General features: G+C 33.8%; 29 protein-coding genes across 43 annotated transcripts; 14 read left to right on the top strand and 15 right to left on the bottom strand.

Annotated features, from left to right (window-relative positions):
* Window positions 1-1538: 1538 nt before the first annotated feature.
* LOC148181147 (uncharacterized) lies at window positions 1539-3551 on the bottom strand. The gene has a single exon (XM_088046522.1). It carries the CDS (start codon window positions 3549-3551, stop codon window positions 1539-1541), a length of 2013 nt encoding a protein of 670 aa, XP_087902648.1.
* Window positions 3552-73707: 70156 nt separating this feature from the next.
* LOC148181146 (neural cell adhesion molecule 2-like) lies at window positions 73708-277636 on the top strand. Of its 2 annotated transcripts, XM_088041736.1 has the most exons (15): window positions 73708-74128; window positions 169981-170113; window positions 175196-175404; window positions 229060-229170; window positions 241187-241399; window positions 249348-249499; window positions 258031-258175; window positions 258998-259128; window positions 259253-259412; window positions 259505-259798; window positions 267632-267744; window positions 268521-268716; window positions 269507-269725; window positions 271958-272235; window positions 276730-277636. In XM_088041736.1, exons 1-15 carry the CDS (start codon window positions 74032-74034, stop codon window positions 276985-276987), a joined length of 2709 nt encoding a protein of 902 aa, XP_087897862.1. In that variant the 5' UTR covers window positions 73708-74031; the 3' UTR covers window positions 276988-277636. The 2 variants fall into 2 exon arrangements, with proteins under 2 accessions (XP_087897862.1, XP_087897871.1); XM_088041745.1 differs by lacking the exons at window positions 73708-74128; window positions 169981-170113; window positions 175196-175404 and adding exons at window positions 211366-211475; window positions 211524-211628 and having other exon boundaries at window positions 276730-277631.
* A 310-nt stretch (window positions 277637-277946) lies between these two features.
* On the top strand, window positions 277947-281426 carry dpa (disc proliferation abnormal). The gene is made up of 10 exons (XM_088045668.1): window positions 277947-278487; window positions 278542-278702; window positions 278750-278947; window positions 279002-279236; window positions 279287-279529; window positions 279579-279807; window positions 279859-280088; window positions 280143-280533; window positions 280586-280703; window positions 280757-281426. The coding sequence occupies exons 1-10, from the start codon at window positions 278109-278111 to the stop codon at window positions 281315-281317; spliced, it is 2745 nt and encodes a 914-aa protein (XP_087901794.1). The 5' UTR covers window positions 277947-278108; the 3' UTR covers window positions 281318-281426.
* Window positions 281427-281564: 138 nt separating this feature from the next.
* Window positions 281565-310456, top strand: Brf (Brf RNA polymerase III subunit). The gene is made up of 12 exons (XM_088032249.1): window positions 281565-281923; window positions 281974-282198; window positions 282315-282419; window positions 299091-299240; window positions 299382-299475; window positions 299673-299805; window positions 299864-299954; window positions 301900-302037; window positions 303031-303237; window positions 305862-306111; window positions 309879-310021; window positions 310211-310456. Exons 1-12 carry the CDS (start codon window positions 281707-281709, stop codon window positions 310360-310362), a joined length of 1905 nt encoding a protein of 634 aa, XP_087888375.1. The 5' UTR covers window positions 281565-281706; the 3' UTR covers window positions 310363-310456.
* On the bottom strand, window positions 282736-291925 carry lute (BTB/POZ domain containing protein 3 lute). 2 transcript variants are annotated; one of them, XM_088032260.1, is made up of 6 exons: window positions 291709-291925; window positions 290419-290742; window positions 285739-286138; window positions 285043-285259; window positions 283873-284238; window positions 282736-283826 (listed from the first exon to the last, which is right to left on the bottom strand). In XM_088032260.1, exons 2-6 carry the CDS (start codon window positions 290648-290650, stop codon window positions 283359-283361), a joined length of 1683 nt encoding a protein of 560 aa, XP_087888386.1. In that variant the 5' UTR covers window positions 290651-290742; window positions 291709-291925; the 3' UTR covers window positions 282736-283358. The 2 variants fall into 2 exon arrangements, with proteins under 2 accessions (XP_087888386.1, XP_087888395.1); XM_088032269.1 differs by lacking the exons at window positions 290419-290742; window positions 291709-291925 and adding an exon at window positions 286388-286621.
* A 3185-nt stretch (window positions 310457-313641) lies between the features above and the next one.
* On the top strand, window positions 313642-317030 carry LOC148181142 (dual specificity protein phosphatase 23-like). Its single transcript, XM_088032281.1, has 2 exons — window positions 313642-314093; window positions 316706-317030. Exons 1-2 carry the CDS (start codon window positions 313824-313826, stop codon window positions 316907-316909), a joined length of 474 nt encoding a protein of 157 aa, XP_087888407.1. The 5' UTR covers window positions 313642-313823; the 3' UTR covers window positions 316910-317030.
* Window positions 317031-319834: 2804 nt separating this feature from the next.
* On the top strand, window positions 319835-360009 carry LOC148181141 (lutropin-choriogonadotropic hormone receptor-like). The gene is made up of 15 exons (XM_088036838.1): window positions 319835-319976; window positions 338235-338444; window positions 338500-338574; window positions 340214-340288; window positions 343743-343820; window positions 344212-344283; window positions 344625-344693; window positions 345281-345349; window positions 345591-345665; window positions 349792-349909; window positions 350002-350280; window positions 351069-351354; window positions 358247-358408; window positions 358989-359315; window positions 359433-360009. Exons 1-15 carry the CDS (start codon window positions 319969-319971, stop codon window positions 359888-359890), a joined length of 2361 nt encoding a protein of 786 aa, XP_087892964.1. The 5' UTR covers window positions 319835-319968; the 3' UTR covers window positions 359891-360009.
* Window positions 360010-360133: 124 nt separating this feature from the next.
* On the top strand, window positions 360134-368047 carry Sptz (zinc finger FYVE-type containing 26 spastizin). The gene is made up of 11 exons (XM_088037801.1): window positions 360134-360239; window positions 360349-361547; window positions 362693-364276; window positions 364326-364424; window positions 364478-365490; window positions 365540-365638; window positions 365685-365947; window positions 365992-366954; window positions 367004-367210; window positions 367256-367641; window positions 367767-368047. The coding sequence occupies exons 2-11, from the start codon at window positions 360360-360362 to the stop codon at window positions 367956-367958; spliced, it is 5994 nt and encodes a 1997-aa protein (XP_087893927.1). The 5' UTR covers window positions 360134-360239; window positions 360349-360359; the 3' UTR covers window positions 367959-368047.
* Window positions 361554-362683, bottom strand: LOC148181140 (uncharacterized). The gene is made up of 4 exons (XM_088037814.1): window positions 362319-362683; window positions 361991-362273; window positions 361793-361942; window positions 361554-361744 (listed from the first exon to the last, which is right to left on the bottom strand). Exons 1-4 carry the CDS (start codon window positions 362676-362678, stop codon window positions 361554-361556), a joined length of 984 nt encoding a protein of 327 aa, XP_087893940.1. The 5' UTR covers window positions 362679-362683.
* A 3562-nt stretch (window positions 368048-371609) lies between the features above and the next one.
* LOC148181138 (uncharacterized) lies at window positions 371610-380850 on the top strand. 2 transcript variants are annotated; one of them, XM_088046660.1, is made up of 6 exons: window positions 371610-371816; window positions 372209-372304; window positions 375896-376576; window positions 379399-379539; window positions 379590-379874; window positions 379923-380850. In XM_088046660.1, exons 2-6 carry the CDS (start codon window positions 372278-372280, stop codon window positions 380190-380192), a joined length of 1404 nt encoding a protein of 467 aa, XP_087902786.1. In that variant the 5' UTR covers window positions 371610-371816; window positions 372209-372277; the 3' UTR covers window positions 380193-380850. The 2 variants fall into 2 exon arrangements, with proteins under 2 accessions (XP_087902786.1, XP_087902777.1); XM_088046651.1 differs by lacking the exons at window positions 371610-371816; window positions 372209-372304 and adding an exon at window positions 375672-375809.
* Window positions 380851-380961: 111 nt separating this feature from the next.
* Window positions 380962-383217, bottom strand: LOC148181137 (transcriptional adapter 2b-like). Of its 2 annotated transcripts, XR_015771720.1 has the most exons (10): window positions 382968-383217; window positions 382807-382904; window positions 382645-382704; window positions 382456-382597; window positions 382129-382346; window positions 381852-382078; window positions 381585-381801; window positions 381414-381518; window positions 381208-381338; window positions 380962-381159 (listed from the first exon to the last, which is right to left on the bottom strand). XR_015771720.1 is itself a non-coding variant. In XM_088050129.1 (9 exons), exons 1-9 carry the CDS (start codon window positions 382972-382974, stop codon window positions 381273-381275), a joined length of 1140 nt encoding a protein of 379 aa, XP_087906255.1. In that variant the 5' UTR covers window positions 382975-383217; the 3' UTR covers window positions 380962-381272. The 2 variants fall into 2 exon arrangements, 1 of the variants encoding a protein (XP_087906255.1); XM_088050129.1 differs by having other exon boundaries at window positions 380962-381338.
* A 94-nt stretch (window positions 383218-383311) lies between these two features.
* LOC148181136 (transcriptional adapter 2b-like) lies at window positions 383312-386860 on the bottom strand. Of its 3 annotated transcripts, XM_088050127.1 has the most exons (11): window positions 386547-386859; window positions 386382-386479; window positions 386235-386294; window positions 386042-386183; window positions 385636-385853; window positions 385360-385586; window positions 385094-385310; window positions 384233-384282; window positions 383998-384151; window positions 383889-383951; window positions 383312-383831 (listed from the first exon to the last, which is right to left on the bottom strand). In XM_088050127.1, the coding sequence occupies exons 1-11, from the start codon at window positions 386551-386553 to the stop codon at window positions 383700-383702; spliced, it is 1368 nt and encodes a 455-aa protein (XP_087906253.1). In that variant the 5' UTR covers window positions 386554-386859; the 3' UTR covers window positions 383312-383699. The 3 variants fall into 3 exon arrangements, 1 of the variants encoding a protein (XP_087906253.1); XR_015771718.1 differs by lacking the exon at window positions 383312-383831 and having other exon boundaries at window positions 384233-384343; window positions 386547-386860; XR_015771719.1 differs by lacking the exon at window positions 383312-383831 and having other exon boundaries at window positions 384233-384277.
* A 308-nt stretch (window positions 386861-387168) lies between these two features.
* Window positions 387169-390325, bottom strand: LOC148181135 (mitotic spindle assembly checkpoint protein MAD1-like). Its single transcript, XM_088050126.1, has 8 exons — window positions 390051-390325; window positions 389134-389837; window positions 388942-389078; window positions 388709-388891; window positions 388463-388654; window positions 388083-388413; window positions 387795-388027; window positions 387169-387745 (listed from the first exon to the last, which is right to left on the bottom strand). Exons 2-8 carry the CDS (start codon window positions 389798-389800, stop codon window positions 387287-387289), a joined length of 2202 nt encoding a protein of 733 aa, XP_087906252.1. The 5' UTR covers window positions 389801-389837; window positions 390051-390325; the 3' UTR covers window positions 387169-387286.
* Window positions 390326-390663: 338 nt separating this feature from the next.
* Sps1 (inactive selenide, water dikinase) lies at window positions 390664-394816 on the top strand. Its single transcript, XM_088050128.1, has 3 exons — window positions 390664-391136; window positions 393427-393831; window positions 393885-394816. The coding sequence occupies exons 1-3, from the start codon at window positions 390831-390833 to the stop codon at window positions 394395-394397; spliced, it is 1224 nt and encodes a 407-aa protein (XP_087906254.1). The 5' UTR covers window positions 390664-390830; the 3' UTR covers window positions 394398-394816.
* A 264-nt stretch (window positions 394817-395080) lies between these two features.
* LOC148181133 (putative RNA-binding protein CG14230) lies at window positions 395081-396658 on the bottom strand. The gene is made up of 6 exons (XM_088039307.1): window positions 396508-396658; window positions 396343-396458; window positions 396115-396291; window positions 395862-396064; window positions 395344-395810; window positions 395081-395293 (listed from the first exon to the last, which is right to left on the bottom strand). Exons 1-6 carry the CDS (start codon window positions 396518-396520, stop codon window positions 395103-395105), a joined length of 1167 nt encoding a protein of 388 aa, XP_087895433.1. The 5' UTR covers window positions 396521-396658; the 3' UTR covers window positions 395081-395102.
* A 95-nt stretch (window positions 396659-396753) lies between these two features.
* On the bottom strand, window positions 396754-398858 carry LOC148181132 (calcium-independent phospholipase A2-gamma-like). The gene is made up of 7 exons (XM_088044879.1): window positions 398358-398858; window positions 398169-398306; window positions 397847-398120; window positions 397595-397800; window positions 397355-397546; window positions 397082-397298; window positions 396754-397031 (listed from the first exon to the last, which is right to left on the bottom strand). The coding sequence occupies exons 1-7, from the start codon at window positions 398628-398630 to the stop codon at window positions 396778-396780; spliced, it is 1554 nt and encodes a 517-aa protein (XP_087901005.1). The 5' UTR covers window positions 398631-398858; the 3' UTR covers window positions 396754-396777.
* Window positions 398859-398983: 125 nt separating this feature from the next.
* Window positions 398984-401229, bottom strand: spag (RNA polymerase II-associated protein spaghetti). The gene is made up of 6 exons (XM_088044891.1): window positions 401001-401229; window positions 400715-400948; window positions 400540-400667; window positions 400276-400486; window positions 399561-400227; window positions 398984-399157 (listed from the first exon to the last, which is right to left on the bottom strand). The coding sequence occupies exons 1-6, from the start codon at window positions 401127-401129 to the stop codon at window positions 399069-399071; spliced, it is 1458 nt and encodes a 485-aa protein (XP_087901017.1). The 5' UTR covers window positions 401130-401229; the 3' UTR covers window positions 398984-399068.
* A 1496-nt stretch (window positions 401230-402725) lies between these two features.
* On the top strand, window positions 402726-422412 carry ITP (ion transport peptide). Of its 4 annotated transcripts, none has more exons than XM_088047912.1 (4): window positions 402726-402770; window positions 420102-420358; window positions 420655-420776; window positions 421202-422412. In XM_088047912.1, exons 2-4 carry the CDS (start codon window positions 420102-420104, stop codon window positions 421231-421233), a joined length of 411 nt encoding a protein of 136 aa, XP_087904038.1. In that variant the 5' UTR covers window positions 402726-402770; the 3' UTR covers window positions 421234-422412. The 4 variants fall into 4 exon arrangements, with proteins under 4 accessions (XP_087904038.1, XP_087904046.1, XP_087904031.1 ...); XM_088047920.1 differs by lacking the exon at window positions 402726-402770 and adding an exon at window positions 405535-405762; XM_088047905.1 differs by lacking the exon at window positions 402726-402770 and adding an exon at window positions 413962-414200.
* Window positions 422413-425812: 3400 nt separating this feature from the next.
* On the top strand, window positions 425813-440948 carry LOC148181129 (phospholipid-transporting ATPase ABCA3-like). The gene is made up of 21 exons (XM_088043470.1): window positions 425813-426179; window positions 430085-430401; window positions 430451-430642; window positions 430690-430946; window positions 430995-431235; window positions 431286-431459; window positions 431512-431708; window positions 431888-432122; window positions 432168-432322; window positions 432370-432519; window positions 432575-432785; window positions 432837-433086; window positions 433140-433317; window positions 433365-433602; window positions 433651-433950; window positions 434000-434227; window positions 434280-434633; window positions 436599-437092; window positions 437140-437531; window positions 437585-437762; window positions 437810-440948. The coding sequence occupies exons 2-21, from the start codon at window positions 430095-430097 to the stop codon at window positions 437969-437971; spliced, it is 4893 nt and encodes a 1630-aa protein (XP_087899596.1). The 5' UTR covers window positions 425813-426179; window positions 430085-430094; the 3' UTR covers window positions 437972-440948.
* A 338-nt stretch (window positions 440949-441286) lies between these two features.
* LOC148181128 (glycosaminoglycan xylosylkinase homolog) lies at window positions 441287-442642 on the bottom strand. The gene is made up of 3 exons (XM_088043494.1): window positions 441796-442642; window positions 441543-441743; window positions 441287-441478 (listed from the first exon to the last, which is right to left on the bottom strand). The coding sequence occupies exons 1-3, from the start codon at window positions 442626-442628 to the stop codon at window positions 441295-441297; spliced, it is 1218 nt and encodes a 405-aa protein (XP_087899620.1). The 5' UTR covers window positions 442629-442642; the 3' UTR covers window positions 441287-441294.
* Window positions 442643-442957: 315 nt separating this feature from the next.
* LOC148181127 (deoxyribonuclease TATDN1) lies at window positions 442958-444225 on the top strand. Its single transcript, XM_088043503.1, has 6 exons — window positions 442958-443050; window positions 443102-443281; window positions 443327-443510; window positions 443555-443752; window positions 443804-444016; window positions 444066-444225. The coding sequence occupies exons 1-6, from the start codon at window positions 443026-443028 to the stop codon at window positions 444175-444177; spliced, it is 912 nt and encodes a 303-aa protein (XP_087899629.1). The 5' UTR covers window positions 442958-443025; the 3' UTR covers window positions 444178-444225.
* On the bottom strand, window positions 444013-450556 carry Tmem214 (Transmembrane protein 214). Its single transcript, XM_088043478.1, has 10 exons — window positions 450321-450556; window positions 450104-450270; window positions 449887-450054; window positions 449408-449711; window positions 448935-449357; window positions 448417-448559; window positions 444915-445041; window positions 444610-444863; window positions 444439-444557; window positions 444013-444392 (listed from the first exon to the last, which is right to left on the bottom strand). The coding sequence occupies exons 1-10, from the start codon at window positions 450433-450435 to the stop codon at window positions 444272-444274; spliced, it is 1941 nt and encodes a 646-aa protein (XP_087899604.1). The 5' UTR covers window positions 450436-450556; the 3' UTR covers window positions 444013-444271.
* Window positions 450557-450690: 134 nt separating this feature from the next.
* Window positions 450691-452867, bottom strand: LOC148181125 (uncharacterized). Its single transcript, XM_088043485.1, has 4 exons — window positions 452767-452867; window positions 452497-452722; window positions 452272-452449; window positions 450691-452226 (listed from the first exon to the last, which is right to left on the bottom strand). Exons 1-4 carry the CDS (start codon window positions 452865-452867, stop codon window positions 450917-450919), a joined length of 1815 nt encoding a protein of 604 aa, XP_087899611.1. The 3' UTR covers window positions 450691-450916.
* A 263-nt stretch (window positions 452868-453130) lies between these two features.
* On the bottom strand, window positions 453131-467750 carry Crtc (CREB-regulated transcription coactivator). 5 transcript variants are annotated; one of them, XM_088034534.1, is made up of 13 exons: window positions 467251-467746; window positions 461436-461579; window positions 458597-458794; window positions 458422-458546; window positions 458214-458370; window positions 458009-458110; window positions 457884-457925; window positions 457646-457762; window positions 457429-457596; window positions 456588-456650; window positions 455368-455587; window positions 455069-455267; window positions 453131-455018 (listed from the first exon to the last, which is right to left on the bottom strand). In XM_088034534.1, the coding sequence occupies exons 1-12, from the start codon at window positions 467362-467364 to the stop codon at window positions 455074-455076; spliced, it is 1644 nt and encodes a 547-aa protein (XP_087890660.1). In that variant the 5' UTR covers window positions 467365-467746; the 3' UTR covers window positions 453131-455018; window positions 455069-455073. The 5 variants fall into 5 exon arrangements, with proteins under 5 accessions (XP_087890660.1, XP_087890667.1, XP_087890676.1 ...); XM_088034541.1 differs by lacking the exon at window positions 457884-457925; XM_088034550.1 differs by lacking the exon at window positions 456588-456650 and having other exon boundaries at window positions 467251-467743.
* Window positions 467751-470075: 2325 nt separating this feature from the next.
* Window positions 470076-476454, top strand: LOC148181123 (ubiquitin-conjugating enzyme E2 R2). The gene is made up of 4 exons (XM_088045097.1): window positions 470076-470752; window positions 474655-474741; window positions 475391-475623; window positions 475778-476454. Exons 1-4 carry the CDS (start codon window positions 470573-470575, stop codon window positions 476004-476006), a joined length of 729 nt encoding a protein of 242 aa, XP_087901223.1. The 5' UTR covers window positions 470076-470572; the 3' UTR covers window positions 476007-476454.
* Window positions 476455-476537: 83 nt separating this feature from the next.
* On the bottom strand, window positions 476538-478585 carry LOC148181122 (uncharacterized). Its single transcript, XM_088045111.1, has 3 exons — window positions 478341-478585; window positions 476987-477143; window positions 476538-476932 (listed from the first exon to the last, which is right to left on the bottom strand). The coding sequence occupies exons 1-3, from the start codon at window positions 478474-478476 to the stop codon at window positions 476593-476595; spliced, it is 633 nt and encodes a 210-aa protein (XP_087901237.1). The 5' UTR covers window positions 478477-478585; the 3' UTR covers window positions 476538-476592.
* A 2237-nt stretch (window positions 478586-480822) lies between these two features.
* On the bottom strand, window positions 480823-508281 carry Sdb (SAXO downstream of blistered). Its single transcript, XM_088049815.1, has 4 exons — window positions 505461-508281; window positions 505264-505409; window positions 488617-489746; window positions 480823-488559 (listed from the first exon to the last, which is right to left on the bottom strand). The coding sequence occupies exons 1-4, from the start codon at window positions 508116-508118 to the stop codon at window positions 481082-481084; spliced, it is 11412 nt and encodes a 3803-aa protein (XP_087905941.1). The 5' UTR covers window positions 508119-508281; the 3' UTR covers window positions 480823-481081.
* A 5330-nt stretch (window positions 508282-513611) lies between these two features.
* LOC148181120 (ATP-dependent RNA helicase DHX30-like) lies at window positions 513612-517960 on the top strand. The gene is made up of 8 exons (XM_088034374.1): window positions 513612-514017; window positions 514070-514876; window positions 514931-515147; window positions 515196-515925; window positions 516031-516675; window positions 516740-517119; window positions 517171-517241; window positions 517726-517960. Exons 1-8 carry the CDS (start codon window positions 513710-513712, stop codon window positions 517889-517891), a joined length of 3324 nt encoding a protein of 1107 aa, XP_087890500.1. The 5' UTR covers window positions 513612-513709; the 3' UTR covers window positions 517892-517960.
* Window positions 517961-518014: 54 nt separating this feature from the next.
* On the top strand, window positions 518015-520299 carry RpS11 (ribosomal protein S11). Of its 2 annotated transcripts, none has more exons than XM_088034389.1 (4): window positions 518015-518088; window positions 518473-518589; window positions 519031-519236; window positions 520139-520299. In XM_088034389.1, exons 1-4 carry the CDS (start codon window positions 518077-518079, stop codon window positions 520260-520262), a joined length of 459 nt encoding a protein of 152 aa, XP_087890515.1. In that variant the 5' UTR covers window positions 518015-518076; the 3' UTR covers window positions 520263-520299. The 2 variants fall into 2 exon arrangements, with proteins under 2 accessions (XP_087890515.1, XP_087890508.1); XM_088034382.1 differs by lacking the exon at window positions 518473-518589 and adding an exon at window positions 518306-518431 and having other exon boundaries at window positions 518028-518088.
* Window positions 520300-522212: the final 1913 nt, after the last annotated feature.

Below are 522212 nucleotides of genomic sequence, written 5' to 3'. Positions count from 1 at the left end.
TTTAACTCTATGATATGTGTTTTTAATGACTGTTTTCGTACACAATTTGAGCAAAAAGCGTTCATATATTTACATTCCATTTATTGTATTTTTGTGGGGCTTTAAAACCGCCTGATAACAATCTAATAAACTGCTCCATAAACTGAAAAAAGATGTGTTGCGGAGTTCAAGTCGTTTCGACCCCAGAACGTGTCCAACCGTTGAACCAAAATTATAACTATTTGTCATTTCTTACAATGTGACAGATACGCATTTGTTTAGTTCTATACAAAGCCGAGGTGTTTTCCAATCTGGAAACGTCGTGACAGTTACAAATGCATGCACAGTTACACAAGGATAAGCTTGTTTATAACTTGTTTGTTTACTTACTCATCTCTTTATTGCGAATGACAGTGGAAAAAACAAACCTAAACAGTGCTAGTTCGAGCAAGGAAAAATTAATTAAATTGAGGAAGTTAAATATTGATAGCAATCTCTACTTAATCAAAATTACTAAATGTTTCGCGCTGGATCTCTTGGTTCTTCGCAACAGCTCATCTTCCGGTAATATTAGCACGGATATTAAAAACTCATAACTCATGAGCCGACAGTTTATCAATGTTAAATATACGCCTAAGTTCTCCGCTCCATTGTAGTTAACTGCGCACATTTTTCACTTCCTACACTAAATTATTTTGTGCATCCCGCACACTTTAGCTCCGAACCGAGATATCAAGGTGAAAATAAATGATGTTCGAATTTCTATCCACTACAAATAAAAGAACGCGCTCGACTAAAGTATGATAAGCAATTTATTTTCACTTGCTTAAATAAAGGATGAGAATATTACTTAAGGTTGGTGTGAATGCAATGCGATAAAGGAAACCAAAGCGTTTTTAAAAGGAAAGAAATAAATGGGAAAATACTCGTAAAACCCACGTTTTCCCGAGTTGCTGGGTTTAAGACATTCAATATTTACAACATTAACTATACTTACTTACCACTATTGTTAAAATATTCACAGGGGGGTATTATCAGAGACAAAGACTGCTTCAAATAATTAAATTCTCAGACAGTAGGTTGCATAAAAAACTTGTAATAAGAACGGGGATCGAAAACAGCTGCACTTCGAGCTCCACTCTTAAAAGAAAACGAATATTGTTTCGGTTAGACAGGTACGACAATCTTGACATATACAGGGTTATTTTCAAATAGCAACGGAAAAACATCCATTACAACTTATTGTAAATGAAGGAAGTTGGCAGATTTTGTTTTTTAAACTGCTGTTTCAGTTTTAAGAAAAAATAAAAGAAATTGTTTCCAATTTTCATCCTACGCTAATGATTACTAAGGTTACTATGCATAGGTACATTATTAACGAACACAATGCTTTGCGTTGTTGTTAAAGTTATTTTGTGCATATCAGGGGCGCCGAGTAAGATCCGGTTTTTGGAATTATTACCTTTACCTTGGTATGGTATGGTATTAAGGGGGAGGGTGATGTATTCACTGCACTCAGGCCGCAATCGGCCCATTGTGCTGCCTCCCATTTTTCCCAGCTAGCTTCCCTCGAACCAGCCCAGCTTCAAAGCAAATTGAAGGAGGGCGGAGGGGGAAGTGCTGGGGACCATGCCCATATCTGGGTATTGATCCTTTCCCCACATGGATCTTCTTAAATCGACGAGCGCGGGACAGTGACAGAATACATGCTCCACGGTCTCGTCGTCTTCTTCACATCCTCTGCATTGAGGGTTGCTTTTTACACCTACCTGGTGTAGGTGCTTATTTAGACCGCAGTGTCCCGTAAGAATTCCCACTAATAAGCGGAGGTTTCCTCTCGACAACCGCAGTAGATAATTTGTGACCTTTTGAAGAGGTACTGGCATTGTTTGTCTCGAGATCCGACAACCGATTGTGTTTCGCCATCTATTGCTGTGGTGCTCGAGATTGCTTTTGTTTATCAGTCCGTACATTGCTTCGAGGTTTAGCGGTATGGTTGGTCCCGGTCCATATGGTTTCCTGGATCCGCCTTTCGCCAAGCCGTCGGCGATGTCGTTGCCGCTGTTATCTTTGTGTCCTTTAACCCAAGCCAGAGTGATCAAGTTTGTTCTGGACAACCTTGTGAGTTCTTCGTGGGTTTCGTATATTAACTTTGAAGTGATCTTGTTGCACTTTAAAGTTTGTAAAACTGCCTTGCTATCCGTCAGAAATAGAAGGTTTTTGTTTGTGATGTTTAGATGCAACATCTCTAGGACTCCGTGTAGAATAGGTACGATTTCCGCTTGGAATGTTGTGGGTCCTTCTCCAAGTGGTATTGTTTCTTTTAAGTTCAGTTGTTGACAGTACAGACCAGCTCCTGAACCTAAGTTATTTTTAGATCCATCAGTGTAAAGGACGATGTCGTACGGTGTCTCGTCCGCATTGGATGAATCTTCTAGTTGGATTTGGTAGGGTTTGTTGAAAACAAAGGTCGGTGTACGTCTGTCCACAGGTGCCCCTAGTAAAGGTATCTTTTTGACAGCCTTTCTAAGGATGCTTCCGTGTCGACTGGCCGAGCTCCCCACCTTCCACATTCCCACCGCTTTTAGTCGGAGCGCCGTTCTTGTCGCCACCTCCTGAACGTAAATGTCTAGGGGTAGTAACGAAAGGGCAGTCTCTAACGCAGCAGTGGGTGTAGTTCTCATGGCACCTGTAGCAGCAATGCAAGCTAGACGTTGCACCTGGTTCAGGCGCTTCTTTGCTGTTTCTTGTTCAGTTCTGGGCCACCAAACTATTGCACCGTAAGTAAGCATAGGTCTTATGATTGCAGTGTACAGCCAAAGAACCACCCTTGGAGTTAAGCCCCAGGTGGTGCCAATGGCTGATCGACATTGCCAAAAAGCCCTATATGCTTTTTCGGTTTTTACTTCAAGGTGTCTACTCCAGTTCAGCTTACTATCAAGAGTGATGCCCAGATATTTCACCTCTTTTGCAAGCTGTAAGGAAGTACCGAAAATTGAAGGTAGACGCATAGGGGCCAGCCTTCTTTTGTTTGTGAAAAGAACAAGCTCTGTTTTGTGAGGATTCACTGTCAGACTGTTCTTTTCACACCATTTCTGAATTATCGAGAGAGCTTCTTGCATTGAGTTGCACAGGACTCCCTCAAAGTTTCCAGTAATCATGATAACAATGTCATCTGCATAACCGACGGTATAAAATCCATGGTCGTTTAGAATTTCAAGTAGGCTGTTAATCACTATGTTCCATAGCAACGGTGACAAGACTCCGCCTTGCGGACAGCCTCGTCCCACTACAGCCTTTGTACTTACGGCTCCGTGGCCTACTGTGATTGTCCTCCACTGCAACATGTGTCCAATCCACTCGACAAGAGTCGGGGAGACGTTATATTTTAACAGGGCGGTTTTGATTGAAGAGAAGGTGGTTTTATCAAACGCTCCTTCGATATCTATAAATACTCCTAGAGTTGACTGCTTCACCTCCAAGGATCTCTCAATTCTGCCTACCACTTCGTGTAGAGCAGTTTCGGTAGACCTGCCAGGGGTGAAAGCATGTTGCCTAGGGTGTAAAGACATTTGCACTCTTTCTCTAAGTGCTCTCTCACACAATCGCTCTAGCGTTTTCAGTAAAAACGATGTTAGGCTGATTGGTCGGTAAGACTTGGGCGCAGTGTAATCATTACGTCCTGGTTTTGGTATAAAAACCACCTTTACTTCTCTCCATCCTACCGGGATGTATCTGAGAGTGATACATGCCCGGAAAATTACCTTTACCTTAAAACAATTAAAAATTACCGAAAACGTCTTTTACGTATTCCGTAAAACCATAATTTTTTTTCTGCTTCTATTTCAAAATCACCCTGTGTATTGTATTACATGTTAAAATCACACTAGTCGACAAATTTTGAAAAAGTGGAAGGGCATTTCTAAAGTGGAATGACCTCCTGATTATAAATCTGAAGATCGTTGTGTTCCATCAGATCCGGATTCAAAGATAATTTTTTTTAGAATCTACTGCACAAAAATGTATTTTCTGCAAAAAAGTGTCAAAATGCTGAAAAATCTGTTCGTTATCAGATTTTCTCAAATTTCTTGACAAGAACTAACTCTCCTGGTAATTTCTAGAAATCGTTGGGAAGACTACTTAATTACCATTTCAATGATTATAGATAAACTTTCATAATTATTTCGCATAAATTTGAAAATAAAAAGTGAACGTGGTGTATTCAAAAATTATTTTACAATTATCTCGGAGTCCTGACCTGATGAAGCGAACGGGCCTTGGATTCAGAATCAGGAGTTTTTCTGTTTTGGTCTGTTTCAATTTGTTTACTAGTTAATATTAGTTAGTTATTATGTTTTAAAAATGCAAATTTTAAATCGCAAATAAATTTATTGATTGTTTAAAAATTTTTGAAAATAGTTTTTTTTTTACAAACTATAAAACTGTATAAAGCATTAATAATTAAATTTAAAATAAGATTTATTCTATTAGTAATTTTTTTATTTTTTATTTATTTATTAAAATTTAACCCGGCGCATCCACCATTTTTAAATAAATTTTTTAAGTTTTATAACTGAACAAACTTTTGAGAACATACAATTTTTAGATATACCTGTAAAAACGCAGATTTGTTAAAAAGACACTTTACTTGTGTCTTCAATACCTTCATTTCAAACATTTTCATTATTCTGGGAACGGAACCATCCATCGAAATTGAGTGCTTCTGTCTGTTGCATGACTTTCCTCAATTATCTGCAATGAGAAAAAAAATCATTCGATTTATTTTAACGACGAGTTAATTGCTGTAACTTATCAAGATGACACAGCAAATTTATTTTCTATTATAAATGATAATGATATCTTTACTTTGGATGGCAATAGATTCAAAGTTAGATGTTGTCATGTCAATTTTCTGTTTTTTGCATCCACCTGAAGTTTACATATTCATGTGAGTCACGCAAGCATTTTGCGGTAAAAATAAAGCCACTAGTTAAATTAAACTACACTTCCTACAATTTAACACTTGTCGAAGTAAAAAAATCAAAAAAAAATATGAACAAGTAACAAACATTACTCAGACTGTTTTAAATCACGTGAACCCGCATGAGAAAAAAATTGCTTTCACTACAAAAGACTCTCTTTTCTATTTTCGCTTTTCTAGAGTTTGCTTTTTTCCTCTCAGCCTCAATAAATTATCAGCTCGAGTGATGAAAAGCAGTACATTAACAGGCGTTTAATTACGTAATTAACAGAAAAATTTCATTAGCCTTCGCGAATAATTTAGTTTCCTTGGCTCATTTTTTCGCGTCGAGCACACCACTAACTGATTACATTCCTCCCTGCTAAGCTTCAAAGAATTATCCTTAATCCTCGCTTTTTTAGCATTTGTTAGTGTTGTAAATTTAGATTTAGAAATCGCCTTTATTTCGTTGGGGGTTGCAACAGGTATAGTCTCCAAGTCGAGGTTGCACTACCGCAGGGGTTTTATCCCTATAGTAAACACTTTGCCGAGTTTTATTTGGATTTGTGCAACGCAAACACATTTATATCCATATCCAAAAGTTAAAGATAGCACCGGACCGGAGGATGACGTTTTTTCAAAATCTGGCCGTGTTTGTAGTAATTTCGGTTTTAAAAAATTGCGTATTATTGCACATATGTCACAATAAAACACCACTCACAGATCGTAAAGGGAAGGGTGCTCTGCAATGTTTACGTTCATTGTTTTATGGCGCCCATATAAAAAGACATAATGAAGATATATCTTTCTCTAACGCATTTATTGTAGCGCAAATCCCGCGTAAATAACTTGCAAACTAATCTTAGAAAAAATGGAATTTGCGATTTTGTTGTCGGCGCCGGACAAATTGTCCGTGACTAATATATGCAAATTGCGATATTAAAATTTGCCCAAGTTTCTGTGCAAGTTTTTGTAATTGCCGCGTGTTCTATTAGTGTAAGCAAATCGCATTATCTCCAAAAGAGTACGTGTTTCTTCTCAGACAAAGTGGTCTCGAGTTGCTTGTTAATTTCAGCAGCGCCGGGAGAACATTCGTCTAAGTCAGCCCTTCTGCCGCCTCTGAAAAACTAAGTAATCAAATTAAAACAAAAAGACGACATCTTTCTTAATTCACGGATTAAATGTTTAACTTTTAGTGGGCGGAGGAACGGAACGGCGCCATATTTTATTTTGATAAAAATATCAAATATGCCATCAAAATATGAAAAATATTCGCAACAAAACAAATAAGCCGCTGAGATCCGGTCCCAGTTTGAAACTTCGCTGCGCGCAATCTTGAAAATCGTTTATTAATTGAACAAAAAGAAAGTTTAAAAATGGCGCCACTTGACAAATTAGATGTCGCGACATTATCGCGCGACTTCCTTATGAATCTATAAATACTGCACGGAATTTCGTTAGTAAAGACGCCCTTCGCCGGCCTTAAACCGAAATTCTTCACTAACTGGAGCAAACCGAGTTATTAGACTTGCAGTGAGATATGGCCTCTTTAATTCACGGAGATCCTATAACATAAAGCATTAGATTCGCGAACTTATATTACTATGAAATATCTTTATATCTAGCGCACTCGTGAACTGCTAAATTAAAGACGAAATTATCGCCTACGGATTTTATCACGGGTGGAAGGAACGATTGAAAAGCACTATTTTAAACTGCTGTCATCGAAAATGACAATTAGCATTTGACAAAGGAGAAGCGTAATATTTTCCAAGAGCGACAGAGTGTAAACTGCATTTATAAAATATGTGAATATGCTAAGATTAAATTATTACCAATATAAAAATATTATTTTCCGAAAGGCATAGATCGATAGTTTGTGTTTATTATTTTAAAAACGCGTTTTTGTAAAAGATAAAATTAATTTGGGTTGGCACCTCTGAAAGTCAAGACTACTGTCAGAAGTAGTAATCATGTACAGTATTCTCCCGAAAAGCGCATAGCGAAAGCTCGTAAATAACTACTAAATTTGTATTTAAGAAGAATCAGACGAGTTTTAATCAGTTAATAGAGAATTATCTATATTTGGATAGGCAATCATAATATTGGTTTATTGAGACATAATTAAATTAATTCTGAGAGATGTATTCTGCAGACGAAGGCTTCGTTACACGTGTGCGTCAACAATAATCTAATTAAAATGTTTTCATCTTAGTATGGTTGTGCAAATTAATGCGTGCGACGCAATGTGTGCATATTGATTTGTCGTACGTGCATTTATTGAGAATATTTGATCAGGCATTTCCGAGTTTAACTTCATATAAATTTGGCCACATAAAAATAGGGTAATTTTTATATAATTTTAATTTTATTTTCCCAGCCAGAGTGCTTTAGATTTCTGCTCTTATCGTCGTGGGTCGTGCCCAAATTCATTTACAGTTAATTCCAACCACATTAAAATCTGATTATGAGCGTAAAAATCTCTCAATTGAATCTTGACGGTCGCAAATTTAGCCTCTTGAATAATAAAGCTCACGTGTAAACTGGGTTCAGTTAAAAAATTCAACGGTGGTCTAACAAGCATGCGAATGATGTGATTGATCACAATGTTTAATCACGAGCGGGCAAATTTCGTTCGTGTGTGTTGGCTAAACTCACCCTCACTACGTGCACGCCATTCAATCTAAATTAATGTTACTTGTGCGGTATCGTGGAACAAACCCTTTAGTAATTCATATTAATTGTTCGAGGCACACTTCATCCTGTAGTATATCTCGCGAACGCCCGGTTTCGACAACGTTATTATTTAAGGCATACAACGGCAGACTGCTTTTGTCCGAGTTCCTCAACCAGAAATCCATTTCGTTATTACTATTTCCAGGTCTTCCTGGAACTGATGATTTATTTCTGGAGATGATTGAAAAAATGTTTTAAAGCGGATAAAGGTTATGGTTTAACTGCATAAACCTCTCAATTTTGTACAAGTGAGAAATTCAATATCTTTGCTTTGATTGGTTCATGTGTGGTATACAAGATTTTTAGATTCTTTGAGCGTTTTTCTAATTTTTTTGGTGTTCTCAGTTTTACTTTGATCATTTTCTTTCTTCCGAGTTATCGAATAGTTTAGGTTTAGATGCTTTAAATCTCTTTGGGGTATTTAGAGTAGATTCTTCTAATTCTTTAAATTTTAAGAATCTTTGAAATCTCTGGCCTAGTTTTGTTAGATTTTGAGATTTTTCTTAAAATATTAGCTGCTTCGAATTTTTTACATTGCAAATTTAATTTAAATTGTTACTCAAAATTTTGATATTTGTCCGCTTCATTATCGCTTAGACTTTTTTCCACTTCGATATTTTCAGTTCTAAAGCCTTAATCAGGTTTCCAGATTTTGATATTATCAGAATTTCTTCTTCTTTCTCAAAATTTAAGAATCTATATCTACTTATTTTTGAATACTTGTACAAATTTTGACATAAGGAAAATAATGAGTGGGCTCAAAATTTCCCACAATTTCGAGCTCCCGAGTTATATTCGTCATGAGAATTCAATGAACTGACAAGCAACTGACAGCTCGCGTGGTATTTTCGCGTGGAATTGCCACGGAAATTTCACTAGTGAAAATTTCCAAGAAAAGTTTGCTGTGATTGGTTTATTTGAAAAAATAAATGTCTCTTATTGGTCGAATCTATGGTGAGTTGAATTCTCAAATTAAAATAGTATATTGTATAACAAGTGTTGAAAATGGAAGATTTCAAACGAGTTTTGCAGAATTGAGCCACGAGCCGTAAGCGAGTGGCTTAAGCAAACGAGTGTGAAATCGAATTTTCAACACGTGTTGTACACGATATTTTTCCGACGATCACAAAAATCGCAGAGTTAATATTTATTTTATTAATTAAAGTTGATAATTTACGCTCTTCCACTTGTTAATAACGGTGCAAAAACACGTCAAGTTATCTCTGGTCAAGTTAAAACTTAAAATGTCATTCGGCAGAGCACCTAGCCGCGGACGAAATAATTATGCCGTTGCGCCCAAAGTTAGATACCGATAATGCCCGATCTGCGTCAACCTGTGTGCAATATAAAAACACACAGTTGTCGACCAATCAGAGAGCTCAAATTTTTCATTGCACACGGATATGCGCTTCGTTCGTCTTCGCACTGAAATTGTTTGCAATTTTAAATTTTCACTACGAAAAAACTGTATGAAATGTGGCATATTTTATAGTAGTCGTCGGAAAACTAACTTAACATATCTAATTATAGTTTATCTATTTTTTATTTCAGACATTTTTCATTTTGGTAATTTTAGTGCTCCAGCTATGAAATTTAAGGAAGGTACTATTTTTAAGTTGTCTATTAATTCTAGCAAATTGCAGAATTGTAGAGTATAAGATACACATTTTTATTTTTAAGACGAAGGAACATTTTCCGACATCCTCCTTTAAAATCCGTAATTTTGGTAAATTTGGAGATACAGCTATTAAATTTGGGGAAGTTCCTATTATGCAGTCGTGTATTAACTCTAGCAAATTGCTAAGAAAAAAAAAAGATCCAAATTTGAGAAATTTTTATTTTTAAGGTGAAGCAAAAATTTTAGACATCCTTCACTAAAATTCGTAATTTTGGTAATTTCATTCATCAAATCAATTAAATCTTTCAAATTTAAGAAAGTTACTATTTTTGGGTCGTGGATTAACTCTAGCAAATTACAAAATCGTAGAGCGAAAAATTCAAACACGGTGTTTTATTTTTCAGTTACTTTCAACATGCGAATTTCTCTGTTTGAATATTCATCTAAAGTGTTAAAATGTTGATATTTCATAGTTCCCCGACAATTTATAAGTTCTAAAAATATTTATATCCATGTTCATGTCCAAATTTCTCCGTAAATTGTAAACTTGAACTGCGCAATCGTTTCATCTAAAAACTATAAAGTTATTCTTTCGAAATAAAATAGTGAAACGCGAGTTAAGCATGCGATTTATACTTTTTATAACGATTAGAAATGATAACAAACGCATTAAAACAACATGAATTCTTAATTTACTAGTACATACAAACAAATCAAGTAATTACCGTTTCGTGCTGGAATTTTTTTTCTAAATTTTGAGCGCTTTTATGCCAGAAACAATGTTCAACGGACACTGAAAAATATTTAATTAAATGTCATCCAAATCTGGTTGAATAATCCAAGGCTTTTGTTTATTGTGTATAATTAAGTACACAAACTTTCCTAAACAAATCAAATTTTTGGGAGGAAATATAACTTTCAATTCGGCACGTTAATTAGCGAAGCTACACGTTTTCTCCTATCCGAATTCACACACGTTTTCAATTATATTAGAATCACATTCACGTAACGCTGCCGCAGTTCCAGATTATCTCGCTTATAGGAGTTTTCTCGTCTATTCAAAATATATTTCTTACACGACACATTATTATAAGAAAGGAAAAATTTAACGTCGTTTTGTTACTTTGAGATTAGATGTAACGAAAATTCAGGTCGTTCGTTCGGATTTATAACAATGGAGTGCTGTAAAATAAAATTGAAAAGTTCGTGCACGTCTCAATCGAAAAGTGATAAACGGCTAAACTTTCTAAACACTTATAAGGGCAATAACATGTGATAAATTATAAGCTGTCAGCAAAAATACTACGTTTGTGAAGACGGAGATTTTTCGAGTTGAGTCATTAAAAGTTAATCGTCTCGATGTTTGTTGCCATTTGGTTTTCAACAATCTAGAGCTTGGGGGTTTAAAAAATTTAAACAGTGAGCGGAGTTTTAGAGTGAGAATTAATGTTCTAACTTTGAATAATGAGAATACGGTAAAAATACGAGCTTTGTGAACTTTTATTACTAATGAAACAATAGCGTATGGAACAGGTTTTTCGTAAAAAAAAATTGTACATTCAAAAGCTGCGTGCAAAAGTAAGTTGGAATTTTAATTATAATATTTAAAAAGTTAACATAATTTGGCTAAATTTTACCGATAGCCGATAACAGTCAACGTTGTCATAGTCAATTTAATTTGTCGTATTTCCGGAGATATGTAGCACCTAATATACCAGATCTCATAATTTTTGCCGTTTGGCGACTACCAGAAATGCTAATCGCTTCTAATTCTGTTATTTGTTGATGTACGAAAAAATTAGCACAGTTTTGAATTCTGCGTTAAATGTGCACCAATAACTTACATTTGCGTCACAAATAAACTAGATATTGACGGAAATTGATTTTTAAGAAGAGTTTTTAAAGCTACTTTTAAGAAACCTTTTTAGGGTAAGAACGAAGCTTCTAATTCAGTCATTGATTGACGTACGGTAAAAATTGGACCACTTTTGGATTTTCCGTGAAATTCTGCGTAAAAAGAGTACCAATAACTTAAATTTGCTTCACAAATAAACGAGATATCTACCGAAATCTATTTGAATTGATATTTTTTTTTATAAAATGCTGATATTGGTAGTGGTAATTATTATTTATGATCGTTTCTAATTTGGCGAATCTTAAAGATGAAAACTGAAAAGTCAGAAATAAAAAATTGAAAAATTTTGACGTTTTAGCACAGCCATTTCTACAATTTTCAAAATTAGGTAATGAGATTTTTAATACAATTTGCCTAAAGCGTTCTACATGAGACCAATCTTTTAGAAAATCAACAAACCCATTCTCGACATATTTTGTTATAAGTTCATATCGCATTTCCCATAAGCGAAATACGGCTGGAATCCTGTTAATAGGGAGAATGCACATTTTTGCATTTTAACGAAAATCGATAGTTTTCATGTCGTATAATATGATGTTGCTAGTGAAAAAATTGCAAAACAATTGTTTATAATATTTTAAGCGTTTTTAAAAGTCCGATTCGAGCGAGATTGGAAAATATACCTATCAGCGAGGCTAGCTTTGTGACGTCACATCTCAGCTTCGCTCTTAGCAGAGCCGTGCGTTTGTATTGCTCTAATTCGATTGCCGTCTTTATATTTGAAAATGGGGTCAAAACAGTGGTGTTTTGTGCCAGGATGTAAAAGTGCTAGTATTATTGAACCCGAAAAAGTATTTATAACAGTTCCTTAAGACAATAAGAAGAAAAAAAAATGCTTTTCGGCCGCGAGATGTTCGATGTCTGATGTTTCTATAAAGTGTAATATTTTAAATTTATTGTAATTAATTATATTATTACCCATGGTATATGCAGATATTACAATTTTTGATTGACTTTAACTCTAGTCCACATGCTACATACAATGACTTTATTTATTAAAGTGCTTTAAACAAACTTAAAAACAATGAATTTTTTGCTTAAACTGAAGACTTTTGTTATATCCGAAACAACTGCAAATTGTAAATTTTCTCAAAGACTTGAAGCGTTGGGGGGTTTAATAAAAAAAATATCCTTTGGCCTAACGAAAAAAACTATTCGAAGAAATTTACCAATTTAGTTGCGACCTTTATTCTATAGAGTAGTCTACAGTATGTCCTCGGATTGAATTTGCAAAAGGAAAAAAAAACTTTATTTTTAATTTTACGCATAAATCACGGAATAATAGTTTGTGCTTAAATTAAAACTTATCAGAATTTGTTTCTAAAATCGTAAAAAACAAAAACTAACAAAGAACTTTTTTATTTTTAATTTTGCAACAAATGCCAAAAGAATAAAATTTATTCCTTAATTTAAACCAATATTTGATTAACCCACACCTCTTTCAGCCATAGTTCAATAGTTCTAACTCGTAATTCGACTGTTTCGAATTTTATCGGATGCAACTGCATTTATTATCCGAGTTTTTAATACTTACCCATTATTGAGTAAATTTTCCTTTAATCTTTAATGCACTATTTGATGTTTTGAATTCACAGTCTACTATTATGTACTTACGATTAGAAAATTCAATAAATAAAAATATGAAAAAATTGATTTTAAGAGTGTACAATTTTGAAATTTCAATTGCAGATTTATCTGTTTTGAATTAAGCAAAAATGTTATTCCGTTGTCATTTTTTTGTAAAATGTAAAATAACTTTTTTTTTCTCTCTTGTGAACTCAATCCGGGGACATACTGTATAGTGAATTGTATAAATAAAAAATTAAAAAAACAACAAAAGGGGGCTTTGGTCAGTTATTGTTATTAATTTGGTCTGATTATAAAAAATCCAATACAGTAAACCACGTATTTAATTTCTACCAAATTATTGAATTATAAATTTTCTTGCGAATACGGAGAGCGTATTCTTCATACGAATCATTTCCGAATATAGAAAAAAATAGATGGTTATTATACATAAATAAAATTCAATCAAATTAGAATAGATCAAAATGTAAAAACCATATTTTGTCTACAAAGGTGTGATGAGAGAGAAAGAAATAATAAATCTGACTGTGCATTCGTAGAAATTATCATTAAATGCGGTAAATGCAATAAATGCGCCCGCCGACCGAAAATGATGCAAAGCAAAAATGTGAATAAACGTGTGAAAGTATACCGGTTGAATAAGAAACATCAACATAATAATTATAATTGTATTTCTCTTGGATAACAAAAATCCAACCATTCATTGTAAACTGACATATCAAGTTAAAGAAAGCTGTAGTTACCGCGACACTTTCACCGCAAAGTTAGGATTTCTTGATAAAAAATCCTATATCATTCGCACATCTACGTGTCTCAAATTTTGTGTGTCGGCTTTTTGAAATCCCGTTTCCGTTGTGTATAAATTATTTTGCAACAAGAACCATAAATTGCAACGCTGGTGGTACACAAATGTTTTGCATACGGAGTTCTATCAGAAGGCGGAGCGTGCAGCTGAGATGTGACGTCAAACCAATGAAAAAGTGTTTAAGCTCCCGCCTGAATATTTTAATTTCTTTAGCCAATTTTGGCAAAACCGTCATGTATTTTTCAAACATTTTTGCATCACTGCGTTATTTGAACAATATTCTACAAAATTTGGTACAAAAACATATAGGTTACATTTTTTGCATTCTCCCTATTACAGAGATAGAAAAAGTATTCTGCAGCAGCAACGCAAAAACACATAATCTGGAAAACTGTGTTTTACGAGTATTTTGGCTGAATGCCATTCATAGTCACAATATTAAGAAATTTGAAGTTCAGTAAACGTTAAATTTTGCCCGAAGTGTCGGCCCTGGCATTTATCCCAACTCGCTAAGTGTAAACGATTATTTTACATCAGCTATGTTGAGCCAAAAACGCAAAAAATCACAAAACATGATATCTGACACTATTCCCAGCAACTTGGACGTGTAACAGAACCAGTTTTATCATCTTAAATTAACTGAAGAAAATTAGCGACGTATTGTTCAGTTGAAACTTTTTCTTGCAATGACCCGGATCGTGGATGAAATCTTGGCGGTTTCTTCGAGGAACTCCTCCAATTCTCGTATGTATATTTTCACATTTAAAGTTTGTTCTCGATCTTCGTAAAAGCTGTTAAAGTGCATCCCATAACGGCAGGTCCCCGTTAAACTCTCCCATTTCGTTTGATGTCGAGTTCACACGAGTCGCAGCAGATGTCGCGCTAACAGCATCTAGAGACTTCCTCTCCAACTCCAGAAGTTTACTTTGAAAGCTAAACTTTGGATTTAGGGTAAACTCGTCGAATATTTTTACGTATTTCATTGTTTCATTCTACAGGAGCATTTCCTGAGAAGATGAATTATGATGGAACGGGTCCAGGGATAAATGGAATGACAGATGTCATCCAGAACACCTGGTTCTGCTGTGTTCAAACCGAAACCGAAAGCCTGCAATAGAATAATATCTTGCATTTTTCATTCCCGACATTTATTTTCATGTGTTTGCATGTTCAGCAGGTGCAGGAACGGTGTATAAAATCCGGAACGACGAGACAACTTGAATAATGCAGCAATCATTACAAAAAATCCCACAATCAGTTTTCTTATTTATATTTATATGCTAATTTTAATTTCATTGCGTTTGCACGTTTTACAGGTGCAAAACGCGTCTATAAAATTCTGAATCAGGTAGACACATGTTGAATAATTCAGGAATAATAATAAAAACTAATTTCAAAGTTATTGTCCGATTACCACGCCCGAGTAGTTTAATGTGGCTATAAGGATGCGCCAAGGATAACACTGTAAAATAAAAACCAAAATAGGTTAAGTTAACGTTGCACGAGGTTATTCTCGAGGCGTCTTTTCTCTAATCCTGCGTCTATTACGTTGCACCACGGATAATTTAAGTCAGATATTTCGAAAAGCGAACGGATTTGAAACACTCTAGAATTTGCGACCGAGATAAAGAAGCTCAGGCTAAATACTTAAATACGGATAATTGAAGCTTGGAGTAATAAAAAATATGAATAGTGAAGTCTCCGATTTCGTGCAAAAGTGTCATCAGAAGACTGTTGGAGAAAATTTCGCCTTAGCAAGGTTTAGTTTTTATTGGAATCTGTCAGAAGAAAGAACATGAACATCGCCCTCCATCCAAATTCTTCCTGTTAGATTAAGTTCTTTGAGCGGTTGATGATCGAAACATTTCCGTTTTGTCAGAAAATAATTGAATGTGTGAGGCGAAAGACGAGATAATCACCAAAGACGCTGTTATTCCAGATAATGAGAATTTTTAATATAACAGCAATAAACGTCGAAACGGCTTAGGTTCTACATACCAAGGAAAGCCACTCTCGCGTTTCAACAGTAATACGTAATGACTTTTATATACGCCAGCATGGTTTTATGTCTGTGCCTTACAAAGTTGTGCATCACGGCGGATGTCACCTGACATCTTTATAACTAACTCTTTACGAAGTCGAGAATTTCCTGCTTGCCTTAACAGAAGGAACTTTGCTAATTTTAATTTTGCATGTGCGAATCGATCGGATGCAGATGAAGGATCTGGCGATGAAAACTTTCAGAATGCACAGGAGCACTGTTGAGAATTACTAATTATTTCAAACAAAGTGTTGACAAAGCTAAATAGCTATTAATGACTTTTCGGGCTTTTGAATTGTAAAGCACACTTTTCCGATGCACACGTGGCAGTCAGATTAAACTAGTCGTTCAAGGGCATTTCAAAGAAAAGCAACAAACACTACACTAAAGTATTTACACAAGTTGTTTCGTTGTTTAAGAGAATTTTTTAGGCGACTTAAACTGAAAATGGAATTTTTAGGCCTCAAAAGCGGCCTAAAAGTAAGTTTTTTCTGGCCGCAAACATTTTTGGCCGATCTATGGTGACGCCATCTATCTATAGTTTCGCATATTACATCAAGATACCGACATTACCCCCAATTTTATAATTATTTGGGTAAAATAAAATCGACAAACTGCTATAAAGTGCAACAGACACGTGTTGAATTATTGAAAATGAACATGTCTAGCAGTGCTGGTGCAACAATATCAAAAAGCACATCAAATCTAATTCATACAAATTGTGAAGATACACATGCCAAAACTACAAATGTAAATAAAGAAAATATGAGCTTTTCTGAAGGATTAATAAATATTTACAATTATTCAGATGTTATAAATCATTAAATTAATAAATCATAAATAAAAATTAATTAACTTGTAAATTTAATGATGTCGCCTAAAAAAATCTACATCATTAAAAAGAGGTTCGGCCCAAAAAAACACTTTTTGGCCTTGGTACACAAGTAACTATTTCCATCTTAAAAATCAAAATAAAAATTAATTTTATTGATGCAGCCATTTATTAGAAAATTCGAAAATTGAAAGTGACGTGGTCAAAGAATTGCAAGATGTGTCCAATCAACATTTTTAATGTAGTTTTAGATGGTTTATCGACCAAAAAGCCTTATACATATAAATCTCGCACTGCCTGCGGCTGAAGCGACAAACATTGCTGTCGAGCCGTAAAATCCTACTTACAGTTATTCAAATGTAAGTAACTACTCTTGCTACATAGAATCATAAACAAAACAGTAAAATAAACTAATGAAGTTCTAAAGATTCGAAATATAAAAAATGTTGACTTTTCAATTCCCCACTGGAACTGTCGGAAACAATTTGCCTCCAAGGCACTTTGTCTAAAAATCGCATCTGAATGCAGAAAATACCTCAAGTAAAAAATTTGCCAGTCGTTATTTTTATGTCCGTGACTTTCGTACGGCAGGTTTGTGTCCTCGTGGGGTTCCCGGAGCCTGGACTTTTGCCATTAAAATTCCGGTCGTGTTTCTAAGGTGAATATGCACATGGCGAACGCCCTTTGAAGTTCGCCCAGTCCAAGGAATTTCAGTGGCGGCGGTTGCCTTGAGCAACGTCGCAAACGAATTAATCATTATGGCGAATAGGCGCGGGAAGGCTCTATCTATGGATGGAGAGGTTTACATTTTACATCAAAACGAAATAACGGTCTTGCCGCTATATAGGAAGTGTCTCAAGTTGCGGGTCAACACAGACGATCCTAAAGTTATTAAAACTTAAAATGCTATTTTAGTTTCTAGTTATTGCTAATGTCTTATTAGATATGATTGTCTTGTATATTGATTAACTTATTGATAGGAAATTTCAACTTAATAATCTAGTTTGTCGAAACTTTCTGTTAAAACTATGCAATATGAGACCTATCTGCAGAAGTTTGAATGTAAAAATTTCACAAGAACTGGAAAAAAGAACAACATGATTCGGTAACCAGACACTTATTTCAGTTCATGTCTAACCTGAGAACACTACCGATGGTTGAACACAACATCGTAACTTGGAAATGTTCCAAATTTGATTAGATAGTGTAATTTGTAACAGTAGTATATATCTTTGTAGAGAAATGAATACATCTTTGAAGATTCGACTTCTCTGCACTGCAATATTTGTTGATCGAGTAGTAGAAATTTATATTAAAACTCGCTACTATCTACCTGAGTTATGCTTCAATTGTTGAGTTCTCGTCATTACGGACGTAAATGTGCGCTGGTAATAAAATGAGTTCCGAAGGGTAGAATGTTCATCAAGCACATGACTCTAATTAAACGTCAACATTTTATTATTAAATATAAATTAAGTGAGGTATTTGTATGGATTTATTGAACACTGGCTCAGTGAATGTGAATACGTGAATGTCAATTACGATCATATCTGTTAAGCTCTATGCAGGTATATTTGCACAGATGACTAACATAGTTTCAAATTTGTTTTCTAAATGCGAAAATAATTGTGAAAGAATCAATTAGTTACAATTTTGCCGTATCTAAATTACAACGCTACTTGTTGTTGCTAGGGAGTCCAGAGAAAGGAAATAACTTAAACACTCTTAAAATAATTAAAACGGCGAAAAGCAGGCAAAAGAACTAATAGAGACAGAATAATTATTAGAAAAGCCCAAAGAAATCAGTGCAAAAATAAACAGTTTACTCAGATCCAATTTTTTTTTCAAAAAAAAGTCTGCCAATATTGTTCTCTATAGTGCTCAAGTCCGTCCCGTCGAGAATTTTGCTTGTTGGCTATTACCTGTTCTTCGCCTCCTGCAGCCATAAAACTCGAAGTCAGCAGAAAGTGCGTGTAAATTCGTCACCAATTCTCAGGATGCAGCACCGCGCACCCATTGTTATTTGAAGCGGTTTAACGGTCCGTTAAGTTGAACTCCGTAGCTTTAATGCTGGCAGAGGTGGCTAAAGCGTGCCACCCATTTGTTGTGTACAATAGGTGTGCGCTGTTTAGAGATAAATCAATTACTAACCGGGCCTGGATAGTCAATGCGACGCTCTAAGGGTCAATTAGAATTTGCAATTCATGGGAGTGAAACGAGTGCGCCATAAATTTCACGTTTCTCTGCCCGAAAACTTAGTTTGGATCAATTAATCCGGTCCTGTTCTGCGTCGCTACGACAAACCCGATAAATTTCAACACTTTATAGTTTATTTACTGTTCATTATTTTTCGACTAGTTCGTTCGGCGGGGAAATTATGTGGTTACGCCACTTTGCTGTTTTATTTTCTCTCGTCGACGGATATACGCGCTTTTGTTGTTTTTTTATTTATTTCCGCCAGAAGAGCGAAATGAAACTGAAAAAGTCAACCATCTATTCTTAACTGACAATAAAATTTCAAAATTTTACACGGGATATGTAAGACTAGATTCTTAATAACAGCAGAACTAGAAAAACAATGGCGAAAACCGCATCTTTCTATCTGCCGCAGTTCAAAAATTCCAGAGCTTCAGAATTTTTGCCGTTTGGCGAATACCCGAAATGTCAATCGCTTATATTTCAGTTATTTGTTGACATACGGGAAAAGTAGTACAGTTTTGTATTCTGCGTGAAACTCTGAGTTGAATAAGTACATAATATAATAATACATAATTTATGTTTGTTCCACAAATAAGCTAGATATTGACCGAAATCGATTTTCAGTGACTAATGTTGGGGTGAGTTTCAATAAACTTTTTTAGGAACAAAATGACATTTAATGTTTTTAAGTTATGTATCAATTGGAAGTGCAGCTCAAGATCTATCACTCGGTCAAATCTTAGATCTCTATAATAAGTACTTTACGAGACGCTGTCAAAAAACAGAAAAATTTTAATTTTTTCACGATTTAAGATAATAGTTTTGTTTGTACCAAGGAAAAAAAGGGCGTTTTTTTTTGACCGAGTTTTTTGTTAATGGTCGAGGCGAAAGCCAAGACCAGAAAAAAGGCGAGGACAAAATGGCACTTTTTGGCGGTGATACACACAAGATTTTTTACAAGTTAATTATTTTTTTTATGATTTATTGATCTAATCATTTATAACAACTGAATAATTGTAGTTCTTCTTTTTTATTTACATTTGGCAGTTTCACCAGGTGTAGCTTCACAATTTGTATGAATTATGTGCTTTTTGATGTTGTTGCACCAGCACTGATAGACATGTTCATTTGCAATAATTCAACACGTCTTTGTTGCACTTTACAGCAGTTTGTTGATTTGAATTTACCCAAATAATACGGTCCAATAGTAGTGACGTCACATCAAGCGCGAACGTTTTTCTCCTACTTGAAAAAGCTGGTTTAAAACTGAACCTTATGTATAATGTCTTTAAGAATCAAAATATCTAAGCATTTTTTTGCTTGCAAATTGTGCTTTTATTTGAAATATTTAAGAAACTTGGACTTATGGCTGCTAACCCTTTAAACAGGGTGTTATAGAAATGAGTGCGCAAAATTAAACTAGTAATAGAACTCATCAATCTCATCATATGCAACAACCTTTCTAAATAAAAAAATCCAAAATGCTTTCGTTTTCGAATTAAAAATCAATGAAAATTTGCTGTGAAAACCATTACCCGCCCATGCATTAAGGATACTAACCTTCATCTATGCGACAAAAACCATTGCTTCAAAAAAACGAGTGGTTACATCAGGTGATACTTCGCCGCTCATTTGATTGTACGAAAAAAAAACAATAATAAATTCTCTAAAACGCAATTGAACAGAAGTGCGGAATTTGTTTATAAAAATTGCTAAAAATTAATTAAAAAAAAATTATTTTACTTGCTTGTCGAGATATTTTGTTATAACTTTTCTTTGCAATTCCCATAAGCGAAATCCGGCTGGAATCCTCTTAAATAGATTTTTTGGAAACTTATTTTTCGATGAAATCAGGATGAGACTTCTCTATTGCAAGCTCATTGTCTCAAAAATAGATTTATCTTCTTTTAGTAAAAATAACAATGTCTGCTCAAAAGCGCATATGTCCAGCAAAAACTCTTCTGTAGATTCATTTTGAAATTTACTAGAAATGAGCTCCACCTCTATTGGAGAACTCAATTCTTGCACACAAGACTTAATCCGCTGCTTAGAAAGTTAGTTTCAATCAAAAAGCTGCATTGCATATAATCCTTTTTTAATTATCTTAAGTAGATAATTATAAAATCTACCGACTAATCTGCGTGTGGGCTTTTATTAATCGTAATTTCCAGAAAAAACATTCCTGCTGATGTAGATATCGAATTCAACCCTCACTAGCAAATTAGTCAATAATTAGCCCACAATACGGCTTTGTTGTGTTCATTAATTAACTGCTTTGTCTCAAACCTTCAACAATGCGTTCGTTACAACGCAAAACTGGAAGTTTTCAAAAAAAATCAAGTGTATCGGAAAACTGTTCTACCAAAACTGCATTTTAAAAAACAAAATGACAGCCATTTAGTTCAAAACTTTTAACAATAATTCGACTATCAGCCATTCAGAATTAAGTTCTTTGTTTGCGCGTGTTGCTTCGAAGCTTTCTCTCTATTTTCGACCCCTTGCATGTCGTTCTCTAATCTGGTCGTAATGAACAGAAAATAATAAGAGAAGAAAAAATCGCATTCCTCCCAAGATTCATTATGTAAGAATAAAGAGAACGAAGGAACGCGAAACGTTATTTCAGCAAACGGGAAACTTAAGTAAGAGCTGTATTGATTTATAGGACTCGATAAGGAAAGCAATGTTCAAATTATTCGCTTCATTAAGGGCGTGTTTTTATCTCATGCTGCAATTACGTGACGATGTTTATCTTCAGTGATTTTTTTGACAGCGTTTTCCCGAAATTCCGACCAATTAGTGCGAAATTGGGGCGGCAGTGGACGAAGAATTGCCGAAAGTTGAGTTTTATGACTTGGACGGCTGAGAAATGAGCGTGAAGGAAAGCAAAGACCGATTTTACAGACGATTGCACACTGCATGGAGCTACTTTGCAACTAAGAAAACTGAAGGGGTTGAGATAGTAATAAGGACAATAGTCGTTATTTCATTATGAGGATGTAATAAAAGAAGGGTGACATCTAACTAAAATTTATGTCATGGAAGGGTTAGACTAGTAGTGCCAATAAAAACAAAACGCCTTTGTTCGGCTTTCAAACATCTCATCGCTGTGAAGGTAGTCATTTTAACTTATCAGTAGTCATAGAACAAAGACTGAAATATTCAATCTAGGAACAAATTTTAGTGTGGATTTGTTTATTTTGTCGCCGGATTGATTCGGCACAGCTATCAACGATTTATTTAAAATTTAAAATTTCATCAGACTGTCAGCGTTGTCTGTTGCAGCCATTTGCATTAATGTTCAATATTTGCAACCCAATTTAAAATGTATTAACTATACCGGAATCGGGAGGACTGTTAATTCAACTGTGAGAACCAAATTTGTTTCTACTATTTCAATTGGCGCTCCGAACTGAAATTAATTGTAACTTGAACGCTCCCCCCCATCTTCCCATTTTTCCACAGCTGAATGATAAATTTACTCCATTTCCTTATTTCTTTTTTGTGCGGCTGCACATTAATAATTTGCAAGATTTACCAGTAGGTTCAAGAAAAGATTCAACGTTTGCCACATGACATCGAACAAAGAAATTTCAAACGTATGACGTTTTGAAAATTGTGCTCACTTTTAAACATACGTAACATATGTTGAATACAAAAGAGATTTTATGCTGGGTACATGATACAGCTTGTCAGAGATTCAAAGAAAGTTTCTTTTCCCTTTGACATCACAGAGGTAAGACGATTATGGATACCGCTGCGGCTCCTCTTTCGCTCTGATCTACGAAATAATGTGATTTTTGAAAAGAAATGTTTATACGGAAGTATCGATAGGGGAGCCACCGAAGCATTTTGTAATTTACAAGAACGAAGAAAATTTGAGTTCACGAGCGACAAAACCAAGAACCTGAACCTCTAGTACAAGATTCATCAATCAAGTTAAAATCGTTGGTGTATATCCATTGGAAGTGACCACGTGGCGATCGGCTTCGCTTCCGGTGCGCAATTTGTTTGGATTTGGCAGATCATACATAAAAAGCACTGCACCTTTCTCTGGTATGGGCAGCCAGATTTATGGGCGAGATGTCAAAGAGTCTCTCGCAATTTTGCTGGCAAAGTTTCGCCCTCGTACGTTCCATTCTTTCTGCTTCGAAGGATAAGGATGGTGAGTTTTTTCATGCTGAACAACATTCGTGACAAATTATTCCGCTAAACCGTATGATTAAACAATAAGGTAGGTGGAAAATGAAAAAATATAAGAAATATGGTGTGTGTAAAGGGTCAAGGGAAAGTTGTTACTAAGCATGTCGAGATAGAAATCGTTACGTGTCATGTGCGTTTAATATAAATAAAAAGTAGTGCAAGGGCGTTGGAGGTTTTAATTATAAATTGTCAGAGGTTTATTTTTGAAGTCAAGGAAGTTGAATGAAGTGCAGTTTTTAAGAAAATATGATTTTCCGCAAAAGGAATTTGTTTTTGAAGAAGATTAAAACTTAAACTAATTAAAATCGATAACTTTCATATAGGCGGCACAAAGTCAAAAGCGCTGGCTTCTGTAAAAAAAAAGAAAAAAATAATCGACAGTCTTTCTGGTATGAAAACCTGAAACATCTATAGTTTTTTACCCTCTCTCGAAATTAGAAAAAAGAGATACGTAACCCTGTCAATGGTTCACATAAATAATTGAATGCAAAAAAAATTTAAAAATTTGCTCATCTAGGACAAGATTGAAAAGTTTTACCTCGTTTCTAAAAAAAAAAATTCTCAGTGAAATATACCGGGAAACAAACAAAATTATTGTCAAGTTTCAGCAATTTTATAAAAATAGGGTAAACTCTATTAAAGCTATTTATGTAAAAAGTACACAATTTAGGTCTCAAGGTCGCACTGCCATAGATTTTAGGGCTCGTCTACAAAGCCTAATTATGTACGAATTACATACAAGGCTTTTTGTTCAATTGTAGTAAAGACAATTTTCTTTTAACAGAATAAGATTTGGTATTTGTATTTTAGTGTCATAGTTTTGAATTTATGTTTACAATTGAAGTACAAGTATAAAAAACCTAAACCATGCATAAAATGGAAGAAATTGCAGGAATATCGGCGCAAGTTATTCTTCCTACCAAGTTCAGAAGTGTGTATAAAGAAACTTGCAACGCATAAAGAAGGTGGAATTGTATTTTGACATTAATTTATTTATGATTATTTAACACTGAAAGTGGCCGTTTTACTTTACCATTACGGGCACCGTCCATGAAGAGCCACTTTATGGACGTAAAACATAGATTATTATGTAAACGGACATACAATTCTTATTTTAAGTAGACCATGGATTGTAAACTTATGTCGGATTTTTGCCCTAAAAGTGTCACTTCTCTTAAATCTTCAGTCTTAATACGTCAAGACTGATGCGATATGAAATTATTTCTCAAAGCCCGCTACGAATGGAAATTTAATAAATTACATAATACAAATGAGAATTTTCACATTACTACGGAAGTAGTATCAAAGCCTATAAAATACACAACATTTTTGAAAAACTTCTTACATGTCACACTCCGAAATGTAAGTAGCTGAATTTTAAATTAACATAATTCAATTTTACAAAGAACTTCACGAAGAATGTTTTTTTTATTTGACTGATAGTGCGGAGGTAAAATGCCATAAACGCTCGGTACATTTTGCTGAATTTGTTTTTGTCAGACAAGTGGTGAAGTTTTCAGTTCTTATGGTAGAAACCAACATGTTCTCAAAAAAGTTTTTTCTTATAATGTTCGGTCCATTCCTCGATTTCTTAGCTAAATTGTGTGTATTAAAAAGACGAGTTTTATTTCGATTTATACAATATTCTAAATGATGTGGCGGATCGGCCCTTATGGGGACGATTGGTTTGCGAGCGGTTAGGCTCAATGTCGCTGCCACCAGCACACTTTTATGGCGTGTGCAACCAAAAACGAAAGAATTAACAAAAAGACAAAGATCTTCGGAGAGGTGAATAAGTTGAAAATAGTCAATCGGATCAATACAAAAATGTTTATTAAAAATAATAAAATACAAATAAATCGGAATAAAAATAATGAAACTAGTTAACTTGGGCAAAACACGAAAAAGTAGACGAACATGGAGTTAAAAACAAGTAAAATTCTGAGGACTTACCAGATATCCAGACTCAGGGCAGTTGCAATCAATTGGGGACACTCAATTTAAAAGTTAGGAATAATTATTAAAATTAAAACACAAAAAAAAAACACTTTAAAAATTTGGAATAAAATTCACGTATAACTGACTCTACTTTACTCTAATGATTAATCAAGAATCTTTTTTCTTGGCGGTGGTACCAATATTTATCGAAGTTACCACCTCCAGTGTGGGCGTCGTAGGCCCTCAAAGATTCGTCATCTGTTGATGCAAACACAGCGGTTCCCACCGAGTATTTTGGCAACGGCAGCAGTTTTTAAGAGTTCCCAGTGATGCAATTCCTGAGTCAGGATGCTACAATCTTCCTCAATAATCACAATCAATAAACAGTACATAACTAACATCTTAGTGGTAAATTAAGGTGGCGTCGCCAATCCGGCATAATATTATTTTTAACATTTCGAAATGCGTACTGATGAGTCATATTGCGTAATTCGTCACAATGATTAAAAAAAATCCTAAATCCCTTATAGCTACTGAAATAGTTCGGAACAAAAAACCCGTTAGAGTTCATTAAATAAAATTTAAACGAATGGTTTTTGGGTATACGCGAGCTCGTTTTCGAGCAAAACTACTTTAAAATTGCTGTATGGCACTCTACATGATCTATTTATAGGAGAATTACATAACCGACTTGTTACTGACCATTAGTGGCTCTTAAACAAAGTAAACAAAGTACTAAATTTCTGTTATGTGGTGGTAAATAAAAACTGAAATTTATATGAAAATGGTACCACTTATTAAAAATTGAAGCCGTTAAATTTGAAAACGTTACCGGTTGCGGTTTAGCGTTTTGTTCCTGAAAAAGATCCTGACCAAAAGAATGTAAGCTGCGCTTTGAAATGAAAAAAGTAATGGAGAGAAGTTGATATGAAACTGTTTCGCGAACAGAATTTCCTTGCAGTTGCTGTCAGAAAAAGTCGTATAAAGTCGCACCATTCTTGTTGTTTCTGCTTTAAGCGTATATAATTTGCCCTAAGTATTTTCCATAAGCGGCGCGACTAAAATGTCGTATTTTATTCGACATAACCGCGCGGTTAAATGAAGTTTGCGAGGCAGAAAAAGCCTTTTAGATATCTCAGCATGAGGTTAATGTACACAAGTACTTATTTTAGAGGTTATAACATTTAACGTGTATTTAACGGGTAAAATATGTCGTGATAGCTTAATTCTCGTCTCGTGCGCACACACGCACCTAAAATATCGTCATTACAAGAATCGCTTATAGATGTAATAAGCTTTGTGAGGGCGAAATGTAAAAGAGGGCAAACGGAAATGTGAGCAGGATCCGCGTGACTGGAATCACATAATCCCAGACCGCACTCGATACTGATTGGGCCAAATTAGTTCAAATTGCTGCATTTCTGGGCTTTTGTTAACAAGGAATTTGCAGGATTAACGCCTTTATGGACCATCAACGGAAAACGAGTGCGTGAGCAAGGAAAATCGACGCTGGCCAGGTGTAGCTGTTTTAAGAGTAGATATCGTGTTTCTTGTGAAAAGTGGACGCAATGAAGGAAAATGTTTACACAATCTATTCGGCTTTATTTACGCTTTTATTTATAATCGTGTTTCATAATCATAAGCTTTTAACTCCAAATTGAAGATGTGGATTTAGATTCTTTTTTTTTTATTTTAGAAAAAGCGCAAATTTTTTATGATAGAAATTTTTTGAAAACGAAGTTTTTTTTTAAATTAAAAGTGAAGTTGTCACAATAAATCGTGATTACTCCAAAATAATAACAGTGGTTTAATTTGAGTTGTATTAGTTCCAAATTTTTGAAAAACATGTTGGAAAAAATTTGTACTGAAGAAATGAAAAGATATTTCTAAAGTAGAGGAAGCCTTTTTATTAAAGTATTAAAGTATGTTACAAATATCTCTGAGTCATGATTTGATAGAGCAAAACGACTTCGGATTTAAAATCAAAAGTTCTTTCAAAATTTGTTGACTACTGTAATGAAATATTGTCTATATTCTACAAGTTGCAAAATGGCTAGCACGAGTTTAAAAGTACCATAAATTTAATCACCTATGTTACAACACTTTTAAACAATTAAAGTTCTACGGTTAGGAAACAAACTGATAAATGTCACGTATTTTTTTTAATTTTATCCCGGCGCATCCACCATTTTCAAACGATTTGTTTTGACAAAGTAATACTAATTCCTCGCAGCACTTAACAGAATGTATTCTAGCATACATTTACTACAACTAATGTATGTATCTGTAGATTGCAAATATGGCGCCCAATGGCGCTGTATTGAACAGTGACATTGATGGCGACAGAATTGGAATATACTGCAACAGCTCAGAATTTATTGAAAACTGCTAAGTCGTGGCTAACGCAATTATGTAGATATATGTGCTATGCACTGAAATTTGAATTCTAAATTGGTCATAAACTGCTTGGTCTGATGTAGGTTGAACACGCGTTACTTAATCAAAGCAATGAGTCTATTTACAGGCTATTTTGATATTTGATATTACGGAACATAATAAAGTGCATAATTTTATTGCATAATATCATGAAAAACTTATATTTTCTAAAGATGCAAAAAGTGTGTTTTTGGGTTAGCATCTAGAGTTAATTCGCCTCCCGATCGGCATTATGTGAGATCAACAATCACGTCAGATTTTTGCGCTCATCGCGGTCTTTTATTCCAGCGAGCAAATTGCCGTAACTACTCTCCTTACAGATTCCTCTGCCATACTTGTCATCCCACAACACTTCATCACATTTTACGAGGTGGAATTTTTGCGAGTGGGTTTTACGACGTCTCGCCTCGCATACATCCACGTAAAAATAACAATATCGAATATCATATCAACTTATAGAAATAACCCCCGTAAATTGTCGAGTAGCGCCGTAATTCTTACCGACTTGATGTTATACCGCCGGAATTCGAAGTGCGGTTCCTAACCTCGATATAGGGGTCGAGGGAAGATCCCGAGGGAACAAAATATCCGATAAATAGGAAGTGATAGACGGCTCTCGTACAATACTGCGTAAAGACAGACGCAGTTAATCACCTCTAAAAAGGATCTACGCTGCCCCGGCTACTTTTAGGATTATATACATCGACTGCTCGCTGAAATATACGTTAAAGGGGGGAACTGGATCATCCAGAACAAAAATTTAACCAATTATTATCGGGTGCATCCACGGGAAAATAAACCAAATTCCCGGGTTTTCACACGGTGATTTTTTAGACGTTCAATATTTATTTTCTTGTTATCGTGGCGTACTTTCTCTTTCGCTTTTTAAACTGTTTACGAACTTCCCTAATTTAATAAATCAGCACAGTCATTCAACGAATTTCGTCAAAGTAAATCACACACAAATCTACTAATTAATTAATTTGGGAACGACAAGTTCGGAAGATATTCATTAATTTAGCCACTGACGGTTTACTTTAATTAACTTTTTTCCAAACCGACTTGCTCGACCCCAATGAATGCATTGTTTAAAACATCAATAAATGACACGTCCTTTGTAATAAATGGGCTCTATTAATTTTCTTGACGGGAATATAATTATTATAGGTAAGGTTATTTGTGCACAGTTGGCGGAAACTTTATATGGTCCGATAGCCACAGTTTTTACTCATCTAGTTAATTAACGTAAGTATTTCTCTCTATTTTCTTACCTAGGTAATCAATTATTTAACCACCAGTTTCTGTCATTTTAGATAAACGAAAAGAAGACATTAAATCCCCTTCTAATTTAGTAATCCCCCAATGCCCTTCGGTAAATATCTTATAATTTCCCTAGGATTCTATTCAATTATTCTTTAAAACATGTTTTCATTCGTGACAATTCATTCTCATTCACATAAAACCAGACAAAACTTTTCCAACATCCACTAGCCGTTTTCAGTTATTGTTCTGTACAATGTGCTTGATATTTGAAATTAATAGCTGCTTCTGTCCATGACAATACGAATAAGTTGCTGACAACAGTACAAAAACTACCAGTAAGCAGCTCGATACAGTTTATTCCGAGCACTAACACAAATCTAATTAAGTATTAATCTGAAGTAGTTCGCTCACCCCGATTCAGTTTCTATCGAACATTATTAAACTTTATTGGTTACATTTCAATTGAAACCCCTAACAATCACTAACCTAATTAGACCTTTGATTTGCTTATACAATTACCGGTTAAGCCCCATCAATTTCGTTCTTAAAATTGACAGGCGATTCTAGGTTTTCTTTTAACATTGGTTTGTTATTGCTCATATCAAATGACTACAAAATTGGATTGATGGATATCTATAGCGCGATTAATTGAATAAATAATTTAATTAATCACTCTGTACAAGTTGCACGAGCCCTAAGGCTTAAAGCGTTCGGTTGAAAATTATTTTCCATTTTTTCTTATTCTTGTTTCATGTTCCAATCTTTGATGTTAAGTTTTTTTCAGGCCTACTTAAGCCTCTAGCTATTTTTTGCATTGTTTTAAACATTATCTGTTTTTTCGGATATAGTTTGATATGTAGGTAACGTGTGATCCAGAAAACATTTTTCAGAGTTTTGCGCTGTCTGTGCGTAAAAGCTACAGCAGTACGACGAAAAATCAGATTGCACTAGCTGCTCAAGGGCATTTAAAAGAAAAGCAATCTTTACCACAACAAAGATTATACTTAACACCAAAGTATTATTTACACAAGTTGCCGTCTGTCGATCCATAAAATTATACATTCAGTTGCTTGAATGTAAATAACAATTTTTTTAATTAAACAACTTGATAATGTAACGATTTGGTTTAAAAATTTACAAAAATGCATGCAGAGAGTCTAAAAATTTGACATATACGACACGAAGTAGAAAGTTTATTTAAAGAAACCATACGTCGAGTTATGAAATTCATTGAATTCATTTAATTTCATTAAGCAAAATATTCAAGCTATTCGAAAAATGAAATTCAAATAAAGATGTAAATAATTTAAGTAAAACATGCAAAAGAAATTGAAAAAAATAAAATTGCAAAAGAAAAAAAAATTCTATCTAATATACGTACTCGTATCTGAGTCGCTTGGTTTCAAAAGCGGCCATCTCCATTTTTGGCAAAAATCATATTCTATATACTTATTACAAACGTTTGTATGTCGCCCAGATTTATGAAGTAATAGAGAATGAAGAAATTTGTCAAATTGTATCTGAAGAATTAAACGTTCGAATTTAAATTTAAATTTTATCAAACAAAGTTTATTATGTTTGACATTTTTGGTTGGTGTTGTCATTTGTACTTTGTAGCAGTTAATGTTTCCTTCAATAAAAGTTTATTTTCTTTTACACATAGGTACATTCAGAAATTTTAAGCATTTATTGCTTAATGTTGTCACTCACCTTCGAGAGTTCCGCGTATGACAGAGAGACAGACGTTCCACAAAAATACTCGAAGCCAAAGACGCTCGCGCTGGAAACTTCCAGAATGTTCTTGTAACAATATTTACTCCAAATTTTTTTGTATGAAATTAGTCCTTCTCAATTCTCTAATATAATTCAATTCTCTAATATACAGTAAAAATCCCGTTAGGTTTTTGAGGTATGACCAATTTTAAATTCTCTTAAAATCAGGTTGATATGGATATGGCTGCTATTGAAACTAAACGACTTTCTTTCGATTCCAAGCAATAAGTTTCAAAAATGTTTAGAAAATTTACTCAAGAATTAAAGAACTCCAACCAATTCGATAAAACTGCCAGGTTAAATTTAATAGATCTGAAACAAATAAAAAAAATTCAATAATCTGAAGAAGGATTTACAGGACCATCTAATTAGAATTAGAATTATTATGAATCCAATCACGCAATTATAATGAATTGGAAATCAAAAAAAACTTAAAAAAATTATAAAATTCAAAGAATATTGGAAGATTGCAGAATTGAAAACGATCTCAGAAAAGTACCTATTATCGAGATCAAGTTTTCAAAAAATGTCAAATATCACACAAGAATAGACTAATAGCAATTTTTAAATCTTTGTTGCAAATTTGGAAATATCATACTTTTGCTAAATATTTTATTTGTACATTTTTCTCCTCTTCGTTTTACTTTTGTATCTCTGAATATTTTTCAAAAGCAGATAATTTTTAATTACATTAGGTATTAAATTTTGGCTGATTATTACTATTTGGTTTGACATAAATCCTTTCTGAAATAATTGTAAATTGTAAGATTTTTCTTTTCCAAGACTGGAATTAGGACTGCTTTATAAAATCTGTCTCTAAATCTTCCAGTTTTAATCCTCTTCTTTTATTGTTTCTTCAATTTTTTAATTATATAGAATGTACAACAGAGCAAAGTTATGGTTATGTTAGACTTAAGTATGATTTCCATATAAAACCTAACATTTGAGTAATTTTTTTTTGAAGATTTCTGCTTTTTCCAATTAAGTTTACATTAACAATTAATTCTTTGTTTACCTCGTGGAAAAAGTTCTTTTTATCATACTTTATGCTTCACAGTGTATTTTTTTCGTTAAGAATTTATAATCCACAGGTAGCTTATTTCTAGTTCCAAATTGTGGTCATTTTGCATAAATGATGGATGCGCCGGGTTAAAATAGTCATATTGCGAGAGATCAAAAGCTTTAGTAGACTTTGAAACAGTTGCTATATTGACCACACAAAAAGACATGTTTATTCAATTTTATTTATTGATCAAATATTGAGTTAGTATTAATAGCTATTTATTTGAGAAGGATATTAAGTAATTCATAATGAACGAGGACGTTACTTGTTAAAGTCCGAGTTTTTTATGAATTAGTTAATATCCGTAGTAAATACAAAGCTTTATCGAAACATGTACGAATGAGGCAATGCTACAACCAACAAATTCTGCAAATTTCCAATTTTTAACTTAATTTTTGAACGCGACGAAAAGCGAGAAAAGCATTTCCCAAGATATTTTATGTTACAATTAATATAAATAAATAGAAATCTTTAAATTTTGGTCTTCGCAGTTGCTTTCATTTTTAAAAATACATTGAATATTATGGATTAAGAGCAACTATGCTATTATGAAACGGTAACTATGCTATTATGAAACGGTAACTATGCTATTATGAAACAGTAACTATGTTATTATGAATTATTTGTATCATCACTATTATGATGTACTGTACATGTAAGCACAGAAACGTATTAGATACATCTTAATGTTCATGTTTCAATAATAGCTATTTATTTGAGAAGGATATTAAGTAATTCATAATGAACGAGGACGTTACTTGTTAACGTACGAGTTTTTTATGAATTAGTTAATATCCGTAGTAAATACAAAGCTTTATCGAAACATGGACGAGGGTGGCAATGTTACCACTCAACAGTTCTGCAAATTTCCAATTTTTGACGGAATTTTTGAACGCGATGAAACAGCGAGAAAAGTATTTTCCAAGATATTTTATGTTAGAATTCATATAAATAAATGCAGATCTTCAGAATGTTTTTAATTTTGGTCTTTAGAGTTGCTTTCGTTTGCATAAAAACGTTGAATATTATGGATTAATGGCAACTGTGCTATTATGAGACGGTAACTATGCTATTATGAAACAGTAACTATGTTATTATGAATTATTTGTATCATCACTATTATGATGTACTTTACATGTAAGCATACAAAGGTATTAGATACATCTTAATGTTCATGTTTCGATAAAGATTATTTATTTTTACAGTGTGATGTGGTCAATGTGCATAGATTGGTGTATTGTGTTTAATACGTAAATAACTTGGTGAATAATTTCTTCAGAGCTCTCCTTTAGATATTTTCATTTTTATTAAAGCTATTACTTTTGTTTTACGCTGTTGTTGATAGCCTGTATTTTTTGCGTCTGTTTGTCGCCAGGCGTTCGAGCTTTTTATATCGCGATTATTAAATTAGAGCCGTTGTCGTGGGAGTATCGTGTCGAGAGGAAATTCGTCACCCCTTAAATTAGCGCAGGGACCTCGGTGAGAGATTTGGTGGCTTGCGATGCATAATGCATGCTTAGTCCTGCCTATTATTACAGAATCACGATAAGCTCGCTGTATCATCAACTTCGGATACCATCTGTAGTCGAGTTAACTGACACATTATTTCGTCGTTGATGTAAACTTGAAACCGCACAGTATTCGAATCAGACATGATCGTCGACATTTGAATAGAATATGAGGAGTTGAATGAAAGCAGAGTCGATGCTATTCAGCTTTATGGAATTGTTGAAGGGAACACGTGCTTCAAATGCACCGATTTTGACCCCTGGGGCTTGCACCAAAGTGCACATAGAGCCGCTCGAAACTCATTTAATTAATTCGACTTAATTAATAGTACGGACACTGAGGAAAAGTAAATTTACATACAGTGGCAGAGATTTTAAAATCCTGTTTCAAACAGAAGCGAGATTATTAATTTATTTGTGGAATTGTGTTTCGAAATAATGGAATGCCACGTTTGGCTATGTCACCTGTAGCTAATTCCTACTTTTGGAATCAAATGCTAATTCCACTCTGCTAACTGATTTTCTCCTACATGAAAAATTAAATGGAATCAATTTTCGAATACAAAGCACACGATGTTCAGGTAAAGAGCTTCCCTAAACATACAACACAAAAGAAATAATGGGATTAAACTACTTTTTACAATAGACTCTCTTTTATTGGACTTCAAAGACTAGCATTTACAAAAATGAATTTATCTTGTTCTAGGAGCTACCAATAAGAAAAACTAGAAGAATAGTTTGAGCTGGGAGTACATTTTTTTCACCCTACAATAACTCTGTCTTGTCCACTTCCTCTTGTCCACTCTACAACCTTCTCCTCGTGTAATCGATGTGTTTAGAACTAATATATTTTTTGTCGGTCCCTATCTAGAACACCGGTAATGGATTGGGTCGGTAAGGGTTAGTAAAGAGTTATCACAGGAGAAAGATACAGTCACTTGAGTTATGAGAGCGGAGAAGGAAAGGGTTGGAAGTCAAGAGAATGGTACTTGACAAGGCTATAGACGCGTCGAAGCTACTTCCAGCCACCATTTATTATTTTTTTGACATTACACTTAAAACAAAGTGAAATTCGACAAGGTTTTTTTTTCCTTAGGATCGATGGTTTGAAGCGAGATAACTCCTACGGTGGAGAAGGGGGTGACAAACATTTCATTAGTCACGTGTGCGTCGTTCCATTGTGATGATAAATTTCGCCTCGAATGGAAGGCTTCACGTAGAAAAGTTTTAAGCGGCGTCTTTATCAAACACTTTAAAGTTTTCTCATATCGTCATTTCGTATTGCATAATATAAGTTCGAAGAAATTTTGACTTTGAGTCATTTGTAGTGGAATGGGAAGAATTTCATATGGTGCAGAGAGAATTCAGAAAGTATTCCATGGCAATTAGTAATGTAGCTGAAACTTGAAGAGGTGTCACAAAAACTAATTTTATAGAGGGAATACAATAACTGAGATGGAATTTCCTCTATAGACTATGACTTTTATTAATGTACGTAGGTACCTGTAAAATCAATCAATAATTAAGGGTGGTGCGGCATTCAACGGCAATTGCCGAGTGCGGCATTCAACGGCAATTGCCGGGTCTTACATTTACCCTCTCTAGCATCCAAAATAACATTTTTACAATGAAGTGAAACATTAAAAGCGCTCGGTGATTATCTTAAATCAAGACTCGATTTTTACGTTATTTAATTGATTTGTGTGGTTTTAGCCATTTTTTTGTTGATATCTCTAAAAATATTAAAAAATGAGAGAAATAAAAAGTTTCTGTTATAGCTCTTGTATTTCTCTATTATACAGGGTCCGGCAACACTTGTGTCCACCCCCAAAATCGTCTTTAATTTTAACGAGAAAATTTTGAAAATTTGCATACGCTCACAGTTGACAAAGCTCTAGAAGCTAACGCAAAAATTTGTTTTTTATCACTCATAGTTTTGGCGTCGCGACGCCTTAAAAATCTAATTTTTAGGTAATTGTGAGGTTTTGTGATATCAACCCCTAATTTAATATTTTTTCAATATAAATGTGTTAAAAATATCTCAATTGTTATTTTAAATTTTATGCAAATCGTCTTCAAAATTTGAGAAAAAAATGCTGTTTTATCAATTTAGTTTCCAATTTCATTACGTCAAAATTGGGAACTACGTTTACACCGGTCTGTCAACATCTTGTGTCACAAATGACATCTATCCTTTGGCTCGCTTTAGATTGTAACAAAAGTCTTACTTGAAGAAATTGTTGCTTTATCAATGTTAATTAATGATTTCTGGTGTCCATAAAGTGCAACATGCCCGTGTTAATCAAAATTAACCTTTATAGAGTGAATGAAGTGACTTGTGAAATTTTGGTGTAAACGTAGTTTGCCGCTGCGCTGTCATAATTTTGAAAACTAACTTGATAAAACAGCGTTTTTTTCGCAAATTTTAAACACAATTTGCATTAGATTTAAAATAAAAACTCAGATGTTTCTATCACAGTTATGTTGAAAAAAAATTGAATTCGCGAATATTTCCGCAAAAACTCAAAAATTGCTAAAAATTATACTTCTTAGGCGTCGCGACGCCAACCAAACCGTAATAAAAAACAAATTTTTGCGTCAGCTTCTAGAGCTTTGTCAACTATGAGCGTACCCAAATTTTCAAAATTGTAACTTTAAAATTAAAGACGATTTTGGGGGTGGACACAAGTGTTGCCGGACCCTGTATGTATCTTACTTAAAAACGAAAAATGGGATTTTCATTTTTTAATTAATAAAAGTCAATTCGATTACGTTGCCAAGGTGTATGAGGTTTCGTAGAAATTTTATAAGACATTTTCAAAAGTAGTAAACATTTGAAATTGTAGTAGCCACTTTGGAACCCTAAAGAATACAAATGATTTGTTCTAAGAGCATAGTACAAATAACTACTAACACGTTAACCTAAAACTGCCTCGTTCACTCATCTTATAGATCCATTATTCTGCCCTAATTAATAATAATTCAGCCTGAGGTCGAAGGAAGGAACCGTCGCTCTGAATCCTCTCTTTAACTAGTCGTAAATCAGCGCAGACATCCAAGCTGACCACGAAACACTCCACATCACAGCTCTCAACACGAATTCGCTCTTTTTACACTCGAAATCGCCCCACTGACTTATGATTAATTATCCCTCCCAAAGTGCGAGCGACCTAACCACCGAAAGACCCCTAATTAATAGAGTCTTTGAAGTTTTTCTACTATAGGAAAGGCCTAAACATTGTCAAATAGTTTTAAGAAAAGTTTGAAAATTATTGGATGTTTTGAGGCACTTTCTGTCCTCTGAGAGGATGGCAAACGTATGGGTCCAGAGTAACGACCGAGACAAAATGGAGTCACCTAACTTTTCAATTTACTTTGCTAAATCACCTCAGTTCCTGTGTTACAAAACTTGCTGCTCTTCTATTGACTGCATGAATAATGTACTGTAATCAATACCGGTCAATTCAAGAAAATGTCATAAGTTTCCAAAGTTGAGTAATACATGCGAATCTTAAAGATTAAATGTGAAGCGATGAAAACGCTTGTGAAATTCCGGAAAATATGAGTATTTACTATTTACCTATCCGAAATATAGTTTCCTTCTTTCCTTTGTGCCTAGTGAAGAGTTATCCCAGTAGTCATTTCAATTCAAACATTCTGTATAAATAATTCTTAACCGAAATGCAATGGAGAATAATATAGAGAACCCACTGAAACGAGCACATTGTTTCAACATTATTCACGCCATGTCGTATATCAGAAGGGTTTTAATGTGTCAGTTTGCTGATAGACACACGATAAAGGAAACTACATCTTGGAAAATTTGAATGACATTCTTATTCCTTGTATTTTATAAGAAAGCCTTCATTTTTCTTTATCAAATATAGATATCCATGTATAATCTTAGAAACAATAAGTAGGTCTTTATTCAATTACCTATTCAGTTAACATTAGCTTTTCTTTCCATCCAAGAAGAAGTTTGCATCTATCGAGATCCCCAGTTTGCCTAAACATCAAGCATGAAACGCCAATGACCATTTTGTTAAATCGCGCATCTCCATCCGCTCAATCCAAATATTTGCATCGAAACTCGTTCGATTTAAATGTACCTCTCCCTCACAAGCCCTATAACTCTAATCCCTATATAAAAATCCCCATCCTCCCCGTTTAAATCACCTCGGCGTCCGATTGTGCCGCAACATCCCTATATACACGAGGTTGAAGAGCGACATATGCTGAGCCCAAGGATCGAAATTGGCGAGGTGTAAAACACGTTACTGACAACGGAAAAGGTAGCGGATGTTCCGCGGAATTCTTCAATCTTTGGCGCTTTCCATGCCAAATATATTGTTATGGATACTGAAAATGCTGTAACAAAAATGCATTCAAATGTTGAGTACAAGTTTGAGTTTTTCATTTCGGATTATGCGGTTTGCGTTTTTCTCTCTTTTTAATTTTTTAGTTGGGTGACCACTGCTCCGGATTTACAGGACCGAGTAGATTGCACTGTCATATTGTCACACTTCGGGCTTTTCTATTTTTAATGTTGGCACGTATTGGGGTTTTTTCGTCTTGATTTTAGAGAGGGGAATTTACGACAGTGGAAGAGAATTATTTTTATGACAAGCAAGATACAGTTTCCGGAAGACGAAATATTTAATTGTGGGAGATCATACATATTACATGAAGTACAAATAATATGATACTAGTTTAAACTACACAATAATGCTTGCCCAAAAGCTCAATTGTCATTATACGGGTGTTTTTGAAATACACTACCAAACAAAACACGGTAATTAGTAAAGACAAGTACAACCAATTGACAAAAAATGCGTTTTTGAGATAAAGTTAACCGAATATTTGGTCAAAATTTCCAGTTCGCCACTGGATTAAAAAATATAATCTTGATTGCTTAGCAACAATCCAAAGTTAGTTCTTTTAGGTGGATATTTTCATTAGTGGTGTTCTAAGTAAGTGATAATAAACTTCACAGTAAATTAAAGAAGGTAGTGCCAGTTCTTGCTAAGATAATTGAAAAAAAGTTCGTGAAGAAGCTAAGATTTCAATCTTTTAATGACGCATTACAATAATAAATCGATGTATTAATTTTTGAGTTATATGTAAAATTGCCTCTGAAAATCATTAAAATAAATATAAAGATTTTTGTGACATAAAATCTGTTTTCATAAAAATCATGAGAAGTACTAACCCTAGCGAATTAATTTTCTAGGTCGTTGAAAAGCTTATTAAGTTATTAAATTGGCTTTCCAGAACACTGTCGAGCAATTTAAAACTTTTGCAAGTTTTTAAGAAAAAGTGAAGAAAGTACATTTATAACAACTGAATAATGGTAAATATTTATAGATCCTTCAGAAAAATGGATAGTTTCTTTATTTACATTTGCAATTTTGGCTTTGTAGTTTCAAAATTTGTATAAACTAGATTTGATGTGCTTTTCAATGTTGTTGCAGCAGCGCTTTTGTCACTGCTAAACATATTCATCTGCAATAAATTCAACACGTCTATGTTGCATTTTACAGCAGTTTTTCGATTTAATTTTAATAGTAATTAAATAGTAAATTTAATAGTAATTAAAAAAATTATTGATGGATGGCGGCACCACAGACAAAAATGAAAGGGGCCCGAAAACAGTCATTTTTCGTCCGCATTTGAAAACTAAAAATTCAGTTTTTAGTTAAGGTCGCTTAAAAAATAATTTAAATCTTTTTCTTTCTTATTATAAAATGTTTGAAATAGTTAATACAGTTCGTGTTTTATACGAAAATGCTTAAAAATTTTATTATTTAAAACTAGCAGCGTTTCCATTTTTTCTAAACTACTAGTACGTTGATATTAGTTTGCCGTGTTTAGTGACTATAAGAAAGTTTTTATTTTGCAAAACGTGCCATCTCCTTTCCGTCTAAAAATAAACTTGTATCAGAAATAAAATTATATTTCACTTATAGCTCCCGTAACGTCTTAAATTGTGAATAGGAGGCGAAAACTGCAGCTGCTCGTTTCCGCAAAACGTGCCGCATTATTCGAGTCGACCGTTTGCAGCAAATGTCTCTCCATTTACTCTTAATAACGAGAAGTAATACAAAATACAATTATTTCGACGAATCTGAACGCTAACCAACAAAATCCTGCAATCGATTTCAAATCAAACTCAACGTTGTATATTTTCCGTGTAGATTCTCCCCTTTACGTCCGAAAGTTTTTATGCTCCTGAAGAATAAAACAAACTTGTTTACGTTTATGAAAATTAAATTAGAAGATCGTGCGTAAGTTCCGCAATTTCTCGAACAGAAGCTGTGCAGACGTTGTTTTTCTATTAAAAGATAAGACATTCCTGTGTCATCTTCCTGCGAGCTTCCGGAGGCTAATGTGACCGCTGAGAAATTCTCATTAATGTAAATGATATACTGTGCAATATAGCCGAGCAGAGCTCGTATTTCAAAAGCCATTGGAACGCGTGGATTTTAAGCTGCCCCTGACATTCGAATAATGCTATCTTTTTGCGGAAATTTACAGAGGTTCAGATTTGCACATACTATTTCTCAACACTGACCCCTACAAAGTAATTATTTATTTGATGGCCTTTTGGCAAATAGTGAATAGATTCCATCAAAGTTTGCCTGATAGTTTTCGTAAGCTTGGAAGCTCTTCGTTCTTTAGATTTATGGACCCTCGTAGTAAAAGTGTTTTATTTACTGCTACTTTCAGGAGATTTAATGTCATTGATAAGATTATTTTAGCCAAAATCATTTCATGTTGCTGGGTTTTGTACGATAATTCGGATTTAAGGTAACAAAATTTGTAACGGTACGAATTTGTGTAAGGGATTTTTAGCGTCATTTTAAGTTTAGGGTGGTTAAGCTCTGTTGGCGGGGCTGGAGAATGCGCCGACGCTAAACTCTGGCGGGAGTAGAAGTCTCCCAAAGTAACACTACTTTTAGAGGTCCAGCATCATCCAGGAATCCTCCAGCGTTGAAACAATGCGTTTAGTTTTGGCTTAGTTGGGGAAGTTGTTTGTTGGAGCCAAGCAACCACCACATTCCTCTTTTACCCGCTCCAGGGGTGGCTGCTTGGACACCAGTCACCTCAGTTTTAGTGTCCATGTTTTGGTTGTGTTCTTTTGGTTTCGTTTAGTGTTTATTTCCGGTTATCCCTTAGTTGTGTCGTGGTTTCGCGTTGTAAACAAACCCTATAACCTCACTTTTGACTACTGTCATCTGAGTCAACTAGTTCTTTTGGCTAGAAAAGGTTGGTAGTACCGTCCGTCGTGACGTACTTCCCCTTTTTTATAGAGGCTTTCGGAGGGCGCGAAATGAGTACCGGATCGGCAGTCATCTTGGTTTTGGTACTCTTAAGCTACGGTTTCCTAAGAGAACGGTGCCGTAATGTAGCGGCCGTAATATGACGGCCAAAAATTCATCCTGTATAAACGCATTGGCGTGGTTTCCTCGAGGACGGTAGCAACCACCGTCACGTAAAATAGCGGCCGTACAATATTTGTAGCGGTGGCCTGTACGGTGGCAACTGTTCTTGCAACGTTTTTTGACGTTACGGTGGTAGAATGTCGGCCGCATTTAGGATGCTATGCGTGTATTCTATCAGTTTGACGTCTTTAGTAATTAATTAAATTCATTTAACAATTTAAAGAGCACATACATTTACCTAAAATTAATAAAACTAATCTTTAAAAATAAAAATATCAACTTGATGTACAAACTGTAGTATCTTAGAAATGAAGCCTGAATAATTAAATAAGTGCAAAACTCCCCAATTATAAATTATATTTTTTTCCATAAAGATTCTTTTGGAGAAACAAATATTTATTTAATTAACAAAATAATCTTATTACTATTAAAGAAATAAGTTGAAATCATAATAACAAGCACTTTTACTTTTACTACTTTATTGCATCAAGTATATTTGAGTGTCAAATAAGGGTGCTATAAAACTAGAGGGTTTTGCCACAATGTCTTTTTTTATATAGTTTAAAATAATTAAACAACACTAAGGTGACCCGAAAATATTCTCTAAATTTAATTTTGCTGCACTGCAGGTGACGACGAATTAAAATTTTATAAGCACCTTTTTTTGGGCGCATTTTGAATAGGTCGGCCTCACTTGACCTTCGGGTTCTTAATCTAAAGATAACTCATTTTCTAAACACCCCAGTGAAGCAACGTCAAGTTCGTCCAGGGTCGTTCAACACACTGACTTTATCATGTACGTTTTCTAACTTTACACTCAAACCCACCGCTACGATCGGACGCTTTTTCTTGCCGCTATTATGACGTCATTGCCGCTATCTTACGGCCGCTACATTACGCCACCGTTTTCTTAGGAAACCATAGCTTAACAAGTGAGACGGTGGTGATTGTGGGTGCAGAAATCGGTGGTTATGAGAGCCATCCTCGTGGTTTTTGGAAATTGTTACGGAGGCTCACTTGCGGCACAAGCCGGTTGTGATTTCTGCGGCCCAATTTTGGGTTTTGTGATTTTGGGAACACCACGTTTCACCCACTTTGAAGCCGCCCTCCATCAAAGGTGAATATTTCTAACTGAAGGGACACAGCGCTTATCGCACTTTTGGTTAACCAGGCTTCTTCTTCTTCCTCTTCTTCTTCTTCGTCGTTTTCCCCGCTTCATCGGCGTCGCTCTGGCTTGGGACGAGCTGTGCTGTTTTCCGTCATCGTGGGCATCCTTAGTGGTTCGTCGCTATCCTAGGAACAACCCGGACTTCGCCGTCCTAGGAACGTCATTGCCAGGGACCGATAAGTAGATAGTCGTATGCCCGCACTTTTCGGTCGTTAATTTAATTTGATTATTTTCTTGTAAACGTAATCTCGGGAGCGGTACTCCATCTGCTCGGGAATATCTGTTGCGTCCGTTGACAGCTGTCCGCGTGTGTCGCATTCGCCGTAAGTTCGCCAACGAGATTAGGTCCTTGTTTCTGACTTGTTAGTAGCATTAATCAGTTGGATATTATTGTTATTTCCCATCACCACCCGCCTACATTTTAATACACGTTGTGCTGATAATAAGTTATTTTATTTTGTTTCCTCGTGTCGTACTACCTTCGGGTTTGGGTAGTTCCCTGGACTCGTGGTCACGCTTCAAACTCGTGGCGCTCACCCTTCCAGCTAATCGTACCCCCCCTTCTTCACTGGGGTAGTCGTGGCCGGGACCGCGAGGAAAGTTCGGGGAAGGTAAGGCTCGAGGAGCAAAGTGGGTTACAAATTACTAATTTGTAACTAGTACAGTACAAGTGTAATTCTTAGAAACTTTAAGACCCATTGAACTTCACTAAGATAATGAGAATAACTTGAATTGTTGGCCAGTAGAGAGGCTGCAACTTAAGTAAGTGGAACATAGAAATAACAATGTTTAATTGTTAACATACAACGTACCACCTAGAAAGTGAAGCAATAAAACGCTTTGTTTATCTCTACAAGCATTATTTGTTTATTGATTTATAAGTTCTCAAATTTGTTTGTCTAAACAAAAAAATAAAAACAACTTATTGTTCCGCTCATTCGAAACTAAGCAATTTCCTCCCATTGTAAAGTATTTTAGATAAAAAGAAAATATTCGGTCGCTAAAATAATAAACCGTCCCAGTGAAGTGAACTAGCCTAATTATTTTTTTATCCAATTTCAATAAAATCTTTAAGAACGTATTGTTTTATAAATTCACTGTAAATAATTCTTTAGTTTATAATAATATTCTGAGTTTTTAAATTTCGCATTTTTGCAAGCATAGACTAAAAAAATTTTCCGGCCTAGTCAAGAAAACAAAAGAATATCGCGTAAACAATAATTTTATTTTTTAATGTAATTTCCGTCAAGTTCAATGCACTTGGTCCACCTATGTTCATTTCTTTCGGGCATAAACCCTTAATATGAAAATATTTAATAACCGCTCGAATTTCAACTGGTTCCATTGTTGCAACTTGCAAAAGTTTAGCAACTTTGACAGCCTGTCAAACAGTTATTATTTGATAGAAATTTTTGTTAATCCACAGCCAGGCAGATAAATGTTGAAACAAAATAACGCCATAAAAACATCGGGCAAATTTGTACCCTATCTGAGGAAGGCCGGAGACTTTTCAATTTATCCTCGTATAGTAGCTACATACATAGAGGTGTTCTAGAACTCGCTCCTCAGAGAGCAAGGAAAGGTGCCGACAGCAATACAGATTTAAAAACAAAAATTGACTAAATTTAATAGTATTCGAAAAAGAATACAAATTAACAATCAATCCTGAAAGCTTATTCTAGAAGTGGAGTAAAAGACCATCCCAATTTCCCAGGCAACAAGAGTGTAATGTTCATCTGACCAATAGATGGTAGTATGTGTCCATAGTTACCGATTTTCAAATTCTGTTCTGTTTCGGAATTGGCTACGGTTTTTTCGTCTTATATCGATTATTTTTTTAATTAAAAAATTATAGTTTCAAAATTTTGGTTTAGAATTGTTGCCTCCATAAGCCCTTTTTCTCTGGGGCGTGAGTTCTGGAACACTCTATATAATAGGCAATATAGCAATCTACATCCGTATAATAGAAAAAGACTTGATACTACGTACAAAATAGCTGCCAAATAATACATTTCAAATTTTTTAAAAGTATAACTCTTTTAATTGTTTTAATTTAAGATTAATTAATTTTCTTAAAACAATATTTTTGTGTTTTTTATGCCTCATTTCATAGTCTACAATTGTCTTGTAAAAGTTTCTAGGATTGATTTTTTTTCAGTCAACACTCTATTAGAAACTATTCCTCTCAACATTATTTTTAAGAAATTCATATATTCAATCATAAATTCAAGTGAAATGTTTTCAAAAACACCAAAGTTTCATTGAAATTTTTGTTTGTGTGTTTGAGCACACCTATTTGGTGAGTACGGCTCTGTTCACGTACAGCAAGCTACTTTTATCGACATTTCTGAAATACCACAAAAAATAAATACAAAGAATTACGAAATAACACGCTCGCTGTTCAAGAAATATTTCGGCTTAAACGTATTTTAGTTACTCTGCAAGTAACTATTTTATCTCAATCCAACTTTCAACTTCTCGCCTGTAAATTATCGCACGCGAGTATTTTTAAGGGTTGAAAGCTCGCAGCTTAAATCGGATGCGTGATTAGTCTGCGTGTTCCTAGATCTCTCGATACAACCAATTAGAGTTCCCTAAACTCGAAATGATTCGGTGAGGAAACTCGATATAAATTATATACGACAACATTATACGACCGAACTGTGAAGCGAAAAGAAGTAGTTTTTCGATCAAGACGAGTTTATCGGACTCGAAGTCAGCAACAAATCTTCTACGACTTCCTCGTTAAAAGTGGGTTAAACTGACGTCGATAGTTGGAGAACGCCGACGTAGGTATGTTGTTTTTGGTTGTTTATAAAAGTTTCGAAAAATAAGAAATAATTGGAGACTCTTAATTCATTAAAGAACTATTTTGAAACTAATAATACTTTCGTTCTTCCATTCTTTTGTCGTAAACATTGGTTGGTTTGAAATGTAATGAAAACAAAGGAAGTCGGTTTGTTTCGGTTGAAAATATAAAGCGCAATGGGAATAAGTCAACCTTCGTTGCAGCCAGTAATGTTGAAAATAAGAGTTTGTTGCATTGTGCATTCTAAGCTCTGTTCTAGGTAATAGTGTTAACATTTTCCGGGGAGTAATTGTTTAAACTTTAATGAAGTTTATTGCTCGTTTGAAGAAGTGTTTAATGAAATGACATGTGGTTACATCTAACAATTTTAATAACTTAATTATTCACTTGCAAATTAGTCGCACCACTTCTCGACAACAAGTCGCAATGTGTATCTCTTTGTTTAAGAATGTAATTCACTCTTATTTTTAGAATTTACCTAAATAACTAATCTAAATAACTGAAAATATATTTTTTGTTTTAAAGAAGCAAGGCGATTATTATAAACTTTAACAAAATAGACAGTGAAGAAAATTTGAGTGATTTAATGTGTGATTAATTAATTAGTTAATTTGATGTAAAGATTTTTATTCTCGAAACTTAAACATAAACAAGCTATTTTAGCTACAAACAATTATTGTAAAAGCTAAAAGGAATTTGAAATCGCAAATGAAATGATGTTTTTTAGTCTGTTGGTTTAGTAGATAAAATTAACAATCTGAAATGACCTAAATGTTTCACACCAGGCGATAGTGTTTTGCTTTGCTTAAATATATATTTTTTTAATTAAAATGGAAATGTAAAACCAGAAAGCGGTTAGCAATGTGTAAATAAACATAGAGAAGATATTACTATTATAACACACTAATTAATTTTCAGTCCCAAATTGATCTGTAAAAAGGTTCCAATTTCTACCATTTTTAATGGCGCTTTCTAAAACCAAACTCCGTGAGATTTGGTTGCACTACTTGCAGCTATGCAGTTTGAGATCTTTCACTTTTTCAATAATTCAGCTTGTTAAGACTTGTTTTGTTACTCTTTTTTGTTGCAATTTTTAACAGTGCCCATCTTAGTTTTAGGGTGCAGACTTCGATACATCTTTCTTTTGCTTTTTGAGTAAATTTTTACTGCTCAGTTTTTTATTTTGCAGTTGGGTAGTCTAAATGTAAGAGATATTCCCACGAGAAACAAATATAAAGAATTCTAGATATTTAAGCAATCTAAATAACAAAAGAAAAAAAACAAAATATGACCTAACAAATCAATTAGCAATTAAAAAATGGTGAGTTTAAATACATATTTGAAAAGAAATTGGGTGATATCAGTATAAAATAAAACGTCAAGTTTCTAAAACTCAAATAAAGAATATAAAGAATCAGAAAAATTAAAAGAATGTCAGACATATAAGTTAAATATTTAAAACCTTTAACAAATAGGATATAAGATTTCAAGTCTCTAATAATGGTACATTATGAGTCAAAATGAAGCTTTGGGTGGTGAGCCTGTTCTTGTGTCTGCCAAATGTAGTAAAGAATATACATAAGTAAAACAGTTTTATTTTGAAAGATTTCAAGATTTATTGTGGTTGTAAATTTAAAAAACTTTAATTCCTTCTAATTCCGTTATTTGTTGGAGCAGGTAAAAAATTAGCACTTCAATTAAAAATGTTGATCTGACACATTTGAGATTTCTTTGACGTCACTTGCACTTTTCAAATCGTATAGATACCGCCACCAAGAAAAAATATTTATTTTGAAGGTAAGAAAACCATCTTAAATAATGAAACATCTTGTGTAAATAATACTTTAGTGTACTTATTAATAATGCTTGTTGTGATAAAGAGTGCTTTTGTTTTAAATGCTGAGTGACCAGTGTAATCTGATTTTTTGCAGCACTGGAGCAGCTTTTCCGCACCGATGCGTGTAACTAAAAACTGTGATTTACAATTCATTAGGCTAAAAATAATATGTAGTTTTGATTTGCTCAAAACATTTCTATTTAGTTATCTCTATCTTTGCCTTGTCATCATTTTTTATTACATTGTCATTTGTTCATTTTTTGCTCGGAATATTGGAGACAGCACGCATGAAATGGTAATATTAACATGTTTTTGTTCTTTATATGCACAATCTCATTTTGTAAGCATGTAAAATAGTCATTGAAATAAAAAAAATTTATAAATTTACTATTATGAAACGTATTTTCTTCGAGCTTGCAATTATGAATACACCTCATTTATTTTGAATACCACATTTCAAGGTCATTATTCGTCCAAATTTTGGGACTGTACACGAAATTTGACAGAATTTATGTATTGGGTTGTACTGTGAAAGGGTAGTTTTACGACTGTATGTTGGCACTGGTGTTTGTCATCATCTTGTCATCAGATGACAGACACTTGACAGAAATAATAACAACGATGAAGTTTATCAATTTTCGATGAATTGCATTACAAATAAAGTGGTATTGCGTTTTATTCCATTGTGATTAAAAGTTTAGGACTTTAACTTCACAACAAATTAGGTAGACGAGACATTTATTAAGGATACAAATGTAGTGATGCTATTGTTTACAATGAACAGTTTGAAATGTGATAATGCCTGTTAATACAAATTAGGAAGTTCTGAATTTTGACAAAAACTTGAATAGTTGCATAGTTTTTTGTTAAATCTAGAAAGTGTAAAGTAGCTCGATTAGTTCGTTGTTCGTAATGAAGATAGTACCAGCAGTACCTTGGTCGTAATTTCAAAAAACAGTCCTCGTTTTTGTAAAAGACATCGCCAGTGTCAATAGATGATGTGTTCAGTACAACAATAAATGAAAAATAATGCTTTTCTTTAGGCGCACTTGCCTTGACTGTATTTTTTCTACTTGTAGTTAAACTCGGGATGTGGAATGGCTCTACCGTGGATTGTTTTTGAACCAACTTATCAGAGTGAATACGCGAAGTCTACGTGAAATTACATAAAATTAAAAACTTTTCAGGTTATAGTAAACAAATTTATTTTGACAGTGCCCCACTCCACCCCCAGTTTAAACGTATTGCCAACGGCCGCTAATTACCCTAAAGTCTACATACACTGCGCGCTCACATACACCTTCCGCCACTAAAATTTGCACGGAGGTATAGGTTCTTAACAAGGAGTAACTTGATGGGTAATCTTTAGTTGGCGTGTTTTTACAGCTTATTTAAGTTGTCACGAAAATGGCAAAGTTTCTGTAAAATTTCCTTTATTAATTCCCTTAGTTTCAATTTTATATTTGTACAGAAATGTAAAAATCCATTAATTCTGTCAAATTGGATACCGTAGCAGCCGCAACCCCCTAATGGATAGTCTCGTGATTAATGCTTCTGTCAAAGAAAAAACATCTTTATTTGATTCTCGAGGGTCGAAAGTGCATTCTTTAGAAAGCCCTTATTATTTTTTGTCATCTACAATAGATTTGTACGATTTCTTTAAGTCGCGCGATTTTTCCCTTCGCCAGACATTACCAACTCAGAGAACGTATAAAACCAATTTACTCAAACTACTTATTACAATTCCCCTGACAGTGAACGGAAATAAACACAACAATGCATTCTCGCACCTTGTGTGGCAGAAAACCGATAAATCGCCGTTAATATTGATTGTTATCGGACAGATGGATTGTTAGCGTGAGCCGAGCGAGTTTCTACTTCGTTATATCTGATAAAAAGGCCGTTGGGGTTCAAGTTGGTAATTATTTGTCTATATCAAATGAGCTGCTTGTTGTGGACATCGCAATTTTCCCATCGATTTCCCGAGTTTGAAGATCTGCAGTTCTGATTTTTTTCATTGTTTTGTTGTGGTGAAAATCTACTTACGTATGTCTGAAAAGCAGATTAGAGGTCTGAAACCCCTCCTGGCTGTAACTCCTACAGTGCATATGACGTCATCTCTGATCACCCTCGAGTGTTCTTACATCTATGTTTCTCCAAGTCAAGAGTCTCGCGAAAATATTTAGCTTGGGCAGTAAATAAAACCATAGACTTCGCAGACGTGCCGATAAAACCTCCGAAAGAAAATTCTTGTATTTGCGAAGTCTTTCGAACTACAACACAAATATCAAGTCAGTGTCAACTGTTGTACAGCAAAGTTAGTTGGCAAGTCGCGTCTCATATTTCTAAATAAAAACTTTTCTCTCGCTACGAAGCATCGCTATCAAAGACAGAAGAAAACGAACGAAATAACTAAACGCTTTACTTTTAATGAGTGTAAAAATTTGTTTCGTCGCATTTTCGATGCGGACCATAAAGTGTTAATTAAGGAGACGCCAGGAATAAATCCGTGCACAAAACACGAAACGAGAATAATCGTCAAAAATAATTAATGTCAGAGCTAAAAGTCGGACTCATTTCCTGAGCGTTAATTTGTAACCGTAATTTGGATTCGTTTACGAAATGAAAAGACGACATATTTCGCGGATTTCGCCGATAGATTTCGAGCGCTTGTTCCAGGAAGAAGGCGGAAAAACGATAAGACTACCGCTGGGACTAATTAGAGATCAAATGGCGAAAAGGAACGGTCGCAGACACCCTTAAGGCTTTGCTCGTCATCTTAATGGGAATCTTGATAAACACTTCGACTCGTACCTTGAAATTTAATAGCCACGTTCACTTATCTCAAAATGTAAAAAACAGACATTGGTAGAGGACAAATCTTGTCGAGCTGAGAAATAACGGTTGTAATAAATTAGTTATTTCTATATAATAACAGCGCAAAATTATGGGTTTCCGCACGATTGGTCAACTTAAAATTAATAAATCTCTGACCAATGGATTCGGGGCAACAATTGATAAAAGACAAATAAGCCACTTTTAGTTCTAGAAGTATGGAAAATAAGCTCAGCATCTTTTGGTTTTTATCCACAGGAATTGCGCTGGACTAAATTGTTTAAACAAACTAAATTTGAATGGATTCGCTTAAGCGTCATAAGTTCATTAGATGGACTAAATTCAAGTAGATTAAATCGGGTTAGGCCTAAACTAGGACTAAACTGACTAAATCAATTCGGTTTGATTGTTTAACTGAGTTGTATCTTAAACAGATATGTAGTTCTCATTGACAGTTTTAAACCACAGCTTAGTTAATCTTGGGTTAAACTAACACTGAACAGCCGACTCTAATAAAGTGGACTAAATAGATACAATATCAAAAGAGGTAGACTATTATACGTTAGACAACGTTAAAAAATTACACTAGCACAAGGTTCATTGATCAACATTTTTTGATGATTGTGACTCCAAAAATTGTCACTTAAATTCGTTTACGAATGGCTCATTCCAGTACAATGTTTTGTGTCATAAAAAATCAAAAGATTTAATGTTATGTGCCATCTTAAATGGTTGACTTGACCTTCGAAGCAAAATTCGAAATAAATAGCTGTTATATAGAACATAGTGTATCTTAAATCGTTACAGAGACCAATTATGATTGTAGCACTCGTTTGTTCGGTTTATGCTACAACTTGTTTTAGAATATATTATTTTGTTTGGTTTGGTCAAATTCAAATAATCTTGACGAAGAAGTTTGTCGATTTCAACTCAAATTTTTAACATGACAAATATTTGAAGTCAATTTAATAGTTTAAATTTTGAAATCAAAACAAATTTTCATTGAATGTACAAACATTTAATATTAAATTAACTTAACATTTGCCATTTTCAGAATAAATAATTGTCTGGAAAATGATTTAGTAGTCTATACAGAGCGATTCGTTAAATTTTACGACCTCGTTGAACAAATATACAATTTCCAAGGGCAAAGTTGAAACTTTTAATTGCCTTTTATTTTGTTATGGAATTTGGGCGCTGCTGTCATTAATGCACATCATCCGACTTTTTTTGTCAAGTTTTTAAACACTTTACAAGATTGTTCCTTTTATTCCTTATAATAAGATTTTAACAGTTTTTGTAAGTGTCACTCTTTTATCAGTAAACAAACTTATTTTTATGACTTGTGACAAAATAAACGCTGTTTCAAATGATGTCATTTTGTAACTTAATTAAAAATAATAAATTAACATTAATTAAATAAAACTAAGTTTTGTCTCACTGAGCAATAATCTCGTCTATTGTTAAAATAAAGCACTTCTGTGTCTAGTTGCGAAAATAACTACTTTACATTAAAATGTAATTTATGGATGAAAGCGTTAATTTAATATTCATTTCTAACATTTTTGTTGAATTATGGATTTTGGTCTATCTGACTCCATTTTTTAGCTGAAATCGATAAAGTTGTTCATTAAGGTTATTTAAATTTGATAAGGAATCTGCAAACTACACAAAAATTTACATTTCATAATGAAGACACGGTTTTGTCTCACTGAGCAATAATCTCGTCTATTGTTAAAATAAAGCACTTCTGTGTCTAGTTGCGAAAATAACTACTTTACATTAAAATGTAATTTATGGATGAAAGCGTTAATTTAATATTCATTTCTAACATTTTTGTTGAATTATGGATTTTGGTCTATCTGACTCCATTTTTTAGCTGAAATCGATAAAGTTGTTCATTAAGGTTATTTAAATTTGATAAGGAATCTGCAAACTACACAAAAATTTACATTTCATAATGAAGACACGGTTGCATTTAGTTTTTCTGGCAGTGCGATTTTATTTTTTGATTTATACGTATTCTTCTGACTATTCCATGCTTATAAGTTAACATCCAATCAGATTTGAGATCTACCATGGTATTATCGCGGCAAGCCTTAGCACGATGCTGGTGTTGTCAACCATGGTTACATAAGCAAATTAATTTTTTGACGTTTAAAAATGAGTCGTTTTGCTAATAATTCCGCTGACGAAATTATTATTATTATTACTACTGTATGCATGGAATAGTCGTGCAAAATACAATTCGTAGGATGAATATTCTGTGATAATTTAGACTTTTATTAGCAAACTCAATTTATGTTGCTCTTAGAAAATACCACTCGTTGCTACGCAACTCGTGGTATTTTCATAGCAACATAAATTTCGTTTAGCTAATAAATCGTCTAAATTATCACGAATATTCACCTACTCATGGTATTACTATTGACAACGCTACTTTTTTAAAAAAAAGTATGTTGGCTCCTCTACGCTTCCGTATAAACAGTACAATAGTCATTTAAATTTATGCTTGTCGAATCAATGGTAGTATTTATATTACCCTCTTTAAGTATGACACTAACTTAAAATTAGTGTTTGTTCGACTGAAACTCTGCCAGAATTTCGAAAGAATCTTCATTCTCCAATCGGAAGGTGCAGCGAAGGGGCGCTCAATATTTCGCCCATAACGTGCCGTATCTTGAAAATCACAAAAGAATTCCATTTTCTATAAATTATAAGTTACAAACGATATGAGTGTGTTCCTCCTCTATCAATTTCTCTTACAAAAGATAGCTATCGACATATTTTCTCCAGTTATCAATTCCGGTTCTTGCAGTCCTCTTTATGTATTTGGTTTTGGCAACATTCAACACATAATGCTCAATAATGCCGCTCATATTGTTCTTTTATCTGTTTGAGAGCTTGTCGAGCATAAAAAATCAAGTCCGACAAGAATATCCGAGTAAATAGATTTTAAGTTTAAATGTTCCTTTTGTGTTCGTTGCCAACTTAAAAGCCGAGGATTTCGAGGATGTTACGTTTCCTGATGGCGAGCCGTGGCCACACACGACACAAAACCACGATTCATCCAATAAATTCGATTGTGAGACCTTATATTGAGTCAATGTTTGCTCATCTGATCATGTTCCCAATACTAAAAAATTGGTTTCTTTTCCGCAAAGAGCGGTAATTAACCATTTGCGAAGACGGTCAGAATTCGCCTCGCAACGTTCAATTTGACTTTTAATGAAAAAAACAATTTTTCCAACTCTGTCGACAAAAACAATAAATGGAAGTTATGTTGAATCCAACTACTCCCCTTTCTTGTTAGAACTCTCGTTTTTGCTTCATAAAAATGCTACTGTGGGAAACGTGACATCCTCCGACGCTTCTAATATGGTCCCAAATTGAGCGAGGAAATTAATTGGTACGTTAGATCGAGCTGAGCTGCGGAATTTCCAGCTTTAAAATGATTCTCATATTAAATTAAAGATTTTATGCCAAGGCCCACGCAGGCTTTAATTTCATTGTCAGATAATAAAAATGTGCGACAATAACAGAATAATCCCCAACTCTGGCATACTGTGATGTAGTTATTTAAAGGTGCCATCAATTGCAAACAAATGTGTAAATATTTCTCTCTTCAAAATCCACGTTTTGATTATGGAATGGCTGTCGTCAAAGCAAAAAGCAGACACACAAGGCGGCAAGTTGTAAACATGGATTACACATTTTCCAACACGCTAATTGTACAAACATCGACTTCTACATCAAATGAATATTTGTAACTAATTACAATAAAAAGGTGGAATTACCACATGAAATCGAGCACTCGGATGATGCCTGTTTATTTGGCAAATATTGTCTACCACTGGCTGAACAAACAAGAAATTATTAATTGGCAATTAGAGATTCTGCAGGATGCTGCAACGATTGGTTCGACAGCGGTTGACGTCGCTGAATTTATCACCCTTTATTATTCACAGGTTTTTGCCCCAAAACACAGAACCGTAATTGTTAATTAACGTCCCACTAAAAAACTAAATTTCAAGGAAAATTTAAGTGTCTTTGTAATATTTATCGAGTTTACACAAATCGAAAGACAATCCCGCGAAAAACTAACTGTCGCGCCGCTCTGAAATAAAGCGAGCGAAAAATCTAAATGGACTCGGGCATGCTTGCATGAAATATTTTCTGGCGGCGCTTGAAGTTTCATTCATATCGCGCGACATTCAACTTATCACTCATTTAAATAAAATTCCGACTAAGAATAGCTCAAACAACATGAAATTCCAACGATTCGTAGTTACTGTCAGCACAACAACGAAAAACTTCCATTTGCAGACAAATCGACATTCAACTCTCGACAATGTTCACAAACTGACGTAAGCCGGGAAAATTCTAGCATATTTTATTGTAGTACAGTGAAAATACAATCCGTCATGAATTTGAAATTGGTTTAGAGTTTTAACACGAAAAATGACTGACGTCCCGTGCTACTTTTAATTTCCACTGGGAAATTGGAAATGCATCCGAAGAACAGTTTAGATTATAATAATGCTAAAATTGTCTGGTTTCATTGCGTGGTGGGAGTCACCAAATAACTTATTTAAACGTCGATAAATCAAATGAGAGAAACCGCAATGAAATATGTGGGCGGAAGTTCTGTCAGTCTCAATACATAGATGCACATCACCACGCAACCTGTCGAATACGAATATTGTTAATTAAAAAAAGCAAAAAACAAAGTTTTTACATTAAGGTTGAAAAGCCTTCTTTACTTCAATTAAGAAAATTATATTTTTTTATTTGCTAAACCATAATCTCTTCGCTTTTTATATCGTGTTCATAATTCTCAAATTATAGTAACTAATAATTATATTCCAAGGGAGAAAAAACACTTTCCTGACCCGCCGTTTTTATTTCCCGAGATCCGAAGGTTTGGGGGAAATTAGAAACCAAGAGCTTGAAAAGTTTTCTTTTCTGTGGTTTAATATTAACTTTTTTTTGAAGCATAAAATGCATGATTTCGGTGTGAATATGCTGCTAGTAAGTTTGAAGAAAAAGTTGTGGTTAGCTAGAGAAGACCCAATAAATATTGTCATTTGCAATTGTTGAATAAAAATTTCTAACTTAAAACCAATAAAACATCTTTATTTTTTATGTATAGATGACTAAATATTAAAATTATGTAGGCAACACAAAATACGCTTTTCTTTATCTACTTGTTAAAGCGAAAGTTAATTCCACAGTTCTGTTTTAAGTTAGTAGCAAAAAAAGTTATTAAAATGTAGGAGAGACATGGTTAATTGAAAAGAACAAAAATTAAAGTGTTGCTGTGATGTTGGAGTGTCTTTTTAATTTCAATCAAGGAAAATATGAATTTTTAATGTACTGAGAACTAGACCCTTAGCTTATTATGTTGTTTCCATAACTCCCAAATAAAAGTTATTAAAATGCAGGAGAGACAAGGCGTTGATACGCATGAGTGTTTCCACAGTGTTCTTAGTTACCCCAATTTTCCTCACCGGCTAAACACGGATTGTTCCCTTCTATTAATTTGTTTTTATTTACTTTATGATATCCTGGTCATTGTCTAATAAATTGAACACTTTGTTATCATTTGTCCCCTTCTTAATTCTTTTTCATTTTGAGCAAGCCCTTAGTTCCCGTTCCTTGTCATCATTTTCATTTATAACCTCGCGCCCTCGAGATGAAGAGAAATAAGAAACAGAAACGCACAGAATGTGCGAGTGCGGCAATCACGCTTCTCCAACACTCATAAAACCTCCATCGCCACTACAATGGAAAGATAAGAGCGAATATACAACCGTTCCGAAATGCACACCCATCTAACGAACCCCTTCTTCGCTACCTATGCAAAGAGGGTAACGTCTCGGATGTAATCTAGTGTGCCTTGAGAATCCCAGATGTTCGTAAATGGTCCGCTAGGGGCAGGCAGTTTTGCAACATGCGTGACACAACGTTTAAATGACACCCTTTTATTTGTTTACAGGAGTTTAATCCCAAGGTGGACTTAATTGTTTCGGATGTATTCAAAATCGAGCCTAAGGTTGGATTTTTTACAATGTTAGTAGTAGGTACGTATTGTTTTTTGTCAGAGATGCCAATAGTTTTGGTTCTAAAGCCTGCAGGATGTCTTACTACATTTTTCCTGCAAACATTTTTTTGTAGGCGCTAAATTCAAAATGCGGCTCTGTCATTGGTGTTCCACAGAACAAGTTACACAACGCATTTTTTTTTAATTTCTTCATTCTTGTGGCATGTCCAACAAAAACTGTGTTACATTTGTCAATTTATCACCAAATTGCCGGAGCATCAGTAATAATAGTAGATTTTGTTATACATACGGCAGAAAAGTGGTGCATTTTGTCGAGCGATTAAATTGCAAGACAGCAGAAGCCATTTTTCGACCAAATAACAAATATGTTTGTAGTACTTTTTCTCTAAACCAAAAATTCAGTTCCATGACCGACAATGAGTAAACTTAAAATGAAATATAAACATGGATGGCTATGCATGTAGTTGTCATTGATGACATTTATTGTAAAAAATATTGGTTTCAAAGAGTTAAGATCGTGCAAGTGTCTTACAAAATCGAAGTCTCAAATTGTCACAAAAAGCACTTTTTTTGCCTAGGTGCTTTTCAGTAGGGGAAGAGCACCAAATATTGAATACTTTAAAAAAATATATTTATCGAAACATGAACATTAAGATGTATCTAATACGTTTCTATGCTTACATGTAAAGTACATCATAATAGTGATGATACAAATAATTCATAATGACATAGTTACTGTTTCATAATAGCATAGTTACCGTTTCATAATAGCATAGTTGCTCTTAATCCATAATATTCAATGTATTTTTGAAAATGAAAGCAACTGCGAAGACCAAAATCTGAAGATTTCCATTTATTTATATTAATTGTAACATAAAATATCTTGGGAAATGCTTTTCTCGCTGTTTAGTCGCGTTAAAAAATTAAGTTAAAAATTGGAAATTTGCAGAACTGTTGGGTTGTAGCATTGCCTCATTCGTACATGTTTCGATAAAACTTTGTATTTACTACGGATATTAACTAATTCATAAAAAACTCGGACGTTAACAAGTAACGTCCTCGTTCGTTATGAATTACTTAATATCCTTCTCAAATAAATAGCTATAAAAATACTTTTAAATTGAATTAATTAAATTATTATTTATATTGAGTTTGAAATGTTTACTTTACGATCTACAGGATGTCCCAGAATTCGTGACCCAGAGAAAACAGCACAGCCGTACGAAATAAACATTTCAAAACAAAAAATCTTTAGGGCAAAAGATAATCGAGTTAAGACCAAAATAAGGGAGCCAATCACGATCGCTGAACCGACAATGGCCAGAGGGATTGCGAGGGGTTTCTTATCATTACTAGGATACCCAAAATAGAGAGTACTGTTGTCCATTTGTCAGGCTGACATTAAGGTCCTGTTGCATAGGAAATTGAAATAGCCTTTTATTTTCCAGTCATTCTACCTATGCAAAAGCTTTCGGAATTGGCTGTCAGTTTTTCGTCCTTGTTCGAATAGATAAGCTTAGACTAATTTGGTTTTTGAATTCGCAACCTGTATTGATGTCGGCATCTTTCCTTGCTCTCTGGGTCATGAGTTTTGCGATACCCTGTATATGTTTAAATTACAAAAAAATACACAATTCTTATTTTATCGGCAAATTCTATTTTGTCATAAATTTGATGCTTTAAAAAAATAATGGGTATTCCCTACTTATTACAAAATTGTCTAATACTTTTTTTTCAAACTTTTAAAAACAGCCTGTTTCATTGTTTCACTGTTTACTGTTTCACTGTTCAAAATGTTTCATTTTTATGTTTAAGTAGATAAAGCACTTTATATTATTATAGTGCCACCGTAATTATATCTGCATGAATATAATTTTTTTTAGGTAAAATAGAGTATTTTTTTAATTTACGCAATCGTTTGAAAAAAAATTGTATGTGCTATTCAGAGCAAAAATCCCTTTGTGTGCTTCTTCTGTTAATGTCTGCCGTATTACGTTCGGCTAGACACACAAACAGGCTCAGTACACAAAGCTTCTTAACATAATGTACTATTTTGTTATTTTTCGTAGGGGAACGCCGGGTAATGGGAGCCATCGGGTAATGGGAGCGATTGTAATTGAATGAAAAGTAGGCACATTTGCGCGATCGTAAGCACTCGACCGCTTCCGTCAACCATTGTCAAACTTCGCCCGAAAAACACGAATCGTTAGCGCCATCCGTTAAGACGAAGAACGGTTGTGTGTTTTTCGCTTCATGCTTATAAAAAACTGCCGATTGCCAGCGCCAAGGTAAACTTCATTTATTACCTATAAAAGGTCCCAATTTTAGTGGCGGAAGGTGTATATGAGAGCTGAGTGTATCTGGCAAGTTAGGGGTTGTACCAAAGTTGGTACTAATTCAGCGTGGGGGGTGTCAAAATAAGTTTGTTTAGGGGAACGCGGGGTAATGGGAGCGATTGTAATTGAATGAAAAGCTGGCACATTTGCGCGATCGTAAGCACTCGACCGCTTCCGTCAACCATTGTCAAACTTCGCCCGAAAAACATGAGTCGTTACCGCCATCCGTTAAGTCACGAAGAACGAACTGCCGATTGCCAGCGCAAGGTAAGCATGAAGTTATATTCTATATTTATTTTTTATTTGTGTTACAAATAGTTCATTGTATTAATAACTAAGATCTCATTTAAAGTATGTTTAGTTGAATTTTCGAGCCAGAGTAAATATTATGGCCCAATTTCCCAAAAAACGTTAAATGGGCTCTCACTACCCGCATGGTCGGGTAATGGGAGCGATTGACATTTTTGTAAAATCGTTATTGGACCTCAACCTATGACTGTAATTTATTATATTTGTGATTGAAATAGACTTAAATAATGAATGTAAGAGTTTCTAATTAAAAATTATAAGAATGTTAACAAATGTGGTTTTTATCAACATTTTCCCTTAGTTGGCTCCCATTACCCTTGTTTCCCCTACTGTTTATTTTATTATAACTTAACGACCTGAGAACAATAAGGTTCTAACTACATTTGCATTAAATTGATCAGTGTTTCCGTTATCTGTGATATCCTGATATCTCTTTAATTTATTAAATATTTAAAAAAAATTACAGTATCTATTAATATCATTTTGACTTCTTAAAGTATTAACTTACTTCTTTTTTATGTTTGATAGAAAATGTTTAAAAAATTGCAAAACAAACAATTTAAATTCTCACAAAAAATCACTTACAACCATATAGTTCTCACCTCGCGACTTTATATTTGCTTGTGAAACCATCTATTAATCAAAATTGACATATTTCCATTACAGGTATCTAATTTATTCCTTTCAAATTCTGTCGATTTCTAAAATTGCTCCCTTGTAAATTACTAAATTTTTTGCTAGAGAAATCACGTATATTCGTGAACCCAGTCTTCAACAACATAGTTAAAAAGATGGATAATAGCTACTTATAGCATAAGTGAATGAAGATAAATTTTATCGACAAAACAATAGTTCTTCTGTTTCGGTGCTTTAAGAGCTACATAATAGCTTTGCTTTTTAATTGTCTGGAGGCTTTAAGCTACTCTTTAAAGCACTGATTTGCGAGTCAATTGCTTGTCAAAACTATGAATTTTTATTGAATAATAAACTTTTTAGGCCGCCGTCTTTTTTTAACGTTTTTAGAGTCATATAAATATTAGACCGAAAAACGGCGTTTGACGGCTTAGGCCTCCAAAATAAAGCTATATTTTTTTTTGTTTACTGGTTGGTATCGTACTGTCAATTGACACAGGAGTCTGCTGACGTATTTCAAAAGTGGTTAGAATGTTTTATTTCTAAAATAGGTACTAGGAGAGCAACCTTAAAGAGTAAAAGTCACTAATCAGATTTTTTTTATTCTTTAAATTTTGCTGACCTAATAAACAGTAGGTATAGATCAGATGTCCGAAAATGCTCCGTATTGCTCCGACTTTCACTCAGCCTTCCAAATGAGCATATTCCGGCCTGTGATCCAAATACTACTATTTTTTAACAACAGTTGATATTTAAGTTTTACCAACTTAACAGTATCAGGAAAATGTCTCTAAATGAAAACTTTGCATCGTTTTTTTTTAAATACGTTAAAATAATGTTCTAACAGAAAAAAGTATAAAATCATGTTTCATGAGACAGTCTCGTGAACTTGTTTTCGCCTAGCGCCTAATTTTCGAAATTCAGAACGCCTGTGATAAAATTAAAATTATGAAATTAGTATTTTAATATACCTGCTATTAGCGTGCTAAACAAAGCCGAGTGCGATAACGTTTTTGGGTGAATAAAATTTATATATTCATGTGTATCATACAATGTTTTTTCAATCTTGCAAAACTAAAAAAAAATTGTTATTTGGGTAGGTGTGTACCTTCATTGATATTGCGATTTTAGTTATTATAAGGTCCTTTTAATTACGCTATTCTTTTAATAATAAATAAATATACAGCTAAAATGAGAATTTGTAGAAATTGGAAGAAATTTATTTTGAAATCTGTGGTTTACTAGTTTGATTTGGCAAACTCTATTGCTATTTCATATTTATTAGCTCAGCAGCTTGATGTTTTGGTACGTCGGTTGCCACAATATTTGATCATTTATTTTTTTATTTACAAATTTTAGGATGCGACGTGTCTCATAAATGGCGCCATAAAATGAAAAGGGTCCAATCTTATTTAACTTTTCCCTTATTAATCCAATTTTTGCTATTTGTCGGAAAGCTTTTAGCCATTTTTATTATGTGATTCGGTTGTTCTTGTAATGTCCTGCTATATAAAGCATAGTCCTCTCATTACTTTCCAATCAACACTTAATAATACTCTACTCAGATTGCAATAATTCCGGCCCTCCATCCCTAATTGGATGTAATGAGCGCCCTTACGTCAGTGGCAAAATAACGACGTCCTTCATTAACAGCTTAGCAGCAACGAGCACTTTCTGCATTTAATGGATTGTTATAGTCCTATAATGTGTCGTCGAAACCGTCATATGATTCAATAACGAGTTTCTCTTCGACCTAGTTCAAATCTTGTTTTTCTCGCTCGACGTTAAACCACAAAAATATCATTTTATTTCTCTGGCTTACATTTCGTTTTATGCTGTCAATAGCGGCTTAGCTAAATCTTGTAAGAGTCAAATTGAAGGCTGTAATTCACAATTAACCGTCACTTAATCTGAAATCTTTGATAAAAAATTCCAGTTTCCGGATCAGTATTCTTTGTGAATCTGCTAGCGGCTTAAATGAAATATTATATGAGTCCAACCGCAGCACTTACAACTTTGTCGAGTTTGGCCCGAGCCCAGGTACATAAATATGAACTTTATAAAGTGATTCGCCCAACGTGAAAGAAACAACGGCCGCAAAGTAATTCTAATGTAATTTGTACGCAGAATTATTTTCGTAATTTATCCCGAATGAAACTGCGAGCTTTTTTCGGGCCGTCATTTGCATGAATTGTGGAATAAATCCACGCACCGGTCGGTTAACAACTTGTTAAATATAACCGGAAGTTAGGCGTTGATGTTATTTTGCTTGATACAACCAACTGGATAAAAAGATTTGTTTGACAGAATTAACAAGCATACTGCACTTTACTAAAAGATAAGAGAAACAGGTGTCTATATACATAGACTTATCCCTAAAGACAGCATTTAGATTGGGAATTTAGCTTATTCAGAAACTACTTGCATACATACGTAACTGTTAAGTAATTAATGCTGTTTTCGACTTTGTAAACATGTCTGCACTCACAAGCTTGTATTGTGTGAAATTACTACTGCACTGTTGCTTTTAGAGAAAATTTAAGCCAAGTTTAATGAGAAAAAACGTAAAAATATTTTTTAATTTGATTCGATTTTAACTGTGGCGAGCACAGCAGAGTCCACAATTCCGAACTTCTGCGTTAACTACTGTGCAAACTATACGTGTACTAAAAAACGGAACTGCGGAACTCTGCCAGTAAAACCGCTTTTGTAATTTTAGTCTCAAAGTAATTAGATCTACTTGAACACTGATTTTTTGGCTTCACTAAACTATAATTAAAATAAATGTTGGAGGTAAATAAGCTCCGTGCAGTTTTCTTGCCATCATTATGCAATATTTCATAACTGTTTGGGTTGGTGAGCATGAGTTTTTTAAATTTTACATTTCTGATTTCAATATTAATTGTTACAAATTTCCATAATTACAACCTGGCATGGTTTTTAGTGGGTTACGCTATTAGTTGGTTTTAGATCTCATTTGAAATTACGGAAGAAATTAATTCTATATAATATATTTGTGCAATAATTTTTCTCTTTTTTACTCAAACAATTTTGGTGCAAAGCGAAACTAATAAGGCAGTGAGGTGAGATGTGTCAAATATAAAAGCAGTCAAGTAGTGTATGAGAAAATTCACCCTCGAAAACCCACAGTGAACAGAATAAAAGAAACTGTCAGATTTGAGTTATTACATTAATTTCTGTTTCAGGGTCTTCTATGATTTTCGATTTTGTGCTTGTTTTCGTATCTCACTTATTTAAGGTCTTTTCTTTTGTTGCTTCTGACTTTTACTTTACGTATTAACAATATTTAATTTTCTTTTTCTTATTTTGGCTTGTTATGTATGTCCCTAATTTTACACTTTATGAGCCATAATTGTATCTTTTTCCTTAGAAATGTGTTTAATATTACTATATTTTTCTAAAAACCTTTGATTCTATTTTACATATTTTATATTTTGCCGAAAAGTTGTAGTCCCAGACCCCATAACATAAAAACCTGGGTCATAAGTTTTTTTGATCAAACTTTTTTGAAGATTTTATGATGAGTAAATTCAAGATGTTTTGGTGTGCCTAATCGTAGCTTGACCGAAGTACTTCTTGAGGATAGTAATTAACACTAGGATATGTAGTACCATGATGAAATTAGTATCAAATACTGTCAAACACTAAAAGATCTTGAATCTACTCATCATAAAACTTTCAAAAAAGTTTGTTTGATCGAATTAGCTTATGAATCAGGATTTTATGTTATGGGAAATCAGACTATTGGATTTAATTTCCATTTTTATAAACTACGGTTTGTTTTATGTTAAAACGAGCCCTTTTCAGCTCGTTTCCACGAAAAGTGTGCACCGTCTTTACAAAGAACGGCTTTTCTTTTTTTATAAAGATTACTCGTATTTTTGATGGTAGTAAGACTAGAAGCAGCGACCACAACCATTGCTCAAAACTCAAAAGTTGACAACACTGAATCTCGATCTCTTTTTTTACGCATGATGAAATCATGTGAGAAAGTATTAGAGGTTAGATTTGTTTGCTTTTACAGGTTTTTATTCTTTGTCATTATCTAAACGCTCTTCATCTAAAAATTTTTCTTTAGAAAAATGATTTCTGGTCATTAAAATTTCAGTCTTCATACTTGTTGTAGTCTTAGATTCTCTTTTTTTTTTGAGATTTCCTCTTCGATTTTCTTAGATTCTTCCGAAGATTTATTTTGACATGTAGAAATTGCTGTATGTATTATGTTAAATTGATTTATTACATTTATTAATTAATAATTCTTAGTTCTCTTAAATTCTACAAGATTGTTTGAAAGACTAAATTTTTATATGTTTTTAGATTATAGGCGGTTTGACACGATCACTTTTTTTTCTCAAATTTTTACGAATAATTTCACAATTCTGCGCAATAACAATGCGCCAAGTGAAGAGAATAAACCCCCAAACCGCTGATTTTGGAGGTAAGCGATCAGGAAAAATTTTTCTGCATTAATTTTGTAACAAATCTTGAAAGTCAATTTGAAAGAAAAAATATGATCATGTCAAACCGCCTTAATTTGTATTCTTTGATTCTATTAGATTTTGTCATTGATGTACCAATTTTTGCTCATGATTCTTATTTTTTTCATTCCTTTTTCCTCCATTGTGTCTCAAAACCGAATTTGTCAACATACTCGCTCATCTCTATTGTCTATTCTAATACCAATTTTATGAGGGGTATTGTATTTAACCTAATTTCTCTGAGAAAAGCTTCCCATATCTCATATTGTCTTGTTCTCTGTATCCATAATTAATCATCGGATTATATCGCATTCGTCCTTTTTCAATTCCCTGTAGATTCGCCCCAACTTTGTTTAACCTTCTGGTCCACTTCTCGAACTATTTTCTGTTTTTCAATTTTTTTTTTATTTAACTCTGAGTTAACTCTTTTTACGGTCTTCTTCATTTTTTAATTTACATTGACGTTAAAGGTCAAATTAATCTAAATTCACTCATTCCATTTTGTGTGATTTTAGGGGAACCTCAAGCGCCTGTGGTACCAAAAGCACGTTTCTCTATGATATTCTCCCGTTCTACATTCTCCGGTTTCCTTCTTCTTTATGTTTTTAGATTAAATTGAGTTCCTCATATTTCACCAAAACATTCATGTCAAGGTTAATAGCGCAGACTTGCAATTAGTGAAATGCATAATTATAAACTTGGAGTAGATCGAATACTACTCAAATGTTAATTTCCACCAGTTCTGTTCAAATATTATAGGTTTGAGGATGCACGCTTACTTGCACATTCAACTGGGTGAATTAAATGGTCTCCATTTGTTTTGGAGAAAGTGTCAATATTCTTTACTCTATAATTAATAGGTAAGTACGAATTAATCGACGTGACTATCTTTTAGAGTTCTTCGTTATCTCGTCGTAACGATATAGGCCATCCCGTCCACTTCCTTAAGACAATCGCATCATAATTTAATTAAAGAGCTTTTCTAAATGAAGGTCATTCGTATTTTATAGGTCTCCAGTCTCGTGCTCTTTGGCAGCACAAAAGCACTAAGGAATAGTTTTATTAGTCGGCTATAATAATATCCGAGAAGCGAGGTTAGCGTTTTTAACCCTGACTTTAGCACTTCATTGATCAACGATGCGTTTACTTTAATTGGTCATTACCGGATTGAGTTTCAATCATTCTATCTCGGACTATTATGTCGGATGGACGAATGTTGTTATTAGATCCATTGATTTATCGATTCGTCGTTAACCGGATTGTCCAGTTTCCTGTTATGATTGCGGCTTCCGCATAACAGGATAATTATCGTCCTGATCCTGGATGATGTTTTTACGAGATTTTCAAGCACGCTGGGACGCGTTGTGTAGTCTGTTGCATACACGTTCTCTATTCAAAACGCGACGTCGGCATAATGTATGGCGGTAATACGTCATAAACATGTTGCGAACGTCGTTTTTCACGGCTATATTTGTAGCAGATATGTGCTAGAACGTGAAAAACGAAGTGTAATGGTTATGAATTATCGGACAAAATTGATATATGTATGTTTGGTTAAATGAAAAACGAAATTATGAGAGCTGGAGCTTTTCACTCGGCAAGGTTCTAAAACCAACGAAAATTTGTGTTGCAAACGAAAGTCGGCATCTTTATGCGTAAATGTGGAAAATTCATGCTTGTTTGAATATGGTAATTTATTGCTAGTAAAAAATTACCTGGAAAAGCAGTTGAAATTGAACCTCAACGCACGGGATGTAATTCTCCAGTAGAATTTGAAAACTTCTCTTCAGATTTTCAGGTATGCCGAGATCCTAAAAGTTTCAAATTATATCGGATTCTTGAACTCTTAAGTTTTACAAGTTTTAGATTCTAACTGAGTTAAAGTTAATTGTGATTACAAAAACATCATATTAAGAGGGCATGTGACTCCAAATCAAATATTAGCAGTTATCAAATTACATACGAAATTAACTCATTTCTAAAAACATTATCTGATGATTATCTCAGATGATCAAATTCTAAAATTTTCTAATTGTTTGAGTAGTTTATTTTATTTAAGTTTTAAAAAGTTTTTAGGTTTTTAGTTTCTCGTGTTTCAAAGTTTTCAGATCACTGAATAATAAATTTATTTAAAAACACATCATAAAATATAGAAACTCTTTAGGTTCAACTTCAAAAAAAAATATAATAAAATGTATAATTTGTGCCTTCCAGTTTATAATTTTGTAATTTAGCATAGTTAATAATAAATGAGTGTAAGTTAGTAGCTTCTCCAAATTTGACTGATGTAGCGTTAAAATTGCTAGTACAAGTAGTAAAGTGCAAGTTACAAGTTTTATTTAATTTTTTATGATAATTTTATTTTATCTTAAAAATAAAAAAAATTCAAAATTTATCTAGGTTGACTCAAAATTTGACAATTTAATACAGTTAATAAGCAACTCCAACTTACTAATCTCTTTAAATTCGATTGTCATAGCGTTAAAATTGCCATTTTTACAAGCAGTAATATTTTTTTAACCGACCTTAACTAAAAACTAAATTTTTAGTTCTCAAATGCAAACAAAAATGACCGTTTTCTGGTCGCTTTCATTTTTGTCCGTACTAGGGTTACGCCATCTGTCGTTAATTTTTTAAAATTGTAAATGTACATTAAAAAAATAAAAAAATTTCTAAAGGATTCATAAATACTTATTGTTGTTATTAGATCAATAAGTCATAAGTAAAAATTAATTAACTTGTAAATTTAATGATGTCTAAAAAAATCTTGTATGTATCACGGCCAAAAAGTGCCATTTTGCTCTCGCTTTCTAAAGCACGGCTAAAAAAACCTCTTTTTGGCCTTGGTACACAAATAACTATTTTATATTTTTAGTAGATTTTAATAATAAAAATTCCAAAATTTGTTTTGTTTGACTGACAATTTTACAATTTGACATACTTAATTAAATTAATTGTTGTAGCGTTAAAATTGCCAATGTTACAAGCTGTAATATTTTTTTGAAAAATTTTGGTGAGACTTCAGAATAAAAATTTCTAAAATTTCTAAAATTTATTTTGTTTGACTGACCATTTCACAATTCAAGTTAATAAGCAACTCCAAATTACCACCCTCTTCAAATTTTATTGCAGTGGCATTAAAATTCTAAAGTTACAATTTTTTTTTTTTGGAAATTCCTGCACATCACCTGTTTTTCTATTCGAACGTCTGACTCTTAAGTTTTTAATAAAAATCTTGCGCCAATCTTGCGACAAAGCGTAATTCGAATGGAATCAAATTACATTTAGCTTATAATCGCACTTTATTTGCCAATCTGCCTTTTGGAGCAGCTCAGATTCACCGAAATCGTCGCTATTACCTAAACCAAAATTTATGTTTAAACAACTTTATTTTTATTTCTTTTCCTCCGATCCATTTTTTTAAATTACATGAATCCTTTTCGTTGTAAATCTTATGTGTAGTAAAAAGCCCGTTCTCCCCTTACACGAGTAGTTTTTTCCTTCATCTTAAATCAATAATAATGTGACTGATTTTTAAATAAACTTCTTTCATGATAAACGATCGTCTTCTGAAACCATTAGATGTAAAAGCATATCGCTTTACGGGATTATCAAATAGATTTCAAAGAAAAATGTGCGTCAATATTGGTTTTGGGGAAATGTTCACTTTTTAACGTTTTAGATATTGGTTCCCCTTGTTCTTGCATTCCCAAAAGACAGCCTAACATCTCGAGGCTGCACTCTATATCATTTTGCCATACATCAAGTTCGTCTTTAATTAGGATTCATTGCTGGAGGAAGCTGTGATGCTCTGCATGGCTCACAACGGATATCTAGAATGATGAATGACGGAAGGTTTAATTGATATTTACGATGGTAATGACGCTATATCTGATCTTAAACAGCAATCAGTGATGCAATTCGAACTAAAATATAAAAACAAAAAACAAACGCAACCTCTAAGGACGAAAAGCGAGTTAGGGAGTTTAAAAATGTCTTCTTAATATTAACTTGTTCAAAGTTTCTACTTGTTCTAAAGTTAGACATTTAACACTACACATCTCTAACTTTGTATTCCTTAGTGTAAATCATAAAACCACAATCAAGTTTTACCTCGTTCTGCGGTTTTAATTAAAGGTTCCTCATCTTGTGCGATATTTCATTTAATTACGAATATGCTTGTCAGAAGTTTGTATTATTTTCTTGAAAAATTTGCAGTTTTGACGTCTAATTACTCAATGTAAACATGCCAACTCACGCAACAGTTTAACATAAAAGATTTATGTTTACACCTACTTAATAGATTAAAATTTGCTATTTAGTCCAATTTTATTTGGATTGAGTAAATATTATTTTTTAGGAGTTAAAGTAGAGTAAAAATTTAGTAAGAAAAAGAAAAACGTGAAACAATCCGATCAGACAACTGAATGTAATTTATTAACACCAGTCAACAAGTTTTAGAAAAAAATTCAACTCAAAAAGTGGAATTGAATACAAAATTTGAATTTGAAGTCCGTTTTGCTCGATCAGGTTTGAATGTGTAGATATTCTTGAACAATTATGTTGTTAGGTTTTACTGTGGAAAATTTTTGCGTATAGCTCAAGAATGATTACATTAATTTTTTCTTGTAATGCATCATTGAAAAGTTAGAGATCTTGCCTTTTTGACGTACTTTCAAATGCGTTCATACCTCTTATTGTTTAGAAAAAATGAGTGTCCTCATTAAGAACGTATTTTACAAATATCACTGAGTCCTGACCTGATGCAGCAAAAAATTCTATTTACAAATGACTTTCCACTGTTCCACTACAAATTTCGTTTAAAATTATTGATTTTTAATCAAACCTGTAATTATTGATTGATATTTAAATTATACCTATAAAACCTCTATTGAAAGTAATGTCGATTGATTTTCAATTACAACTCACACTCAATTATTGGCCTACTGTTCTGATTTGAATTAAGTACAAGCATTAATTTCGTACAACATTAACGTAAAATATTTATAAACAAGTTGACATTTTTCTATTTATCAAACTTCAAAAAATTATTTCTCGTAATGTACCCAATATTCATAGTATACACAATGAAGCTAAATTGCATTACAGAATCGTAGTTCGATATTAATATAAAATGACATAAACTGGCTCTAAATGTTTACTGAACTGTAGTGACTTAAAGAGTAATGTTTTCCAGAAGATTGCAAAATATATTGACCCGGCGCATCCACCAATTTTCATGCGCGATGAATATCAACACCGGTCCAGTTTTAATATGTCAATGGAACAATAAATTTCCATGTCTACACTGAGTGGGTATTTTAGATGCAAAAAAGTTTAAAATGAACATGCATTTCTGTCAGTTTCTCGATGCAGTACGACAGTCAGTTATTTCAGTTAATACGTTTTTAATTATATTTTGTCAACGTTTTACGAGTGTAAATGAATTTTGGTCGCAAATAGTTTTATTCCGTGCAAAAGCGATAAATCTGCGAGGTGCAAAACACAATTGGTAAAATTGTTTGCTATATATTTACTACTGCACGTCACAGTTTTTGATTTAGTTGTGCACCGCAAAATGATACAAACCACCCTGGGGCATTTTAAAAATATAAGTCTTCATATTTATTTTATCTGAAACTATTTATCCCGCCTATTTGTAGCACGCAACACACACTATTACCCCAATTTGTGTTCGAGCTCGGATAATTGCGCTTTGGAATAAAACTATTAAATCTAAAAGTTGAAACTAATGTAATGTCGTCAATGTGGGCATTTTGATTAGTTTAGAAGTTGCAAGAGTTTATCATTGCAAACACATAACTCAAAGCACATCAAAACCCGTACTTTGTACAGCCTCGGGTGTTTGGTGTTAGCCAGATTTATGGCCATTCGTTTCCAATTCAGTGGTATTTGAAATTTTCATGTGCTAGCTGTTCCTTTGGATATTTCGCAGACTGTCATCTCCCGTTATGTAAAACTGAAAATCTGGAGATTCCGAAGGTGTTAATTAGATATTTCAAGGAAAATGTCGCCGTTATGTAAATTGCTCGTGAGCTTCTTTGGAGTTCAGATTATCCGGATTAGTGGTGGAATCGTTAGTTCATGTTTAATTACAGCCAAGATATAAATGTGTATTTAATACAGAAATTTTAATTTAAAAAGTCGACCTAAACTTCTTTAATTTATTCACAAGACAGAGGGTTTCCGCAGATTGCTCGGTCCGTCGCCGGTTCGTATTGTGTCAAGTTCTTGCGGAGTCATTATTGGAAATTTTAATTGTATTCGTTTAATTACGGTAGTTTGTAGGGCACGCCGAACTCTAGAGCAATTCATTTCTGATACTTTCGGTCCAGAAAGCGCTTTTCAATTAAGGACAAAATACAAAATAATTCAACATTTTAAGTAGACTGACGGTCGTAATATTATTAGAGATATAAGTTTTCAATTTCTAACGTCAAACGTGAACTTTGTATTGATTTTTACGTGATATTTCAGTCACACGCATTGAAGGAGTATCTGGTGTATGGATAAGAATCTAAATAACTTTACCAATAATCATGTTCATTTCACATTTCTGAATCGTGCTAATTCCAATCGTGTTTTTGAATACGTATCCTTATTATTAAAATGTCTTCAAATTTTTTCCCAATTAGATAAAACAAGACGAGGGCGCCGGAATCCAATTCCGCTAAAAACCTAAAAGCTTGCACTTATTGTATGCAATTTTCGAACGCGGCGGCACACTCCCGCTAATTGACGTTCGGGCGTCGGCGTTTCTTACACCCTCCATTAATCGAATTTTTACATGGAAATAAATCACCGCCCGCCACAACATAATGCCCATACTATCCCATGTATTGTCCATTGTACCTTCTATTTGTGTTCAATTTTATTACCGCGTCAACTTTTGTTTAGTCTCCAAAACTTCTTTTTGCACTCTTTGTATTGCAGTGTAAAATTATATTGCAATTATTCCGTTTTAAAATTAATAACGAACGTAGGATGGCTGCTGGATGCCAGATTAATCGAATTTTCGCATATAAATAAATCACCGGTCGCCACTTCACAATTTTCGCCGCGGTAATTCCGCGTGACATATGTGTGAGTGTAAAAAATATATATTGTACATTTATAACCTCCGGGAACATGCCTGAGGGATCGGTCTGGAATCCCTTGTTCACGCAGACCCAACAATCAATACGGATGGATTTCCAGTACAAAGCGTAACTGTCTCCTGAACACCATAACATGCCGTGATAAATGCGTTCGGAAGGGATACGGGTAATGAAGAGATGTCTAAATATGAAACTGTAGATTTACTACGACGAGCGTGTTATATGGGGAAGGCTTGTTGCTCCAGATCTGAGGAAATTCAATTTGTATTTGTAAATTTGATCTTACGACGTTTGGATAAATACTGAAAATACGAGGCCGTGTTTACAGCACTGAAAAAGGGATTTTCTTCCTTTGAAACAGTAAGGAGCACGTGTATATTTAAGGCTGTAAAATATTTGCAACAATTATCTTATATAGCTCCAATTCAGCGAAATAATGCCTTGAAAGACGATTTTAATATAATTCGGTTTTTTCCTACTATAATTTATTTAAAATAAGTCTGCTGAAGCGAAACTTCCCTTCTTGAAAAATGCCACATTCAAGCAAATTACCGAGAGAACCCGATAATTTATAAAATATTTCAGCTAAATCGGACGGCAATCGATCAGCCAGCAACCTGTGGAAGAAATGAAAATTTATTAGCTGATACCTTCTGTTCTTGATGTCTCGTACTTATCCTCTCTTTTTATAGAGAAAAATATTATTTTGATGGAGAATTCCGTAGGCCGTTTGTATTTCCCGTACTACAAGTAGTAGATAAATGGAAATTGGATTGGACGGTCTATTTATAGGTACAGCTCCTGTATTATTTTTATTATAACTTGCTTGTATTTGTGACTTGCTTGGGTCGGCATTTATAAACCACCTGTTTCAAGAGGGTAGGAAAATATGTAACGCTCTTTCCTCCAGTAAGAGAGTATTGATTCTGTTCCCTGTGTCTAATTTATGACAATGTCAACTTTGCAACTACAAATTTAAAATGTTTACTACCCAAGAAAATTAGCTGGCAAAAACAGCATCACCAGTTTTGTTGCACAAATTTTCTTCATTTTTTAATCTCCATCATCGCGTGCTAATAATGAAAAATCCAGACGCTTTCAGGGCAGATTTCAAACTACTTTGCAAGAAGCGATAAATATTTAATCTTGTGAATTGCACCAATTTTGTTTTATTGTAAATACAGGTGGAAGTAAATGCGCCGCTTCGGAATAACACCTCTGATCCTTTCATTTAATTAAAGTCCGTCTTAAATCGCATGTAAAACGTCCCACCTTTTACTCGCTACTCCGTGTTGTTCATTCTCAACCCCAAATCAATTATTTAAAAGCAATAACGATATGCTCGCTATGTGAAAACTCGGTCGATTTCAATTTAACTCTCCGCAATTATGCAAAATAAACGTCACACCGTCATCATCATGTGATCGTAATATACTCCGACTAATCTACCGATGGCTATTTCCAATTTCTATTTTGCTAGAATTGAAACCGCCATCCACGTTTCGATGCGTCCCCGTAGCAAGGGGTGATAACAATTTTTATTAAAAAAGTGTTGTTTATTATACCTGCCAATGTCAGGGAACTTCGTGTGTATAGCTGTCAATCAGTAAAAGGAGCAGGCATTGTATATTTTACCTAGATACACAAATAAAAAAATTACCAAATAATACAACAAATATTCGAAGCATTGCCTAAAATTTATGTGCAGTTCCACTTATAATTTAATTTATTGATCCCTTCGTTTAATTAAATCACTTTGTTTGATTTATTGTGTTTGGTATAATATAATATAATTAATTAATCAACTAAATCAAATTTATTTTACCGAGAAGGGGCAGAAAAAAACTGATTCAAAAAACAGTCACTAAACAGTGAAGTTTATTAAAATGTATTTCTTTATGCTTCTGTTTATCTCAAAGAGTAGCAAGACTAATTAATTACACTGCATAATAAAAATTAATTTCTAGAATGTTTCTAAAGTAAAAATGCTTGAATATCGTACAAATAAAAGAACGGGACAATAACAATAATTGTGGCTTACAAAGCTTAAGTAAAAGAAAAGATTTTTTAGTACGCTTCCAAAATTTGATATTTTTTAGCTATTTAAGTTCTTAAAATAAGTCTTTTTCCGACTAAATCCCAAGAAAGTTGCTATGACAATTAATAAAGCTTTGTGGTCCAATATAAGAAATTAACAGCTTGTTTGAAAAAATATTATAAGCATCACGAACGTGAAGGACTATACCGATCTCAGACAATAATTGGAGTCGTCGGTGCGCTCCTCCTCCAAACAATTGTCTTCGATCGGTAAAGTGTCCTTACCGTTCTTAATACTTAATATACTATTATCATCCTTTGGGTTTGGCGTCGCGGCTTCTATGAAATGTAATTTTTAGCGATTTTTTGAGTTTCTGCAGAAATACTTGCAACTCAAATTTTATTCAACATAACTGGGATAAAAATATCCAAGTTTTTATTTTAAATCTATTGCAAATTGTGTTTAAAATTTGAGAAAAAAAACGCTGTTTTATCAAGTTATTAGTTTTTAAAATTACGACGGGGCAGTAGCAAATTCGTTGACACTACATTTTTACAAATCACTTTATTCATTCCTATAAACGTAAAACAGTAAACAGTAAAAAGAAGTAAACAGTTTTTGTACACTAGAAATCGTTAATTAACATTAAAAAAGCGATAATTTTGCCAAGTCGGATGTAAACCTAGGTATTTCCCAATTTCCCCCCCCCCCCCCGATGTAATAAATTTGAAAACAAACTTGATAAAACAACACAATTTGCATAAAATCTAAAAAATGTACAAACATTTTTTACACGTTTTTGTTGACAAAAAAAAATTAGCGATAGGTTCCACAAATCCCACAAATAGTTAAAAATTACTGTTGACGTCGCGACGCCAAAACTATAATATAAAAATTAAAGACAATTTTGGGGGTAACCACAAGTGTTGCCAGACATGTGTTGTAGGTATAATCAAATATTTCGCTCTTCAAAAAACTTAAAAAAATACTGCAAAGCTTTTGCCCAAAATAGAAACATAGTATCGGTTTATTTTAAGCGTTATTTGAAAGTACTTGGGTATAATGATAATAATAGCTCTAAACATTAATTTCCACTCTGAAAAACTAAGTGCTATTGACTTTGGGTGTCAATTAATTTGATTTCGAGAACAGTGAATGATGAAAAAAGTGTCATTTCGTAAATAGACCGATAAATTGTCAAATTTCGTTATTAAAACAATGCGACAGGCAGCGTGTTCTCAAAAGCCAAGTTGGTAGTCCACCAAAAACCAATTTTATATTATCATAGTCAAATCTACAAGAATTGTTTTTGGCGACAAAAAATGACATGCAACAGGTAAAAGAATTCAATTTTTTTAATATTTTTCCAAATACTTGTATGTATCCGTTCTGTTTTCGTTTTTTAATTCGTAATTTTAGCATTTCGTAGCGTTCAATTATTTTTAGAAATCAATATTTGTTGGATTTTTATGGTGGTATAATAAAATTGTGTAGAAAGTATTTGTTTTATGTTTTAAAAATTTGACAAACGTATAAGTTGAAATATTGGAGGAGACTCTAACACGAAACCTGTTCAAGTTTCGTTATTTGTGGTTTAGTCATTAGTGACAGGTGGATGCTAAAACCGGTCATGTATGTAAAATTTGGATATAAATTATGTGGTTTGTAAGTAAATCCTATTGTATTACAGGTGCGGGCTAAGGGATGATAAAAGCATGCGCGCCGCTGCCCGCTAGTGGGGGCGAGACCCGAGAAGCGCCAGTATCAAGGGTGCTATGACGAAAGCGTCATCACAGTTGACTAAGAGATCGATAACAAATTAGTTTCGAAAATCGCAAATCTTGTTTTTCCGGTTACCCGGAGCCGCGCGCCCGGATCCGAGTGAAGTGCAAGCTCAACGAACTTAAAGTCAATGTTAGCTTAGTTAATAGCGTTTAGTTAAACGATGGGACAATTAGTGCCCTCGAACAGTTTTTTGCGGTCATGAACGCGCCTTGTTTTTCGGGAACTAATTCGCCGATTTTCGGTTATGACTTGAAGCGAGTGTGTAGTGTGTGGTATTTTCAGTGATCGAAAAGCTGACTTCCGCGATGTTGTCGATTTCCCAAGCAAACAGGATGCTCTTTTTTTGGGAGGTGTTTGTGTTGCTTGTTTTCGCTGCGGATTACGCGAGAGGAGGAAAAGATGGTAAGTCGATCGGTGGCGGAATTCTCGAGAAATAATAAGAGGAGATTTCGAGTTTGCGGGGTTTTATCGCGATACTTTCAACGTGAATTATTAATTTGGAGAATAAATGGGATAGCGCACTTCCTTAAATTCGCCTCAAACTTAGGAATTTTTCGCATGAAATATTCACGGACAAAGTACGAGCGCTAATGCACGAGATTTTAATTGGAGAAGGAAGTACCGACAAACAGGTGTAGGTGTGCAAACTTTTAAAAGAAAAGAAAAAAGAATACTTTTAACGAGTTTTACCTAATTTTGCGTAAACGTATATTCGAGAAAAATACCTCCACCTACCTATTTTTCTCTCCGAATTTTATGATCAACTTTTACACTTTTGGTAATTACGCAAAAGTGTATTTTATAAACAATTTTCCTCACTCAAAAACCTTATAAAGGAACCGCACACAAAATACAAAAATTCCAGCAATCAAAAATTGGTAATTTATATTTTCTGAATCGCCAGTTCGTGTCGGCCATTGAATTTATTCTTAGTGGGTAAGGCGAATAAATTAGCTGCGCTTACAGTTTTCTTCAGAATCGATAAATTGATATTTATTCCAATTAAATATTTTACTATCGACTAGTTGAATTTACAGTTATAGTTTCTTTCATTTTTGTGTTACGAATTAACTGCAAACTCTTTAAAACAGAATCCTTAAGATGTCTTAAAAGTATAAAACTATTGTCATGACTGTCAAAAGTAAGAGACAGCTTTCATGCAAAACTGCAGGACCAGAAGACGTATTTCTCTCTTCAAGCTAATAGTTAGAATGATAACTGTTCATTTATCCCAGTTCTAAAGCAAAGAACTAAACAATTTGTCATTGCTCATAGTTGTGAGAGAAGATCTATTCAAGCTAATTTATCTAAATCAAAGTTCCAATAAAGTGAACTACAGAGACACAATAGTTTGTTTCTTCGTCATCAATAGCTGAAATTCCTTGCACAAACTTTATCCAACAATCACCGATTTAAACAGAAAGCGTGAAATCGCCCACCGACCCAAGAAAATAGATAATCTCCTTGAATTCGTCGTTAATGACTGCAAAATTTTAAATTGCCAATATGCTTTTTATTACGACCTAATGAAGTCTAAAACGGACTTGAACTTTAAAAACCGTTTCCGCAATAATTGTAAATTTAAAGTATAGACAGGGTAGAGCAAATCAAGCGTGGAAAACGACTTCGTATTTCCTAACCTCCTAATTATAAGCGAGAATGAAAAAGTTTGCGTTCCCCAACTTTTTGTTTTGAGGTTTCTCCCGAATAATTAACGTTCCACGAACGAGAAAACTCTCCCAATTTTTCGTTTAAACTTTCATTGCTTGGAATGAAGATATCCCTAATCGTGAGTGCTGACTACGGCCGTCTATACGTCGATTCGTTGATTTGGGTCTGCGTCGTTAGTGTCAATTAATGATAACAGCTGTCATTGTTAAAAGATATCCGATTATATTCGGACGTGATCGCAGCTCTTTTCTGAGATTCTTAAGGGAAATTCATTTTTCAAGTGGTCGACTTTTTTCATTTAACCCTAAAAATTTTTCGGATACTTTTGAAAAGCTTTTACGCCTGGAAGAAAAAAATGTAACTTTGTTACAGGAATTTAATTATCTTTTTTGCTTCGGTATTGTGTTTCATTCCTTAAAGTCTATCTAGTTATGAAACCGAGAGCTGAAAAATAATCGGATTTTTCGGGGCTCTTCCAAATTTCGGAATTTAAATTATACTTAGGAAAAAATTCTCGACCTTTTGCTTAATCAGTTATTCTCTTTACTATTCCCGTTGCGTTTTTGTAACTGCTCGTTTTATTTTATCATCATGTTTCTTGACTCGACATCTCCAGTTTTATATTTAAAAATTTCTTTATCGGCATAAAAATTCTCCGCACCTTTGCCTCCCTAATGAAAACCGTGAGCCGAACCTCCATAAAATAATACTTGGTCGATTTACATTAATAAGGTTATAAATGCCCCCCGTTACGAGCGCTCCATTGAATAATGTCAACCTCCCAACTCGCAGCACTTAGAAAATGCTATTTTCAGTCGCTACGTGAATCTATAAATTTATAATTTTCAATAAACGAGAAACAATTCTCCAAGTTTCGCAACGACCACTAAATTCTCTGGAATGTTGTTCCTTTCGCCACCTCAAGTCAAAAAGCTCTCTCAACACTTAAAATTTTACGGTGTCTTGAGTTACCGATCTAATTAATTAAAAGTCTTAGTTTGTATTCCACGGGAGGGTTTTAATTAGTGTTTTTGTGCTTCTCAACATTGTCCGGGCTGTAATGCAGGTGGTTTTAATGTGCGCGTGATATGCAAGTAGGCAATGATGTCGTTATTGCTGTTATCTGCATACACACTGTCATAAAGGTCCATTGTCCTTGATGTTGTTGCAGGATACTATGTTGCATGAAACAGATAATAATTACTTGTACATCAAAACTCCAGCTATTATAGAAACATCGTGGTCAATTTAATGTTATTAGCTTTGTTTATAAGTTATGCTCGTATTACATACAAATGGATTGATATAGCTACGTTGTTCAATTTTAGTAAGTACGTCCGCTTATATTAAATGTTACAATTTTTAAATTTTTGTTAATAACTTGTGATACTTCAAACAAATCAAAAATCAAAAGTTGAAATTCACTTTTTTTGTGCTACGATGACACAACCGGAAACAGGCGGCGGCTTTGTTGTGTATTTCTTTTGATAAAAAATTGTAAAAACGTTGCGCAAAAAATACGAATGACCGATAATAATAAGCTTTAGCATTTGGGATGTTGTTTCTGTTCTGGTTTGGTAAAGCATTTCTTTGGAAGTTTGAACATTTAAACAATTGAAGAGAATATAATATGACAATGACGTCAAAGAACACTATGCACTACAATACTAGAATTAGTAGTGCATACATATAAATATAATGCATTCACGATCTTTTTAGACCAGAGTAGGCCATGTTTTTTTTTCTTTTTGTTGGCTACAATGACTGACAGAGGTAGTTTTTTTACTGTCACATCTGACATGAGTCTTTCATGCACGCAAGTTTGCCACTTTTCTGATACCGGAAAAATCGTGTGTTTCCTTTTAATCGTGGAAGTAACAGTTTAAAGGCATTATCTACAAAATATTGCAATAAAATGCCTAAAGTGATTTCGTTTTCGAACAAAATTTGCCTTTAAAAAGATCGGCCTGATTTAAGACTGGAACAAATGATCTGAGGTGTTACAAATATTCCTTGTAATGTAGAAAGTCCCGTAGACGTTTGTTTTCAAAATATTTTTAGGTGCGGCGTGCAACCGTTTCCAAAGTTCTGGACACCAAAGATGAAAACTTTTGGCTGATAAGCGGCAACAATTAGAATTTTATGCCGAGAGAACAACCCTTTACAAAATTATTAAGTCTATGAGTTACAAACACAGAGAAGTGAACGATCACAAGACTTTATGTAAACAAAAACAATTCAAATTCTAAATTGCTGCACTTTTTGGTTAACGAAATTCGCCAAAGTTTGCTTTTAGTGTGAGATTCCATAACATAAAACCCTGGGTCAAATGCTAATTCGATCAAATAAACTTTTTTAAGGTTTTATGACTAGAATCAAGACCTGGCAGAAGTGCTTCTTGAAAATTGTAAACTTTTTGCCAGGGGAATGTACCAGCAGTAATGTCTTCCATTATGATTAATATTGCCTTTGTTGAAAAATAATTTCAAAATTTTAGATAAAAATTCAATAAAATTATCAAGTTCTGAATGTTCGATACAAATTGGCAACAGAGGAAAGGTTTCAGACACAATTCATAACCAAAAAAAGGTGACAACTCCAATCGACAGAACTAATGTCAATCATTTTCAGGAAACTTTAGCTCACAAAGGTTGACTACCAACCATGTTACTAGATTTCCATGGCTTGCCGCGGTCTAAAAAGATCGTGAATGCATTATAAATTGTTTATTTTTTCGATGATTCTACATCATCCGGAACATAGTATTACTACTTTTTCAGATGTCTTAAAATTTTCAAACCCATGATAATTTTCAGACTTTTGCGCTCTTACACTGCTACCAATTTTAAATTTTCTAAATCTTTGCAATTTGTTTTTTTTAATTGTCTCAATTTTCCAGTACTTGTCACTTTTACTTGTTCGAACGTCGAACGTTGAATACAATTTTTTCATGTTTCGAGTTCTTCGAATTTTTTACTTTTTCTCAATTCCTTCTATTCTTTCGCTTTATTAAGATTATTATTTATTTTAACCAGACTCGACTTAAATCGTTCTTTGCATTGCTTGTATAAATCTAAAACAAGAAATAAAAACATTTAAAACAGATTTTAGATTTTTCATTTGCTAGCATTTTTGGTTGTTGATTTTACAAATTTGTAAACGGTTTAATTTTTTTGAGCACTTTTTTGGTTTAAGGATACTTTTTTAATTTTTCTAACAATTTTATGAATACTTGCACAGAACCCCGGCAACATTTTAAATTGTCTTTAATTTTAAAGATAAAAATTTAAACATTTGCTTACGTTTACAGTTGACCAAGCTCTAGGATTTGCCAAAAAAAGTTTTTATTACGTAGTTTTGCCTCGTGATGTCCAAAAAACGGTAATTTTCATTAATTTATATTATTTTTGATGTAAGTAACTGTTTTTCTGTTTTTTTTTTGTTTAAATTTAAAACAAACTGTGTATAAGTATCAAGTTAGTTTTGAACAAATTGTTAATTAACACCGAAAATGCAACAAAGACACCAGTTAAGATTTTTGTTGCAATTTGAAGCGAATTAAAGAATAAATGACATTTTGACACAACTCGTTGGGTGTAAACGTAGTTTTCAACTGTGACGGCATAAATTTGAAACACAATTTAGATAAAATAAAATTTAAAAATTGAGTTAGTTATGTTGACTTTGTCAAAACTATAAGCGTTTAAAAAAATTACTTTTAACTTGTTTATTTACAGACCATTTTGAGGGTGGTTACAAGTAATGTATAATTCTTGATAATTTTTTGAGTTTTTACATAAAAATGGTGGATGCGCCGGGAGAATATAATTTTTAACTTATGTTCTAATTCTTAAATCATAAGTTCAATCAAATAAAAGTTTTGTATTTTTGTCATTAGTTAAACTAAATTTCTGTTTTTAAATGTACGTAGATTGTAATAATCTTTCATCATGCCACTTGCCCTACGCCTAGCCATTTTCATGAATAAATTATACGAGCGTAAATATTGAAAGAATTTTGGACCATTCTGACCACCCTAAATCACTCTGATAAATATTCATGATAATTACCACAAAGTTCTCTTAACTGTAATAAGCATCAATAATAAATACAGCCGCAAGCAGAACCTCAATGAATTTACAATATTAAACAGAATTCGTTTCAAATTAATACAAATTGAACGAGTAGGCCCATTTTTACCCAAAGAAAATTAGATCACGGTTATAAAATTGCCTTTAAAACACTGGCAACTTCTGAAAGCGTTACAATGAAATATTTATGTCGGTTAAAATTTTATCGTCTTTATAAACCACTTTTACGTCGCGATTTTCAATTAGATATTCCTGAAGAGATCGTAAACATGTTATATGGAATTTGGGTATTGGTACCCAGTAAATTTGTCCACACCTGCACATCGTATTATGTTTTACGATTAACATGAATATAGCGTGATTGGTAGATGTTAAGCACCTCGTAAAGCGCACAGGTAGTTTAATTTAAATAAACAGATCATTTCTGACGAGGTATCAATAACCTGCCTTTTTATGTGACAAAATCACGACTTTTTGTTGAAAATCGTCAGAGCGCAGAACTTTTGGAAGCCTTTAAGACCGAAGAACTTAATTATTTAATATTCTTAACTCCCATGACGATAAAATGTGCATTTGCTAATTCCGCTGTTACGAAAACCGTAAAACTACACTACTCTTTGTTTAACTAGAACAGTTTAAAGTATCTACGAAAGTCGGGTCTGTTATTACTAAGTTAAGAAGTGTTGCAGCTCGTGGAGTTGTCAAATTGAAATATTTGTTCCAAGGTTCGAGCTAATTACGTCTTGAATAAAGTTCTTAAGGAAGTTTAAATTCTGCATAGAGAAACTCCGTTTCAAACCAGCTTTTATGTCGACGTTGTCACTTGAGTTCTAATTATCCGCGACTGTATTATTTTTAGTGGTAAAACAAGAATCAGCATTCCAGTCTTGATATGCGTTTGGAAAACTGTTATTCATCTTGCTTTTACATTTAACATTAATCTTAAATCGCTTTACAAAATTTTCCGTATTTGCACGCCAATTTCAGCAATACATAAAACTCGGTTTTTCCATTTGGCAATTTATCATATTTATGCAATGTAAACCGTATGTCTAACTCGCTGTAATCTTTTCAATAAATTACGCCAATTAATAAAGCACAGGTGTTCGTACTATTCAGTTTCCAATTCTCACTAATGGAACGAAAGCACTCATTCGCGCTACAAAAACATAATACCGTCTCGAAAGACAATAAAACTGTTGATTTAATACCCAGATAATTGTGCTTCACAAAGTTTCATGTCTCGTACGAAGTCCCTATCATAAAACCTCTCATCGTCAACTTTACCTAATTGAAATCAATTAATTCTCACTCGAAACGTTTCTTGGAAAAATGACGGGCCATTATCTCAGTGCTCTAGTTTTATATCGCCGAATTTGGTTGCTACTTTGTATTTAAAGTGGAATCTTTGTATCTACTAAAATTAAAAAGAAGAATAAAATCTTATTTTTAACTAGCAGTATGGCATTACTCATATATTTTAGTGAACACATCGATCCAATATACTGTCACGTTGGCCGAAAAAAAATCAAAAGTCTCGCTTGTAACAATAACAATTTTATTGTGCACTATGAACACTCTCGTACTTCACAATTACAACACTTTTCAGGATTTCCAAATACTAGACTATCTACAATCCTATCACTACTCCCCTATATACAGATATTCCCCTACCACTAGCCTAATGCTGGAGCGCTGCGAGAATATTCGGGAGTTCCGCGTATGAATAAGAATTATTCCACGAATCGCTCGCTCTAGAGCAGAGCGGAACGTTCCAGCGCTGGCGCTCGAAGCTTCCAGAATCTTCTCGTAACACTGCCCCCCTCTTAGTTCTGATCGTCCCGATCAGACCAAACACCTGATTCTCCGTGATATTTACAAAGTCTATTTAGATGAACCACTTTCATCTTTGAACGGGCGCTGCGTTGGATCCGATACACCACGTCGTTGATCCGCTTGATCACCTTATACGGTCCCTCCCATGTAGGTGTCAACTTCGGAGATAGGCCCTTCTTTCGTCGAGGGTTGAATAACCACACCAAGTCTCCTTCGTTGAATCCTTCATGATTAGCCGTCACATTATATCGGGACCGCATTCTGTCACTAGCCATTTTGATCCTCTGCCTCACAAGGTGGTGTGTATCCAGTAGGGTTTCCCTCAGGTTGTCGACGAATTCCGGTACTTCCCTTCGCTCCGCCCCAGGCGAACCAAGCAGAAGATCACAAGGGAGACGTAGCTCTCTTCCAAACACAATCTTCGCTGGTGTTTCTCCCGTGGTTTCATGAATGGCAGCTCTGTAGGCCATCATAAACAAGGGCAGTCGACGATCCCAATCCCTCTGGTGCTCTTCCACTACCTTGGACAGATGTTCCTCCATCGTCTGATTGAATCTCTCGACCATGCCGTCGGATTGCGGGTGCAAGGGTGTGGTTCGAGTCTTCCTAATTCCCAGCAGCTTACACATCTCTTGAAAAACGCCAGACTCAAAATTCCTTCCTTGATCGGAATGCATTTCGAGTGGAACTCCAAACCTGCTGAAGAAATTATCCACTAGGACTCGAGCTACTGTAGTGGCTTCTTGGTTGGGAAGGGCATACGCTTCCGGCCATTTACTGAAATAATCCTGCACAACCAAGATGTACTTGTTGCCGTCATCAGTTTTTGGAAATGGCCCGGCCACATCTAGAGCGATTCTCTCGAACGGGGCTCCCACGTTGTATTGTTTCATGCCTCCTTTAGTTCGCGTTCGAGGTCCCTTGCTCGCCCCACAAACTGAACATCTCCTACACCATCGTTCGACATCTTCCCGGCAGCCAACCCAGTAATACCGCTGCCTAATCTTACTTAAGGTTTTGTTCACTCCGAAGTGAGCGCCTGATGTTCCGTCATGGACCTCCTTGAGTACTTGGGGAACTCTATTCTTGGGCACTAGTAACTGGGAGGTTACTTTCTTCCCGTCTGCGCTTTCCCAAGCCCTTTTCAGTACCCCATTTTCTACTCGCAGTGAGTCCCACTGCGCCCACATCGCCTTCAACCCTGGACTCTTTTCCGAGACATCTTCCCAACGCGGCCTTCCATTATCCGCTTCCTTCCACTCCAGCAGTGGCCCAATTTCCTGGTCCGCCTGTTGATCCTTCCGAAGATTCTCCGTAGTCCAGTCATCATCACAACCGATAACCATCCTGTTTATCGGCAATGGCCCTTCAATCTTCGCGCACTGCTTGCAATCCTTGCAAGGTCTTCTAGAGAGAGCGTCAGCGTTATTGTGTTGCTTTCCTGGTCGATGTTTGATTTTGAAGTGGTATTGCTGCAGCCGCTCAATCCACCTAGCCACTTGTCCTTCGGCGTCTTTCATCTGTAGTAACCACGTGAGGGCAGCATGATCAGTCCTTATCAAGAACTCGTGGCCAAACAAGTATTTGTGGAAATGCTCTACAGATTTTACAACGGCCAGCAATTCCTTTCTTGTAGCGCAGTAATTTCTCTCTTGCTTGCTCAACACTTTGCTGTAATACTCGATCACTCTCTCTTCTCCATCCTGCACCTGCGATAACACCGCTCCAATGCCGATGTTACTGGCATCTGTGTCCAAGACGAACTTTCCATGAGTCCTGGGGTAGCTCAAAATCGGGCTAGTGCACAAAGCTAACTTCAGCCGCTTGAAACTGCTTTCGCAGTCTGATGTCCAGTTGAATGATGCCTTTGCTTCCGTTAGTTTGTGCAGAGGTGCAGCAATGTTGGCGAAACCTTCTACAAACCGCCGATAGTACGTGCAAAGTCCAATAAAACTTCTCACATCGTGCTTGTCCTTGGGCCTGGGCCATTCCTTAATCGCCTGAATCTTATCTTCGCAGGTCTTGATTCCTTCAGATGACACCGTATGCCCCAGAAACTCCACTTTCTTCCGAAATAGATGGCACTTTTTCGGATTAAGTTTCAAATTGGCACCCCTAAACCGGTCTACCACTTCTTGAAGGTTCTTCAGGTGTTCATCGAAGTTTTTACCCAATGACCATAACGTCGTCTAAATAAACCAGACAAGTTTTCCACGTCAATCCCCGCAACACACATTCCATTAGTCTTTCGAATGTAGCGGGTGCATTGCAAAGCCCAAAAGGCATAACCGTAAAGTGGTACAAGCCACTTCCCGTGGAAAACGCTGTCTTCTCCTTGTCTTCGGGATGAAGTCCCACTTGCCAATATCCACTCTTCAGGTCTAAGGTTGAGAACCACGTCGACCCCGACAGAGTTGTGAGAGTGTCGTCAATCCGGGGTAATGGAAAACTGTCTTTCTTGGTAACATCGTTGAGTTTTCGGTAATCCACACAGAATCTTGTACTACCGTCTTTCTTGGTTACAAGCACAACCGGCGAAGACCAAGGACTGTTGGATTCTTCAATAATCCCTTCTTCTTGCATGGATTTTACCAACTGTTCGGCCTGCTCTTGCTTCGCCCACGGTAACCTTCTCGGTGCCTGTCTGATGGGTTGATGGTCGCCCGTATTGATTCTGTGTTGAACGATGTTCGTTCTTCCTAATGGTTCATTCTCAACGGCGAACACGTCCTTATTCTTCTTGATGAAAGCCTGCGCTTTAAGAGCCTCTTCTTCAGAAAGGTCACTCGTGTCTACCTCCAGCTTTAACTTTTTCACGGTCTTCACGTTTTTCTTTGATGGCTGTGCGTCACTTATTCTGGAGATCGGAACACACACAGCAACTAGTTCGCCCTTCTTGATCGTGACTGGAGTAGGGTTGATATTCGCCACCCGCACAGGTATTTCTTTCGTCACTTTTACTAGTGTCTTTCCAACAAGAATTGGTTTTGTCATGTCTCTAGTTGGTTCAATCATTCCAACGCAGCTCCCAAAGTTACTTCCTAAACGCACACTTATCACTTTCTCGCTGTTCCCATCCACACAAGTATTTTCACAGGCGAACGCTTTCACTCCATCTTCTTTTACTTCTGGGGTCGATAACACAAAGCTTTCGGTTCCAATCTTGAGGATCTTCTCGTTGTGATTAAAGGAAATCCCATGTCGTCCAATAACATCCATTCCCAGGATCATCTCATCCTCAATTCCTGCCACCAGCACCCGATGCCGAAACTTCATACCTCCCAACTGGACCGTGACCTCTGCCTCGGCACTTACTGTGGCGACATCTCCCGTGACTGTTTTTAAAATAGCACTCGTTGTTTCCAGAGATGTCCTGTTGTCCAACATGTCCTTTCTCACAAGGGAAACCATGGCTCCGGTGTCGACCGTCATCTTCACTTTTCTCCCATTCACACTTCCTTCAATTATCAAACTCTCAAAATTCCTCTTCAAACGCATAACGGAAATAACTTTGGGGCTTGTGCTCTCCCCAGCCAGTGTGTGCCCCTTGACACTGCTGGGCTTTAGTTTTCCGACTGCTGAGGACGTGACTGGGGACCGTTCTGGTCGTTCCTAAGAACAACCCTACAGTCACGTTTAAAATGGCCTGGTTTTCCGCAACGATAGCAGGTCTGGCTAGTTCGCTGCTTCAGTGCCATCCGTAGCTCCCTGTTTTCCTTGAGGATGTCGTTTAGCTCGGCTTTCGTGACGAAAGCGGTAGGTGTTGCCTCTTCTTCGTCAATACCCACACCTCGAATTCGTCGGTAATCGGGGACGTTCACAGAGCTCTTGAAAACGGCTTCCACCTCTAGAGCGCGCACCAGAGCTTCTTTTGCGGAGTGATAGCTGCCCAGTCGGACCGTTCTTTGTATTTCTGGATCTCGAATCCCTTGCAGGAACGTATCCACAGCTAGTTGTTCCACAAAATTCGCCGGAGCCGAAGGGTAGGCGAGCAAAACAAGGCGCTTGACGCTTGCCTCAAATTCCTGCAGAGACTCTCCAGTTCTCTGCCGCCGCGTCTTGAGCTCTGAGACGTATACTTGCTGCAGGTGTTGGTTTCCAAATCTGGCCTCTAACGCTGCCATCAGCTGGTCGTACCGCTCTTTGTCTCGACCTGGAATTGTCTCTAGCAAGTCCAGAGCCGCCCCTCTCAAGGAAACTATCAGAAATGAGGATTTTTCTTCTTCCGACCATCCATTTTGTTTGGCCGCCACTTCGAATTGCAGCTTGTAATTATCCAGTGAAGTCGACCCATCGTAAGTCGGGGGTTTCATTTCTTTCGTTGTGGTCAGGCCGGTCCTATTTGGAACTTGACGCCTTAAGCGCAGTAACTCGTCTTCCACCTGCTGTTTGAATCGCTCCAAATCTTTCACTTCCTCTTTGACGCCTTGTAGTTCTCCCTCAACGCCTCCTAACCGCTCTGTTACCTCTTTTTGAATTTCGTCGACTTTAACCATAATAGTTACGTTCATGTTTTGTTCCATATCTTTAAGCTGGTTCAAGATTTCTGCATTCTCTCTTTGTCTTCTTTCTTCCTCTTCTAGTTTTTCTCTTTGTCTTCTTTCTTCCTCTTCTAGTTTCTCTCTTTGTCTTCTTTCTTCCTCTTCTAGTTTCTCTCTTTGTCTTCTTTCTTCCTCTTCTAGTTTCTCTCTTTGTCTTCTTTCTTCCTCTTCTAGTTTCTCTTTTTGTCTTCCTTCTTCTTCTTTTTGTCTTCTTTCTTCTGTTTCATGTTTTTCATTTTGTCTTCGTTCTTCTTCTTCCAGTTTTTCTCTTTGTCTTTTTTCTTCTAAATTCGTAATCAATTTTTGTTGTGTGTCCATTTTCGCCATCATCGAAGCCATCAATTCTTGCAGCGCCTCCATTTCTGCGGCTTGCTGTCTGGTTTGAACAGGCATAAAAATTGTCCACAATCAAGTAACAATGTCACAGTCCGGTAATGTCACGAATTTTCCGATCGAAAATTCCAGAATTTTCTCGATCACAATGCTGGACGGGATCCCACTTTCTGACACCAGTTGTCACGTTGGCCGAAAAAAAATCAAAAGTCTCGCTTGTAACAATAACAATTTTATTGTGCACTATGAACACTCTCGTACTTCACAATTACAACACTTTTCAGGATTTCCAAATACTAGACTATCTACAATCCTATCACTACTCCCCTATATACAGATATTCCCCTACCACTAGCCTAATGCTGGAGCGCTGCGAGAATATTCGGGAGTTCCGCGTATGAATAAGAATTATTCCACGAATCGCTCGCTCTAGAGCAGAGCGGAACGTTCCAGCGCTGGCGCTCGAAGCTTCCAGAATCTTCTCGTAACAATACTTAAAATATGCGCTTCCCAAGTCGCCTTTCCGTTTTTCGTGCGACTCTATCTGTGTAATAATATAAGTTAGTAAAAAAGCCTACTTCCTTGATCAACATATTGAAAGATCGAGTTTTAAAGTTCGCGAGGTTGAAAGGTTAAGAAGTCCTTCCGTCGTATTCAATATGCGAGCTACCAGGAAAGAATACAAAAGTTTTCAATTCTGGATCAGAAATAGCTTAGCTATCTGATATGCGTGCTCAAGCAATCATGCTTCCTGCATGCTCTCCTGCTTGGCATCTGACAGAAACGAACAAAAGACGAAGACTACGAAGACTACGCAGCTACTAGGAATCTCATTCGTATTCGTTTCCTTCGTTTTCTAATGCCAATAAATTAAAAGTTTCCAGAGTGTATCGGCGTCGTGAAACGATGAAGGAAATATTTAGCGGTGTTGTATTATGCAACTATTTAGAACATTTAGCTTAGACATCAGGTCAATGCGACGCATTTTTTCCGGGCTATGCGCAGGATGATTACCCTGACATAGTTTCCGTATTAATAATTTGTGAAGAGCTTGAGTCAACATGTCACTTGTGTTCAAGAAGTGATGCTTGACCCTTGTCTGTCAACATGCACTGTTAGACGGAAATCTGTTTCAGCGTACAGTTTGCATGTGTTTAATTTGTTTATTGAATAATCATAAATTTGTGAGGGCAAATATTTGATGGCAGAAACGTTTAGAAAGGATTGTGTAACGAATACATGCCTGCATGGCCTAGCTTTGTTCCATATATTGCGAGATTCGAAAATAGCAATTTTGCCGATAGACCATCAAACACTGAATAAAATGAATGAATGAATCTAACCCATCTGACAATAAAATTAATTTTTTTTATCACTTATATGGTGAAAAAATTGTCTTAAACAACAAAAAAAACTTCAGTAATTTAATACATAAATTCTTTGGTGTAGGTATAATCGTTGTTGTGGGATTTCTCTTCTTTTAAATACCCCTAAATGACCAGTGTAATCTGCCTTTTTTGCCGTACTGCTGCAGTTTTTCTGCACTAATAGCCCAAAAGTAGGGTTTACGTTTCTATAAGTGTAATGGAAAAGTGTGCTTTACAATTCAAGAGGCCAAAAGCGTATTTATGTCTTACAACTAAATTAAACAGATTTTTGTTTTCATTTGAAAGTTCTCCTACTCTTTCGAGCACTTGAAACATTTCACCTCTTAGATAACCACGTACGATTGATTTTTCAAATTTTTCGTTTGTCGTAATTTTCAAGTTATCAATGTAGTTCTCAAACGGTCTCTAAGTTCTTTAAATTTTTAAAACATCTCAATGTTAAAAAAAACTATTGTAATCAGTATTCTAATCTAAATTCGGCAGTCTAACAAAGTTGAGAGCTACTTCTTCTGGTATAATAGACACTCTCTGGAAGTTCACGTTAATATTATAAGTTTTCACTAAACTCTATTGGTAAAATTTCCTGTACCTATCCAACTTACGTTTGTGTTTTAACTTTTAAAGAAAAATCTGCAAACTGAACTTGTAAAGTACTTCAGATAATTAGATTTTTTGTTTTTTGCAAATACAAAAGTTTGTAATTTATTCTGTCTGTATCCAGAAAGTCCTAGAAAATGTCGCTTCCTGGATTAATCTGTTTGATATGCTCAAAACCAGTTTATAGCAAAACTAGATACGGGCATCTGCTTATTAAAATGCAAATATCTGCCTTAAAACAATAGTTATATAAATAAACTGTTTGAATATAAAATTAAATTTTATCAATCTTAATTTAAAATTTGCGAACAGCTTAAGGGCGCTCAGACCCGTGTTTAAAGTCAACATTATTTTCCACATTTTAGCTTTAAATGAGCTTTAATATAAAGTCTGATGCGCAAATTTTTTATTATAAAGGCACAAAGCTCAATAAAATTGGCAACAAAATATTTAATATCCAAACGCGGCCAAATCGTATTTGTTTGTGCAAGATTTAATTTTAGACGAGTTTAATTAAACGATTCAATCTTCTGAAAATCAGCGTTGGCCGTATTTCCACATAAATTAAATTTGTCCCAACCCTTCAGTAATTTAGTCCATAATGCTAGGTCGACTTTGGACTCCTCAACTGTTACACTTTAACCCAAAGAAAGACGAAGATAACCTAAAATTGCGTATTAATTATTGTAAAAAGCACTGAAGTGAAATCGTTACAATATTAGCCAATTTTTTATTTTTTTTATTGCCCTCTTCGGCTTTTTAAGTTGTCGGTATAATGCTCCAGGCCAGCAAAAACCGTTAAGTATGAGTCCATCAGGAGCCACTCACTTTCGAAAATGGAGCTATCAATCCGGTTTACACGTACAGTAGGAAGTGCCAAAGTAGCCATTCTACCGCTACTTGTTATCTTACAATCTCTTGATACATTTTATTGGCGTGTCAATCACTTGATGCGGTCAGTTTCCGGAGACTCGATGTCGCCGGACACGAAGACACTGTAAATCAGGGTGTCCCCAATGATTTATCTGCTGACGATAAAACGTACTCCAGAATGACAGCACAGGAGTGTAATTTTAATTACGTTGCAGTAATTCGGTCGATGTCATAAATGAATTCTGTTTTTAATCTTTACTTCTGTCCATCATCTGTGCTTTTAGGCGGAGCAGTCTTAGAAAACTATTCACTCAACAGAGATATACATTATACATATACAACATCCAGAGGTTCAAGTGGATCAGAGTGGAATTACATTCAGTCACAATTCAACATTCAATCCTACTTCTTTTTTTATGACAAACCGCCTAGAATATCAACTGTTTTAAATTTCTTGACTTTATGGCAGTGTCTTACATTCCGGAAAAAAATTGGACACTCCGAGGGTAGAAACATACGTCCCCATGAACATAAATTGGAGAGAAAGTATATCTATGGGTAGTAATAATAAGGGTAAAAGAAGCCTGTCATCTCCATGAAACAAAGGAGAAATATTCAAAGAAGGTCGGAAAACCATCTCAAGTCGATACTTCTTTCGCCTCCCGAGAGCGACTGAAAAAATCCTTTCCTAAAGAACAATGAACAGGTTGACCTAGTGACCTCTTGTCTAATGACCAGTTTTTCCAAGAGCTTAAAAAACGCTTACTGTTTAAACTGGTCACTGTGCATATGGAGGGTTTGCACATAAAAAAAATCAAACTTCCTTTTATAACGCCTTGTCGCCTTGAAGGATTTTCTTCCTGTACAGTTTCCACGCGTTTACGTAAACACAATGAGATCGAAACGAACGCGAGAAAATGATTGGAATTGAATTCGGATTAAGATTGGCCAGTGTTATTTGGATGAAAAGTTGCAATTCCGTTCCGACCTGACCCGAATTTCTTGCTAGTGTGTCTTGGAACCGACACGTTGAGACCACCCGAACTAATTAAGAGCTTGTTTGAACCTAGATCTCTCTTGGATGAAGTTTCTTTAAGATCTAAAGTAATTGCATTAATGAATGAACAACGGGTGTTGGTCACCCAAGAAGACCCGCGGGATAATTGGCTAAAAGATGCTGCTTTTGCATTATTTATAGAAGGGTAATGAGAGGGATATATTTAGAGCTTCAACGTCGAGATTGCGAAAAAACTCGGATCAAGTTCGATTATGCGACGCGGAAAACTGGCTCCAATGGAAGAACAAGGCGGCCCTTGGACTTCGTGGACCTCGCGTTTTTCGTGAGCTCCGCTCTTCCGAAGTCTTGATTCGTTTTGTCTAATTGCATGCTTGTTGCAACGAAAATAAACGAGATTGCTATTTGTTTGGCTTCACGATCGAAGGCATTAGAACAAAATTATAAATGCAAATGTCAAAAAGTTGTTAATTCCAGAAAGAATAGAGATAATGCAGCTAAATCGCAGCAATTTTGAGCAATCTGCCACATTTCGTGTTCTCGTTGGCTGCGGCTTAATTAAACTCGGTAGGTGTTCTCTCTCGCTGCACCTCTGAATTTTAATGGTTTTGCGAGAGTGTTCGCATATGACACACCGCATTCTGCGTTCATCATCTCTTTCATTAATCACTCCAGCGCCATGATAACAAGGAAGGAGCACAGGATGCGGCATTATTTACCGAAACTCCCAATCGAATTCGAGCTCCTTCCCAACATTTTTCATTCCAATGGGAAATTATATTCTAGTTTGGAATAAGTAGTGCGGTTAGCTCTAAATGGCGCAGTTTCCTTCAATAAATAATGAGGATCGCGGCAAACCCGAATTCGTTCTCCGCTTTGATTGAACTCTTCAATTATTTACAAGAATTAAAATTTTTCCGCTTCAGATTAAACGAGCTATCCGACGATTGAAAATATTCCGTTTTGTGATTACACGGCGCTCGCGACGATTTCTCTTATTTTCGTGAGCGATAATTCGCAGGCAGAGGGTGCGCCGCTTGAGGGTGCATTTATTATATGACATCGCATAGACAAATGCGCCTATTATACAAATTATCATTGACTGAGGGGATGTAATTACTCCAATCATATTCGCATCAAGACAAAGAGCGCCACTAAACGAGAATTTAAAATTTGCTTGATGAAAAAAAAAATCTTTTTATTTTGCCAAGAGTTCGGAAGGTTGAGTTTCGGATGAAAATTAATTATATTAGTGTATGTAATTGTAAAAAATTCATACGTATCAAAACTCTCGGACTGTTTTTCCGAGTTTGCATCCACTCAAAGATGCAAATGACTCCTATCCCGTCGACCATAAAATCATGAAAAAATCTTGATAAACGCTACAATGGGGAAATTTCATTTTTCTGCGGGAATTCGCGCGTATCGCGTCAAAGATACAGAGAAAATGTAATTAATATGATTTCGTTGGAAAATACAAATTCTAATTTTGCAGTTGGGAGCTTGTTTCTTTTAAATTATTTCATTACTTTTTATCTGATTGTTGTTGCCCGGGCAAATTGGACAGCAAGAAATGCCGTTTTAAAAATCTATGTTGGATATCAAAGTTATGGCAGTTCTCTAAATTATTTCTCCTTTGTGTCAGAGTCAGAATTTAATGGAAACAGAAAAGCATATTTCGGTTTTCACCTCCACATCTTTAATTAAAGTTCCCGCTTGAGTTTGATAGATTGTCTTTTAAATTTGTCATTCCGAAATTAGATGCGGCAAAAATCTTAAAATTAACTCAGGAACTGCGAAATTTAATTTTCGTTTAGGATGCACAACAAAATTCAATTAAGCTGAAATTGTCGGAAAATGTAAGTTGTATCCGTCATTTGTGGCTGATTCTTATTCCAGTTTCGTCACACAATCGCTCTTATTATAAGAAAATTAGTTTATTCGAGCTTCTCTCTCGTAATTGATACGAAATTTAGTGCGTGATCTCGAATAAATTTGCAGATATTTTGTGGATGCGGCGATGTTAAATTGGAGAATATTTCAGAATTCCGAGCGCATTATAATCAGTGTCGGTTCCGAAATGTCAAGGCCAGATTACGGGAAAGTTCCAAGCGATAAGTTTGCCATTTGATGAATATTCAAGTTTCAAATTTCGCCTCTATTTTTTTTCAAAAATAAATACAACATATCCCTTTCGGCAATTCTGCAGCGAATGAATCAGTCCTAATCTGAATTCCGCTTCCTTTTGTAATACGATTTAAGTTTCACACCCCGTAATTTATTCTGTATTACGTAAAAGTAACTAGATAATAGAGGGTGCTTTAATCAGTCACATGCCGTTCTCTGACTCATTTTCGAACGAGATTAAATGACAAGTAAGTGGAAATTATTCCCCTTCATTAACTATTAAAATTTAATATAATCTTCCATGTCATTATGCTTATTAAATTATGTCACGCCTAATTTCTTATTGCGGAGGAGACATGCAAATACCTGTTCGCAAGTCGACTTTTGTACCGCTTAATTAGAGAAGTCGCTTCAAGATGCCAACTTCCAAGACTTAATACTTGTAATTTTAATATCCTTACTTTATTTACCAGCGACTTTTGACGTTTTTGGGATGTTTAATTTGATCGTGACGCAAAAACCTAAATACATTTTTAATTATGTTTTTGGTAAGTTAGCAGTTTTCTTTCAGTTTGTTCACTTGCTTTGCTCGGAAGAAGTTGAACCATGTAGATAAATAGAATTGGAACAATTTCTGTTGTCTAAACTTTAAGCAAAAGTCACATTTTTCGCCCCGCCAATAATGGCATTCTTTATCATATCCTGCATCATAAAAAGCTGCCCTCATAAAACATTTCTGTCACTTTCGAACGTTCAAACCTTCCACAGTTTAGATAAGAAAAAACTGTAACCATTTCTAATACTGAAATATGTGTGAATAGTTGATATTCATACTCGGCTGCGCTTCATACGATGACAGTTTTGATTAATTCCCACCACAAGAAAAGCTAAACATATCGTCGAGAAACTGCGTCGCGACGCTATCATTCCGACATAATTCAAAACAACACATGATATTTAAGCGGGTGTGGGAAATCTTTATCGATTTTAAATCCAATCCAAATTTGCGGCAACTTGCGTCAAAGTTTCGTGCCGAGGTCCTGTAGGAGACGGAAGTTTATTCTGGATGGTGGCGACATCAACTCTGGAGAAATGTGTACATTAATTCAATAAGGCACGTGTGGAATATCAAGAGAGAGACATTAAGGGCGGAAAGTTTAATATACATCTGGATTTTATAAACAGACGGTATTAAAAGTGACGGAATAAACCGACTAATGTTGTAGTCGTTTATGCTTGAGGAGTTTGGAAAGTTGAAAAGGTGTGTGCCAGAATTTTGAGTAAAGTGTGTAAAAAAAGAATACATAAGTGGATACGCTATCAGGTGCTAACGACAATGTACTTCTGTTCTAATATTATACATATGTATTTCCTACACTAATAGAAAATAAGTTATTGACAGATTGGTTGAATCTGCTGGACATGTTTCCCAGAAGTTCTGTTAGATCAATTAATTTATTATTATCGATAATTGAGATTGGTTGAAAGTTTATAAATAGATTTTAATTGTTGGTTAAATGGCACCATTTAATGGATAGATGCAATATTCAAAGCAAAGTGTTATGTTGCCAAGCTGGCAAGTGATTGCAAGATGTTTATTCAACTAGACAAAAGAGTGGAAAATATGTAGGTAGTATATTTTAGGAAAATATTATGATCTTGGTCTTATCCTTATTGTACGACAAATTTAATAAAAAAATTCTAGTAAATATATAGCAACAGAGAGAAAACACTGTTATCGCATTTGATACGGAAACAGTCTGTTAACTCACTCAAAACGAATGCGTAAATGGCTCTGTTAGAAAAAAGTTCTTCTCTAATTTTATTCGAATATGAGAAAAATACAACATTTTTTTGCTGAGAGTAATGATTGAAATATTCTGGAATAAACTCAGTTTGACTGGGTATTCTTCGAATACTGTTGCAAGGAGCGATGGTTATTGTAGCTCGTTTGAAAAGAGACTTTAATTATGTTTCTAATCGAGAGTTGGAGTTGAACAATTCCGCAGATTTGTAAGTTTTTTAAACTGCTGCAAAGAAAAATAAAATTTGCGTGATATTTTAAAAAATATTTTAGAAATTTCATCTAATAAAGTAAAAAAAAAAATAAATCATGAATCTATTCCACTGCAGAATGTTGTATACCGGTATTATAAAATTATTTAATTTTGTATCTAAACCCTTTGAGTGTTTGGAATGGTTTGAATCCTTTGGATTCTAGAAAATCTTTATACTTCAAATATGCTTTACTCATTGTAGGCTGAGATTATTTGAATATAACAGAGTTTCTGCAAAAATAAATCATATTTATTATATTTGAGCTTTTCAAAAAGGAAACAAGTTAAAGAAGTAATTTATCAGATTATTGTGCTAGAATTTAAAATCACTTTTCGGCGTATACACACTTTTGCGCTGTGCGTGCTGAAAAGCTGTAGCAGTGCGACAAAATAAGTCAGATAACACTGACCACTTAAAGGCATTTAAAAAAAATCAGTCTTTACCACACATAGATTATACACCAAAGTATTATATACACAAGTTGTTTAAGAAGATTATTCCACCTTAAAAATAGAAATTAAAATTAATTTTATTGGTGCTGCCATATCTATTTATTAGAAGATCGAAAATTGTGTATTGAGAATTGTCAAATATGTCAAGAAAATACCGTCCTCGCAATGCTGTAGAGCCTAAAAATTTTACTTACAGTTGTTCGAATGCAAATATACATAAAAATGGTAGTTTTTTGTATTGGTTTATCATTCATTTGGTCGGTAACATGGTGGGTAGTTACCTACTTATACATATAATATTATAACAAAATGATGGGAGTTTTAATACGAACATAGAATTTGATATTGTTGTAGTTTTAAATGCCGTTAATTTAGTGTACCTACTGAAAACAGGGCTTTTCAAGTGTCCATTTATTATAATACAAATTTCCATTTTTTTGAGCAGTTAAAAATGAAGTTTGCTGGCCAATTAAATTTATGAACCGCAATAAACAGATCAATAAATGAATAATTATTTTATTTTCGTGATTTTAAACCGTCATTTTGTTGTTCCAATGAAAAGCAAGGAATTCGCCTCGAAGCTCTTCAAAGAGAATCTCAAGAGCGGTACTCTCACATTGTATCATTTTTTTATGGTGAAACGTGATTTCACACATATTCATGTTCACATTCTCTAAATTCTAAAGTCCAACAATAAATTGCGTCTATCGTCTCTAGATAAACCAACAACAAATTGCTTTCGAAACTTTGACTTAACAAGAAATGTTTCAACTATAAATCGCTGTAATTCGAAAAGTTTTACAGTTTTACATAAAAAAAGGTGAATAGGCATTTACATTGTGATTATCCCAGAAATTGACCTATTGCAACACAATACATAAATTTATAACAATCTGGTGTTGTTGCCGTTGTTACATACGATAATGTGTATCAATTATTACAAAACTATTCGAACAAAACACTAAAATGATGGATTATGAGTTAAATCCGATTTATAAAAGCAAACATAGTGTGTATTGATTAAAGCCGAAATTTAGTTGGAGCGTTTTGTCAACGTCACCGTTTAAAAACAAAAATTTACAATTTTAATTAGAAATTTTGTTGCAACTGAAATGTGTTCTCGTACTGGAACGAGCAATACATGAAATTTAGTGTTTTTCATGGTACCGCACCGTCAGCGGAGATGACTTGGAACTGCTAGCCTAGCTTAGCACAGTCTGTTTCCCTTGATGCAGCCTCAAAAATACATAGTTTAAAGTCACTTCCGTTGACGGTAGGCAAATAAATTTGGAAAAACGTGAAGGCGCTCTCGCGTAATAAAATAAAGTCAAGTGCAATATTATCTCAACAATTTTTCCTCCACTTCTCGCGCTAATTTCTCCGTCTGTTATTTCACGTATTTCCATATATTAAGGTCGAGAGTTCTGCCCTGAGCGCAAATAAGTCTAATAAGATTAACAAGCTTGTGGCTCTTGCATTCGACTGTTCGTATTAAGGAGAAGCGAAGGCGTCCTTAAGATGAACTTAATGGTCGTGCCAGTGCTTTATTGCCCTTATCCAAGTGTATAATTTTACGAAACATACTCGAGAAAAAGTCAGATTAATTATATCCACCGGGTCGTTTTTTGCCTCATTACTCCCCGAGCACAGATCCTTCTTTCTTACTCGACTTATATTATTTTCGGAGGAAATTGTTTCCGCCAAAATCAGAATGAACCCATTAATTTATTTCGAGAATTAAACTTGTCGTCTTGTACAAACTTTATGCCGTGTAGGGTTCATTTTCCGTTTTGTTTGCAGTTCGCCGGTTCTCTTGCGGATTACTGAGAATCTCGGTTTGAATGGAATTAAAAATTTCGGGAGACTGTCTTTGTGGAGAAAAGAATCATCTAAATCTCTACTTTCGATCAAGGGGAAAAACTTAATGAGTTATGCTGCGCTGATAATTAATTTCTGAGAAAATTGATAAAACATATTAGCTAATAAGCCTTAATTTATGTTGTTATAAAGAAACCATTTTTCCTTCGTATTTTGGGGAAGGTAATAAATCATTTCTTTTAAAAATACTCTTTTGTGGGAACCTCAAAGAACAGACTCATAATGCGAATTCATATAAAATATTTACGGAGTAAGGCGGCTTGGCGAAAAGATTTTGCCTTATTTTAAAATAAAAGCATGTACATAAATTATCCCCTACAAAGAATTTATACGCTGTAATTAACAAATTTAATAAAGACACACTGACGTGATACTTAATTAAAATCTTTTCGCTACTTTTTGGGATCTCGTTATATAAAATGAAAAATATTTGCCAAGCTGTAATTCCATTTCGTTTTTAATATGTTTTCACGGTTCAAAGAAAAATATTGAAAGGCTAAACTAACTTGTATTTCATAAGAGAAATTAATTTGTAACGCTTTGTTTCACAAACGTCCAACTCCAAGTGTAATCAAAATATTGACCACTTTTTGTGACTCGTGATACTTTTTGGTTCGGAATGTTTTTACACGTTGTATGCTTTGAAGTATTTGCGAAAATAAGACAGAAAACAGAGAAAGCAGGGAAGCTCAATTATGCGTCCAAAAAAACTCACATTTGGAATTCCATTTCGCAAACATCAAAGGTTTATATGAGAAAGGTAAATAGGAAAAAATTCAATCCGAGATTAATACCAAGAGAATGTATTATTTGACAAAACAAGCATTAAAATTTAAAAACCAAACAAAAGCAATTTTATGATTTCCTTTGGTATTATAAAAAAACAGAAACGTGGCAACTCTTGCAATTCTGAATCGAAAGCATAAAATGCTAATTTGCTTGAAACGACATCAAAATTTGTAGAGCGTAAATTTACGGTTTAAACTATAGTTTTTTGACAGTCCACATCGTCTTACTAGTTGCTCCACACCACTTTATTGCATTGTAAAAGAAGTTATAGCTTGTGAGTAGTTTTGACAAAGCTAACAAATGTTTGTGACGTAGAGAAATAATTAATTTTCATCGATTTTCGGTGCTGGTTTTGTCTATTGAAAATTTGAGCTAATTCTAAACATGGAACGGAGCCAACGAGGCGAGAGCGTTTTGCGCGACAATGGCGTATCTTCTTGTTTTCCGGGTGGGAATCAAGTAAATAATTATTACAGAGGAAGTTTCAACTTATTTACGACGATTTAAGAATGCTGTTAAACCGAGTTCTGGAATTTTAGAAAGATATGCGAACTGTGCAGTCGTTTATTACTTATATTAAATTCGTAATTAAAGTAGTAAAAAATGTTATCGAGAGTGACGTTTGACAAAACACAATGGTAGAGCAAAAGTGTTACATATTTTGTGCTTGCCATTTGCCAAAAAATTTAGAAGCTAATCAATCATAATTTAGATCCGGTTCTTTATATTCATTTAAATTGAATGGAGACGTTACCAATCCTTTTTTCACATTTATTTCATGTTCCATAATCTATTTTTTCTATTCTATTATTATTCTTTAGAATTTTCTAAAACATTTTTTTACAATTCCCTTTAAGATTCCCTTTAATAATATTAATTATATAATATTATACAGTATATCCCCGGATTGAGTTCTCAAGAGGAAAAAAAACGTTATTTTTCATTTTACAAAAAAATGACAAAGGAATAATATTTTTTGCTTAATTTAAAATGAACAAATTTTTAATTAAAACTTTAATATTATGAAGCTGTGTTCTTAAAATCGAAAAAAACAAAAAATAAGGAAAAACTTTTATTTTTAATTTTGCAAAAAATGTCAAAGGAATGAAATTTGTTCCTTAACTCAAACCAATTTCCACTATTTGATTGACTCATTACCTGTTTTAGCACATAGTTCAATTCTAACTCGTAATTCTTTAAGACTGTTTCGAATTTTCTCAATTATTGTTAAGGATGCAATTTTTTTTTTTCCAATTTTTTAATACTTACACATTATTGGGTAATTTTTTCTTTAATATTTACTGCACTATTTGATTTTGTAAATCCACAGCCTGTAAATACGATTACAAAATTTAATGAAAAAAAATTATGAAAAAATTAATTTTAAGAGTACAAACTAATAATTTTGAAATTTTAATTGCAGATTTATCTGTTTTGAAATAAGCAAAAAATGTTATTCCTTTGTCATTTTTTTGTAAAATGGAAAATAAACTTTTTTTCCCTCTTGTGAACTCAATCCGAGGAGATACTGTATAATATTTTTCCTAATTTGTATCTTAAATATTCCCAAGTTGCTATGGAAACAAAGCTATTCTAACATTCCGTATCGAAATGGATATTCTAGCACTGAAAACGAATTGGAAAATAGCGAAAATAGCTCTGTTACAAGAACAAATTAGGAAAAATAATATAAAAACCTCGTTCATAAGGCCATTTAGGCACTCATCCATTATAAAACTCGCGGCTTTGCCGCTCGTTTTATAAACTTGGATTCGTGCCTAAAAAATTGCCTTATGAAACTCGGTGTTTTAATATACTATTTTCTATTTCGCGTTAATAATGAAGATATTTCGATACGCGTTTGAGCGTATTTCGGTATCGTAATGAACCAATCCCGTGCCAATATTCCCAGGAACATATATTTTTCTTAGGTTTGCAGCCGACAAACCGTCAACCTGCCGTCAACGTTGACAATTTAGATTTTGGTTTTGTTAAACCTTGATAAATCGATCAATGCACTATTATTTCTTGTTGTACTTGGCTTAATAATTCATCTGAGAAAAACTCTTTGGTTGCAAGTGAACCATCATGATCATGATCAACATCTTCGCTCTCTTGGTTCCCTTGCGCTCCAGTAACCTCAAAACGTCACACCTGTCAAACTGACTGAAATTGGATTTGGCTACTTCGAATTTTTTCTCGAACATTTTGCAAAAACTACTCTAAAATTCCCTAGATTTCGAAATCAAGTTTTTTCGTTTAAAATAAGGCGAAATAGAAAAAATAGCGTATGATACTTGTTCATAATGCATTTTGCCGCACTTACTACTTTATGACACTCCTCGCTGCGCTCGTCGTGTCCTAAAAACGTGCGTGCGGCAAAATGTTCATTATGAAACGCGTTTCATAATATACTATTATAATTCATAACGTTTTTGCATTCAATTCATGTTTCTATAATTTTATGATTTTATGGATTTTTTAGAATCACTGTATTCTGTTGATTTTTCTGAGTACATATTTTTTTAAATTGGGTGATCCTTAGATTGGTATTTTCTAAATTTAATTTTTTTTAACTTTTTTACCTTAAACGTGTAATTTTTTTAGGCTGCAAGAGTCTTTGTCTTTATAAAATTTGTTTCGACACTATCTATAGAGCAATCAAATAAGAGTTTTAGAGCTTCCTTATTTTTTTTAAACGTCCTTTACTTTAAATATTTTAAAATTTTGTCTAGTCCTCTCTTTTACAGCTATTCAATACTCTTTTTCCATTGACTGTAAAAAACGTTTTACTTATATTGATCACATATTGCAAACAGATTTCCATCTCATTATGTTCTCTGATTCTGAAAATCTAATCCTAAGATCTGTTCGTCTTGAAGTCTGCTTGTGAGTTTGAAGAATTTAATCATTTCCGACCTAGATTTCGTTTCCGACGCTTTTCCTGTTTTTAACCTCTTCTCAGCTGCTTGTACTTGCTCCAGTACAATATTTTTCTTATTTTTTGTTTTTGTTATGTTATGTTCTTAGCTTTCGGAGTATTCTTTCAGTCTTCGTTTTTCTGCTTCGTGTTGTGGCATTAGATACTTATGTTTATTATTTTTTGTTGATTATTTTTTATTTTATTTATTTTCCTATAGTGCCTCTGCTATTCAGTTTTTTTGTTGCAAAATTTTGTCTTCAGTTTTTTGAAATTAAGCTCGTGGTTAAGTCATGTAATTACCGATTTAACAAAATTTTGGAAAAGGATTAAACAATTTTTTAAAAATACAAATTAAGTGAAGCTAAAGAAACCAAACAATCTCATAGTATCTCAAGTATCAAGAGTTTAGGTTTCATTTTAATAAATTTTGGTATTCAAAATTCTAAATTTTTTGTCTTGACAGTGTCAAAGTTTATATCAAAAATACAATTTATTCCCAAACACCAAATTTCGTCAAAAAATGCTGCCGCGTTTCGATAGCAATGCATCATAAGAGCGATGATTAAACTATCGAAACGCGCGGCAGAATTTTTTGACGAAATTTGGTGATTGGGAATAAATTGTATTTTTGATAATTTTTGTCAACACCAAGATTTGGTCCAATAAATTTCTTCAAAGTTAAATCAATAAAAATTGGTAGATCTATTCCTCCAAAGCTGTCTATTAAGTGTGTTAACTTACAAAAATTTTGAACGAAAAGAAAAAGTTTTAGAAATTTTATGTTTAGGGAATACTGAAAATTCAAAATTCTAAAACTACAACAGTAAAATTTAGTTAAATGATTGCTTCAGAAGCGTTGAGTAAAGTGGGTTAAATTAAAAAAAAATAAAAAATTTAAAACTTTTTATTTGAAGAGCGAATTTAAAATTTAAAATTTGGTACTAATTCTATAAATGTTACAGTTTTAACGATACAATAATAAAATTTAAAACAGGTATTCCTTTGGAGACTGTTAATTTATTATTGTGCTAAATTCCAAAATTTTAAAACAAGAATGACCAATTTTTTATTTAAAAATTTCTAGTAATATTTTTTATGTCAGAGCAGTTTTAGTCACATTTTGTGTATTAACTGAACAATTAAAAAATTACACTAAATTTAAAATGAGAGTAACAGTTGTATAATTTAGAGTAGTAGCAAACTTGGGCCGCTGGTTGTTTAGAGACTCCTCTGGCATCAGATTAGAAGAAAAAGGAGCAAGATAATACAAAATAACATTCAACCAAGGAATGGTACTCTTCTTCCTTTCCTACGCCTACGCCATGCGTGTTTCTCCGCCATTCTAGGCATAATTAGCTAATTACACTTCAAGTTTTGGATTAGCGCCATTTACTAACTGATTGTAAAATACGAGTTTTCCGCATCCAAGAAACAAGTTTAAAAGCTTGTTGTAGGGTTTAAGATGCCCAAATGTGCCATTTACTTAATTCATCCAATGTTTCAACCGCAACGTTCCGTCTATTTAACGAAGATGAAGCGAACAAGTTTCATGTGTTCGGCCTGATAGAACAGCTCGACCTTTTTCTGACCTTATTCTTACCCCAGTTTTTTTCGAAGGAGGTGGCAAATTAGCTTTTTGCGTTCTGAAAGGAGAGTTTCGAGAACCGATCTGTTTTGTTTACCACTTTGAAATGTCAACGACAGCATCCAAACCAAGAACACATCTTCTCGAGTGTAAATAAACATCCGAGGAAACGGAAGAAAATTAACTTTTTATTTTATGAAAAAATAAAGTTAAAGGGTGTCTCGTATTATTTCAAGTCTTTCTCGGCAGTCTGTTAGAATGTCAGGAACAGAACCAATATTCCCGTTCTTCCAGATATCCTTAAACAAATGAGAACGCACGCAAAATCGGCCGTCTTTCACGTTGCGTGATCCAATATAGAGCAAAACGGGTCAGACTTGCCCTAACTGCTACTTAAAAAGGTTTTTAAATTGGATTGTGCGACAGCTAATTTAGAACCCTTTTCTGAAAGCTTCTCGCAATAATTACGCCAAGAAATAAAAAAGACTTTGATTTTTAAAAGAACAACGGGGAACAATCATAACAAAGGAATTAATAGACACTCGAAAAAATCAAGCTTCACATTGATGGACTTTATTACAACGCAGTCGCTAAAACGAGATCGTTACAAAAATATGGCGGCTTTCATCATCAGCCATTTCTCTTCTCTAATGGTTTGTTACTTAATGAGGTAAGAATTTTTGCGTCAATAAAATAGAAGATTATGTCGACGGGACACTATATTCCGAAAATATTCGAAATATTTTCCGCATTTTAAGTCTATACCGAGATTTAAAATATGACAATGATGCCATCGCGGAAGGTACATCAATTAGATTTTTTCGCAGACAGCTCCTTTTATAAACTTCGGGCTTACTCGATCATCTCCACGATGTTATTGTGTGTGGCAACCATATCACTTTTTACACGTCACTCAATATTAAACTATGAATATTTGAAGTATAATAAAGCTGAACTTTTAAATTTGCAATAAAACGTGATGGAAAATTTTATATTTCTACTCTCAAATGCAACACGCTTCAGATACCGTAAACTCAATTTTATTGTCAACAGAAATGGTGACATTATACTGGGTTAACCTTTACAGGTCGATATTTGCTGAGTAGAGATTATCACTTGTAAGAGCAATCGCAATTTTATCAAGTCACCCAGTAACCGAATCAAAAGAGTTATGTTTGCAAATTTGCATAATTTACCTTACAAACTTTGCGCCGAGTGTGGGTATTATAGGTGAGTGTTGCAAATGCAAATTTTATAATATTATACTAAACCCTAAAATAACAAACATGCTGTTATTTAAATAATGAAGCAATTTTTTGTGCATAAATCTTCACAGATTTTCTGAAACCAATTTTTAAGTTTGCTTTTGTTAAAATAGTGCTGTGCAAGTGCTGAAAGAATCCCATAGCTAAACGAGCTACATAGCTTTCGCTATGAGCATTCCGCGAGAGTACTGTAAATAATTATTATACTACCTTTTATAGAAGTAATTATTATGTTTTTATTTTATATTTTATCTTATGTATGCTGATATTACATTAAAATTAATGTAGAAAAGGTACACAAAATTTGACAAAAATACACTGAAAATATTCTATATTTTCATATATCTAATACAGAAACCAGTTCAATAAAAATAAAGACAAATTAATTTTATATTAAAAAATTAATAAATTTAGACGCTCAAAGGAATTAAAGAATAAGAATCTTAAAAGAGTTCTAAAGAAAAAAATTAAACAGTAGATTATAGAGGATCAAAAAAAATTGAAAGTAAATTTATTGATAGAAAATATGAATGTAAATAAATAATAAAAATTTCTAAAATCCGTCCCTGTGGCTAAAAAATTTGTAATTTAGAACATACAGTCAAATGTTCAATAATAGTAAGGTCTAAACATTTCATCGCTCTTTTAAAGTCGAAACTACCAAAATTACTGACCCGAATAGACAATATTGCAAATTTTTTACTCGTCTTGAAAATGAAATTTTCTAAAGTCCGTCTCTGTTGCTCAAAAAATTTGGGATTTAGGACAGCTAGTTAAATAACCAATAAATTTTTCCAAATTTTATTGCCCTAACGTCAAAACTTCCAAAATGCCAGAATGGAAAATTTTGGAAATGTTTGGGTCGTTTTAAAAAAGAAAATTTTTCAAATCCGTGCCGGTTGCTCTAAAAATTGGGATTTGGGACATACAACGAATTTATAATTATACCTCCACCAAATTTAATTGCCCTGGCGTCAAAACTACCAAACTTTTAGGCCCGAATGGAAAATATTGAAAATTTTTGGCTTGTTTTGAAAAGTTCTTGAAGAATATTTGAAATTTTTGTTCTAAAATTTTGCAAGTTATTACAGATAATTAATTATTCATTAAGCGCTAGATGTCAAAACAATGTCAAAAACGAAAAAGGATCAGGCCCCAAATAAATTTTATTGTTGAAAGCAAAATTTACTACATTTGCATCGATTTTCGGTAAACTATCTTTTAAAAGACAAAATAAATGAATTGTCTCGCCTTTAGCTCGTGTAGCAATTTTTATCCTCGTGCTATAACGTTTCCTGATAAGCTTGTCAAATAATATACTATTATTTTAGATAATTAAAACTGTCCATTTTAGTGTCTTAATTTCGTAAGTCTTCGCGGAGGTTTGCTAACCCTAATACGGCTTCAAAACAACAGCTTACAAATCTGCTACGTTAGCGAGATTTTCCGTCTACAATAAAAAATGTCTTTTTCTGTTCGGATTCGATCGTTTCTTGTTTACTGGGCTATTACCTTGAAAAACCTCTACCGTTCCTGGCAATTATATTAAAACAAACCGAATAAAAGAACAGCAGCCTTAAGGTTATAGGTTCCGACCGGACATTAGACATAACCCTTAGCCTCTCCTATCTAACAAGTTCGCGTTGTTCCTCTCCGCTGTAAAACTTTATAGCGTCAGAATTCAATTACTTACACCGTTTAGTAAAATAAAAGGGTTCCTCTTTTTGCCATCGGTTTCTTCAGGGCCGCCTTTTACGTTTATAGCCAATGCTTATTGGCTCGTCCGAATTCTACTGAAAGCGCTTAATAATCTACGAACAGCAGGTCGGATTTTTCACTGTGATGAATTCTTTACGCAGACCACAGTGCAAACAGGACTGTGAATTAATTGGTTTGCCTTGGGCAAGTTTGCTAAACGTTGACCTGGACTCTAAATATTTATAACGGTGAAGTTCAACGTATATGCGAAATGCGTAATGTAAATGAACATCATCATTGCCATTATCCTGTAGGAGCAATAACAGCAGCAATAACAATTACCGTTGAGGTAAGTTATAAGCAAAGGGCTTAAATTGGCTGCTCAACGTTGGCCCGATGTAGATAAGCCTTGTCTTGCTGTTACAGATTACTGTGATGGATGGTGGGATGAAATTTTCCCAGAAACGCGCGCAGGATGATTAAGAAAAATTTTTTCATTACAATCAGCGTGGATTTTATTTTGATACCGCAATACGTTTTCTAAAGCAAAATTATGAACCTCTGCTACGTCTGCAGATTTCGTACTTCAGTTTATTTTCGGTCAAGTTTTGTATTATCTAATTAACCGTTAACTCCTCGACATCTCCCGGCAAGTCAATTAAGACCATATTCGTGTCATAATGACGTAAGTTAAGAGGATTTTCCTCGCCGATTTCGTGGAGGGCGACTCGGGTAATCGCGTAAGTTAGGCATGGCCAGTCAAATCTGGATAACACAGTTGCTTAATAAGTTTGTACTTCCATATTCCGAGATCCGTCTAATTATAAGGTCATCCTGTAAACTATAACAGAAGCATTTGTTTTGTTTAACGAAATTTAACCCCATCAAAGCTTTTTCCTCCACCAAGAAAACGCCTTATTAAACTGTAATTGCCTGCGCCGAAACTCTAATCAAAAGTCTCAGAGCTCGGTATTATCTTCCCGAAATTTTACGTCCCCGAGTTTTATACTTGCGTACTTTCGGACTTTATAGTTTTCTATTATTTTGCCGCGATTTTTTACGGTCGTGTGCGGTCAAATTTTTTTATTATTTACGAGGCAGCGAAGATCGTCATGTTACCAAGTCTGCAAAAAATGATACTTGGAGAAGGACAATATAGGAAAGGAGATGAGAAAAACACGTTTCGTGAGGTGTATTTTGGCGGAATTAGTAGCTTTTTGCAACACCCTGTACGTAACACCTCTCAAAAACCCGTTAAAGCTACGCAAAGCTCCTCCCTTTCCACTCGCACAAGAAAGCTCAGATCTCAGTCAAAATGGATGTTTTTCAGCTTCGAGGACCGGAAGCTCCTCCAAACACCATCAAGAAGCCGTTGTGAGGCAAAAAATAATACCGCATGACAAATTGCTCGAACTGAAAAAATCGCGCTATTATCACTGACGGCCATTGACGACCGATCTCTTATCAATCTTTCAGAAGTCGTAACTTATTCGTGCTTTTATAGCGGTGGGCAATGATACATTTTTTCCCTGTTGTTGGATCAAAAATTTACGTCGCTTGCTCCGATAAGGTCGAACCTTCGCTATATTTATAACACACGCGCAATTACGCAAATCCGACCCTTTGACCGCACAAAACAACGGACACAATACGATTTCTGCCCCTCAAGGGATGGACAACCAGTTTCAATCCAAAGACAACGAAATTAGGGGACTTTGCCCACGAAAATGGCTTTCGCAATACGAAAAACAATTTTTGATTAATTGTCTTTCGTGGCCAAAATTGAGTTTACCATGATAACGAGAAAAAGTCATGAAACTGAAATTTTCATAAGCTACGTACCGCTAAACGTAATTACTCCAAATTGATGTAAACGTGTTTCTGGAATATAATAGCGAACGAAACTGGAAGAGAACAAGGGAAAATAATTTCGACTTTTAAAAATTATGCGAGTTTGTGTTATTTTTGGGATAAAACTAATTTGTGGAGAGACGATGCTGGGTTATTACTCGAGTGTTTTCGTGTTTAATTTTACGTTCGACGTTGGAAATGGAAAATCAATAAGCGATGTACAATAAAGGGGTCTTGATATCTACACGTGGACTAAATATTTTTATTTCAAACTTTATAATTTTTTACATTGAAATATAAAATAGAAATCGCTCGTCGATTGACGTAAAAACCAAAAAGTATCAATACTGAAAATGGAGTTTTATCTATTGTATTATGAATTACAAAACCCATACGAGTAGTTGTAAATCATTCTATTTCTAGCCACTGCCACATTTTAAATTCTGCATTTTCTGAGGATTTTCCATTATTTTTATTATAATGTAGAACTCTAAGCCCGTGCACTTTGCATTTGGATGTTTGGAATTTAATATTAAAATATAAAATGCATTGCGAACTGCGATAAATCTAATATTAAACAGACTAACAAAGAAGTTTGTCGGGTGACATACTAAATGAGCACAAGTTGCAAATATTAAATATAAATTTTTAGTTTATATTGTGAAAAATTTGTTTGTAACGGCAATGCTAATTAAGCCAAGGTAAATTAATCAGAGCAACAAAATTACTTTACTATTTGACATAAAAACTTAATGGCAAAGCACATCCAAGTCAAAGTTCGAGTCATCTTAAAAGTATTCATCTCAAATTAAAAACCCAGCCGCTGTATACAAAGCGTCTCTTTAAGTAAACTTCAAATGAATAAATATCTCATTAGTTAGTTTACTCTTCGAGAAAATGCAAGTTTCTGTTTTAATACTTTCCTCAAAAAGTAATTCCAACTTAGTCATTATAACTTTAAACTCATCAGCCTCCACCTTCAATGAAATTTATTTAAGAAAATATTATTTTCACATTAATTAGAATTACAGCTAAAGCTGTTGCGAAAAACCGGTCCTTGGTGAATTAAAAGTTCCGCCCAATCGATTGACAATAACACAGCCTGAAAAAATGGGCGTTCCATCGACACGACCTACTGATAAAAGATTGCCGATGGGGAAGATATCTACCCACCAAACTGCACTGTTTACACACGCTGAAAGTGAGCGGAATATAATCCCGATTCTCGGAGGATTTGCCGAAATATAAGCTGATGTAGCGCGTCTTTTGCTGTCAATGTACTCTGGCATGTCCACAAAGTGGGGCAGTGATGAAGGTTTAGAGTTTCGCCGGTGTCAGAGATAAAAAAGTTTATTATTTTACAGGAAAAGCTTTTAATCTCAGTGTTTTAAAATTGGTGGAGGCGTCGAGACACTTTAACAGACTCTATCTTCAATTACTTTTATCTACAATTTAAAATAAGATATTCTTTCTTTACCGAAACAAAAAGAAAATCCATCACTTTTCCGAGCATCTCATAGAAAAATTTATGAAGTTTTCAAATTTTAAACGGAAAAATTGTTGCCAAACTCACTTTGCAGGTCCTGCAGGTTTAAATCGAGTTAACTCCTTCAGAATTATTAAAAATATTTATTTTCCATAGCTCAAGTTCTAAGTAGTTTTCAGCAAGTAGATAAGTTAGACTCGAGACAAAATCTACTTACTTGTTACATTTAATTTTGAGCCCCGTCACCGTTCTGATTACAGCGTGCCCTTTTACCGTTCAAAGTTCCAAAGAAATACGTTTACAAAGTGGCACAACTCTAAGAAGATAAGAAACTCCTTTGAAGGACCCTCTTTTGCAATATTTAAATAAAAGCAAGACATAAAACAGCCTGCAATGCCTACACCCGTTTAAATAAAATATGAAGCAATTGCCTCGGGTGGCTATCTCCTAATTCAACATTCCGTCTGTACAGAAAAAAAAAGTGCGAAGTTCTATACAGCAACATTTAATTGTTTCTGCGTTGTCTACCTCGCGCGACATTTCTGCTTTATTAAAGGATCCGAGTTGTTATCTAAATGGGTTCTTTCTCTGCGAAAAATTAAAAGTTGATGCGAGCTCCAATAATTTTTTCAGACCGCGTCCACACTTTTACATTAACGTGATAACGTGACAATAAAATAGCAGTTTAGGTTCGGTAGAGGCCATAAAATGAGTTAACTATGCACTTTTCTTCAGCTACATTCCATAAACATGTTTACGAGATGGTTCTCAAGATGGAGGCATAAAATTGTGGGAGAATTCAGTTTAAGTGGGAGTAAATTTAGATAATTAATGCATGGAGAAATAAGAGCAAAACTTTAGGTCAACTAGACGTTTGTTATCGTGTTGGAATCGAACGACTGAGAATTGCTTGAGTCAACATGAGCTGAATCTAAGATGAGCAATTTGAATCTGGAAAATTCCCATGGGGGTTGAATGTTGCGCGAATGAAGAGTCAATGGAAAATTAGAGAGCTCTAACCGATTTTATGGGGCTAGAATATTGCGGAGAATTTTTGGGGCTGAATACAGTCAAGGAAGCAACAGAATAAGAATTAATTTCAAATTAACTTTTGTAACTTTACGGAAAATTGTTGTTAGTTAAGAACTAACTGCAATTTCAAAACTTCCTGTAAATACTAATTTTCTTGCTCATCCACCATAAATATAAAATTGTAGAGCGATTTTAATTATAATATTGTGAGAGTCTGAAGTGGAAACTCGAGAAAATATTAATAATAGCGTTTGGGGCGTTCAAGTAATTAAGAAATTAAACACACTAGTATTTCTTCCCCAGTTCTATAACTAGATTAATTTTCCTCCCTCTAATACGTTTTAAGAGAGTTTCTCCGCCTTGTTATTTACAAGTTTATTAGGGAAACCAAGCAACTAACGTATCGATTCAATTTCAAGAAATTGGAGACCCAACAAGCAATGCAATTATGGTTCTGAGGGAAATTAACAACTTGAATTGCAAAGACAATCTTCATCATCTCGAAGAACCGTGATTATTCATCCAATTATCACTCACCCACATTCTACATTTCCATCTCCGTGCCTGTTATTTCGATAAAATAAATTGTTGGATTGTTATTCGGTTGGAAAAGTCCCGACTTAAGTATTTGTGTGCATAAAGGTTTACGCCGGAGACTTGATGTTTAAAACATGTAGCTTCTGGATGCTGGTTCTGGTGGAGAATATTCTGTGCACATTCCAAGACGTGAATCCTTTGATTCACGCTGAAATTAGCATTTCAAACGCAAGTGTCTACGTCATGTAATGGCATGATAGATCGTATATGAACACAATCATGTTCACATTCAAGAAATTTGTAATTTTGCCCCTGCAGTTGCTTGTTGGATACAGAGATGCGCTAGAGTCAAAGCAAACAGACATTTCCTTGTTTACTCGTGTTTCAGCGAACAGATTAAAAATGGAACTGTTAAGCGAAATTAACACGAAGCTCGAGCGGATTGATTTTTATTCGTGTATTGTAACAATGTGAGCATTTAGTAGAGCCAAACACGGGAAATTTTTATGTTACACTCGGTTATTTGAACATTCATTTTATGCTTGCTTGTACCATGACGCTAAATGTTTGTTGCATAATGTTTTCTTAATCGTCACTAAAACAATTGTAATAGTCGATCACTAACAAGAAAGGAGAAGTGCGTAGACAAAATTAACAAATGTAACTGAAGCGCTTAATGGATAGAGGGTCTATGTAAACACATTTGTGAACTTTTCCTAAAACACTGTTTGTATTTTAGTCGGTTTAATGTCTCTGCGCTGTAAATATTCAAACTAACTGTTTTGGTGAATAGTTCCAATATTCATTCGGTCAAGGGGTAGGTAATATAAAGTACATTATGGATTCAAACGCTGGCGCTGGTTTCAAATTGAAAATGTATGTCTTATTGTAATCAAATAATCCATTTAAAGTGGTTTAGTGAAATAGATTGCATGCATAATAGTTTTGAAATGAGTTAGTATTCCTGGCGTCTGTTGCAAATATTGCACAAATGTTTTTTGTTGGTATTATGATTCACCACATTCCATATGTAGTGAATCCATATGTAGTAAGCTATTGTTTCACAGTCAAACAATGTTCACATTATATTACTAATAAAATAATGCTAGCGCCTAAACCAATCAGATTGTGAGGGCCGTAGTGCAATCTCTCAATTCATTTGAGATTTCTAGTCAGTGAAATAAACACTGCAGTGTCGTCTTAGTTCACTGTAGTGTTAATTTAGAGATAAATATTGTTGAAAGTGATAAATGCTATTTCAAACGGTATTTAACATAGAATTTTATTAAATAGAGACAACAAGTCACCGAAAATATAAATCGAAAATTGAAATAAATGTATTATATTAGTTGAATCACTTTTTGTATTGAATCCAGATTGCAATGCCTCGATCGCAATTGTTTAGAGTTATAGGTTGCCAATAGTGTCAATTCGTGTTTGTGTCGTTGTGGAAGTTATGACCTTCAAAAATGATGTAAAATAAACATAAAATATAGACAAGAAATCAAAATAAATAACTATTAATTGTCGGTGAACAACATTTTGTGTTTAATACGCCTGGAAAATGTTTTGAAAATATATGTACATTATATGTAGGTATATGTATAAAAATGGCATAAAGGAAAATGGTATAAAAAATTTAAAATGGTTGTTGGTTCTTTATTATGACATAACAATAATTTAATTTGCAGATATTTATAACCACGTTGAGTTTTAAATTGAAATTGAAACTGATAATTGAATCAATGTGACAATCAAATAAAGTTTTTTAACATTTTTGCTATTGTAAAAAGACCTTGCAGGGGAAATTGTTTCACAGTCATTGACTAAATTGTAATAAAAAAAAAGTTCAAAGTTGAAAACAGGTCGATCGACCATTTCAGGGTTCCATTAATTCGATTTACGGATTTTACTGTTACCGGTGACATTTCATATTGATTACAGTTCAGTAATAAACATTAAGTAGCAAATCTACAACAAAAAAGTCTTATTTTTATAATACAAAAACTTTGTAAGAATTGCTTACAATTTGATATTGATTCGACGTTTTTTTTTGGATTTGTCGTTTTTGAATTATTTGCTCTTATTCATAAAATTGTCGATTTAGTTTAGTCTTTTTACATTTTTACAGATGTTTCTAGATCTTTTGCATTCTTTCGATTAGATTTTGTTATTTTCTGGTTCTTTGTGCTTTTAATTTAATAAATTACAAGTAAAATATTTTAATATTTTAGATAAATTGAATTGTAAATTGCACTATTTTGTTGCACACATGACAGCAGTACTTTTGCGCTATCAGTGCGGAAAAGCTGAACCAGTGCGGCAAAAAAGCCAGACTGACTCAGAGGCATTTAAAAAAAAACAACCTTTACTATAACAAATTATATACACCATTTTTATTCACAAAAGTAGTTTTGATATTCAATATTAATTTTTCTCTTTAAAAACAAAAATTAAAATGTATTCTATTGGTGGCGCCATCTATTAGAATAATCGAAAATTGAAACTCTTGTTCTGTAAGGATTTTACGTCTCTCCAGCAAATGCCGCTTTCGCCTGCGACTCAGGTGGCAAACATTGGCGTCGAGTCGTAAAATCCCACTTACGGTTGCTCGAATCTAAGTAAGTATTTAAGTAGTCTACGTCGAAAGGGCGAATTTTAGAATATTTGTAGTATGTAATTCAAAGATGACACGTCCAAAGATGTAATCGAGTTCCCACCTGCGAACAATTCAAAACTGCGTCAAAGTTAAAATTCTTCGAGATTCAATAAAAGTTATAAAACATGCAAACTTTGTAGTTCTACACAGAAATGACTTGAGTTTTTTCAACCAAAGTTAATAAGTCGCTTTTTTGCTTCATTTAATTGGTCAAACTTTCCAGAAGCCGAACTTTCCACTCCACGTCTTAGATTAGCTCTAGCAAACTATCCCCAAATTCCTGAACTTTGTCAACCCCGAAAATTGATTTGTACCCCTTCTGAATAAATTTCCGACGACTTTCTCCGGTCTCGTAATGGTAAGGCAAAACTACTACCGTAATATGAGTCAACAATAAATCCTTCTCGAGCTACACAACTTCGTCGTAGCTTAATGTCTCCCTCTCGTCGTCATATCAAAGCGATTAAGCTTTAGTCGATCCACCAGTTTGCAAATATCCATATAATACAGTAATTGACTAGTGCCACAGGTGAGACTTAATACCAGAAATACGCCGATTGCAGAACATCTTGAATTCAGAATAATCTGCATGTTGACTTGAACGATCAAAGCGGAATGTAAAATCGTCGCCGCGAATAATTACGTATATATTACATTCCATTAAACCCGTTTCATAATGAAATGCCGACAAGCTTGGTTGTTACGAATTAGAGAGATCGCGCAGTGGGCGGTTGTTTACTTCAATGTATTTTTCAAAACGAATCCCTAACTTTTTTCTCTGCAATCTTTCTGACAGTGATGGGAAACAAAGAACTTTTACAAAGAGATTCTTAGTTAAAACAGTTTTAACGAGAGAGAGGACATTTTAGGATTCTCGTCGGAAACATAAATCTGTTTTATGTCGTCGTGATAGTAAAATATGTATCCGAATACATTCAAACTGAATAATGACAATACTTAGAAGGGTAGTTTCGGGCAGTTGTATGCAGTTGGGGTGTGAGTAGGTGTAAATTTGATGACATTTAGAACTGGGACATTGAACGAAGAAGTGTTTAATTATCCCGGCGCATCCACCAAAATTAAAAAGTTTGCAATAAGTTTTTTTTAGGTTTAATTGTATTTCCTTGTGTTTATAAAAGACTGCAAACTAGTAATTAAATTTAAATATCTTTTTCCAGCAGCTCTGTGAATTTCTTCTAAGAATCCTGTGATTGAGCGTCCACGAATTTGAACAATCTAAAAACCAAATTTCCTCCAGGATAAAAATATTCTGCTGTGTGATTTCCCCCCGTTATTTGTAAACGAAATCGTCGCTTAGATAACAAACCCGACATCTCCTGCTTCCAACATCGAACTTACATTCCTCACATCCATAAACTTTAATACTGAAATAAAATCACGCTCATCACATCGAAAGAGAGGTTGCACCATCACCGACCCTTGATCGTGATATTGTACTACGTGATTCCATTAGCTCAGACGATATACCTCAATCGGTTCGTAGCCAAAAATCCTCCAAACACGGCCCTTGTTTTAAGATAATCTCGCAAATATCGATAACACGTCGGGTTCAAGGGTAGAATGCTGACTTGAAATGATCGATCCGGAATTAGCGTGTCAAAGAAAATGTAATTAAACGCTGTAGGGTTTTTAAATTCTACACGTTTAAGCATGAAAGTTTAAAGATAAATAAACATGTGGAATAAAATGTTGCATGCACGCGCCCGCTTGAAGTTTTTGTGTGCTATTTCGACCGTAAATCATTTTTACACCGCACGCATGGAGAAACACCTGTGTGAAAAATTTCTGGTTTTTGGAGAAAATCTACACTAAATTTTAATAGAATCACTAAGGACACTGCTTTCTACAACGAATTCATTCAGGCTTGAATCAATGCACTTTTGGCGTTCGTTAAAAAATCGCTTAATATCTAGAGCTAAATTCGTTTGCATTCATAGGCTGAAATTCCGGCAAATTTAAATATCAAATTGTGATCAAATCAGCAGCGATCATTTGTGGAAAAAAGCGTAAAAGTTAAGCTTGCCGATATTTGCGTGTTCGTTGGGAAATGCCGTTTTTCCGCATATGAAGACAAACTAAAGTAACTTTTTTTTTCGATTTTTTTGTCGGTACTATAAGTGTAAAATATATAAGATAGTAAAAAAGAAAACATAGCAAATAGAGAAGAATGTAAAAAATATGAGGGAAGACCTGTAAGATTTTAAAGAATTCTAATAGATAAAGAAATTGCACTTTTTATAAATATTTTAATTTGCCAAATGTGCGGATAGAAGCGTGTCAAATTATGAAACTATACTTCACAGTGTTTAATGCAAGTCAAAATTCTAAATTGAATTTTCCTCTATAGCTTTGAAACACGAAAAAATTGCATGTTTGACAGATAAAAAGTGTTCTTGTAAAAAATTAATTTGCGTTTGTGAAGCTTGTAATATGTATATTGCATAATCTTCGCTTTTACGGCAGACTAATAAATAAGTTAATAAGAAGTGAAAAATTGCAAAATCACGAGAAATATAGACTGTAGATGCTTCTGTTAATGTGGTTGTAACCAAATAGTCCACAAAAATGTATCCTGCATTAATAGAAACTTTTGACCCGTTAAACCGATTAAATATATTTATTTTTATCAGGTTAAAATGCCATGTGACAGTTTTTTGCCAATCAAATGTTAGCAATCGTTAAATTAGTTGTGTAAACCGGCCTCAAGGATGTTTAAACCTGATCTAGGAAATGCAGGTATGGAGTGGAAATTGTTTTCTGGTCGCGCGATTGAAACCTCTTACAGCCCTAAAAAGTAAAATTTTTGCACCTCGATGAACAAAATGCTAATGTCAGATTTATTATATTTTTTAATTTATAGTAAAGATTAAAGTTTTTTCTATGCATTTCTCTTTTTCGTTTGTCTTCACATTTTTTTTTTAATTTTTGAGATTTTATTAAATTTTTTCAAACTGTTTTGATTATGGTTTCACAAAGAACTATGCGTCATATTAATGAAACTGCATCTATCTACATATGATGATTGGATATTCTAAATATTTATATTGAAACTAAAATTACGAAAATTATTATTATTTATCTGATACATATTTATCCGATTTAGTCAAATTATATATTCTTTACCTGTATCGGATAGGTTTCCAAACGGTAATTAAACATTAAGTCAATTAAATTATTAACCATTTGGATGGCATTAAATTGATGTCAAATGAACAATCAACTGTAATAATATTAATTAAATAATTAGTAATTTGTATTTGCTTTAGCATTCATTTCCAAAAGAAATGAATAATTTAAATTCAGTAAGATCTACCATGCACTCAACATTGTAAATTATGTAATTTTTATATTCTGAAATAACCACTCAATACTTTGATATTCCTATTAAACAATTATACTTGTCTCAGTAAAAGAATTTCAGAAAAGTCGTCTGCTCAGAGTGAAGAATAAAGTATCGTAGTAGTTTGTATGTACACCGAAATGCGAAAATCTTTGTTTTTAGTGCTGAGAGAAGATTTAGCGGAGGAAACATTGTTCGCGGTGTGGTTAACACAATATTTTATCGTGTATTTACGTTTAAAAAGTGTCCAAAAACGCGTCACTCAAATTTGACAATTACGATGTAACAATTCTACGCCTAGGAAAAGCTTCAAAATGTGTTTGTTTTGAGTTAGTCTTTAGTTAAAGCGGACATCTCCATAACACCCTCCATGCTAAACATTAACTTTACTCTCTTTCTGTATAAAAAAATACATCAACCACTAAAATTTCACTCTCGGCTTGTTTCTGTCGCGGTTTGGCGTCCGTCCAATCTAGGATAGTATTTTTAAGGATTCTCTCGATCTCATCATATTAAATTCTAACAGTTTGCTTTTCTTGTTTTAGGTAAGAGCCGCTAAGTCCCAAGTTTCCAAGTTTCCTGGAAGGTAATCGCTATGTGTTGAAAATATGCAAGTTAATTTTGTTTTATTCGTCTTGTGGAGAAATAATAAAACTTCAATAATATTAGCGCCTATCTAATTTTAACGAGGCTAAAATTTCAGTTCCTTCGACGTTATTTTGTAGTTTTCGTGACTATAAATAGGACCTAATTATGCCAGAAGCAGCGTCCATGTCTTTGAAACTGAATTCCTTTACGTCATTTTCATATCTAGAAAAACTTCAGCACACGACTCTAACAAACTATTTTCCATCATAACTTTTCAATTCCTGTGTCGTTTATTTCGCTTTGCGAAAAACAGTTTTACAATTTCATAAGTTTGGAGAATTTGTGTGCTCGCTGACATTCTTACTTTATCACATCTCGGAGTTAAATTTCGACTTGAATAATGTATTTTAAATCGCCGACTTTGTTTGTGGATTAATGTAGGCGAACCACGAATCTTTAACCGACTGATATAACTTCACACACCCCCTAAGTTCTCTGAAAACTAGCGGCTCCACTTAGAAATAGTCATTAGAAATTCAAAATAGGCCGCAGATCTCCGACTGTTCTAAAAGGGTAAGGTGAGTTATTAGAGGGAGCCACGAGTTTTAGGGAAGGATTAATGAAGGGGCTGTGTGTCTTCTGCAGGGAATCGGTTGGACTTTGACCTATGAAGCTATTAAATTGGGAAGATATGACTGCGATGAATACTGAGGACTTATCAGCCGGGACTCTGTGAAAGACCAGTAATTGTTATAGGTTTATAAAAATTAGTGTTATCTCATCAGTAGCACGATTCGTTGAAGAAAATATAAAAAAACATAGAGAACATGCAACTTTTTTTTCTCTTTATTTTTTGTCTTTTGTGGATACAAACTATTACTTTCATTTCGTAAACAATCTCAATAGTTATTTGCATAACAAGCGCTGAAAACACCTCATATCAAAAAATGCATGTGAAAAACCCTTTGCTATAAGCTTTTCGATAGGGTAATGTACATTTTTTTTACTACTTCGTCTCTATTAATTATTATTACGTTTTTATCAAAAATGTATTTTAGTAATTACTAATTACTACATTAGCGTCTTTGGTCAAACACCAATTGTCATTTTCGATGACAGCAGTATACAAATTTTGTTTAAATAAATGAAACCAATGCAATTTTTTTCTACTCGTGTTAGGCCAATTTTAAAACCACAAGCAATTATAGAGAACATCATTCACAAATAGGAATAAAAAAATCTCCAATCAGCTTTCAGTAAACCGAATTTGCAGAGCTTTCAGATTTGGTCAATTTTGAGTTACATCAAACTCAGTGGACCCAGGATATGAATTTTAATTATGAAGTTTAATAAAAAATTAATTTAATTTTTGAACTTGGAGGATTATTCATCTAATTTTCAGTCTATATCCTCTCTTTAAACCTAACGTGCTTACAGCAGATGTTCTCTCAATAACAAACTTTATTACAAGCGGTTACGAGTGGGTCATCCGGTTTTACTATTTGTTTTAAATTGATCGTACGTGTAATTCCTGTAATTACCGAGTAAGTGTAGTTGTTCAACAAGCTCTAAAACCACCTTAATTAATCGAAAATGCCCGATTTGTACTCCCATAAAAAGTTTTTTCCGCCTGTCACCGCTTTGCATACTTTTGACCAAAATCGTGGCAGCGAACTTAATGGTCCGTTTAGAACACATTACCTATCCATCGAAAAAGTTAAATTTCTTATACGCTGTCGGTAAAAAGCTTTCGGTAATTAAACGGTCTGCTAAGTTTCAAGTAATCTCGAGTTTTTTATGTGTCTTCTCCAACGTCGTAAAAAGTACACGCTCCAACTTAAGAGATTGATCAATAACAGTTCAATTAGCACACTTCGCTCTAGATCTGATTTCGGAGGTATAGGTAACGTTGAGACATAAATTCCGGACGAGATTGAAGGAATTTAGTTCAAGATGTTGCTTGACGGTTGCTGTTAATTGCACCAATGAAATCGAGTTGAGCTAATTGACCGGAACTGTTAAAACTCTATCAGTTGCGCGAACAATTAGCAATTAACGATTAGAGATTGACCTGTCATTTTTTAACAGAAAATTATATGAGATTATATCTATCGAGGATAATTCGATTTAGCTCCCTTTACTGGGCTTTCAAACAACGAGAGGTTATTGAATTGTTTTCAAACTTGCTAGAGATGGTGACAGTGACAAATATCGAATGTTGAAACTAAGAAGCAAAATCATATACAACGTTTACGTTTCCACTAAATCTACACACGATAAATCAAGAAACTTTAGATCCAGTTTGTTTCATGACTAAGCAAAGATGGAATTTTTGTAAACACACTTCCATGAAGCGACGCTTTGAGCTTCTTTAGTTGATCACATGGTATAACATTTTGTTGTATAAAATAGTTTAAACTGGCGAACTGTCTCTTTTCGTATCTGTCTGATCTCGTTATTTTCCAAACTACTGCAAATACCTAAATTAAACCGCTATTTACCTCTGGATTTAGTTTTATTTGAAACAGCACTTTACTGGACTCCAATTAATTTTCTCTCCGGTGTTTAGACTCGCTGTCGCCAATGGTAGGTGAAATTGGAAGTTGTTAGTCCAATGGGATGTGATATTCGCAAAGTTATCAATTTGTAAATGCACACAAAAGCTGCCAATAATTTCGTATTCATTTGTGATCAAACATGTTAGAACTTTCTCAAAATCCATAAATCTTAGTTTGATTACTATTGTTTACCTGGCAAAATAGTTTCCTCTCATTGGACGAAATCTAGTGAACATCACCAACAGCTGGTGCTTTCTCTCTTAAGCCATCAACAACTCATGTGTGCAGCAGTCGCTCGGTAATTGTATATCAGTTTACCAAAGGTGGTTGTTCATCATGTGACACCGAGAACCGGATGGAAATTATTAGCTCCATGATGGAGAAGGGATGTGATGGTCGGACCTAACACCCTTTGATCCGCTAATATCGATTACAACTTATCCCTTTTGAAACAGGAATACGTTATTATCCACTAGTCTTTTTGTGCCTCAGGTTGATAAACAAAGATCGGAGGCCGATCAAATATGCATATTTTTTAATAGGAGACGAGGGTATAATTTGGAAATCATTAAAATGCAGAGGCCGCAAAAGAAAATCGATCTGAAAATGCGGAATATTCAACGAAAAAGGTCAGTGACGACTTTATTCTTGTGCTTTTTAAAGCATAGTTCTGAAATTGACAAAACCACTGGTGATATACTGCAGCATGTTATTAAGTTCATATTTTGATGTTGAAATTCTTTTTTTACAATAAAACTTAAAGTTGAAGTTGGAGTTTTATTTGCAAACTGTATGATATACTGAATTTAAAAATCGAGTAGTTAAAAAATTCGTTATTCATATTTTAAGAGAAAAGTCTGGGACATGGTTTTGTACAAAAACCTTTGATTGGTACGTTTCCGCAATTATTATTGAAGTAATTGTTTACAAAACTGTTTTAAGTTGTATGGTAATGCCTATTTCATGTTTTGTTATCTAATGGAAAAAAAAATTTTTACAAGACCTCAAATGTTATTTACAGCGCCAAAAATACGAGCTGCATGTAAGCGAGCTTTTGCCGTGAGCTTTTCGCGAGAGTACTGTACATATATTTTTTTAATTTTGAGGGAAATTATAAAGCAAAGGCGTAAAAAGTCTGCTGCTTGAAAAAGTTGCAATGAGTTTGAGAATCGTCATTTGCAATTGTGGAATGAAAATTTCTGACTTAAATCCAATAAAACCCTTGATGTTTGTTTCCATCTCAATTTAATATTTAGTTTAATATAGGCAAACCAAAATACAATTTTTTATGCAGTTATAAGAGAGAAATTTAATTTTACAATTCGGAAGCATACGACATAATTACATGTTCTCAAGTAGTAAAAAAACATATTACGCTTCTTTTTGATCAAACGCCCATTGTCATTTTCGATGACAGCAGTATAAAAAATAAATAACATTATTAGGTATAGGAAAATTGGCGCACAACTTGTGCGGCATTTCTGGCGCTGTTACAGCGAAAATGACGCCTTATCAGTTCCAGCACTAACATTGGGAAATCCCATCAAAGTTTCCTTGTTATTGTTATCGAGAATTAGTAAACAATCCTAACGAAACAAGACCGATCTTGCGTATCCTGGAGTAACAAAGGCTTCTTCGTGTGTGAGCCCACAACACCTTTGCGTATGTGTACGCAATGGAGTGATGTGATATGTCTCTGGGGCGTAGAATTGCTTTGTCTTCTTGAGAAAGACACGTGTCAGCAACACACGACTCTGTTCACTTTGATCCATCGTTGCCGCCCCCGTGCCCCCGTTTCACCGTCACTGCTCGTTGTAATGCAAAACTTTCTTTATGTTATCAGTATTCGGTCACTGCGAAAAATTTGGTATGTGTATCAGGTTCCGGCTGGAGAAAATTCAAAAGCCAAGAAGATGAGAATGTGAGCTAAGTTCAAGATCGTATTATCGAACTGAGCTCTATGTTGGCGTATATCCTGCTTAAGGTAGAAAGGGCGACGGGAAATTATTACTAAAAATCTGATTGGTGTCTTTAATACTTTTCGTTTTCGCAAGAATGGCGTCGAGCCCGTGGGAAATTTTCTTATTGCTACAGGCTCATCATCTTATACCTTGTAAACAGCCAGTTACGCCGTTGTTGCATTGAGAATTAAAGACGAGAGGAAACTGCTTATAGAGTGCGGAAACAGCCCTTTAACTTAAATTACTTCATTACATCGGCGTCAGCTTTTTGAAGCATCATAAATTGTTTGTAAAGCATTCAATTATTGTATTGTCTAAATATTGCATTTAAACGCACGCCCGAACTTAATTAGCCCAACTCCAAGAGAATAATACACAACGAACCATTAATCACATTATGCACTATTGTTTTTCGACCAAGAATATTTAATTACGCCAGGGTAGTTAGTTGCACGTACTTCATTCATATTTATTAGGGGATTGCGTGATTGACGTTAACGCAAAAATATCGTTAAACTTGCTTGCGGGTGAACTTTTAAAATGACAACCAAAAAAATTTTACCGTAATGAGGGTCAGGACAGAGTTTTTTTTACTCGACATGCGAAATCGATTCTGTTTCAAATAATTTTCAATCAAAAAAGGCTTTCTGATATCTTTTTAATACATTTTCCCCAAGCAAATGATTTCCCTAATGGGTAATTTTAAATATGTATGACACTAAATGTACGCTGCAGACTAGTTCATACTTGAATTGGCGACCTAGTCAGGTGTACCTGTTGGATGCATAATAATCATTTAACTACCTAGATACTCCATTTCACACCTTTGTTCGTGCAATTAGGTACTCATATTATTTAAATAATATAAATGATTTAAATTTTTTGTTTTTAGTTTGACACTCAACAATATTTGAGTTCATTTATGTATATTGTTAAGTTTCTTTAATTTTTTTTAACCTACGATCGTTTAGAAAGTAGGCACTTTGTTGCATGCATTTTCGTTTAAAAAGTACGGGTTTAGTACACTGTGAAACGAATCAGCAGTTAAATTGTATTTATTTTGACATTTGAGAACAAATAATTTCTAATTATCTGTTTTTATAGATTAGAAATAGAAAACAATCGTAAATAAAATGTTGTACTATGCAAGTTTAAATAGTTTCTTCATGACATTTGCGGGTTTTAAAACACTTGAAAACTCGTGTTTCTTGCAGAAAATTTACCAATTTACAAAAGAGCAATTATAGAAATCAGCAGGATTTGAAAGAGATAATTTGGATATCTATAATGGATACATGCCAATTTTGATTAATTGATGGCTCCACATGCATCTGCCAATTTGTTAGTAATCACAAAATATAATGATGAAATCATAAAGTTATAATGAAATACGTGCTAACCTACACTAAAACTAACAAAAACAATTTGTCAAATGTAATAATTCTTGTTTGATAATTTGCAGGATTTCCAAAAGTTCAAAAATATCAGCATTTTGTAACTCGCTCTGCTCAAAGACTAATCACAAAGCCGTATTTGAAATTTGGCGTCCACAAAAATTTTGCTACAGAAAAAATGAGGTTTACTTAAGTGAATTTTTGAGACTATGATTATCTTGTATACTTACATAAAAATTTAAATGACTCAAAAGCAATACATTTAAAAAGGTTTTGACGAAAACTAATGTAAGAATTTGGCATTTTAATGTTTAATGAAATTTTATAATTTTTGAGACGTTAATTAAAAATTTTGTATTTTTAAGTTTTCGAAACAATTTGCTGACGTATTCGATATAGATATTTACATAACAAGTACGGAAAGTGACCAATTTCGCACGAGTGTAAAAGTAGATGCACGAGGCGCCAGCCGAGTGCAGATATTACACGAGTGCAAGAAAGACACTTTTCGACGAGTTATGTACACTATTTTTCCTACGACCTTTCATCATCAGGAAGAAACCATAAGTTTCGACAGTAGTTCATTTCTTATCTATTCTAAATGCCATTTTTCTACAACCTCATAAAAAAGTGACGTATTCCACATATTTAGATGGTTCATGTTTTTGTACATCCATTTCCGAAAGTAAAAGTCACTAGTGTGATATGAATATATCCGCACAGACCTGTCAAAACTGATTTGTCAAAAACGACCTAACCAACTCATTTTTACCATTATGCATGTTGTTTTACAGTGCATCGTCTAGATATTTGAGACAAAAATTCAGGAGTTACATTTGTATTTGAAAATAACTGTCAATTTTGACAGGTCTGTGCGGATATATTCATACCACACTAATGACTTTTACTTTCGGAAATGGATGTACGAAAACATCAACTTTCGAAGTCATTTAACCGTGTAGAAAATGTGACTTTCATATGGGGTCGTAGGAAAAGTTTATTTTTGCACGATAGAACAATTTTGCTTAGTTACCGGGCCTGCTGTTGTGCTGTTGGAACAGTAAGTTAAGTTTACTGGTTACCAAGATAAACAAAACGGTAAGTACAAAATTTACTTACTGTTCTAGAACGGTAAGTAAAAATTTAAAAATAGTCATTAAAAAAGAACGATTTATATTCATTCTCAGACCGAAATTTTGACTTTTCAGGAATTATTGAAGAACAATTAATGTCAATTATTTGTAACATTTTTAGTTTTATAAAAATAATCGAAATTTGTCTATCGTGCAAAAAATTTTATAAGCATCACGAACGTTAAGGACTATACCGATCTCAGACAATAATTGGAGTCGTCGCTGTGCTCCTCCTCCAAACAATTGTCTTCGATCGGTAAAGTGTCCTTACCGTTCTTAATACTTAATATACTATATAGTTGTCTACAGATTGTAACAAACTAACAACTGTACAATCATAGTGTATAATGCATAATCTGCGAACAATAGACGCAAATTTAGAAAGATGAGCTAACTTAAAATTCTTGTTTATTTAGAATTCAAAACCTGTTGGCAGCTCTGCTTGTTATGTCAAAGCGTCTCTGTGACAGTTTGAAACTAATCTATTAATCGACTTGTAATAACTGCGATAGTTGACATGACAGTTCTGAAATGTTAAACCCGATAGACAACAGAGCTACCAACCCAATTCAAATTCCAGTTGACTCCAATAAAGTTCATCCGATTACATGAAATTGGGTTTTTTAAAATTTATAATCACATCATTATGTTTGTCATAATCTACGAGTTAAATGCGGTTTCTCAAAAGAAGAAAAGTTAAAGTAATGGTTAAATTGTAAAACTGTCTAAGAAAGTGAGTATTACTTACCCTTCATATAAAAGACACATTAAAGTTCCCTTCAAGGAAATTATTTGCAGTAAATTTTTAGATGACTGTAAACAGGAGTGGAAAGTTGGACGCTTGTGATAAAGTCGACTTATGCATTATTAAGTAGGGTAGTACCTTAAGTGCATTATAATATTTAGTAGATTAATTTGAAAAAAATTCAATGCAGCTTTAATATTGTACCTCAGACGATAAAATGATGCTTCACTGTAAAGAGAATTTTGGTGATAAAGCTCGCTTATCGCCCATAATATTCTCTAATATTTTATGCAAGGTACTAAATATAAATAATTAATATTTTACTATGCAACTAGTTTATGATACCAGAGAATAGCGACTTAAGCACGAAAATTTGGCGAATTTCTGCATTATAAATGTGCTTAATTTATGATTGAACAAAAAAATGTAATGACAAGTTCATGAATTACGATGTGACTTCACATAAATAAGTGTCCATTGTCAATACCTTACTGCCAACGACATATTGTTATTTATTACAAAAATCAAAAACCGCATCACCCTTTGCCTTTTTTCCGAACCTCCTCAAACTTTCCAATTCATCAACATGCCGCGACCTTCATAAATCCTGCAAATCGACCGCCGTCAAAAATTTAAATAGGAACTGGCACCGCAGCGGAAACGTATACGTGAGCTGGGATTTTTGCAAATGTCTCTTTTGATGTGTAGATATCGGAATAATTAAATCAACAGAACTCATGTCTCGGTGCACTAACAAAGCCCATTGAAAAGTTGATAGCAGACGTGACGTTTATCCTGCAAAATCCTCGCATGTCATCTTCGCTGCCTGGCTCCGTTGTTACATGACACGAATCAAGGATAATTAATATCCGTTCTTTAGAAGGATCTTCGTGTTCGCGAGGCTACCTATGAATTGCTGAATTTCGACTGAATAGATCTGTTTGGTGTGAAGTTGTAATCGGATTCCGTATACATGGGTTTAGGCAGAGGAATTAGTAAGTTTTATGTAGAATCGATGGCGTTTTATTAGAGGCAATAAAAATATCGCGAACTAATGGTTGTTAAACTGAGAATGGATGAAATTTTGTAATAAACAAATGTGTTGAATATCTGATAGTACTAAAAGTCGACGAAGACATAAATGAAAAATATGAGACATAAAAGAGGAAGTCTCGCTCATTTATTCCTTTGTTTCGGGTTTATAGGTGCCAATGTTGTACAAGGCAAAAATGAAATTTTATGTCTTTTGTAAAATTCCGGTTAATTGAGTTCTAACAGCAACAATCAAAATGCTTTGAGAAGACAAAGTTTTTCTAGCTCATTTTTATAGCCCCTAACACCTTCTTCCATACAATTCAGTTTTACTACACAATTGCTGAAATTATCAACCGTTTGATGTCGCTTATTAAATAACACAGCCATGTACTGGCTCTGTACAAAACGCTCTGGTTCGCACAAAAAAACAATACAATACAATACTCGATATCCTTAAAATCGCAATGAGTTTTGATAATAAAATCGATTTTCGCTATAAAATATGCGTCTAAGAGGATTTCGTCATTCTGAGTTTGAAAAACGTAAGCTTTATGAGGCAAGGCTGTCTTCCGTCTCTCAACCATTTCATTTTTTGTGTTTAATAAAAAGATTTCGCTTTTCATGATCGTAAAGAGTATACGTGTTGGATACGTCGATTTTTATCGTATCTGAATTATTGAAAACGGATAAGTAAATGTAGAAACGATAAATTTTATTTCCGATTTAAATAAAACTGGATTAAATATGGAAGAGGGCCGATCCTGTTTACCATTTTTATTAAAAATCGGTCTGTGTCTTTCGAAACTGCGCGCGTAATTCCTTTATTTAAATGACGTATCACGTTTCGGCGATTTAGCCGGTGAGATTGTGGGGAGTGGAAATTTATCAATCAAGAGAAACAGTATGTTGACAAATATATTAAATAAATGACATGAAGTGGGCCGCCTAAAAAAAAGTCTCATTCAATTTCAATTTGATTTCTTCGAAAACTTAATGCTTAAGTTCCCTGGAAATAATTCTAATCAGAACGCTTTAGTTTGTAATATTATTGATTATTACTTCGCATTTTTTGCAAGCAAACACTAAAAAAAAATATATTGAGAGGATATAGAGGCTAATTAAATACTCCTATATTTTTAAGAAAAAAATACTTCATCGATATTACTTGACACTACGTACATACTTTAAAATGGTGTCCAAATATTTTTTTTTTCTAAAATTCCTACGACACATTGTATATTTCTCGTTTTTTTGAAATAAGACAAATAAGATTGCTTGGATTTACTCACATATGAAACATTATATAGGTACTATTGTTACAAAACCATGAGTAGTTTAAATTTAACACTTTATGGATTATACAGTTAAATGCGTTTAAATGCAAATATGAATACAATTTGTTAAATCAACTGTATTTTTGTTATATAAAATAATACACAAAATTTTAATTTTATTCGGTGTTGTTAAATTAAAAACAATAGACTGATATACATACATATTTTTACTACGAACTAGATATGAAAGTGGCATTTTTCACGCCGAAAGTCGATGATTTCGTACATTCATTTACGAAAGTAAAAGTCACTAGTGTGATATGAATATATCCGCACAGACCTATCAAAATTGACAGTTATTTTGAAATACAAATGTTCCGCTTGAATTTTTGTCTCAAATATCTAGACGGTTTACTGTAAAACAACATGCATAGTGGTAAAAATAAATTGGTTAAGTCGTTTCTAACAAGATAATTTTGACAGGGCTGCGCGGATATATTCATATCTCATATCACACTAGTGACTTTTACTTACTTTTGTAAACGGATGTTCAAAAACATCAACCATTTAACTATGTGGAATATGTCACTTTTATATGAGATCCTAGAAAAATGACATTTAGAATAGATAAGAAATGAACTATTGTCGAGACTTTTTTTTTACCTATCAAAACAGAAATGTAATTGCTTTTGAAATGCATGAAAAAAGAGTTTGGTAATTTCTTGAGCTTATTAAGAGAAAACAATTTTATAAAAATCTTTTTGTTTTCGAGATAAAGATACTAAAATTTTAATAAATTTGCTTGTGAGCCACTGATTTAAAAGTGAAAAGAAATCGAGTTGCTGGTTGCTTAGGAAACAAGTCATTCCAGGTCCTTTTTTGCCAGAGGTGTAGAAAGTTTGTGGTTTTGGTTAATTTTACCATGAAAGTTTTTGATTTTTTATTTTTCCTACTTCATACTCCTCCTGGAATAGCGCAGAACTGTTTTGTATATGCATTTCCAAAACACCTGTATTTAACAATTCTTCAAATGCGATTTGCTTTACAAGAGCTGATCTTGCAATGGTGTAATTCATGAGTCCTTCGCATCTAATTGAATCTTTATTTATGACCTTGTTAGGTCAAATAAATCTATCACATAACCTAATAGTTTGGATCTCCTATCTACCATTATGCTAAAACACTTCTCTAATAGCCCTCTCAGCCTCTCACCTCTAATGGCCATGTAATGTCGCTCACCGACAGCTTTATTGTTGTACCAGAATATTGCCAAAAGCGTACCACCTCTCTTCAAACAAATTTTAATCGTGTCTACTACGCTTATAATCTTACCACTTATTACACAAAGTTATCGCAACTTGCAAACATGTGGTTCTCAAACGCCGATCCCCTGTCAGCAAAGGTCGATTAATGATCATTTATGACGCACTTTGGTTAAGATTCTCGATAAGTCAAAGTATAATCAAACTCTACAAGAGTATTAAATCTCGTTCTAAAAATCCAGTGCGGATATCATTAAAACTAACTCTGTCACTTTCCCCTTTTAGCGAATAAAATAAATGGTTGTCCAAAATAAAGTTGTTAAATAATGGATGTCTGTCATTGTCAGGCTTTCATCTGACGAAAAGTTGGGTTCAAATGAACTTTTGTGACAACAGCCATTGTGAAGTTTGATTTTAAAGAGTTTATTCCAAACTAGCCGTGAATTTGTTATAAGATAAGTCAACATTATGTTCAAGAAGGTACAGCTTTTCCTAAAAACTGTAGTTTAAATAATAAAAAATAAAAAGTATGCAGCCCCAATTTTCAGAAGTATTGTTAATTTATTATTAAATTTGGATTTTGTGAAAGAATTTAAAAATTTGATGGCAAATCTGTAAGAAAATCTTCACTTTTTCTGCTGTATTCTTTGAAATCTTTGAATTGGATCTTAAGATTCGAAAATTTTTCTTTCAAATTGACGTTCAAGATTTGTTACAAAATTAATGTTTCCTGTTTGCTAACATCCAAAATTAGTTGTTTGGGGGTTTTTAGATTTGTAGAGTTCTTTCATGTCCTTCTTTTCTAGAGTCTTTAGGTTTTCTAAGTTATGAATATCTTTACATCTATTTGATATTATAAATCCTTAAGATGCTAATAATCCTTTTGATCCTAGAGATCATCCGCATTCTTTAAGTTTTTTCATTTCTTTACTTTAATTCATAAAATTGTTTTTTAACTTATAGCTTGAAAATGTATCATTATCTACATAATACAAGGTGTTCATAAATGTTTCTTGCATCAAAGATGGTTATGAAATGGCAAAGAAATTTGCCGCTCATTACAAATGTGGGTTTAGATTTTTTAATTGACATTTGCAGTTAACCTCTATCATAGAGTAAAGTTAATTTTGACAAACAAACTGTTCTATGTATGGAAACCTGAAAACCAAAGATTCATAACTGAAACGTCATTGACGTGAGTGACATTTTAAGTTTAGTTAAGAATAGTTATATTTACTAAAAAAACAAAGCGGAAAAATAGTGCATGGCAGAAATTCCAGAGCCACCCTTGATGCTAAAAACATTTATAAACACCTTGTATGTAGCATTTGACTCGAAAAGTTGATTTTCTCTCCTACGGGTCACTAATGAATTTATTCGCTACTAGTAGTTACTAATAAAAAGGGTATTATGGGTTGCCACATGCAGCTGTTTGATGTACGAAGTAATGAGCAAAAATTTTCGAAGAACGGTAACGAAATAAAAGCCAAAACTAAGAAGAACGTTTAGTGTGAAGCCCAAAGGTGCAAATGAAAAAAATGTCATATGAACCACGGTAGAAAAGACTCGGACTATGATTGCCGTCGATGTTTTGCATCTCAGGTCAGAAAATAGCTCGGCTCGAAAAGTGTCTTTTCTACCTTGGTTAATAATAACTATTTTTTAGTACTAGTTTGAGAATGTGTCATTATGTTGTCCGCTTGAAAACTGTGAAATTACTTTTTTTTTACAAAGGAATAAATCTAAGCGTATTTTGGGTTGCCTACGTTAAACCAAATATTTAGTGGCGGTGCAAACAAACGTCATGTATATGTCAAAAATAATAGTGTTTTATTGATTTTAGCTAAAAAATGACAAGTGGAATAAAAATAATCTAAAAATGTACCAGGCCCACAAATGCTAAAAGAAATTTCTACCTATCATTTCAGAGCTCAGGATTTTTAATCTATTGCTTTTTATGGCGGGTCTTTTTTCTATCAATGTTTTTATGTGGTGATAATTTTTTCCTTGGGCGGAAAGCCTCCGACCTCGAGCCACTTCCCGTTGTAAATAATATAATACCCCGGATAGCTGTTACAAATTGAGTTTCCATTCAAATGGTTCTGAAAGAGTGTCCTAAAGTTGTTAGACATTTCATCCGTAGACATTTCATAACATTTCAGCCGCGAAATGTACACGTCCGCCTTAAACAGAGGTAAATAACTGAAAAGTCGGCTTTCCTACGCATGGAACGCGATAAAAGAAATAGCTCTGCGTGCGTTGAATGAATATCATTCAACTTTTCCGATACACACTGTCTGACAATATCTATATAAAAGCTATAAAGTTCTAGATGGTTGCCACTCGTTTCTGCGGATCAACCGACTATATAAAACATAATGCACGATACTCGGGCGTTTGTTAAACGAAAAAACAAAAATTATTTTGAATATGGTTTGTCAGAAAAAAGAACGGGATTGTTTTTCTTCTATTCGCGCAAAAAATGTAGCTTTTGCTCTCGTTTAAAATACCAACCGGTTGCATTTAATTAAGCACATGCATTTTCCATAATTTAATCCGTTAAAAGCGATTTTCCCGCATGAGAAATTTCCTCTTTTTTTCTCGGACCAGCGTTCAAGACCACACATATTTTGTTAACGGTCCGTGTTTTTCTAAATGTAGGCATATTTTATACAAAATTACGCTTTCCACTATTAATTTTGTTTTGTGCGTGTGTTTGTCGTATTTTGGAGGGTTGCTTTAATAAAAAATGATCCTGGGGATGAAAAGAATTGTACCTCCACGTGCTTGAATGATTTCTCTAATTATTTGGTCAACAAAAGAGCGGAATTTTTAACAATAGGTTTACTTATCTCTGCTTGGATGTTTGGAGAGAGATAGACCGAAATGTAATTGGGTTAGCTAAAAAAATTAAATCAGTCGGATTGTATTTTCTTGATTGAATTTACGGATTATTTGGTAATTACAATGGATTCTGAGGACGAGACAGTGGTTTTTGTTGACTGACATTTTGAAAGGTTGACAATTGGTAGATTTTCTAGGTGAGAAAAGAGATGAATTAATTTTTCTCTTGCAAACTAAAACGTTGATCCGTGCTTCGTTTAGGTGCACCTTTGTTATATTATGATTTTAATTGTAATGCGTCCAATTAGTTTACTTTCATATACATATTTTATATGTATAAATACCTAATCAATTAGAAAATTAAAAATCTAATTATGAGTATAAAAATATGATAATTTTGAAATGAATATCTTGTAACGGCTATTTTTTTTTAGAATAATGATGTTCTGTTTAGCCCAAAAATCTAGAAATTCCAAAAAAAATCAAGCCGATAACTTAAAAAATTAAATCCATTAGGTAACTTTATTTTTTACAGATTTTTTGTTATCTAAAATTATTAAGTTTCTAAAATGAAAGTCAAAATCTAAACAAATCCAAAAATCTAAAGAATTGTAAGAACCCAATGCAATACAAAGGAGTTTTAAATACAAATTCTTAAATGATTTAATAAAATTATCAGAGAAATAAAAATAAATCCAAAATAATCGACAAGAATAAAACAAACCTTAAAAAAATCGAAAATATCCAAAAGAAAGAGAAAATGATTGAAGCGACTACAAACAATCTACGAAATTTGAAGCACCGAGAGAGCAAATTCAATAAGGTTCACCGAATCTGAAAAATTAAAACAAGAATTTAAAAAAAATTCTTTGATGCTAACAAATAATACAATTAGTTTAAAAAGTTTAAATGTTATAAACTATCCAAAGAACTTAAATTACTTAAAGAAATCTCGGAAAAGTAAATAATCAAGGACTCTAAATTTCTGTACAGTCTAAGAAATTTAAACAGAAACAAAAACTTGACGAATCTGAAAAAGCACAAAGGACGAAACTAACGATTTTGAAAAATGAAAGAACTGAGAAAAAGGTAAAGAATTTCAAATGTTATCTTATAAATGTATAAAACTCCTATTATTCAAAAAAAAAAAAATTAAAAATTCTAATTCATATTTTCATTTAGATTTATTTAGTTGAAATTTAAATAATTAAACTAATTTTTAAAGACGAAATATTGTAGCTGACATAACTTTTGAAGCAAAGTTGTTAGTTATTAAAAAGTTATTATTTTCGGCTCGGCGCATCCATCATTTATAACTTTTTTGTTTATTATTTGTGAAATTTTGATATGAAAGCAAACTTGATAGCACCAGTTACCAAATGGATAAGTGCCATAGTCAATTTTTTAGTGTATCATTTTTAACTGTGAAAACTCGGATGGTAAGAGCCCCTAAAAATTTTTATAACGATAACTGAGAACGTGTATCTATTTTACCGCTTATTAAAAATTTGACGAGTTTAGACTGATGATAGTGATAATTTCTGTTTTTTATAAATATTTTTACTTTTATAGTGCGGAATGAACCAGAGAATACTCTAAAATTTGGAGAGAGTAGTCGTCATCTAATGCGCAAAGCCTTTATTAGCTGTAAACATTTTCCATTTGTCGCTAAAATATGTTCACCTTCTCGTTAAATTGTCTAAAGTCTGTAACACATTGCGATGGTATCTTTTATGGCTGCCGACAGTTTTACCACAAGCCGTTCCCATTGTGACTTGTATATGCCTAGCGTCTCTAAGCGTCACATTGCATAAAACTTGTCATTAATAATTTCGTGTAGAAATTTAATATTCAAACCGCACATGTGCATGTAAACGTAATTGAAATTCTTGGTGTTGTGTTACATCTCTAAACTCGTCTCCCTGGTCTCCAGAAATTAGTCAGTGGAGCAAACGTCAGCATAAATTAATACACAGCACAGTGTTTGCTTCTCATTGAATTTTTCAGAGCCAATGTCTGTAAATTAACCGCATCACTCGCCTCTTCATTGTTTATTTCGCATGTGTGCGAAAAAGGTCCCTTTGAAGGTGAGCTTTTGCGCGAAATCGGTCGCATTCGGGCTAACCGAAGCGCATAATAAATACGTTGCGTGAGACAAGTGAGTCCTATAAAACGATAAAAAGCTCCAGTGTTCAACCGAGTGCGAAACTGGCAATTAGGTTAATTAAGCCTTCAGCTGGGCGAACAAGGAACTGCACGTATTTCAGCCTGAAATTCTAGCTGAAATTTTCGCCGGCGCCTTGGGACCGATATGAAATATTACCTTTCAGGAGCACGGCACACACAAAGTGAGACAAAGTATGCGCGATGTTGGTATTCCATATTTTTAACGGCCTAATGGTAATGAGACTTTTCGCTCGGAAATATCCCACTTGAAAATTGCTCTGTCAGAAAATTTTCTTTGCTAATGTGTACAGCGTTTATCGCCGGAGGGATGAGATATGAGTCGTTTTCGGGACTCACTTCCGGAATTGCATATAAATAAAGACGGGGGAACTAATTCAATTTTCTTTGTGCCAAACGGGGGTTCACTGCTCTATTAATAACCAACATTTCTGACTCCCTTTGTCACAAATTTCACCTTCCTGCCTTTATATGGAGAGCACGGAATAAAACACCAACTGCATCGTCAAAACCTCTTTTAACTAATAAACACTTGTTAAGTACATTAACTGCCTACAAATTTGTGAAATGATGGTTTAATTATGTCAAATAAAAAAATTAAGTATTAAAATAACAAAAAATTGTTTTTAAAAAAATTTTTTTTAGCAGATTTTCATAAGTAATATAACGAGTGGGCTCGAAATTGTCGGAAATTTTTCCGACAGACGAGTAGTTTTTTCGACGATCAATTGCACGAGTGAGCGAAGCAAACGAGTGCCAATTGTCTGGAGAAACAAACTACGAGTACTAGAGGAAAAACTTCCCACAATTTCGAGCTCCCGAGTTATATTCGTCATGAGAATTTAACGAATTGACAAGCAACTGATAGATCGCGTGGTATTTTCGCGTGGAATTGTCACTGGAAATTTCACTAGTGAAAATTTCCAAGAAAAGTTTGCTGTGATTGGTTTATTTGAAAAAATAAATGTCTCTTATTGGTCGAATCTATGGTGAGTTGAATTCTCAGAAATAGAAAAATTTTGTGCATCAATGAAAGAATCACAATTTTTTACGAATTTCAAACTTCAAAAGAATTTTTGAATTAAAAATAATAATACCGTCATAACTAAATTGAATATTGTGAAAAATGTAACGTTTGAAATTCAAGACAATGAGAAGACGTAAAATTTAAAGATTATACATTTACATATTTTCAAAACATTTTTAAATAATATGGTGCATTGTTGCATATTGCCATTTTAGAAATGTCAAACTCAGATAACTAAAAATAAAAATTCCAAACTCCTACGAAATCCATCGATGAAATAAGGCAAAATATTCTGGTTATGTTAGATCTCACTGAATTGTCAGAAGATTGTAAACACGCAAGTAGATTCCTGTAAATGGAAGTACCATAAAGGTGGAATTTTTAATGCACTCACACTCCATCCATTTATTTTCATGTTTATCTATTTCACCTTTTCAAAGTTTTATGTAGTCTTCCAATGCATTTCCTCTTGTAACGATTGAACTAAACCTACCTCGAACTGCATTAAAAATAAACGAGCTAATTCTTAAATACCTAAAGCTCACAGTAAAGGCATTAAAATTGTTGACTTAAACAACAAACTTGCAATATATTGTTTACTGTTAAAACTTCCCGAACTAAAATCACACGCCATGCGAAACAAAGATAAGTGAGATTGCGATTCCGATAACAGTTTAAAACTCCTAGATAACAACACACCATTCCGTGCAGTTTTTAAAACTAGATTACATTTCATGACGTGCGCACTTTAAAGTTTTACCAGACTAACTAATAAAAGATTTACAAGCGTCTATGTCTCAAAACTTTGAAAGCTTTTTTCAGACAACTGAAATATGCACCCTGTTTTTTATTATACAAACGATAAAACGCATCATATGACAAGAAACAAGAGGGATTGAGTCATTTTTGTTAAGCTTAACGCCACTAATGGGTTGAAATAGCTTCGGCAGTTTGGAGCTTTCAAGTTCGGCGACGTCATAAACAAGTCTAGCAAATTCAAGAATCATTGTCTCGCACTGAAATGTTTATTAATTAGCGTGGGTTTATTCGTCCGAGTGATTTAAATTCGTGATAAGGTAAACGAATGAGGGGCTTTATTTTTTCACCTGTGCGTGCTTTCTAAATGCATTATCATTTATCTAGAGCTTTCCCCTGTGAAACTAGAAGGTTTTACCGACAGTTGGAATCGTTATGTTGTTTTCTCTTTATAAATAATAATTTGTCATTCTGTCATAAATATTTTTCTATCGTTTATATAGTTATCTCCTCTATCGAAACATTGCTTTGTACAATGACGCAGACTTCAATTGCTTTGATAACGTGTCTACAATATTTCCACATTAAACCATTCGCTTTGTCTTTCAATCTGCGGACTTGCACGTTCGTGATTCCCACCACTTTCGGAGTAATTAATGCTCTTTGTCGGGAAGAGAAGAGTTTCTTCGTTGGTTAGTTTTAATTTAGGTTGACTCTTTGAGTGTTAAGCAGTATCGCTTACTGGGAATTTTCATTATTTTCAATTAATTAATTATGCCTTATCATGGAAAGTCCCATGATTGCGGCTTATAAAGTTGATTCCCATGTGAGGTTGCCTTGTAAATAAGCCGCTTGTACAATGATACAATATTCAGGGATGAAAGCGCTCAGGGTAGACAGGATGGAATTATTAATTTGTGGGATATTTACCCAGTGTTCTAGTGTTTTTCTAAAAATCAACTTTTAATTACCGAAAACAATGATCGAGTCGTAATTGCTTTGTCAAAACATCACGGTTTATTGTGCGGCAATTCGAAAATGTTGATTTCTCATGAGAAAACATAACCTGTTTTTTGTTCCGTTGTTGCATTATTAGCGGCTAATTATTATTGGTGTTTATCCGGCGGGTTTTGAATTATGGAAATCGATTTGAATTGGGAAGGTAAATGTTTTCCAACTCATTCCAAATTAATGTAAGCAGAAATGTTTTGTGGCGTGCAGCGGTCAGTTAATGCTATGTTGTGATACCAATATCGACAGTATACTTAATTTTTCATTACCTTTCAAACAATCAAATGATAAGAGTGCCGGTCGCAAATCTAAAGTCAATAAGTCCTTTGTTTTATCTTAAAAAACACCATTAAAAGGATGCAACACTTTTAAACACTCTTTAGCTTTTTATCGTCAAACTCGAAACCTCTTCTTAAACTCATTTAGCCGACGTCACGCTCCGTAAAACTCTAAAACTATCTAATCTTAAGTTTCGAACTGCATGTGGTGCGTTAACTAATTCGGATATTACCCTCTCTGGAATTCAGAGAGCCTTTTCTAATTATTAAAAAACACGAAACGAGAACAACAAAATGCTGAAAAGTTTGCCTCTTTGGACGCTTTCTTTTATATTATCTTTCAAAACTCAATATGTGGTAATGTTATATAATTGGACTGCTGGGGCGGCACAAGTTAAAATCATAATGGTCATTTGAAACAGTTAAAGACTCTAGGGAGACTAAATGGGTTTAGTTGTCGGACAAAAGTGAAGTTAACGGCTTTCGTGTGAAAGCTGAAATGAATTTGTTTTTGGATGAAATTAACTTTTTATAGTTCGAAACGATTTTGATGATATATTGCTGAACAGTTATTAAATTTTAACTACTCGTAAATATTAAGTGTCTGGGAGCAATCAAAATATGTAGAAGAGCATGCAAATTAATATTTGAACAAATTGAATGATAATGCAGAAACACGGCAGATTTGTAGTTTTAAAAAGTGCATAACAACTAAATAAACAACTTATTACTGAAAGCAAAATTGAATTTAAAATATCAAACAAAACATTACCCGGCGCATCCACCATTTTTACTGCAACAAATTGTATACTCGGTTTATATTAAATTGCGCATCCAAAGCAATTATTTTTCCTCACAATTTTAAATTCCAGTTGCTTCAAATTCACAATTTAATTTCAACCACATTATCACATTCTTTTGTTCACACAAGCGTCACTTTTCCTTTTTCTTAATTATACACGAGTACTATCCGTGCATATGCTCCGACCGACGTAATTAGCGTAAATATGTAAAACTCGCATATGCTTTTGAAGTTTTCATATGAAGGTAATTAACCCATATGATATAATCTCATTTAATCGCTTCCATTGTGGGTGTATCGGAAAGAGTCTGGCAGTATGGTAGAATTAATTAAGAAAATGCGTCATTTTGTAGGATTCGTTCAACGTTCTTAAATATTTTACATTATCGACGCTTTGGTGCAGACGCTTGTCGCATTCGAGAGTTCAGTTTTTGCACGGGAAGATGTAATCCGAGCGAATTAGGAGCGCTGCATTGCGGCGGAAGACTTTCACCTCTCATTTGTGCATATTTTCCAGTTTGCGGAGGGTTTGTTGGTAAAGTGGAGAGACATTTTGTTAAAAACTGGAACGCGTCTCTTACAATATAGGCAAATTGTCTATTCGAATAATAGTGGCGCAGAAACTATCAAATTACTTTAAATAAAAGGAAATGCAGGTCGAGATTTCCACGCGGTCATATCTGTAATTTCAGGAAAGGTTTTGGGGCGTTTTGTTAGAATTGTATCGAAAAACTTACTTCAGTGTCAATTTTTTGTAAATTGATATTGAAATTTCTCTGCTTCCATTTGAGTCATTCGAATATAAGAAATTTAATCGAATTACTCTTATAATTGTCGTTTCCTCTTTGATGTTCTGGGAACACAGTTCCTGTTACAAAAAATGCAGTTAGAACTGGAAGCGATCTGCTTTTCGTAAAAATCGTTCTGTTCCTCTTTGATGCAGCGTTTTGAATTGTCATTTTTCCGCGAGTCTGAGTCGTTTCAGCTGTCAATTCACATTCCGCTTTAAAAAAGGCAAAGAATTAGAAAGCAAATTGCATCCTTTGTCTCGCTACCGTCCAAACTAAAAAGTAAACAAGCAGCATCTGTACAACATCCAAAGATGTTGAAACAATAAAAGCGAAATATATTTAAACGTCGCAATTCCGGTTTTATTTCCGTTCCGTGCCGTTATTTCTCAAAGTATGCATGAGAGGACGAGATTCAAAATGGAATTAACGTGAGCCGAGAATATAGGAAGAGTTCTGATGGAATGTTTTTCCATCTCTGGTAAGCGAACAGAGACTTATGTATTTAGAAGCGCGCATTACCATAAATTTGAATTTAATATCGGCGGTTAGATGGAGTGAAAGGTTATTTTGTGTTTCCTTTATTTTCGGAATGTATGGGCGTCGAGTGGATTTTCCCAACGACCGCCCTTTTTGACCGTTAACTTATGAATTCAGATATATTCATCGCTTTCCATTGACCCATAAGCGAGTGGGTAACATTTCTCAATCGGCAGTTCCAACTCTCCAGACGCTCGCTTCCATTATACGTTCGCTCCAGACAATATTTCCGATATCCGGGCATTTTTCATATATTTTCTTCCAATATTGCCGCTATCATAACTTTTCTCCCACCTTTAACACTAGCAAATTGCATTCATACCGACGCATATGGGCGACAGAGGACCAGAATCGAATTTTCCCGACGAACGACTTTTCTTCCGAACGAAAAACTACGTGTTTAGGACAAACGAAGCGCGAAAACGCACACGAGAAACCTTCCTCGACATGAATAGGACAAGTGCAAAAAATCTCTACTGACCCGATCAAAACCCAGATTCTTTACAAAAATACGAAGGAAAACCGTTTATGATACGAGATTTTTCTAAAGAAATTCCAAATTCTCCACTCTTTCCAACACCTGTCGGGTTTTTTAAAAATAACTGAATTTGACTGGACATATAAAAGATGTTTTTTTATTGTTCTTTTTTTGTTTCAAATTTATTTAATTTATTTTTTGCATTAAAATTTGGCTCATTAGAAGAAAACTGTTAACTTAGAGCCTACAAAGCTTGTTTTATCGCTCCAAGTTTTATTTGGGAACTTTTTGAAGGCAATTCCACGTAAACTGTGTATCTTTTATGCAGACTTTTTCAATGAAACCCCTGCACTGTGTCTTCCGCCCCTTTGATAAATCTCCACCCTTTGCCCCCATGAATGTTTTAGTACCTCTGGCAATAAATAAGTATGTGAAGTCGATCCCACCCCCGCCTACCCGATTTCGTTTTGCTGACCAACTCCGGACTCTGAACGTAACTCTTAGCCATCAATATCACCGGATTACCAACAGCTGTGCACCGCCCTATAAAATTAATTTTGTATGAGCTCGAGCGAGGAAATAAAAAATATACAGTGTTTTCTCGCGAAGCGTTCGCCAAACAAGATCAACATACTCCTTCATTTGCATCGCCGCCGCTAAACTAGACCAGACGATTATTTTTTAGTGTTATTGCAGTCAAGACGGGGCAGGATTAATATCGCCGCGCTTCGGATACGAGCTTATGAAAAGGTAGAAAAATGTGTGTTTATTTAGGGGATGCTTTAATTAAATGGAAAAACATTTAAAAACGGAAAAATATTTTTTTGCGTCCGCTGGGGAGCGCGACAGCGAGCATATTTTTTGAAATGACGAAAATAGAGATAAAACAGAGGTTTTGTTTAAGGAGCAAAACCGCATTTTGAGCTGAGCAAACGGATTTTCAAACATCTCTTTAAGTATTTAAACATTTTAACTCCCAACAAAAATTCCTATTCCTGTTGGAGATAAGTATCCGCACTCGCCCGGCGCATCCACCATTTTTCAAGTTTATATTCGTAAGAAAAAATTTTAAATTAAAGACATGTTTATACATTATTACGAGTTAAATTGTTGATGGAACGAAAAGTTATATCTTTGATCGGTTCGAAAATTGTTCCTCCAAACCGCTCATTTAGTTTCTGCAAAATATGAGCCAGTAAACCGTTAAGAATGCGATCATTCCGACGTTGTAATGGACTTGTTTGTACTTTTCCCGGGTGAAAAACTGAAGGAACCAAACGGGAAAATTAGACAAAGCGAAAGAAATAAGTGGAAAATTCACTCGTTAGGAAAAGCTGATCTATGTCAGAGTCACACAGCACGCGAATTATGCCACTAAGTGAAGCGTTAAAGCAATCATAAGCAAAAATAGGATAACAGTTTCGAAGCGGTGCGCAAATAGAAGAGTTTAAGTGATTACGTAGAAGTTGTAATGACGGTTTCAGATATTCGTTTAAAACTTTTCCATCTCTCCAGGCGACAAGAGAATGATTTATGGCTTTTTAAACAGTTAACTAGTGCCGAGAATGCGACAACTTCCGACCAAGGTTCAAATATGAATTATGTACATAACAAATTTTGTTAAAAACCGTCGCTCTTTAATAGTCGGAGTAGTGTAAGAACAGGTCTTAAATTTGTGGATCTCAGTGACCGCGCGAGTGAAACGACGAGAATAAAAGAAGTTTCCTTCCTGAGGGTCCGTCGGATCTTCCGCACCTCGACCACACAAATTGGTGTTAGCGTGGGCTCCGAATTGAATTTCCCACTGGTCGGTCTATGGGTTTAGAACGACAGATCCGCATTATGGAATCAGCCAGGGATTAACGAACTTCCGCTCTTTTCTGTTTGCTTAGCAAAGATGAAGAGCTGTTGAAATTTAAAAGACGATTTCGGGATTGGGACGATGGAGAGTTGTTTATCAATGTGGAAGCACGGAGTGGTGACCCAAAGAAAGAACAAAATCAATTCTTCCTTGTTATGTTTTAGTCTCTACGTTTTGATACACAAACAACACTTTTAGTTTAGCGAAACAAAAAAAAAAGTACTCGAGAGAGTAGAAAATTTCTGACATTCTAAATTTGTGGGAGATATACAACGTATGTTCTACCGACATTTTTTTCTTGGAGGTGGCTTTTTCCTCCGAAACCTCCCCGTCTAATCTCTTTTTAAACCGCGGCTCTTGAACGCGAAATAGCGCCATAAAAGCAACAAAAAGTCCAAGTTCCGTGAAATATTATATTGGCTGTTTCACATTTGCGCCGTGTTCTTCCACTAACATTCAAATATCATTCCAGGAACGAGCTAAAAAGCTTTTTTGTGCCTTTATACACACGTTGCATTTGCTAGGCCCGAGTTAATAATATCAAGGTATCAAATCGATGTATGCACGATCCCGAAAGAGTATTATTTCGTTCCTTCGTTTGTTTCATTTCTACTACTAAAATTCTATATCACATGTCGCTATAAATATTTGTTTCTGCGTTTGGCACAAATTGAACACGTGACTACGGTTAATATTGTTTTCTAGGCGCGAAAATGAAGTGAGAAAATGGCCACAGAATATGAAAAAAAAATGATAACGTGACTGTCAAAAAAACTCGTTGGCGTAAAAGTTTTATGTCATTGGCAGTTTAATGCTTGACAATTTTGTCTTCTACTTCGTGTGCAAGTAATTACAGAATTTAATGACTCTCCTGTTCTACATCCACTTAACAGAAAAGTAATTATTTCAAATTCCCGGTAATAAAAACTTCATTTCTTGAAAGCTCCTTATCATTTTCGTAAAGCTCAAAGACGACGACTTATTGCAAATGCAAAGCAGCCCCAGATTAATTGCCACATCTACAATTAAAGAGATCATGGATCCTCGAAAAGATACAAGTTTTGCATAATTTATGTTGTTTGTATTTTAATAACCTCATATCAAATCTCCTAATCCAAAGCTTACGGACCTTCCTCAAATTAATTCCATAATTTCGCCCTGGAAAAAGTAATTTCACACGAGGATAAATGCCAGCCCTTAATCCGAGCGAAGGGATTAATCCCTACAGATTTCAGTATTCAGTTCCGCAAAACGGGCAATCAATATGAAACTTTCACAATTGCGAACTATTAACTCACTTTGCCCGTTAGCATTATCCTTTATTGGATGTCGTTATATTTGGAGGAAGAATTTTTCATGTTTTATCACCCTTTTGTTGTTATTTTGGAACAAGGTCGCCGTTACGCGGACTCATTTCCCCAGAAACCTATAAGTTGGTCGCGAACCACCAGATAGTTAAGTCATATTACGTGCAAAACTGAGATAAAGGTTTTGCTATTTACAATGAGCTTTTGTCTGCAAAATGGGACTCATCGCTTCATCTGTGCGATTCCGATGTTTCTTATTGTGTTTGCGAATGCTCACTTCTATTCTTCACCTGTTTCGTTTTATTGATGTTCCATCATTGATCTTTTGTTAATATTGTGCTCCAACAGTTAAGACGATATTAAGTTGCGGCAACTCTGCCGGAAATTTAATAAGTAGCTGAAATGCTTCACTCAATTTCCAATACGAACAGCATTATTGAAAATATGCTTGGGATCACTTGTAGAAATATGGAAACGAGACAGCTTAGGCTACAATCAAAATCATTCTATTTTTGAAAAACGATCAGGTTATAATATTCGACGAAATATAATTTCACCAGTTTGCTAGTAAATCTGATTTGAGGCAAATTGCTGCAGTTAGTAAATTATTTGATGAAACCACAAGTAGTTTGCAAGTTGTAGCTTATGCAAGGACACGGTTCCTGGTTCAGGGAAACTTTCCAATTCAATATTATTTTCCACTAATTTGTGGGGATTTGTGTCGATTACATTCCCATTTCACTTATATAAAATATGTACACAGAGAAATGCTTTATTATAAATACTATTTTTTTTAGGTAAGTTCTCAAGACTGAACGTTGTTGCCTGAAAAACGTAAAAATTAGTAATTTACAGTTGTATATTTTCTTCATATCAAACGGAAACTGATATCTAAATGCACATCGTAATTGTTTTAGACTGAAATTTGTAAAAAATAATTGGAGAAGTTATTTACAGAAGAAAGGCCGGAAAGACCTCACAGTCAAACGATGAGTCGCATGTGAGCGAGCTTTCGCTGTGAAATTTTCGCTCGAGTACTGTACATAATTTTAATACCGCTTGTTCTAAAATAATGTATTAAAATTTTGGTAATGTTATTAAAATGCATGTTAGTAGGTAAATATTGACATTGTTTCTAAGCGAAAATATAGTACCATCGCTGTTATCTCATTACAGACATTCTCCTTAGACGACGTTGTCGGTTGTAAAATACCATAAAATTGCGGTGTTGTAATAATTGTAAAAATCTTAGGCATAGTGTGAAATGTGAAAAAAAATTTTTTTTAAATAAACCCACTGAAACTTAAGACTTGGTACGTTACAGAAAATATATTTGTAATCCTTCAGCGCATTTGTTCCAGTTAAATCAGGCCGATCTTTTTGAAACTGCAAGGACTTCGCAAAGGCAAATTTTGTTCGTAAACGAAATTACTTTAGGTATGCATTTAAACTGTTACTTCCAGGATTAAAAAGAAAACACATAATTTTTCTGGAATCAGAAAAGGAGAAAAATGGCAAACTAGCATGCATGAAATACACATGTCAGATGTGACAGTAAAAAAAACTACGTCTATCAGTCATGGTAGCCAACAAAAAGAAAAAAAAAACATGTTCTACTCTGATCTAAAAAGATCGTGAATTTATTATATGCTTAAGCAGAACACAACAATTTATATGCTTGGGCTCCACCGTAACCATAGAAATGTTTCCATTACACTATGATTCTGCATGAAAATAGATATTTTATTATTATTATGTGAAAACAAATGTTTGGAACAAAAATTTATAAATGAAAAACTATCCCTGCAGTAATATTTACAAATTAATGAAATAACACGATCTTAACTAATTAACTTTATTATAATATTTACATTTGTAAATCAAATATTAAAATCTAAAAATTTTATCATTGGAAATGGCATCAAAACAAATATGTAAACTTATTTCTCTTTAGTCCAATTTTGTTCGGGGCGAAAATCAGAGTCTGCATAGTTTATGACAAAGACATTGTTTTTACGGTTTACGTAAACAGAACAGTAGAATCTGAGCACATTGCATATAAAATCCCTTTTTACGACTTACCTAGAGGTTCCGACCAAAGCAAGATATTAAGTTGATACAGCGTAGCAGTTTCTAATAAATGTTCGCTTTTATGAGCAATTCATATTTTTATTATCATCCCATTAAGTGTCCACCATAATTTATAGATTTATTTATGAAGGAGTTATCAAAGAAGATAAATTTTACTCAATAGAATAAGTGTGATAGTCTGAATATAACTAAATTATGTGTCTACTATTAAGTTGAAGCTTTGAGAAAGAAATTTTGGAGTGGTTTCGTGTGGTAGCGACATCCAAATGATTATGAAAGTCTTGGACCTTTAAATTAGTTGATTAACCGTATTTAATGAACAATAAAGTATCTATTTACATAGGCTACAATTAGATATTTGAAACTGCCGAATATCTTCGCGCTAGCTTTATGGTAATGTCCTTAGAGCGCAATATCCAACGATGGGTTCTGTGAAGGTCTCTCGTTATCTCCCATTCCTCATTCCCGAACATTATCTTTGACTTGTTAAATGATGTAGATGTTTATTTAGCTGACAGACCGTTCCTTGTTAATTCAGGGTGTTACTAATCTACCACCTCTGCCCTTCAAAGGAACGACAAAGTGCTCAGTTCTTCCTCATTTTCTTTGCGTCGGATATTTTCTTAGGTCCGAACGAAAATACTTCTACCTACATTTTTATATGCTTTATTTCGTGGAATGACGCTCACAAAGTTGATGTGATAAATCGGTCGACAAGTCGTCGGAAGATTTCTTTGAGTTCTCTCCGTGTTAGAAAGTCAAGTTGAGGTCGTAGCTCCCATCAATGTGGATAAAATAGAACAATTTATATCTATTATGTCCAGGACATTAACTTACTTCAAAATTACATTCGATGTCAGTGGAAAGCACCAAAGTAGTTTAAGAATCGCTTCCTGTGGAACTATTTTTCCGGTCGACGCCGGATTTTATTGTTTCTGACAGAAATTCCTAAATTATTGCGGTACACATGAGATTAAACAGCAATGGAAGGTTGCCACTTAACATGATTATTGGGAATTTTATACGGGAAAGCTCATTTATTTTTACAGTTCTCAAAATACTCCGATTACACCCACGCGTGGTTATTCAATTGAGGTTTTAGAGCAAAGACAAATTAGAGGAAGACTTTAATTATCTGAGTGGCAAATAAAACTGTGGTAGATGTAAACAGAAAAGTGATGCATTGAAAAACATGAAAAAAAAACCTCCCACGCTTAGATCTGAAGAATTACTATTTTTTGTTCTTTTCATATAAAATGTTCTAACAGTCTTTCGATATTTTGGTTTAGTCTCAACAAGTCTTTTTTCGTTTGCATTTGAAACACAAGAATTGTTTGAATAAATCTGTAAATATTGTAGTAAGATCCAAGTAAGTAAATTACAGCAGAATTTCCACAATGATGTATTTGAGAATTACATAATAGAGCACATAAATTGCTTTTAATTTTCCTTGAGCCTGAAAGTCTTAGATGATGGCGAAAACCGAATGATAAATAAAACCATAAAATAATTAAAAACTACAATAAAAAAATTTCATTAAATTAGTTATTGCTATTGCTTTTTATTTTGTTTGTGATAGATGCTTGCATATTTTGGATATTTTATATGTATGTGTATTTATTTAGGGTCCTCAATTTTTATATAGTTTAAATGTTTTTTAACTGAAACTGAATACTTTTAATCTTTGTTATTATTTAGACTAGATTTTAAATTAAATTAATTGCAATCAGTTTGCAAATTAAAAAAATATCAGTAAAATAAGGACTTGCGTTAAAAAGTCGATATTGACCTGCAAGCTAAAACATGTAACTTAAATTGTTCCAGAAAACTATAATTTTATTTCATGAATAAAATTGTTTTAATACAATAAAATCTCAGAGCTTGAAATTTTATATTCTTGAATTTTCAATATACTTTTATGACCAAGAAGTAAAAGTTAACTTTTATAACATTTAAATTGGTATTTCATGACCCAAACTGTTACCTATTTTGGTGTATAATCTTTGTTGCTTTCGTTTTAAATTCTTCTGAGCGACTAATGTAATTTGACTTTTTTACCGCACTGCTCCAGCTTTTCAGCACGGAGAGCGCAAAAATAAGGTTACCGTTGCCATATGTGTAACGAAAAAGAGTACTTTATAATTCAATAGGTCAAAAAACTAGTTTCTATTGTTTTGATCGTACTTCGAAGTTAACTCGACAGCTGAAATCTCCAAATTTGGCCAGTCAGTTTTAGACGTATATTTCTATGATAGATTCGTCGAAGCTCGTATGATCTCTCCATACTTCATTCTAAACTTGTACTCCAACAGCAGTATGCTGAGAGCGTGTTTGGCACTTTGCACTTTAGTGCATCGTTCACTCTTTTGGATGCGGCTATTTGCTCAGTTTATGGTAATGGAAGTGAAAACACGAATCCATATTTATTGCGCCAAGTGAGTGGTAGTGTTGATACTATAACCTCCACATATACGTCTCTTTAAAAATAGTGAAAAAACAAACCCAATTTTTAGTTTAACGGCCATTCATTTCCACTCCCATTGCGCAAAGCTTTCAAAGTCTCAAAGCTCAACAACTAATCTTTAAGCGCGCCGCGAGACAGAGCTGATCTCTAAAGTAGATAACCGCGTCATTTCGAGATTATAGAATAAAACTTTGGCTTGTTTTTATTGTGTGAAACTTGAGAAGGAAAAAAGTTAATCATCTTGTCTGATTAGCTAAATATAAACTTCCGACGTCCTTTATAATCTTGTTCGACACTATCTTGTGGTTTTCGACAAGAAATCCGCAACGTCGTGTGTGAGAAAACCATTATTTGAGGATCAGACTTCTCGGCGAAAATTGACATCGTCACGAGATTGGTTTTGTCTCACCACAAGTGTTCGAGATGAACAAGTCGAGAATTTATTATCTAGCGGTGGACATCTGCAGCGTTCACTTATGAGCTTCCGATACTGGAAAGTGTTTCCTTCCTTAGAATTTACAGAAAGATTGGTCAGTCAACCATGAAAAATGGCCTCATGTCCTCTAAGAGACATGAAAGTGGTACCTAGTAACTAACGATAAAAGGGAAAAGCTGATCAGCTCAAAAAATAAGTACGGGAGTTTAACAAGCTCTCTGATGTTACAAAACTGCCGGTAATAGCTGCCCTTGTTAGCTGCAGCAGAGCATGGTTCGGAATTTGAAAATTTTTTGACCAAGCGAAGCGGAAAATGTTTTCATTTAAAATAACACCGGATTAAATGTAACAAAATTGCTAATGCATGAATCTTGTTTATATTAAAATTGGTAATACTGCAATATTGATTAAATTGATGGTCCTGTGAAAAAAATTACATTTTTATCGTCGGAAATGACAATAATTACCGTTTCACCAAGGAGAGGCGTAATATTTTTTCAAGGATCTTGAGCAGCAAGTGTGAACTATAGGTGAACATGTCATAAATAATAATTATTGATAACACAGCTCAACAAAAAAAAAATTTTTTTTGTTGCCCTGAATATCTCTGCGAATTTCTATGTTTTCAAGACCATAGTTTTCGAATATATTCTTGAAAGTACTGAATTGGCTCTGGTTTTTATGATTTTGGCGTATTTTATATTTTTAATAATTTTGACTTTGAGTCGGCTCTTCAGAACATGAATTATAATAAACTGTTCATTATCATGTTAAAATTCGCTTTTGTGCACGCCACGTGACCAACAAAAGTTGGAATGCTTCAAAATTTTCAGTAAATATGGGCATAAAAAATATAAAAGACACGCTTATAAAATGCGTTTCATTAAAGTTTAACATAAGTTTTATATTTTTTTTTCATTTTCAACTTCTATGTACATTAATTAATTAACCATTCAAAAAAACAATTTGTAATAATTTCCCAAAAAAAATATTTGAGAATATACTAGCTATTTCTTTCTCAATTTTACAGATTTTTAGTAAAATATTAAAAATATCAAGATTGAAAAAAAATCAGAGCCAATTTTCCAAAACCATTCATAGTTTCGTGAATTGTTGGCATAGAAGTATTCGAAACCACTCTTACATCAAGGGCAACAAAATCACTGTTGACCAGTGTAATAGAACGTCATACACCGGGTTTCAAAAAGATTTTTATTTAGCCACTTATAATTTTTCGTACATACAAATAAAGAAAAGTTGCTATACCACGATAATGATTGGAACGTTGATTACATAACTTTAAAATACTTTTCAACTGAGCTTTTTTCGGCTTTGACATAGTTTTGACATTGTTATTTGACAAAGTTATGGTCAACATTATTAAAATATTTATTTACTAAACAATAATTTATTACTAAAAGTATAAAAATTTATGTACAGTACTCTTGCAAAAATCTCATAGCGAAAGCTCGGTAAGGTCTTATGGGCGCTTGTAGTGTAAATAACCATTGAGGTGTCGTAAACATTCCAAATTTGCCAATCAGCCTCCATATTGTTACAAACGATGAAAGCTTAACTATGAACATAACATCGTCGTGGGGAAAGCTCCAGAAACGCCCATTTCCAGGGTCCGATGGGATTTAATTTGAGGCCATCCTTTTCTTAATATTCATTAAACAGCCTCTCTGGAGTAATAAGGGATTCGAGTTAGAAAACGTCCCAGCCTGCATGAAATTCTGCTCACCCATAAAAAATGCAAATGTTTGCGCAACAGTGCAATGAGGTCGTATAAATAACGAATTCTTATCCGTCCGAAGCTAATTCAGGATTATTTTTATTATGGTTGTAACGAATTTTTAAATTATTCGCATTCTCTTCATGGTTGCGTTTTTGGGAAATAACTTCGCAGAGATTTCGCCACGAGAGATTATTATTGCAAATTCAAGTCTGAATGCAGGCGCCTCCATTCCGCACATGAAACCATGTAAATACTCCTGAATGGTTTAATTAGTCTAAAGGAATAGTGAGTTCTCATATTTCCGTCACCACTCAGATTTGCGGGGTAATTCCTTACATGTTATTTGTGGAATTTGCGGTCGAAAGATAAATTAATCATCTCAGGACATTTTGATCCTAATATTAATTATGTCCGCATTCAGAATACTCACCTCGCAGCTGCAGGAGGAATTAGATTTGGCCGCAACTAGATCCAGAAAACCAAAAACGACGATGCGACATAGTTCTACATACATACATAATTCATAAATGTTCTCGACTCTAAAACACAAAAACAGTTGATTTACTGCGTGACAAGGTTCTGGTAACCAAAACTTTTTCAAAATTCAAAAAGTTAAAAATTGTAAACTTTGAAAATTGATTGTTTTATTGCGAAACTGTAAAATTTAAATCAAAAAAAGAAAAACAAATAAAAATTTTACGAAATAGGTCTCTAATTTCTCTAATTAAGCTCGTGCGCTAACACATCTCGATTACATTATTCTTTTTAGTGAAATAACAGAACAGAACAAGAACAACTTTACAAATTGGTGTCGTCTAAAAAACACTTTACATAGTGTTTTTACCGGAACATTTAACGCTTCGCCTCTTAGTTTCTCATTCTCCAGATTGCAGTTCTATTTTCTTCATCGTGTGGATATGTCGATATTTCGACACAAATTTGATATAAAATACAAACTGCAATCAACGTAGTTTGAGTATTAATTACATATTTGGGTGTATTCAAAATTGTCAAACATCAAACATCAAAGTTATCGTTTCTTGAAAGCAATATGTGCATATTAAATTATCAGATTATCAAAGAAGATTGCTCAGTGTTCCAGTGTTATGTCAACAAATTATTACATTATCAAAGACTACATGACATGCAATATGAACGGGCTTCACATTTAGCTTTCGTTGAATGGAATGTTGACTACTTAATAATGCTCAACTTCTTGTATGCAAGAAAAAATTGAGATGGATATTGATTGAAGAGATAAAATTAGATAAAACGTTACAAGGAAAGCAGAGAAAAACGAACTAATCCAATAAACCTAAAACAATTAAATTCTAACAATCAGAATCTAAAAAACGTTTCCATCGAAATTCTTAGATTAAAAAAATAGATATATCTAAAAATCTAAAATTCCAAAAAAAGGTCAAACTCGATATATTTTTCAAAGCAAATACCTTTCTTCCTTGCCTGTTTTAGTTCTCGTGAGCACGGCATTCATCAAAGCTCACTGAAATAGTTGAGCGTAACCGGCGATTAAGCGCCAACTTTGTGGTCCCGTCGTATTTTGAATGGCAGGTCGCGTAAAACAAACCTTCCTGAAGATGACGTTAATTCGGAGGTTGAATTCCGGAAAGTTGAGGATAAAGGAGTCGACATTTCAAATAAGGATAAACGTTCTGTCGGCAAAGTTGCGACCGTAAGGCTCCCGCTAAAACGGTCCCGAATCCACTCTGTACTTCTTGTTCTTGTTCTACCTAACAAACTTAGTGTTAGTTTCAAATTATTAGTCACCTAAGACACAAACTTGGGCCTGTCGTAGTATGCTCGCTACGGCAAAATTTAATTCGCATGACGGTAACGGCTGGAACAGATACGGGTTTGCCTTCGGAACGAAAATCTGCCACCGGCAATGAAACATAACAAAGAATTTTTGTTTTATTTAAGTTTTATTTAAAATATCAGTTACGTATTATTTTTACTTTATTATTACCTTAATGTGAACTAACTAGTCATGCACGTAGGCATGTCTATTTATTTATTGAGATGCAGTCCATATCTTGAACTTACTTGTTGTCCAATATTTTGGTATATAACTTAATTCCAATAATTCTCTAACTTGCATCCAAGTTTCCTACTGGTTTCAAATTCTAAAATTTCTATAATGCAATCAATCAATGCAGGTGAGTTCCGTTGAGAGTTGTCGAGCGAAAAAATTTTTATCTTTTACTACTAACTTCAGAACATGTTATTTGCGTTCGAACTGTGAAGTTAAATTTTTCTCCTACAATTACATAAAGAAAAGGGTATTTTATGTTGTCTATATTAGGCGAAAATGTTATCATCTAAATAAGTGGAGAGAAAACCAAACGTCATGTATACACGCCAAAAATAGGTAAACGTGTTTTTTTGGTTTCTTAGTAGTTCTCAATGACTTATCTTTTTATAATTTTGAAGGTTTTTAATTATTTTTTTGTTTAATTAAAAAATCTTTAATTTCTCCCAATTTCTGAACTCTTTGAATTCTTGACCGTTTTTGAACATTTGAATTCTTTGAAAATTGTTAGAAAATTCTTTGTTTTCACATTATAATTTTTAGAATTTTGGGTTTGTCAAATTACTGTGATTTCTAGAAGATGACTTAATAATTCGTAAGCTTTTAAAGATTCTGTTGATTGTTCTGTGAGATCTTTGACTGTTTTGTCTTCACATTCTTCGAAAATCATTAAAAATTCTTAGAATATTTTGCATTATTGCGACTATTTTTGATCTCGCCGCTTCATGATGTTATGGCATTTGACTCCTTTTGTAACTTTTGTGTCCTATCGCTAAATTCCAGGTCAAAAGATACATTTTATAGAAATTTTTATTTTTAAAACAAACTAAAAAATGTTTAAACTTTTTGTAAAAATTATAACTTAGTTAGTTTAAATACTATGTTTTTATAGTTTTTAGAGTTATTGCTTTTAACTAGATTACCAACAGGTGCCAAATTACTAAATTTTAAAGTAAAAGACACAATATTTAAAAATTTAATTTTTTTTTAATTCTGCCACTATTAAATTATTAGTTGCAATAAAATTTGGGGAAGTTATATTGTTCTTGATTAATCAACAAAAAATGGTTAAGCATAGAACACAATTTAAAAAAAATTATAAGTGAAACCTTCAAACCTTAAGTAAATTGAAGGTAAAAAAAACTCGAACTAAGTTTTTAAAGCTGAGAAAAACGCAAAGCTGTGGAAGTCTGATCTGCAGTGTATAAGCCCAAAATCTGCTTTTTTAAGCTTTTCTTCACTCCCCAGGCACGAATAATATTCCCAATATATTTTTTAAATATCTGGAAAACCGATCAGATTCTCGAAACCTCTCCTTGCTTGCATATCTAAAAGCTCCAATCTCGGAAAAGCAGAATAATAAACAAGTGGAGTTATTTTACATTTGTGGTATAAGCAGGTCGTAAGTCATCATTATAACAATTTGGTGAAGTATTAGATAAGGCTAAGCCAACACTTACGAGTCGCAGTCATCCACATTAAATTCCGCCTAATAAATAAGCTAGGGAGAAAGTAATACCGTAAATCTCGAAAACCGCAACCTAGCAAAGACTAGAGCTTTTCCGCGTTTAATTATGAACGCATTCCGAGTTTTATTAGCATGATTATGATGTAATTTGAACCCGAAGTTAATTTAAAACTTAGTACAGAGGTCAACAGCGACATAAGCAAAAATGCTCCTCATAATAATTAAAGTCCAAATTTGTGCAACTCTCACTTTTAAAAAGTTTTGTAGCGTGAAATTTAAAATTAAAATGAGTTTTCCTGAATAATATGTGTGTTAGTATTTAAAATACGCCCTATAGATTAATTAAGTCGTGTAATTAAGGAAGCGCTTGGGGCATCGACGAGTTCTTGCGCGCTACCAACTTTAAATACTTCCTCCAACTGCACAAGTAATACATCATAAACGAGTTTGGTTGGAAAGGTGCGACCTGGAGGAAATTGGCATGCGATATATGACGGTGAGGGGTTTGTAGTTAATTTAATTTGCTGCGCTAGGTGGCGTGATGGATTCGACATCGTTACTTAGTATTCCAAGCACGTGGACACCTACATCCAAGGACTTCAGGTGCTTTTATAAAGTGCCTACACGTTTATGGAAGGTAAACGGAACGAAAAGCTGCACTAATGTTAACCTTTTCTAAACGGAGAGATACATCAAACACAAACAACTACTTATCATCTTCCACAAAGTTTCGTGGTGCCAGGCGGGGAAGTTTTATTGCACACTTGTACTTGTAAAATATGATAAGGATAAACAATGTTCACGCAAATTTGATATTATAGAATAAAATACTTCTCGTCTACAATTCGCTTTTTTAAATGGTAACCGCACAAGAATGCCTTCAGCCCTCGGCTGTTTATGCAAAGGATAAAAGCTCTGGATAGAAACTATTAGTCTCTTCTTTATAACCGCGTCCGCTGCACACTTTTTACTTTGGTATTAAATGCGCACCATTAAAATTCTGGAGGTACACGAGATCGACCTTAGGCTATACAAAGTGAGAAGTGGAGGAATATTTATGAAAGTTCCGCGTATTCCATCTGTCCGCATTATGTGAACTCAGATGGATGGATTCTATTGCAGACTGGGCCATTCAAGTCCGGAAATATCGCCTTGGCGTATTCTATTTACATACGTTATAAAACATTTTATCATAAATAATATAAGAAGACTGTCATTAATAAATGCAAGAACGTAACTGTTGCACTGTTCGCTGACGAGGTTTTGGATGAGATGCCACAAGAAAACTCCCTAGAAATTTTTAAATTCTATTCAAGGCTTTTAATCTGATTTAAATGCTCTCAACCATTATGAAATAATACTTACCGTTTCATTTATCAAACTATCAAATTATCATTCTGTATCAGGTCAGGATGGAATTCAAAGCTGACAAGAATATCATAGATCATTTTTGATAACGAATATTTTACATGGCTTGTCTAGTGCCTAAAAAAAAATGATGAACTTGGCATTTAAATTAAGACTATTGAAAAATTGAATCTTGGAAATATTTTGAACTTGATCAAACAGATGGCACACTTATTAATCTTTAAAAAAAATTGTGTTGATTTCTAATATAGTAAAATGCGAGTACCTACGTCTAATTCGCACCTTGAATAATCGGACAATCTTTCTTAATCAGACACCTCCATTGTGTATGTATGGAAGATCCGTGTACAATATTATTTTTCAGTGAACACTAAATACAGTTAGGATCTTTCTAATCTCATCATCTTGTGTTGTATCTATGTGTTCTCTTTATTGTTGATCTTCTTACTAGATTTTGTTATAGTTATTTGCATTCGAGCAATCGTAACAACTTTCTAATTTAAGTCAAATTTACGTTTAGATTTACCCAAATCTACATCAAGAAAGCTATGCCAATATGTTTGTTATGGTTTTTTGTATACGATGTAATTAAATTAGCTTTTACTGGCACCTTTTTCGTAAAATAGAAAGAACTTATAGTTTTTAGGTTAAAAGTACTTTAAATTGACATTTTTATATATTTATTTTTTTATGCTTCAAGATAATTTTTTTTACATAGTCAAATAAAACTGATTAAAAAACATAAGCTCTAAAAATTTAAATCAATTATCTTAAGCCGTTTTTACGGTATGATTTTTGTTTACTCAGAACTATGTGAATTTGCCCACTGTGCAAAAACGGCATTTGCGGGAGAGATCATCCTAACTGCGAAATTAAGACAAAGTTTTTCAGTCGACCAACCATCTAAAACTGTTTAAAAAATGTTGATCTGACACATCTTACAATTCTTTAAAGTGACTTCCAATTTTCGAATCTTCTAATAGCCAGCAATACACCTAATTTTGATTTTTCAAGTGGAAAAATGATCTAAAATAACGAAACGACTTGTGTAACACTTTAAAGAATATTCTGTGTTGCGGTCAGTGTAATCTCAAGTTTTTGCCGCACTACTGAAGCTTTTTGGCACTGATATAGCAAAAATAGGGTTTCCGATGCCATGCGTGCATTGGAGAAAAGTGTGCTTTACAATTCAAGAGGCCAAAAAGTTTAAATAACAAGACTGTTTGGTTTTTTGGAACAGTCATTACTAGTTGGGTCTCAGTGGAAGAAATTTGAGCAATTTTTACACAAAAGTTATCGTAGCAACCTTTCCTTTATTATCGTGGTGGGAACTTGTATCAACACTATTGCAGTAGACTCGGGCTAATAACTACGACAATAACAAGGCCTGTAGGGCAGGTGTGTACACACAATTTTCACAAAGGTGCGCAATGCCATATGCCTAGTCTGGCCTGAGTACAATGATGGTATTATGAAAATCCTTCAGTTATTTACTTTGGTTAGATTGACAATTATTTCCTAGTCTGCTAGTATGTACTGTACAGACCATTATTACCACTTACAGGGTGATTGATATAATTCAATAACATCACTTCATTTAGTGAAGACTAGCCAATTTTGGTAATAAATGCACTAGGGTGATTATCAATGATTATTATCAAGGTGATACGCTTGACAATTACTGCCTCGGTAATGATCTACTATTATGTCCACAATGACTAAACTGAGTAACTCAGTTAAGGGCTAAAATTAGGTGTTGTAATCGCCTCCCGATCACTGCCAACTATCTACTTCTTACATTTTATGCAATTTACCAAAAATTGAGTTAAATAAAAAATCTTTGAAAAAACTTGGATATTGTAGGTAAAAATTAATAAAATGACAATTATCCACTTATTTAAAATACCTTTTTTGCCAAACTTTGCGTTAGTAAAAACATCTCAAGTCCGTATTATCGCAGCGGGTTCCGTAAAGTTGCGGTTTAAGCTCCGGATTTCGAAGGGCTGCGAAGCATTTAGTCGGAGGTAAAATTAAGTAGAAGGGAATTTTCATGGGAACGAGTCGCGTACTTGTATGGGTGGAATTGTACACGGAAGGAAGCGTGCGATAGTAATTTGTCTAAGAGAATAGAGGAGAAAGCACGAAACCAGCTCGGTAGAATGTGGGATGCAATACAGTTGCGTTCAAAGCGCTTCTTCCACCTGACCCCACCAAACGAATCCTTGCAAAGGATTTATCTTCTGTTAAGATTTATACTTTCCGTGATAATTGTTTTTGTTTGTTGGTTCTTTCGCCTTCAACAATGTCTGCCAAAGGTTTATGGCCAACGTAGAGACGATGCATCATTCTCATTTTTGAATGCTCTTTATTATTTCCAAGCGGGAATAAAAAAAATTTACATTCTTTAAACAACGGAAATTTAGCTCAGCTAAGCTGGTAAGTCAATATCCATCTCGCAAGGCTTTTAATCAACTTGTATTGTTACAGTGAGAATTATTCATGTTTCGCAAATTTAAACATTTGCAAAGAAAGTCTTTACGTTTCAAGAAATTCAACACTACTGTTATGAATATTTAATACGTGTTATTCTATTATCAAAATTATAATAATACTCAGCTTGCTTATATACATTTTCAAAATTTTTCACCAAGTCTTTTATTATAAATTTAGATACAACGAAACGCAAGAAGTGGTGTAATTAGAGACAATTAAACCCTTTCTACTTTTTTATTATTATTTTGAGTTTCATTGTCTCCAACAGATAATGAACAATTTGCTTTTCTTGTATAATTTTAGTGCCGACAACTAGACAGACAATTTCTCTCATTAGTCTGTTTTTGCTCACTGGAACAGTTTTAACTCGCATTCTGAAACCTAATTTGCTAGAAAATTCCACATTTACTTATGACTCATTTTATGCTGTTGAAAATTTTACATATGAAGCTTTACATTTCGATTATCGTTACACAATCTATCAAGACTATTGACAGTCCCATTTGGACTAATATTACGTTTACCAAAATTCTCGATAAGCATTTGTAAAATTTGGCGTAAATATGAGCGGCCTCTCCATCTTGTGGGGAACAACCATTGACAAGTTCGTTTATAAAAGATTTCCAAGATTTTGTTATTACTGCAAAAACTGAAACTTTTTTAAATTTGTTTTTCGTTTTAACCGCAACCAGACAGCTATTTCCTTTTATTTCCGTAATGAAATCTCATGATTCAGAAAAGTCTTGTAACTATAATAAAACCTGAATTTTTTTTAATTCCTGCTATAAAACTTCACTTACATTATTTACTTGACGCACGTTCCATGTTAACGCAGCCGTAAACCCCGTACCTAATGCGCACGTAACGCTAAAACATTTTTTATTCAAAGGGTTTTACAACAACAAAAATATGCACGACTTTACTGATACCATCAGGTCCTCAAATATAAAATTCCAGCCAAAGCTCCAGAAGCCTTTTCTTGTACTTAAGAATTTTTACGACAAAGAAGTGCATCATCCACGAAAATTAGAGCATAAATCGCCGTATATAATAGCGTATAAACGGAAAATAGTAAAGCGCGAATTACTGGCCGGAACCACCTGCTCCGAGATGAAATAAGACTTTTTCGGAATAATACGATTTTACTGCGAATTGAGATTTTTCGTAGTGCGGGTTTTATCGGGTTATAGTTGGTATTAAGCGAGTTTTACATATGATAAAGGAAGCAGTTGGTACAAAGTTGAGTCCGTACACGGCAAGTTTGGGATGAAACAGGCACCTAATTGCTAATTTCGGAACCCCTGGAGGCATATGAGCCGTGTAGTTGTATTTTCGAGCGAGGGAACGCGAAACTGCTGCGGCCCTTCCTGTTTTCAATACAAAAAGGTTGCGCGGCAGGAGGTCAAAATGCAGGAGGCAAAAGACGAATTAAACTGTGCTGTGAGAGGCGATGAACAGGTTGCCCAGCGCATCCACCATTTGTTAAATCTAAATAAAAAGCTTTTTCTGTAAAGAACTTTAATAAATGTAAAAAAGAACCTTTTAAACGAAATTATCTATTCAATCATCAGCAAATTGTGTTTTATGGGCCATTATAAGGAAAATCGTAGACAAGAGTCTTTAAATAAAATTTGGAATTTATGACCCTATAAAGACGTAAACCTCGGATTTGTTTCATTAAATGGCAATCCTTACCGAAAGTGTCGCCATCGCCGCAGCAAATTTTTATACGGTTAAAACACATTCTGTTCATCTCTAAGCTGCAATAAATCAGTCGGAATGGTCCTCGAAGGAAACGTGCATTAAAAATATTCCACAAACTGCAAACTTTAATTCCGCGTCTGTACAAATTCGACAATTACCACCTACATCTGAGACATTTCATCCTAATTATCATGGTAATCTAACACCTCTTTGTATCCAATGCTTTTTATTGTTCTGCAAAACACCGGTGGCCTGATTAAACGAAGAACGCGGGCTGACAGAAGGGCTTTAGGTCCATACATTAGGGCGGAGCAGGTATTATAAGGGTGCTTCGCATTTCTTTAGTGGGTCATTGTTTTCAATGCCCTCTTTAACGGAATTATCCTGGATGTATGCAGGAAGTTACCGTAAAATAGGCGGGAATTTCAAGGCGACTCGCACACTTTTATTACTCATAAATACGAGGTTACCTTCTTGTAACAAACGCACTTTACTTCTTGCTAATTTATTAACAGTTTTTTTTAGGGGAGAAAGCTGAATTTTTTACGGCGCTCCTGTGGAATTTGTACGCGCAACGTGGGAAGGCTATTATGTTGGGTTTTATTGCAGGATTACGGGAATAAAAGATCCGATCGAAAATCGCCGTTTGAAATTATCAGACCAGATCATATAAAAAAAAAACAAACAAATTTCGACAATTTTATCGCTCTTAGCACCAAATCCATTTCAATTTTTATTTTTTAGAAACCATTATTATGATTCGTACCAATTTTAAAACGAAATGTTGATGCTACATCGCAATAAAATTGTAAATATTTATTACTGTTATCATTATTAGGTTCCTCGACTGGAAGTTATTTCGTGTGTCACGCTTCCAAATCATAAACTTAATGCCTTCGTATCGTTATTATCATGGCATTAATTTACCAGGCATTGTCAAAATCATCTTTCATGATGATTATAGCTGCTTATTGCTGGTACTTACCATTTCCGATAATTAATTTAATGTTGACAAATCTCGATTGTTAAATTTAATATATTCAGCCGTGGAACAATGGGCGAAAATTTTCATAAGTAATATAACGAGTGGGCTCGAAATTGTCGGAAATTTTTCCGACAGACAAGTAGTTTTTTCGACGATCGTGCAATTGAAACAAACTACGAGTACTGGAGGAAAAATTTCCCACAATTTCGAGCTCCCGAGTTATATTCGTCATGAGAATTCAGCGAACTGACAAGCAACTGACAGCTCGCGTGGTTTTTTCGCGTGGAATTGTCACTGGAAATTTCACTAGTGAAAATTTCCAAGAAAAGTTTGCTGTGATTGGTTTATTTGAAAAAATAAATTTCTCTTATTGGTCGAATCTATGGTGAGTTGAATTCTCAGCGTTATTTTATGAACTAATATCTTGTTTTCGTTTGCGTGTTCGAAATGTAAAATATTATCCTAAAAGTCGTATTGAAAGTCTTTCTATGCTATGTTGTTTTGATTCTTCAAAGGACGTTTCGTTTCTCTCAAATTTGTTTGATTACACATTCTAATTAATATCGACCAATACCAAAATTTCATTGTTCGTATTCAATGCTTTTAAAGTCGTCTTTAAATTTCTAAATGACTGAAAATTAAGTAGCAGAGTGCATTTCGCAATATTGAAATTAATGAAGCATCACTCTCTATTAATTAGTCGCTAATCAATCAGAACGAAAGGAAAGCTTAAATTGAAACATTTATTAACAAGCGAAAAATTTCACATTTAGTTCCAAACAAAAATATTCGTTGAACAAGCATTGTACTGAAAGAACAACACTTCAATAGGAGAATGCAGGATGTACCGTTGTGTTGACTAATAAAATTGAAAAACGGACGCTAAAACTGGCTTTACGGCAAACGCAATTTTAGTAGCATTGGAACGAAATTTTCTAGTGTGAAAACTTTTTATATAGCCATTTGTTTATTACTTCTGTAAAAGCATGACAGTGCTTTTATTTTTATAAATAAAACCGTTATGTTTTTATTACCCAACTGTATGATGTTTTTTTAAGTAACTTTGTTGAAAAAAATATATCATAACAACACGGCACTGAATAACAATTTTAAATAAACATTACAAAAATATGAACGTGATGATATTCTCCTGTATTCACTTCACATTTTACGAACAATATTAAGAAACTTGCACACAATAAACTCAAAACGTAGTTTAGACTGATCTTGCGTGAAACACCATAGAAATTGAATTTATTTTCAAGCGGTTTTGTTATGTTATAAAATACACGATAATTGTCTTGAAGAAGTTGCGTCTTTTGGTGAGTTTTCAAGACTCATTGGTATTAAAATTTCACATAATGTTAATATTTAAAGTGTTTACTTTGAAGGGAGTTTTTTCCCTAAGAGCTCGGCCAAGTTTTTAGTGTTTGCTAAAGGGTTTATTTATTAATAAGTTTTCAAAATTAAAATGAATAATTTACAAGAGATTTGTGTTGCTTTGCTCCTAAAATTTCGTATCTGCGATTTTGTGAGATTTTGTCTTTACCCTTGAAATTTGAAAGTGAAAATTAAACGAAACTGGCAGATCGGAAACTACAAAAAAAAACTCGTAACTTGAAGAGTGTTTGTACCATGTCTGATGACAGAATACACATAACGACATAACTATAAAATTGTTTTATAGCTGTGGTTAGAACAGTTCATTGTGTGCACTATTAATAACATATAGTGCTGAGCACAGTAATTTAAATGAGGAGTATAATCTTCCTATTAATTTAGTTAGTGCCCATAATTGTATGTACCAAATTATTTACACTAATATTAGAAAAAAGGAAGGCGATACGGTCGAAAATGTGATAATTTGTCTATTAAATTTTGATTAACTTGACTTAATTACAATATTGCATGCACAGTTTCATTGGACTTGTTAATTTGAGCTTTTTGTGGTGACACATAACAAAAGCCTTTGATGAGAATTTAAGAATTCAGGCGATTAATCAGGAAAAATATTAGTGTTTGAAATTGAAAGTGCAAAAAACGTTGCGATAAAATCTGCTTTGTTGTAGATAACAACGAAAAATTAGCTTCGTTTTTTTTATTATATCGGTTTTCAGACCCTTGGTAGCGATAATATTTCGGAGGCGTCAGATATGTAGTATAAGTGGACTTATTTAAGACATTTTCATGATTTCTTCGTTCTTAGAATGGATGAGTATTTCATCATATCAAAAATTGAAATAAGTTTTTTTATAAAGCTGTCATCGAAAATGCCCATTAGCGTTTGATAGTAAATTGAACTTCCAACAATAAAATGTTTTATTTAAGATGGTTTAACTGTTTTTTAGCTTTGACATTGTTTTGACATTCAGCGCTTAGTGACAAAATGATTGGCAATTAGCGTTTGATAGTAAATTGAGTGGAGTTATGCAGAAACCATCCAACCCACAAAATTGCAAAAAATGAACTAATACGATTTTTGATATACTAATACACCTTTCTTTATTATAAAAGATCCGTTCAACCAGTATCCTAACTCTTAAGGCCACATTTTGAACCGTGTGGTACTAACCTCTAAAACCATTATTAATTTTAGCAGAAAATATCCAACCCACATGCTCCTTTTTTGCTGTTTACGGTCTAAACGATCATCATCAATCCGTGACTATTTATACTTTTGAAAAAATTTCAAAAAAACGAACCAACTGTCTTAACGGAAGTACTTCTGTTGGAGAAGATGTTGACGGTTACAACGTCTAAAATTCAGATTTTGAAATTGGGGTAACATGATTTCTCTGTTGTGAATATTATTGTTAATTATTATTACAATTAATAAATTCCAAACGCGTTAAAAACGTTTTTATTTATTTTGCAAAAAAATCTAACCCCCAAAATGTCAAGAAATTTATGTAACGTGTTGAAAATATCCTCGAAAATAACATAAGGGTTTGTTTAGAAAAGTGTCTCAAAGGCAGAGAAAACATTACAGTAAACTTCACTTGTTCATTAGGGGAACGCAGGGTAATGGGAGCCATCGGGTAATGGGAGCGATAGTAATACAAAGAAAAGTAGGCACATTTGCGCGATCGTAAGCACTCGGTCGCTTCCGTCAATCATCGTTAAACTTCGCCCGATGAACACGAGTCGTTAGCGCCATCCGTTAAGTCACGAAGAAGGGTTGTGTGTTTTTCGCTCCATGCTTATAAAAATCTGCCGATTGCCAGCGCCAAGGCATAAGCATGAAGTTATATTCTATATTTATTTTTTATTTGTGTTACAAATAGTTCATCGCATTAATAACTAAGATCTCATTTAAAGTATGTTTAGTTGAATTTTCAGGCCAGAGTAAATATTATGGCCCAATTTCCCAAAAAACGTTAAATGGGCTCTCATTACCCGACACATGCGGGTAATGAGAGCCCATTTAACGCTTTTTAAAAAATAAATATAGAACATAACTTCATGCTTATACCTTGGCGCTGGCAATCGGCAGATTTTTATAAGCATGGAGCGAAAAACACACAACCCTTCTTCGTGACTTAACGGATGGCGCTAACGACTCGTGTTCATCGGGCGAAGTTCATGGAAGCGATTGATTTTTTTTTTGTAAAATCGTTATTGGACCTCAACCTATGATTGTAATTTGTAATATTTGTGATTGAAATATACTTAAATAATGAATGTAAGAGTTCCTAATTAAAAATTATAAGAATGTTAACAAATCTTGTTTTTATCAACATTTTCCCTTAGTAGGCTCCCATTACCCTGGTTTCCCCTACTCTTTTAAACTTAAAAAATATTTTCAAATCTTCAAGGTCGATTATCTCAAAACTATGTCAATGTGGGTTGTATTTTTTTATGCATAACTGCGCTCAATTGGACCTCCAACAATAAAATGTTTTATTTAAGATGGTGTAACTGATTTTTTTTAGCTTTGACATTGTTTTGACATTCAGCGCTTAGTGACAAAATGAATACCAATATGCATTTGATAACATTACTAAAATATTTTTTTAAATAAAACATAATAATTATAGAAAAACGAGTATAAAAATCATGTACAGTAAGTAACTCTTGCGAAAAGCTCAGCAGAAGCGCGCTCACATGCAGCTCGTTTTGCTATTAGGTTTTTTCTGCGCTTGTACTTTAAATAACTATTCTGCACGTATGTATACAAGTCACCAACAAAATGGAAGTTATTAAACTTTATAAAGTGGAAAAATTTTAATGTTTAACCATATCGAAGTTTTATGCACAGTTATACATTTATGTTCAAGCGTTAAAAATGTCAGTTTTTATTGAGCATTAGCTTATCTTTTTAAGAAAGTTTACGACACGATACAATTTTCTTCAAAGTTCATAATTACAAATAGTATATGAGGTAAAAGAGCGATTTTTAGTTTAGACAAACAGTAATAATAGACGAGGGGGAATTGTTGTGATACATTGTAAAAAAGCTCTTCAGTTAAGACGAAGTTCATTTCCATTGCAAAAGGTTTACTTTCTTTTGATAGTGTAATTCTAATATTCTTAGCATTTCTTTTCAATTCCAACGTCTTTTTCAGATAGCAAGTAGAATCAGAACCATTTTTAAATTATTCTAAATCATCTACCACAATATTAAATACTTCGAGATTAGAATTAAGAAGTCCATTTGTGTGCCATAGCTTGACGCTCAAGAAAATTACTAAAATAAAATGCAAATTGTCAATAATAGTTCTAATTTTAAATTAGTCGATGTTATTAGAGTTGCATGGTAACAATATTTTTTTTATTGATTTTAAGACAGTTTAGCACTGTTTTAAAACAGATTAAAAATTTGTAATTTACGAGCTGCAGAGTGTGTTATTATGTTTTCAAATTGAATGCACATGACACATAATTTGATTTTAACTATTCATGCTAACAATCTGTTTAAATTTTAATTGGTTAAATCCAATTATTTTAATTAATTTCATTTGAATTACTTTTGAAACTTCCTGTGTTCTTTCACAATAATTTAATACACTATAAATATGTTCATTTTAAATTGAAGAGTATATCTGTAATTAAGTGAATAATAATTTTATTGTATGCAAACAGCAGTGATGTGATTCATTTAAAGCCTTTTTATTCGAAGTTTAGCGTTAGCGAATCGTCATAAATTTTCCTTTCAATTTATAGAAGAATGCTTAAATTAATTCTAAAATTCATCTATGAGCTATTTATGTTTAATACTGAGTTATTACAACCGCAATTAAATGTGGCATTATAAAAACAGTAAATTTTAATGTGGTGTTTGTACTATTCGCTGGTTTAATAATTCCGTGCGTGCTTGTTATATGGTGGCAGAACTGCATGAAATCGATTGCAAAAATCCTGATAAATTTTACAGTGAGTGCTCGCCACTTGGGATAATTCCAATAGCTACTGCTCCTAACATGAAATAGATAACATGCAACGCAATCTGCTCTATATAATCACTACTAATCGGATAATGCAATACAATACGTGTATCAAAATCAGTTTTAAGCAGTAAATCGATAAGTCCGGTTGTAAATCTTCCGCGTTGCGTAGTGTAGCCCGAAAAACACATTAAAATTTAACAAAATTAATCAGAACCGACCTTCAAGACCTCCGCTTTAGACACTAAACAAGAATTTTAAATCCAGTCACAAAACAAACATCCAAGTTATTTTAATTAAAGGGTAAACTGTTCAGAATCAGATCTCTGGCACAAAAGAGAAATACTGGAATACCTCAGGGTGGGATTGGGAAAATCAGATACGACTTTATTTATTCGAGCTGAAATTCGAAACGAGCAGCTCCTAACCGTTCTATTATAGTTCATAATTAATAAGTCTCTAGTCGGATTTATGGTAGATGGCTTTAGGATATCGTTATATTTACGTGCTAGGATCGGACCTAAGTAAAATTGATGGACACGGATGCGTTATTGATGACTGAATTAATTCAGACCTCGATCGACGCAAACGGAGCAAATTAATCGTGGCGATTTTTACCTTATCGAATAGAGGTGGATTTTTTCCAGTCTTTGTGTTTGACCTTTGTCGGGCCGAAAGAATCCCGAAAAAAATCGCTGCTGGTAATTTGAAATATGGGATGGAAATACGCGGCACGAAGAATATTTGTCCAGCGTTCCGAAATAATCTCATTTTTCTTGTCTTTCCGGGTAAGAGCAGCGATTTTACGTTTATGTTATTGGGTTTTCGTGACGACAAAATCGAATTATGCCCATTGAAAGTCTCGTATTTCGTTTATTCAATATAGGACTCATCCACTACTTATACATAATGTTATGAAGAGAGCTCAACCTTGAGGGAACTCTATTCCGAAGAAACGGGTCAGAAATATTGTAAAATGCGATGAAAACAAAACTCAATAATAGACTTTTCAGTGATACAAAACGCGCTTAAAATGCCAAAGCGAACTGCAATGAATATCTGAAATTAATGCGCATGCTTTCACCAATTCTTTTTTATCTAAATTCAAATCTATCGAACTGTTTCATCTGTGCTTTGTTCTAGCGGAAAAATAAAACTGTTGACGTACTATTTTGATATTAACACCATACCTATGAAATGCTCCTGAAATATTTCATTATTTTTTGGAAACCTAATATTAAACCTAAAAAAAATAATTACTATTTAGGTTCAATTTATTTCCAAATGAAATGCACTTTGAGTGGAAATGGTTTGGTGTCATCGATTCGGACAAATTGCAATTTGGAGCAGTCAATATAAAAATAGGCAAAGCATTTTTAATGTTTTTGCAACTTGACTGTTGCACCCGTGAAACCGCGCATTTTAATTCAACTCCCACTTTAACAAGTGTGTAGTATGTGGCATAATTTTCCACATTTGTAAGCAAATCCAGTTTGAAGCTCGGATGTGGCCAGGAAATTCCGACTGCAAGCAAATGGGATGTGTAATAATCACAAGTGCAGAACTCGAGCAACAAGTCAAGCGAAACATTAGCCTCTCTATAGGCCCCAGATTAAAATATTACATTCATGTCTTCGCCGTCTCGTTATAGTCTCGTCATCAAGTCAACAAGAGATTAAAACCGATGGAAATTGCCAGAAATAAAAGCCTTTTAAATATTTAAAACAATACGAACGAATCGTTAAACTCCACTTCGACTGTCTTGTTTAACAGGAATTTTAAACTGCTTACATCGATTTTCTAAGAGGATAAAGTAATACCTTCGGGCGGAAACCAGGCTGAACGTGCTATATATTTCATAAGGCATTATTACCAACGTTTATTTCTCCTCTGTACGATTGCCGAGGGGAGAAATTATTTTGTTTGCACAATGTGAATCAAAGTATGTACATGAGAGGAGTCTTGTTTTGTGTTGTTATCTTCTACTTAATGGAATTTATGTTACCGAGTACCGACTTGGCAGTGCTGCAACAACCGAAAGCCAATTTCAATCAGAATTCTACAAATATAAATAAAATTAACGTTGAGACCGCACCCATATTTTCGAGCTTTTCTCAGACAAAGCTTGCATCTTTATGATCTTGTGACATTTTTCATGGTAAAAGATGATGTGCACTGTTGCTGCAACTGAACGAAATTTTAAACACGACAGGTGAAACTTTTATGTCTTAAATAAATAAAGTGCGACGAACTGAATCTCGCATGAATGTAATTTACACAGAAACTTTATTGCTGTCGAGAAATCTAAGGTGCAAAGGCAAAAAGCAAATTTAATAGTAGAGCAAACATTTTAATTAAGTGTCTCTTCAAAGTTAGTTATTTCAGCATTGAAAACTATGACATAATTAAATATTAATACTTACAGAAGATCTAAATTATTCAACGCTTTAAACTGGCAGGGCAATATACGTCTATTAACAACGCTTGGAAAATTTAACTAGCTAGTTTATCATTATTAAAGACTTTCTTTCGATACAACAATGGTTGCAACAGATATTGATGGTTCTAGTTTTCTCCTGTTTCATTATGGATTTTTCTATATTTAAGTACAAAAAAATGTCACGTTTCTTTGGAAAATATTCAATTCAGTCGATTCAGCTTGCGAGGATACTTTTCGCGCTACTTATTTAATACTTATTATTGGTTAATACCACGTTCTATATGAATAGTCGTCTTATTATTGTATTCACCAATTTTCGTGGATCGTGCAAAAAGTAATATTGCTCTACAAATTTTGAAAAAAAAAATGTACTGCAGAAATATCTATTTTACGATTTTAGAGAAATTATAATCTTGCAAAACTCGTGATTCACCGTGAAATTTATTTTTATTTTTTAAATTTGATCCTTTGACAACAGAATCGATAGTATATAACCCAAAATTTTTAATATTAACTCATTAGGTGACAATTATTATTATTATGAATAGGATGCCACGCTTTATTTTTTCTTTCTTCTCCCCAAAGCCGCTCCACATAGGAATACATATTCAAACAAAACCAAAAATTTTGGTGTTTTTTTTTGGCGTCTTTATCTTAGAATTTTTTTGTTTTTTTCTTTTTCTTTTTTATCTAACTATGCAAAAAAAAATTTCGTGTTTTTTTTTTATCTTTATGTAGTGTTTGGGTTAAGTCTATTAACTTGTGTAAATGGAGGGGTTTAGTTCAAAGAAAAACACCATGTTAACTAAAAAATAAAATTGTATTAGAAAAGAGCATAATTGGTTATATTGTGTGATTCCTTAAATTCATGTCGTAACTAACAGCATTACAGTAGTTTCGACTTAATATTTGCGAGATTTGCTAGTTATCGAACAAGAAGTCAACGCACGTCCAAAATACACGGCCTACCCAGAATGGAAATTTAATGAATCACACGATACATATAATGTATACAGGGTGTCCCAGAACTCGCGCCCCAGAGAGCAAGGGAGGGTGCCGACAACAATACAGATGGTAAATTTGAAAACGAAAATTGACTAAGTTTAATAGTATTCGAGAACTGATAAAAAGTAAACAACCAATCCCGAAAGCATATTCGAGAAGTAGAGTAAATGGCCATCCCAATTTCTTAGACAACGAGAGTCTAATGTTTAACTGACCAATGGATGATAGTATGTGTCCATAGTTACCAATTTTCAAATTTTGTTCAGCTTCGGGATTGGCTACAGTTTTTTTGTCTTATCTCGGTTATTTTTTGAGTTAAAAAATTATGGTTTCAAAATTTTTGTTCAGAATTGTTGCCTCCATAAGCCCTTTCTCTCTGGGGCGCGAGTTCTGGGACACCTGTATAATAGGAGTAATATTTTAAAAACATAAACTCATTTTTAATCTGTCTAAAATTTTAATTTTTTTCTCAAGGACAAAAAATATTAAAGAAATGACAGAAAAAAGAAGCGCACTTTGGCCAATAATGCCTAGAATTGTCCGGAAAACACATAAAACTGTGGCCGTAATAATAAAATTTTAATGAAAATAATTGCAATGTTTCACTTAATTTTTATGGTGTCGAGGAAGTAAAGTTTGGTTTATTTGTTAGTTTTTAGAAGCATTTCATTTCCAGGATTCCATTTATTGTTTCAGGGAGGGGTCACGAATGTTGAATTCGCAAATGTCGAACCCGCAAATGTTTGAGGGTCTACCGTACATACAGCCGCGGACAAAAAATCTTAGACGTCAATGTCATTTACTATCGCGGAATCAAAATTTCGAACATCACTTTTTGACGTGGCAATGTAAAGCAGGCTTTATTGTCATTGTGACTGACATACAAAATAAATTTCTGACACTTGCTGTACCGTTTATAAATTTTAAGGTTATAAAATTAAAGGACAGTTTACAATTTTTAATCATCAGTCAATTTGATGTTCGAAATTTTGATTCCGCGATAGTAATTGTCGCATGGTGTAAAACCCCACTTAGAATTTGTAACCTTACTTACTATAATTTTTTAATTTCAAAATTTTCGGTGTTTTCAATATTCCAAGGAACTGACTGTAGATCATACCGCTCTGTACTAAAAATACTATTCTAATTTTATTCGTTTCAGTCTTGATAATTTTTAATTGTCAACTTGTCAATACTTTGATGTTTTAAACGCCAGTAATGGCAATGACAGTAAAGCACAGACTACACTCAAATTTTAGAAACGTCAGAAAAATGACGTCTAAGATTTTGTGTCCGCGGTTGTATATTAGATTTAATGAGACATTTTTCTTGTTCTTCTTCAATTGTAATCTCCACTTTCGGATCTATCTACAAGCTTTAGAATTGAGAAGTTTGCGAAACATTATTTTTATTCAAAATATTTCAAATTTTTATAATGTTTGAAACGTTTGGACATTTATAGGAATCTTAAAATGTATAAAATCTTTTTTTCTGAATCTTTAAAATTACTACATAATTTCAATGTTACAAGATAATTCAATCCTATAATAAATCTGCAAACTTTTTAAATTTTCACATTTCTTGACTTCTCGGAAATAAGCAGGAATTTCAAATAATCGAATTTTTAATTCTCATTCACGTTTAAAACGAGAATCTGCATACCTGCCAAACTTCCGAGTTTGTATAAAATACAGAAGTTTCGAAAACTTGCTAAACTTTCGAATCTTGGGATTCTGTAATGGAATGTTTAATCGTGGAGTTCCTAATAGTAATTTTTGCAAGAAGTTCCAAAATAATAATATTTTACGCAACTAGACTTGGTTTGTCCAACGAGGCTGTAGGCCGAGTTTGAACAACACATTGCGTATCGTGAGTGTAACGTCCATTTCGCACGAGAAAAAAACAAGATTTTTTCTACAAATACTTCAAATGATAGTTTTGACAATTATTCTTTTAAAAATTGACATTTTGCTTGAAAGAATTTTCGCAACTGCTTTAGAGTTTTTACGCAGATTCAACGGTTCGAATTTGAAAAATTACTGTCAAAGTGACATATTTTTAGGTACTAGTTTGATCACTTTAACGCACTTTTATGTGACTTTTAATATATTGTGGGCCTAGCATGTAAAGCTGCGTAGTCCATTTTGTTTTTTTTAGCAAAGATCGACAAAACTTTATTTTTTAGATTTTTATTATGAAATATGAGATTTGAAAATTTGAGGAATATAAATACAATGTTCTTTGATTCTGAAATCATAATTCATAACACATAAAAGAATTTTACGATATACCTTTTTGTTTTTCTTTTTATAAAATTGAAAACAAATTTTGTTCAAAAATTGACATAGCAGGTTATGACAATGTCAAAGTTAGTAGTCTGTGTGCAAATTCTGAAACTTTTTTATACTTCTTTGTATTTACTTTATTCTTTAAAGTTTTTAGAAGTTTTTTTTTTTTAATTTTTTAGATTATTTTTAGAATCCTGACCTGATGAGTTAAAACAGACTTCGAATTCAGAATCAGGATCATCCCACTTCTCCAGTACAAAACTTTGTTGACTAGAGAATTAACTCAACTGGCTCTAACTCTATTTTCAGTACTTAAGAGATCAATATTTCCACTTTCAATTTAAGACTAATTGATGACTTTGAAATTACAGAACTTTCTTTGTACAATTTTCAAAATCTGTAAACGAATTTTATATTATATTATATAATTATATTTTATCTGTTGCTGAAAAGTTTTTCCATTTTCAGTTCCCGTAACACACATCGAAGTGGTGGCCGGCGAGCCCGTGTACCTCCCTTGCGACATCTCAACCCCTGACATCAACGATCAAGTGATATTGGTGCTCTGGTACCGTGAGGATTTAGGAACACCCATATACAGGTACACATCCCTATCTATTAATATTACATGAGATGACATGTCTGCACTACATCGCTTAATACCTGTAATTCGATGCAAGTACCCATGAACATAAGCATCAGACTATAATTCAGTCTTGTGTGGGACAATTTGATAATAACAGAGCGAGCCATATTTCAGCTGAAATTTCGCTAATAAACGATAACAACTGGTGCATAAACATGTACACATGTTGAACAATTAGGGAAACTCCGAAACACATACTTTTAACTTAATTAGAGAGTTGAGAAAGTCTTAATTGTAAATAATGGAGTTTAATGTAAACTGATGTTACAACGTATAAGACTAGAATAACCAAATGAATTAAATTACAACTTTGGCTGGCTCTACGCGGAGACACACGGTTAACCCAATTTTTCACGGGTTTACAACGGCTCTGAACTAATCGCGTTTCGGAGATAAATTGCCGCAACGTATTTTTTTCGCCCGGGTTCTACACACGAGCAAATTTTAATTTTTAAAAGTACTCCTAACACGCAACGACAGAAGACCTTTGGACTGTTTGTTATGCTTGTTCATAAAGGGGACTGATTTTTTTGCCAATTTAATAATCATTTTGAATCTGTCATTGTTAAGCATTAATGTCAATCACTGCCAGCCAGGTGACAGAGTGGGGAAAATTGTTTTCCTCCCGAATATTCCAAATTGCCTAGAAAATCTACATTTGCTCTGGGATATAGAGTTTTACATGAGCAATATCATGTTCGGCAGATGACAGATGTGTCAGATAAGCGAAATAATAATAATTATTATGGATACTTTGATCAATTATCAAGACCACACTATTCATTCGAACAATAAGGAAAAACTATCAGAGGTTAAAAGCATAAAAGTCCAGATCTGAAGGCTGCAGTGATTCGCTTTATCATGCATGAAGGTAAAGGTCAAGAACGATGACCTGAATAAGAAGACTGAAGAAAACGAAGCTTCTCAAGCTTGTGTAGTGTTGTGGTCTGTGATTTAGACACAGTGCGATCAAATGAATTGTTTATGTGAATAGTTGGCTGTTATTGTGTGAACGTATGTCTTGATATCTATTATTACCTATCTTCTGTTAATTATTTGACGTTTAAATATCAAGTTCGGACATACATTTCTAAGGTTATAACCGACTAGAAAATTGGACAAAATCCAGACATCATTTTTCATTGCTTTGAATTTAAAATTCGAATTCAATGTGACAATTTGATAATGTTCTGTTTTTAATACACTTCAAATTCAACTAGCTTGTATTTTGCGGCATATTTTTGTTCTCGAAAAAAGTTTATAGCTCTCTAAATTTTACTTTTTAATTCCTTTGCTAACATTTTTTATCTTTAAATAAATTATATATTTCTCAGACTTAATTTTTTTTGTTTTGAAATGCTGAGAAGTTGTGAATGTTAAGGATATAATTTTTTTTTAATGTAACAATTTTAGAGTCTAATCAGAATGTAAATTCTATAAGCCTAGAAGAACTGACAAAAATCCATAAATATCTATTAAAAACGAAAAAAAAACAAAAAAGTTCTAATCTAATTCAAAGAATCTCATCGACAGACTTGGAAAATCTAAAAAATCTGAACATCTGAGAGCTTCAGAACTAAAAAATTTTTGAAGTAAGGAGCGACAACTAGAGCTTTAAGTCGTGATAACGTGGAAAATAAACACCTAAAACATTTAAAACCCAACATTGTAATAATCAGAGAATCTTGAACTATGAGAATCTGACAAGCTGAAATACCTGAAAACTTCGAAGTTCTTTACGTATAAGGTTGAGATACACTATTTTAAAACTTTAGAACATAAAGTAACAAACTTATAAGATATTATTATCAAAATTTGATTATTTTATTATTAAAATAATATAAGAACAATCTCAAAGTTTATGAAGTTTAAAAATAGAACGGAATTTGTAAAAATATAAGTTTTCTTAACCTAATAATCTAAGAGTACGAGAGAAGATAAAAATTTGAAAGCATCCAAATTTGAATAAATACTATGGTGGGCACTGAATCTTCGATAGTACTGTCCAGTCATTTCAAAAAGTTTCGATGTAATCCCAGCTTTATTGTCATTATGATTGACGTTAATTCAGAAATTAAACAAAGTTTGAAAACGTTTTTCTGCGATATTCCACCAATAACAATTGGTCACTGGATCCGAGTAGTTTTATTATTGCTAAAATGTCAAAATGACAATTGAGTTTAAACAAACATCTTCCGTAAAGCCTGGTTTAGAATTTATGACAATCAAATGACAATTCTGTCCGAGATTCAGTGTCCACTATGCACTTGAAGACTCAAAATGTCTAATGTTATAAAAATTTAAATCTAAGAAAGAAAAAACCTATTAATATCCAATTAAACCCTAATTAAAATTTAGAACCTGAAATTCTTAAATAGTAATTTGGATTACAAGGCCGGAAAATGCTCGTTTGGGAGTCAGAGTGAAATTGCGAAGACAAAGCGGAGCCGAGTGCTCCACACAATTTTTAGGTCAACATAATTTAAAGAATAAAAAAAAGTTTTAATCTAGTGACTTTTACTCTTTAAGGTGGCTCTCCTAGTAACTAGCCTAGCCTTATTTTAATGGCCCAGGTGACAGAGGAGAAAAAGAAGGCGAGGGCAAAATGGCACTTTTTGGCCGTGATATACACACAAATTTACAAGTTAATTAATTTTTATTTATTATTTATTGATGTAATCATTTATAACAACTGAATAATTGTAAATATTTATGGATCCTTCAAAAAGTTTATAGGTATATTCTTTATTTACATTTGCAATTTCGGCATTTGATGTGCTTTTTGATGCACTGCTAGACATGTTCATTTGCTATAATTCAACACGTCTTTGTTCCACTTTAAAGCAGTTTGTCGATTTGAGTTCACCCAAATAATTATAAAATTGGGCGTAACGTCAGTATCATTATGTAATTTAAAAAACTGACGACAGATGAACGCACAAAAATGAAAGCGGCCAAAAAACGGCAATTTTTCGTCCATATTTGAAAACTGAAATTTCAGTTTTTAGTTAAGGTCGGCTAAAAATGTAACTAATTAATTTAAGTTCAAAGATTTAAGAAACAAGGAATTTAAAGATTCAAGTTCACATACAACATGAAACAAGTAAAAATCAAGAAACATTAAATGTTTCTTTTAAAACAAATAGCTCACAATAACACACAAGGTGTTTTAAAAAGATAAAAGTTCACTGTGTTTTTGATTGCCGTTCTTTAACGACTTTTGGTATAAAACTTGGTTTCCACGCCTTTTCGATCTAATAGCTGTAGTGTCTAGAAATAGCTGTTTTATCGTCACGAACACGTTAAGATGGATTAGCAGTTGAAGATTATTTAATCAATCTTATGATTGATGACTTGTCCTCCAAAAATTAGATAACTGTTCCAAAACCCCTTGAAGGTGCCCCAAACATAAATAATTCTCTGCGAATTCAATTAAAAAGTCCAGAAGACACCAGTAGTCTTACTTAATTTTTCGATCACATTTTAGCACTCTCTTTGTACTTTTTACGAGGACATTTTCGTCGTAATTTGCACCTTCTGAATATTTCAGCACTGTGGGTATTTTTTCGTCGTTCTCTTTAAGTCGTTCGCTAAAGGTAATTACTTGTATGCCAATTAGGATATAAATCTGTAAGAATTAGCTCGTAAAGCTCTCACAATCCTGGAACGTCCGAATGACTTGAATACAAAGTAGTTCCTCTTGTACTTCTTGCAAAGTTGATGCATTACGCATCCTACAATGTTGCTATAAATATTAATTTTTCTGGTCTTAAATTCAGATATGCACTACTTTGTGCTTCTGGTAAACCACTGATTAAACTATAAATTGAGCTTTCAGCTCGCTTCTTTTCTTATTATGGACCGAAACCAAGAGCCAAGTCAGGTTATTTTATGTTTTGACAAGGTTATTAGGGATTGCTAAATATGAAGAAAAATTAATTTTAGTTTAATCTTAATTTATGTGCCACTATTACAGAATTACAGGACGGTTTAATAAAGTTAAGAAACTCGTTTTCCGTTTTTATCGGGGGTTTTTAGTACTGATTAAACCAGATATAGCGTGTGAGTTTTTATTAGATTCGTTCATAAAATTCCGGCCAAAAGGCGATAAATATATTAAAATATTTAAACAAAAATTTTGCTTTAGGGGAGACAACAAACATGATATCCAATTTTTAATGTAAATTTATACAAATTTAAACCCGCTTTTTGGCATTTGGATTTTTTATTTTATTTATTACTTATAAATCATGAAATAAAAATTACTTATAAATCATGAAATAAAATTAGGTAATTCTTATCAAAACTGGCAAACAAAATCTAAACATTGCATATCTCGAGGTCGCAGTTAACATTTAATATTGAGTTCAATTGGGTCAACTTTGGTTTGCAACTATGTTGACGGGAAAATGTAAACTCAACCTGATGCTAAACTTTTAAAATTCTAAAAGAAAACTTGCTCACTCTGGAAATTCTAAATTATTTTTTAAATGCAGCTTTCTTGCGACGTATTCTATTGGCTTACCGAGACAAAGTTTAATATAAACATTCGCACAACTGGCCCCGTTTAGGAAAGTTTAATTTAATGTGGCGTCATTTCCGTACAGTGTGCTCAACTTGATGTAGAAAACTTCTCCAAGTAAAACGAAAGTTTGACCACCTATTTGTTGCTACAACTTTTTTGGGCGCATCGGACCGTAAAAAAATACGGAATTATTTCTCCAAACTCCCAGACTTTAGATAATATTCATCTGGAAAACGTCTGGATTTTCTCCCGCTATCTGCTCGATTCCATCTCCGATAATTATTTAAATCGTTCGTCGGAAGAGGAGGCAATCTTATCAGTTTCATCGTATCGAAAAAATGCTAATAAAACTTTTTCGTAGCGCAAAAGATATAAGAAAATTAGATTAGTTTTAGAGTAAACAGCCTACGCTCGTCGGCAACCTTTTAAAGCCCCGAGTGTTTCGAGCAGAAAACTTTAGCACCGAACTCAAACAATCGACCGGAACTTAACATAGTTTCCTGTATTTGCAGTGTGGACGGACGGGATAGGGATTTTAGCTTGGCGGAGCGCTGGTCCGACGAAAATGTGTTTGCGAATAGGGCGTACTTCATGCCGGAGAAACAGCCCGCTGAACTCGGAGTTGACCACATCAGGGAATCGGACCAGGCTGTATACAGATGCAGGGTGGACTTTCGGATCGCACAGACAAGAAACAGCAAAGTCAATCTCACCGTTATTGGTAAGTTACTTTTTATTTTTTCTTTAGTTGGCAGCAGTGCTCTTGGTTAGCAAATTTGCGCTTCACTCATTTTATCGGAAATGAATCACTTCGTGTCGGCTATAAATTCGAGCTCGACTCCACCTTGTATAAAATCTACAAAATCACACATTTGCTCCCCACAAACCAACAGCGAAACATTTTTAATCATATCTATCTTCACTCCGCAAAAATACGATATTTTTATGCTATTTGCTCTGAATGCGCTGTTTCAGCGGCGCCGAAAATTATTCAGAATATGCACGAATGATAAAACAAAATACAATTTACATAAAGCCACATGAATAAAATTGAATTTATACTCTCAGTTTTTCCCGTCTGCACGGTAAAAAAATAATAAACCGACACATTCTGATATTCTAATTTAATGTATTTGTATACTGTTGTAACATCCCGTGTGATTTAAAAGCGAAAATAAGTGGGAAAGGCAGTGGAGGCCGATGTGATTTAAAACACTTCAGAATAAATATCTAACAAGATGGGACGGCGAGACGCAGGCGAGTGATGAATAACCTTTACCATATTCAGGGAAAAAATTGTTGAATATTAAAAGCATTGTGTGTGAGAGATCCCGCGGGAGCGCACTCGACAAAATTATATCTCACAATAAGGAAATAAATAAAAAAGGCTCGAGAAACGCAAATCAACAATCGCTATTTGATATTGATCACAAACCACCGTCACATTAGCCCGTTGATCGAGACTTGATGCGTCCAATTTTATTTTCATGAATTATTAAACTTCTTAGTTATGTTGGTATTTAGAAAATAATCATTTTCTTGTGCCAACGACGACAGCCACATATATTATTCACGAAGTAATTAAGTTTTTATGTGGGACAACTCATTACGTGTCTTTTCATCAAAATTTCGCCGCCTTTTATCCTGGCCTCTCTCACCATCCTTTGAACACTGCGCATTCATTATTGGAAAAGAGGTCTAATTAAAGATTTAACAAAAAGTGGAACAATAACAATAACGGTGAAATGTTATGGCGGAAAAGCTTCGCTGTAGTCGCAAGGGAATTGAAAAATTATATGGGCTGGTTGAATCAGTAAACTTGTGTGATTTACATTCTGATTTTATAATAGAAATGGAATTGTATGAAATTACAGGGTAATGTACTACTTTGTGATCCTGCAAATAAACGCTACTTGCATATTAAAGTGAAATGCAACGAAGAGAAATGTATGCATACGGATTTCGTGTTAATGAAAGATTAGATAAGAAATAGGCATTGCAAAAAGAAAGAATATTATATCGAATGTGTTTATAAAATAGTGTGCTAAATGTTTTGTTTATTTCTATACATGTCTACCTCACATTAAATTAAATAGCTGATACTAACTGGTCGGTATTATCCAAATAGCTTATGGACCAATACCTTTGAATTTTCATTAATTTATTGTTAAGAGTCCTATGTTAATGTAACATTACGTGATAAACGATGCAATTTACACATTAGCCAACTTTTAGAAGATCTGAATACCAATGAAGTCCAGAGATCTCTATTTCTAACAGGTGATCAACATAATTTGTCATCGAGACGTCTATGTCGTATTATTGATTGAAATGACCGTTCTAAAGCAAATAATGGTGGCAAAGTTGTCGGAAAATGTTAAGTGGTGTGAGATAAAGATTGTGGTCGTGCTTGGAACAAAGTAACTGCACATAATTTTTAAACAATTGTTGTAATTCTTTACTGCAACAAAGCTTTCGGTTTTGAACTCAGCTGATTAGTTACAAGACATGCTAAGCAAATCAGATTATTAAATTACTTAGTTACTTAAGATTTTTTTGTTAGTATTTTTGATATAGTTTTCTGCAAATTCTCTATTTTTGTTTGTTAAATTTTATACATTTTTCCACTTTTTCACAATCTACAGATTCTTTAAATTACTTTTTCGAATTTTCCGCTTTAATAGGTCCATTAGAATACTCAATTTGGAGTCGTTTATAAGTATCTATAAAAGAACTCAAAGCAGGAAATTTTGTTTTTTAATAATTGGCAGAACTAATTAGTCTGGCTGTCACCCGTTTTCTGTCAAGTTCTTGGTCAATTTCACCATTACGGATTTTACGATTCGTGTTTAATAAATTGCTGCGTGAATAAAAAATGTATCAATATAAATGAATTGTCCTTTGCGGCCAACAATATAATGTACCTAAATAAAATAGATGTGAATACAGGTTGTGAGGTTAGGTTAAAATTCAGAAACTCAATAAATGTCAAATTTTAAATTGAATTTGAAAATCAAGTGGCAAGTCGTGGTTACAAAACCATTACCAATCGTTTAACACGAAAACTCTTAGAATTGGAAAATTAAAAATTTTTATTTAAAAAAGGTCAAATGCGAAAAAATACTATAAAGGACTTGCTTTATAATGGCATGGGTGCACTCGTCCCATACAAAACTCGCCTACGGCTCGTTTTGTACACCGGGAACTCGTGCACCAAATTGGCCATTATAAAACACGTTCTTTAATATACTATTAAAATGCTTAAAACTCTAAAGGGAAGCTTGGGCACTCTTAGCGGTTTTATTAAAAAGTGACAAGCTCAAGAAACGTTTTCATATATTTTTTTAAACATTGTATTGTTAATGTTTTACATATTAACAATCTCAATCTGTAAAACCTTGAACACTGTTCACTCGCTACATCAAAAGACTATTTTTCTATAGTCACAATTACTTTAAGTGGCGTAACAGACACAAAAACCAAGACTTTCGAGAAAAATTCCAAGTTCAACAAGTCCCCTAGAACTGTTAGTCTCCTTCTAATCTAGCTGCAAAGCATCATAAACTCCTTTTTCTTTTTTCGTTTGGCGTCTTTTTGACGCCGCTGTTTGTTTCGGTTGCAAGTTACACAGAATGCATTACTTTTGTTTCTGGATCCTTAAAGAATGAGCTGGAAATGAACAAGGCAACAAAAGAAATGTTTTATGTATTTTCACTCCTCGCTGACTGTAAAATATGTGTTTTCTGTGGCCATGGTTTAAATATGGTTTTCGTGAACCGTTGGTAATATATTACAGACTTGGACAGAAATCGTCAACAAAAAAGTTTATCTCTTTTTTATAATTAAGACGAACGGCGTCCTGAATTTTTCAGTTTTTGTAAACTCGTTTTTAATTTGACATACAAGGATCTCCCTGGAAATAATCTTCTCTAACAAAAGCTCGCTTCGAATGTCAGCAAAAAGTTTTCTAAATCTGCACCGATTCACCAGAACATGGAGATTATTCACAAGAACTGCAGTTTGGATTGGCTGGAGTTTCAGCTGTTTCCACCGAAGAATATTAATCAAACTTGTCCGGATTCGGTGCACCTCAAAGATGCAATTCCAAGCGTAATAGAATCCGACTGGAAAGCTTCGCCGGAAAGTAATCTGAAAAATTATTGTACATCTACTCTATTATGGCCATTTACATAATCGACAATCGGTTCGATAATTTAGCGTAGACGTTTATTCCCGATTTGCCTTTTAGTGATGGCTAGACCCAGGTGGTCACAATGAATTTCAAATGCAGTGAAAGCACACAATGGAACATTCTATGAAAATTAATTCGGAACCGATGGTATGTTTAGGTCGACGTTGGAATGACGAGATCGATAAAAACAGTCAAAAGAAAGTCGGTTGTAAGCGGTGTTCTTCAATCAAAACTGAAAGAGTTTGACGGGAATATTCATAGCGTAATTTAATTAAACTTTTGTCTGAAACTTGTATTAGAATCTTGCTGGCTCATGCTTTATACATTTAAATGAATTTAAACAGGCACCAGGCATATAACCCCGGCAATATTAATCGCAAAGCAAACACAACTTTTAAGAAGTGTTCTTTAAGGATTTCCTCGGTGGAGAGACTTTCGTGACATTTGTAATTTAATTATCTTTTATGTAAACCTAAAGAATAGACAATAGATAGAGAGCGAAAAACAATACTCTTTTAACAGAATTTATTAAAATGTTACATCTGTATTAAAGTCGGTGTCTAAATGAGTGACATTCTATCTGCTTCCACCTCGCCATGTGACCCTTCTCTCTTTGAATTTCATTACAAAAAGAGAAAGTGACTTTCTTTCCCCCGGCGCCTTCACCCTTTTTAATTTTGCGTATCCGCGCGGCTTTAGAATTGAATCCTTTTTTATCGCAATGCAGAAGACGATTTCGATGGACTAACGTTTCATTTGAATAAAAAACGAAGTCAAAGGATTTAGTTTGAAGAACTCAAAGGCAACAAGTGAGATGACAGGTTTTACGTAAGATCATCCCCCAGGGAGATTAAAGAAATCAATTCGGATTACAATGAAAGCCGTAATCACTGCAGGGTTGATAAGCGTCATTTACGTTCGTGGTGTTTCGCTAGAGGTGGAAATTCGAAGCGTGTTTTTGTGGATGGTGTTTAGGAAGGATGAGGGAGGCAGGGGCGGACTTTCACTTTTAACAAGGAAAGACAATATTGATAGGTTTTTGGTTGAGTAAATACGAATCGAGAAAAATAGTTTTCACAAAAATGGAAACGATAGAGATATTTTTAGATCGTTTCCGTTTTCATAACATAAACAACAATCACAACAGTTTTCCTATTTTTAAGTACGTACATCTGCGAAAACAAGGAAATGCGTGGTCGAGGAAGACAGTCTTTGAAAGAGATATTGTTTCATATCGTTTTATAATACACCGTCTGTGTGCGATTTGATGTTGACAAATTAGATTTCGCCTCGGAATTCTTGTTACCTCTAGAATAGTAGAAACTGTTCTAGAAAACTGTATTCGAAAATAAAGAAGATACAAGATAAACTATTACTTTTAAAGACAGTAGCGAAAATCTGCACAACTGGATTTTTATTTATTAAACTGAAATAATTAAAAACATGTTTTATTTTATTAGTAAATAAAATTTAATTTGGGTAGCATTTTATCTAATATGAAGTTATTTAAAGTACAAGCGCCGAAAAGACCTCATAGCGAAATGAGCTGCATGTGAGGCTTTGGCTATGAGTTTTTCGCGAAAGAACTGTAAATGTATGATTTTTTAAACTGTTTTTTCTATATTTATTATGTTTTTATTAAAAAAATATGGAATTAAGTTAATCTCGCAACTAATTTGACGATTACTGACATTTGATTGGCAAAAAAACGATCACATGAACATGATGTCAAGTATTTAATCGAAATTAAAGAATTAACTTAGCTTTTGTAAACCGGCTCTATAAGTGTCAAAGCTATAAAAAGATTAGTTGAACCACCCCGGATGAAACATTTTATTGTTTTGTAGCTTCCACTGTTTTAATAACAACGTAAAAAATATTTTTATTCATTTTTTTAGCTCCAATTTGGTCCGCCCTTTGGGCAAATTTTGTTCTTTGAAAGTTCTCTAATCCCTGATATATTCAAGTTTTTAGCAATGCCGTCGGCGGAAACAATATCTCCTCTGATTTTTCAAAGGAAACCTCATATTGGCTTCCAAATGAAAAAGACGAATTTCTTTATGTTGAGTGTAAAAATGGCACTTTTATTAAGAATTGGTGCAAAAAACAATCTTTTTTTCAAAACTTGCTACTACAAAAATACTACAATTCTGGTTTTAACTACTTTGTGTTGAATGTAAAACGCCAACCGACGACATTTCCTGCTAAAATAAATTCTATTTATGTCACAATATTTAATTGATGTAACCTTAATTGAGTCTGAAACGTGGCACCAACCCTTCGTCTGAAAACGTTCGAGAAAATTCAATATGGTGACGTCATCTTCCTATCTCTGTTAAATCCCGCCAAAATAAATATTTAATTAGGAATAGTTCGGGTCTCGGGACGCATAATTTTCCCCACTTTCCCAAATTATGACACACGAAATTAGGCCGTTACTTAAAAGCCATTCTTGCTCAACCCTATTCAAACAGCGAACGTTTCATAACTTACCCCAGCGAAACTAATAGTTTTTCGTCTCACACAAAGCGCATTAATTAATAATAGTTTTTCCGTGGCCATTGTGGGCGCGTTTATTTACCAGTGTCCTCCGATCTTCAACAATAGTTGTTGCGAAAGAGATGATGAAAAAATTAGAACAATTCACTATTGAAACAGCGTGAGCGATATCATAAATAAGCCGACAGTCCTGTCCTGAGCCTTGGTCCTCAGAGTATTGATCCTGCAGCAGGATCTAGTCCCGCCCGCTAGCGCTCCTGCCACACTCCTGCTGCAAGGAGTGCTCCTGCAATCGGTTATTTCGGGCAATTACACCACGCAACCTTTTTCCAATTTAATTAACTCTACAGCGGTTTGGACTATGATGGCTATTCAAAAGTTAATTATTTTCGAAAGGACCACCTCGTTAACACCACCGAAAAAGTTTCTGCGGCGTTTTTACTTCCCTCTAATTTACATAGAAAGATTGAGATAGTAAAAGGGTAATGTCGCGATAAAGATTTATTTATTAAGCTTCCCCGTTTTTACAAGTTTTTCATTGTTATGATTTCACTCGTTATAATTCTTAAGCAGCTGCTTGTTTATTTTTCGGCTTGTTGTGCCTCTCTTAAATCTTCGCAAGCTTGTTTGAATCGAAGGTAATAAAGTGCAGCTGATTGTCCAGAATTTGCTGTAGCGCTTTTCACAAGGAAATTAACAACACATGTATGACATATGTGCAGGCGTTGCCCAATGTGCTGGTGTTGTTAGCACCATTATCGGATTTGCAATTAACACTCCGCCGACTCGGGAATAGCATAAATAAAAGCATGAAAAAGTGGCCGGGATTCGTGTAATGGTAATCCAAACGAACCGCTGGACCGAACTGGTTGAAACGCAAATTAGGCCATGCCCAAAATGCGGAATTAATGGATGGCTTCGAAAAAACTTGAGCGGTTTTGTCATTAAAAAACGGGGGGCGGACACAAAGACGACGCCATATTGCCGGCCACAACCAAATTCATGGACAGTTTTAAAGTTTACCGGCCGATGGGTCCGATACTGCAACTAAGTTTCATGCAGATACGGCAAAACCAGCTCACCGGCTTATGACTTATGTTGGCGTGACGCTGGTAAATAAATTTATTTCTTTATTGAAATATACATGTTGCAGAGTTAAAAGAATCGAGCCAAAGAAACGTTGTTTGAATGAAAATTGCGTGCTTTTGATAACTTTCTGATGATACACATAATGCATAATAAAACAAGACAATTTGCCGTTTTCTGAGCAGAATGACGTGAGGGCACTGCCAAAATATCTTTGAGTCATTTTTAATGATTTCCATCAAAACCATTTATCTAAGAACTTACAAATGAGCCGCAGAAATCGTAGCTAATAAGTGTCTCTTTATCTTTCACAATTTAACAAAAGTTTAAGACGTGATATAGATAAGTGAACAAATATGCAAAGTAACGACTCCATACGCCAGTTTTCCTGCAGTGAATTTACCGACTTACAAAGATGCAGTTTTAAAAATCAGTAAGATTTGAAAGAGATAAGTGAGATACCTGTACTGGATACATGTCAATTTTGTTTAATAGATGGCTCCACAAGCAACTGTCAAAAATTTTGGTAAGATTGTGTAACTGGTTCTGCTGAACGACCAATGACAGAGTCATATTTTAAACTTGGCGCCTACAAAACTTCTCTGCAGGAAAAGTAAGGTTTGGCCTAAATTCATTAGAAAATGTCATTAATTTGGCGCCAGATATTTGTGTAATGAACTGTGTTGTTTCGCAAAATTGTGTCGCGCTAAAATCACTTCTAAATTACTGAATGAGTCATTGAGCCAAAATTTTTAAACGTCAGTTCAATAGGGTCCGCTCTTTTTTCACCACATTTACAACGACGGAATATACACGAATAGTATGGAACACGTCCCAAACTGAGCTTTCCGCAGAATTTAATAAAGTTTTAATTATGTTATGCCGCAATATATGGAAATAGTCCTACGTGAACGTACGGAACACTTTGTCATTTCGGTGCACACAAAGTTGTACAACTACCGCGACGAACGAGACAAATTACACCGCTCATTAAAACTAAAATTAAAGTGGAAAAACAAGTACCTACTTGTGGGGTGCAGTTCTTGGAGTTTAATGTGGCCAATGGCACTTAATTTTGTTGAACTATATTTTTTTTTTGTTATTTTTGTTATTCAGCGGAAAAATGATTGACGGTTCTTGTTTATGTAAGGCAAAGCTGAAGAATGTTCAATAAAAAAAGAGTAAGGAAGCTATGAAAGCGAGACTATTTGTTAATGATTGTCTTACATCTTATACTAATATTAATAAACAACTAACTTTTAGTGATAGAGTCTTAAATCAATTTTTATTCTTTAAACTAACAGTATCTGCCTACTACAAAGTAAAAATATATTTTAGTCCAGAAGATTGTTGTAAGAAATGGTCAGCGAGAGCTTAAAGTTAACGTTTAGAGTTGCCAGTTTTCATGCACTTTTCCTTCTTATTTGATTCTTTTGTTGTGTTTTTGTTTTTTAGTTACATATGTTATTGTTCTTCAATCAACTTGATTTTCTAATTGCTTGAATTTATACAAGGAATTAAGGGTCTTTTTTTTAAATGTTTATTACTTTGTTATCTATTGTGTTTTGTTTTCACTCACACTACAATTTGTAACAGGTGATCAAAAAGTTTTTACATTAGGGTAGGCTGTGCAAAAATTTTTCTCGTCTGTAATTAAGTTATACTAACAATGTTGAACTCAACCTTCCCCCACTCAATGTCAAAACTTTCAAAAAATTTAATCTAATTTGACAAGTTTGCAGTTTTACAATTAAACCTGATACTAACACAGAAAAAATCAACCCATAGCCTTCTCTAATCTGAAAACATTTTGATAACTAGATATTACTATTGGGGACACAAAAATGTGAACGATTTTTTTGTTGTCGTTGGATTTTTCACTGAATTTACATAATGTAAATTAGAGTTTAAGCAATGGCGTTTTTTTCGATTTTTCTCTATACATTTTATATTAGCTATACAACTTTTACTAATCAACTAGGTGGCCCTCGGAATTCTGTAGACTCGCTTTTTTCGTGGACCTCGCTTTTCCGTGGCGTTGCATATTAATTTGAAATTGTTTATTTGTTAGATTAAGAAACAAAAAAGGCGAGTTTTACAGAATTCCGAGGGCCATTTTGTAAAATTTTAATTGTATTTTGTCATTTAACATTTAGCAAAGAAAGTTTTAAAATAACTTCATATTTTGTGTTTTTTGATTTTTGAAACTCTGATACAAATAACTACGCATGGCAAAATGAAGAATTTTCTGAAAATTTTAGAAAAAAAACAGACTGAAAGGTTTAAAAAAAATAACCAACGGAGTTCGCTATTAAAAATTTAACAGTACTACGCTGTTGATAATTTTTGTTTATGACGACAGTTCAATTCATAGAATTCCACAGTAATTAAGGCGATTTCTAAGTTAGTGACCGCTAAGTCATAAAATGGTTGGAACCCATGACAGGTCCCACAGCTTCTGAAACGCAAAACCGACAGCAAAAAATTGAACAAATTTTGTAACTTCAATTATCCCCGATAACATCATTGCTACTTCAATATTCTATTTATTTTGTATTATTTTATTTCTATGTTTAAATGAAAATGTAGGCAGAAGGCGAATTCTGTTATTCTTGACAACCTTTTTTGGATAAGTTTTGTTCTATTATCGATACCGTTTGGTAGTTTATTGTTTTCCTTTTCCAACGCCTGTTATCATAAGTTATGAACGAAGATTAGTCGAAAGTCGTACCCGTACCACATTCACAAAAGAAAAGGGCAAATAGGATGTGATTATTACTGATTTACAGCAGCTCCATTTTATGGTTTAGAGGACACCAACTCAGAAATCGCCTGTACCTTCCAAAATATTCTTTTTTTTTACCGAAATAAGGACCTAAAGAACTCATTTAGCACACCCAAAGCAAATAATTGTATCCGAAACATGCATGAAAAATCGTATTTTCTTGTAAATTGAGAGTACGGTTTCGTAATTAATTAATGTCAAATTATGTTTTTTTCAGAGCTCGGACTGATTGTAATAAGTGGAGTTTCTTTCGAAGAAAAGAAGCCGCTACTGTAAACTATATTTTATGTATTTAAACATTTTGTATAAACATCGTGTAATTGTAGATGTACGGTTTGGGGTTTGTTCAAGGGTTCTGTTTTTTTTTTGTTGAACTACAATAAAACGACCATCAGGATGGTCAGTTTTTTCTGGTGAGAAAGGGTGTGGAGTGATCTCGATACTTGTCGTAAATAACAAAACTAATTAAGAATCATGTAGTGTGATGGTTTACATTTTTAGTCTCCCTAATATCTACTGCTTTAGAACGATTAAAAATCGGCCGAGTCGTAAATAGTACTTAGTTTTGGGGTATTTATGTTCAACGATTCTGTTTTTTTTAAACTACAATAAAACGACTATCAGGACGTCCGATCATTTTTTATATAGGTTTAGCATTCTTTATCTCTTGTTATTTTATTGTTTTCTTGGAGTTCATATTTGTTTATCAGTTCATTCGTAATGAACATTATTTTATTCGATCGTACATCATTAATTCCATCAGTTCCTCTCAAATTACTACAGACCCCGCGAAAGAATCGAACAACATTCGAAGCTCGGCTATGAACTTCTAGTTGTCGGTACCAAATAATGATTTTATGGCTTAATTGGGGTAGTCACTACCCAATAGAACAAAACACCAAATAGCAGATTCTAAAATTTTCTCATTTTTAAAGACATCGGTAAAATTCGCTTAATTTGTTTAATCCCTCTAATATCTGCTGTCTTACAACGATTAAAAATTTGATCGAATCGTAAATGTTCACCAAAATTTGAACTCGTCGCATCAATTTAATTTATCTGTTGAAATTTTGTTAACTGTAAGTATATAGTATCCTTTTTACGTCTGCTTTGACTTTCGATAAGATTGTGCAAATCTGTTTGTTGATATTTAGTCGGAATTGACACTTTGAAAAAAATAGCTTGCTACTTGACATTGAAAACATATCAAATTGTGTACTACATATTAAAAATAAGCGCCGAACAGGCTCCTTGAAAATTTTTTGTTTTCTTCGAGTTGTTTATCCGTTCATTCATTATTATACAATGAAGAATATTTTTTTATATCATCGGAACAGAATAAGTTAGGATTCATTTGAAGATTTTTTTTTTGTAACTTCTCCTCGTACCAAAATCACACGCTTGCAATAAAATTTCCATCGGTAACTGTTTCGAGAAATATCCCAATATGCGAAAAATTAATGAAAAATCGTATTTGTCTCGATACGCTACGGTTTCCAGAGATAATAAAGTACGACTTTGTTGTAGTGGGTCGGGAATGGATTAAAATTTAGAAAAACGAAATTCACTACAGGTTCGGTTCTTTGATTATGCTTTAAGTAATAAAGTCTTCGTCACCGAGAAAGGGCGGTCAAGTTTGTTTATACCACTTCAAATCCCAAGAAAAGAGGTAAAAAATACTGGTCATAATACTCGGGCAACACTTGAAGCTCCGCTGTCAAGTTACAGTTACAGCAGGTACCAAATAGTGATTTTATGGCTTAATTAGAGTACTCACTTCACAAAAGCATTAAACCGGTAAATTAGCAAATTCGGTAAAATTCACCAGTCGCTTGTCTGATGGTCGTTTTTTTCAGGTGAGGATGGGTGTGGACCGTGGAGATCTGCCTTGACTTTCGATAAAATCACGGCAATCTATTTTTTGATAGTCGAAATTTCAAAAAAGACCTCGTTAGATACTTGCTATCTATGCAAATTTTTTATACAGAGTGTCGACAAATGTTTGTTCATCAAATGAACAATTAATTCGCGCTTGTAAAGAGGAGTTTCGAAACATGCTTTCAGATGTTCAAGTGTAAGATACACATACATGCCTTGACGGTCAAAAAGATTCTGTATTAGAAATAAGCCGAACTCGATTAATAAATCAATCTCCGCCGATGTTTTCTTCGTTGCTCGGACCGATTGAAATAAGTGCCGAGAAAAAAAGCAGCTACCGTACTTGTTATGTATACAAAAAATCAGACCCTTTTTTGGAACGGTGATAGATCTTTATGACTCTCTCCACATTATGGTTATGGTTTTGTCCCCGCGACGACCGACGTACCGCGATATTTAAAAATTGATTTTGCGAAAATCAAACGGCCGAAGAGGACGAAAACCCGCCACTTTGTTAGTTTGGAAACTCGTCGGCAAAAGGGCAAAAGAAGCGAGAATAGTATAGAATAGAATAGTTCGGTCGTGAAAACTGTCAAATTTTTGACGTTTGAAAAAATAGATTTTTTTAGACGGCAGAAAAGTGCTACTTTTTGTCGAGCAATTAAATTGTAGTAGCAAGGCGAAGCGTAGCGTATGCAAAATTGCGAACAGCAAAGTCACTCTTATTTATCCAATTCTCATATACCTCCTTCTTATCTCCGCTTGAACAGTTGTCGGCATTACTTTAAAACTCACTACACAATAGTACCAATTTACCGAATAGCAGATTTTGTTATTGATGAAAAACATCGGTAAAATGTGCCACCCGACTATCCATGTCTGAAGGTCGTTTTTTTTTCTGGTGACAAAGGGTGTGGAGTGGATGTCGGTACTTATAAATACTCATAAATAACAAAACTAACTCAGATGATGTACTCTTTTTGTGTAATAAGTACCTTATTAAGTCATACACACTTGCACTTTTAGTCTCGTCTAATATCTATTTACTGCTTTAGAACGATTATAAGTTGGCCGAGTCGTAAATGGTACTTGCGTTTTGGGGTACCTATTTATGATGAACGGTTCCCTTTTCTTTTTTTGTTAAACTACAATAAAACGACCATCAGGACTTCTTAATCCCTTGTTAATTTATTGTTTTCGTCCAGCTCATATTTGTTTATCGCGACTATCGCTGTGTGATGGTCGTTGTTTTAGTTGTGTGAACAGGAATGCAGTGATGTCGATTTAGAATTAAGAATTAAATTATAAAGAATATTTTATTTATATCGTCAGAACAGAATAAGTTAGGATTTATTTGTAGATATGTTTTTTTTGTAACTTCTCCCCGTACCAAAATCACACGCTTGGAATAAAATTTCCATCGGTAACTGTTTCGAGAAATATCCCAATATGTGAAAAATTAATGAAAAATGATACGCTACGGTTTCGAGAGTTAATAAAGTACGACTTTGTTGTAGTAGGTCGGGAATGGATTAAAATTTAAAAAAACGAAATTGATTACACGTTCGTTTCTTTGATTATGCTTGAAGTAATAAAGTCTTCGTCACCCGAAAGCGGCGGTCCAGTTTGTTTACCACTTCAGATCCCAAGAAAAGAGGTAAAAAATACAGTAGTATTTGAAGCTTCGCTGTCAAGTTACAGCAGGTACCAAATAGTGATTTCATGGCTTAATTGCAGTACTCACTATACAAAAGCATTAAACCAGTAAATTAGCAGATTCTGAAATTTTCTAATTTTTTACTCCTTTTGTGTAAAGATTTCCCGCATTTTTAGTCTCTCTAATATCAACGATTAAAAATCGGCGGAGTCGTAATAAAATTCGATAATCGTCACGTTCATTTCATTTATCTGTTGTACTTTCGCATAAGTATCCTTAAAAATAGCCTCTTAGATACTTGGTATTTATGCAAACTTTTTATACAGAGTATCAAGAAATGTTTGTCTATCAAATGATAATCTGTGATTAAACAATGAATTCGCGCTTGTAAATTGAAGTTTTGAAATATGCTTAAAGATTTTCATGTGTAAGTTACGCATATATACCCAAAACACACCTTGATGGTCAAAGAAATCCTGTATTAAAAATAAGTCGAATTCGATTAATAAATCAATCTCCGCTAATGTTTCCTTCGTTGCTCGAACCGATTTAAATAAGTGCCGAGAAAAAAAGCCGCTACCGTACATGTTGTGTGTACAAAAAATCAGACCCTTTTGAGATGTTTATAACTGAGTCTCTCGACTTAATGGTTATGGTTTTGTCCCCACGAACATTATAGCATTTTGAAACATCTACCACGTCAGCAAAGGCGGACGAACGAAAACGACTTTCAAAAGTCTCTCACGCGAAAAGCAAAAATCGGAAAAGAACCAAACCACAACCACCGGAATCTCGGGAAAGTGTACGTTTGGGAAAGCTCGGCGAAAGTGTCGAGAAAAAATCGGTGAATGAAGGTACTCGCGCAAAACTACGTAACTCGTTCGCCGGTATTAGAAGCGTTCCGCCTGTACACGTTTTATATACAGGGTGTCCCAGAACTCACGCCTAGCCGAAAAAGGGCGGATGCCGACAGCAATCAGGACGCCAAAAATGCAATTTGTTTTGTCCTGATGTGCATTAAAATTGAGAAATTGCTTAACGAAACTGACCAATCCCAGACGCTCAAGCACAAATAATATTAACGTTGCTAGGTTTCATAATTAAATCCTAAAAAGGAAAATTGATTTGGTCCACTACATTTTTATAACTGACAACTAATGTCAATTTGACAGATAAAAACCACACAATGACGGTTCATTCAAGAACCCTTTTATTACAACAAGAAACAGAACAAGACACATGATGTAATAGTTAAATCAAATGCTTGAACAAACCACCATTATTTTGGACACACAGATGAGCTCTTCTAACCAAACTTTGACATGGTACGGGTGCCGGTGATCTGTCGCGAGAATTTTTTGTACAGAAGATTTTCCGATTTCTAACTGGCGTGCCACAGTTCAGACACTTTGCGTGGAGTGTTCATCAACCGCTTCCAAAACGGCTTCTTCATTTTCAACAGTTCTGGCCTGTCTTGGTGCTCCACCAACTTCGCGCCGATCTGTTAATAACTGATCAGTGTGTCCAGCCCGAGAAACAACACTAAGAATCGTTTTGTTGTCCGGATAATAATCACGACCTGGAAAACGTCCTCGGTACGTTCTTGCTGCTAATACTAATTTCGATAGCACTCTTCAAAAATAAAACGCATTTCGAGGCATTCTGCCGCCGAGTACTCCTGAACCGTTTTAGGATATTTGTTACCAACTAGGAAACCAGCAAGCAAGGGAAACCAAAAGAAACGCCGTTTCACACTCCACTTCGATTTTCACTGTGTCAGTTGTCCTCCAGGTGTGTCTCTTGTCATTCAACGCTCATCAACCAGTAGTCTTCAACCCTCTAGTCAATTTCTAAAGTACGCTAACCCGTTTCTGCACACTAAGTTCAATATGAGTTAGATTTATTGAAGCCTGTCATTCTAACGTCAGTGAAATTTATAGTGGACCAGATTGTTCATACAAAATTCAAAGGAGAAAATTTAAACTGGTTTCTTAGCAACACGCCAGTGTATCCTCCAGACCATCTCCACGCGGCCATGTGATTGGTCAACTTTGTCATGTCTTTTCTCAGTTTCTGTTGGAGCTGGAACTTTTTTTTCAGCAATTTACACATTCACACCTTTTCCCGATATCCCCGGTTTTCGGCTAGGCATGAGTTCTGGGACAGCCTGTATATAGTAAAGCCACTGCTCTTAGCGACCGGTTTTCTTCAAATTGTTGGTTCAAAATTCTTGATTTTTTAACTACAGTTCAATGCCTAGCCGATTTTAACTAACTACTGTCAGTAATTGTTAGAAGTGCGCTTATACACATTTCGTTGTCGTCAATAGTAATTGGGCGATTCTTAATCGTCCAAGTACAATGTCGTCGCCTGAAGTTGTTAAGTTGCTAAATCCATTTTTGGATCAACTGAGTTTTCGATTTTGTAAAAACAAAAACCAAACGATTTAGCGTTAGATTCTTTTGTGTGTTATTATTTTAAAATGAAGAAACATTCTATTTTCAATCTACAAGTTTTCAGATTTTGGATTGGACGACAAATATGTGAAAATAGAGATTTATCGATCTCCGTCAAAAATATTAAAAATGGACTTTAATGACCTAAGCCGACGATATATTATATGGCCATTATACCTGAGTTAAATACAATGTTTTAACTACAACAACCATTTCAGTCCATATTTACTTCAATTCTAATAACTTTTAGTAATCACTAAAGTGAAGTATTATTATCAATTTGGACAAGTTTTTGCATAATATATTAACTATGGTAGCCATAACATACTCACACTCATAGTCAATAGTCAATGTGAGAGTAATCCTTTTACTTGTTGGAATATCAATGGCATTAACTTTTACTAATAGTGACATAAAGCATCTATTTTTTCAAAGTTGTAGCTAAGATTGCAGCCGCTCAAAATTATGTTGACAAATGAAAACACAAATATAGTCTGTCAATTGTCGGTTCATTTGCATGAATTATTCATGCTTTTTAATAACATAGATGTTGTCAGAGTGGCACTAGCGTTATCAAATGGAAACTTTTTTGTTAATTCAATGGGAATGAAAGTGGAAATATATGTCCAAAGCGCATAAAATAAACATCAACGGAATAATGTAACGGCTTTGCTAGTTCTACTCTCCGTTAATATATTGCAACTTGATTTTTATTCCAGCGTAGTGTTTGGAAGTTAAATAAGATCAATATGGTGGCTCATTCAAAACTATCAGAGTGGTGTCAATGCATATCAATTGTTGTTTAATCTGAAATTGTTAAGAGACACTTTGAGATAATAGGAAGCGCTACCAACACAATTTGAATTCCAAAGCTTAGAGGTGGCTTTTATTCGATTGTATGACGCTTGGCTTGTAGGGACACCTCTGGCTGCCGGTTTTAGTCAATGCATTCGGTATAAAAAAGGCAACACAGTGTAAAGTGTCTAAATGTGAACATTGTTCCATATTATGTGCTAAGTGAAAGATTACGATAGTTAGCTGTTAACATAAAACGCGTGACCGTGTGAGCTTGCATGTGGTCGCACCATTTCACTCAAGGAGAATACATAAATATAAAAGTTATTCTGGAAGCAAGGTTTTTGTGTTTTGAGGAATTTTAACTGCGCGGTTACAAAACGAGCAATTCACATTCTCTATCCAAAATGTAAATTTTGGCGTTAAAAGTTAACGTGCACTTTGTTCACATCTGTTCTCAATAATTGAAAAACAAAAGTATATTGCCGCTGCGCCTCTCTTAAGAGCTTTTCCGTCTTCCCACGTCAGATTCTTTGAGAACCTCACATCTCCCGTTCAAAATATTCCACCTGAAATAATGAATATTTATGGAATGAACAATGGATGTTCTCGCTGTGTATTTGTTGGCGTTTCTTGAAATTATGTTGAAGCAAAGCAAAGAGCTTTATTTCGCTTTGTGGCAATCACGCGGCTCTTTTGATATTTCTCGAATATGCTCCACTTCGTAATGTAAAATATTTCCAGACTGCAGCTTACTATTCCAACAGTTTGATTTGTGTTGTTGCTGTAATCGAGGTTTTGTCAACACAAATTTCCTCTATTTTTGCCATAAAATGTGTAGTTACACAAACCGTTTTGCATAATGCGGCAACTATTGTTTAGATGGATGGGAACGATTTAAACATGTTTTAACGATTTCATTCATGACGCCTAATTGGATGAAGGGATGCAACAGTTGCTGAAATTATTATTTGCATACGCTATTAGGTGAGATGTATGTATGCAAGCGAGTGACGATTATTATTCGAAAACCTCCTCTGAACGTGGATTTATTCAATTATTATTAACGACCACTACTCGACGAGCAACTCCATAAATTATTATCATTTAGAAGTTACATGGAGATTCAGACGACCAAAATAACCTTCTTGAGCTACACCAAGGAGTACTTCGACCTAAGCATGCTTAATGATTCTCTAAAATGGAACTCGACACAATTATTAGCAAAACTTGAGCCTGCAACTCTACAGTTAGTTTGATATATGCAAAATTTAATTTGTCTGTCGATTAGAGAATTCCAAGCGGAGCATCTCTGATTTATAGTTTATATACACAAATTGCAGTTTCTATTGAAAATAGAAATACTGTAAGTGTTCTTGACCAGTGCTCCCACACTTTTCGAATGCTCCCAAAACAATCTGTAGTGCAAAAAACAGACTAATCAACACGTTTTGGTCATTTTTAAAGTAGAAATGCTTACTAATTCTGAATTCAAAGTTCGTTTTGTTTCATAAAATCAGGACTTGGAGATATAAAAATAAATTTTTGTTTTAGTGCATTACGTTTATTATTGTTTATTTTTCTGTGAATAATTTCCAATTGTGTAAAGTTCGGCACACACATAAAAAAACGAAACAGGCTGTTGCTAACACACTGAATTTTGGGCTCAACGTTTTGATATAATATAAGATTTTTATATAAAAAATTATTACCGATTTTTTATTTTATATTTTAAGTTAAAAACCATAATTTGAAAAATTGTTTTGTGGTTTTGGTGGATGCGCCGGGTTACTAGATATTCAAAAGCTATCTTATATCGCAAAACCTATCGTTTGTCATTTTTCTAAAACAATTTATTTGATTTTTTTTTCCTCTTACAGATAATCGGTTTCTATGTTTTTATTGTTTTTCTTACAGTTTTGGGAGCAGTGTTAAGTCATTTCTAGAATAAAATTGCCTCCTGACTTTTAATCCAAAACCCGTTTTACTCCATTAGGTCAAAACTTAGAGATATTTGTTAAATACGTTTTTTTTTCAGTGCACGCTTTCACAAATTTTTCAACAGTTAAAAAGTTGTTGGTCAGGTTTTTTTAAATTTGCACACATTTGAAGACTTTTAATATTAATCTAGATAATTTCTTTGCCCCAGATAATTTATGTAAAATTGACGATATTTTGTTCGATTAGTGCCACCAGATTGTCCGGAAAAAAAGTTTAAGTAGGTAAAGATGCAAAAAATAAATTTTCAGAGACAACTTTAAATTTTGTACTAATATTCTAACAGATTGGCGAGAATTTGTGTTTCCCAGAAAATTCTTTTAAAGATCTTTCAAAGACCTTTTAATTCTTTTAGTTCACATGCAAAATAAGAACATTTTATCATTAGGAAGTTTTTTAAATGTATTATTCTGGGCTGTGTTAGAATAAGTTATTTGAAAATTTAGTACATATGTGTCTAAAAATTACAGTTTTGTATGAAATGACATTGATTTTTTGATAAAATTGCCAAATAATTACAAAAGGTTTTAATTTTTTGAAAATTTTTTCAAGGTTTTTTGACCTGTTAAGTTCTAAACTATAAGAGTTAGCAATCAAAAAGTCAAAATAGTAGACTTTTCAATTATGCGTTTCATTGAAAAATCGATGTACTTAATGATTTTTCAGTTATATTTAAAATTGCATATAAAAATCACAAATAAGCGGTTTTTTTTGAGACATAAGATTAATTTTCCAAAATATCATGGAACTACTACCTCCTACAATGAGTATTGTCTGTCGAGCATTTTTATATCTTTGCAAGTTTTCAACAAAAAGCAGAAGAAAATATATTTTTTTTTACAATAAAACCAAATAAAAATCACTTTTCAAGAATATCTCTAAATTCGGACCTAATACAAAACAAACTTTAATTCTACATTTTTTTGTAAGAAAGCTTTGATTATTTTAATAAAAAGTACCAGTAGCTAGTAAATTACTAAACAACGATGTTATAAATCAAAACAGTTTTGTGCAGCTTAAAATTGATGGAGTCTTTTGAAAAGCGTATTGTTGCTTTGAAAATAATCGATTTGCAATTAAAATGTCTCGGAACATATAAAGGCATTTGGAATGAACACTTGAAATCAATATGCATTCATATTTTAACTAAAATATCCATCGAAACGAAATTAATTCGAAGCCTTTGATTCAAAGCTCAGTTTCTGACATTTACGGGATGCTCTGGTCGACTTAATCCGAGCGTAGGTCAGCCATTGGAGAGATGAACAATAAATGTATCAGCTTGACCCACTTTGGCCGTTGTTCTACTTTCAATATATCAAAGTTGAACCTGAAAGATCATTGAATGTAAAACAGTCATCATATTAAATTCCAACCGACGCTTCACTTGTTATAAAACTAATATTAGTTACATTTTAAAGCACTCCGTAACAATAAAGTCAATAAATGGCTGCAGTGTTAAAGTTCACCATGATATATATGAGTGTGATTTGTCTTCTCTCTTATTTGACAATGGACGGCATGAAATGCACACTCATTTATTTTCGTGTTCAAATCTCACCCATAACAATCACCTCTGGGGTTAATGTCAGCTCGGTTTTATCAACATTTTAACTCTACGTCACGCCTTTTATTGATTCCATGCTTTACCCAGACTTCTATCTAGATCTATGGAAATATTGAGACTTTCGAACGACACAGAAGCTTTCAGTACATTCGTTTTTAAATTAAAATGAAAGAAAAAAAATTATGTTGCCTTTAGATTAAAATTGCAAACCGCAGATATTATCAATAAAGATAAAAAAAAATCAGATGTGAACTCTTAAAATGATGAATATTAACTGTCTCTGTAGGTCGCCGATAACAGAAATGGATCAATGCAGCTCTGCAATTATTAGCATGAAATACAATATGAAACTCTGTCCACATGGTTTAATTCCTTATTGTAATTGCAAATGGGGACTAATATTTACTGTTGCTTTTTGCTCACTATAAGCGATTCAACACTGATAGCAGCATTGATTGATTTTCGTACCCACGGAATAATTATTCTACTCTGCAATGACCACGTAACTAGTAACTTCAACTGTATCAAAATAAACTCTCCATGTTGCGGTAAAACTTTCTGCTCGTTTTATTGTCAAACTGATTTCGTGTTTAAAAGTTCAGTTCCTGTTCTGAACTCTTCACAGAACACGCAAACTATCGGTGTAAAGCTACAGTTTTAATGATGTGGTTCATATTAAGCATTTTCTGAAAATGTGTTACACTTTTACTGTTGAACTGGTAGAATTTTATTGTATTGAAGAAAAAAATGCACCAGGGGAGGTTTCATTTTCAAGAGGTATCACGCATTACTATTGAAAACAATAAAATGTTAATTTTGTGTCATTGGCACTGGAGCTAGGTACTGAGTTTAAAAAGCCATTAAAAGGGTGTTTGATGTAGACAATGTGTCCAGCTCGATGATATATGAACTGGCTCATTTATTTGAAAATGTTACTTTTATAGTGGTGATTAGAAAAACTTAAGAGAACGAAATAAATATATTTTTTATCAATAAATTATTCTTTCAATTTGTAAAAAGCTACTGTAAACATGCGTACATTATTTAGAGTTGGTTCAACAATTGATTACATGTCTACTGTTGACTTTTAAAATGAGCATGTTTACACATTTGTGACTATTTGGATTTCACCATTTTCCTTAGTCATCGCTTGTCCACTTCGTTTACTGTAAATACCATTAATGTTGTTTTGTTTTTCAGTAGCAGGAGAAACAACATTTCTAGTCTCCTTACAATTAATTTTATTTAATTCATATTTTAAATAAAATATTAGATAAAATAGTTGATAATAATAACGAGCCAAACTTATACGAAAACGCGTCCTAAACTTTTATGATTATATAGGAATTTCTATTTTATGTTATCAATTTTTTACAATTACTAAACCAATTTGCATCTGGATTTCATGTTCACATCAGAGAGGTTCGTGTTCCCTGTAGATACCTTAGAAGGTTGCCTATTGTTATTTACACTACAAACGCCCAAAAGACCCCATAGCGAAACGAGCTACATGTGAGCGAGCTTTCGCCATGATGTTTTCGTGAGTGTACTGTACATGATTTTAAAAAATATTTTGGGAATGTTATCAAATGCATGTTAGTATTAACTTTCTCTCTTAGTACTAAGTGTCAAAACCATGTCAAATACGAAAACGGATCATTTAAACCGCGCAGACAAAACATGTTTATTATTAGAAGTAAAATTGACTACATTTGCATCGATTTTCGGTAAACTGTATTATAAAAGTCTAAACAGAACGAAAAACAATAAAATACTAATTAACATTTTTGTTGAACATTTTTTACACTGCATAAAATGTAAAGAGTGGTCTTGTGGAAACTTTACTAAAATATAATATTAACTGCGCTCTATATGGTGTCTCCTAGTTTGATTGTCTCCTGAAGATCCATTGTATCTCTTGGCTTCTAGAACATTTATCTATCCGCTTTTCTTATGATTTAGCTACTTCAATATCATACTTAAACCTCCAAGTTAGTAGAGACGACGTAGTAAGACGTGTTAAATTCGATGGGATTATTATTATATGAACTTATAAAAGTAGAAACTTTACGGTTTCTAAGATATCGGCTTTCCGTCGACTATTCCTACCTACCTGTATTATAGAAAGTTGGCGGGAGAAAAACGATTGTTCAGCATTCTGAAAAAGGCAATTCACTCTGTTTGGCCTCCTCAGAAAATTATGTTTTGCACTATCTTTCAACGTTCGATTTTTAAACATACGCTTGGTTTCATTCCATTGTGAGGTAAAAATTCTAGTACATATTATTATGTATTCCAAAAATAGAAGTATAATATCCATGCCAATTATAGACAATATTTATTATACAAGACCATAAATAGATGGTTTATCGGTAAGCATAAACTGATAAACCTTCTTTATTGTCGTTAATAACATTCAATACGAATTTATAGCAAGTGATAAACATACCTACACACATAACTAAAGCCAATCGTTATAATTATTATTACGATATTCATTTAGTCGTTTGAGATGAGTAAAAAATTGCAGGTGATGATAGAAAAGCAATAAGCGATTCTATCTTTTGTAGTTCTAGAGATATGCAGGTCTAAAATTCCAAAGCTTCAAAATTAAATTATTTGTTGACGTTAAAAAAAATAGCACAGTTTTGGATTCTGCGTGAAATTCTACGTAAAATGTGTACCAATAACATAAATTCACTTCACAAATAAATTATCAAAATATCAAGCGAAATAGTCAAAAAAAAAATTGTGAAAAAATTAAATTTTAAATGGCAAAAAAAGCGATGGCAAAAATTTATTAAAGAATATTGAGATGATGGTCAGTTAGTAAGGTCAAATTTTATTTATAACCGTAAAAAACAGCAAACTGATTTTTTTTAGTTTTACAGAGGCCCAAGTAAAAAAATGTTTAAAAAAAAATCGATAAAAAATAAACGTAACAATTAAGCAAAATCTGGAAAATTGAGTCTCTGGACAGCTGTAATCCCCTTAATTTATCGTGTTTGATTTTTACATTGTTTCAGTGGCGTCAGTTTAAAACAAAAACAAAAATAATGTAATAATACTAAACATTTGCTGGCTGGCTCCGTATATTTCCGTCCCTAGTAATAGTTTGTTGGAGGTAATTTAATAATTTACTCTCAATTGTTGCAACAGCCTATAATCGCGTTTGTACATTTGGCATTTCGACACAAAAGCTTTATTTCCAGATAAGCACATTCAAGCATTTGCGCGCTAAATTTTGTGGTAGTGCTGTAAATTTACTACCGCTCAATTCATTATGCACCTTTGAGTTCTATGCAATTTAACACTTCGCGTGCATCGCTCCGACACCTTTAATTCCCGCTATAGCTATCGTCTCAATCTCTTTTATTTCTTCCGTTCCTGAGACAACTTACGTTAACTGGAAAGACAAGCCTTAATCGCCGCTACAGGCAATTAAGTCATTATCCGTCTTCGGCAATTGATTGCGCCACCGATAGTAATAATCGCACACAAGCTGGCTTCATTCCAGAAGCAATTTGAATACTTCAAGCAACTGTTCAGACACCTCACTTTCAAACAACATAAACCAAATATCCTTTCAGTCGGCGTAAAAATGTGTAAGTCCTCGACTTTATAGCGCGACGCCTTGCTGCAAAAGAGCACGACGCTTTCTTGTCTTCAGAATACTTTCGAGTTGTTTTACGGCTTTGTCTGAATTTAGCCTGCGTCGAATATTTATCCACTTTCAACTCTGAATGACATTCAAAGTTTGGAATGAGTCAATAGAACGGCTATTTAAAGTCAAAGTGTTCCAAATCGAATTGTTGCTTTATTTACATAAATGCCCGCAATAAGGCGCTCAACATTATCGTCGGAAAACCAACAGCCGCAAAATTAACTTTAGAAGTTGGATATTACTTTATTTTAAATTTGAGATGCGCGGAAGGCTACTGAAATTCAAAGAACTTCTTTCATCAACTTTAAGTAAAACTTTCTGTTCGCTTGATAATTTTTTACATTTAGTTCTCACGGAAAATACATATTTATGTTTCAAACGGTTCTGAATTCTTAATTCTATGTGTGACGATCCAATATTATCTTTCAATCAATGATCGAACTCTCTCTTTAAACATTCAAACAATTCCAAATTAATTTTTTCTTTCCACGCGAGGATAAACGTGCCGACGCTATCATCAGTGAATCACTTTTGACAGCTTATGATACATTGTATAAATACACAAAGCTTTGCAATTAATCTCTAATTATGAACAAGTTAATTAATTGATACATCAAAATGAAATTAATATTATTTCAGTCAAGCTGAAACTTTTGTTTGTGCCTCTTCCAAAACTATTGTTTTAAAGCATGAATAAAATAAAAAGAAAATCTAAATGATTTTAAAATCTTCATCCCCTTAAAAATTCCGTCAAAATACGCAACGTAATTCTAAAATTGCATTTTCCGAGAATTCTGCAAATATTAGCAATGTAACAATAACATCGAATCTTACAAATAAAATAAACGTTTGCCTTCGTTTCCGAATTTGCTTTGGGCAAGATTGTACGAAAACGTTCGCGTCGTCGGATTAAAAATACCAAGCAACATCGGAAATAAAATTCATTTCTGCTTAGGACTCATCGTTTTCGTCTCGCTCGGAAGTGCTTCTGAAGTAGAGAACACCTTTCCAGAGACGGTTTCAAACATTAATCATTTAAAGTTTGTAAAGTAAGAAAAATATCCCTTCGTAATGGCAGCTTTTAGTCGAAACTTAGCAACGAGATGAAGTTGGCGAAACAGCCCCAAGCCGGGGGCAGAAACCCCATACATGAGACCAACTTATTATCCAAACAAAGCTACTCCTTAATGAGCTAGAACAAAGACGATTCTAAGGGCAAGCGAGAGCTTTGAAGATGGTAAACTATTAAAAGAAAATTCGAAAAGCTCGCAAAAACGACTCAAATGTTTAGCTTTCAGGGAACGGTACTGTGAATGATTAAGTACGTCGAAAAAGTTAATTTATTATTTTTTCCGAGTTTCGTAACTACTAATCTGCAATCCGCTCGGAATTTGGCTTCGCCATTCAGGTGGACATGAACTTTTCCAAAGGGACTTGTAAATTCAATCCCTTCGTCGCCTGACCCGGAAATCTAATTTAAAGGAGGAAATGTGTTGTATAGCGCCGTGATTTCCTAAAATTTGTTTAGCATAGCCGAGCATGGTTCGCGCTATAAATTTCTATTAATTTATTTACGAAGAATCACGCTTTTAATGGACGATTTATTGGAGGAGCAAATTTTCGTCAAATTGTTGGCTTTTCTCCGGATAACAATTCTACATTTAGTTTTAATTAACACGAAAATTCCTGCTCACAGGCTTACTGGGGAAAATACAGTTGTCTAGACTTATGAAAAACACGTAATGGCAACATGAAATGTTTTCTCCATCTTAAAACGGACGTGTAATCATAACATAATGTTTTTGCCAACTTGTTATTTCTGACTATTATTAGTATGTTTGTGGAACAATCAGAGAACAGATTGGAATAATTTTTGCTTCATTCATTTTTAGATCGATGATGCAATATCCAGCTGTCAAAATGAAAGAAGGTGCAATTAGGTTGCCCCAGAATAGTAGATGTTATCCTTTATATTGTCGAATCCTAGTGCTTTCGTGTGAAGACTGTTTCAAATATAACTAAACGTAAAAGTCTCAAAACGGGCTGCTAATTGTACCCACAAAATTCCATCAACGTGTTCTTTATAACCTTCACTCATTCTACGATAAATCATAAAAGAGCCATAAAATAAAACACAAGAACTTCCTGTGTCATGTAACTAAGGAAACCTGCAAAATTTTTCACCTGTGAAAAACAGATCAACTTTGTACATTTTCAGCGATGCATAAATGTCACCTTGAATGGTGCGGAAAATATCAGCAGAAGTTTTCTTTTAATTTAAATTCATAAATGTATTCATTTGATGAGCGCTGTATCTTTTAATGTATTTTGTTTGTATCTCTGACCCTTCCGAATTTCAAAATCGTATCTGTTACCTGTTGAATAATATCCAAATCACTAATCAACACATTTTTGGACGAAATTAATTTGTAGTGGACCAGTGGAAAGTCATTTAGAAAGTAGAATTGCGTTCTGATTCTAACTCTAAAGCCTGTTTTTAGTTTTTAAGTTTACTTTCGTTATTTCTTTCGAGTTAACAATATGCAAAATTATAAAACCATATAAATACATCAGTGAAAAGGTAATTATTATAAATAAGACGTCTCAACAAACTATTGGAATTGCCGGAAAAGTTATTTCGGCTAAAATGTTTAAGAAAAATTGCAGAAGCGTTGACGGGCTAACATATTTTTTGTAAGTGGCATTGTCAGAAAAAAAGTCGCACGGCAAAAAAAAATGTCACACTGCCAGAAAAAGAGTTACCCTGCAAAAAAAATTTGAAATGTCATAAAAAAGTTGCTATGTCAAAAAATCGAACTTTAAATGCAACCAGTAATACATTATTCATGTGTAACATGATTATGAAATGTAAATTAGTTTATTAGATCATGAGAATGAGTTTATTATATGTTTAAAAATTATGAAACAAGCTTCATTCTTAAACGACTTTGAAAATTGTTTAAAAACGGCTCAATTCAACACGATTTTTGGTGTCACAACAAACTAATTAAGCTGCTAGCTTGACTTAATAAAAAATAAAATAGTAGATTTCGTTATACGGCAGAAATGCGGTACTTTTTGTCGAGCAATTAAATTGGAGTAGCAAAACGAAGCGTAGCGTAGCCAAGCGTATTCAAAATTGCAAATCCACTTTTCGGCCAAATAACAAATACTACTTTTTCTCTTATCTTTAGATTCAGTTCAACGACCGACAATGAGTGAAAGCAAATTGAACTATAAACATGGATGGCTATGCATGTAGTTGTCATTGCGACCTCTACTGTGAAAAATATTGATTTCAAAGAGTTTTAAAGTTAGGATCGTGCAAGTGCCATACAAAATGCAAGTCTCAAATGGTAACTGTCACAAAAAGTACTTTTTCTGCCTAGGCAGAAAAACGATTTCCATGTCAACGAGCGCTTTTTATTTATTATTGATAACAAAATTGCCTACTTTACTGTCTAAAAACGACTAAAACATAGTGACTTTTTGTGACGTTTGGAGAAAAAATCATTTTTTGAAGATATTTTTACGTCTAGACCTAAAAAAACAAAACGGACTTTAGATTAGGAATCAGGAGTGGATTTTTTCCAAAACTTGTTGAATAGTGTAATTACCCTCCTTCTATGGTTTATTGAATTGTATTTGCAACAGATGAAAACGCGTTTCTTTTTAAGCTTTTATTCACTTTTTCAATATTTTGCCTACAGAGAAGCGAAAAAGCCGGCTAATATCTTTATCCACAATATTTTGAATGACAGACTTTCCTACGTTAACATCATGTATTTCGTTTAAACAGAAAATGCCTAAATCGTGTATACATCCTAGGAATATCCACCCATTCATTCAATAAAAAATAAAAGAACAACAAACCAGAAGAACCTGGAGAATTAAATTTCCCCGTTTACATTTTTATTCATTTCTCTAACCAACAAGCAATACATAAATAATTTTACAAGTAGCGAATACATTTGAAATGTTAAATATGAACGTCTTTATACTCATTTTAAACTTGCAGTCGTTTACCTATTTCTTTCTTTGACTGGCTTGAAATTCATTTGAATCCAATTCGTCGACCTGCATTTTCCAGGAAATAATGTTGCATCTCGTCTCCAATAATTTTCTTCATGTATCTAGAAAGAATTTCCCAATTTAGATGCACACGATAAATCAAAGACGATGTATACAGAAATACATTCGACGCTTCCATCTTTGAACTATGTCTGCAATCTTGAGCTATTGGCATGCTGACCCCATATCACATCTGATTCAATATTGACAAAATAGTATCGGCTCGTGTTTTCAGGTTTCCTCTTGTGTCTGAACGAAACGCGTTTTTCTGAAAGTTCAAGGCTGGAACGAATTAGAATCGAAAAAGGAGAAAGACTATTTCCGTTTTAGGCATTAATTAACATAAATTGGGTATCGCATTAATTGAAAGGAAGACGTTTCGTGTTAATTTCCTCTAGGCCAGAAAATTGGGCTAAATTATTGAATAATTGATGTTGTCGATAAACAGCCAAAATGTACTAAAGATCCATCCAGAGAATTATCGCATTGTTAAAAATTCATAGTTTACACGTAAGCCGAATGTGTTCGTGTTAGGGAGACGCAGTGAGCGTGACAATTAGTCCAATCTTCAACAGAAATCTTCCGTTTCGTGCAAGAGAACTCCCTAATAAATCATATCTACTCTCTAATCAATGTCAGAACAATTGCCAACGATCACTCCGAAAAAAAAATTGAAATAGTACCCTATGATTAAATTATCCTAGGCAATAAAAAGAAGGAACTGCCCTACAAGGAAACTCATTATAGAGAGGAAGTTATATTTCTTATAGAGAAGGAATTGGGCATTTATTTACCAATAAATTAACCAAAAAAATGATTTTTGAATACAGGAATTTTTTAAATAATGTTGCATTTCTGTAACAATTTATGTATGCTTAACTAAAGGGGCAAAAAATCAGATTATGATTTTAAGGGTCAAAACTTTATAACCCATAAAAATTCCACAGATACATTATTTATCGCGAAAATTCAGGTTAGGCCCGCGCCCTTAATTAGTCAGTATTTTACACCAACAATTCCGGTAAATTTACGACCCTTATGCATATTAAATAAAACCTCCACCAAAAGTGTTGCTCTTTCCCATTTCGAGAGCCTGCGGAGCCATCCATTCAAACCTTTGCATTTAAATTTTCCATTGGGTATTGTAGATAGTATCACAAACGATCCATCTTGCGCCTATGGCAAAAGAACGGTTAATTTGGCCATTGTTCGCGCAGAAATTTCAAATTCGATTAAAGAGAAGTCTTCGACATCCTATCAATAAACCATCGCTCAATTATCCGAGCCAGTGAATAAATTCGATGTACCGGGTTAGGATATGCGGATCGGACGCCGCTTATTGTGTCTAATCTATATTAGTGCAGATCGGAAAGGGAGTTCGCACGATTTATGGCCACTTTAATTTATACACCAGCATCACTATCTTCGGACACATCTCATTAACTAATCCAATCGCGTGACTTTGGGGCGATAAAACTCCCCAAGGGAAGGATTTCGAAGGGAAAGGTCGCGAAAGAGGTCACAGAGCGCTTGACAATTTTTGCACAGTATTTGATAAGCTCCAATGTTTATTATAACAAAATTCTTAGATGAAGAAGCATTTAACTGATACTCCGCTTTTCTGTGTTTCTTGGAGGTGTTTCGTTCGAGCAGACAACGAATAATACTCCAAAAGTTTCTCATTGTTTTATTAATTAATTTTTTTTAAAGTCTGTAAGTTTTTAAATTAATTAATTCGGCAATAACGCTTGTAACAAAGATTAAAAGCATATACCATTAAAAAATATTCCCGGCGCATACACCATTTTTACTCCTGCGAAAAAGTTTACCTCGATATTATTATTAATTACAACAAAACTAACACACGGTGTCAAAACAAAATTTGATGTTCTAATTGGAATGTGTATCAATAAATTCATGAGTCAGGTAGTTTTTATGACAGCTGCAGCACGATACTCTTGGCTACCCAATTAACTACTTAATTCTTGCCTATTGCGTTGGTTCTCTTTATCCCCGCTCTATCAGCTTCCAGAGGAGCAAAAAGCTTGTTGGAACTTTATGCACCAGAAGCTCGCAACTTTTTTCCTCTTTTTAAATCAGGCCATGCATATTCCACAATCGCGTTTTTTCGTCCCCCAGCTCCCTTATTTGTCGTCCGATTTTTCATCTTCGACTTCGTCTCGTTATTATATTTTTTTGCTCTGCTGCTGGCTTCGTTTGAAAGTAAACCCTTCGGATATCGTTGGAAAAGCAGTGACAGCTCGACTCGGATGACATCAAATTAAAACTCATAAATCACGAGTCGAAATTCGTTATCTAATAACGTAGCAATTACATACAGCTTGTGACACTGGTATATTACTATTATTAAGTTTTATGGCTTTTTTTTTAAGAAGTCGTAAAAACTCGACCAAGTGCAAACTGAAACAAGCTGTCTCGATTTTGCATCTCGTTGACGTTGCAAGGGTGCAATAAAAGTGCAGATTTTACGGGCACTAACTTAAGTATCAATTGCGCTAATATTAATCGGGTTATAAAAGGGAAAATCTACATACAAAGAATGTTTCGACGTTTCAGACTTACGAGTATTTCAAGTTTTATGAAGATTGGCACTCTTCTTGCAGCTTGCACGAATGGGAGAACGTCCCTAAGTGCACTTAATGCACACATTTCTTCAGACACAAGCTAACTAAATTGCAAAAGGAAGCATTTACGACAAGGAACGAAAATGAAAAACAATTCGTTTTATATTTTACGGGCGTTACAATGCGGACAAATTGGAAGTTTTTAATCAGACGCGCCACCTTATCCTGGAAGGGGTTAATCAATTTGAAAATTATGTCAACCGAAAATCAAATATTTGTGCAAACAATAAAAGAATCTTGTAGGTACTGGAGTGCATATTAAAATTCATTCCGACCTCTTTATTTTGCAATAACTTTAAATTTCATAAGACTTGAAAACTACATTTAGACGAAAAAGTTTGGCACTTTTTGAAAGTCGTTCTGCCTGGCAAAATATCCATTAATTCACCTAATTCCTTGCCTTAACGTGCACTTTCGCAACAAAGCCGAACCCTTTTTGGGGCCATGTTAGTCGTAGTAAAACCTGAAGCTTTCGCAAAGTACACACCGCAGGCTGTAGCTTCAAGCATTCCTCACATTTCGTTTTGTTTTCGCTGCTCTACAATATATCACATAACCAGAGTTAAGTTTTTGCTAGTTTCGAGAATCTCGCTTAGAGCAACTGCCCCTATCATTTCTCATGGATATTCTGTTTCAAGGCACCATTTTTGTGTTTTTCTTAGTTATGTAACTTGTTTAATTTGACCTTATAGTCATTTGCATAATACATGTAAATCCTGAAACAAACTTGGGGTATCTTACCCTGTTGCTTGCGCTCAAGTTCAAGAGCTTTAAAGCCACCCAGAGGAAAAGATTGAAATTTTAAGCGTTCACTTAAAATCCAAAGGGCATAAAATTAACGAGGTACCTGCGGTGAATTTTAAATGCGAATCCCTTAATATAAGATTTTTTATTTTCTCCAATATTTGCAAAGCCAAGTCTGGAATGTACAGTTTTGTTATTTCACAGACGATTCAGAAACAGTTTATTTTCCAACAATAATTGCAAAGCAAAGCGGTTCAAAGTTGCTGCATTCTTTGTTTTCTTTTAGCAATTATTCGCCTTTTTCTAGTTTCATATTCCGCTATTTCCAATGAAACAAGCAACCCGGAATCAGTGCTGACGTAATATTATGTATATTGCGTAATGCCGTACGTATGAAATTATTTCCCTTGGCAATTCTCAGAGAAACTGGAGTTTCTCCAAGAAGAAATATTTACTGTCATATCTACGTAGATACATTTTTATTATTTGTAAGGAGACGCTTTTATGCAAGACGATAGTCGCGATACCGGGAAAAATATTTATTTTATCTTAGTGCAGCAATTTAAAAGCAATTCTTTAAGGTGAACTGCAGTTGTACATCTGAGGATATTGGAAATGAAACAACACTCATTTTTTTTGTTTCGTAATTCCTCAATTCCTCACTGGCAAGTTTAATTCTTGGTGTTTGCACATTTTTTTTAATACACTCCCAATACGGAGTGTTGACGAATTAAAATGATACATTTTGTAAAGCTTAAAATACTTAATAGTATTTTATTGCACAAGCATGTTCTGAGGTTTTCTATTCACAAGGTTGATATTTGAAATTAACTGAGTGAATAAGGGTTATAATATAACATGTGAGTATCATACTGTGTTTTATCTACGACCATTTACAATAATAATAATAATAATTTTAATTATGTAAAAAATTGAATTTCCTTTTCCAGCTTACCACGTCAAGGTAACATCAAAACAGGGATAATGTCTTTTCTTAATTCTCAATTTTTTGACGAAGGCGCAGTCTTTCCAGGCTTAGAGGGTACATAAATGGCTCAGTTATTTAAATCATATTTTGATGTGGTCATTTATGTCTATCCGATTACCGACAAAATCAGAGCGTAAAGTGAACAATGAGCTTGGAATATTATTATTTTACCCCCTCATCAGCAAAAATGTTCGTCCCGAAACCTAACAATTCAGTTTTGGCGGTCCTTTGATATTTCAGTTTTAAAAAAGCTCGTTTTCAGGATCATAAAATAAAGATTAGAATAATCCGTCAATCCGCTTAAAAATTCTTTCAGTTTGATTGGCATAAATTAAGTTTCTCGCAAATGATTAAATTGGTAATCACCAGATCTATCTAGAGACGCGCATCATTGATTATTTCAATTGTAAAGCGATCATTAGAAACGATTTGTTTTGTGACACTGTCGGTCTCAGTGGACTACGTGCCAAACAAGAGCCAAAAAAAAAGTTTCCTATTTGTTGCGGGAAACCAAACTACAAACGAGTTTACCCTATTGAAAAGCGTATTTAAACAGATTGTTTTGAATTTTACTAACGTGGGTTCTAACTCAAAATTTACTTTCTTTTTTCATTTAATACAGTTTACGGTGTACTGTAAATAAATGCGTTAATTTGAGTCGGAATTTTCGGTCTTTTCATTCAGCTTTTAGGAGTTTACTTATGAAGGCTCTCAAATCGTCTAATTAAATTTGTTTAATCCAATTTTGAATTTTGCAAAAATCAAAGTAGACTTCGAACTTAATAAATAATTTGGCACATTGGAGTTTGAAATTAATGGGAAGCAACAGTAATGCAATTTTGTTTGAAACAGAAGAGAAAACAAATTTTTAATAAATGTTTCAAATGACCATCATTTTGACCAATACAAACATGTAGCTACCGTAATAACGAAGGCTTTATTGTGCGGTAAAAAAGTCTATTTTTAGAAATACGATCCAACTACACCACTGGTATAAAATTGTCAGTTTGACACTAAACAAAAATTTTTGACTTTGATTCAAAGTTCAGTTCATTGCAAACTGGTCAGTTACAAATAACGCCTTAGAAAAAAAATTAAATAATTACTCTTCATCACCATTTTTGCTATGGCTGTCACGTCACCTAACTAATACCCTGTATATTCCTATTTATAAGTCCAGCTCATTGCTATCAGTTCACTCTCATGTGTAAATTTTTGAAATTTTTGGATGTAAATCCGACTTTTAATTCTTTAGGGGGGAAACTAGGGAAAAATTGAACAACGATTTTTGAGGTTAACACGTTGTCAAAGTTTGGTGTATCAACATCTCACATTAGTTAAGAATTAATCAAAGGTTAGTTCCAAAAGAGAGATTTAAATAAAGAATAAACAAGTTTTGACAAACTTGCGCGGGACGATTAGCTTTTACGCATCTCACAGTTGCTTCAAGGTCAAACGCTTTTTCTGCCAACTGGTTCCGATAAAAATTGCTAGAGGGCTGTCAACTTTACTTTTCAATAAGTGGACCGATAGTAATGAGCTCTAGTATACATTACATTACGTATTGCGAAATATGCAAAAATATACCAGAATATGTAATAGAATCTTCTGATCCTTTTGAAGCTTTTTTTAATCCTTTTATTTTTAGATCCTCGACGCCGTATAATTTAAATAGTATCAAAAATCTAAAGGATTTTTCTCCAGATTTTCAATTCTTTTTAAATTCTTCACTGCGATCGATTTAAGCCTGCATTTATTTTCTTTAATTTTGGATTTTTTAGTGCGTCAGGCAGCACAAAAGTCAAACGAATCATTTTTAAAAGTAAATTTGCTCTTTTAAATCTTTTAGGTATTGGAAAATATGTATTTTAAATCCTCTAAATCCAGTACTAAGTTTTTCATGTTTTTTAAATACATTTTGTAACGTTTTAAATTTTTTATACGATTTTTCAATAACTACAGTTGTGGCCACTAAACAGTTTACAGCTAAGCAAGTGAACGGTTTCCCTTATTTTCATACTTTAAAGGGGTTTTTGTTTGTCAAAATTAAAACACACAACTTTCTTCAACTTTAGCAACAACTCTTGTTTTTAAGCATTATTTAGAGAAACTTGTATATTTAAATTAATTTAAACCACTGTTAGGTACGATCGGCATCAAATTTTGACACCTTTTTGAATTAAAATTTTCGGTGCTTTATTTTAATTTTTTCCATATTACATACAATAGAAAAATTAAACTGTAAACAATTTCAGATTTTTTCCATTTTTAAGATAATTTAAATTAGATATTTTTACCCCCGTACTTTTGACTTGTAGAGAACTATAAACTTGCAAGCAATAAAAATAAGGACATATAAATTTGACTTAAAAAGCACGAAAATCTTTGTAACTTTTTGAAATCTGTGTCAATTCAAAACATTTTACATACTATAGACATTTTTCAATATCAAAAACATAAAATTGAATATAAAAGAAATTAAAAAAAAAATGAAAAAAACTGAGTTTTGCTGAAAATTAAAAGTCAATAATTTAACCATTTTTGAAACGGATAAACAGAGAACTACATAATCTCTCTCATCAAAATTGAAAGGCATCTTCTTTACGAACCTTAGATTTGCTTGTATTTTCTAGATCTAATAGATGTTGCGAGTCAAAATGTATAATAATAAACAATGTATAATGAAGATTATTGACGATGATTGCTCAAAGAACCAAAAAATTTGACTTTTACTTTATAGAGTTTCGGTTTTCTAAATTCTTTATCTTGATACCATAAAAGTAAAAATTAATCGGTATATTTTCTCATCGTTTTCTAATAACATATAAAAATTTTGTACAAAATTCGTATTACAATCCTTATCATAAAATCATGTTATGTGATCTAGAAATAGAAATCATGTAAACCTACTTCATCATCCCTTCCTAAAAATGCCTGTCTGGGCAGATCTGTGTCACAACATGACTTTCCGGTCTCACTGTGGTTTGCACGAATAATCTGTCTGCTCTATTAGTCCTGGGACCATTAGCCCCGGTTTTCCTAATAAATTATCAGTGCGGGGGATAAGCCCGTTGCCTGAAGGGAGTTGTGATTAGTTGTATTTTGTATACCTTTGATTAGTTAATGGACATAAATGTTTATTCGTAGAATGGAAACGGATTACATTGTTATCGTGATTAAACGTAGATCGTTTAAATAATTACAGTGTCTCGGAAGAAAATATCAAGAAAACGCATTTAAAACCGAACAAAATGTTCGACTTTGAATTATCCGGACATGTTTGTTTTGTCGTTGGCTACCTAAAAGAGAACAAATAAAATCTGACAGATCCGATTTACAGTTAGGTGCTTTGTTAAAAATATGCAAATATTGACGGAACAAGTCAATATAAAGAGGAATTTGCGAAGGCTTTGCGTGATTTAAAATGTGAAAAAAATTTGAACTGGTTGTTACGATTTTTTTGATTTTGGAACCAACAGGGACACTCATGTCATGTTTGAAATTCACTCAGTTTTTACGCCGAAAACTAATCTTCCAAAAGTGCTCAACGTATTATTAATTTCAAATGTAAACATTTTCTGCCGGAGTGTTGTGCGATAACCCAAGCTCTATTTAAAAATGTTATATAAATATAAACAAATTACTAATAGTGCAAAATCCGATGTTCAGTAATAGTTACATTTATATCATGTGGCTTATGGTTTTATTATGTCTGGCGGACGTGTACAGTGCGTGCTTAACAAGAACTAATCACATACCAAAAGATGGTAAACACATTCTTTTTTTTAACACATCTGCTCTTACTCTCGTTGTAGGAAACAAAAACTATTTAAAAAAAATTACAATTACTTGTCCAAATAATGTTTGTTTCGAAGACCACAACTGCGTGGATTTATGTGACTTAGAAATTCGACCACAAAGTAAGTGATTTCCGATCATTTTTAGTGTTTTACAGACTTGCTGCAGGTACTTGTGCATTGATAACCGTTCCATTCTATAAAAGTGTTAAAATGAACTGTCCCAATCTTGTCTGTTTTGATAACAGTTGTTTGGATTTGTGTGATATCAAAGTTTATCGTAAATGATTGCATCCTTTAAAATAAAACGTTTTTTCTATTATAGTGATTTGATATTATTGTAAGTGTATCTTTTAATATTAAATTCTATTAGAAAATGTTAATTAAGGTTTAACTTAATTTACTATAAAAGTTCGAATCTGACATTTTGTTTGATAAACAAATAAAATAACAAGTTTTTTTTTATTATAGGAAGCAAAGCAAAAATATAAAATTTTTAGAAGCAAAATTTCCGTCTAAAATTAAAATAAAAAGATGTTATGTACTTGCTATGTTAAACATTTTATTAAAAACAAAAAAATGTTCAAATTTTAATACTGTTTTATTAAGCATTCCTCAGGAATATATTACCCAAAGACAAAATAATATTGTTATGATGTGATTTCACAATTTAATTTTGTCAGAAAAGCCTCCATAAAATTGAAATAGGCATTTACATACGAACAACTGTAAGAATTTTCCATAGACAAGGGCGGCATTTGCTGGAGAACCTAATAGTTATTTACAGCACAAGCGCCGAAAAAACCTTATTGCAAACCTAGCGGTAATGCGGCTTGACTGTGGTAGTCGGAGAGCAAGCTTTCGCTGAGCTTCTCGAGAGATACAGTTGATCTTTTGAATTAGGAAAAATCTTGTGCGAAACACGAAGCAAAAGTGTATTTTATCACACGTGTTGTCTTATCTCGTCTTTAACTCAATAGACATTAATCACGTTTAGTGATAAAATAAATTATTTCTACGTCTTGTTGAAAAAATATCTAATTTATTTTAAAATTAGTTTCAGCTTCATAAAGTTTTCACGTCGCAAATTTTTAAATAAACAAATAGCTCGCTTCTAAAACTTTGGAATTAAAGGGTTTTTTGATGTTTTCCATTATTAAAATCTTTTTAAACCGCAGAGTCGCACAATTCCATTAGCAGCATTACCGATTTGATTATTCAGGAATCTAAAATTAGAATGTTTTATATTACTCCTAGTTGTTTCACATATATTGAACAGTAGTCAAAGAAAACCTCAAAAGTGAACCTAGAATTTCGGTTCAGTAACATTCTTCCAAAACTAGTCCGCAAAATTTCTTCTACTCCACAGAAAACCATAAAATTCCCCTTCGCTTCAAACACAAAACTTTCATTCGGTTCTTGGCCTTCCACCGAAACAATCAAGGACGGTTAATTGGGCGAAGGAATGTGTAAGGTAAGGGTTGTTTGATGAAGAGACGGGTCCACTGCTTGACCGTTATCAGAGCACCCTTACGCTTCATGTCTCAAAGGAAACATTTAATCGTCTTAGAACGAAGAGCTCGAAGCGGACAAATTCCTCTGTACCAAGTCAGGTACAATAATTAAGTCAGACAAGTGTCCGTTTGTCGTAATTTGAAACTAATCGAGGAAAATGCTTTTGATGGAACAAAATAAACTTACTGATTATTCCATTCCATTTGATCCATCAAAAAGCGATTGCGTTTTGAGGACATTATAACGCTGAGCGGAGGCAAACTGCTGCGAAATTGGAAGGTATTTTAGCTAACGTGAAGACATTAGTTGGGTTCCGTCTCTTGGAAAAGGAAAATCGCACCTTTTTCTTTACCTTCAGTTTACTTTAACTGTTGTTAAAATTTTCTACGGTTTTGCAAGAGCATTTCTGCTGACCGTCCTCAGGGATATTAAGAAATGTCAGCATACACAAACGCGGGATTACAGAAAGACGTGAGTTTCTATTCTTATTTTCATCTTACTAAAAAGAAATGTTTGATCTTTGAAAGGATATGTTATTATTTCAACCGTAAGTGCTCTGATTTCTGGTTTTTGACTGCGAACAAATATTTGAGTGGTGAAGGAATTTACTAACCGGTAAAGCAGCTTAGGGAATTCAGTTCATTGTTACAATATTCACCAGAGAGTGAATAGAATTAATTGACTATTCTGTACTTGTTGTTTTACATACCTATTCAAATTTAGTTAAAATTCGCAACTCTAAATTAATGTAAGATTGATTAGGAAACTTTTTAGAAAAAATGAAAAACGAGCTGCGGACGAACGAGCTTTTACCATGACCTTTTCGCGAGAATGCTGTACATAATTTCTTATACTGCCTGTTTATCATAATAGTGTTTTTATATCAATAATTAGCAAATTTCAGGCTTTGCCGCTCTAAAACCTTGAAAAAATATTACTCTTCCCCTTAGTCAAATTCTGATTGTTATTTCGGATGACAGCAGTATAAAAAGCTAATTTTATACTATACAGACAAAATTAGTTTAACATTGATCACTCAATTTGTTGCCCGAAGCTACTTTTGCTTCACTCTCAACAACACAATTAGGAAACATTCGACGTTAAAGATGATAAGATTTTAGTCGGAAGCCTCTGGAACAAAAGCTCCGATATCTAGTTACATAAAAGTTATTACCATAATACGCAGTTTGGTTATAGAGCAGAGTAAAGTGTAGAATTTTATAACATTATCGTGAAAGCTTTCTAATTAGAAAATAAAAGGTTCGAGCGTTTGAGTTTTTTTCCTTCACAAACTGTCGAATCGATGGGTCCTCAATTTGCATCACTGTAAAAAATGTATGTAATTTTATGCAAAAATCCCTCGTGTGCATGTATAAAAACATTTTCAATTTGCGAAAATATCTAAATCTTCCGAAAGTCTTTTCAAAACTTTAACAATTTATTTTCCGCGCAAATCCCCAGTCGAGATGTACCGCCATGTATAGGTATTTTTTTGTAAAATTTAAAGACGGATTATAAAAGGTACAGATGTGCCTTGAGGATCGAACTGCGATGTAAGAAGTGTATTAAAACTCTAATCCTTTTAGAATTAGAACTGCTGCGTAGTGATAAGGACGGTCACGCGGGAACTGCAGAGATTTAGAGCTTCATACTCTTAAGATGGAGCAATTAGTAGCGTAGAAAAAGGAGATATAAAATCAGGAAGAAATTAATATTCAGCTTCCAAGGCGACATTTTCCGTAAAAAAGAGATTACAGATACTTGTAACCTAGTTTCCTCTACTTTAATAAATATGTTAATCGAATCTGTCGAAGAATTTCAATGAGTAAACTAATTAAACGTAATTTTCAAGACGTAAAAGCACTACTCTTTTTTTTCAACTACAACTTAATTTAACAAAGCATCAGACGAACCGAGCAGAAAATATAAATTACTACTTCGCAGCTGATGATTATCCAGTGATAACTGTTATTAGCAAGTTAATTAGATCTCTGACAAAGAAGCTATCCCAGGCATTCATTCGAAATCTCCATAAATTTTTCAAACTGCGAAATTTTCAAAATCTGCTCTTAATTAAAAGCACCTCTTGTAACTTATTCATGTCATTTCATTATGAATTCGTGTCTTCGTTCTCTATTGTACATTCTGCAACTTAGATTAAATATTTCTTTTTAACAAGCTTCCAGAAACGTGCCTCGAATTTCATTTATATAAAATTGAAAACGCTGAGGTAAGAATACCTTTTACACTTGGTATTTTTTGTCTAATTATGCGCCGACAGACTGAAATGTGGAGCGGTTGCTGCTACCTAAATTAATTTCTAATTACCCAACATCCTGTTTATTTTACTTAAATTTAAATTAAAACACAATATGCCTCTAACTATTATTTCGAAATTAATGTACAAACTAAACAGAGATATAAAAGCAACGTGTTATTTAATTTACACGTGCCGAATTGAAGATCAAAGAGTTGAATTGAACTTTGTTGAATAGACCTGACACTCTTTCAACGTTCGCGTTTATAAAAACCATAAAGTATGAAACAAATTTGATAAAACTTTTAGTAAATAAATACTCGTGGATTTTAATTATCAAAATCCTTTTTTTGGGCGCAAATTAGGAAAACTATGAAACTTAAGCAATTTTTGTTTTAATTTTCCATGTGTATTGCTGTCGGCACCCTCCCTTGCTCTATGGGTCATGAGTTCTGGGACACCTGTATATCCGCAATGAATAAGAAAAAGCTATTTTATATTGCTGTCACCCAAAATGACAATTAAAGCGGCAAAGTGTGAACTCCAATAATTATGAAATACGTCAATAGAAGTATAGTCAGAATTTTATAACTTTGGTTTAACTCCGCCTACCTTTTGGGCCAATTGAATTTTAGCTGAAAGTCTGATTTACTCTGCAACATTTTGATAGTTCGTTGATAATTGCGAGAAGCCGGGGTAGAAATATCCAAACATTAGAAGACGAAACACCATTAAAATCGACGATGGTTTCACGATTGATTGAATTCCCGCAAAACTGCAAATCTTCTTGACACGTGTGACACTTTAGTTGTCAGATTTTTTATTATGTTGGGTAAAGGAGGCTAGCCATTCCTTGATTCGACAAATTCAAATCGTCATTTATTCATGTGGGCGGGGTTAAACCAAAGTTACAACATTCCGACTATAGTAATTTTAGTTTGAGATTATGGTTCTTGTGCTAATGTATTTCGTGTTTTTATCAAAATCGATGCAATTGTAGTAAATTGTATTTCTAACAATAAAATGGTTTATCTGCAGCGATTCAATTCTTTTTTTTTTCGTCTTTGACACAGTTTTAACATTTAGAACTTGTGGCAACATTAATACCAACATGCATTTGATTACATTATAAAAACATCTTTTTCATAAGAACAAGAATTATAGGAAAAGTAGTATAAAAAATCATGTAAGTACAGGACTTTGCAAAAAGCTTATGAATTAAAAAGAAAACTTACTCACATGCTGCTCCATTTGCTATGAGGACTTTTTGGAGCTTGTACTGTAAATAAGTGTATACAGGGTGTCCCAGAACTCACGCCTAGCCGAAAAAGGGCGGATGCCGACAGCAATCAGGACGCCAAAAATGCAATTTGTTTTGTCCTGATGTGCATTAAAATTGAGAAATTGCTTAACGAAACTGACCAATCCCAGACGCTCAAGCACAAATAATATTAACGTTGCTAGGTTTCATAATTAAATCCTAAAAAGAAAAATTGATTTGGTCCACTACATTTTTATAACTGACATCTAAAGTCAATTTGACAGATAAAAACCACACAATGACGGTTCATTCAAGAACCCTTTTATTACAACAAGAAACAGAACAAGACACATGATGTAATAGTTAAATCAAATGTTTGAACAAACCACCATTATTTTGGACACACAGATGAGCTCTTCTAACCAAACTTTGACATGGTACGGGTGCCGGTGATCTGTCGCGAGAATTTTTTGTACAGAAGATTTTCCGATTTCTAACTGGCGTGCCACAGTTCAGATATTTTGCGTGGAGTGTTCATTAACCGCTTCCAAAACGGCTTCTTCATTTTCAACAGTTCTGGCCTGACTTGGTGCTCCACCAACTTCGCGCCGATCTGTTAATAACTGATCAGTGTGTCCAGCTCGAGAAACAACACTAAGAATCGTTTTGTTGTCCGGATAATAATCACGACCTGGAAAACGTCCTCGGTACGTTCTTGCTGCTAATACTAATTTCGATAGCACTCTTCAAAAATAAGACGCATTTCGAGGCATTCTGCCGCCGAGTACTCCTGAATCGTTCTAGGATATTTGTTACCACCAAACACCAACTAGGAAACCAGCAAGCAATGGAAACCAAAAGAAACGCCGTTTCACACTCCACTTCGATTTTCACTGTGTCAGTTGTCCTTCAGGTGTGTCTCTTGTCATTCAACGCTCGTCAACCAGTAGTCTTCAACCCTGTAGTCAATTTCTAAAGTACGCTAAGCTGTTTCTGCACACTAAGTTCAATATGAGTTAGATTAATTGAAGCCTGTCATTCTAACGTCAGTGAAATTTATAGTGGACCAGATTGTTCATACAAAATTCAAAGGAGAAAATTTAAACTGGTTTCTTAGCAACACGCCAGTGTATCCTCCAGACCATCTCCACGCCGTCTTGTGATTGGTCAACTTTGTCATGTCTTTTCTCAGTTTCTGTTGGAGCTGGAACTTTTTTTTCAGCAATTTACACATTCACACCTTTTCCCGATATCCCCGGTTTTTGGCTAGGCATGAGTTCTGGGACACCCTGTATATTTAAATTTCGACGTATAGTAACAATTTCGACCGACAGAATTCGTATCAAAATTTACAACATTGAAATGCTCCCAGAACCGCAATACTATTCTAAAGGTCTGCTTGCAGTAACCATTATCGTTTTTAATTTATATTCGTTTGACTAGGATGATCATCTTCCTAACAAGAATTCCCTGTGCGGCGACTTTGCAGACACAGAAACTTTCCTCATATGAACGGACACTCACATCTAGTTACTTCGTAATTAAGTAGTTAGATTAAACATGGAATTGACTTCAGAACCTGAAATCTAAAAGTTAATCCTACAGGACCCAACTCTTCAATCTACATTCCAACTTTTAACAACCGGGTTATCATTCATCCATTAAGATAATATTATCCTCTTGCCCAGTGATAATTTTTACGACTACAATTAAAATGATAATGAGAGCTCTAAAACTGATAAATAATATCCATTTCAAATAGAAAAATGCATGTGGTGCCTTCATTCACTTGACGCATGAGTGAAGAGCGCGTTGGACTCAAACCGCACTTGGCGGTTCGTTAGCCAATTAAATTGCTTTCAATCATACCGAAGCTGTCAACTGACGTTTTATTCGCCATTACATCCCTTGCTAATTACGCAGCTAGATGCGGAAATACATGGCTAGGGGTCATTGAAATGACGTCATGTCGAAGAAGATTAAATGAGATCAAATCAAAGCGCCAAAAGCGAAAAAACTTTAACGTTTTTAGGTGATGACTCGTGCGAATATGATCGTTGATCACCATCACAGCTTTTTTTTCAGTGAAGATACAAGAAAAAAAAAGACATAAGTTACCTACATTTCCGGCATAATAGGAATACTATTGCCTCCATTGCATAGATAGCTTACACTATTAGCCGAAGAATTGCTGGAATATGTGCAGTAAATTGCCAGGCGGAAGAGGAATCGAATGGCGAACGATATCTCCAGCGATCGACTACAGATTTCATTGAGGATCTATTATTAAACTTTTTAGGAGTTGATTTAAACTAAACAATATCATGTACTATATTAAAAATAACTTTTCTAATTAAAATCCCAAATACACACTGCCCGTCGATAGTGAGAGCAAATTTACAATTTTCTTAAGAGAAACTTTATCAAGTTGATCTTATAACGAGTTTGTTGTCAAGTGCGCCTTATTAGAGACTTTTTTCTTGGATGAGATTTGAATTGGATAAAACAGCTTCCATCAAAAGTATTCGAAGGAGAGGATAAATTGATACTTGATAATGTAGAGCTGACTCGTCACCGGATCAAATTGATTTGCTTTTTGTAGGTTTACGAAGCTATGGTTTTGTTAACATTTTGTAATTTTAGACCATGAAAGCTGTTTAGATAGGACAGTGCGTATATTTAGTATAATTTTAACCGATCATAAGCTGGTTTCGAAGATTACGATTACAACAATGTTTACACAATTTTATTATACCTACTAAGGCGAAATACCTATCATAATAAAATTTGAAACTTGCAGAAATTTAATGTGCTTTATGGTTTTCTGACAAATGACTATTTGATTACTATGTAAAAATAACGGAAGTATTTAAGTTAAGGCTTCCTGTTTGTGAACTACATAAATATACATACATTCAATTAGAATTAGCATTTGAATATAAAATCGTAAATAAGTGATACAATAAGGTGATATACTCGTAAATGTTATTTCCCTCCCTTTGACTTTTAGTCATATTGTTACATCTATCAGCAGAACAGCAGTGGAGTTGCAGGTTATAAAATTGTAAGCACAATATCATTTATAGAAGCAACAATAAAAGGTATTGTAGACATCTTTAATAAATCCTCTCCATTTTCCTATCAAATTACATTTTTTATTTCTGGAAATTTTTATTGAATCTGTACGAGAAACAACAATCTTCCTTTTGATAGGAATATTACACTTTCCGCCTCGGTAGGTAGGTATATGTACATATGTACCTAGATATACATAATTTACTACATATTTCAAACCTTTTTTTTTTAGTCTGAATAACGAAAGAAGACGGCTATATGTCGGCGGCTATAATACCTATTGTTTTAAATTTCAAGGTGGAAGTAATAATACTATTAAAAATACTAAATAATATAACTTGTGTAAATAATCTTGGTTTTGGTAAAGGTTGCTTTTCTTCTAAATGTTCTTGAACGGTTAGTGGAAATTGAATTTTTGAATTTGGAAAAAATCTTGTATTAAACACAATTGTTTTTATGACATTATTTTCGACTCCATGGACAATAATCATGTCTACGAATAAAATGAATAATTTCTATCTCTTGTTGCATAAATAGTTAATGCTGTTTACATCAAAATTACTTTTAACTTCATATTTTTTTTACTTCTGAGAAATTTTTAAATAAACAAATTCTTCTAGAACCTCTAAAACTTTGGAATCGATTAATCTTGGCATCCCTTAAACTGTTTTTCTAATTTGTTAATGTTACTTTTACATAAATTATAGTTGTTTTGAAATCTCTTAAATTTGATTTTTTGTACAGGTAATCTTCGATTTTTTGTTCTGAGATCTTATTTTTTAGACTCATTGAATAAATTATGCCCTACAGTATCTTCTCGAAGTTGTTTTAAAATGTTTATCTACTTCAATTTTTTCGAAACATTCAATTTTTTTTTGTATTTTTATAGGCAACATTTAATTAATTCTTAAGCGTCTTTTAAAACTTTGGGGTCACATTTTCATTTGCAATACATTTTTCTGCCTGACGGTTTTTCATAGTATTGAAAAAATTATGCTTCTTATTATGTATTAAAAGAGCTTAAATTATAAAGAAATTAGAACCTGTAATGAAAATAGTATCAATGCCCTCTCCACCTCCCTTACGCCTTATTGGTCCAGCACAGCGCGCACGGTCACCCGCAACCCTTTATAAGATCAACTGCCACCTGCTCGAGAAGACTTTTTCCTCTTGATCTTTCAATAAGTCTTTTCTCTAAGAGCGGTGCACCGGCAGCGGTCCCAATTTCAGTCTAAGCAAGAAAGACTCCTATGGAGACAGAGCACCAGCAGCTATCAGTACTGACTCCAAAGACAATTTTATTGTAATCGTTACGAACATATCTTAAATAAAGACGTTAAACCCAACGTGTGAGTTTACAAACCCTAATTACTAATTTTCAAAAATTAGATTTAGGTCAACAATGTTTATTGAACACATACCGCACTCAAGTTTTTTTCATCAAAATGCGTTATTCTAAATTTATAGTTAAAATTTATGGCTACCATTTATCACCATAAAATGTTAAAAATAAAATGTTAGTTTTCCACAGTCCATTAATTTAAACCAATAATTACCGTAGGTCTAAATTAAAATTTTTAGTAACGTCAGCCACAATTATTGGAAACAAAACACTTTTGTGTATAGATATCTATCAATAACGATAAATATTGGTTTAAACCACCGATATCTATATCAAGTTTAGATTCAGTTTGTCGATAGTTCCCACCCTTTCCGATTCCTTAATTTAGCATGTCCATGGCCCTTCTGGGTAATTCTACCCCATAATTTCTTCTTTGCTCTTCGCGCTTAAATTGGATTGGTATTTCGCGGAATTTCCGGGATCGTTCCGTTGCGGTACATCCCCCACTTCGTTTACCATGGTCGTGGTCGGTCTGCGGTGGCGGCATCAGCGCCTGCAGTGTTTCCGAACAAATCATTGTGTTATTCGGCAACGGCTGACAAATACATCTGCAGTCATAGTAGACGCCAATTGTCCAATTGTTTTCGAGCTTAGTCCATGTATTGGAGCCGCTTCGTTAACCCGTTGGATTTGTCGGCCATCAATGTGTGCATTGTTGCCATTCTTGTCGTTTGATAAGAGCACCGCACACTCGCCTAACTTATTGCCGACAGGGGATACTATTAGAACCGACAACGATGCGTAATTCCACGAATAAATTATTCGCAAACGACAAGAAAATGTTTACACGTAATTGTGTACTCACTCACTGACATAACTAATGGGGTGGAGCGATAACGGGAGAGAGGAACGGAACGAGAGACGCACTTCTGACATATTTGGGTGAAGTGAGTGTGAAGTGTGAGGAGTATATGTTATAGTCTGGGCTGCGATTTCCGGGAAGCGGCTTTGATAACACAAAAACGACTAATTCTGCAACGTCCAATATCTAAGAGACCACCAAAAGTTTTAAGAGGCTCCAGGAGATAGTAACTCGTGTCTTACATGCTGGAGATGCATATCCTCGAAACTACTGAAGAGGAACCAGGCGTTAGCACTCGAAGACTTGAAACAAGAAGCGATGTATCGCAGTTTACAGTTTGAAGGATCATGTTGAGAAAATACAAGTTTTAAAATCGGAAAACTGCCCTCGCCCGCAAATTTATTGGAATAGAGCAAATAAATGCTTCGTTTTTTACACTACTAGCTTGAGAAGATGTCAATATGTCGTCTGTTTCCGAACTGTGAAATTAAATTTCTCTTTTACAAGCAGATTTTGGTTTGCCTATGTTAAGCCAAATATTTTGTGATTAGGACAAAAATAAATCAATATTTCTAAAATGTACGTGATTCATTTCACTCACTATTCTAAGAATTTTTAATCAAATAATGAAATTTATACCGTCAATACTTGGAACTTTAAAAATTTCATATCCGTGTCAATAATTAACTATTACGTGCATGTTACAATTTTTCATGTACAAGTTAAATTTATTTAGGTATAATTTATGCAGACCACAGACATCGGGATAAAGTTTGGCAAAGTTATTTCGGTATAAAACAAAAATCACCGTTCGTAAGTTCTTAAATGTTTACGTTGGCGCCGAAAAGTAAATGAGGCAACGGTAAATTCCGCTGCCCAAAATTCATAAATAACGTTAATTAAATCATATCAAAGGGTAGATCCTAACGTCGTATCCTCGCCCTTATTTTCCGTCGTAGTCTCGGGGTTAGTAAATATTTGTTTCCTTACCTTGGTTACAAACTCGGCGAACGCCGGTTCCACAAAACTTAATATTCATTCCTATAACATAAGAATATTAAACTTCAAGAGCCATCAACTTGCATTCTACTATGGAACTTTCCATCCGATAGCAAACTCGACGACCATTCACAAACTCTCAACAAGTTTTGTTTATGTTTATGAGGTTTAGACGGAATTTTTCAGTCGCAAGTAGTCGCGCTTGTATGAATTTTTAAAAGCTCTAAATCAATGACGAAGTAAGATTAATAACAACGCAGTGTTTTTGTCTACATATCCGGAAATAGAAAAATGAATGATTTAGCGAGCTTAATTATTAACAAAATCAATACGTGCAACTGATTCAAATAAATGAAAATATGAGAGTAAATAATGCAAGCAGAATTATTAATGGATGTGGAGTAAGAGCCTGCAAATCTAATAAAGCCGTACAGCGAAACGCTCTATAGACTTTTCGTGCCAGATTGCTAATTGTGAAACGAGAATATAGGAATGTGTAACTCACTTTAGGATGCAAAATTTTATCGTACGAGCTAACTATTAAACAACAAATGTGACAATTAAAACAGTTCTAAGTGATACTATAAAGTCTAGACACCGCCGCCGCCGGTTTACGCTTTTGTAAGACACAGAACTGGAAATTAATTAAATTTTCTAATTACACAATGGTTTGGTTTTTTCAAAACCATAATTGGATATTATTTTTCTTCTGGTCTTGTTATTTTGGCGCCGATAACAAGCTACCTCCACGTCCGCATATCGAAATTGGTTGATACAAAACACATCCAGTTGTAATGAGTTGAGGTACGAGTACAATGGCATTTCAACGTTGGGGCCTAAATGGATTCACAGCTGAGAGACTAATTATCATTGTGCCTAGTCTATATTGTATTAACTGACCAGGGGTACACTGTAAAACCGAGTAATTGAATTTTAGACTTGAAATTCATTTAGCTCTTGCATTCATAATCAAATCGCGAGCTTAGTATATTAGTCATAATTTGAATGCACTCTATTTCAATTCGTTGTTTTTGTTGGAAATGTAGTGATAACGCAGTTTGAAACGTGCAGAAGTAAAATTATATTTACATGCAGTTCTTTGACACAAGAGCAATTAAACCTAGAAAATTAAACAAAGTCTAAGCTGAAAGGATTCTAAAGTGGCATTTATGCGAGCTTTCCAGATCTTAAAAACCTATTCGTTCGTTTACGAGATATTATTTTTAATACTGAAAATCTCGAGTTTTCCATTTTTGCTTTTAAGACCTATAAAATTGTTTACGTTTTTTTGTGAAATGAAGTGCACTCTAATAAAATCAGAAAAAAGCGCTGATTTTCATTTTAACAAAAACTGCCAAAGCGCTATAAAGCAAACATTTAATATAATAAAGACATGTCTACAGCGAACTTCTCGTGACAGATAAGCTTATTTACGTCACGCAAAATTTGCTAGTTTTCTTTGTCTGATGATTTTTAAAACGCAAAAAGCACACGAGTAAATAAATATAAATGTCGTGTAGCACCGACGTGATAAAAGTGGTAAAAACATACATTTCGTGACAAACGTAGATAATATTGTGAACACATTATCTGTTTAAAAAGTGACAAATGTCTTGTGAAATTCACCACGAATCGCAAAGTGCCTCAAACATCAAATTTTCTTTCTATTGATTTACCCTCACATGTAGCTCTTCGAATTAAAATTTTAGAGAACTTTAACAACTTTCAAACTTGATACTTTTGGAGATTTCCAAGGGTGGCTAATTGCATGTTTGAAGATTTCAGCGCTTGTAATTGGAGCGGCCTAGGGCTAACGTTTCAGGAAAAAATCGGTTCAAGATAAGTAACGGACTTTGTTTCAAAGAGAAAGTTAGAGGGATGAATAAAAAATGCGTATTTGTATTTAACTACAGCTTTACATTGTCAAGCGCTGTTTCCAAATTACATCCATTTCCTTTTCGTAATGAGCGACAAGTTAGAGTTATAAATTATTCTCTTAGGCGTTGTGCCATATATCAATAATATCCTGATAACAGTGATTTACATGTCATGTTGAGTTAACATAAGACGTAGCGACACAGTATTTCCTGTGTTTGTTTAAACTTGCATCGAAATGGAAATAAAATATGTAGAGCTTTCCAACAGTTTATACTAAATATACATACCAAACGTCTATTAGCTGCTTCACCAGAATTAGTGCTCTTGATTCAGTTTAAATATTTATTGGATTTAAATAGTATACGCAATTTTAGATTATGTAGGGTCATTTAGTAAAACATTATTTTACATAAAATGTAAACTAATATGTATGCTGCTGATTGTGTCAAATCAAATGACATTGATATTCGATGCTCACTCGTGAATTAATAATTTATCAACCACAAACGCAACGTGAAATATTCGTGTTCTGATAACTCTTTAAAACCAAAAGTTTCAAATTACATAAAAATATCTTTATAATGTCACGTTGTTTATCCACTTAAACACAATAAATAATACATGAAGCGTTCGAAACATAAAACTATTTATAAGATAATGATGAAGTGAAATAAAAAAGTGGAACATAAAAATACTTTACGATACTTTGGAGATTTTTAAATCGACACTAGCAACACTAGTTGTAAAGTGCAGTAAACCGTAAACACTTGACTTGATATTATTTGGAAAAGCCACAACTTTATTGTTTGTAATTGTACATAGTAAAATGGGTAAAGTCTAAATTTATTTTTAACGGTTGAGCAATAATTGGTGTCTTTCCACGGTCAATTTACAAGAATATTTCGACGATCTCAATTCAGTTCGTGTTCAGCGTGAAATAAAATCAGAAAATGCACCGCTCGTGATCCGGTTCTTATACTTGCACCTGAAATAATGCATGTAGCGTCCCCTCAACATTGTTTAAGTTTCTCTGCTACCGTTCTCTCCCAACTTTACGTGCTCGTCCATTTATCGCATTTTTTACTTGCTCTAATTCCACATCAAAGCAGTAAATGCCCGCGTAAGCACTCCACTGCAACGTGTTGCGACCAACCCCACAACTATTTTGAATATTTCAACGCTTTCAGGAAACCTATTGTCTAAAGCTTTTCCTGTTGTTGAATTATAAAAGACCAGAGGTCATCGTAAAGTTTCCGCTATACTTAGACACAATGTCACATCTCTCTTCCTCCATTACAATCCCATTATCCTTCGCTATTAAACCTTATATTCTCTTGTTTATAGCAGCACATACGCATTACTCCCAATCCAAAACCATACGGTTATTCCACGAAAACTTTGTAAATGTTTGCTCCGGTAACGAAATTTTTGGGCAACCCTTTGCTCCGGAGAGATTTCCGGATGTAATTAGGCACATATTTTATCTCGAATTAATAATAAAACGACTACGTGGATTTTTTAACAATATAAAGTTAAATCCAGAAGTGTAATATAACGAAACGGCTTCATTATTTGGGGGATTCGGACGTAAATCACATATGTTATGCATGGGGTAAGTTGAAATGTTTAATTCGTGGCCACATGGAGGGTTAGTCGTATAAATAATTAATTGCTTTATCCCTCAAACAGCCACGTGCAACCACTGTCCAAATGAAAAATGGCTTCTAAAACATTGAAATAGACGCATCAATCACGAAATTTTCAAAAAATTTAACACAACCGCTACAAAATCAATTTTTAATCGTCAATTATTTTCTGCAACTAAAAGCTCAAAAATGTTCAAGTGTATTTAATACGATTTTCCATTTATTTAGTGATTAAAAAGCAACTACGTACGTTGAAACTCATTAAAATCGAATGAATAATTAACAAAAACAATCGCTCGATTTTATTTTTTTAAAATATACATGTTTTTAATTTTGGTAGTAATCAGACCAACGTTATGACGTTATTTGAACGTTGTTGGAATTTCAATATATTTGCATTACGGATGAAGAGGCTATTGGAAGGTTTAATTAACATGTAGGCTATATGGGCACTAGTCAACTTGGAAACAGGCTATATAAAATTGGTATTTTAAATGGTCTAATACTGGAGGAATTATTTCTAATTGTAATTAATTTATAAAGAACTCGACCAACAACTTTTTAACGGTTGCTGGCTAATTTTTATCTTTGATTTTCAATTCTGTCTAAACTAAAATTTTGTGGACATTCAAATAAAAATTGCTAAAAATTTTTTAAAAATTAATGAAACGTAAAAATCTCTTTATATTGTTTGTTACGTAACTTCCAAATGATAAGAGAAAATAACGTTTTTCACACCACTAAAAAAGCTAAAATCTTAACCTTTATTATGACGTATTACATTAAAAAATTAAAGTACTAATTCAGAAGTTTTATGCAAGAAAGTATTACAAGTTCTTTTAAAACCGTTCGTTTTTAGAAGTTTTTATTAGTTATTCTCAAATAAATATCTTGCCAAAAATTAACTCTCTCGGCGACATCTGTAGTTCGGGAAGCTAATTTAGTTACCATTTTAATGATCTATTATAAAGTGTCACGATTTTTAAGTTATGACTCAAAAGCAAAATGAACACGTGTAGAAAAAAAAACTTTTTTAAATATCTCCTGAGTCCTGACCTGATGAAGCAAAACGGACTTTGGATAACCTACTTGTAAATAAAAATAAAAAACCAAATAGAAATCATAAAGAATGGCAAACGAAGAGAAACCTTTTAACCTATTAACCCGGCGCATCCACCAAATCTTCAAATTTTTGCATTGTGGTTTTAACTTTGTAAAATATAAAATAAAGATCTATAAATAGTTTTTGAAATAAAAATCTTATATTTTATTAAAACGTTAAGCCCAAAATTCAGTATGTCAGCAACAGAGGCGTGTATTTCGTTTTGTTGTGGGTGTGGAAGTTTACACAATTGGAAACTTCATCCAACTTTATTATTCGCAAGAAATATATTTTTCACCACTCTAAATCGCTTATGCAGAAACTAATCCTGCTCCCGTCTTTCTCCATAACCCACACTATTAATTCGTGTTGTGCCCCAATTACTTCAAAATAAATGATTTTATAGTAGTATTGATTTTGACACCAGCAATTCTGATTTCAATATTTCTACCGCAGTTACAATTAATACTCAACAAATACAAACAGATCATAGTTAATATGCTTAACTGACAGAGTGCGGTTAAACAAGCATTGTTATCGCATTAAAACCGTCTCATTTATCGTGGCCGCAGTGTTTAATGTCTGGCCACTATTTGACTTTTATGAGGTATTAGCGATTATTGTTCTACCTAGAAACAAAACGGTCCAAAGAGAGCTCAAAATGACTTCTCTTAAACATCTACACTTGCGGAAAGATGGTCGAAAAGCTCATATTTTATTTTCGGTATCATTACTGCTTTACGAGGTTATAAATTTTTTCGATGAGGTCTGAAGTGTTTTGTTGCTGTCTCACGATATAGGAGGAAATAAAAAATGTATTGTGATATAGGTGATATAAGATGAAAATAAAAGATCAGGTTTCCATATCAGTTAAAAGGGGAAAACGAGGGCGAAAAATATTTATTTAAAATATAATACTTTGTAGTGGGTTATTATTGGTTGTGCCACAACAATAAAAAGTCAATTTTATTTAGTTGACAAGCTACAGTTGCAAGCAGGAAATAAACTAAAATCGAAATTGCATTATAGATTGCAGCCGAAGGGAAATTAATGAGTTCCGTTATAAAGTGCTGCGCACGCCAACTTTGCTATTTCCTTCGTAGTTATTGTCGACAAAATGCCTTTAATTCTGTTTATTCGTCAAGTTATTCGCTCGCATAACAAGATTAAAATTCAATTAAACGAAGGAAAGTAATTCAAACCTAAAATGTTAGGTATTCACCACTAGATACGCTGTTTTTCCGAACAATTATCCGGAGCCGAAAAGATATAGATGTCAAGCTCATTAATAGTTTTGACGAAAATTACCCTCCGACATCGCGTCTTGACATGCAAATGTAATAATCAAGGTAGTTTTCACTCGATATGGGTACCTAGGCGATCACGCATTCGGTAAAAATGGTTTACCCTCATTATGTCAGAGAACACGCCATTCGGTCATAACTCTCAATTATTCTCCTAAAATGGCTAGAGAAAATCGATTTCTCTATGTATAGTATAAGCCTGAATAAATTATGTTCAAGATGTGCATTGTCATTTTTTTGAGATGAAATGACATAAGATACTGTAATTTTCCTCACAATAGGAGTTAATTAATTTTATATTATTCTGTTTCAGTGCCTCCACAGAAGATTGTCATCACCAACGAGTCAGGAACACAGTTGGAGTCGGTTGTGGGTCCCTTTCCCGAGGGAGCTTCTTTTACTTTGCGTTGTGACGTTTTTGGAGGTAAGAATGTTTTAAATTAATTAATTTCTTAATAAGCGTTAATAAATTTTTACACATTTATTACTCAACTTTTTACATACTTCATAAATAAATGTACGCAATACCTAGAGACGCAAACTTTAGCCACAAGACCTTAGTTTTGCAACAGAAGTATCTTTTGGTAATTCAAATCAAATGTAAACATTTTTGCGCCAAAAAATTACAGTCGATGGATTATTCAAAAAACTTGATAATCTAAAATCTTAAGAAACAGAAAAATTAATTTAAAACTGAAAATCGAAAATTTCACAGTTAAGCAAAACCAGAGTAAACAAATTTAAAACTGTTTATTTATGTTGAAAATCTAAGAAACTGAAAAACTTGAACCAAACCAGAAAACCGGAAATCGGAAAAAGCAATAAGTTAATAACTCTGGAACCACAAACAAAACAATTTTAAAACCTGAAAATTTTGAAAAATTTGGAAAGTCAATACCCGAAAATGAATGAAATGTATAAAATTTGGAAAACTATATCAAGACCTATCAGAATTTGATTAAAATAAGATCTATCAAACGCCTCAAAAACCAATAAAATTGGTTGGATTTTACTGCTACAGGAGAGAGAAATTTGGATCGGCCCAAATTTGTCGCGCTTACACTCACAATGCTCAAACTGCTGGAAAATGTAAAACGATCCGTGCATTGTTTATTTCTAATTTGAAGAGCTTCCTAACTAAACCATACGCAGGTTGCACTTTAATTATATCAATTTATATAACGCTTGAAAATATGTCAGGCGAGAGAAAAAAATGACAAAATCAAATGTGAGGGAAAAAATTAAATCGACAAAATTTCTAATGACATCAAAGTGATCCGTATAAATTATCGTGATTTTTGTAGAGCCTTTAATTTAATCTACTTAAATGTTTTAAATATTTTTTTATTTATTTAAATAGTACTCAAATCAAAAAATGTAGTAACTTTTCAAAAGCTTTCCATCAGATTGAGTCAAACAAAACGTATACAAACCGATTTAAAATTGCCGCTATAGTAATACATAATGCAATTTCTAATACAATATTTATCGGAAACTAGACCACACTTTTAATTATCCACCCCCCATGATTCCGTGTTTAAAGCACCTGTCCGTTGAAACAACATTTTTGTCCAATTATTTGTTAAATTTATAGCAAAATTGCTCCATTAATTTTAACTAAAAACGTGTTAGTTAAATGGTATTGGCAAATCTAATCCGAGTGTAAACAACCTAAATTAATAATTTAAATTAACGTATCTTTCAATTTACTAATTGTTTACTTCATCTGTGAATTCCATGCAACCAAAGTCAATAAATTTTTCACAGTCACAGTCACATTTCTATTGTTCTAAATTCCCGTTGGTTAATGTTCAAATTACATTCTTCACAGAAACTTGCTCAAATATTCGTGAAAACCTTACATATAGCTGTTCATAAATCGTACTCCCGTCTCAGTACAGTATTTACCGCCGCTCTAAAATAACGCAGTGGAAATTCCATTCCATAGACCAACGTTACATAATTAATAATTAAGAAGTTATAAAGTTAAAATCGATGTGCAATAACGTCAGAGAGGTGTAAATCTACCGTGCGATAGTAGCTCGTGGATTGTCATAATCATAAATCTTTGAGCCTGAATTGCTCTTGGACGACTTTACACCTTCTGTATTAAAGCTCGATATTAAATCAGAGCCATCAATGCTCTTTTATATCTTCACATTCTTCTATTTATGACTGCCACATTGCTTTTTTCGTAATAATTGTATAATTTTATTGGGTCGTTATTTTTCAGGAATAGAACTTGATTTAAATGTTGACGGTTTGAGTAAAATGATGCAAGTTATGCTCTACTTCTTTATGGTGTTATAATTTGAATAATAATCGCGGTATGAAAATTAGGCTGTAGCTGATAAAATTTTGTTTATGAGTTTGCAAATATTTTATTGACATTTTGTAGTGCACATTCTAACGATATCGGTTTAGATTTATACCTGATTTATTAATATGTCATATGTTTATGCAAATTCCAGATATACTCGACGTAACTTGGTTGTAATTTTGAATATTTTCCCGGCGCCTCCACCACTTATACCTTCTAGAATGGCATTGGTTTATTTTATTTTTTAAAACTTCTTTTCGTAAGAATTTATCACTTGTGAAAAAAATCTTCAGATGTTGTCAGTGTAATAATTTAAATATTTTTAAACTCCCCCGCTGCCATACATCATTCCTGAACAAACGTTGATTTTTCTTTCCTTTTAGAAAATGAAAAGTGTACGCTCCATATGGATATCACATCAATGTGCTTACATAACTGAATAAAACATACTTCGAACGTTTACAGAAAAGTTCTACTCTTCGTGCTCCACTGTTCTCCATCATCTTTCCTTCAAGAATTTCTTTTCAATAATGTGCCATATTCCGGGTCGTAGATTAAAACCCTATTTTATTGCCTGTAAACGAAAAAGCACCCCTTTAAAGCAAATACACTTAAGGAATTCTAAATCAAAAGCATTTAAAGCAAAATTAAATTCTTTGAAGATTTTTCAGTTTATTATTAAACAATTTGTTTTGGACGTTTTCGCTGGATTTGAAAAGTATCGCGGTCTTGTTGCCGGCTCTTTTCACTGCCAAATAGAAAAGTTTAAAACTCGACTGTGGAGTTGGCAGCATTGACGGATGGCCCCAAGGAGACACTCGTCGGAGCTACTCTAGATTTTGGCACTGCAAACTATCAACAGAGCGATTGTTAGAAAATTGTGACTATTCGTTTTCTTTAAATGGCTTGCTTGGAGGGTTTAGAAGTGGAAGTATAGGAAGTGTCAAGTGCAATATCACTCTCAGGGTCAAAGGAGAGAATTTAAAGTCGATGATGATCTAAGGACCAGTTGACCGAGATTGATTCCGCAACAAAAACTCTTTCAATGTATTGTTTCAGAAAGCCTGTTTATGATTGCAACACTGCGTTATACACAGTTGGTTTACTACAGTTATTACGACATTTTAGAACATGAAAAGCTTTATCGTTGTGCATTTCTACCTTTGATATTTCGGATGTCGTATTCTTTCTTTGTACTGAAACAAAATATCGAATGTAAATCATATTTAATTTAAATGTTGTTTGAAACGGTTTTACTTCTTTTCTAAGTTAACGTTTATGTTAACCCACCATCAATGCGCCACAAACTTGATCCAAACAATTCGATTTACCAAGTCAATATTTATAAATAAACAAAAAAGTGATGGAGGTTTGTTTTCAGAGTCACGAGGTTTTCGTCAGCTCGGAACGAAACAAACAGGAATTTTAATTCTCCATGTTTTTCTAAACCCAAACCAACATGACTTTTTTGCTTTAATCTGAAAATAAAAAATGAGTGAAGGTGGGTTTAAACATACACAAGCTAACATGCAAATTGTATCGCTCGAAAGATACATTTTACATGGTTTGCATATCACAGAGGCGATTTTATTACAATAAAATTTGCATGATTTAGAAAACAGCAATATTAAATCATCCTGCTGTTGTTAAATAGTATTGAGCAAAAGCAAAGTAACCTAAATACGGATAAAGATGAATAAACATAACACGAAGGAGCAAATTTATTCATAACCACGCATCTGAACGTTTTCTTTTGAGAGACAATCTGCAACAAAAATGGAATTTGCTCATAAATACGAATTTGTAAGCGTGCCTTTGTATCAGAAACATATATCTTTGATTTGTTCTGCCTTCTGTGTGACAGAATCCTTGGTCTTGCTCTCGTTTCGCCGATTCCTCACGTACCAATTGCGAGATAAAAAGAACATACACAACTTACAAAAGAATTTAAATTGCACAATTTTCTCTGCCATTTATATCGCAGCTGCTAAAAGTCCTTAAGAAAGAACATTATCCTGAATATGTGAGGGTAATTTTTCATTTCGTAATTTTATAGGTGCCCGCGTTTCCCGTGGATAAACTTAAATTATTCCTCTCGCTTTTAGGTAAAATTAGTATTTCACTACATAAACGCCATTATAGTGCATAAAGGAATTAGCTTCTTGTAATAAATTCCTCTGATAAGTTTACAAAATTTACCGCTGCATTAGCTATTTAAATTTTCTACGACGTAATAAGATCAGAAACGAAGGGCGGATTAACGAAGTGTGCAACCTTCCAAACTGTATTCTAGTTCTCCGTTGCAGGCAATCGATATTTGAAGGAATTATAACGACTCTAGTCTATTTAACTAAGTGTGAAATTGATACGAACTTTCTTCAAGAAAACCGATTTATTTTCAGCGTAACTAGCAAAATCTGTCCATAAAATGTCGAAAACCGTATTTTAGTAAAACTAGAAAGGAGGTGGGTCGAATAAATGGCGCCCGGAGCAGACTAGCATCAGTCTAATCCGTGTAGACGAGCAAGAATAATCTGTCATCTGGCTAGAATCGAGAGCGAGAACTTATTTTCAACGACACTCTAAATTTAATATGGAGCTGAAAAGATTTCCAAACTAAAATTTCACTCGAGTCGTAAAGGGACTCAAGAAAAAAGTTTTAATCCAACGAAGAATTATTATGTAAAATACAATATAAAGAAAATTTGGAACTCCACAGATCCGTGCGTGCTTGAGCTCTCTTCAAACGCTGCGGATTTAATTTTTATTTAAATTTGCACTTTTTTCCAACCAATCGTTTATGCCGCTCCATTTGTCCCTCAAACTCAACCATCGTTGGAAATTAACAGTCTTCGAATGATTTAACTGTATGGTTATAAATTACTGTTGAAAACAGTTTCTCCGATAACGTTAGGGTCTTAATATATCAAACCCTAAAGATTACGCGTCCGCCTCGAACCACCCCGCTGCATTTAACACAAAAGACATTTACGTTTTATTATCGTTGAATGTGACAGCGCTTGATTTTTGTACAGGTAAAATCGACAAGATGTTTGAGCCAAACTTGCTCTTTTGAAGTCGAATAAATAAATTTAAAACAAATGTAGATGTATTACAGACATCAAACAAATGCTATGCACGCTCGCTTACTACTCGTAACTCACTTTTTCTACATACCTTTGCGAAAAAATTTGTGGAATGTACGGTTAGCTGAATAAAAAAAGAGTACATTAAAAATGTACGTCTCACGATGGGAAAGAAACAAAATGTTGTCCAGGTTCTGAATTTCGCTCGTAAAAGCGGAGTGGGCAGGCAACATAACACTTTGCGGTTATATTATTAAATTATCATCAAACTGCTGCACTTTGTTTAAGTTGGAAGTTAATGCATAATTAATATAAAAAAAGGTTAAATATAGAACAATCAAATAAAAATTCATATACAGTTACCTTGGAATTTCCAGCTTGTTACTTTGGCAGCTGTCAATTTTGAGGTTATTAGACAGAAACGGTCTTTAAATAGATGGTAATTTTACAAGGAGTATTAAACTTTACGGTTTTCTGATAAAATTATTATAGATATTATTAGATATTATTAGATAAGTTTGCACTGAAAATGACAAAAACAAGTTTATTGCGGATGCTTTTTAAATTCGATGCAATATGACAAATGTGACATTATTTGACATTCCGCAGGAATTCCAAGAGTTTAAAAAATCAGCATTGTGTAACTCTCGCCTATTACATAACCATATTTTAAAATTGACGCTTATTATAAATTCTCTGCAAAAATATGAGGGTAAAGATAAGTACCTATCACTAATTGTTTGTTTATTTTTTAAATTAGATTTCTAACTTTTTTAAAGCGCTACGATTTTTTATTTTTTTTATTGTTTATTTGCTTTGGAGCTGATTGAGCTTTTTTATCTTGTGAAAATCTGTTAAATGGTTTACACAATAATTTAAGTTAATTTCGTAACAAAGGTTCAGTTAAAATAAAGTTGAGTTAATCCCGCCTGTTACTTGGGTTCATTTAATTTGAGATTCTGTTCATTTTTGCAGTTTTTTAAAATTTGCATATCTTTGATTCCTAACATTATGCAATCGCAGATTCTTTATTTTCTAATTTTTCTTTGTATTTGTTTTATATTCTTTCTATTTGTTATAAGTTTTAAAGATTTATATTTTTGTCTTCTTTTAGATTTTTTTATTATGAACCCTTTAAATTCTTTGAGTTGTTCGATTTTTTTTATTGCTTTTAACTTCAGTTCTATATTTACAAAATTTTTCATAATTTCTCCATGTTTTCTCAGATTACGATCAATACGATTAGTACAATTTTAGACTAATGATTTTGATTAATATTAAGTTAATCCCACATCTAATTGGATTATATCTGACGTTTGATTGATAGGAAAACAGTCACGTGTTACTATGTAACAACGTTAAATATTTAATCTGGATTAAAGAAATTAATTCAGCTTTTGTAAACTTGGCCTAAATTGAGAACTATAAACAGATGAACATGAGTAGGAAGATCAAATTACCAATCTATTTACTTCATGTAAAGTATACAAAAATCTAAAACTTGAGGAAATAAAAAATTGGAAAAATTAAACTTTACGAAAATTTTAGGGCATAGCATATAGCAATAAAGTGAAATTAAGTACATACATATAAAACATTTCAAAACTAAACAATTCATTAATATACAGGTGTTCGCAAAATCGCTTACCACCGTAATATCGTATCATCGGAAAACGCCACAGATCTCTGGAAAAATGTTACAAAAAATCCATGTCTTCAATTTTTCAAAATATGACGGATTGAAGAGTTAATGTTTAATGCCAAAATTAACCATTTCTGTGCAATAATTTCACGTTCAAATAAATTTGTTACTTAAAACACATTTTGCGCAAAAGCATGGTGCAAAAAAAAATGGAAAAATCTTGTCAAAATGGCTGGAAACTGTTAACAAGATTTTTGAATCAACAATCTGAATCAGTGTGGCATCGTTCACATGAAACTATAGTTACATTACTCGTTCATGAACCGACCTTACTAATGCCAACAATACAACAGCAACGTTCCTATGGCTTTGAATACAGAAAATTAAATTATTGGAGCTACAGTTCAGCAAAATATACTAAACTTATCTTCTAAATTAAAGTCTTTTTCAGGGCTTTTTTGTCATCATTGGACATCGTTATTGTTGGCTTAGTTTTAGTCCGGCTGCAAGATTCTCATATTGGAGTGTGTTGTGCTGACAACCTTCAATTTAACTTTATGAACAAGACTTTTCGTCTTGAAATTGAACGCACTTGTCTCCTGAATTCTTCTTTGTTAACTTTGATACTCTAATAAAATGTCAGAGTATACTGTTGACGTTTATTCGAGAAAACCAAATATTTTCTTTGTCAAAATACTTGTTTTTCTTACATCTCTGTGAAAGTAAGAATCACTCAAAACTTTGTTTTGATGAAATCAATTTTTCACAGCACCACTTTGAAATAGCCGCCGCCTCTTTGCTTCAGCGAATCAATTTATTGCATATTTAGTTCAGAAAGTTCGCAGACGTGTACAATATGGGGGGTAATAAAATACATCACATGTGTTTGTTCTCCGGTCCCTAGCGTGAAATTTTATTATTTTCCTGTTACAGCAGTAAATCCGTGTATCATTTTATTTTGTTAGTTTTGAGCGAGATTTTGTTTAATTTAACACGGGCGGTTTACAATATTTTCGACATTAATATTCGCGTTTCGTGTGCTTTTTTGTATGTTTATTGCAACACTAGTTTTATTTTAATGTCAATTTCTGGCATGTAAATAACACAGAAATGGAACGAATGATCGGTCAACAATTAACTCGTGCTTTATGCTTTGATTTTATTCGAGTTTATTTTATCGCCCCTTTTCAATTAAATGAATTATTTCTGTGTCAGGCATTTTAGTTATTTTGGACAAACATGTAGGTATTTACACAAAATAAATTTTTGTCTCTGACTTGGAATTTGCCTTTCTGGGGAATAATTCGAAAAGTTGCTCCACCTATCAGTTGTTCCAAGTGTCAGATGAGCTCCGTCGATAAAAGTCATAAAAGTTAAATCAAGGAGTCAGCAGCGTAAAAAATTATCTTCGTAAGAAGCACAGTCGGAGACAAAACGGAAAACAGTCAGTGTAAAATCAATCTCTGGCAATAAAAGCAAATATAAAATCTCGATTGTTCAAAGTTCGGTCTGTTCGCCAAAGTTTTTGTGGAAACTTTTCACCGGAATAGCGCTCACAAAGAACACATCTTTCGCAATGGCTGACTGATTAACATCGTTGTTTTGTTCTCTCATTAGTCTCCGGAGTAATCTGGATGCTAAGTTTCGGAATTATGGGACCAGGAGGGCCAGGCTTTGGTCCCTGAGCTTCTCGCAGCTCAGCCAGTTTACCCGAGCGCCTCCAGGGAGATTTACCCTGGCGTTATCTTAAACTTTAATCAGTCATTTGTGCTTTTAATTTTGGACGGAGGCGCGAGTATACAGCTCTTTTATGGAGTGTGCATGCCGCTTGTTTTCACTTTCTTCTTTTAGATGCTTGAACCGCCGCGCCGGAACAAACGCCGTCCAGTTTACCTACAAAAATAATGCATAAAGAAAGGGTAAATCTTGACCTCATTTGTTTCTTTGTACATGCATTTAATCAAACTAACAGGTTTTGTTGTTCAAACTTTGCAAAAAAGCGATCACAACCAGGCCAACAACCGACCTAGTTTACAATTTTCCAGCATATCTAATAAACCATTAGTCCAAGCGGAAGCTACAAGTTTGTAATTATAATTATGCGAGATTCTAATTTACACTGTCGTTTTTTATCCCCCTTTACATGAGATTCTCAATTATCGGTTTAAAGCAGCACACGTCATCATTCTCTTGAGAGCCACGACAAAGTGGCAGAAAATGTACAACTCTGATGACTCTAATGGAAAGAACCCCACATTTACGAAAACTATCCAAGAGGGTTACAACTATTAGGACCAAGCAAACGGTCATCCCCTAATTCAGAAAATCCCCGTGATGTATGACGCAACAGTTTGTGTTCGGTGGAACACTCCTTTCAGGGTCCAACTGCAAACAAAGGTCATAGGTGATCATAAATCATTGACAAGTGTCAACTTTATTAATTTACTCAACTGTTAAGTGCAAATTTATGATTCATAATCGATAAAAAAGTTACGACACTACGTGAAAAAGAAGCTGATCTGAAGGATTCAAATCTGTGATATAAAAATATTGGTAGTTTTATGACAAGTACCTGCATAAACGATTTTTTCGCATTTGCCATCGTAAATTACGATCGACCTATAAACCTAAAAAATGCATAAATCATTTTGGCGTTTGATATGGATTTGCGCATTTATGATTGTTGAATATAAAAATAATCCGGCTTCATATGAAATCTATACATTTAACACGCTCGTTTACAAATTCTAATGCACACTAGTGTTTGGAAAATACTTTTACACAAAAAATTTACCAATAAAATTTTATTTTGTTCTCTCAGTCCAAAAAATAATTTGTAGGACAAATATTGTTTATATTAATTAGTTTAATCGAGCTCAATGTTTATTGCGGCAATTTTAAAACATTCTGTATCAACGTAAACGTGAACTGATAACCATCAGGTTTAAAACTACCCTCTCTAAAGAATTTTTATGTTCTACAGTTCTAACGCGAGTCAAATCTTTGATGCATTTACTGACTATTGCATTTAATGCTTGCGGGTATAATAAATGGAATTTCCAATGGTTCAATAATCTCATCTGCTTTAATTAAATTTGAGGGTACCCAGTCTGGCGATGGGGCCTACCAACATGTAGTGTTTGGTTTATATCTAGAGAGGAAGCAATTTATTTAAAAATTTAATTCATGAATGAGGCTCGATGAACTAAATACCTGTTCTCGGTAAAGCTTAATCAGTAATTTATTATTTATTGATCGCGCCTCTTCACTCTTTAAATATTGGATTTGTCTGTTTTGCTCTTTTCACAAAATTGTGCTCTATTCTAACTTTTCCCAACAAATTAAGCGCATTACCCTACATCTAAAATACATTTCGGTTTTTGCAGCAATGCAGAATTTGTCTAGTTGAAAATTTAAATCCTGTTTTCCACCTTCAATAAAATGTCCGATGAGAATTGCATTTAGCAACGGCTAGATGTACATTTAACACTTTTATGTCCTTTGTTGCAGTATTTCATCTGCAAGATCGTGAAACTTTTATATCGAGCTCATAATAGTCCTGTCTAGGTGTGCTAACGTTAAGGACATAAAGTTCACCGCAGAGGGTAAATTATAAATCATGTCGGTAAATTATAAAATCCCGGAAAAGAGACAGATTTTTTACGTTAGTAGTACACATATTTTATGGGAAAATGTGAGTTTTACTTTTGTAAAAATCTATAAATAAGAGATGGCGATTTGTTAATTGTAAATGACAAACATTTTACATTTTTGAATTGGGACGATGAATAACGAAATAGCCCATAAATTGGATTACACAGTGATTTGTTTGGCAATCATGTTTTAATTCAAAATTTATTTTTTAGTTCAGGAACGAAAATGATTCGTGCTTGAAAATTAGTTTCTACCACTTGATTTTAATTTCATTGTGTTTTTCATGTCAACTTGGAATTTTCTCAAGAAAACGATTTTATTTGTAATCACAATTCCCACATAAATCGAGCGACATTGCAATTTTACGTCGTTGCAAAATTATTGAAAATGTTGATTTACCGTTACCCGAATACAGCAAGCTCATTTTATTGCAATCAATATCTCATTTACTATCTACTAATAAAATCAGATTAGTAACTTAATAACCGCATAAATAATAGAAAAGTTAAAACTGTGCTTGTAACGACACGAAAACAAGCATGGATTGGATGTTCTAATTAATTTTTTGGCACGAAAGCGGCTTTCCAATAATGAATTACGTTGATTAAAATAATGATTACATTCGGAATAATGAATGCAAACAATCTATCTCCAATAAAATTAACTTCTTGTTGGATTTACAGATCAATCGATTACAGAAACGCTGAAACTGTCTCTTTTTTTACCCGTCATTCTCGTTTCTATTGTTTCATCAAAAATGCGCTAAATTAAAGCCATTCATCTAAATTTTAGCGCTGGAGAAAATATGAATCGATGGAGCTTTTAATCATCACCGGTTTGTTTTTCTTGCTGCGCCGTTTAAGGGTTACTGACAACAGGTTCTTTACAAAATGTTTTTAGAGATTTTAAGCAACTAAGTAGGTGATAATTACCAGTTTAAAAACGATTAAATATTTATTTACAGTAAAAGCGCCGAAAAGACGTCAACGAAACGAGCTGCATGTGATTGAGCTTTTGCTATAAGCTTTTCGCAAAATTGCTGTATATGATTTGCAAATCATCTCTCAAATGTGTATTTGTCACTAAGCGCTAAATGTCAAAATTTTGTCAAAACCTTAGCCGTTACACGCTCACGTATTTTTTAATTCTATTTCACACTTTGGTGCTTCTCTTTGGTCAAACGCTAATTGTCAATTTTTGTTTCGAAATTTTGGTTTAGAATTGTTGCCTTTATACGCCTTTTTTCTCTGGGTCACGAGTTCTGGGACACCCTGTATCTACAAAGATACAAAATTATTTTATAATTGTAGCATTTCAAAAATGTAGAGAGTAGGTATAGTTATTAAAATGTACAGTAGTGCGAGTCATTGGGTTTACCAGAATCAGAACAAAATGAAAGATGTCTCGTATTTTTGAAACTGAGCTGTATTGATCACAAACTAATATCATAGATGGAATATTTTACAGTCCATCCGATAGTGTAATCTGTTTTGTCGTAGTATTCGTTCTTGATGCATTTCCGAAAATGAATTTGACATGTCGCAAATGAAGCAAGTTTTATAATAAAAATATTTAGATTTCTTCAGCTTCCACTGTCATTCTTGTGGTTTATACATATAATGAATTTATAACGTGTTGTTTAATTCTGCCATGAATTCATGCAGGCAGGCGCCTCTGTCTTTTCAAATAAAGCGTCGTTGGACACCTCCGTTCTAATTTTTTATGAAATCTGTTGCAGCCAAGCCTTTGCCAACAGTGACATGGTTTCGCAACGACGTGGTGGTCAGTAATGTCAGTGTGGCATTACCAAGCGGTGGGACGACGCACGTCCGCAGTGAATTGAGGATAACAGGACTGGGACGCCGCGACGTCCACTCAGAACTCACCTGTCAGGCGTCCAATAATCCAAAAACAGCCCCTCTAGCCTCCACTCTGCATGTAGACATGAATTGTAAGTAGGCTGATATTGACAGGTGTGGTTGTGTCGATGCATACATTATATTTGCATTGTAATCTACAGCGGGGATTATGGGAGATCGAGATTGACGTTGCAGATAAATACATGTTCGTAGAAATTTAAAAACAACAAACGGAGCCAAAGACTTTGATAAAAATGCAGATTTTATTTCGGTTTTCGTTATGAAATGGTAAGCGAACAAAAGGAAATCGTCCAGTTGAATGTAGCAAAGAAACTTATGCTTTATTGGGGACTTTAAACTTGTGGTATTTTTCAATGTATTGCATGTACAAGACTTCCAGTTTGTGATATTTATTGAAGTGAACTGTTCAAGCCGCAAGAAGGTCTTAGTTCAGGGAAACTTGCTACAAGTATAGTTGAATCCAGAGGAAAGCTTACATATAAAGGATTTGTTCTCCGTTTCTTTAATCGTAAACATAAAAGTGCAGTTTGGGTTGCATTTATAAATTGTCGGACGTAGAAACTATTTTTTCCGGCGATCGTTTGTTTTTAGGTACTATTAATGCATGATTTGTCGAAATTAAAGTGGGCCATTAAGAATGATTTGATCCATCCAATTACACACGCAATTCAATAATGATCTGAAGACGCGGTTCTGAAGGCCCTAGATCTGTTTGTTTATTAATACCAACCACGATTTTTAGACTTCACATAGAGACTCCTAGTTCGATAGACATTGTTTGGAATTACCCTCAAATTCGACAACTGTGGACATATCGGGCACATTCATCACACACATAACCTCACTTTGGTTTTGTATTTTTGGTTGCGTAACCACCTTTGTACTAATTTTCTTTTTTTGGCGAATTTTTCAATATTCGATCACCGGAAAAGTTTTGTAACTAACTTTATGGGTAATGAGCGATTAATAATTTCGCTTATTAACGACATTTACTACTTTCGTGCTGGTTAAAATCGCTTAATTATTAATCGCTTTCATTAACCAACTTGTTTGTTAAATAGCTATTAATTCGTTTAACGGAAATTAAAATTGAATTGTACAGAACAGAATTGATTTGAACATTTAATGTTATTATTTTATTATCATTTTAATACAAATAAGAATTTATTATTAGGAGTATAAATTTTGCTTTTTTGACCTGATAAAATTTAAATATTTCTGAAAACTTTATATTGTTACACATTTATACATAAATCTTAAATAGAATATTACGGTTTACTGAGGTTATTTGCTTTGTGCGACACACTCTCTATAAATTAATTTTGGTGTGAGAAAAATAACTTTTAAAATTGGAAATATACAGAATGGTCTGTATTGCATTTTAAGAATAAATTTGCGAAAAAAGTTTCAAATTCATTTATGACTGGTGATATTTAATTTGTGAGATTTGTGATTACTTAACATTAAATTGATGTAATTTAAAATAAATATCTACCACATGTTTTTTCTTTGCAAATTTACTCTTAGAATGCAAGACAGAATATCGTCGACTTAGGTCGTTAAATTGCGAAGTCCATTTTGAAAGTTTTTGACGGAGGTCGATAAATCTCAATTTTTCACATATCTGTCGTCTAATCTAAGATCTGAAAACTTGTAGACTGAAAATAGAATGTTTCTTCATTTTGAAATTATAGCACATAAAAGAATCGAACGCAAAATCTTTTGGTTTTCGTTTTTACAAAATCGATAACGCAGTTGATCCAAAAACTTAACGACTTAATATGTGGTCTTTTGTGAGTTCTGAAACACTCTGTAAATATGTTAGTAAGTGAAAAAGTATGAAAAAGCCTATTTCAATTATAGTAGATCTTCTGAAAATAAGAAAGAAAGTACGAACTGGCACAGATTTGCATAACATACATTTTACGCGTTTATATTATCCAACTGTCATGTTACAATGCAACATATATCATTTTTATGTGTTACTTTGTTAGAAAATAAAATAACTGATGAATGGCACATTTAATTAATAACAACAGGTGCAAACGATCAAACTCGCCTACAGCCCATGAATTGTTTTACATTTCATATTTTTATAGAAATTGACATTTTCAGATGATATACTATAGTAACAGAATTATTTAAGCTCGATTTTATTTCAGTTTATTCGCATCTCAAATAAAGGATCTAACAATTCATTTTAAAACCTTTGTAACTTCTCGATTTGCAATTTACTTCTTCCTTACAAAAATTGAAACCACTAGGCACTGACTGTTAAATTTCACATAAAGTTTGTCGACGGTGGGATGCTAAACCTTTCTTCTTCCATTTTTAACATGCAAATGGATCTGTGAAGTGTTGCAAGTGCAAAATTAGTTTGTTTTTCTAGTTTTTTGTACAAGCGCGCAACACTTTTATGGATAAATATTACTTGAAGTTGGAGGGTTGGAATATTCAGCGAATTTTTTGTGTTCCTCCATTCACAGTGTGTAAATTGCTTTTCAGAGTTCCGCATTGTAACTCATTGTTATAATAAATAGCTATTATAGCTAATTATCCAAAGGTTGTTTCTAAAGTCCTGGGAGTTGTGTCGTGGTTTGCACATAAAGCGGACAGTGCTTGTTAACATGCATAGACACATTTTGTCTTGTTTCCTAATCTAGATCCCATGAGACTGGTTGACTTTGCTTTGCATATAATCCAGGAAACAGTGCTTAATTTTCCAATAAATGCGAAAAATGTTGCAGAATATGTAGATATAGATAGGAGAAATTTAAATTTATAACTTCAACTTCAACATGTCCATTGTATGCTAATTTTAGACAGGCATCGTCAAGAATTATAAATGCGAGTTTAATTAATCTTTGGCTTAATATGGGCAATCCAAAATACGCTTTAGTTTATGTACTTGTGAGAAAAATTAAATTTGACAGTTCGGAAGCAAACGACATAATGGCATGTTTTTTAGCAAGTGTAAAAAAAATATTAAAAAGCAAAATCAAAGTCACAGTTACAATTTTCCAACCACAATTCCAATCACTTTGAATACAATCTTGTTTTGTTCATTCTGTTTATTATTGGGTATCATGAGTATTTTATTATTTAGAACAGAACACGGTATAAAAAACAAAAAACGTTCGCATATTCCGACAATGCATAAAATTTGTTTCCAGTTTTCCAACAGACTTTGTAAAACTTACTTTGCACCAATGTTATTCAGATCAATATCTACTTTTATTTTTATTATTGTTATAGTTCACTGAATATAAAACGTCATATTTTCTCACTATAAAATGTTCAAGTTTTAAAAACATTTCAGATATCCAAGAACGAAAATTTTAGTTGGTACAAGGTTTAGCAAATAAATTACAGAAGAAACTAACATAAACTAGAAAATTTCATTAGCAAATATAATAATATGTAAGTGCAGCGGATTTGGGGATGTAAATTTTGTAATAATGTCATAATCCGTTTGATCATAACCTAGTTGCATAATTTACCACTGCAATTTAATTTATGTGTAGTTTATTATATCAACAATAACAGTTTTGGACACAAACAACACAGTAAACTGATTCGATGTACCTAGCAATAACACATTAAACGAATTGGTCCTACTAATGCCATTAAAATTATTTTGAAGAAATACTTATTTGTACGTAATTTTTCCTGCAGTTTTTCAATTTACAAAGGTGCAATTTTTTAATTAGCAGGTTTTGAAAGACATAGGCAAGATACTTGTAGCATGACCAACTGCATTTATTACAAGTAATATGGCCGTGCCATTTACTCTTGGCAAAAATGTTTCCGTTTGGCATACGGTTAGTAGGGCCCTCTACACAACCGTTAAGGTATCAATCGCCTGTCAAACTGACAGAGAGCTTCAGCTAGACATGTTAGATCAAAGTTAAATTGAGTTAAATAAGAAACCAGAGAAGAAACAGTTAACAAAAACACTTTACTTTCACTGAATTCAAAGAAAACTAACAGCAGGTAAACTGTTCAAACATTGGAACAGTAGGTTACAATAATTATTACAGCTTCAGTACTTTCCGGCTCTGCGGTTTATAATTCAGAGGAAGACGTTTGATGGAATCAGTCCTTTCTACACAAATATTACTGACGACTGGTTTGGTAGTAGCTTTAACAATTAATTTGCATACTGAAGCCTTATGAGTTTCACAGGAGAAAATGGGGTTTCGAATCAGGTATGGACATAGTTGTTCAAGACAATATTCACAAGGCTTCTCTGGTTGTAGAAATGGCAAAATCTCTTGAACAAGCTCCGCGATTCTTTGAATGATACCCACAAAAGTATCGTTGGGGTATATCAATCCACCACGATCTTGAAGAGCAATTAGTTGCATCAGAGGTCCTGGGATGGTTGTTGATAGCAATGGTGTCAGACATTCATCACAGTGAAATTCGTCGTTAAGCTTCTTAATAATATATCCTGACAAAAATGCTATTGATGCGGAAAATATGTTGTTTTCAGGTACAATGTTATTTTGAAGATTTTCAATTTTGTTTTTTACTTCAATCGGTAAAATTAGATCTTGGGTAACTCTTGAATTTGTTACGATTTTGTCAGATGTTAAAACGCTTGCAGAACTAACAAAATTGATCCGTTCAGCAGTATTCGAAGATTGCGATGCTTTGACAATTCCACAACGAAGTATTTGTCGAATGGCATAATCTGCTGTTCTTGCATCTGTTGCATCATTGGACCCCCCTCTTAATCGTACATGCGAAAACATCCCTTCTATTGCATCTGAACTAAATGATCTTGTGAGAACATAGTAAAATCCTACTTGACTCAGCAAGAATTGAATGCACAAGGCAGTGCTTTTTGCCGTAAATTGTAATGCGTGAGCAGTCTCTTTACTCAATCCTTTTAGACCTGCTTTTGCAGAGTTCGCCTGAATGTCGTCAACAAATTTTGGGAAAGTAATATTTAACCATGAAAGACGTTCGTCTGATACATCCACATAGGGAGCCACCGAGTCATCAAGAGAATGTATGTAGTGTCGTCTACTGGAAACATTATGCACCTGGAAAAAGTGATACATATTTTCCATGTATTGCACCGTGCCTTCAACGTTGGAAAACCTTTCATCTCCAGCCTCATTCAAAAATTTCAAAGATGCAGTCACAGCGGGCGAAAATACTTGAATGGCCCTCAGCACATTCATTTTTTCAAAATTCGATGGAAACAAATGTTTTTTTGTCAAGTACCTGACAGGTTTTACAGGTAGACCTTTCTGCAATTCATATAGTTCTTTTAAATAACTTGAAGTTATTCTTCCTTTAGAAGACTGCATGTCGTGGTCCAAAAACAAATTTCTAGCGTTCTTCAGAGCATGGCAAAAGTCAAAACTTAGGAAGAGTGGGATGTGCTCTAAAATTGGATGCTTAATAGTGTTCTGAAGGGTACCATTACCGAACTTCCGAAAAAGAGCTACGTTTGATGACATATTGTCGGTCACCATCCTGATTACAATATAGCCACAGTCTGTTAAAAGTTGCAGAACATTTTTAGTTAAAACATATAGCTCTTGAGTGGTAAGGGAACCATGGAAAAAATAGCCTGCAGGGATGGTGTATTTTGTACATAAACCGTGTACGACGAAACAAAGCATTTTGTTTGCTACTTTAGGTCCACTTCCAATATTGTGCGGTGTTGTTGTATCAAGTCCGTAAATTTCATCTTCTGGGCGACTGTAATGGACTTTCTCCTTTATGGCCATATCGTCAATTATTATTGAGCAGATTCTCTCGATCGGTTTCTTTAACTGAGATATTTCCATAGATAAACGTTGCTTTATTAATTCATTGCGACCTTGAAATTCACCCAGATATCTACGAATTGTCGTTTTCGATGGTAATTTTAGCAAATTCTGATGACAAAAGATGTAGCCTTTTGGAGAACAGAACCTCCATACAGTACACAACCGGATTGAAATTTCTGACCATCGGGGCTTTTTCTTATAATGATTTCTAATTAGATCTAGAAGAAATATTGATCTTTCGTCAGAATTGTTCGCATCTTTTACAATTTTATTAAATTTGAATGTTTCGAAGTGGTGTAATTTTTCTTCTAAATCTTTCATTTTTGATGAACACTGAGAATACTTGCTTTTGGTTCTTTTCAACTGTTGTTTCAGAACTTTACACTGATATTGAAGATCCTTAATTTCTTTATCTTTTGGCGATTCGGTGCTTATGATTGGGGTGGAATAGATCGGAATATCTTCTTCCAAATTTACACGAAGATTAGGAGTAGGAGAAGGATCCTAGAGTTAGGAAAGAAGTTAAGGTTTGTTTGAAAGAAGTGTGTTTTACCTACAGACAACATAAATGGAACAGCATTTTTACTAAGGCATGTTTTCTTCGACGTTGTTATCAAACATTCCGCACTGAAGTGTTTGGAGCATATAACGGAACGGTCGGAAATTTTAGACAAATCTAAAATAATTTAGACATTATTTGAAATAAGAAATGAATGGTACAAAACTACCACAAAAATCTGCGAGCACTTCAAACCATTTGCTTCGCGCAATTTCGTTAGCCGGTAACTCAAAAAGTGGCTTCTCGGGGTTTCCACAAATGAAACACTTCCTAACCATTTTAAAAGTGAAAGTCTTAGAGCTCAGTGTTTAAAAGTAACGTAGAACAAGAAACAAGGATAACAAAAACGAGAAAACAACACCTAATAACTAAACTCAACAATAAAAACAACAAGAACTCAAAAAAAGCAGCAAAATTCTATTGACAGGCAATAAATGATGACAATAATGACATTAATACGCCAAAGCCAACTTGAAGTTGGAATAAAAATTTGAAAGTCGCCTTCCCCGCCTCGATTAAACTCGAGTAGCATGATACGGACAAAATTATAACTAGCGGCGCCACTCATCGTATCGACGGCCTACTATGCAGGAACACCATTCTTGTTCAAATGGCACGGCCATATTACGCGTCAAGCGTAATAAATGCAGTTGGTCATGCTTGTAGTAGATACATGTCAATTTTGATTAATAGATGGCTCTACAAGCAATTGTCAAAATATAATGATGAAAAACATAACGTCGGCGTAAGTTGTTAAGTTGCTAAGTTCATTTTTAATCAATTTTATAAAAAGGATAACAGAATGGTACAGCATTGGATCTTTTTATGTGTTATTATTTCAGAATTAAGAAACACTATTCTTTCATTCCCCAAATTTTCAAATTCTAGATTTGACGACAAATATATAAAAAAATTAAGATTTTTTGACCGCCATTATGAAATTTGAAAATGGACTTAGCAACTTAACGACCTAAGCCAACGATAAGTTATAATAAAATATTTGCTAAATTGCAGTAAAAATAACAAAAACAAGTTTATTGCGGATGTACCTACCTACAATTTGGTGACAGTTCCGCAGCAATTGCACGAATTAAAAAAAATCAGCATTGTGTAAAAACATTTTAAATTTGGCGCCTACAAAAAAATCTGTGCAGGAAAAATGAAGTTTATGGGAATAATTTTTGTGAATAAAACAGAAAATTACTACCCTCGGCTGTTGGCGCAGAATGTGGCTCGCGTTATTTTATAAACCATAGCGAAAAGAAGTTTCAGTTGCACAAACACAGCCAAACGAGTCGGCAAAAGGTGACATCCGTTTTATTTGTGTACACATCGGCCTTTTTATGTCTCTTATGTTTGTTCATGACAAAGTGTCACCTTATACCGTAATTTTTCTCCACTTAAATAAACCCTAGCAAACATCACACTTGCCGCATTTTTGTGTTGATCTTAACGTAATTTCCGCACGGACTCGATGACTTTATTTTTTTAATGGCTCAGTTTTAATCCTCGTGGTTCTTCCATAATTCATTTCATGCTAGAGGATTCATCAAGATCCGACTTCTCGGAAATAAATAGGACAGCAACAAACAATTCCATCGCTGATGAAAATCCTTCATTCTTTTCATACAAAAGCTTTGAGGTTTTGGTGACGTGCTGCTTTTATTGCAGTTGGACCGCTTGATGTTAAGATCTTGGGGGCGAACCAGCCCCTTTCAGCGGGGAGGAGGTACGACCTACTGTGTCAGAGTTCGGGGTCAAGACCGCCAGCGAGTATCACCTGGTGGAGAAATGGACAAAGGTTGGAAGGGGCCAAGAAAACGGTAAGTTCAAACATTTGTTATTTTCTGCAGTTCACGAAAAAACAAAGTAAATAAAGAGACACTTTCTTGCGTTAACTGATTCCGGTTGCAACGGCTTCTGCATGCGTACTTACACAAATTCCTAATCTAAATTTTCTAAATTCATAAAAGATAAGTTTTATTTGCTTTTGCTTTTTATTCCTGCCTATATGAAACATTTGTTTGTTCGATTTTTATTTATACGGTAACGTTTTGGTGCCAGTTTATGCGAGCGTGAGGTAATAAAGCATTACAATTTTAATATCCTAATAGCTATGCACATCGGAAAATGATATTAAAAATTAAATATGTATATTACCCTGTTAATCCCAAACCACGCATAAAATAGCAGAGATTAATCGAATATATCCCACTAGGTAATAAAACAAACATATGTACACTTATATCCATATAAATGATACAGTAATTAGTTGCCATTGCTCCATACAAAATTTGTTTATAATTAAATTACCCTACATTTTATTTGGTCATGAAAGTAGAATCAAAATATTAATATTTTATAGCATTATTAGATTTTCAACACTATATGTGCTACGAGCTGAATGCTTTAAAATGTCTCTTGGTATTGATCTGACATCAAATCAAATATTGAATAAAGTACGCTTGGATATAAATATTTAATCACATCATCACTATCATTATCTGTTTTCCCTTTTACCGACAACTGAGACAATTGAGATAATTGAGTGTCGATGTGTTCTTAGTTTTTTTCTGTTTTTTTTTTTCTTTTGTTCTGTCCTAACTTAGGTCGTTAGTCTTTAATATCGGCAGGAGATTTTTGTCTGAATTTTCTCTCTGTAGGACTTCTTTCATTTTCATCCCTTATTATGTCTTTACATTCTAGTCCATTCTAATTGTGTTTCTCCAATCACTTAAACTTTTATTGTTTTTTCCTAGTATTTTTATCAGTTTTTCTGATAATATTTCTGTTTTTATCTTTTTGGTATTATCTAGTTTATGTTTTCTTTTCTGAAAATATGTTTCTTTTTTATTCTTATTTATGAATATACATATATCGATTTATTTAATAAACACAAGTTTTACTTTTACTTACTTTTTCTTCGTAAATTGCACTAGTCAACAAATTTTGGACAAAATTGGAGTCGCCAGTTTTTGCCAAGATATTTGAGAAAAACTAATCAAAAGTTTCGAAAAATCAATAATTTCAAAACACTTGTTTATGTCATGTAAGCCACAAAATTTTTGTTTAGGGTAGGCCATGAAAGAGAGAGACAAACATAGAAGTCGTGTCGGAGTGAAATTTTGTTTTTGATATAACCTCAATTTTTTTGATGAAACATTACTAGGTGCAAATAAGAGAAAATGTGTCCAGTATCAATTATTAGACGAGCAACCTGGCAGAGTAAAAGTCAGATCAATATTTTTTTTAAAGGTTGGCCTAAAAAATAAGGTGGATCACACGTCCGAATAACTATTTGCATAGACCCCCTAAATTGGTACCTACATTGATTTTTTAATGTACCTAATACGTTATAATAAAACGGTTGAAATTTCTGCTTTCTAACGTGGTGGTAAACACCTTATTATCTATTGTCATGTAGCAGTTACATGACAAAGAATAAAGAGATTTTTTGTGAAAAATAAAATACGTTTTTTCAATTTTTAAAAATTTTGTATAAACTTATTTAATAACTACCAAATTTAAGTCTCCCGTTTCTAAATGATTTTTTTCAGAATAGAAATTAATAATATATGTATAAGACATAATATAAAAATATAATAAAATAAAATAAAAATTATGGAGCAACTGTTAAAAAATTGTTTCGAAAACACTGCTAAACAAATTCCGTAATTTTGTAAGTTTTCGAGAAAAACTCAAAGTGAAATAAATTTACAGTAAAATAAAAAAAAATGTTAAAAACATTCTTTAAAATTGACCTGATGGAGCAAAACAAACTTTTAAATTCGGTTTCAGGAAGCCATTCCATTTCACGTTTCCAGAACAAAAAATATTGTCACTTTCAAACGATTAAACATTAAACAATTTAGCCTATTTGTTTTTGTTTTTTTATCTGTTGACTCTTTATTATTGTTATTTTCATCTTTTCTATTGTTGCTATTTAACATACATGCATATCCATAGATATTACTCACAGTGACCTCCTCTTAGCTTTATGAAAAATGGCAGAAACTCCAGTAAAACGAAACAGAACTCATAAAATATTTTTTATGGAAAACGAAATTCAATTTGCAGGTTATTGAAAATTTATGTTTCGCGGACAGATAAAAGTTAAATTTAATAATTAAATTATAATCGTTTTATTGATTTTGAGAAAATTGTGGATATTTTTTCTCTTTAATAAGGTTTAATTTTGTGATATTCTTTTAAATTTTTTGATAAAACTATAAATGTATTTTTACTTCGTACCTTTTGAGATAACTTAAGTCATGGCATTATACGATCGTATCCATTAAACTGAAGATTTTTATTTCGTCCATTAGTCACTTTAAAACGTCAGTCGTTCACTTTATCTAGAAATTCTAACTTTAATAACTAGCTACAAGTATTCCTTTTTAAAGCAAGTTTCATTACCTTCTAGACGTGTTATATTTGTAGCCTCTTTATAGTCTATGAATAGAAGTAGCACCTTTAAGAGCTAAATTAAATTGGTTGTTGTGATCTTTCCTTTGTAGCTGTCGGTGTATTCGATAGAATAGGAAACGTCAGTCCTTGAATTACCATCCCCAAACTTCAGACAATTGAAGCAAACATAAAAAGACGCAATAACTCAAGTTAAAAAAACACTAGGCATTGAACATAACGTGATCCAGGACAATTCTTCCGAAAGCATTCAAATTGGACAGTAGAAATGCACAGAATGTGTTTCCTATCAACTTGCATAAAATTCCTCCGCACATCTCTTGGTTATTTTCCATGTTTGTAGCATTTTATGTACGGTTTGACATTAATTCATAGTAAAATCTCCCGGGTGTTTAAAATCTCTCATTATACGGAATATGATGCAGAACGTCTCATTTATATGCATTAGATATTTTCTCCAACTGGATTCTCTCACTACTTTAATGGTGGAACCTTTTATGGTATTAATATTCCTGTGTGGCCTGAGTTTTTATTATGAGCTTTTATTGATTGATATTCGCTACAGATTTGAGTGAAAGCCGGCTTTTATTGTTATTGCATCATATACAAAATAGCTTTTCGAATTATTTTCTCGTTTGTATCGCCTAAAGCTGTACAGGGGGGTTAAAGCTAAAAGCGGAAGTTAAATACCAATGCGTTTTGTTACGTCTTACTTTTCTATACCCTGAATTGATTTTTCCTAATAGTATGTAGTTATTTAAGCATTTAAGTTGGTATGTATAATTTTGTTGTTGCCCGAAACATGTAAAACGATAATGCCGGTGGTTCTTTATTTGTTTTTTGCACAGTTAGCACAATAAATTATGTTAATAACTAATAATTAAATCGTATTACTTATAAAATTTGTTGCCTTTGATTTGTTAAACTTTTTCTTAACGCCCTAGGGCTCTAAGAAGATGTACCCGTTTTGACAACCAAGTCCGGACTGAAACTTTAACATATCTCCCGAAAAATACTCTCGGAAAATTGATGAAAATTACCGACCGTACAAAATAATATATTAGAATATAATTGCGTGAGTCTGGACTTAAATACTCATTTAGAGGCTTGTGTTTTTAAAACAGATAATCAGATTCTTTTTATCGATGCATTTGCTTGAAATAAATTTTTGGCACTGAAATCGAAAGCTCCCACTGGTTAAATTGAATTCTATTATTGTTACGAGCAATCAGATAATGGAAACAAAATTGTCAGGCACGAGATCAAGAACCAGACTTTTTTTTTCAACACCCATTAGTTTTCGAATGTGGACCCCTCCAAGCTTCCTCATTCTAATTCCTCCAATTGTCGCTCCCTCCAAGTTTGCATCATTTATGGAAAACGTAACTTTTTTGTTTTCCCGTTCCGTGCCGACTAAAACAATGAAACTCCGGTCGGTTGTGTTTTCCGAAATGGCTGTTCATTTCACGGCGTGTACAAATTTGCACGCAGCTTTTATTGTGCAGAGGTGAATCCAAATCGTTTGATTTAATCACGCCACGGTCTGCGTTTTGTTATTGAAGTTGAATACAGTTTTATTGTTTCAGCATTCCTTTATAAAAGCACGCCGAGATTGATTTCGGTAATTATTGTGTTCGTATTTTCCAGGGATTTTTAGATTAAATTTCAAATTACTGACCTATTTTAAAACTCAAAGTGTAAAATTATGTTTGCCTAATTAGATACTTGATGGTTTACGAGGACAAAAGTTGTAAATTCAGAGCTAACGGGGTGACAATATTGTATGGTGCTATAAACTGTTTACGAGGAAAGTTTTTTATTCCCGGGAAGGAGTTTTGTTAATTAATCGAAAATGCATTTTAGCCAAGCTAAAAGGCAGCGATATGTTTTCTAGGTTATTCGAACGTAAATTTTCTAGTAAAGAGAGTTGTACTGATTGAAATCGTAGAAATCCTTTTGTATTCTTCAGTAACGACACCAATTTCCAGCAATAAATCTTTGAATTTTCTCATATTATTTTTTACTCACATAACTCAATATTCAGTTTCATAACGCAATCGAAATAAAATTTTGGGAAGTTTGTGAATTTGGTTTGTTTATTATCTGTGCAAAATTACAAAAGTAGCAAGAAATTAACAAGGTTTGGAAATTTTTATTTTTAGGAAAAACAAATAATTTTCAAAATGTTTGTGAAATTAGTCACTCCTTTTGGAAAGTTGATGGTTTTTGGTTCACCTAATAACTGTGATAAGTAATAAAATTTGGAGGATAAGCATTAGATTTTGGAATTTTTCATTTCGTTCGAAATATTTGGAAAATATTTTTAAAATTTTAAAGAATTCGAAGGTTTTGGTCTGCATAATTACAAAATTATATAATTATAATTATTATAATTATTATTATTACTATTATACCTATACCTACAGGGTGTTAGGAAACGTTACGGCCATAGAAAAAGGGGTGATGGAGGCAGCGGTGAAAAGTAATGTTTCGAAGTTTTTTTCGGGTTTTCTTGAACCGTTTAAAAGCTGGAAGGCTTTGAATGTGACCAATCAGGGAACAATTTGCATAAGGTTACAAAAATTTGAATCAGAGTTACTGAAGGAAATTTTTTGTTTGATGTCAAATTGACAGTTCTTATTTTTTATTAGTGGCGTACTTGTTCCATTTTTGTGGACATTACAAATCAAGTTCGTCAAAACGAAAATGTGTTGGGTACAATAAAGGAAACATTGTTGCGTCGTTTACAATTATGTGTTCAACAAGATGGTGGCCATTTTGAACATCTAGTGTAGTGTTGCTTTATTGTCTGTTTCTTGAATAATATTGCGTTATTGTTTTTTCCTTTTATTGACGCCACTGATTTAAAACTTCAATGTGACGGGAAAGTGACAAATTATTCGTTTGGTCCGAAAGCTACTTGGATTTCTGTAAAATTGAAAAATTATTTGACGCTATTCTATTGGTCTACTTTAAAGCCTTGTAGCTTTTTAACTAAAACGAAAAAAATAAAATTAATTGCGGATTCCAAGACAGTTTGCCTTCCTTAATTACCCATTAGTCTATGGCCGTAACGTTACCTAACACCCTGTATAGGTACAAAAAAAAAGCACCAAATTTTTAAAATTTTATTATAGTATATCCGGTGAGAGATTTAGAGATTTCGACAGTTGACATATAGGTTGGTAGCAAATTATGCTGCAAAATACACTAAAAACACTAAATTCCTACGCGAAATGGGTTGACAGGGTTGTCAGTAACTGGAGTGTGTTCATAAAGTGAGACGTATGTTGGAGCGTGTGACGCCAGAGTGAAGTGATTAACACTGAGATTCGCCAGAGTGTTCTTGCGTTTATGAACGGTTTCCGTACTTATTTAAATGTTTGACAAATAGGTACATCACCTACATACAAAACGCAATTTTCGCAAAAATTCATGACTAAAACTATGCCAAATTTCCGATATCGATATCTCCCTTATTTTTAGAGTAAACTTAAGTTATTATACATCATTGTACGCAGAATTTTACGCAGATTCCAAATCTGGGATTTAAATTTATATCCGACAACAGATAACTGAGTTATGGCCGATCAAAGTTTCGCAAAGTTGATTTTCATTTTTCTTAATTTTCGTAATTTTTAAAGTTAAATATCTCGGAAACTATTTGAGATATTGAAATGCAGTTTGCGCCATTCTTTTTCTCGGCTCATTTTACGTTAGAAAATGTTTTCAAAAGCCCAAAATTCGATAGTCGATTTTTCGCGAAAAAAAAATCCGACTCAAACGATGAAAATTTTTCATTTTTTTTATTTTTGGCCATAATTCGTAAACTATTTGTCCGATAGATCTCAAATTGGGCCAGTAGATATATTTTGAGCTTTTATTTCGACTGATGTATAATTCAAAGCTAATAAACGTTGTTTTCTCTTTAAAAACGTTGATTGAATTCAGAAAACTGAACAAATTTGGGTCTCATTGTACGCAGAATGTCACGTTGAATCCAAAAACATAAGAATTTTTAATTTTCGTCAACAAATAACTGAGTTATGGCCGTTTGAAATTTTGGGTTATCGCCAGAGGGCCAAATTTTTGAAGGTTCAAAACAATTCGGGCTCAATATCTCGGAAACTACTTTCACAGAATGAAAAATACACATTGTTAGGAATATCCAAAATATTCCCAATTTCACATAAAACCCAATGTCAGTCAAAATTGGATTTATTGAGTTTTGAAAAATAACTCAATTATTATATTATAATTTTTTTGTCATCTTTTAACAGATGGCGCTAGTGTCAAAAATGTTTTTTAATTTGATTTTAAAGGTAGAAATATCATTTTGTTTAGTAAAATTACTGTGTAAATAGTACGTACGTATGGTGGCCAATCTTCATTATGATAAAGATTGCTTTTATCCAATTACTCTTAAACGGCCAATGTATTCTAAGTGTTTTACCGCATTGTGTGTGCCTAAAAAGTTACCGTTGCTCTGGATACAACTAAAAAGTCAACTTTGCAGTTCAAGAGGCCAAAAATTCAATTTTCCTGCTCGTAAATTAGCAGGGAGATATTTGTTTTATGACGATTTTCGGAAATAGTTATTTACAGTCGCGTGTGGTTACTTACATTTTACAACGCGAAATCTGTTTGAATGTTGAGCGTTGTAAAATGGTAACGCACAAGAGTTGTATTAAACTTTTTGGTCAGAAAACTTTTAATTAAAATAATTGGGTTTTCAAAATTTTTGGCCAAAAATTGTGAGCGCGATTTTACTGCGCATCTATTGCTCTTGCCATCTAAAACGCACAAGCTGTAACTAGTTCTTCATCTACAGTTTTCTCATGTGGATTACATTTTACATAAGTTAAGTAGATATACGAGTACTTTTTCATTTCCGAATTATAATCTCTTAGTTATCTTCAATTGAAATCTTTTTTCTCGAAATATGCATATAGGTATACAACTAATTGATTACTAATCAAGATAAGCTAGCTCAGTTTGTGGTTTAACGTTCTAATGCCCAAATTAATTGATTAACTTAGTATGTAAATTGCACGGAAAATTCCTGCATCTCGCCACAAATTCAAATCCCAAGACGACAAATTTGAAAATCGCAAGCAAAAGTGGCACTTTATCTCCTCTGGTTTTTAAGTCGCTTTAAGGCGAACAAACAGCAGTCCGAAGACTCCGAAAGGTAAAGCAAAATGATTCTCTTAGAATTTAGCGCAGAAACAGAGAAAGCTGAGTAGGTAGGGTATAATCCAACATGTTAGTAAAACCTTATTTTCTTTGTCTAATGCTAGATCTCATTAAGCGTTATTTATATCTACTTATTTTACATTTGCTTATTGTTTCATTCCGGTTCAATTCTCCACGTACCGTATTTTGTGGTTATTGTATTGTTATGATTATTTCATAACCCATCCAGGGAACATTATGTAAAATGATGCCATCAAGGAGAAACAGAATTAACGATAGCGAATGAACATAAACTTAAAATTAATTAAAGGGCAATCAACAAGCTAAATTTTGCTGGAAAATAATGGCTGGAGGCACATCTGCACTCGTCGTAATTCGTGAATTCATATCCGAAAACTGTGAATGTGTACCTACTTACTCCTATTAACTATAAGAGTAAGAATGAGTTAATTTAATTTAGCAGTATTTTTGTTCGTTTTCCACTCTGGAATTTCATTACACGACTTCTTTTTAATCAAAACTGGTGCACGGTTCTTACTGACTGCCACTTCCCGCCAGTAACAAATGATCTATCTCCAAACTTCGACACAACAACCTACTTAACCCGTAAACTTCCCGTTTAAGCGAAAAAACTCCCCAAACATGATGTAATATATCATGTTAACAAGTATAATTTATAAAATAGAGTGACACTTCAACATGTATTTACTAACAAGATGCATATTTGTTTCAGACGTCCAACGACGGTAACACAACCACAAGCACTCTATCATTTGTACCGAGAAAAGAAGATGATGGCAAATTTCTTTCGTGCCGGGCCGAAAATAAAGTGATGTTGGGGGAGAGGCTCGAGGACAAATGGAAATTGGAAATACATTGTAAGAAGCTTTTCACTAACGCGTTTTTCTTTTTGTACACATCGGCGATTCTAAAATCACTGATTACAATTGGACAAAAAACAGGAAACTTTATTTATCTGCTCACGAGTTTCTGTTCTTAAGAGTTTATTTATTGAATCCCTTTTGTTGATAAATTCGCCAAGAAACAACACTGTAAACTTGTAGAAACTGATACGCTAATAGTTGAGAGTTTGTGCTGTTTAATTATTTCATCCAATAAGACGAGTAATTGATTAATATGCGACTTTGTATGAAGCTGAAACTTATTGATTTCAGATGCAAATACGCGTCTGTTAGTTCTAGAGTAGCTAAAGGATAAATCTGCTGTTGGAATAACCAAGTTAGCAAACTTGTTGTTTACCTGGAGTATAAGTCCCTTTTTGTCACTTGTGAAGCGGTGCATGCAGCCTAAACTCACACCGCCGAATCAAAACTTGCCTCAACATTAATCTCCCTCTGCTCTTTTTCCCTCCGATTGTCTTTCGGTTTTTAACGAGCGGCATAATTGGTTCCGCTCCTCACTTTTGTAATTGAAGATTAATTTCGACTGGTAAATTAAACACCGAATGGCGAATTTATCCTGTCTCGAAATTAAACAAAACAAACAAAAACACGGTCTTATTTGTTCCGTAAACAGTTTCATTTGCTCTTCAGAAAATTGAAGGGAACTGGGGAGATCCATTCCACGAAATACATATTTGAGAATTAGCTAAATTTGAAGTGTGGCGTGAGAGAGGATAACTGCTGGCTAAACGACAATTTCCGGACATTATCCGAGGGTAATTAGAGCCGCTGTTACAGATACTCCGGAGGCGAAGATAATTCTGGGCACTTCGCTCAATCCGGATTCTATCCGAGAGAAGGAAGACGTGTACTTCGATTGCGTCGTAAACGCACACCCTCCGGTGTACAAAGTCGAATGGAAGCACAACGTAAGACTTGACACTGTTTATAACTTAGCTTTAGCTCGTATTCAAGCTTTTTGCATATTTTTGTAGTAACATGAAACTGTAATTGTCACCAACAAACTTTTTCAATAAATGCTCCCTTTTGAAGGGTAAAGTCCTCAACATCAACGTTCAAGCTGGGATCATAATAGCCAATCAAAGTTTGGTCCTGCAAGGGGTTTCACGTTCAACAGCTGGAAACTACACCTGCGTGGGCTACAACACTGAAGGGGATGGGGAGAGCAACGCCTTTTATCTCAACGTTATGTGTACGTATTAACTTGAACATTAACAGGAATATTTCTTTAACGGGTCTTATTTTAGATTTTATTATTATTTATTATTATTATTTATATTTTAGATGCTCCAACTTGCAAGCCCAATCAAACTCGCATCTACGGTGTGGCCAAACAAGAACAAGCTCAAATTTCGTGTCAAGTGGATGCAAATCCGCCTGACATTCAGTTTCGATGGACTTTCAACAATTCTGCAGACTCAGTAGATGTTGCTCAATCTCATATAAACCGCAGTGGCACTTCTAGTATCGTCTCATACACCCCCATGACTGAACTCGACTATGGGACGCTACTGTGCTACGCTTCCAACAGAATAGGAACCCAAAGAGTGCCCTGCGTTTTTCATATCATCGCCGCCGGTAAGTGAGCTACGACACGTGATAATAACTGTGATTTTGTGGGCGTTAGGGGATTATTTACAGTTGGTATTACACGCGACTAGGCTATTATCGATGATCTGGGAGATAATAAAATTATATGGTTGGCAATTTCTACTCCGCAGCGGAAAATTTACGATTTTTTGTAAATTGTGATGGGATTTGTAATTTTTTTGCCTTAAAATATGGGCGTCTATAAAAAGCGCTAATATTTCCATAACAGTTACTCCCTCAAGGGTTTTTCCTTACCACCGCTCATACGCACAAAATATACTTAAGTTTCCTTCATACATATTTCCGGGAATATAAGGAAGCTGACGATACTCATGACGTGAATTTTAAGTGAAAAACACAAGATTCCTTCCTTTCGGTGCGAATAAAAGCTACCAAAAGCTTGGAATGCGTGCTAAGGATTCAATATTGTTGGCCATTACGTTCTATAAACCATTTACTTTGCTGTGATATCGGGAATTCTATGTTAAATCCTTTCTAATGAACACGGAAAAATGTGAAGGGGAACTATTGATTGCGCGTTTTCCTCGAGAAACAACCTCTTTAACATTTTTTTTAAATTCACTGGAACAATTGTCTTCCAAAACTAGGGAATAATGATTAGATTTATGTTTCATTATATCGCCAATTTCCAAGTTTAACCAAATTATTTTGAGTTTCTTTTAAGGTATTTTATTTAAATACCTGATATTTTGTAATTGACCCAGGCAACAATTTTAGATCAACGTTGAGAACTGGGATTTTAATAGAGGTTTGGTTAAGATGAAAAAAAACAATTCACCCAATAACAAAAAATTTAGTATTTTTATCCAGGCATTACTGAATATTCATTTTTTAAAAAATCAGTTTTAAAAGGGCACGCGGGAGTTAAAACTTTCAATTTCTGTTTAACTATAATTAAAATATAAAATTCTGCATTTAATTGTTGATAATGACGAAATAATATATTATGTTCATTTTATTATTAAAAACGGGTTACATAGTAGTACGTACTAAAACCCAGAATATTCTTGAGATTTTTTCCAAGTTCAGTTAAATCCACAAAAGCTCCATTGTTACATTCTTCTCCGTATTTTCCCATTCTTGTTCGTCTACAAAAATATTTTTTTCGTGCCTGCATTGATTGATGATTTATCGAATACAAAGCATAATTCAAGTTCAATGCTCAGCCCCGAAATCGAATCTCGACACCTGCAATTGTTCACTTATTTATACATCCTCGTCCTGAAGAAAAAAAACATGTAAAGTAGAAATATTTTTCATGATCACATACCACAATAGAAAGCTTTAATTTCCAACAGATTAAACGTAAAATTGGAGAGAAAATGAGAAACGATAAATTCAAATAATATAAATAAATGTCACATACAATGTGCAGTATGGAATAGATTTGTATTTTAAATGTACCTGTATTTATTTTATTTAATCTGTAGTGCTGAAACGGGCTGAACTTATGCAGCGTCTCTTTTTAATGTCGATATCAGGGAGCGGTCACGGAAAGAAAAAAAAACTTGACAATGGTTTCAGCACGAGAATAAATAATAATCCAAAGCGGCTTTAATTTCATGTTTGGGAAATGATTGAGGAAGGATACACCTAAGAAGAAATCAGCTAGGTATAAATTATAGAGATAACGAAGCGGATCTCCATTTGTTGCGTAAATACAACACCGTCTTGAAACAACAATTTCGTCTCCAGCTAGCACAAAGGAACAAAACATCGTTTTCACAACGGCTTCAAATAGTAATTTATTTGAAAATTTCGAGCTTTAAAGCTCAACCTTGCGCTTAATTAATTCTAAGATCTGGGAATCGTGCTGACCGAAAAACGGCAATTTGGTGAAAAATTCCAACGACGCCGAACAAAAAAGTTGTTTCCGCTTGCTGCTCCGCAGGAATTTCATATCGGTAAACTAATAATTATGATTCTCTGAAGACAAAAGGGAATTGATGTCACCTTTCCGCAATATTTTGAGTCATATTCTGGTGGAAATAAATTAATTAGACAACTGGGGGTGTACAATCGTAAAATTACGTACGTGGATGTTAATTCCGGGTAAACGTTAAAAGCCACAGCCATTGATCAAGTATCAAGTAATTCTACAGCATAACAGAATGTTACCACGATGCGTAACCACAGAATCGTTGGTATCGATTGACTCTAGTCGATTGTCTAAACACCACATTCTGGAGAATTTAAATCAAGTCGAAACGTCTTGTAAGCGTCTAAATAAATTATCTTCTCAAAAAGCTGTTGAGAGGTTTATTCATGTTAGTTAACTCGTAACTAATTATGACAAAACAGCTCATAAAAAGTTGATGGCGGAGCTTGTATGCAGTCGTTTGGTGATCAAACTTGTTATATAGCTCATTAACTAAAATATCTGGTCATTGTCGTCTGAGCTCTATTTTACTGTTCATTAACGTTAATGAGAAGGCCTCCATGTTAATTCAGGACAGTTTCTGCCATTGGTGTTAATATATGACCCGTTGTTAGAGAAATTTATAAGGTAAGTAGATAACATTCTCCAAACGAGAACAACAGACAATATTGGTAGAAATTTAATATGAATAATAATAAACAATAGTCACACCAAACTTTTATGACACACCAAAACATCTTGAATCTACTCATCATAAAACTTTCAAAAAAGTTTGTTTGATCAAATTAGCTTATGACCTAGGTTTTTATGTTATGGGATCTCGGACTATAAAGACCGTTTTGCTCCATTATGTCCGGATTCCAAAAATTTTTTAAAAAAATGGTTTTTTTTTATTGAACAAAAATGTATTTTCTTGACTTTTTTAAAAACTTGCAAAGTTTCAAAGACTTCTGCAGTTTGTTGGAAAGCTTATTTAATTACATTTTCAATAACAGAGCTCTACAAAAAAAAAGGTCTTTGCCCTAAAATTTATTTTATGATTTTTCTGTTCATTATGCTCAGAAATATTGAAAAAATACTCATATTCCTTAAAAAGTTTGCCTATGCAGTTATTATGATAACAATAAAATATGAATTTTTAATGTAAATTCTCCACCGTTCTCTTATAAGATACAAAAGAAAACAAGCCTTTTTTTGTGTAATTATCGAAATTTTATACCCTCTTACCAAAGACAAAATTCGTGTTGACCTGTGTAATGTATAATAGAGATTTCATGATTTTGCAAGTTGTTAATATAAACTGAAAAAAGGAAAATTGAACTTATTTTACACTTTCACACTCTCTAAATTCTGACCTGATGGAGCAAAATGAGCAAAACGGACTTTGATTTTACAATCAGGATGCAATTAATTCTACTTTAGAAATAAATTTCTACTGCTACAATCTAAATTTCGTCCAAAATTTGTTCAGTGTAGTTATTATGTAATATTTAGGTCGGTGGGCCAACTTTTCTTGTTGATATGCTGGGTCGCCCTTATTCATACATAACCCTATTTCAAGTCGCACACCTCCAAAGTGGAATAAACTTCTTTGTTTCAAGTCTGCTCATAAAAAAGTAATATCAGGAGACCTATACATTTAGAACCACTCGGAGCAGCTGAAGTGGCTTGAAGGATTTAGAAATATTGTCGCAACCGGATGAAAGAACCAAAACGTGGAAAAATACGAATAAGGAAACCTAATACACGTTCGAAAGCGACAATTAAACCGACGAACAAACACGCGCTGGAGAAATTGCTTTTTCACCAAATACTACACTTTTTGTAAAAACTTCCAACCAACCCAAAAAAACTCAGAAATTATTTATCTCAACTGTGTTTCTACCCATTGAGGCAATCGTCTATGATTTCCATTGAAATCGTCATAAAATTTCATTTACGTCCGTCTTTCAATTTATGGTCAGAATAAAATTCGTGCATCCGAGCTTTAGTTGATGAGAAATTTTGTTTTGTTTGAAACATGGAGGCGCTTTATGTTCTATGAAAAACTTGCATATATAATAACATACGGTGCATAAAACAACCATTGACTGGAAAACTGAATGAAAGCTGCGGATAAAAATCTTTCATACGGGGTTTTAATCCTTGCTTTTCCGATGAATGGTATCGAAATATGGATTTACATTATTGCGGAGGACGTTAAAGTCAGTATTACCTGAAATGATTTATAGAGAAAACTTTCAAGTCACTAATTGTGACTGCAGACTTTTTTAATAAAAGCTGGGATTGTTTCAAAATACGAACTAAATGACAGAAGAGACGAGACAATAACTCGGTTTTAATTAATAAATTCTAGACAAAAGATTCGCATTGTAGAATAATAGGGAATTGTACAAAATTCCGTCGAAAGTACAGCGATTTTGTTCATTTCGGGAATAATAAAGAATTATTTCTCCCTTTACTGAATTTTCTATAAGGAATTCTGTTATTTATTTTGTTGAATTTTGTTGGATGAAATATATCAACGAAATATCTGTCAATACTAATACACCAACAACAAACCTCTGGTTCAATCAAAAATAAAACTAGCTATCATAGAAAGGTATGCTAATGTAATTATCAATAATAATGTAAGTATATAAGTAGGTACAAATAGAAAGTTCGCATTTCATATTGTTTTGTTTTCGAGTTTTAAAGGTTCAAGCAAGACTGAATTAAAAATGCGTGTGTTAATTTAATAATGTGTGTTAATAAGATTTTTTATCTTATGAATTAATTATTTACGTTTACAACTAAAGTATGAAATAATCTAAAAATAGATATGACTAGAAAATATTATCGATCCTTTGAAACTCGAGAAATAATAACGTTCCTTTGGTATATAAAAACTATTATATTTAATACATAATATGTTATAAACAATCTGCATAACTAAATCCTATAGTGTGATGTAATTTTATTTGCGTATGTAGGTATATTTGTCTTTAATTTATTCAAAAAGCGGGACTCTTTTAAAATAACAGTTTAAATTTGAAAATCGAATCTATGTAAAAGTATTCAACTAAACCCGGCGCATCCACCATAAAGGCACAAATTAAATTCATTTCCATTTGAGTTTTTGCATTGATTCCCGTTGATGCTTCTACAGATCTATTGAAAATTGGATGGATTTTGTAAAATTGATTTTAAACGTTTCTGTTATTCCTTAAAATATGTAGTATAATCTAAAGAAAACTTCCTAGAAATAGTTTTTATGGTCATTCGCAACAACGTCTTTGCCGTCCGTTATAATAAATAATTGAAAAGAATAGAATTGACAGTTTCCATAAAATAGAGCTGTCTGTTCAATTGTCAAAAAAAAACACTGAAAGTTTTATATAGTCTGACCCGTTTCTTTAAAACAAGAAAAAAACGCACAAAATAAGACGGCTTTGTAGAACGCTACAAAACCTGCAGATGTCTGTCATTCTTTTCTCCGTTTCCCTTGACTCCTCGTTCTTGATCTTTGGCACCCTAGCACCAAAGATCTCCTCCTCCCATAAATAATTTACATATTTCTCATGTTATCTGTATCGGTAACATCGTAGGGAATTCCGTATTTCCCATCCATCTCCGTTGGAAACAGTTTAAGCATAACGAACGCGAACCGTTCCATATTTCATATTGTATCTCCGGATTAAGCGCACAATGTGTTGGAAGTGTTGTCAATCAGCTGATCCTTGTTCGGTGGAGTTTTAAGCAGGTTCTGGGGTAGAATTGGACCGATAAGGGGTTGGTAAATGGCATGTGACGGCGACCGCCGTGCGTGTTTAATCATGCGGTACATGCAACCACATAAAGTCCCTGCTTAAAGTCGCAAATTATTCATATAGGCATTATATATGAACTAGGATAAAACCAAGCATAAAGCGTTCGAACATCTTTTAAATCATGCATAAAGAACGCCCGTACGAGGATACAGAGCAATAAACCTTCTGCAAGGAGTGACGAGCTTTCCTAGCTAAAAAAGGATTAGATTAATGGGGTTCTTTTTTATCAGACCTCCAAGGATTTGGAAGAACGCGCAAGAAAAACCAAAAATTACTAACGAGGGCAATAAAAACAACTGAAATTATTAACAATATCTGTACAAATGAACAAACACGAGTACTTTGTTATACACCAAAAAACAACGTAATGTCAAGGTTGTGTTTGTTCCAGATAATATCTTTAGCCAATTATGTGAAGCTGCTTTTTGCTTTCTATGTGAATGCCAGCAGGTTTGTATTGATTTTGTACATGAAAGCTCCATACAATGGCTTGCATGAAAAAGCCAGATACTATCAGTATTAGGTGTTTTAGAACTTAATTCAGTCTCTGTTGTTTACTTCAAAGTGCACAAATGAATTTCATCAGAATTTGATTCTTTTGATGTGTAGTGTAGTTAGTCAAACGGAACAACTGTTTCATCATATATTTTTTATAACAAGAGGATTGTTTACACTATGCAGATCTGAGCAAATTATTTCAAACAAGCAATTATACTCTGCTGTTTTACGAAATGAAGCTCCGAAATTAATTTATATTATGCACGTTTCTCATGCTTTATTAAAGGAGAACTTGATAAATCGATCGATGACGTAAAAAGAGACCAGCAACAACGCTAGAACGATATTTACATAAGAAGTGCGGAAAGTGCCAAATTTCCCACGAGTGTAAATGTAGATGCACGAGGTACTAGCCCAGTGCAGATAACACACGAGTGCAAGAAAGCAACTTTTTGACGAGCTATTTTTTCTACGATTGTTAAAATGATTTGGTCGTTTCTAGCTCAATTTCGACATGTTTATGGGATGTAAAAAATTATTAGTCTTTTCATGTAAGGTCACAGGAAAAGTTTTTACATGTTATTTTTTGGAAATCTTATGGAAAAATAAGAGTATCAGAATCTACAGTTTGGTGCCGCCACAATTCAGCGAAAACGCACCGAGTTGAAAGGTTTATGACCAAAATCAGTATGAGCCAATCTTTCTTGCTCAAAAACCAATTTGGTTTATTTATTTGCCGAAAAAATGCTTATAAAACCCCGGGAATTCCGTTGTCTGCCGGAACAGTGCGCAAGGATATGTAAATCCGATTCGGGGTCAAAGGAATCCGGTATGTTTCGGGTTTGCGTCGTATTTTGTGCCAGGGTGTCGCATAAAAAGGAAAGTAAGCAAGTGGAAAGTAATTCGACGCGAGGTATAAAAACAGAGCGAGGACAAGCAGTGGACAGGAAGGATAAATGCATGCATAAGACTGCTGAATCGGGCAAATATTTTAACTCCTGTGGAAAAGCTGTCGACAAGAATAAGAATCTGTCGGATCCTGATGTATCTATCGGACAGGAATCGCCAAGTAAACCGACCGTGAACCAGAATAAACGATCTTAAAGGATGTGCATTAGGATTGCTAAACTCGACGACGAAAATTTTATTACGGAAGTCGGGAGGTTTTATGCTTCCCGGACTACCAACTGGGAAAATTTACACAGGGATTTTCACGGGAAGACCGCGCTCCGGTTGGTAACAGACTCAAATGAAATGCGATCAGAATATTAAGTATTAATTTTTAGACTGGTTTTATGGGGAATAAAACTGCCGCTGCTCTCTTCAGCTAACGGTTGTGGAAAATCGGGAAACACGGAAAATCGACAGTTGAGGTTGTAGGTTGTGTATCCGCAATTGCCGCAAATGTTAGCGTAGATTGATAATCATTTTCCGTCTTGCTTTTCAATTATGCATAAAACTGTTATTTCACTGAAGTTGAGAGTACTTAGTCGGTTTCTAACGTAAAAGTTTAAAACTGATACATAATTGATCGCTGCACACAGTGGTCGATACCCTTCAACATTCCAAACTACAATACTGAAAATTGTTCTTTTTCATAAATTGTTGTTTTAGGCCGCCCGGACCAAGTGCACAACTGTACCATCTCCAACATTTCCATGACATCGTTTTCCATTAGGTGCTCCGAGGGCTTTAATGGCGGCTTACCGCAGTCCTTTCTGCTGGAGGTGAGTAAGCTTGGGCTTTAGATGCCAACAGGACAATCACACCGTTTTAGACCTCACAACAATTTCAATTAAATAAAATCAATGAGCACCGGACCAAATGAGAGTGGATTTTATTTTATGAACAATAAAAACAATACGAAATTATAAAAACGTAATTAAAACCATAAAGCGTTAGGATCTCCCAATTACGGAAAATTGGCAATGGCAAAACAGAAATATTTGACGTCCAATTACGTACTGCGGAACGGGGTTGAAAAAACTCCAGCTTTTTACGGGGTGGCGAGCTTAGGTCACACGGTTATTCAATTTCAGAGCCATTATCGCTGAATTTTTATCGGGGATTGGTTTTTTATAGGAAAAAATGCATTGGGGAAATACGGCATGGGAAAAAATGCATTGTTTTATAATTGTTTTTTTGGCTGGGGAAAAACCAACAAAATCAAACTGAAATTAAAATTAATCAATGCCTTTTGAAATGTGATATTTCGTTTTAAAAGACTCTCCACTGAAATTTATTTAGAGACAAAAAATAACATCCGCTCCCCAACACTTTTTGTTTAAAGCACACATTTTAGTTTTCACTTCTTTTCGTTTCTGGATCATTACCGCCTGCCGAAAAATCTCCATTTGTCCCTAAACACGCTCCATTCCTAAAAATGATAAAAATATCACCTCACATATCAAGCTTTCCAAAAAGCAAAAGTAAGTTGTTATCGATCAAAACCCTCTCCCTCGTGCCACCATGTTTATTTTTTATCAGCGCTACCGTTCTCCAGGTTCGAGAGAGTCACAGCCAGGAGATAAAAAGCAACCTCTCGTCTCCTGTGCCGAGATTTTCGGTGACAAGTTTGGAAGCAGGTGCCCAATACCAAGCAGCCCTTTTCTCGTACAACTTAAAAGGACGCAGTGAACCGGTCATCTTACAGGCTGCCACTCTGCGACTTCCTGAAAAACAACTAACTGCCGAAAAAGGTAGGTGTAATTAAGAAGTTTGGACGAAGGAAAGTGGATATCTAGAGCGATCTAAATGCACAGTGGCGATGAGCGACGACAAGAAATTTGAGAGCATCCAGATTGGTATTAATGTTATTTATATGGATATAAGTCAATTTTTGTTACATATTCAGCGTATAGTGCAAAGTTTTGTGCATAATTTCTTGCGAAAAGCATCCAAACTACTTTCAACTCGTTAGAAGGAACTGCAGCGCCGGAGGTTCACAACGTCATAAAATCGTTTTATTACAAACGTTGATTCAGCGTGATAAAAGAAAGAACAATTGATGACCGAGTGCCCATCGGCTTTGTCTCAAACGTCTGGTCAGATGCGTACTGTAATTAAATTAAACCTAATTTTATTACATTTCTTTTATAATTAATTATTTCGTGAACTCTTTTTTCTCCTCTTTGTGGGTTTTTGCTGCTTTTAATCACTAAAAGGACGTTTGTTTGGTTCCGGTAAAACACAAAAGTAGTTCATCCCCTAAATTATTCATATGCAGAGTCGTTTAAAAAATACCAATACGGATCCTCCAGTGTAATTTTAATATTTGCGATGGAAGCTTTGAAATTGCAGCTACTCCGTTCCTCGCCTGCACTAATGATGCAGCTATTTACCAAGATATCTCCCTGTCGGAAAAATAAGCGGTGCATTTAGACGACACAGTTGAAATTTTTCATTTTATAGAGAAAATGTTTCTTGTGTGACTATAAACAGTAATGAGATTGAGCTTTCGTTCTAAATTGTTTTCTTTCATGATTCCAGACAACCATCGTTCCGGACTGCGTTTTACGCCGATGATGAGTGTACTAATTGGTATTGTTTCGGCGCTGTTGATTGTGGGGCTTGTTGTTATTTTGCTGGTGCGGCTACAATGCACTCAAAATGATGATAGGAGAAAAAGACACAAGAATGCGGTGGTGACGGGGAGCAACGCAGAGCACAGAGGATCTACAAGTGGACCGACGTTGAGCGATAAAGGAGGTATGTTAATAGATTAAAAAAAATTGTACTGTTGAAGTGTAAAGTTATTTCTAAAGTAAAATAGTCTCCGAATTTTGAATCTGAAGTTCATTTTGCTCCATCAGGTCGAGATTCAAAGATATCTTTGAAAATGTTATTTTTTGTTCTACTAGATTTATTTTATTCAGTTTTGCAACTTGCAACTTTATGGATTTGCTCGACCGTGTTGTGGAAAGCAAATTTAATAAATTTTCCAAACTAAACTTGTCGCTAGAGTTAGTACTTAGCATGATATTTTTCAAAACTGATGTCAAAAAATAGTTTCTATGGTTTTCACATGCAATTTTGCATAATAATATAATATCGTAACTCAAAACTTATTACATCGATTTTTTTATTCTAATGCATTATTGTAAAGACAGAGATCTTGCCTGTTCGACGCGTTGAAATATAGATTGCTATCTACCTCTTATCGTTTAGAAGTACCTACATAATTTTTTTTTGTTTATTGAAAACGATTTAGATTTTTTTTAAACAATAATAATAATTTAATTTTTTGTCAGATTCTTTTGCAATTTTTTGTATGTCTTTTCTATAAATGTTTTTATTTACTGGTGACAATTATATATTTGCTTATTTTAATTGTGATAAAACGAATTTTCTTAGTATGTATAATATAGCTACCAAATATCAATTTTAAGTAAAATTATACAGGTGTCCCAGAACTCGTGACCCAGAGAAAAATTCTGAATCAAAATTTCGAAACCAAAATTTTCTAACTCAAAAAAAACGAGTTAAGACAAAAAAAAGGGTAGCCAATTCGGAAGCTGAACAGAATTTGAAAATCGGTAACTATGGACATATACTCTCATCTATTGATAAACATTACACTCTCGTTGCCTGGGAACTTGGGATACTCCACCTCTACAATAAACTTTTGGGATTGGTTGTGAATTGTTTATACTTTATCGACTACTATTAAACTTAATCAATTTTTGTTTTTAAATTTACCATCTGTATTGCTATTGTATTGCCCTCTTTTGCTCTCTGGGTCATGAGTTCTGGAACACTCTGTATAAATCACATTCTTTAATTATTATGAAAGATTACACCGGGATGACTTTAACTAGAGCCAAATTGCATTAGGAACGAAAGACCCCGGGACGAGTTGACCCGGGGACGAAAAAACCGGAGACTAATTGACCGGGAGACGAATTGTCGGGAACCAATTGACGGGGCAAACTGTCGAGGATAAAATGGTCGTAATTCGAAATTTTTGGTTCGCTTTGAAAACAAAGATTACCAAAAACAATTCTGTCTGCTTCAAAAATTTTGAAATTTGGCAGAGTTAATGGACATGTTGAAAGTGCATGGTACCGTGTTCAAACTGCATTCTGGTATTTCTAAAAAATAGGCAAAAAATACGAAATGTAATATAGAAAAAAAAAAACAATACTAATTAGTTAATTAGTTTTTACAGCCCCATTTCAAATTTTGAACAAAATTTGTTGACTCTTGACTTTGTTGTGTAATTAAAAAAAGGAAACTCTGATAAAATCTGAGTAAACATATCGCATATATCAGAATCAAGACGATTTTTCTTGCTGGTCGATAAATAGCTCATAGAGTATTAGATAGCATATAAAGAAATATAAATCAAAGTCTTTCAAAAGTTAAGTTTCAAGTGGTTCCAACTGATTTATAGACAAAGAAATAGACTAAACCAGTGATTTATCGGACTGCTTGCATAGAAATTTGTCCAAGTTGAATGTTTTTAATAGAGTCGGATTTGGGTCATTTGGATTGTTATTTTTTGAATCAACGATTTAAATGTTATAAAGATGTTTCGCTCGTTAGTAACTTTCAATCTATAAAGAAGGTAATTAAAAAGACTTGGAAGTTCTAGTGCTGCCTGTTTTATGCGACTCGTTTTTAATTTAATTAAGGTCTATTTAAAAGTATGTTTTATGCAATTTTCTTTACCGGAAACTCGGAAGTTTTCCAAGTCCATTTTATTGAAAGAACTCTCCTAAAATCTGCTATCCACATCCATATCTTATCACGTTTGGTCAAACTTTTTGTTGTCCTCCTACAAATATTAAATTTACGAAAAACTTCCCAACTCCCTTAAAACAATTTCAACTTTCGCATTATCTCCTTCCCACCCAATTGAGGCATTTTTCTCTGTTCTTTCCATTTCTGACTCGCTTTTCTCATAAATTATCCATCCGCTGACAATGTTTCTTATTTCAGGTGGTAGTCCTATATCGAAGCACGATTCAAGCGCCGGTGAATGCGACAGCGACGAAAAGAATCCGGACATAATACCTCAACCCGTAGACACAGACGAGACCACGGATTATGTCAGGAAAAGACAACACATTAGTACAATCGAAACGTCGCCAAGTCGGAGTCTTCTGCATCAGGCGAGCAATTCTGGGGGTGGCGGCGGCGGCGGAGGCGGTTACATCGGATACTGTACTTTGAGAAACGGGATGCCTTTACACGAACTCGCTGCACAATCCAAAATGGTGAGTTTTTGCAAGAGACGTTTTAGTAGGATTAAAACAAGTACAGCGTGTCGATAATACGCTGTAGATGGAATCAGGAAATTAACTTTTGAGGTTCAAAAAGGATGCAGTCGAGTTGGTTTCTTGATAAAAGTGGAAGACGAGGTTTAAAAACATGTTGAAGATGTTTCATTCAATTATAGTGACTGCGCTTGTTTTAAATAGCAAAATTTTGTACGAGTAAAAATTGAAGTCACTTCGTACAATAAAAATAGCTTTCGAACAGAAAAAGGCTTAAAAGAATTGCTTCTCTATCCAAACATCACCTGTGTATTTTACGAATAACGGACCCTCAGCTTATGACAACCGGAACGGACAAAGAATAACATCTCCGTCAAACTTCGCAATTGATATGTTATTTCCACTAGTCGAAACTTTGCCAACGCCGCGCCGTCCGAAAGTCATTTTTATAAAGACCCTTATTCCTGCAGACTTCACCTCGAGCAGGACGTCGCCTTAACAAAACAACAAGATAAATCTGACACGATCCAAACTTTATCTAATAACAATTTATAGAAAGTGACAGTTATCCGTCCCAAAATCTGCTTTCCTGCTATTCAGGATTTACTTATTATGATGATGATTCAGGAGCGAATCACGCCGCAGGAGTCAATGCGTGAGGTCACGTAAGGTCAGAACGGATCCTACGGGCAACCGATCCGGGATCTGCACCGAACTAAACCAAACATCTTTGTTTGCTGAATGGATGATGATAACAAGAGAATGCACTGATTGCTGTGTGCATCTGGCGGTTTTACCAAGAATTCTGCAACCACCGGAAGTTAGTTTGAACAAACAGAGATCGAAAAAAAGAGAATGTGTTGTGTGAGAAACATGCTGAAATAGCTTAAAATTTTTAACTCAAAAATGATGAATTTCATAATGTAATTAGAAGGACTGATTTAATGAGGAATACAAAGCTGCTAAAACACATTTTACCTTTATTGTGAATGCTTTAGAGTTCCAACAAAGAGACGCATTGTAATACTGCCAAGGTTTTTACACTAGGGCTGATTTTCTGAGGAGATTCCGATAAGTGTATTTATGGAATATACATTGTCCTTTTGTTTTAGAAACCCAGAAGCAGCAAGAAATACGTGTCTGTTTATTAACTCAACTATTTTTTGAAAGAAACGAATTCTCAAAATGATAAATAAAAATTATTAGATCAGAATGTGTTGAAAGTTTAGATGGTCTAGCGCACAAATGTGATAAGTGACATAAACGAATTTCTCTAGGAAACGGACATGAAAGATACATAACTAGGTTTCCAAATTCATACTTAATTTTCATGGATGTGAAATAATATTCAATTTTAAGATGCATAATCTGACATTGGCAACATTTTTACATGGAGTCTATGTCATGTTTAGGTATCAAAAAATAACGAGATTTGAAGCGTGTTTACTCTTTTAAAAGAAGATTAAAAATTGGAATCGCCTGAATGAAAGGCTTATGTTTTATGCATGGTACTTTGCATTTAACGAGATAAAATGTCAACTGGAACGATTTTTTTTTGTTTTTAAAAGGTATATAAATACATAAATGTAGAGACACAAATGGTATGACTAAAATCTCTGATGCTGCGTTTACATGTTCTAACCGTCTACGCAACTAAATCGTTGTAAAGGCGGGCTTGAAATTTTCGCAAAATTCGTACAAACTAAGATTGAACAAAGCTTGAAATATAGAAACTGAATTGTATTCTAACTTTTCTTAACTGGTCAATTTGCGCAAATGGCATTCAGTTTATTTCTGCAAATTAATTTGAGCAAACGCGATTGTTCAAATGACTTTAACGTGTAAACGCTTTTGAAAAATACAGGTCATTTGCGCAAACCGTCGTTTGCACAAATGGCTTGAGCGTGTAAACAAAGCTTACTTACTTAATATTTGCCTCGTGTTACTTTTTAAGAGTGCAGAAACTTTAATTATTAAATAATTTTATAATAATAAATATCTACCTAGAGAAGTAGCAAAAAACTGTTAACTTCATTATTTATATCACTTGCTTGAGAATTATTTTCAATCACACAAATATAAGCAATTGCGGATTCCAAGATAATTTACCTTCCTTGATTAGCCATTGCTCTATGGTCGTAACGTTACCTTACACTCTGTATAATTTTCTTGGCTTTCAGACTGTTTTGATTTTTGGATCCTTTAAATTCCTTTACATAATGTTAATGCAAAACAGAATTAACTAAGATGCCTGCGGCAAATAAAGCTCGCCTAATTTGGAATCGCTCTAAATCTTTTAATATTAGTTCTGTAATGATGGAACACGAACCTTAAAATACATATAGAATATTAAACCTAAAAAATCGATTGTTAAAAGTCGTACAAGTTGGGACTTATTGAATGTGTACCTGAACCTAAATTTCAGAAAAATCAGTCGGTCTTGTTACACCGCGGTATACTTTATCATCTAGGTAGTGTTCTAGAAAGTCGATTTCTGACATAATAATCTGATTTTATCTACTTATTAACCATCAGAGAAGACAGGCTGCTCTCTTCCCAAAAGTAGATTTCACCCTTTTGAATTTTTTAATATTCTTAAAAATATTAAGACTCCAAATTTTAATAGGTATCTGTTGCCTGGGATTACTTACATTTTTTCTCTAATGGAAAAAAGTACCACTTTAATTCTTGTTTTGAGGTATTAAAACAGAGCTTTATTAATAAGAAGCTCCACTTAAGCACTATTGAACACTATGTTTTATTTAAATACCTGCACTTTAATATTCTGCTTAAAGCGTTCTCTGCTTTTAAATAAAGTGTTGAAAAAGTGAACTTTTTTCTTGTCGCGTTCAACAAAAGGATGCATTAGTTTCGTCCCGACTGGCAAAATGAAAAATTAATTTCTTGTTTAGCATATTTGCATATTCCTCGGAGCGCGTTGGAATTGAACACCTCTACATCAAACTACCAGGTTCTTTCATTTCGCTTCCAAGCGCAGTACCAATCAAAATTATTACCCATTTCTAGTATAAATTTCCACATGTGCTAAAATCCCACACACACCACTGGCCCCACATTAGTCACGTTTACTGGTACACAAGTCCCGAAGAAGCCATCCGTGCCGTATTAAGTTGAGCTTGAATCCAGCATCCGTGCCATGATCGATAAGAAAGCCCTCACGTGGCCATTCTCCATGAAAATCGGGCCGTGTCAGCCTCGATGATAAAGGCTAAAGAGGAACTGTTGCTCCGACTAAGAACCGGTGACGTCGTTATATATTACTATCGGATCTTCGTAGGTAGAAGCCCAATGTTAACCAACCCACTTTCATGCTTACACAAGAAGCCTTTTACAAACCAACTGGATGTTATATGTATTGACAATTGTGCTAATCGTGTTATTGATGTTGGAATCGCCTTTATATCGCTCCATGTTAGCGAAAATCGTTTTAATGGCAACTCTCCTACACAATAAATGCATTTATGGAATCGGCGGAATGCCACAATGTGTGGGTCATTTCTTCGAGGATTACAGAGAGAGAAGGAAGAGGGAATTGTCTGGGAATAATGATTTCTATCAGTCGACCATTCCAAACAAGACAAGCTTTTAAAAATGTGAAAAATCGGTCAGGTAATCAAACGAACTGATTTACCTTTCGGACTGTATTATTTGGAAAACGGTAAGCCAGAAATCCACCGGAATGTGTAGCCTGGAAAACAAAGCTATCTAAAAATAAAAGCTTAATTTTGCAGCAACGTTTTTAAAACAAAACCTTTCTTTTTTCCGTTTCAATCATTCCCATTATCCGGAACTGCTACCTCAGAATAGTCAATAACAGATAACATAAACAAGAGCGCTTTCCTGAAAACAATATCTTTGTTGATACAACGAATTATATTGGCATGTCGCTGATTTATCTTGGAGTTTCTTTTTCCCATGTATACCACAAAAAAAGATTGAAGACCCTCTTATCCTAACTAAAAAATGATAGAACACAAACATAATTTCGGAGCTTTGCAAACGTAAATAAAAATAAATGGAATTTTATTTTACGTAAATTCGTTCGTTAGATAAAAATCGTCTTCATAAACTGTCCTCGCCATAAACCATCTTCGACTGATCGCAAAAATTAAATGACAAAATGTGACTTTGCAGATTCTCAATTTTATTACTATAATAATAGTCTGTCGCGCTTTGCTACACACACTAAATTCAGAGCAACTTTTTTATGGTTGTGTTTTATAGGTACATTTAACACAAGTCCCCTCTTTTATTTTGTGTGAATTAAAAACAAATTTATGCTGCTGTGTTAACAAACGGTGCCCCGGTCGCTTTATTAAAGTTGTTTTGTTTGTAGTCCACGACGTAGAATGTTTGTCCTGCAAAATCCGAGTTGAAGTCCAAAGAATTGTTTAAAATAGAGAGACTGCAAAAATCATAGTCACACTTCAGCTGTTTGTGACTGTTGCTATTAATGCTTGTTTAATTTTTCAGCACGGCGCGCCGCCCCCGATGATGGGTACCTACGCCCCTTGCACGCTGCCCCGCCAACCACAGCAGTGGCAGTACGGTCCCGTGAGCCATCTCCCCCCGGGTGTGTACCCCGTTCCGTATCGCGGACCACACCCCCAACAGAGGCCCCGCCCACAGCCTCGGGAACCTCCCATACCAATGCAACCGCTAGCAACCACTGAAGAGGAGCCTTCCGTGGACACTCCTCTTATGATTAACAAGCGAGAAAGCACAGTTTGACAAGTGACCTCTTTGTAAAACTGTACTATTTCTAATCAATTCAAAAGTATTACTAACGAACTTAGTACCAACAGGCCAACGTAAAAGTTACCAAACAGGGAACAATTTTGGAGTTTTAGGAACGATACTGCCATCTGAAAGTCATGTGACTTTCATAGGAGGTTCTAATGTAGTAATGACTTCCGGAAATAAATACACCTGTCAAAAATTCACATATCTTGGGAAGGTTCATGTGCTGTGAGGGAGGATTTTTTTAATATTTGTAGGTAATTGTTGTGGGAAATGTGTCATGCAGCGTTTTGCAGGTGTTACGAGTGTGTTAAAAACTTATGAAAATGTTACTAGCTTGTTGTATAGGTCATTTTTTAATAAGAAATGCATTTCGCCTACTGATGACTCGGTTTTGTACTTTTTATTTATATGAGGGTTATTTTTGTAAATTTTGTATATAAGATATAGGTAAATGAAAATAAATGTGATAATTATAAATTATCTATCGAAAGATACGTCACTGTATCATTTTTTTTCCCAAAAAGAAATATTAAAATGCCAAGTCTGTTACTTAAATACGACTTTTTATATATCGTATAAAAATTATATCATAATTTGTACATGTTGTATATATTGTATATAATACTTTTGCCTTGTACATATACCTTTAAATACCTATTAAATCGAGTGTTCACAACTATACATACCTACTTTTTTGTAATTATTTGAAGGATGTAATGGTTATTCGTTATCCAATCAAATTTCATCTGTGAAAATTTAAATATAAATGTAATAAAAGTAATGCTGTTTTATTTCTAAAAGTATTTGTATGTGAAACGGTGTAATTTCTGCACAATAAATTAACTAAAAAGTCATTTTTAGCAAAATTATTCGATTAATAAAGACGGCAATATTTCAATATCCAACCAGTCTGGAAAGGAGGCACCGTAGCCACAGCCTTCAAGTGACATTGACAAGTGACAATTAGCGTGTGCGCCCTCTTCGGCGATACTCCAAACAATAAGTTTTCCCGCCTTTCTTTCTCGTCAACAACAAAGTGGTTGTGTGAATTTTTCGTGTTTAAATTTCAAAAAATAGTTGTATTCTCAACTTCTTAGTGTTGATTCACCATGTCTTCTCCCGCGCCTCATCGCACACCCCGTGCTAACCGTGCAGAAGAAGATGCCCCAACTCCCCGGACTCGCAGAGCCGCCGCCGGTGGGCAAACTCCACGAGGCCACCGAACACCGGCACGCGAAGACCCTCCAACCCCTTCGCGAACACCGCGGAGAGCCGCCGGTGGACAAACCCCTCGGGGTCAGCGGACACCGGCTCGGGAAGATCCTCCAACGCCTTCGCGAACGCCGCGAAGGAGCCAACCTACACCTGCTAAGAGTGATACTATTGATACCCCTATGCGTTGGGGTGGAGCCCGACGTGATGTAGATGGAGAGAGCGATATTCCGGCGTCTCCTGCACAAAGTGTGCCTATTTCCAGTCCTGGAGGAGGTATTAAGCTAATTTTTTAGATGTTATTTTGATCTAATTTGCATTGTAATGTAGCTTTAATGAGCGAGATTGATTTGAGCTCGCCACTAAATTATGGCACTCCGTGCTCTTTGGGGTCAATTCGTACCCCTAGGTCAGGCATTCGTGGGACTCCCATTAGAATGAGACCTGACGTGAGGACCGATAAGAGGATTAGACAAGTTAATGTTGGAGACGTGAGTTTTTCAATTAGTCTTTTGTGGTTTTAGCCAATGATTTGTAGTTGGAGACAGTGCCAGAGAGTCAGGAATCTGATGCAGCGCCACATTTGGTCATTTGGGGCACCAATGTTTCTGTTGCTGAGTGTAAACAGAAGTTTAAACAATTTATTTTGAGGTTTATTGATCCTAATGCTGAGGAGGACGAGACGACTGATGATATGAACGTTAATGAACCTTTGTATTTCCAAAAATTGGATGAGGTGATAAAAAAGCAAAAAATGTCTCCAAAATAATGTGAATTTTCACCTATTTAGATTAACACTCTTGAAGAACCTTTCCTCAATGTAAACTGCTCCCACATCGAGACCTTTGATGCCAATTTATACCGCCAACTCATCAGCTACCCCCAGGAAGTTATCCCAACTTTTGACATGACTGTTAATGAAATGTTCTACGAGCGGTATCCAGCGGCGGAATTGGAGCACCAAATTCAAGTGCGTCCTTTCAACGCGGAAAAAACTCGCAACATGAGAGCTTTGAATCCAGAAGGTTTACCAAATCACTTTTGTGTTTTATTTTTTGATTTTTGCGTCCTCCAGATATCGATCAGTTGATCACGATTAGTGGAATGGTCATTCGCACGTCAAATTTGATGCCAGAGATGAGAGAGGCGTTCTTCAAATGTATTGTTTGTTCTTTCACGACTAGTGTAGAAATCGACAGAGGCCGTATCACCGAGCCTACGCTCTGCACTAGTTGTAACACCAATCATTGCTTCACTTTGGTGCACAATCGGTCGCAATTTACCGACAAGCAGATGATTAAACTCCAAGAATCTCCAGGTAAGTATCTACTGAGTAGCCGCGGAAGAATTACATTTATCTTTCTTAGACGACATGCCTGCTGGCCAGACACCTCACACTGTTGTTCTCTTCGCTCATAACGACCTGGTGGATGCCGTTCAACCTGGTGACAGAGTCACCGTTACTGGCATCTACAGAGCACAACCTCTTCAAGTCAATCCCATCCAACGCAATCTTCGTGCTGTCCACAAAACTCACATCGACGTCCTCCACTTCCGGAAAATCGACAGTAAGCGCTTGTATGAAGAGGAAGACGGGTAAACAGTCCAACTTCTTCAAGTTAAACAAATTTAACAATTCTTCAATAGGAAAGACCATCGTTTTCCGCCAGAACGAGTCGAACTTCTTCAGCTTCTGTCTCAAAAAGAGGACATTTACGATCGCTTAGCACGAGCTATTGCTCCTTCGATTTATGAGAACGATGATGTGAAAAAAGGAATTCTTCTTCAGTTGTTTGGAGGCACCAAAAAGAAATTCGTGACTTCCGGAAGGACCAACTTTAGATCCGAAATCAATATCTTGTTATGTGGAGATCCTGGTTAGTTGTGTAATTAGATTCTCTGTCATCATAAAGTTGTGTTCATTAAACTAGGTACATCTAAATCCCAACTCCTGCAGTACGTGTTCAATTTGGTTCCAAGAAGTCAGTACACTTCTGGTAAAGGGTCCTCCGCAGTTGGCTTAACGGCTTACGTGACGAAAGACACTGAAACCAAACAACTAGTTTTACAAACTGGAGCGTTAGTCTTAGCCGACAACGGAATCTGTTGCATTGACGAGTTTGATAAAATGAACGATTCTACTCGCAGTGTTCTTCATGAGGTGATGGAACAGCAAACTCTTAGCATAGCCAAAGCAGGTATTATCTGCCAACTCAACGCAAGAACATCAATTCTAGCAGCTGCTAACCCGTCAGAATCTCAGTGGAATAAAAACAAGACAATTATCGAGAATGTCCAACTTCCGCACACACTTCTCTCGAGGTATCATCAGTACACTGCAACTTTTATTGAACCTAATTGTTGTTTTTTACAGATTTGATTTAATCTTCTTGGTTTTGGATCCACAAAGTGAACTGTTCGATCGGAGGTTGGCCACGCATCTTGTATCTCTTTACTACAAAACACCACAACAAGATGAAGACGAAATTCTTGTAAGTGGAACTTTATAATATTGCGATTCTTACTAAACGTTGTTTGATCGTAGGACATGTCAATCCTCCGCGACTACCTCGCGTACGCAAAAGAACACATCCACCCAAAGCTCAGTGAAGAAGCTTCCCAAAAGCTTATTCAATCCTACGTGGACATGCGCAAAGTTGGTTCCGGTCGTGGACAAATCTCTGCATATCCTCGCCAACTGGAATCGTTGATCCGATTATCAGAAGCGCACGCTAAAGTTCGCTTTTCTCAAACAGTGGAAATAATCGATGTTGAGGAAGCTTATAGATTGCACCGAGAAGCTTTAAAACAGTCTGCAACTGATCCATTGTCTGGAAAAATAGACGTGGGCATTTTAACGACCGGCTTGAGTAGCGCTGCTAGGAAAAAACGGTTGGAGTTGGCTCAAAGTCTAAAAAAATTAATCGAAAGTAAAGGAAACGTACCGACTATTAATTACCAGAAGATGTTGGCAGAAATGAAGGAAGGATCACAAGTTATGATCACAAGGGAGCAGTTCGAGGATGCTTTGAAGGATCTGCAGGATGAAGGCATTATTGTGGTCATGGGGAAGACTTCCATTCGAGTTTGTAAAAATAGGGATTAATTTTAGAGTATTAAAGTGTTAACTCTTATTTTATCAATTTTTTATTGTCTCTTTGAATATGATTTTTTTGTAATTGTGAAACTTTCGTAAATACAAGTTTTTAGCCCGTACGTATTCTTTTTATGCCATGCATTATAAAAGATTGCAAATTACGTCATCGGATTATATCTACCTTTTACGCAACTCTAGCCACTTCCATTATGTAAATAGTCTGCACCAATCACGTTCAAGAGTTTCCATCATATGATTTTTCGACCTTGACCGTTATGACAGTTGAGGAGGCAATGTGACAATTTAGGTTATGTTCATTTAAATCCCCAATAAACACGGGACTCTTTGAATGTCGCTTATTTTCATTTGATAAACCATTGATAAAATAACATTCCGCGATGTCGTCAACTCGTAAATGTAAAAGTTGCGGTAGTTCGGACATCGAAGTCGACCCTGCTCGCGGAGATGCAGTTTGTACAAATTGTGGCTCCGTTCTGGAAGTCAATATCATCGTTGCTGAAGTGCAATTTGAAGAAGGTGCTCATGGCACAAGCAGCGCAATTGGACAATTCGTTGCCGCTGACTCAAAAGGCGGTGCTACCAAATTTGGGGCCTGTATGGTAACAATAAAATTGGGGGGGCTCTGTAGTGATTTATTGTTTCAGCTTTCCATGTTGGCACTGGTATAGAATCGCGGGAGTTAACTCTAAGAAAAGCTAGAAACGGAATTACACAGTTGTGCAATCAGTTGCAGTTAAATCAACATTGTATTGATACCGCTTGTAATTTTTTTAAAATGGCTTTGAATCGGAATTTGACGAAGGGACGCAAGAATACGCACGTTCATGCTGCTTGTGTGTATCTTACTTGCCGAACAGAAGGCACAGCGCGTATCCTTTCACAATTTTCAATTTTTCCTCAGTTTTATCTTGATTTTGATTACAAGTTTTGGTTATCTCATGTCACTGGAACTCATTTAACTATAATTTTTCTTGACTTTCATTAGATTTACTAATTGATATCAGTGATGTTCTTCAAATTTGCTGCTATGAGTTGGGCAGGACGTACCTGAAGTTGTCCCAAGCACTGTCCATTAATATACCAGCTGTTGGTAAGTTTTTTTTGCATGATTTTCTCCTTATTTCTAGTTTTAGTATTGCATCAAAGCAAATAGATTGAACTTTATATAATTATACAACGGAATTCCTAAGCACAATCAGACTGCAATTATCCCAAGGTTGGTGGATTTCCAGTCTACTGCATTGTGCAGAGCAGCGTCTCAATTTAAAACTACAATTTGATGACGATCGATGTAACAAATGACGCAAAATTGCAATATTAATTATTATTTCGACGCAGTTTTGATTTGCACTGCCGCAACGAAACTTTTAGGTAGAATAAAACTGGGTTCTCAAGAAAAATAGATGTCAAACTACCAAGATATATATTTTATCAAATTATTTCTTGTATCACATAAGTAGTAACGAATATCATGGCAATGTAAGCAAAATTTTGCCCTTATAAATATTGCTATGCTAATAGTTACTCTGAAAATATCGTCAATATAACAAAACAGTAAAGAAAAGCCTAAGCTATGTTATGTTTACACGTCTGTATCATCGAACCCTGTTTGGTTAATACATGGACTCAGCTGCTTTCTATATAACGCGAACTGTTAACTTTCTGGCATTACAAGACAGACTGAATTTAGTCTTAACCTAAACCCTATATGTAATAAACAGTACATGGTTGTATCACTTTAACAGTTTTATTACATAATCGTCAGGCATAAATCTGTAAGACGTTTCGAAAAATATCTAATGATTAAGCTTTGTAATGGGAATATACAATTTGTATCATAGTTTGAAACAAGATATTTACAAGTTTGTATTTCACGTGAACACAACATCATTTGGAGATATCCAGTTTGGTTATAAAAACAAAATGTAAAAAAACTAACAACATAAATTAATAAAAAAAAAGTTCCTTAATTCACAGCACTTTAAACAAACAAAAAGTGAACATTTCACATAACGATGTATTTCGTCTTTTAATGTTCCTCGTACGAGGGTCCGTAAAAAATAAGTTCCGGAATTTGACCTCCTTGTACTCCTGTTCCGTTTGTACTCTCCGAGGAACATTGGAATTGAAATGTCACTTGTCCTACAGTCACCTCACTCATGCCCTCTTGTCCAAAATAACTCAACTCGCCACCGTCTAAAATCGCCGACGCTGTATAGAACGACTCAGGTTCTATCTGAATAGGATTGTCGAAGTACACGTGAAACGTATTGCTGGATCCATCTGAGAAAAACTGAGTGTTGTTTTCAGCCAATACCCGGCCCAGGCGTTTCAATTCAATTTTCACACTGTAATCCGCAGCTCCGTTGGACGATCCATACAGTCCAAAACCAACCACAAAAATACGTCTGTCTACTGAGAACTGTATACTGTCACAACGCCCTCTGTACCGCCATTGGTTTGACCTGTAGGCACATGACTGAAACCTGTGGCATACCTAAAACAAAATCGTCACTTTCAATCACATTTTCCCCTCATCTCACCTGAGATTTTAGTCCTGCTCGTGGTTTAATAGGGTACTGTAACGACGGTTTGTTGTTTGCTGTGAAATGAAAGAAAATATCTATAGTTTCCTGTTGTGTTAAAATCCCCATTTGTGCTGCACCGTTTGCAAACTCATCAAGTGTCATGGTCGGTATTCTGATTAGATAAAGGGCGCTGCCAAGGACAGATCTTTTATTTTGGGGGGTTGCTTCGATATCTTGACGGGTACATTCAGCGGATGCCCAATTTAATGCCGCTTCTAGGAGATTCATTTCTTTGCAATTTAAAGTTTCGCGACCAAGAACTGACTCCAGGGTTGACATGTCGATGTCCACGAAGCCTTCGGATTTCAGCGCCATCTCAGCCTGGCAAGCAAAAGCAATTTTAAAGATAATTTTGTCATTGGATATTTAAAGTTTTTGGATTTTAAATTCTGATTTTATAGGTCAGGTACTATTGTTCCTATTTTTTGCAACATGTTTATACTTTTTGTGGTTCATTTCCTAAGGTCTAATCTATGTAAATATATGGTTGGTCTAGAACAATACATACGTAAATTAGAATCGATATTGAATAATGATAGGGAAAGTTAGTACGTAAGTGAAATGAATATTTAAGGAAGTCCAAGGGCATAGGTGGTAAATAATTTACGAGAATGTCGTCCATGTTTTTATAATCCATATATTAACAACACAATTGTACATACATTCAGTTACATTTTTGGAAAAGACATCAATGCTGTAAATATGTGGATTAAAAACACAAGCGGTAATCGACAAACTTGCACATTTTATTCCAATCCAATAAAATGCGTCCCTTAAGTTGGCCGTTTACTCCAAATCATACTTAAAATTAAACTTAAGATATGTGTATAAAAAACTTGAGCATCTTCACATTCGTTAATCACATGTACAGTATTTTGTGTTTCTCAATTTCTTGACTAGACATAGATCAGCCTTGAATGAACCATAAGTGAGGAAAAAAATTGAATTTTATCAAACATGGCAGTTTTAGCGTTTCTTACTAATTTTTCACATCGATTTTCTCTAAATTTACGGAATTCTCGAACGCATGCAGGCGCTAAAACTCATGTGCCTTTTTTGCGTTTCTTTACATTTTTCCGGGACTGCGCTCAGGTCTAGACAGGACAAGGAATGTGTCAAACTCACCTGGGCGTCTATCACTTCCCAGCATCGTTGCATCAGTTCAGGTTCTTCGAAGAGGCGCGATTGGCTGAGTAACAAACAGGCATTCTTCGCCGTCAGACTAGTTTCAAGATAGTTAACGCAGGCTCGCGCTAAATGCGGAACGATATATTTTTTTGCTACATATAATGTTGCTAGGACTGTATCCGCTTCGAGTTGGATTTCATCACAGTACAAGTATCTGTTCAAAAATTGAAGAGTCAGTCAAAAAAAACTGTTTCAGTGAAAAGGCTGATGGAACTTGAAAGTCGTGAGATATGGTGAAAGCAGTTTAAGTTTACGAATTTGTACTTTTAATTAAATAGAAATTAATTTGCGGCTTTTCTGACATTTGAGGTTAGATATTTATAAACAAATTTGACCTTGGAACTAAACATTGGTTCCTGATTAATACTGTAATTTCCGGTTTAAACGGAAGTGCTGAGCAAGTATTCAACTTGCAGTTGTTTTTCAAGGAACGCCTCAACCAAAAAAGCCGCGTCATGCTCGCAAATCCTTTTAAATAATAGTGGGAAAAAATCAGGAGGTCATTGGATGTTAATTAGCGGTCCTTTCACCGCGTTTTAAGCAGAAGTGACCCAACCGACTGTCTTATCCCACTTTTTAAAGCCTTGTCAATCACCACGACCTTCACGTTGACCTCAACCCTTCATCCCTTACTTGAGTAACGTAAGAAATGCAGACGGTTCGACATCAGGTACCTCAATTTCTTCTTTACATTCAGCAAGCCCCCCATAAAACATGGCATAAAACACCGAACTTCCGGTGGCTAGAACATATTTGTGTGCGGGGATGTCCTGGGTGGATCCCGGACTTCCGACGATGAATCTCACGTCCGCCATGAGATCGTTATTGAACATTGCTGCGTTACGTTCACGGACTGTTGGTTTTGAAGCTTGCCAGTTGGGGTCAAGTGTACCAGGTGGGCCTATGGGGGATACACACGGGCTTGATGGAGGTGAACCTGGGGCACTAGCAGGTTGCATCACCTGCAGGTTCTCGCGTTGTGAAATGATGTGAGGGGGCGATAGACTGAGGGCTCCATTGTTGATAGTTTCAGCTGTGAAAAAGTGTTACATTTCAACAAATTGTCGAATGAGGGCGGTGAGCGACTTTTGCCTAGGTAAATGGTACCTGGCACAGACAACCTGATTACCGAAATCAGGGAATAAACAGTGAAACTCTGCGGCTTTCTGAATAAAAATCCCATTGAAAATTACATGAATAGATTAAAATAAAACGGTTCGATGAATTTCATGAGTTCTTGTGGTATAACGCCCTATGTCAACTACCATGATCAGGGACTCACCGTTCATCATCCAAGCATTCGTTTGTGACACCGATAAATTATCTTGTGCCCGCTTTACAGGCTTCGGGGCAATTTTTGAATATAAATTAGACATCGCCATTGTTATTTAGTGATTTTTTAACAGTAACAACAACAGATAACAACAATCGAAAAGCACTAGACAGCCGCCATCTTGTACTGTCTGACAAGTTTTTTGTTTCGGTCGATCTCCCTCTCCACCAATCAACGACGCCTAGAGTCCACTCTTCAGTCGATAACGGTTTCGATTTTTGGCGCGCAGACTCAAAATGATACCCGCGAAAACGCGCGTGAGCGGAAACATAATTCGGCGGGACTCTGGTGTTTTACTTGTAATATTTATACGAAATATTAATAAATTTACAAGCGGTACATTCTTTTATTTCATCATATTGCAGTTTTTATCGCTTTTTTAAACCCATACTAAAATCTATTGTAGTTGGAATATTTCAAACCGAAAAATGATAATGAAATAAAAATTATAATGTCATCACTGTGATTTATCAGCACGTAAAAAAATTACTTACAACTTTGAATCTGTTGTGTATTTTTTGTTTGTGTGGCCAATTTTAATTACCTAAAATTAAGCGATTATTACAAACTAGCAACAGAAATGACTATTTTCAATATTTGGGAGTTGGATATTTAGAATAAATTGCTGTTATACTTTCACTCTATCAATCAAAAGAAAATCCGCAATAATTATTGGTATCTGGTTAAGTATATTGTTATTTATGTATCTAGAGCATTCTCAAGATTTTTCCATCGTCAAACCGTGACAAGCTTCCCAGTCCGAGCACCCCTGAGGATACAACATATCATATTTTTGCCTAGCAATTTGCTCGAGGAAAATTTCAGTTCTTGACGTTTTTTTAACGAAAGTATGGGAAGTCGATAATGGTGTTGTAATAGCTATTATTTGCTTATCTATCCTTTTTAAGTCAGATGCTCCCTTCTATTGAATAACGCTAGCACCATTAAATACAAAATACAGTTTATGGTAATCACAATCTTAAAGTAAATTAAAAATATTTAATGGCTGCCATAACATACCGGGCTTCTAGAAAAGAATATAACATCGTAGTTGACATTAAAAACAAGTCAAAGTGTGCCGCCTTTTGGTGAACATGAACTCTACTTATGTAGTAAACGTCAACTGTCAAAGTTAGCATATGCTTTTGATTGAACATTCTGTCCGATTTCTTCAATTTTAACTCAGAAACTAATATTTCCAACATTTTACTTTCAGAAATAATCTCCCTATTAAGTTTTTCATCTCAAAATTTGACTCTGTAAAATTGTTCACTTTCACTTGAGGTAAGTAACAAATCTCAGTTATGAGTTCAATTTTTTTGTTTTTCACAGCTCACAAAATTTTAAATTTTTTATAGATACCCATCATACCTGGTAACCTTCAAGAAATGATTTATCAGTATCAATGACCATTAATAACTAACGGATATATAAAAATTTGTATGTATATTACACTACGCAGATTAGCACTTTCATAAATTATATGTTCGCCTAGTTTAGCACTTATTAATCACCGCTACGGTACATATATTCAATTTATTATTCAGTGTTGAAATCTTTATTCTTCTGAAGCATTACTAATGAAAAATGAAATGTTTAAATAAATACAATAAAAGTAGATATGTATTAAAGTACGTTTTTCCTTTACAAATGATGTATCCAGTGCTTCAGAATGCTTCGCATCTCAGGTCATAAAATTGCTCGGCTAAAAGTGTCTTTTCTACCTTGGTTAATAATAACTATTATCTTCCAGAATTTATTTTTTTGGTTCTTTTGTAGTGACCGATTCAAAAAATTGTTTTAAAAAAATGTGTAGTTAAAGCTGCCCAAGTACATCTTTTGGATAATAAAACGTCATTCCGCGATATTTGAAATTTTGAAATTTGAATTCTTTATTGTAGCAATTTAAACTCAAAAGTGAAGAACGTTTTTTAGAATGGACGGGATCTTTTCCAACAATAATATGTTTAATATTTCGTTTTTATATGCCATTAAACTTCTGATGCGCTTTTAAGGGATGATGCTGCTGCAAATTTGATTGACTATTATGATGACTCATCAGACAATTTTAATTTCGTAATGTCAATATTGTCAATGTCAGTTTTTAATTCATTACCCATTATGTAATGGAAATCTTATCATAATGGCACACTGGTTGCTTAAAATTTTAAATACTATTTTGACTACCTTACAAATAAGAAACTTGCTACCTAAAGGTGTTTTACATTCATAATATCGAAATATTAGTTATCTGCCACAGCTTAGTGTACTTGAACAACCCTTAATAGTGAAAACATGATTATTTTAATTGTGCATAGGGCATTATACTTTCTTAAATCATATTTAGCGATGTAGGAATTAAGGTTCTTACTCAAACTTGGTCATTAATGCTCGATCGAGGCGATTTACAAAGCCTAAATACTTTAGAACGGAACAATCCGCACGCTGTATTTCCTTTCAATTCTTTTTAAACGACGACGAAATAACTGTCGACACACTTTTTTTTCTTAGCGACCATCTTTAATCTTTTAATTTGGATTCGATTTTGGTCGCCCAGGATCATTTGGTAACATTTTTGTTATGTAATAAGATTTTGTCTAATTAACAGTAAATTAGAGATGTTTGAATAAAATTTCATTAACTCTGTCGCAACGCACACATAAACGGCTAAAATTCAAACGACCTGAAAATCTTAACATACATACATATAGATTTACACTGCAGTGGAATTGTCAAGGACGAAGAATAACTTTACAATATTTGAAAGTGGTCATTTTTGGTCTTTAATATTGTTTTTATTTAACGATAGTACTTACGTATATTGTTTCTTAAATATTTGCAAATATTAAAGATTCACGTGTATGTAATGAGAAAACAAATATCTTCGACTAAATATCCATGAATGTTTTCAATACAACACTATAAATGCCTTCTTTGCACAATTAAAAATGGTTTTCACACATCGTGACGAAATGATCCAGTTTTTCAGATATTTTACGTCATTTTCCAGTGCTTGTAATTGTAATTATTATGTGTTTTAAATAATTTGTTTTCACAACTCTTGTGAAGAAAAATCCACGTTAGTTTGAGATATTATAAAAAAATTATTTGGTACTCTTAATTTAAACAGAAAATTTTATGCTCCCCTCAGCAGTAGGTCACCATGCAAATACCAAAGTCACAAAGTAAATATGTAATATGTACCTATAATTTATTTTTAGAGTGCTATGAATATTCGTTTTAAGTTTATTAATTGTTTGCCCATATTAATCGCCGATCTTAGTATTCAATAGACGCACACAGTAATCTAGTAGACTTTGCACTTTTTTAATGTTGGTAGCTTTGTTATCTACCGTGTTTGACGTTTCAACTGTCACGTGGAACAAGAGTTTAACAGACAGAGCTACCAACACATTTCAAATTACAAAGGCTGTGTTAATTTATGGACGTGGGAGAAGATTCTGGTTTCAAACATAATACCTAAGTTGTAATTTAATTATTTGCCTAATGCAATCTACTAATTCTACCTTGAGATTTAAAAATAGTCTGCAAACATATAATTCAAATGGAAATTTCTACACACATCTTTTTGTCAACACAAAATCCTTCAAGCGGTTAATCCACTTTGAGCAAGTACTGCCGAGGTTACATCCGGAATCGTTAATAAAAATTTGCAAAGAAAAGTGTTTTATTTGGTGCATTTACCTTTTATAATTCAAGGCAAATTATAACTCCAATTTAAGCACGAAGCTAAGTTTTCTGATTAAAACGGAACTTATCACACAGCGTACATTTTTGTCAATAAATTCAAAAATTTATCATATCCTGCTCTATGGTGACCTTTATTGTAAGTAATTCAGAGAATAAAGCAACTTATCCATATTCCGCGAGTACTTTAGTTGTCACTTGAAGGACACTGCTTTAAAAGTGCGTCTTTTATGAATACAAAATTGTGGAAAATAAACGGAAGTGGTACCAACCTCTTACTTGCAGGAACTGACTGTTCAAATCGTCGTCTTCCTGATATTCGAAGTGATCTTCGTCCAGAGTGAAAAGATTGTCAAGTATCGAGACGCTACTGGGTGACTGACCGTGCCCCTTACTCACGTAATTGGCACACCGGTACAACAAATACCAAATATCAGTCTGACCTAGTACCCACGCTAAAGCATGACGCCCAGCATTTAGTCCAGCTTGCTCGGCACCCAGCATATCATCCAGATTAAAACATCGATTGGAAAAAGTTTCCCACTTATATCCAGTTCTCTTTAAACGATACCTCCAGGAATAGCCAACAAAAGAATCTGCGAAGAATAAAACTTTTATATCATCGATAAAAAAATTGTTGAAATTATTCTAATTACATCATGCTTTGTATGTTTCTGCGCATCACGTGCTTGAAATTTGTCTTGGAGGTTAAATTAATAGAAAGGATGGGTTTGATTACAATGCATGAGGATGCGAATATTGTCATTATGGTTCTACACATGTATGCGCAATTTATTTTTTCTGTTTCAGCAAATCGCTTCTTGCGAAATTTTGTGGTGTTGCGACGTTACGCATTTCCGAGTAGGAATAAAGAGGGCGGCAGTTTTTGTGCAATGCGATTTTTTTTGCTTACTTTAAATACTTACACAGGTAGAAAAAATGTACATATTATCGTGAAACTATTCTTTTCAAAAATCTGTAAAATTAATTTTCAGGAGCTATTGAAATACGAGGCCCGGAGGGTCAAGAGTAAAGAACTTTTCTAGTGACTCATACACATTTTTTAAATATGTGCTTACTTAATTAGTTTGTCAGTTTATTATTTCGTAATTTCCATAAGAATTTCGGGAAGTCCTTAACTGCTATTAGGTCTTTAATAGGAGTATTTCTCTAGTTTAAATTCCAAATTCCGTTAGTTAATTAAAGTCAAAATATTAAGCACCATGTTTGTATACTTCGTCCAATTTACGTGAATTTTGCTAATTTTCTATACTAGTATTAATTTAATTGAAGCTAAGATTGTATTAATATTAAGAGAACTACGAATTTTTTAGTACATATAAATATTTTTATAAGATTAATTGAAATTACCATTGGAAGCCCTCTTGAAAATGCAGTTTTGAAGGCATGTAGGTATTTGGCATAACAGAAATTTCTAAGGAAAGCTAATTATTCTTTGTACTAGTTATTTAGCTCTTTACATCCGAACAATGTAGATCATTCAACCAGCGTACCTTTAAATATCTGTGCTATTTAAAACATTTTTCCTAAGCGCCACTTACTTTGAACAACTCCAATTTTTTTCAAAATTCGCTTCGACTCGTAAAATCCTTGAAAATTTGCACTTCTGCAAGTGTCACTCCTTGCGGTTGCTTTTTCGGCTTGCAGACTACAAACTAACACGTCCCGTCGAAGCACTATTCTAGCACTCTCACCTGGCCGAAACAATCACATGAACTGACGGTACCTACGCCGACATACCGCATGCTTTCTTCGGTGTTGTAGATACTTACACCGTATTTTCCGACCAAGGCTGCGAGATCTTGAGGTCGACTACTAGTGATTTCAAGTTTCTACAATCAATGGATTTGTCTCGAGGCGGAGAATGAACCGATCTGGGATTTTTTCAGTCGCGATTTGTTTTGGTACTATTTGTACTGTTTTTGCAGAGTTTTGTTTTGGAGGAAGTTCAGTTGAAAATGGAAATCTATGTATGTATATGATTAGAATACAATGGGTTTTGTTTTTCAGTTGTTTATGTTATGTTTGTTCTAGACGCGATTTTTCGACAAGCCAAAACAAAAGTTTTGGGAATTTTTGCGGAAAATATTTACTTAGATTCCGTAGTCTATTTAAACAAATCTTGCGGTTCCTTGTTTGCAAATGCCTTAAGTCCTAAAGTAAAACAAGGATCTTTTGAATTAAATTTTTTCTTTGGGATTTGTTATTGTTTAGTAATGTACCAAGATTTCTGCTTAGAATTTCATAATTTATATTCTTTTCTTTCTCATGATAAACAACAGGAACTTTCATTGTTTTAATTTAAAATACGTATTCAATTGGAGCAGTACTTTTACTTTTAAAAATAGCCTTTTGTTTGTGACTGAGCGAAACAAATATATATTTGCGTATTTGCTTCTTTAAATGTGAAGATGGAACAAAAACAAATATTTTTACAAATTTTGAAACTTCAGAAACACTTGTACAAACTATTTTGTCTGGCTTTAGTGGAAGTTTTTGCAAGAATGAAAGGCGTCAAAGCATTAAATCAATTCTTTTTGTTTTTGTTAAAGTAAAATGCATGGCAAGAGTGAAACATGGTACTTTTGATCTTACTTTTTGTGTCTCATAATTTTCATGTTAATGAAACGGCTTGCGGGGTTCTCATAAAAATGACACAATTTAAAACAAAAAAGTGTTAGAGAGTGTGCGGCACAAGGCAGGAAGGATTATAAACAAAAAAGAAAATGAAAAAAAGGAGTATCAAACACAAACAAAATAAAAAGCTTAACAATTATCGTTTATTTATTGATCGTTGGCTACAAATATACATTTCATGGTAATTTGATAAATTCCTACAAAAAAGAAAAAGAAGGAATTGTAATTATAAATTTCCGATAAAATCATTTGATTAAGTTTTCAATGGGTGGTGCGTCACAGCGCGTTTTGGACTTCACCACTAATAAACGCATAATGAACAGAATTTCCAATATATTAGGCTCAATGTATTTTAATTTAATTAACTGGCTGTAACGACATTCTGATTTGATTTCTATTTGCATAATTGCCGCAGATATACTGCATAATACATAATTATGCGATTTCATATTATGTTCTTTCTTTGTCTGATATTTGAAACATCACTTTTTTAAACAGTTGTGTTTTGGTGTTGATTTTCGAGCAATCTCAAAGGGTGCTAATGAAAAACGAAACTGGTTACACTACAGCGCTTGCTTTGGTGCAACAGATGGCGAAAGAAATGCCTTCAATATTAATATGCGCAAATAAGTTTCGCAAAGCACAACTATACTAAACAATGTGTCGTGAAAAGATCATCCATCAGAAGAACTCATGAGTAATGGCTACAATAATTATTGCAAAAGTTTTTAAAAACGGTGTCAGGCACTTTTATTTACTTATCGATTACAAGAGTTTTTGAGCAATCGTACTTTTTGTTCAAGTCGAAGCATATAAGTAAAATGGTACTTGCTTCAGTGTCATGTGGCAACTTATTTACAAGAATCAATTTTTAATTTTTATCCACTGTTTTGAAATACAATTGACGAAATTACCATCGTTATTGGTTATGTGGCCATATTTAGCAAAATGTTATGGGATTACTTAAAGTGTCAGACGATTTAATTGTTATTATCGGTAAAACAATCGTGATAATACACAAAAGTGTCATACAATAAATGAACCGACAAATGTTACGAAATTCATGGTCTGCATTGCACAAACTGTGCACTTAGACATTTAGAAAGCAAGTGTCGAGAGTTGCACCCGTATATCCTGTAACAAGTGCCATTACACAAACAAGAGAATGTAAATAACTATATTGGCGTTATTTTATAGAGAAACTAGAGTACCGCTAATTAAGGTCATTTCAATTTTAATTATTAGTTTTTAATTTTATTAGAGTTTTCAACCACAAATTTGAGAAGGGGATGTTTTAAAGAACTACCACCTTAACTCTTATTATTTCATGATCATTACTGGATCAGATGAAGACAATTAGTAGTTATATTAATATCATTATTACTATTGAAAGGTAATACCTTGCTCTACCATAAACGGCAAATGCTTATTATAGAGGTGATATTAGTGGATATTACTAATGATGTCAATTAAAAATTCTGGCATCTACGGGGCTTATAAAGTAAGAAACTTATTATATGGTGTGGTTTATTAATACATATCACTATAAGGGTGGGATTTTGTTTCTGCAACGACAATTTGGTAACAATTTCACAAAGTTAACAGTTTTTGTTTAACATTCCAGCATTTTAACAAGCCGCATTTTAAATTTGGTGTCTTCAAAAAATTCTCTACAAGAAAAATCAGGTTTAATCAACAAATTTTGGAAAAGTGGTGAAGTGGAATAACATATTTAAAATGGAATTGGCTCCTGATTTCTAATCTGTTTTGCTCTATCAGGTCTGGATTCAGAGATTTTCTTCAATAATTTTTTGAACTCTACTGTACCTACAACAATTTATTTTCTTAACATTTTTTTGAAAACACACAAAATTACGGCATTGCTATATCGTGTTTTGGAAAGCCAATTCAATAAACTTTTAAACTTCGCATAAAACTCGTTATTTTATCTCAAAAAAACATTTTTTATGATTTAGCTATGCAATTTCCCATCTCTTGTCGTTTAGAAGATACAGAGCAGAAAACATTGTCAAAAAATTAAATATTTTCGGTATTTTTTGTCAATTTTTTGAAAAAACCAATGCCATGGCTTACAAAATTGTAATTTCTAGACACATATTACGTAAGTTTTATACTTACTAAAAAAACTACTATTTTGCAGACATTTAAATGAAAATTAAAATTCCTCAATTTCTTTGTCATATAACTTCTAAATGACAAGAGATAATAATGTATTTAATACCGCATTAGAAAGCAGAGAACTGACGTATTATCATGGATCAGATATTATTACCAGATCTATGTGTATTATACATTAAAGAATCAAAATATTATTTTAGAAATTCCATGCTAAAACGCATCTAAAAGTTTTTAAAAATAGTTTGTTGAAATTTTTATCACTTTTTATTTCTTATATCTTTGCAAAAATTGATTGCAAAAACTAACTTCCGGCGACTTCTATAGTCCGTTATTAAATTGCCTTTTTACCAAGTTTCATGATTTTGCAAGTTGGTAACCAAAACTGAATTAACTAGAATATTCCAATTGGTGTTATTAATTTAAAATGTAGAAACATCTGAAACTATATATCAGATCCAAAAGCTTTGTAGTCGCTTTTCGGTACCATCAATTCTTCAGACATGTTGCAACCGATTTTAAGAAAATCATAAAAGAACCGCACACGAAGACATTCTGAAGATATTTCATAACGTCAGCAACGAGTCCAACGATCTGGTTGGCCTATTTTAGTTTAAACTTAAAAGAGCAAAAACTGGCTCAGTAAACTTGACATCCTTTTTCTAACAAAATTGTTAACAACTATGCAAATTTGTTCGATGGTTGTCATTTTGTTCTCCCTCCTGCAGTTTCTGCACTTTGTCAATAGTTTATCAATCATCTGAGATGACTCACACGATTCACAATGTATTGCTTAAATAAAAAATATTAATGACAAATTGGAAAAAGGCTTTGTTTGGTATTCTCTCGTAATAATGTCAGACGTCGTAATGATTGCGCTTTGTTCCTTTCGTCTCTCAATTTTTTACAATCATTGACAGTTATGTGACTTCGATAGACCATCAACGGTACTCGCCGCGAGGAACACTTTACTACTAACACATATTCTTAAGTCAATGACCCATCTATCACCTTGGAAGATAATGATGTAATGTAATCTAATAATAATTTATGGCGGATTTACAGGTTTTGATATATGCAGCCGTGGAAATGGACCTTTTATTTATCAGTATCAGCCAATTTGGTGTCACATCGTAAAAATCTTTGTCTACGGAAGCAAAGAGCAAAGGCGTGGGATCAAAGCTTTTTTATATGAAATCCGAGTGTGAAGTCACAAACTCTTAGCAGAAAGGTGTGGCAATTAAAGTCGAAATATTCCTCACGTAGCATCATCAAATTTAATGCTTGTAATTTCGTTGCGAAAAGTTCTAAGTTTACGATTCCCAAAATAGCGAACATCAGCTACTATTTAATTGTTTTGTTTTAAGCGCAGATTAACAAAGTTTCTTTAAACACGGAGTATGTTAAATTGACCTCATTGATTTTATCGTAGCCCTAAGCTCTCCAGAATTTTTGATGTCAATCTTGCGCAACTCCACAACCGATAATCGTCTGCAACCACCTCATTAAACGATTCATTTCAATGTTTTTAGCATCACATTGTTCGAAACTAATTGGAAATTAAATCAATTAAAGCCGTTTGTATTCTCGGTTCAACGACGACCACCAAGCGAAAGTTCAGTTGAGGACTAACTCATAAACTGTAAACACGCGTGATGCGTTTTGAATTCGATATTTAAATTATTGTTGACACTGTTTGGCGCGTTTGCAACACAGTATCAGGGACTTTTTGACTTTTTAATAGCAAAGACCACAACGCGTTAGGTGTAACAATAACGAACTTGGTTGATTGTTTCCCTATTTGGACGTTCCGATGAATTGTTGAAACTTGTTGAGTTAATATTAAGCATCAATGAAGGGTAAATGAGAAGAACAAGGAACAGTTCTGAAGTTGAACCGATTGAATTATGTAGAACAGGCTTTGTCTTGTAAGCAGAAGAAATGGGAAAAGTTATTGCTGGAATTAGCATAACGTTAACGTGAAATCCAAGTAATGCAATTTTGACGAATTTTCTCTATACATTTCAATATCTACACAAGTTTTCAAAGACATTTAATTACAGGGTTTATAAATAATGTTTATAAATAATAACAGTTTTTTTTCACCGCTAGGTTGAAAACGTCTTTTTATGTTGTCTGCTTCCGAGCTGTGAAATTAATTTTTCTCCTACAAGGAAATAAAGAAAAGCGAATTTTGGGTTGCCTATATTAAGCTAAATATTGTTTTGTTGTTTTTCGGTTAGATTTTTTTTTGCACAACAATTGAAAATGACGATATTTACCTTGAGGCTTTTCTCTATCTCGGGAAAGATGATTCTTCTCCCTAGATATACTGTATAATTACTATTGCTACTGTTCTATATGTGTAGGTTCTTTTGTCGTTTTCATCGAATGTGTATCTATAGGAAACGAGTTTTTGAGGACGTATGACATGCCAAGCTATAAATTATGCAACCAAATTAAAAGCAGCGGGTGTGCTATCACTCTAAAATCAAGTAAAAATTGAATCGTGCGTACTATACTAATTTGTCTAATGGGCACTGAATCTGGTGAATGCGCTGGCAAAATTCAGGCGTTGTTTCATCCCTGACACGAATGCCAGTGAATTAAATTACCAGTTTTACCGAAGTTGTTTAGCTTTCAAAACTTTCAGGTGTCAATGTCAAGATTGAAATTAAGACTTTCATAATTACTCCAAATTATAAATTACACTTTTAGCAATAGCATGTCAATTTATTTCGTCTACACAGAAGTACAACTAATTAATTAGCGTCGTGCTTAAAAGTAAACAATTTCTATAGCCACTTTAATCTAAAATTACAAATTAGCACATGTACTTAATTGAAACGACACCGTTATTGATAATAATAGGCTGTACTGACTTTTAATTGTGTAATGTCAAGACACCTCGAACTCGAAGAAATTGAGTGTTATCTAACAATACATTTTATGCGTTCTTAGAACATCATCACCATTTGAAATTCTAATGAGTTTGCATAGTCAACGCAGCGCATCTTCTATTGAGTTCATAAAAAAATGTTATGGGTAAGATTAACACAAGAACTAAGGAAAAAACATTTTAATTAGGCTTGACATTTAACTTTTTCATTATCTTTTCGCTCCTTCTGCATAGTTGAAATTACACGATTTACGTTTGTAAAATCCATTATAATGGAAGAATCATTCGGAAAAAGTGAAATTTCAAGGTCGCTTTTCTCACGACGAAAGTGAAATTGGAAAGTCTCACAGTTTGTTTACGCTGCATGTTTTAATTCCGATGAGTCTCGTTTACGTGAGATCAATTTGATACTTTCGTTCTCCAACTTGTGAATATAAAAACGTTAAAATCCATCAAATACTTTTTAATAGCTAAATCTCGTATTTTTTCTTCGAACTTTCTCTAATCCGCTTTTATTCAGAATGCGTGATGGTCTCCTCTAACAATTACAACTTCAGTTGCCAAAGTATCGTCAAACTTTGCAAAGTTTTTTTAATATTATCTTCTTTGCAGATTTTCTCTTATCAACCTTCTTTGATAGTTTTAGTCTTCTTTGTCTGGGGTCGGCACACGCAGAAATTTGATTTCTGAAGGTTTTTCCATTAGGATTTGTGGTCTTTTTTAAGAGCCTGCCATTCTTATTTCAGTAGCGTCCCAAGAAAGAATTCGTTAACCTTTCGATGGGAGTTTGAGTACAGAAAAACTTGACAAAGTGAAGTGTGGTCAATTTAATTATTTCCGGGACATGAGTTGCAAATGTTGCTTGTGGATAATTTAATTTGAAAAAGATAATTAAAATGCAGCGGAACGTAGAACCTGCACTTCTAGAGTGTTTCCAACGAAATTACTTTTGGAAGTCAGATTTATTTTGTGGCCCTCCAGTCCATTCTAAAGCAGCGTAAATGTCATATCAAATAAAATTTTCAAGGAACATCAAGTCGTATAACTATTTTTCCAACTTCAAAATCGATATCTTTATTTACGTCCAACGAAATTCCTCAAGAGCATCCACTGCATTCCAGATAATTGAATTTAAAAATCCGATGTATTGACATGTACGTTGATCGAATGAATTTGACTTGTATGGCGTATCTCAATTCAATTTCCATCAGAATTCAAATTGTTACTTTATAAATTTTTCTTTTGCCGCAGATCCGTGCCTGTACATTCTGCGTTTTGCTGCCAAACTTGAATTTGGTGCAAAAACCCAACAGGTTGCCAACACTGCCCTTAGGCTGGTTCAAAGGATGAAAAGGGACTCGATTCACTCAGGACGACGTCCTTCAGGACTGTGCGGAGCAGGTAATCGATAAGGATACTTCATTAACTTCGAACAAGACATTTGCATTTCCCACATACCCGAATTGGATTTTTCCATTAGGATAGTCAACGATTTTTCTTGAAGTAAAACCCAACTGCAATGTAACGTTTCTTTTTTTTTAGCGCTTCTTATTGCGGCTCGATTACATGAGTTTGGTCGTTCCGCTAGCGACATCGTCAAGATTGTTAAAGTACACGAGTCAACACTGAGGAAAAGGTGAGGAAAGAAAATGTTTTATTAGGGTCGAATTACGTTCAGTGACATTAGATCCTTTCAAGTTGGACCAAAATAACGGCGACAGTGTCATTTCATCCTCCTTTTACAAGAAAATGTAAATTCGACAAAACCTATTCTCGTAGTCCATCATGTCTACGTAAACACTTCATGCCGCTGCATTGTAATTTTTATTCCAGATTGATCGAATTCGGAGACACTCCAAGCAGCGCTTTGACCCTCGAAGAATTCATGACAGTCGATTTGGAAGAAGAGCAGGATCCCCCGTCTTTTAAAGCAGCCCGTAAGAAGGACAAGGAACGTTTGCAGAGGGTAACACCAAAATTAGTATCGCTTCAACGTGATTTCTTAACAAACTTTTTGTTTACAGTTGATGGAAGAGGAAGCTGAAACCATTACAGAGCTGCAACAAGAGATTGAAATGTGTTTGAATAAAGAAGCGAAGAAGAAAGTGCGAAAAAGTAAGTATTTTAGCTCGGGGGTCGTCAGAGCATGTTAGTTGAAGAATTGAACTGAATTGCGCCACTCTGGGAGAAAGCATTTTTATTTTACACTTGGATGTAGGGGTGTATTTGTGTATCGAAGCACAGATCATCCGACATGAAAAACGAGGAGGAAGATCACATGTATCGGTCGAGTAATCTTTCCGGTTCTCGTATTTACTAAAATCGGATGTTTGACGCAAATATTACGTTCCTGTTCTTTAGTTTCGTCAGGTTCTTGTTAATTAATCTGGCTTGAGGCGGCGGTTGTGGAGTATCTGTAGGAATTTTATAAGTTCAATGGATCTTGAATACCTTTTTCGGTGAACTTAGGTAACGTGCTCTTTTTATTCATCACCGAAAGGAGAGGTTAAAACATTGAGTTGGTAACCGATGCAAAACAAAATCGTAAAAATAGGAATGAATGTTGCATTTGCGCCCCACTAACTTTTAGTCGGTTACGCCAGGAAGGCCTTTACAAAAGTCATACTCTGTAGTATACGATAAGACTATGATTTCAGTTTATTACAATTTTTTAAACACGATTGTTATGATGAATAAAAATGAAATTACGTACTCTTTGCCGAGCAATATAAATTTACAAAAAATCATTGTGTTCTCTGTTTTATTTTTTATTGAAAACGAATTTTTTATTTCTAGAAACTTCATAAATAGAATTAATTTGTCGACGCAAATTTGACTGAATATTTTTTCTTATAAAACATTTCAATAACTGTGAATCAAAACAAAAAATTGGAACTGTAGTTATAGTGTTTTCGAAAACAGAAAAAGAAACACGTGTCCTTCCTCTTTTACACAATGTCATTTTTGCTGTAAAACTGTAAACATTTAGGTAAAAATAGTTCAAACCCTGAAGACTTCCATTATACTCAATTATGACGGTGGAGGTAAGTTTACACTGCAATATGAACTGCGTTTAGTTTGTACTGGGCTTGGACGTCAATTTGCATTGCATCACTCTACGGTTTTTGCGGGTTAAATGTCAAATCTATTATTCCTATCGGGTTATGATCAGAGCCATGCAAGTCTACTGCAAAGTTCAATTAAGTGAAGAACTATGCTTCTTTCTAACATTTACACTCGGAATTTAAGCTATTTCATGTTCTTTCCTAGCACCAAATTACTCCTTGATTAGGTTTAATGTCGGCTCGGGTAAAAAATAGCTGAATTTATCAGCGCAGATAAGAATCTAAAGTGTGTTATTAATTCTTGACACGGGTGAATGTAAATTTTATTCGGTCGGGTTACAAGCATTTTTTATTTTAAAGAGAAGCCAACGAATTATTGCGGACCATATTCACACTTGGATGATATTTCTGTTTACGGCATAGCTTCAATTTTTATATTCTTACCGTACCAGCCAGCTACTCGTTTTTCTTTACAGATCTTACATTTTGACAGCTTCATTTGCGATCGCCATTTTTTGCATACTCGATATAGAAAGCATCATTTCGAGATGACTGAATTTGGAAAATTTCTGATGCCTTCATAGGAAAATAATTCAGGGTAAATTGGATTTCACATAAAGTAAAAATAGTTCACGGAAACACAATAATTTCTCATTAATAGACACTGATTAGTGGCGATTATGAAAGTTCCAACTGTTAAACTTTTCCATTCGTACAAGATCAAGGCAATGAAATGAGCAGTCATCTCTTATTATACATATAAAAATCGCATATTTTTTAGAGCAAACAACAGATCAATCGTATTTACGACTTCCCTGATTTAATACTTGCGACTTTGTAATGGTAATAAATAATAATGACACTTCGTCTGGTAATAAATAGAACTATGTAATAAAGACACTTTTATTAACCGTATTAATTAGAAGAGTTAAAGGCGTTCTAGACAACTTTCGCTCTGAAACTCACTGTTAAACAACACCGTATTTTCTTTCCAGAGAAAGACCGAGATGTTGAAGAAATACAAGAAACGAACCGTTTCATTCAAGAATCGACGATGGGGACCATCACTCAAATCATCCAGGATGAGGACATCGATGATCCCGCAAACACCAAAGAACCTGTTAAAGAATTAGGTAACTTTTTGTTCCATGTAAAAGGGTCATAAACGAGCTATGTAAAATTTACGGCTTTAATTTCGGCGGGTTAATTGCAAAAGCGTGAATTTGAAATTTTTCATCGAAGAATTAATTGCTCTGTTTAAAAAAAACGGTTAATGTGGTGGTAACGAGCAAAAGTTAATTATGATTTTATGGGCAAGTAAAATACGTTGCTAATCGGATCCGGACATCCCATTTCAATCTTTGGTCGTGCATCACTCTTTCGGCTATTTGATATAATTCGGATCTCACCACATCCTGTCGGTAGCCATATTTCAAAATTTCAATCCCGGCCATTTATTATACTTTTTTGAATTAAACCAGTCGTCCTTTCCTCGCATCCGGCTGCAAAAGAAGCAGCGAAAATTCATTACGAAATCAAACAATCTCCGGCGAGGATTCCGCAAGGGTAAATATTAATTTTTTAATATTGGACTTGAGCAGCATTTGAGAAGACCTCTTCAACCTTGGTTGGCGGTTACGAATTCATTTAATCGGGGTTTGGAGTGGAAAGAGCCGTTTTAACAAATTGGCAATAAAAACAAATTATGTGGAGCGAATAATGCGTGGTAAACGTACAATGATAACGAGAATAACATGATTAATTGCTGTCAAAGTGTTCGCCATGTAAACAATAATCCATAATGCGCATCCTGACGATATTTGTAAACCAATATTGTAAAACATGAAGAGCAATTACATTTTAAGAAGATAAGTGGATTTAGTCATTATGCTTGGGTAATTTACAAACAGAGGGACAGGAGTGGTTTGGCGTTTTGGGTTGACCGGACACTGTTTTGTTACGCTTTTCCCTGAACAATTATGGAAAATATCATGTCCATGGTAATGACGTGGGTACGCATAGTTTTATTACTCCCGGAAATTGTAAATTGCTTTGAAACTAGAGAAATGGAGAAACTAATTTGCGAAATAATTTCCGAACTAATTAATAAAATAAGTTTTTTTTAGGGCCAGACATCGCTAGCATGGGCCTGGCGAGCTCCCTCGACGACACCTCCAACGCCGTCCAGCCCCATTTGCCCCTCGACGTGGACTTAACGTTTGACGACATCGACGACGAAGAACTCGACTCTTACATTATGTCCGAACACGAATACCAAAACAAGAACGCTATCTGGCTGAAGCGGAACGCCGCCTTTTTGGAAGAACAAAAAAGTAAGTGCTGGTTTAGCACCATCCACTCAGGATTCTAATTCTACATCCGCATTATGAGCATATTGTTAATCCCGTCATTAATTAATTTTTGGGAAAACGCACCATTTGTGTAAACACTTCTCCCGTGTAATTCCAACCGCAAGGCTTTATGCATGGCAACTGCATTCATTACCGTTACATAACTACATGAGTACACATTTTCGAATTTAGTGCAGCAAAACCAGGAATGCTTCTAATCTGTTAAGCAAGGGCCTTAGACGAAGTCGAATTACCAAAATCCCGCAAAAACTGACTACTCTTGGAATAATTTGCGATTGCTTGTGAGTGTACAATGTCTTAATGAGAGTTTTCTGTAATTGGTGAAGAACGCTTTTTAGTTGTGTCATACGTTTTACGGCCCCCGTCGACTAGCGTCGGTCGACTGATTAATTGAATTTTACCCTTCCACGGAGGTTTCGGTTGGCATATTCGCAAATTGGAGGCGATTAGATACAAATGCGTATATAGTAGAGTTCAGAACTATTTAGATTCATGGATTTTGTTGATATGAATGAAACAGAACTGTGAAACACGGTAAAATAGCGGGCACCTAATTGCCTTTATTTCTTAGTTTTTGTTACGATTTATTTTGACCAACATTTCGTAACTTTATTTCCTTATGGTTTTTTAATACTTGTAATCATCTTGACAAAACCAGTGATGTAACAAATATAAATGAGATTTACCTTTACAGTCTAATTTGCTGATTTCATATTATTCCATTGTAATTAATTAGACGTAATGAGAAGGAATGAAAGTTTAAAATAGATCAAGAACGACATAAATAAAACCCATTGAAATAGTTTCTACGTTTGTTATCCTTGCATTTTTTTGCAATTTTACATATTCAAGGATTTGGTTGCAAATTTTCTGGAATTTCAATGCGATCACTGCAAAGAGAAAAGTGTCAAGTATCCCACTATTCCAATCACTTTCATGAGATTGACTTGAACTCAAATTTTGTAAACGGATGATTCAACTTTAATAGGTTTTGGTATTTCGACAAGTTCCAAAAATAAAGAAATGTCAAATTGGATTTTTTTGGTTGATTGTCTTGTTAGAATAAATATTTTTTGTTTTATGTTAAAGGGCTAGATAAATGATTAAAATAAATTAAGAAATTAAAGGCCGGTTTACATAAAAATTTAGGAAAATAAAAAAAAACTCGAGCAGAGGAATTATTCAAAATTTCAAATTTTAAACCGCCCCAAATCTATATTTTTGATCTGTATAAATCATAGTGGTCGTTGTACAATATGTTTATAAATAAATGTTTCTAGCATTAAGGATGGCTATGAAATGCCACTTGTTATAAATGTGGATTTATATTTTTTTGATTGACATTTATAGTTAACCTCAATTATAAGGCAGAATTAGTTGTGAAAAGAAACTATTGTAGTTTTAAAGCCTGAAAACTAAAAACTTGGGCACCAAACTGTAATTAAAAGTCGTTGATGTAAGTGACATTTTAAATAATTTTTAACATAGTTATATGCACCATGATAACGAAGCGGCAAAACAGTGCATGACAGAAGTAAACACCTTGTGGAATGAAAAATTTACTCAAATGTCCTCTGACTGCCATTATAATATTTTTGCATTTTTAGCGTTGCCACCAAATATACTTCTTAACGTAAAATCACCCAAAATATTTTTCATAAAACTCAAAAAGTTTAACCCCGTCGGAAACGTGTTGCAAAAAAGAAATTTCTTGTTGCAATTTAATTATTCCATCCTCTGTAATACTGCGAGTTATTGTACGTAATTCATTGTACGATGATTACAGACTACTGTGAAAATAATTAGTGCTTCCTCTGATTGCACTGTTTGTTACTCAATTAGGCAAAACCACCTTTGTAATAGACACATTCTGAATCGCCTACAAATCAAACGGAAAAAATTATTTCATAGTTGAATCTCCACATTGAAAAACTAGCCAAGCACCCGAGATTGGTACATAAATGTGTCACTTGCAAGATCTAGGATTGAATAAGTACCAGTCTAATTAGATTCTGCAGTTGCGCTCTTGGAAATCCGATTCCTCTCGACATGCAGTGAATTGAGGGACCTCTATGGCTTTGTAATTAAGAGATTTAACTAATTTGCTTGTAACCGATTTAAACCGTGCTAGACGAGGTCGTAACAAGCGAATGTCGCGTCTGTGTTTCTAAAATGATTCTCTAATTTTTTGATGAACGCAGCGTTTTTTGGAAATAAGATAAAATAACATGGACTAATGATGTATTGACGTTATAGCGCCTGACCTTTGCGATATCTCTTTTTCGCACCTTCTCCTAATTCGATTTCCGCCCCTAAATCTCGAACAAACAACCCTCAACCCGACGTCGTCTGACAAAACAACATAACCATTTCCGGTTTGTCAGAGATGACACTCCGGCACTTTTCCGCATCATCGTCGTTATTAGAAGCGACCGTATCGAGTTCGCTCATCTTGGATGCTATTTACGCACTCACCCACGATTTGTACGTCCATCACTTTAAGGAGTTCGTGTCAGTCTTCAGTTTTAATTTTCCATTATCAATCGAGGGGAAAGCAGTATTACATTAATGGCGTCGTCTTTCAGTAAAAGCAGAGAAGTTAAGAAAAGAGCGAGAGGAAGGGAAGCCGGAGAAAAAGAAGCGGAGAAATGTAAGAAGGAAACCGATGGGACCAACGAATTCAGCAGGCGAGGCGATTGAAAAGATTCTACAAGAAAAGAAGATCTCGTCAAAGATTAATTATGATGTTTTGAAGAGTCTGAATGCTTCGTTTGCGAAGGTGGAGGCGCCGAGCGAGGAGGAAGTTCTACCATCACCATCGGTGCCCAGCAAAAGGTCAGTAACTCCGTGAAACTAGAAATATGACCTCAGTTCCGTACGCCCTAATAACGTTGTAAGACGTGCCCGAGACAGCGGCAGGATTATCATTAAGGGCGCTACTTAGCAAAGGACGCCATAAATTTACATTTACACGCAGCCAAATTTAGTCGTTGACGCTTCAGCTTCCAGTTTGCATGGGAGTCTAATTGCCGCAATTTTTTTTAACATTTTTTAATCACGGATCCTGGCACTCCAAATTATTTTTATCGCAACTTGGAGCGGAGCGAGTTTTATGCATTTTATTCGTACGACTGCACGTGAAACGCTTATAATTTAATATGACAAAGTGGATTATCTGGAAAAGTTTGGCTTGTTTATTTAATTTCTCGCTGCAAGCTCAGTTTATTAAAATTCGATGTTTTCAATTCGTGCTTTGCAGCGAAATTGTTATGGCTGATCAAGGATTGACGTCCAAGCCCCATGGAGTTTATAAAATTGTTATTTATTAGTTTCGAAGGAGAATTTGGCAGATAACGGCCGCGAAGTTATGTAGAGTCGAAGATTTACGGAAGTTCCAAGGTTTTATTGTAAGATTTCCAACGAATAACGGAAGGATTCACAGCAATTTTCTCGCTCACTTTGAGATAAGAAATGTTCACAAGACAATGTTCTAACACTGCAAATCTTTTAAAGCGCGGAATTACCTTATCAACATGTTAAAATCGGCGTTGGAACCGGATCAAAACGAATTTAAATAAAGAGTAATAAGAATAAGATGAATTTATTATTGTACGAATCATTTTGTTACATTTGTAATAATACCTAATATCTGAAGTCATCAAAAGGTACTCACTTTTTACTTTATTGTTGATCATTTCACGGTTTCTAATCTCTGTTGCATAATAAGACAATACTTTGCGGTTCAAACAAAGGTTTTCAGGTCGCTATGGTTTACATTGAATTTACGATCACGTTAGTCATTGATTCTCCCAAGGCGATTCTTCGGTGCTATCTGCAATCAGAGAAGGTGTAATAAAATAAGAAAAATTGCGTACAAGATGCGATAACATAGTGACAATAATATACTTAAATGTAAAAGCAGAACAGGAGGTTCAAGTTCAGGCAACACCGCAACCGCAGACGCATAAAGTTTTCTGAAGCAAAAAATCGATTAAATTTACTCTGTGGCAGATTTGGGATGTTTTTGTGCAGGGAATATTTTAGAGTTTTTCAATTACCTACAATTAGTTTCAATCAAGCGTCAAATAAAAAATCCATTTGGAATGGGATTTTTGGATTGATGCGATGAATTTTGATGATATGCAGAATTTCGTACAAAACATCTAAATTATGTGAATTTGGCTGTATTTGAGATCTTTCAAATTAAATTTTATCTCATGTGGTACATCACCTTTACATTCTTTTATCTGAAATGTCGTAGAAAGTTGTACAAATTGTTAGTTGAATGCATTCAAAACCATTCTTAATTGAATCTTTAGTAATAATTTGATTAGTCCGATAAAAAGTTTTTAAAATTCAGAGATTTGGAAAGTTTAGTTTGATTCGGAAATTCTCAGATTTCGGATTCTGAAATCTTAGTTTTTTAAGATTACTAAAAGCAGTTTTACAGTTGCAAGTTTTCCCGAGATTTCCATGACTTACTTCAATTTATTTTTTTCTAGATTATAAATCTTTCGGTTTTTATCAGATTCTAATGGTTCTAAATTGAATGCCTTTTTTTCTAGATTTTTCGAATTTCAGCTTATCAATCCTTCAATTTTAAAACGACTTAAAATTGTTGTTCTCACAGATTTTCAGATGATTGTTATTATCATTTAATCAGTTATTCAAATTCTTATCTTTGGAAATTCTTAGTGTAGTCTGATTCGGAAATTCTGAGATTTTGAATTCTGGAATGGGCAGTTTTTGATTCCTGAAAGCGTGTTTTTAGTTTTACAGATTCAAGCTTTCCCAAGATTTCCAAGACTTCAATTTTCACTTTCTAGATTCTAAATATTCAAACTTTTATTAGATTTTAATGATCTCAAATTTGAATTTAATTTTCAGAATTTAAAGTTCTCCTTCAATTTTAAAACGTTTCAAAATTTTCTTTCTCACAGATTTCCAGATATTATTGTCATTTAATCAGATTAAAAATAAGACTCTGATTCTGACATTTTAAGCTTGGAAAATTCTCTCTGAATAAAATATTTGAGATTTGAATACTAGTCTCACATTTTCATGTTTTTGTAGTTTGTAAAATTCGTGTCTCTTGACTTTCAATTTTTTATGCCTTCGAACTCACAGTTCGCAAATTTTTCACATTTTTGACTGAAGTTCATCGTACTGGTTTCGACTAAATATGTAGATAATTTTTATTAAATTAGAAATCAATATATTCAAATCCTCAATTTGCTTTCTATTTTTTGTTTCTAAAGTTCTTCAATTTTGATAAATGTAAGAACAAAAAAAATAAATAAAAAGCTTTAAAATTTGTACTTGAAAATCCGTGAAGTTCTTCAATTTTGATAAATGTAAGAACAAAAAAAATAAATAAAAAGCTTTAAAATTTGTACTTGAAAATCCGTGAATTGGGAATATGGAGTCGACCAATATCTTGGGATTCTGTAAATTCTTTTAGAATTTAAAACTTTAAATAGTTTATAATCTAAAATCTAGCAATTTGAAGTTTAAACGTTGAAGCACAAATTACAAAACCTTCAAAATGAAGAGTTTGGGGAATCAACAAAAACTGAAAAACGATTTTCTTATTGGTTTCGTGTTGGAATTTGAGTATGAACTCGAAAATCGCACTTCTGATTCTATAATAACGCAGTTCTATTGAAACGTACAATCTCTTCTTTACCCTGAAATTTTTCATCCAAAATGTTTTCTTTTTAAATGGAATTTAACAAAAAATGTAACATGTATTTTCCCATATTTTTATCATTTTGAATGTTTAATTGAAATTTGTTTCTTTTTTTTTCCTAGAACTGTTACTGCTAAAATACCTGCCATAATGTGGTTTTCAAACATTATTGTTCCGTTAAAATTTTTATTTATCAGTCGATGGCTGGTGGTCGGGAATACACGCTTTATTTATCAAACGTCTGAATGGTTTCAATTTCTTCGTAAAAATTCCACTGTGCTCATTTATTGTATATTGTGCAATGAATCTGCAAAAACAGAACATTATTGGCAACGAACCGGTTTCCCTCAAGAGTAAAGTATTTATCGGTATTTGTATTATTATTCATTAATTAAAATTTACCACTCTTGGCGTGGGGTGGATTTTTGTATAAAATACTTCAGTTAACCGTTTTTCCGATAAATATTCCTGATATTTAAAGAAACCACATCTGTACAGTCCTTCAATGGAATTTCACCAGCCGTGGGCAGTTTCCACCAGCTATAAAAAAATTCCAAAGTGCATATACTTTGATAATTTTTGTGACTAACGCGATTAAAAATAATTTAAGTGTTCCAACGAATATAATCTAATGGATTTCGTTTTCAATTTAACCAATTCTCTCAAATTATTCGTTGTGGGTTATGATAAATTCGAAATTCCAAGCCGTGTCACGCAGCCTTAATTACTATCACGCAATATCGTGTGTAATTCACTGTCATTTCTTATGTAGAGTCCAACTCAAGGCAGCTTCAATTTAACAACATTCAATTCATTTCAGGATTCACTAGACATGTAAATACTATGACTCTCGAGGGTGTGGAGCATTTTTAAAGGCTCCAATTTCTCATTTTTAATGTAATTTTTATTGCAGACCTCTCTTGGAACCGGAGAGCTTGAAACCAGAGACGAAACCCGAAACCAAAAACATCACCAAAAATAAGAAAATCGATTTCGGTTTGCCTCTCGTGGAAGCTGATCCGAAAATTGAGAAAAAGGAAAAGGAAGAACCTTCAGGTACTACGTTAATACTTTGCATTTTCATTAGATAAGATTAACAAGACACATTACGCAAAGGTGAATCAGTAGCGACGTTAATTACACAGGAATGTGACATTTATTGTTGAACGAGTTCAAGTTTACGGCATGTAAATCCATAAATAGCAAATTCTTAATTAAAATCACAATGTTTGTATATCGTTGCAGAAGAGGAAGAGCTCGAGGAAGACTACGAAGAAGAAGACACCGCGGCTGACGATTCGGTTAAAGAGAATGGCTTGTTGGAGATGTTGAGACAACATCGCGATGACGGCGAAGAAGAGCAAGAATATTTTGGTTATGAAGAAGAAGAATATTAGGATGGAAACTCGTATACATTGTTGATGCTTACCTTTTGTTGTTGCTACTTATTTATACATTTTTGTATTATTTTTAAGAAGTAAAGGTTTCAGTTTTTAAAGTTAAAACACGTTATTTGATTAAAGCAGTCATCAAAGGTAAGTTACAGTTTCTTTTTTTAACATTTATTGTTTGTGAATTTTACTTTATTATGTGTTAGTGGAATTGTATGTAAATTCAAATTACAAAAATTTCTCTTCATTTCCCTTTGTAATTCAACAGTTTGCTAGTCTCTGCAATGCAAATTTTTGAACGTTTTGTTTTCATAAGTTTCCACAAACTATCATCGCATACATAATAACTTTACAATTAATAAATTAGCGTGTTTGCCGTCGTTATGCGGGAAAAGTATTTTCTGTTCGCTCCCTGATTTCCAACCCAATTTTTATTCACAATGATTGAAATTAATCGCATTCGTTTTGTTGTATTTACAAGTGAAATTTGAGGTCCAATGCATAATTTATACCCATTATTTCTTTACCTCTCTAACGAGATTTCGCTGAAAAATTTTGCTCTTTAGCTTTTATAGATGATTTATAAAGCGGAATGGCCGGGTATAAAGTTCCAACAGGAAGAGAGTTTAGTTTTTAATACGCGATATACCCTGGAGATATATGCTGGTTTTATTGCAATGTAAGAAATATACTTTTTTTATTGTGCACGGAGAAATTACAAGGATAAAATTAACATAACGCAAGACTTTTTAACGTTGGAAGTTGCGACATTAAACCACTTCAAGCACACAATTTTTACAATTGTTAACACATAAAACAGCATTGCTTTTTCAGTTGCATATCTAGCTGGATAGTTAAAACTACGGAGCACAATTTAATTTTCATTACCATTAGGAATTCAAATTTTCAAATTAAATTTTACGATTACTCCAGGATGACGTTTTGTGGTTTCCCAATTTAATAATGCAATAACAAAGACGTTGTCGGCGTAATCAAGTTTTTTGATCTTGATAAGGCAACCTGTGAGAGTTAATTTACTGTTTTTGCCGCGTTCTTTTGTTCACTAAAGTTTTTTTAATGTGTTGCTAATTGCATTACTCGCGAGAGAGTTATTTTTTAGACATTTTTGAGCCAACTGGGACTGTCTGTTGCCCACATACAAGTTCATAATTAAAGCAAATATTCAATGCTCACAGAATTATGTTCTTTGTTAGTCGAAGATTTTTTGGTATAGAGGGGGGGAAAATCGTTTTGCTTCGCCATTATTAAGTCTTACTTCTAGCTGTTTACTTTATTAGTCAGTGCAATATTAAAAAACATGATTTTCTTTTGGTTTGTCTTCTGGCTCATTTTTTCTCCGTTTTTTTTTCCGTCTTTAAAATCTTCTTTACATGTTCACATCTTCAATCACCAAGCTTTTTTCTTTATTGCTTAAACGAATTTGATTTATAGTGTCATCTTTCTAAATTACAACAAAAGCATTCCTTTTCTTCATTTATCTTCATATTTCTGTAATTTTTTTGTTCAAACAAGTTCTCCATAGTTCAGTTTCTGTTTAGACAAGGGCCAAAAACAGCGCTCCAATAAAAACGTGCTTCAGTCGTATTGAAATCTCTTCTTTTTGACTCCCATTCTGTCGAATTTTTTTTCCAGATTTCCACTGTTGTTTCTTTTAAATTTAGGTTTCTTTTAAAACATTCATGATGGCATAAACATATTCACTCATGCTGATATAGTATATTTCATATTGTCTTCAGCGTTTTGGATAGTTTTTTCTGTAAATATGACAATTCAACTAGATCCTGTCTTCTGTAACATTCTTAAATATTGTGATGAAAAATTTTCTTTATTCGGCTATTTTAATTAACCCCTTAGGTGTACTTGGCTGATTTTATTGCCTTCTTTCTACTTTCTGTGCTTCCAATTTCGCGAACCAGAGCACACAAATAAAAATTTCTTTTTTCTCCCAACGTCACAAAAAGTCACTATTTTTTAGTTGCTTTTAAACAATAGAGTCGACAATTTTGTAAATGATGAAAAGCGCCCGTTGTCAAGGAACTTTTTGTGATAGTTACTATTTGAGACGTCCATTTTGCACTTTTTTGCACGATCTTAACTTTGAAACCCTTTGAAATCAATATTTTTCATAGTAAATGCCATCAATGACAACTACATCCATTGCCATCCATATTTATGGTTCAATTTACTCATTTTTACTCATTGTTTACTCATTGTCGGTCGTGGAAGTGAATCTTTCTTTGGAGAAAAAGTAGTACATATATTTATTATTTGACCGAAAAGTGGCTTCTGCTGTCACGCAAGTTTGGATATGCTCCGCTACCCTACGCTTCACCTCGCTACTGCAATTTAATTGCTTGACAAAAAGTATCACTTTTCTGTCGTATAACAAAATTTACTATTTTATTCATAGTTTAGCATCGCGACGCATAAAAATAATAATTTTTAGCAATTTTCGAATTTTTGTGCAAAGTTTCTTAGTTTTTATTTTAAATTTTATACAAATTGACAAAAAAATAGTTCTTTTATCATGAAAGTTTTCAAACTCATAATGACATTTGCACAAAATTGTCACAAGTCACCAACACAAATTTTATTTTTTTTTAATTTAAGACGATTTTAGAGATGAGCACAAGTGTTGCCAGACGTATATTATTATTCTTTTTTTCGTATTGGACCGAATTACTTTACTTCACAACAGAAAAATAAGAATTCTTCTGCCTGGCGTTGGTAAACACGGAAAAAATATCGATTCTACCAATACTTTCATAAATTCACAGGCGCATCGTAACTTCTTTCTACCCCACTCTAAATTCTAAAACCGCATATCAGTACCTTAAAAACGTCTGGCTACTTAAAATATTGGTTTTCAGATTACGTCTCAATTCTCCGATTTTTCGTGATATAACTGGCTTTCTCTTATCTTATCAGTATCACATATCGTCGGCTTAAGTTATAAAGTTGCTAAGTCCATTTTTTAACAAAATGCGTTTTTAATTTTATAAAAAAGATAACAGAATGGTACAGCGTTCAATCCTTTTATGTGTTATTATTTTAGAATTAAGAAACATTCTATTTTTATTTGTCAAATTTTCAAATCCCAGATTTGACGACAAATATGTAAAAAATAAGATTTCTCGACCGCGATTAAAAAAATTTAAAATGGACTTAGCAACTTAACGACTTAAGCCGACGATATGTATTTATTTAAATGAACAGAGCAGAACACACACTTTCAAGCTGCAGACCTAGCTAAATACATAAACTGTTTTTCAACGCAGTGGCTTGCCTCCACTAAACCACTCCTCTAACCAGAAAAATTGATTGTTACTAACGCAATATTGTGCAACATTGCCCCGAGTTGAGATAAAGCATTAAAACCCTTCAAGCCGCAGTGAATTCAGTGTCTAGGGCTCGCTTTGACGTCCGCTACAACTTTGCCAAAAGTCATGGCAGTAAAGCCACCGTATAATTTTTCCTGGGTGGTCGAAAACGAGCTAGCAGCAATGGCTTGGCCGCAAACTGTCCCAAACTTACAATACCTCCTCGAAAAAGGCATAACCCATCTCGTCACCCTCTCACCCGAAATGATCCCTCCAATTGCCAAAGTTCCCCAACTGGCCTGGACTCAAATCGACGTCGAGGAATTCGAGCCTCCAACCCTACAAGATATCATCAAGTTCATCAAAGTTTGCGAGGAGTCTAGACTGAAAAAACAGGTGAGATAAAGTTGTGCGGTTTGTAAAACAGCTGATTTTTTGTTGTATAAATAGAAGGTAAAAGTTGGGGGAAAGCGTGTTTCTGATTCTGGCGCGGATTTTATGTTATAAATATGCACTTGCGCAATCTGCCAAAGGCGATAGACGTGGGATGTTCGATCTGTCTGTGTTTCTATGTTTAACTTCATTGAGAAATTCGAGTGGAAGATAGTTTCGGATTTTAAGGAAGTTGGTAAAAATGAAAAATTTTCAATTGAGTTCAATAAAGTATAAAGTGGATCAATGAAGTTTCCAGGGAATGGAACTTTAAATCGCACACACTTGTCTACACGAACAGAGCCAGTTTACAAATACAGAATCTGACATTAAACTAAATTATTAATAAGTTATTTCAGCGAAAGAAGAGCCTAAAATGACGAATACTGTCGAATCTTCTAGGATATCGAGATACTTTTTGAATTTTGTGAGGTTTTACAGAAGGTGCATATTACATATCTCCGATTCGGATTGGTTGAAATTAGATTGAAATTTATTCCGATTGATCGTTTGATGAATGTATGCAAAAGGACAAAATAAAATTGATGTTTTCCTTCAGAGCGGTTGAACAGACGATGTTCTGATATTTGAAACTGAACTAGTCAATCGATGAAATTAGCACCTTCCAGATCACACCAACCTGTTTTCCTGTTCCTTACAATTTTATTTTTTTATCACCTGTGAAGTTGTTTCATTAAACACCATTTAACACTAAAAATGAAAACGCATTGAATGTTTGATATTTTAGAAGAAATTACCGACAATTTTCTGTAATTTATGTTACATCTCGTTGAAAGAAACAAAACTTTCAAACTTAAATAAACATTCGCTCATCAATAATCAAGTTCTGCGATAAAAGCAAATTATTTGCCATATTTTATGTTGAAAGAAAATTTTATTCGGCTACCGTGCGATTTATCGCTTGCACGGAGAATTTAGACAGGGTATATCTGTGATATAGTAATAAAATGAAATGAAATTCAAACAATAGTGGTGGTGGTTAGAAATTTTTTATGTAACATTCAGTTTCAGTAGTGCAATTTCCCAGTCTGAACTAATTAAAATTAATTCCCTGAAGATGTAAAAAACGAGAAACAAGTAATTTGTACAAGTCTTGTACGTTTTTTCAAATTGGACGTGCGGCTTTAGAGATAATGGTGTCTCGAATTTTATTACACGTGTATTCCCTCTTGAAATACCTGCGGAATTAAAAGGGTAATGCCCAGCAGATGTTTATAACATCGGGTTGCAAAATTATAGATTTGCTCAATAGTGTTTTGGGAAGCCAATTTAATACGTTTTCTAAAGACATATAAAACTCATCGCTTATTACTTCTTCATTGATGTCATTGCCTAAAAAAATAATTTTTTTAGCGATTGTCATATGCATTTTTGTATAAAACTCAAGAATTATTACATTGATTTTTTATTGTAATGCATCAGTGGAAAGGTTGAGATCTTGCCTTTTTGACTGCTGACAAAATGCATTGCAATCTCTTATTGTTTAAAAGTTACAGGTCAATAAACATTGAAAAGTTGGTCAATTTCTTTTATTTTTTTATTTTTTGACGATTTCCTTATAAAATCAATGTCACTGTTTACAAAATAGTGATTTGGCACATATTTATCAAGTTTTAAAATGAGGCAGCCCAGAATATTACTTTTTAGAAACCTTGCAAATGATGAAGGGTTTTTAGTTTGCTTCTGGACCAAACAAATTAAAGAAATTTTTGAAAGGAATTGTTTAGAATATTCTGGAAAACACAAAGGGTCACTATTAAACTCAAATACTAACTAATCTGTTGGATACTTAGTCTAAAAAGTGAACTAGATGTATCAATAAAAAAATTATTTTACAACTAAATATGTCTGATGGAGCAAAACGGGTTTCGGATTTAGAATCAGGAGTCAATTCCAATACTTCAGTGCCAATTTCGTCCAAATTTGTTCACTGGTGTCATCGATTTACTTACTTGACTCTTAAATTGTTATTTTGTTCCCCTTTCAAGTGAATGAATTTAAAGTTCATCGATACATTATAATCTTTTATGCTTCAACTACAAGTCATGAACATGAAAACTCATTGTTGGTGCTTCGCTACTGTTCTTTTGTCCTCTTTACCAAAAGCTATCATTTTTTAATGCGTTAGCTGGTTTATTGTGTTCTTTTGATTTTGCCCACGTCTGACCTAGTTACACAAAATGATAATTTTCATTAGAAGTTCGCGGTAACAGTTTGATCTAATGGATTTTTAAATAATAAAAAAAACACGAAAAACAAGGGTTGTTATTTAGTAAATTACCTTAATTTAACGCCAATTTTGTTGGAAAACCAATGTTTAACTAATATATAATTATAGTTTACTAATTAATATCAATATGGAAATTACATGTATTACCACATCTACAACGTAATAAGCTAGACTTTGATCAATGGATTGCCGAAATTCGCTTGTTGCATATGAAATTGCCTGTGTAACGAGTGAAATCAAATTCCAAAATGCCGACTGGTGCTTCTATTAATAAAATAAATCAAAAAGTATCGCATGCATTACATTTTATTTTTATTTTTTTCAGGCTGTCGGAGTGCATTGTCGAATGGGAAGAGGTCGAACAGGTGTTATGGCAGCCTGCTATTTAGTTCGTTTTCAAGATATTTCACCTGAAAAAGCCATTACGACCCTGCGACTTCAGCGACCTGGATCAGTAGAAACCACTGAACAAGAACGAGCTGTTGCAAGATATCGTGACTACTTGAGAAGAACCATGTCGGAGTTGTAAGACGAATGAGATTAGGATGACACTGAAAAATATGATTCCCACTTTTGGTGTATTTGAATAGGATCTTGTATAAAAGTAATGCATTTATTTATTTTTAGGAATAAAAATGTACGTCAATCAATACCCGTTTTTGCTTTTCCTGCTGAGATCAACAGGTGTTGGTTTAATTTTTCTTGTATTATCTAAAAATATCATGAGGTTTTTCCGTGTTTGTATCTTTCTTGGTGGTTTTGACGTCTACTTTATAGGTACATTCTTTACGCCATAAATATCTTATAAATGTCTGTTTGTTAGGTACTATTTATCTTTCTTGTGTTTCACGCCTGTACGCACCAAAGTGGCGATATTTTCCAGGAGCTTAAAATAACTTGAGTAATGTGGGCGATCGACTTTCAATATTATCCGTGAAAAATTGCATTATAAATACATGCATGAGATGCATCGTTTCAAAAGTTTGATGAGAGGAAAGTTCACCATTTTTGGGCTAATATCACGTTTTAAGTTAGGACGAAGATCTTAATTATTCTCTGTAAATTAGTTTTCACAAGTTTAATTATTTTTGGTCCTTCTCAAAATTATTTTGGGCCTATTTAAACAATTTAATGCCTATTCTATAGTCAAAAGATTAATTATAAACTTAAAGTCTGCTTTATAATACTCTGTTTATGTCAACTACAACAATATAAACAAATCATCGAATGTTTATATTTGTAAAATTGAATTTTCATTTTTCTGGTTGACGCGGAAATGGGAGCCACGAAAACAGTGCAATCTTAAGCTTCCGGTATTAAAGTTTACGATTCTTTTGTAGCTTTCTGCTTTCATCACAGAGTTTGCTAGAATGTCCATGTCAAAGATATGACAGGACTAGTCTGCGCTTCTATTTTTATACTTCGCTAAGCTTCCAATTACACACAAGGATTCCGAATGTTGTTAACACGCGAGGAAGTAAACATTAAATTCTTTAAATCGTTGGGAGTTCTATTTAAAAATTAATTATTTCCTCTGTTAAAACCTTCGAAGCTTTAAGGTAAGTGAAGCAAGCTTAATGAAGCTTCCATTAACCTTAAACTTTGCAATTGGTTTTTAGTCAGGAAAAACCGAGCCAAGATTCACTACTATGAAATAATATTGTAAACAGTTTATAAAGTAGCGGATCGGCTAAACTGTAAATTTACATACAAAATACTGGCTTACAGTAAATAATCCGATGTAGAGGAGCAAAGAACTTGTTTGGAGTTTGTTTGAGGATAAGGTATTATGTCGCAGTGAAAGTTTATGGTGGTTTGTAGGCAAAAACATTTCGGGTTGACACAAAATAGCGCGTGGGGTAGCTTTTTTAAATCCAACAAAGTGAAATTGTCTTGGAGATATACAAATACATTAGTTGATTATGCTTTTACACAAAGCTTTTCCACAGGGAACTTCAGTGTAATTTACTAAATCGTTTTAACGAAAATATCGTTCAAGAAATTTTCTTGAACTCTATGTTATTACGAAGGTGGGTGAAGTTTAAGGACTTTAATGTTTTTATTTAACAAGAATTAAGTTATTCAGTGTTTAAAAGTCAAAAGTTTCCTAACAATAAACTCGAAGATCATTCAGTTACGCGTATAACAAAGCCAGAATAAAAATTTTGGTTACGTAAATAGTTTGATCTTTCACTTTTCTCTCAAAATTTTCTTTGTTTGGTTAAATTTCGGACAATGTTCTATTTTTTAAGTGACCTAGTAATGTATGTATAACAAGGTCAATTAAGTTCTACATCCAACACCTAATCAATATCGGTGCGTTTGTTGTACACACTCATTAGCTAGATTCAAAACACATTAAAAATTATGTACCTACTCATTGTTGCATTTATTAACTATTTGTTGTTATGACGATTCTTTTTTTCGCCTCATGCTCGTCGTTTTTATCTTCATATTTGCAAACTCAATAAAAATATCTGTTGTTGGTTGTTTTTCTTCATCTTTTTGCATTTTCTTTTTGTGATTCGTTTTGTCCTCATTTGCTTTTCTTCAGCATCTTTGCCATTAGTAAAATTTGTTTCTCGAAACACTCTCGAAAAATTTCTTCACTATCGTCATCTGGATTTTACTTCAAGAAATTATTTTTCAATTGTACGAGAATGATCTTTCTGTTTTAAGTTTCGTTATTTGTTTCTATTTGTCTCTTTTTCTATTCTGTAATTTTTCTTACCTATTCAACTTCTAAAAATTAATAACTGCTTGTCTACTGACTATACATATTTGAATAAAAATGTGTATGATATACTGAACAGGACGAACTAATGCAAAAATATCGTTAGGTATCTTTTTTATTGGCCCATAAAAATGGTGACCATTTGATCTAAAAAGCTGGATACGATCATAATAAAAACGCATAAATAAAAACGAGTGTTTATAACGCAACGGTTCGGAAAATGAATTTGATTTTCACGACCACCATAATGGAAATTCTTTGATTTCATGTTATTTCCAATTTTTGTATAAACAGTGCATTAATACAGACATAAAACTACTTATTTTTAAACTAACGTGCGGCTTCCGAACAGCACCAAATTCAGTGAGAAATGTGTAATATGAAAACACGTCCTTGTATCACCTAACATGACAAATTCTGTAAACTAACTTCAAACTAATTTATTACCAACTTTGGGTCACTTCAAATCTAAAGATAACATGCAGACTATAATATAACCTTAGATTCTTAACGAAAAGCTTCTCTTCATTAGTACGTGGAACCTGGACGCAATAAATTCCAGCTTAGTGTCGTCCAGCGTCGTAATCAAGAAAATGTAATTACTTGCTCGCACTTTTCCTGAAAAATTCAGTTATTGATAGTCGAGTTTGATGATAACCATGCGCATGGACATGTAATTTCAACGCAACTCTAGTCTAGTTGAGCGTTTCAGGCAGTTTTCCACCAACGCGCCTGAAAACCACCACCACCGCTGAAACTTGCTAAACGCGCGAGTCTGAAAGTTTACGCGAGTTTGTTGGAAGCTTTCGGAATTTTTTCGTAGTCATGAGCGGCTAAAATTCAGTCAAAGCAAAATGAGATCGTGAGTACAGTCATTTTGTCATTTATGTAGTAAATTTTATTCATGCAAATTTACATTTTAATTATTAAAAGTTTAATTTTATCTATCTAGTCTAAGCAGTGGTGAAACTCATAATTGGTGTAAAATTTTTAATAACTTGTTATTGCTGGTTAGGCAAGAAAGTTTTTCCAAAGTTGTATAAGCAAAAGATTAAGACGCGGCAAATCCAAGTTAAATTAAGCAATTAACTTAAGATTTGATGAATAGCTAATTTACAATTAACTTAACCAAAGATTATAAATTGATTATTATGATTTTCGATACCGACGCGAAGCAGGAAACTTCATATGGAAACACCAGTTTGTGACTTTATGAACATGTTTAAGTAATGTATAACCTACTTTTAATCCACACAGAACTATAGGGATAAAATTACTATGCACGCTGCAAACGAAATCGTTTTATTTTCAATCAATAAAGGTTTAACTGGCAGCTGTAAAACACTGTATTTTGCTAGTGTTAATGATAGTTATTTTTATTTTCAAATTTTTGACACAAATGACAAATTAAAAGAGCAAACGCAAAAAATTCTGAGTAAAGTGAATGTTCTTTGCTAAATAAAACACTTATTAGAGACTTTTACTAGAGTTTCTGTTAAAATAATATAAAGTTTTTACTAAGATTTTTTAATAGGTTTCACTAAGTTTACGTCAGAGTTTAAGCGTGTAAATTGTAAAAAAATATAAGATATTGTTGCAATTATTTTGTCTGTACAAGTTCATAACACTTAATAAAGTGGTTAAATTTCTATTAAATATTAACCGTGTTTTACATAAACGGGAGTCATATTTTTCAATCTCAATCAAAATGTCTTTATTATTAGTTTATTAGTTGTTGAATCAGCAAAACTAGTAGGTAGGTATATTTTGTCTGCCCTTTCATTTCTGAACCAAGCATCTCAGCAAAGGCTAATTTTAAATTATAATTGCGGTATAACGCAATTGCTGTTTCCATTCATCTCATTGTATGTCTATGTTTTCCATTGTAACTTGTTTTGCATATTTACTAAGCTTCTAAATCAAGCTTTTCCGTATAATGACGTTTCAAAACAACATGTGTTAATCCATCTAGTTAAATTGTGTATAAAATTCGTAAATATTTTCTGTTTATTTTATAGGATGATTTGTGTTTAATCCTTCAATAGTTTATTGAAAACGATAACAAAAATACTTCATTCTTCTTTTTGCACTCAACTTTTTATTCATGAATAGAAAAGTGTAGTTTGAAGTTTGTATTTTCATACAACTAGGTCATGTGTTGTAACCTGCATCATTTAAGGTTTTAGGGATTCGAGAAACAGAGCAGAGACATTAATTAATTGTTAAAAGTTAGAATTAATAGTTAAAAGTTAAAATTAATAACCAACAGTGTCGGGTTTTTATTCAGTATTTAATTTAGCCTTTTGGTCGATTACTTGTAGTCACGCACTTTTTATGTACGAAATTTGTGAAAATGCATGTTAAACTTATATTTTAAATTTTTTTGGTGATTTACTGAAATCAGAACATAATGGGAAAGGCTGCGAATGAGTGGTTTGTTTCTTTATTGCAATTGTCTATGTAAAAAAAGCACTATTTCGTAGGAATTAAATAGATTAAGTAGATCCTTATGCGAAAAGAATGTTTGAATTTCCGGCGGTTAAGCTAATCTTTCGACTTTAGAGCCGATTAAAATTTTTAGGACATTGCCAAATGGCAAACTCTGGTCCGATATCTCCGGAATAAAATTTTTACTTACCTGCATGTTTATTAACATACACACACACACAAACAATAGCATTAACACGACTATTTCGTAAAAACACAAACACTTACACTCCGCGAAAACGCAAAAGTCTGAAAGAGAAAACATCCTACTGCCGTTTAAATCCTGCTACCAGAAGAAAAAAAAATCCTACCTTATTTGATAATTGCGACTGCAACCAGTATGATCAAAATTAGTTTAAAATTGTAATAGTTTTTTGGTAAAAATACATTTTTTGATAATAACTTACGTGGTTTTTGCACGAAATTAAACTTTCTTTGCATTCCTACCTTTGAATTTGCACAAAAATCTACAACTGGAGAATTAATAAAAATAGATTATGGAACATAATCAAATTCTTAATCGTCTTCATCGGCATCTCGACCGTCACTTTCCTTTCTAGTTGGCCATTGGAAAATCTCTTCATAAAAATGAAACATGTTTTTGGACGATACTATTTTTCACCTGTTTTATATTTCCTTTTTGGCGTTTATAGGAAGAACATTGCCGTTTATAGTCAAATTTTGTTGGTGTAACAATAGTAACAGGTTGTTTTTTGGTCAAGCTAAACGTATGTTTGGCTAAACCATTATTTATAAACTCTTCAACAATCACAATTTCTTTTCTCTAAATTCCATGGAATGGAATGACATGTATCGCGATGGTAATAATGACTGCTTTAGTTCTTTTGGAATGTGCTTACCAAAATAAGTGACAACATAAGGGACTGACTCATGTGATTTTTATAGAGAAGATGTAACTACCCCTGCAGAGGCGGTTTATGCCCAAATCAGAAATTTGCAAAAAAATGACTTAATAATTGGTTGCAATGAACGATTCAATTATTGTAACTTTGAGGCATTAACAAATTATCTCGCGCACTAAAAATTGCTTTGGTACTGTTTTGCGAAACTCTACTTTTAACTTGGACGCTCGCGGACAACGCGGTTCCGGCGATTCTTGCGAGGTGGAGAAGCGACGCGACCACGGACCGAATTTACAAAATTTACAAAAAATCTAATTTCACAGTAGCGAACGACGATGACCAATTTTGTAAAACGCTCAACAGTTTCAGATTCAACCTTTGTGGGTTCTACGACGTCATCTTCACAGAGGGACTTTACTGTAGCACGTCTTTCTTGCTCAAAACTGGAAAAACGAATCGTTTTATGTTCGTTATTGAGTAATGATCAGCTAACTTTTTTTTTGTTTTATTTATTTGTAACTTGTCCTGCTAATCATTGCTTGAATACGTACATAAACTTTTTCAACAATAAATTAAAATTATTAATAAATAAATATTAATTAATATGAAAGTTTATGTACGTTTATGTCAAGCAATGATTAGCTAACTCTTTTTTTTTTGTTTTATTTATTTGTAACTTGTCCTGCTAATCATTGCTTGAATACGTACATAAACTTTTTCAACAATAAATTAACACGGTGACGTAATAAAACTTCTTAAATTGTTCTTGTCGCCGTTTTCGACTTGAGACGATTTCCAGTCATATACACGACTGTATTCAAAATTTCGGCCGTACGTCAAAAAATAACTGAGTGAAAAGCGATTGAATATTCTAGAAATCGGAATATGGTAAAAATCTTGAAATTCTGGAATATTCCGGAAATTTGCTGTACTTCTGAGAAGGAGTTAGAAAACGATTGAAGTTTTCTTTATCTAGGTTGCTGAAGCTCGATTTATATCTTCTTTCAACTCTGAAAACAGATGTTTTCGCACCTCGATTGTCAAACTACTACAATGATCTTATTCATAAAAATCAGTTTTTGCAATAATACTCCAAAATGTACAAAATTCCGCACAAAAAATATTTGACAATACAACGCAAAATAATTAGAGTTAACAATTAATTTAACTAACAATATGTACTTTTTTTTAAACAGTTAAATATTGCACGTAATATTTCTAAAACTTTTTGAACATTTACTATTATCAGAATAGACCTGCCGTAGTTTTCGTTAAAGTTTTCTCACTCGACGTTCATTTGTAATTCAGAATTTAAGAAATTGCCTTTCTGAAACTGGCAATTACAGTTTCTAACTTATTCTGTGGAAACAGGAAAAGCGTGGGCGCTCGGTAAAAATATGACATAGTGCTGAGTAAACTTAATGTAATTAAATTAATTTATTATTTTATTATCGATATAGAACTTTATTTGCCTGTGTATAATAAAACTCTTATATTTCCTAGAGATATCATTACGACAATTGTACCTAAATAACAGTAAATCGATTTTTTTTCGATTCGCGATGGTTTTACGTTAATTGGTCTTAATTTTCTTTTGTTTCTGCTTTTTTGATATTTCCGTATTGAAGTTTTTTTTAGTAATTTAAAATTTTTAGTTTTCTTTTCAAATTTTTATTTTATAGATTTCTCAAGTCTTTGTTTACAACTGTGCGATTTTTTCGATTTTTTAATACTTTTTAGCAATTATTTACCACAATTTAATTAAAAGCATATCACAATTTTTATTACCTTTCTGGATGTTCCAACTTTTTTTGGGCACTCGAACTGTTTTCGATTTGTATTTTATATTCAAAATGGACAAATCATTTTGTATTCATAGTACGCCAATATGTAAAATAGTCAGTTGCGCTTGAACATTGTTAATTAAAATAACCGGCGCAATCATTAAAAAATAGGCCCCGACGCAAAATCTGATTTTTATTCAAGAGCTCTTTTTTCCGTTTTCACTATTCTAAGATTGAAACTCAAATATTGTGATATTAAACACATGCAAATTTGAGATGCTAAAACAAATATAAATAAAAACTTACAGAAGTGATTGTACCTAAAATCATCTAGTAGGTAACAAGGATACGCTTTTAGACTCTAAATGTTCTTCCAATAATAGTAAAAACCACTCAAGATTTAGTCTAATCATCTGTACTTGTCGTCAAGCTCCACCGCCTTTATTAAATTTCTATTTGACGTGCATAAAATGGAATTCGATAAAACGTAGGTAAGTGCTTTACTTAATTAGTGAAGTAGCTTGTCAGAGCTTAAAAATCTAAGATAAAAGTAGGGAGGGGTTTTACACATATATTTATGTGCATTCTGCAATAGACTAAATTAGATTATTAGCATTTTTTAAACAAATTTTGCGTGTGGACTACATTTTCCCGACTACACCCCTTCTTGCAGAACTCATTACAGGCGCAACTCTTCTTGCGTTGGCATTTAAACGATGATCTTTTCCAATTTTTATGCTCGCAGCTCTAATGATAAGTAAAGCTTTACCTTTCTTCTTCTGTCTTAAAGAGGGTAAAAACAAAGAAAGCTTGCTACTGGAACAAAAGTTTTAAATTATTTTGAATAACAATATCAAATAACTAACACAGTATCGAAAATTATTTACTTACCATTAGCCAAACATTAATTAAGCAAACATTTATGCTGTAACAGTCTCAACGATGTTAACAGTCGGTACGAGCTTTTATATCTAAATTAAGAGTGTCTGAGTTGTAATAATAAGAAGAATAAGCAAAGAAAACACGTAAAACATTATTCTTTTTTGGTCGCGTTTTTGTAGTTGTGCATTACCATACACAAACTGACACAAACATACTTGTTTGTGTTCGCGTCTTTAGCTAGCACAAAGATTTAGCAGAATCCTCAGCAGACACTAAAACGCTCCTCTTGATTCTGCTTTGTTAAGAGTATCAATGCTTCTTATGCGCTTGAATTAGATATCGTCGATGATTAGTTATAATTACACTTTGAAGATTTGCAATTCAAGAATAGTAAAATAGCATTGTTGATTGGCTATAAATACAAACTGGCATTGAGAGATTTACTCAACGAAACTGGATTATTTAATAACAGGTAGAGCTTTAAGTGAACGCATTTATTGTAATCTTATTATTTTCAAATGACATGTCTAAAAGTTTCATACTATGCACCACAGAAAGGAATTTTGTAAAATCTTTTGTAACTCCACAACTATATTAAAGTTCGGTCTCGGTGCAACAGTCTGTCAGTTAATTTGAACATCCATCTCGTCTGCACGTTTCACAATTTTACATCCAAGAATAATGATCATGTCGCTGATGTATTTCTTTGTACTCTATCTACATACAAAATCCCTTATTTTTGTATTTCTATTTAACTACAACATAAGCTCGTGATATAATTTTACAATTAATACAGAATCACATTTAGACGCTTTTAACCCTTGATATTTACACGTGTTTAATTATCGCTGTTATTATTAAATTTTTGCGATATTATGTACATGTATGAACGCATTAGTCTTTCTCCTCTGGTAAAGTTTTCTAATTTGGTTATGTAAATTTAATTTGAAACGCTCCTCCGTTTAAGGATCGCAAAAACATTATTGTGTTCTCGACGGTTTTTATTTAATTCTCGACGTATTTACTTACAATCGCAAAGTTTGTTTTCGTCAGTTTAAAACTATTCTCGCTTCTTTTTTTTATATGTATGTGTGTTCTCATATCGATCTTTGTTGTGTGTTCGCTTTGAACTACTTAAAATTAATTATGTAATAAACTGAATTAAGTTATAAGGATGTTTATTGTTTAGTTTAAACTGTAATCCCTCTAAAAGAGGGTGTAAACTACCTATAAGCCAGCCACAAATCAATAATCAAAAAATTTTATTGTCAACAAAGTGTGGCCTTGGATTATTTTGTATTGAACGAAAGATTTATAGGAAATTTCAGGAGCTAAAAGCAATAATAAAATACATCTGTAAACTTAAGCAGACGTCTGCGACACGTGACGAATGTATAAATTTAAAATATGCGAATTCACGACAAAGTTTCGTTTCAATCCCAGAAATAATACGACGTGATCTTTTTATGCCAATTACTATTCATTCGTTTTTAAAATACCTGTATTATTCATCTGTGTTTTCACATTTGAATCGATACGATTTGCGCTTTTTATTGTGTTTAAATAGAGGTTAATAGTCAAAGAAACGTTTTATTATCAAATACTTTTCCTTTAAATTTGTTGAACTTGATTTGAGGTAATGAAATTCGATAATTTTCGAACTCCGAACTTTTAGATTATGTTTTTAACAAAATTCACATTTGCTTCTTTACCAAACCATTAATTAGTTTCCAAGTTTAAAACCCGATATGTGTTTGAATTGTTTAAACTAGCTTGATTCAAAGAAGGAATTTCTCAGAGGACTGTTGCCCGCTAAAACTTCTACAGGAATTTCAAGTCGCGTGCCTTGTCGCAAATATTTTTCAATATCGGTTTAAAACGGTTATTAAGTTTTGGAACTTTAGGGTAAAGATAATATCGATCTTTGCTCATCTTGCATAAAAACGATTCATGCTTAGGTATACAGGTGTCCCAGAACTCGTGACCAATTTTTCAAACATTTTATAGGGGCTACTATTTCTAGCAACGAGTTTTATAGATCCTTGGAAAACTTAATAAATTGTAAAAAAATTCTATAATTTTGCTAGTTCTCAAGAAAAGCTGAAGAAAAGAAATTTTTTTACAGTATTAAGGTTCTACTGTAAAAAAATTTCTTTTCTTCAGCTTTTCTTGAGAACTAGCAAAATTATAGAATTTTTTATCATCATTTTTTAAGAATATTTTTGATGGAGCAAAACTGATTTCATATTCGAAATCAGGAGGCCGTTCCACTTTAAAAATGACTTTTCTTTTTTTCAGTACATTTTTTTTCAAAGTTTGTCACATTTTTGCTCAAAAATCTGTTATATTTTTGATCGCATTAAAAGAAAGCCATTAATATCTTAATTGTGTCAAATGGTAGATGCTACTAAGTTTGTGTTTTAAATTTCGCAAAATATATGCTCACATTTTCGGATTTTTTTTTCTTATATACTAAAGCTTCAAATCCTTTTTTGTGTCCACATCTTTTTTCTCTAGATTTTTCAAATACTTTAAATTCCGCAGATCTTCTCTCAGATGCTAGAGATTGTTTAAATCTACTAAATCCTTTAGATGCCCCTAAGTTCTTCAGATCCTACAAATCTCATACATTCTTGAAATGCTTAACTGATTGATGTTACCTTCCAATAGATGCTTTTAATCTTACAATAGATTAATTAAGTTTCTGAGCCGCTGCATCACCGAGTTCATGTTTACTCTGTACGACAATCGATCAGTTAATTTAGTTTCGAAACAGCAAATTTAAAATCGTTTCTTCAATTCGTTCTTACCACAAAGCAATCTCGAATATTTGTCATCCCGTGTCGTTGGTCGACCTATCACGTCATTACATCCAACCCAGCTGCTAAAGCTCCAAGGATATGAAATCTTTTGCTTTGAAATACTGTAAGGACGGATTCTGACTTAGATATTAAAAATACAGTTGCGTACTCAATTTGTGAAAGAATGCGAAAACATTTATATGGAGACATAGAAACAAAATTGTTTCAACTGTTTCTTGATAATAAAATTTATTTCCATTTGCAAAAAAGCTTTTTGATAACAAGGTTGCCCTACTTGGATGGTGGCAACAATTTAATTTATGCGATGTTTTTAACGGGGTCCTGTGGGACTTGGCGTCTTTCTGTGGTTAAGGTTAAATCAAAAAGAACATTACACGTCGTATAAATGGATGTTGTAAAAGAAGGGTGAAATATAAATAAAATATAAGTATGAGGAAATAGAAAAGTAATGTTTCATACCGCAGCTGCCGCGACTAATGCATTTTGGTGGATGCGGCGAGGAAAATTTTAATTAGAGAATTTTAAAAAGGATGTGATGATGAAATAGTAATTACTTATTAATTTCATAAAATGTGAAGAAATATAAACCAGCTAAAATACATAAAAATATTTTTATTAATCCATAAACTCGAGTAATCTGACACTAAAGTTAATTAATCATAAGTTACTAGACAACTCTCTGAAGGACATGAATAGTTAATAGAAGACGACATCCTTCCATCCTTTAAAAATCCCAAATTAAAATGCCGTTCCCAGAAAGAATTTCATTATCTACATCCGTTCAAGAGTAAATCAACCGACGTAATAATTATTTTCCCTATTTTTTCCACTGGCTCAGGACTTTTATAATTACATTAAAATCAAACAAATTATTTCATCGATAAATCAAATTAAAAAACTCTTCGCAATCATTTGCTCCCATTCAAGTCGTATTTCTTAATTTTTATTCCAGGAAAGGCTTGATGTTTTCCCATCCGTGAAAGACGAGTAATTTTCGCGATTTAACGTCTTAATTGTTTAAAAACTCGCCAATGCTTAATCGGACGATGAACAATAAAATTAACAAATACGCCACAAAAAGTTGATGAGCTTTTGATGATGTCTTCTGGGCGTAAATAATGGGAGAAAATGAAGAATTCGCAGAAGTATTAATTTATTACAGTTTATGAAAAGCTCAGAGATTTATTGTAGAAATGTGTCAGAGAGCTTTTGTGGAAAATAGCTTTGTAAATGAGAGCAGGATGTGCATGCGAATTCGCTCGTTTAACTTTATATGAAGACTAATAGTTTGTCTCAATATTGATTTGAGAAATTGGTTATGAACCGCGCAATTAGAGTTTTTATGTGGTAAGCTCCGATTTTAGGTTATCTTAATGGAATAGATTGGTAGTTTTTGATCAATTCTCTTTAAATACTTTCCACTTTTTCAATTTTTAATAGGAAATCAATCGTCGCTAAAAACTGTAATCAGGAAATAAACGAAGTCGAAGTAAACATTTACATACGTTGAAATAGATTCCATTTGGATATATTGTTTAATTTAATGGCAGAGTGATGTTTAGGTGTGGTAATAATAACAAAAGCGGAACTTTACGGGTGAAGAAAGTTTTAGAAATGCAAATTTCTTTCTTTGTTAAAGTTTGAAGGACTCAGAGCAGAATTTAAGTAAAAAAATACCAATTTTAAAGTCACCGTACTGAGAAAGTATGGGATTTCATTTTTTTTCAGTTATGGCTGCCTGAAAATCCAATCAAAATAATGCAGGAAATTTGTTTTTCTCTGTAATACAGGTTTAAAAGAACAGTTCTCATTTGAGTAAAAAGGTCTCGTGATTTAGGTATTTTATGGTTTTGTTGTTTACTGCCTGTCGTCTACTTTAAATTATTTGTTTATCTTTTTAGTACCCTTTTCTGGATTAATTTACAATGTAATGACAAGAAAAATTGCGATAAGCTGAAAACGCCGGTTATCTGCGTGTCGTGTTTGAGTCTGGACGCTGGAAAAATTTCAACTTTATTTTCTTATCGAACATATTAGCAGAAGTCAACCAACTAATTTTTTTTCCAGAACTGAATAATGAATTAGCCGAATCAAGACTTTGTGGCTTTTCCCTTGCCTCCAATTTATTTTATCTCTTATTCTTTGCTGTCTGCCCAAATATCTCCATTCACGATTCGGGAGACACAATTTATTTTCCATCAAATATTTGTTCAGCATTTCAGGATTTAGATCAGTTCGTTAAGACTATCGTTTTGTAAAAATCATTTTGTCGACGTTATTTGTTATGCTTTGATAACTTCTTTCACAATGGACGACTTCGGAGATTAAATTGCTGCAAGAAGTTAAATACATAAAATCGTTATTTCAAATTTCAGGACTCTATTTTTAGGTAATAAGAAAACAAAGAGCTCTGTATATCCTACAATCTCGAGCAGTCATGGCAGATCAAACTATAAATCAGATAACTAAATTGCCTTTCATCTATTTCACTGCAATTACAGTTAAGTAAATTATAGCAAGCAGTTTCAGGTGATTTATTTGCAACAAACAATGCTGTGTAGAATTGAGATTTTGGTCAGAAATTCAAGCTTCTAGATGTTTTGGTTTTTGCAAACGCAAATATTTTCGCATAAAGTTCAGCAAGTTCCATAAAGAAATTTAGAAAAATGATCGTAGGTGGTTTTGATTTACTTTAGTTTATTTAAGAATTTAGTGCTAGCCTTGGCATGATTTCTAGCTTAATGTAAATCGATTTTTCACTGAATATTGCATTTGATTATTTTTCCAATTGATTTATCTTTGTTTTATTTGTTAATATACAACATTTACCGTTAATTTTGAACTTACTAAGGCCACTTTTTTCTTTTTTTAATTTAATCCTGCTACATACTAGGAAAATATAAAAAAATTGCACCACGTAGTAAACAACTTCCGCATGTTTGGAGAAGACACCAATTTAGAAACATACTCCTCGTAAATCCAAATCATACGTCCCAATATGTTTTATTCAAAATAAACTACCGAGACTTGAATTTTCCTTCTGACAAATTACTCCCTACTTTTAAAAATTAATATTTACGATGCACCGTGTTTAAAAGTATTGCTTTTCCACATGTTCGAAGTACGAGATCCCAAGAAAAGTTCAGAGGTGAAAAAACTTGCGGTGTGCAATTACAGAAGTGACACGATCCCTGATTTATTACATTCCATGTAAACGCCCGTTTATCAGAAACAAGGAATTTGATCGAAGAAATTGGTGTTCACTAGGCAAAATAATTGAAGTACATATATCACGATGCAGATTTTTTCCGGAGTAAACGACCTAAAAGCAATTTAGAGGATTTTTCATGTTTGCTCCGATTTCAGCTAGAAAATTAAAGAAATACGTAGGGATATTTTGCTTTTATTGTCTTGTTTTGGAACATTTAAGCTTGTATTAAATTAGGACATTTTGTGGTTAGATTATTCTGCTGGTCATAAAAGAAAAAACATATAAAAGCATTTTTACGATGATGATTCCAGGTGTATTTTCCACAAAACAAAAAAAAGTTTTCCAACTTAACAGACCGAAAACCAATACTCACCGCCTAGCGCCCTTAATTTAACCAGTTGATTATTGCCTTATTTAACTCTTCATTCAATTTCTTATCTATGTACTTGAAAATTCAAACTAAAACTGAAATCTGAAACGAAACGACTTCCTGGCTTTACATTCTGGTTGACGTTTTTTTATGTTCCACAAATGTTCACTTTTCTGGAGCTCAATCTTTTATTGTTCCGGTAATTTCAGATGTACTCCATTTTTCCCACTTTAACGAAACGGCTACTGAAACTAAAAGCCGTGGCACAATTGAATAAATGCGAATTGAGGTACACAAAAGATTTATTGAAATCTGATCTAGAAAGCAAAATATCAACAAAAAAAATCGTTGATATTCATATTTTTAAATAGTTTTTAGAATTTTTGTAGGTCAAAATATTGTGGATTCTATACCGACTAAAACTAAAATCGACGAAAATCGTTTTTAGAAAGGTTATAAAAATTCCACTGTTGACTTGTATAGATAAGACATTTTCGACATTTAGACGGAATAGAAAAAAATTCTTAACATAAGTAGCTTCAGTTTTCTTAAAAATTAGAAATTATAGTTAAAATATCACGCTTCAAGCAGCTTGTTTTTAACGACCGGATTTTATGCCCCATTTTCAAAGTTTTCAAAAACATTTTGTGGTTTTGTGGTATAAATTCCTACACCTGTATTCAATTTCTCCCCCTAATAGTAAAGACGTTGAAGTTACCCTTGCATAATATCAACTCAAATTTTAAGACCAATTTTGTGACATCCTGTTGAATTTCAGCTGAGAAAAGCAACAGCAGCGAGCGTTTTCCAACGACTCCTAAAACCTGTCATATACACGAGTTATTCTTGTATACAGCTTCTACGACATTAGGCTAGTAGTGCTGAAAGACCCAAGTGACTGACAACCACTGAAACGTAATATTATTACTTTTACTACCTCTTTTCCCATAAATAAACGTTTCACTAGACTTCCTGCGTGGGCGTTTAAAACAAATCTTTAAACAAGCAATTGATGTAACCCTCACACATTCTTGTAATTTTTCCTGCAACTTCACAGCAAGTATTTTGACATCCAATTAAACTCACAAAGCGAACCCCGCATTTGCAGTATTTCGCTGTAGTTCTAAACCCTCTCAACGCAATTAAATGAACTAAAATAAAAGACAGTAAACTTTCCGGGGTAACGTCATTTAGTTTTGCATAGGCAAATGCGTCCCCGGAAAAAGTGTTCACGATCAAGTTCTTTTTAAAAACAATGTGAGGCTTTATTTATATCCTTTTTAAAGTTGGTATCAATCTTTATAAGCATAGTCATCATCAGTTGTAGCAAATAAGTAGAAAACAATAAACGCAGAGACAGGTAAAGTTATCTGAGAGGAACATCTACGAAGTGTCATTAACTACACAAGTGTAGCGCAGCAGTGGGTACCATTTCAGCCTTAAATGGAATTTCTACTGATAACCTCACATTGTAAACACAATCTAACTGAAATTTCGACCATTATTGTTATTGTTACTTTGTTATTTCCAAGGTAAATTGTAGTTTTTTGTAGAAACAAGCAGTAACTTAGATGTGGCAAAGATATGGCATAGTGCAAGCGAGTAAAGCCTAATTAAATATTTTCTACATTTTTTTTTTACATTTGTGAAGAATTTCAGGAGTCTTTTGTTGCCAATTTCCTCATCAATGCACATTAAAAATTAAATTATTGAAAAATTGACATCAGTGTCTCGAGCTTAGAGAAAAATAACAGCAGAATCAAACTACAGAAGAGTCCCGATTATAATGTGCTTATAATTTTTAAAATTATGTCGATTTCATTGTCTTTGTTGACCGGAATACTTGTTAAATCGCAGTTAGATTAGATTTCCAATTGTAGAACTGCAATTCCAAGAACAATCAAAACGCCAAACCAAATATAAAGTAAAAATTATGTATTTTCTAGAAAAACTCGGATAAAATTCCGGATTTGATCAGATAACGCGGAGAAATTCAAAACCACAGGTTGCTCGAATAACGCGGTGACTCGAGTAACCAGAGCTCGGATAATCGAGAGTCTACTGTATTAAAAAAAAAGTTAATTGTGTACTAAAGCCAAAAAGTGTTTCTCTGGAGAGGGTATAATGGCATAAATAGGTACAAACAAGATTTTTTAGACGACTTCATCAAATTTACAAGTTAAGTAATTTTTATTTATGATTTATTGATCTAATTATTTATAACAACTGAATAATTGTAAATATTTATGAATTCTTCAGTGTTGCTTTAAAACACGTCTTTGTTGCATTTTACAGCAGTTTATCGTCTAGATTTTACCAAAATAATTATAAAATTTCGGGTATTGTAATTAAAAAATTAAAAACAAATAACGATAAATGGCGTTACTCTAGCACGGACAAAAAGCAGCCAGAAAACGGTCATTTTTGGTCCGCAATTAAGAACTGGAAATTCAGTTTTTAATTAAGGTCGCCTAAAAAAACTTTTTGCATCTCACATAAACTATTTTGGACCACTCCTGGGGATTTTATTGACGTTATGTTAACATTGTGAAGACATGCAGATAAGATAATCAAATAAATAGTAATGACTTTATTACTCCTTAATAGTGTATACTCGCATATTGTTCCCTTCATAGTTGATAATGTCGGCAAGTTTTAAGTATTTAATCGCATTTGTTAACAAAATTTTGTAAGTAAATTAATTTTGTACTTTAGCAGACAATCTCTCTTATGCTATACATACATACAACCTAAAAACTCAAACAACTCAACGGATGTGTGGATCCGCTATTTTCTTTTTTTTTTTTCTCGCGTTTCAAAATGCGTAGAAATTTTATATGATTCGAGCATATTTTTGAACTTGGTCTGAAACGTTATTTTCTTTGAAAACATTAGAAACCTATTTAAAGAACAAAATAATTGGCTCAAATAAACACATCGCGTCCGCACTTCCTCCTCAATTAAATAACCCCAAGAAGATTAACTTCCACGTTAGTTTTTGTTGATGTTAACAAGATTAACTTATTGATAATTTCGAGCTTGTCATGCCACGATCTCTTATTAGCGAGCGCAAGATAATTTAGTTTACACAAAATATAAACCGCGAAATTAACTAGGTAAATTGCAATGGGCCCATTTAGCATATTTCAAATTAATAAAAAAAACTGTATGTTCCGATAGCAATAGGTGATCTAAATGCCTCCTGAAATTTTGAAAACCATTTATCAATTAGATTCGGAGTTATACGGCTGTGAATTTTGAAAGTTCTGAATATGTCATGTGACGTCACACCACGGTTGCTTCAGCGCGGACAGTGGGCAATTCGCATGGTTTTGGGTGAACGAAAATCATAGCATCTAAACGGCTTAAGATAATTGGTAGAAATTTTTAGAGATAATGTTTTTTAACTTGCTTCATTTAATTATGCAAAAAAAATATTTTTATCTTAAAGTATAAGAACAAAAATAAATAAAAATACAAATACAATTTTTGGAGTTTCTTAATTTGTTATCAAAAATTTTCTAAAAAACATTAAACAATAGTTAATGTGTACACGGAATGGTCCAACGTGATTTTCTCAAAAACTACAAATGATGGGAATTTGAAATTTTGGGTATAAAAATAGCCTATAAAACTAATCGAGTGAGAGTATCCATATTTTGGGAATACACGCACAGTGAGGAACCGGCGGCGGAAAAAAACTCTTTTTCCGAAAGTGACGTTTTTGATAGAATGCTCTATGTATTTAACACTGTGTGAGTTATAAAATTGCGGTATAATAAATAACGATTTTTGGATTTTCTATGTCTAAAGTTGAGAAACCGTAAATCTGTCAGTCAATTTTATCACTCAGGAATTTGTTTTTAAAATCATTTACCAAAATCTATTTTTGGTATATGCCATTTAGTACCCAATACATGTATACATTGATTTATAAATTATTTTTATTTATTTCACCATAAATCCTCATTCTTTCATGATTGTCGTACTTTTTTTGACCTACAAAAAAGCTCCGGTTTCCTTCGTTTTTGGACTAATCAGTTCCTGTTCTCAATAATACTATGTACAAATCGTCGAAAATTATATTGCCGAAAAAAAAGTGCAATTTTTGTAATTGCACTATCACAGATACTAGGGCAAGTTTGAAACAAAAATAATAGGAGTATTATGTAATGTATGTAGGGGAAACCAGGGTAATGGGAGCCTACTAAGAGAAAATGTTGATAAAAACAACATTTGTTAACATTCTTATAATTTTTAATTAGGAACTCTTACATTAATTATTTAAGTATATTTCAATCACAAATATAATAAATTACAGTCATAGGTTGAGGTCCAATAACGATTTTACAAAAAAAAGTCAATCGCTCCCATTACCCGACACATGCGGGTAATGAGAGCCCACTTAACGTTTTTTGGGAAATTGGGCCATAATATTTACTCTGGCCCGAAAATTCAACTAAACATACTTTAAATGAGATCTTAGTCATTAATGCGATGAACTATTTGTAACACAAATAAAAAATAAATATAGAATATAACTTCATGCTTACCTTGGCGCTGGCAATCGGCAGTTTTTTATAAGCATGGAGCGAAAAACACACAACCCTTCTTCGTGACTTAACGGATGGCGCTAACAACTTGTGTTTTTGGGGCGAAGTTTGACAATGGTTGACGGAAGCGGTCGAGTGCTTACGATCGCGCAAATGTGCCTACTTTTCCTTGTATTACTATCGCTCCCATTACCCGGTGTAATGTCTTCAACTTTGGATCACCGAACTTAACTACACCGTTAAAATCGGTAAACTAGTCTATCAAATTACGTCTAATAAAATGTACGTCTAGGGCATTGCAGCAAAATTTAAGTTTATGTATAAAAGTATATTTAAACCATAACTCAAACGTTTTATAAAATGGCTATTTTATGTTTACATTACGACGGTATTAATGTTTCATTTATGTTGTTTCTCTTCTCTCGTACATTGGGATTTTTTTTAAAGGTGAAAGAATTGCTGAAAAAAATTAATTTTTTGGGAATCGGTTATTTACGCAAAGTACTTTCAAATTATGAAATAAAAAAAAAACGCTGAACGGGCCCAATGGGCAGAAATATTGTTGCACATTATACGAAAGACAAAGTTCATCAAGTTCTACATGTTTACTTTTCTTTCTCTCATTATAAATTAAGCCTCCTTGCCAACATTATGCAACGTATTGTGCGGAAACCGACACAAAAACTAAACAAATGAAGTCGCTTATTCAACGTCCGCGCGAAATGAAGAAACAAATTCCCGGAGTTTTAGATTTGGGTGTTGGGGCTATTAAAGAGAGCTGGGCTAAATTTTCTACTTTACTTTACAGCTATTTTCTAGCGGGACGTGTTTGATTAATAAGTAGAGCAATTATTAGATGAACAATTAAACCAGTGCGTAACTATTTACATTGTAAATCGGAACCTATTGTAGAACTTTATATTTAGTACAAAGACAACATCTAAGAGAAGTTAATAAGCAATCTGATTTGATAACAAATTACTTTGACTCGGAAACTATACGTCATTTTTCCTGCAGAGAATTTACCGATTCACTAAGGAGCAATTTAAGTTACTTAGTTAGATAGGTTAGAAAAAACATGAACTTATAATGAAATGTTTTCTAATCTGCACTGAAAACAGCAAAAAGAAGTTTATTGCTGGTGCTCCTACAAGTTGATGAAAATTTGACAAATGTGACAGTTCTTGTTTGACATTCCGCTAGAATCATAGTGCTACATTTTAAAATTTAGCGGCTACCAAAAATTCTCTGCAGGAAAATTGAGGTTTAGATAATTAATCAGAACAAAACAATGTAATTTTTATTTTTATGTACTTATCTGTTAAAAAAAAACCTGAAAACAATTCTTGTTGTTGACTGAAATATTAATATCAGTATCAAAAAACTGATGTTATCTGTATGTACAAGGTGTTTATAAATGTTTCTAGCAACATGGGTAGCTCTGGAATTCCTGCCGTGCACTATTTTGCCCCTTTGTTTTCATAGTGAATTTAACTATCTTGAAAATTATTTATAATGTTACTTGCGACCATGACGTTTCAGTTACAGTTTTGTGTCCAAGATTTTGATTTTCAGGTTTTAAACCACAACTAGAACCGTTTATTTCTCAAAATTTACTTTGCTCCATGTTTGAGGTTAACTGAAAACGTCAGTTGAAAAATCTAAACCCACATTTGCGATGAGCGGCAAATTTCTTTGACATTTCATAGCCACTCTTGATGCTAGAAACATTTATAAATCCCTTGTACATTTAACCTGCGTGTTTCTTTCACACAAATATCACTCATAATGTAGGTACATAAGTACCTATTTATAAGAAAACAAACAATACTTTGTTCCGACTGACTGTGATAACTAGTCAATTTTTGAATAATTTATTATATCATCGAAAAACAAAAATAAAAACAAATACCTAAATTGGAAAGGAACCAAAATAAACCCAAAATTGCGTCACTTTTCTCGCGGACTAAAACAAATCTTCTAATCCTCGCCGAATCAATAAAAATTAAAACTTCACTATTTATTTAGCTTCAGAAAACAAACGCATCAGTCATAGAAATAAATAGACATTTATCCGTTCTAACATACTCGTATTTACAGTTTTTTCTATCTCATCTATTTATTACTGTAAACAACAAATCTTTGCAGAATCGTATATTTCTGGCTTCTCGCGAGTTTATCATCCGTCTCCCCCGACAAAATAATGATGGGAATCCCCGCAAGCGGTCCTGCTCTGAAACAATGTTTTTGTGAAGAAGTCGAAGAGCCCGGACAAATGGGCAGGATAATTGAATGCAGATGCAACGGCCCCAATCTCATTGACATTCCCAGCAACCTCCACAAATTAATAACTCACTTGTAAGTATTTCACGGAATTTTTATACTTTTTGTACTACTGCCAATTTTTTTTCAGAATAATCGAAGACGCTGGAATTGAGGTTCTGAAAAGCGACTCCCTCGTTCCATACAATGGAACGTTAAGAGAGCTGTAAGTTTTTACAAGCTAATAACTCAGTTTTGATTGATCGGGTTTATTAATTGCGTCAAAAAGATGAAAAACTTTATGCAAGGTCGTTCATCATCGGCTTGTAGTTTTATGTTTATGCTTTGGTCGTTGTGAATGTACTTCATAAAGTTTAATCGCTACTTTCGCGAATGAGTGGAGAATATTTGGATTATGAATTATTAATTAATTAATACTTACGACAAACTTGTGAATTTTATGCATAATGCATTGGGGTTTGATCAATATTTGCATCTTTAACCCTTCTTCAAATTTTACTTTTAAAGTTTGATGCATTTAGGAAGCTCTTAAGTGACTTTAAAAAGAGACGTTTTAAGCACTGATTATAAATAAAATGGTCCACAAAGAGTGAATTAATTTGACATAGAATTTATAAAAGCACTGACCACCCTTGTTATAAAAATTTTATAATGTCTTCAACTTTGGATCACCCAACTTAAACTACACCGTTAAAATCGGTAAACTAGTCTATCAAATTACGTCTAATAAAATGTACGTCTAGGGCATTGCAGCAAAATTTAAGTTTATGTATAAAAGTATATTTAAACCATAACTCAAACGTTTTATAAAATGGCTATTTTATGTTTACATTACGACGGTATTAATGTTTCATTTATGTTGTTTCTCTTCTCTCGTACATCCAAATTAAGCACACATTTTGAAGAATGTCTCGAGATAAAGAGATCATTTTATTTACGACCACATCAAAGACAGAACAAAATTTAAAATGTAAAAATCAAACCAAACATTTCTGCTTGGGAGAAAATTGGTGAAGAAGCACCAAGTTTCAGCAGCGCAAAATATTACTTTCCATTAGCAGACCAACTTTTATCATTTCTCTCCAATTCGATCAACAGAATAACATTTCACGCAACTCCTTGGCAAAGGTCGTGGAATTTTCTGATAAAAACACGAGATTTCTGCACCCACATTTCAAAAATTGTGAAACTAAACTCAAAATCCTCTTTTCTGAAACGTCGTGATCAAAAAACGTTTGATTGGAAAGCAACTGGTGCGTTCAGGTGATTTTAAGTAATAAAAATATATATTTTAAAAGTTAACGGGATTTCTCATAACTCGATACAATGATATTTTATTTCTCGAGCAAGACATTTTAGTTTTTATGAGAGTTTCCAAGCCCTGTGAACGACAATAATCACGAATAAGTGCTCGCACAGATCTTTCATTGTCGACTTTCATTGCACCTTTTCTTTCTTCAAATAATTTTTGCCTTACATAGCTAACAAATCAATAGAAAAGCACTTTCCTGAGAAGCCGTTCTCGTTGTTAAAAAAACTGTTTTGTATTTGTACAGGGTGTCCAGTAGAGTAAAATTCTTCACTTGAATGCAATTTTTATTCTTCGAAGAAGCAATCCGATGCATATTTGACTTATCTTTCCACTGCGTATAACAAATCATTTATAGTTACAACAACTGGTATTTTATTCGTCACGCAAAGTGTTCCAAAGTTCCACAAATAAAACAGTTCCAGGTACAAATAAAAACGGTCCACGATAGTGCCACAAATTATTTCGTTTTGTTACAACTAAATTATTGATATTACAAGCAAAATGATTATAGTCATAAAACTTTCTGTTGCAGGACTCTTTTCAATTTAGAAAACTTTTACTACTTCGAGACTGGCGTATTTCAACATTTGCGACAACTCCAGACTATGTAAGTAGCCCTTTACTCATCAAAATAATTAAATTTTCATCTAAGTTGAAGATGTTTCATTTCTGTCAACATAAGACATAAAGGAGCACTGGGAATTGTTCTATTCGCTTTGAGACGAAAAGTTGGTGTGTTACTAGAAACATCGGTCTTTCTATGATTGTCATGTAACTTGTTTGGAAAATCAAAAATTAGTTTAACTGACTGATAATTTATTCTTCTCTCTTTCTTTAATAAAAGAGCTTTGTGGAGAAAACAGGAACAGAAGACAAACATTTCCATCTTGCTGATTAATGACACATCAAGCGAATGTTTGCAATAATTAGCTTTTACTGACCTCAAGCTGAGATAGGTTTGAATTTGTGGAATTGCAGAGATTTGATTAACATACTGATCGATATTGAGAGAAATTTACGAAAATGCTGTTTTAAAATTGCATCAAAATTTTGTTTCTTAAGTGCTTTAACACATTGAGAATCTATTTTTGATGTCGGTGATTCGTCACCCCTGTCTACCAAAAATGAAATGAAAATATAAAGTTTGCTGTGTACTAATAAAGTGTTGGCTGTATTATTTATTCACTTGGAAGTAACATACTTCGGGGAAAATTGAATTATCTTAAAGGGGTAGAAATGGATTTTTATCAATTTTTAACTTTTCAACATGAAAGGGAAAACGAGGATATGAATTTTAAATAGCTTGAATTTCAAAACATTTATTTCATTCTAAATTGTAAATCACACTTTTCCTTTGAACACATAGCAACGGTCCTATCAGTGGCGAAAAGTTGTAGTAGTGCGGTAAAAAAGTCATACTACACTTGCTGCTCAGGGACATTTAAAAGAAAAACAGTGTTTGCCACAACAACGATTTTTCTCCAAAATAAATTTTACATAAGTTGTTTTGTTATTTTAGCAAATGCCGCCTGAGCCGTAAAATCCTACTTACCTACAGTTGCTTGCAATAAATTAAGTACAATGCATTTTTATTATTAAACGTCTAGCCGTTCAAACCACTTTTGTATTAATGAGCCCTATGAAGACCACAACTTTAGTTGTTTTATTCTTCTCGTACTTTTCCAAACGTCACTTACAGTCCTTTACGTGACTAAAATAAAGACCAAACTTGTGTTCTCTTAGCATTTTCCAAAATTTTTAAAATACGAACAATATGATAAGATTTGCAGCAAGTTGAATACATTCCGTATCTACTTTATTACAATTTTGTTTCATAGACTGTTGGTTACAATTAACAATAATTTGGTTGAAAGCACAGAATCATATAACTACAGCAAAGTTAGACAATCATGTAACAACACAAAACACATTTTGGAACCAACTTTATAGAACTAACTGTGTGAAAGCTTTGAATTTACTTTTAATGAGAAAAGATTGAAAATTCTGTGTGGAAACTCTCTTGCGTGTACACAGACAAAAACAAATTGATTTAAACCTTTTAATTGTGGCTTCCGCTGATTTAGAGTAAAAACTTTCAATTATTTCCTTCCGTTTAATTTGATTTGAGTTCACTCTTATAACGTTCCTATTAAATTTTTCCGTGAATTTTATTTATGTAGCACCTGTTGGAAATTCTGAAACTATTTTGCAACAAAGTAATTCACTATATTATAAAAAACTACACGAACGAAGTGTAAAATCCGCGCTTTTATCGCAGCTCAAAGTAAATAAAACCACTAACATGATATTATTCGTTCAAAGTTGCCAGAAGGAAAGCTGTGCTTTCTCTGAAGTCGTTAACGACTTTTAGTTGAAACAATTTTTCATGAAGTTGGTTCTTATCGTTCATCAAGTTCTTAATTTGTGTTTAAAGCCATTAAAGTAAAAACACGCTAAGAGGATGGTCGTATCGTTTTCCCATTTAAATTAGACATAAATTAAATGAATTTATGCCTGGATCGTCCGCTTTTAAAAAGCGGAAATAAAGCTTGTAAAAGGCAATAAAATATTCAAAATGTAGGCAAACTGTAAATAAGACTCACGACTCAAGTTATAATTTATTATTCAACCCAGTCTAATCAAATTTTTTTGGCATTTAAACTCTTTGTATCTTTCACAAAAACAATTCATGATTTTATTACGTATTATGTGAATATTTTTTCTATAAAATTTGCCTTAAAAGACCAGCCTACAAGCAATTTACAAAACAAAAAGAAAGACACAGAACAGCGGCGCCTTCAAAATAATAACGTTTACGATTCAAATGTCATATTCCATTTTCTAGGCCATCCATATTTTAGGTTCAAATACAAAAAAAAATATATGAAATATATACATCTTTTAAGCCTTTCGAACAAACTAAGTTCCATACATTTTTGGGTAAAGAGTACTAATTAAAGATTCTCAAAAAACTTCTCAAACATTTTTACCAACCGTATTAGGTAATGGTTCTTATGTAAAAAAATCCTGAAGACAGCGCGTATTTTATAGATTAAAAATCTCGGTCTACGACCTTACTCTCTGGACCCTATAATCAATTTTGCCCAATATGCAAAAATATGTGTTTATAATTTGAGCTGATTTCGTATTTGATAAACACCTTAATGTTACGTATTAGGTTCTCTGTAAAAGCAAATGCCTTCAAAGACATAATTACACTCCTCGCTTGACATCTAAACTAAATTTACCGGCATATTATAATTAAATTAATACGATTAGTGGGTTTATTATTAATTACAAATCTCAACCCACTACTCTCATTGGCCCACGCGGAGTTACAACAGTCCATCTTACAAAAGTAAAATTTGAAGCAACTATTACTACATGTACTAAATGTTTGATATTGTAAACAGCACAATATTTTATAACATCGTAAATTTTCTAAATAAATAACCAGAACTGTAAATAACGTCTTTTTTATTCAGTTCTATTATTATTTGTTTACGCTCGCTAATTTAATCGTTTACTTGCATTAGTAAAACAGCAATGTAATCTTCACGTCCTCTGAGCAAGCAACCACAAATATTTGTTTTCGCACAAAATGATTAATGATCTGAGTAAATTAAAAGCAAACAATTAATAATACTGATAACTCAAAGTAAAGTGAGAATTTTATCATCCACTAAAAATTCCCACATTTTATCAGATACCACATAAAAGCGGTACTAATAAATTAATTTGGGGTTACATGAGCCAGAACAGATACCCAAGCTTATTCTGAGCACAATTTTGTCCAAACCGAATAGGAAAAGCATAAATGCAAGTTTATTCCCAACTCACAATAATTTCTAATTTCAAAACAAGTATTTAATGAAGCATCTGTCTTAAAAATTAGTAATTCGTCTTAAGATAAAACAACTGTTCCACACGTAAGTTATAATAGCCTAATTTAAACTTTAAATTAGCTGAGAAAAACTTAAACTGATTCGTTACCTCTCAAGAAGTGTTTACAACTAATAAATAAATGGTGTCAGGATAATTAAGACTGGTAAATATTTCAGATACATCCATCGCGCTCCAAAACTCCTGAAGATTCAACCCGAAGTCTTCAGCGCTTATTTACCAAACCTGAAAATTCTGTAAGTACCAACTACATGAATAATGATTATATGAATTTACATAAACTTCCACACTGCTAGTTTCTCAGAAAATCACTATCGATATCTGCCTCAAAATAATTAAAATTAATTAAGGAAGTGTACGTCTCTGGCACGCAGTTTGAAGCCTCCACCCATAACATGCAAATTATCCTGCCACAAGCACAAAACAACGAGTATACTACATATTGATATGCACTAAATGACAATATGCGGATAAAATGAAAAAGCACAATTTCCACTTAATTTCCAACGATCGCTGTGAGATAATTGCTTTCCGCCGGAAATATCCAAAGGAACAAATGTTTGCAGGCAGCTTTCAACCATACTTGAAAATTTAATAAAGACAGATATTAAAACAAATATTTTCCAGGAGGATTGTTAGAACCGGACTAGAAGAAATGCCCAACTTTAACGGACTCAACACCTCAGTTCTGCATATGATGTGAGTACAAAAATTACAACACCACAGACTGCGTCTAGATTTAATGTAAATTCGTGCTATTTAGGTAGATTGACCAAGTTTCGATTACACATGTCCGCATAATCAGATCAAAAAATCAATTACGCAAACAAAGGTGGGCGCCACTTAATTTAATAAACATCTGCTTCATCAGTTTACAGTCGAATCTTTTTTTGTGGTTTCAAAGCAGTGATTAACATTTTATTGTTTTTTATTTTTGTCCTAAAGTTTGAAGTCTTCTCATGATTTGAGACAGTTAGGAAAGCCAGTTCTCCTCGGGACTTTTATTGGATTTTGATCATTAGCTGTTTGTTTTATTGCAGAGATCTGGAGAACAACCGCATACAGAAGATTTTCAACCGACAAGTTAGCAGAGTTAAGGCCGAGCAATTGTAAGTAGTCACGCAACGACACTTTATAAATGTTGCAAAAAAGTGTTTTATTCATGTCTGCAACAAGAGTATATTAATGAGGTTCACTAACCCGGCGCATCCACCATTTTGAAGCTTTCTCGCAGGAATAAAAACGAGTTGAAATATTGTACGAAAATAATTTGAATATTGTTCAGGCTTATTGTCAAAGGGATAAACAGTAATTAAATGCATTGTCCACTGATAATAAATTTACAAATGCATGTTGCTAGTATACTAGTGTCTAATAATAGACTAATGCACGTGGAAAATGTTTCTAACTAAATACAAAAGGTTTTAATTCCGCTAATTTTATATTAAAATTTACATTTAAAGCTGAATTAATAATCTACAGCATTCAAAGCATACTGTTGCAAACATTTCAAAAATGTGGCCTGAACCAGAATAATCAACTAATGAAAAAGCCAATAGATTTAGAAATTCAATAATATGTGATATGCTTTGTAAATAAAAATCTCTCAAACAAAATAAAAATCCTGCATTCATCATTTTTACGCCACATCGAAATTATTTTAAAACTAATTAAATCGTTCCCTCATCATTTGCAGATCACTCAACTATAACGATTTGCAACTGGTCGAAGAAGCAGCGTTCAGCGGTTCCGAAATCGCCAAATTGTGAGTAAAGGTTGATTTATGAGGGCTATTTTTATCACAAGCAGTTTAAACGCGTTTCTACGATGTAAATGAAGAAGTGACGTCGCAGTAAATTGGTCTAATTATATCTCAAGTGGAAGTTTTCGTTATCAAATTAGAGAATTTACGCAAACAATTAGAAAACTTGCACGTTGTTCCTTTTGTCGTGTTAATTGTAATCTATTCAGAAATGAATTATTCATTGTGTAATTGAATGTTTCAGGAGCTTGAAAGGAAATTTTCGGCTGAAAAATCTGCACGTGAAGGCTTTTCACGGGTTACAGAGCCTGCGGGAAATGTGAGTAGAAAAATGCATTTTCGGCCGGCAAATTCACTTGTGTATCTGATTGTTTTTATTAGATACCACGTGATTAAATAAAACAGCGTCCAGGAGGCTTTCCAATTTAAAATGAATTAATGACGCTGTTGTTTATCTAATAAACTGTCAGAGACATTTTGACATAACAGACAGAGATAACACAAAGCCGCTTAGGCGCAGTATTTCCCAATTGGAACATTTTCAGTAAAAACATCTCTAATGACGCAAATATTACCTGTTAATTTTATTATCCCAATTTTGCTCGTTTGCCCCCAAGCACACGGCCGGAAATTACAGCAGAAATCATTTAATTTCAGCTTAGGACGTCACGCTCTAACTTTTTTTCGATTCCATTAGCTTCTGTCACGGCGATTTCAGGAAGACACTTCACCATTCATGTAATATTTCTTGCTAATTAGAGGTGTTTATCAAGCACCTTTTTGCGTACCTGAAATTTCAAACACCTACTAATTAGGACTCCAAAATCTAGCTTAGATAAGCAAGGTCCGACCCTAAAATCATTAGAGGAAATATCTTATTACGCACTTCGACTCCTCGAATGTAATGAATGGTAATGAGCGTTCGCTGGAACGAGATCATTAAACCTAAATACTCCTAAGAGGAATGCTTGGGATGTGGACATTTAAGGTAAAAACCCACAAATTTGCATGAAAAATAATTGAGGAAGTCGATGAAATTTACTACCATCATGATGAATGCCCCTTCACGCGTTTTAATTACACAAATGAACATATTATAACATTTTCATTTTAATTAATAAATTAATGAACGTTTTGTGTGTTTGCTACATTATAGAAATTACATGTTGGCAGCAAGACATCGAAATAAATTAATTATGATTTAATAACTTATTTTCCCATTGACCTAGTCTCCAACGACTGTAATCTTGTTACATCGTGGAGAGTTTCTCCTTCAAGTGTCCGTTTTATCTTCATAAAACGAACGGACCAGTTATAAATAAGTGTGTTAAATAAAAACCTTGAGGAATGAGCTTTTGCAACAGTGCTTACAACACTGCACATTCTGCTACACATTTTTTTCAGTCTAATCAGATAAGCTGCTCGAGAAGTAAACAAAAAACTAAATAAAAAGAACGGCCTGTAAGACCCCATATGAGCGAAAGTAAGAAAAGTGGTTTTTCTACTATACGTACAGGATGATTTATATTAATAAAACCTTTTTATTTTGTGGCAAACTATATTTTATTTAACTCAAAATTTGGTACTTCAAAGTGCACTTTATTGAATTCGCGAGACATGTGAGTTCGCTTTGCATGAATTCTTCTTATCTCTTCAGGTATGAATTAAAGACTGTGCGGCTGCCGCTATCATTTTAACAGTTGGTGCAAGAGACATTATTATCTATTTATACATATAATATTTCCTACTATATTCACATCAGGAATTTTATACACAGATGTCACTTCAATAACTTTTTCTCTGGAATTTCAAAGAAATTTGTTTGTATTTTAAAACCTTTTCCTACAAACCTGTAGGAAATACCAATTCCCTGGTCCTAAAGCCTGCATAATCAGATTTCAAAAATTTTCCACCTAAAGTAATTATCGTTAAAACTGCGCTGTAAAAGTCTTTGATCTGTGAAACAAGTTGGTTTATGTTGATTCCAATTTTCATGCTACGCCAATTACGCCATTACTAAGGTTACTAAAGTTACTATGGATGGGTACATTATTAACGAACAAAATGCCCTGCGTTGTTGTTAAGGTTATTTTGTGCATATCAGTGGCGCCGAGTAAGATCAGGATTTTGGAATTTTTACCTTTACCCAAAAATTAATAAATATTACCGAAAACGGCTTCTATGTATTTTCGTAAAACCGTGTTTTTTTTTGCTTTTATTTCAAAATCACCCTGAACATTAGCGGCAAAAAAAGTGCTTGATTTTACAATGAAATAAAATGCTTGTTTATCTCCGAAAATCACTATGGTCGGCGATAATAGTAGATTTTGTTATACGGCTGAAAAGTGGTACTTTTTGTCGAGCAATTAAATTAATTAATTTTAATTAAATTAAAATCCAAAATTGCGAGACAGCAAAGCCACTTTTCGGCCAAATAACAAATACTACTTTTTCTCCAAACGTCCGACAATGAGTGAACGCAAATTGAATTATAAACATGGATGGCTTATGCATGTAGTTGTCATTGATGACATTTACTGTGAAAAATATTGGTTTTAAAGAGTTTCAAAGTTAAGATCGTGCAAGTGCAAAATGTAAGTCTCAAATAGTACCCGTCACACAAAGTACTTTTTCTGCCTAGGCAGCAAAAGTGTTTCCTTGCAAAATTGCCTACTTTACTCTCTAAGAACGACTAAAAAATAGTAACTTTTTGTGACGTTTGGAGAAAAAATCTATTTATTATAGTCAGAATTTTATAACTTTGGTTTAACTCCGCCTACCTTTTGGGCCAATTGAATTTTAGCTGAAAGTCTGATTTACTCTGCAACATTTTGATAGTTCGTTGATATTGCGAGAAGCCGGAGTAGAAATATCCAAACATTAGAAGACGAAACACCATCAAAATCGACGAAGGTTTCACGATTAATTGAATTCCCGCAAAACTGCAAATCTTCTTGACACGTGTGACACTTTAGTTGTCAGATATTTTATTATTTTGGGTAAAGGAGGCTAGCCATTCCTTGATTCGACAAATTCAAATCGTCATTTGTTCATGTGGGCGGAGTTAAACCAAAGTTACCAAATTCCGACTATAGAAGAAAACTTTTATATCTGTGAAGAAGGAATTGACACAAAACTTATTAATGAAGTCGACTAGAGGACCTAAATAATGAAGGATAACATTAATAAAAAGTTCCAAATTTTGCAATTTCAGCCGCATCTCTACTTTGGCTAGTTTAATTGCAGACTACATTTTTTGCTGTGCCCGTAAGGAAAGTAATTGTATTCAAGCAATTTGTTTGAGAAAAGTTTCTTCATTAAACACTAATTAAGTATTGTTGAAAGTTTAGATCGTTTCTAAGAAATCCCGACTTTTAATTTGCCTTAATCTTCAATACACGGTTAAAACCTATCAATTTCATCAGTCATAAGTGTATCCATTAAGCTTACATTATCACGTCGTTAAATTTGAATGGCAGGAAATCAGTTTTATTTTTGTCTTCACAAACCTCAACTTGAACTGAATAATTATTGCGGTAAAATCTCTAAGCAAATGATATCCCTGTGAAAATCCAGAAAGCAATTCACGTGTGGAACATCTAAGACCACATTTAAACTTCGTGCTTCAAATTAACGTTGAGGTTCAGAAATTTCAAACAATTAATTAACGTAAGCAACGTCAAAACCGTAGCGGCAGAAAATTGTGAAAGCAAAATATTATTTTTGTCTTAAAAACTGGGCAGACAAACTTGTTTTTTGTTGTAGCAATCATGCGCTGTTAACTAGTGTACATTGGCTTGCAATTTTTAGTACAATTACCGCCAGAATAACTAATAATAATTTGGATGCACTGGTAGAATAAACGTAATAGTGAAAACATAAGCTAATTTTATTTTTACTATTAAATTTGTTGAAGTTGTAATTTTAAACAAAGCTTTGAACATTGTGATTGTAAATAAATAAACTGGTCGAAATTTTTTGAGAATTAATGTATTTAACTACTACTAACCCCGAGAGTAACCGCTATAATTGTCCCTTAGACGCCGACCTGAGAATTATGTTACTACAGATGCCTTAAAGCGACTGTTAAATCCATTGTCTAACATTTGAAAGCTATTAATGCAAATTTACCTTCCTAATAAATTACGTTATCCAACTTGGCAATGTGGGTCCTGTTACAAATTAAATACATATCTTTTAGATTTATATTTTAAAAAACATACTTTCAACTCAAATGTGCGGCAGCTTTGTCGTCAATAACCAAGTTCGCCAATTTTGATTTTAACACTACTATAACTTTATATTACCGTTTTAAACCAACTCAAAATTTACGCGAATCGCAGCACATTCACCGAGATTTGATTCTGCAAAATCCAGTTTTATGACAAAACCAAGAGAAAAATAAATTCGTTTTTTTCTCCAAATTATGACTGTAATCATTACAGGGACTTGTCGAACACAGCTATTATCTCCCTCCCTCTGGAAGGCCTCCGTGAAATCGAGATCCTCAAAGTCCAGGACACCGAATCTCTCAAAGTATTTCCATCAGTTTACAACTTCAAGGTACGTCACATTTTTTCATTAAAGTTTTAAAAATAAAGTTGCAATTAATTAATTTCGCCCCCAACTCATCAATCTTGTTCATTTTCCTGCAGTACATAAAAGAAGCGTATTTAACATACCCTTACCACTGTTGCGCCTTCAAGTTTCCACACACCCACAACCCCTGGGAATATAACCGGTTCGTCAAACAAATGAGGCAATCCTGTACCGCCAAGAACGGGACAACTGGTGGCGTCTTTAGCTCGGGGGAAGGAGAGACGGAAGAACAGTGGAATGGAGAGGAGGTGTTTCATAACAGGACCATGAATTTGAACGACAAGTCTCCGGTTACGACCGCCGTTTGCGGGGAAATATACAGGAATTATTACGAGGTATGTGAAGAAAAATAAATTTATAAACACTGAAATTTGTTTCCTCTAAGCAGACATTTGGTGTGCTAGCTGGAAACATAAACACGATAAATCTGATATTTCCTTCCTAATAAAATCACGAGAATTTTTATTGTTAAAAACAGCGCGCTTACAATTCGGCTTGGAAATAATCCAACCAGATTTTCTTTAAAGTGATAAACTGAATTGCTCAAATTATAATAAAGACCGAACAAACGTGGCTACAATAAAGTTAAGTGCCACCCACACTGTTATTTTAAACAACGAGACTCGTGTCTCAACATTCTCTTAAAATTGTGAAGACAGCGCATATAGATTCATGCAGGTCTCTAGAGAAAAGAAAAAAATCAAACATTAAAGATTTATTTGTAGCCTCACTGAATATTCAGTTGTATAGAAAAAAATTAAATTAAAGTATACTTTTTTTTAATTAAACCAGTTCTGAAGGATCTAAACAATTCATGTTTTGTAATAAACAGATTTATGAGCCTAAAAAAATCCAGACTAGACTATCAAATTGCCACTTGTTCTATGAGAAAAAATTCCCCTTCAAATTTCGCAAATATCTTTGTCGATATGAATAAAACTTCGCAAATATGTATGTCAATATGAATAAACCGGAGACGAGTAGTACGAAGTATTGCTATTAAACAATAATAAACGATGAAACAGCTTTTCAGTGTCGATGTAATTAACGAGCCACCGCCGTCACATTCTCATTCGAAAATAAAATCGATAACCTACTAATTTGATCCCTTTTCGTTTTGCAGGTCGAATGCCATCCGGAACCAGATGCTTTTAACCCTTGCGAAGACCTAATGGGAAATTGGGCTTTAAGGATTCCCGTATGGTTCATATCATTATCGGCAGTCATTGGAAATCTGTTTGTAGTAATAGTTATTTCCACATCTCACTTCCGTTTAACGGTATCCAAATTTCTCATGTGTAATTTAGCGGTGGCTGATTTATGCATTGGGATACATCTTCTACTCATCGCTGTTGTTGACGCCTGTTCCATTAGAGCCTATTTCAACTACGCCATCGATTGGCAAGAAGGTATGAAAAACAAAAAAAAAAATAAATTTTGTGCGACTAATAATGAAGGAGTTTCTTATTTTTTTCACTGCTTGGGCTTTAAAACATGTCATTGTCGTCCTGCTTCCGTCTCTCCTACAAATATATAGATAAAAAAAGTTTTTTAATTTCCTAGATTAAATTAAATATTAGTAGAGATGAATCTCGAGAAATAATAACACTTGGACCAAAAAAATCAAAAGGCAAAATACGTTTAAGTTACCAATAAAAACATCAATACGACAAAGAGAATTTAAGAATTTTCGGATTCATTTTCTTTTCCGATTCTTTTGATTTCAATTTTCCCATAACCTTTAATTTTAATAAATTTATTTTAGATGCTTTGATTTTACATAATCTTCAAATTTTACAAAATTCTTCCGACCTGACAATAATAAAATCTTTATAATTTTAAAAATAATTTTAATTTTTAACTGTTTATATTAAAATTCTTAGATTCATTTCGTTTTATTTGAAATCAATGAATTCGTTAGTTTGTTTTCTTTAGTGAATACTTTTTATTCTTGATTTCTTTAGATTCTCTAATAATAGGTAAGTTGTACTTTCGTATAGACTTGATGATTTCGTTGTTTTTGATTCCTTTTAGATCATTTTAATTAAGTAGAGTTCCAACGACTGAAATTTTAAATTTCATTTCATCTTGATAACCGTCTAGAACAGAAAATATTTATATTAGTAGTGTTATAATGCTAGCGCAAAATTTCATTCTTTCACAGATTCGTACAATCGCATTGTCTCCACTTTCTTCACAATTTTATCCAGCTCGTGCTCTTGTTTTTTATACAAAAATATTAAGTTCATCTTAGGCCCGAATTCATAGTCGTTGCTTAAGCAATTGCTTGATCAAGTCGATCTTATTTGCGTGCTTAAGATGACGTTATTGATTCATAATCGCCAAACAAGTAGTTCATATTTGAAAAAACTTAATGAAGTAAATCTTATTTGGAGAGAAACTTATTATGTTTCATAGTCCTGTCTTAAGTTAAATGAATAAGTTTCCAAGCACATACGGTTTCATAGTCACAACTTGAGCATTTGTTTTTAACTTATTTGATAAACAAGTCGAACTTGGCCAAGTCCACCCATAGGTGGACTTAAGAATTTCTTATTCTTTTTGTAAAAGAAGAATGTATCAAAAATGGCACATAAACAGTTTACCATCTGATCATGCAGGCAACTCTGAATACCAGAAAAATATTAAAAAAATTCTTTTCCTTTTAATTTTTGGTCTATTGTTCTTCGAAATCGATTAACTTAAAACTTTTCAGTCGATTGTATTTATAGTTTATTTCTAAATGCGGACCACAAATCTTGCATGCACTTACAATTTTGAAATTTTTTGTAAATTTACAACGGCAACATTAAAATACAAGTAATTCTTTCGGTTATAATGTCTTATAAAATTATGAAAATTAAAAACTTAAACATGTATCAGTCCTTAACATTTTAGATTTCGTATTCTAGAGCATTTTGATGCTATAGTACCATCCACTCTCGATAATTCGAATTGTCCGATTATTCGAAATAAACGCTTGGCCCTTTCTATAATTCAACCATACCATGTGAATTTATTACTCGATAAAACAATTTTTTTTGGAAACGAGAAGAATTGATTGATAATTCGAACAGATACTTTTACTTCTTTCTTTATAAATCGAATTTTTCCAAAAGGTTTAAAAAAGTTCTTGTTTTTTGTCATGATTATTCAGAAAAATTGTTTTATGTTTATATTTAAATTTTATTTTTCCGACCAAAATTTTGTAGAAAAATGATTTCAAAAGAAACAAAACTTGCTAAATCAAACTACTCAGTAATTTATCGACAGTCGACTGTAATTATTGCAGGCAAAAATGTATACCAAAGTAGTTAGAAGATTATATTGTATGTTATACATTGTATACATTATTATTTACCATTTTATTAGCGTTAGAGATCCCAAAAAACAGCGTTTTACAAAATGCAAAGTTTTTTGCAAATATCATAATGATTACATTTTCAAGTTCTCTGGTTCAGGGATAAGTTTATTAACTACTCCTAATATTTTGTAAAATGGCATTTCTTTTTTTGGGTAGAACTGAAGAAAATGACGAAAATTCCCTTCAGGAATCACTGCACAATTTTCCGGTAAAATTTTATAAACCAGTCTTTTTTATTTGACAAATTATTTTACGTCAATATACAAAACGTCTTCTTATTTCGCGACTTATTTAAGAAAAACTAATTTCAAACAAGAAATAAGAAACAAGCATTTCTTAATCAAGTCATACTTAGGCCCGAATTCATAGTCAGTTCTCAAGTCATTGCTTGAGTCAAACTTAATGAAGTCGAACTTATTGAATAAGTCTGTCTTATTCGGAGTACTGTTCCATAGTTGCAATATAAGTACGACTTGATTAAGAAATGCTTGTTTCTTATTTCTTGTTTAAAATAAGTTTTTCTTGAATAAATAGCAAAATAAGAAGACGTTTTGTATATCGACGTAAAATAATTTGTCAAATATAAACAGACTGGTCTATAAAATTTTACCGGAGAATTGTGCAGTGATTCCTGAAGGGAAATCGCTTTGTCATATTGAAATCGAAGCTTATTTGGTCTTATCCAATTCCATTAATATTCATTTTCTTTAGTACTACCCAAAAAAAGAAATGCCATTTTTCAAAATTTTAGATAATAGACTTATCCTTGACCCAGAGAACATGAAAATGTAATCATTATGATATTTGCGAAAAACGTAGGCATGCATTTTGTAAAATACTGTTTTTTGAGATTTCTGACTTTAATAAAATGATAAATGCTAATATATACAATGCATACTTAAATATAATCTTTTGACTACTTTAGTACACATTTTTGCCTGCAACAATTACAGTTGAATGTCGATAATTCTAATTATCACTGAGTACTTTAATTTAGCGAGTTTTCTTTCTTTTGAAATTAGTTTTATAAAAAAAATTGGATTAAGAAAAAATTTTTTTTAAATATAAACATAAAACAATAATTAAATGATTTGCCAAATAATCGTGGCAAAATACAACAAGAATTTTTTGTAACCATTTGGAAAAATTCGATTTACTTATAAAGATTTGTAAAGTAAAAGTCTCTGTTTGAATTATTATCAATCAATTCTTCTCATTTCCAAGAAAAAATTGTTTTAACGAGTAATAAATTCAGAGTTTGTTCGAATTATACAAGGGGTCAAGTATTTAGTTCGAATTATCGAGAGTTATTAAGAGATCTAAAAACTTAAGGATTGATGCATGTTATAAGACATTATAACTAAAAGAATAACTTGCATTTCTTAATGCAGCGGTTGTAAATTTACAGGAAATTTTAAAATCGTAAGTGCCTGTAAAATTTGTGATCCGCATTTAGAAATATAATACAACTTGCGATAATGTGGACGATTCATCACTACAAATGCAATCTACTGAAAAGTTTTAAGTTAATTTCGAAGAACAATAGATCAAAAAATAAAAGGGAAAGGAATTTTTAATTTTTTATCTGATATTCAGAATTGTCTGCATAATCAGGTCGTACACTGTTGATGCGCCATTTTTGATACATCCTGTTTAAGAAAAGAATAAGAAATTCTTAGTCTCATTCATGAAGCCAACTGACCCATAACTCTGATTTCATTAAGAAATTCAATTCCCAGTTTTCTAAGTAGAAACGACTGGAATCCTCTCATTTAATAATACTCCGACTTTAAATAAGTTTCGCGCGACTTTCATTCGCATTTCCAAAATCGTAAAGTTTCCTTTCATTTTTTAAGCCCTTCGTGCTTGAAATTTATTTGTCACCCCACGCTTTTTCATCGAGGAAAATGCAATTAATGTCAGTGTTATTGATTTAAGGAAATTTATTTTTTATCTTTTATTAAATTGCCTTATAATTCTGTTTAAACTCGTGTCACGAGTATTTAAATTTATTCGAAATATCAATATTTCCACTGGCTTTTCCTAATATTTGCTTGTTTGAGCGACCGTCGCCCACGTGCAGGGGTAAAATAATGTGTAATGTCCATACCTATAAATATTAACGGGCGGTAGCCTAAGGGTAGTCACAAGCGATGATGGAGACTATTGAATTTACGTCAAAGAGATAATGGATGAGACGTCTTTATGGGGAAAATACAATTATATACATTAAATTTCATTGAGGGTTGAAAAATTGACCAATTAGGATTACATACTCGGTCAAAGTGGCTTTACACTGCATCACTTATAAAATTAAGAGCAACGCAATGACGAATTATTCATACAATTCGTACTCGAAGCTTCTCATTGTCATTTTCTATTCAATTTAAGTTCGAATAAATCTAGGACACACCTACACAACTCCTGCCATTGTGGAAAATCTAGATAATGACTATTAGCGATTATCAATAACAAAAGAGGAGAGTTGATAAATGGGTTTACTTTTCTGTTTGTTAAATGCTATTCATTGTCTGCGAAAAGTGGAAAATCGAAACACAATTGCGTGTTGTGGTCTATGCAATATTATCACTGGCAGTTCGTCACAGCAAAATTACCTTAAAGCTTTTGCGGAGTTTATTGAGTAAAAGTTTTAAAGAAATTTACTTTGAAGAAGAGCAATTGTATATTAAAAGAACATAAAATACTAATTTAATTATGTGCCTGACCTCACTCTATTTATCATTTTAAAATGTAGATAACCTGAGATAATATATCCCGCCCACTCCATTAGGTAAAGCGGAAAACAATAACTTAGAACAATATGCCTTTAGAAAGCATGTCATGCATGAATAAGATTTGACGGCATATAAGCAAGTTGTGTTGGAGAGCATTTAAACTTTCAGTTAATTTCCATTGTTCTCAAATTTACGTGTACATACACAAAATAAAAAAACATGATGAAACTACTAATTATTATCTAAGTGCAACTTCTCAGGCTAACACGGATCTAGTTAAGTTAACAACTTCATCAGACTCGATATGGCGGACATGAACATTTTCATGAATATAGATGCAGAATTTATATTTGTAAACACGTAAAATTAATTAAACGAGCAACTCGTTTTGCTTCATAATCTGCTCGTTTAACATAAATTTGGGGAATTTAGAAGAGCGTGTTTTTAAAATCTTAGTAACGAACATTAAAAAGGGGGTTTATATTTTTTGGTGTCATTTTATTATTTTTTTAAATAATCTAAACATGTAGTAAAATAGAATATAAATTTTGTAATTAAACAGATTCAAAATTTCATGAAAAAAATTGTAGAATTTGGCAGAAATAATAAGCGTGTAAAATGTAGTAATTCCTCTACATTTCATTCATGTATTCCTAAAATTAGCGAACATACAAAATTTAATCTAAAATATTGGAAATTTTATTCCTAAGTAGAATAATATTTCTAATATTCCTCCTAAAATAAAACTTTCTAAAAAAAATTGTTTTTGACCCAATTTATGAGTTCATAAGCGTGACAAAAGTAGTCAAAGGTCCAAATTTCAATCTTATTTTAGAAAAATTAGCGAAAATACGAAATTTAATCTAGAATATTGTAAATTTTTGTTTTTCCTAAAATAAAAATTTTCTAAAAAAAAACTGATGTTCCAAAACCACGAAATTTGGTAGAATTAATAAGGGTGTTAAGAGTAGTAAAAAGTCCAAATTTCATACTTGTATTCCTGAAATTAGCGAAAATAGAAAATTTAATCCAGAATATTGCATTCAGTTATCAATTTCATACCATTCATTATATTTTAAATTAAAACAATTTTTCATTAATTAATATTTAAATAAACACGGTTTGAAATTTTATTTGGGATTTTAGCAAAAATATACCATTTTGGGGTAATGTATGCAGATATTTAGTTTAGATTTTTCGAGTCAAAATCGTATTTGTCCTATTATTTAATTTTTGTAAAGTTCTGAATTTTTGACATATTAAATAATATCACCGAGCAAATAAGCGAATTTAATAACCTTGTAGTAAAAACCACCTCTGAATTAGCTTTTTATCGGATTAAGAAGAAAAAAGCGTTGTGCAATTGGAAACCTGTGATTTGAATAAAATTTTCATCTAGAAACACCCAAAACTATCTACTAAATAACTATTAAGCCAAATTGAAATTACAAAATGAAAAATAGAGATATAGCCTACAATTTGTTGACCAGAGATATACATTGTATAGAAAAGCTAAACAAATATAATAACGATATTAATTTTAGAAGACGAAAGAGTTTATAAAAAGAAAACAAAAAATAAAACGTAGCTGATGTAACTCAATGTAATCCCAGAAAATACGAATTTGAATAATACCAAAAATTTAAGAACAAAGAAAATTGTTAGTTTACTCTTGCAATTTATTATTCTACACGACAAACAGTTTGCGAATTACAACGTAGCATGACTATCACAAATTGAGAGACTGTGTTTGATTTGCGATTTATCAGAATTATAAAATTACTGTTGTCCACGACAAATCAGTTTTTCGCTCAGTTGATGCGAAAGATAAAACATCCCCCAAACAACAACTGCAAATGAAGGAATGAAGGAAATCGATAGTCACTATCTGCAAAAAAATTATCAGAGCGTTCCAAACAATAAACTACACCGCAGTATACTAGAACTCAATTATTATTTACCAAGCACTTTTGGATAATGTAAGAACATGTCTGTCGCGTTTTAAATTCAACCTTTAATTAGTAAACGCATGTAAGATAATGATTTCATAATGTCACTGTCTCCCTACTCCCACGCTACCACGAATTCAACAGCCCTTGCTTGTACAAACTCTGGAAACTGTGATCGAAATTAAATCCATCATTAATTACAAAATTAAATAAACATTTTCTTGTTGACTCAAGTTGTAATCTGTCATTTTAGGGAATGGATGCCGCGTTGCTGGTACTCTCACCATTTTCGGCAATGTCCTTTCGGTGTATACTTTGGCCGTAATTACGACTGAGCGTTGGTATACTATTACCTGGGCCATCCACCTCAACAAGCGACTGAAATTACGGACGGCAGTGCGCGTCATGATCGCAGGTAAGTGTTAGTCATGTGTTATTTACAACAGGTCAATTACATGTTAATTTAAAGTGTCACAAGTGTAACCAACCCGGCGCATCTACCATTTTTTACAAACATGTTTTTGCATAGAACTCGGGTTATTCAGTCGAATAATAAATACTTTAATATGACTGTGAAGTTTATAGTTTTGGTACTAAAACTAGTCATCAAAATTATAGAATTCCTTGAAGCCTGAAATGTCTTAAGTCTTTTAAGTAAGTAATTAAAGAGAAGTTAGTGGTGGAAATTCAACTATCTGACCTATTATTCTCAAGGATTATTATTGGTTTATTATCATCAAGCCCTAAAGATAAACTGGATCGCTCAATCAGCGCCGTAAATTCTACGGCTATATGGCTTTGTTAGCGCTCCATACGTTGTTTATAATCAAATTACTTAACTTAAATGCATTTCGTAAATGAATAAATTCATATTTTATAAACAGTAAAATAAATACAACATTTTTAAGCGAATTCATACTTTTAAGCTCCATAAACTTTATTCAATTTATTTAAATTATCCTTGACTTCTTCACATTTTTAATTGAACCTTTTAGGATGGATTTGCGCCCTCTTCATGGCGTGCCTCCCCCTGTTGGGAATCAGCAGTTATTCCAAAACCAGCATCTGCCTCCCTCTTGAAAATAAGGGCAAAGCCGACACCATCTATCTCTCCACATTACTGGCTTTCAATGCTATCGCCTTTGCCCTAATCTGCGTTTGTTACGGAAGTATGTATAAAAGCATCAGAGAAGGAGGACATACGGGATCTACGACTTCCGTCCGGTCTGACCTTACAGTGGCCAAAAGGATGGCGCTTCTGGTCTTTACGGACTTCGCGTGTTGGGCTCCGATTGCGTTTTTCAGCACTACAGCTCTTCTAGGTACGTGCGTGAAAATGCGACCTTTTTCACGGTCCACGAAACATAGATTTCAATCAATTTATGCGACATAAAACTAACTTAAGGTTCAATTCTGTTTTTATAGTTTAACTTTTCTAGGTCATCCTCTCATCACAGTGACACAAACCAAAATTCTTCTCGTCTTCTTCTACCCACTGAACTCTTGCGCAAATCCTTGCTTGTACGCACTTCTCACTCAACAGTATCGCCGTGACTTTTTCATCCTAATGGGGCGTTATGGTTTGTGCAAAGACAGAGCTGAAAGACACAAAGGTGCAATCGGTGGTAAACCACTACCGTACGGTTCTGGACCTCAATATAAAAGGACAAGTGGGGAAGGAACTGTGAAAATTAACAGTGCGGGAGGAAATAATCATCGAGGGTCACTTCTTACGACTATCGTATCAGTGGAAGTGCCAATGGTGAGGACTAGCTCAAGAAATAGTGCGCGATCCCGTCCTGATTCACTGATGGCCGTACCTGAGTACTCGCTGCAGCAGATTAATATAGGAATGGTAGATGACTGTCGAAAACTCACTTCAACGGAGAATTTGTAAAGAGTGGACCCTTTGTTTTCTGAGAAAATGTGTAGTGCATGATTTTTGTGTGTTGAATTTTGTTGAATAAAATGTGCATTCCATCGTGTTAAATTATGTTAATAAATTGTCAAAAATAATTTTTTCTATTTACTGTGGCTTAACAAAGAAATAGTAAACTCCTGAAATCAAATTCAAATTTTCCCTCGCTTACTTCGTTTAACTCCGCTATACCAACCCTACCACACATAAATCCCCACTCCGAAACTAGGTCAGCAGCTGTCAAAATCAGCTGTTTTATTGTTTTCTCATAATAATAGTGACACAGTTCATAGTGTAGGTTCTGAAGCCCTCTAATGATCGCCATAGTGTAATTATTTTTGATTTTTCTTTTATTTCGTAAGTTTGTGCAACGTTAATTATGTTGAAAATCGCCTAAAGTAAGGTTAGGTCACTTATTTTTTTTTCTTTTTTTCTAGAAAAATAAACAATGGATCAATTAATATCAACTCTAGATAAGCTACTAAAATACAAAAGCGAGGATCCCTCGTGTTTTTATACATATTTAAGCAATTGTACGGTAAATGAACATGATGAACAGTATTTTATGGAAAAATTTATTCCTAAAGTTTATTATTTATACGATAAGAACATTTTAAGAAAAGACATTGTTTATCTATCGTTGTTAGCTAGTCAGAACCGTGATATTTTACAGAGATTCTTGGACTATGACAAATCTGTTTTCGCTCTAAATATTGAAGATCCGACCTCACTTTTTGATTACTATGTTTATGAGAAAAAGCACTGGATTTTTGAGATTGTTCTTAATCCCAGCGGACACGACAAACTTATTCCCTTGACGAATATTTTCAATAAATTGAATCTGATAAAGTATGTGATTCAGACAAATTCAAGTGATGTGGATATTAGTTACATACACTCCTTATCATCTCAGATAAACACGGAAATTTTGGATGACTTTTGGAAGTTCTACGTCGAAGAAATAAAAAAAATTATTGAAATCGCTCAGTTTTGTAAACCTTTGTTGAAGGAGCACGTTAACGATAACGAATTGTTTACTTTTGCCAGCACAAACACATTATTAGACACGTTATCAAATTATGTTGATTTGAATGACTCATCTTATTGGGAAAACATTCTGGAGAAACTAGCATCAACTTCGAGAGTAAACGAGTTGAACTTCTTCACTAGTTTCATTATTATTGCGAATTTGATAAAACTCGTTCTTTTTAACGACACTCAAACCGTAGAAAACCGTATGTTTGAAAAAATAAGAACTTGGTTACTAGAACTCGAAGACAAAACGCTCCAAGTAGAACTACTTGAGAACATCTTCTACTTGATGTTCAATAGAAATCAGAAGGTGTTTTCATGTAAAGAAAAAGAAGTCAGATTTATTTTATTTCTGCTGAAATCTGTTATTGACGACTTACAACTCAAGAAAATCCACGATAAAGAGACAAGCGAATTCAAAAAAATATCGGCTTTAAATAGTCACGTCACAGATTGCTTGTGGCGGTTAGACCTAATAATTTACACGAAAATGTCGTCAAAATCCGCAAACAATCTTCTGAACTATATGTTGGCACCACCGGAATCTCTCATCCATATTTGCTTAAAACGCCAGAATTTCGAACGAGCCCATCAAGTAATTCAGGTAAGTTCACAGATTAAATAACGCTTTTTCCAGTTTTTTTTGTGTGTGGATTTCGTATCTTGTTGGTGGAAACTCCACTTTATTGCCGTCTTTGTCAAGGAGCACTCCCACGGGGTTTTGTGTATAAAATCGTTTAGCTTCTTCGATCATTTCGATGGGTTTGCAGATTTTACAACAGCAGCAGCAACAGCACCATCCTAAAACAATTGTCTTGGCAAACGTTTAGGTGTTTTCGTAGTTTGTACCTTTTTCGCACCAACACGGTATTGCTATCAGGGCATAAATACAAAACCAAATAAGAGAGATCTTTAAGATTTTTTCGAGGAGATTCAAAAGGGAATTTTTACTTTTCGCGGTGTTTAAGTCGGTTACGATGCACTTTATGGCGCCGATGCCTGAAATAACAGCTAACTTTTAACAGGTCTATTCATATAAAACTTTACCAATCCCCTTTTTTTCCTCAGCAGTGCAGTTCTTGGGCTCCTTAAAGTTGACTACCGTGTCAAGAGCTTCTCTCACACTCTCGTCCTCTTTAACGTCCGTATAATTGAACGTATCTTTGGCAAGTTTTTCTTTCCGAACTTCAGCTTCATATTCGGCTTTAAAACCTCCGTAATCATAATGTTCCGTTTTCACCTCATCTTCATTTTCTTGTCTCTTGTGTTTAAGTTTACTGTCAATCAAACTTTTCGCCATCTCATTCAGGTAATACACGTTTTCGTTATCCTACGACACAACTAAAATTTTAACACAAAAAACAACCACCAATACCGGCTGAATGAAATTCCCATTTTTATCAACGAATCCTCCTTCCCACGGAATGGGGTCTTCCAAATCAAAATTCCGTTCTGCAATCTTTGTTACATTCCTCCAAGGTCTTTTTCTTAGCTCCAATTCCCTTTTATTATGTGCAAGAGCCATTTGGTGGATCTTAAAATATTTGTTTTGGTTGACTGATGGTTTCACTCGAATCATCTCATCGTCATCGCTTAACAAGTCATCATCATCCCACAACTCCGAAATGACAAAAGTTTCGCTGTCTTCTAAATTTATCTCATGGGGAGGCGGCCATATTGTTGAAACTTTTACAAACAGAAAAACGAAGAAAATACAGACCCGCCTAACTGTCATGGTTTTGTTTTCAGATTTTTGATTTAAGAACGAGCGATTTAGCACACAAAGTTAAATACGCCGAGGCCTTTCTTAAATTCAAAAAGTTTTTGCGAAAAAACGGGAAATTGAAAGAGACTGTTGAAAACTTCCTGACAAGTAATCCTCCAGGGACTGAAGATCTAGAAGAGTTGTCCAAAAAACATGAACTGGTTCATTTCAAAAACGAAACGTTTATGAATGTTTTTGATCTGGCTCTAACACAGCCGAACTCCTGGGAGGAAACGAAAATATTGCTTGAACTGGCTGAAGAAAAGTTTAACTTGGATGAGGAGATTAGCTCGGGCTATTTAACTTTTTACCGGAGAATCAAACGCGTTGCAGAGAACGTGGGTGAAAAAAACGATGTGGCTCTTCCGGAAATACTGGCTTCCCCAAATTACTGTCTTGAACTAAATAAACACAACAACAAAGAAGAGTTCTTCGCGACGATGGCGAAACTCTTCGACGAGTTTCAACAACACATTGAAATCACAGAGAGAGGCACTTTGAACAAGAATCACCCGAGCCACAAAACATTGCTCAAAATGAACGACATTTCTCTGAATTACATCCAAGAGACTGGAGAGAAAGAACCCATCCAATTCTTGCTCCGTATTTTCAATTATTTGAAAGCGTTTTCGAGAGTCTTCTTCATTGAAGAGAACACTTCCGGTATCATCACGAAAGGCCAACACACCTCATATTTTGAAATTCTTGATCATAACCGCTCCGAGCTCACTGGGAAGCTTCTTTTTGAGAAACAGTTGGACCCCACTGAATTTGAAAAGTACTTTTGCAAATTGAAACTCGATTTCTTATACCACGTGGTCGGCAACTGTTTCCCTACCATCAATCTTCATGTGCAAGAAAATGTTACCGTGGAGGAGTTGTACCACGACAATATGATGTACATTCCAAGCCCCAGTATTATAATCTACATCCAGAAATGCAACTGGTTGCTCGCGTTTATTTTAAGCGAGATGTATAAAGTTCAAGGAGTCAAGATTGATATTAGCGAGGTTCGTCTCCGGACCTTCTTCAACTATCTGAAAATGTCGAAAATCCAACACTTGAAAGAGCTGTTTGATAAGAACGACATTGTCGCCGCATTGCAAAACTGCATCAGCACGCAACATGTCAGACTGCATATGCGAGAGTATTTGGTCGAGCAGGATATCGTATCACTGCAATCACACGAAAGTAACAACTCTGATGGGTTGGAAACAGCCGAAGAAGTGTTCGAAGACTCTAAACACACGAACTGGAGGAATCTTCTTGATGTCATTGACAGTATTCCAGAGAGCCAGTTGAAGAAGAAGCCGGATTTGATCAATTTGAAGGATAATTTATTGGTTAACATAGTTCAAGAAGGAGCCGAATCGGAATTCTATCGATACGCGTTTTATATCTCTGATAGAGACGTGAGAATCAATACAATTCTTAATAATTTCAAGAGGTGGCCCGGCAAGTTTGTGGAGGATATTATCAGAGCCGAAGTCAGCAGATTCGACTGTCTGTTGGATTCAAAGTTGGAAGGGCTGCGCGAGTGGTTGCCACACGTCGAACTGAACGAAAAGGTACGTGTTAATCAAAAACAATTAAAAGAAATAATTTCCAACTTTACAGCTGAGGTATGTTTTTGAGCTAAAGTCCTGGTATAAAAGCTACAATTTCTGCAAGAACGAACTGGAAAACGCCCTGGATAAGATCCTGCTAACCGATAAAGTGTGTTCTGAGCAAGACTAACATGATTCTTAATAAATGTGTGTTTTTTACAGGTGGACTATCTGCAAAACTTCATCAAACTTTACACTCCGCGTGAAAACATTCTCACTAACGTGTCTACGAACTACCTCACAAGAATAATGGACCTGAATTTCCCTCTCCCTAAAATCAAAACTCTTCTTGATAGTCTCCCGTTCGAGCACACTCTTAACACTTGCTACAATCTTCTTACAATTCTTCGGAACCTTGAGCACCTCCAGTTCATCGCTGACTACCTCAACAACAACGTAACCAACGATGTGTCTCTCACAAATGTCCAAGTCAGCCTCAAAATGCTTACAGTGTTCGCAGCATCCGAACAAGATCAGCTCTTTTGTCTTATAAACGAACCTCTTAGTATCCTCGAAGTTCTTTTAATGAACACGAAGTTGGACAAAATTGGAGCAATCTTGGACACTCTTAGGACCCACAACCTCAACAACGACGAAGAAGTGATCACCGTGGAAAAAATCGATCAATTATTGCGCAAATACGCGGAGAAAAGCTTAGATTTCCGTGTCATCACGCATCCACAGCCTCAAGTTCTTCGAATACCGGAAGCCAAACTCTTGCAGTCGTTGGATTCTTTGAGTTTGGCGTCGGATAGGAAGCCGTTTGTGGTACCAGAAACCGTACCAACGAAAGAAGAATGGATACAAAACGACGAGGTGGTGGAGTGTATGTGTTGTCGACAGGTCACGTTTTCCATGTTCAATCGACGACATCATTGTCGGCGGTGTGGCCGAGTCGTTTGTTACGCGTGTTCGGTAAAGAGGATGTTAGTACCGACGTACGGAGATATTCTGGTGAGAGTTTGTTTGGACTGTTTTAACCAGACTATGCAGAAAAGTGAGAGCCATTCGTCCGACAAAGGTTGTACTCGTTCTTACATCGAAGAGTGGGTTCTGAACGATGATCCTGAGCACAACAAAATCGTGAGAGACGAGTTCTCGTATGAACACGCGCCGAGCACATCTCTGTGTTTTTCGATTTTAAGACACCATTCGAAGAGTGTGACGTATCCCAAGTATGTGAACTAAAAATCAAGTTTTAAAAATATTTAATTCCGTTTTCAGGTTTCTTTTAGAGCAGTGCGAGATTCTTTTAAGGCTGTTGAAACCCAATCAGGAGCCCACGCAAGAAATTGATTATCTCCTCGTGGTCAAAATGCTCAAGTAACTCCCATTTTTTCATGTCCAATTAATGCAAATATTCTTTTAGGTCGTTAGCAACAGCGGCGAAAATTGTATCAGCCGAAAGCATGTCAAGTGCGGGTGCTTCTATGGCTGATAAAATTCTCTCTCAAGCAGACCTGTTGGCTCTGTTAGCCGAAAGAGGTTGTTTGAATTTAATGCCCATGATCGGAGCCCAAAATCTTTATATCGACGCGACTGTCCTTCGCCGCCTCAGAGATAAATTGCTGCAGCGAGAGCAGTGGAATTTGGCGTTGGAAGTGTCAACCAAAGCTGGACTCGACAACTCAGGTATATAATAGTTCGAAACTCATTCGAATTAAATATTTTCTTAGGTGTCTTCGCTGCTTGGGGTAAGAGTTGTCTCAAAGCTGGCAGCCTCCTCGTCGCAAGAGACAAATTCCAAAAGTGCCTCGACAAGAACAAGTTCGAAACTTCTTCCACGCTCAGCAGATCCGATTTAAACCTGAGTGTGGACAGTTTGAGTTTTAGTCGATCCCGACTTTCCTCCAGGATTTCCACTAGCAGTACCCTTTCTGGCTCCGAATCTAAACCAGCCAAGGATCCTCCTTTACTTCATGAGATCATCCAAATATTAGAAACAAAAACGCGGACGATTCGACCGGAAGTAGTAGAAAAAGCGCAAGGTCTTAGCATCGGTGGGTCTATCGATGACCGCTTGAATTTATTAGCGCCGTTTACCGTCCACACAGACACTGCAATAAGTGTTGTAAATCGAATAAAAAATCTAAAAGAGATTGCCGGTGGGAATTTCTCTCTCGCTGAGGGAAAAAAAGTAAATATGTATACAACCAAACCGACGATCGATCCGATTTTCTACGACGAATGTGTGTTCTATTTGACCAAATATGGAACTTATTTGAGTTTGTTGGATTTTTACGTGCGTCATGGAGATATTCCAATCGCGCTTCTGTGTATTATTGAAAATAAGTTAAATCCGGAGCTCTTCGTGGAAGTCTACATGAAGTGTCTTAGAGACGGCGCCGTAAACGTCTTGCAGGAGCAGATGTCAAGAATTGACTCGTCTTTAAATGTTTGGAAAGATTATTTGAAACAACTATTTCGATATCTGGAAAAGCACCAGTTATTGAATTGTCTGTATCAGCTCCAATTGTACATAGGAGACTACGTGCGCGCTGCCATGACCTGTATACGATTCTATGAAGAAGGCGTTCAAAGCTTCACCGAGTTAGTAAACAATGTGAGGCATCTCTATAAAGGCGAGGAACATTTAAGGCAAATTTTAGAACAAGAGCAGTGGGTTGAAGTTGCATCAGGTGCTCATAGTTTACAAGCTAAATTAATGAAGTAACGCAAACTTTTCAGTTGATAATGCGAGCAACAATTCCAAAGATAGTTTCGAAGAGCGTATGCTGACAAACCCGGATCTAGTCATGAAAATTGATACCAAAGACGTAAACAAACACATCAACACTGTAAAAAGACAAGTTGAAGTTGTTAATTATCTGTCCCAATGGGAATCTTCGGGTGTCAACACCAGACAGTTTCTGCGTGATCTCAATTCCCTCAAAGGTATTAAAAAACCACAAATTACCAAATTTTCACGTTAATTTTCAGCGACTACAGTTATGGCCGACCAAATCATAAAATTTCCAACCCTTTTTGGCTCTGCGTCCGATAAGATAACCCTCGCCGTGATGGTCATTATCACCGGCGAAAATCTTGAAGAGGGTTTTGAGTTGGCATCAAAAATTATAAACGACTTTAAATTACGACCAATCAAAGTGTATTGCTTAGCTGGGAAACAACTGGCACAATCTGAGCGCTACAATGGAATTTCACAGCTTGTTAACTGTATTAAGTCTACAGGAGTTAACGATTCGGCTATTTCAGACATGTTGGATGAAATGCTGGTCCAAGCTGTGGCGACGCTGATTAAAGCAAACGTAAGCGGGACGAAGATAGAGGATTTAATCAAGTTAATACAGGATAAAGCAACAAAGGTAAGACTTAAGAGTCTGGACTTTTGTAGTTTGTTCAGTGCAATGGGTCAATCGTTAACTTGTTATTGTTTATAGACTCATTTCGTTAAACAATTGAATTTGATGACTTACCACTTCTTTTGTAGATTTCGGCATATATTGAAGCAAAACAATTGAAAACTGCATATTTCCTAGCCGTGAAGTATAAACGTACTGCTGATGTTCGAAGAATTCAAAGAGAGGCGGAATTATTAAACATGCCCACGATTAAAGCACTTTGTCAGAAAGTACTCCACAATTCCCCACAAACTTCTATGTCGCATTCCAAAGAATCGTAGTGCATTAACAAGTGCGTTACAGGCTGTGATGTATAAAACTATTTTTATTGTATTTTTCCTATTTAGAAAATATAGCTTTTACTATTTAATATCCGTGAGTTATTATTGCAAAACTAAGAACTTTCTAAATAACACAAAATAACATACGCAGGGCTTTTTTCCCACTTTACGTTGTGTAGTTTGATTAGTATTGTCCACACTCCCGAGAATATTTTCGGAGGTTCGGAACAAATTAATTTTGGTAGGAATGAAAGCCCTCTAAAAGTTAATGACAAAATGTAAGGCCCAATTTTGTTTTGTATCTCTACTTTTACTGCCATTAAAGAAATGCCATAAAAACGTTAGCAATGGATACAGACCTGTTTGGGAAATTTAAAACTTCGTCTTTCGAGACTTATCAAAACACAAATTTAATCAGTGAGTTCACTTTGGGAAATGAAAACCCACACGCCTTCCTTTGAACTTTATTCGTTGAATGTCTGCATCTAAATAACCCTTGAAATTACCGCAGATGGACGATAATAAAAAATCATTACATAAGATTAATTATTAAACAGTTGTCAATTTCCACTTTTTACATTGACGCTCCTACATAATCATTAATCTCTCGTTTCTTTTAGGATAAGTAAATCTAAAAACTGGATTTTCGACTTATTGTATGGAATTTTGTTTAAAAAAAAATCTCAATATAATAAAATCTTTATCTTCATCGGTGGAACAATATAATTTCAACTAAAATTTGAAATACACGAACTAGTTCAATAAATATCTTCAAACAAGGTCTCTTAGAAGTCTTATAACATACAGACGTCGACGCAGGGGATTCATAAAATCAAAGCACTAAATCGCCCCCTTGCTCATTCCTCACATTCCCGTGGTTTTGTGGAGCTGGTTAACTACAATAGTGTCTCGAATGTTTTTGAACTAATACTAGATCACAAGCGCAGTCCCAGACAATATTCGTCTTTTTGTGGTTTCTATAAAACATTTATAAGCTCCGTATACGAGTACATAAAACAAATATGTACCTATAAAATGTTTTTGTTTTATGGATAAGATCTTGTAAAGTTTTATTATTTGCTCATTTGAGCGGATAATAAACATTAATAGTGAAAACATAAACAACAAAAATGTTGTAAACAGCAGAAAATATCCATATGATTGATATGTCTCTGAATTATTTTAAAATTCAACTGGAATGAACGTAAATAAAAATTAAGCCAAATACATAATTCCGGACGAATTTATTATATTTGGGCTGTTAAACACTGCCTGGTTAATAAACGACATTTTACAGTTTGAATTAAATTTAGAGATTAAAATATTATTATCATCAATAACTTGTTAGCACATTTCAATTAAACACAAAATTTTATTATTAATTCGTATACATGAATGGCAGTCACCGCTTTTATTAGCCTTTCTAGCTAAATTAATCTGACTTCGACAATAAGTCTTACATAAATATAAAAAAATAGCCACTGTTATCGCAATAGATAAGTGACACTATATGTCCACAAAACATAATAATAATTGATAGTAAAATTGAATGTAGATCGTAAGATAAAATGTTAAATAATTCAGTTCTCGTCTTATTAGCTTCATACTACTACTGGGTCGCCGAGAAATAAAAAGTTCAGACAAAAAGAATTTGACTGAAATCCTAATAAAAAGATCTCCAAGAATTTTGTCTTAGATCATCCTGTTTCACTACATCATTAACTAATTAATACATATTATTGATATTGAACACCATAGTACCAGTAAATTGTGTTAATAGTTATTTATTTGGCGGCGAAATTATTATTTATTTTTACAAAAACTCTAATTTACTAAAAACAGTCAATATTGGTGTATTATTGTAGGCCTTTAGTGAGTCTAGTGCAAAAAGGGTTAGCTACAACAAATTGGTGAGATGAGAACTTCTGCCTCCGATCCTCGAAGTCGCGGGTTCGATTCCCGTTCAAGTCACGTGTTTTTCACATCTCTACAGGTTTGACCCAAAACTAATACACATACTAAAAAATTGTTCATCAACTAATAATTTTACATTTAAAATCGTGCAATAATGATCCTTATTAATGAACTATCGACAGAAAATATTGTAACGAGGATTATTGAATATGTACATGATTCTGACATGAATTAAACTATTTCAAAGTAAAAAATGCAATTTTATTCCAATTGTTTACTAACACGTTAAACATGAAAATTACCTACATCCATTTACCAAAAATGTGTTAGATCTTTGTTCCCGTTTAAGAAAATATTAGTTGATTTTGCTACACCCCGCTTACCCAGCTTTTTGACAAGTTTAAAATTTTACACATTCTAACGGTTTCCGTTTCTAAAAATACGAAATAATAAACCACAATAAAGCCAGAATAGGCCTCTGTAGGTTGAAATTAATCATAAATTTGTTTTTGGAAAAGTTAGCTTAGTTTTTGCTCTTTTTCTTAGAAACTGGACGGTTGATTTTTATTTTTTCTTCGCTGTTATAAGATAAAATTAATTTTTAATGATGTAAATTTAAATATAAAATTAAAAATAAAATTGACCTTTTTAAGAAAAAGATGTCGTCAGCAATGTCAAATCAATTTTTACCTCTTTATCTTAGTTTAAAATTACGTTAAAATCATTTCATAAATGACAAAGTTATTGGGCAGGAATGTCTTAGGTGGGGCATCGATGTAATAATAACATGTCTAATATCCATCAAATTCCCTCATTTTATTGACTGGTTAAAAGTACTTTCATAATAATAATATTTGTGGTCGTAATTTTCTATCAATCAAGTAATTAAATACTTGACACGAATATAGAAAAATGATTGAAGACAATGATAATAGTAATGCGTGCCGGTTCAATCAATAGAGCTCATTTTTCCCTATCGTGACACTAAAAAAAGTAGGTCCATTGGGTGACATGGGTGTTCTTAGCTGAGTAGGTACTTAATCTTGTTTATTTAAAGCAAATTTGGGACTGGATGCTGCAACTGACATTTTATATAAACCCACTATGACAATGTTTTATTCATTATCTCTTTTAAATAGAACAATTTGTATATGAGGGTGGCTAAAGCTGGTGATAAACTCGTATGCATTTTACCGATACAGCCGAAGTTTATCAGTCTAAAACTGTGTCCGCGGGAAATAAGTGTAGGTTGCACATAAATGATTAAAACTCCCGTTACAAGTCGCAATTATTATAGTTTTGAATTCTGTTTACAGTTAAATTAATGATTTCTTACCATAAAGATTCAGAATTATCATTTAGCATGTTTTTTGTGTAAAAAATTTAAAAGCTCCATTTATCGAACGCAAGAAAATCCGGGATGCGAGCACTATACAAAAAAAATATTTTTAGGCAATAACAGTAATATCACAAAATTATTTCAACTATTTTTATTCATAACCCACGTTGCGAGTTTTCCCAATAATACTTTTGATGTCAACAGCCTCTTCTTATCCGACACATGCAACAAAACTATTTCCTAGAAAGCAATAAAAAAGCTCATTGAAATGCGCATATTTTCCTCTTGAAAATGTTCCACTTTGACCTTTAACTTCAACAAGTTCTCATCAACTCATTTATAAGAAATGTGAATGCATTGATTTGTGAATGACCGATACGAAGTGTCTGGAAAGAAATTTATGACTCGACTTCATGCAGGAAAGTGCGGTTAGCAACTAGTCAATTCTCCTGCTGCTCCGTTACACCTTGCCCACAGCAGAAGCAAGGCAGTTAACCTCAACCAGTCGTGTGGAATAAACAGTTTTCAGTTGCTTCGTCTTCGTACCGGCGACCAAATCGCTTTTGTTTTTCGGAGAAGCAAGAAATACACGTGATTCCAGAAGGGTAAGTTAATGAACAGTTCATTCTATCAATAAATAATTAAAACCTAGTCCATTGATTTTATCTGTAATATAAAAAAAGGAAGAAAAAATTTTACGAGATGGTACTGTTTATTTTTTCTAAGCTTTTAAAATCCAAAGTCTTGCATGAGAACTAAAACCCATCAGATAAGTATTCTACTTGAAAAAACTGTTTTTTGTTTATAAGAAAAAAGATCTTCCAGCGATGCACCAAGTGTGAGCGCTTTTGTTGCAGAACCACAGGTCTAAATAATCTATATTTCGTGTCTTTTAGTGACATCGGCATGCAACCTTTATACCCCACTGTCCCAAATAGACTTGACCAAAATCACTAAAACGAAAAAAGCGTGACTTTCTTTTTTTTTTTCTTTCCAGCTAAGGAGTATGTTTTAAAAACCAAACATCGTTGCCCAAAATAGCGAATCGTTGTAAACAAAATCCAAGATGACTTCCAGATTGGCCGAAATGCAAGTAAGTAAATGTTGGTTTAAAAATCATTATAAAAAATAGCCTTTTCTTTGAAAACATGTTTACCTAAATTAGAGTTTGTGTGGGCTCCAAGACAGGGCGCAACCCACAAAAACCTTGAAGTGGCAAATGAGTTTTTGCAACAATAAAATTCGTAAAGCACGACTTCATTTAAATTTCAAAGTTCATAAAAATTGAAGTAGTTCTAATACGCGGGTAATCCATATTGACCTGTGCGACGAACACCTGTTTGAACCGATGACACATAGGCCCAGTTCTACCTATAGGAAATCGATCGATTGTGCAGAACACGACCTAGAAATGCACTTATAAATTCGTAATTAGGTATCATCAGTACGTGCGACCCCGTCCAGACATTTTAATTTTATTAGGTTTTATTTTTTAACAGTTTATTATTAAGTAAACTGCATTTACCACCACCATTTTTAATGAATATAAACTTAAAAATATTAACTTGTCAAGGATTAGTTCTTTATTTATCAATGTTGAAGTCGGTACTAAATAATAGAACAAGGTTACAATTAATCGTCGCTCATGTACAATGCTAGACATCCTTAACAGTATGTTTAATTAATAATAAGCTGATGACTCGCTTCATAAAAAATCTTAAAGAGGATGACCCATTGATGGTAATTCCTGCCGGCCGGCGTCGGCGTCGCTATAAAAGGTTTGACGTGTGAATATACGTAGATCAACTGAAATCAATATATTGTTAAAATGTGTAGACAAGAAAATAATACATCCACGCGAAAATGTGAAAGTTGACATTGGAAAATTGGTTGATTCACCTCAGCAAGTAAAACTGCTTCGTCGAGGTTGGTTGATCAGGCGTTAACTGACGGTCGGCACCCACGATATCTGACTCACCTCGTCTTTCGAACTCAATCTTCCTTATATAGTATTATTACATAATGTCGTTATTAATCACGGCACTGACGTGGTAGCTACAAAGTCTGCGAAAATTTGGACATGGGATACAAAAGATACGAATCGTGCTTCAGCTTTGGTTTATCAGCAGATGAGATGTTGAGATGCATTTTAAACAGGCAAGATCTTCAAGAGAAGATACGTTAAACTGGACTAATTAGATACTAAAAACTGGTACAGAATGTCTCTGCTTGGATAAAATTGTAGTTTACTTTCTTCATTTTCCTTTCCTGTTCTTGTGGAAATTGGTAAATAACGACCTTTTTTTAAACCTAAGAAAATCGAAGCTTTCGAATCATTTCACCGTTTATAGTAAATAGATTTAAAAATTAGGAATACAGTAAAGGCTGTTTGACACGATCACATTTTTTCTCAAATTTTTGTTCGTAATATCTGTCGATTGACATTCAAAATTTGTCACAAAATTAATGCAGAAAAATGTTTTCTGTTTGCTAACCTTCAAAATCAGCGGTTTGGGGGTTTTTCTCTTCATTTGGCACATTTTGCAAAAATATTTTCTCCTATTTTGCTGTTTGCCACGAGAATTTTATTTTTGAAAATAAATTCTCAAATTTTTATTCGTAAAAATTTGAGAAAATATGTGACCGTGTCAAACAGCCTTAAGACGCTTAATTAAGTTGCTTTACAAAACCCTTTCAGACCTTTTAGATCCTCTAAAAAGAACTATTTGAAACCTTTGTATGCAGCCGTTTGCAATTATACTGTTCTCCATTTGATTTGATTTCTTTTGATTACATATTTGTAATCTTTGGATCCTTTCAGAGCTTTATGCTTTAGTTTCTTTGTGTTAATTCTGTAGCTTTACAGTATTTAGATTCTGTTGCTATAAATCGCCAATTTTATTTCTTTTATTCTTGGTTAAATAAATTAAAGATGAATAAATTACATTTTTTTTTTTTTCAATTCTCACTAATTAAATTCTCATTTTATATATTTAATAATCTTAATTTTAAAACAATACAAAGCAAAGTAATTGCAGTATCCAATTTATTACCAGAAAAATCAAAACTAGTTTACAGAAAAGAGTATTTAAGCAATGTTTTTTTTTTTAAATCCTAGTAAATTTGAAAAAAATTGTATGATACACGTGAATAAACAAATTTCATCCATTCAAAATCTCAGATTCGCCTTGTGTGCTAAACCAGTACAATACAGTACCGTAACATCTCGCTTATCCGACATTCCAAAATGCGAACAGGCACTGATTTGATTTTCACCTCTTTAATCCGAACAACGGACGTACATTTTTTGTGCCACTTCACTCAAATTGAAAATTTTGCCGATTTATTAAACTTTAAAAGTGTGGTTGAAATAAAAAATAACCAGGAAGAAAATATCCCAAAAGACGTTCTGAACGAAGCTGCAGTTGCACTATCCAAATTATTTTCAGAAAAATCTAAATTAGTTTACAGCGGTTTCACACGAAATGAAATGAACTTGACACATTAAAAACTAAAACATCTTGGAGAAACATAATTTGGTAAAAATCGAATATATAAATCTTAAATTACCCAAAACCATGAATCTTTGAATTGTTTGCTACTTCATACTTTAAATAACCACCTTCTTTTCACTACTCTTCGTTCATCTATTTTAATTAAATTTTTCTCTTAACTTTACTTATTTTTTTTACTCAAAATATAACTTTACACTTTTACCTATCGATATGTCAAACTTATTACGTGACAGATTCACAAAATGACACTTTGACATTAGAATATTTTGTTTTCAAGTTTTTTTTTAATTTAATACAAAACTCGTTAGTAAATGTCTTATTACTTGACCGTAGTTCGTTGAAATACGCGGCACAGGTATTTCAACATGCTTCTCGTCAATAATGTGTCATTTCCTGACTTTTATGTAAATAACTCTATTAAGAAACAAAACCTATTTTGGGTTAATTTTAACCAACTATGGAGATTGTAATGATAAAAATTTAGAAGTATAAAATAAAATTCATACTTTACGAATTTTGTTGTTTTAAACGATTCAATGGCATTTTATTGCGCGGACACTCCTATTTTAACTAATTAATTTCCCCTTACAAACAAATTTAGGTACATTTTGCATGAATAAAATAAAACATTCATATTCATAAGTGAGAAACATAAAACAAACATTATATCACATCACAATGCAGGCGTTAATTTTTGCATTCGAAACGTTTTCAGAAATTAATCTTTCCGCGAATTGTAGATTGTAGAAGCTTTATTCATGATTTCCCTGAAGTGTAAACGCACCTCTCTACAATCAAAATCATTACCAAGGATTTCACCGGCTTCCATAAATATCCCCTTTAAACCACTAAATAGGGACCAAGGAGCGCATGCCTTTTGGGATTTATAACACGCATTACATATTGATATTATTCAGTTAGTTTACTTACGCTAAACTGTTTACTATACTTTTTGTAGGTTACTACAAATTCATGATGCAGAAATATTTATCGGCTAGTTTAAATTCTGTTGTATCTATAGATTATGAAACTTCTTGGGCTGCAAAAAGTTTACAAGAAGCTCTTCAACAAGCTAGATTTGATGTAAGGGTCAACAATCGTTTTGATTTAATACTGAATTAATGATTGAAATTAATCTACATATTATAATTAAAATCGCTTTTTTTCAGGCCAAGTTTCAACAAAAACAAATTCAAGAGAGAGAAGAAAAACTTCTCCGACTGTATGAAAACCAACAACAAAAGGCAATTGAGAAAGTGAGTCGTGGAAGTGCTGGAAGTAACACAAGTTTAGGATCAACAGGCGGAGGAAAAGTTCGTCAAATGTTTGACGAAAGGCGGCAGAAAGCAGGAATCGACAAAAGCTACCCCCTCGAACCTCTGAAAGCGTCAAGAGCGAACAACCAAAAACGAGGCGGAAGCATGGATAGAATAAAAACCACCTCATCTAGAACCGTCGTGAAATCAACAGTTCAAAAGAGTGTTAGTCAGATTAGAAACGGAAAACCAGTCGTCAACAAACAAGAGATGTATCATTCCATTTACAATAACAACGACGGAGATGAGAGCTTCAAAGTGCAAAGACTCGAGTGTGACAATTTAAATAAAACCTTTAATAAATTCAACTCCGACTCATTGATAGAAATGATGAACAATCAAAATCTTAATGACTCTCTAGACAATGAAGAAATGCCACAGTTGGAGTTTGATGAACCAGATGAACCAATTTTCACCGGAAAGTTAGCTAATCTCGGAGGAAAACTGCCAAGTGAAACTATTACAGCACGGACGGAAAAGAATACGAGATCGGGGCCAAACACGTTAGGAAAAACTTTCCGAAAAGAAACGAAGGTAAGCAGTGGCGTTAAGTGTCCTATTGGTTCAAAATGACCTCACATTTAATTTAAATAATTATTATGCCTGATATAACTGTTTCCTAAAATGGTCATGTGTTCGCAGTAAATACAAACTTTCATGTTTATTAAATTATAACTAAAAAATAGCTTAAATTGTTTGCATTCAATAGTGTGAATCATTCGGTATCGTCGATTACGTAACGAAGAATCTGAGATGCTTCTAAATGAGATGTTTTTAAATGAACCGTTAACAGAAAAACCATATTTTTTTTTAACTATTAAATCCAACTTGCCAAAACTTTCCATCTATTCCATTGATAGTATTCCTGCATTCGGCGGCTCATCCAATAATTTATTAATTGCGATTGATTTTATCGCCCCCATTGTTTTTCAGGGTCAAATGGTGTATTCATATTAAGTAGCTAATAATACCTCACAGAATGGCCCTATTATTATTTTACTCTCTGCAAAATTTATGTAGGTCCTTCCATAAAATCAATGTTTAAAAAAATCTGACTAAGTGAACAATTTTCCCACATTATAATACTGCGTTCATTTAATTACATATTTACATTAGCGCAGTATGAAAAAATTGTTTTATACAGCATGGATTTGATAAAGAAGTCAGTAAAATCGAAGTTACGAAAGATTGGATCATTAATTAAATTATAGGTCACATGTATTAAGAATGTTTTTATAAATATTTAAACAGTTTTGAAGCATGAATATTTTACCTTCTAATTTGTATTAAGTCGAGATATCCAATTGAGTTTCTTCATGTTATTTATTGGCATTTTGCATCAAGTTATTTTTATAACATTTAATTGCAAAAATAATACTATTAATTTTGTTATTGTTATTTTAAAATTCTGCATGGGTTTTTCGAAAAAATTAAATTTTCGAATTCGTAATATGTAACACCGGATTGTCACCAACCGAAACGCGAGAAAAACGACGGCGAAAACCGCATCTTTTGATCTATTTGGGTGATGGAGCAAAAAAATCGGATATGTAATCGCTTCTTATTCAGTTATTTGCGGACATACGTTAACAATTCTAACAGTTTTGAATTCTGCGTAACATGAACAGCAATAACTTGAATTTACTTCACAAGTAAGCGAGATATTGACGGAATTAGTAGATTAACGTACATTTTTTTTTTGAAAAAATAGAAATTTAGAATCTGGGATAATGTGTAACAACGGATTTCTATCGGCCCAAGGGCGAATAAAACGATGACGCAAACCGCATCTTTCTCTCTGTCGTTGTTTGGGAGATAATGAGAATTGAAAATTTCTAAATTGAACATCACCCTCCGAAATTTCAATCGCTTTTAATGCAATTATATCTTGCCACACGGGGAAAATGATCACTGTTTTGGATTCCACGTGAAATTCTGCGTAAAGTGAGTATCAGTAACTTTACAAACTTCACAAATAAGCTAGATATCGAATGAAGTTTTCTTTTTCAAAAAATTTAGTTAATCTTTTAAAATTATATGAATATATGTTAGAAACACAAGTGCGAAAAAAACCTATGACGAAAATATTTAATTAAAATAAATAAAATAATACATAATAATTATCAAAAAAAAATCATTTAGTCCTCGAATTATTTTGTTATAACTTTACATTCCAATTATAATAAGCGAAATACGGCAGCAATCCATTTAAACTTGGAAACTTTATACTGAAACGCACCTAATTATTGTAAGTTAGAAATCGTTGACTAGCAATTTGTTTTCATTTTTTCCACATTATTTAAATATAACAATTTACTTTTAATTATTATTGTAATAATTCATTAATAAATTATTTTAATTCAGCTTAATGTATACTAATAATTTTCTTTCCTCCATTGGCGTGCAATATTTATGGCATTGCATCAACTTTTCAATTTTTAATTTTATGAATGTTCAATTATTTATGAATAGTCATTTTTTAATTAAGAAACAAACATGCAAAAGTCAACATGTAGATATAAACACCAAAGTGAAGATTTAAAAATTTGAAATCAACTTTTCTTTTAGGGCGTAAGAGAATATTAATGCACCTTATGTATGCAACAAACTTTGAGTTCTCTCTGGTGAATAACCCCATTCTTGTGTAAGAAAAATATGTTTTTTCAGTTAGAATTTAACATAATATAAACCAGTTCGAAAGATAAATCAAAAGATACAGGCATAATATTAATATATTAATATAAATATTCATAAAAAAGTTGTTAAAATCTAATTTATTCTTAATTTATTAAAAAACAATGTAAATGATGACATAATGTTTTTATCTCGTGGAAATCCTTTGTGGTTATTTATGTTAGAGTGTGAACAAATTACGTTTCAAATTCAATACCGCAACAACCACATTCTACTGTATCTTATTTCTTCTGGGTATCAATTCACGCACATTTTTCTGTCGTTCTTGCATGAAATTATGGACTTTGTCCATCTTACCTTGTGCATATCATTTTGTGTTAAATGATCGATATAAATGATCGCGTTTTCTCAAGAAAGTTACAACCATCGGAAACTTTTTATGATGAACCAATTGTCGTATTGTGCGAATAAATCAATTGAAACCATAGAAATGCTTTTTACAATTTTTCCTCCTTCAAGCGAATCATAATGTGTCAACAAGTGACTAAATCGTTCGTGAATTCGAAATAATGTAGAAACATTATGTTGAATCACCATTTTTCGGAGCTATCAAAAACGCTAAACAATAAAGAGGTTTTGGAAGTTTTCACGAAACTAAAAATTGTTAACAAGGCAAATACAGTGACGTTTTTGACAGTAATTAAAATTTGACTACTTTCCAGCCGATTGTCAATCGAACTGTAAAGCCGATAGGATCACCGCAGAAGCTCTCAAGTTCTTCTGTTCATTCTCAATCCTCTAAATCAAGTCCGTTATCTTCACCAGTTAGATCAGCTTCGCAGACAATGCAAGCTGCTAGCAAGGTAGAGTTCATGTAGGCTTTTGAATTTTTTTAATAATGTTTTGTTATTAGACTTCTAATAAAAAAGCAACCCCGCAGACCACTTCATCAGCGAAGGCCCCTTGCAATGCTCGACCATCAGCCAATCAAACTGCCAAATCTCCTGTTGTACGGGACGACTTAAATGAATGTAAATTTTGTAACAGGCGATTTGCATCTGACCGTTTAGAAAAACATGAGACTATATGTGGAAAGACCATGAGAAAGAAGCGGAAAATCTACGATGCGACCAAGCATCGTGTTGAAGGAACAGAGCTTGAGCAATATGCGCGACGTGGCAAAGCTACTAACAGCAAGGTAACTCAACGCTGCTTGGAAGTTTTTGGTGCATTTTTTTAATTACAGGTAACGAAACAAGCAAGTAAAAAAGACTGGCGCCGGACACACGAAGAATTTATTAATGCAATTAGAGCTGCTAAAACGGCACAAGCTCATCTTGCTAAGGGTGGAAAACTTTCGGATTTACCACCACCGCCACCTTCTAGCAATCCTGATTACGTTCAGTGTCCTCATTGTGGAAGGAAGTTTAATGAAGCTGCTGCCGAACGACACATTCCGAAATGCGCTAACTATTCTTTTAACAAACCGAAGCCTGGAACTAAAGGCAGAAAATGATTTGTGGGAGTAACAGGGTTGCCAACATTGAAATATAATAATGATTTTTTCATGAATAACAAATAAATTTTCGCCAACGAATCGAATTAGTCTAACTACTTTAAATTACGTAATTTACGATTTAGATTTCATTTCTTTAAATAGATACGTACTTAACAAACACCTCGGGAAACCAAAAGTAATGTTCTAACGTTGCTTCTGTACTTACTTTTACATTATTTATTAAACACGAACCGATACAAAGTATTTGGTAATAATTTAATTTTTAGGGTTGTGAATAAAAGCCTATCCTCGGAAAAGAAACACTCACTTTGTTTTCAACATTTAACAGTTCTGCACGTTATGATGGTTTTAAAAAGACGCAATATTTATTTATAAAGAAACCAATTAAAGAATCTAAGTGTTGAAAACGAAGCTTTCAGTCATGTTGCTCATGTAAACTACATTTTATTACTTTGCATAAAACTAGTTTGATATTATTCGTACGAACTTTTGTAAACTTTAACAATTGCGATTATGGTGCTGTGCAATGGAGAATATTTATTTACACAAAATAACGTATTTTTTATATATTATAAATATTCGTAAATATGCTAGAAACTTAATGTTGTCTAGTCTGCTTTTATGTTCCTTTTTATAAATAAAATTTTGCTTAATATTAGGTTGTTTGCTCTACCTTATTCTTTCATACTTCACTTGTTTTTTTTTTAAACCTAAAAATGGTGGATGCGCCGGGTTAAAATTTGACTTTACAATAACAGGTCAGGTCTGGTCGGGCCAAATATTTATTTTTATCACATTCACAGTGTACAACAGTGTAATTATAAAAAAATTAAACAAAAATTGTCTCAATAATACTAAATTTACGTGGTGCGATACCACTTTGGCAAGACGAAATTTACCAAAGAGAACAACGAAAGTCTCTATCTCAATGTGGTATCCGGCTCGAGCTACAAATCCAAGCTAGCTATAAAACCACAACATCATTATTTGAAATTTTTCGTTATGCACATACTTCAATCTCGTGTGGTAATAACTCTATAAAACACATTTTGTGACGGATCGTCAAATTCATTGAACCTAGCTTTTCTGAAGACCACCACGTGAATGTTTTTTTCTAATAAACTTTGGTTTTCTTCTCTTGATCTGAAATCGAAATTTTAATAAAACAATTGTGTCGCTGTTTTCTTCAACATGATGGAGACTATGAAAATAACTTACAGGTTTTTTAGAGGCACTTCCAGAACTAACATTTGATAGCCACTGCTGCCTTAAGTGAAATGCTAATTGACCCAGTCTGTTTCTATACTTTCTTTTAAGCCTAGCCTGTACAAAACCAAAGCAGGATGATATGACGAATGAATGACAATTTCACAATGGCGATGTACTTACAGATTTGCTCAATCTCATTTGTTGTTCCTTCTGGTAGGCCACGTGTTGTTCTTGATGAATAGCCTCCTCTTGAGTCATCACTCCTAAATCTCTATACTTATACAGTTCTGAAAGTCGAAGACGCAGCTCCTTTTCACGTTCTAGACTCTCTATAAGTTGCTCATGTTCATTCGAGGTAAGATACTGACTATAGCCTTTCATGTTCTCTCTAAGCTCTCTACAAAAAATTATGAGTTCTAGTAGACTAATTTACATACTACACCAAACCTTTGCTCTTTCGTTAATGGTAACTTGCTAACATCCTTTTTTTGACTTAAAAAAAACTTTGCAACAAGCTGATAGTCCCTAACAATTCGTTTTCGTTTTGCTCTCTCTCTTAATCTTCTAGTGTACATATCAACCATTGACAATTTTAGGGCTACTTCTATGATTGAGTCTTCAAAAATGTCCAATTGTAAAGACGAGACCAACTGCTCGGCGGACATATCAAATTCCTGGTGATAATTAAAGATAAAAAGAAAACATTTTGCGCCTTCAAACAAACCCGTTCGTAATCATCTCTATGGCGCTTGTACCCCAAAAGTTGGGCTTCTTCTGGGGTCACATCTAATGGCGGCAATCTTGACATTACCAAAGGGGACAATGGTCCTTTATCTTCAATTACGTGATCTATTACCAATGGTGGACGACCTCTGGATTCCTCCCAGGTGGCTTTACCAATGTTTCCTTCCAAATAGCGGGAAATATATTCGTCTCTTACTTCTGAGAAAAAGTAAAACATTAATTATTGTATATAAATTCGCCGTTATATAAATTTAATAATAAAAAAGTATACGGCGTAATAGAAAAAAAAAGGAGACCAAAAAAGCACCTTCTAAAGTTCTTGTTTCTACATGCTGGCTCACGAGTTCCCAATTTCCAAATCCATACAATTCAACTGAATCTAATAATTGTAGTTCTTCGCCCCCTGTCCAATTTCCTCTTCCACCAAATATGCTAACTGACCAAAGTTCCTTAAAAAAACTTGTAATGTTAAAATTGAAAACAAATGTCGACATACCACAAATTTGTATGAATGATCATTTTTATGTTCACCAATTTCCGCCCCAGTAGAGAAACACTAAAAACAAAATAATAAAAATAATAATATTCAATGATTACATATTTTCAATTTCGCGGGTTACTCCTGTCAAAATGTCACCACCCTAATCACATGACTTACTTGCAAACAAATGTCAAAATCTTGACACTCGCAACATTGAACTCTAATTCCTGTAATCTCTTCTTCGCAGTATGTACACGAGACTTTGGCAAACAAGTCTAAAAAAGTTTTCAATTGTACTTTGCGTCGAATTTAAATAATAATTTGAAAATGTCACTTACCAGCCATTTTGGTAAACGTCAAATTGAAGAGTGGGGGGTTGATTGAATTGATTGAAATATTTTAATACTCTTTAATGAAGAAGAGATGATTGGATCTAAAAACCAACAAAAATGATTCTTAGGAAAAGATCGGGAAGATCTATCCTCAATGAGCCGTGTTTTTAAATAAACAAAATTGATCCAGACGCTAAGCGTCTGCTTGGCGAACATGCGCATTTGAATCTGAAAGAAATAGACTTCGCTATTGGTACTAGTTTAACCAATGAAATTCCAGATGCTTCTGAATTTCCCTCCAGCATAAACTAAACACGAAAATTAAAAATCACGTTGAAAATAAGACAAAATCAGTCAAATCATTTATATTTTCACCATATCTATAATATATACAACAGTCTTAACTGAATGGTACCCTTGTAAATATTTTTAACTTTGCAGGTCTCAATAAAGTAGTGTTCATTTAGTAATTTTTAAATACACACTTAGGTAAATAAACCACGTGATTGCTACTTGATCAGCAAGGTATTACTAATAACAATAACATAAATTACATTACAGTCCAGATTACTGTGGTATCTCAATAAAAAAAATATAAAACATCGACGCACTTATCCGTGTGTTATAGTTAAACCAGCTAACTAAAAATTAACGAACCAGATAAAGTAGTGAATTAAGGCGACATAATAATGAATTGTTTTACATTGCATTCTTCATAATATACATAATCAACCAGGATCAAACAACTGATACTCCAGGAAGCCAACCACTGTGACTAAGATACTGTGTAACAACATCTTTCACGCTAACATCTGGGGAATTCATATCTATTTCGACGGTCCGATGCCTATTTGGTGACAGTAAATTCTCCTGCAACCATAATAATGTGATCCAAAACAACAACAAAAAAAAAAACAACAAACAAACCTGTATAATAAGCGACTTCAGTGTCGTATACTGGACGGGTTGCAAATTTAACGACTTGCAAAGCTAAAATACCAATTATTAAGAGAATTTTTGACTGAAATCTACATACTTGGATTTCGTGTTGTGATAGTAGCGACCCCAATGGTAAGGCATTTGGTGGAGGAGGACTCACGTTATCCAAGTTCGAGTTGCTGCTGTCTGGCTCTTCTGATGGCAGCCACGTGAATTTTTTTTCGGATAAACTTTGGTTTTCTTCGCTTTTTCTACAATCAAAAAGTGTTTTTACTCAACTGTGGTACAAAGTTCAAGCTTGAACCACGTCACATATTACGAAAAAAACTTACCCGTTTTTTAGCGGCAACTCCTGAACTGATATTTGATAGCCACTGCTGCCCTAAGTGAAATGCAAACTGATACAATCTGTTTCTGTTTACATATTTTCTTTTAAGTCTAGCCTGCACACAAACCAAACCATGATGGTATGAAAAATGACGAATGATAAAAAAATGACTTACACAACTAGAATAGTTAAAAAGCAGCGTGCATCACGTTAGTTTTGTGCATAGAATCTAATGATTTTATACAACATGATTCCATTCACACCCACACAAATGACGGTGTTAACAAAGTAACTGGTTCATTTTGCTTTTGGTTAGAATGATTCAAACATCCTGTATAACACCAGGTGAATGTAGCAGATGTTCCGAGGTTTGCTGAACAAACGGCAACACAATGACAACAATTTAAAACCTTCTATATACACAACAAAAAAAATAGGTCCAAAAAAAAATGCTGAATGTTTAGCAAATAAACCCTTAGAACTATAGTAGTACCAATTTTCAATCAAGTTATAAATGGAAAGTCAAAAAAGTACCATACACGTGAAAATATACAATGAAGTGCGTATGTGTGGATAGTCACCCAAAAACGTGCATTAGATTCAGTTAATAAAGATGTAAAATCAATACAAAACAGCAATTAATTCAAATTAAAGTTACTTTTAATAATACTTTAGTACTTTGCTCAAAAAAACTAAGAATCTGTTTTTTTATGTACCCTGCACCTATTAAATCTGAAGATGCATTAGCAAATGAAAACGTAAATTTGTAATATAGAAAGATTATTAGAATTTTAATGCAAGAAGAAATTAAAACGTATACGTTCTAGTCTGCACAAAAAACGTAATATAAAAAGTTTGTACTTACAGACTTGCTTTGTCTCATTTGTTGCTGCTTCTGGTACGCCATGTGTTGCTCTTGATGAATAACCTCCTCCTGAGTCGTCAACCCTAAACTCCTATATCTATAAAGTTCTGATAATCTATGGCGCAACTCCTTTTCACGTTCAAGACTATTTATAAGTTGTTCATGTTCATTTGAGGTAAGAAACTGGCTATGTACTTTCATGTTTTCTCTAAGATCTCTGCAAAAATAAAATAAGTTTTCAAAAACTGCAATTGTTTGCAGCAAACCTCTGTTCTTTCGTTAACGGAATCTTATTCGCATCTTTTCTTTGGCTTGAAAAAAACTTTGCAACAAGTTGATAGTCCCTAACAATTCTTTTTCGTTTTGCTCTCTCTCTTAGTCTTCTAGTGTACATATCAACCATTGATAATTTTAAGGCTACTTCTATGTCTGTATCTTCAACAGTGTCCAACTTTAGAGAAGACACCAATTGCTCAGCAGACATATCAAACTCCTAACAATAATAAATGTAAAAAGGAAAACACTTTTTACAGAAAACAAACCCTTTCATAATCATCTCTGTGAGGCTTGTAGCCCAGAAGTTGAGCTTCTTCTGGAGTTGCATCTAGAGGCGGCAACCTAGACATTACTAAGGGTGATAATGGTCCATTATCATCAGGTACATGATCTGTTAACATTGGTTGACGACCTCTGGATTCCGCCCAGGTTGCTTTCCCAATGTTTCCTTCTAAATATCGTGAAATATATTCGTCTCTTACCTCTGAAATGAAAGTGTAAAATGTTGCAGCAAACATCAGAAGATTTTAAATTCTTGAGCTTACAAATTTTAAATTTTGACATGTGTTAACCTTACTTTCAGTCAGTTTGACGTTAAATCAACAGAAGGTAATTTTTAGGAATTATCTGCCTATTAGGTTTGTTCACATAGCAATGAGCAAAATCAAATACCTTCTGGAGTTCTCGTTTCCACATTTTGACTAACAAGTTCCCAATTTCCAAATCCATACAATTCAACTGAATCTAATAACTGTAGTTCTTCTCCCCCTGTCCAATTACCTCTTCCACCAAATATGCTAACTGACCAAAGCTCCTTAAAAGCGATTTGTAAAACTTTAAATTATGAAAAGATGCGCCAACGTACCACAAATTTGTATGCATGATCATTTTTATGTGTACCAATTTCTGCCCCCGTGGAAAAACACTGCAAAAAGTAAATTACTTTCTATTTGAAATTTCGCGGGATTTCTGTAGCATCGAAATATGCCACCGCCCTTATCACATGACTTACTTGTAAGCAAATATCAAAATCTTGACATACGCAACATTGAACCCTAATCCCCGTGATTTCTTCCTCGCAGTAGGTACATGCGACTTTGGCAAACAAGTCTAAAACAAGAATAAAACTGTAGTTCTTGTATCGGGTTCAAATGGAATATTTGAAAGCGTCACTTACCAGCCATTTTGAAAACGTCAAAATGAGTTTAGAATCGAAGAGTGGGGGAAGTTTACATGAGAATTGAAAAAGCTAAGAAAAGTTGAACGGAATCATAGAATGGGGTACCATTATCAAACCAGTATTGGATGGGCTCACAATGATGGTTTTAATTGAATAATTGGTTCCCAGACGAGTCGAGTTTCTAAACATAAACAAAACTGAAATTGGTCATGATGTGTGCAGCGCAGTCACAACCAGTTGGCGTCGACTTGGCAGACCTGCGCATTGACATCTCCAAATTGTAAACAAGGATAAAAGATGTGTTGCTCCACTTATGAACCATCCGAGCAAGCCATCCGGGTACTTGTTTTTTGTTTCGCTTTGCGCAGCCAATAGCATTAAAAAGCGGTAATTTCAATTCGATCGTTTGTGGAAATACCTCTAGTTTATTTTATAAAAATTTGAACATCAAATTTCTTTATAAATAAGTCAATCACCTTGTCTTTTAGTTGGTGCAGAGAACTTTACTAATAAATCTGTCCCTAATAAAAACAAAAAACAGCACAAACAGCAACGTTTTACCAATTCTATCAAACTTTTCCCTTTTATCTGAACAAAAATTAGAGTAAATACATTTCCATTGTAGAATAACCCGGCTTTTATTTAGAGGACTCCAAAAACAATGGCGTGTCTCAACTATAAATGATTATATTATATTGTACATAAAAAATAAAATGGCATCCATGTTAAAAAAAAGACTATTCTATTTCATACGTTTTTGTCGCCATAGTACTATTATTAAATAGGTCAATTGTTAGAGCGCTCAAAAAAACTGGAATTGATTTTTGATGCCGCAAGTGTAAATTCACCATTTGTTCCAACGTAGAACTGAATTCATTTTCCAGTAAATTTAAGTTTCCTTCGTTATTCAATTGGAAGCATAACTGATCTTCAGAACGCTCAGCATACACGCTGGTAAGTTTATACAGTGACGACGAAGTTCTGTCTACCTTATACCCCAGTAGCATGTATACAACGTTTCTAAATTCTTGGAGAGACGACTTAAAATAGTCTTTCAACCGTTGAGTCTGGGTCTCATGCGTTTTTATTTGTTCTTTGAGAGTCTGAACTTCTTGTGGACAAAGCGTTGATTCACTAAGTTTACTGGATTCAATGCCATCTTCTAAGTTTCGGATTTTCTTTTTTAGTTTCTCCACCTGAATAATAAAGAGCTGAGTACTACCCATATTAAAAAAGAATCAATACCTCTTGTTCCAACTTTTCTACCATTTGTTCTCTTTGAGCTAAACACTCAGTTAATGGATTTTTCGCCAAGTGATACACTTGGCCTCCCTGAAGAGTGTCATGACCGACAAGAAAATCTTCTAGTTGTATCTCCAGTTGGTCGCGTTTCAGCCTCAACATTTCATTCTCTAATTTCAGTTGCTCGATTTCATCTTGTAGCCTTACAAGTTGCTCTGCTTTAGAAGTTGCGGTATCTACAAGACAAGAAATGCTATGTAAACAAATTAACAGTTGATAAAAAAATCTTACCCGCGTATAATGAAGGATTGCTGTTTTGTAGGTCAGCTTCTAGTTTTGCATTAAGATCTCTGTAACTATCCACAATTCGTTCCAAAGCATCAATTCGCTCCCTCTGCGTTTGAAGTTGACTTGAGCTCCCAGAACATGTTGCATTCATCGTCATCGTCAAATCTTTTTCATATGAATCCAACTGTGAGCGATAACTGTCTCTTTCCCGACTCACCAACAAAAGTTTTTTTTGCATTCTGTGGAAAAGATTCTGCTTTTGCTCACTGGTTTTCTTTAGCTCAGCAAAAAGCTTTTGTGTTTTTTCCAATTCAGCCTTTATTACCTTCAGTTCCTGAAATTGATTGTTTGGATTTAGTTAATTTTTCAACACATTTGCTTACATATGAAGCGGTTGTAAGTTGTGATTCCAGCTCCATTTTGGCCGAAGTCAACGAAATCTCTTGATGTTGCAGCCTCTCGACCGCAGACCGTAACAGATGAGGCAAGGAAGAGTCATATCCTGTTATCTCACAAATGCCTCGAGCTACTGATCGCCATTCACTCAAGTACACCTCAACTTGTAAATGTTCAGCCTACAGTTACAAAAATATGAAATAAACGTTAAAGTCAGTTAAAAATGTTAGAACCTGCAATTGAGCGAATTTTTTTTCCTGTTCTTTATAATTGGTTAGTCGGGACTTTAAACTATGGACCTCTTCCTCCAGTAGTAACTTATTTTTAACTTCATCCTTTAGTTTTGCATTCTCTTCCTTTAATTTTTCAACGTCTTTTTCCAAGGTGACGTAGTTGGCCAATTTCCCTAGTTGAGACTAAAACAAGAGTTTCTTTTTCTCTTCAATTAAATTTTATAATTTATTACTTTAGCTTGGTCTTGATATTCTAAGAAGTTTTCTTTTGCATATTCAAGCTCTTTAATTCTGAGAAGAGCAGCCTGTAAAGCTTGGTCCTTCCTATCCAGCTCTCTTTCCACTTCATTCTTCTCTGATAGTCGTTTATCTATTAACAATTCAATATTCAAATTCAATTGTATTGGTACAATTTTTTCACTCACCTAGTTCCAAAGCCAACTTCTTTTGTGCATCTGCATCCTCCTCAGCTGCATCTAACATCATTTGTAGTTCAGCCAGTTTTCTGTTTAGTATTATAATTTCTGTATTTTCCTCCCCATCATAAAGTCTAGATTCTTCTTTCATTTCAGATAAACTTTTCTCCAGTTCTTCAATTTCCTCATTCTTTTGTACTTTTAACATGTTATATTTACTGTTTAACTCAGCCAACTGATTCTTAAGATCAGCTTCCCTTTGTCTTAGTGATTGTAATTGAGCCTCTAACTCTTCAACAGACTTTCTGTCATTTTCATGCTGCTTCTTAAGTAACTGATTTTCATTTTGGTACATCAGTTCCATTTCCTTTCTAACATTGTGCATTTGTTGAATTCGATCTTCTAGATTCAAGATCATATTACGCCCTTCTAGTAAATCAGTTCTTAATCGTCTGATCTCTCTTGGGGACCCCACATATGATAAATCTAACTGTTTTTCACGTTTAAACTTTTTGCTTGGAGTTGGTTCATCAAAGCTGCTGTGGCTGTCATTGGAAAAGGAACTTGAAGACCTTTTGAGAGCACTTCCAAAAGCGAAGTTGTTAATTTCCACATCGACGCTCGATTTCAGATTTGTTACCATTTTTATTATTGTATCGTTTACTTTGTCTGACATCTTTAATATCTTTTGTTGTTCACGCTTACAAACTATCCTGCAAATAAATGAATGATTAGTCTTTCATACCTACACTCCAATGAAGATGAAGTTTTAATAAACTAAACACAACTTTTCTAGGTTAGTTTAATGTTGAACAAAAATAAGATCACTGTTAACTTTAACAGCTTTACGACTGTGTTATTATCATGTTGTGATAATATTAGGTCTCCTAAATGTGATAATAACAAAGTCTAAGCCAAGTTTTTACCGGAAAATCCACACACTCGTGGCTTCTGTGAAGTATTATCACTTGTCAGTCACTTGCACACATTGTCGTCACATACGTTTTACACTAATGAATAAATGTAATTTTAATTTATTATGATTTGTTTTATAACCGCTAAATTAAAATGTTTGTAAATTGAACGAAACAACCAACTTTGGCTGAAGGAACAACAGTGTTGCCATTTTTGGCATGTTTAAGAAAAATTAAAGTAACAAGAAAAATGTTTCGTTTGGTCGTGCATACCTTAAGTTTATGTTTTGTATTTCGAATTTAAGCAAATCTGAATAATTTAAGCTGGCATTTTCGAATTTTCGCTGTTAAACATTCAAATCCGTTAAACTTGGCAACACCGCGTTTAGTTACTACTATCTTTTAGGAAATTACGGAATGTTCGTTATTGTTGAAAATTAGTGGTTGATGATGCATTCGAAATTTATTGTTGTTAATAAGAGAAAGGATAATAATTATTCACCCTCCGCCTGGTTTGGGGGTAGAAACAAATGTAATGTTTGAATTTTAGCCAACTGAATAATTTTTATACCAAAAATTTTGACAACCTCCTGCATAGTTGCGCACCTTAATTGAGCCAATCAGAAGGGTCCTCTTCGTTGAACATGCGCATATCAATAGGGCTGTGAAACAGCAGTAGCCATTTTGTGAGCGTCGGGTGATTGTTTGAGAAACGCTCTCGACGAGCCAGTGTTTTTAACACGGTAGTACCAGTTATTGTCATCGTCAAGCTTCCACAGTCAAAAAGCCGGCATGGGTGATTACCAAGTTGCGGGGGTACAACAAGACACTTTAGGGGCTGTTCAATTAGAGCTTGGTGGAAATCCAAATGCTCTTGCATTACGCCGGCCTTTTGACCCTTTGGCCCACGACTTAGAAGCGAGTTTCCGACTGACGCGATTTGCCGATTTGAAAGGCCGTGGATGCAAGGTTCCGCAAGAAGTTCTCAATAAGTTGGTCGAAGGACTTCAACAGGATTACAACACTGCAGCAGATCATGAACATGCTCATTTCATGCATTTGGCAATTCCGCGAATTGGCATTGGGCTTGATTGTTCGGTAAGTGCTCAATGCTGCATTTAAGGCTTAAGGCGGGTATGCACGATCTGCGCAGTGTTCGCAAACCTTTATCCAATGTTTGTGAATTTTGGAAAATCCTGTATTTTGTTGTATCAACCACGTGATACTGCATCTCCAAACGTTCGTAGAGGTTATTGCGATCATTTTGCAAACCAAAAATTAATGCCTATCGCAATTGTGTGAATCTCAACAAAGATCCAATTGCTTGTAACACCTGTTTCCTGGGATTTTATTAAATTTCGATTCATTAAAATCAAAAGTGAAGTTGGTTTAGAAATATGAGCGCGTGTGTTTTTAGTTTTTTTCCTGTTATAGTCCCTTCAGGTTGCACATATCCACCTTGACAGTCATGTTTACTCTTTTTTTATGTTGGAATCCTGATATATTAACTTTAATAATTTAATATGTCAAGATTGGTATTCCACTACAGAACCTGATTATTGTCAAATTTGACGTTAAATTTACTGTGTATTTAGATTATGTAATAGTTGAGTAGGTTTTTACTTACCATTCTACATTTCAAAGAATCGGAACATCAGTTGCAATTTTGATAATGATTTTAATTAAATATCCAAGAACAAATTGTAAAATGAAACTTTAACAGTCCGAGAACACACATGCAACCTGAACGGACTATAACTGATCGTCTGGACAAACAGTGGTCTTCAAACAAAGTGGTTATTAAGAACTTTTTACTGTAAGGTTACTTCATATGAAATGAAGTCATGGCTTTAAAACGTTTATTTTGATGATAAATTGTTTTCCTTTCCTGTTATTCTAGTAAAAAAGAGTCATTTAAATTATCTATATATTATATATTTTCTTTAATGCATGTCCCCTTAATAACTACTTGCAAAACTAACATCTATTATTATAAGAAATTTCCGACACCTGTCATCTCGTAGTGACCTTAATTTACTATATGCTATAAATTGGTATTGAGAATGGAACTTATTAAAAAAATATGTATTTGTTTAACTAGGACAATACCAATGTGACGTAAACGATTGAGTTATTGATAAAATTGTCTGCTTTGAATGCTACGAATTTCAGCGTTTTTATTACTTTCATCATATGATTTTATACTACCTTTCATTATTATACAGTAGAACCCCGCTATAACCAAATACAAAACACTCTAAAATGTCTCATTTGAACCGAGCTTTTGTTATATTGGCGCCATAAAAAGTGTATAGTTATACATATACAGGGTGATGAAAAAAAGGCACCCATGCTACCTATCATGTTGCAGCTAATTCTTTTTTGAGCCCAAAATTGAAAACCAAAACGAAATTTGTGCTTTTTTAACTAAGATAGAAGCTTTCTTTTATAAACAATCAAACTGTTTGGATAAACTTTTTATAACAATTTCATTGTTAGACATCACATCTCAATGTTGCAACATTGTAAAGCCGAATGTAAAATTTTATTAGAAAGGTTTAAGCAGCATTGCCATTTTTTTGTGAGAAAAAAAACTATAATGTGAAAAGGAATGGGTTTAAATTAATTTTGCTTTGATTTCTGAGATGGTTTAACTGAAAAGGACATGGTACTTCTACTCATGGGCGCCTTTTTTTCATCACCCTGTATAACTTTTAAGAAACCGTATATTATAAACAATATTGTAATTACAAAAAAAAAACACAATATGAACATAAAAAACATTTAAAGTGATACACTTTTTTATTGAAAGACAGTGACACTTTTTGGAATATGTACAAAGTTACGTAATGTAATCTTTCCATCGAATCACACGTGAATAAATTAAACTCGAAAGTGCGAATTTCTAAATCAAACTATAGGGTGTTCAGGTAAAATTTAAATTAACACACGTTATCCTAAATTTAACATTTGACACAGAAAAATGTTGATGTTCCAAAATTAGTTGCATTCCAGTTATTAAAAGTTGTGAGCAATAAATTAATTTTATGTTGGATTGCATTATAAATTTAAACACTCATTATGACATTATTTAGCAACTATTGTAGAACAATTTATTGCATACCTAGGCCACAATGACAAAATAAAACGACCGGTAGTGAGTTATAAAAACAATCAATTCGAATATAATCGCATTTGCCTTTGTTGTTCGCCTATAAAGTCGCCTAGTCCATCAAATTTTAATAGAAATAATGCATCGATATTCCGGTAATACACGGTCGGTTTGTTAAAATGTTGGAATATTCATTTAATCAACCTTACTAACTTTTTTTAAATCTCATCAACATTGATAAATTGAATGCAATTTACTGAACTTAACTATTTTCAGGTAACACCTGTACGTCATGGAGGTCTTTGCTTAGTTCAGACAACCGACTTCTTTTATCCTTTGGTAGACGATCCTTACATGATGGGAAAAATCGCGTGTGCAAACGTTTTAAGCGACTTATACGCCATGGGAGTGACAGAATGCGACAACATGCTCATGTTATTGGGCGTCAGCACTAAAATGACTGAAAAAGAACGCGACGTAGTAATCCCTCTTATTATGCGAGGTTTTAAAGACTCGGCCCTTGAAGCTGGCACAACGGTAACAGGTGGACAGACCGTAGTGAATCCATGGTGTACAATAGGTGGAGTAGCAACGACAGTATGTCAGCCAAATGAATACATAGTGCCAGATAATGCCGTTGTAGGAGATGTGTTGGTTCTCACCAAGCCTCTAGGAACACAGGTAAACTGACTATTTATTATAGTGTAAAACATTAAACTGACATCAAACTTTAGGTGGCTGTAAATGCACATCAATGGTTGGATCAACCGGAACGTTGGAACCGCATTAAGTTAGTCGTGAGCGAAGAAGACGTTCGTAAAGCTTATCATCGTGCGATGGACTCTATGGCTCGTTTAAATCGGATCGCAAGTCGTTTGATGCATAAGTACAACGCTCATGGGGCCACTGATGTTACAGGATTCGGTCTCTTAGGACACGCACAAACATTGGCATCTCATCAAAAGAATGAAGTTTCATTTGTTATACATAATTTACCAGTTATTGCAAAAATGGCCGCAGTAGCGAAAGCTTGTGGAAATATGTTTCAACTTTTACAAGGACACTCTGCTGAAACTTCAGGAGGATTATTAATCTGCCTGCCACGTGAACAAGCAGCAGCTTATTGTAAAGATATTGAAAAGCAAGAAGGCTATCAAGCCTGGATCATCGGAATTGTCGAAAAAGGAAACCGAACTGCCAGAATTATTGACAAACCTCGGGTTATTGAAGTTCCAGCTAAAGAATAAATACATTTCGATATTCCAAGTATTGCTGTTTATGACTAGCTGTTAATTTTATAACTGCTGTAGTCATAATCTTTACAGTAACAGTTTTCGCTTTTTACCCTAACTTTGTTAGATTTTTTTAAACAAATAAGTTTGTATATGTATGTGACTTTCAGAAATTTATTCAATACAGCTTCTTGTAGTTTAACATTCGTTTTAAGCGATTTAAGTTGATTTCAGCTTCTGTTACAGATTTAAAATGTTTAGTGATGCATTTTCCACTAGAAATAATCTCATATTCTCGTTATTAGACTTAGATTACCTTATCTGTACAATATTTCATTTAATATTTATGTTTTTGTCAAATTTTAGAAATAGGTAAAAGTCATATTGGTATTTTGTATAATAATTTTTCAAATAAGTAAGAATTCTATTGAGAATTGGTATTTCATTAATTCAACATTCAAAACGTGACCTGAGTGAAAATTAAGAAGCAAAGATTACCAGATCAATTTTGTCTAATTGCATAACAAAATCTTTTAGTTGTGACGTTAAATTTATGGGGTAGAAGATTTTTCCCGTTCTTTTTATGGCGTCACATCAAACAAGTGGGAAATTGAAAAAAAAACAACAGTAACGGAAACCCTAAAACATAAACAAATGCCGTTTTTATCCAGAAAAAATATTTACAAAAAAAAAACACCTTTGAAAAATGAAAATTTTTATTCATCTCTTCAAGGCTCTATTTATTCTATTGACTTTCCTCTTTTTATTTCCACCCAACTTCTTTTTAAATGGATTATTTTTTCTTTGATTGTTCTTAACTTTTGCTTTGACGATATTTTTCAAGTTCCTCCTTTGCTCCCCAAAGGCCTCGTTGGTTTCAGAAGCAATTCTTTTAACAAAATCGGTCCCTTCTACAAATTTAAACATTTTTATGGCGCTAAGATGTATTTTCTGTGCTTACCCTGGAAGCGATAATCATCTTCTTTAAAAAAGAATGGCTCAGTGAAAGATTTTAGCACATTATTTTTTCTTTCAAGAGGTTTTTCTGCTTCTCGTTTAGGTACGTCTTCTGCTTCATCATCTGACGAATCGTACCTAAATGGATTGCTTTCTCCATTTAATTTACCTCTGTTTTTTAAAGGTATTGCCTGTTCTTCTGGTTGTGGATCATCCTCCTCTTGATCTTGATCTTCCCTGCTAAATAAATTTCTCAAACTAAATTCTCCTTCAGTTTGTAAAGTAGTTTTTAAATCATTTGTAACTTTGTAAAAAACGTCTTTAGAGACGAGCGGTTCAGCTTTTTCCTCTTCATTTGTTTCATCGTGTTTTCTTTTCATTTTATTCGGTTTTTTCTTCTCTACAGTTATTTCATATTTTGAATGATCTGATTGTGTAGGATCAAACCTCAACATTTTCTTATCTGATGAACTAAAAAGAAATATTGTTGCATAATTTACACTGAAAAGAACATTAAATTACCCTTTTTCTTGTGCTTTCTGCTTGCTACTTTTTATTTTAGTTCCAAGCACCTGCTCCAAGATCTCAATTTCACTTTGTTTTTCTTTCTCTAAAGAATTTTCAGCAGATTCAGATTGATTTTCGCCCATATCATTGTTCTCTGTAAAACGTTCATCAAAAGCAAATCTTTTATCCCCTTTGAACTTGGTTTGTAATTGGAAAAGCTAAAAATAATTCAAAATTATTCAACTGGTAATAAAATGGGTGCATTTACCTGTTGGCCATGCTGACCATCAAACTGATTTTTAACTTCAAAATTTAAGTCTTCATCTTCGTCATCACTGTGAAAAAGTGATTTTCGTTTATTTGTAGACTCTGAAGTATCATTATGAATTGGAGTTTGATCTGACAAATCATCATCAAATATAATTTTTTTATTTGGTCTGTTGTCCTAAAATTCTTTATTACAACTTTAAATCATTAGAAAACAATACAAACTTACAAGATTACAAAGAGCTTCTTTAATTGCTAGTTTTTGTTTCTGGTATGTTTTAATCATCTGCTTTACAGATTCAGCTCGTTTTTGCTCCGGTAAAAGGGGGTTCCCTTTAATTATATCTGTAAAAGGTACATTTTTGCTTGGGCAATTTCCGATTAAATATACTACCTTGTGTTTCCATTATTGTTCTTTTTTAAATTCGAATAAAATAGATTATATGTCACATAAGAACGGAATAAATGTAAAAAACGATGGACAATGTGCTAAACTTCGATTCTGCAAAACATAACCTTAAAAAGCCACAAATGACATGTGTCAAACGTCTGAATTTTTGAAGCGCCATCTAGGCCTCATTGTTTTTGGGGCGGCAAATTTGAATACGGGGATCGCAGCGGTACTAAAAATAGTTACAAGTTTAGTTTCTTTTTAAGTATATTTTCACACGTTATACAGCTCTCGATTCAGATTAACGTAATCTTTAATTCGTTGAGTAAACGTTTTCTTCTTGATCAAAACCTTTGCAGCTTCTTGAAATTTATCTTCATTTCTTCTTAAATACATGATGGCATCTCTTTGTAATTGTTGAATTTTCTGTGGATCAATCTCTGTCATTCTTATCATTTCAGTCAAATATGGATTAAAGCGGTAATAGACATCGTCCGCTAATAAGTCATTCAACATTATATGAACTCCTGGAACACTAGTTTAAGACCGCAATTTTTTAAAATTTATAAAAAATCACCTTCAGTGTCGGTGGCACTATCTAAAATTTTATAAAATTTATTCGCCCATGAAGTACTTTGAGAATCTTCGGATGTAGATTTGGAATTATCTGTAGAATTGGGAACGATCCGACCTGTTCCAAACGAAACTACACATTGAATGGGAGTGTTGGGCCAAATTAACTTAGCTTCATGGAGTGCGACGGCTGTTGGGTTGTTAACTAAGATTCCTCCATCCTACAGAAGTTTTATATAATGCATGATTTCCTATTTTAACAGAATTAATTCAGTACTTGGTGTAAAAAATTCCCCAATTTGTACTCTTCAAAAATCGCTGGAGCCGCAGCAGAAGCTCTAGCTGCCTGCCATACCTCGTATTCGCTGCTACCAAAATATTGCGATTTTACTTTCCACGGAGTTGAGTAGTTTCTAAAGACGAAAGCAGAAAGATGAGACTGATTTACAACAGCAGATATGGCACATAACTGAAAATTTCTAAATTATTCGAACATCGGAAACCTTTATAATTTTACCTTGGGGCACTTCGCGTTACGATTAGTATTTATTAAAGTGCTGCTTCCTAAATGTTGCTTCAATTTCTTCTCCCAAAGTGAAGTATCGTAAAAAGCTTGATTCCATACCAAATTCCCAGTGCCCCACAAACGCGATTGCTTGAAAACTTCTATACTGATATCCTTATAAATTTCTGCAATTTCATCCAGATCGGTATGATGGATACCTGGAAGAAAACCCATCACGACACTTTTAAAAAAAATAATTTTTACCTAAACCAAATGCTAAAATAGCTCCAGTGCTAACTCCGCAAAATAAATCAAAGAGTTCATGCGTTTTCTTTCCAGTCAATTGTTCCAAGTGCTTCAACATCTCTAGAACTAGTAAGCCTCTAATTCCTCCACCATCCATGGAAAGAATTCGAATTCCATTTCTAGCGACAGGATCTGAATACCCAAGAATAGCTAAAGCAACTCTGATTGTAGCTTGGGCATTATCACCACGCGCTTTCTTGCGAAGTCCCAACATTGTACGAATCGCACCTGCCTATAATTTCTAAATTATAAAACAAATTATTCGTTCTTAGATTATTACTTTGATAGCATTGTTTCTACTTTCCGGATATTTTTGTAAATGTGATATTAAGGTCTCAATTCTATTCACTAGAGCATCTTCATGTTCCGCGGTTTCTATGGATAAAAGAACATGAAGAGTTTGGGATGATATGCTACACTACAACATTAATTTTGTAATACAGACATCCAAAGACGTTTAATGATTTACCTTTGAGACAATGTCCTTATGCTTCCAATTTGAGGGGATACCACTTAAATTAGCCGCTTGAATTTTTTTAATTTTTAAAAGATTTACATTTAGAGGATCATTCTTAATGGTGTCTTCCAAATATTTTAAAAAGTTATTTGTGAAGCTTATGGGTAAATTTTGTAGTCCTTCAAATGAATCTTTCCAACGTACATTCTGAAATGTTTTATTGTTTTTTAATTTGGATATAGAATCTTTTATTTGAAGTAACAATTTTTGTTGTTTTAAAGACATTACACTTAAGGATTGAATTGATACAATTACATAATGTGCTGTGGTAATGAAATAATTTAAACACAGTTTGAATAAATCAAAAAATTTCTTATAACTAGTGGCACCGTTTTCCACAGTAGATTAGATATAAATTATTAGAGCAGGTAAAAAACTATTTTAGGTACCATACTGAATTGGATAATTTAGTTTATAGATTTTTGGTGTGTGCATGCGCAAATATTCATAGAAGCATGCGTAGAACTTGGCCATGTGGTTGCACTTCAAAAAATATGTTTTTTCATGTTTTTCCAGAACGATTGAAATTGAAGAAACAAAGTCTATTGAAATTATTTGGAATACTAAAAAACTTTAAATATAAACAATATTTTTATTAGATAAGAAATTTAAACACAACATAAGAAGCAGTGTCTGAAATATACTATACTATAGCGAATGTTATTACATTTCATACTGTTTTAATAAATGATCAATTTCTTCCTTGGGATGCTTTTCTTGTTGCTGCACATAATCGAAGAGTTTCCGCAAATCTGCAAAAAAATATAACAGTAGTGCTTGATAAATTATTATTTAAATGTGAACATGTATGAAACTGAAATGTCGTTTAAAGAGCACATTGCATCAAAAGTGTGTAATTTGCGCAGGAAAATTTTACTTATAACATAGGCAGCTGAGGTCGAACCTTGTACACAATCGGATAAAAGGAAATTTATACTTCAAGCGTTACGTTGTATAAAAAAATTTGTAACTTGAAATAGTTTTTACAACTTTTTATGAATTTCTGAGAACGAGCAACATATTGACATGTGCTGAATTAAATTGTTATTACATCATTTGTCGTGTGCAACACTGTTATATTGTTACACACTTCTAAACTACATATAGACGTTAAAACATAATACATAATAGACAAAAAAAAGGAAAAATACTTACAATTCTTGTCAGTGTCGGTCATAAATAATATTAAAGTTGAAAACCTCCTCACTTCAGGGAAAAACTTCAAAAAGTCGAAAATACGAAGCCCATCTTTGATAAAACTCTGTGCCAAAATTGCAACAATTTCACTAAACACATTACTTTCTAAAGACTCTTGAAAAATTGTTGGTAAGCACTCTGGTTTTATTAATTTCAAGTAATCATATTTTTTCTCCATTGTTTTAAACTGTCTCCATTGTGAATAGAACTGAACTGAATTTACTGGGACACTAAATTGCTGGGTCTCATTTATTTTCATGTTTATCTGATTTTTGTTTTCTTTCATTTGACTCGGTTGCTTTTCTATGATTTTTAAGTCGTCTGTTCTGATTGTGACTGGCGATGAAGCTGGTTGAGGAAAAGATTGTGTAGTGTCCAGTTTGTGGTTTTCTCCAATTGCAACAACTTCTTTGATTTCAATTCTTTTTAAAGGTTTTTTAGACTGGAGATGAGCAGGTTTCATTACAGCTTTAACAGGGATTATATGATCTGCACTGACATTATTAAAAGTTTGGGAATTTAGTGTGGGACTTTCAATTTCTTTGGTACCATAAGAAGAGATTTGATTCCTTTTTATGTTTCTGGAAGCTGTGAATTTTGAGACTGGATGTGGTTTCTCTACAGGCTACAACACATACAAATAAAAATAAGAAAACATTAAACAAAATAAAACCTTCTGATTTATAAGTTTTTTTCTGAGTGCTTCAAGATGACTTCTAGTTTCCTTGTTATTTGGTTCAAATTCTAGTACTTTCAAAAGATCACCCTCTGCCTCTGATAGATTTCCAAGGGCTTCTCTACAAGCGGCACGTCTTTGTAAAGCTTTCACATAAGTAGCATCAAGTGTAAGTGACATTGTACAATCTGCTTCTGCTTCTACAACCCTAAAATTAGAAATTTAATTTGAACCATCTTTTGTAAAAAACTTATTTCTTACTTTTCCGTTTTAAGGAAACAAAGGGCTCTATTGGCGTAAAAAATAGGATCATATGCATAATAACTGATAGCCTTGTTGTAGCATTTTATTGCTTCATCCCACTTTTTGTCTTTAACAAATTTATTGCCCTAAAAAAACAAACTGTAATTTAATCAACATCCATCCATCTCTTTACCTTTTCTTTTTCCAAATATGCTTTATCTATAACTGTCTCATCACATTCATCAGTTAGATCAGATGACTCGTTTTCATTATAATCAAGTTTCTCACATTCAGCATCAGCATCAAAATTATCCCAAGCTGCATAGTTTGTGACACCAGATTTCACCTTCACAGTCTCTGGTTGCTTGAACTCTACTTTCTTTTTCTTTTTAGGCAAATTTTCGTTTTTCTTTTCAGATGTGGGCACCTGAAATTAAAGAAAATTATCGTTTTACAACAATATTACAAATAAAACTCACATTATTGTTAGACTTGAGAGAATCTTCTTTTCGCTTCATATCATCGCCCCAAGCTTTTAGTTCTTTGTAAAAATCGTTAAAATCAGCGGCATTGTCTTTTAGTTGTTTTTGTAACAAGACGGGATTCATATTTTCTTGCAAATTGCGCAATTAGAATTATTTGTTTATCGGCACTGAGAACAGAGAGAACTGTCATAACAACGGCGAATGACAAATAACAAAAATGACAAATGACAAGCAGAAATGCCAAACTTGTAATTTAAAAGTCACTATAAATGTTTAAATTAAATTGTCGGATTTAATTAATTATCAAACACAGCAGCAACAAAAAATCAATAACAAAATTATTATAGCTTTTGGTTTCAAAAATGCAAACGAATTGTTTTTATTTCGCAAAATAATTTATGGTGTATAGGTTCCCGCAACCGGCATACTTAGCAATTGCCAACTGTTGCCGTCGGAAAAAATTGAAAGAAATAAGCTCAACAGATGGCGGTTGTGTAGAAATTAAAATAATATGTAAAATAACCATTTTATGTGTGTCATCCAAGTTTGAGTGTGCTATAGTATTCTTTATTTAAAAACCTAATTTTTTTCTTTACCCTTGAATCTTAAAAAAAGTTGAAAAACTGCCAATTAGGTCTATCATGAGTTCATGACGCAAAAATAGTTTAAACTTAAATTTTCTCTTGAGTTTATTTACCAGATATTTGACACGTGTAGGTAAATAATAATTTGATTAAATAAATAATCATAGGTGATTGAACTTATTTAATAGAGTATTTACTTTTTTTGACTCAATTGAAATTGTTTAAACTGTAAGTACTTTACGGACATCCCCGAAGGACACGTGATTACAGGTATAGAAATGAGTCAGACTTTTAATCAGTTTTTGGTCACGCTCCTCTGAAATTTGTGTTGCATGCTTCCTTAAAAACCATATCAATTTTTTTTTTTTCTAGCAAAGGTGCTAACTTTTGGCAAAGTTCCACTTTCAATTCTATCGAGCTTGAAGCGAGGAGAATCAACATTTATAACGTAATTACCATTTTGCTTGGACACTTGTAATATTACTTTGATGTTATTTTTACTGGCATACCTCCAAAGCTTAATGCCAAGTGCTGTGTATAGAGAAAAGCAGCTTTCCATAATTTATTATATTCAGATAAAAGTTTAGGTACATCTCTTTGAATCCAATAAATCTCAATTCTTAACTCGTCTTTTTGGGGTTGATACATAGACCTAGAGTATCGCTAACAAATACCAGAACACATCTGGTGAAGTGAATTTTGAAATTTATTAGTCTAATTCTAATAATTCTATTAATCTTTTGTGTACAGACATTCACCTAATAATATAATTTGTAACTTACAATTTGAAAATAGTGTCAGCAGGTTTCATTCAACATCCCCGCTTTTTTATTTCTGAACCTGTTGCCTCCCACTGCATCATTCAGCTCAACAGTGAAAATAACAAGACTCGTATTTTACAAATTATGGACGTACGTCTCTTAAATAAACTTAATTCAAGGAAGTCCAGATACGTCCTTGGATCACTCCAGAAGACACATTTGCCGGAACCTATTTATATTTACGTAAAATTTCACTTCATAACGTTTGATTAGTTGAGTATTTCATATAGAAAGATAATTGACAACCACAGGGGGCTTTACGTCTAGTGTATTGAATGATGATTCCTTTATATTAGCCTGAATTCATCATTTCAGTCTTAGTCGAAAGACGTCTACACGAGGCGTCTTGGCGCGTTAAGGTAAGTTATATTTGGCATGACTACTACTTGTGTTTGAAGTTTTAGTTTTTTAATAATAATTGTGACACTGGCTGATTTTAATAATTTTAACTTAATTCTAAATAATTTTTAAAAAAATTTTTTAAATAAATTTTGAATTGTTGCTTCAACCATTTGTCTTTATAAAAGATCGTAAAACGTTTATAGTTACATATAAATTTGCACAACTTTTACTGCCACCGAAACATTTTAATGAACAAAAATGTTTAAATAAAAACACGGAATTTTTGCATGACTCGTAACTTACAAAAATACAATCTATAATTGCCTTTACACAATGACAAATTTTATTTAGAAATAATAATAGTCAAGTGAAATTAGTAAAATTAATTAAATATTTAATTTTTTGGCAGCTTGACGCAGTCAATTACCTCTCTTTATAAAGTTAATTTAGAATACAATTTCCATTTCGATAATAATTTGATATTTTAGTCAGAACAAAGTCGTTTGCAGTTGACAGTACATTCAATGAAATTAACTTGATGCAATTATTTACCTTTCAGAAATTCATTATTGCCTAAGATTTGTTTTTGTATTAATTGGAAGAACAAACCTGTTTGAAAATGTAACTGCTTTGTAATTTCGTTGCATTTTTAATAATACTTAAATACATATACCTTATGATCGAATAAAAACAGTGTTATTTCTAATAAGCTCTACTTTACTTTAACATGTTGGTAGCGCTAATTCTGATATTTCAGAGCTGTTAGGAAAAATGATAATATACAAATACAATAATTTTCAAAATTGAAATAAATTATTTCATCTACAATTGATGAGATGAGTTATGTCTGTGTTAGAGAAGTATAATGAGAATATTGACATTCATATTCAAACAAGATGGTTATAATCATGCATGGTTACATTATGTCAAAATTAACATTTCACATATGGACTATGAAACCGTTGTGCAGATAAAGCATAGTTTTTAATTCGGGTATAGTGGCCGTATTTGATATATTTGGATGATATCGCCTCATTTTTTAAACTTGATCCAGATGTACGATAACATTATACTTTCAATAAATAATATAATAATAAAAAAATCTATTATTTTCCTGACAATAATAAGCTGTCTTTCACAGTGGTTTACTGAATCTGAATTACGTACGACCTCTTTCTAGCAGATAAGCATTCCAGCGTCCGCAATAAAAGGTAGATTTCACATATTGGTATTTGTCAATAAAACTCTTACGTGAAACGATATTGTTTAATACACGTTTCGATAGTAATGCTGTCATCATCAGACCTGAAGAACTTTCATTGTTTTAAAACTTAAATTCAAACTCGCGGTATGCAATTAAAAAAAATCGTCAATTCTTACAATTTGAAAACTACCTGTGTAAATGAGTACATGTTTATTTGTTTTGTTAGATAATTTGTTTCACAACACAACGGTAATATTGAAAAATTATTTCCGTGAAATACTCTTTATTTTTATGACCAGCAATAAAATGATAAATTTTTAAGCAATAATAAATTATTATGTATTCACTAGACAGTAAATAAAATAAAAATATTGTTTATGATAAATATTTATAGCACGGTATTTGGTTAAAAGTAGTGCGAACCAAATATTTTAGATAATTTCGCATTCAGTCGCTTGTACGCAAAAAATCTAAATAAGTAAATACACAAAATTTTACAAGCTTTAAAATTGAATCATATAAACGATTTGGTAAGGTCAGGGTTTCATTTCCGGTTTTATTTTGATTTGTTTTATCTAGTAAAAAGCTGATAAACACATTATAAAAAACGTTATCTGTCAATATCGATTTGAAAGTAGTCAGTAGTTTTGCTAGTGTTGTGGTGTGGACGAGATTTTAAAAATTTGTATTTTTTTTTGAACCAACATAGATTGGTAATACATATCTCTTAAATCTTCATCATGGTTTTTCTTTATTGAATTTTTTTTTTGGAATTTCAATTGTAAGTTTTTGGTGTAAAAATGTTTTTAATAGTCTTTATGTTTTTTATGTACTTATGTTTTTTTAAGTTATTTAGTTTTTAGAATGATTTTGATATTTAACGACTTCAATGCATATCTTCATCAAAAGCGACACATCAATTGAAGCCATTATATCCTTTTAGTTTTAAATGGTTATTAAACACATATTTATCATTAAAATAGCAATTTGCATGAAATTTAAAAAACACTTTAATTTTGTGTTTAAGCACAGCAAAAAGCAAGTTAATAATAGCAACTTTTAGGCCACAGATTGTACCGAAAATATTAGATTTTATGGTTTCTTTTGCTACTCAAATAATAAGCTAGTCAAAGATAATAAAAATAAGTTACTTACATTACTATGTTAGAACAAGTTTACTAACTTCCAGCATTTCAAATTTTATTATTATGAATAAAATAGACACTTTTGAATATGCTCTCACTTATTTATAATTCTTTCGGAATATAAAAGTTTCACTTTCCCGTTTAAATCCTATTGGTTAAAACTGTATTAGAATGAATCTAAAAAAAGCACGATGACAATAATATTATCATAGTGTCTCAAAGTTATCTTCAACTTACATTTTTTATTTGAGGACCCACAAACCGGTCCAATTTCTTTTTGTACCTTCATTACTTCTTACAACAACTTGATTATATTTTAAATAGAATTATTGAAATGTAAATGTCTATCGGTCATATGTAAAGACCGTACCGGGTCATGGGACTATTCGTCGTTAATAAGCTTCATCCTGTACGAGGACTTACGTGAAAATATTACGCTACATAAGCTCACATAGTCTCAACGAAGACAATACCAGCAAATCTATTACTTATAACCGTGTCCAGCAACTTGAAGTAACGTTTTCCACCCAACCACCGACAGTGTTGTTAATTGTTTACTAGTTTTAGTAGTTTTAGTTTCAACAAAAAAATTATAAAGGAATTTCAGCTGTGACATTTTCGGATTTTAGATCAAAAATGATCTCCAAGAAACCAAAATAGGTAAGTGAAAGAGATAATAATTTTGCACGTGTCTGAACCAGTTCAAACTGAACTTCTGTTAAATGTGGATATAGCAAATAAATTAGCTAGAATCCTCTTACAAATACGTACCAAGGGTAGGTGAATTTAACGAAATTACTCAGCTAATGACATGTAGTATTACGAAGACTAGCTCTCCAATCAAGTGCTGTTTGTTTCTATTAATAACGCAGACAAATAAAAATTTTCAAGTAGATAGTAGCTTTATATTTGGGTTGCAATCAGATTGATAAACCCGAGTAGGATATATTTATAGTGTATAAATAGAACATTTTTATTCTCTTATTTGCCTCGTACTTGCACGATAATTCTCAAACCAACACAAGCATCTTAATAATCATGATCAAATCATTTATCTAGATTTTTAATATAACAAAATTCTCTGAATTCTTAGAATTTTTTTCAAGTATTATCGCCATAAACTGCGTTTAATATTTATGCTTCCACCATAATAGTCTGTTGTCTAAAATTTAATTGTAGGTATAAAAACATATTTCATATGCAATAATATTCCATAGAACATGTCGAAAAGAAACTATGGCCTGGCCTTTTCTAGAGAAACTATGCAAAATTGTTATAACTTGCGTCCACGCAACTTTGTGCTATAAACTTCGGTCGCTGAGTTATTTGCTAGGAAAAACATTAATAGATGAAAGTGTGCCTACAAATGTGTACTAATTTATGAATGCAACAATAAACAATTGCTCGAATACAAATAATCAGAGATGACGTGTGTTAAGACATAAATATGTATCGAGACACTGAGTATATAATTAATTTTCTTATCTTAATCTGTGACTTACATTGCATATGAACATCTACTTCTACGTACGCAAATTTGTAATAATTTATTATTAGAAATGTTTTAATAGCTTTGGCTTATTTTAGGACTGATTTAATAATAAATTAATTACATATTATTTAAAAAAAATGCTCGATATGTCCGAAGTGTATGGTTATTAAGACAGCAAGTGCTTTATAGAGTTCAAAAATCGAGGTCGTCTTTTATAAATTTAATAACCGAGATTTTTAAAGTAGAAAACATATGTTGTCTTCAGGATTTTTTAACACTAAGAGAAATTCACAATAGCAACGTGTTTTAAAATACGCTGCTATTAGCAACCTATCTTTATAAAGCCCTAAAAGATACGTAACTAATAACAAAAATTAAATAAAAATTATTTTCAACTTTGTATTTTAAAAATAATTTATTTTAAATTTTATTCGAATTAAAGCGGCGTAAATTTTCAAATTTGAGTTAGTAAATTTAGTATCGTAAACACGTATTAGCCTTACAATTACATAAGTCAGTGTGACGTTTCATCGGTAATGGTATAATTTAAAATTATAATTTTTAATTGAATTAAATTTATACAAGAGTTTTTATGAGGAATTTTTAGCTTGGAGAATTCGAGATTCAAATGATGACGATTCTATAAACATTATCTTTCTAAAAGTGTACTTATTCTCACAAAAAATAACCGTAATAAACAGAGATACCAACTTTATTCAATCTCCAGAGGCTGCTTTGATGCTGACTTTAGAGGATTATTGGACACAACACGTATAGTCAAACAGATCGCATTGTATTTTTAAATTTTATGACTCTTATTTATTTTTTTATACATTATTAATATGTACGTTTATTGTTTTGTCTTGATGATTCTTACTAAATTACGAAATAAACTAAAAGATTATTGATTTTGTGTAAAATATTTAGCAAATTGTAACAAATATTTAATTAATAGGTACAATATAATTAATTTATTACTAATAGTCCATTCCGTCAAATCTGATAAAACAATTTTACCTCAAATAGACTACAGATAGGCCTCAATTTAACACTTTTTATGGTAAGCTTGTGACACATTAAGATTAATAATTAAAACTTAATTGCAATAATTATTGTAAATGCTATTTGCAATTATTTTTAAATTATAAAAGGAAAAAATTATTTGATTTGTAATTAAACTTAATGTACAGCAAATTAAAATAATTTTAGAAAGAAATATTATTATTTAGTAGTAAAAGAAGACATTAAGTAAATAAAAAATGTTTGAGCAATAAATCAATTTAATCAAAAGTTCTGTAAAATTAATCGAAAAATATGAAGAATTTGAAGAAAAAACTGACATATTAACAATGAACAATGTTCATTAAGCTTAAATTTAAAAAATAAGATGCCATGATATCTTTTCTTTTAGAAAAACAAAAAATTTTGTTCCTCAATTCATTCATTCAGTTTTAATTCGTCTTGCGCCAAAATGAGATGTTTTGCGGTTCAATAATAAAATTAAAATAAATAAATAACAACCAATAACACTAAAAAGTTGCTAGAGCTCCTTTTTCTCATTCACTATCGTTCGAGCGTCACACAGGAAAAGAGGTACAAGTTTGCACAGAAAAACGCGACGTCAAGTCCAAGGTTCAGTGTGACTCAGTTTATCCTTTTTTACTTATATAGACTTTACCAGTGGCGCACCAATATTTTGAAACTGCAAAACTCTTTACTCTGACTGTTTAAAAAAACATGGTCTACTTTCCTGTTCAGGGTAACCAGTGGGTGAAGTTCCAAAAACGCAACTTCGTACAAAGTACACTTCTAGCTGACAAGACCTCTATATCAATCTTTAAACAAAATAGGCTTTCAATTTTATAAAAAGGAAAACAAAAAGGTAAATCATTGGATTCTTTTATGTGTGATGATTTCAAATTTAAGGAACATTTTATTTTTATTCCCCAAATTTTTAAATTTCAGATTTGACGAAAAATAAGTAAAAAACAAAGATTTCTGGACTTCTGAAGCTGACGATTCTTTTATTTTACTGACAAAATTTGGATATCTAAATCTGTGACGTACATTTTTCACAATCTGTAACGTACATACTGTACGTTTAAAAATAAATAAAATAATAAATTTGTTGATTAAATAATATTTCGCGACATGAGAACTATAAGGTTTATACCGTGGTTCTAACTAACATTTGCATTAAATTGATCAGTGTTCACGTTATCAGTGATATCTCTTTAATTTATTAAGCATTTATGTAAAAAAATGGCAGGATCTATTAAAATCATTTTGGCTTGTTAAAATATTAACTCACTTCTTTTTTATACATGATAGAAAATGTTTAAAAAAAATCACAAAACAGACAATTTAAATTTTCACAAAAAATCACTTAGAACCTTATAATTCTCACGTCGCGATTTGAGGCCTGCCATTCCTGACATTAAAAACTGTTTTGTTCTTAAAGTAACCAATACCATAAACTGAATTAAATTTATGTGATAGTCTAATGTTTTTTGAAACCTTTCCCGCAACATAAAATTGAAAAATGTTTAAAAAAATGTTAAAAGTGGGCAAATTTCCAAAACGTTGAGGCATGCCTCAATTGTTAAACAACAAAATTAACCTATTGCACAATAAAAATTAATACAAAACAATCTATAAGTATGTAAAAAATGTGACATGTGTTCCAATTAAAATGACAAAAAAATAAGAACATCTATAATTAAAGTAAACAATAATTATAATAATGTTAAACTTATTAGTTTTATTACAAACACTACATTTTTCCTATAAAAGACCTAAACGACAATAAACAGTTCTAATAACTTTCTTTTTAGTATTAAGCATGAAAAGTTATTGTTTATTTTGCTAAGGTCACAATAAAATTTTGTACCAAAAATGCAAAACGAGAATCATGATCATAAAGTTTACATAATTAACAAGATAATGAGATAATTATTAAACAAAAAAAGTGGAATTACGAAACAAAAAAAGTGGAATTACGAGACAAAAAAAGGTAATTCCACGTAGCAAAGTAAAAACAGTCAAAGTCAAGGTAAAACCATTAAAAGACACTCAATTAAATGATAGTAAATAAAAACAAGTATCTAGTTTTTGTCTAATCTGACTCACAAGAAAGCAACAAAAAATTGACACAATTTGCTCTGCTTTATTTTCAAAATAGATTTACAAATAGGTGTATAAAATCTATGAGAGTATTCATAAGCGTGCATAATTTTGTATGCATTATGGCAGAATGCAACTGACGTCAGAGGGAAAATACAGACTTTTACGAGGTAATTCCAAAATTAGACAGGCATTTCGAGGATAACAAATGTTAGAAAACCAAAATTAAAAAAAAAGTAAAATCTATACTAAGCACTTAAGACTGAAATACCTGGAAAATTTGCCACCAAACCCAAAAGGTATCTCTTAGAATCATAAAAAATCCGCACAGTTTTACGTTTTAAGTTTAATGAACCTAAAAAATAAGCCGGCATCGAAAGCCAGGTGCTTTTTGTGACAACATAATTTGTATTCAGACGTCGAAATGTTAAAAAACCTACTTAGACAAAATAAAGCTTATGCGACTGGAAATTGGAGCACTGTCATTGCGACCGATCACCCACGTTCTAGTTTTCTCTAATCAATCAAATCCATAAAATGTATATCTAATGGTGTTTACGTGTAATTAATTCTACTTAATGAATGGTTCCTTAAATAACACTCAACATCCCGTTTTATTTCCATAGAAAAATTAATTACTTCGTTTATGACATAATAAAAGTGGAAGCACTAAATTTCATAAAAAATCTTTGTTTTTATTGCTGGATACATTAGATTGGTGTTACCATTAATCATTTCTGTGCCCACGTTAAATTATCATCTACTGTATTGCTGAGGTTATTTAAATTTCGACTTTGGTTTTAAATCTGTTTAAAGGTCTATCATCGCCTACCTGTACCATTGCGGTTGAGATGAATGGTAGTAAAAGGAATACAGTTTTTTATTCAATGACTTGCCAAATCTAAACATCTTTTGTTGTGTTGTAAAGATCAGAATTAAGACATTTCAGATAATTGCATTTCATTCAAGTAACAGCTTTTTGCAAGTCCGAACAGAGCGCCTTTATTTTTCAGTTCATTATTATTAATCCTATATAGATCAGATAAGCGGCTCTGATGCATAGTTGTATTCCAAGAACTTGTAAATTAAAAACATAATTGAAATGACGTATCTGAATTTTCTACATTAGCACAGACGTGAATGAAAAATCACGCGAACTTCTTGGTATCACATACACATTCTTCGCATATTCATACTTTTCTTGCTAAATTTCTTTTTGTTCTCGCGGCATTAACGAGTTTTTTCACCAAGACGTCAGATGAAAAGTCCAATCGTACGATGGGAGTAATTAATAATGCGTGAATTAATTATATCTAGACATGTGTTTGGGATGAATTCTTGTTGCGTCATAACTCTGTCGGTGGTAGGAAATTTCGAATTCGGGTACTCATCTTCTTCGTGGTACTTTGATGAAATTCTTTGGTATTTCCGCTACCGTCTGATGTGTAATTTTTGAAATTTTTGCTGATCAGTACCGTTCACTGAAATTTGATATGAGCAGGTATAAATCGTACATATTCATGAGAATTGTCTAATTTGACAACGATCGAGCCAAATTTGCACGCAAAAAACTATTAGAAGCTTATTAAATGATGATGTAATAAGACCAACCAACTGGAAAATCATTTGGTGGGTAATAAAAAGTAGACTGACAGTTTCAATTAAAACACCATAATAAAAAATAGTCAAAAATATTAATGACTGAATCACTTTCGGAGAATTAATTACAATTAACATAATCAGGTTCTAATCCTTTTTTGGACACGAATTTTTATTGAGCAACGTTTTAATTTCAAAATAATGTTTTATTAATCACATTAATTAAAATTATAAATGGTACGTAGAAAAAATTTTAGTAATATTTCCGGAGGCTGTACATTCCATACATGATATAAAAACTCTTGTCTAGTAAATGTATGAAATAGTTCATCATGACTTAAAATAAATTTTTTGACAGATGTTGATAGATTGTGGGCAATTATCTATGATGTACTGTAATTTTTAGATTACTCATACAATTTTCTGTTGAAAATGGAAAGTAAAACAGAAACAGAAAATTCCATTGCAGTTGATGCAATTTCAAATTTGAACCAATCATTCTTTAATTCATTGCATATTGTTTCACAATAGGAAGTATTTCCAATGTTACAAGTGTTAGCGTACGAGCGTAGCGAGATCAGTCTGTAACTTTGGTTGCATAAAATCGGCCATTACAGCAAATTAATGAATTAATAAAGGTGCTAATATTACTATAGTTCCAATGAGGAATACTTTTTATTAAAACAAAGTAGGATTTAGGGGCTGTAATGATAACACTGGGCAAGAATAATTAATTATTTAAGAATATTTTTTTGTGTCAATAGTAATTTGCATCATTTCTAGTTAATCTGAGTTTGCTTAATAATTATGATAACAAAAATGCCAAATTGGTTACGGTTTTCGAATAATAATAATAATAAAAAAAAAATTCAGTGGTGAATGTGTGTCTCCAAAAAATATTTTTATAGAAAATTGGACTTTTTTTTCGACTTTTTTGCTTATGATAAATGTCTTAATGGGAAATGGACAAGTACCAGTAATCTGCTCAATCTCAATGGGTCAATTTTAACGTTTTTATTTCCGAGTTTTGTTTCATTTCGCCTAAGCCAAAATTTTATATTATAACACTCTTAATTCATAGAATTGAAATTGACAGTATAATATAAAATATTTGTTTTTATGGTATGTCTTTAGATTTAGGAAAAACAACTTCGTTTACCTGAAGTGTAGTTTTATTTTTTCAAATTCTGTAACCAAAAGAAACTTTTTATGGTCATTTTTGTATTTGGCTAACCGTAACTAGTGAGATTTGATTATCCACACTTATGGCACAAAATGCATATTGACCAGTGTAATTTAAAGAACTTTTCTACTAGACTTAAAACTAAAAACTGATTATCTGTAATTAAACTACTAAAAATAGTCTTTTACAACTAACGTCACGTCACGTCAATTAATATTGCACTACCTTTAGAAATGAACTGATTTCAGAAAATTGTAAGGTCACAAATTTGTAATGTAAATTGATGGAAAAGTGTTTTCTTGCGTCAATTGTATTTTTTTTTGCCTTATTTATTTGTATTTATGGTTTGATATTGGTGCGGAAAATCCAAGCTTAAGTGAACAAACTTGTTCGTATGATAATTTTTCAAAATCCCCAAAGAATTATGTGTTTTTTACTATTATTTGTAATCAAATGCATGGTGTAGTCTAGTCGCTTGACGTAACCACAAAGTAGGCAAATAGAAAAAAAAATCTCTTTAACTACAAAAAATTTTGACGAATTTTGAATAAGAGAAAAAAATGGTGGTTACGTTTGTTGTATGAATAAAATTAAAATATTTTTTGAAACATGATTTTTTTTGAAAATTACTGTTATAGTGATATGCGACAGATAGGATTATTATATGAAGTGTCTAGATCAATTTGTCATTTAAATAATTTGCATATGAATACATAATTAGTAAGCGAGGTTGAATTAAGATATGAAATCTTTTATAGAGTTTAAAGTAAAAGTGAAAGGCCGATAAATTAAAAGTATAAAAAGTTTAGATTCACTTAAAAGTAATTTAAATAAAATGTAAAAAAAAGAGAATTTCGGGTCCCCATGATCACCTATTTCCATTACAAATTTATATTTTAATGCAATTGGGTATAACTTTAAAATAAGAAAATCTCGCTATTTGGAAAATCTTCTTACGTTAAAAAATTGTTATTGTGGTTTTAAGAAATCTTAAAATTAAAGCAAAATATTTGTGGTTTGAAAATTCGGACGATAATTGCCCCGAGTCCGTACGAAAATAACTTCCAAAATGTTGTTTTGAAACCTCATCAAAATTTCAAACTCAAAATTTTCATTTTTGGCAAATTTTATCAAAACACCTCTTGACCTGCCAGGTTTATTGGCTAATTTATTGAATCGATTTAAAAAGTGAACACAGATAAGTTTAATCAGTAATCCGGATACAATTATAGAATATCTTTATTTTAAAAAATGTTATATAACAACAATTACATGCGCTGAAATAGCAAGTTTTTTTTAATTATTTGAAATAATTTGATTGTAATTTCCATCTGTGATGATTTTCTGTGATAATGTGCTGGTCATAGACAATATATAATTATAAGTATATAGTTATAATTATAAGAACTCGGATGTAAAAAGGTGGGGGGCAGCCAGCAGTGGAATACTATATACTCTCGACTCAGATACAGCAGCACAATATTTCTGTATCTTCGGGAAACAGCTTGTGAAAGAGGTTAATTCGCGTATGCGCTTGTTTTTTAACAACAAAACGTTGAAACAATAAACGCGTTTATAAGTAATAATTTTACCGATTCACTTTAAAAATTAAATAATAGTGAGTGTAGTGTTTCCTAAAGCATTTTATTGCGACAACCAAAGAAATACTCCAGAGATTGTTCATCGAGGATAAGTCTACAAGTAAGAGCCTTTCTGGTATTTCTTTACCTTTCAATATTGTTACTTAAAAGAAGACGCTCGAATGATTTCCGCCAATTGTTAAAAGACCAAACATGAATGCCATTGTAAGAACAATTTCTTAGTAACTGCCGCAAAATTTCTGTGCTTATACCTTTCTCTTTTTTATTTTTGTCGACACTTTCACTCAAAACATTGCCGCTTGAAATAAAACATGAATCAAAGGTGGAATGCTAAAGATAATAAAAATAAACGACCCACCTATGTAATATCTGATCTACGAGTAAAATGATAAAAATTAGAGTACTGTTACATCAGCTTTAGATTAATACAGAAAACGATTTTCCAAAACATTGGACTTTCTTCGGAGGTGATTCTTGATGTTTCTCATATTCCCACGCCCACGTTTTTGCGTAGATATCAATTCGTTATAGAGTAATGATTGGACAAGTGTCATATATTTCCTCCGTGCTCCAGTATCTAATGACCCACTAAAATAAAATCGGATTGAACAATGATGAGGTATTGTTCAAAATGACAACAGTAACGTAACGAGTATCACCTGATACGCCAAAACTCGTTATATGGCCACCTGTGTGAATGTTGGAGCGTTAATTATTTTGTAGCGGATTGCACCATAGAGGAATTATTAATTATATACCATACACCACTAGAATACCGTAAAAGAAGTCTTCAATTTAACGCTTCCCTTAAACTAATTTAAACCCGGACTTGAATTAAAATAAAATTTTGATTTGACGCGATTTAGGGTGACAAGAAGCTATAATTGCTCTCGCTTGTGAAGTTATTTTAAAATTAGACACGTATTTCCGTTTTAAAGTGCGTCAAAAGCAGATTTTGCCAACTTTGTGGTGACTTTAAATTACTAGGTCAATATTATAATTGTGCATTAATAAAATGACGGAAAACTCAATCACTTCTTAGTGAACTTTCCCATTGTCAAGTCAGAATCAAGGCAGTTTTCTGCCGAAGGTTGAGCAAATAGTATAAACTGTCAAAGTGGTTCACAGTTTTGTTAAAGTGTCAAGGTTCTGCTCCTATGCATTAAGTCCTTGTTCTTCTAGATTCGAAGTCTATGGCTGCTAGTAAAAGTGCTAAATCATAATAGCACAGATGATTTTGTTAATTAACTACGTGACGTATTTTTAGCAATTACATTATTAATTGAAACAGAAATTTGCAAAACCGTCTGCGTGACTGGTCACTTATCTGCTTCAACACACATTTATACAACATATTGGAACAGAACCAAGACAAGTATGCTCGGCGCCATGCTGTCTGTGTTCTACCGACCTTGGTTGAATACACACACATGGATTAAATGAACCTAAACATGGTTTAAAATTTAAAATAAATAAATAAACAACCTTTGGGACTTTTGAGTACCTTCAATGAACACGTTTTTTTCATTTTAACGGTATTTTGATATGTAATAATATGGTACTGTCTTATAATCATGTTGTATAAACAGCCTTGCTCCAGCGTGTTGACCATGAAAAAAATACTTCCTTTAATAATAATTAATACCGAATAAAATGGATGCGGTCATCTTGTAACACGAGATTTCCTCCAAGTTAATGAGTTTTTTGGTCCGAAGTTATATTAAAACCATACAGCTTCGTTTTTTCAATTGTATTTTAAATTACATTGTGAATAATAATGTTTTTAAATAACCATAAAATTTTAATGGGATTCTTCCAAGTCTAGAAATCGCATTCAATAGTCATCCGACATTTCTTATCATTATGTGGTCAAAGGTTACAATCTGTACTAAAATGTCTCAATTCTAGAACTTCTCAAACAAGAGTCAGATCCTGTTTCAAAATTGCTAAAAATTGTGATAACAAACCCGTGATTGTATTTTTTAACAAGAGAGCTTGAACTTTTTTTTTTCATGATGGAAAATTGAGCTTCCAAAGCACGAAAATTTTCCTACCGAGATTACGTTATCTAAATACATTGGGTAATAAATTTAAATGTCCGTTTTCTTTTTTGACCCGTTCGAGTCGATCAAAACAGATTGTTCAAGTATAAAGCTTCCACTGCAGTTTGGGTGGTGCATGAAGACCGAGCGTTTAGATCAAGACAAGATATAATTGCCATTAATTAAGATATTATTAAACAAGTCAATAAACGCGTTAGCTGAAGTATGTGCGATATTTCTAGATCACATAAGTTGCAACTCTCTGTTGTAACCCACATGACGAGCGGTATCTTCTACACCTGGTCTCTCATAATTCTCTGAAGAGAATTTTTAGTGTATCATTTTTCCACTAAAGACTGGCGAGCATCTTCATAACAATTCCGTAAATAGAAACAACGTTGTACAGCAAATAGCCTTTGAAGACGTTCTCAGAAGTAAAGATAGGGAAAATATTTGACATAATATTACACACGGTGTGAATTCCATTTTTCTCTCTTTGCAAAGGTGGAGTCAGTTTTAAAAAAGCCGGTGCTAAATATTAATGAATTTCAATGCTTTTTGGCTTGATCCGTCTAAAATTAACTGCATTTATTTGCAGTTCTGATCTGAATAAAGTCCAGTATTTTAAAGCAACAAAACAAATCCACCTTTAGGCATTATATTGAACTCAAATTTTAGGGCGTTCATGGCTTTGACTTCTGTGTTTCATTTATGGGGTTTTGCAGGAGGGTTGCTGTAAACCATTTAAATAGTCAAAGCTATAAAGGCACTAAAATTTGAGTACAGTGTACACGGTGGTGTTGTCGTTTCAGGAAATGGCTAGACTTTTCATAAAATGCAAAATCGCACCAGGTGACTTGGGGATCTGCACGTTTCATGTAATAAATTACTGTTACCTTCAATTTATTTCCAAAGGCTGCAACAAATACCTGTCATTTACTTGCGAATTAAAAAATTGTTTTCATTTTCTAAATTTTCATAATGGGAGCTTCGGAAAGGAACTGACATTAAAACTGAAAAGTAGGTATCTCTGTGGAATTTTTACAAACTAATGAATTATCATGCTTGCAACGCATGATTTGAACAGAAAAGTATACATACTTATTGGAACAAAACTCCCAGTAAATATTGTCAGTTTATCTAATTACCCACTTTCGTAATACATATCGTTGTACTATTACTAAATTTTCCCGAATCGTGCCTTCTTATCGACTTTTTCCCGCTTTTAAGGATTATTATACCTCCATGTGCATTAATGTGTTTAAATAATAAGTTATGAGCATAAACAGTTTAAATATTTATTATAGAAACATTTATGTCGATCAGTGAAAGGAATTTTCTTAGTAAAATGTCGTACTTTTGTTGAGGTCATCTTGAAATTATCTTCGTCTGAACTGCTTGATCCCCAAATCACACTGCGTCTTATTATACAGACTCAAAAATGGTCCGATTTGAGTTTGTATATCAATTAAAAATTGAAGTAATATTTAATAAACATGAAATCGGCTATATTTGCGTGAGCCAAAGAGAGGTTATCGGCAGCAATTTGTTAAATTTTATGGCTTTACTGCCACCATTACGTAAAACATACAAGCATTTTTGATAAGGATGGCACGGTGGGAAGTTACGAAATAAAATAGTGTTCGGATCTTTAAAACCGCAATTTCTTACGCATTTTTAGCATAAATAAAAATAAATTATCTTATTTGCATTACGTACAATTCGAAGTAATCCACGGTATAATGAACGCCATTTGCATAACGGCTGACAAAAGATACACAGACATACTCAGCTTTACTTTTATTAGTCACTGCTACGTTTATTGTGAGACCAGATTTTCAAAATTGCGGATCTGTTATTTCCTGTTTCACGTCTATTTTACTGCAATTTTTGGGCCACCTTTCGTGCAATGTAAGTAATAATCCTTCATTTTGGTTGTCTATATTCTGAGGGACGGTCATTCTTGCCGGCTCCGCTGATGGAAGAAAACGACTAACAGGAAGAAAACCGCGCTCAGAGAGATAACTTGATCTCGTTGTGTGGCCACTTGTGGTGGTTCTTTCAGAGATTGTGCTTTTTCATTAAGTGCAAGGCCGATGATTGCCAAAGGCCTCTAAAAACTTTACATATCTGAATTCCGTTCGCCGTTCATTCAGTAAAAATTCGTCAGCTCGAAAAAATTCAACACGGAAACCTAAAATAAACGCGGCGAATGCAGAAGGACCGTACCATAAAATTTCATAGTGTTTGTTGTGTGATGATGACTGATGAATTTAATTTTCCGAGAAAAAGAGGCATTCTTGACAGTTTGCTAAAAATAGTAGAACCAGTTTAGAGAGATCACCAAGTTATGATAATAGTATACACATTGTGGTAAAGCATATGATACGATCTTGTCACACAACAGGTGCGCACTTGGAATACTCGGATCTGAATTATTTATGTGCGGTGGATATCACGGATTTAACTGTTCCCTATATCATTTATGGCTTCCAGCTAGTTGCATTCGGTGCACAATTACATACGCGTTTCCCTCATAAATTCCAGCAAAAAATCTCTCGTTCATAAGCAAATATTTATTACGCTTGTATACAAATGTTTTATTACAACAACAAACCAATTTCGGCAATTGATGACTATGCGACTTTATGGTCCACTGACATCATAATCCATCAACAAAAAGTTGCACACTGTATTTTTTCTTGGCGGGCTTGTTTGTCAAAATTAATATCGGAATAATTCTCATAACTAAGGTATTCATCTTCGAAGCCGATGACGTGCGGTAGTTCTTCCCCTCAAATCATGCACTCAAAGGCGGCTTGTTAACGAATAAATGATCGCACATAATCACAGATCTGCGGATGCACAAAAAGTAAAGTTATGACTTCATCTCAACCAGTCGACAGAGACCACCAACCGCTGAAGTTACTGATTTTCCCGATTGCCAAGCCGCTACCTGCGGCATTTTGTTAGCATTGCAAAAATGCCTATTTTTAATGACACAAAAAGACCCAAAGACTTGTTACACAACATGTGACTCACACTGAAACTTTCTTTATTTCAATTTTATAACTGACCTCACAAGAGAAATTTAAATTAAGAATCAAATCGGAGATGTCCGTTTAATTATACTTAGTTGAGTTTTGCCACTGGGCAAGCAATACAGAACGCGTATTTCAAAGACTTCCTTGTAGCATAATACCTATTAGCTTTTAACTTTCCTTTTATAGCCACAGAAAAGTTTTTCAGTGAGTCATTCCATTCATTTTAGCTCAGTAGGTACGTGTTATTACAAAAAAAAAACATTTAAAGCGGCCTGGGATATCCAAATTATTCAACTGGAAAGTAATAAGCACGTGGACAGGTATGAAGTCATAAATAGATAGAAATTTCAGACGGTACGCACCAAGTAGTAATTCGCGTAAATGTTATAATGAGGGTACAACGACGTCAAGGATCTTTCTTGAAAACGCGACGTCATTGCAAAATTAGTTTTTACCGACTTTTTACTCTAATACTTGTTTGTTATATTTTTCCACAAATGCAGAATTATGTATTCTTACAAAACAATAAATTAATTGCATCTACGTTATAATAACAGCTCGACCATACATTATTGATCTGTAAACAACACGCTGATTTTATAAGATTGACCGATGATAATTGCACAGGCATTCCTCTCCTCATTTTTGATTAATCAATCGCGTTATCAATCTAACAACAACACAGTTTTATGAGATTATATATGAATATCCATTCAACTTGTCGAAACTTAATTAATATAAACTGTATCCAGGTCATATTAATTGGGTTTCCACGAGTTTCATAGTGGGATTATACATCAAAGATAAATTAGTATCCGGCAATACGATATTTGCTTTTTTCGACTTAACATGTGGTACTTGGACAAAAGAGCACCAATTTCAATTTACCGTTCTGATTATATAATTTGTTTACAGATGAATTACCGATCATCAAGGAGCATCAGCACTCAAGCAGTGTGGGTGTGTATAACCCTAGCAGTCATTTTTCAAGAAATCGTCTGTAGTCCAGCTAACAGATCACCGGCTCTATTGCCGCATCACTTCACAAAACGCTCATTCTTCGACATCGAGTGTAAAGGCGTCTATGACAAAAGTATATTCGCCAAACTGGACAGCATATGCGAAGATTGCTACAATCTGTTTCGCGAACCACAGCTCCATAACTTATGCAGGTAAATTCGACATCTCCTGCTACGACGAATTTAAAAAGCGTAGTGCTTTATCACTTCCGTTTTTAAATTCGGAAATGAGATATACATAATTATGTATTGATATCGTTGATGCAAGCGTGAGAAAATTGGACATTTTTATGATAACAGATGTGAATGAGTAAGAGGCAGAGAATGTCGTGAGAAATTACTAACTGATATCTGATAAACGGCCGTTAAGTCGCATATTCATACTCATTCAAAATCTGCAAGTTTTTTGGTTCTTCACTCTTTATACGTGTTCAATCACTTCATTACAGGAAAAGCTGTTTCACGACAGATTACTTCAAAGGATGCCTTGAAACTTTACAGCTTTCCGACGAAGAGACGCAAATTCAACTTTGGATAAAACAATTACGTGGAGCTGACGGGATCGGTATAGGTACACTTGTCCCCTTTTAAGTTTTTAACCTTCTAACATATTTTAGTTCATTCTCTTAACATAACTTCCTCCTCTAACAGTTTCCCGTTCCCAACAAGTTGCACTTTTTTTGAAACTCAAGCAAGCGGTATTTATGTACACAAAACTATATTTATAAACAAACAGAAACCAACTTGCTCTTTAACAATCAAACACTCGGTGCAAGCCGAGTTTTAAAAGCTTTTTGATTTTTCGCTGCTTGAGTGCTTGATTTTTATCTCTTTTTTTATTTTTTTTATTCCCTTTTTGCACTGAAGTGAAAATAGGAATACGATTTTTCAATTTTTGAACAGCGTTTTGAGGTGCAACTCGTCATCACTTCGTGCCTGCAGTCGTCATCACATTCATTGTTATAATTCTGAGACTAATTATTTTTTTCTTTTTAGGTCAAAGTGCTTCTCATCAAAATACTTCATAGGGTGCGTCGATTCTTTGCTACTGAGCGAAGAAATGCCAAAATATCGCAAAATGATAGAGTATTTATCAAAATGAATCTAGTCTATAAAATAAATATGTACCAGCAGAATCTACTGAAATGCGTCAACCAGATACTGAACAAATTTCCATTGTGTCCAAATTATGTAGCTGACTGTATTTTTTATTTTGAAACACTGTAGACGAGACATTATGATTATATCCGGAGAAATTGTACACATAAAAAATGAAACGAAATTCAGCACAGCGCATACTTATGGACTTTGGTAATTCTCTTAATTTTTAGAAGATTCTGTGGTATTTAATTATAAATGTTAGGTATTTTGACAGAATTTTTGTTATTGGTACCAGTGACTACTTGGTTTGGTCTATAATTTTTTACAAGTTTTTCTATATTTATAATTTATTAGTACATATGCAAATATCTGAGCCCCCAATTCTTTTACAATATTATTGAATGTTAAGTTGATTCAGACCAAAGAAGTAGGTTAACCTGAAAGGTTGTTAAAATTAATTCCTGATAAAAATCAGGAAATAATTCTAACAAAGATTCACATAGAAACATCACACCAACAGTAAATATGCCTATCACTTTAGTATTATAAAAATGAGTGTAATTTATTCATTTCAGTATACACGACCTCTTATTTATTTCATATCATTTAAATCTTGAATTATTTTTAAGGCTGGCAAAATAATTCAATATTTTTCACGATTATTTAATTCATTTTATCATTCAGTTTAAATATTTATAAATCGATATGAAATTATAATTTATTGACATATAGTTAAACTATTTTTTATTAAATACTAGTATTTTGTTAACATTCTTGTACGAGGATGTACATACATAGAACAAAATGATACGTAATATTTTTTTAATTTGTTGTTTTTTTATTTTTCTAAAAAGTACATTCTCCTACACAGATTTTTTTAACATTCCGCAATCAGTATTGCTGAAGTTGTCATTCTTAATTTTCAAATATTCTACATAGGTGCCTGTACTGTAGCATTTCTACAAGTAACCTCAATAAAATGGTATATATTTGTGATGTAAATTATGTGAAATTCTAAATATATATGTAAAATTATGTAGCATAACAGTATTTTGTAAATGTTTATTACAAATGGCAGCTTCAAATGAAATAAATACTATTAACTATGGATGATTTTCATTTATAATTTTTTATACCGAATAAAATTAAAATTTTATCTTATTAAAAAATTATCTACCTATCAATTATTTCAAAGACAGTGGAGCTAAAGAAATGTGTTGATCCTGACAAAGTGATCTTGTCAGCGGTGTAATTAATTCAAATTGTCGTTTTTTGAGTATCAGACAGACTGTATCAATTTTTTGCAAATGCTATTCATCATCGCCCGATAATAATAGATTTCACCTTGAATTTTTTTAAGAAGGGAAGGTCTGACCCATCAATGTCATTTATAGAAATATAAATAGAAATAGATGTTAATTTTTTCTCTTTTTACTCATATTTGAGTGTCAAGGATTTCTTATTTCTATTTTATCTTCCGTGTTTCATCCGGATTATGCAAGTAAACTATCTCACCAGATTTCGTCCCACCTCTAATTCGTTTATATTCCACTTTATCATGTTAGTGCTTTTCTGCACATTTTCGTTGTTGCTGATTCTAGTTTATTTTTGTAGTTAGGGTCTTTGATCCGCAATCATATGTCATTCCAGTTCTTGTTTCTACAGATTTGCTTTGGTTGTCCACTTACTCCTGTTTCGGGCTTTAAAAAGTTTTGGTTTCTCTGTTTTTCCATGTAAAGATTTTGTATCTTTTCATTTCCATTCATTCTTCCTCTATTTTTCTTTTTGATCACCCTATGCCTTAATTCTTCTGTTATGTTCCAAAAAAGTACTCCCCATTTGGTGAGTATTCTTTATCATTTTGTTAATATGTATCTCCAACTTTAATTTTGTTTATTTACAGGTTTTCCTGTTCTTTACTAGTTTACACATTATTTTAGTGTACACGTTTATTTAAGGGTTTTACATGAGTTTCTCAATTATAGTTAAGAGAATTGGGGTATCTTTTGGCATTGTTATTCACCTATAGTTTCTATTTCCTACCTATTTCCCATAAGTCTTCGATTTTTATTACTTTCCAGGAATAAAAACGAACCGATGGTATGTTGTATTTTATAAGAAACTTTTGTTGTAAATAATTATGATTTATAAAAATAATTATACTAAAAACACATTAATTATCATTAATAAGTTGATTAAACTTTTTATTAAAATAAATAGTATAAAAAAGTAATAAAAAGTATAAATAGTATAAATAATAATAGAATTAAATAATTAATTAGATATTATTATGGTGTAGCTTTTTAGCTAAATATTAATGAAATTGTGTACTTTTGTACTACAATTACTTGAAAAAAGTAGGTATAAGCACTATAAGTAGTAATTAATGAGTACTAATACTTGAAAAAATCTATCAACTGAAAATCATAAGTGGAAATTGGAAATGTTCAAGTGGGTGCTAGTAATAAGTGTTCAAAATTCAAAATTTAAAATGCAAGAATAAGTAAGTTCTTGAATAACAACCGCGGGAGAATTAAAGCTCCAATTAGCAACGCTATTCGTTCATTACAATAAGTTATTGCAGCACTGTTCACAAATACACAAATAAGTAAGGTAGGGAAAGAGCACCAAATATTGGATAGGTCCCTAATATTGGATACCACCCTAACACAATTTGGAAAAGCGAGTTACCGCTACGTTAATAGCTGCGTTTAGACAAGATTTCAGGTCATAGACTCCTCACACATGTCAGTTTTTCAATATGGCGTAAATAACAACACGAAAGTCTTTTGTGCTAATTTGAATATTTTGTTTGCTCGAGTTGAATACGTTTATTTATTATAAAATTTGAGTTAAGAAAACTGTTCTAGTTGTAGTTTGAAACCTGAAAATCAAAAATTTGGACATAAAACCGTAACTGAAACGTCGTTGACTTAAGTAACATTATAAATAATTTTTATTCAATTTTGACATTTAAACAGACGTTTATTTTGCTGTTACTAGGCCACTAAAGCTTTGGTTTATCCGCTAGTGGTATAAAAACTTTAATCCACAAGCTAAATAAAAATTGTATTTTTTTGTTTTGAAACCATGGTTATGATAACGCCTTGCTGCTCTTTTCATCCAAGAAACTTTTGATACGCTTTTTTATAAGCATCTCGACTCTTTAATGGAAGCAAGTTTTCCATTATTTCTTTGGAATCTTGCATGATTTTTGAACTTTTGGATGAATTTTTTACAATTTTTAGCTTGTCTGAAGTAAACAAACACTGTCACCAGAGTCACTGCACATGCACACCTGATATTGTAAACGAATTTTTACGCTCATAAAATTTTTATTTCGTAGCTGTCGGTTCTGACGTTTCTCGAATGTGAACTTTGAATCACTATTTTTGGGACTTAGAGCAGTGGTCAAAATTGAATAAAAGTTTGTATACACGAGCGCCTAAAATGAATGTTTAACTTGCAGCCATTAAAACGCGCTTGACTGCTTGTTAAACATTCATTTTAGACGCTTGTATAATAAATAACTATTAACACCTTGTATTGAAGGACGTCGTTGACTAGATTTTCAATTACTTGTTCATTAAAAAACAATTAAACTTTTGAAATAAATAAATGAAAACAGTATTTTTATTTTTATTTTCGGGTCGTATTATTGGATATGCCATATTCAGATCTTTTATACCCATTATTGGACATCCAGTATTAGGAAACCTTATTTTAGAGCATCAAATTTATGACAAAACACATTTTTGCCGATAAAATAAAAATCTTGTATTTTTTTATAATTCAAACGCATAGATCATAAAGTCAACATTTCAAACTCAATATAAATAATTTAATTGATTCAATTTAAAAGCAAGTACATATTTTTAATATATTTTTTTAAAAAAGTATCCAATATTCGGATATTTTCTCCTAAATGGCTCAGTCCTTAATCACTTAAACGACTTGAACTTTAACATTGTTTAAAAAGTAAAAATCAACATTTCATCAATATTCTTATTAATAAAATTTTTTTGGCTCATTTCATTATGCTTTTCATCAATGTTAAAAGTAAATAGTAGATTACATTCGAGGTGGAAAATGTTTCGTTACTGCGAAGTGATCAAGATCTCGACCCAGGAATGAAACTTCTACCGTGAATAGTAAGCTATTTTATTCACAATCATCAATTTTTTGAAACATATTTTACTAACAAATACGAAAAAAACCATTAAGCATTGAAAACAATTAGGGCTTGACATTTCATGTTTATTATTCGAACAAAGGGGTAGATAACTACTAATCAGTCACACCTATCAAAGAATTTATCGTTTTCTTTTCTTAGGGAAATTATCTCTATATATGATATGCTTAGTACAGGGTTGTTAGAGTATTTGACTTGAAAGTGTTCAAAAATGGACAAAATTCTTCAGATAATTTAAAATTATGAGGCTAATTCAGGCAACGACCCCTCTTGGAGAGTTTTCGATTTTAACAACCAGTTAGTACGTGTTTCTTCCGAGTGGTGGAGGAAGTAACCTTAAACGTCACTTATACGATACGTCACTTATTATGGTGTGCGTCCCATTTTATATTTAAAGTACTCGAATATCGTTGTGCTTGCAATATCACAATAATAATAATAACAGTTTTTGGTGTTGTTTTTTGTGTATATTTCAGAAGATTGTCAAATTTGACATTAATAACACTGTGAAGGAAGTGAACAATTATTCTTACTGTTGAAATGTTTTGTCAAATGGAATTGGTATTCACATTACATTTGCATGAATCAGCTTTACAAACATCGCTGTTATAAAAAATACACAAGATTCTGCATTTAACTGCTGTTGGATATTCGCATCAAACTCTGACTGCATTTTTGAAGGTAGGCATGTGTAAATACATTGAATATAACAGTCCGTTATGAATAACATTTCCTTCGTATCATAGTTGGTTTTAGAAAGGTCACCGCGATAAGATACTCCATACTAATATGATAAAATATTATTCAGTGAACGGAAAATATTATTTTTAGAGCATAATAATAATTATTAATTAACGGGGGTAAGTGCCAATTTTCGCAAAAACTGTTTTTTTTGGATGTGGGTTGTATGTACAATATTAAATCTATGTTTTGGTGCAAGTGGTTTTGCTAAACTTCTGCTACATTTAAACAAGTGTGAAAGTCAAAACATTGTAAGTTCCAAATATAAACCTATCAAAAATTGGGGTAAAAATCATTTTGAAATCTAAACAAGTGGAAAAGGGCTTTTCAAAAGGCGTCGAGAAATAGCGAGACACAATATAAATCGTCTTCTAGAAAGACGATTCTTAAAAAGCTGAACTTGTTTTGACTCAGCATTACGAGGGTCATTCCAAAAGTTTTGAGAATGGAAGAAACAAGAAGGGTGGGGAGTTATCTGTTTCCATGACAATAACGGACGACTAGTGGTGACTATACCACAAAAATTTCACTCACCCCCTATAACCCTTTAGTTTATAATAGAAGCGCGAATCAGTCATAAAAATGAAACTGACCAGAGAACAATTCCGGGCGATGATCCTGTACGACTTCAAAGTTGGCATAAAGGAAGAACAGTGCTTTAAAAAATTAAAAGGGGCATTTGGGGATGAAAGCCCTTCCTAAGCAACGGTTTACCGCTGGTATGGTGAATTTCGGCGCGGACGTGTAACATTGACGGATGAAGAAAGAAGCGGCCGACCTTCAACCGCAGTTGCTCCAGAAAACGTTAATGCTGTGGAGGAACTGATAGTGAATAACCGTCGAATCACATGTTGCGAGATTCAGCACATCTTGAACATTGGATCGGCAGCGGTCGACAGCATTTTGCACCAACACCTGCGAGTAAAAAAAATTGCGTTGCGTTGGGTGCCACACTAGCTGACACAGGAGCAAAAGGACGCGCGCTTAGATTGGTGCCGCTACATGCCAGATTGTTTTGAAGATGGCACTTCCAAACGTGTATCAGAGGTTGTTACAGGTGATGAAACCTGGGTATACACCATGACCCCAAAACCGGTCGTTTCAGTGTCCTGATGACGCGCTGCAAGCATTCCAGGACGAAGTTAGCGCGCTACCCCAAGAGGCATGGGCTGGTTGCTTTAGGGATTGGTTTAAGCGCATGCACTCTTTTATAGAAGCTCAAGAGGCCTATTTCGAAAAGCTGTAATAAACAGTTTTGATCTAACTTGTTTTGTTTTTTCTATTCTCAAAACTTTTGGAATTACCCTCGTAGTAGCTGAACTACAACTTTTTGGAAATTGCCCACTTTTCACATTTTTTTAAACATTGATGATAAACTTCTTTTCGATTTTCTTTTGCGAAAATCGTTTCAAAAAACAGTACACTAACATAAATTTAATTTAGTTCATAGTATTGGTTACTTTAAGAGTAAAACAGTTTTTTTCGTTTCCTGTAAAATTATTAAAATGGCACTTACAACGTTTTGGAATGGCAGGCCTCAATTATAATTAATAAAGAAATGAGCGTACTGGAAACTGCCACATAATCTATTTAAATTGATACTTTGAACAAATCATTTCCGGTTCAAGTTTTACGAAAAAAAACATTGTTTAGTAATTCTTATCATTAATCACCGGATGTTTTGGAGCAGCATTCAAATTATGGGTGTGAATGTTTCCAAAAAGAGGTACCTAGAAGGGCTGACTTTTGTGGATACTCGTGGTGCTCGCCTAGGAAAGGAGGGCAATTTTGGGCTTACATATTTTTAATTTATTAACTTTTTTTAGATACTATTGTTTGCAGTTTTAACAGGTTCTTTAATGTACAATAATTGTTTGCTAGAATATTAACAGATTAGAAAACGCTGTTGGGTTCTTTTGTAATATTGAATGAATATTTACTTTTATACTGACCTCAAAGTTTTAATGCTTTGACTTTTTAAATTTTACAGCAACCACCTCGAAAAGCTTAATACAGTTATCTATCTACAGTTTTTGATCAGGGGTTTGCACACTAAATTAAAGCAAATTTTCAAAAAAAAAATAAAAAACTTAAGTTTACACTTCTATGATTTGGTCGTCGAGGGAAATAGCCAGAGGAGAGAAAACATACATTGTTAAATAACTAAAAACGTCTTTATATTATTAATTAGAATTAAACTATTAATAAATCTTTCACCAGTATGTAAACCACAAGAAAATATGACCTGCCGGTGGAGAGAAATTTTTTTGATCGGATTTAAGCAAAAAACGTCAGAGATACTGATATTCTAATTCAAATTTTGTTAGACAAGTGCCATCACTTCATTTGTTGCCAACCAAATTTGTTAAAAAATTCCTATTCCAAAGTATTTTGTTTTTAATGTATTATTTAAATTTATATTGTACAATAAAAAGTGTAAAAAATAGTGTATTAGACTATTTTCATAAGTCATTCCATTTCACTACTCCTCGCTGGCTCGTCGCGGTCAAAACTCATTCGTGAGCTACGATAATAGCCTTATAAAATACGTTAATAATGTACTATGTATTAACATTACTCATTTACATTTCAGTGTTTTTCAAAATATTGCACCACAATGTCAGCTTATAATTAATGAAGTTGCAAATTAATGTTTTGTCTTTCATGCATACATACTAATTTAAAATTTGTCTGTAAACATAAAAAAACATGAAAAATCAATTTAGATAATAATAAAGTAGATCATTCAGACAAGATAAAGGATGTTACATTTATTATAGACTTGCGGTAAAGTGGCTGTAAGCAACATAAAATACGTTGAAAACCTATTTCTATTAGAGCTAAGAAAAAATCATTACTTTATGAGTTTATTTCACGCTTTCTATCTTTTTAAAATAATTTTAATCCGACTATTTTGTGATATAAAAAATATTTGTTTGTGAAATGCACAAATTTGGATCACCGGCGTTAGGAATAATGAAGGTCGATGTAGACGCTCTGTAAAATTCATTGGTTCCAAGTAAGCGATAAATATTAAAACGACGATCAAGACATACATCATCGATTACCCAAGCGTGAAGGATTTATTGATTAAAATTGTATAATTAAATTTGCTATCGCCACATTATGCTATACACATATGCAAAATATGTTGGTCTGTTGCCAATCTCACGATTTTCATTTAGAAGACTGATGGAATCAGTGCATTCCAGTTAGGGAGTTAATTTTCAAAACTCAATAAATTCAATTTTGACTGACAGTGGGTTTGATGTGAATTTGAGATTATTTTGAGCAAATGTAACAATCTGTATATTTTATTCAGTGAAAAACCTCTTGCTAAAACATTGTGTTACCTTCTTATGCCAAAATAGTTGAAGCAAATTTGAAGAAAATTTAACAAATTATCGTTTTTTCTAAACCCTTTATGAAGTGGATTCATTGAATTTTGAAAAATAACTCCTCAGTTATTAAAAGCAATTTTATACGGTATAAGTCAAAATATAATTCTATATTCAAGTAGGAGAAAGTGGTTTCAACTGCTCCAGTAATAAGGTTTTCTCATTTAAGGCAAATATTAATATTTTATGCTACATTTTATATTAATCCAAAGACTAGGTTAATTCACGTTAGGAGTATAATCCATGTTTCCTACTTTAAATAGCGTTATTAAATTAATCTAATCGGTTTAATGTATTAATTTCGATGGATTATTTCGTTCAATATAATTTTTCCCAATGACATATTTGTTCTAGTTTGTGTGTGCGCGATCAACGCTGGAAAACTGTTAACTGATAATCGTATTTCCATATTTTAATAAAATTATTTTTTACGCTAACATTTTTCAGATTCTACAAAATGTGGCGCCAATTTAAAGTGATATTATGGAAAAACTTGGTAATCAGAAAACGACACTGGCTCCTCACAGCAACAGAAATTTTTATACCAGTTGTGCTTTTTACTTTAGTAGCTTATGGCAGATCAAAAATACAAGGAATGAATAAAATTCACATTGATGAGCCTACATATTACAACGCGTCCACGTTACATGAAATATACGCCCATTTGAATGTAGGAGAACTAAAATTGTGGTATGCTCCTGATACGCCAACGTATCGTAAGATAATACGAAGCGTCCAAGAAAAGTTTCAAATACCCGGAGATGGTATTCAGTTCAACTTGATGCAAAATTCAGACTAAAATTAAAATTTCAGCCGTTAGCGAGTTTTCATCAAAACACGATCTGTTAAAAGCATTCGAAAACAATAGTTCTTCACAAATTGCAGCTGTTATCTTCAATGGAAATGATGATCGCAATTTGAATTACGATCTAACAATTTATGATAAACACTTCTCCTGGAACACCGACAAGCTTTTCTTTCCTATGATGGACGTTGGAGGATCAAGTTGGTTTTTTTCAAACGTTTATAGTCATTATAACAAACATTTTTAGCATCATCTCAGTACATTTACAAAGGTTTTGCTGCGCTGCAAGTTGCTATAGACTTTTCGTACATGGAACTATTTTCGAATAAAATCAACGATGTGGAGTTTTCTTTGCAAGAGTTTCCAGACCCTCCACGTACTGTAGACTCTGGAATAAACGAAATGTTCATCTATTTTCTACCACTGATAACCATCTTCAGTTTTATATTTTTGTGCCCTGCTGTGTTGCGAAGAGTCGGAGAAGAAAAAGCGTCCGGAACGAAGGTATAAACTCTAAATAAATTGAATTAAAACTCATTACGAAATTAACAGGAATTCATGAAAATGGTTGGTTTAAAGTCGTCGTTAATATGGCTGGGATGGTTTATTCACGCATTGATTACAAATCTCTTTTCGATCATAGCAGTGGTAATATTGATGAAAGTTCCGTTTTGGGGGGTGTCATACCCTCCAATTGAATTTTCAGACGGCACAGTTTTGTTCGTGTTCTTGTTCTTGTATTGTATGGCAGCTATAACCTTCTGTTTTCTAATTGCCAGCATATTCAATACGCGTAAGTGTAAAAATATTTAAGTTTTACAACACTACAGAGAAAACTTTTAGCGTCCATTGCAACAGTTGTTGGAATATTGGTGTGGATATTCTCTTATTTTGTACCCCAATCATATGTGTCTACGTCTGAATCTTTATTATGGAAATCTAAGATACCGCTTGCTCTTTTCCCAAACATGGCGCTTCACTTTGGGTATTCCTCCATTTCATTGTACGAGATACGAGGTAATTTTCTTGTGGAATTTCTAGTTCGTGGTGTTAATTACAATGATTCTAGAAACTGGTATTCAGTGGAATAATCTGTTTGAACCAGGAAGTGGAGATGAAAACGATGTAACGATGGGAAATGTTTTCATAATGTTAATAGTGGATATGGTCGTGTATATGCTTCTTACACTTTATATAGAGAATGTCAAGCCGGGAGAGTATGGAATTGCTAAACCATATGGTTTTCCAGTTATAGAACTTACCAAAGTAAGACAATTTATGTTGGGTTTATAATGAGTGTGATTCTTAACTAATAAATAAGGGAAAGGGGTTCGATAATTTTAAAAACCAGTTTGAAACCTTTTATTCTATTGCATTTAAGAATCATCTTGATCTAGACAATTTTTAAATATTTGGACGTAAAGACAAACATTTTGGAATTTTAGTTGGTGAAGCGATTCTTCGCGCGTCGTGTCCAGAGCTCACACGGCGATAATTTGTTGAGAAGTCATGATGTCGAAGAAGGAAAACCACCGTGTATTCAAATTCGCAACCTTTACAAAAAATATTCGAATCATATGGCCGTCGATAATCTAAACATGGACATTTACAAAAACCATATAACTGTACTATTGGGGCAGAATGGTGCAGGAAAAACCACAACAATGTCCATACTAACAGGTAAGGAAAATTTAGACCTTATCCCAAATCAAACATCATCTCTAGGAATGATCAACGCAACGGATGGATTTGTGGCTGTCAACGGCAAAGATATTAAAAAACACACCGATGAAGTGAGAAAACTGATGGGTTTATGCCCACAACATAATCTGTTTTTCCCGGATTTGACCGTTTCGGAACATTTGGAGTTTTTTGCAATGGTGCGTAATGACAACTCCTTTAATTTGTTTAAAACTTCGTTTTATAGCTCAAAGGGTCTAAAGACGTAGAGAATGACATCAAACAGATGTTAGGAACGCTCGGTATAGGTGATAAAAAAGATGACATGGCCAACACTTTGTCTGGTGGTATGAAGCGGAAGCTATGTTTAGGAATGGCACTAATTGGTAACTCTGAGGTACTAAAAAACATCGAAAAAGACTGTTTCTTCTAATGGGTGAATTGTTCTCTAGGTTATCATTTTGGATGAACCAACTTCCGGGATGGACCCAGAATCGCGTCGCAAAGTCTGGGATTTGCTACTAGAATACAGAAAAACAAAAACTGTTCTGATAACGACACACTTCATGGAAGAAGCTGATGTGCTTGGTGACTGGATAGCCATCATGGCCAATGGCCACTTACAATGTTACGGCACTCCAATGCAGTTGAAAACAAAATACAGTAATTATATTACGGCTTCTCCAAGCTTTAGAAATAACAATTTTATTTAAGACACCGGATATCACCTTTGCTTGCTACTAAAATCACAATTGTCTGTTTACAACATTAAACAAAAAGTGACGGAGCACTTTGCGGATGCGAAAATTATTCGAGAGAATGATGATTCCATCGTGTATTTGTTGCCTTTGGACGCGGACGGAAAATACGCCAAATTGATTGCAGAATTAGAGCAAAAGCAAGTGAATTGGGATATTGTTGACATCACCATGAATGTAACAACTCTAAACGATGTGTTTTTGAAGTAAGTTTACTTCAGATTTTTACTACTATTTATTATTTATTACTATTTTGTAGAGCTAAAGATGAACTTGATGGTGTTAGCGAGAACGAAGTAGACCACTCCAGCACTGAAGATCTAACGCAATTGCCGAGGTCCGAAAAGCTAACAGAACGTACAATGAATAATTTCTTTGCCTTGATGATAAAACGATGGTACTTTCTACGAAAAAAATTCTACTTTTTTGTCCCAGCTGTGAGTTAACTTTTTAATTAATCTAGAAAACTAATCGAATTTTGTAGGTCGTGGTGTCTAACTTAATTTTTTTCTTGGCTATATGGTTAGCCATGTCCAGTAACAACTTTGATGATACAGCAGGCCCGTCACTGGACCTCTCCCTAAGAATATATGGCAAACCAAAAGTATTTTATGGTGGCGTAAACACTGCTGATCCCGCAATAACAAAAATCAGAAGTTTATATGGTGAGGCAGTTGAAAATGAAGGTGGACATGGAATGGTCACGAACAATGTTTCTGGTGGTCAGTATTTAATTTTAATTTGATGCGGCTTCTTATTTTTAATTGCAGAGATTGTAAACTATGGAGTGGCTAACATAGCTTTTTACAAAAAACATATGATTGTTGCGGCTGAGTTTAACCAAAACGATGGGAAACTCGGCGTAAATCCTATGTATTCACTGGAGGCGATCCATGGAATTCCAATTTCGATTAATCTTGCAACAAACGCGTTGATTAAAACGCTGCTCAATGAGTCGTTTTCTATAAGTGTCAAGAACGTTCCACTTAAACCAATTTCTTCAGAATCCACACCATCTGAATTATCGTTCGTTAATGTCATAAGCGTTTGGTTGATTTTGATACCCATTAGTAAGTTCCTTGGTGGATATTATGATCAAAAATAATTGTAATATTTTAGGCCTGTTCTTCTTCATGAGCAATTTCATCGTTTTTCCACATACTGAAATTTCAACCGACTTTATCCAAATCCAGACAATCGCTGGAATAAGAACATATTTCTACTGGCTCTCCAATGCCCTGTTTGATTTGGCGTTCTCAGTACCACCGCTGTTACTGCAATTTTTGCTGCTGTGTTTGCTTAATATTTTGGATTACAATTCGGGTGCCTTTAAAGCTGCAGATATTTGTAAGTATTAATAAGAAGTCAATATTAATTAAAAATAAAAATTATTTTTAAGGTGCAATGGTGACAATATTTGTAACTTACATCTTTACATCATTACCGTTTACGTACTTGCTGAGCTACCGTAAAACTGTGTCTGGAGGATTTACCTTATTGATATTGTTGGGAATTTTTGTTGGAATTCTCCCAACTTTGATAATAATTCCAATAGAATTCTCTCAAAGTAGTACTTACATCAGAATTGCAAGAGTTTTCAAACCACTTTTGATTATATTCTCACCACCGTTCACGTTAACTTACATGTGTGTGAAGTTTTCAAAAAAATTTGTTGATAATTTCAACTGGAAATTCATGGATCCGTACAAGAAAACTCACTTGTGTCACACAGATCCAAATCCTTGCTGCTTTGGTAAGTACTTTTTTAATTTTAATGCATGCAGTTTATTGAATGTGGGCCGTGGTAAAAAGCAGTAACCTTTTGGTGAGGTACTAGTCCAAGTAGGTTTCCTTGAGCAACCGTAGTAATTAGTTTGTTGGTACTATTCATATTACGGTACGGATTCTTACAAATTTGTGTAGGTCTCGTCGAACAGCCGCACGTAACCTTTGAACAAGGTACATAATATTACGATGCCATTCCTACTTACGTAGGTTTCCTTGCACAACCGGAATGCCCACTAGTATTACTATTACTAGAGACTGCTATTACTAGGACTCCGGTGCAAGAGTAATAACTAGGTGTCCTTTAACAAGGTACCGATTACATTACGGTGACGATTCCTACTACAAACCCTGGTCTTGGTGATCAGATACGTGTTGCGGTAATAAAGATTCCTACTAGCTCATATAGGTTTCTTTGTACAGCCGTAGCAACAACTAGTAACCTTTTATCAAGGTGCTATTAAAATTCTGAGTCCACGTTATTTAGTTCCCATAACTAAAACTTTTAGTTTTACAAGAAATCGATAATCCATGGAAGCCGGTCAATGTCTTTTGAGGGTTAAAGAAGATCGCCATCATCCTACGCTAGCTGCAATTATCAAAAGTGGATACTTTGTACTAATTTCACGTTGCAAAAGGTGATCTACTTAACTTATATGGTATTTTAGTTCGTAAATTATGATATCTATTGTATAAAATATCGATGATGCCTGCGTCTATTCCTGTCAAGAACTTGACGACATTGTTTCATCATAATATATTATGATGATCCTCTTGCACAGATTTAAACATCATTTCAAAAGTGGATTACTCGAACATACAATTGCCAAACAATAGAAAAAACTGACCAAAAAAGGCTATGCTAAGTACATTTGAACGTGATATTTGAAACGATGTCCGTAAACTGTGCTTCCATATTTACTCCCGAAAAAACTCTTTTAGATTTCCTGACGGAATGGGATGGTTAATCAAGAGTTGTCACCACCAGTGAAATAATTAATACATATTTTCACAACACAACACAATAAAATTTGTGGTTCCAGATGACATAATGATGGTGAAGCCGATTGTGATGACGATTACTCGAATTGTGATCATATTTTGTCATCATCTTTTGGTTGCCCCTATACCTGTAGCTAAGGATGTGAAAAAAAAAAAATTTTAACTTCACTGCGAGGATCTTTTTTCTACGTGTTCGGTTTAATAACTCGGAGCAACACAGACGTCAAAAATCATACTTGCAAGTAACAAAGTGGCCACTTTCCCAAGGTTTTTGACTATCAAGTCAACTTGTACGAATCTTCATGAGCTTGGAAAGCTTGTTTGTTGACATATGTATAAGCTTGATAATTTGGTTCTTTGTGATGGTTATTTCATAACTACTACCTCTTACACCGTGTTTTTCTGTATGTATATGAGAAGGTATACAAAGGTTGCAACATTCTCCTACACGCTGAAGATTCTAGGAACCGTTAAAAGGATCGGAAAATGTCTCAATATGCTACTAAATACTAATCAGCATGTTCAACTTACAACAAGTTGTGTAACAAATGTAACATTTTTAAGTTTTTTTTTTGTTATAATTGTTGTACTTTTGTTTTCCTATTATTGTGTTTTTTTTTCTCAATTTTTCTCAGGTGTTGGATCTTTGTTTTCTTCTTATTTAGCAATATATTGTACATAATAAGATAAAAATACGAAACATAAGAATGGTCTTAAAATTCAACCTTGCGGTACAATTGAATTGTTCATTTCACACCATGTAAGTCGAGTTTTCAAAAAGTTGTTAATTACACAAAATGGCTTCATAAGGGTGTATGAATTATAAAGTCAGGGACACATCGTGTCGTAAAAACACATAAATCGTTAATTTATGAATTAATTAATATTAAATTAACCATTAAGCTGGTGTTAATTCGAATTGATATTTCAGGTCCCGATTCAACAGAATGCCACAAATTTCAAAGCTACTTCCAGAATGATAGCGTTGGCATCAAAAATGAATTGCTACTGACGATTCTATCCTTCTTCTTCTACTTCGCTCTTTTAATATTCTTAAATACTGATACCTTTAAAAAGTTTTTGCACCTTTTGAAATACCCAAGTACCATCCTTGCTCCGTCTAAAACTAACCTTACCAACTCGCCGAGTCACAACAAATTGCCGAGAGATGAAGATGAAGTAGATGGTGTTAGCAACGAAAGCAAAACCCTCCTCGTCAAGGATTTGTCGAAAAGCTTCGGAAGAAAAGAAATCGTAAGAAAACTTAAGTTCCACTTAAACAAGAATAAGTGTTTCGGGCTGTTGGGAGTCAACGGTGCTGGAAAATCTACAACTTTTCGCATGTTAACCAAATATTTGTTCTTCGACAAGGGAGATATAGTGTTAGAACCTGAAGAAGCACCCGTGAAAATATCACAAACTGAAGTAAGAAACTATTTTATCTGGATTAGTAAATAAATGTGTGATTTAAGTACTGCGAAAAAATCGGTTATTGTCCCCAAGAAGACTGCTTGAATTTCTTCTTAAGTGGGAGAGAATTACTGAACACCATGGCACGTGTAAAGGGCTACTCCTCAACCGACGCGGAAAGAGTAACCAACTATCTGCTGAAAAACTTTGGTCTAGAAGATTATGCCGATAAACCGTGTTCTGAATACAGCGGCGGTAATAAACGCAAACTTAGCACATGTTTAGCGTTCTTGGGCTCTCCAAAAGTTATTTTGCTCGATGAACCAACAAGCGGTGTCGATCCCGCTAGTCGACGCAAATTCTGGAATATTCTATCTTCATTCAAGAAGGCCAAAGACACGTCGTTTTTATTATGTTCGCATAGTATGGAAGAATGTGAAAATCTATGTGACGAGTAAGTACCTACTACAACTTAAAAAAAGTCACAAACTGTTTATGGTTTTGTAGAATTGCCATCATGAAGGATGGCGAAATAAAAGATCAAGGGAGTCTTTTGGCGTTGAAGAATAAATACCAACAAGGCTTCAAAGTCACACTTCGATTGAAGAACTTGTCTGACAAAACGGAAGAAATCAAGAATGAAGTTAGCGAAAAATTATGTGCGAACCTCAAAGAAGAATATGCGGTAAGTCCTATTTACTTAAACAAAACAAACCTATTGGAGATTTTTAGGAAACTTTAACTTACCAAGTTGCCGACAAGAACAAACGTCTGAGTGAGCTATTCTTTGCCTTGGAAAACTTGAAGGATAAGTATAATGAACACATTGAAAACTACGTGGTTAATCAGATTTCTTTGGAAGATATATTTTTAACGGTTGCGGAAGGAAATTGAAGCGCCCAAGCACACGGTTTTTTATTCGTCAATCATCATGTCGGATCACTTTTTATGTTAAATTTGGTCATTAATCAGTTTATTCATCCAACTAACCTTGCACGTGTCATTATCATTCTGCAAAGTACCAAAGGATAGATCATTATTACGAAATTGGTCGAATGAATGAACGAATTGTTTTTCTAGTCAGTTTGAATAATGGATCGAATTTGCTCAGTAATTAAAACTTGTCTAAGAACGGAAAATGAAAAAACCCGTACAATTTTTATTAGTTTTGTTGTTATAAAATGTTACGAAAACATTGGAGTTTCATTGGTCTAAATTGAATTAACTGTTTATACGGTGTTTTACGTAAACCAATAGATTATAAAAATGAGCTCAAAGGATTTAAACAATTCAGTGGACCAATCCGGAAATTTTGAAGGCGGTGATTTTCGGAAAAATTTGGAAAACAACGTTCTTTGTCGATTCGAAGAAAAATTAATGCCGACTGCTACAGAAATTTTAAAAGGATTCATGAAAACTCGAATTCATCCAGTTCAAGCTGCACCAGGAAGAAGCACTGGAGATAATGAAAGTTTCTATGTTACAAAAGAAATGTTTTTGCCCCTCGAAATGGGTGTTGAAATGAAACTGTATTTGTGGTCCAAGGGGGTGTCAAAACGAAAAAAATGTCTTTCAATCTGTTATAAAAGGATCTTTTATTTTGATTTGGTGGAACTTTACCAGAACTGGTTGTACGATATTGATCTTAATTTTTTCTGTAAACAAATTTTTTGATTTCAAATTTTCACCCGTGATCCATTATCGCTTGGGAATTTTTATTGAAACTAACAAATAACACACTGGTCAACAAACTTTGAAAAAAACTGGAGAAATTGTAAAGTAGAGTTACTTCACTTCTCATTTTGAGGCAAGCTAGGATTTACAGATTCTTTTATTTTTAGTATAAACATTTTATCTTATGCATTTTCCTAAAAACTCCCTGGCTCCATAGGCAGTAATCTTATCTAACTTACATGCAATCAATGCATATTATGTATTTTATCAAAACATGAACATTAAGATGTATCTAATACGTTTCTATGCTTACATGTAAAGTACTTCATAATAGAGATGATAGAAATAATTCATAATAACATAGTTACTGCTTCATAATAGCATAGTTACCGTTTCATAATAGCATAATGGCCCTTAATTCATAATATTCAATGTATTTTCGAAAATTAAAGCAACATCGAAGATCAAAATCCGAAGATTTCCATTTATTTATATTAACTGTAACATAAAATATCTTGCTTTTCTCGCTGTTCAACGCGTTCAAAAATTAAGTCAAAAATTGGAAATTTGCAGAACTGTTGGGTGTATCATTGCCTCATTCGTACATGTTTCGATAAAGCTTTGTATTTACTACGGATATTAACTAATTCATAAAGAACTCGGACGTTAACAAGTAACGTCCTCGTTCATTATGAATTACTTAATATCCTTCTCAAATAAATAGCTATTAAAAGCTCCCAAAAATAATAAAACAATATTTCTGAACATTTTTGATAGCGTGTCAAAAAGGCAAGATTTCATTTTTTAATGATACATTTCAAAAAAATAGATTAAATCATTTTTGAGTTTATGTTAAATTGCATAACATTAAAAATTGGAATTCAATTTTTCAAAAAGATTTTAGGATTTACAAAGTGTATTATTATAGTTCGTTGGAAATATTTAACCGCCTTTTCAACCGTCTTGAATAATTCCAAAACTTTAAATTTTGGAGAAATCGCTAAAAAAAAATACTATGTACAGTATTTAAAAATATGTTTGAACTCTGCCCTAATTCAATACCAGGAGACAATTTTACTTGTAACTCACTTCCTACTTTTCCAGTAGGAACCTTGTTGACTAGTGTGCATAAGCAAAATAAAAAATGCACTCTAAAATTCGGACTACATCCATAATCCTTTTACCACCCCGATGCAGTATCAGAAACCATTCATATAAACTAACTGGTATATAAACAGTAGAACACACAGATTCCATGCATACCACAAATAGCTTACACTCCTTATTAACAGAGTCACTTAATGTCGAATTTTATAAAGTTATGTATATTTATAACAGTATTATTTAATTTTACGGTAACCAAAGATGTTAGAATTTGGAAGTTTTATTTTATATGCACTATTTTTACATAAATAGGTTTTGGGATTTACACGAAAGTAAGTATGCGCACGTATGTACTATATTCGCATTCTTGATATTTCCAAAAGTACAGTCTAGAGTTTTGATGAATAAAATATATTTTTCTACGGATTGTATTTATAATTACCAAAATTGTCGAAATATCTTGAATGAATTTGGTAGAATAGATAAGACCCACTATGTATTTATGTATATTATTTAATCAGTCTGTGATAATTTAGGATCGAGATTTGAATACAAGGTGATGAATTTATTTAATATACATGTTTACTTATTGACTAACAATAACAATTGAATACTATTAATATTAATTAAACAACTATACTCGGATTTTTATAACTTTGACCTAACTTCACCACATTGATAAAAGGCGATTTTAATTTATCGGATCAAAGAAAGTCCCATTTGTACATAATTTTCACACTTGTAATGCGTACATGTTCAATTTGCAAGAGTTGGATCATCTGTGACATTTTTAGGTCAATTCGGTTTAAAATTAACAAAAAATTAAATTGTTGTAATAGTTAGACTCATAGCTAAAATTCTAATGTACATAAAGTGTAGGTGAAGTTAATCAATTTAAAAAAATTCGAGCATAGTTGATTAAAAAACCTAAGCTTAAAAAATATTCGTATAAATAATCGTTTATACTGAGAAAGAGAATAATAGGTTTAAGCCTGACCATGGGACTGCTTAAAGTTATTGCAATACATACATATAATATGTAGCTTCATTTATTTTGTAAACTATAATAATAAAATCTAAAAATAGTACAATACCTCGTCTTTTTTTATGTTTTCGCAATGGTTTTTACGCATCACTCCAATTTTCGTGCTTTAAAAATATGTAACAAAATTTAGTCCTTGAGGCCGTAACTCCACTGCGATTTTTAGGCGCGCGATTTAATCAGAGGTAAATAGTATTCACAGGTACTTTTGATGACATAAAAAATTATTCGAATTCAACGATTTTTCTGTCTCACTTTGCAAATTTTACTGCGACACCGATTTGATTTTTACTTGGCGCAACTAGCAGCCTAACCTTGTTAAATTGACTTCTTATCAATCAAACTTATCCTTTGTTATAACAAGTATTGAAAAGATTAATCAGACCACGTAAAAATATCATTGTTTTTTATTTTCATTATTACAATATTCAATAGTAGCAAAAACAATTAATAATCGTTCTTCAATTGCTTTCCTATGTGCTATCGTCAACAGGTTTTCTATATTTGGAATGGCTTCCAATCTTTTTAATAAGTAACCACCCGCAACATTCAGGAGTTTTTGTAAAGTAACATTTCGTAATCTAAAAATGTTTCATTGTTAATCATTTTTTACATGTTGAAAATCACTTATAAATGTTCACTTACATACAACATTGGTACAAAGGGGCTAAAACGTCAAGATGTGATAAATTAGGGTTCCCAAATCCTTTTCCATTATCTATTAACACAACATTATCATATAACGTCTCATAGTGGTGTCTATCACCGTTCTGAATTAAAAAGTCAAAAATGGAAACATCGACCAGATCCAATAGTCGACGTCTTGCTAACTTTTCTTTAACATTTCTAAAAATATAAATGTTCAACTTTGCCAGTTTAGTTCAGTTTGTTCACTAACTTGCAATAGCTATCGTTTGTTTCCCAAACAGCTTTCTTATTTTTCTTGTACGTTCTTTGCCACGGCGATCTATAACTCTTGAAAGACGCATTTATATTAAATATCACAGACCCATAAACTTTAAACTCTTCGTCTTCACAAATCGCATCTTGCTTCTTACAATAGTAACATTTACCAAAAATACACGTTCTATTACTTATTTCAAAGCTGGTGTTAATTAAACGTTTCGTTGCCACAGGCATAATATCGTTTGAGAATGAAACCACACGCTCCACACTACAAGGGGTCAGAGGCATATTTAAAATCGCAGATAAATAAAACGCGATTATCTCTGAATTGTATCTATCTTTCCCTGCATAAACAGGTCCTTCAATAACCCTGTCAATTGTATACCACTTCGGCTTGAATACCACATTCTGATTGCCTTGTAGAGTTAGCAACAACTTCAGCTGAGTTCCACGGGTATCTAAATCAGAGGATATAATTTTAGAACTCTTGAGTGCTAAGAGTAGGTCGCCCACAATAGGGTCATTTAAATTAACCAGATGATCTTTGGATACCCATGAGTTTGCTGTTTGCCACACTGTCGCAACGTCTTCTCGGGGAGATGCTTTGTTCACAAACTTAAGGAAGTTATCAAAATTATCATTTTTAAGGGGTCTTCTAGTTTTGTACTCCTCTGGTAGCTCTTTTAGCTGTTGGTAAATCTTATCATGGATGGTTTGAACTTCAGTTTGCGACGTGGTTAGAATTGTCAATAAATAATTAGTTGAAATAAAAAATGTTATAATTAAGATGACGCTGATGGTTAACAATCTTCTTTTTCGCACCATTTAAAAGAAGCTGAAGACCATTTGATGTTAACATGTCCCATATGTTCCAAGGAGGCTTTCAAGGGACGTCTCGTTTATGTTCCTTTAATGCAAACTATTAAAAGTGTCCATGTTTGAGCAAGTGTGGAATTAAGCCCTTTTGGTTGACTAAAAATGCTTATGGAATCACAACACAAACAGAAAATATAACCTAAAAAAACCTAAACGTGACATGTGCTAGGTTATGTTATGTGTCAAAATTGTTACAAAAATTAATATTTTTGCTTATTTATACAGCCGAATGGGTTCACAATAACATGAAGGCACTCTTTTTGTCTTTTGTAATTTAAATCAAATTGCTGTACTTTTCTGAAATACAACGATTTCTTATTAAAGTGAGGTTAGGATTTCTAAAAACATGAGTAGAATTTCGAAATTCATCGGTAAGGATTCAAATTAGAGTGCTAATGTCTACATTTTTGTACTCATTTAAGACATTGGGGCTAATTTGACTGATCTCATGTACAAGGGAATCTGCAATGGCTCCACAAAACATGAAGCTGATTTGGCACATGTACTGAAAAGAAGTTGGGATGCTGGTCTAGACAAGATAATAATTACAGGTGGAAACTTAGAAGAGAGTCAGAAAGCTATAGAACTTGCTGCAACAGATGGTAAACCGTAAAATTCAAGAACTGAATCTGTACTCTCACTTGCAGATAAACTATTTGCTACAGTTGGATGTCACCCCACTAGATGCCTAGAGTTTGAGGAAAACCCTTCGCATTATTTATCCCAATTGAAAGAAACCATCGAAAAAGGTGCCAACAACGTAGTAGCTGTTGGCGAATGTGGGTTAGACTATGATAGGCTACAATTCTGTCCCAAGGATGTTCAACAAAAGTATGAATCTTGTCTTTGCTCCCTCAACGTAACAAACCTTTCAGATATTTCGAGCTGCAATTAGACCTGAGTAAAACTTTTAAACTGCCTTTGTTTCTCCACTGCAGAAATGCAGCGTCTGATTTAATTGAAATTCTAAAAAGACACCCAAATTTAAAAGGAGTTGTGCACTCTTTTGACGGATCTCTAGAGGAAGCCAATGAGTTTATTAAAATGGACTTCTTTATTGGTCTAAATGGATGGTAAGTGCAATTTTAAATGTTTCATACATTTTTACACTTTCATGGTCACAGCTCCTTGAAAACTGAAAAAAATTTAGAGACCGTGAGAGTTCTTCCCAATGACAAAATTCTAATTGAAACGGATTGTCCTTGGTGTGAAATTAGACCAACACACGCTGGATATTCCCGAATTAGTAAAGACAATGTACCCGCAAATTCCGTTAAAAAGGAAAAGTGGAAACCCGACTGTATGGTTAAGGGAAGAAATGAACCAAGCAACATTAGGTAACCCCATCAAAAGAAATGTAAATTTATTTCGTTTTAACTATTTCAGACAAGTACTGGATATCATTGCGTCCATAAAAAATGAAAATCGTGACGAGCTATGCCAGCAGATTTATGAAAATACACAGAAATTATTTAATTTTACTGTATTAACAAATTGATACAACTGTAAAGTAGAATAAATATAAAAATAAAAAAGATAAAATAACCTAGTCCCAGAATGTATCTTTTTTGCATGAGCAAACTGCACAGCCTCTACTTGATGGCACTTTGCACCTTTTCATATATCCAGTGGTAATATTCTGTTGCTTTGATTTGAGTGGTGTTGAAGGCTTCATAAACTACTCTTTGCATGTTTTCAGGGGATAACTGGCCTCTGTAACAAAACGTATAACGCAAGACCAGTCATATGATGAACTTACACAAAGACTTCTGTTTTCAAATAATCAATACTTCGGTTGACGTAAAATACAGAAGTTGTCCAAGCATTGCTCACTACATTTTGTGATTGTTCAACAAGACCAGGAGCATAAGATTCAATCTGCAAACATTTTTATATTGCAACAATTAAAAAAAACTAAAGTAGAGCTTACTGATTGAATCACAATGGGGTATTTTTCAACGGCAACTTCCTTCAAATTGTGGAAAACATTACAAAGAACTAGTCCCAACTTTCCCCCTAATTCTATGTATGGTGTTGAGAATTCAATGACGGCTTTCCGATAAGTTGGAAAGTTTGTTTCAATTTGTTGATCCACTGCTGACAGACCTGACTTGACTTTATTCAATGCCAAGTGGGAGTATTCACAGATACCGGAATTTTTAAGATATTTGTTAGTATTTGATTCTAAAATTAAAATTGAATGAATCAACAGGTAAACTAAAAATTACTTCATACTTTGCCAGCTTCCTTCTTGTTTGATATCACAAAAAACAACGCCTGCAGCAATCAAACAAATCAAAACAAATAAATATTTCAAACTTGAGCCTGACTTCTTTTGTTCACTCATCTTTTGTTGCAATTTCTGTAAAAGAATCACATGAGGTTTCATTCAGAAATTACCAATTCAGCTTAAAAGAACTATAAATAAAGATAACAGATCAAAGGTCTGAAGCTCGAAAATTTTCCAATTATTGTTGGTGTTAATGAACTGTATAACTTGTTTCCTTTTCCAAGGACGGTCTAATAGTTTTTCCAATGCAACAAATCATCCATTAAATAAACAATTTATTATTTATACGAACCTTTTATAATTTACAATGAATATCCAAACTGAACTCTAGTATTGTTACGGTTAATGAGATGTACTTCTTGTGGTTTTTTTCTCAGAAAACTGAAGAAAAATATATTTGGTAACTATCACTGTATGGCCAAAACGTGGTGTAAACCAGTAACCCGAAAATCAATTAGATACAAATTTTCACTTTAAACTTCCATTCTGTCATGTCATATTCGATTTACGATGTTACCGTTCTGTCAATAAACAAGAAATGCGCATAAACGCAGGGTTACCAGTTTTCATGCGCAGATAATCTGATTACCGTGGCAACAGGGGATAGGACACAAGCGCGACCGACCGGGAAAATGATCGACCGAAACCAGCAGTCCTCAAACGCTGTGAAATCACGAGAATATTTCGAAATGACATAAATGAGTCGACAGTTTCGTCAGTGACATTTTAAAATAGTTGGTTATCTTTACTAATTAATAATAACTCTGCGTGACAAGGTTTTGGTACCCTCAAAACTGGTGCCCTATCTAGCCCACATTTTTATAAGACATATCGCGACCTGAGAACTATAACGTTCTAACTAACATTTGCATTAAATTGATCAGTGTTCACGTTATTAGTGATATCTCTTTAATTTATTAAGGATTTATTTTAAAAAAATGACAGGATTTATGTATTAATATCATTTTGACTTGTTAAAGTATTTAACTTACTTCATTGTTATACTTGATAGAAAATGTTTAAAAAATTCTCAAAACAAACAATTTAAATTCCCACAAAAATCACGTCGTGTTTAGAAGTTATGGGGACCTTTTTCAAGAATACCAATTTTTAAATTTAATTTTTAAATCAAGTATGTTATGACTATATTGCAAGTATAAAACATTTTAGTTTTCACAATAAAAGTCATCACACAGTTGAAGTACAATTTATTTAAAATTAGTGTAAAAAGCACGAATTTTTGTGAGTGTAAAACCAAACCAGTTATGATTTGCATAGATTTTCATCATTTTTTTTTAATTCTTGTTTTGAATATTTATGACCATAACTACGTTAATATCTTAAATAAACCTGAAAAAACAAGCTCTTTTCTATGTTTTAACTATTTAAAAAAAATGGTACATACGTTATACGAAGTTTTTGAGTTGAAGATATTGTTTGGCACTTTGTTTAGATCACAAAACACCAACTTTCAAAAAAGGTACTCAAAATTAATTTGAATTTGTCGCGTAGTGTAATCAATAATTGGTTTTCTTCAATCAATATGTCATAAAACGAGATCAAAATTTTAATTTACAGTGGCTGTCAAACAAATTAGGACGACAGGCTTAAAATGTATGCAATGTGACTTTTAGTATTCAAATTCATTTAGTTAAGCCATTGTAATACCCGGAACGACACTGATTTGTCAACAAATGATACTGGCAGAAACAAATTTAAATAAAACTAAATTTACAAGTTAGAAATTTTTAAATTTTTGTTCTTTCAAATGTCATTGTCCTAGTTTTTTTGCGGTCACTGTACATCTTCTAAATTACATAATAAATTACAAATAAAATAAAAAAAAATACACGTCATTTTGCCTTAAAAATTCTGCCCATTATTATCAGACTTTGAACAACTTTGCCACATGTGTCAACATCAACAACTTTTAATGATCTGTGAGCTGTATATTTAAATGTTTCGACCATGTTTCCACTATACGAAAAATAAAAATTTAAATAAAAGAAAAAATGCGTTGCACGTAATAAACAGAATAGTAACTTTTTCTTTATACAAGTATTTAAAAAGAATTGTGTTGTGTCACCTTTCAAACTGTGATTTTAATCTTAATTTGATACCTTTGGACACTGGACCAATCGTTTGAGAAAATGAAGTAAAAAACTCACTGTTTTATTGTCACCAACTTTGTTTCTACTTTCTTTTCTATTAAAATTCGAGGCTGTGTGACAGGATAATTAAATTCGTTCCATCATAAATTATGTAAATATTTATTATGTACCTATGTTTCAGTGTAAACACCGTTTTAACAACGGAAAATCAGAATATTGTGTTTTTGTATTTGCTCAAAATTTAAGTTTTATATGGAATATCCATTGAAAATAAAAATATTGAAACTTAAAAATTGTAGGAATTTCGAAACCTTAATATTTAAACAAATTTAATGGTTAAACCAACAATCAATCAATTATTATTAATTAATTGTAATTAATAACCTATCCATCCAATACACACACATTTTAAACATAAATATTTGTATATTCGTTTCATTTCATTATTTTTTGAATTATCTTTCCTACAGTCGTGCTTTGATTGATTTATTTAAGATAAAACGATAATTATCAATGCCGAAACAAATTACTCCGGAATTTAAGTGTCTGATAAGAGTAAGAGATTAATTATTAAACATTCTGATACAAAAAGTTAAGTTTTTCACCACTTTCAAATCTTGTCGAATGGAACAACTAACTTATTTGCCATATTTAACGACCAACTTCAGATCGCTTTCCCTCCGAAAATGTGTGGCGGTTTTAGATTAAACGACATGGAAAAATATATAGTTGACATTTCTGAAATATCGAGACAAAATATGCGACGAAATATGAGACACATATCGTCGGCTTAAGTCGTTAAGTTGCTAAGTCCATTTTCAATTTTTTTAACCCAAGTCGGGAAATTTTAATTTTTTACATATTTGACGTTAAATCTGGGATTTGAAAATTTGGGGAATGAAAATAGAATGTTTCTTAATTCTGAAATAGTAACACATAAAAGGATCCAACGCTGTACCCTTTTTATAAAATTGAAAATGCATTTTGTTCAAAAATGAACTTGGCAACTTAACAACTTAAGCCGACGATATCGTCGTGAACAAAATGCATTTTCAATTTTATAAAAGGGATAACAGAAAAGTACAGCGTTGGATCCATTTATGTTATTATTTAAGAATTCATTCTATTTTCATTCCCCAAATTTTCAAATCCCAGATTTGACGACAAATATGTAAAAATTAGGATTTCTTGACCTTGGTTAAACAAATTCAAAATGGACTTAGCAACTTAACGACCTAAGCCGACGATATTACAACTAACATTAAACATTGCAAATAACATTAAACTGACGCGCAACAAATGGGCAAAAGGAAAGTAAAAAGAAGAAATAAGTTACCTCAGCAGCACGGATGATCCCTGATAATCCTTCGTCTTTCTTTCTTTTAACCGAAAGTTCATTGCTTGCGACGATTATTTGCTTTGTTGTTTCTCTGAGCAATTTCTTGTCTATATTATTCTTAATCGTTGGCCAATTATTATCTGTAATAAATAAAAGTTGGATAACTTTCTTTGTGTACTGTGCATATCTTGGAATTTTTTAAATAAACACACTGCATCAGAAGTTATGGACAGTTGTTATTTATAGAGAGAGCAGATAATGAAGCATGGAATCTTTTAAATAATAAAAAAGATTTATCCGTTTCTGTGGTTCACAAGAAACGAAAAATTCATGACTAATTTAATAACTCTCACTCCTGTTCGGTTTAATTTTAGCACCGTCATGCAATAATAAATTACAAAGTAATTTTTACACGGACAAAAACTTTTCACCACGGAAACGGAAGAAATTTGTGTGTTACATCATTCCCGTAATGCCCATAGCTTCAAATAATTTAAACTAAAAAACTATCTTACCTATATAGCGAAGAAGGATGGCACTTGCGGTGATATTTTTACTAAAAACTTTACACCATTGATCCAAGCTGCTTGAATCTTTTTTGAAGCCTTCAACGATCATGTCACAGATAAATTTTTGGTAATCATCGTCTCCCCCAACAGGTATTTTCTTCAAATAAAATTCAAGTGAATTCCTAAACGTGTCTTTTTTATTGACAGAAAAAAAACCCGATTTTAAATCAGGTAGAACACCGGTTAAGCTCGGCTTCAAATCACTTGGAAAATTTTTTTTACTTGAAAAAATCAACTCCAAGATAAACATAAACTGATCTCTCGTGAGTGGGGTTTGTTTGTGGGAGCTTATTAAATCTAATAAATATTTATAAATAAATCTCGAGTAGTGTTTTAACTCTACTAATGGTAACATTAATTCCTGAAATACTGAAAACATGTTGTTAGAAAGACAATCATTTGATAATGTGTTGGCATACTCGTAAATCCTGCTTCAAAGCTGTTGGTGCCTGCCTGTCCTACAGCCCAAAGGATTGATAGACCAATATTCGGTCGATTTTGATAAGATGTTCTTAACACGCCATGTTTCGTTAAATTGGTAGTTACTAATGTAGGCTCTTTTATAGCAATGTTTTGTAGAAGCAACTTATGACCTAAAGCTGGTTGGTTCTTACTCATATCAGTCACCATTGACGTTAAAGAAATATCAAAAAATAGCTGAAGATTGCCCTTGTTTACGTCTTCAATGGCTTTATCTATCACTGACTTTATGTTAGATGGTACCTACACAAAAAAAAACAAGCTAAAGTACTTATAGTCAAGTTAAAAATAGAAGCAATTTTGTGAAAGTGAAATTTTAATGTTATTATACCGCAAAATTTTTAGATTAATTTTATAAGTAGATATCTAATCGCTACTTTCTCAATTTTAGTTTTTAGAAACTGTTAAAAATTCTTACAGCACTCAGTGGGTAATCTGAAGGCTTCTGAGAAAACACAGGATCTTGCAATTCCACATTAATTTTCTGATTCAAAAAGTGGGCTAAATCCTTTAACCATACAATAGGAGCGTCAGGAAAATGTGACTTGCTATTGTCATACACTGATTTAAGTTCATCAACATCAATCTGAAAACAAACATGAAATATAATTTTGACTTTCACATGATTTTCGTACCAATTTAAGTGCACTTTCAATTGACTTGGGCGCTTTAGATTTCGGTACTTCCGCTGGTTTTTCCTGTTTCTTCTGTATCTTTTTAGGGCCCGTTTCTGGAGCTTTTTTTGTTTCAACAGGTTTGGTTTTCCCATTGGAATATAAGTTCTTAACTTGCGACTTGGCCACTAAAAAGAATCACGTAAATTGAACACTTACTTTATATGATTTTACTTACAAACATCTTCCACTTTTACATTCAAATTTTCTACTTTCTTTTTGGTTGGCTGTAACCCAACTTTTGGAATACCTTTTTCTTTCTTTTTACCGACAACTTCCCACTGGCCTGACATGATTTCAATTAAAAGTAATTTAACAAAACGTTGGACTTGCACAACGAAATAAATAAAATAAAATAAAAAAACAACAGCAAATTAACCGGCTTGAAGAATACACTCCTCAAGAGTAAACAGCAAACTGACGTTTAATAGCATATGGAAACTGGTGACGTGACGATGGCGCGAACATGTCAAATGTGACAGCGTGGCACCAGTGGCGTGGACGGTAGATTTCAAGTCTGAAAGATTATTTTATCAATTCGAAAAATCGTTAAATTTGAACTGCGCTTTTGGCTTCGGCATATTAATGTTGTCTTTGGACGATAGTATTTATTGTCAGGTTTAATACATGTTATTTTAAGCAAACAGTAGCGTCACGTAGAGTTTTTCAAATAATTTTCGGCAAAATTTAATACAAAATACCCTTCTTCAACAAATACGCTTAAATAAAAGTCAAAATATAAAAGAAGACGTATAATATCTTGTATAAATTGTATTATTTTACACGTTTATATCTCGATAATTCTCCGTCATAACTTTTAGGGAGAGCACCAAAGAGATCCAAATCCGACATATCACTTAGCTGCTGTGGTCTGTTGGCTGTTAACGCATTTTCGTTAATTCGTCTTCTATTTCTAGACTTCCTTTGACTTGATCTAACAAATCTATTTTCTCTACGCTTGCTTCCAAACAAATTTTGACTATTATGTCGTTTCAATCTAGCCGCATTGTCGTAAAAATAAGTGTGCAAATGGTGAAAATTAGGAAAATCCGAACGTTTGTTCAGATTAAATTTAGACCGATCTAAACTTTTATTTGGTGCTTGTCTCTTTAAAATAGATCTTTCTTCGAAATCGTCACCACCTAACAGGTCTCCACCTTCCTCGCTCTCTTCATGCCGTGATTTGTAAGTTTTTGCCTTCGCACTGTCGGAGGAACGATCGGTTCTTCTTTTCCTTCTTCGGATCTCACGTTTTCTTCGAACATTTGCAGTTTCATTAACTTTAACTTGTCTCCTCTTTCTAACTAAAGGTTTCAGCTCTCCATCAGGATGCAATGCCGGATTAACTTCATCAGTTTCTTCTTTAATCAAAGTGTTCGAAGCTTGTCGTTTTTTTCTTTGACTGTCTTCGTCGTCATCGTCATTACTTTGCGATCTTTTCAAAGCTTCAATCTCTCTTTTCACTTCCTCTTTCAGTGAGTTTATTTTATTTTCTACTCGTTTTTCGTAGTCATCATCTCCCTCGGTGAACGACCTTTTATCAGCTTCTTTTTCCTCCGCTCCGCGTTCTGTTATTTCAGAACTAGCTAAAGGCGACTTGTTTCCACTAATCATTAAATCGCCTGAATCTTTTAGGTTTTCTACGAGATCCGAATCTTGAGAACCCATTCCGGTTTCTTCTTTTTCTCGTTTTTCCCGACGCGTTTCTGTATCGTCACGTTTTTTCAATTCCGAGCGTCCATTAAATATCTCGTTTTTGATTTCGTTTTGTTTTTCATTACCACTTTGAAAGGTGTGTTGAGGAGAAAGTTTGTCATTGTCGTCACCACTTTCGTGACAGTTCTGATCCCTCTTACTTCGTTCTTCTTCCGTTTCATCGTCCTCAATTTCTTCATCCGTTTGTTCTTCTTTAATCTCTCGTTTTTGGCCGTGGCTTTCATCGTCTTCGATCAAACCCATATCGTCTAAAATATTCTTCAATTCTTCTTCAATCTGCTCGCTGTTTTGTGGATTTGAGGATCTCAACCGGCGAATTGTGGCCTTCAACTCTTGGACATTATCATCGTTAATAGCGTCGTAGTTTCCTATTAACTCTTAATTATTTCGGGTGGTTAGATTTATGCACGTACTTTTTTTATCCAGTTTATTGAAAATTTTAAAATTGGTGAGAATGGAAGGATAAGTTTCCTCATTACCCTGAACTTGGCGTTTATCAATTTCCGAAATGGGTAAGTTTTGGGTCAAATCGACGCTGTCAAAATCAATTTCTTCTTTGACTGGTATAAATCGATATGATCTTTGATAAGGCTAAAAACAAATAAAGAAGAAAAAAAAAACAGACCGAAAAAGTTTACTTGTAAAATTCCAATCGGTTGGTTTTCTCTATAAATTACTCCAACTTGTCTCTTTTCAACACTATTATCGAGATTGTCCGCATCTATTGCGTATCTCTTTTTTTCATACCCGAATGGTTTAAAGTACCTATCAGAACTTTCGAATTTTGAATGAGGTTTGTACACGTCAGGATTTTGGCTGTTTTTTTCATAGTTGAGTTCTTCATTTGAGCCCATACAGTTAAATCTGCAAGAAACTGTGTAAATCGATTCTGAACTTTGTTCACTAACTTGGTTTCGTCACTAAAACTTTTTTCTTCTTCGTACGGTTTCGCTGATGTTAAATCTCCAGAGGCGCATAAAACAATATAAAGAATATAAAATGTTTTCATAATGGAGAATTAAAAAATAAATGCGACAACTGTCACATTGGCGTTAAATGATGTCACACGTAAACTAGACACAAAAATAATAAAATTGATCGTAGCTATGCTACCATGAATCAAATTAAAAATTATGATAAAAGACGTTTTTTTTTAAGGTTTGACTTTCCTGCGTGGGGTAGTTTTTCGCCCGGCGCATCCACCAAAATAAAATATTAGAATTCCAAATATTTTCATCAAATTGTGGGAAAGAGGAAGAATAAAACCAGAAATTTATAAATGATGAATTATAATAATTTTTAAAATTTAAAAAAATAACAACGAAGCATGCAACAATTGACGTTTGTGAATAATATTGACTCTAAAATAAAATGTTATATAAATTCAATGAATATTTCAATGACGCATATGTACAAAAGATGAGATAAAGTAATAAACTTATCATTTTAATTTACATTGAACAAGATTTAATCGATATAGCTTTGAAAATGTAAATATGATATTTATCAAGTACTAAAAAATATTTACATAAAACTAACGACCTGCTACATCGAACAAATCAGTCAGCTATAATCTATGAAATATGACTTAGGTCCACTTCCAAGTATGATGTTCGCACTTCTACACTGACTACAAAAATAAGCAAACATACAAAGTTGTCTTTTATAAATCTTACCTAAAGTAGTCAGCATTCTTATAACCATTCACAAAGGAAAAGGGAATAAAAATTCTCACTTGAGCAATGAAAAACCATAAATTTGACCAACAAATGTCCAAACTCCATTAACAAAAAATCGGTTATGTAATTGACCGTGAACACAATGTTTCATTTTTTGTGAATAAGCGAATTATTACTCATCAAGCCCACGATTTGATCGTGTTATATAACGAAGTCTTGATATGTTTTCGCGCAGAATTTGTCAGTCAAATTTAGCCAAATCGTCAAAATACAACAATCCATATCTGTGATAAATAAAACAGCACCAACACTATAACATACCTGTTTGGATACTAACATAGAGATGTTACGCGATGAACTTCACAGACAATATTTAATTGCTTTAGAACATGTTAAGTTGAGATTCGATAATAAAAGAATGCTTTGGTTCAAATAAACCACAAGTATATTTACGGAAGGTAAATAAGAGAGCCATTTAGAATGTGTATGATATATGGATTTAGTTTCTATAGCATTCTTACATTGTCCAAAGAAATTTCTAATTTTCGTCACATATATTAATGACTCACATTGTTTAATTATCAATAAATAAATTATAAAATTTAAGTATAAGTAGATATGGACAATATAAAAATATTCTTTCCCTTACATATAACTTGTGCGCTTCTAAGCTAATCTATACAGTCCAATCCAAACAAAAATGAATCACTTTTGATATTTCTTTTTAATGTAACAGTACAGTAGAATTTAACATAAAAAACACACTTTTAGTACTTTAACAATAACTTTCATAACTGAAAAAATATATTGCACTATGTCACTCATTAAAAAAACACTATAAGATAATTGGCTACCTACTTTACACAACACTTACATCTTTAAAATGACGATCTCTTTAAGTTGTAACAAAACGAATTAAATGTAAAAAAAGAAATCATCTTTTTAAATATTCAATCCGAATTACAATGAACTAAAAACTAAATTAACTTATATTTGTACAAACACCTATAAATCTAGTTCTAAAAACAGATTGTTTATCTATATTTATATATGTGTAAAAAAAACACTGTTGAGGTTTTCATTAGAAAATTTACGTGCTTAGTTGTCTAGTATAACTAATTAGAATGAAACCCAAATAGTAAAGGTATGATAAACTTCCAAAATTCGTTTATAACAGTCTTCAACTGTTTGTCAGTCTTTCAAAAAATGTTCCTATTTTTTCCAAATCATTGTAATTGCAAGCTAATAATATCAAAAAACTGTGACTTTATGTTAAAAATTTATAAAATTAAAAAACCACCGGAGGTCGTACTTTCCGTATATAAGTTGGCCACGCTTCTGGGAAGTCACTAAATCTAACAATCACACGTATAATGTTTCGTATGTCAGATAAGACTAATTGTAAAATTCTTGAATTATTTGAAATGCTCTTACAATGCCATTTGACAATAAGAACCTATAGAATATTTGGCAGTGAATTTCTGAAATAAACTAATTAGATTTCTTGTCTCAATCTCGTTTTTTTTCATACCACTGTTATGAACGATTTAATCTAAACCCATCTTCTACCCCATCTGGTATAAGACTCATTGTAGGGTCCGTTAACATTTGAAGTTCATCAAAGTTCAAAGGTTCTAGGCTTTCACGCAATGATTGTTCTGAGAAAAAGTCGTTTTCCAATTGTTTGTTCAAATCTTGTCTTGAAATTTCGTCTGTTGCCGATGAAAAATCTGAAAGAATTTCATTCAGCCAACACTTGTAACAACTACCGTTCATGAAAGATCTACCGCAAAAAGAATACTACACAATAAACGTTTATAATATCCTCACCTGTTAATATAATATCTGGTATGCTGGTCGGAGTATTTGGTGTAGTATGTAAGCTTGGAGGATAAACGAGTTGCGAAGGAGATGTACTATAGTATCCTGGATCGGATGTCAACTCTATACTACCAACAGTAGACACTTCCAGTGCTGCTTGACAATGTGTTTGTGTCATCTGTCCAGACGGCTGTTCTAGATACGATACACTACTACCAGGTGCGTCCGACTAAGAACAGACAATTTATATCAAACAAAAATACATAAAAATTATGTGATGAAAACAGTAACCTACGCTAGATATGAAAATAAAAGATTACTGCGAGTTTCTATAAACAGTAAACATGACTTAATTAAATGCAGGCGTAGGTTTATAAATGCCTGTTCAAATTTAAGAGATTCATTAAAATGACTTGTCAACTAAAGCTGAACAGACATTAATAAGTATTTTGGTAAGTAAACCATTGCTACGTTAGACAGACTAGATTTCAATCGCTTTGAGTTTAAAATGATCAAGACTAATATCGTCTGATATCTAGTCATGTCCTAAAACAACACTCAATGTCAAAAGTAATGATATGAAGATGTAAAAATAGTCATGTCATGCTGAAACATCGTAACTCCTATGAATGCATCTAAAAACTGTTCTTTATACAGATTTTTAATAGTAAACTGATAATCTTTTCATGAACAGTTTATAGCAATATGTTCTAATATTTCTAACTAATTATTCAAGTATGTTTGTTTGAGTAATTACATGGAATTAAGTTTGTTAGTTCACTAGAACGTTGCAAATTGGGACATGTATCATCCCAAATTACAGTGGTTTATGCAATGGATACCGAAAACGAATTAAAGAAATATTAGCACACTGAAGGTCTAATTTCATCTATTACATTAAAAAATATGTAAGCGTCATGCGAAAAAAGTTGAGCTGTTTAATGAAACTTGTATAAATATTCTAATAATAAAAATAAGTACATAACAAAACCTAAGCGTCAAAAAACTAGCATCATATAAGGATCCTCATCCAAGAAGCCACAATGAACATTCCTTTCTCTTTGGATAAGGATGAAAAATCGTTTAACTGAAATCACATTCTACATTCCAAAATCATATCAGCTATATGACGTATTTTTTTGGAATGTAACGATTTATAACAAAGCCACATTGAGCAGAAAATGTTAGAGAAGATAACCGAAGAAAATATCGGTCTGAATGTTAGTCACCTGCAATTGTGCGCTCCAGGTGCAGCCTGACTCCAATAGGCTAGCTACCAGCTGCGCCCAATCCTAGCAACATGCATAATCGCTTATTATTATGAACTTTTCAAATTTAAAGGAGATTCGCAGGAAGCTATATTACATGCTAAGCGCCCGATTTTTATCGTCTCTGCTTCAGAACATTATAAATTGCCAAAAATTATTGACTAATCAACATAGAAATACACCATGTAAGTCATATTAAAATGTAGATATAAGCAGTTTATTATTGGTTAGTTATTACTTTGATTAGTTATAATTATTATAGCCAGCGTTGGTGATTTATATGTATATTTTGAAATTGTTTCGCCGCTTTTCTATGTGCAATGGTTCAAGAACCACTGTTGGGTCATGTTATGCCTGTACCACTAACAAAACACATTCTGCAATACTTAAATCTGTTTCTATTAAACAGCACAACAGACATTAATTCAGCTCTTCTCACACTATAACTATAATATTACCTAAAGATGGCTCTATTTAATTAACGACTTACATCAAATGTATGAGATGTATGAAACATTATGATGTAAATGTTATGATTTGTGACATCGCATAACAAACATGACTTACCACTCCCTGTTAGCGCACAACGATATAACCACTTATTAGAAACGGTTTATATAAGAGAGTTAAAATACAATCCTCTGCTAAATACAGAAGGTAACATAATTAACTAAAATAATATTACTGACTGAGTGTTTAATTTAACCATATTAATTTGTAATGTCCTGTTTGTTATTATTAAAACAATTAATATAAACTAGAATAAAAGAGATGATGTTTAGACATAAAATGATATAGTTACCATTGATAACTGTTCAAATTGGTTTTGAAATTGGTTTTGACTATATATATAGTCGTTAGGTAAAGGACTAGGTGCGCCTGGACTACAAGGTGCTGAATGACGACCTCCCAAACTTGGTGAAGATTGTGGACTGGGTCTAGGACTCCGATATCCTGATGTTTGTGGCAACTAAAAGTAAATCAAGTAGTAACTAAATTAAAAAACACCAACTCCTTACTGTTGGTGAGGGCGAAGTGGGCGGACATTGTTGGTATATTCCTTGGATACCCGTTAATTGTGTGAAATCGGTTCCGTCAACCAAACCTGCTATACTTTTACTGTCGAGCGGCACGTTCTGAAATGAATGTGTTAGCTGAAGGCACACTTATATTTCATTCTTTAACAAAACTAAACAACTTTGGAACACAAAAAAGGTTTATTTATATTACGAAATGAAGAAGCGACACTGCACGTACCTTATTTGGATGATTGGTATACCTAGGAACTGATAAATGATTCTGCAACAAATAAAAAAAAAACAAAACATGCAAAAATAAAACTGCATGCATAAAGCTACAAAACCAAAAAACAACAAACATACCGAGTGTGCGTGTGATGCTTGTGTGAAATGAAAACGGCCTTGTCGTACTCCTTGAGGTATACTTGTGGGGGATAATGTAGATGGACTTGTATTTACAGGACTCTGTAAATAAGCATGTGGACTAACTAACTTGGCTTGGGTACCTATACTAATACAGTACTACATCTACTACTAAAAAGGTACTAAAATCGTTAAGTGCACTTACAGAACTGTAAGGAGAACTTCCTTGGTCTGGGTCTTGATCTAAAGGTATACGAATAGGCGATGAAAAATTTACATTAGTTAAGTCAGGCAAAGACCCCGTGTTGTTGCCACCAATAGGTATTTGGACTGTTCCTGGCACATGTGCTGAGGGATATATACTTAAAACAAACAGTAAGTCCAACAGCATCGCAGTTTTTTAGCATTCTTACTGTATACCAGGGACACGGGGAACTTCACAACTCGATCTTGGCCTTCCTTCATTTCTTTCTGGACCATTCATAGTGGGCATCATCCATCGGTTATTACAGTTATCATTTCTGTCGGAATTCATGTCCTGAAAACGAAATTTCAACACCTTGAGAGTACATTTGCAGAAGATCGTACCTGCATAGCACTTTGATGCAATGCAGAGTCGCTATGTGTGCGCCTCCAACTTGTGTCGTGGGGTGGACTTAAAAATGTTGTACTGGAATAAGGTGATGTATCTAAACGTCTATCGTGAGGCCTTCGCATTGGGCCTCCATGAGAGCGTGTCCTACTGCCTGGCCGATAATTGACGGTTGTCGGATTTGACGCTTCGTCCTGCAAAAAAATTGAAAGTACCTTAAGTAACCATTAGTTATGAACTTTAATGCTTACTTAAACAAATAATGGAGCTGTAATAAAAAGAACGTTCAGCTGGCCGCCAAATGTGGCATGGATTGTGTTACAAAGAAGATTTTTTTTTATTGTTGATTTTACGCAAAGTTCTCGAAAAAAATTCTGATTAGTTAAAAACCCCAAAAACTAGTGTTAAATCAGAGTTTTATGAAGTGTGATATCGGAAACCCCAATACTAATGGTATTAATTAGCAATTAGGAAATTTGATAATTGTCAGTTACTTACTTAATTATAATCAACAATTACAACTTTTTGCCGTTTGTCTGTAGAACCTACATTCGAAAAGTTTTTCACTTGCAGCTGGTCTGAGTTACGTATCAAGAGCAAAACTGTTTTATACAATTTTTTTTTAATTTATTGTTGTACAAGCAATCTGCCTAAATGAATATACACAATCAGATAATTATTTTTTTCTATAATTACACAACTGATAATGATACTAGTACCTTTTGGGAATAATTTTGCGGTCACACGCAGTTTGTGAAAACTGAACTACGTCACTTTGAGATATCATGTTCAGAATTAACAACGTAATAATTTTTCCAATTACCACAGAAAATTAATCGAGATTTCAAATCCTACTTACACCATTGTAAGACCTATCATAGGTAGGAAACTCGGTAACATGAAATAAATCAGCCTACATACCATTTGTTTTTTAACATTTTAGGGACAATGCAAATTTAAACATTAGCACTATGGAAATATTCTGTTCAGCATGCCCAATTCTACCTAAATTAAAAGCTTAGCAAAAAAATATAAAGCAGAATTTTCAGTAAAATTGATTCCACTACTTGAACAAAGAACGGCGGATGCTTCCTTATTAGTTTAATTGCAAAAGAACTGTCAGACTAAAATGAGTTCTTAATTAATTTTAATGTGTAGAAGACGGCTTAAGCTTTGAAAATTTGTTTTTCAAGACATTTTTGGATTATCGGCCAGCCTTAATAAGGCATAAAGGAATATCTAAGTAAAAACGTCCCTGGTTTAATCAGAGTTTTCCTCATTTAACCAGAAAACATTTTGTGGAAAAAAAGTATTGTTTCAACGCCGTAAGTGTTACAAACAAATTAGTTTAAACATAAACATTAAACAATTTACTTTTAATTGTCTAGACGCCATGAGAATTGTTAAATATGCAGTTTCATTAATGCAACCTTACAAACTACAATTTCACTTTTACAGTTGAACTGCGCGTCAAAACATAAAATTGTTTCAGCGCTTACATTAAAAACCGCACATGCGGAAGCGCACTTACATGGGATGCTATTTGTTAATAGTTAATTCATGGTTTTATTAGTATTTTGAAGGAAGTAGTGATTCATTGACGATCGTGCGTCACTTTTTAATTAATTTATAGAGAATACTTTAACACTACATACTTCATTTTTTATTGCACCGAAAGTGACATTATTGCTCTTTTAGTTAAATTATTCTAAACAAATACAATTAATGTTTTATTGTTCACGCCCACTGTTGATCGAATCACGTTTTACAACTAGTTACCAGAATGTTGCTGGCATTTATTGTTTGCAACACTCTAACTGTACCCCATGCGTTATCACTTCAGGATGACTTCATTATTTATTATTTTAGACTAAAATCTGGTACCACATTGAAGTTTCAAGTAATATGTTGCTATGCCATAATAGAGCATTGTTGATATCAACATTTGGAACAAAATTATACAAGGTGTGCTAGACTCAAAACTAATGTATAATAAATTGTGCGAATTAACTATCACGGTATATAATTTCCACATTTTACTTTTTACTACTAATTATAGTAAAAATTACAAAACATTTGTTCGTTTAACAATAGTGAAGTTTATGAGGCGACCAGTAATAATGTTATTCTTATATTCAAACATCTTTCACGTTTCCTTGTTTTATAATTTCAATCTCCAGATTCATAAATTCACAGCATAACTGTATAGATTTACATTTGATATACCCGTGTCCTTGGTAAACAAAAAATAATAAATGGTTTTGAAAATATTTATAAAAATCCTGCGATAAAAAATGTTAAATGACAACAAATCTGCGATGAATAAAAACCAGGAACGCTTGAAGGTAATAATGTTAATGATTTATTATAACTAATATACACAACATAACGTGTGTACAAAATCATTAGAGCATGCTCACAATTTACTGTTTGCCAGAAATTTTATTTTAAGGTTATCGTAATTTACTACAAATTTTCTCATCAAAATTAGTAAATTTCAGTATTTGTTTATAAAAAGTGCAACTAAGCAAAAGGACATTCATCTCAGTACGAACATATTTGAGACGTGCACAAAATTGCTTTCCGACACTGTAATAGCCTTTAGTTTCAAGAAAAAGAAGACGAAGATCAAAGGCGATTTTTTGAGCAACAACTGAAGCACACATAAACATTCTAAATCCAAAATGTCGCACATGCAAAGCATCACTAGTGTGAACAAAACATGTCTAATCTTCTGACACTACCCTAATTTACATATGCGAAGCAATCACACGTGAGTGCATAAATAAAGATAACAGAACTCTACAACACTGAAACATTTAGGGTGAAAATCACCTTAGCTGACTCTGTATTTTGGCAAGCTGACTTGACAGTAGGTACACCCGCGGAAACATTGGGTAGGGAACCGCCGCGAAATGTGCCCAATGTTTGATTGTTGATACGAAGTGTGTTTTTAGATGAGCTTCGATCAGGCGCCACCTGAAACCATCTCTACAGTCATCCTATTAATCACAAAAGAGAACATAGAAAAATCCATGGGAATATTGTCTGGTCACTGAGCTCACTGGGGCGGTGAGGAGTTATCCTTGCTCGAGTAATAAAATTTGAATTGATTTCTTAGTAAAAAAATGTATTCTTCAAAAAACAATAAACAATACTGCATAAATAAATTACGTTGTCAATTGTAAGGTGTATAACTTCATGTGGATTCATAAAAACAGTGCATATTAACGTCATTACAATGACGTGGAATTGTCGTGAACGTGGAACACACAAACTTATAGATAAACAGCTAAAGCAAACAGTATATTTCCCTACATATAAAACAATAAATTTACACAGATAAATGTCTCGAAATTAAATACAGCACTAAACCGTTAAAAAAAATGGTGCTGAAAAAGTAGTGCTAAATGAACGTATTATTAAAAGTTCATTATCACCAGTGAATATTTTGTATTGGTTGCATCATATTCACGTTTAAATTCAGACTTAAAGAGAAAGCAATTGATTCTCTTTGAAGTGAGCGCACTATAAATTCTAGCACCAGTGTACAAGTCAGCGATTTGGCTCTTTTAGAGAAAATGAAGATCTCATAGAAAAAATGCCATTAATGGATACAACCACTGTTCACATATGGTGTACAAACAAACCATCACTGACATTTAGAGGAAATTGTATAAAACAAATACAACGAAAGAACTAACAACTGTAACTTATGACTGGTAAACCTTATTAAAAAAGGCAACAAGTCTTGTTTTTTAGCAATTTTTCATTCATAAAAACAATAAAATTTGTTTGTCAATGCCATGTTTTACCACAGCGCTACGTGTTCTAACGCGACAATTACTACAAAATTTATTTATACGTGTAGTAGGAACTGTAGACCTATTTGAACACAATAAATTCAATGTACTACATTATGTTGGTATTCTCTTTGTAGATTCGGGAAAAAATGCTTCAGTGAAATCCATGACATTGCAGCTATGCTAATGAAATTTTTCAAAGACGTCAGAAATTGCGCCGAGTGGTCTTGAAACACAAGGTTCTAGACGTATAAAAGAAATATAAGTAATAAGGTTCCAAAAATTGAATTTGGCATTATACGTTTGAGCGAATATTTTGTAAGAAAGTGATTTAAAAAATCTATATTATGATGCCCATGTGGCTTTATGAACGTAGTAGAACGAGAAATACTTCAAAAAAATCGGTATCTTTAAGACTATTCTAAAAGAGTACAAAGTGGCCAATCTTAAGTGGTTCTTTTATTGATGAGCATGCTTATTATTTGAATTTATCAAAATCTGATACTGTAGACATAGTGACGCCATAAAATTATTATTTTAAAAATAGTGTATTACATAACAAACCCTGAAATTACTGCATTTTCAACGAGTAATCTAATTCACCTATCCACCTCTAAAGGTAACTTAAAAATATGTCATATGAGTTGGTCATAATGGAAAAAATGTTTAGTTGACGTATCAAGCTAAATGGTCATCAAATTATAAAACATTTAATCTTTTTTTTTAAAGTTTGGTCAAGAAAAAAACTAAAATACTTGTTTTTATGTAATAGAGAAATTTTCTGTGCTGTTGCTTTCGCAAGATCATCACCATCAGACAAAAAAAGTTGGTACCAACATAATTTAAATAACAAACCCCTTTTAGATGATATCAGATCAGTGCCTATTCTTGATTTTAAATATTGCGGTTACTACTAAATATAAATTTCCGGTCGTGTGGTATTTCTTTGTAAATATGAATCTCATTTACTAAAGTTGGATAAAAACGCAGGTTGATTATCCATATTCAGATTTGGTGGCGGATGTTGTAGACTGTTCCATGAGACACTTCCTTTCGTGATGTGAAACAATGAAGTGAACAGAATAATTTTGTCTCTAAAAATCTTTTATTTATTAATTGAAGACTTTTTATCAAAAAAGTTAGTAGTGTAGTTTTATACACAATAAAAGATGAAAAATTATTAGGCAAAAATTAAAGCGGCAAACAATGAATGAAAATTTTCCCACCTTTAGTCCAAAATTTTTACACTGGAAACCACAATACGAATCACCGATTGCCCCATTTCCTCTCGTGATAATCGAATTAAATTTTACTAGCTGACCAGAAGATTTCTAATAAAAAAGTTAGTTCTATTTGAAATACCTAATTAAAAATATGCTTCAAGATTTGTTGGAATGAACATAAAATAAAACGCTATGTTATCAAAAAGTTGGGTAACTTTTTATGTTTATCAACTAATAGTTACTAGTTTTTTAAACAAACATCAATTTTGTAATATCGTTCCATATTATTAAAATTTGATTATAAACCGTATAAATAAAACGACATATTTTTCAGTTGCATGTGGCAACAATAATTCTAAAACGATTCTTAAATGTACCAACAGGTGGTGATTATGATTACTACGTCGTTAAGGTTATTAAGAGGTGAGCAAAAAATATTGAGATTAGAGTAAATCGTGCAGAATATTGCCTGTCTTTGATTAAGCCTAAATTGAGAATATTTTAGCGAAAGAGACAAGAAGCGGGTATTTTGATGATTTGAAATATTTCGTTAAAAACAAACTAAACAATGTAAGGCGATATAGATATTTACATAACAAGTGCGGAAAGTGACAAATTTCACACGAGTGTAAATGTAGATGCACGAGGCGCTAGCCGAGTGCAGATATTACACGAGTGCAAGAAAGACACTTTCCGACGAGTTGTGTACACTATTTTTCCTACGACCTTCCATCATCGGGAAGAAACCATAAGTCTTGACAATAGTTCATTTCTTATCTATTCTAAATGTCATTTTTCTACGACCTCATATAAAAGTGACATATTCTATGACCTAACCAATTCATTTTTACCATTGTACATGTTGTTTTACAGTAAATCGTCTAGATATTGAACACAAAAATTCAATAATTACATTTGTATTTCAAAATAACTGTCAATTTTGACAGGTCTGTGCGGATATATTCATATCACACTAGTGACTTTTACTTTCGGAAATGGATGCATGAAATCATCAACTTTCGGAGTCATTTAACCGTGTGGAAAATGTCACTTTCATATGGGGTCGTAGGAAATTTTTTTATTACTCTTCCTATTTATTATTATTATTATTATAAATAAGATTGAATCACAAATCTCTCTATTTACTATTCGTTTTATTTTTACTTTGATATAATTTACGCATATTGACAACGAAATTGACGAATGTCATTCGCATAACACATCGTACCTAATTTTTACAACAGGCTTGCCAATCGAAACAAACTAAATATGTAGCTAGCCCAATAACAAAAGTCACAATCATTTACAGTTACACGACATTTAAAACTTTCTAAATAATTTTATGAGTAGCTAATTAAATTTGGTCTTATTGAATATTCTTTTTTCCAATTTTCACGGGCCACGGAAGCAAAAATGGAGAAACTTTTATAGAAAATGGGGTTTTTACAAATTCTTTTCACAAAGTGAAAATTGATTAATCATAAATCATAACATAAGGTAACAAAATAACAACAAAACCTTACTTATTTTGTTATTATTGTATGCTACTAATATTTTACGGTGGTATTGTTAGACTTACGACTTTATGATATAAAAATTATACTGTTACTATAACAATAGGCATCGGCGCAAACATTTTTAGTTATTATGTAATAAAATGGAACAAGTTTAAATTTCTGCTAATTTTTTTTCCCCTTTTAATGAGCAAGTGCACACACATTTCTTTTTACCTTTTAATCTCTTCGGATTGCTCTACATTTATAGTACATTCATTGAAATATTTTAATGGCAAAAATACACTGCTTCACGCACCTTTGATAGTTACAAATGGCGAATTGTTAGGGTTCGAAATAAACCTCTTCTCGCTTGTGGGTCCTAAATATTATGTATTATTTTAATACTGATTTTTTATCCTGTGTTCTAAACGTAAAACTAAAATTTAAATAAATCAGCCATGATTTTTTTATTGAATTAACGCTATCACGATATCATGATAAAAGTGGGTATTAGTGCCAAAAGTATTCAAGCATTGTTATGGACGGACATTAAACAAAAGACTGGCATAGTTGGAATGTGCGTATCGTATATTTCACAAATTTCAAGTTAACTTGCGACACTGCAAATCGTAGTTGCCTTATCACAACAGCAATCAATCGATGCCAACTTAGCAACTGCGTCGAATCAACTTTGCGGCATAAAATAAAATCGTCGCATTATTATTATTAAAACTCAATTCTTTATATGATTACAAGTGCCTCATTGTTAATTAGAACAAATAGTGCATATTTTAATGACCAATTCGTTGTACATTTTTCATCATTTCGACATTACTTAGTGACCGGCATTGGAAACTAATAATGTTAATCATTATGAATCACACATGCACATGAATGTTTATTGGTGTGAAGAATATTCGAAAAATCATTATTATTTATTAATAGTATTACGCTTGTTACTAATTTTTCAGGTATTCAACTGTAACGAGTAATGACCATGATCGTTAAAATTTAGACACCATTTATGAGTATTGCTCGGATTTTTTTTGTTAGAAAAGGGTGCAAACCCCTTGCAATTCCGAAACTTGGTGGATAATGTAATCACTTTTTTTAAAGCCCAATTCTGTATTGTAAATTTAGTTGTTATATCTATTAATCACCGAAGTTTTATGGTGTTTAAGTGAAGCGACAGTGATAAATCGATCAGATAAAAACGGCGTCTAACTAGGCTCGAGTTTAAAATTGTATACTGACCTTTCTGACAATTTGCGGTTTATAAAAAAATATTCGATTAGAATTGCCAACATGATAAAAAAACAAAGCCTACTATACTCATTTTTATAATAACCTACTTATTCATATCTATGATTACACTTTATAAATTGTACTTAAGCATGGGCTCGTATACACAGAAGTACGTTTTAGCAGCACGTTTTAACAGCGAGACACCGATTCTCCTGAATATTCAAGCTTGGTTGTTATTAATATGACAAGCTGGGCCAAAGTTGGGTTAGTTTCTAGGGGCTGTCATTAACTGATTTGACATTTTTTTATAAATGATAATCAGGAGCACAAGATAAACAGAAGCATAAGATGTGTCACTGTGTATACACACTTGAATAATTGACATGGAAACTGGAGAACTCAAAAACGGCGGCTTCTACTTTGATAACTGTCAGATGGAAGTCATGTTTCTTAAAATTGTTAATTAGCAATAACTATAAATAAGAACAAATCATAGCTGTTTAATTTGTATAATTGGCTGTTTACAGCAGCAGTGTTATCAGAACAGACTCCCATTAAGCTATGTGAAAGGAAATTACACCTGTGTTTGACTGTAAACATTAGAAGCACAGTTAACCTGTCCAAAATGTTCCAAGTTGTCCCATTGATGAATAATAAATAATCATGGTAGATACTCATATTCTGTCAAAAAGGCGAAAATGGTTATTGATTGTCGCCAAAGCACAATATCTCACTAATCGTCGTTGTCGCCCCACAATAATCGAATTACCTTGGGGGCTCACAGTATATTACCTATCACTGCAGTCCAGGTTTTATTGTTTACGTCGCTCAGTGCTATGCGAAAACGCACTGTTCGGAGAGGTTATAAGTGGTTATTACATACCCTAGCAGTCGCATCCGACACTTCTTTCATAATTTGTTCAAATCGGGCAGTTTCCTCAGCTTGTCGATGAGTATGAAGGGCTATTTTCTCACTAAACTTCCTCGGATTCGCCATGATTGCTAAACATTTGCTCACTACACTGCGCGGCAGCGACTCTGCTCGCGACAAGACGCGATGTTCAGGGTCGCGTTCAGTCGATATCTTTGTTAGCAGTTTTTTCGACTCATTTATGTTGTCGAAATTTGCGATCTAACTCCATCACTGACATAATTAATAGTGTTGTTTTTCACAATTAACAACAAATCACGGATTAAAAACCTCCACTTCCATGTACTGCATTGACAACTTCAAATTAGTTGATCATAACCTCAATGAATCTTTTCGCGTTTGCTTCGAAATTTAATCAAGTAGCCCTGAAAAACATGAAAACTTCCTGACATTTGACATTGAAACTAATTGTTACGTAGCTAAACCATCTAGATTTTGTAATTTTTTTGTAACAATCTCTTGGCTTGAGCTGTAATCATCGCGGCGTAGAAATTCGTAAAATATTATAGAAAACATACACTTTGATCTCTAGGATGAACCTAGAAATTATCATTGACCATGTGTTACGCTTCTTTTAATGAATTTCAAACCGCGAACACATCAACATAACATTAGGAACTTAAAAGTTTTATGGAAGAAAAATTCGCCTGTAAACAGTAAACAGAAGGATTTGTTAATACTTCATGTACTTTTCTTACCTATTTTCAACAATTGTAAAAGAATTATAGAAAATCAGTCATGTTGTAGAAAGTCTCCTGATTTTTTTCAGTCAGATAATGATAAATAATAAAATTAATTATTGAAAATGATTATAGATTTATTTAAATGTGTATACTCAATAGAGAACGTAAACTTGACATTCAAAAATATACTGTAGTTAATTTATTTGTTGTTTTGCCTGTTTCCCATTCATTACAGTTCATTCCTTTCTGTTCTTTTATCCGTTATCTGTGGGTCAATTTTTTAAATTCCAAATTTCGCAAAAACACCAAAGAGCCTTATCAATTGTTATTGTCATTGGCCCCTGTTGACGTTTAAATCAATTTGTCATTAATTTATCAGCAACAATTTCAGTAATTTATTTTTCTAAAATTATGGAACGCCAATTTTTTTTTCTTTTAATATCCGCTTATTCACGAATTTGATTTAATTTATCTTATTTCTTATTTGAATTACTAAGCCAACTTTTTAAAAGCTTCTTCCATGTCAACATAAAACTTTTTTTAACTAAATATGAATAATAAATATGTTTAATTAATATTATCATTTAAGTATAAATTTTGATATAATTTGATATTCATAATTAATAATTAAATCATTTTTGGCAGTACAGACTCTGGAAAAAGACAAAACAAAACAATAATAATACTCCATCTCTTGATTACGAGTTCTGCTTGTTATTGCGTTCCAATATCTATTTTTAATGCAACCCAACATACACAATCGTGATTTTTCCACAGTTTTTTTTTTATTAAGTTTATTTATTTATTGAAATGATTTAAAATGATTTATAGATAATAATAATTACATCATAAACGTAAAAAAAACAGAAATTAAAGAAATTAAAAAATCTAATTAGGTCAACAATAAATTAGTGTTTATGACGTTTTCGTAATATGATTAAAATCAACGTCTAAAAAGCAATCTCAATAGAATTTGAAATCTTTTGATAATTTTAGTATAGACATTATCTGGTACGCAAATATGAAAGTTAAAACGGAAATACCAACACAATTAAAATTACAGAGTTTTTCTACAATATTAAGTTTAATAAGAAATTAGATTATAGGATTAAAAGATAAAAACTAATTTATGGGTTTTCAAAAACAAAACTGCATTAGGTTTTTTAATAGATTTTAAATAGCAGTACAACACATTACATATTTAAAATTTCATTAGGCTAACATAAAATTGTTCACAGATATCGTTTTTAGGACTGTAAAACTGAATTAATTTTTGCGTGCGGTTATTTGATTTACTAAATTTTAGATAACAGTTTCTGGCAAACAGGAGCAACGCTTTTGCAAGGTTCCGTAAACAGTTCTTGTGTTTGACTAGTTTAAGATTACACGGATCGAGCCTTTGGAACTGTAAAATTTATATTACATTTTGTAATAGTAATATGTAATAATAAATTTGATAAGAGCAGTTTAAAAAGAAACTTCTCTTATTGCACAAAATAGAATAAATACATTATTAAAATTAACATGAAACACATAAAGACTTTTGAATTAATTTTTCCATTGCTCACTTCAAACATGAATTTTGTTTGATGTGGAAATATTCAGTTTTTCAAAATGCTGTAAACAATTATGGAATGTTATTGATCAAGTCATAATTTGTGCAAGTGTAGGACACAAACAACAATTAATTAAATCAACTGTATAATTAGTTGCAATAATAGCACTACGGGTTTTTCCGTCTTAACTTTTTTGACCAACTCTAAAACAATGCTCTATAATGACGTGTGGGCTAGTATTAATAATATAAATTAGTACCGACAAGAGTTCAATTTATTACATAATTATTTTTAAATTACGATTCAAATTTCCCGCCGCGAGTGGTGTCACCAGTTTGTTTTTCACTTAAGTGAAAAAATAGCCTTTATTAAATTCGCATTGTTGGTACTCCCCTACATAAATCCCGTGCTTCCCATACAAAATTTGTACACATTATATTGTTCAAATTTTTGACATTTCTGAAAATATTTGGAACGCACTCAACGTGACTTTCTAAAGCTACCGCAATCGCACCAATCAGAATAACGTTTTCCATAGAACCAGTTGGAGCATGCGCACTGAGGCAAAGAATTTCAGCTGTTTGAGCCTTCGACACACGAAGAAGGGCTGCGGGCAACTCAGAAGAGTTGGACGGTGGACATTGGAAAGTTTGGTGCAAATTGTTAATCAACTTTGTGTAAAACTTTTTAATATGTTGTGATAAATATTGCAGTGATCAAAGCTTCGTGTAATCCCTTGAAACGTTAGTAAAGTGAATGTGAAGTGACAGTGTTGCTCTTTTCCTGGAAAAGGTTTTCTTTATAAATTAACAATTTCCCATTATTTTGAAAGAATTGACAGGCCAATCAACTGTCGAAATCAATTTGTGATAATCGATAGAAAAGAACTAAAATTTATACGGACATTTGGGGAACTCACAACTGGATTTATTTTGGTTTAGTGCTTAATGGCGTCATAATTGACGATTCTACGTACATTTTGCGTTGAAAATTTTAGTGAAATCACTAGTTGACAATCATTGTGATTGTGAGAATATGGCAACAACGAAGGCAACTAGTAGTGCCCTTAGAGCTTTGGCTGTTGAATATAAAAGTCTTCAAGAAGAACCAGTTGAGGGATTTTGTGTAAAACTCGTAAATGAAGACAATCTTTTTGAATGGGAAGTTGCAATTTTTGGTCCACCTGATACATTGTACATGGGAGGATGTTTCAAGGTATTTATTTGTTCGTCAAGAAAGTACAATATATATAATATTTAGAGTACAAATAAAAGACTCATTATGCGTCATAGGTATACAACCGTTACATTCGTTCGTTATTTTTTGGTCATTGATACTTTTGTTAGATACTGATAAAGCTACATTGTCTATGCCAAGGCGAATCTAATATTGAGCTTGATAAAAATAAATCCGAATTGAAACATTACAGTCACTTTTCCAAGTAGATTACCAAGGTTCTTAGAATCGTACACACGTTTCTCAACAGCAGAACAAAGCATGTTGACCATTTGACTTCCTAGTACTAAAATAGAACCAAAGGTTTATGAAACTTGGAGAAATATCATGTGCAACAATACAGTTCAGCAAAATTCTTCTAGTTTGTGCTATAAAAATTGTGTAATAAAAAAATGAACCCATCCATGAGTATCACAGGGTTACCACACGCGTTGCATTGAAACATAGTTGAATTTTAATTCTATTTTTGGCTTTTCTTTTGTCATTCTTTTCTTCTTGTTTAGAAGGGCCTCTAACAATGGAATCAGTTGAATATCGTGAAGGTTTCATACAGTCGAATTTTGCTAACACCATATAATTATTACATACTATCATTGAACCATTTCTTAAGAATTTTTGTTCTGAAGTTCATTTTGGAAAATCTACGTTTAATTTTGACCTAAAAAACCATAACTGAAGTATGTAAATGCCTTCCAAAGGTTAGTGCAATAATTGGTGAAATTATTAACATATAAACAATCTGTAAAAGTTATTTAATGATGGGAGTTAAATATTTGTAAATTCTTGCATAAATGTCGAATTTCACCGCCTAGAACTGACCCAGAAAAAATTGGTTCAGGTCCCGTGGGTACAGGATATTCTTAATAAATTGTTATCTACCTTTTATGTTGTATTATAGCCACAAAAGGTAGCATAGAAGATACTGGTTCATCATAAATTGAGATACGATAACTTAATTTTCAATTGATATATAATTGGCAGAGTGAGAAGGGAATACCAAATTATTTTTTTTCAAATTTAGTTATCTGTTTGTAGAAAGTAGCTATTGCGACGAAACACCTTTTCGTTTTTCCACGTTCTTTTTAAAATATGTTAAACAATTTGAGGTTAAAAAAACTCATGTTGCGTCATGACATGACAGTATTAATTATATAAAAATCCCTTAAAATTACAGAAACGGAATTACTCAAAGCCCACAAAAGTGTACAATAAACGGTTAAAACGTTAAAATATAATATTTATTTAAAAAAATGGTTATTTATTAGCGTATAACAGCTTATGGTCAGAAATGATGAAGCTCTACGGATTTCCTGAAAAATTGCCATTTGTTGTTTATTTAGTGATACAGTTCATTGATAATAAAAGCGTATGTAAACTGGATTGAACACAACAAATATGTTTTTAAATGCTTCAAAAGATCATCGAAGAGACTTCCGTTGCGTCATGTTTTTTAATTGTCAGGGTTTTTCAGCATTAAGTACATAATGATGGATTTCACCATTTTTATTTTTGACGAAATACATTTGTAAAAGAAACATCTCAAAAAACTGTTTTAGAGCTTCTAAATCAGCGTTACTTATATTAAATAAATAAAGAAGTTTAAAGGTCTTTGCTAGAATATAAACGATAAAGTGATATGCTAAGATAAAAAGATAACAAAATTTGTTTTTCGCGTACGTGCTGCATTATTCATATTGTCGCCACTTTGGCATTTTGTGAAAAGTCTTACCATTTCATTAAACGAGTGTGTAGCCACGAACGCTTGTTTTGTTTTTCATAATTCGATAAATTGACCTACAAACCCTACACAAATATACCATACAAATCTTCATTCGGAAATCCTTGAAGAATATTACTCCTACATACATATTATAGAAGACATAATTCACTAATGTCAATATAGTCGTGTTTTTGAACATACATATATCCAAAATAGGTTTCATTATTTTCATTATTATTTTTTTCCATGGTTATTTTCTAACCTAATCAAACGTATAATCAATAAACGTAGAAACAAATAGTCGTCCAAAAATGGCGGCATTCAGTAAAATATAGATTAGCTGCCAAATGTGTAATAAATACATCTTAAAGGTGCGAGTTCATATAAAACGCTTACTTATTTAACAAATTTTAGGATTAAAATTTAAGACATTTAACATTTCACAGCCCAACTTTTTGCGCGTTGTGTGTGTGAATAATCTTTTTTTGGTGAAAGTCGTTCGTGGAAAAGAAGGAAAGCCAAAACGTGAGATACAAGATAATCTTATTTGTAGTAATAAAAGTAATGACTTGATGAGACGAAAAAAACTGCTCCGGTTTACTAATTTGTCGTTTACTCATTAGAGTTATTATGTCGATACGGACAGTATCATCATTTTAAAAATTGACTGGAGAGACTTGTTTTAATCAATATTTTTTTCACATATACAAACAAGAACTTTTTACTACATTTTGACACTTTAACTATAAACCTACTTAATTTAACTTACACAGCTCTAAGAATAACTGAAATAACTTAGTAATGTCTGATTGAGTTGTTTATTTCTTTCAAACTTGCCCCATTTTTGTATTCCAAACTGTTCATTTTTTATTTTAATTTTAAATTTAAACTCTTCTAAACTACATTTTACTTAGGTATTTGATTTTTTCGAACAAGGACAATGAAAGTCGTTATGAATTTCAGAAATATTATTAAATATGTAATTATTATTAATTGGCATCAAATTATAACAGACAGAGCTTCCAACAGATTTAATTCCAAAGCTGCTCACATCTCGTTTTTTATTCGGTCGTGGTCGGTCGGTTCCAGCACCGACAGTTCTAATTTTGATCCTTTACTTAAAATATTGTGGTCATCAAATCAGTTGATATGCATGAAACTTAACTAGAAATTACGTCAAGACGAATAACCCATGTCGTTGAAATGATTGCGGTAAACAAACTTGGTTTGTATCTCTTTAGCAGATTAGCTCACTAAAATAAATGTAATTTATAGATTTATTTAAATATTTAGATTATCTTAATTTCCTTGTTTAAATACATACAAATTCTTGTGGGAATTTGACACATTTAATTAAATAGAACCGTGATACTGCATCAGATAGTATAATATGGTATATCAGGATTCTACGTCCTCAGCGGTTGTCGAATAATTAAGTACTAATTTGTAATTAAAAATTGTGTTGTTTGTCCGATTGACAGCTTAATTATTAGAAACACGCAATTAAAAAAGTGACACGTGTTTTGGGTTTTACATTGTTCTAAATGGAAAATTCAAAATTTTTCTGTTATGTCCATTTAATGCTAATTGACATTGTACGCTTCAATAAATCAATATTACATTGTCTTTTGTTTGTTTGTTTTGTTAAAATATTTAGTTACAATTCAATAATACCTACTCATTGTTTATTGCACCTTGCAATTTAAAGCAATATCACTGTTTAATTCATACTGTTTTACATAATGTGCGTTCCTTCTTACCTTTTTTGATGTATTAAATTTGTCAATAGTGTAGTAATAACAAGTTATAGATATTGCAAGGAACAAAGTTGACAATAATGCAAAAAATATGTGTAAGGTCTTTATTTTTAAAAGAAAAGTGTTACAAGTTAAACTCGCTGAACAATTACATTTTCAGTAGACTCAAGGTTGTGCTCTTGTATGAAATGTAAAGCATAATTTATTGTAGGTATATTATCAATTTATGATGTTTTTGGAACCAGGAAGGTCATTGTTAATCCCAACTTGGCCGTGTTATTTTATGAAAAAAATATAGAACGAACTTGTGCGGTGCGAATTCATACCTTTTAAAGATTACTTCCTATTTTATATTAACATTATATCAATTTTATTTTTATATTTTATATTTTTATCTTTTTCAGGCCAGAATGAAGTTTCCTCAAGATTATCCGTATTCACCACCATCAATTAGATTTTTAACGAAAGTGTGGCATCCCAATGTATACGAGGTAAGTCACTTTAGTTTTTTTCAGTTCTTCGGGTGAAATTTAAAGAAACAATTTTACTTCCTCGAAATATAATGAAACCAACGATGATCAAATCTTATTTGATATTTCACTTTTTTGAGTTCCGCTCCATTTCCATTGAGTCCGTGAAATTATGAAAGCGAAGAAATTGCTACTGTTAAATGTATACAGCACATTTGATACGTAATGAATAGCTTTCATTTAATTTCACTTTTAATGCATTGCATATTTTGTTTTTCACTGCCAAACAATTGATATTGTTTAGTCAGTCATAATTTTAATTCAATCTCCACACTAATTGTATATTTTGGCAATTGCATCATTAAAATTTCGCTATTTATAAATTTAATCGAAGCTAATTTAAATTCAAAAAGGAATTAAGTTAAGTATAGCGTGTTAGTTGTTGTTTTATTATCCAATTTGGTTAGAGTTGTAATGTAATTAGAGATTTATTTACGATTGATAAGTTTCCAATAGCCGGTAGCTTTCCATTTTGGTTCACTTCCTTTTCTGTCTCGTGAACACAACGAAATAAATTTGAATCAGTTGTGATAAAAAATAGATTTGTCCACTGCCAAGATCCTATTTTTGATGGTACGACTTTATCAGTAATGACGTTTTTCTCTTCCAGAATGGAGATCTTTGTATCAGTATTTTACACCCGCCAGTAGACGACCCTCAGTCAGGAGAACTGCCTTGCGAACGTTGGAACCCCACGCAGAGTGTCCGTACGATCCTCCTTAGCGTAATATCACTGTTAAATGAACCTAACACGTTTAGCCCTGCGAATGTAGACGCGTCTGTAATGTATCGACGCTGGAGAGATTCCAAGGGACGCGACAAGGAGTACGAAAATATAATTAGGTTTGTTTTCATATTTAATGCTTGCTCGCATCAATCAGTTTAAGTTTTATGAGCCATTAATTGCAGTATGAATTATGGTGTCTTAAAAACTTGTTAAAATTAATGTTGGCACTGCTGAAAATCTGCTTAGTTATTAATTTTTGTTTGTTTGTAGAAAACAAGCTATGGCGGCCCGAGCCGAAGCCGAAAGAGATGGTATTCAAGTTCCACTCACACTGGAAGATTATTGTATTAAAACGCAAATCAAACCAAATACGTCAGATTCACAGGTAGAAATGACAGATTTCTACGATGATGACTATGATGAAGATTACGATGATCCCTCGGATGATTCAGATTATGCAGATGAGGACGAGAACGACAGCGGCAACGGGGAGTCGTGATCAAGATAAGAATTCTATTGTGTTCCCTGTTTTATTTGTACATTTTTAGTTTAATTTACTCTCTAATTTTACATTTAATTTTTCATATTATTTTAGAGATTGGATATACAGTTTTTAACAAATATAATGTCTGCGAATCATTTTAATTTAAATGTGGTCATCCTTGATAATTTCTATGCTAAGGGAGTTCATAGAATCATAATTACATAGAGAGTTAAATATATTGTTTGGAATGTTACTTTACTTGAATAGTAGCACAAAATATCTTGGGTGAACTATCATTAAGACTGTAATTAAACAGAAACATGATGCAATTTTTTTACGATCTCATTCAGTTGAAACCTTGTCTATATCAACTATGTAAATAACAAACTTATCGTATATTTGTCTCTTAAGTATTTTACTGTTTTGATAAATAAAAGTGCAACTAGTGTACCATATGACTTGATGTGATCAATATCTTTTTGTGTTCTAATGTTTCCCCTATTGCCGGGTGTTATTTGTTCATACAGTATGTTCGTAAAATACAGAGATGTTGTACAGATATGAGTTTACATGTTGAGTTTTGGCGCGGTGATTATAATTTTTATTCTGCGTTCAGATGTTCTAGTTCGGCATCTAAAATGATCTTCATAACTTCCGCTTTTATTTTTAATTGGAAACTTCGAGGCAAACGTTTCGTGCTCTCACAAATACTTTTGAAAAAGTAGTCCAGTTCACCAGATTCGACTTTTCTTCTTTTGCTCAAAGCATCTTGATGTTCATTATCATCGATTCTTTGTGACAGATACGATTCTTTTGGCGTCTTTGGAGTAGTACAGTCTGTTTCACTTAAGTCGGACAGTATTTCTTCTTCTTCTTTAATAAATTCCAAAAGGTTCTGACACTCTTCGTTTCCTTGAGGAAGACCAATGCTTAGAGGATTTCTATAAAAGAAAAAAATGTAGATGTGGAACAAGGCGAATGTGCAATGTAAGTACTCTTCTAGAGGGAAATCAATATGAAGGAAAGACATCTCTTTTTCGTATCTCCACGGTCTCATTGCTCTCGCTCCTTGGCGATATTTTGTTTTTCTTCGAAACATTGCTTGTCGATAGCTGTCTTGTAGTTTTTTCCATTCACCCTTGAGATCCTTTACTGAAAGAAGAAGATTGGTGTGAACGTGGGAAGTCACCAATAAGTTTTTGTTAGAATTTTCGTGTTTTTGAAGGAAAGACAATGCTTTGTGTGTTGATAAGTTAATGATGTTATAAATTGTTATTAAATCATTGTCATACGGTGAGTATAATAAGTTAACAGGTAAGTGCCCCTAATAACTTAACAATGTCTAATAGTTTATAATCTTTATTAAAGTTCCTATAAAATGTTCTTTAAATAAATAGCAAGGCGTAATTTTTGCTTTTGCTTTTGAATTGTAAATTCTCCACATGTTTAGCAAAAGCTGTTACGGTCATTTACACATTTGCAAAGCATTGTTAATGTATTAATTAATTGTTAATTACTATTAATGTTTATTAATGTACCTATAGATATTTACATAACAAGTACGGAATGTGACTAATTTCGCACGAGTGTGAAAGTAGATGCACAAGGTGCCAGCCGATATTATGAATATATCCGCACAGACTATTGTCAAGGTTTCTTCCTTATGATGGAAGATCGTAGGAAAAATAGTGTACATAAATCGTCGGAAAGTGTCTTTCTTGCACTCGTGTAACATCTACATTCACACTCGTGCGAAATTGGTCACTTTCCGCACTCATGTTATGTAAATATCTATTTTTTAAATGCGTCTTTGCAATTTTCAACAATATCATTGGCTTTGAATACAAAGTGAGGGTGGCTTAAAAATGTTAAATATAAACATGTTAAAACCTGTTTGGACATGCTAAACTACGTCAGGTAATACAAGGTTTCAAGAATATTTTCAGTTGAATTATAACATACATAATAAACACAAACGTACCGATTTTGTGAGAAAAATATAAATGAAATTTACTGGAAATTCTGAGATGGTGGATAAAATGTAAACCTATTTCCGGAATCAACAAATTATTGATGTTCAATAAAAATGCTGATCACTTTTTTGAATGTTTTTTATTAGCTATAATAGAAAGTATTGAATTTGCATGGTCATGTATTAAACTGTGGATATCAGTATTATTTCATCTCGTCATAATTTTTTTTGATAATTATACTTCAAGATAAGATTCTTTTTACCTATGTAACAATTTTATAGAACCATTGTGAGTTTCTCTCATTTGGAAACTTTGTTTAACTACTTTCTGGTGGTCAATTAAATGCTTAAGTTAAAAGAATAAAAGCAGACTTTACCGGGTCTATCAAATTCTTGCGCAATGCTGTCCCACGCGCCATCCCTCAAGTAGTGATTTCGATAATCTTCCATCTTTTTATTCCATAAACACGGACGATTCTTTATTTCTTTAATTAACCGCTCTAAGAATACCATCTTGAGAAACAGGACAGATTATTTTCACAAATTCTTATTGGGCTAACAAGTCCAATCGAGTCGAGTCACACAGCTGTGGTAGGTAGCCAACGTAGCGAAGACCGTTTCCTGTGACGTTATTATGTTCTTTGAAGGGGGGAGTAACGAGAAACATTTCATATAGCGTAGCAAACATAGCCTTCACCAGTGGCAGCTCGTGGTTTACCAGGATACCTATTTACTGAGTCATAAACATGGAATATACTACATTATTTAAATCTATAATAAAAATATCCAAGTATCTATTGCTTTATTGAAAATGATTATTAATTTATGAAAGCTACAGTTAGCGGGAGTTTTCAACACGATTCACATGTAGGAATGTGTTTTGATACTGTTAAAATTGTCTGTCGACCAACAGTTGCACTGTTTATTAGAATTCTTACTGACAATTACTGGCATCATGAAAGAGTCAGACAGCAGTTATTTATAAAAATAAAATAGAAAAAAGGCTAAATGAGCAGCAATATACCTTAATGAACACCAATAATACATTTTTTCAACAAAACTTTAAATTGAAAACAATCACAATTTTTTTACTTGTTCTTGTGGGAAAAATCATTTTAAGGATATTGGTTGAAGCTCTAGTTAAGATTTTTTTGACTATCGATTATACTCTACTGCACTAAATTTTTAATTTCTGTAGATTCTCGAAAGTTTTTGCATTTTTAAGGTTTACATAAATTAATTTTGAAATTAAAGTAAATTCTTTGGATTTTCTATATTATGTATATTATGTATGTTCAGTTTTTTTTATTTATTTGTAATTTTTATTTAGATTCTTTGACTTTTGATAATTCAAATTTTCCGATTATTAGAACTTAACCTCAGTTCCTTAGATAATTCAAACAAAACCTATGAATTTGTCAAAACGAATTTTTCTTGTAACTGATGGAAAGAGAAGAAAGGTGTCTGGAAAGTCGCGCACCACCGTGATACTATATCATCGGACAATGTCATAGATCACCGGAAAAATGTTAACAAAATCCATGTCTTCAATTGTTCGAGATATGATGGATTGAAGATAGATTGTTTAATGCCAAAATTTTTGTGGAATAATTTTGGGTCCAAATGAATTTACCCTCTTTTAAGTACGCCACTTTCCGGACACCTGTATAACGGAATTAGCGTTTGATGATTTAAAAAGACTTTCCCACGGCTTTATACTTAGAATTTTTCTAAGTAGTAGTAGTAGTAAAAATGCTTCTTGTATTTTGCTATGGCTATTATATTCGTTTTAATTTTTGTTTGATGTTTATATTTGAATTTTATTTTTCTTCTTAGTCAAAACTTCTTTAAGAATGATTTTAAAAGAAAATTCATAAATTTTGCTAAAAGAAAATACTCGTTAATTCGAAATCAATCAAGAAAATTCATAAATTTTGCTGAAAAAAAAAACTTGTTAATTCGAAATCAGTGTGCAGTCCTTTGGAATTCGAATTATCGAAAGTCGACTGTACCTAGGATTCTCCGAAGTCTGCGTTTACTAGTTTTTTAAATATCTTGTTGCGAATTTTTTCCCTTTTCCTGCATTCTTTGAATTCTGATTTTCTCTAAACTCCTTAAAAAATTATTTAATTTTCTTTATTTTTTATTCTGTTTATTTTCTTCATTTTCAAGATTCACTGGATTTTTGCATTACAAAGTTTGAAATAATACCGTTGTGAATTTACAAGAAGGATTTATTAATTTTGATTCTGCCAGTTTCAGTGATTATCAACTTTTTTGTTCATTTTATTGCTGCTTATAATAATTCTTTTGGTATCTATTTTTTATTAAAAATTGCTACATCACTCGATGATATTGCATAATCCTCTTATTTGTTTTTAGTTTAACAAAGTCCTTTTTTTACAATGAAAGCTCTTCCATAAATTATATTCTCTGTAACAATATGTATTTTTAGATTTTCTGTCTATTAAAATTCAGTTTACTTACCTATTTCTTTATTTTGTGCAAATGCAAGCTTTTGAAGAAGTATTTTGGGTTGCGTTCTCAAATAATTATGTAACACAAGAATGTAATATGTATTGCATACTACAAAAAATAAATAAAAAAAAAGTCATTTTAGTAGTAAAATAAATTTATTTGCATTATTCACAACTTTTGCAATCCAAACAGATAAGTTATTTACTTATCTGTCGTTGCTCAGTACAAATTTACACATTCATCCCCAGATACTCGCTTCACTTTAGTGAAAAGAGGTTGGAGTAACAATCCATCATTTTAAAAAATGTTAAATCAAAAGTAATATAACGAAAACGAAATGAAGGAAAACAAACGGAAAGTTGCAAAAAAATACAAATAAAATATAATCTACATTTTATTGGGTTTTATAGTCTTACAAGCTTTCCTAAGCTTCTTATATAAAAATAGGTATATTTATAAGGCAAGTATTAAACTGAAAAAAATCCCAAGCATATAAAACCCAGACCTAAGCTTTCACAAATCGTTTACCTCTACCTCTATAAAAATATAATTATTAACAAAAATGTATTAATAACAATGACGTTCAATATCACAATGTTAGAATGTTAGTTTCAACAGTCCGTAAATAGTTTGACATATTCTACTTAGTAACTGGAGCATAAAATTTGTGAGATTTTGTATCTCTAGTATGTTTGAAAGGACCTTTTGGCAAGTCAATCAATACAGCAGGGCATGGTCCTACATTACGTGGCATATACTCCTTTTTATAAGATGTAACGATTGTTGACTTGGAGTCTCCTAAACTGATATTTGATATGTTAGAGCGTCTGGATACTCTTTCCACTCTCTGGATATTCTGTTCTTTTGTAAACTCTCCATACGATCTTGCTTCGGATTGTCCATAAAAGTGCCCTCCTACTGAAAGATTATCCTTTCTGACAATCTTCTGCGGTCGCTCAATAATCTGGTATGTAGTTGCAGATTGTTGATTACGACGATTCATCATATTATTTTCTTGTGTAGATCTGTGGATTGAACTCAAGCTACGTCTTTCACTATTTTGTGCAACATGGCCTTGATCGTGGAGATTACAGATGGATTTACGCATATCCAAAGCTGCTGAACTTGTGGCATGTAGAGCTTCAGTGGAAGTGTGCAGACCTTTGCGATGTAAAATTTGATTGTTAATTTCTTCAGCTGACCTCATGACGTTCTTTCGATGATGTGTGGATTGTGAAATATGCTTTTCAGAATGTTGCTTGTTAACAATGTCTTGATGGCTCGAGACGTTTGTAACATTGGTAACATTCTGCACGTTCCTCACGGCATGGTTTTCAATGTGGTTGCTTTGTTGCACATGAGTCTGTGAGGATGACTTCTGGATTTGTTTACTTGCGGAAGTGACTTCTTGACGCGATTGTTGAACTTGGCTAGCATGTTGAGCTTGGTCGGTTTGTTGTACTCCTGCTGTGGTTCGTGTCGTTGTACGAGTGGTGGTAACAATACTTCCATCAGCCAGAGTCTTACTGTCCGTGGAAACATTGGATGTTTTGTTGGCAGTGGTCTTGACTTTTCTATCATCGGTGACTTCTTTTCGGTCCACCTTTCTGGTGTACGTGTTGTAGTTACTTTGATTAGTAGTTTGCATGACTGAGGTATCACTGCCAAGAGTGAAATGTGATTCAGTGTGCCGTCTCTTATTGATCACGGCATTTCCTGTAGGACTCACTGGAGATTGTTTCTTCGGCGTTGTTTCGAACGTCTGTTTTGTTGTAGTTACATATTCCGTTTTGCCATCACCAATTGTAAGGGAATCGACATGTTTCTTTATTTCTGCGCGTTCTCCTCGCGTTACCACAAACTCTGATTTTTGCACCGTCGAATCCTGGAATTTTCCAACGACTTTTAAGTTATCTTGAGGCTTCTTTACAGGCGCATGTTCACCACGTGTGGGTTTGAAATCATCGCGACTTCTCGGCGTACCATTGAACTGTCCTTCAGGCTTGAGATTATCTGGATGTTTGACGACAGGAGCTCTATCACCTGGTTGATATTGTGGTCGAGTTGGTGTTTCAAAATCACCTTCCGGTTTCAAGTTATCTTGAGGCTTCTTCATAGTAGGTCTCTCACCAGGCGAATATTTCGGTTTTTCTGGTCGTTCGAAATCACCTTCAGGGTGTAGATTATCTCCATGTCTGATAGGAGTACGACGTTCTCCAGGTCCAACTTGTGCGGGTGTACGCTTAACAAAATCGCCTTCTGGTTTGAGATTGTCTTGTGGTTTCTTGGGCGTGGGGCGTTCACCTGGTGCATACACTGTTTTCTCAGGTCGAATAAAATCACCTTCAGGACGCAGATTGTCACCATGTCTAATCGGAGTACGCCTTTCTCCAGGACCAAATGGAGAAGGTGCCGGGCGATCGAAACCACCTTCTGGTTTCAGGTTATCTTGTGGTTTTTTGGGTGTTGGTCTTTCAGCCGATTGGTATTTGGGCTTGTCTGGACGTTCGAAGTCGCCTTCGGGGTGAAGGTTGTCTGCGTGTCGTATGGGAGTTCTTCGTTCTCCAGGACCCACATGAGCTGGTGTAGGACGATCAAAATCTCCTTCTGGATGAAGGTTATCCGCATGTCTTATCGGAGTTCTTCGTTCTCCAGGGCCCACATGAGTTGGTGTAGGACGATCGAAATCTCCTTCTGGATGAAGGTTGTCCGCGTGTCTTATAGGAGTTCTTCGTTCCCCAGGCCCCACTTGAGCTGGTGTAGGACGGTCAAAGTCGCCTTCGGGATGAAGATTATCCGCGTGTCTTATCGGAGTTCTTCGTTCTCCAGGACCCACCTTGGTTGGTGTAGGACGCTCAAACTCTCCCTCGGGACGTAGATTGTCTTCTGGACGTTTCTGTTTAGGACGTTCTGCGGGACGATATCCTGGTTTTTCTGGACGTTCAAAATCGCCTTCTGGTTTCAAATTGTCATCATGTTTGATGGGTGTTCTGCGTTCCCCGGGGCCAACTTTAGTGGGTGTTGGACGATCAAAGTCACCTTCAAGTCTTAAGTTATCTTCATGGCGAATAACTTCAACTTTTTCGATAACTTTCGTGTTGAACTCATCTCGTTTACGGTATTCATTAAACTCTCCTTCCATTCTAAGATTGTCCTTTCTGGTGATAATTTCAGCTCGTTCGCCTTTGGTGACGGAATATTCATCACTTGTCCTGCTGTCTGTAAAATCTCCTTCTGTTCTAAGATTGTCTTGACGGATGACTGTTTGGTACCGATCGCCTTTAACCACTTTGAAGTCGTCTCTTGTACGAGTATCAGTAAATTCTCCTTCCATTCGTAAATTGTCTTGGCGTTTTATGACATCTACACGATCTACTACTGTTGTTTGGGCAAAATCGTCTCTCCTTCGTATGTCCCATTGACCTTCCAAGCGTAAGTTGTCTTCATGTTTTATTATATCGACTCGTTCGCCCTTTGTAACGTTATAATCGTCTTTTCTAGTAATGATCATAGAACCTTCTTGCCTCAAATTGTCTTCATGCTTAATAGGTCTTCGTAATTCACAGGGTCCCACTTCTTTGAGTTCTGGTCTTTCAAATTCTCCTTCTGGTTTAAGATTATCTTCTGGCTTTTTAGCCTTTGGTCGCTCAGCCGGTTTATATCCTGGTTTTTCAGGGCGCTCAAAGTCGCCTTCTGGACGAAGATTGTCGTCGTGTTTAATAGGTGTTCTTCGTTCAGCTGGTCTAACTTTGGTAGGTGATGGTCTCTCGAACTCACCTTCAGGTCTAAGGTTATCTTCAGGTCGCTTTTGTTGCGGACGTTCAGCAGGACGATATTCTGTTTTTTCCGGTCTTGCGAAGTCACCTTCTGGTCTTAAATTATCGTCATGCTTAATAGGAGTTCTACGTTCGCCTGGACCCACTTTGGTAGGAGTCGGTCGCTCAAATTCCCCTTCAGGACGAAGATTGTCTTCCGGTCTTTTCGGTTGCGGACGTTCTGCTGGACGATATCCTGGTTTCTCTGGACGTTCGAAGTCACCTTCTGGTCGTAAATTGTCGTCATGTTTAATGGGACTTCTGCGTTCTCCTGGTCCAACTTTAACTGGAGCAGGACGTTCAAAATCACCCTCAGGGCGTAAATTATCCTCGGGTCGTTTCTGCTTAGGACGTTCTGCTGGTCTGAATTCTGATTTTTCCGGACGATCGAAGTCACCTTCAGGTCTTAAATTGTCGGCATGTTTGATTGGACTTCTGCGTTCTCCCGGTCCAACCTTAGTTGAAGTAGGTCGTTCAAAGTCTCCCTCAGGTCGAAGATTATCCTCTGGACGCTTCTGCTTAGGACGCTCTGCTGGTCTGTATTCTGGTTTCTCAGGACGTTCAAATTCACCTTCTGGACGAAGATTATCGCCGTGTTTAATGGGCGTTCTACGTTCAGCAGGACCAACCTTAGTGGGAGTAGGACGCTCGAAATCGCCTTCTGGATGAAGATTATCTTCAGGTCGTTTTGGTTGTGGACGTTCTCCTGGACGATACTCTAGCTTCTCTGGACGTTCGAAGTCACCTTCAGGTCTTAAATTGTCGTCATGTTTGATTGGACTTCTTCGTTCTCCTGGTCCTACTTTAGTCGGAGTAGGACGTTCAAAATCACCCTCCGGACGAAGATTGTCCTCGGGACGTTTCTGTTTAGGACGTTCTGCGGGTCTATATTCTGGTTTTTCCGGACGTTCGAAATCACCTTCTGGACGGAGATTATCGCCATGTTTAATAGGTGTTCTCCGTTCAGCAGGACCAACCTTGGTGGGAGTGGGACGCTCGAAATCGCCTTCCGGTCGAAGATTATCTTCTGGTCTTTTCGGCTGTGGGCGTTCTGCTGGTCGGTATTGTGGTTTTTCTGGACGTTCGAAGTCCCCTTCTGGTCTCAAATTATCGTCAGGTTTAATTGGAGTCCTGCGTTCCCCTGATCCTACTTTAGTGGGCGTTGGACGTTCGAAGTCGCCTTCAGGACGTAAATTATCCTCTGGACGTTTCTGTTTAGGGCGTTCTGCTGGTCGATACTGTGGTTTTTCAGGGCGCTCGAAGTCACCTTCTGGACGAAGATTGTCATCGTGCTTGATAGGAGTTCTGCGTTCACTTGGACCCACTTTTGTTGGTGTTGGTCGTTCAAAGTCTCCTTCAGAACGAAGATTGTCCTCAGGACGTTTTTGCTTGGGTCGTTCCGCAGGACGATATTCAGGTTTCTCTGGACGTTCAAAATCACCTTCTGGTCTTAAGTTATCTCCATGTTTGATGGGTGTTCTTCGTTCTGCTGGACCTACAGACGTTGGAGTCGGTCTTTCAAAATCTCCTTCTGGTCTAAGATTATCTTCAGGACGTTTTGGCTTTGGCCTTTCCGCAGGTCTATATTCAGGTTTTTCAGGACGTTCAAAATCACCTTCAGGTCTTAAGTTATCGTCGTGTTTTATGGGAGTTCTACGCTCGCATGGTCCTACTTTAGTGGGTGTTGGACGTTCAAAGTCTCCTTCAGGACGTAAATTATCCTCAGGCCGTTTTGGCTGTGGACGTTCTGCGGGTCGAAATTCAGGTTTTTCTGGACGTTCAAAGTCACCTTCTGGACGAAGGTTGTCATGGTGCTTGATAGGAGTTCTGCGTTCGCCGGGACCCACTTTTGTTGGTGTTGGACGTTCAAAGTCTCCTTCAGGACGAAGATTGTCTTCAGGGCGTTTTGGAGTTGGACGTTCAGCGGGACGATATTCTGGTTTCTCTGGACGTTCAAAGTCGCCTTCTGGGCGAAGATTATCGCCATGTTTAATAGGACTTCTGCGTTCACCTGGACCCACTTTTGTTGGTGTTGGGCGTTCAAAATCGCCCTCAGGCCGAAGATTATCTTCAGGACGCTTTTGTTTCGGACGTTCTGCAGGACGGTACTCAGGCTTTTCTGGACGTTCAAAATCACCTTCCGGCCTTAAATTATCGTCATGCTTAATAGGAGTTCTGCGTTCTCCCGGTCCCACTTTAGTTGGAGTTGGTCGTTCAAATTCTCCTTCAGGTCGAAGGTTATCTTCAGGTCGTTTCTGTTTTGGTCTTTCACCAGGGCGATATTCAGGTTTCTCTGGACGTTCAAAATCACCTTCAGGACGCAAATTATCATGATGCTTAATGGGCGATCTGCGCTCTCCAGGACCGACTTTTGTAGGTGTTGGGCGTTCAAAATCTCCTTCAGGTCGAAGATTGTCTTCAGGACGTTTCGGTTTCGGACGTTCAGCTGGACGATATTCAGGTCTTTCTGGGCGTTCGAAGTCACCTTCAGGTTTCAAGTTGTCCTGGTGTTTAATTGGAGACCTACGCTCCCCAGGACCCACTTTTGTTGGTGTTGGGCGTTCAAAATCTCCTTCAGGACGTAGATTGTCTTCAGGGCGCTTCTGTTTCGGACGTTCAGCAGGACGATATTCAGGCTTTTCAGGGCGTTCGAAATCTCCTTCAGGACGCAAATTGTCATGATGTTTGATAGGAGTCCTTCGTTCACCAGGACCCACTTTTGTTGGCGATGGACGTTCAAAATCTCCTTCAGGACGGAGATTGTCTTCAGGACGTTTTTGTTTCGGACGTTCAGCAGGACGATATTCAGGTCTTTCTGGACGTTCAAAATCTCCTTCCGGTCGCAAATTATCTTCAGGGCGTTTTTGTTTTGGTCTTTCGCCAGGACGATATTCAGGCTTTTCTGGGCGTTCGAAATCACCTTCAGGCCGCAAGTTGTCACGCTGCTTAATAGGAGATCTGCGTTCTCCAGGACCAATTTTTGTTGGTGTTGGGCGTTCAAAATCCCCTTCAGGACGAAGATTGTCTTCTGGACGTTTTGGCTTCGGACGATCACCAGGACGATATTCAGGCTTTTCAGGACGCTCAAAGTCGCCTTCAGGACGCAAATTATCATGATGTTTGATAGGAGTTCTACGTTCGCCTGGAGTAATTTTCGTTGGTGTTGGACGTTCAAAATCTCCTTCAGGACGTAGATTGTCTTCGGGGCGTTTCTGTTTCGGACGTTCAGCTGGACGATATTCAGGTCTCTCTGGACGTTCAAAGTCTCCTTCAGGATGTAAATTATCATGATGCTTAATAGGAGACCTACGTTCCCCTGGAGTAATTTTTGTTGGTGTTGGGCGCTCAAAATCTCCTTCAGGACGAAGATTGTCTTCTGGACGTTTTGGCTTTGGACGATCCCCAGGACGATATTCAGCCTTTTCAGGACGCTCAAAGTCGCCTTCAGGACGCAAATTATCATGATGTTTGATAGGACTTCTACGTTCGCCTGGAGTAATTTTCGTTGGTATTGGACGTTCAAAATCTCCTTCAGGACGTAAATTGTCTTCAGGGCGTTTCTGTTTCGGACGTTCAGCTGGACGATATTCAGGTCTCTCTGGACGTTCAAAGTCTCCTTCAGGACGTAAATTATCATGATGCTTGATAGGAGACCTACGTTCCCCTGGAGTAATTTTAGTTGGTGTTGGGCGCTCGAAATCTCCTTCAGGTCGCAAGTTGTCCTCAGGTCGTTTTGCTTTCGGGCGCTCTGTTGACTTATATTTCGGTTTTTCCGGCCTTTCGAAATCGCCTTCAGGTCTTAAATTGTCAACAGGTTTCTTCTGTTGTGGTCGCTCAGCGAGTTTAGGGACATAGTCTTCTCGCGACTTGGGAGTTCCTTCAAATGCTCCTGTAGTTCTGAGATTGTCTTGATGTATGATAGCCGTCTGTTGCACGTATTTGTTATCAAATTGTTTGTAAACTTCTTGAGATGTTGTTGTGGTTTCGGTACTTTGAGTCGAGTAGAATTTATCTACGTCATCCTTAGTCCACGTTCTTCGACGTCGTTGGATATCTGGAGTTTTCTCTGTATATTCAACGGTAGATGAAGTATCAAACGTCATCTCGCCTTCAACAGTAAGATTATCGCGTCTTTTATTCACCAATGTTGTCCTTTCAACCACAGTACTGTAATCAACAAATTCTGATTTACTTGTGGTGTCCGAAATAAATTCTCCTTCAACTTTAGTCCAGGTGTTGCGTCTAATTGGACTAACTCGAGGCACCAACTCGCCACAGAAGTCAGTCTTACTGGTAGTCTCATCTGAAATATCAAGTTTATTGGTAATTTATTATCTACAATATATTTATTTATATTTACCTATAAATTCACCTCCTATGGTAATATTGTCTTCGTGTCGTTTGATGTCTGCTCGTTCTCCCCGAATCACCCGATAATCTTCAATAATAGTTCTAGTTCCTGTGAATTCGCCTTCCGGTTTCAAATTATCTTGTGGTCGCTTTGCGATCGGTCGCTCAGCAGGTTTCCACTGCTCCGGTTCAGGAATTTCAAACTCTCCTTCCGGTTTTAGATTATCCACGGGTTTCTTAACTGGTGACCGCTCACCAGGTTTCCAATCTTCAGGTTTTCGTTTTGTAAAGTCACCCTCTGGTTTAAGATTATCTTGAGGTTTCTTAATAGGTGCTCTATCACCAGGTCTCCATTCGTCTGGTTTACGTTTTTCAAATTCACCTTCAGGTCTAAGATTGTCTTCAGGTTTTTTAACCGGCGCTCTATCTCCTGGTCTCCATTCCTCCGGTCTGCGTTTCTCAAAATCACCTTCGGGTCTAAGGTTATCTTCAGGTTTTTTTACAGGTGCTCTTTCACCTGGAGACCACTTTTCGGGTGTTCTCTTTTCAAAGTCACCCTCAGGTCGGAGGTTATCTTGAGGTTTTTTCACAGGCGCTCTATCTCCCGGTCTCCATTCCTCAGGTTTACGTTTTTCAAAATCACCCTCAGGCCGAAGATTATCCTGGGGTTTTTTAACAGGAGCGCGATCTCCAGGTTGCCACGGCTCGGAGCGTCGCTTTTCAAATTCACCCTCAGGCTTCAAATGATCTTGAGGTTTCTTAACAGGCGCCCTGTCTCCTGGCCTCCACTCATCAGGTTTATGCCGTTCAAATTCACCTTCTGGTCGAAGATTATCTTGCGGTTTTTTAATCGGAGCACGATCTCCCGGACGCCATTCCTCTGGACGTCTCTTTTCAAAGTCACCTTCTGGTTTCAGATGATCTTGAGGTATTTTAACAGGAGCTCGTTCTCCGGGAGCCCATTTTTCAGGCTGACGTTTCGCAAAGTCTCCCTCAGGCTTTAAATTATCCTTCGGGATAATGATAGGGGCCCGTTCACCTCTGGTAGCATTGTATTCATCTTTAGGTTGACCAAGAAAGGGGCCATCTAGGTGGAGGTGGTCGTTGTAGTCTTCTGGATTATGCGGACATGAATGACGTCTGAAAAAATAGAAATAAATGAATATGGGGCAAGTACGTATGCTGTGAGGTCAATTTTATGTTTATGTAGCTTTGAAAATATATTCGAGTAAGGTGAAGTGTTCATGCTATGAAAAAAAAGTCATATTTGGTAGACAGCAGTGCTGCCAACATGTAAAAAAATATATAAAGTCTCCCTCGTAACGCGTAATTTTAAAGGGGAAAGCATATTATCAACTAAATAACAAATGCAAGGAAAAAATCCAATAAATAATAATCAATAACGAAATATTCGACAACAGATATCCTATAACAGAAAAATATTTATTTCTTGAAGACGCCTGTTGAACACAAAATATTTTGTTTATTCAATAAATATTAATCTATAATTCCTTATTTTCGTGTGTCCATTTAATGACTATTGCATGTGTATCGAAATTGAAAAAAGGTTTATGATGTTTGTAATGATAAGTTGACAACACTTCCTAGACAAAATTTAAAAAAAAATCCAGTTATTTTAATATTTGATGTTAAATCGATAAATCTTAATTAATGAACAGTCAGCGTCTAATTTTATTCCCTACTTCACTACGATATACTTACTAAACAAAAACGCTGTCTTGGTTGGGGTGTATTGATTTGTACCTATTTAAAGTGTTGGCTGACCATTAACATTTGATGCGATCTTTTGTAATTATCGTATTGACAAATGTGCGGTGAATATTTTTAGTGAGTAGTTACACTGTAGTTACAAATCGCTTTGTAAATAAATAATTCGAAAGGGAGAAAAGGGTTTATAAGTGCATTTAAAAGTTTATTAAAACAAGGGTAATATGTACGACTGAGAACTGAAAATTGTAACGAAAAAATCGCTTGTAACTTTACATGGAAAGTATTTGATAACAATCGATTAAAACTCATCACTTTTACGTGACGCTTCTGTCTTGATAAAATATTCATATTGTATGGAAAGTGTCCTTCCAATTCGCTTGATAAATTCATTCTTTTTCCACCTACACGGTTCAGTTCTAGGCTACAGTGAATAAATATTAAAACATTCTCTTACCGCTTAATTCCCTTGGCTAATTTCCGAAGAGTATTTTTAAGAATTAAATTCATAAAAAAGATGAATCTCACTTTAGTTATGCTAAACTACTTACAAACATCATACAACTTTCACGTTTTATTTAAATTTGTTTGAGCTAATTGTTCATTAACGAAGGCGAAATTTAAACTACCTAATTTGGTATAAAATTGTTAGAATACTAGTGCAACTATTTCACCTTTTAAGATTTCTTCAAACCGTATATTAAATACATTCCGTCATATGAAATAATTCAGCTGTAAAGAGAAAACAACGAACGACGTCCGACCTCGCGACGCAGAGCGTCAGCACTAATAAAACAACCGAACAGGACTGACTCTGTGCCCTAGAAAGCGGACTTACCGCAACAAATGGCGAATTTACCACCCTAATCTAAATATTCAAGAAGATTACAAAGCAGGAATAGGGCAACCCTTAAATGAATTATAATAGCTTAATAAGTGAAGTGATTTGGAGCAGATAACGTTTGTTTCTGGACAGTGCAGCGGTAAAATTAGCAATTGAATTCTAATATTATCGATTTGTTCTCATTTGTTTTTTATAATAATAGTTATTAGGATAATGTATTCTCTGCAACTGATGAATTAATGTATCAAGGTGAAACGTGAAAGATGTTTGGATAATAAGCGATTTTTCTTTACATGTTCAGGGTGATGAAGAAGCCGTAATAAGTTGAGGTCAATTCAGATAACGTTGAGAATTTCTCATAATACAAACAACTGAATGAAGATCCATAAAACTGTACAAAGTGTTTCCTTGGCTGGTATGGTACGTATTGGTACCCCTCCAATTTAAATTCAATTATAACATCATTTTATAATAAATACATATTTACAGATTTTGTTGCGTTTTGTTTGATCAATAAGAAATTCGACCAAGGTATACTAAAAATAAACTTAACTTAGGTAAGTGTTACACTTTCGCTTTCAAAAGGCCGACACACTTAGGACCTACTTCACCTTAATGGGAGAATCCCATGTGAGAAAATCGTACAATGCTTGTTTTATCTCGTTTCTTTATTGTACCGCGTTCTCAAGCATAATGCATTTATTCCAGGAAAAAATGAACAACAAATAATAATTATGCCTTGAAAAAGCATGACAATAGCAGGAATACGATAACAACACATGTCTGTTTCAAAGTGGATAACACCCCTAAGATGAGCACTATTTTACTCGTTTTTTTAATAGTAGCAAAGTTGAGTGTGTAAATAATAGATAATATGAAATTTATTGTTTTAAACGTGGTGAAATTTTATGATAAATTATGGCCGTGGTGAATCATGCAGTTGGCAGTAGGTGTAGGTTGGATTATTTTCTATACGTGGTTGTTAGAAAGTTCTTGGAACAAAAAATGACTTTGGAATGATCTCTGCATGTGTGTTTTATCTCGAGCTTTCGTTTACTAAGTAATTTAATTAATATGCTGACTTTGGTTTTAGTATTTAATATGAGTTTATTCACACCCTAAATTCTTATACGTTGTGTGACTAAAAATTTGGTTGTGATTACAAATTTAGTCACGTAGTATTGTAAATCATTAGCAATGAATTTTAATTAGATAGTACACAGTTAGTAATAATACAATGTAGGCGCCTAGATGTACATTTCAATTTAAATAAATTAGTTAAATTATGATTTTTTTATAAAGGAATTCTTTAAATAGGTACACAGACCTCTATTTACTCTAAATACTGTAAAAGTTATAATTAATTTATATAACACATTTACATAATCGCTAATTAGAAAGTTTTGAAATATCAGAACAGATTGATCTTGATATTAAAATGTAGGCATGCATGTTTTGAAAAATTTAGCACTTCCGTTGTAAACTGTGTATAAAGTAGCTTCTGAAATGTTGAATAATTTACTACGTGACGTGGTTCTGGTACTCTAAAAAATGTTAAGATCTATAGATAGCCCACATAAAACATTCGTGGCGACAAGTTCCTAACTTTACACTGCTCAAATTCAATTTATTAAAAATTAGTGTAAAAAGAACTGTTTTTTGTGAATGTAAAAATTCACATCAAAGTTGGTGGTCAAATTATACTATTGTTGTCGTAATTTTCGTTTTCCTGAAATATTTTGACTATTTCGGCTGCCCCAAGCAAAAACACAGAATCTGCTTTTTAATAAATTTTTCACTGGACTTGGAAATGACATTTAAAATACCTTCACAAATGATTTTAACACTGCACTTGTCATTTAATTTTATGTCATTTAAAAATCTTAAGATAAATTATAAGTTGGTGTAGAGTTTAAATCATCAAGTTATTTTATGATCCAGTGAAAAATTTATTAAAAAGCAGATACTGTGTTTTTGCTTGGGACAACCGATTTAAAGGAAGCGGGATTTGGTTTTGCGCTACAACACTTGGTCATGAGCAAAAAGTTTTGGAGCTGAGTGGTTTTTTATTATTCCTAAAATGTTATATGACAACCGAGTCAAAAATTAAAAGTTTAATTATGAACAAACGTCCTCCGTAAAGCCCGGTTTAGAAATTATAACAATCAAATGACAATTCGGTTCAAGATTAAGTGTCCACCATAGTAGATACTTTGTTTAGATCACAAAGACCAACTTTCAAAAAAGATACACAATAGTATATTATGAAACGCGTTTCATAATGAACGTTTTTAGGGCACGACGAGCGCAGCGAGGAGTGTCATAAAGTAGTAAGTGCGGCAAAATGCATGATGAACAAGTATCATACGCTATTTTTTCTATTTCGCCTTATTTTAAACGATAAAACTTGATTTCGAAATCTAGGGAATTTTAGGGTAGTTGGCATTTGCAAAATGTTCGGGAAAAAAATTCGAAGTAGCCAAATCCAATTTCAGTCAGTTTGACAGGTGTGACGTATTGAGGTTACCGGAGCGCAAGGGAGCCAAGAGAGCGAAGATGTTGATCATGATCATGATGGATCTCTTGCATCCAAAGAGTTTTTCTTCGATGAATTATTAAGCCAAGAACAACAAGAAATAATGATGTATTGATCGATTTATCATGGTTTATTAAAACCAAAATCTAAATTGTCAACGTTGACGGCAGGTTGACGGTTTGTCTGCTGCAAACCTAAGAAAAATATATGCTCCTGGAAATATTGGCACGGGATTGGTCTTTTACGATACCGAAATACGCTCAAACGCGTATCGAAATATCTTCATTATGAACGCGAAATAGAAAAAATTAATTTTAGATCGTCGCGCTGTTATATAATTTCAAAAATGGAATTGTTATAGATCATAAACTGCCTTCTAAATTTTAGGAAAACTAAATTTAAATAAAAATGGATGATCACATTGAAACCACTTCTCAAATTCTCAACAATATGCAGATAGAATGATAGGTTTTAGCAGTTTAAAATAGTAAAATCTTATTTTATATTTATGTTATTGTTACGAGAAGATTCTGGAAGCTTCGAGCACCAGCGCTGGAATGTTCCGTGCGTTTCGAGAATCGCCGTTTCTAGAAGGTCGCTGAGTCATAGGCGGAACTCCCGAATATTCTCGCAGCGCTCCAGCATTAGGCTAGTAGTAGGGGAATATCTGTATATAGGGGAGTAGCGATAGGATTGTAGATAGTCTAGTATTTGGAAATCCTGAAAAGTGTTGTAATTGTGAAGTACGAGAGTGTTCATAGTGCACAATAAAATTGTTATTGTTACAAGCGAGACTTTTGATTTTTCGGCCAACGTGACAACTGGTGTCAGAAAGTGGGATCCCGTCCAGCATTGTGATCGAGAAAATTCTGGAATTTTCGATCGGAAAATTCGTGACATTACCGGACTGTGACATTGTTACTTGATTGTGGACAATTTTTATGCCTGTTCAAACCAGACAGCAAGCCGCAGAAATGGAGGCGCTGCAAGAATTGATGGCTTCGATGATGGCGAAAATGGACACACAACAAAAGTTGATTACGAATTTAGAAGAAAGAAGACAAAAAGAAGAAGAAAGAAGACAAAATGAAAAACTGGAAGAAGAAGAAAGAAGACAAAATGAAAAACTGGAAGAAGAAGAAAGAAGACGAAAAGAAAAATTAGAGGAAGAAGAAAGAAGGCGAAAAGAAAAATTAGAGGAAGAAGAAAGAAGACAAACAGAGAATGCAGCAATCTTGAACCAGCTTAAAAACATGGAACAAAACATGAACGTAACGGTTATGGCTAAGGTCGATGAAATTCAAAAAGAGGTAGAAGAGTGCATAGGAGGCGTTAAGGAGGAACTACTAGGCGTCAGAGAAGAAGTAGAAGAGTGCATAGGAGGCGTCAAGGAGGAACTACGAGGCGTCAAAGAAGAAGTCAAAGATCTGGAGCGATTTAAACAGCAAGTGGAAGACGAGTTACTGCGCTTAAGACGTCAAGTTCCAAATAGGACAGGCCTGACCACAACGAAAGAAATGAAACCTCCGACTTACGATGGGTCGACCTCACTGGACAATTACAAGCTGCAATTTGAAGTGGCGGCCAAACAAAATGGATGGTCGGAAGAAGAAAAGTCCTCATTTCTGATAGTTTCCTTGAGAGGGGCGGCTCTGGACCTGCTAGAGACAATTCCAGGTCGAGACAAAGAGCGGTACGACCAGCTGATGGCAGCGTTAGAGGCCAGATTTGGAAACCAACACCTGCAGCAAGTATACGTCTCAGAGCTCAAGACGCGGCGGCAGAGAACTGGAGAGTCTCTGCAGGAATTTGAGGCAAGTGTCAAGCGCCTTGTTTTGCTCGCCTACCCTTCGGCTCCGGCGAATTTTGTGGAACAACTAGCTGTGGATACGTTCCTGCAAGGGATTCGAGATCCAGAAATACAAAGAACCGTCCGACTGGGTAGCTATCACTCCGCAAAAGAAGCTCTGGTGCGCGCTCTAGAGGTGGAAGCCGTTTTCAAGAGCTCTGTGAATGTCCCCGATTACCGACGAATTCGAGGTGTGGGTATTGACGAAGAAGAGGCAGCACCTACCGCTTCCGTCACGAAAGCCGAACTAAACGACATCCTCAAGGAAAACAGGGAGCTACGGATGGCACTGAAGCAGCGAACTAGCCAGACCTGCTATCGTTGCGGAAAACCAGGCCATTTTAAACGTGACTGTAGGGTTGTTCTTAGGAACGACCAGAACGGTCTCCAGTCACGTCCTCAGCAGTCGGAAAACTAAAGCCCAGCAGTGTCAAGGGGCACACACTGGCTGGGGAGAGCACAAGCCCCAAAGTTATTTCCGTTATGCGTTTGAAGAGGAATTTTGAGAGTTTGATAATTGAAGGAAGTGTGAATGGGAGAAAAGTGAAGATGACGGTCGACACCGGAGCCATGGTTTCCCTTGTGAGAAAGGACATGTTGGACAACAGGACATCTCTGGAAACAACGAGTGCTATTTTAAAAACAGTCACGGGAGATGTCGCCACAGTAAGTGCCGAAGCAGAGGTCACGGTCCAGTTGGGAGGTATGAAGTTTCGGCATCGGGTGCTGGTGGCAGGAATTGAGGATGAGATGATCCTGGGAATGGATGTTATTGGACGACATGGGATTTCCTTTAATCACAACGAGAAGATCCTCAGGATTGGAACCGAAAGCTTTGTGTTATCGACCCCAGAAGTAAAAGAAGATGGAGTGAAAGTGTTCGCCTGTGAAAATACTTGTGTGGATGGGAACAGCGAGAAAGTGATAAGTGTGCGTTTAGGAAGTAACTTTGGGAGCTGCGTTGGAATGATTGAACCGACTAGAGACATGACAAAACCAATTCTTGTTGGAAAGACACTAGTAAAAGTGACGAAAGAAATACCTGTGCGGGTGGCGAATATCAACCCTACTCCAGTCACGATCAGGAAGGGCGATCTAGTTGCTGTGTGTGTTCCGATCTCCAGAATAAGTGACGCACAGCCATCAAAGAAAAACGTGAAGACCGTGAAAAAGTTAAAGCTGGAGGTAGACACGAGTGACCTTTCTGAAGAAGAGGCCCTTAAAGCACAGGCTTTCATCAAGAAGAATAAGGACGTGTTCGCCGTTGAGAATGAACCATTAGGAAGGACGAACATCGTTCAACACAGAATCAATACGGGCGACCATCAACCCATCAGACAGGCACCGAGAAGGTTACCGTGGGCGAAGCAAGAGCAGGCCGAACAGTTGGTAAAATCCATGCAAGAAGAAGGGATTATTGAAGAATCCAACAGTCCTTGGTCTTCGCCGGTTGTGCTCGTAACCAAGAAAGACGGTAGTACAAGATTCTGTGTGGATTACCGAAAACTCAACGATGTTACCAAGAAAGACAGTTTTCCATTACCCCGGATTGACGACACTCTCACAACTCTGTCAGGGTCGACGTGGTTCTCAACCTTAGACCTGAAGAGTGGATATTGGCAAGTGGGACTTCATCCCGAAGACAAGGAGAAGACAGCGTTTTCCACGGGAAGTGGCCTGTACCACTTTACGGTTATGCCTTTTGGGCTTTGCAACGCACCCGCTACATTCGAAAGACTAATGGAATGTGTGTTGCGTGGATTGACGTGGAAAACTTGTCTGGTTTATTTAGACGACGTTATGGTCATGGGTAAAAACTTCGATGAACACCTGAAGAACCTTCAAGAAGTGGTAGACCGGTTTAGGGGTGCCAATTTGAAACTTAATCCGAAAAAGTGCCATCTATTTCGGAAGAAAGTGGAGTTTCTGGGGCATACGGTGTCATCTGAAGGAATCAAGACCTGTGAAGATAAGATTCAGGCGATTAAGGAATGGCCCAGACCCAAGGACAAGCACGATGTGAGAAGTTTTATTGGACTTTGCACGTATTATCGGCGGTTTGTAGAAGGTTTCGCCAACATTGCTGCACCTCTGCACAAACTAACGGAAGCAAAGGCATCATTCAACTGGACATCAGACTGCGAAAGCAGTTTCAAGCGACTGAAGTTAGCTTTGTGCACTAGCCCGATTTTGAGCTACCCCAGGACTCATGGAAAGTTCGTCTTGGACACAGATGCCAGCAACATCGGCATTGGAGCGGTGTTATCGCAGGTGCAGGATGGAGAAGAGAGAGTGATCGAGTATTACAGCAAAGTGTTGAGCAAGCAAGAGAGAAATTACTGCGCTACAAGAAAGGAATTGCTGGCCGTTGTAAAATCTGTAGAACATTTCCACAAATACTTGTTTGGCCACGAGTTCTTGATAAGGACTGATCATGCTGCCCTTACGTGGTTACTACAGATGAAAGACGCCGAAGGACAAGTGGCTAGGTGGATTGAGCGGCTGCAGCAATACCACTTCAAAATCAAACATCGACCAGGAAAGCAACACAATAACGCTGACGCTCTCTCTAGAAGACCTTGCAAGGATTGCAAGCAGTGCGCGAAGATTGAAGGGCCATTGCCGGTAAACAGGATGGTTATCGGTTGTGATGATGACTGGACTACGGAGAATCTTCGGAAGGATCAACAAGCAGACCAGGAAATTGGGCCACTGCTGGAGTGGAAGGAAGCGGATAATGGAAGGCCGCGTTGGGAAGATGTCTCGGAAAAGAGTCCAGGGTTGAAGGCGATGTGGGCGCAGTGGGACTCACTGCGAGTGGAAAATGGGGTACTGAAAAGGGCTTGGGAAAGCGCAGACGGGAAGAAAGTAACCTCCCAGTTACTAGTGCCCAAGAATAGAGTCCCCCAAGTACTCAAAGAGGTCCATGACGGAACATCAGGCGCTCACTTCGGAGTGAACAAAACCTTAAGTAAGATTAGGCAGCGGTATTACTGGGTTGGCTGCCGGGAAGATGTCGAACGATGGTGTAGGAGATGTTCAGTTTGTGGGGCGAGCAAGGGACCTCGAACGCGAACTAGAGGAGGCATGAAACAATACAACGTGGGAGCCCCGTTCGAGAGAATCGCTCTCGATGTGGCCGGGCCATTTCCAAAAACTGATGACGGCAACAAGTACATCTTGGTTGTGCAGGATTATTTCAGTAAATGGCCGGAAGCGTATGCCCTTCCCAACCAAGAAGCCACAACAGTAGCTCGAGTCCTAGTGGATAATTTCTTCAGCAGGTTTGGAGTTCCACTCGAAATGCATTCCGATCAAGGAAGGAATTTTGAGTCTGGCGTTTTTCAAGAGATGTGTAAGCTGCTGGGAATTAGGAAGACTCGAACCACACCCTTGCACCCGCAATCCGACGGCATGGTCGAGAGATTCAATCAGACGATGGAGGAACATCTGTCCAAGGTGGTGGAAGAGCACCAGAGGGATTGGGATCGTCGACTGCCCTTGTTTATGATGGCCTACAGAGCTGCCATTCATGAAACCACGGGAGAAACACCAGCGAAGATTATCTTTGGAAGAGAGCTGCGTCTCCCTTGTGATCTTCTGCTTGGTTCGCCTGGGGCGGAACGAAAGGGAGTACCGGAATTCGTCGACAACCTGAGAGAGACCCTACTGGATACACACCACCTTGTGAGGCAGAGGATCAAAATGGCTAGTGACAGAATGCGGTCCAGATATAATGTGACGGCTAATCATGAAGGATTCAACGAAGGAGACTTGGTGTGGTTATTCAACCCTCGGCGAAAGAAGGGCCTATCTCCGAAGTTGACACCTACATGGGAGGGACCGTATAAGGTGATCAAGAGGATCAACGACGTGGTGTATCGGATCCAACGCAGCGCCCGTTCAAAGATGAAAGTGGTTCATCTAAATAGACTTTGTAAATATCACGGAGAATCAGGTGTTTGGTCTGATCGGGACGATCAGAACTAAGAGGGGGGCAGTGTTACGAGAAGATTCTGGAAGCTTCGAGCACCAGCGCTGGAATGTTCCGTGCGTTTCGAGAATCGCCGTTTCTAGAAGGTCGCTGAGTCATAGGCGGAACTCCCGAATATTCTCGCAGCGCTCCAGCATTAGGCTAGTAGTAGGGGAATATCTGTATATAGGGGAGTAGCGATAGGATTGTAGATAGTCTAGTATTTGGAAATCCTGAAAAGTGTTGTAATTGTGAAGTACGAGAGTGTTCATAGTGCACAATAAAATTGTTATTGTTACAAGCGAGACTTTTGATTTTTCGGCCAACGTGACATTATTTTAATGCCCAATTTGTGGTCACAATATAAATAATAATTGGATCTACATCCGCTACATAGAGGTGTAACAAAACTTAAATATTTTCTTTATGACGATAGATGTTTCCTGTTTAAAAAATTCTATCAAGTTTGAAAAGTAAATATGTACTGAATTAGGAATAGGCTAAAATTATGTAATATTTCACGTGTTTTTGCAACAAAACCCTCATGTTACAGGTCTAAAAAAACAGCAATTTACTAAACCCGAATAACCCAAATTATTACTTTTTTTACTTCCGTTTTAATGTAAAATTATGTCTACAGGCTTTCATAGAAATACAGAAAAATTAGCAATATCACCATGGGTGTAGGTAGCAAATGCAGCATTCGTCATAAAATTACTTTATAATTACAGTACAAGGTTACATTTTACCTGCATTAACGATAATAGTTTACATAAAGCTCGCACATAATTGTACTGAATTTACACATCCATTCTTTTATACATGAATCTATAATTGTTCACACGCCAGTTTCCGGTATTTAGTCCAAATTTTGTGTTTTCTTAATATCCTCTTAATTTCTCACTTATAAAAAAGCAACAAAGAAACCGGTCTTCATTAAAGGTTCACACAAAAATTAAGGCTCTCGATCGCATGTCGTAAGCGCTATTATCCTCATCAATGATTGGAAAATCTAGCTTACGTGCAAGTTCTTTTGAAATCTATTTACACTCCCGTCGTTGTGTAAATGAGTACATAGCTATTAAAATTTTAGTCAAACAGTCTGAAATCACGTCATTTCACAGGACGGAACAACTAAAATGAAACTCTTCCTGGTTCTGATTACGTGTATGCAAAAAATTGTATATTTCTAAGATACATATTTGTACAGCTGTGCTAGAATTTTTTCAATTTTGTTTACACCATAAAATGTAAACTATCAATTTCAACTTATCTTTAATGTACATTTTTGTTGTGGCAGACGTTTATTTTTACATAAAAGGTGAGTAAGGTCAGTTCCATAAAAACTGATAGGTCACATCCTCCTCAAATCTTTCATTGTCAAAATTAAGCTGAGGAAATTGTGACAAAAGAGAAGACATAGACCTTGTTGCGTAATAATTGCACGATTGCATTTCATCATTTCACCAGACAAAAGTGACAGTGCTGAATCGTTATATAAATTTAAAAGAGATTATAACTCATTCCAAGAGCTGGAAGTAGGCCATTGAAACAGACTCCTACTTATCCTCGACCGGCCTTCTAAAAAATATCTGAACAGAAAACAACACCGTACATGGCAGTGCAAGAAATACAAGGGTTTTACCAATATCAACTCTCTCCGATGAATTCGTTTATTTATTGCTGTCGTGACTTTACGTGCCAGGAATGAATATCATCCTAGAGCTCTGTAGCTAGGATTTAGAGAATGTAGATCTTACACGTAACAATAAGAAATAATCCCTGCATTTATAGCATACTTTGTTTCTTTCTTTAGAATCGTAGAATCTGTTCCACTTCTAATTTCTCCATTTGTAGGCGATAGGTAATTTTCAGTTTCTCAAATGGTAGAAATCGTCGCGCTCAACAATAGGTCATTTAAAATTCAAATCAGGATGTGACATTTTGGTAAAACCTTGTGACTATTGCTTAAAATTAATTCTGCAACCGCTTATCGATTTAAGTGGTTTGTAGAGGCACTCAGATTTTAAAAAAGTTTTATGTACTTAGACGTATTTAGATAGGTGCTTTAGAGATAATGATTTATCACTATACCTACACATAAAAAATGTCTTACATAGCATCGTGTTAGAAGTACGAATTTATTTCAGAAAATTGACCATTACGTCATCCGTTTATTAACTCAATTGGTGTTTCAATTGGTTTCTCTAATCAGAGGAACTCGCCAAATTAGCGTTAAAATTGAAGATTGCAATGTACTTGGATATTCTCATATTGGAACGTAATGTCAGTATTTAAGTAATGATGCTTAAACACAAAACTGTGTTTACTTCGACTTATTATTATGTTATTAATTAGAGGTAAATATAATAGGAAATAACGTGTTTAATGGTACTTGAATCACACGCAATGTCTAGTGTCGACACCTTAAATGTGAAATAGTGTTAAGATGAGAAAAGAACTTTCTAGTGGGTTTGGTAGTTTGGAAGAAAATTCAGCTTTTTATGAAAGACGTGAAAAGGGCCGTCCTCTTTTTGTTTTTACAAGTTTGGTGTTTTTTAGAAAGTTTCTCTGAAAATAACGGACCTGGACCGGCTCTTTCATTTCTGTATTTCCTGTTGTTTCAAATTTCTACTTTTTGGGTGTAGTAGGCAGCCCATTTGCATATCAGGCGTTGCATACCCACGTTTTTGACCAAAACGTGTATGCAGGGATTATTCAGAACCCACTGTAGCACCCACAAGTTTCACGTCGATAAACAAGCGGGCGCTCAACTGTGATCTGTAAAATTTTTCATTCTCTAAATCTAAGTGTTCCACTGTGTAACAACAATTTCATTACCTTTGTTAGAATGAAAATGCATAGTTGTAAAATAAACCTACACTCCGGCAATGTATGACTAGTTGAGTTTCATCGGTTTTTTAACATTATGGAATTTCTGTGCAATATGTGATACTGCACTTCGGGTTCGTTCTACAGTTATTTCTTGACCAAAAGATGGAACGCCTGTCTCGTTATAGAGATGAACAGTAATCTTAATTAAATGGTCGCTTGTTCCCGATTGAATGGATGACTCATCTTCAGCATTAAACATATTGTAGAAATTAAGATTCTTATCTTAAGAAAGTGTTTACAAAATCAAATTTTATGGTCATAATGGAACTTTCTTTCATGTTCTTATTGTTCCTACTATTACTTTAAAGGTATTTTTGCCATTAAAATTTCTTGGATTTAACAACGTTTAGAACAATACGGAACAAAATTGAAATGCCTATTTTTAGGACAAAGTTGTGTTAAAATGAGGGTTAGTACCAACTCGAGCAAAACTTTTTATTTTTTTATCTTTATTAAACCAATTATGACAATTTATTATGACAAATAAAAACTTTTCTAAAACATTAATTGCAAAAAACAAAACTGGGGATCTCTTGGCCTTGTCAGAGTGTTTTACCTCCTTCAATACTGATAACAGTTAATATTCTCCGTACAGCCAATTTCTGACTTTTCACTTAGCGATTTTTTGGTACATTTGCGTTAAATCAGTGAATACAATAATTTATTAGCTGTGAAAGGATTGCAGAATGCTACTGCATTTTAATTTGCATTTGCGTATTGTCCTATAAGTGTTCTACTAAATTGAAGTCTTAAGTTAAAAGTTAACTTGGTGTAAACGGTCAATAATTTTTTATAGCTATTTTTAAAATGAGGAAGTCGATTTTAGGTTAAATTTGTAGGGTAATGTGTACATTATATCAAATAACCAAAATTTAAAACTAGATTTTTTATAAATTGTCATTCTTAGACCTTTAGATCAGTAAAAAACATGAGAGAAAATTAAATTACATTTTTATTAATCTCTAATCAATCTTATCATGGCCAAAAACAGAAAAAACTGTTGAATTGAGTGTTTTAATATTCTCAAAATTTGGAATTTGTACATTGAAAAGTATGAATCCGCGGTTTTAGAATTTATCAAGAGCTTTTTTTTGTCTGACGTTAGAGAAATCTCAGTAATAAACAAATATTTCAATAAAAAACATTTCATGCAGAATACATGAATTTAAATTTAATTGTGAAAGTGAAAACTACAGTCTCCGCAATGAAATTTGTTTATTTTTCTCTGGCGATATAAAAATATAAAAAAAATATAAAATTTATTAGCTGATTGACCTGGACTTCGCACGTCATAGCGATTTTACCGGGATTTGTTTGAATTCACTAATGAAAAGTTCAACTTTATAATTTAGGTAATGTTATTGCCGTCAAAATGTTACACTTTGTAGCATTGCGAATCGAAGTTGCTTCATACTACCCAGTAAAACCGATGCCAGCTTAGCAACTTTTCGTCATTGACTTCGGTTTGTGAATCATTCCAAAGTTTGATAAACTCTAAAAACCACAAAGAATAATATTAATAAGACAGTTTAAACTGTTGGCTGTTTTTTGTTGCCATTAGCAATTTATTATTCTTTTGGCAAGTTCGATAATATGGTGATAGCAATTTTAGCGATAACCGTTGTGGAAAGCTTGACAAAAAATAATGAGGGTGACAGTAAAAACAATGTTTATATTTGTTTAGTTCCGCGAAATATAAACATTTGTTGTAACTAATAATTGCTTTTTCAACCATGTAAGTGAACACATTACGTGTAATGTTTGGAATAAACTTTCTTCAGTTGTCGTACATTTTTTTACATCGGAAATTTTATGATTAACTTGTCCCAATTAGGATTAAGTTCGTAACGTCACGTAGGGTTCAGTGTCCAAAAAGAACAGAATTTAACCCAAACTTTGCGCTCAGTAAGTGTTTTTTTTTTCTTTGAAAGTTACAGGGAATTGTAAGGTCAAACAATAACCTTGCTCGGTTAATTTTTGTTGAAATAAGTACACTTATTTTGATTTTTTACATTTCTATATTCGTCACATTGTGACCGGGAGTCTGTTGCTTCTGTAATTTTTTAAATAAATATTTGTAGAACAAATTTTGACCGACGTTATTTTTAGCAGTGCATTAATTTCATTTCATTTTCTTTCACGAAACTTCTTAGTTGTATCCTCAAAGATGCCGTCTATCGGAAAAAATACTGTCAAAAACCATTTGCCGAAGGAAGAAGGATAAAATATTGCCCACACATTTAAGTTGCTAAACAGGTTTATTCCCAATGCAGCAAAACGTATTTCGACCGATGATGTCATGCCGTAGTTTCTTTGAAGGTGTTTTGTCATTAACAAACTGTGTGGAAACTATTATGCGGTTCGAGGATTTTTATTATGGTCTATGCCTATGCTAGCCGGTTAAAATTTAGCTTGAAGTAATGAACAGTTGTATAAAGTTGTTAAAAAATATACCCGCGACCTTAACTAATCGATGAAAGTTAAGCACATGTGCTGTACTCGCATAAAATCTTTAATTTGCCGGCATATTGTTCAATCAATGATTTAATGTTGAAAGTATTGTTATGGAAGCTGTAGCTTCATGGAAATGTTCATTTTTTGAACTACAAAAGTCAAGGTGAAAGTCATTAGCCAAACAATCATTTTCATTTACAGATTCGGCATTAATTATTCATTGTGGAGGAATTCTGCTACATTGGCTTTCTCATTATGTAGTGCCCGCAAATTACAGAAGTAATCCAAAGAAAAGATGAATACATTAATTGACCCGTGCAGATGTTCGAAAAGTGTTAAATTTCTCTTAAATAAAGAAAAAATTCTGATCAAACTTACCCACAAGTACATAGTTCACAAATACATTGCTCCTTGTTGGGTATTTTCACTGGGGCTGGTCCTTGGGGTACTTTAATGGTCTTCACAACATTGATGACCTTATTGTCACTGAACCGCTTAATATTTGTAATATTCTCTACTTCATCCTAAAAACGAAAAAATTAGTTTCGTTAAAATTTGATTGTGAGTTCACTTACAATAGTTTTGATATCAACAATATCTTCCTTAATGTGCGTCTTATGAACTGTGTCTTCAGTCTTCTGCGTCTTGACATCCCTAACATCCTTTACATCGGTGGTCGTCAAAAACTCCACAGTTTCTTTCTTATCCACGAAACTCTTGATGGTCGAATCTGCTTCTTTTGTCACTGTCATGCTCTCGATTCTCTTCGTATCACTCTCAACATCAATCACGTCTTTTGAAGTTTTGCTCAACAAAACTTTACTAGGACCAGCTTTATCAGTCACGAATTTATTTTCAATAGTTTTAAAAGTGTCACTGGAGGAACCAATTTTGTAGTCAACTGTGCTCTTATTGTCAACAAAAGTCTTCGAATCTGTTATCAAACTGGTGGACGATTTTGAATCACTTGTTACCAATTTGTCGTTAATTACATGCGCTGAATCCAGCGAGGTGAAACTCTCTGTGATTATTTCCGTGTTTACTACAGTTTTTGAATCTTTGAAATCAACACTGGAGCGTTTGTCGGCGTAAAAATCGGACGAAACGGTGTCTTTGGGTCCTTTTGGGCGTCTTGTTGGTAAAGAAGTTGAATCTTTAACAATGTAAGACTTTGTGGTGTCAACAAAATCTTTTACATCCGTAAAAGAAGAACTGGATTGATCAACCACGTCTCGTACTGTTGATTCCGACGTCAAAACACTGATATTCTTGCTATCAATGTCGGTAAACTGATTGATGTTTTCATTGATTTCAGTCGATAAAAAATCCTCGGTACTTCTTGTAGGTTTTCCTTTCGGACTTTGTTGATGTTTCTGCGTTTTTTTATCATCGCTCGGTTTTTTCCCCGGTTTTGTCGGTGATGGAGTTCGCTTTGTCGGTGATGGAGATCGCTTCTTCGGTTCTTCCTTCTTTGTTTCATAAACAAATTTCCCGTTCCACCCCGTTTTACCATAATTACGGTCGTTCGAGTAAATTACATCGGTCGAATCGATTGTGTTATCCTTTATTACTCTTCCTTTGGTACCAATTGTATTTTGAACAGCTTTGTTGTCGTAAACGTTTTTTACGACGGTTGATGAGGAATCGATCCCGTGGCCATAAAAATTTTTCGTGTCACTGGACATTTGGGCATTTCGAGTTTTCGAAATGTTTGAATAATTTTCGTCGACGAGATAAGATTTAGCATCTTCACGGAGCGTGTCGGTGGCAAGCACATCCTTGGAAGATTTATTAGTCCGGTCAAAAAAATTATCTTGAGTTGTTTTCACATTTTTGTCGACGAGAAAAGATTTGGAATCTTCACTGAGGGTGTCGGTGGTGAGCACATTCTTTGAGGATTTTTTACTCCGATCAAAAAAAGTATCTTGAGTTGTTTTCACATTTGATACGTCGGTCAGTGAATCGCTGATACTTTCACCGTAGCAACTGTTTTTTTTGTCGATGACGTAAGTCTTTCTTGAATCTGTTGAGGTCGTGCTGAGGGTTTCGATATTGGGGGCATTATCAACATCTGTTTCTGTTTTAATAATGTTGCCTTTTGAGTCATAGTATGTTGTTGTGGTGGTGGTTGTAAGGCCCCCTATTTCACTTCTTGAGTTTTTACCAGTTTTGACGTCACTGCTACTTGTAGCAGTTTGTCCGTAAAAATCCCGAGAATCTGTCGTAGTTTTTCCTTTCTTCGTTTTACTAGACTTATCTGTTTTATCTACGGTAAAAGTTTTGTCAAGAATAGCAGCTGTGTCATCTTGAACGGAGTAAGACGAAGATGACACAGCATCTCCCACTTGGTGAATCTCTCTAAAAGCTTCAGAGCTTTTAGTTTTGGGCTTCTGGTATTCTGGAAGCGCGGAATCGTACTTGGTGGAAATGTCTTTAGCCCCTTGCTTATAATGCACTTCTGTGGGAATGTTGGTACCTGTCTTCGTCGACAGTTGTTCGTCGTTTACTTGAGAGCTTGCACTGCCCGATTCGTGGTGTTTTTGATCGACAATGCGCTCTTTCCCGTCTACTACTTCAATTACATAACTACTTGAGGAACTTTTCATGACAGAAGAACGTTCTTCGTGTGAAGTTGAGTTTGAGGATTGTTCGACAACTGTACCATGATCACGGCTTATGACTTGATTTTTACCACCCGGTTGCTCATAAATAAACTTACCGTTCCATCCTGAATCGTTTTTATTGTATGTTAACTTTAGTTCTTCTCTGGGTTCAGTGACGGTGTATGTAGAACCAGATTCTTGGGAAATATTTGACATGGAACGGTTTAGAGTTGAACTGATTTGTTGGATATTTGATGACTGTTTGCTAGTCGAATCTTGAGCTACAAAGTGGCGATATTCAGTACTGGTAGCTCCAGATTCATCATAGACTGTGATTTTTTCTCCGCTTCCGGTTGGAAGACTTTCTGTTACGGTGTAGGTAACAACATTTGCATTTACCGGTAGATGAGAAATATCGGAGATTTGTAAACTAGATGCTGAAGATGTCTTGGACAGTTCCCCATGATTTTTATACTCAACCGAGGTCGAACTGGAGCCCACCACTTTCGAAGTTTTCGAAGTCGATTGTGTCGTTTTGGAAGTGCTTGCCACAGAAGTCGAACTTGTAGAATTTGACACTGAGTTCTTTTTTTTAGTTTTTGAATTTGTAGTTGTTTTATTCACTGTCATTTTAAGGCACTTTGTTCACTTGTAAAAAACTACAAAAATAAACGTAAGAATATTTAAAATAAAAAGTAATAAATAATAACACAAAATATAATCGGTACGTGCGAACGCGAACACGCTCTTTTTGAAAGTGAAGAGCACCGCGAGCACGTAGGTTTCCAGCGAGAAGCAGGTTCTCCAGCACGATACGTCATGGGCAGTGCACCCACGTGAGTGGAACTGTTAAATACATATATGGATAGTCTGCAAGATCTGGATGTTCGTCACCAACACCGAAGTCTGATTAATTTCGCTGGCCTCTCAGGACCATATCGAGCATACATTAAACTCTAGCTGCATTGCTTTCTCGATAAAAACTCCAACCAAAATATGTTCGGCTTGAACAAACTTGCTTGATAAAGAATACTTAATGTTTTCCTATTTTCTGTTATCGCAGGTTAAGTAAACATGCCAATTTGTTATCATATTTAAAAAAACAAGGACGGGGTTATTTGGCATTCGCAGGTGCTTAGAAGAAGTGAAACCGATTCTTTCTATTTTTTGTCTTTTTTAACACGGAGTTCAATTGGTCATTTATACTCATTAGCAAAGGTCAAACAAGTAAATAGAACAAGTATGTATTAATAAAAAGTTCTATTCCTTCTACAACGGATTGAACAATGTCGCAGTCTGATTTTTTTTATCTTTTTTTTTTCGTGAAAAAGCAATTATTTAGATATTCCGTTAACGACAACAAGAGCTTCCAGTGATGTCAGAAAGCCGTAAATAATGGTAATTTGTGCGTCAAGTTTGTACAGATTGTTTTTCAACAGCATACAATTTTTATCTGAAAATTATTTTATCATTACAGTCAAATCTTTGAACAATTTAACAAATTCCTAATTTTTTAAAAATGAGATAATTGGTTAATTTTCAGTCTATCCTCTTTTTCAGCGACTGCTGCTTGTCTGAGTGATGACAAGTAGGCATACCAGGATCAAACAAAAAAATCTTAGAATGTGTCATTAAGTTTTTGCTACTTCCTCTGAAAATTAATTGTGTATCATACAAAACCTAAGGAATTATTTTGTATTCCGAATCGGGTCCGTTTAAAGTAAAGGTTCAATAAAATGAAATTCAAATTTCATATCATCTAAGTCCACACATGCCAATGAGTCTTAGGTAGAGCTGAATATGGAGCAAAAGTGAAGAAGCAAAGAAAAAGTCACCGAGGGACAGAAAAATGACGGTGGCCAAAAGCAACATTCACGTGTTTTTCAAGAAGCATTCACCATTTGTCACGAGTCTGGTGGATGTTTGAAGAAAGTAGGACTAAGCAATGAAATGTTGAAGACAACGCGATTTTAAAAATATTTGAATATTGATTTTGTTTAAACTTATTGCTTACAAATTGGAAATTTGCAGAAGATGCCTTAACTGGATAACAGACAACATCAAAGTTAGGAGCAAAAAAATGTATAATGCATTCACGATCTTCTTAGACCAGAGTACGCCATGTTTTTTTTTCTTTTTGTTGGCTACAATGACTGACGGAGGTAGTTTTTTTACTGTCACATCTGACATGTGTCTTTCATGCATGCAAGTTTGCCACTTTTCTGATACCGGAAAAATCGTGTGTTTCCTTTCAATCGTGAAACTAACAGTTTAAAGGCATTATCTTCAAAATATTGCAATAAAATGCCTAAAGTGATTTCGTTTTCGAACAAAAAAATGTGCTACTTGCAGTTTTGAAAAGATCGGCCTGATTTAAGACTGGAACAAATGATCTGAGGTGTTACAAATATATTCTTTGTAAGGTACAAAGTCCCGCGCGTAGACGTTTGTTTTCAAATTATTTTTAGGTGCGGCGTGCAACCGTTTGTGGACACCAAAGATGAAAACTTTTGGCTGATAATCGGCAACAATTAGAATTTTATGCCGAGATAACAACACTTTTCAAAATTATGAAGTCTATGAGTTACAAACACAGAGAAGTGAACGATCACAAGACTTTATGTAAACAAAAACAATTCAAATTCTAAATTGCTGCACTTTTTAGTTAACGAAATTCGCCAAAGTTTGCTTTTAGTGTGAGATTCCATAACACAAAACCCTGGGTCAAATGCTAAATTGATCAAATAAACTTTTTTAAGATTTTATGACTAGAATCAAGACCTGGCAGAAGTGCTTTTTGAGAATGGTAAACTTTTTGCCATTGGAATATACTAGCATTAATGTCTTCCATTATGATTATTATTGCAATTTGTTGAAAAATAATTTCAAAATTTTAGATAAAAATTCAATAAAACTATCAAGTTCTGAATGTTCGGTTCAAACTGGCAACAGAGGAAAGGTTTCAGACACAATTCATAGCCAAAAAAAGGTGACAACTCCAATCGACAGAACGAATGTCAATCATTTTCAGGAAACTTTTTTAGCTCACAAATATTGACTACCAACCAAGTTACTAGATTTCCATGGCTTGCCGGGGTCTAAAAAGATCGTGAATGCATTTACAGATTGGTTAGTAAGTATAGGTCCTAGAGAAGGCAGAAAGCAAGTGAAAACGGTTTTGTTATTTTTTATTTGATTTCTTGTTATAAACTACTTAAAATTCATCTATACAGTTTCAGATAACTAGAAGATCTTAGATAGTCCGAGGCACAGAGTCACCTTATACTTCTGTTTCTTTTTGAAGAAGAATATTTATATTTAATTGAGTTTATTATTGTATTTTTGTTTTATAATTATTTCGAAGCAATAAATAAACACAATGATCAGTAAACAGTACAATCAATTATTATTACATAAATAAAAATTATAAGAATTGTTAAAAAATAAAAAAAAGTTAAAGATCCTAGTCTATGTTGAGATATTTTCATAAAATTTTGGTCTCACGAGAGAAAAATTTCAGTAAAAAAACAATTTTTATTATTTTTTGTGAGATCGAATTTTCAGGAGAAAATCTCATCGCGGATCAGTTTTGTCATACTATTATGAATGGTATGATTAATGTCGGTTTTATCAGCAATTTATAAAACAAAATTAAAAGCTTACTAAATACCATATTTACCTACTTTGAATCGCTCATTTCAAAGTCATATTTCGCCTGAATTTTGCAGCATTGGGGTAAATTTAAGAGGATTAATGTGTTGAATTAAATCATTAACAGATCCGTGTGTGTTAAAATACCCTTTTATGTACAATTCAATGCGTAAATGCTCTAAAATTAGTTTTAAAGTTTCAAAATTTTTTCGAATCAGGACCTTGAAGTGAGCTATTCAAAGTACCTAAATGGCTTGTATACGATCGATGAACAATTTCAGTTTTTTCCGAAAAATACACAAAATAAAAAAGTAGAATTTTCTTTTAACAAAATGTCACTTAATTTTAACAATAATAAGTACTAAAAACTGCAGTGAGAGTTTTTTGACATCAATAGTTTAAATTTGGCGCCTACAGGAAATTATAAACTTTAGCTACTTTTTAACACCCTTTTGTCGGTAGGTTGGTAATGCAATTTATCTTCGTTGATGAGTTTGAGAAACACTTAGAATTGGATTGGACAGTCTTTTACAATTATTGTGTAAATTGAAACCGTACGATTGATGAAGAACTCTAAAAGGTATGTCCACTCGAACTTTACAGGTATTGTTATAACTCAAAAACAACGCTAATAAGACATATTTTCTCAATAAAGGAGTCTTCAAATGGTCAGTTTTTCACAGAAAAGTTTTAGTGGCTTTGTGTACAAAATTTTGATGTTATTGTCAGAATTTAAATATTTATTTGTGTTCAATTAAGATAATAATTAATTAGGAGTACATAGTTAGGTTATACCAGCATGCAAATTATTTGCTGCAAGAAGTAGAACTTTGTGTTTATTCTCATGAATGCTAAATCGTTTTTAATACATGAAATAACTCTTTATTACGTTTTTCTACGTGTAGGGTGCTAACAATAAGAAAAGGAGGGGCTGATAAGTATATTAAAATTTGTAGTGGCAACACTGATTTACCCATTATTTTGAATACCACCCACATTTCAAGATCAAAATTTGTGAACGTTGTGGAGCTCTACGGCAAATTGAGAGGATTTATGTATTGAATTAAATCACGAACGGGTCTTCGGGTGTTAATGTACTCGTTTATGTCAATTCAATGCATAAATCTTTTCAAATTTGGCGTAGAGCTCCACAATTTTTTCAAATTATGACCTTAAATATGTCTTTATTTTTATTGTTGTTTTTATTTAAGTCAACTCAGTTCGACTCTATTTCATCAATCATCAGTTTCGAAGAGACCAATGTTAGCAGACCTGGAATTTTTGAGGTGTTGTCCACATACAAAAATCTTTGTTTTCTTGGAACTTTTTGTAAAGACACTTGAATGAGATTAGTTGCGCAAAATAATTACCAATTTTAGGAATTTAGTCCTATAGTTTTGAAAAAACTGCAACTGTTTTGACAGATAACAAGATTGTAATTTTCAAAATATGTATTGCAATTTTACTTTGTTTTAATTAAATGTTATAATTATTGTGAGAAATTTAACCAGAAGTTAAAATTAATCACACGCGCACCAAACGCTCGTTAACAATATACTTTTCCATCGTAATGCAACATATCAATATATCACCTGCAACTATTGTAAGTACATAGATACATATACATACAACAGTAAATAGTCAATATTGATTTGAATTTACTGTGTTAGTTGCATATAAGTTCATTTTTGTGATCACCATGGCTACAGCTTGATATCAATTTTTCAGGAACATCTACATTATCTTTAAATTACTATAAAATTCTAAAAAACGTTGTAATTGGTACAATAGTCGATTGTTGTCCGGAATGCAAGGTGTCCGGAATATCGCGCCAGGAAGGGTATAACAAGGCACTTCTCTAAAATAAGAAAAATATCACCGTTTTTGTAGGAGAACCACGATAAAATAAGGAAAACATACAACATTGCTGAACTGTGAACTCAATAACTTAAATTTTTATGCGATCTATGTTAAATTATCATTTTATTAGATTTTTTAAATTTTTTGTTTCACGTAATGTTCTTTATATCACAAATCCATCTGAACGTGAGAAACCTTTAATTTTGGCATTACATTTTTACTCTTCAATCAATCACATATTGCAGAATAAAAGCCAGATTATGGATTGTTTTCTGATGTTTATGGCACGCTCAAATAATGCAATGTGGAGGAATTGCATGACTTTCCGGACACTGTGTATGTATATTTTACGATTCTCGGTGATAAGCCATTACTTTAATATTTGAGATTAAAAAATATTATCTTAACAGAAATTTGAGAAATGAAAAATGTGTTTTCTGTGAAATTTATGTATGAATTATCAAATGGCTTTTCAAAACAATCTACTTTTTGCGAAATGGAACATTTCAACAACCGAAATTTTCATTCTAAGTTTTTTTTTTGTTAATATTTTTTTGAACATTTGGTATCATTATCAAGGTCATTTGGTTGAATCAAGAAAACGCTCCTTACAACTGTCATCTGTCAACTGTATACACGTGCTCTTCGAAATGACAGTTCTTTTTATATAATAACCTTTAAATTTTAACCTACTCACAAAAACTGTAAAAATGTTGGAAAAAGTGTTGTTTTTAGTAGATAAACAGGTGTTATCACAAAAAAGATGCCTTCTTCGGAACGCATCAAGAACACAATTGCCTTTTCGATGTTATCGAACAAAAAATTCGAAAAACCTATTCCCTAACCTCTCGTCTCCTAGTTCGAAAAAGGCAAATAAATTAACTGAATTTAATGTGCGTACAGGTTCGATAAATCCTCCAGAATCTAACAGCACAAATCTTCATAAGGAAGTTGATAAACTTAAATGTGTTTTAAGACAGCAAAAACTGGCTTCAGGAGGATCACATCAAAAGAAGTTGTATGTTAGATTATTGTCTAAATCGACATGTTTTTAATGTTTTTATTTCTAGTTCTGTCAACATGTCAAATCAAACGTGGGTTTTTACGCCTGGACGAATTACCGTTCATTGGGATTTACCAGCTTCCAACAGGCTCTTTAGCAGTCAAACAAGTGGGTTCAACCCAAACTTGGTGACTCCAAACTTCTTGCAGAGATTACTGTCTACTTTCAACAGTTGTGATGGTTATAAAGAACAACAGCCACAACTACAACCACCTCCACCTCCAGATGCTCCTGATGTCACTTTAGATCGAATAAATATTGCACCAAAGAATATTTTACACAATGCTTTTGATGTGGTGGCTCAACAGTTGAAGAACATTGATTTGAAACTTAAACCAACATACAGTCTCATAAAGAGTAAGGGTAAAAATATGAGTTGGACTTGTACCTATCACATCAAATGGCCAGAGCCTTTGAAGTTTAGTGCTTGTGGAGTAACTAAACAGGAAGCTTCACATAAGGCTGCTATAGCTACGTTATTGTGGCTAAGGAAGAATGACAATATTACAAAGGAAGGTTTTCCAATTATTGTTCAAAAGAAAGAAATCAAAGAAATGGAGAAACAAACTCAACCCATCTTATCATTAGGCACACAGACTGTTAAACAAATGGAAAACATCTCTGAGGCTTACAGGAACAAGTTTATTCCTGCAGTGGCGGAAACTGTTGCTACTCAACAGCAACAAATGGCTGGGATTGGCGACATTGAGGGTACCGGTCTTGAAGTCATTAATACGAATTTGAGAAAAAAACTGTTTCGGGATTCAAAATATTTTGCTAAAGAAAAAACAGTTCTACCAATTTCAAAATACAAGTGAGTAGTAACACTGCATTGATTTAGTTTTAGTAGAGAATTTTATTATTTTAGGGAAGACTTCATTAATCTTTTGCGCGATAACAGAATCATTATCATAAAAGGGGAGCCAGGATGTGGTAAAAGTACACGAATTCCTCAGTATGTGCTAGAAGCTTGGGCTCGCGAAGGTTTGGAAGAAGGAGAGCCATGTCAAATTGCTGTCACGCAGCCCCGACGTATTGCTGCAATCTCTTTAGCAGATCGCGTCGCTGATGAAAGAGACGAAAATGTAATTTTCTACATTCGTTGCTTCTTATCTCTAAAGCTCTCTTTGTAGTGTGGTCAAATTGTTGGTTACCAAATTCGTTTGAAGTCCAATTACAACCCAGCACTAGGAAGAATTCTTTACTGCACCACTGGAATCTTACTCAAGCACTTGCAATCTAATATCAATTTATCCAATTTTTCACACATAATTTTGGATGAAGCTCATGAGCGTGATGTAAACACAGACTTACTGTTGAATTTACTGAAAACAACACTCGAGACAAACCCAAAATTGAAGTTGATTGTCATGAGCGCCACAGTGGATGTTAATCTCTTCAAAAAATATTTGAATGATCCTCCAGTGATGCATATCCCAGGATTTACATATCCAGTGGAATCTTATTTCTTAGATGATCTCAAGAAAATCAGTTTGAGTAAGAGCTTGTCCATGGCAACTAACAACAATGAAACTCCTATTGTTGTTCACGAGGATGTTGTGAGATTGATTGATTACATCCACAAAACGAAAAAAGAAGGTGCCATTTTGTGTTTTTTACCAGGCTGGGAAGATATCACAAAAATTCAAAAATTGATTCCTTCTTCGTCTGATATGTCAGTATTATGTCTTCATTCTCGGTTACAAGATTCAGATCAACGGAAAATTTTTTCGCGAACTCCACCAGGAGTCAGGAAAGTGATATTGTCTACAAATATTGCTGAAACTTCCGTTACGATTGATGATGTGGTATACGTTATTGATACTGGGATCCACAAAGAAAACCGATTTGACTGTGATAAAGGTAAATTCTGATTGATGTTTAGATGCTCTGCATTTCTTAAACTTCTCGAAAATTTATTTGAACACACGCTTTTTGCTATTGTATTAATAAATGAAACTATTTCAGGTGTAAATTGTATCGATAATTATTGGATATCTCAATCGAGTATGGCTCAACGGAAGGGTAGAGCAGGTCGCGTACGTCCAGGAGAAAGTTTCCATTTATACCCAAAATCCAAATTCGAATCATTTTCAAAATTCAGCGACCCCGAAATTTTGAAAACATCTCTTACAAAAATCATTTTGAATTCCAAGGTCTACAGTAATAACATGGACGCTATAGAATTTATGAGCCAATTACCTAGCCCTCCCGAGAAAACCGCTACAAGAAGAGCCGTCCGAGAGTTAAAAGATCTAAAATTGTTAGATGACTGTGAAAACTTGACTCCTTTAGGGAGAACATTGGCTAACTTTCAATTGGAACCAAAATTGGGAAAGATTTTAGTCAATTCTGTAGTATACAAATGTGTCACTCCGGTAGTTGACATTGTTACAATTTTTTCTTCTGATACTGAATTGTTTAGTACTGCTCTTGTGGATAAAGAAGGAATTAAGAGGATTAAAAAACAAGGGAGTACACACAGTGACCATTTGGCTATGATGAGACTTTTTGAGGCTTGGCTTGAAATATTGGAGGGCTCTGATGAAAATACTGCAATGCGGTACTGCTTTGATGCCAATTTGGTGTACTATAAATTGATCACAATAAGCAGTAAGTCCAAATGATTTAACTAGAGTAAAGTTTGATACAATTTTAACAATTTCTTTTTTTACAGAACTCCGGAAAATCCACTTTGATTACTTGCACAAAGATTTGCTTCCAGCGCTACCAGTATCAGACAATTATTCAGATAACGATGAACTAGTAAAGGCAATTCTGTTTTCTGGCGCTGGAAATCTATTAAGACATCGTAATTGGGACGTGGTGAAGGGACGTTACAAGAAGGCAAATATATTTTTAACGAATTATAATCAGAAAGCCACTATAACCTCTGAAAGTGTCAACTTTAAAGGAACTTCGTTTGCTTCGAATTTTCTACTATATTTTAATGAAGTTAGGTCGAATATCAGACGAACCACCGTTGTAAGGGAGTCTACTGTTATATCACCTGTCGCAGTGTTGTTGTTTTCCGATAAGGAACTTGTAACTAGAGAAGTAAACCATTAATATTTGTTGCAATTTGTGATAGTAATTTATTGTTTTCAGTTCCCAGGTGAAAGTGATAAGTTGATTGTTGGGTTGAAAGACACCAAAGTGGAGTTCTCGTGTTTAAAAACGTGAGTAATTTAAAAATATTTGCTCTGATTTTATACAGGTGTCCCAGAACTCGCGCCCCAGAGAGCAAGGGAGGGTGCCGACAGCAATACAAATGGTAAATTTCAAAACAAAAATTGACTAAGTTTAATAGTATTCGAGAACTGATAAAAAGTTAACAACCAATTCCGAAAGCTTATTCGAGAAGTGGAGTAAATGGCCATTCCAATTTCCTAGGCAACGAGAGGTTAATGTTTAACTGACCAATGGATGATAGTATGTGTCCATAGTTACCAATTTTCAAATTCTGTTTAGCTTCAGAATTGGCTACAGTTTTTTTGTCTTATCTCGGTTATTTTTTGAGTCAAAAAATTATGGTTTCAAAATTTTGGTTCAGAATTGTTGCCTCCATACGCCGTTTCTCTCTGGGGTGCGAGTTCTGGGACACTCTGTATTTCAAACCTCTATTATTTTGTACCCGTTGTATATGAGACTTTTTAATTCTAGTGAAGCTCTCCACATCCTGAAATGTAAAGAAGCGTTGGATTCCATGTATCAATACTTCATCTTTCAGCTTACTCAGGGTGGCGAGTGCAATTCCAAGATAAATCAGATTTGGGACGAAATTCTTCAACAGGTCAACAATATTCTATTGAAACATGGTATTAAATAAGTGACAACTTAGCAATGTTTTTACCCAAATAGTCGTTTGTTTTTTTTGAATAAATAAATTTGTTTTGTACCGTTTCCTTTATTTTGAATTTCGCGGTTATTAGTGCGCATGCTTTCTTTTGCTTCTGGATTGGTTCGTGGTGGCGCGTGCGCATTTCAATTGTTCTTTTTAGTGAAAACGTCAAGATGGCCGATCAGGTAGGTGTTTAAAAAGCAAAAAATGCGTTTATTTACACTAAATTAAGTACCCGGAAATTGCTATTACATTGTAATTTATTAGTAGTTTCCTTCGCAAAACTGTAATGTTAATATTTTGTAAATTTTGCCCTGAAGACGGAAGACCATAACCTAAGTTGCACGTGGTTGAAATCTCAAACTTGCAGCTCATGTAAAAGGAATAATCACTGTTTTCCAGAATGAAAGAGCTTTCCAACGTCAACCAACAGTTTTTCTAAACCGTAAGAAGGGTTTAGGTGGTAAGAGACGCAAGTCTCTACGATACCACCGTGAAGTTGGATTGGGGTTCAAAACCCCACGAGAGGTAGGTCTTGTTAACGCATGCTAACGTGTGTTTTTCTGTAGACAGAGAAAGCTTTCCAAAGACAACACGGTATCAACATCAACCGCAAGGCAGGTCTTAAAAAAAAGACTTCGAGGATATCCAGAAATGTGGGGCTAGGTTTTAAAACACCTAGAGAGGTTTGTTACAGTTTATTGACTTTCCAGAGCCAAGGGCTGCGTCGCTGGGGATGGTGTTAACAGCATGTTGGTGGTGGGGCTTACAGTTTATGCTTATGTTTCTTGTTTTGTCTAATGTGTACAGTGTCAAGGCATCAAGGCCAGAGGTGTTTTGAGATGAAAATAACAGTTTAGCCAACTTTTGGTAGCGGTTCAAATACATGTATTAAATTTAATACTATTTGACTCAAGTTAAATTATTGTTAGAAGTATTTGTATTATTTACTTCAATTATGATACTAATATTTTTGTATATGGGGGCGATCGAGAACTAACCAGTACCGGATGAAAAAATCATTTGTTATTTATTTTACCATCTAATCGCATGTATTATGGGGTCTATGTTAATTTTGAGTTATCTTGTTTATATTCTTTGTAAGATACATTTTTAACATTGTGCAGGCTATTGAGGGATCTTACATTGATAAGAAGTGCCCCTTCACCGGAAATGTGTCCATTAGAGGGCGTATTTTGACTGGAGTCGTTCAAAAGATGAAAATGCAGCGCACTATTGTCATTCGCCGAGATTATCTGCATTACATCAGGAAATACAACCGTTTTGAGAAGAGACATAGAAATATGTCAGTACATCTGTCTCCATGCTTCAGGTATGTTTTAAATAAGGTGATTAAAAAAAAGGCATTGCATTTTTAATTAATGTTGGTAGCTCTGCTGTCGTATTACGCTTGACATTTCGTAAATGTCGTGTAAGGATAATCACAGGATTATCATGATTGCTTATCAACATGACGCGTCATTCACTTATCGTCGACTTAAGTTGTTAACTGTCCGGTTAATGTTAATTTATCTGAGGAAGAAATTTTTTTTATACATAGCTTAGACTTTGAAAGCCCTACATAGTAGATATATTCTTAATTTTTGTTATAATCCATGACTTTGCCATAAAGTAGCTTTTTGATTAATGTTGCTTTTATTTCCGCCTTCTTCAGTACATTCAATTTTTCCATAATATTAATAACAATAATTATCATCAATCATTATGACAATCAGTCTTTTAAAATGACAAGTTCACGCTGCTCAAGATTTTATGTTTACAACTGTATATTTGCGATTCCGTTTAATCGACAACTCACTTTGGTCAAAAAGCAGGTTAAGGACTTAAGTCGGCGTTATGTGTTTCAGGTTGCATGTTACTGTATCTACTTTGGCAGTTATTTAATGTTAAAATCGTGATATCTTCACATAAATATATTTCTAAAATGATACTTGCGCTTATGAAATTTTGGGCAGGTCACTCCACAGAAAAATAAGAACTATACTTTATTGTGATGATGATTTAAAACTTTAAAATACATTTAAGTGGCACATTTACCCAACATTCCGTAGGCTCAAGTGTACAGTTGTGTTTCCCAGTAATTGATGCGATTTTCGCGTAAAAAGATGCAAATGACATTAACAACAAGCGAATTTCACACTTCAGAGTATTTGCCCAGTACCAATTTTTTTTTTTTTTTTGAGAATATTGGCGGTAACTTCGCTTTTATTACAGGGACGTGGAAATCGGTGACGTTGTAACCATTGGAGAATGTCGTCCCTTGTCTAAGACAGTAAGGTTTAATGTATTGAAGGTTACAAAAGGAAGTAGCTCCAAGAAGAGCTTCAAGAAATTCTAATGTAAACGTTGCTGAATAAATTTTTTTTCTATATCGATATTTTCTTGTTTTTTCCATTGCGACACATTAATGTGTATTGGCGTTAGATACCATGAATCCATTTCCATGATGTATCCTCTTCTTGTCATCACATAAGAAATACATTACTGTAATTACATTCATTCATTATAAATTGAACACTAATTTTGCACTTATAATGTATAAATAACTGTTACGTGACTAAAAAGTAATTTTTTTAACAAATACGGCTAATTTCTTCGTAGTATCATTCGATTAATTTGCAAAAGTGAAAAATAATTAACTTTTGCAACATAAACGCACAGATATTCTAAGTGACATCACCTTATAGCATTAGGTAAATGATGGTTAGGGATGCGACCAATCTATTTCTAGCACATTCGTGTCTGCAATTACTTCGAGGGTGGAATCATAGTAATTGTACCAAGTCACGTAAACAAAAATTAAATAACTTTCATCAAAAACGATTTCAGTGGAGTATACAACACCATCAGCTTTGATAACGGAAAACAAATAGAATATCTCACAACGGAACTGGCTGGTTTTAAATTAATTAAATCGAATTTAAAAGGAATGGACTGGTACGTTTCTGTGGCTAGTAATGGAACTGTTCACTAAAAAAATTACAAATTCTAATGTGCACTTAAACGCTATAAAAACGTAACCGTTGCTAACTGTTTTTGCAGTTGTATTTATGCGAACTTTTGTAATACACGAAGTAAGAGAAACACCTCTCTAATTTATTGAAGGATTTTTGACAATAAACATTTAATAACTTTACTAAATATTCATAAACAGCTTTATCGCGCCTGATTTTATTGTGCGTACATTGTTTGGTTTAATTGAAAAGGTGTTACATCACATCAATTTCAAGTGCAGTGGATTATCTTTTTTTTTTCATCCAATTTTAACGAAACCTTGGTACCTTCTTTATTTCGTATTTTTCGCATTCATAGATTAAACATTTTTTCACAAAACGATTGTTTTAAATTTAGGGTTAAATTAAAGCTAAACTGGTTTACTTTCTTTGCTCTAAACGAGATTGTGAGCAAACGTTTTATTTAGTCGTTACAATTTTTGAACTCAACTGCCGATCCTTGGACCATTATCATTTTCTTCTTATTTATATTCATACAATAAATATGCTATTTCAGTTAATAGTTGTTAGTTTGTGAGTACCGCATACATATTGTTTTATTTGAATATTTTTTATTGAATTTGGGACGTAAACTCTCTTGAATTATTGTCTTGTAAACATTTCTAGGTTTAATTTTTCTAGTCAATGCAGGCAAGAAATGAGAAATTTCGACAACTAAATATTTTCAGGAAATTTATAAAGTAGCATTTTCTCAAAGATGTGAAAGTTTCGTTGAAACGACAAAAAAATTCTGGAAGGCTCACTTCACGTGGATTTACTCATATGTATACTTCTAGTTGTGTACTTTTTTTATAATTGTGAGGTGTACAAAAAAATTGTAAATAACTGTGTTTTCTCAGCTTGCCAATTAATTATGAGCACATATTACTGATAACAAAAATAAAATTTTGAAGTAATGAGGAAGAGCAACATTCCTCGAACTCGCGTCGTCTGTAACTTTGTATTTAGGGAGTGTTCACTGCAGAGAACAAACTTTATCTTCATCGCTTAATAACTTCTTTATTCCTTTTATGGTGACATTTTCCGCATCTGTCCGCATAAGCGGCATTTCGTATGCATCAGAAAAATGTCAAGATGTCACGTTCTCGATGGTTAGTTCGGGGACTTGGTTTGTATGCCTATCTAAGAATTGCATTATCACATATGCACATGCTTACACCCACAGGCATACACGCACACACCTTTCAAGGTGTGCGTGTGCAAACATCGGTAGCAAAGGAGTTTGTTGACCTGTCTGTTCGAGGGCGGCCCGCTACTTATAAGTGGGCTTGCTG

This window comes from Gnatocerus cornutus, chromosome 1, assembly GCF_029298725.1.
Source record: "Gnatocerus cornutus isolate USDA-ARS CGAHR chromosome 1, icGnaCorn1.1, whole genome shotgun sequence".
Lineage (NCBI taxonomy): Eukaryota > Metazoa > Arthropoda > Insecta > Coleoptera > Tenebrionidae > Gnatocerus > Gnatocerus cornutus.
Note: the sequence above shows the minus strand (reverse complement) of the source record. Positions and strands in the feature narration are given on the sequence as shown.

Coding starts and splice junctions, on each gene's coding strand:
- LOC148181147 (XM_088046522.1), bottom strand. CDS start 3,551: ATGTCTTTACACCCTAGGCAACATGCTTTCACCCCTGGCAGGTCTACC.
- LOC148181146 (XM_088041736.1), top strand. CDS start 74,032: ATGTTGTCGATTTCCCAAGCAAACAGGATGCTCTTTTTTTGGGAGGTG. Junction 175,405..229,059: donor AGTCAATCTCACCGTTATTG/GTAAGTTACTTT, acceptor ATTCTGTTTCAG/TGCCTCCACAGAAGATTGTC. Junction 269,726..271,957: donor GACGTTGAGCGATAAAGGAG/GTATGTTAATAG, acceptor TTCTTATTTCAG/GTGGTAGTCCTATATCGAAG.
- dpa (XM_088045668.1), top strand. CDS start 278,109: ATGTCTTCTCCCGCGCCTCATCGCACACCCCGTGCTAACCGTGCAGAA. Junction 278,488..278,541: donor TATTTCCAGTCCTGGAGGAG/GTATTAAGCTAA, acceptor ATTGTAATGTAG/CTTTAATGAGCGAGATTGAT. Junction 279,530..279,578: donor TAAACTCCAAGAATCTCCAG/GTAAGTATCTAC, acceptor TATCTTTCTTAG/ACGACATGCCTGCTGGCCAG.
- Brf (XM_088032249.1), top strand. CDS start 281,707: ATGTCGTCAACTCGTAAATGTAAAAGTTGCGGTAGTTCGGACATCGAA. Junction 282,199..282,314: donor CCGAACAGAAGGCACAGCGC/GTATCCTTTCAC, acceptor GACTTTCATTAG/ATTTACTAATTGATATCAGT. Junction 299,241..299,381: donor TTCAGGACTGTGCGGAGCAG/GTAATCGATAAG, acceptor CTTTTTTTTTAG/CGCTTCTTATTGCGGCTCGA.
- lute (XM_088032260.1), bottom strand. CDS start 290,650: ATGCTGGGTGCCGAGCAAGCTGGACTAAATGCTGGGCGTCATGCTTTA. Junction 285,260..285,738: donor GCATTTCTTACGTTACTCAA/GTAAGGGATGAA, acceptor ATTTTTGAACAG/ATACTTGTACTGTGATGAAA. Junction 283,827..283,872: donor GAGCAGGACTAAAATCTCAG/GTGAGATGAGGG, acceptor ATTTTGTTTTAG/GTATGCCACAGGTTTCAGTC.
- LOC148181142 (XM_088032281.1), top strand. CDS start 313,824: ATGGCAGTAAAGCCACCGTATAATTTTTCCTGGGTGGTCGAAAACGAG. Junction 314,094..316,705: donor AGTCTAGACTGAAAAAACAG/GTGAGATAAAGT, acceptor TATTTTTTTCAG/GCTGTCGGAGTGCATTGTCG.
- LOC148181141 (XM_088036838.1), top strand. Junction 338,575..340,213: donor AATGGAACGTTAAGAGAGCT/GTAAGTTTTTAC, acceptor TTTCTGTTGCAG/GACTCTTTTCAATTTAGAAA. Junction 350,281..351,068: donor TATACAGGAATTATTACGAG/GTATGTGAAGAA, acceptor TTCGTTTTGCAG/GTCGAATGCCATCCGGAACC.
- Sptz (XM_088037801.1), top strand. CDS start 360,360: ATGGATCAATTAATATCAACTCTAGATAAGCTACTAAAATACAAAAGC. Junction 364,277..364,325: donor ACGTCGAACTGAACGAAAAG/GTACGTGTTAAT, acceptor CCAACTTTACAG/CTGAGGTATGTTTTTGAGCT. Junction 364,425..364,477: donor AGATCCTGCTAACCGATAAA/GTGTGTTCTGAG, acceptor TGTTTTTTACAG/GTGGACTATCTGCAAAACTT.
- LOC148181140 (XM_088037814.1), bottom strand. CDS start 362,678: ATGACAGTTAGGCGGGTCTGTATTTTCTTCGTTTTTCTGTTTGTAAAA. Junction 362,274..362,318: donor ATGGGAATTTCATTCAGCCG/GTATTGGTGGTT, acceptor GTTGTGTCGTAG/GATAACGAAAACGTGTATTA. Junction 361,745..361,792: donor ACCGTGTTGGTGCGAAAAAG/GTACAAACTACG, acceptor CAATTGTTTTAG/GATGGTGCTGTTGCTGCTGC.
- LOC148181138 (XM_088046651.1), top strand. CDS start 375,699: ATGATGCAGAAATATTTATCGGCTAGTTTAAATTCTGTTGTATCTATA. Junction 379,540..379,589: donor CAATGCAAGCTGCTAGCAAG/GTAGAGTTCATG, acceptor TTTTGTTATTAG/ACTTCTAATAAAAAAGCAAC. Junction 379,875..379,922: donor GCAAAGCTACTAACAGCAAG/GTAACTCAACGC, acceptor TTTTAATTACAG/GTAACGAAACAAGCAAGTAA.
- LOC148181137 (XM_088050129.1), bottom strand. Junction 382,079..382,128: donor ATAGAGATGATTACGAACGG/GTTTGTTTGAAG, acceptor AATTATCACCAG/GAATTTGATATGTCCGCCGA. Junction 381,339..381,413: donor GAAGTGCCTCTAAAAAACCT/GTAAGTTATTTT, acceptor TTTCGATTTCAG/ATCAAGAGAAGAAAACCAAA.
- LOC148181136 (XM_088050127.1), bottom strand. Junction 384,152..384,232: donor GAGTTGCCGCTAAAAAACGG/GTAAGTTTTTTT, acceptor TTTTGATTGTAG/AAAAAGCGAAGAAAACCAAA. Junction 383,952..383,997: donor TATCACAACACGAAATCCAA/GTATGTAGATTT, acceptor TTGGTATTTTAG/CTTTGCAAGTCGTTAAATTT.
- LOC148181135 (XM_088050126.1), bottom strand. CDS start 389,800: ATGTCAGACAAAGTAAACGATACAATAATAAAAATGGTAACAAATCTG. Junction 389,079..389,133: donor GAAGTTGGCTTTGGAACTAG/GTGAGTGAAAAA, acceptor AATTGTTAATAG/ATAAACGACTATCAGAGAAG. Junction 387,746..387,794: donor TAGAAAAGTTGGAACAAGAG/GTATTGATTCTT, acceptor TTTATTATTCAG/GTGGAGAAACTAAAAAAGAA.
- Sps1 (XM_088050128.1), top strand. CDS start 390,831: ATGGGTGATTACCAAGTTGCGGGGGTACAACAAGACACTTTAGGGGCT. Junction 391,137..393,426: donor GCATTGGGCTTGATTGTTCG/GTAAGTGCTCAA, acceptor AACTATTTTCAG/GTAACACCTGTACGTCATGG. Junction 393,832..393,884: donor CCAAGCCTCTAGGAACACAG/GTAAACTGACTA, acceptor ATCAAACTTTAG/GTGGCTGTAAATGCACATCA.
- LOC148181133 (XM_088039307.1), bottom strand. Junction 396,065..396,114: donor ATGGTCAGCATGGCCAACAG/GTAAATGCACCC, acceptor AATTATTTTTAG/CTTTTCCAATTACAAACCAA. Junction 395,811..395,861: donor CAGAAAGCACAAGAAAAAGG/GTAATTTAATGT, acceptor ATTTCTTTTTAG/TTCATCAGATAAGAAAATGT.
- LOC148181132 (XM_088044879.1), bottom strand. CDS start 398,630: ATGTCTTTAAAACAACAAAAATTGTTACTTCAAATAAAAGATTCTATA. Junction 397,801..397,846: donor TATTTTAGCATTTGGTTTAG/GTAAAAATTATT, acceptor GTTTTCTTCCAG/GTATCCATCATACCGATCTG. Junction 397,299..397,354: donor TGGGGAATTTTTTACACCAA/GTACTGAATTAA, acceptor AAACTTCTGTAG/GATGGAGGAATCTTAGTTAA.
- spag (XM_088044891.1), bottom strand. CDS start 401,129: ATGAATCCCGTCTTGTTACAAAAACAACTAAAAGACAATGCCGCTGAT. Junction 400,949..401,000: donor CTCTCAAGTCTAACAATAAT/GTGAGTTTTATT, acceptor CTTTAATTTCAG/GTGCCCACATCTGAAAAGAA. Junction 400,228..400,275: donor AAAAACTTATAAATCAGAAG/GTTTTATTTTGT, acceptor TATGTGTTGTAG/CCTGTAGAGAAACCACATCC.
- ITP (XM_088047912.1), top strand. CDS start 420,102: ATGAATTACCGATCATCAAGGAGCATCAGCACTCAAGCAGTGTGGGTG. Junction 420,359..420,654: donor CAGCTCCATAACTTATGCAG/GTAAATTCGACA, acceptor ACTTCATTACAG/GAAAAGCTGTTTCACGACAG. Junction 420,777..421,201: donor AGCTGACGGGATCGGTATAG/GTACACTTGTCC, acceptor TTTTCTTTTTAG/GTCAAAGTGCTTCTCATCAA.
- LOC148181129 (XM_088043470.1), top strand. CDS start 430,095: ATGTGGCGCCAATTTAAAGTGATATTATGGAAAAACTTGGTAATCAGA. Junction 430,643..430,689: donor GATGGACGTTGGAGGATCAA/GTTGGTTTTTTT, acceptor AAACATTTTTAG/CATCATCTCAGTACATTTAC. Junction 431,709..431,887: donor CAGTTATAGAACTTACCAAA/GTAAGACAATTT, acceptor TTGGAATTTTAG/TTGGTGAAGCGATTCTTCGC.
- LOC148181128 (XM_088043494.1), bottom strand. CDS start 442,628: ATGGTGCGAAAAAGAAGATTGTTAACCATCAGCGTCATCTTAATTATA. Junction 441,744..441,795: donor ACAAACGATAGCTATTGCAA/GTTAGTGAACAA, acceptor TTATATTTTTAG/AAATGTTAAAGAAAAGTTAG. Junction 441,479..441,542: donor CCTTTGTACCAATGTTGTAT/GTAAGTGAACAT, acceptor AAACATTTTTAG/ATTACGAAATGTTACTTTAC.
- LOC148181127 (XM_088043503.1), top strand. CDS start 443,026: ATGAGTAGAATTTCGAAATTCATCG. Junction 443,282..443,326: donor AGAACTTGCTGCAACAGATG/GTAAACCGTAAA, acceptor TCTCACTTGCAG/ATAAACTATTTGCTACAGTT. Junction 444,017..444,065: donor AATGAACCAAGCAACATTAG/GTAACCCCATCA, acceptor TAACTATTTCAG/ACAAGTACTGGATATCATTG.
- Tmem214 (XM_088043478.1), bottom strand. CDS start 450,435: ATGTCAGGCCAGTGGGAAGTTGTCGGTAAAAAGAAAGAAAAAGGTATT. Junction 450,271..450,320: donor TGTAAAAGTGGAAGATGTTT/GTAAGTAAAATC, acceptor GATTCTTTTTAG/TGGCCAAGTCGCAAGTTAAG. Junction 449,712..449,886: donor CAGATTACCCACTGAGTGCT/GTAAGAATTTTT, acceptor TTTTTTGTGTAG/GTACCATCTAACATAAAGTC.
- LOC148181125 (XM_088043485.1), bottom strand. CDS start 452,867: ATGAAAACATTTTATATTCTTTATATTGTTTTATGCGCCTCTGGAGAT. Junction 452,450..452,496: donor AACCGATTGGAATTTTACAA/GTAAACTTTTTC, acceptor ATTTGTTTTTAG/CCTTATCAAAGATCATATCG. Junction 452,227..452,271: donor CAATAAACTGGATAAAAAAA/GTACGTGCATAA, acceptor AAGAGTTAATAG/GAAACTACGACGCTATTAAC.
- Crtc (XM_088034534.1), bottom strand. CDS start 467,364: ATGGCGAATCCGAGGAAGTTTAGTGAGAAAATAGCCCTTCATACTCAT. Junction 458,111..458,213: donor GAAGTTCTCCTTACAGTTCT/GTAAGTGCACTT, acceptor GCTTATTTACAG/AGTCCTGTAAATACAAGTCC. Junction 455,588..456,587: donor CCTGGAGCGCACAATTGCAG/GTGACTAACATT, acceptor GTCTGTTCTTAG/TCGGACGCACCTGGTAGTAG.
- LOC148181123 (XM_088045097.1), top strand. CDS start 470,573: ATGGCAACAACGAAGGCAACTAGTAGTGCCCTTAGAGCTTTGGCTGTT. Junction 470,753..474,654: donor ACATGGGAGGATGTTTCAAG/GTATTTATTTGT, acceptor TATCTTTTTCAG/GCCAGAATGAAGTTTCCTCA. Junction 475,624..475,777: donor GAGTACGAAAATATAATTAG/GTTTGTTTTCAT, acceptor GTTTGTTTGTAG/AAAACAAGCTATGGCGGCCC.
- LOC148181122 (XM_088045111.1), bottom strand. CDS start 478,476: ATGGTATTCTTAGAGCGGTTAATTAAAGAAATAAAGAATCGTCCGTGT. Junction 477,144..478,340: donor GCAAGAATTTGATAGACCCG/GTAAAGTCTGCT, acceptor TTCTTCTTTCAG/TAAAGGATCTCAAGGGTGAA. Junction 476,933..476,986: donor ATTGATTTCCCTCTAGAAGA/GTACTTACATTG, acceptor TTTCTTTTATAG/AAATCCTCTAAGCATTGGTC.
- Sdb (XM_088049815.1), bottom strand. CDS start 508,118: ATGACAGTGAATAAAACAACTACAAATTCAAAAACTAAAAAAAAGAAC. Junction 505,410..505,460: donor TTGTTGATATCAAAACTATT/GTAAGTGAACTC, acceptor TTTCGTTTTTAG/GATGAAGTAGAGAATATTAC. Junction 489,747..505,263: donor TGTGAACTATGTACTTGTGG/GTAAGTTTGATC, acceptor CTATTTTTTCAG/ACGTCATTCATGTCCGCATA.
- LOC148181120 (XM_088034374.1), top strand. CDS start 513,710: ATGTTGGAAAAAGTGTTGTTTTTAGTAGATAAACAGGTGTTATCACAA. Junction 516,676..516,739: donor TAAATTGATCACAATAAGCA/GTAAGTCCAAAT, acceptor CTTTTTTTACAG/AACTCCGGAAAATCCACTTT. Junction 517,242..517,725: donor GAGTTCTCGTGTTTAAAAAC/GTGAGTAATTTA, acceptor TTTTAATTCTAG/TGAAGCTCTCCACATCCTGA.
- RpS11 (XM_088034382.1), top strand. Junction 518,432..519,030: donor GGTTCAAAACCCCACGAGAG/GTAGGTCTTGTT, acceptor AACATTGTGCAG/GCTATTGAGGGATCTTACAT. Junction 519,237..520,138: donor CATCTGTCTCCATGCTTCAG/GTATGTTTTAAA, acceptor CTTTTATTACAG/GGACGTGGAAATCGGTGACG.